Source organism: Vulpes lagopus, chromosome 4, assembly GCF_018345385.1.
Source record: "Vulpes lagopus strain Blue_001 chromosome 4, ASM1834538v1, whole genome shotgun sequence".
Lineage (NCBI taxonomy): Eukaryota > Metazoa > Chordata > Mammalia > Carnivora > Canidae > Vulpes > Vulpes lagopus.
The window spans coordinates 131,146,768-131,723,483 of NC_054827.1; the positions used below are offsets into that span (position 1 = coordinate 131,146,768).

The window sequence follows — 576,716 nt, forward strand, 5'->3', positions numbered from 1 at the left end:
ACCCAAATGAAGGTGAACTCAACAGTAATGGTTACTATTGTGGTTGTTGGTGGTATGGTGGTTGCCATTGCTTTTGGTGAATGAGGGCCAGAGAAGCAAGGGTACACACAAGGCAGTAATATGATTGGCTCTCCTCACTCCCTGTCTGTAGCTGCATGTTGGAGAATGGAAGACAGTGAGAAGCCTAACTGCTTACTCTGGTCCATCCTCCATGAGGCCTTAGGCCCTACCTATCTAAAGAAAAATCAGATAATAGCACTCCTCTGTTTATAAAATCTCTACAACAATAGGTAGCATTTGTTGTGTGTTCCCTGTGCCAGGCACATTATAGGTATCATTTCATTAATTCCATAAAATAGGTGAGGAAACAGAGATTCACAGAAGACAGATGGCTTCTCTTGGGCCACTCAGTAAATGGCAGAGAGACAAACATACCTTACCCTTAGGGTCTTACTGTCACTCAATGGCTTCTTGGAAAGTAGGGGGTTCCTCCCTAGACCAGCGAGGAAGACAATCAGAGGGCAATGCACAGAGGTCTTAAAAGAAATGGAAAAGTCTTTGGAGGTCTTTCAGCAAGGGAGTGACTTAGATATGGCTACTATGGAGCAACTGGCTGGCTAGCCTGGAGGGGAGGAGGCTTTTGACACCAACCAGGAGAGAGGTGGTGATATTGTGGCCTAGGCAGGAATGAATGGGTGGAGGAGCACATAGATGTCAAGGGTAATGCAATGATAAAATAAGAAAGATTTGGTCATCATATTTGGGGGCTGAGAAACAGGAAGATGTCTAGGATGACTTGTAGGTTTCTGGCTTGGTACCATCCACTCAGAGAGGGAATATCCACGGTGGAATGGGTTTTCTAGTAACCTGAGTTCAGAAATGGACATGCTGAGGTTGAGGCATCTGTGAGGTGTCCAGAAGGACCTGCCTAGCAAGCTGTAGACATTCAGCATCTGGAGCCCAAGAAGAAGTCTAATCTGGAGATAATGATTTGGAGTCATAAATATAAAGCTGTTCCCAAATCTCCCCAGTCAGGTTGGTTCTCAATCCCAAATCTCACAGCATGATTTGCATACAACTATTTTATCCCTTGCATTTAACAATTATTTATTTTTGTGTCTGTCAACTCAATCAGACTGAACTCATCATAGAAGACAGAATCCACAAGAAGCTGAGCTTTAGAGAGGTTTAGCCATCTTCTCAATTTCATGCAGCTTATAAGGAAAGGAACCCAAACTTGAACTGAATCCCTTTCAATTCAAATTCCCTGGAGCTTCTGTCTCATGAGTAGGTTTCCATGTATTGTGGCAGCAAAAGCCCTTCTAGAAGGGTCACTGTCTTCACCTAGAGTGTCAACAGGAATGAAATGAGCCACCAAGCTCTATTTTGTGAATGTGTAAAAATAAAACAAAGAAACTATATTTATTGTACACAAATATCTTATTGGACACTATGGACATAATAGCCAATATCTCCACTTCTTATGACACCCTTACTCTAAGGTAGGTATTAGGACCCCTGCTTTACAAATGAGGAGGAGTGACTTGCTCCAAAGTTGTCTGGTTGTCTATCTGATTGCAGAAGCATAGGCTTTCCCCAGCATGTCCTCATGTTTGTCATAGAGAAAGTAAATCAATAGTTAGTCTTTCTCTGTCTATTAACATAGGGAGTTATTATTAGGTTGAAATGCTGTATTTTAAACAGCTTGGGCACCTCCTGATGTTGCTAATAGCCTCTTCAATCAGCCCTCAGCCCATAATTTTGAGCTATATTTGAGATCCTTGTGTGCAATCTACTTCAACCATGCATGATTCTAGCAGAACTCTGTAGAAGCAGGAAATTATTAGAAAGGCAGATGGATCACCTTTGAGGCATAGAGGACATTGATGTGACAGGCTCATGCCACCATCCAGCACTTTACTATACTTTAGATCCAGATCATCCAATCCTCACAACAAGGGCTTTTCATCACCATTTTGTTGGTAAGGAACACCAGGCTCAGAAAGGACAGGTGACTTGCCCAGGGACGCACTGCTCATAAGTGGCAGGATGAAAGCAAGTCATCTTACACTAAAGACCATGCATTTTCCACTCCACTACCCTAATGTGAGAGTCATTGGTCTCTGTCCTCTCTCTGCTCACTGGACCTTTTGATGGGAAAGCTAGCCCCATCGATTCTTCTCTTTTAAACTCGAACTGCTTGCTCATGCATGTCCACTAATGCAGTGACATGGTCATGTGGCAGCTCATTACAGAAGAAGTATAACCCCCAGCAAAGGTCACTGTTCACCACGCTGTGTGCACGGTGGTGGACACAAAGAAGACTGGCCTTCTGGTTGCCAACAAACAAAATGTCTCATAGCAGATAAGAGTTTGAAAGTTAGGAGATCTGGTTTCAAAACCATTTCCCTCCCTTGTAGGTGGTGTGATCACAGGCAAGTTACTTAAACTCTCTGAGTCTCAACTTCCATGGCTGTAAAATGAGAGTAGTGATGCTCATCTTGCAGCAGTGTTAGTTAGAGGACTGGAAGGGGGTTAAAGGAGCTGGAAGGGCTCTGTCACGTAGCAACTCTCACGTAGCAGTTACTTCATTAGGATCCCTTGTCTTTCCCTTGATGGTGACAAGATTCCCTCCTCAGTCATTTCCTACCCTCAGGAAAGATGCACTGCAATTGTATTCTTTGCCTGGCTCTTAGAAAAACTCATGCGATGTCCCAGTCCAGCCCCAATGAGACATCATTGGCTCAACCACTGCTATCAAAGTGGAAAGGGTTGGAGCAGACAAAAGCACTCTGCAAAACACAAGGACCTGTGTGCAGTTTGTTTGCTGGCAAATGTCTCCACTGGTGGAGTCTTGGAGAAAGGGTGAGGGTTCGTAAAGAGTACGAACCCGATTCTGCTACTTAACTGGCTTTGTGTTCTTGCACCCATCACCTTACCTTCTTAAGCCTTTGGATTTCCTCATTTATAAAAGGAGGAAAAAACTCTAATTTGAGTTGGAGATCGAACACCCTAGTTTCTGACCACTGGAATGAGAGAGGGTCAATCTCTGTTGAACACAATAACGTGCAGCCAAAACAGAAGTAATTAAAAATAAAGGGTTCCTACATAAGAGCAAAACCAAATGCCATCCTAAGAGCTCTGTGTAAAATGCATTTATTTTCCAAAGTTCCCTTGATAAAAATAGGATACGTAACAAACACAAAATGCAAGAACAAAAGGCCTCACTTTGACACACAGCCCATTTGCAGCCAGATGTTGCAGGAGTATGAACCATGGGTTAGGGTTGCCCTCCGGACCCGCAGAGGTGAGACTGAAGGCAACAAGCGTTCAAGGCTGGTCCTGATGCTGAGGAGAGTGGACTCCCTGGAAATTCATGAGATCAGATGAAACTGAGTCCTTGAGAGTCGTAGGTGTTGGGAGGTGTCTGCGTCTTCTCCATGTGCAACTTATACCTACTCATTATACACTATAAACACACACACACGGGCGAGAGAAAAGTATCTATCTTCAGACTCCCTGGAGCTTTCCTTGGGACTAGTCCATGCCCAAGGCCCAAGTGGCCTTTTTAGCATTCAGAAAGTTCTTCTTCTTTCTCCTGGGAGGAACATGCAACGAGATCTCTGGTTCCTTTGGATTTCTGAATATGAAGAGCTTCTCGCCTGTGTTTAATAAATCAATGGTTTCTGCCCCTACAATGGGCACAGCAGCTGGTTCTCCAATGGACTCCAGGGACAGGTGTGGCCAGCTTCCTATTCCAGGCAATATCACTCTCTCTCTGAGAGGGGGACAGGTCTTCTTTAATATACTAAAGAAAGAAGAGAAGATCAGATGTGACATTTTTGGCGACTGACCCTCCTGAGTGTCCTAACGGGAGCCTTACAGGAGAATCCATTTTGGATCCTTAACCCTCAATCAGATGTCATTTTAATGAAAGATTTTTTCCCTGTGGTCATCAGATTGCCCCTAAAATTAGCTGAAGCCTACAGCAAGTGGTGTCTACAGACCACTCTTCCTGACTTGTGACTTAAATGTGCAGTTTTGCAAACCTGTTGTCATCATGTTGTTAGCTTGAAATTGGCCCTGGTCAGAGTAGGTACACCACGGAAACCGGTAAATGCTACAAATCAGACCATTTCTGTCTCTCTCCCCATCAACCAATGCTCAACATTTACCAGGACATCATTGCCTGTGAACCTCATATCAAAAAAGCAGGCTGATGAGCTCTGATTACAAAGCAAGAGTTAGAAGTCAGGCAAACTGAAACAGAAGAGCAACACTCTTGGGGGATGTCCCATAAAAGGATTGCTGGACTCCTGTCCATGAGTGGTCCAGCCCTAAATCCCTGGATGCTCTTGGTCATGGCCAGGACTACTTCTAAGAGCCATATACAACCTAAAAGCCACAGGGTTCTCTGTGTCCAATTCGGGCATGATGAGGTCATGTCAGTGGGGGTCACCTCCTGGAAGTCCCGACAGGATCACTGGTCCTTCTGGGGCAAGATGTGGCAGATGGGGCACCACCATCTCCTGCCCTTGCAGCTGGTCTGAATCTGAGCAAGGATTCCAATGCAGCTCTGTGTGATTCAGTCTCCTCTTCCTGCATCGCTGCACAGTGCCTCCGGGCAGGGCAAAGGCTAGCAGGGTGAGCCAGGGGAGTGGGGCCAGTTCTCCTCCTCACCTGCTCACTCTGCTCACAACCTGCAAGTGCCTTCACTCCCCCAGCCTGGGGGAACTGATATCTGCTCCTCCGTGAAGGACTTCACAATTTATACAGCTCGAAATTAATTTTCTTGGTTTGGGCTCAGAATCCTGATCTAATTTCTTTGGGACTAAATTCTGACATCCAGACTATTATCGGTGGCTCCAGGATTTTTAACACGGACAATTCACGAAGCATGGCCTCAGCACCTTTACCTTAGCTGAGAATTTATGGAAGGGGCAGGATTCAGGTTACACGTCTCACTTGGACATGGATTGCTTCCAGAGCACACAGTGGATATTATCACTTCCTACCCTGTTATGAACCTACCTGACCTCACTTTTCCTCCAAAGCTTTTCCAGTGGGAAACACTGGACGCACTTGGTCGACCATGTGTAGCAATCTAAAACCATCCTGGCCTTAGCTCTCTTTGACCTCCAGCTGTGCAAAAACCACAGCTAAAAGAGAAAGGTGCTCGATGGAGTGGAAAGATTATTGGCCTGGAAGTCTAGGGAAAGAAAGGGGTTAGTCAGATGGTACCAAATCCCATGGCTGCCATTTCCCAGCTGCAGGCTTGGTGCCTCTTCCTGTGACCTACCGGAGCTGGAGTGTCAGCATCCCTACTTTCTGAAAGGCTGGGAGACTCAGGGCAGTAGATGGCAAAGGACTTTGTAAACTATAAACTCCAAATAGAGATACAGATTTACTCTCCCTCTAATGATATCCCTTTTGAAAACAGCCACTAATTAAAATAAATACAGTAAAGTGCTAACAAATGATCAAGAATATTCTCCCACTGACAGCAAGAGGCCTATCTTCAGCTCCTAAACTAAGTCCACTGTGGTCTGTCAGGAAGGAATGTGGGGATGCCAGCAGTCACCCTCCCCCAGTTTCCTGGGCCTCTCGCCTCCCGTCTGACTCCCAGGCAGCCGGGCTGACCCTCTTGCCCGGACCACCTGAGCAGGTGCTCAGCATTACCTCTCCTTCCTCTCTCGGGCCCAGAGCATTTTTTCCAGTCCTCTGCTTATCAGTTCTCCTCGCAGTCGGCTTTCCAGGGCTTGCCACCAGGCTTGGTGCTTCCTGAAGGCAAGAAGGGAGGCTCTTGTATTTCCTAGAATAGACTCTTCCTGAAAAGCATGATGGCAACCCATCCCTCAACAGACCTTGGGCTGACAGGAAGAACTCATTTTCATGGTCTGTCTGTCACTCGAGGCGCACTGACTGAGCACCTGCTCTGGTCAAGACACAGTCTCTGCCCCCAACGGGTTCCCAGTCCAGGGGTCAAAGCCGGGAAACAGGTGACATCAGTCAAGCAGCAGAAGGCTGCTAGAGGTGGGGACACTTGAGGTGAGTCTTGCCTCCCCACAGCAGGGGACCCGGAGCACGTATGGTGGAATGCACCCTGTGTGTTAACTTACGGACTTTCCACCACCCTCCACCCCAGGTGTATGCTCCATGCAGCAGGACTTTGTCTCTTATTCTCTCCCACACGCTACTGTCTGTAACAGTGGACATGTGAGAAGCTCAGCAGGGTTTTATGAATATATTAAGAAAGTTGGAATGGCACAGCAGAAGCTTGGAAGGTGGGCTAGGCCGGGAACCCCAATGCTACGTGAAGGACCATGATTCTCTGCTGTTGGGGAAGGACACTGCAGTGTCACATAAGGGAGTCAGGGGCTCAGGTCAGTTCAGTAAAGGACAGTGTGGAACCCAGAGTCCTGTCTGTGCTGTGCTCATTCCACACCATCGCTTCCCGCCTCTCCTTATAAAGAGCCTTTGCTGACCAAATTCACACCTGGAACCTGCTCCCAAAGGAACGTATCTATGCAGCATTATCTATAATTGAGGAAAAAAATGAATCCAAACCAAACGTCCAGTTAGAGGGCACGAGCTGCATACACTAGGCTACACACCTCTGGGGAATGTCACATGGTTGTTAACAATAATACCTATGAAGGGGTTTCAACAATGGTGAAAAGTATGAATTTTAAATTAATAAAACAGCTGAGAATATGGCCTAAATGGCGTGATAATTATTGCATAGGACGACATCTGCACATGAACAAGAGTCAGAAGGAAATAAGCAAACTAGCCTGTGCTGTAAAGTTTTGAGGAGCAGGACACCAGGTTGCATCTGCCGGGACTACTACACATGCAGAGACACTCACACATATTTCACACACTTGCACACACCGAACACACTCATAAAGCCCAGTAAGGAAACACCTTCTGGACAAAGAATTGTAAGAAAATGCTCACAGCCCTTTTCTTCAGGTAACAGAACCAGGACATTTCTTTTTCTTCTTTTTCTTTGTATGTACTTTTTACACTTCCTCTAAGGTGTGTATATAGCATTCATGGCTGGGGAAACATTTTCTTAAGATGCTACTTGAAAAATAAACTGGTGACGAAGATAAAAGATTGGACAAAATACTCAGGCCTCCCATGACGTATCAAGGGTTCACGGCCATCAGTGTGGACGTCCTCTGCTCCCAGAGCCATAAAGTGACGGCCAGGGGAGGTGTGTGTGCTCGGGGCCCACAGGCGTCCTGCTTCGTCCCTGCATGTGTTCCCCTCATGGAATCTCACTCAAGTGCTCCCAACGCAGCCTGGATGACGCACTCACCTCCTCCTGGCCAGGTCGGCCTGCTCCCCGCCTCTGTCGTTCTCCACCGTGTGGTCAGGATGCTTCTGGGTGCCTGGATCGAGGGCCGCCAGGAGCTCAGACTGCAAGGCGGTGGGCAGAGCCACACTCAGGAGCCGGCGCAGCGTGGCCCCTGGCACCATCGCCAGCCTGGACAGGTACGATGCCAGTCTCAGCTCCTAGAGGGGTGACAGGGAAGCTCATGACCTCACTGCCCTGACCTTGATGAACAACCCGTTTTTTTTTTTTTTTTTTAATGATAGTCACACACAGAGAGAGAGAGAGAGGCAGAGACACAGGCAGAGAGAGAAGCAGACTCCATGCACCAGGAGCCCGACGTGGGACTCGATCCCGGGGTCTCCAGGATCGCACCATGGGCCAAAGGCAGGCGCTAAACCGCTGCGCCACCCAGGGATCCCCAAACAACCCGTTTAAATGGATGACAGTCTTAGGACGTTTTGTCCCACGGAGAGAACTATCTTAGCAGCTCGGTCTTGAAAACACGTCCCCAAATTCACAGAACTGTCAAGAAGAAATCTACTTGGTCAGCAACCCTGGCAAACCGTGACACACCAGAAACCTTCATCCATCCTCCCAACTGCTCCCAACTCATGCAGGATGGCCGCATCTCTGGCCTGCAGCGGGGCGAGCTGGTGACCTTCTCTCCTGCTCATGCACCCTGATGCAGCGTGGCTCAGAGCAAACAGCACAGGATCAGGAAAGAACTGGAATGTCCCCAAACCAGCAGATGGTTGAAGAAGCTGTGTGCTGGGCACACCTGGATGGATGCCACGTGAAAAGAGCCTGTATCCACAAGTCCCTCCTATAAGATTTCATGTGTCTTTCTTTCCAGAACTGACAAAATGTGGACATGGAGAAGAGTGTAGTGGTTGCCGGGGGTGAGGGTTGGGAGAGGGGTGGGTGCACCTGTAAAGGGGTGGCACGAGGCGGGTCTCTGTGCCGATGGAATGGTTCTATATCTCGATTGTGGAACTGATTACGTGAATTGACACAGAACTTATACACACATTTTGTAATATGTAACCACGGGGGGAAACTGAGTGAAACATGGGGTAGGGTACTGGAACTCTCTACACTAGCTTCAACTTTATGTGAATTTAAAATCGTTTCAAAAGAAAAAGTTAAAGGCGGGGGACTGTCTAGGTTCTGCACTCGGGAAACCCTAGGCTGGCCTCCAGCCCCACTGCACAGAACGGACCCTGTGTGTCCTGGGGCAACCCCCTTCTTTCTCTTTGTGCTCGGGCTTCCTTATTTGTAAAGTGGGGTAACTGTAACCCCTCCAGCAGATGTTTCTGTGAGGTCAGAAGGACCTGCCATGTGGAGAACCATCACACCCCATGGAGATCCAGACAGCAGCTCCAAGCAACATGCTTTTCTTCCCCTGCAGTCTGGGGGATGAAAGTCTGAAGTCACTTCCACCGAGCTCAAGTCAACAGAGCTCGTTCCTGCTCAGGCTCAGGGGACAATGCATCTTCCTGTCTCTTTCAGCTTCAGCTGCCACCTGCCTGCCTTGGCTCATGGCCCTTCCTGCATCTTCAAAGTGTGTCCCTCCAACTTCTGCTTTTGTCGCCGTCACACGGCCCTCCCTTCTGTGCCTGCTGCTGCCTCACTCTTACCAGGACCCTTTTTCTCCTTCATGTGTGGATTTCTACTCTGTGTGGGTTTTTTGGCGTATTTCATCCTTATCTGTTTGTTGTTGCTGTTGTTGCTGTTAGTCTTTTTGTTTGTTTTTTGTTTTTTACAGATTTTATTTATTTGACAGAGAGAAAAGAGAGAGTACAAGCAGGGGGAGTGGCAGGCAAAGGGAGAGGGAGAAGTAGGCTCCCCACTGAGCAGGGAGCCTGACACGGGGCTCGATCCCAGGACCCTGAAATCACGACCTGAGCTGAAGGCAGGTGCTTAACTAACCGAGCTGCCCAGGTGCCCCCTTGTCTTTGTTTTTAAGAAATGTTGCCTATTTTAAGGAATTTAAGCAATGTGATAAAGCACAAAGGTTAATGTTAAAATAATAATCCCATATGCCATTATCCAGAAGTGATTTTTAGTAACATTAGGCAAGCACTGTTCCAAGCATCTTTCTAGACATATATGTGGATGATGGATGGATGAATGGGGGATGCATGGGGGATGGGGGATGGGGGAATGTATGAGTGGATGAATGGATGGGTAAGTGGATGGATAGATGGACAGAACTACAAAATGAGATCATAATGCACACAAAATACAATTCAGTTTATTTATGTATTTTGTTGATTGCCTACTCTCCACACTAGAATAACAGCTCCTGAGGGCATGACATTATCTCTTGTGTTTACTGATGAAATCCCAGTGGCCAAGACAGCCCCTGTTGCTTACTTTGAAGCACGGTGAGTATTTATTCACGAACAAAGCCTCTTCAGAGGATGTCAGGGTCTTTGAAGTCAAGGGGACTCTAAGTCACACCTTATGTGGTTAAGACAGTATTCCACTTTGTCTACAAACGGCCACAGTCATGCTGGAAACCTCTCGGGGTAAAGAGAGGAGTTCAGTGAGGAATATGGATGGGGTCCCGGGCTCACCCACTGCACGGGGGTGCTTCCTGATGCGCTGGGTCAGTGCCATTCATTTCTTAAGCACCCCTTTCCCATTTTAGTCATGAAGCAATGAGGAAGTCTCTTGCTTTAAAAGGAATGTGCAGTAGCATGAAATGGAATGGCTACAGCATTTAAATAGAGCAAAAGCTGATTTCAGTGGCTAGCTTTGTTTGTAGTGGAACCTCCTGTGTGTTAAACTTGTACCAGAGAAGAGAAGCATGTCTGGATACCTGGTGAGTCTCAGAAAAGAAGCTGACCAGGGCGGTCACTACTACTGTCACCATTGCCACCGCTGTGCCTGACAGGAACGTCTCCTCCCTGCTGGCCTGGGGCCAGGTGCTTGTCATAAATCTACTCAGCCATCCCCAGGTCTTGTCACCCCGCCTGTGCTACAGGTGAGGACACATGCACTCTGAGGAACAGGTGACATGACATGTGCTGACGAGGGCTGGCCCACAGCATGGCTAACGGGTCCTCACCTGGCTGTACAGGGTCGCAAAGGTGTCGAACTCCATGTTCTCCAGCAAATCTTCGAGCACAATGCCATGGTCTCGCTCCTCCCTCCAACTAGCATGCAGACAAAATCTAGGTGAGTCCACTTTAATTACAACATGACCTTAGAAGACCATGTAGTTATTTAAATAACAATCACAAAGGAAGAAGTTTTGTGGCAGCTGTATGGAGACTTTTCTGTACCTTTGCTGGACCAGCTGTGGTCCTAGTTGGAAAACACTTGGTATCAGTAGTCATGCTCAAGAAGACCAAGATCTGGGGTCCTGGCCCACCATGTGCCCCATGTGGAAGCAGACCCAGAACCACGTTCCCAGCTTGGTCCTGGCTCTGGCCACAGAGGCTTGGGGTGCCTTTCCACATGAGGGTTCCCCTCAGGCTCTCTGACTTCCTCATGAGAGGATCTGCCTACCTGGTCCCTTAGCCGATGGAGGTGGCACTGTGGGTGATCCACCCTGCACTCTTGTTAGCTAACACAACCCCAAATTTATGTCAGAAGCTTTTTTCATGGGTGATCTCCTCCATAAAGCATGAGGCAGACGAGGGTGTCCTATACCCGAAAATCCTGGTGTAAACCAGGTCCTCGTCTCCAAGGGCTGGGCCTTGCCCTCTGATCACATACATCAGCCTCTCCTACAATTAGTTCAGTGGAACAGAACTGCACTTTGATATCGTGTTTCTAGGAAGGCATAATCAAATACATTAAAATAACCCATAATCTCGCCACTGAGAAGTCACATCTGTTACAACTGGGTCTCTCTGCTGCTAATTAGTTTGTGCACATGTGTTTTAAAAAATGGAATCATACTATGTCTCTAGTTTGTACCCCGTCCTTCCCACATCAACATTATAGTTAGTCACAGTGGAACACCATAAAGCTGTTAAAAAGTACATTTGCCAAGAGTTCTTAATGTCTTGGGCAAAGGCTAATTGTTAATTAAGAAGAATGCAAAGAGCAGCCCTAACAGAAGGTAAGGGCTCTGTCTTGTTTTCTAATTTTACAAAAGCAGGATATGAACTGTTACATTCAAAGTGAGATCTGAGTGAGGCCGGTATTCACTGCATCACACCCCTGTCTGGATAAAGTGCTGTGATTATGTGCGATGCTGGCACCGGGTAAGGCTGGGTGAGGGTGGGGCATGGAATTTCCCTGCACTATTTCTGCAACTTCTTGTGAGTCTACAATTATTTGAAAATAAAAAGTTTAAAAAATATGTTCAGCAAAAACCTCAATGATACCAGAAAGAAAATAAATCAAGGCAGGGGTGATGTCAGGGAAGAAGAACATCCGCTCCTAAGTCAGCAGCTGGTGTCTAGGCACTGGGAGGACACCTCAGCCAGCAGGGTGACAGCCGGGGGGTCGGGTCCAGATGAGCCAAGAGGCCAGGTGCCCCCAGGCCTGCAGGGGACTGATACCATACTGTGCCACCACTGGGCAATGGGCTCACCTCTGCTGGTGGCGCTCCAGTAGCTTCCGGCCCTGGCTCAGGGCTTGCTGCAGGACAGCAGACATCTGCCTTTCAGAACCCGTGTCCTCGGGCTCGCCCAGAAGCCCGGGCCCGTCGCCAGCCCACTGCTGCCGGCTTGTCAGAGCCCGCTGTAGCTGAGACGCCTCCTGGTGGGCCAACTTATCTTCCAGCTTCCTCTCCAGCTCCTGGAGCTCCTGCACACAGAGGGGCAAGGGGTCCACAGATTAAATCAGAGCTCCTGGGCCTGGCACGATCTGCTCTTGCTTGCCTCCCCACTCTAGACGGGCCGAACAGCGTAAGGAGGCCACACGAGGACCTCTCACACCTCCCTGCCTTTGCACACACTGCTCCTGCCACCTACAGGGCCCTCCTCTGGTTGCCTGTGCAGTTCTGAGTCTCCTTTCAAGCCCTAGCTCAAGGACATCCTCAGTGAGGGGTTCCTCAGGTCCCTGGGACAACGCGGACACCCACTCCAAAGGTGCCCACTCACTTTCCTCTGTCTGTTCCCCTCACAGGCTGAATGTCTGTGGTCCCTCACAATTCCTATATTGGGGCCTTAACTCACAATGGGATGGTACTTAGGGGAGTGAGTGAGGCTTTGGGAGGCAAATGAGTTTAGATGAGGTGCCAAAGGTGGGGCCCCAGGATGGGATCAGCGTCCTTGTTAAGACTGGAAAAGAGACACCTGAGCCCCCAGTCTCTACCATGTGAGGATTCAACAGGAAAGTGGCCATCTGAAGCCAGGAAGGAAGCTCTCAGCAATGAATGATCAAGGCTGGTGCCTTGATCTTGGATTTCCAGCCTCCAGACCTCTGAGAGAAACGTCTGTTGTTTCAGCCCCCCAGGCTCTGGTGTTTGTTACGGAAGCCCAAGCAGGCTGAGACTACCCCATCTCTGTAGCTGCCTGAAGTCGCCGTACCTTTCTGTTAGTGTGAGCTCCGGGGGGCAGGGCTGGATCTCCAGCTCACTGTCTGCAGCGCTCAGCACCATGCCTGGCAGCTGGCACCTGTCATCGCTGATGTATAGGACACCAGCACACATTTATCCACCTGGTGGGAAGCCTGTGCCAGAGCACAACAACCAGGGTGGACACAGATGGGACTCACAGCACGCTGGGTGCCCTTCTAAGTGTTCACATTTATTAATCTCATGGAGTCCTTGAAACTACCCTATGGAATACATACTCTTATTTCCCCCACTACAGATGAGGAGATTAAGGCGAAAGAGTTAAAGTAATTTTCTGTCTCATGCAGCTCTTAAGTGGCAGAGCCAGAGCTTGAGGCCAGGCCAGGTCACACTACACTGCCTCTTGTTGGCCAAGGAGAAGAAAGCTGCATTCTTAGGCCACCAGAGTCAGATAATCTGGCTACAGGATTCTGTCCACAGCCTGCTCAGGTTTAAGGAGAGACGGGGGCTGGAAGGTCCCAAGCCTCGGAGAATGTAGACACAGGCCAGGACTCTAAGTGGGGGTGGAGGGTGAAGCTGGGACTCAGTCCAGGGGCTTCAGATGGGCTCCACAGAGGACGGTGGTCCATCATCCTCCGAAAATAAGTGCAAAAGAGCCTGCCGTTCTGAGCGGAGCCATCTAACACACTGAAGTTTCCAATTACGGCCATCCATCTCCTTGCAGCATCCCAAATGTAAACATAACCAAACACAGAGCTTCTAACAGCGCTAATGAGTTTCTGACAGCATGTGCTGTCAGCATGCCTGGAGCCTGCTCGTGGACCAGGCTCTCACTGATCCCACACTCGCGCTGGCCAGCCCCAGCCACGGTGTGGGGAACCAAGGCCAGAACCCACAGCTGCCAGTGTCTCCAAAGCAGGAGGAGAGCACAGAGAGTGTCACACTTGTTTTCCAAGACCTGGTGAGCCGTGACTGGGAACAGAAAGTGAAGTGGGAATGTGTCCTGCAGGCTGTAGCTGCTGGTGGCACATCCTTCCAGAGGCCAGCCTGTTCCTCAGACTCCTTCCGCACCCTGTACAACCACCTGCCACTGTGCACAAATGGAATCCAAGGCCTGGTTCTGGAACTATCTTCCTTAATACCTGTTCTCCTCCCTAGAGTTTAACTGCTGAGGGTGGAGAGCCAGGGACTGCAGCTGGCCTGTTTACCCTTCTGCCCAGCAGGGAACACAGGGCCTGACTCGCAGAAGAAAGAACAGTCATGGCCAGCAGCAGCATCTCGATTATTCCTAGTAATAATAATGTCAGCTGCATGTACTGTCAGACTCGATCCAGCACAAAGGAGAAATGTGTTATTATGGGACGCCTGGGTGGCTTAGCAATTAAGCATCTGCCTTCGGCCCAGGGCATGATCCTGGAGTCCTGGGATTGAGTCTCACATTAGGCTCCCCGCAGGGAGCCTGCTTCTTCCTCTGCCTGTGTCTCTGCCTCTCTCTCTGTGTCTCTCATGAATAAATAAATAAAATCTTTTAAAAAACCCAAATGTGTTATTATGCAATAATATAGATAAGGTGGTTAAGGCGTAGAGAGTATTGGTCAATCTCCTGAAGTCACAGAACAGCTCAAGTGCCATGAGTGAGGAGGGATTTCAGGTTTCTCGGGCTCTGGGCCCCATGCCTCGGCTCTGTTGTCTCTGGCAAGCACTCTGTAGGTATCAGTTGAATGAATGGTTAGACAGATAGACAATGAGATGAAAGACAGATTGACAGCTCCAGGCCTTTTATTGGGCAGAAGGGGTCAGGGGTGAATGAGATATGGCCCCTGGACTCTGGGAACTCACAGTCTAGTGTGGATGACAGCTGTGTAGTTACAGTGACAGTAACAGCCACCATCTGCTGTCGCAGAGATTTGGGAGGGACAGGATGTAAACATGAAGCTGAAAGAGACCAACTCTGCCCGAGGGAATCATAGAGGGCTTCACAGAGGAGGCAACATTTGGCTTGACTCAGACTATGGATATGAGCTTGCAAAGGGGTCAAACAGAAGCCACGCCCATTCAGAGGAATGGGAGTAATTCAGAGGAATGAATTGAGAGCCTGAATGGAATGGATGCTCAAGTGTGCGGAGCAGCAAAGGTCCAGGTTGAAATGCGGGGTCCCTCCGACAGTAGTGAAGGCGGAGATTTGAAATCTAGAGTAGAGGCAGGCTGAGGTTGTCAATGATCATTTCTGTTTTTCAGAGACTTCTCAGGCCACAGTGTAGAGGGGACCAGAGTAGGCGGAGGGATGCAGGCGGAAACACATGTGAGGACAGGAGCCAGGCTTTGCGGGAGAAGGTGCAAGCCCTGCTTTCCAGCTGCGGGAGCTTGGGGCAACGCTGTAACCTTCCTGAGCCTCATTCCTGCATCTGTAGAATGGGTATAGAAGCATCATGGGCTTGACAGAAGGTTCAAACACTTCCCATGATGCTCTGGACTTATGGAGAGCCCGATTCACATGAGCAAATTACTGTTAGTGTTATTTTTCTTTTTCATGTCTAGATTTGTCCCAGCAGTGAAGCTGGGCACCAAAGTCAGGAATGAGGAAAAAAGTTCTCGCAGAATCAACAGACTGGGCGATTAGCAGCAAGTGGGCAGTAAGCCAGAGGAAGAACAAAGGAAGACACCGGGTTCAGGCTTGGAACAGTGGATCCAGAGCAATTGAACTATGGTGCAGATATAGTGGGTATGGTTGGTCTGGGGTCCCAGGATCTGTTAGGGGGAAGTCCAACTTCTGTAGATTTGCCCATCATGCTGCATGGCCCCGTGATTCAACTGTGCCTTGCCTATGTTCCCATCTCACAAGATGTGTTGGAATCTTTCATCCAAGGTGGTGCACTTGATATAGTTCTCTTCCAAGTCCTTCCTTCCAAAGCATTTCATTTCATGGTTTTTTAATTCCTCTGAATGTTTAACAGCTTAAGAGCCCATTCACAATGGGAAAGCGGTTTTCACGGAATGATCAAATTGTGGAATGAAAGTCTAGTATCTGGAGCAAAACAACAGGTTTGTCTTCCCTTCAAATGCAAATCAAGAAAACACTGGCATCTTCACATCCACTGCCTTTCCACCAGCTGGATAATACATCATGTGACTTATGAGCAGTTGCTTCCCTTTCAGGACACATAACTCTTCCAAACACATTCGAGAAGATGGAAACTTTGATGTTACGCAAAAAGGCTGTGAGATGAAACTGAAAATGTAAGCGTCATACTACCCAATGACTACAGAAGTCAGGGCAGTCTCAAGGTGTCTCAGGGCTGAGCTGAGCGGTTGCCCAGGGCACTCGGGGGGCAGCAGGTGAAATGTGAGCTGAAGGCCACAGGCTCCTAATGTCTACTCTGCCCCTAATCAATACACGACCTTGACTTGTCCCTCCTCTGTAGGCCTCACATCCTTCACCTGTAATTCGGGGCCACACATACCCCTGCACCCATCATCTCTCTCATTCTTGCTGCGGATTTTGGGTAAATACCCAGTGTTGGTTTCCTCCTGACATGAATTTGCTACGAAATTTTTATCTTAGGTGGGTGTTGAATTTGACAAAATACTTGTTCTGTTATACTGAAATGATCATATAAGTTTTTTCTTTTCTCCTTTAAGCCATTAACCTGGCAAACTTTGTAAATGGATATTTTAAAGTTCAACCAACCTTATATTTCTGGGAAAAACTCAACCTGGCCATGCTGTGCTAATTATTTTATGGATGGCTGGATTATGTTAGTGGCATTTTGTTTACAAGTTGTATGTCTATGCTCACAAGTAAGGATGAACTAGAATTGTTCTTATACTACTCCTGTCTGGTTTTCATGTCAGGGTTGTCTAAGCTTCATAAAATGAGGAATATTCCCTATTTTTCTAACATCAGGAATAATTTGTATATGAGATTGGAAAAATTTGTTGGAGCTCACCTATAAAACTATCAGGGTTGGTGCCTTTTTGTGTCAGATTTCCTGACTACTGAATCAATTTCTTTTATGGTAATAAGACTTTCTACTTGAGTCCATTTTGACAAATTTTCTAGGAAATTTTCTATTTCCTTTCAGTTTTCAAATTCATCTACACGAAATTGTTCACAGAGTTTTGTTTTCTAAAACTCTATTGCATGTATAGTTAATGATGCTTTTTATTATTTATTAGCCCCATATCTCCTTTTCAAATGGTCACTCGTATCAGAGCTTTGTGTATTTTATTAGCCTTTTTTTCAGAAAATTCAAATTTTCACATTACTGATCCTTTCTGTCATAGTTTGGTTGGTTTTGGGTAGGTTTTTTTCTTATTTTACTTATGTGATCTTCCTTCCTTCTTTCCAGATTTATTTCTCATCATTCCCCTCTAGTTTTTCATATGATCTTAATCATAAGCCTTTCTTTTTAAATATAAGTTTAGGGCATTAATTTCCCTTAGAGCTAAAAAACTACTTTGGCAAAATTCCACAAATTTTAATATATTGTATTTATATTATTTTTCTGTTCTACATTAAAAAAAATTTCCATTATCATTTCTTCGACCAATGAATTATTCAGAAGTAAGTTTTAAAACTTTCCAAGCATGGACTGTGAGTAATAATCTTTTCTTAAATGGATTTAAACTTAATTTTCTTTTTCAAAAAGGTGGTCAAATAATATTGTATAACTTAATTGTAACTGTTCCAATGTGTGCACAAGAATAATATGTATTTGTTAATTGCTGGCTGTAAGATTCTGTGGACATACATTAAATACAGGTTGACTGACTGGTTAATCAACTCATTGGTATCTTCACATGTCTTATCTGATCAACCACAGAAAAGGAGTGTGCTGCAATCTCCCACTACAGTGACAGATTTACCAACTTCTCCCTGCTGTTTTGTCAATTGCTTTTCGTTATTTTGAGTCTTTTATCACATACATGCAAGTTTAGAATCACTCTGCTGTGCTCGTGAATGAAAACTCTAAAGTCATTTCGGTATTACCTTTAATTTTTAAAATAATTTCATAAATCATTATTTTATATTCTATGCTGATCATCTGAGCATCTAACATCTTTAGAGATTTCAATCTGTTGGGTCTTTATTTATTTATTTTTTGGTTTCTCCCACATTGTATATGTATATCATTTTGTCTTGCTTATGTGTTTGGGGACTTCTAATTTTAACTGAGAACTTATATTTGGCTGGAATTAATCTGTGAAAATCTGGAGATGCCCAGATGGAGAATATTTCCCTCTGAAGAGGATTTGTTTTTGCTCTGGCCAAGCACTAGAGTAGTCAGCCATCCCAGAACCATTGTAATTTAATTTATTGCTTTGGGAGATTTCCTGACTGGAGAGCTGAAGTACTTTTGGATTCCTTCAAACAAATTCACAGGGGAGAGTCCCCTCCCTTTTCCCCTCCCCCCACCCCCAGCCCTGGGGAATGGACAGGTCTTCCCATGAAGGGTGACTCCTTTGACAGCAGGTGGCTTTCTCCTCCCACCCCCTCACTGGGGGTTTTACCTCCTCAGGACACCCCAGCCTCATATCCTATCCCCCCAAATGAACCCCAAATCCCTGGGTTGCAGATCTCAGTTCTTGCCCTGGGATTGGAGCCTCTGGATTGGCCTTCCCTGGGATATCCTTGGCCTCTGGTAATTTTCCACATTCTTTTGTGCACTAACAAAGCATTAGGATGTATGTTTATTTTTACTTATCCACCATCTGAATGTTTTGTGCTGGAATACCAACATTTCCACTTCTTTCTATCCTGAAAAACATCTGACATAATGCAGGCTGCATGATGTTTATGGGAGAAACAGCTCAGGACTCTTCAGAATCTAATGTTATTTACGACTTTAAAAAAGGAATGATGGGAATCCCCACTGGCAAGATCAATGAGGAAGTCCATGAACGTGACCTGGTGGGTTGAAGTCAAAAACAGACTGCGTTCCACTCCTGGCATTTATCAGCTACATGGAGACCTGCCACCTGCCCAAATCTCAATTTCTCCCTGAGAACTGAACATAATAGCAGTGCCCACTTCACAACACAGCTCAATAGTTAAGTAATATAATGTGTGATAGAGGGCATAAAGGTGGAGCAGCATAAGATTGTAACTTATAATCAGTCGTGCTTAAAGGGGCATTTTGAGATGTGTGATTAAGAATGATTAATGCTTACACCAGAGTGTGTCCATTCACAGCCTGTTCGTGCTTGCCTGCACATACCTGGCACCCAGTGAGCAGGGTTCCTTTTCCTCTCTAGCGGTATTATAATAACATATGAAGTTCTAAAATCTTCTCATAAAGGACCTAAAATCAGTCCACAAAACGGTTAATTCCATTACTTCCATTTTATGAATATACCTCCCACACCTTGACAAAAAGGCAGCACATAGGCATAATGGTAATAAATGTAATTATAAAAATAAACAACAATCCAGGATTTCATCACGTCTAAGGCCCGTTAACTGAAAGCTATGCTGTTTCCACAGCTCTAGAAGTAATGATACCACAACCCTGCTCTTGATGGTGATACAAAGTGCATCCCCGTTTCAGAAATGTTAAAAATGTTAAGATTCAAAACGTTTGCTCCCCGAGGGGGCAATGCAATCCAGTAGGCTTGAGGCCTTTAGGTCACCTCACTTAGTTCTCTCTGCAACCCTGCAGTGTAGACAGGGTAGGCAACCACCTACTGGACAGAGAGGGAGCCAGGGGAGGGCACGGAGATGAACCCATGAGCCTGTGGATGTGGCACAGGCTCCAACCCCCTTCCTTGGCGAGCCCCGCACTCACCAGGCTGTGGGACCCCAGGATCTGCTCACAGGCCAACTTTGTCAGGGTCTCAGACTCGCGCAGCTCCTCCAGGAGCAGGTCCTGAGTGCTCAGGAGGGCGGTGTATGCCCACAGGGTCTTGGCCATCCTGGCTGCCTTCTGGAACTGCAGGGAGACCAGCGACTCTGCGAAGCGGGCCTCCTGCTCCTCAAGCCGCTGTACACGTTCCCGGAGGAGCTCTCCACGGGCCTGGGGAGCGGGGGCAGGCCAGAAGCCAGGAAGGTGAGTGGAGCACGGTTGGGGTCACTGGGGAGGACAGCAACGGGGGGCAGAGAGGATGTCCCAGCAGCACCCTGCTTGGCAGTGCTCGGTCATTCACTCAAACTGGGAGTATTGGGAAGGTCTCAAATACTCGCAGAGAAGCAGCCCTGGAACCTACGGGGTGCAATTTAGGATCACAGGGCAGCTCTGCTTATTAAGACCCTCTGGGGCTTCTGGACTCTGGCCGTTCACTCCACACTGACCACTCTCGAAGGTACAGGGGACTGTGTTCCTACCTGGGGGGGGGGCGGGGAATCCTTCAAGGTATCCCATCGGGAGGATGAAAGTTCAAAGTTTCTAACACGGGCTCTGAGCCCTTCCCACGGTGATCCCAGCTGAAGTGTGCCTGGAAGGTCCCATCTGATCCTCTGCCACCAACTTCCTTCCCCCTCCACCCCTCCTGGCCACTCTGGGCATGCTCCTGAGCCTACTGTCAGGGTCCCCCTGTGACTGGCATTCCCTGGCACCCTTGTCTTCCTGAAGGTCTCCTGTTTGTCCTTCGGGTCCCTGGTCCTCACTACTGTCTTTGAAGTGTCTCTAAGGGGCATTTGTTTGTCACTTACTCCTCTGTCCTTTGTTCAATGCTCTTCTTCTGTGCTGGCCTTTGCCACACTGTGGACCCCGCAAGGACATGAGCCCTTCCAGGGGAGGGAAGGCCCAGGCACCCAAGGAGCTCTGAATATTCCACAGGAGGGAATCCATCCACTTCACTCAGTCACATGCCCAAGCTGTTCATTTTGTCATCTGTGCATCTGCTCTACAACCACTACCTCTTATACTTTCTCCAGAAATGCTGTCATGTGGGGATCCCCGGGTGGCTCAGCGGTTTAGCGCCTGCCTTTGGCCCAGGGCGCGATCCTGGAGTCCCAGGATTGAGTCCCAAGTCGGGCTCCCACCATGGAGCCTGCCTCTCCCTCTGCCTGTGTCTCTGCCTCTCTCTCTCTCTACATCCATCATAAATAAATAGAATCTTTAAAAAAAAAATTGGACATCCACATGCAGAAGAATGAAACTAGACCACTCTCCTTCACCATACACAAATATAAACTCAAAATGGATGAGAGATCTAAATGTGAGACAAGATTCCATCAAAATTCTAGAGGAGAACACAGGCAACACCCTTTTTGAACTTGGCCACAGTAACTTCTTGCAAGATACATCCACAAAGGCAAAAGAAACAAAAGCAAAAATGAACTATTGGGACTTCATCAAGGTAAGAAGCTTTTGCACAGCAAAGGATACAGTCAACAAAACTAAAAGACAACCTACAGAATGGGAGAAGATATTTGCAAATGACGTATCGGATAAAGGGTTAGTTTCCAAGATCTATAAAGAACTTATTAAACTCAACACCAAAGAAACAAACAATCCAATCATGAAATGGGCAAAAGACGAAGAGAAATCTCACAGAGGAAGACATGGACATGGCCAACATGCACATGAGAAAATGCTCTGCATCACTTGCCATCAGGGAAATACAAATCAAAACCACAATGAGATACCACCTCACACCAGTGAGAATGGGGATAATTAACAAGGCAGGAAACCACAAATGTTGGAGAGGATGCGGAGAAAAGGGAACCCTCTTGCACTGTTGGTGGGAATGTGAACTGGTGCAGCCACTCTGGAAAACTGTGTGGAGGTTCCTCAAAGAGTTAAAAATAGACCTGCCCTACGACCCAGCAATTGCACTGTTGGGGATTTACCCCAAAGATTCAGATGCAATGAAACGCTGGGACACCTGCACCCCGATGTTTCTAGCAGCAATGTCCACAATAGCCAAACTGTGGAAGGAGCCTCGGTGTCCATCGAAAGATGAATGGATAAAGAAGATGTGGTCTATGTATACAATGGAATATTACTCAGCCATTAGAAACGACAAATACCCACCATTTGCTTCAACGTGGATGGAACTGGAGGGTATTATGTTGAGTGAAGTAAGTCAATCAGAGAAGGACAAACAGTGTATGTTCTCATTCATTTGGGGAATATAAATAATAGTGAAAGGGAATATAAAGGAAGGGAGAAGAAATGTGTGGGAAATATCAGGAAGGGAGACAGAACATAAAGACTCCTAACTCTGGGAAACGAACTAGGGGTGGTGGAAGGGGAGGTGGGTAGGGGGTGGGGGTGAATGGGTGACGGGCACTGAGGTGGACACTTGACGGGATGAGCACTGGGTGTTATTCTGTATATTGGTAAATTGAACACCAATAAAAATTAATTTATTAAAAAAAAAAGAAAGAAATGCTGTCATGTGAACAATGGGGTCTAAAGCTTCTCAGGTGCCACCCCCTACCTGAGCCCTTGAAGGCAGGTCCTTGTAAATGAGTACATCCTCCCTTCACAGAGAGCTCCAGAAACCACAAGCCTGCTCAAGCATACATCTTGGGAAAGCTTTTCGTTCAATCTTTAGATGTGTGTGGAATCTCACTCACAAAACCAAAGGTAAGAGCAACCCAAATAACCATTGATAGACGAATGAATAAACACAATGTGGTCTGCCCAGATAGCGGAATATTACACAGCCTTAAAACAGGAGGAGGTTATGACACCTGCTACCAGATGGATGAATCTTGAGAACACTCTGCTAAAAGGGAAATAAGCCAGTCCCAAAAGGACAGACATTGTGGCATTCTACTTATATGAGGTACTTGGCGCAGCTGAATTCACACAGACGGAAAGCCATGGTGGGTACTGAGGGGATGGGGGCCACAGACCTGGAGGGTGAGTGCTTCATGGGGACAGAGCTCCAGCTTGGAAAGATAAAAGATCTGGAGATGGGGTGGGGATGGTTGCCCAACAGCATCACTGTCCTTCACACCACTGTACTACTGTACACACGAGTGCTTAAGATGGTAAATGTCATGTTATATATATTTCACAATAGATAAATATTGAAAAAGGTTGTGGAATTTTGTTTTCTGCCATGTAACCATTTTTTAAAAGATTTTATTTATTTATTCATGAAAGACACACACACACACACACACAGAGGCAGAGACACAGGCAGAGGGAGAAGCAGGCTCCATGCAGGGAGCCTGATGTGGGACTAGATCCTGGGTCTCCAGGATCACGCCCTGGGCTGAAAGCAGCACTAAACCGCTGAGCCACCCGGACTGCCCAATGTAACCTATTTTTAATCCTGTTTGTATTCAGAGGTTTTGAAATGATTGACATAAGAAAGAATATTTAAATGAATAGGAGGCTGGCAGAGGATGATGACCCTGTTTCTCCCCTGGTGGCACTGCCTTCCTGTGTCTGGCCATGTGTCCCTTGGAAGAATTGCAAGTCCCAGTTTGAAAAGCTCTGATTTCTTCTCTACAACTTAACCTTCAGGAAAAACTCTGATGGCGGGAAGACAGAAGTACCCCAAAGAAACAGATGGCTTGTTGGCTGGGGAAGAAAATTTGGTCTAGGGCAAGGTGGGGGGCAGACCTACTAGCGCTTTTTGGAGAGGTGGTGCCTTCAACAAGCTTTGGAGAACAAAGAAGAGAGCCAAATGGAATGTAGGGTCTGCAAAAATATAACATATGGGTACCTATGTTTGGTTCACAGGAAAGCTCATAAACCTCAGGGCCAGAGGCCACAATGCACAGAACTGTGGTGAGGAACACAGATACTCTGGAAGACATAGGTTCATTTCCCTGCTAGAATGGGAAAAAGAAGCCTTATTCTCAAAAGGATGCTATTAGACCCCAGTTTTTTCCCAGCTTGCAGAACCAGGTGACAGCCACCTGCCCACGGATGGGTTTCCATGGTAACTGTGGATCACACCTGGGCCTCCGGCCAGTCACATTCAGGCTGAGGCATCTGCACCACTCCAACAGTGGTCCGGTGTCCTTCCAAGACTCAGCAGAGCCTCATGAGAGTGGGACCCCAAAAGTGGTGTCTGATGGCTTCCTCCTGGGGATGCAGGGACGCAAGTCTCTAAAGTATTTCCGGGATCTTAGCTGTTTTCCCTCAGTTGCTCTCTCACCCCAAGTTTACAAACAAAAAGTATATTTATGCTGCATTCATCCACCCAAAAAAATAATTAATGAGCACCAAATATGTATAATATACAGGAATATGTGATGCACCTAGGGGATGGGGGGTGTAAAGAAGAGGCAAAGATGGATGAGACACAGACCTGACCCTGAAGGAGCTCATCACTGAGGACCTTGGGCAAGTTCAATGTGCTACCTAGAACTATATTTTCTCATCTGTAAAATGGGAGTAATAATGCTTCCTAACACACGGGACTTTTAAAGAAAAGCCTTTTGGGGTTTAATTGCCATACAATAACCTGCACATATTTCAAGGCTACCATCTGATGACTGTGACATATTCACAGACCCTGAGGCAATGGGAACGGCCATGGCAAACCTAGGCAAACCCTCAAGGAAAAACAGGAGTACAGGCAGGTGGCCAAGAAAAGGATGCATGGTCCCCTTATCATGCACCTGCCACGAGCTCAGATTTCCACATCACCTCCCCAGGGCTGGATGGGTGGTGGCCCAAATAGCCCTGTAAAGCTGAGCCCCCTGCAGAGTGTGGGGCAGATCTCAAGTGTCATTTCTGCAAATTCACATCTAAAACATGGGGGCAAGCGTGCAGCCTTTCCTATGTCCTGTAAGAATCACGTGGCCAGTGAAATTAAGAAAAGAAAGTTTCTCCAAAATCCTTTTCTTCTTTGGAAAGTTTGATTTGTTAATTTCAGCACAGTAAGAATATGCCTCTGGCGAGGGTTTCCATCCTTGTCTAAAAAGAGCCCTGGGAAAGGGTACAGATTAGCATTTTTGTGACAGGCGTCATTAACTATTCAAGTTATCTAAAGTAATAAAAATTCACTTTCAAAATAATATGCTGTTAAACACTCTTATTTTAAATGGGAAATTCAAACCACTGCCTTACTAATTTCTGACTTGCTTCCCAGTACATTTTTTTAAAAAAGTTTCTTCTAGGTTCGGTGATGTCCTTTAAATACAAATTAAAATCAACCTCTGTCAGCCAGCAAGAATTACTGGCGCTGAAGCAGTTCAAGACACCGTAGCCTTCCTGCCTAGGTTTGGAAACAAACAACTAGAAACACGAGACAGAGGCCAAGATTAGCTTTAACAGTGATGAAATCTATGCTAGAGAACGCAGCCAGGGGTGGGAGGAGTGGGGGACATCCAGATGAATACACACTCCCCCAGGCAGCGGGTCTCTCCACGGATGGAGAATGGGGGCCTCTTGCAGGCTGCCTGGCTTTGGAAGAGAGCTGAGGGAGCCTCACTGAGCACGCCCAACGCCCTCTTTAATCCTACTAGTCAGAAACGTCCTCCTTGGAGAAAAGCGAGCAAGGCATGGAGAGCAGCCAGGAGGTGGCTAGCCAAGAGCACAGGGAGAGACAGTGGTTACATCAAGAACCTCACCACCTTAATGCCTGTGATGGGATGAGCACTGGGTGATATATGCAACTGATGAATTATGGAACACTACATCAGAGACTAAGTATATAATATGCATTGGCTAACTGAATTTAAATTAAAAAATAAAAAATAGGGATCCCTGGGTGGCGCAGCGGTTTGGCGCCTGCCTTTGGCCCAGGGCGCGATCCTGGAGACCCGGGATCGAATCCCACATCAGGCTCCCAGTGCATGGAGCCTGCTTCTCCCTCTGCCTGTGTCTCTGCCTCTCTCTCTCTCTCTGTGACTATCATAAATAAATAAAAATTTAAAAAAAAAAAAAATAAAAAAATAAAAAAAATAAAAATAAAAAATAAAAAATAAAAAATAAAAAAAACCTCATGTCCAAAGGCTGGGAGAGAGGGCTAATGAAATGCTCTTTACATAAAAGCATGCCCTTGCATCCTAGTGGCTGGCCCTGGGAAACCCAGATCGGTTTCACCAATGCTTTGCAGGATGGGTTCAAAACTGACGACTCTCTCCTTCATCTTGCAGCAGAAAGGGAGTAGACTCAGCAAAGGGGTGTTATTATTTACTAAATGAAATACAACACTGCTAGATAAACATTATTAGTGCTTACATTTAGACACAGGAAAATTGATTTCTATGATGGTAAAGACACTACCACCCATCATATCAGCTAGATAATCACAGTGCAAAAATCTCAAATATATCAAGGGTACTGCCTTAAACTAGTCAGCACAGTTTTGTTTATGGTTAATCTGTTATCTCTTACATATAAATTTTTCATTTAACTAGCTGTGTGACCTAGACAGGTTGCTTAACCTCTCTGAGTCTTAGTTTTGTCTGTGAAAAGAGATAAGATATCTATTCATCTAGATGCCCCCCAGCCCAGGGTGGCTCAGTTGGTTAAGCATCCAACTCTTGATTTTAGCTCAGATCATGATGTCAGGGTTCTGGGATCAAGGCCCGCATTGGGCTCTGCACTAAGTGGGGAGTCTGCTTCTCCCTCTGCCCCCACAAGTTCACATGCTCTCTCTGAAAAAAAAATGCACAAGGTAGAAAAATATTAGTAATAAGCTTCCTGGCAAAAGATGGTAGATTTGTAGCATGCATCTACTGTTTTCCTTGAGGTAGAACCGAAAGGTGGGGAAAATGAGAGGAGACAATAGCAATAAAATTCCAGAAAGCTGGAAAGGAGATAACTGAGTAGCAAAGGACTCAACAGACCCCCAAAGGCTGAATTCTAAGCCAGAAATGGGGCTGGCCAAGAAGCAACATAATTTGTGCTGCAAGTTCCCACTAAGTATCACAGAACATAGACACCTCTAGAAGTTAGAGGTAAAAGCTGAAGGTAAACAAGAGGAGAGGTGGAGCCTCTAGAACTCTATACACCCAACTTGCCCCAGCAACAGCTGGAGATATATTCTCCAGAAGAGTCTATGAACTTGGAGAAACCAGGCTCTATACAGAAGACAGAGGACTCAAGTGAAACTTTACATCCAGACTACAAATATCTCAGTTTTCTTTCTCTGTTTGGTCCCTCATATAGTGGGCAACCAGGCCTTTACCAAATAGGCAGGAGAATGGTCTTCTCTGGGGATGCCAATCAATCTTAAATAAAGGTCCTAACATTGGGGTTCCCCAAGTAAACGGTCTAGCCTCATCACAGCAGGGTGAAAGTCACCATCCACAGGCCCCACTTATAGGCTCAGAGCCTCCGAGGAGCTTTTGAGTACTTCACTCTTAAATACGAGCAGACCAAGGATGACCACACACTGAGGAAAGCCTCTAAGGAATATAGAGGTAACAGTAAATATGCAGAATTAAAAAAAAACTTTAAAAAACAATGTTCTCAGAGATACAAAAAGTTATAGTAGCCTTAAAATATATATATAATTTCTTTAAGAAGAGAGCATTCAGAGAGGAAAGGAAGCTCTTGATAAATTAGAAGTTAAAAAACTTAAATGAAAATTCAATTAATGGTTTGGAAGATAAAACCTAGGATACGCCCCATAAAGTAAAACAAACAAACAAAAAGCAAAAACAAAAACAAACAACTCAAAAAACAAAACAAAACAAAACAAAAACAAATTTAAAAAATAAATAATGAAAACAAGAAAACTAATAGATAAGAGGTCTAATTTCTGAATAATTAGAGACTAGAAAAAGTGATTAGAGACGAGAAAGGGTGTTCATAATCAATATAACTCAAGAAAATTTTCCAAAATGCCAAAATTGGTCAAACTACCTATCAACTGTGGGAGCAGAATGAAAACATTTTCAGTCTTACAAAATTTTAAAATACTAAATCTATGTGCCCTTTCCTAAGAAACGAGAAGATGTGTTTTATTAAAACAAGGAACAGATCAGGCAAGAGAAGCGTGAAAGAAATTCATAGCATGATCCTAAGATGGCAGCTGTACATAAGATGTAAAGTACAACGTCCAGATTAGGGCACAGGAGATGTACAGAGAGGGACATCCTAAAGATTATGAAATTAATAGAAGACATGACTTGTGTGGTGGTCCTCACAGGATAGTTGGTCAACTGTCAAAAAGTGTGTTGAATTAGTGGTAAGTACTTAGAAAAGTAACCAAAAAATAAACCAAAGGGTAGCATTAACTCCTGGAAAAACAAATAGTTATACAGAAAAGAAAAATGAAGTCTGTTTTATATGGCTCAGATGTGAATAACATGTAAATAATCATAATAACAGAAATCGCAAAAATAGATCTAATATATTGAGGAAAATAGAGAAGGCTCATGTGTGTTGCAGATTGAAAGAAGAAAGACAGCTAAATCATATCTTCCATAAAGAAAGGTGAATAGATGATACCCAAAGTAAAGAAATCAAGAAATAGCAAGACAAGCATGTTATTTGGAAATATGGAGGTAAATGTCAAAAGATCTAGCTAAAAAAATTAGAAGTTTTTACCTCTGGAGATTTGAAAATATATATATGTGTGATTATAGGGAGTTACTCTTTTTTTTTTTTAAGATTTTATTTATTTATTCGTGAGAGACACACACAGAGAGAGGCAGAGACACAGGCAGAGGGAGAAGCAGGCTCCATGCAGGGAGCCCGACATGGGACTCAATCCCAGGTCTCCAGGATCACACCCCGGGTTGCAGGTGGCGCTAAACCATTGAGCCACCCAGGCTGCCCAGAGTTGCTCTTTCTTAGCACAAGCATTGTAGAATTATTTGACTCTAAAAGAATATGCATTTTATAAAAATGAAGAGTACAACTTAAAAAAAATGGACAATGTCAACAAAAGTTAGTACATTCAAACCATCCAAAGACAACTGTGGTAAGCCTTTGGTGTGTGAAAAGCAGAAGTGGAATAGATTAGAAAGGTAAGTTGGAGACTAATTGTGAGGCCTTGAATGCCATATCCAGGAATCTGGATTCTCTTTGGGGATGGTGGGAAGCTATGAAACTTCCCTTAGTATAGTGCTTCGGGAGATGACTTTGACAGAGACTGCCTCAAGGGATAAAACAGGGGCAAGAGTAGACATAAAGAGAACCATCTTCTCAGTCTTTGTGGATGGATAGATTTTCTCTCCCCTTCCTAAAATGCCTTCCTTGTCAATGCACCTTCTCTTCTAAGCTTTATAAGAACCTGTGCCATCAGTATTCTCTCTTTTCAGGTCATCAGAAAACGGGCACATTATTCTCATACTTATACTCTAGTCACTTCTGAAATGACAGAGTGTGGAGAGCTATTTCTGACAGAAGTGCCAGCCACCTCTGCATAACTGCTGCTGCAGAAACATAATAGGATGCATGGTTGATTGCAGTGTGGGAGTTCCACTCCTGAGTGAAGGGACTGCTAATGAACCGTGTGTGCATGGCATGGCAGGAAACCTGGAAGCAGTGAATAAATAATAAATGGGTGAATGGATATATGTGGTAGACATGCCACCCAGACAGAGGATAACATCATTAAAATAACACCAGAAATAATGGGTAAGCAGGAAATAGGATCATGTCACTTTCATTCATATTTAAATGTTCCTACAGAATATTTATGAGAAATTTATTATATACTGTGTGCCAAAACAGCAGCAGAGCACATCAAAGATTAGCTGAAACATTACCTTCATTTCTGGATACATCAAACAGATCTGCTACTGTGACACAGGGATGGCAATCAAGAAGCCTGTGCTTGAGGCTCCACTCTACCACATGCTGGCAGTATGACCTTGGACAAGTCTCTCAACTTTTCAGTCTCAATATTCTCATCTGTGAAATAGGGATCATAATTATTGCTCCATCTGTCTCACTACAGAGTGGAATAGGATATATGAAGAGGATCCAAGTTTGTTTGAAATATCAAGGATTGAAAAGAACCTACATGTCTATTAGTTGAGGGCTGGGTACATCATTTAAGGGTCACACATACCATAAATGTTATGCTGCTGTAAAAAGCCATGAGGAAACTCTTATGTACCGATATGGAAGGTCTTCAAGTTTCAATGTTAGGTAAAAAGCAGAGACAGGTGAGATAGATAGATAGATAGATAGATAGATAGATAGATAGATAGAGATACAGGTGAGACAGGGGAATAGATATATAGGTAGGTAGACAGACAGACAGACCTATCTCTACTAGTTGGAAAATAAAAAAGTGAGTTCCATAATTTGTGCTTTGTGGATTGGACTAAGCACTGGGGCAGGAGGAACAGATACATTATCAGTCCTGGTCAAGGCATTCAGCAGGTAAGACCTCGGCCAAACACCATGTTGAGTGGCAGCCCTCCAGTCCTACAGATCTGATTAACTGCCCCAAGCTGGTGAGAGTTGCCTGGAGGTCAGGGAAGAAGCCCAAATGTCCCTTCATCAATCAGGCACCACCTCTGAGCAGCCCTCCTAGGCTGTCCTCCAGGAGAGGACAGTGTGATTGACATAACTGACCCTTGTAAGGCAACTCTGGCTGTCAAGCCCATGCTGGACCCTTTGCTTGCTGAGGTGTTTAGCTTCAGGGCCCTCCAGTTCACAGAAATCAAGCCATTTCTTAGGGGTGAGGACTACAACCCTAGCTTCTACCTCACCCTCACAGGCAGAAGGAAAAGAGCAGATCAGACTAAGACAAAGCCCACATCCCCTATAGCTACAGAGAGCAGACATCAGGGAAGGAAGAGCAGCCAACAGAGACTTCCTTATAGAACGAAAAATGAATACATCCCCCAAAACATTCTCTACAAAGTTCCTAAATCTTACCAATCTTTCCCCAACAGCTGAGCTCCTCAGTGCAGCCTCCAGGCCACTCATCCCCTGGCTCCTAGCTGCCTCCTAGGGCTCCCTTCTCTATACCTAACAAAAATAGCCTTTCTGAGGACAGATGAAATATCTTTCAAAACAGACCTGGTATAAAAACAACAGGTAAGCCACAATAAATTCCCAAACATCATTATCATATACACTTACTTTATTCTCTAACTAAAATATAACAAAATTAGAAACCAGTAACCAAAAAAGTTTTCTAAAAGAATAAGTTAAAATTCAAAATCCATGACAAAAAAAAATAGATAAAAAATTTCTACTTCTGGCCATGATGGAAGAACTAGGAGCAGATTTACTCTTCAACCAAGAGGCAGCGTAGGACTGGGCTACCTGAAAAAGGAAATAGACAAGGTGACCCCACAGCCGCCCCAGTTTTCTGCTTGAATGCAGCTCTTACGATGTGACATTGGAAGAGGACCCAGGGGAAGCCCAGCAGGTGCAAAAGGTTAAGTCAGTTTGGGAGGCCACTGTGTCTAGAATGTGTGGGGCAGGGCTCCAAGGAGGAGGGAGCTGCAGAGACAGAGACAGCATTTCAAAGGGCTATGGGGTGTCCTCAAGGATTTGGCTAAGTGCCAGGCATGCTTGGATTTTAAAAAAAAGAAACTATGCCAGACCAGGACAAGAACCACCAAAAATCATAGGCAGAAAGATTGTTGGAGCTCACACAGAGCTGGGAAGTGTCAGTGTTCTCATTAGCCAGAGTGAACAAAGTACATAGGCCTCAGCAATAGGGACACATTAGCCCTCAACTAAAGGCAGCTCTTGATCTAACCTAATAAAACTTAAAGGCATATCTCAAAAGGGTAAAGTTAATCCCAGACAATTTAACCTCCTGTCCAAACTCCTATCCTATTAAAGAAAACACAAAGTCCAGTACCCAGGATATAAATCCTTCAATGCCCAGCACCTGATCAAAAATTAGCATGCACACAAAGAAGTAGGAAAATAGGGTCCACAGCCCAGAGAGCAATCCATCTGTGGAAATGAGAGAGATGATGGATCCAGCAGATAAAGACATGGAAACAGTGCTAAGAAACAGAAATGAGGCAGTGGCTTGGAAGAGAACAAAACAATTGTCTGTGGATATGATGACTATGTAGAAAAGAAAAAAACCCAACAGACGAATCCTCACAACAATCCTAAATGTCGGGTGCTTCTATTATCCACATTTGAAGGATGCCCACACCAGGGCACAAAACAGTTAAGAAGCTTGGTCAATGTCACACAGCTGGCAAGAGGCACAATTAGGACTTGGACTCAGATGTCTGGCTCCAGGGATAGAATAAGACAGTCTGGAAAGACTTATAAATAAAAACTCATAACACTGCTTTACACCAGTAGCAAGTCAAAAACATAATTGAAAATAGGTTACCATTCACAACTGCAAGAAAACCTACAGTGTATCTAGGAATCACCAGAGAGAGAAATATCTTATGTATAAGGTATAACCATAAACCCTATGGTTTATCACCAAGTCTAGAGTGAAAAGGAGCTAATGGGAGAGATGCTAGGACCATCCCAAGCGAATTGAGATCTATGGTCACCCTACTTAAGGAAACAGCTGTTCCAAATAAAGAGACATTCTGCTTTTGGGGGGATGGAATGATAATTTTCAAATGAATCTGTAAATTTCAAGCAGTCACAACAGAAATTTGTTTAGGAATTTAACTTCTAAATGTGGATGCCCTCCAGAGTCTCCCAGGAGTAAAACGATGCTTCTGAGAGCTTACAGTGAGCCCATCAGAAGGCCTGGCTGTCCCTGGCTGAGTGTCCTATTTCTGATCACCGGCACACCCCAGCCCCTCAGGCAGCTGCCAGGGACCAGAGCAGATGCCTCACTCCATTCACCTCTCAGCTCTACAGAGAAAGAGGTCAGGCAGGTAGCCCACCCTCGTCTGTCGGTCTCCCTGAATCAGTCACACGACTCTGTGAGTAAGTCACAGAGCCGTTCATCCAAGGTGGAGCTCGGATCAGCCAGGTGGATTTTCCATCTGAAAGCAGGAGGCAAACTTCCAAATGGCTGATGTGCAAAGTGGCTGCTCATCTGAAACTGTGACCATCTCACGAGCAGAAACAGAGACCAGGGCCTGGCTCAGAGAAGACAGTCCAAAAAAAAACCATACCTTAAAGGAGGAAGTGGAAGGAGACAGGAAGACAGGAGAAGGACAATAAAGGCAAGGGAATAAGTCAAAGAAAGGCGACGGGATGTGGGAAGGGCACCAGAGAGCCACCTCGGGAGGCTGAGCCTTCTCATTGTCCCAGCTTGCTGGATCACAACGTCGTGGCAGAAGGACATGGGTGATGGAGGCAGACATGCCTCCTTCCATCCCAGGCTCTAGTATATACGGACGGTGTGACTTTGGGAAATTTTCCCGACCTCTTCAGATGGAACAGTCCACCTGAGGCACATATCAATCCGGAGTTGAGGGTGGCAGGGATCACTGGTGCCTTCTAGTAAAGAAAGGAGGCACCCCTAGGTGCCTCCAGTATGCCTGGCAGCCCCAGCACTGGAGCCAGAGTCCCTCTGGGGACACCACACTGCCAGCGAGATGGAGGCTCTGCCGTGAGTCTCTGATCCAGTCCCTCTCTCCAGCTACACGAGCCTCGAGGGACTTCCAAATCCTGGAACGTGATCACATCATTCTCAGCCACTGGCACACAAACCCAGGACTGTCATTTCTCTCTGCAATTACCCTGCAAATGAAAAATCTGAACAACTGCAGCTCAGATGCTAAAAGACGCATGGATCAATTTGGGGAGGCACATCAAAGCCGTTGACTTGAGAGTGTGTATTCTATCGGCACTTGCCACGGTGAGATAGCCAGTTGTGAGGATGGCCTGTCATTAAAAGGTTAGAGCTGACAAATGCCTCTTGTCTGCCTTTCTCTGGGTTCTGGCGCAGACACATGGAGCCGCTAGCATGGTAGCCCATTCAAAGCTCAAAAACCCTGACACCAGTGGGTTATCATTGTCACAATCCTCATTTTATCAATGTGGGAGCCAACACCTGTGTGTCCCACGTGGCACGATCACGAAAGATAACCACATTCAGGGAGAACATTCCCTCACTCCCAACCAGGGCACTGGAGATGCAGAGGCAGCCTGGCGACGAGGAGCAGAGGGAGAGACTTCGGGTTCAGGTGCTGGAGCCATGGCCGCCTGGCTGCAGGAGCCTGGGGACATTTATTAAGCTCTCAAGGCTCAGTTTCCACATCTGTAAAATTAGGGACGTTGGTCGCTCCTACTTTCTAGGGCGATTGGGAGGGTCTGAGCACCTGGATTGCAGGAGAGACTGACTGCCTGGGTGTGACTCCAGAGCTACTTCTTTGTGTTTCAGACTCTTTCTCTAACATAGGGACAGGAGTAAGATACCTTTTACAGGATATGTGATGACAAAGGGCATGAACATGTGTGAGGAACCTGACTCTCAGACTGCTTCAGCTCTTAGTTATCCAACTATAAAATATATATGTGATATATGTGCCAAGTGCCTGTTACACGTATGTAATATATATGTGTGTATAAAGTACTGAACCAGGTGCCTGAAGCCACAGGCTGACTCAAAAGCAAACAAAATAAATGAGCACTATTCTTAATAAAGTGCTGTTACATCTTAAGAGGGGAGTGACGTTCTTAAATCAGTGCACAGCACAACAATGAAACGTACACCGCCCCTGAAAATGCCAGTGTTTCCTCCAGAGCTGAGCGGAGGGCTGGCCTTCCACCCTTGTGAAGGGTCCAGCTCGTGCTCAGGACAAATGCACGCCTCCCACGGAAATGACAGAGGTGAACTCGGGGCAGGAGGGGCTGCTGAGCATGGCTCAGGGAGCCGTGGGGACAGGATGTCATCTGTCACCACTCACTGTCACCCAGCCATTCAGCCTGTCCCACTCCTTCATTGATGGGACCCGCGAGACTCAGCTGGCCTTCTCAGCCTGGCATGTGAGCCCCTTCCACCACAGATGGCTGTTCCTCCCTTGGGACACCCTGCATTGCAGTGAAGCAGCCTTTTCACGGGGCTGCCAATTCTCTGGGCTCCTTTTTTTTTTTTCTTTTTTATAAAGATTTCATTTATTTATTCATAAGAGAGACAGAGAGAAAGGCAGAGACATAGGCAGAGGGACAAGCAGGCTCCCCACTGGGAGCCTGATGCGGGGACTCGATCCCAGGAACCTGGGATCATGACCTGAGCCAAAGGCTGAGCCACCTAGGTATCCCTCTCTGGGCTCCCCCTGAACTTACACCGTGTCCCTGGCTGTGGCTTGGGATGCCCATTATCTCTGCTAACACCAATCCCAAGATCCCCCTAAAGTCTGAGGGATTTGGGTCACAAACTGGCACATGTGGGAGAAAACACCCCACCTGGCCCCCAGGTGGCCACCCTCCTCTGCATCTCTCTCTTCTACACAGCAGGCACCCAGGCAGCAGTAACACGGTGTCAAGGGGGAAGAACACGGATGACACTGTGTTCATGCATGGTGCCCGCAGCAATGTGAAGTGCAGTGAGTGTGAGCGCTGCAGCGCAGAGCCAGGCACGGAGGTGGTGGCCCCCAGGGCAGCACAGGTGGGGCAGGATGTGGGTCCTGCAGGACAATCCCCAGCTCCGGAGGGGAAGTGCGGGGGTGGGGAGGGTTGCAGGCAGGATCCGGTGGAGAGCCCTGAGGGGCACAGTGGGTTCAGGCTGCAGGATCCCCGACGGAGATGGGCAGTCACGGTCCCCGGGGACTATGCACCCTGGGAATGGGGTGGCGTCACTGCTGTGTGGGCAATGAGAACAAATGAAGCAGAGGGACTGACCTTTTCAACCAGGTCTTCGGGGGCCTGTTCCTCAAAGAGCTGAATTTTATCTTCGATGCACTTCCTCAAAAGGTCTATCTTGCTTTTACTCTTGGAGCGCGGCTTTCTAGCCTTGGACTGTTGCTAGAGGGGCAAGAGAACAGGGCAGGTTTGCACAGCCCCCATGTCTCCCAGAGCCAAGAGGACATCCCGCAGCCCCCAGAGCTGCACGGTGGTCTTAGGTGGACAGAGAGGGTTAGGGGTCTGCTTTCCTGAGCAAGCTCAGGTCATGGACCTTCAGTCCACCAAAGGCAGAAGGAGGACTCCGCTGGCAGAGCCAAAGCTTTGCAGTCAGACAGCACGGCCAGCTCCAATCCTCCTCCCAGCTGTGGGGCTTCCACCCGTCAGCCTCTTGGAGCCGGGACTTGACAGAAGAGGGCCCCCTCCTAATGAAGCTACATGGAGTGGCTCCCTGCTGGCGCCAGTAGGCTCCACCACCACCTGCACCTCTGCTTTCCTAGGATGGTCCCCGGGAAGGGAGCCAGGCTCAGCCAACCACAGATACCAACCCCTGTCCGCCCAGCCATGTGTTTCTTCTGCAGGGGTATTTTGTTTTTATTTGTGTGTGTTGAGAGAGAGAGAGAGAGAGAGAGAGAGAGAGACTGAGCAGGGGACAGGCAGAGGGAGAGGCAGAAGCAGACACTCCCCACTGAGCAGGGAGCCCAATGCAGAGATTGATCCCAGGACCCTAAGATCACCCCCGAGCCACCCATGCACCCCTCTTCTGCAGGGTATCAAGCGAGTACATTTCATGCTGGAGGCAGGTGTATCTGCCCCTCTGAGGCAGAGTGCAGGGCCAAGTCTATTTCCAAACAGAGCACCTTGAACAATGTTAGAATCAGATACTTTTTTTAAAAAATTGTATTTATCTGATAGAGAGAGAGAGAGAGCACATGCACAAATGCAAGCAGGAAAGTGGCAGAGGGAGAGGGAGAAGTAGGCTCCCCACTACCCAGGCAGCCCCATGCAGGATTCAATCCCAGGACCCCAATATTATGACCTTAGCTGAAGGCAGACACTCAACCAGGTGCCTCTGGAACTGGAAACTTAATGCCTGCCAGGATTGGCCCTCAGTCAGCTCAAAAGCAGGGGAAACACACCTCAGTTCACTTTGACGGAAATGTCTTAATTCATGTTCCAAAACTTAAAAAAACAAAAAACAAAAAACAAAAACTTTGCTACTTTGTCCCTTACTCTCTAACTACCATCATCTTATAAATCCTGCACTTTTCTAAGAACAGAAATAGAAAAAAAAACCCACTTTTTTTAACGTGAAAAAATATAAAAGCTTCTAAGTTGTTTCTGCATCACACTGTTTTTTATTCAGTAAGAAGACGTCTGAATTTTTTTTCTTCCTCTAACGGAAAAGCAGTGGATGGAAAGTCAGAAAATACCAGCCCCAAGCCCAATTCTCCTGTCCCCTGCCTGTCTCATTGGTTTGCTTTTCCTGTGCTGGTTGGTTTCTCTTCTGTAAAACTAGCATGGAAACCTCGCTCCTGACACTGCTGTGAACGTGCACGAGATCACGCCAGCTTACGTGCTTCAGATGCGTAACAGAACATCACCTCCAGAGAAGCCCGACACTTTGCATACATTTGGCATTTGGTGGCTGGCTGGCTCTGTCAAGCATACTGCCCACCTACTATGTGCCAGGTACTTTCTAGGTGCTGGGGTCAGGGAGCTTGTCTGCAGTGGGGACACAGAGTGTAAGCAGGCGAAGCAACCAGGACATTTCAGTGACCAATCACGTGAAGACATGGACCACAGCCTCGTGATGAAAGACTGCAGAGGGGGGTCTTCTGGACGGGTGCTCAGGGTAGACCTCTGCAGGGGTCAGTTAAGTGGAGCCTCGAATAGGCCATAAAGATGGCCCTGGATGTTCTAGGGGAAGCGTGTTCCTGGTAGAAGAAATGGCAAGTTCCAAAGGCCTTGTCTTAGGTTGGGTGCCCCAGAGGCAGAAGCAGAGATGGGGATGGGGTGCACATGGTCTCCTAAGAGAGGAGCTCGGAGCAACATGTGGGGAGTGAGGGAACCAGGTGAGGAAGGGAAAAAGGCCACACAGGGCTGGGGAGGGGGTGCTCAGGTAAGTCTAGCCTTGACTGCTCCATGGGGGGCTCCAGAGCAAACACGGCACCCAAGAATGGTCTGCCTCTCAGGCACCTGACAGATACTCAAAAAAAAAAAAAAAAAAACAGCTGTCCATCCTCATGCTACAAGGCCCAGTGTGAGAGGTTCCCTTTCCTGACCTACCTGAGTTGAGGTGAGCATCTTCCTCATACTACTTATAGAAGGGCCCAGGCTTCTGTATCCAGACTCGGTCACTGGGCATGGCTGAGGGAACAGGAGGGAAAGAGACCTCTCATGCCAGGTGGTGCTCATCTGCCTGGGGCCAGGCCCAGGAGGAGGGTGCAGGTGTGAGCTGGGAGCGACTGAAGTGCAGGGCCTGGGTAGGGGGGTCTGGCTGGTTAGGACAAGCTTGGCAGTTCCAAGAGTAGCTGGCTGCAGAGCAGAGTGAGAAGAGAGGAGCCCAGGGTGGGCAGCAGGGCCAGAGCCCAAAGCGTCAGGGGCGGGGAAATGCCCATGTCTACAATCAGTAGCAGCCAGGACACCCTTCTTACCTGCAGCCCAGGGGCAGCCAGGGCCTGGTCCAGCCTCAGGAACTCTGCTTCTCGCCAGGCAGTCTGAAACTGTTGCAGCAGGACTCGGGCCCGGATTTTGGGCAGAGCCAAGCTCCTGTCCATCTGAGCAAAGCAGCCATGAACTTCCTGCCTCATCCTGAGCAGCTCCTCTTCAGACAGGGAGAAGGCCGAGGAGCAGAGCTTCCTGGACAAACAAGAAAGAGAGGGAGACAAACTATAAGAGACTCTTAACTCTGGGAACACACTAAGAGTCCCTGGAGGGGAGGTGGGCAGGGGATGGGATAACTGGGTGATGGGCATGAAGGAGGGCATGTGATGTGATGAGCACTGGGTGTTATATGCAATTGATGAATCCTTGACTTCTACTTCTGAAACTAATAACGTACTATGTTAACTAAATTGAATTTAAATTAAAAAAATTTTTTTTAATTTAAAAAGGGGTGCCTAGGTGGCTCAGTAGGTTAAGCATCTGGTTTCAGCTCAAATCATGATCCTGGGGTCCTGGGACCAAGCCCCACATTGGGCTTCCAGGTCAGCAGGGAGTGTGCTTCTCCCTCTCCCTTTGCCCCTTCTCCCAACTCATACTCACTCTCTCTCTCTCTCTCTCTCTCAAATAAATAAAATTAAAATATGAAAATGATGGGACACCTGGGTGGCTCAGCAGTTGAGCGTCTGCCTTGGGCTCAGGGTGTGATCCCAGAATTCTGGGATCGAGTCCCACATCAGGCTCCCTGCAAGGAGCCCGCTCTGCCTCTGCCTATGTCTCTGACTTCTCTCTGTGTCTCTCATAAGTAAATAAATAAAAATCTTAAAAAATAAATAAATAAATAATTAAGATGAAAAATAAAAAGAGGAAACGGATGGTGGGCAGGGGGTGCCGGGGGGTGGAGAAACTGGGAATTCAAAGAGCAAACTCCATTCATTAAATCTACATTTGGAAAAACCTATCATGTCTTTAACCATGATTCCACAGGAATCCCCTGAGCACCTAACGTATCCTGCAAGGGACGCACCACCATGCTGGAGCAAAGTTGCAGCTGGAGGGATGCCTGGGTGGCTCAGCAGTTAAGTGTCTGCCTTCGGCTCAGGGCGTGATCCTGGACTCCCAGGATCGAGTCCCACATTGAGCTCCCTGCATGGAGCCTTCTTCTCCCTCTGCCTATGTTTCTGCCTCTTTCTCTGTGTCTCTCATGAATAAATAAATAAAGTCTTAAAAAAAAAAAAGTTGCAGCTGGATGAAGCAGGGCTGTGAGGGGGTCTGTGGGCAGGCAAGAGGCCTCCCAGGTGCCCTGACCTGGGAGAGAGCCCGCGTTCGCTTTAGACACAGACATGCAAACAAAGCATCATCTACCTAGCCTGCCCAGCAGCACACTATGTAAGGGCCAGTGGCCTGGAGGAGAGATGCCTGACTCAGCTCAGGAGGACAAGGAGCCAGAGGGGCCTGGCACTGGGTCTTAACAGATCATGACTGACAGGCATTGCTCAGAGAAAACCCATTCCACCCTGGGCATGAGCCAAATGTTTTATCGGTAAAGGATGACCTGTGTCCCCCGAGAGCCATCAAGTCCTAATACCGAGTACCTATGGAATGTGATCCTATTTGAAAACAGGGTCTTTGCTGATGTGAAAGTAAGATAAGATGAGATCATAATGGAGTAGGATGAGCCCTTAATCCAACTCATCAGGAGCAAAGACAGACCCAGACACAGGGGAAGGACTCTGGACCAGAGAGGCACAGTGTGGGGTGAGGGAGTTGATGGATGCCAAGGCTGGGGGCAGCCCCAGAAGCTAAAAGAGGGACAAGGAACAGATCCTGTCTGAGTGTCTTCAGAGGGAGCCTGGCCCTGTGGACGCCTTGATTTCAGAGTTCGGGCCTCCAGAACATCACCAGAATACTTTCCTGTCGTGTGAAGCCTCCCTGTTCGTGCTACTTTGTGGTGGCAGCCCCAGGAAACAGATTGCATTTACCTACATCATTGCCAATCCTTTCTGCAACTCGGTCCTCAGTTTACAGATGAGACTGAAGGATCCTCCCACTCTTCCTTTCTGACAAGGTCCACAGCCCACTCTACGGGGGTGGCTGGCACAGGCTCACTGTCCCACCTGTCCAGAGAGATGTAAGGGGACGTCTGCTGGGGATCCCTGCACAGAAGTTCCGCCCAGAGCCAGGAGCAGAGCAAGTCAGGGAGAAGCCTCCTCTCCCCCTCCTGCTTTGGGTCACATGTGTCTGTTCACTTGTTCGTCTGACAAATACTCTCTGTAGACAGACACAGATTTGCTTGGTTATTCTGGCAATGTCCAGAATAACAGCATAAAATATGTCCTGTGGCTGCTTTAAATGCAGACATACCTGCAGGACGACCATGGGAGACCATGGCCAGCCCTGCCACGCCCAAATCTCAACATGGGAGTGTGGGAGCTGGGCTAGAATGTTCTTCCCTGGAAATAGAATAGGACCTTCCAGCTGACACGGACCTCCAGCTAGACATGGTCTGAAGGCCCCAGGCCCATGTCCTGACACCCCATCCTGGGTTTCTCACTATGTGGGGTCCACCAATATTTTTTAAAAGAACCTCAGCAAACAGCAGCTGCTCCTTTGTACTTGACCTCTTGGAGAACCACTGCCCCTGTGTTTGCGGGTACGGGGAATCCCATGAGAGCCACTCTGAAATGACTGAGTCATCCTTCCTGCCCATCTTCAAGCCGATGGGCCCTGTGTGGTCTGGCCTCAATCTTCTGCTGGGCAGGCAACCAGATAAACCAGAAACACAGGAGATGGGCAGGGTCTTGTCCCCCAAGGAGTTTAAAATCTAGGCAGGAGTTCAGGAAAGAATCTCAAAGACATGCTTTCCCTAGCAAAAAACATGCATCCTTATTAATTCCTACTTTACCCAACCAGGTTTACAGCAACTCCATCCTGCTTGAAGTCGGAAAGCTTCTAAAAATGTGTTTCAAAACTATTGTGCAAAGCCATTTTTACCTAATGCCTCAAAAATAAAGGCTGCAACCTTTTGGAATCTCAAATCAGCAAAGTATACGAGCAGATGCACATCGTGGGCATCGTTGCCTGAGCCTCTTTAACCCTTAGAAAAATCATAAAGAGTTTTCTGATAGCAAGATGAGAGCTCTCTTTTCTCGGTGAATGACTAAATCAGCGGCAGCTCTGGTAATATTCTTTGCAAAACGGATCCAAATGGAGTTGCAGAAAATGACCATCTGGTAATGGGAATGTCAAGTCTAATTCACATGCTTCGAAGCAATCCAAAGTGTGTAAAGAGAGACTTTGGTGCAATGTGGGTTGCGCCGAGTCATTACTGCTGAGAACAATTCGTGGGAATAAGAAGTGGTGATGAAGGATCTGATTTTTACGGAGAGATGATGCATCCTGTGCGCTCAAGAAAACCGAACAGTAACAAAGACCAGGAAGTGAACGAGGACAGAGCCATAGAGACAGAGATGAGAAAGAGCCCAGAGGTGGCACCTTCTCTGCAAACAGAGGGGGACCTGTTCTCCCCGGCGGCCAGCTCAGTCCTGGGGAAGAGCCCTGTGCAGGAGGAGAGGAAATGGTTGAAGCCAGGCAGCTCCTATTCCACCAGAGGTCACTGCCAAGGAAGGGTGCGTGTGGTAGGAAGAGGCTCTGGCACCGGTGTCCCCAAAGGGGGCAGGTGGGAGGGACCACTGATGCCCGGCACCCAGCGTGCTGGCCCAGCAGAGAGGGGAGGTGGACTGGCTGGGTGGATAGGCTGGAAAGGACTCACTCCCCTCCTGCTGCCCCTGCCCGTCCCACAGCATCCCCTGCACACTCCTGTCCATGCAACCTGTGCCAAGAAACAGGGCTCTGGGTTGGTTCAGGATTACGCTGTGCCGAAGGTTCAGCTTAAACTGTGAAGGTGTCTATACTCAGAACAGGATACTAAATGGGCTTCTGTTTTGTTTGCTTCTTTGCTTGAACGGGTTGTTCAGGTCTGTCTGTTTGCTTACATTTCTGGGTTGGCTGGCTGGTTGGTTTGTTGAAGGGAAAAGCAATTTTAAGGGATACTGATTGGAAGGTCTGTTTGGGAAAGGGAGCAGAGGCTTTCTGCCATTGCCAAAGGGGTACAACCGTGTCCTTGGAAGGACACAGTGACTTAGTTGCTCTAAATAAACAGACTGAGTAGATGGTGGTTATTGGTTACTTCCCCTGCGTTACTGGCAATGGCTCTCAACTTTATTCCTTCACACCAGTCACACTGGTCTCCCCATGTCACACCCAGATAAGGACCAGGACCTCCTATCAAGGCTGCTCCTCCCTGGGTCTTGCCCCCTTTCAGCAGAGCACCAATGCCCTGTGCCCGCTCATCTCTGGCTCCCAGTACCAGGTCGGTGGCTGGCACACACACAGTGTATGTCCCTGGGAGCCCGGCAATGATCCGGACCCTCCGCTGTACCCGGTACGGTGACCTGCCCGTGCTTCCTTTGTCATGATCACCTCCTTAGGTGTCTGCTCTCCTTCTGATCATCTGAGCTCCCAGCACAGGAATGATGGCAGCAGCTACTACTTACGAATCACATCAAGGGTCATGTTAAAAGATTTAAATATATTAACTCATGCACTCCCTCATCGATGCTGCGAAGGTGGCATCTTGTTAGACATGACCGACGACCTAACCCAGAGCTACTTCCTTACTCCTAGTAGCTCAGTGCTTGTGTAGAAGGGTTGCCCTCCGACAATGTTGGGGACAGGACCATCCCTCACAGTCCCAGGGGATGCCACAACTGGTATAAGGCAGGAATTGGCAAACTATGGCCTACAGACCAAATCCAGTCCCCGGCCTGTTTTTGTTAATAAAGTTTTATTGGAACACAGTCAAGTTCATTAGTTTATAGACCGTCTATAGCTGCTTTCTCACTACCATGGCAGAGCTGAGTAGTTTCAAGAGAAACCCTGTAGCCCTCAGAGATTACACTTATCTGCACTTCATTTACAAAGTGTACAGCCCCCTGGTCTGGACAGTCATGGTCCTTCATTCTCCTTGCTGGTGAATAGTTTATGCAGGGGCCTGTGGTTTAGTCCCAACCAATGGTATCAGATGAGGTGATACCTCAGATGTTAAAAAGAGATGATGAGTGTGATACCTGGAGCCACAGCAGCCATCCTAAAACCATGAGGGGATGAGCCCAAACACCAAGGGGGCACACTGAGGATACTGAAGCAGAAAGACCGTCAGGACTGGTTCCTTGATGGAATCACCAAGCCAGTGAATCAAGACTAGAAGCACTTACCCCCTGACCCCTTCTTATAAAATATTTTATTCACCTGTCACCAACCTGATAGTATGGCGTGATGCTAGAAGCACCCTAAATGATTTAGTTCTGCCATTTAAAGCAAGACACATGAGGCTCAAAAGTTAAGTAACTCTCCTATACTCGGACACTCGGCAGTGACACTGGGATTCAAATCTAGGCATTCTGGTCAATACTGGCCACATCTCACTCCTCCCTAGAGCCCCCATACTAGCCCTGTTTGGAGCTCCTTCAGCTTCCAATCTGATCAGCCAGCCTCAACTGACTGCCAAAAGCTTTGTCGATCTCTGTTACACCACAAAAGGTGTCCCATTTGGGCCACGCCAATCTCATCCACACAAGAGCTGACAAATGCTGCCAGGAAGGGCAGGGCTGTGGAGCTCTGGCATGTGACTTCAGCTGCGCCTCACTGCTTCCACAGCACCCTATCATTTTTTCTTTAAGATTTTATTTATTTATATTCATGATAGACACAGAAAGAGAGTCAGAGAGACACAGGCAGAGGGAGAAGCAGGCTCCCTTCAGGGAACCTGATGTGGGACTTGATCCCAGGATCCTGGGATCACGTCCTGAGCCAAAGGCAGATGCTCAACCACTGAGCCACCCAGATGCCCCACCCCTCTGTCATTAAAAACAGTAGCTGTACCACTTATCAATGTTTTCTTGTCACAACACCAGGACAGTTAGCCAGCTGTGGCCCCTACATCCTACTCAGAGACAGATGTCATTATATGGTTCTCTAATCAAAAAAGAAACAATGAACCCAAGCACCAGATCAGTAAATGAGGGAAGGGGCCAGTGAAGAGAGGGCAAGGGTAAGGCCTCACACTATGGCCCAACATCACACGGTGCTGACAGCTGCGTGGGCTCGGAATGGCCTCACTGCTAGTTCTCCTCCCCACTCTGCTCCCAGGGATAAGGCCCCTCATCAGCCGAACTTCTGCTGGCGGGGACCAGATGCAGTTTCTGCTGATACAGGAGCAGCAGGTCCCAGCTCCCCACCAGTCACATCCTCCCGTGGGACCCAGGGCCCCTCCCTGTCTTCTTGCTACAAAGCCTGCCTCCCACCCACCCTGGCTGCTCACAGTGACCCTAGGTGGCCCCCTCCCCTGGGCCGCGAGTTCATGGGGCTAAGGAACTGACATCAACCTCCGCTGGTGCAGTGCCCGCTGTCCCCACAGGCAAGGCCAGGACCCTCCCTCGGGGCAGGCAGGGGAGAGTTAGGGCACATGCAGGGTGCTCACGTGAAGATCAGGTGCTCCCAGCGTCTCAGCTCGGCCTGCTCCTCTGTGGAGACCTCCAGAGCATCGTCCTTCAGTCTCTGCCGCACGCTCTGGACGCCTTCCTGGTCCCTGTCCCTCTCCTCAGCCTCTAGCTGCCGGGCCCGGGCTGCCAGCTCCCGGCTGTGCTCTTCCAGGATCTGCTGCAGAAAGAGCCAGGGCACACTGCGCTTGAGCAACTCCTGGGTCATCCCCGAGTTCTGCAGGCGCCGCAGCTCCTCCGTGGCCTTCTCGGACAGTGAGAGGGTCAGGGTCCTGAGGTCGTCCAGGGCGGCCTGGTCCAGACGCTCCTGCAGCTCCTCCAGTGCGGCGCCATGCTCCGCTAACAGGTGCCCCCACTGGCCCAGGTACTGGCTGGCGTCCTCGGCAGCTCGGAGGGCCTCCCCCAGGGACAGCTGCTCCTTCCTCTGTTCCTTGTGCTGAGGGGTTTCAGAGAGGACAAGTCAGTGGGGACAGCCCCTGCATGCACAGGCCTCTGGGAAACCCCATGGAAACCTGCGGTGGAGGCAGAGTGCTAGCGGTCTTCTCCCAACCACCTCACACTTAGAAAACTATCCTTAAGAAAGCAACCCAAAATAGGGCTGCTGGGGGGCTCAGCCAGTGGAGCGCGCACCATCTCTTGATTTCGGCTCAGGTCATTATCTCAGGGTCGTGAGCTCCAGTCCCATGTTGGGCTTCCTGCTTAGTGAGGAGTCTGCTTGGGATGCTCTCTCTCCCTCTGCCCACCCCCTGTCTGCTCACACTTGCTTTCTCTCGAAAAAAAGAAAAGAAAAGAAAGAAAGAAAGAAAGAAAAGAAAAAAAGAAAGAAAGAAAGAAGAAAGAAAGAAAGAAAGAAAGAAAGAAAGAAAGAAAGAAAGAAAGAAAGAAAGAAAGAAAGAAAATAACCCAAAATACAGTGAGGGCTCCATTTGTTGAATGTGTATTGAACACACATTTATTGGGCAGGAAAAACCCAAGAACAGACCACTGGGCTCCAGCCCTGGCTCCTCCATGGACAAGATGAGGAACATCTAACCCTCATCCATAAAACGGGGCCAATGATAGGATCTACCCCACAGAGGAGCTGTGAGGATTGCATGAGTCATTTAGCATGTGTGTAGCTGTGAGAGGAGGGCCCAGTACAGCGTTCATGTGAATGAATGTCTGCAATCATTCTGTGTCCTGGGGACCAAGGACCTGGGGCTTATGAGCTTATAAGGGGAAAAAACATCCTGAGATCTGTGACAGACAATTTAAATGAGGAGGTCAGAGGAGGCCTTTCAGGAAGGAGATCCCGTGAGACCCAAGAGGGAGGTCACACCTCAGGCTAGGCAGGTTAAGATATAGGGAGAGAACACAGGCAGAGGAGGAAATGTGGACACACATAAAGATGTCCATAGCGCTGGTATTTATCATAGCATTTGCAGACAGTCTCTGTTCTGTTCTGTGAGGACATGGGATGGTCCAGGTGGCCAAAGAGTGTCACCATTCTAGCACCATCCATCAGGCACCTACCAGTTGTCCTCTGTGCCAGGGAGACGGCGGAAACCTCCGCCTCTGTGGAGCTACATCCTACATCTGTGCTACTCACAGACTGATCAGAAGCAGGAGCAAGAAACGATACTCACAGAGGACTGCTAGAGTCTCTGCCGTTCACCCATCCTTCTAGATCCTAACCTTGAATCAGGCCAGATCATGAGAGAAAGGTGGCCTTGGGCCCCACTGATGTCATCCTTTAGCCGGGGGAGATGGACAAGGTGATGGTCAAGGATTGGGTGGTGAGAATCCTGGCTTTATGTTGGGATCAAAACTTAATCATAAAAAGCAGAGTTTCTAGGGATCAAATTAAAATGTGAATCTGCATCCCTTTCCCTCCATCTGGAATGGGGCCAGACAATACGAAGTATTAGTGCATACACCTCAGAAATCCTCTGGACCTGTCCTGCCATGTTCAGGGCAGTGCTGACGCTCTGATCAGGTCCCACACCCTAAGCACTAGGGCCTCCCATGGGTTTGCACCTCCAGGCTCCTCCATCTCTACCCCACAGGCTGCTCCTAAATGGAGCATCCCACATCTGATTGTGTCCCTCTCTTCCTGAAGACCCTTTACTGTCCCCCACTGAACCTTCAGCCTGGCATGATGGGCCCCCTCGGACCAGCTCCCTCCAGCCCCCGCCCCCCTCATCCGTTCTAGTTGGTCAAGGCCTCGGTGTCACCCAGCACAGCAGTGGACTCTTACAAGAGCACTTCCCTTTAAACAAGATGCCTCTCTACCACCTGTGACACCCATCCCAGCCTCCTACACATCAGAGCAGATCGGTTCTTCAGGACTCAGTTTATGGGTGAAGTGAGCCCATGAGCATGCATGTTCATATCTCCCTATTGGTCTAGCCTCTCCCAAGGTGGGCAAATAGCAGAGGGGGTTAGGGATTGAAGTCACATGGGCTTGGGCTCAACCCCATGTCTACCACTTCCTAGATATTTGGCCAATGGCCATACTGCTTAACACCACGATATGAATATTGGCATCCCTCCCAGGGTTCACACCTTGGAACCTAATACCTGATGTGATGGCATCAGGAGGTGGGGCCTTTGGGGGGGTGTCTGGGTTATAAGAGTGGAGCCCTTGTAGATGGGATTAGTGCCCTTACAAAGGAGGCCCCACAGAGCTCCCCCACCCCTTCTACCATGTGTGGACATGGCAGGGAGCCGGCCGTCTGCAGCCCAGAAGAGGGTCCTCACGGAGCCCACCATGCTGGCACCCTGACCTCTGGCTTCCAGCCTCCTGAGCTATGGCAGATAAATCTGTTCTTCAGAAGCCCCCAGTCAACTCGAACTGACACACATAATCTCTCTAAACTTCAGTGTCTTCAACAAAACAAAAAAAGAAAGGAGAAAACAGTAATAGTGACCTCATGAGGTTAACGTAAGGATAAATGAGACACTGGCTACAGGGATGAGTAGGCCCTCTGTGGGCATCAGGGTTCCCCCTGTGGTCATTCTACACTCCCACCTCCCCCTCGCTCCCAGTGCAGACAGACAGGACCAGCGCACCACCACTTGCTGCTTTGCCGAGGCCAGACAGGACCCACAGAACCTTCTGGAGGGTGTGTTCTAGCAACCTCTGTCACTCTCCGTATGTGGCTTGGGGTGACCCTGCCCAGCACCGCTCTGGATCCCAGCTCTCCCAGGGAGAGTCCCGGTGGTGCCAGGCGCCTGGTGGCAGCTCAGGATGATCACCCAAAGCATTGATGGTACAATGGCTTACATACTTTTTGCAGCATCTCTCGTCTTCTCTTAAGGATTAATTTTTGGTGCAGCTTCTTCTTCTCCTGCTTTAAGTCATTGTCCAGCTTCTGTTTGATGGAAAAAACTTCCGTCTGAGCGCGCTCCAGCAGCGCCTCCATCTGCTCTTCATCCAGGTACCCTGCTCTAGGAGAGACATGGAGGCGTTGACACACTCTCCAAACCCTCCCTCAGCCCAATGGCTGCTGTGGCTGGACATTCAGCTCTCTATTCCTTTGGTCTGGTCAGAAAGTCTTTCCCCTGAAGGAGCAGGAGCAGAACGGGCAGCTAAGACGTTCCCAGAACACGGTAAGTGGGGGTGTCGGCGCCACTCCAGACATGCACAGAAAGATTGTCCGAAGCTGCCTGTTTGGGCAGACTGGGCAAGAGTTTTGGGAAAAAGTGGCGCTCCAGGTGTGGCTTGCCAAGAGGAGATGGGTTTGGAATTCCTGGTGACGGGCTTGTCAAAATCCGTCAAAATCCAAGAAGTAAGTGCAGGAAATACTGTGTAGGGTTCATCCCTCACGTTAAGCTGGCTAGCCACAGGGTACCCACATTAAACACTGTGTCTGGTGTGTGTGCCTGAGAGGGTATTTCCAGGAGAGGTGAGCACTTGAATCAGGGGAATTCGGTAAAGCAGACCATCCTCTTCAGTGGGGACCAGGCACCAGACAATCCAGTAGGGGCCCAAATAGAACAAAAGGTTTTCCTTTTTCTTGTCTCATCTCACCTTCTCCTGCTCTCGGACTGGGATCCCCTGGTTCTCAAGCCTTTGGCCTGAGACCGAACAATACTGCTGGCTTCCCAGAGTCTCTATTATGCACATGGCAGGTGGTGGGAGTCCTCAGCCTCTGTAATTACCTGTGCCAATCCCTCCTCTCTACCTTTTTGGTTGTTTTTCTGGACAATCCTGACTGACACAGTCTGGTATTACCACGATTACCACTGCTATTCCCAATCTGTCTGCATTGAGGGGCTGGGTGGGCTCCCTGCTCGGCACAGAGTAAATGTCCGCGGAAGCTTCTTGAAGGAATGAATAAGTAAATGAATGAATGGTGGATATGCACTTTAGAAATATAAGTCTGGGGATCCCTGGGTGGCGCAGCGGTTTGGCGCCTGCCTTTGGCCCAGGGCGCGATCCTGGAGACCCGGGATCGAATCCCACATCAGGCTCCCGGTGCATGGAGCCTGCTTCTCCCTCCGCCTGTGTCTCTGCCTCTCTCTCTCTCTCTGTGACTATCATAAATAAATAAAAAATTAAAAAAAAAATTTAGAAATATAAGTCTGTGCCAACTCCTAATTTATTTGATTTTTTAAAGTATTTATTTGAGAGAGAGCGAGCACATGGGTGGGTAGAGGGGCGGGGGGGGGGGTCTGAGGGGGAAAGGGAGAGAATCTCAAGCAGATTCTGAGCTGAGCACAGAGCCTGACATAGGGCTTGATCTCACAGCCCCAAGATCACAATTTGGGCCAAAATCAAGAGTCAGATGCTTAACCGACTGAGCCCCCAGGTATCCCTGTACTAACTTTTAAAAATAGAATTTAAAAATGAGAAGTAAACCACACATCCCTGGTAACTGCTCACAACAGTACAACCAGCTGTCGGGTGCTTCAATTCAAGTCAAGGAACTGTTTCTTTCACTTGAGTGAAAATTAATCAGGAATGTCAAAGCAACTGCAGTGACAAATTCATTAGCATCTTTGGGTAGCAAGCGTTCACATAATTTGCACCTCATAGAATCCTCATTAAATAGGGCAAGAGAGCCGCAGAGTCCTAATAAAATTACCAAGGTAGCACAATCAACTCACAAAACCACAGACTGTCCTGGGAAAGACAACGTTGGAGTCATGCATCTATTTATTTAAGAGCTTCTCATAACTGAAAAGAATAAATGTCATTGTCTGCAATTAAGTGCCTCCAAGACAATCTGGGAAGAAATGTCTTAGAGGGGCGGAGGCTGCCCTGATGCCAACCTGCATCACCACCACCCACGTGGTACCCTGGGGCTGCAGAGAAAATACATGGACAATGCAAGTCAAGAGTCGGTGTATTTAGGCTTCACTCCCAAGGTGAATGCAAGAGCCAGCAGAGTGGCCAAGCTCAAGGAGAAGCGGGCTCTCTCATTACACAGCTCACCTAAGCCTCACCACTGATCTCTCAGTGAAACGCTGGCTATTTGCTTTAAAATAACTCCGGGTGAGCATGTCGAGTGACATCAGGATTGGCCACTGAGGTTGAATGATGGGCACATGGAAGGTTCAATGGATGGCTGTCTCAACTATTACGTATGTTTTTAAGATTCTGCAAACGCAAAGGGTGCTTACAACTAGAGAATTCTTCTTTTTTTAGGAAAGATTTTACTTATTTGACAGAGAGAGAGAGTGAGCGAGCAAAAGCAGGGGGAGCAGCAGAGGGAGAGGGAGAAGCAGACTCCCCCCTGATCATGACCTGAGCTGAAGGCAGACGCTTAACTAACTGAGCCACCCAGGCGCCCCTAGAGAATTCTTCTTAAGGAGAAAGTAAGGAGTGACCAGGCACTCACTGACCGAATGGTAATAGATGGTCTCTGATGAGGACAGTGGGGCAAGGTGGTTCATGTACACCATCAGGGATGGCTTTTGGGTCTTACCTCTCATGTTTCTGGATGAACAGGGTCAGCTGAGCATCAGCGGCACTCAGAAGGCCTTGTACACGGATCTCTGATGATTGCATGTTCTGAACCAAGTACTCCCTGTGGCCAAACCTTTTACTTAGATGGTATCTCTTACTAGCCTGGAAAAAATCCATCAGCTCTTCTAATTTCTCCTGTTTAAAAAAAATCAAGAAAATATGCCTAATTAAAATTTAGAGAATATTCTTTTTAGACATATAAAATAATACATTTCCTTCCTAAAGAAAACACATAGGCACAGAAGCACGAGGATTAGCACCCAAACAGGCCTACCCTTAACAAAAGCTTAGAAGAAAATTATATACTAATAAGAAATGAGAGCTTGGAAAAGTGGATTCTAGACCTAGAGAGTGAGGAGTTGTTCAAACAACTTTACTGCCCTAGGAAAGGGGATGCAAACCTCACGCAGCTGCTCAGCCTTTGCCCATGGGGTTCTTAAAACATAGCACCAGCACAGGTGGTGACATTCTGGGATAAATCAGCCATCAGCCCTGACCCCCAGAACTTTCACACTTGTGGAAGGGACAGACGACAAGATGACAAAACCCAACCAAACACAAGACAGTAATAACTTACCTTACCCTGGGTGTATTCTCTGGGCCTGGCACTGGGCTCAGAGTGTTTCTCACCTTATTTAACTTAATCTAGAGAGACAGTACTGTTATCCCCATTTCACAGATGAGGAAACTGAGTCCACATTGCACTGCTGGTAGATGGCCGAGCAGGGATTTGAAATCAGTAATCTAATTCCAGGACCTGTGGCTAACATCATAGTAAGCTGCTCCAAAGTGCAGCTGTAACCAGGGGCATAATAATTAGAGCAGCAGTAAATAAAACATTAGCCTAAGTGGCATTATCCCACTGACTGGCTCTGCTGTCTTCTCCCATCCATGAGAATACCGACCCTGCAATGGGTCACAAAGCAGATCAATGCTCTGTTCAACAAGATACAGGTGATGCCACAGAGAGTTTTCTCTCCAAAGCTGTGATACCTCCAGTTCTTGACACCTGGGAATGTGCCCTGTCTAGACAGTGAAAGGCGGAATGGTCAGTCAGATGTGGCTGAATGATGGTGTGTCCCTGACTCACTGGCAACAGAAACCATAAAACAGGAACACTGAAGCAATACTTGTATTCTCCATGAAACAGTCCATGTGAACTGCTGGCCGACTTGGCGCCCATGACATAAGGAGACGCACAGCTGACATCTTCTAATACTCCAGCAGCTAGAGTCCAAGACACCTGTGCCAGGCTACCATTATCACCCACGGAAGTCTCATTCTTGACTCCATTATTACTAACAATCCACGTTCTTCCTAGCTCGCATGCCTGGTGTTGAGAGCCAGCCACTGCCCATCATGAGGAAAAAAAACTGACTGCAAAACCCATCAATACCTACGTGATACCTTGGGGTGTGGATGCCTAACTAGGGATAGATTAGGATTCTTACTCTATTCACTCTCACTGAGGTTTGAGTAGGAAAAACCTGGAGCAAAAGGGAAAGGCTGGCTTGTCCTCTTCATGCTCGGGGCGCCCCGAGAGTTGCGCTCTCACCCTGGAAGGCTCACGTGCAAGAGGCTTTTGGGGATGGTTGCTTTGTCTCCTCTGGCACCGCCCTGCTCCTCACAGCCCTCACCCACCAGGCCTGTGCCAGGATCAGAGGTCTGCTGCAGGTCTGCACACCAGCAATTTCACTCTGGGTGTGCACATGTGCGTATAAAGTACCCCATGCAGGGCTGAGAAATCCCACAGCAATGGTGATGGCCTTGGATAAACTTTTGGCTGTCATTAACGACATTTATTCCATTTGGATTGATAATCTTCACACTTGGGCTGACACACAAGAACATACACAGAGTCACCGGGGCATATCCAGATGCAGATGCCAACCCCAGGGATATGCTGATGCACACACACACACACACACACACACGTATTTTTCATTGCTATGTGTATTAAAGGTATATCGTGCCAAACACAGGCTTTCCTTGCCTCAGCTCTATTATACCCATTCTACAGGAGAGGAACCTGGGGCTGCAGGAAGGCAGGCAGTTTGCCTACATTCACAGAGCTGACATCTGGGGGAACTGGAACTCAAATCCAAGTGGGCTTGAATCCCAGGACTGTGCTTCACACTTCATACTTCAAGGGCAGAAGGAAAAGGTGTTTAGCTCACAGGTCCACAACGAGAGGAAGAGAGAACTGACTCCAGGAGAGGAGAACTCACTGGCACCACCCAGGAAAGTTAGGTTCCCGCTGCCGCCGGCCTGATCTGAGGCCTCACCTGGATGTCAGAGTAATCCTGCAGCAGCACTTTAGCAGCTTCTGGCTTCAGTTCCCCTTGGCAAACAGCACTTTTTATCTGGGTAAAGAAGATATTGTGCAGTTCATTTCTCTGGAAGATGGCCAGCTGCCTGTGTGCCTTGGCAAAGTCTTCTTCCTGTTGCAGAGCCAGAGATCGCCTCAAATGCACCTGCTCCAGGCCGTGGAGGGTCCTCAGGAGGCCACTACACTCCACAGCAGACTGCAGGAAGAGGAGGTGGTACATGAGAGATGATACACCCAGGGCATATGCAAGTGCACACACACGCATACATGTGCACACACATGCATACATGCACACAGCAACACAGTGCATACACACGTGTGCACAGGCATACATGCACATGTGCATGCACACACTTGCACATGCACACAGCAACATAGTGCATGCACACATGTGCACATGCATATACATCCATGTGCACATGCACACAAATGAACATCCACATACCCACACAGAGCAACACAGAGCATATACACATGCACATGCATACATGCACACATATGCATGTGCACAGATGCACATGCACATAGCACCACCACAGTGCATACACATACATGCACACACATACGCTCAATGCACACAGCAACACAGTGCATATATACATGCACACTGTATACATGCACACATGTGCATATATATACATGTAATACACACAGCAAATACAAAAGCACACAGCAACATGGTGCATGCACACATATGCACATGCACACTCATGCATGAACATGTGCACATATGCACACAACAGTACATACACACACATGCACACAGCAACACAACAGTGCATACACCACGTGCACACAGCAAATACACATGCACACAGCAACAGTGCATACACATGCATGCACACATGTGCACACACATATACACACAGTAATATACGCATTGCACAGTGTATACACATATGCATAACACCACACACAGAACATGCAAGCATATTGATGTGTACTCACATGGAACACACACACATGCACACAGGCACACACATGTCCCAAGCTGGCAATAATAAAGCTGCTAAACTCTGGGAGATACTGTTGCAACCTGTCCTTCCCTGTTAATGTTTTCCAGAGCAGTCTCAAACCAGAAAATTCACAGGGATGGAAATTTGCAAATCAAACTGCCTGAAAATAGCCTGCAAAATGGAAACAATAATGGATTGTGCTGTTACACTCTCCTGCTTATTTCCAACATCTTTTGCTCTTAACTTAGTTGAAGAGAAAAATACCAGCAATCAGGCCAAAGTTGAGATGATTTGAGTAAGAAAGGACACAGAGTAGTTAAGAAATGGCTACTGGGTGCCTGCACTTCATGCGCTCAGCATGAAGGCAGGAAGGAGGAGACACGTGCACCGAGTTCCCATTGGCGCAGAAGACTCTTCTCGTGACCCAGGAGGGGAGTGTAATTACTTCCACCTGGGGAGGCAGAATTAATTCCAAGACTGCCCCTAGATTCCTGGCCTGTGATCCACACATCATATAAATCTTCCCTCCTTGAGTGTGGCCATAAAGTCTGAATGTGACAGGTCTGTTGCCCATGATCTGGTTATTTCACAGCAACTGTGAAGAGGTCTTGATGATGGAATTGAGGTACCTAATCAGTTAACTTTGTTAACTGGAGGGGAAATGATCCTGGGCGGGTCTGATTCAAGGAGGACATGGACCTTCCTTCCTGACCACAGACACCCTCTCCTGCCAGCCTTGAAAAAATGAGCCTCCTCCTGTGAAGAGTCTACAGAGAAGGGATGCCTATAGGAGCTGAGGTCTTGGTGGCAGGAAGGCATAGGCTGGTGGCTGTGTAGGCTAAGTGGGGACCCAGGAAAGGCAAAGGAGAGGGCTGTACCTCCTCCAGCTAATGAGGGACCAGAGCACCACACACCCACTGATGCTCAGTGTTGTCAGTGCCCCAGATCGCCAAGTGCAACCTACCACCTCCACCTCCAATCACTCGCAAAAGCTCTAGAAAGGCGACATATGAATTTCCAACTTTCCAGCTCCTTTGTTTTACATTTCAATTTGTCCAGATTCTGGCCCAGAAAAAAGACTGTTACTTTTATAGCCCCCCCCCGCCCGGCAAAAGCCCAGCAGCCAACACATCACAGTCCCTGCCCTTGGGGTGCAGCGCAGCCTCACATTTGAGGAGAGCAGCGGCCACAGCACCCAAGACAAGGATTTCCTCCTGGTCACATCCCCAGGGGCCACCCCTCAACATCTATGGATTACCTCAGTCACCAGAAAACAACACAGTGTTTTTTAAAAGCTGATTTTATAAAAAGGCCTGGACCAGACTTGTGAGTCACTCTTCTGGAGAGAAGTGGTTGCTCACAGCTTTTATCTGAAATTACTGAATGCAGTTCACTCGCAGCCAGGTGGGTTCCGGGCCCCTGACTCGGGGACCGCAGGAATGTTCGGCTGCCGGGGGTGGAGCTGGTGCCCAGTTAGGCTGATTCATTCATCTAAGTGACCTTCTTTCTGACAGTATGGAATTTGACAAGCCTCAAACCTCCATCTATTTTAATTAATAGAAATAAAAGATGGGATGAAATCTATATAGATTCTCATAGCCGGGACAAAAAGCTCATGCGCACACAGGGAACTCCCAAAATAAAGTTATCTGTCCTTGTTCAGAATTACATTTCTGAAGAATAAGGCATGAGGCAATGAAATACTTGTGTCATAGTGAAACACTCCCTAAAATGAATCTATGATGGGATCCCCCCACACTTCCATCTACACTGGCCTCTTGAGGGGTCCAGAGACCTGCAGAAACATGTTCAATCCTCCTGGCTTAGTTCAATCCTCCAGGGGCACAGATGAGAAGGCTACACCGTAGAGCAGGGGTGTTCCCTACCAAGGGCCCGCTGGGCAGGGCAGCTCAGGGATGGAAGTGAGTGAAGTGCCCTGGTATGAGAGGCACTAGGGAGTGGTGGGGAGTGGGGTGAAATGGAGAAGAAGGCCTGCCTATAGGGCCAGCCACCACTCAGCCACCAAAGGGGGGTGTTCTGCAGGAACATAAACATAGTGCAGCACATCTCCCCATGTTTCATGAGAAGCTGGAAGTCTACATTTTTATATGAAGTTTTGTATTTTATTTATTGGCAACAAACGTGCACTTTTAAAGGTATGTTAGAGTCATGGTCACCCACTCCAACTCCACACTGAACTTTCCACCACAATGGACTTACTCTGCAAGGGAAATGAGGTATGTTTATCCCACGGTTTTAAGCACCCCCTAAAAAGGAACTTGCCCTGTGGAGAGAACTGGGGGGTGCGGAACATGAACCCATGGAAGACAGCACTTCAATTCTCGTTTGAGAATTGCAGGTCTGGGCCAGGCTCCAGAGCAAGTGCCATTCATAATGTTGACTCTGCACCATCAAAAATGTGAAATCGTGACAGAAAATCATGTCTGTATTAAATTATACTCCCTGCCCGCACTTGGTTTAGCAAGATGGGCAAATTGTAAAAATGTTTTACGGAAACAAATCCATCAGAGATGGGTACCATGCACTTAGGGAATCTTTGCCTTTAAGATGCTGATGTGAGGGGCACCTGGGTGGCTCAGTGGTTGAGCATCTGCCTTTGGCTCAGGGCGTGATCCTGGGGTCCTGGGGTGGAGTCCCGCATTGGGATCCTCACAGGGAGCCTGCTTCTCCTCTGCCTGTGTCTCTGCCTCTCTCTGTGTGTCTCTCATGAATAAATATCCAAAATCTTAAAAAAAAAAAAAAGTAAGAGATTACACAGATGTTTTTGGTTTTTTTCAAGATTTTACTTATTTATTCATGAGATAGAGAGGCAGAGACACAGGCAGAGGAAGAAGCAGGCTCCATGCAGGGAGCCTGATGTGGGATTCGTTCCCAGGACTCCAGGATCACGCCCTGAGCCAAAAGCAGGCATTAAACCGCTGAGCCACCCAGGGATCCCCTACACAGATGTTTAAACATGAATGGATTTTGTCTCTAATTACTGGAATTCCTAACTTCTACTCAAAAAACCCAACTCTGTTCAGTTTTCTTTTTTTAAAAAAAAAAACCAATGCTTTGCAGAGTAAGAGTCCAAAATATTGTCATGGATTTTAAAGATGACAGTGATACACATACAGATAAGTTATGAGGTCATCGGTAGTTCTGTAAGATGGAGTGGCTTGCATGGGCTGGAAGAGATATAGCTCTATTGACTTTTGCCGTTCAGATGCTATTTTTGGAAGCACATTGACTCAAAGTAGGTGACTGATCTCTGATCAGGGGGACCCATGGGCCCCAGAGCGATAGTGGCTTCAATAGTCTGCAAGCTAGCAGACTGGGAAGTGTGGGCAGGTACAGAAGGAAGCAGGAGCACTGTATCCCAGCATCCCTTCTCAAGGCCCTAACTACCTGTGCCAACACTGAGGAAATACTTAAAACTATATTGTTCTGGGCAGCCTTTCAGTAGCTAAAGGTAGAAGCTCGGCAGGATGGGTTAACCTGGCCCACAGCAGCAAGGGTGTATGACATGTCATTGCACCACGTGGGTAGGGAGGTGTGGGGTCAGTGCGTGCTGTCTGGGTCCACGTTTTGGACCCCCTGTGTCTTTGGGCAGGGGACCCACTGAGAATCTGCTTCCTCAGCTATAAAAGTGGGATCCTATCAATTCCCACCTCACCAAGGTGGTGTGAAGGTTGGATGAGAAGGTCTGCGTGATGTGCTTAGAACAACGCCTGTATGTGTGTGATGCGTGAGAGTCCTCAATACAATCAGAATATTTATACTATGATATTAAGTGAGAACGAGCAAGATATCCAATTCTCTGAACCGCATACACACACTTGACTTTGTTTTTAAAACATGTATAAAGCAAAAGGTCAAATGTGTGCTGAAACCCAAGGACAAAAGTGGGAGCCACTCAGCATCACTGTATCTCCAGAGGCAGGTGCATAGTAGGAACTCAAAAAACAGACCAGATGAATGTCTGTCTGCCTTGGTTGGTGACTGGTTCCACTGATTATTTTTTTTTCCACTGATTATTTTTTTCAATATTTTTCTTTCTATGCTTTGGAGCTAGAGCTGACAATGTTTTTTGCAGAGGGACAGATAAATATTTTAAGGTTTGCAGGCCACCTAAGGTTTGCTGTCACATATTTTTCTACTTTTTTAGTTTTTGTTTTTATTTTTTACAATCCTTTAAAAATCTAAAAACCATTCTGGACCCATGGATCAGTTCAGGTTCATAGGTCTAGGTTGCTGACTCCTATTTTCTAGTGCTTTCCAAGCATGCACTGTGTTCATAGGAACCAAACATATAACAAATTAAGGAGAAGGGAAAGAAAGAGCATGAGATGGTTTAGGGGCTGAATCACTGCACAGTGAACTCAGCACAGTTTCTGAAGTGCTGGCTCAGGGAGACTCTGTGTAGACCAGGATAGTCACAGATGGAGACCAGAGAGTGGCGTTGGCCAGCAGAACTCTGGTGGGGGAAGAGTGCCCCCCACCTCGAGAGATATAACCACATCCTAACCCAGAGCCTGCCAGCGTGCCTCTTTTTAGAATGAGGATCCTGGTGGATGTAATTAAGTTAAAGATCTTATGAGATCACCCTGGATTATTTGGGTGGGCCCTAACTCTAAAGATAAGTGTCCTTATAAGAGACAAAAGAGATGATGGTCCTAGAATGGAGGATGGCCATGTGAAGACAAGAAGTCAAGACCAGAGTGATGCAGCCACAGGCCAAGGAATGCCTGAAGCCAGCAGAAGCTGGAAAAGACAAGAAAGGGCCCTCCCCTAGAGACTTTGGAGGGGGTATGCCCAGTTGACACCTTGATTTAGGACTTCTGGCCCCCAGAATTGTAAAAGAATAAAAATCTGTTGCTTTAAGCCACTAAATCTGTGGTCATTTGTTACAACAGCCACAGAAATGCACATGGGAGTCAAGAACACTAGCCTCCTCCAACATGAGAGATGCATGTTAAGGTGAGGGGGACCAGATGCAAGGGAGCAGATGGGGCCGAGACAGCATGAATCTTGCCTCTTTTTGTCACTGCCCAGTGTGCATGTGGGCTGATGGCAGATGACCACCCGAGAGCCCCGAGCTGTCAGCCCTGTGTGTCCACTGCCAGGAGAACTCTGCGTGTGGTCAGTAATCTGGGGAATGGATGTTCCTGAACAGGTATTAAGCTCCCCAGGATGACAGATTTCCAGACCAGAAAATGTGGGCTCAAGCGAGAGGGACTGGACAAGCCAGCTCGCTCACAGAGGAAGACAGAAATCAGGCTTGATTTGAAATACTCAGGAAAACACTCTGGCGCAATTCCCTCAAGACAGAAACTGACACATCTCTTAGAAAACTGAGAATTGATCTCTGGTAAACAGAGGTCAGCTCTGGGAAGGCTGTGGGATCAGAACTCTCAGAGCCGAGCACTGTACGCTGAGCCTGGTGCAGCCCACGTCCCACGGCTGCTTTTCTTGCACTACCTCTCCTAGCCAGCTGAAAGGGGGCACACTCAGCCTTGTGGGTCAGTCGGGCTAATCACAGCTTTCAGAAGAACTGGAATATACTGGACTGGGAGCCCAGGTTTGTTTGATGGGAGCTGGTGCTGGAGGGCTCCTCAATCTACCACAGTGCAGCCCAGATGGATGGACACACACACACACACACACACACACACACACACACACACACACATTGATATCACAACCTCCCTGAGCCAGGCTCTCTGGGTGCACTCTTCCACGAATGAAGCCTTTTCTACTCTTCCTATGATGTCCCACAGCACTGTGAACATATCTTTATTCTAAAATAGTTGAATGAGGTCACATCTTCTATATGTGAAGATCCTTGATTAAAAACTTCTTGAACCCAAGAACCATGTCTCATTTCCTCTGTGCTTCACTGCCTAGCCCAGTGACCTAGAGACAATAAGTGATAAATAAATGCTTTCTAAGTAAATTCTGGATGGATGGATGGATGGATGGATGGACTGTAGATGGATGGACAAGTATATGGAAGGGTGGTATGTGGATGGATGGATGGATGGATAGATGGGTGGATGTATGATGGACAGAAGAGTGGTGGGTAGGCAGATGGATGAGTGAATGGATAGAGGAGTGGTACATGGATGATGGATGTGTAGATGGACAGGTGGATGGAAGAGTGGTGGATGAGTGGATGGTTAGATGTGTGGGTGAGTGGACAGGTGGATGAATAGATAGATGGGTGGATGGAAGAGTGGTAGGTAGATGGATGGATAGATGTAGATGGAAGAGTGGTGGGTGAGTGGATGGCTAGGTAGATGGGTGAACGGGTGGATGAATGGACAGGTGGATGGCTAGATAGGCAGGTGGGTGGAAGAGTGGTAGACGGATGGATAGATGTATAGATGGACAGATAATGGAAAGGTGGTGGGTGGGAAATGGATGGACTGTAGATGGACAAGTAGATGGAAGAGTGTTGGTAGATGGGTGGATGGATGGATGGATGGATGGACAGGTGGATGGAAGGGTGGTGGGTGGGTGACTGTAGATGGAAAAGTAGATGAAAGAGTATAGGTAGATGGGTGGATGGGTGGATGGATGGATGGATGGATGGATAGAGGGACAGGTGGATGGAAGGGTCGTCTGTGGGTAGATGGATAGATGGGTGGTGATGATGGGTGGAAGGATGGGCAGCTGGATAGATAAATGATGAATCCCTGAGAGAAAGCAGAGAGGCAAGCCCTCCTTTTGAAGCTGCCTTACCCTCTCACTGACACGTTTCAGCAACTCTTCTGCTTCCTCCATTGCCACCATCTCCCTCTGATACTGGCTTTCTGTCTTCTTTCTCATTTCCAGGTCACATTCAGCCGTCAAGGCCACCATCTTCCGATCATACTCCTCTTGTATTTCTTTCTCCAGCAAGAGAAACTGCTTTTTGAAAACAGCACTCATCTTCCTCTCTACCTGAGGGGAGAGGTGGCCAGAGCTGGACAGGTTCTTCAGCAGAAGGGCAATGATGTCTCTGCTGATTTGGGTTCGACAAGCCTCCAAGTCTGAGTCTGCCCGATTCAGGGTTGCAATCTCCAGCCTGGGAGACACAAAAGCCAAGAGTATTCCTCTACATGAAGTCACAGCAGAAACTGAAGGTCACTCAGAGATCAGTGGTTTTACATTATTTGTAGGTAAAGGCTTTCTTTTTCCCTCTTCCCTCCTCCTCTTCTTCCCTCCCTCCTGCTCCAGCCAGTTATTGACAACCAGCAACTAAATCAGAAGATTCTTCATCAGTCCATTTGCAGAGTGTCATGCTGGAAACTGTAAGAAATTTAACTAATATAAGGCCTGGTCTTTGTCAACAAGTAACAGTGATGACAAGGAGGCCAAGGGAAAATGGATAGTTAGTATATTTGGAGGATTTTAAACTAAAATTTATTTTTACTTCTTTCTGATTAAAAAGTAACTTGTCGATATAACAACTAAACATAATATGGTATCCTGGATGGGATCCTGGAACACAAAAAGGACATTAGAAAAACCAGGAAAATCTGAATGAAGGATGGGGTTTGATTAATCATTATGTACCAACACTGGTTCACTGATTGTAGTAAGTGTGCCATCGTTATATAGCGTGAACAACAGGGGAAACTGAGTACAGGGCACATGAGACCTCTCCACACTAGCTTCTCAGTTTTTCTGTAAATCTGAAACTGCTCTAAAAATAAAATGTACTCAAGAAATATCAATGAGATGCTTTATAGGGTACCAGGTTCCAGAACTTGATTGTGATGGTGGTTGCACACCTATACACTTACAATAATGTACCAGACTATACTCTTCAGATGAGTGAATTTTATAGTATGCTAATTACACCTCTATATAGCTATAAAATGAGGTACAGAAAAAATTAATTTATGTTCATGATTTTTTTTTAATCTAGAAAATAAAGACAAAGAGAACAAGATTTCATTCACTGTAAGGCCAACATTTCAACAGAACCAATGAAGGCATTTGGTTGTATTTGCTTCCAGCTTGTTTCTCTATGTCTCTACTTTTCCACAGATGCACACCACTACACAGATGCAAGGACAATTTTGTCCTTTTCTTTTCAATTAGCAGGGTGACAGGCATCTTCAGGGAGTGTTTAAAAACTGTAAAGGTCGGGCTCCTGGCTGGCTCAGTTGGTTAAGCATCTGCCTTCAGCTCAGGTTATGATCTCAGGATTATGAGATCGAGCCCCATGTTGGGTTCCCTGCTCAGCGGGGAGTCTGCTTCTCCCTCTCCCTCTGTCACTCCCCTCTGCTTGTGTGCACGCACTCTTTCTCTCTCAAATAAATAAATAAATAATTTCCAAAAAACCCTGTAAAGGTTTCCTTTAGTGGTTGCAAAATGGTTTGCCTTGTGATGTATCATGATTCATTTAAACCATTTTTCTAGTGTTGCATATTTGGGTTACTTGCAAAACTCAAAACCTAAAATAATTCTGCAGTATCTTTGTAAAGAGTTTCTGATATTCACAATGATATGCTCAGTACAATATCCACAAATGAAGTCACTGGATCAAATGTTAGCAACATTTCTAGGCCTTCTAGAACAGCCTGCCAAACTGCTTTCCAGGAAAACTCCCCCAGCAAAGCAGTAGGATCCTTATATCACCCCTCCCTCTGCCATGCTTAAAAATCTTTGATAATTTGATAGGAGAAAGTGGCATCTAATTGAAAAAATATACGGATATTAAGAAAACATTATAGAGATTGTCAACTATTTAAAAGTAGAGAGATGGGCAGCCCCGTTGGCTCAGCAGTTTAGTGCCGCCTTCGGCCCAGGGCGTGATCCTGGAAACCCGGAATTGAATCCCACGTCGGGCTCCCTGCATGGAGCCTGCTTCTCCCTTTGCCTCTCTCTCTCTGTCTGTCTCTAATAAATAAATAAAATATTTAAAAAAATAAAAAATAAAAGTAGAGAGAAAAAAAAGTAAAGAGAAGTCTCAGACGTAGAGGTCAGTGATGCATCAATAGCATGTAACATCCAGCGCTCATTACATCACGTGCCCTCCTTAATGCCCATCACCCAGTTACCCCATCTCCCCACCCACCTACATGTTAATTGACTTTAAATACAATTTTTTAAAAATGAGAGAATATGACTCCCAATGTACTTGGTACTCAACCTCAAAAATTGTCACTAGTTAGCAAACTTGTTTTACTCTCTTAATGTTTGCTTGAGCATTTTATGTATTTTTTAAAAGATTATTTATTTGTTTGTTTGAAAAAACAGAGAGTGAGTGAGCACAGGAGAAAGGCCAGAGGGAGAAGTAGATTCCCCACTGAGCAGGGAGCCTGACTCTGGGCTCGATTCCAGGACTCTGGGATCATGATCTAAGCCAAAGGAAGACACTTAACAGACTCAGTCACCCAGGCGCCCGGGCTTGAGCATTTTAAAAAGCAAATCCCATGTTTTTCATTTTACTTGTAAACTACTCAGTGTGCATCTTTAACTGTCAAGGATATATGCCTATATACGTATGTGCACATGCATATCTATGTCTGTATATGTCTATTTTACCTAACCTTGATGTCATTATCATATTTAAAATATTAACAATAATTCCAATAATTAATATTAGTCATCAGTCAATAGACTATTTCAAGTATGTCAAATGATTTTTACAATTGGAAGTTTCATTCAAGAACCAAATGAAATGCCCCAATGTCAGTTAAGTTCATTTTATCCTGCTCCCCCTCCATTTTTCTTTTATGTCATTGATCTGTTGGGGAAGCCAGGTTATTTATCATGCAGAATGCCTCACATTCTGGATTTGGCAGATTCTTTCTATGGGGTGTCACTGCCCCTCTATCCTCTGTATTTCCTGTAAAGTACTAGTAAGATTGTGTCTTGATTAGAATCAGACTTAATTTGCTTTCCAAAATACCCTATAAGTGGTACCATGTGCTTCCTAAAAGGTCAGACAATGGGTCACTGCTAGGACGGATCAGTAGGCTCACGTGGTACCAACATGATCCCTGCATCAGTAAAATCTATCAACTTTCACCTAATGGTTTTAGCATCCATGTGTAACTATCACTTAGATCCATGATTTCATTAGGAGTTAGAAAATGTACATTTTCTATCACTTCCACATCCTTAAAGCTTAAAGAGATTCTTCAACAATCCAGTTACTTTGACATAAAGTCTGCAGACAGAATGGATGTTTGACTCTATGCTAATTACCGTTGGTTGTCATAGCAACTTCCAGTGATGATAAATGAGTGTGGGGCTATTATTTTGTTGTTATTTATTGTTTTGATTTATTTTGTTTTGCTATGAGAGCAAAACGTTGATAAAACTTGCCAAATCCCTGAGAGTCTGAGCTCTGGATACCTGGAAAATGCATAAGGGGACAAACATCAAATATGATACCAGGAAACATGGTTTAGGGGGAAAATGATACCTGATTGGTAGATCACAGCTGGATGGGAGGACCTGTAAACAAACCATGGATATCTGGGGTGCCTGGTGGCTCAGTCTGTTAAGTGTCTGCCTTCAGCTAAGGTCATGATCTCAGGGCCCTGGGATTGAGCCCCGCATCAGGCTCCCTGCATAGCATGGAGTCTCCTTCTCCCTCTCCCTCTCCCTCTCTCCTTGCTCATGCTCTCTCTCTCTCAAATGAATCAAATCTTAAAAACAACAACAACAAAAACCATGGGGAAGTTCCTCGAAGGAGGTGACTCTGGGAACTGGGCATGTCCCTTCTGGGGACCCTGGATGCTCTGCCTGTGAGTTGTTACAGAACAATCTGTCACCTGTGGGGTAGGGAGCTTTTAAGACAGGAAGCCTCCCACACCTGCCTGATGGGGATCACATCTCCTTGCACCTGAGTTGTGTCACCTGGGGGAAAAACATGTGCAGTGTGACCTGGGGCAAGGACACCCTTATGGAAGAATGCCTGATGTCCTCACAGCAAACTGTGTTCCTGCCCTTCAGCCATGTGCATACACGGAGTCAAGTGGGGCTCATGGGAGTCTTCCAAGTCCAAGTGTTAAGCTGGACCTAGGAACATTCCCTGCCACTGCACAACATCACTATGAAATTACAGATTTTTATGTATTTGGTGGGTTTCAATCAAATTCAGTCATTATTCTTTTCAATACCCAAATTTTTCCATCTTAGGTCAGATGAGCTTGTGTGTCCTTTAGACACAACCCAATTAGTCTACTTTTAAGTAACAGCTCATGCATTTTGTCTTTCATTTTCTCAGCAAGTACTTACTGAACACTGCGTGTGCAGAGCATCCTCGGTCACAAAGCAAGAAAGAAGCACAAGAGATGCTCTGGGCAGAGCGTGTGTGGTTAAAACTATCTAATGAACCAAATGAGCCCATGTTCCTTGAGCTTCGGGGGAAAAATGACTTCTCTGCTGAAACTGACAAAGTAGATTTCACATCTTTAATGATGCTTCTGGGGGCAGGCAAAATAATGGTCTCCTATGTCCACATCCTAATCCCCAGAACCTATGACTATGCTGAGTAACACAGCAAAGGAGAAACAAGGTTGCTGGTCAGCTGACATTAACCTAACCACACAGTAATGAGTAACAAGGGTCTTTAAAAGTGGGAAGAGGGAGCAGAAGACACGTGGGATGGGAAGAACTGAGGGAGGAAGCAGGGGTGAGAGGGATGGGATCATCAGCTTCTGAGAGGGAGGCAGGGCCAGGAGCCGGGTGTGGAGGGGAGCAGTCCCCAGAAGCTGGAAGAGGCAAGGAAACGGACTGTCCCCTAGAGCTAACATCCTGATTTTTCTTGGTGAGGCCCATCTTGGACTATGACCTCTACAACTGTAAGATGACGCATTTGGGTTGTTTTAAGCCACCAAGTTTGTGGTTATGTGTGACTGCTGAATATGAGACTCATACACCTTGCCCTCCCACCTCCCTCCTTCATCCATTAATTGATTCATTGATTGACTTGCACAAGAAACTCTTGTGGCTGCCTGTTAGGAAAACTGCAAGTGCTTCACCAGGTGCACGGGGATTGGAATGAAAAGAGGGACATCTCCAGAGATCTCTGTTGTCAAACCACCTACTAGCTAAGGGCCCTGGGGAAAGGACTTAGGTCCCCAGCAGCATAAAGGGGAACCACCCTCACAGGGTAATGTTCATGGTTAAAAGAGATAAAAAATATAAAATGCACAGTGTAGACGAGCCTGGATGGCTTAGTTGGTTGAGCATCTGACTCTTGGTTTTGCCTCAGGCAGGTCGTGATCTCGGGGTCATGAGATTAAACTCTGTGTTGGGTTCCGTGTTGGTGCGAAGTCCGCTTGGGATTCTCTCTCTCCCTGTGCCCCTCCTTGCCATGCACGCTCTCGCTCTCTCTCAGATAAATAAATAAATGTTTAAAACACACAGCATAGTATCTCAAATTTTATCTGTTCTAAGTCATCCCAGTTTCCCTGTTCTAGGCTATCCTCGTCCTAGGAGACCGGCTGCAGACTACAGTATCTTGCACGGCTTGCCCTTCCCAACTGCCTGGGAAGACAATCTCATAAGCACTTTCTGTTTAAACAGTTTTAATGTTAATCACCAGGGATAAACTGTCAGAAGCCACAACAATGAAAACTGCCAGGGCATCCCAAAGCCACAAAAGAAAGAAAAATGTCCCTTTAAACCAATTAAAATATCATGCAGTTAATGAGGCTAACTCTCATCTATTAATTTCCCAAATGACCACAGGAGAGGAAAATAAGTGTTAGGAATTCATTGTCAACCCACACGTCGGGGTCCGTGGCTATGGCAGTAACTCCCACCATCTCCTATGGCATTTTAAATTGTTTATAATGAAATGCACGTATTTTCCACCTGCACCCCCCCCCCCCGCCCCCCAAGGCTCTAATGGCTCCATGAGACAGACAGGGCCGCTGTGAGTCACACACACTGGGCTGAGACTCTTACTGCAAGTTGGCAGAGTTGGCAGGATTCAAACACTGCTTTCCTAGGGGCTATCTACTTTTTTTCAGGTCACAGGAATGTCCTCTTGTCATCACACTGTGAGATGAGTGTATTTTCTCAGGCCAGTTCTGTGGCACAGAACCAACCATATGCCTCTTGTAAATGAGAGCCTTCACACAGGAGTGCAGAATGATGTCCAGCACATAGGAAGCATTTAATAAACAGAAGCATTCAAGTTTAGTAACAGACTTGCTTATGATAACACCTTTCTAAAAGAAAGTGCACAGGGAAGCCTGGGTGGCTCAGTGGTTGAGCGTCTGCCTTTGGCTCAGGTTGTGATCCCAGAGTCCCAGGATCCAGTGCTGCATGGGGCTCCACGCAGGGAGCCCCCTCTGCCTATGTCTCTACCTCTCTATATATATATCTGTCATGAATAAATAAATAAAATCTTTAAAAATAAATAAAAGAAACTGCACAGCTTAAGACCAGACCAGATCTGATTTGTACTTTGATTAGCTACTGATGATAAAGAAGAAGGAATGACATTAGTGTCATTTTCCTTATTTATTTCGTGTAAAAACTAATCGGGTTCTCATCAGATGGCAAGTAAGGTGTCAGAACAAAATTAGGAGAGGGTTTGACACACAAGGCAGAAAATGTTCCCTTGAATGTGAAAAAAACTTCATTAGCATGGAGAATAATTAATTCAGAAGGAATAAGAAGTCTCCCCATCCGTTTTTCACAACAGAAGTCTGGCTTCTTCCAATTAGCTGGGGTAAGCATAACAGACCCACAAAAAAATCAGTAGTAGGGAAACTGAGATTTTCCTCCGAGGAGCCACTGTCCACGGACTGCTGGGGGATTCCATGCCAGGACTGTAAATCATACTTGTACGTGGATTTCAGGGCCTAGGCAATGCAAATTTAGTGGGGAAGATACTTTCTGAATATCTTTACCGTCAAAACTGTAGTGAGAGCTTAGATCAGAGTGAAAGTAATCACCGTCTGTGAATGAGACTTTAGTAAAAGTTATGCTAAACCATACACTTCTGGTTTGGTATAAACTCAAACACACTGTATGATACAAGAGGCCTGAAAGCGGTCTCCAACCTTCCTCTATGACATTCTTCCTCCTATAGATCCCTTTGTTCAGAAGTTGGTGGGAGCTGCCCTCTCCTGGCCTCATGCTGAGGGCGGGGTGGTGGACAACTGAGGCCACCAGCTCCTCATCATTGCCTGCTCCCCGCCCACTTGATGGCCATCCATCAAGTGCAGATGACACACACACTAGTCATCTGCAAAAGACAGAAGAAGTGAGCATCCTTTTGCTCACTTCTAATCTTCCTGGATCTTTCCTCCCAGCTCCCCTTCAGGCACAGAAGGTGTTTCATCATGTCTGAAAGCCCAATAAACTTGGGAGACACAGCAAAGCAGCTCCCAATCTCATCACCCCCCTTCACAGCTGGGTGACTCAGGTGAGTTACCTGACATCTCTGAGCCTACTTTCCAGGTTGGTTAATGAGTCATCCGTGTCCAATGAAAGTCATTAAGAGGATTAATAGCAGTGCCTCTTTTATACAAACTTTGTTTCAATAGCTTTACAAATATCAACCCAGCTAATCCTCATGACAATCTTGTTAGATAGGTGATTAACCTTTTTTATTTTTACAGGTGAAGAAACTGAGGCACAGAAAATTTAAAATACCTTGCTGAAAGCAGCACAGCTATTAAGTGGTAGAGTAGGGATTGGAAGCCATGACATGTGGCTCCAGAGTCTTCCCTCTACCCTCTGTTTACTGCCTTAGGCACACCAACATGCTCAAAGCACCTAACTAGTGCCCAGTACTAAAGAGATGTTAGAAAATGCTATTTCACATTGCTGTTGCTGTGGATACATCTGTAATGGTCTTCCTTGATATCATTCTTTATGGCAGAGAAAAGAAGATGTGAAGGACACATAACATAGAAATGGGTGAATGGATGGATGATGGGTGGATGGATGAGAGAGTAGGTGGATGGAAGGACATATGTATGGATGAATGGATGGATGGGTAGAGAGGTGGATGGGTGGGTAGATGGATGGATATGCAGATAGACGAAGGGTGTGTGTGTGTGTGTGTGTGTGTATAAATAAAAGGATGGATGGCTGGACAGATGGATGGATCAATGGATGAGTGGACAGATGGTTAGATAGACCGATAACTCTTGAAACTCTTATTTGGAAAGATAGATTTTGTTCTACCTGAAGAGGAACTGAAAGAAACTATAGGGTGAAACATTTAAAGATGAAATAAACCCTGGATGTCAGCTAAGTCATCTTTCCAACCAATGCTCAGATCTCCTCAACAGCTTCCCACCAGAGTCCCCCAGCTTTTGCTTTGCATATACACAGAGTGATGGGAACCCAACCACTTCTCCAGGCAGGCTTCCATCATCAGAGAGCTCGGACAGAAAGATCTTCCTCTTACTCACCTGATATCTGCCTCCTTACAGCCCCCATCATTGTCCTAGTGCCTCTGTCTTCTTCATGACCACCTCACAGAAATCTGGGAATTGTGATCACATGCACACAAAATATCTCCAATCCAGCCTTACCACCTTGGGCAGAGGACCCAGAGCCTTTCAGGCTGTGGTGAGGATTAGGGTTTTACCAAGATCATGCCAGCAAGGGGTTTTCAGCAAATGTCCTAGTCAGGGTCACACTGGATTAGGGCCCGCCTGAATGACCTCACCTCAGCTTGATCACATCTGCAAAGATGCTACTTCCAAATAAGGCCATATTCACTGGTAACTGGGGCTTAGAACTTCAATGTATCTTTTTGGGAGGACACAATTTAATCCATAACAACCTTCAAGGGATGGTGGTCCCTCATGATTAAGGGGATATCCAAGTAGAAACGGACTAGCCACCTATAAGGTGTGCTAGAGAGAATATTTCTGCTCTGACCAATAATTTAGACCAAATGACCTCCAGGATTCTTTGTAGCATCAAGCCTTTGATGTTGTCACTCTTCTCCCAGGGAGGAAGGGACCATCCTCATGGCTCCTTCCAGAGCATCCTGCTCCAATGCCACCTTGTCGGGAAGGCTGCTCCCAACATACTGACTTAACACAGAATTCTCTGCTCCCTACTTGGTTATTTTGCATCAATCCATCACCTCCTTATATTTCATATTTATTTATTTTATGTCCCCCAACCATGGACAGCGTGTAAACACAAAGACTCTACTATGGTCCCTGCTATATCTAGAGAGAACCTAGCAAAAGGAATTGCTCCTCAAATGTCTCCTGGATGGATAAAACTGAAATCCTAAATTCACAGAGCCACATCTATCTGGGAGCCTGACTCCCTCCCGATTCCTCTAGCCCCTCTGCCTGCCCGAGCCTACGCCTTCCTGGTGAAGTTTCTTATCTCCCATTTAAGAGCCAGAGTCTGCCCCTCACCCCGTGCAGGGCCCCATCCCATGCCACCTGTACCTCATACCATCTTGCCAGGACTGTCTCAGTCTGTCTTCTCTGTGAACTGTGAGTTTCTGGAGGGTGTGGAGCACTCCTGACCCATCTCAGCATCCAGGGTGCCCAGAAAATGGCTCTGAGTGAGAAAGTGCTTGGGAAACTGGTTCCATGAGGGAGTAAGTGAGCAAAAGCAGGATCGAGGGCTGTGAAGGGCTAACCTGCCAGCTGGTCTTCTAAAATGCATACTGTGATCACTGCTAATCCAGAATCTTAGGTGACAACCCATCTCCTAGACAGCTGACATCCCCCAGCACCGAAATACTCAAGACATTTAGGAATCTCAGGCCAATGCTCCCCTCCAACACCCCCCGCACAGACCACAGCGATCAGGAGGGAATATCCTCCCTAAGAGATCTGTGTACATGAGTGTCAACTGAGTGTTTTGGGTATTTTCATGTGTTTGTGAAAAAATAGACAAAAATAGCAAAAACAACAAAGCAAAGATTTTCAAAGTCAAGTCTGAATTAAATCCCTGGGTAAGCAGCACGACACCAAATCGACGAATGCTTGGAAAGAAAGGCACTTTGTAATTCCCACTGAAATTGAACTGGCAAGGGGGCAGGACGTAATTCTGGTGTCAGTGTTGACCTTCTCAAAGGACAATGGACCCCAATCCAAATCCAACCTTGAAGCCCACGCCCCAGTCCAGTCTCTACAACCTGTCCAGCCTCCCTCTCCATCCAAACGTCCCCAGCATGCCACCCAGCCACAGGTCAACAACCTGGGATAATCTGATGGCCCGGCGTTTCTGAAGCTCATGCCCCTGCCTGAGTCACTGCTGTGTCCCCAGGCAGCCTCCCTAGTGACTGACCACACACCAAACCTCCAGCCCACAAGCCTCTCTTCACAAGAAGGGCTCTACACGAGGTTGTCAGAGCCCCAGGATCACCTTCATGATGCCCAGCATAGTGTGTAATCATGTATTTTCCCATATGATTCTCTCATGAAGGCCTGTCCCCCTACCCCACACTACACTATGAGCTCCAGGGGGCCAGGACCCTGCCTGTTGGACTCACAGTAGCATTTCCAGCCTCCCCCCTCCACACCCCATGGACTGAACAAGTGCATGACATGCTCGGGTAGAGCAAGGAATTAGATGCTGGGAGTCACTGAGTCACTGTAGCCCATTTCTGCAATATCTCTGAGGCTGAGTCACAGAAAGAAGCCACGGAGTCCAATGTGCAGAACAGAGGCAAGAACTAAAGGGTCTGGAAACAGGTGAATCACTTACTGCGAGCCTGGCCAGAGTGCTTATTCTCAGCCCTGGACAGACACGAGCTCATTAAACCCTCACCTCCCGCGGGGCACATATCATCACCACCCTGTGTTCAGATGAGGCCCTGGAGGCAACAGACTGTGCTCAAGGTCATCTGATGATTAAATGACAGATCAGGAGTGGAGGGCTAGCACTGCCACTCACGTGGTCCAGCCTAGCCCAGGCCACTAGCTCTGTGTACCAGACATGGGATGCAAACACCTCTTCCATGGGCCAAAGATGGCCAACCTCATGCATTAGAAGGGATCAGAGCTACAGGAAAGTGCCTTGATTTCCTATCAGACTGGCATGGGCAGAATGATCCTGGGGTGGCTGTGACCAGGGTATGTGACAAAGGGATTCTCCTATGCTGGATGGTAAACTGGCCTGCCCTCTATGGGGCCAATCCGACAGCATCTATGAAAAGTATACAATAAGGCAATTCCACTTCAAAGAATTCAAGTTGCAGTTAACTTTGCATGCATGCACAGAGCCCTTGGTTAACTGCCCTATAACCATTGGGGGCTGTGGAGCATGGGGTGACCACGTGGGCTCTGCACTCAGACCACCTGGGCTCACATCTTCTTACTTGCCGTGGGCCTCTAAGCAAGTGACTCACACTCCGAGCTTTAGTCTCCTCATCTGTAAACAGTCCTTAGCATAGAGGCCGCTCTGAGGAGTAGACAGGTTAATGCACATAAAACAGTCAGAAATGTACTAGCTGATAAGATCCAACAGTACGGGAAAAGGATTATTCACCACAACCAGGTGGGATTTATCCCTGGGCTGCAGGGGTGCTTCAACTTCCACAAATTAATCACATGATAGATCACATTAATAAAAGAAAAGACAAGAGCCATAGGATCCTTTTGATAGGTGCAGAAAAAGCATTTGATAGAATACAGCATCCTTTATCGATTAAAACTCTCCACAGTGTAGGGATAAAAGGAACATACCTCAATATCGTAAAAGTTATATTCAAAAGAACCACAGTGAATATCCTCAATAGGGAAAAACTGAGAGCTTTCCCCAAAGGTCAGGAACATGACAGGGATGTCCACTCTCACCACTGTTGTTCAACATAGTACTGGAAGTCCTAGCCTCAGCAATCAGACAACAAAAAGAAATAAAAGGCATTCAAATCAGCAAACAAGTCAAACTTTCACTCTTCTCAGACAAGAAATACTCTGTAGAAAACCCAGATTTTACCAAAAAATTGCTAGAACTCATACAGGAATTCAGCAAAGTCGCAGGATACAAAAACAATGCACAGAAGTCAGTTGCATTTCTATACAGTGATAATGAGATAGAATAAGGAGAAATCAAGGAATCAATCCCATTTACAATTGCACCAAAACTCCATAAGAAACCTAGGAATAAACCTAACCAAGGAGGTAAAAGATCTGTACTCTGAAAACTATCTAACACTTATGAAACTGAGGAAGACACAAAGAAATGGAAAAACATCCCATGCTCATGGATTAGAAGAACAAATATTGTGAAAATGTCTATGCTATCCAAAGCAATCTACACATTCAATGCAGTCCCTATCAAAATATCATCAGCATTTTTGAGAAGTGGAACAATTTTAAATTTGTATGGAACCAAAGACCCCAAGCAGCCAGAAGAATGTTGAAAAAGAAAACCAAAGCTGGAGGCATCACAATTTCAGACTTCAAACTGTATTACAAAGCTGTAATCATCAAGACAGTATGGTACTGGCACAAAAACAGACACATAGAACAATGGGACAAAATAGAGAACTCAGAAATGGACCCTCAACTCTATGGTCAACTAATTTTCGACAAAGCAGGAAAGAATAGCCAATGGAAAAACGACAGTCTCTTCAACAAATGACGTTGGGAAAATTGGACAGCCACGTGCAGAAGAATGAAACTGGACCACTTTCTTAGACCATACACAAAGATAAATTAAAAATGGATGAAAGACCTAAATGTGAGACAGGGACCCATCAAAATCCTAGAGGAGAACACAGGCAGAAACCTCTGTGACTTTGGCCACGGTAACTTCTTGCTAGACACATCTCCAAAGGCAAGGGAAACATAGGCAAAAATGAACTATTAGGACTTCACTCAGGTAAAAAGCTTTTGCACAGCAAAGCAAACAGTCAATAAAACTAAAAGAAAACCTACAGAAGGGAGAAGATATTTGCAAGTGACCTATCAGAAGGGGGTAGTATCCAAAAAAGGCTAGTATCCAAAATCTATAAAGACTTTACCAACTCAACCTCCAAAAAACAAAGAATCCAGTCAAGAAATGAGCAGGAGATGTGAAAAGACATTTCTCCAAAGAAGACATACAAATGTCTAAAAGACATAAAGAAATGCTCAATATTACTGGGCATCAGGGGTATACAAATCAAAACCACAATAAGGTATCACCTCACATCAGTCAGAATGGCTAAAATAAACAACTTAGGAAACAAGAGATGTTGGCAAGGATGCAAAGAAAGGAGAACACTGTTGGTGGGAATGCAAAGTGGTGCAGCCCCTCTGAAAAACAGTATGGAGATTCCTCAAAAAGTTAATATAGAGCTACCCTATGATCCAGCAGTTGCCCTTCCAGGTATTTATTTGAAGGTTACAAACATAGTGATTTGAGGAGGCACCTGCACCCCAGTCTTGATAGCACAATAGCCAAACTGTGGAAAGAGCCCAGATGTCCATCGGCAGATGAATGGATAAAGAAGACGTGGTGTATACATGCAATGGAATATTACTCAGCCATCAAAAAGAACGACATCTTGCCATTTGCAATGATGTGGATGGAACTAGAGTGTTGTATGCTAAGTGAAATAAGCCAGTCAGCAAAGACTGATTGATTTCACTGTAAGTGGAATTTAAGAAACAAAACATGAACATAGGGGAAGGGAAGGAAAAATAAAGATGAAATCAGAGAGGGAGACAAACCAGAAGAGATGCTGAACTCTAGGAAACAAACTGAGGGTTGCTGGCGGGGAGGTGAGTGGGGGGATAGGGTAACTGGGTGATGGGCATTAAGGAGGGCATGTGATGGGATGGGATGAGTCCTGAGTGTTCTATGCAACTGATGAATCACTGAACTCTACCTCTGAAACTAATAATACACTATATGTTAACTAAATTGGATTTAATGGCACTTGGGTGGCTCAGTGGTTAGCATCTGCCTTTGGCTCAGGTCATGATCCTGCATCTTGGGATTGAGTCCTTCACTGAGGCTCCCCACAGGGAGCCTGCTATGTCTCTGCCTCTCTCTGTGTCTCTCATGCATAAATAAATAAAATATTTAAAAATAAACAGTTTAAATAAATAATAAATAAAAACAGAGCTGTCTCTCACTTATATTGAACTCTCAGTAAATTCAGTAATCATTACTATTATTAGGATATTATGCAGCCACTTAAAGTTAAGAACAGGCTGTTCTATTGTTATAGATGTTGAACAATCTCCAAGACTGCTGAAAACTGGCGACAAAGAAGCAAAACAATGTGTAAGGTATGCTATTATTTTATGTTTTAAAACAGGAGAATATGTGTATATGCATATGTCCATAAACGATCTCCAAAGATACGTGGCATGAGGAATGGATGCCTTCAGGTGCAGGCATGAGAAGACAATTTGATTTTCACAGTACAGCCTTTTATGCCACTCTAATTCTTTGCCACATTCACTATTTAGTATTCAAAAAAATTGGCTAAGAGACAGAAAACAAAACACAACAAAATGTGGGCATTAATCAGAGTCGGGGACTATGCGTGTGCTCTTCCCTGGGACACAGGGAGTTTCTTGGTTGCTTTTGACAACCTGTCTCCAGGCCTATCTGTGGCTGGTGCTAGACCTACCATGTATAATAGCAGAGTCAGGGTAGTGGTCCAGGACAGGACCCCAAAAGTCTGCTAGAAGAACCGCCATCCCCAGAAAAGCTGGCTCTAGTCCTGCCTGCATGCATGGACTTCCTGTTTGTGACTCCTTTCCATGTGGTTGGACTGGCTAATCAAACTGGCCAGTGCTGGCAAGGGCCCATGCATATCTCCCTCTCCTCAGGGCCCCTTCTGGTGGAGGAGCTCTGTGAGGGAATTGATGGGGTCCAGGGGTTGGCACTCGGCACAAGCAGCCACAGCACCTGGTGACTGGGAGCAGGAAGTCTCTGAAATTGGCTTTATTGAGCAGGAATGCAGAGTCTCACTGTGGGGCTCATTATGCCGCACAGAGAGCCACATCCTCCGACCTAGCTTTTCGATGTAATGAAAGTGATGGGCGATTTATTTTTTTGGCCAGGTTGGAGAACATGCCTGATATAGGTCTTATTTCCCAACTGGCTCAGGATTCAATGTTTAAAGGAGATTAAGGAGCTCTTTATCGACCCCCTCAGATACTCCAACAGTTGAGGGGATTCCTTTCATCTCCAAGAAACCCCCAAGAGGATGCATGAACCTCATGGCCTGGATGGGGTGGTGTGGATTAGGAGAGATGCTAAGTCAGGGATAATATCACATCATACCCTGCAAAGGTTCCCCGGATCAGGTGTAAACCACTTGCACCCGGCAGAGGTGCTTTCATGATTATTCCAGCTTGCACAATCTCACTGTGCTGTATTAATTCGCGTGTGAGTTCTTTCCCTCATAGACGGTGGGCATCTTGGGGGTGCTTGCTTTTCTTGGCTTCCTCTCCAGCACCTCACCTAGCAGAGTGCCAGGCGCTCAGCAGGAACTCAGAAAACACCTGCTGGAAGAAGGAAAGCATCTCCTCCAAGAAACCCTCACCTTGCTGGGAAGAGGACAGCGAGGGTTGCCATGGAAACCAGATGGAGCATGACTGCTGCGCTGCTCTACCGCAGCTCCTGTTTGGTCCTCCATAAAAATCCCACTCTGGCTTGTCAGCCACTGGCAAGCACCCAGTACCTCAGGGGAATGGGGCAGCAGGGCACAGGTGTGTGGGCGGGGCTTCGCCTCAGCTGGCCTGGGGTGCTTGCCAGTCGAGTGAGGCTCTAGGTGAATGAACCCTGACATCATCCTTTTGGAAGTCCAGGACTGGTCTAGACATGGGTCACCTGTACAGTGGGTTGGGGTGAGAGGGAGTCAGGGGGGCTAGGAGTCCCCTCTTTTTGGACACTAAGGCCTTTTCCAGACACCTTTCCACGTGTCCAGGTTTCTGAAACCTCTGCACTTTTTGAGTACATCAGGAGGCCCTATAAGGCCCCCAAGCCCCATACACATGGGGTCCCCTTGCCAAGAATGCCCCCATTCCTTTCCCATCGGTGTCCTAAAGACCCCTCAATACCCAGTGCAAATTTCACCCACAGATTCACTCACAAGGCATTGCTAACACTTAGCTTAGTGCTGCTGGACTCGGTCCAAACAAGGGCTTGGGAGTCTAATGTGGGCAACACACACATGGAGCATTACAAAACCACTCAGTGAGGGACCTGACAGAGGCCCAAGGGCAGAGAGCTTACCCGAGTCTGGTTTGTGTCTTTACTGTGTAAATGCCCAGTGCTTGGCATCTACGAGATGCTTTGGTGCTTGATCCAACAGGAAGTAAAAGAAGCAGGTAGCGGGGCAGGTGCATGAGAGGGCAGGGGAGGGGGTTGTTTAGAATCTGAGAACATTATCATCAGCTTCCTAAAACCCACGTCCACCCCCATGAGAACTTCAGTGGAATATCTGGCAATATGTCATGAGTGCAATTATTCGAGACCCTACTATGTGCAAGGAGCCCCATGGAGAGATGAGGGAGTATGGAACTAGTCACAGAAAGAGCTGCCCCACCTGGACTATGCGCCCTCTCCCTCCCGGGGAGCCTCCTCTTACAATCCAAGACGGATCTCCATCCATGGGCTTAGACAGCGAGGAAGCACCAGAGGGCCCAGCCTTGCTCAGAAGACCCAGCTTTGAGCTCTGCACCAACCACTTCTGAATGGAGAGAAGTGACCATTTCTAATGGCCCTGGTCTGAAGACAACCCTCAGGAATGTTCCAGAAACAACTGTATGACTTACCCAGTCCACAGACCCCCTCAAATCTCTTTCTCTCTCATTCTTTAGAGATTTTTCTTTTTTTTTTAAAATGCTTTTTAAAAAAGACTGTGTTTTGTTTTTGTTTGTTTTTTTTGAGAGAGAAAGAGATAGGAGAGCACAAGCAGGGAAGAGAGGGAGAAGGAGACTCCCCCCTAAGCAGGGAGCCTGACATGAGGCTCGATCCCAGGACCCTGGGATCATGACTTGAGCCAAAAGCAGACACTAAACCGACTGAGCCACCCAAGTGCCCCATCTTTTCAGATTTTTCTGATCATTTCCTTAAATAATGGCCACCCAGGGATACCAGGTCCAAATCCCTGGAATCTGGAAATGTGGTCTTATAAAAACAAAGGACCTTTGGAAGTGTAATTAAGTGAAAGATCATGAGGTGTGGAGATCACCTTGGCTTATCTGTGGGCCCTAAACCCGATCACAAATGTCTCCCTAAGGCAGAGGCAGAGGAGACTAGATACGTACAGATGGAGAGGAGTCCACCTGGAGGTGGAGACCGGAGGGACATGGCCACAAGCTGAGGACTGCTGCTAGCAGCCCCAGAAGCTGGAAGAAGAGGGAAGGACTCCACCCTGGAGTGTCTGAAGGGAGGCGGCCCTGCCAACAGCTTGTCTTTAGCCCAGTGAAACCAACTCTGGGCCTCTGGCCTCCAGCCCTGTGAGAGAATAACTCTGTTCCTTGGGGCTCCCAAGTGTGTAGTGAGTTATTAGAGCGGCCACAGGAAATACTCCTCCAGCTCACCTACAATGCCGCGTGCGGCCAGCTTCTGTCCTAGCACCCTACGAGGCAGCCACAGTTACCCGTACGCGATAGATATGGCACCTAGAGTCACCTGCTAGTCAGTGGCACTGCTGGGACCCAATCCAGGTAGTCGTGTGTCTCAACCCCATCTCTTAACCCCTGGGCTCTACCACTTGACCTCCAGCAGCCTCTACCTCCCACCAGAGCACCTGCAGAAACGAGTCCTGCATCCAGGCCGCTGGACCTCCAGCGTTTACCATCTCTAAATAAAAATTGCCTGTTTGCAATGTTATTGCTATTTAAAAAGAAGAAAACTTTCTAATACCAAAGGAAAACTATTTGAAAGACCTATAGTAACATATAATAACATAGCTAAAGTGACAAAATAGCCTTGATTTTAAAAGCTAATTCAGTATCAGAATACCATAATAGGTGTCCTAGTTTATTATAATATGTTGTACTTGTTTATTTATTATCTTTATCTTAAACCTCTACCTGTAGAATCAGTGAGTTTTCCTCTTTCAGAATACTACCTCTTTTTGCTAATCAAGGTATACTCTTTTGGAAATATAGATTCTAAGCAAATAAGGAGTTATATAAAAAAAAATAGAGAATGAAAAGCCATATATACTATAATGTTCCTAGCTACACTGACTCCTGGGATTGCATTTATATGTCTCTATATGTGAATATGTTGCTCTAATGTATTAAGGCTGATTTTCCTTTTGGAAAGTGGGCACTCTCCCTACCCGCTAATTCTTTGGGGTTCTGCTAGAAGCCACCTCCCCCACTCTGGCAGGACTATCCCATACCTTCCTACAGTCCTCCCCTCTTCTTCCTCATGTCATCACCTCGCACTTCATTGGGAAGTATCATATAGGGACGTGCCATGTTCACACCACTCATCACGCACCTGCAGGCATCTCTGCATGCTCTGGACTTCCCTTCCCAGGACGATGGCCCTGGTGCTGACACCAGAGCTCTGGCTCCCAGCCTCTCAGTACCATTTCCTGCAATTGTCCCTGAGCCTCCCCTGTCTGTGGAGGACCATCCCCAGCAGAGCATTCAGAGCCTCTGACATCACCGTAACTGTCCTTCTCGTGGCCCCGGGTTCTCTTTACTCTGATGCTTCCCTGCACAGCAGGTTGGCTGCCCCTTCTTCTAGGACTCCTTTTCTCTCCTGCTCTCATTCCCCTGGTTTCCTGTCACTTTGCTGAGGGTGTAAAGGCTATGGTTCCTGAGGCGCCTTCCCATTCCCCTCCACACCTCTCTCCACTTTCTGGGGGTTTCCCCCTCCTTTCCTGTCCTGCCACCTGCAGTCCCCACTCCTACCCCGCCTGCATCTGAACAGACCTTTGGGCTCCTCCTGACACATCCATCTGGTGTCTGTAGGTATCTCCAACTCGCCCAGCTCAGAAAGGCCTCTAGATCTTTTCCTCAAAACTCAGTCTCCCTCTTTCCTCATCTTAGGAAGCAGCAGCACCTTCCCCCTGGGTGCTGACAGCTCTTCTCCCACAGACCCCACTCCCAAGCCATCAGTGGGTGCTGCTGCTCCTCCTCCCTCATCCATTCCTTGATTCTGCGGACCTCTGTGGAGCCTGTGGGAGGGACATCACACAGACCTACCCCGTGGAGGTCCTCCTGGGACATCAGCCCTGAGTGAGAGGCCGGGTGCAGCCCAGCCAAGGGACTAGTGGCTGCCAACCGAGTGTTGCTCTGCAAGGGTGTCCCGCCACAGCCCAACCCCCTGGTGCCAACTCTGGGCAGCCTGCGAGGCCACGTCAAACCTGAACCTACAGCACTAACTTCTGTTTGGAGTAACCCTGCCCCTTCTCACCATCTTTCCTGTCCAATTAACCAGAGAGGCCCCATTCTACCTGCTGGTGACTCTCCATCAAGCTTGCCACTGTTGTATGGCCCCACCTCCACAAGCACCTACTGTGTGCCAGGCAGTGCTTGAAGCACTCAGAATAAATCAGCACACAAGACAGAAAGTCCCCACCTTTGTGAACTTCCTGCCTAGCTGGGAAGACAGAGTCCAACATTAAAGACAAGACAAGACACAGACAAGACACCTAAGGTGGCTTCTGACAGCCTTGAGTGACAGGAAGAAAGTCAAGGGCAGGGAAGTCAGGATGAATAATGGAAGCTGCTCCAGGTCATGCTCACACTGGCTCTGCGTGACCCTCCAGCCCACTACCGTGTGCTACGGCCACGCTGGCCTCATCCCCTTCTAGACCCTAAGTGCCCACGTATGTCCCTCCCTGAGCTCCATCCATGCAGCCCCCACGGGGTGCTCACCACTCAAGTCTCAGCTCTCCTGAGCCTCCCCTAGAGGGCCTCCCAGTACCCCCAGGGGAAAGCGAGCCCCTGCTATTCTGCAACAGAGCATTTTGCTGCTTTATAGCCCCTCTACACCATAGAACTGCAGGGTTATCCACACGGGCCTTCATATTCTGCTTGTGTGCATCCCACGAGGACCACCACCCAGACGATTTGCCAGTGTCGAGCCAGGGCCTCCTGTGTTTTAAAAATGATTGCACACAGGAGCAAATTACCCAGAAAGAACAAACGAACTACCAGAATTTGGGGTGAGCTGCTCCATTACCCTGAGTTCCGGAAATGAGAAACAAAATCACATCTCAGCAGCATTAATATAGAATAAAAATGGTGCAGTTGTAAAAAAATCCTACTACATGGCGGGTGCAGGAAACCACTCAAGGCATGGATCTAAAAGCCTCAATTCAACCAATACTCACCGAATGCCTATTCTGTTCGCCTAGAAACCACAATTTAGAGAGTCTAGAACAGGATGCTGGCAACATCAAAAGATAGCAATGTGTTGGGGATCCCTGGGTGGCTCAGCGGTTAGCGTCTGCCTTCGGCCCAGGGCGTGATCCTGGAGTCCCGGAATCGAGTCCCACATCAGGCTCTCAGTGAAGAGCCTGTTTCTCCCTCTGCCTGTGTCTCTGCCTCTCTCTGTGTCTCATGAATAAATAAATAAAATATTAAAAAAAAAAAGATAGCTATGAGCTTCTTTAAATAACAGGAAATAAACACTGGCCAGGACTTACTTTCTTCTTTCCCTTTGTGTTTCTGGAAAATTCTAAGTGTCATCTTTTTTAAAAGCTGTTTTGTCAATAGAACAGTGGATCTGAAAGGATATGGGCCTGGGGGCAAACCCATCACCAGTCACTTGTGTGACCTTAGGCAAAACCAATCAAACTTTTTAAACATCAGCTTCCCTTCCAGAGCCATTGTGAGAATTACCTAAGGTCACAGGCAAGAGGTGCCTGGCGGTGATCTGGGCCAGAACAATGCTAGAGCTAAGACACTGTGGGGCTCTCTGTGCTTCTAGAAACTTCCAGGAGCAGACAGAGGTACCCAGTTCTCCCAGTTTCTCCTCCCTCTTGCCTCTGCCTGTCCAGAGCTAAGCTGCCTCCATTATGACAATGTCTAAGAGCCTGACACAAATCCAAGGAAACCCCTCTCCCTCAGATACTCTCGGTGAGACAGCCCATGAAGAAATGATGTAAAAGATAAACCACCACGCAAACCAAGGAGATGCTCTTTATCAAAGGTAAATCAGCAAAAGAGACCAAGGTCAGGGCTCTGATGGGTCTGAGAAACGAGGTAGCAATCAAGTCACATAATGACATATTTAGAAGCCCAGCTAAATTTCACATAAGAATTACAAATGGGATAAATTATTTGTTAGAGGGAAAAAAAGCTTTTTTTTTTTTTTTTTTTTTTTTTTTTTTTTGTGGAGAGACAATCACAGACTTCCATGCATACTAAGCCCCTGACATTCTGAGTGACATTTTCTTTCTGGAAGCTCCAAAGCCCAACTTTAAGTCAAGATGGAAAGATTAAAAGTAACTGACAATGCTATGATCGAAAAAAAAACAAACAAACACCAGGTCCCTAAAACGAGCATTCAACCACGGAGTCTGAAACACAGCGAGTGCTCAATAAATAATGAATGTTGGGATGGGGGCGGTGGGGGAGAGGGAGGGGGAAGAGAGGGGTAAGGGAGGAGACCAGGACAAATGCAGCTCTCCAGCTGAGCACTCTCAGGTCATGCTCCACAATCAATGTTAAACACTCTTCAGGCAAAACAAGAGGGGCTCCCAAGGAGAAATAAATAGAAAAGTCCAGAGCTCCGAGGGGATTTACAAGAATAAAATCTTGGTAACCTCAATGTCCTCCGAGCACTCTACACACCAGGACCAGCACATCGCAGCCTGTTCACTTCATAGAATGTGGGGCTCAAGGAAGCCCGTGCTCCTTTTTTTTTTTTTTTATTTATGATAGTCACACAGAGAGAGAGAGAGAGGCAGAGACATAGGCAGAGGGAGAAGCAGGCTCCAAGCACCGGGAGCCCGACGTGGGATTCGATCCTGGGTCTCCAGGATCGCGCCCTGGGCCAAAGGCAGGCGCCAAACCGCTGCGCCACCCAGGGATCCCAAGCCCGTGCTTCTTATACACCATCACTTCTTGAACTAACAACAAAGACAGGATGATTGATACCTTCCATATGATACTAATACCGTTCACGTTATACGCTGTTACTATGATATGTTACTACATGTACTGTTGCGTATTAGTACACATGTACTGTGTGTGTATGTAATACATACGTATTACATATATACATATGCTAATTATAACCCTAATTCCTTTGGCCAGAGGTTGCAGAGTATGACCTACCTGCAAATTAATTTCTAGGTGCTGATCACACAAGCCAAGTCATCTCACTCTACTTTTCCTTTCCATGTTTTGGAAGACAACACACTTTTAGCTAGGCAACACTTTTATAGTCACCAGCGCCTACCATTTAATGTAATGAGAGACATTCATGAATCTCTGCCAGTTGCCAGCCACTCCACTACCCATCCACTCTTCCCCTCCCTCTTTCCTCTTGGGTAGCGTGGCAAATTCTGATTTGTTGCCCTTGGCATTCTGATTAGGGAATTAAGCTAAAATGAAGAATCACACCTGAATGGCTGTGCAAAGCGCAGTTAGCCACACCACATGAGCCCAGACCCAGAAACAGATGAACAAGGCCCAATGCCCAGCTGGGTGCAAGGACAGCCCAGCAGGTATGGGCCTGAAGGTCTGACACTGGAGGATGGCACTCGGCTGGGAAGGGACAACCCTCCAGCAGGATGGAAGTCCCTCTGTGCTCAGAACCTCCATAGCTCACAAAGTGCCAAGAGTTGGACACGAGAGAGCACTTCTCTCAGACCAGTGACTAGTCACTCCTAAGGAAGTAGAGACAGTTCTCTCCATTTCTTGTGCTCTCTTGAGTCCATCTCTGCCCGCCATGGGACAGTTTCCAGGCCCCAGGGAGACAGGACCAGAGCTGTTAGATCTTGCTCTCAGGCTCTCCCACTACCAGTTGCTGTTTGCACCGCTCTTAAGACTCCTAGAAGGGATGAGCATCTTGAGTGCTTCTCTTTTCCATCTGCTCATCTCCTGTTAAGTCAGGCCCCAACTCAGAGATGCAAAACTCCAGGGAAGACTCTGCCACCAAGTCCCTTTCCCATAATGAAACTTTACAGTATCCCCTGGCACTTCTGGTTTCCCCCACCCAGAGATGAAGAAACCAGGACTCAGAGAATATTTGTGAAACATAACATGGCTGAGATTCTACAGAGAAAGCTCCAGTCCTGTCCTGTCACTTACTAAATGTGTGGCTGTTCTATACCTCTTCACTTAGAAGAGCATCAGATCCTTCAACTAGCAAATAGGAAAAAGAGGATGCCTTACTGAAGAGCATTAGTATGGGGACCAAAGGCACACAATCAAAATGACCCAGGCATACCTCATCAAGATAAAAAGCTTCTGCACAGCAAAAGAAACAGTCAACAAAACTAAAAGACACCCTACAGGATGGGAGAAGATATCTGCAAATGACCTATCAGATAAAGGGCTAGTATCCAAGATCTATAAAGAACTTATCAAACTCAACAGCAAAGAAAAAAACAATCCAATCATGAAATGGGCAAAAGACATGAAGAGAAATCTCACAGAGGAAGACATAGACATGGCCAACAAGCACGTGAGAAAATGCTCTGCACCACTGGCCATCAGGGAAATACAAATCAAAACCACAATGAGATCCCACCTCACACCAGTGAGAATGGGGAACATTAACAAGACAGGAAACAGAAAATGTTGGAGAGGGTGTGGAGAAAGGGGAACCCTCCTGCACTGTTGGTGGGAATGTGAACTGGTGTGGCCACTCTGGAAAACTGTGTGGAGGTTCCTCAAAGAGTTAAAAATAGATCTGCCCTACGACCCAGGATTGCACTATTGAGGATTTACCCCAAAGATGCAGATGCAGTGAAACGCCAAGACACCTGCACCCCAATGTTTCTAGCAGCAATGTCCACAAAAGCCAAACTGTGGAATGAGCCTCGGTGTCCATCGAAAGATGAATGGATAAAGAAGATGTGGTTTATGTATACAATGGAATATTACTCAGCCATTAGAAACGACAAATACTCACCATTTGCTTCGATGTCGATGGAACTGGAGGGTATCATGCTGAGTGAAATAAGTCAATCGGAGAGGACAAACATTATACGGTCTCATTCATTTGGGGAATATAAAAATTAGTGAAAGGGAATAAAAGGAAAGGAGAGAAAATGAGTGAAAATATCAGTGAGGGTGACAAAACATGAGAGACACCTAACTCTGGGAAATGAACAAGGAGTGATGGAGTGGTGAAAAGGGAGGTGGGCGGGGGTGGGGTGGGGTGACTGGGTGACGGGCACTGAGGGGGGCACTTGACAGGATGAGCACAGGGTGTTATACTACATGTTGGCAAATTGAACTCCAATAAAACAAAACTAAACTAAACTAAACTAAAAACTAAAAAACAAAATGACCCAGGCATAGGACAAGACCAGGAGCTAGGACCACAACCTAGGAGCAACAATAGAGAGCAGGCACAGGTAATGGGAGATAATAAAGTTTCAGAAACTTTAAGATAATTATGCTTCATATGTTTGAAGAAGTAAAAGATGAGACAGCATTTTAGAAGACAACTGGAGAAAGGACACATATAAAGAAGCCCTCTGCAAATATTTGCAAAAGGGACAGGAGGAAAGGCCACGCTGATGAGCCTCATCGAGTGAGACACTGTGGCCAGTGCAGCAGCATCCTGATCGCAAGCATGCGCCCTGCAGCCAGACTGCCTGGGCTTGAGCCTGGCTCTCTGTTTTCAAGTGTGTGCCCTGGGGCAAGCTCCACAGCCTCTCTCAAATCCTCATCCATGAGATGGTAAGAGCAGCAATACCTGCTCCATAGGGTGGCTAAGAGGATTACAAGTTAGTATTCACGAAGTGTTTGGAACTGGGTCTGGCTCTAGGTTCTACTGTACACAGGAGGTACATTGTTAAGTATTCGTTAAATAAATAAAAAGAATGGAATTCAGTTCGGCAAACACACTGCCTGGCCTGGCCCCTCTCTCCAGCCTCTTCCTTTATTTCTCTGTACTCAATACCTCAATCCACACATCAGTTGAACCGAGTTACTGTGCTTCACCAAATGCATCTTGCTCATTTCCTATCCTTTCATCTGCCCTTTCTTCCCTCTGCCTGAAGTCTTCCTTCTCTTAGTCCACCTGGAAAGCCTCCTTTTAGCAGCATGGTGTTCATCAAACTTTTATGGTCACTTTCGTTTATGTGACTGTCTTTCCCATTAGATCATAGCACAAACTACGTCTTATTCATCCCTTTTCCCAAATACTAAGCATAGCTGTAGTTCCACAATGACTACTGAGTAACACATGAATGATTAACTGAATGAATGAATGAGTGAATGAATGCAACATACTCAGTGTTTGCTCTCAGGCCAGTGCAGTTAAGCAGTCATCATATCCAAGCAAGTATAATGTGATTGAGAATTCTTACTCTTCTAAGGCTTGAAGCATGCTCCCAGGGTCCTCTGAAGACAGAATGTCAATCATTTGGTCATTCAGCGCAAGGTCCTCATTGACACCATCAGCTGAGGTAAACTGGGAGTGCTCCAGCTTGCTCTCATGATGCTGAACCTGCAGGGAAATTTCAAGAACAATGGAGTAGGCCTTCTTATGAATGTCCTGTGCTGAGAAAATCATGGGGGAAAAGCAGGGACCTGCAGTCAGAGAAACTTGGTGGCCCCATCACCTGTGAGGAGGGTAAACTCAGACAAGACACTGCATTGCCCTGGGCCTCCATTTTCTCATCAAAGAAATGGGATCATAATTCCAGTAGCCCTGCATAGGGTTACTGTGCATATAAGCAAAACAATGTATGGAAAAGCCTCTGCAAATTGTAAAGACCTATAAAAATATTTCACTCAACAAAAAATAAAAAAATAAAAAAATAAATATTTCACCATGATTACCATCACCACCACCATCCTCATAATCATTGTTATCACCATCATCACCACCAGCACCATCATCATCAACACCACCAGCACCACAACCATCCTCACAATCATTATCACCATCATCAACACCATCATCATCATCACCATTGTCATTATCACTATCACCATCATCACCATCATCATCACCACCATCACCATCATCAAAACCATCATCATCACCATCATCACCATCACCATAATCATCATCGTACAGAGGGAATTTCCAGTTGGCAGACAGACTTCGACATGCATCTGGCTGGTTTCTAATTAGAATATAGAATTGTCAGATGGAAGTGACATGGGAGATAATTAAGCCCAACCCAATGATTGGATCATTTTGTCCTTATTATTAATTCTTCAAAGAGGTGATAACTATAGCAAATACTTAAGAATTCCTCTCCCTGTGCCTTGGATATGTTATCATCATGAAACTGTCACCGCAAAATAAGTGCTATTGCCCCCACATTACATACAAGAAACCACAGCTCAGAGGGGTTATCTGCATTCACATAGTCCATGAAGAGTCAGGGTTGGCATCTGGTCCCAAGTCGATCTAACTCATAAGATAGACGGAGCGAAGTGCTAGAAAAGGTGAAGAAGACTGTCTTGTGTTTTATAGCACACTGTCTCACTGGTGGCCTTGGGCTGGCAAAAATAAAGAAAAATGTGAAAAGAGTTCATTCTGTGAACTTCAAGGGTCTTCAGGCCTTAAATCAACACTTTGCTTTCCTCTCTGCAGGTGTAATGATCAGCCTTTCATCTCCAGGAAATGATTCCTGCTCCTTCATCATAGCAGCAGGGAAGTTTTGTTCTGTGATTGATAGTGGCTCTGGGAGACAAGCTGAAGGTCTGTTAAGAGGGGCCCTTTGTCTCCTCCTCCCTTTCGCCTGCCACAGACACTGTGGGCCCATATCACTTTGAAATGACCGACCTCTCCTCTGGGAAGCAGACACCAAGAGAGCAATGAGACAGGCCCTCCAGCCTCCAGAAATGGCCCCCAGAAGCCAAGTCCAGCCTACATGTGGCCACTTGACCCAAGTGTTTCAACTTCATGGGCCTCAGTTTCCTCAATATAGAGTGAAGGGGAGGGATGGCTGATGTTCCCTTCAAGGTGCTGGGCCCCTGGGTGACACTGGGTCACAGCAGCTCCAGCCCTCCATGGCCCTGGAGGGACCAACAACATGCCATGACACTTACTGCCTCAAGCGTCTTCTCATGGAGCTCACTGCACTCTATGAACTGCGGCTCTGATTTCCTTCCTGTCTGTCCAACCACTGATGGGCTGAAGGCTCGTTCATTCCCACACATTTATTCAGGGCCTTCCAAGCCCCAGGTTCCGTACCAAGTAGTGGGGATGGTGGCAGATACCACCTGTTATCTACCCATGTCCCCTCGCCCTTACTGCTCCAGTGTCCACTAGCCCAAGATCTCTCAGCCAATACCCACACTTCTTTTCCTAAAGGCTTTTGCTGGCCCTCAGGGCCCATGCCAGGGAAATAAGGTTCCCCTGTGTCCGGCCCCTGCAGGAGCACTGGCAATACTGACTCTATCTGTGGCCCTCCATCTCATTCATGTCCTTTCTTGGGGCTATGTGTTCTGGCCCCTTGGAGATTAATATACATTCCTTAGAAATGGGAAGGCCAGAAGGCCAGAAGTGAGAGGTTTGTTTAGGCCTTCCATAAATTTTTTAAAGATAACATAGTCTTTCCCCCTCCTGATGCACAGATGGTGCCACGAGATCTAATGAAAGGGCAGCTGTCAGTGAGGTGCTCTCGAACCCATGAAGGTGTCAGTGGACCCTTTGATCTCACTACAGTGCCCTCTGCATGTCCCCTCACTCTATAAAATCTGTGGAGTAAGGTCTGGACTCTGTAAGAATAGCTGCTCAGCCCCTGGATCGCCCCTCACCTGATCACCTACCAATTAAGTTACCCTGAATAAAACTCTGTGTAAATAGTATGCAGTGGCCTGCTCTGTTCTCTGGTCTCAAAGTGCCTTCTCAGTGGGAAGGACAGGCCTTCCTCCCCTACCTTCTAATGGCCCCTATGCCCCCATGTCCTTAACTGATGATTAGCGGGGTATAGTATATACTCCAGCTCCTTCCCTCCTTGGGTGGAATGATTCTGAGATGAGTTACATACAGTCCCCAGAGGTCCCAGGCAGGGTGAAGCTCCAGGGACCCACAGAAGTAACCTGACCAGCAGCCTTCCTTCCTGCCTCACTTCCCAACCCCACACTACTACCTCCTGGCATCACTTCCCATACAGGCTACTTGTGTTTGGGTCCTGGCCCCGGGGTGTGCTTCTGTGGGAATCCAGACCAAGGCAGGAATAGAGAGAATAAGACGTTCACAGGTGGGCCCAAGAGATTAGGAGGTGTGCTGGGTGGGGTCTACAGAAACTAGTGCCAGAACCCGGAGAGAGGGCCCCCACCCCAGCCAGCACTACACTCACGAAGGGCAGAGAGGATGGGAAAGCATCCGGGGTGAGTATGGTGAGCTGATGATCTCAGGGAACGCTGAGTTACTGCCTTGACTGGGGCTGAGGAGTGAAGTAGAAAATGGCAGCAGAGGTGGGCAGAAGCTGGCCCTGGGGGGGCTTCCCAAGCCGGGCTGACAGATCCACTCTCTCCCTGAGGAGGAAGTTAGTGTGGACCATTGAGGAGTGTGGACCAGGACCTGAGTCAGTGTGGCAGGAACACAGAGCCGGCCACCCAGATGGGGGCTCCGTTATTCAGTCAGATCGCAAGGGGCCCTCAGCCCTGGCCACTTGATGGAATCACCCAGAAAGCTTTAAAAACGATGAATGAGGGACGCCTGGGTGGCTCAGAGGTTGGATGCCTGCCTTCAATTCAGGTCTGATCCCAGGATGTAGGATCAAGTCCCACATCGGACTCCCTGCAGGGAGCCTGCTTCTCCCTCTGCCTATGTTTCTGCCTCTCTCTCTCAGTCTGTGTCTATCATGAATAAATAAATAAATCTTTAAAAAAGATAAATAAAAACGATGAATGACAAGGACACATCCTGGCATGGTTGTTAGGAGTCTCCACAGCTGAGCCTGGACATGGGCATGTGTCTGTCATCTCCCTGGGGATGGGGACATTCATCCAGGGCAGAGACTCACCTAGCTGGAGGATAAACTTCAACCTCACATCTCCTGCCAACCGGTCCCCCTCCAGGTACAAAACACACATGGAGACTCACCTGATGCCTGGCAAATGGGCCTCCCTTTAAACACTGGTATCGAGCCATGAAGAAAAGTGTGACCCAGGTCAGCACAAAGGAGATGACAGAGGCTGTGAAGAATCCTGCTGCATGGAGGCCGTGATTTGGGACAACCTACAGGACGAGAGGAAGAGAGGGGCTTGTCCATGGTCACACTTCATATCTTTCAGTCAGGTCATAACTAAGAGTTACAGCAGAATAAGCACGGAGTCAGCGAGAATGACCTGGGTTTGGACCCAACTGTCCCCACTGGCTGGTGGCCTGAGACCATTGCCGGACCTCTCTGAGCCTGTTTCCTCACAGCGTGGCTTCCACACAGTGCGTCAGAAGCCCTGAGCAGGATGAACACTGCCAGGAAGTCAGCATGGTGGCTTGCACACAGTAGGGCCACACCCCTGCCGAGCCTGGCGTACCACAGGCACTCAAGAACATTAAATTCCCAAACCCACACGTAAGAAACCTAAGGCAGCACTAGGGACCCATGAGTTGTTTTGAGTCGGAGGCAGATTTCTGCAGAGGCCAGAGGAAGAATTTGTAGTGCCCTTCCCTTCTCCCCATGCTGTCTGCACCCCTCTTCCCAAAAACATCAGAAAGGCACCCCCCCCCAGCCCTCTCTGGACTTTAGGACCAGGCTAGAGGATGCACAGGGCAGGGAAGCACCGCACAGCAGGAGGTGGCTGGCTGCCAAGCAATCCAAAGACCTGGCTTAACATGCCCAGCCCTCTCTCTCCTCAGAGGCTTTCTCTGGACTCCAGCCAGTGAGAACCTGGGACAAATATGCATCCGTGACAGGCCAGGAGTGGCTGGCATCAAACAACTGGGAGAAGCTAGTAGGTCCTAGACACTCCACCCTGAGCCCCTCCCTCCACCCGTTCCCTAGATCCTAGACCACAGCAGGAGCTGGCATCTGACAAGCACTCACAATGGGCTGAGGCTGCTCGCACACGTATGCATGCATCAGAACCAGGACAGCCTGTGGAAACATGCATCATTGTGCCCCACCCCGAGCTTCCAATTCACAAGACCTGGGGACAGGGCCTCAGGAGAGCCTTTCCAAGTTCCCAGGGGCTGCTGCTGTGCTCTTGGTTTGAAAAACACCCTTTGAGAACTGCTGGGCTAAGGGTTTCACAAGACTTAACTCCTTGAATTCTCCTAAAGACACTTTGAACAAGATACAGAGCTCTGGATTTTTAATCCTACAGATCTGGATGGAAATGTCACCTCTGTCAAAACAGCTGTGATACCCCGGATGAGCAACTTGACTTCCGGCAACCTCACTTCTCTCATCTGTAAAATGGGGTAAAATTTCCTCATAGAATGAAGATTAAATAAAGTAGTAATATGGAGATTAGTACAAAGTTTGGCTCATTTATCAATCAGCAATTATTTATTGAGTATTTACTGTGTACCAGGCTGTAAGCTGGGGTTCTTTGTGTGGTTATACTCTTTGTGTGGGCACTGAGTGGGTCTGACCCAGGTCTGCCTCCTATTCACAGGTAAGGCAGACCTGTAAACAGCAGAGTACGGTGAAGCTTGGGCTCAGGACTCAGACACCTGGTGTGGCACCATCTCGACCTTACTGGCCATGTAGTATTGGGCAGATGAGTTCATCTCTCTGCCTCTGCTCCTTCCCTTATAAATTAAGACAGTAGCCCTCCGAGGGTCATACTAAGGATTACACAAGAATATGAATGAAGGTGAATGTAGTCATTAAAAGAGTGCCTGGCTTTAATATGTGCTTACTAAACACCAGTGATTCTTGCTGTATCTTCCTTTGTGGGCTGTGTAAAATAAAGGTAAACACCTTTAGTATAGTAATAGAGAAGCTATATGGTGGCCATTAATGAGTCATTTTATCACAAGATGGACCCCAAAACAAACCTGGTCTGAGAGCCTCACATTCTGGTAATAGTTTCATCCCTTGGAGTGTTTTCACCAAAATGTCTATACTCAAAAATAAGAGGGACAAAATATGTGTGTCCATAATATGAGGCTTTATAATGGTCAGCCCTTTAACTCAGCAATTTCATGCCTAGGATTCTCTCCTTAGGAAATAATTAAAAAATATGCATAAAAGCTTATATACAAGGTTGGTTTGGCCTAGAAATATACAGAAAGATTTATTTATTTATATATGACTGTTTTTGCAGAGCACCGTATAAAGTAACACAACTGTGTGTGGATCCTAAATGTTCCCAAAACAAAGAATGATTATATTTTAAGTTTCTATAAATTATTCAATCCATATAATGAGCAATAATGTAGCCATTTTGTTACTCTTCAAAAGCACAGTAATGTATGTGTACTAGGGAAAAGGGTTCTTAACAGAAGTCTGTTTAAAAAGAAAAGCAAATTTCCTGTTACCTTCCCCTACCCACTCTAACCCAGCTTCCCTGAGGCAAATGTTTAAACAGATACTGTTTTTAGTTTTTATGGCTTCCTTAACCAAAATGGTTAGTTAACTTAAATACTCTAAAAATTAAACATGTATCTTTATTTCTTGATTCATCAAATTACATACTATTAACTGAATTCCTGCTTTGACAGATGTGGATTTAGGTCATGAATTTTTACCTTACAAATTTATAGGATTTGCAACCTATAAATCTCTCTCTCTCCACACTTCCAATGTTAATGACTATTTTTAGTCTTTCAATTAGCTATCTTTGTAACTCCAAATTAAAAAATTAAACTTCAACTTTCACAGCACTTAGAGACTATTTTTTGTTTTATGTCTTCTTACTAAAAAAGATAATGAAATTAGTGTCCTACACTTGCCTTTCCTACTTCTTTCTTCCAGAAATTGTTAGACTTATAACATATATATTTTGTTCTGCAACCACAATTCTTTGTGGTTGTTTATAAGTTAATTCCAGAAACTAAAAGTAAAAAAAATTAAAAGACTTTATTATAATGCTGATTAGGAAAATGTTATTCTCTGAAGAATAAAGTAAAAAATATAATCCTACATCACTATCCATCTGCTCCTCAAAGCAGTATGTTTCTAATTCAGTCCCTTTTCTTATAGTTTATCAATTATTCAAAATCATGCCATATTTTTACTTGCTTCAATTTGGACTAGCATTCTTTTTTGTGCAACTTTTTTTCCCTAAAGTTTCTCATTGCCCTTCTTTTTTTCTTCCTGTCATATACCATTTCCTTAATGATAGTATCTGTTGCAGGGAGTGGTTTCTTTCTTCTTAAAGTTGTCATTCCCAGAATGCTTTGACACTCTGCTCTAATCAGGACTGGTTACTTTCCAGGCTTGCTGCACTGCTGTCATTTGGAGCCCTCTCTTTACAGCTTTCAGTATTGTTATACATTATTCCTTAAAGCAAAACTATGTTTCTTAGATCCCATTTCTTTCTATTTCTTGGATGCTTTTTTTTTTAAGTTCCATGGAGTATTTTCAGTATTTATTTATTCTCAAGTTAATCTGTTTAGAAATTTTTTTATTTTATTTTATAAGTCTTAAAAGTGTTGTTACTTTGTCCTCATTTGATTGATAATCTGGCTAAATCTATAACTCAAGGTCCAAAATCATTTTTCTTCAGCACTGGAGGTACCATCTCACTGTCTTCTGGCATAAAAGTGTCTGATGACTTCTTATAAGGATCTGTTTTTGCTTTTTAGGAATTTTAAGTTTTCCCTTTCCCTCAGAGTTCTGATTATTTAACCATTAAATTTTTGTTTTAGATTTTATTTATTTATTCATGAGAGATACACAGAGAAGCAGAGATATAGGCAGAGGGAGGAGCAGGCTCCTCTTAAGGAGCCCAAGATGTGGGACTCGATCCCAGATTCTGGGATCATGCCCTGAGCCAAAGGCAGATAGATGCTCAACTGCTGAACCACCCAGGCGTCCCACCATTAGAACTCTTTTCTGCATGCTGGTAAACCTATTACACCCCAAATTCTATGACTATCATCATCACCATCACTGGAGAAGCCAGTCTGTGACCAGTTTAATCAGGAATGGCTGCAGATTATGAGAACATTGAATGTATTACTCAGGGGCTAAAAACACAATAAAGCCAGTCCTTGGTCCTGTGGTAACAATGTAGGCTGTAGTCAAGTTAAATTTTTCTCACAGACCAACAAGGCCAACTTGACCTTCAAGACAGCTAATGTCAAGGTAGGGCAGAAACAGGGGCTTCGGTCCAAGACATTTATTGGAACCTAAATCAAAGAGCAATGCCACATATGACTTTTTTGGCTACTGATCAATCAACCTCAATCCAAAGATGCTGTTATCAGAGACAGTCAGGGAACCAGTTCTGTTTCCGTATTTGAATATCCTCCTGACTCTAAATCTTACATTTTAATTAACACGAAAATGACATGCAAGTTGTCTATTTGTGCTGGAAATAGTCCTCTGTGCTCTGATATGTATGCTTACTGGATAAGAAAAAAAAATCAATACACTGTATAAACATGAACAGCATTGCACAGAGGTTACATTAAATACTAATGGAAAGGAAACAAAAAAATCTGTGTCTAAAGAGGACAGAGGGGATATTGATTAGTAATTTGTTTTCAAGATTCTTCTTTCATAGAAGGCAAATGCTTTTTTTTCTTTCAGTTTTAGAAGAATGGGGAGATAGGGAATTAATGGTATCTGATCACCATCAACTGCCAGTCCCTAGTTTGGATGCATGTAATAGGTTCAATAGTGTCTTCCAAAAGGATATACCAAAGTCTTAATGCCCAGTACCTATAAATGTGATCATATTTGGAAATAAGGTCTTTGCAAACATAATCATGTTGAGTTGGATACTGGGTTAGGGTGGTCCTAAATCTAATGAACGTTCCTTATAAGGACAGAGAAATGCAAAGACAGATTCACACAGAGAGGGCCATGTGACCATGGAGGCAGAGATTAGAGTGATAGATACAACCATAGATTTTCAGGAGCCACCAGAAGCTAAAAAGAGAGAAGGATTCTTCCCTACAGCCATCAAAGGGAGCACAGCTCTGCCAACACCTTAATTTCAGACTTCTAGCCTTCAGAACTGTGACAGAATAAGATTCTGTTATTCTAAGCTCCCCAGTTTGTGATAACTGCTATGGTATCCCCAGGAAACTAATAAGGTGTGATATATGGTTTATATTATTCAATCTTCAGCAATTCTATTGGGGATGTATTATCCCCATTCTATTTATAATTGGTAAATGTAGATGGAAAGAGATTAAATAATCAAAGTCCACAGCTGAAAAACAGTCTTAACCCTGCTTGGCTCCAAAGTGCGTGTTCCCCCTAATAGATCAAACTGCTTTTGTCCACGGAGTTGTGTGGTTTTCTAAAAGCATTTTTAGTTCCAACTTCCCACACCATGGTAGAAGTTAACCTGCCTGCTTAATGAAAACCAGAAACAAAGACTAGGACAGAATTACATGCAGGCAGGGTCACTGTACTGCAAAAGGCAGCAACAGATCTGTCTTCTCCTTTCCTACTTCATGAAGTAAAACTGGTCAACTGGATCAGGCCACCATGCTTTTCTTCCTCTTCCCACCTCTACCTTCTCTGAATATCCACCTGATGTCTTGCCCTCCTTTAGCCATTCACATGGCCAAGAAGAGTCGAGGCAGCATTGCAGGGCATGGGAGCAGGACCTAATACCAATGCAGGAATGAATGCCTGTATCTAGGAAGAAGGCAAGGGATAAGGTAAGCTCTACAGATCCTACCATCTTTCTCTCTTCTCTCTTGCAATTCCTACTTTCAGATACCAACTGATAAGCGCATATAGGTAGAGACTGTCTGCTTGGGACAGGCCCACTCACAACTCACTTTCTTCTTTCATCCTTCATTTCTCAGTGTTGCTAAATTAAGCTAGGTCTTGCTCCCCTGATCTACCCAAAATGCCTCTGCTCTTCAACTTTCCTCCTCCATGTAAATAACTATAGAAGACTAAGATCTCAAGATGTAGCTTTATGGGAAGAGATAGGCTCCACATAATTACTACCTACCACATTTATCACCATCATTATACTCACCATGATTGCCATTATGATTATCACCAACATTCTCACCATCACATCACTATCATCACTATCACCATCAGCAGCAGCAGCACTGTCACTATCATCATCATCATCATCACTTTATCATCATCATTACTATCATCATCACCATCACTATCACCATCATCACTATCATCCATCATCAACCATGCCACTACCATCATCATCACCGTCACTACCATTGTCAGAACCATCATCAGTAACACCATCATCATAGCTGACATGTACTGAGCAGACACTACTCCAGAGATGGTTCCAAGTGCTTTACATGCATTCTTACAATAATACCATAAAATGGACACTGTTTTAGTCTGTATTTTACAAATTAGAATACAAAAGTACTAGTACAAAAGTACTAGTAAGTTAAATAAGTCACCCAAGATCACAGAACTAGTCAATAGTGAGTGAACCTGGGATTCACATCCAGTAGTCAGGGCTAGTAGCCTTCATACACAGTGGCCTCTCCAGGGCTCAGGCTCCAGCCTGGCCTTTTACCAGGAGCCCTGAATTGGGTCATGAGGATCTTGGGTCACTGTGAATGTTGAGATTCTTACTATGAGTATACAGCTCACTCTTCTGGACTGACTGGTAGGGCAGGATTTTCAAAATCTCCCAGTAGCTGACCAAAAGCTGTCATAATTCTTCAAAACTACACTTAACCATTAGTATCTTTATTGAACTGTTTGCCAGTGGCCAGGGCTTACTCCTTTTCTAGTCTTTGAAACCATACTTTAAACTCAGAATTCTTACATCCACTTCATATGTGCTGAAACCAAGCTTTGCTATACCTGTGTTTGCTGAAGCTCTCTATTTAAGTGGGCTACCAGGGGTGACTCAGTGTTTGGATGTGGTGATAAACTTTCTTGACATCTAGCTTATTCAGTGGGCCCAGGCTGCGTGCTGGAAGGACAAGGGAGAAACAGATCCAGGCCCTGCTCTGAGGCCCTCACAATCCTGCAGAAAAACACACAAGCAAGCAGGCTGAAGTGACACGGTGTGACTAGGTTGAAGCTAGAGACGCCTGGAGGAGTGGGGCTGGGAGGAGGGGCAGCCCTTAACCTAGCTCAAAAGACAAAGAAGGCTTTCCATGAGGGGACCCATGGGCAGGGGAGAATGAACCAGGAGGAGATCAAGCCAGGCAGAGAGAACAGCATGAGCAGGATGTGCAGATGGAAGAGATGCAGCTCAGGTCCCAAAGGGCCTTCAAGAGCAGGTTAGTGATTCACGACATCATTCTAAGGGCTTGTGAGGGAATCAATACAGGGTTTTAGGCCAGGAAGTAACATGGTCAGATTAGTGTTTCAGAAAGATAAATCTGGCCACTGCATGACATCAGGCTGGAGGAGCACAAACTGGACATGACAGCCAAGGGAGTGAGGATGAAGACATGAAACAAGGCTGCAGGAAGCAGTAGTATATGCTAGTAAAGACCACGGCCCTAGTCAGGAGTTCTGCTCTCAGCTCTACACCCTACCGCACTGTCGGACCCTGGGCCTCCCCTTCTGTAAGCTACAATTTCCCCAACTGTAAAATGAGTATTAAAACAGTGCCTATGGTTCCTCGCTAAGTTAAATGCAGAATTGCCATACAACCCAGCAATTCTGCTCCTGGGTGTTTACCCCAAAGAACTGAAAACAGGTGCTCAAACAAAAATCTGTACCTGAATATTCACGGTGGCACTATTTACAATAGCCAAAAGATGGGTAAATCCCAGACGTCCACCACTTGAAGAAGAGATAAACAAAATGTGGTCCAGCCACACATGGAATAGGATTCAGCCATAAAAAGGAATGAAGTAGCTACAACATGGATGGAACTCGAAAATATTATGCTAAGGAAAGAAGCTGGACACAAAAGGCCACATTTCATTATATGAAATGGCTGGAACAGACAAATCTATAGAGACAGAAAGCGGATTAGTGGTTGCCAAGGGCTGGGGGTGGAGGGGAGATTGAAGGGCAACTGCTCAATGGGAACAGAGTTCCCTTTTGGGGTGATGGAAATATTCCAGACCTAGATAGTGCTATTGTCTGCTCAACACTGAACATACTAAATATCAATAGCGGTAGATTTTATGTATGTGTACTTTACTACACACACAAAATACTACACACACAAAATGTGTACTTTACACACACTACTGGCTAGGGATGCAGCACACAGAGGTCAGTCAGTAAATCTGAACTGCTAGTACTACTACTTCCAGCAGCCTGGAGAGGGCAAAAATTAGGGGAATATTTAGGAGACAGAGTCCACGGGATACAGTGAGTGAGCACAGAACAAATGTGTGGGATGCCAGAGATAGAGTCAAAAATATCCCTGGATATCTCTCTTTCTCTTGGTAGACTGGGTGCTGGTGGGACCCACCACTGCAGTGACAGGTGCAGAAATTTAAGCACTCAGAGCACTAGAAATCAGCCCCAAGTTAATCATACTTTTGAGATTTCCTCCAGAAATCTTGCAGCCAAATTCCACTGATAATCATTAGCAAGTACAGATTTCAAAGAGCCTATTTACCATAAACTTCATTAAAGAAGAATAGGGAAAGAGAAGCCAGCTCAGTGATCCCAGCCTCCTCATCCCCAGGCCCTAACTTTCTCACTTGTCTGACAAAACTCATGTGCTATTACCATCTATTTAATCATGTATTAGCTGAGAGCAGATTCCTTTGATGAGTTCCACCGCCGCATTTATGAAGAGCAATGCTGCACACACACACGCACACACACACACACACACACACACACACACAAAAGCCTTTCAAAAGGAATGCTTTAAATGCTTCTAATCTAACAGAAGTTACAAAAGCATGAGGAGGAATTGTTTATAGAGTTTGACTTCAATCATGTAATAAATCCACAGATTATAGAAGAAACCAACATGTTAGCAATAGTTAGTCCTCTGACTATGGGATTATGAGGTAATATTATTTTATGCTTCCAACTTTCTCTGTGTGTGTCTATGTGATAGAGAGGGGGCATTTCCTCTAAATGTTCCAATGGACACATATTAAATCCTACCCACCTACCCCCCAAAAGACAGAAAAAGTTTGGAGAAAAGAGAAGATCATACAGAATTTCTCTGGAAGAGATTTTAGGGGGAACTTATCTGGAATCCTTCACTTTGAGCTAAAGATCCAAGAAGCAGAGGGGATTCAGTGACTTGGGGAACTTTGCCCCACAGCCCTTGAAGAACAGCTCTGAGGGCAAAGAGTCTCTGGGGTTCCCAGCTGACAATTCTGAAGAGTGAGAGTTTAGGAGTCATCACTGGTAGAGGGAATAATACTTAAAAATTGGGATCCCTGGGTGGCGCACCGGTTTAGTGCCTGCCTTTGGCCCAGGGCGCGATCCTGGAGACCCGGGATCGAATCCCACGTCAGGCTCCCGGTGCATGGAGCCTGCTTCTCTCTCTCTCTCTCTCTCTCTCTCTCTCTCTCTCTCTCTGTGACTATCATAAATAAAAAAAAAATGGAGCTTTGCTAAGGTACCCGTCTAGTGAAGAAGTGGATTTGAGAACAGATTGCACAGCTGGTCTCTGTTCCTTAACATAGGCTTCAACCTTCAGGACCTCGGCCAGTTCCCACAGCCTCTCCACACCTGATTTTTTTTTTTTTTTTTTTTTAATCTTAAACGAGAAAGTGAAACTAAATCATCTGTAAATCATTTGCTCTTCCAGGGCAAAAATTCTATTCTCATGTCACAAAAATGTATTAAATGCCAACCAGGAGAATAATCTCAAGAATAATCTCAATGTCACAGAATGACAAGGTTTATCAGATGTCCTGGTGTCATGGGATCCCAGCCAAGGGTGCTATACCAGCATGCCTGGGGGAAGGTTTAGAAATCACAGAGGTGCAGAATTGGTCAGACTCCTGCAGGATGTTTATGAGTTGTCCAAAGCACAGGTAAGGAAAGAACAGCATATGCAAAACTGGAGCAGCGTGGAAAACCCAGGGTCCCAGCAGCACCAGGTGATGGCAGAGGCCAGCTTTTCTGATGGCTCCTGAATATTAACCTGAACTAACTGGGCTTAATCCAGCAGGGAATAGGGAGTCCCTCCAGAAAGAGAAAAGCAAGCAGGTTTGTTTTTTAGAAACATCACTATAGTGAGGATGATGGGCTGGAGGTGAGTAGGATTGGACAGTGGGAGTAGGCTGGTTGGTAATCCACCCAAGAGATGACACAGAGAAGGTAGACATGGTGATGTGTGACTGCACAACCTCTTCCTCTAAGTGCAACTCAACACCATGTGACTCTGCTAACGGTCACAAGCTCCACCCACTGTGGTTGATCAAGGGCACTCACTGTAAATTCCTCTATTTGAGAAATTCTCATGTTGCATATAGCTATCCAAAGACACCTTCTTTTTCTTATTAATAGAAACTCTTTATGTATCAAAGGGTTAATCCTTTTTCATGTCTGTGACAAGCATTTTCCCAAATTTGTCACTTAACCTTTCTTAATGCTGTTTTTTTAAGATATTTATTTATTTATTTATTTATTTACTTATTTATTTACTTATTTATTTGAGAGGGAAAGCATGAGGAGGGGGAGCGGCAGGCAGAGGGAGAGGGAGGAGCAGGCTCCCCACTGAGCAGGGAGCCAGATAAGGGGCTCAATCCTAAGACCTAGAGATCATGACCTGAGCTGAAGGCAAATACTTAACCAACTGAGCCACCCCAGGTGCCCCCTCTTAATGCTGTTTTTAAATGTATAATTTTGGGGATGCCTGGGTGGCTCAGAGGCTGAATGTCTGCCTTTGACTCAGGGTGTGATCCTGGATCCTGGAATCCCACATCAGGATCCCCACAGGGGAGCCTGCTTCTCCCTTCGCCTGTGCCTCTGCCTCTCTCTCTGTGTCACTCATGAATAAATAAAATCTTTAAAAATAAATAAATAAATGTAAAATTTTCAACTATTTGGGCACTTAAATTTATGGTATTCCTTCATGGTTCTCTTCATATCATATAATAGTAACAATATTTACCTTTTACAAATTGTTTTACTGATATTTTAATCTGATGCAGGAATTCATCTTTATTTTTTGTCCAAAAGATCCAACCAGTTGCCCACAAATTTAGGAAAGATATTCTTTTCCCATTGATTTGAAATACCCATCTTACTATAAGTATGTCTGTGTACATACTCTATTCTGCTCCATTGGTCTGGCTTTTCTGGAAGAGTGGCATACTACATTAATGTAGCTTTATGATTTTTTAATGTGGGCAAATCCTCCCACATCACTTCATTGTCACAATGTTCTCATCTAGTTTCACAAATTTATATTTTCAGGTGAAACTGATGAATTTGATCACATATCTCCCCCCAAAGTCTATTGAAATTATTATTGGAACTGCATTTTACATGAATTTGGGGTGATACAACAGTTGTTTTAAATGGCTCTCTCTTGATTAGATCTGAGATCCTCATTCTCTGGGTCCCGGCCCTGGCACCCAGCCCTTTTGAGGACACATGGAATCAACACAAGAAGCTGTAGGGAGATCCAGCACAATCTGAACACCAATGTCCAGCACGTTCAGTGTGATTTTTCTTTTTCCTCCCAGACACTCGTCAGGCAGCAGACAGAAGGGGCAAGAGGATCTCATGATACAAAATGAGAAGCAATTTCCTGGGGCCTTACTTTCCTTGGCTGACACCTGCTAGTTTCACCCTCAGGAACGTAACAGAAAATAAATGAGCCGATGGGGTCTCCTAGGGTTGCAGAGTCTCCCAACCTACATGACGGATACTCTTAATGCCTTTATTTTATGTTTTAGCCACATGATGGAGTGCCAGGGGAGCCTCTACCCCCACTGCCCTGCTCTTCCTACTCACTCTGGCACTTTCCTAGTGTAATGATGTCACCTCGCAGGTGCCTGAGTAGGCCTGCTAGAACACAAGGTAACTGGCAAGGGCCTTGCCTCATCCACATACGTGTATCCATTGGTGCCAGGCACTGGGCTTGCACCCAGGAGACCTGGGTTCACATCCAACCAACAGTCCAACTGGTTCAACTTCAATGCCAGATCCTCAGTGGCATATTTTAGAACACACTTCCTCTATCTTTAACTGTCTTTCCTTTAACTACATCCAGCTGAATTCTTACCTCCTCCATGAAGCCTGCCATCTACCCACCACTCTTTACTGTCACTATCCGCAGCATGTGTGGCCTGGATTTTCATAACTTCGCAATTCAATCATGGTATTTGTGTGTTGCTTGACCATTTTTTGTTTGTTTTTCTCATTTAATGTCTCAGTGAGGGCAGGGGGGAAAGTGGGAGGTGAGTGATCTGAGTCTCCAGGCTGCCCCAGACATCACTACACCCTGAAATTTGCACTGGGCCTGACTCACACACATCTGTATGATCCCCGTGGGCATCTGGGCACAAGACCCTGATACTTGAGGTCCATTCATGATTATCACAGGACACCTGCAGGGGGTGGTGTCTGCTTGTACATATAATAATAATACCAGAGACACCTGCCTTTGGCTCAGGGTGTGATCCCGGGATTCTGGGACTGAGTCCTGCATTGGGCTCCCCATGGGAAGCCTGCTTCTCCCTCTGCCTATGTCTCTGTCTCTCTCTGTGTATCTCTGTCTCTCTCTCATGAATAAATAAAATCTTTAAAATAATAATAATAAATAATAATAATTCCAAAGACAGTGGCTGGTGTTAACTGAGCACTTATAAAACGCCAGGCACTGTGCCGAGTGCTTTACACACATCAATCCATTTACTCTGATGACCACCCAATGAAGTGGGTGACTATCATCACCCATTTCACAGCTAGGAAACTGGGAATAGGGAGGTAACTAACACACCCACAGACATATACAATCAGTAGACAGATAGGGACTCAAAACTGGACCCTTGGCCCAAGAACCTGGTGTCCCCACAACGCTGTAGGGCTGCCACATTTGTATACCTCATCTTCCCACTCAATGGTCATCTTCCTCAATGTGGTCCACAGTGTAGAGTCAGTCACCTGGACCAGGGCAAAGGGTGGAAATCCAACCCAGTGCTCTGCTGCCAAACTGTGCATCTAGGGGCCTGCACTCCAGAACAAGCACCTACTCCTGTTGCCCTTAAAGGTAATGTGTGGGCTGGAGGCTGTCCCAAAGACGTGGGTATGGCTCATTTCCATCCACATGAGAGGGCCTGGGGTGTGGAGCAACGGCTCATAAACATCAATTAAGTGAATGTTCTCTGACTTCTATTACAATCATGCAGGGACCAGACACCCACTCCACCGAGTGGCAATCACCAGCATTGATGACAATCAGCAATTTGCTCAATCAAGGCTATTTACCTATTGAGTGCCCTGCAGAATGTAAGGTACAGGGTAGGGCACAAGGATGAAGCAGACATGGCCCCACCCTCCAGGAGCTCCCAGACCAGCCAGGAAGACTGTTGGCACTTGTCTTCTGGACTCCCCTCTCTCCTGCCTGCCCCCATCCCCCAAAGACCCTTCCTTTGCCATAGCCGACTTGGATTTTGTCTCCCTCTCTTTGGGGCAGGGATTCAGCTCCTTAGGAGGCAGTGTGGCCCAGTGCCCAATAACAGGGCTCTGGAGACAAAGTGCCTGTGTTCAAATCCCAGTTCCAACCCCTATGAGAAAAGCACACACACACAGCACCCCCAAGACTGCTGCCCTCAGAGGGGCCGTGGCTGGTATCTAGAAACTTGGATTTGGGGAGAGTTCCCACCATGCTCTGATAAGAGTGGCTCACTGCGCCTAAGCTGTCAAGCAAACAACATGGCTTACACACTGAACACATTTCTCCTGGGAGTCTGGAACCATGGTATATGCCAGCCCAAGGGTATCTGTGTGCCCAGGCCCCAATAAAAACCCTGGTGTGGGTCTCTGATAAGCTTTCCTGGTGACAACATGTCACAAAACAGTCACACTGTTTTCTGGTGAACACTGCATCCTGTGTGACTCTGCTGGAGGAGGATTCTGGAAGCTGGTGCCCAGTGTCCTCCAGATTTCACCCTGTGCACCTCTGCCCTTTGCTGATTTTACTTTGCATCCTTCTTGGTAATAAATCAGCCGCAAGTATGACTATGTGGAGTCCTGTGCCCTCTTTGTGAATCACTGAGCCTGGGAGTGATCCTGGGAACCCTGGTACACTAGCTGGGTGACCCTGGGCAAATTACTTGACCTATATGTGCCTCGGTTTCCCAATCCATGAAATGAGGGTAATTTTAAAATAGAATCTATCTCCCTCCCAGGATTGCCCACACAATTCATCATATGTAAATTGCTCAGAATGTCTTCAGCCCCCAGCAGATGCTGAACCGATGCAAAGTGTGGTTATACAGTGAGCAAACACTATATTGCCCAGATGGAGGGGCTATCCAGGAAACCAGACTGACAGCCTCCAGCCACACTTGGGGACCCCACACTGCGCGGTGTGTCTGGGCCAGCAGCCGCCCCCTCCCTTTGGCTCTGAGGACAGCCAGACACCAAGACATCAGAGGCATGAGAAGACACACTGGGGTGTCAGGTGGCTGTCCAGCTCAATTATTTTCTCTTACCTTTATCTTTTCTTCTGCTGTTATGGTGAAAAGGGCTTTTAGTTGGGTCTTGTTCTAGAAAAAGAAAAGAGAAGAAAACACTTCCGTCAACAGGTTTTGGAATGTGACATATGGGGTATCATTTGGTATTATTTGCAACCTGCCCTGCCTGGAGCTGCAGCAGGCCCCACCCTGACTGTGGGGGACTGGGTCCTGTGGGGATCTTAAAGTCCCTTCAGGGGGAAGAGCAGAGCCTCCCCTAACTGGGGAGAAAGCTCAGGCAGTGTGCGCTCTGGTGAAACACCAGGGTTGGAGTCAGGCCGGATGGGAGCTGAGGATGGACTCCAAAGTTCAGCAGCCCCCAACACAGCAGCCCCTCGTCCTCTCCAGCATGCTTCTTGCAGGAAAGGTGCAGACAATAGTGAGGGGTCCTGCTCTGCTGAGGCCACCTGCCAATGTGATGTGCCTCACCCCCAAGGCTCCATGGGGTCTGTTCCTCCTGCCTTCGAACCATCTCTGGTTGGCAGCTAGGGGAAAACTGAAGGGTGTCAGGCCAGCCATCTGTCCGAGCCCGTGGTATCTCAGGAGATGTGCCATGAGAACATGCTTCCTCCTGGGGACACAGGCACTGCCGAAAGGCAGTTCAGGGTGGTGAGTGGTTCATGCCGGCCTGCCTGGGCTCACACCTGGCTCCATCGCTCACAGCAGACTGACTTCAGGCAAGGCACTGACTTCTCTGTGTCCCATTTGTGCCACCTGCAAAATGGGAATCCCATTCAACTCATACAGTTGCTGTGGGAATTAAATTAGCTAATAGAGAGTCTAGGAGTGCGCCTGGCACACAGAGTGACCACCAAAAGTATTCTAGCCATTGGCTAGAGTTGGTGGTGGTGATAATTGGTGTGGATAACCTGGCCTTGAGGCTTGGAGCTTGAAGACCAGGGAGCAAGGCAGCCCTGGTGTCATTCCATCATGGCTGTTTGAATTGCCTCCGTTTGGGGAATATCCCAACGTCCTGCTTCGTGAATATCCTGATGCCCTGTGAGTTTCGGGGTCCGGCCCTGGACACCTGAAGCTGCATTCAGAAGCCCACACTCAAAATCACAGTTTTTTATCCTCTTCCCACTTTTGGCCCCTCCACCCTGTGTTTTCTGACACCCAAGGTCTAAGCAGAGAGAAGCTTCAAGTGTGCTATGAAGCTTGACCTCATCTCTTTGCAAAACGTAAATCCTAACCTCTGTGCTTACTACAGAAACTTCAAAGCTTGCGAAACCTGTTTTAGATCACAGCACGAAGTCAGAAAACACAGGCCAAGCAGAGTACAGGGGTGACTATGTAAGCGGGCAGGATGTTTACATAATCCCTTATAAGAGGCTTGACATGATTGCTCTAGGTCCTCCCCTCTCCACCACGTACCACGTAGGGCCTGTTTCATCTAACTCTTTCTGATGCTAGAGGACGTGTGCGTGTTTGAGAAAGCAGCTTCCAGCTCCAAACACAATGCACCTCTGTCAATACCACCTCCTGCTGGAGAATTCGTGAGTGGGAATGACAGCTGGCTCCCCTTACCTGCCGGGGATGCATTCCAGGAAGCCCAGTGGATGCCTGAACTCCCAGACAGTAGTGAACCTTAGATACGCTGTTTTTTCTTATACACGCATCCAATTTAATTGATAAATTGGGCACAGTAAGAACCTGACAACAATAACTAGAAATAGTACAATTACTACAATGCACCATGGTAAGAGCTATGTGAACGTGGGCTCTCTCTCTCTCAAAATGCCTTTTGTCCTGTACCCATTCGCCCTTCTGTTTGTGATGATGTGAAACCGCCTGCTCTCACCATCGCCGCTATTACCCTCATGCAATTCTAACCAGCGAACAGGAGAACAGAGCCAGGGGAGAAGCTTCCTGCTCCTCTCGTTGTTGGGGAGGGGACTCTGAACCCCAGAGAAGCAGCACGACTTGTGAAACACAGCTGAGCAATGGTTCTCAGGCGCAGCTGTGTCAGAGGTCACCTCCTCTCCACTGGAGGATTCCATCCTGTTGGGCACCTGCCTGTTTAAATAAATAACTGTTACTGTTTTTCCCTTTGTCTTAGAAAACATCTTGGGAATGACTGACCAGCAGAGCAAACCACTGCTCTCACGTGCAGCTGATAAAAGTCTCACTGAGCCCCAAATACACTTGACCTTCTATGGATGGTCATGGATGGTCTATGGATGGTCATGGACAAAAGCCTTGCAGTCACCCGAGGGTCAGGCAATTCCAACCAGGTGAAGTAACTTGAGAACAAGGTACAGAAGCTCCTTGTCAACTTCCAGCACATATTCCCTCAGCAAACACTGGTCTCCCAGGACTCTTCTCTATGGCAGGATCTATGTCGTCGCGATGCTGTTGGTCGACGAGGGCCAGCAGGCAGAGGCCCAGCACACAGACCAGTGAAGCTCAGAACTCTGGAATCTTTAGGAGGGCAGGTGCATGCTTCACTCTCCACCTGCAGAATGGCCCAGAGAGCCCCAGACAGTTTGGAGGGAATAGAAAATTACAGGCTACTGTAGACTGACACATCTCACTTGTCCCCACATAAGAATGGAGACACTGGTATGATCATTGCCTTTTTGTAGACAAGGAAACTGAGCTTCAGAGAAGTTAAGAAATAAAACTTGCCCAAGATTCATTAGTTTACTGCTCATTCATTTATTTAACATTTACTGCACATTTACTGTGCATGGCTCTATTTTTGGCACAGAGAACACAGGTGTCAATAGGAAAGACAAGGTCCCTGGTCTCACAGAGTGAGTAGGGGTGGGGGTTTCCTAAGGAAATAAAGTCAGTATGATGGACAGACAAGGCACCAAGCAAGGGAACAGATGGGTGGCCCTGGAGTGAGTGAGGAGCCCCTCCATTCCACAATCCCATCATTCCCCTCCCCCTCCCATCCTTCCCCTACCTCCCCGTCCTTCCCCTCCATCCTCCCCTACATCCTTCCATCTCATCCTCCCCTCCATTCCCTCCCTCCCATCCTCCCCCTCCATCTCTCCCCCCAATCTTCCTCCTCCATCCCCTCCATTCCCCCCTCCATCCCCTCCCACTCCACTCTTCCATCCTCACCCCCACCCCCTTCCCCAGGTGCTTCCAGGGGCTTGAGGTCCTAAAGCTCTGGCAGGAGGAGGTGGAGACTTTCAGTTTTGTTGAGGTTCTGAATTTCCACCGCTGGTTTCTGTCACCTTCTTCAATTCTGATTTTAACTTACTTGGTTTCCTGTACTCCGAAATTGGGGCGGTATTTCTTCTGGGCGATTTTATCTCTATTTTTGTATCTTTCTTTGTCCTCTGTTCCTGACTTTGTACCTAATTATTTTCTGAGACATTTGTCTCTTCTGACAGTTTGATTTAATAGTTTCCTTGTAGCTGGTCTTTACCTTTTTGGAGTCTTCCTTTTTATCTCATTTTGTCTCAGATTTTTTTTTTTCTTATTGCAGCAGCAAAGCTACACACAGGTCCTTGAGCCTCGCATGGAAGGGGCCACAGCTGTGTGGGCCAGTTCGGATTCTGTCCTGTGACCTGGGCTGTCACACTCAGAGCCTCACCCTCCCCATCTAGTCAAAGGTCCTTTCTCCAGAGGCTGAAGTCAGAACCGAATGACCAAAGTAACTAGAGCATGAGCTCCTTGATGGCAAGGATGCCATCTCCTATTCTTGCATCTCCAGGATGCACATGGCACCCAGCACGGCACCCAGCACAGCACCCAGCACGGCATACACCAACCATGTTCGCTGCCTACACAGATTAAAAGGTGAAGGAACCATGAAGATACTAACAGTAATGGTGTCACAGGCTGAATCATGTCCCCTCAGAATCCATATGCTGAAGCCCTGGCCACCTAAGCACTTCACGTGTATTTGGAGGTAGGGACTCTGTTGTTGTTATTTATTAATGTTTTTAATAAGTTTTTAAAACTTTATTTAAATCCAATTAATTAACATATAACATATTATTGGTTTCAGACATAGAGGTCAGTGATTCATCTGTTGCATACAACACTCCGTGCTCATCCTATCACTCAGCTACCCCACCCACCACCCCTCCCCTCCAGGGCCCCTCTGTTTATTTCCTACAGTGAAGAGTCACTCATGATTTGTCTCCCTCTCTAATTTCATCTTGTTTGATTTTTTTCTCTCTTCCCTTATGACTTTACAGAGGAGAGTAACCTGAAATAAGGTCATTATGGTGGCCCTGATCCCATCTGACTGGTGTCCTTGGAATAAGAGGGCATTAGGACACACTGAGGGACACCTGCGTGAGGACATGGGGAAGAGAGGCTGTCTATGCACTGTGTAGGGAGGCCTCGGGAGAAACCGACCCTGCTCACACCTTGATCTCAGAATTCCAGCCTCCGGGATCATGAAAAAACTGACTTTTTTTGCTGTTAAAGCTATCTAGCTTGTGAAGCTTTGTTAAGGCAGCTCATTGCAAACTCATACAAATAGGAACTACTGGTTGAATGCTTACTATACGCAAGACACAGTGAAAATAACTTAAATCTACTGATTGCTTATCTTTATAATAACCCTATGTCAGACCCACAGAAGTTAAGTAATTACTAGAGGTCCCAATGATATGCTAAGGGAGCCAGGTTCACAGCAGAGCGTGTGAGATTCTGGGCCTACACACTCATCTGGAATTCAGTATCACAGAGGGAGACAAGGAGGGAAGGAAGGGAGGAAGGAAGGAGGGAAGGAGGGAGGGAGGGAGGGAGGGAGGAAGGAAGGAAGGAAGGAAGGAAGGAAGGAAGGAAGGAAGGAAGGAAGGAAGGAGGAGAGAGAGGGAAGGAAGGAGGGGAGGAAGGAAGGAAGGATAGAAGGAAGGAGGAAGGAAGCAGGGAAGGAAGGAAGGAGGGGAGGAGGGAAGGAAGGGAGAGGGGAGGAAGGAAGGAAGGAAGCAGGGAAGGAAGGAGGGAAGGAAGGAAGGAGGGGAGGAGGGAAGGGAGGGGGGAGGAAGGAAGGAAGGAAGGAAGGAAGGAAGGAAGAGGGAAGGAAGGAAGGAAGGGAGAGAGGAGGAAGGAAGGAAGCAGGGGAGGAAGGAAGGAAGGGAGAGGGGAAGGAAGGAAGGAAGCAGGGGAGGAAGGAAGGAGAGAGGGAAGGAAGGAGGGAAAGAGGGAAGGAAGGGAGGAGGAGGAGGAAGGAAGGAAGGAGGAAGGAAGCAGGGAGGAAGGAAGGAGGGAAGAAGGAAGGAGGGGAGGAAGGGAGGAGGGGGAGGAAGGAAGGAGGAAGGAAGCAGGGAAGGAAGGGAGGAAGGAGGAAGGAGAGAGGGAAGGAAGAAGGGAAGGAGAAAAGGAAGGAAGGAAGGAAGGAAGGAAGGAAGGAAGGAAGGAAGGAAGGAAGGAAGGAAAGGAGGGAGGGAGGGAGGGAGGGAGGAGCTACCAGACACCGTGCTCTAAGTGTCAAAGCTTCTAAAACAACAGTGAGGACACAGAAAGCAAAGGGAGGAGGACATACCTGTGCGGAGCTCTGAAAGGTGAGCTGGGCAGGAAGCAGGAGGACCTCTCCGCCGCCCACTTCCCCGGCCTTGATGGAGGCTGTGTAGCTGACGGAGAAGGAGTCTCCCACTGCTCAGAGAGAAAGCAGGCGTGAGTGGAGAGGGGCGCATGGGTCCGCCGTGCCCCAGAGGAGCCCCACGTCAATGGAGGCCGCCAACACAACCACTCTCACAGCCGCCGTGGACAGCAGGGGCGCCGCTCGGGGCTCAGGGGCCAGCGGTGGGGACGGTGAAGTGTGCGTGCCCGCTCACAGGGCCCCTCGTTTTCAGCTGAAGAGGCTGTCAGCGGGTGCGAGGAGCCAGGGTGGCCCCCTTCTGCCCCTGTGCTGTCTCACCTGGGGACCCCCTGCCCCATCCAGCACTGCCTGGGACTGGGTGGCTCAGTCTTCCTAACCCGGGCACATTTAACTCCCACATTTGGGAAATCCAGTATCAAGGCAGGAATCTATTTATTCCCCCAAATTCCTGTTCACACAACTAAAGAAAAGTGTCTTCATGGGACTTTTGGGCCTCGGTGGGCAGATGGACACCAAGTACTATACTACTCTGACCCCTCCGGGCAGCGGGTTCTGTGAGCACAGCAAGAAGGGGCTCCAGGAGGCGGGATGTGGCACTGTGGGCTCACGTGGGGCCCCCTCCAGCTCTGTGGTCTCTATCTAGCTGGCCCTCGGATTGCTTCACTACAAAATGTAACTTTGTATTTAAGGGGAAGCTTCCCTGGGACACAGGGTTTGCAGCTCTAAGCTCTCCGAAAACCCCGGCTCTCCAGAGAAGGCAGCTCTGCTCCCAGACACAGGCTGCACTCAGGGCCCAAGGTGAACAAAGAGCTGGGAAAGAGAGGAACCCCAGGCGAGGGTGGCCGGGACGGAGAGGTCACCACTATAGGTTTCTTGTTTTGCAAGAGGCAGCTGCGCTCTCAGCCCCGTCTCCTGGAGAGACCCTCCCATCTGATGTTGGAGACATCCTGCCCACCTCCTGCTGAGCTGACCTTCCCAGGTGGGCTCCAGGCACCCGGCTGAGCCCGAAGCCACTTCATAAACTCCCACCCAAAGGCACATCTCTGTCCCGGTTCTTTTTTTTTTTTTTTAATTTTTCTTTATTTATGATAGTCACACAGATAGAGAGGGAGAGAGGCAGAGACACAGGCAGAGGGAGAAGCAGGCTCCATGCACCGGGAACCCGACGTGGGATTCGATCCTGGGTCTCCAGGATCGCGCCCTGGGCCAAAGGCAGGCGCCAAACCGCTGCGCCACCCAGGGATCCCCTCTGTCCCGGTTCTGACAGACGCCTCCAAACCTCAGCCACAGCGCATGGAACTGCGGAGTGCTGGGCCTAGGGACACGGCTGTGCCCTGCCAGAGCTGACACCGGCTTCTTGTCTGGAAGGGGTGGTGATGGGGCTGAGGCTATGAATGATACTTTTGTTTTTTTTTTTTTAACAGCTTTGAGATAAAATTTATGTATCACCCAGTTCATCTGTTTTAAGTGTGCAATTCAAGGAATTTCGTGTATTCAAAGTTGTGCAACCATCACCACAATCTGATTTCAGAACATCCCCGTCACCCTAACAGGAAACCTCATGCCCAAAGGCAGTCACTTTCCACAGCCACCCTAAGGCCTAGGCAACCACTAATCTGGTTTGGGGGTAAGGGGAGTCATGATTTGTCTTTCAGGACATCTCCTAGAAATGGAACCGTATAATACATGTTGTTCATGTTCAAGTTATTTCACCGAGCAGATTTTTTTTAAGGTTCATCTATGTCGTACATGAATCAGTATTTCTTTCCTTCTTACTGTGAGTCCTAGTCCATTGTGGGGACAGACACAGGATGCTCTCCTGTGAGTCAATCGGAGAAGGACAAACATTATATGTTCTCATTCATTTGGGGAATATAAATAATAGTGAAAGGGAATAGAAGAGAAGGGAGAAAAAATAGGTAGGAAATATCAGAAAGGGAGACAGAACATAAAGACTCCTAAATCTGGGAAACGAACTAGGTGTGGTGGAAGGGGAGGAGGGCGGGGGTGGGGGTGACTGGGTGACGGGCCCTGAGGGGGGCACTTAACAGGATGAGCACTGGGTGTTATTCTGTATGTTGGCAAATTGAACACCAATAAAATATAAATTTATTATTAAAAAAAAAAAAACAGGCACAGGGATGTCTGGGTGGCTCAGTGGTTGAGCACCTGCCTTCAGCCCGGGGCATGATCCTGGAGTCCCAGGATTGAGTCCCACATCGGGCTCCCTGTGTGGGGCCTGCTTCTCCCTCTGCCTGTGACTCTGCCTCTCTCTCTCTCTGTGTCTCTCACAAATAAATAAAATCTTAAAAAAAAAAAAAAAAAAAAAGAAGAAGTAAGGCACATGAGAAACCTGGTGTTCAATTTATTCAGCTCCCAAGACAAAGGAGCTACACCACTCTGCTGCTGCAGGAACCACAACCCCTTCCTGACAGCTACAAACCTCTGGGCAGTGGCGGGGGGTGGTATATGTGTGTGTGTGTTGGGGAGGGGGGGTGGATAGGATAAAATATTGGGAAGAGAGAGTATGGGGAATTTTAATTTAATTTGAAAATATTGGACTTCAAACTTACAAAAGCAAATATTTTGATCTCAGATTTTAATTCCTTATAGCCTCAAATATATTTGGGTTTCAATTTGTAGGGGATTCGTTCCTAAGACCTTTCACTTTTCCCTGAGAATCTGCAAAAGGGAGGTGTTGGCAGGTCACTGCTGGAGGATCTTCCTGCAGATGAAGTCAGGGTTGTCCCCTGAGGTCACTGCAAAACTCTTGACATAGGGCGCCCCTTCCTCACCCGGCAGGGCACCCCACCCGCTGGGAGGTCTGGGTGGGCACTGCAGGTCAGCCCATCTGACCTTGGGAGTGGGCTGCTGGCTAAGAGTGCCCGCCTGCAGTGGCCAGTGGGTGACAACGCCCACCCTGCTCTGCCAGCCTATGAGCAGGGCCACCTGACTGCCCTAAGCCTGTGCTCCAGCTCTGCCTACAGCTGCCACAGGGCTCAGGGTTAGCCCCTCATAGGCTATCAGGTGCTTCATTGCCCAACGTGCTGAGACCTCAAACAAACAAACAAAACGTAAAGGCAGAGGAATAATGAGTGCTGAGCCTATGGAACCACCCGGATTTTTATTTTAAAAATCCTCAACACCTTCATTTTATTTTTACGCAATGGTAAATCGTGAGACTCACAAAGGCAGCATGACCAAAATGACTGAGATGATACCACAGTGAAGGTCCCTCACCCTGGCACAGTGGCTTATTGCCTGCACAGCGTGCCGCTGTGTGCCAGCCCTATGGACCCCACAGGGTGCCCCGAGGCAGACAGAGGAGACTTCATGGCCTGCGATGCCCAGAGCAGGAGGCTGAGGATGACGGGGGTGCCTTGCACCCACTCCCCCGGGGAATGAACAGGATGCCACTTCCGCTGGGGCCATCACCTGTGCTCCACATGACACCCCCCCAAACACACACACACATGCAGAATAAAAACAATCACCACAAAATCGCTACTGGCATGGGGAATGCTTCTGTAGGTCAGGCTTTCCGTGCATTAACCCCCTCCTCCTTACAGCCGTATCCTGAAGCAGGCATTGTCACTGTCCCAAGTCACGGAGAGGAGGCTGGTGTCGGGGACATGTGGCAGGCAAAAGTCAGGGTTGGTGGGGTTCAGAATGCAGTGTGGACAGGCACGCGGCCCCAAGCTGGGCAAAGCACAGGAGGGCAGGTAAGTGATGTGCAGGGGAGGGGAGGGGGCCTCCCGAGCAGACACAGGGGCACAGGGGATGCTGAGCTAACAGGCGGGGGAAAGTGACGAGTGTGGTCTGTCTGGCAGGAGCACAGATGCTGGAAGCCACTGGGGAACTGAGAGGAGAGAGGCAGGCCTGCTGGACCAGGGGCTGGGAGGGTGAGGGGAGGGACCCAGGCAGAGCCAGGGCACATCACCTCACTTGGTCTCTGCTCTGACTCTGCTCATGGCCCCATGTCCTGGTCTCTCAACATTAGCTTAAGGACTGGTGGGATTTATTTGTATATCTTAGATATACAAATATCTAAGATATACAAATATCTATCTTAGATATACAAATATCTTAGATATACAAATATCTAAATATCCTTCTTAGAGGGAAGGCACAGAGGATCACTTGGTTGGGACACATCCTAACAGTTTTTATGACACTGCTGAAACCACGGCCAGCAAAGAGGTGGCTGCTTGTGGGCCAACTCTGTTGGCAGCTTCTGTCAACAGTCAAGGTCAAGAAGGGCTCTGAGGCCCTGTCTAGGCTCAGTGAGAGCGTGTGGCATGATTGGTGAGCAATATGGGCCATCACAGGGAAGCGGAGTAGTGAGTCCTGAGCACATGACAGGCACTACAGCGTAATGGGTACAGGGTGCACAGTCTTTTCCTCTGTAAATGAGATGGGTACCCAGAGTCAAAGATATTTCACCCTCCCAAGAAAATGGACAGTCCTGAAGTCATGGTAACAACCAATCCCAGAATTCACTTAAATCTGCTTAATAAACCAATGATAATGTTCCTCAGGAAACACACCTCTAAAGCCATCCAGTGATGGTGCTCTGAAAGCCAGCCCATCAGCGGGGAGGTACTCCGGTGGACACACTAGAACGTGCAGGAAGGTTTCGTGCACATGCTTCCAGGGCTGGTGTCAAACCACTCCCACCTGGACCCAGCACACCCCAACAGAAGCTGTGCATTTCCCTGAGGGATAACTCTCATCATCTGGCAAGGGATAGACTTGAACTCTATCTTCGGTTACGTCTGAAATTTTTCATAATAAAAATTAATATATAATAAAAATACCTACTTCTTAAAAACTCTTCCCCTAAATCCCACCTCTCTCTCTAACCTAAATTATAAATCCAGCTTTTTGGGTGCAGGTATTGAGTGGTGACTCCTCTTTCAATACCTGATCATAAAGTCCGTTGTGAGCGAACACACGTCACGTGTTTTAAGAACACGTCTGCTGTGCATCACACGCTCTGTCAGTATCTATGTTCGTTTTCCCTCCTTGACTTGATACACTGCTATCACTGCTATTACCTTGCAGAAACTTCTTTCTGAAAGCCTGGAATCCTGCCGAGGTCTTGTTTCCGGTCGACCCCCTAATGGAGAGGCCAGTGATGTTGTCGAGCAGGAGCAGGTCTGAGAGGTTGGTGGCCGCAGGGGTCCTGGTGTTGTCCACGAGCAGTCTCACCTGAGCTGTCTGCAATTCGCTCTGCCTGGACACCTAGGACAGGAGATGACAGGAGGGCTGTCATTTGCTGCTAAGTCCAACCTCCTAACGTGACCCCCAGCTCAGCTTCAGGCAGAAGGAGTGCCTGAGAATTTATCCGATGGGATTTCAAAGGCCCCAGGACTGTTTTGACTCATTCTCACTAAGCTGTTGCTTGGTGACAGTTTCAAAGTAACTGGGACCCTGAAATGCAGTGAGATTATTCCTACAGAGAAACAGAAGAAAAAATATTGAAGCACAGAACCACAGTCAGGCTGCGGAGACTGTGGCGATTGGTGTCACCAAGAAATGCAGACAAAGGCTCCTTGTGCTGTCATTTTGTAGGTTAAGCCCAGCCCCAGTGCCCTGCCCAGGGCATCTGCCTGCCATGTGACCTCGAGGATTGAGCAAGTCAGTGTCCAGCCTCCAGGCCAGCCTCCCTCAGGTGGGCTCTGCTTGGTCGTGGGTTTGAACGGCTCGGCTGCTGCAAGTGGTCTGGTGGCCCAAGCAGCTCAGCTCTCTGCCTGGCCTCTGCAACCGTGCCCTGTTCCCACTCTCTGATAAGCTTTTCCCACTTCCCCTGCCCCACCTTCATCCAGCCCTGCCAGAAGGGATGCAGGAGCTGGGGAAAGAGGGAAACAATGTCTATATATGCAGGTACACATGCACACACACTCACACATATGGCAGAAACATCCCTAGGAGGACGTAGGAGAAACTGGTAGCACCAGTTTCCGGCACTGTATCTAGGGAGGGGAACAGGACGGCTGAAGGCCTGAGATAAATCGAGGGCTGTACAGCAGAGGGTTAACTCTGCAGGTGTGCACTGCCCAGACCCTGCACACCTCAAAGAAAGGACTGACCCTTGGCCAACTCCTGGGAGGTAAAGCCCTTGGACTATCTTGTGTGAGAAGAGCACCTTATACACCTGTGGCCTTGGGCCCCAACAGGCCGTCTGTGCTAACAGGATGCTTAGAGGTGGGGGCCGTGAGCCAAGCTGTGTCAAGGTGACCTCTGGAGACCTTGAGCTGGAGACCAGTTACTGAGGCCAGCTGCATGGACACAGCATGCCTCCATGATGGGCTGCACCAAAACCCCCAGACATCAAGGTTTGAGTACGCATCCCTGGTGGACAATACTTGGTACGTGAAGTTACACGTCAGTGCTCCAGAAAATGAAACACCAGCCTCACTACTCTGCCAGGGCAGGACAAGGGGAAGCTTGCGCCTGGTCTCACAACTCCATCCTAGGTGCCTTTTACTTCACTGACCTTAATATGCACCCTCTGCTGTAATAAATCGTAACTGTGAGACCACCAGCTTTCCTGAGTCGTGTGAGTCCTACCAGCGAATCATGGAACCCGAGGGCGGTCTCCAGGACCCCCAACACAATGATAATGTGAAATGCCATCTCACAGGATGAGTAAGGATCAGAGGCTTTAAAGACGAGAATAAAATTTTTAAACTGTGAAGCACCGTATCAATAATGAAAGAAAATGCATCATTCTTTCTTTCCTGTTCAAAATGATCACAGTGCATTTTCACAAATGGGAGTTTAATTGCTACCAAAACTCTTGGCCCTGGTGCCATGATATGAAACAGGAAATCCCTTGTACATCACTTCATCCCTCGTATGTCTGGACATGGGTGGATAACTCCATGACTTGCCAGTCCTAAATATATAACTCTACCAAGACATGATTTGGTCAAAATCCAACTATTTTCTCTCCAACTATAAGCTGCCTATGAATACCTACCACTGCACATTTCTGAAAAATCACTCCATCCTCAGCAGTTCCTTGCACATCTCTTGAGATGTCGCCATACTACAAAAAATACAGAAATGATTAAATGATTAAAAACGAAATGCGCGCTACCCATGTTTCATAAAAGCATTTGATCTAAAAAAAAGTAAAAGATACATAAATACACACGAACTTTTAAAGGAAGGATACAGATTTACTTCTTCTAGTTTAATAACTGCCTTAAGTAATCTTGAATGTTTTAAGAGCCTACTGAAAGGATCAGAACATAAAGCCCATGAGGAACAAAGGATGTGGGCATGTGGTCATACCGGAGGTCTCTCCTAGTCTGGGGGATGCATGGGGACCCAGCATGCTGGAGATGATGCTTTGACAAAAGGAATGTGAGCAAGGGCATGGGAAAATCCCACAGCAATGGCTCATGTGCCCTGCGTGGCCCTGGGGCACCGGCTGATGGGGTCCACTTGCCACACAGAGCAGTGGCCAAGCCAGCTTGGATCACGGTGCACTGGAGCCGCTGATACACCATCCGCGCAGGGGATCCCCCCAGGTCTGGCCTCCTCCATCTCTGCTGTGCTCCCCTGTAACATCCCAGAGGAAAGCCAGGGCCCACTCACCGGATGCCAGCTCCCACTGCCCCTCATAATCACAACCCATATCTGCTGGTCTCTCCCTTGCCACATCCACCCTTTGTCCCCCACCCCCTGACCCCAGGGCATGGTCCTCATGCTACCCACGTATCCTTTAAACTGAATCGGACTCTGACCCCTCACACCAGGGAAGCTGTCCTTAGCCACACCTCCCGCCCTCTGCCCTGCCCACCTGTGGGACATTATGTGTCAACAAAGGCAGCCCTTAGTGATACAATCATCATAACAGTGGCTGTTACTTCCCAAATCCAGCCATATGTCCATCCCTTTACATACATGGGTTCTATTGCTCCCATTTTACAGATAAGGAAACTTAAGGCTAAAAAAAAAAAAAAAGGAAACTTAAGGCTCAGGAAGGTTAACTCACTTGCCCAAAGTCACACGGGCAGGAAGCTAGGACTCTACTCTGGCTGTGTGACTCCATGTACTATGATTCTTCCACACATCCCCTCTCCAGAGCATGACCCTCTTATTGCACAGAAATAAGGCAGCAGAGAAGGGAAGCCATGTTCCTAGGACAATGTAGACAATGTGCATGCAGCATCATGCCAGCATTAGCCTGGTGCCCAGGCCCTGGACCCCAGTGTGCTCTCCAGCCACCACCTCCCAAATGCCAGCACCCTGAGTCCAAGAGCCCTTGGGCAGGCACCTGGCTTTCTGTTCTTCTGAGCATTACTAAACACAGCTTTTGAGCAAATACACACAGGACGGGTGACAGAGCATCAAGTGTGATAGGAAAGGCCACAAGTCACCTGTCCTTGCCACAGGGGACTGTAAAGACCAAGAGTGATCACGGGGTGGGGGAGTGGGGGGCAGAGGGGGAGAGCTGCATGGTGGGTCCCAAAAAAGAGAGGTCCCCATCCTGACCCCTGGACCCAGCAAATGTGATCTTACTTGGAAAAGGGGTCTCTGAAGACATACCTAAGCTAAGGATCTCAAGATGAGGTCATTCTAGATTTCAGCCACCCCTGGATCCAATGACACATGTCCATATGAGTGACAGAAAAGGAAAAGACAAACACACAAGAAGCCCATGTGAAGATAGAGCATGATAGTAAACTTCATGTGCAGGTTTGGCTGAGACACCAAGATATTTAACCAAACACACCTGGATGCTAATGTGAGGGCATTTGTTGGATGAGATTAGCATTGAGACCCAAGGACTGTGAGTGAAGCAGATGAGCCTGCATGATGTGGGTGGGCCTCCCCCAGTCAGCTGAGGCCTTAACCAAAAAAGACTAACCTTCTGAGATGAAGAGGAATTCTGTAGCATCAGCTCATCCCAGGGTTTCCAGCTGGTCCTGCAGATTTTGAACTTGCCAGCCCCACAACCACATGAGCCAATTCCCTAAAATAAATCTTTCCCTCCCTCTCTGTCTACACACACATAACTCTGATTGGGTCTGTTTCTCTCGAGAGTCCCAATGCAGAGATTGAAATGATGTGACCACAAGCTAAGGAAGTTACCAGAAGGTAGAAGACACAAGAAAAAATCCTCCCCTTTGGAGAGAGTCTTTGGAGGGTGCATGGCTCTGCTAACACCCTAATTTTGGACTCCTAGCCTCCAGACCCGTGATAAAATGATCTCACTCTTTTAAGCCACCAAGTTGGTGGTTCCTTGTTATAGCAGCTCTAAGAAACTAATTCAACCACCCAGCAGGCAGTCAAGCAGGGGCTCATGGCCACGGCAGCCTGCTGGCCGCGCTCAGTGGCTCTCACACCATCTAAGGTCATGAAATTGTAAGTGAAAGCCAGCTCTACATGATGCCAACACATAAAACAGAACGGAACACAAGAGCAGGACGTCGAGCCACAGCAAAGGGCAGGGGCTTGGCATCCTGGCTCTGCTGCTTCACCTGCAGGACTCTCAACACATTTGGCCATCTCTCTAACCTGGTCCCTGTCTGCAAAATGGGAATAAAAATCATACCTGTTGCGGGAATCTGTATTGAGGCCTCCCGAGATCGTGCAAATCAAGTGTTAAGCCCAGCGCCTGGCTCAGGGGAAATACTTGGTCAGCGCTCCCTGTTGCTGTCGGCCGCAGCGTGTTTACGACCGCTGGCAGCACATGGGGCCAGGTGGACCAGAACCCAGAGCCCTGGGACGCCTGGGTGGCTCAGTGGAGAGCATCTGCCTTTGGCTCAGGTCGTGATCCCAAGGTCCTGGGATGGTACCTCACTTCGGGCTCCCTGCAGGGAGCCTGCTTCTCCCTCCGGCTGTCTCTCTCTCTCTCTCTCTCTCTCTCTCTCTGTGTGTGTGTGTGTGTATGTCTCTCATGAATAAATAAATAAAATCTTAAAAAATAATAATAAAAAGAACCCAGAGCCCTGCTTCAGAACCAGCAGCCCACTGCTCAGGTTCACACCTCCCGTCCATCTTAAATACTAGATGTCATACAGAAGAGAAAGCTCTTTGGAATAGTAGCTGTACTTTGCCCAAGAGAAGGAACAGGCTCTTCTGAATCAAAGCCTGTGGCATGGTATACACAGTTGGCCCCACACCGGTTTCTTTCCAACTTCTGAGAATCCTGTTAAAGTACCAAACATGTCACTTACCAGGTGGTATGTTATAGGAGACTCTCTTTTAAACAAAGTCTTCTTGGGCCATGAGGGAGTAAAAGCAACCATGGATTGAGTCTCTTGCCCACTGGACGCTGCAGAAGTTGGGAGTGGGCTAAAGACTCCACTTTTCCTGCTGAATTTCCTTCCAAGGGGTGCTCCCCCTACAAAACAGCAAAAACATGTTGCAGGAAGGCAGTAAGACATCGGGGTGAACGCGGGAGGCAGGTTGCATGTACGCAGAAGGCCCCCACAAGGTGTTTGCTGAAAATAACCAAGTGAAGGAATAAATGAACGAAGGACCTATCATCTCTTTGCCAGGAAGATGTGACATGCTCATGTGGTGGGAGGCTAGGGAGCCTTAAGGAGAGGGCTTCTCAAAGTGTGCGCTGCTCTTTGTGGGTGTGGGCTAAAAGGTACTTTACTGGACCCCCCCTCAGATATACTAAGTCAGACCACCTGGGTGATTCCTACACACAGGGCATCAGATGGTGCTGGGTTCAAATCCTGACGCTGCCACTAGGTGGGTCCTTGGGCAAGTCATGTAATCTCCCTGTGCCTCAGTTTCCCTAACCCAACAGGACAGAAAAATAGGTCTCCCTCCACTGGGTCCTTCTGATGAACTGTCTCAAGCAGAATGGGCCCTGGGTGAGTGTCCTGATGGCTCCTATGAGGAGGATGAGTCCACTGCTAGACACAGTGCCGGTAGAGCCACCCAACGGGAACGGCTCCCTCTAGAATTTGCTCTATGTCAATGTATGTCAAAAAATCATGAGCACCGTGGGTAACACAGAAACGGTACTGGCAGGGCTGTCAGGAGTGGGTGCTGACGGTCTATGTAGTCCCAGACATTTTGAGCCTCAGGTTCCCTCACTCGGGAATGTGGTTAAAATATCCCTGAGACGGGGCTGCCGCAGGAGTAAAGGAGATGTCAGGCCACACGTGAACATGCTGCGGAGTTCTCAGTGCTCGCAGCCAGAAATTCAAATGTTTCAAATGACTTGGATTGTACTGTTGTATGTTTTTCAACATTTACCTTCCATCCAGACACAAACCGTAATTTAATTAAAAATGACTTTATTGGCGACAGGGCATGATCCCGGGGTCCTGGGATCGAGTCCCGCATCGGGCTCCCCACAGGAGAGAAGCCTGCTTCTCCCTCTGCCTATCTCTATGTGTCTCTCATGAATAAATAAATAAAATCATTTTTTTTAAGCACAAGCGTTCCATCAGCTGTTAATGTTATATATATATACATATATATTTTATTGGAATTCAATTTGCCAACATATAGCATAACACCCAGCGCTCATCCCATCAAGTGCCCCCCTCAGTGCCCATCACCCAGTCACCCCCACCCCCCGCCCACCTTCCCTTCCACCACCCCTGTTCGTTTCCCAGAGTTAGGAGTCTCTCGTGTTCTGTCTCCCTCTCTGATATTTCCCACTCATTTTCTCTCCTTTCCCCTTTATTCCCTTTCATTATTTTTTATATTCCCCAAATGAATGAGACCATATAATGTTTGTCCTTCTCCGACTGACTTATAAATAAATAAAATCTTAAAAAAAAAAGAACGACTTCATTTTTCAGTCTTTGTTATGGTGTATTGATACCATAACATATACCAGAAGTGCTTTTGAAAACTCTTATAATTTTAAAATCAAGGTTGGAAGAAACAAAAACTTGGGGGAAAAAAAAGAAAAAAAGATGTAGAACTGGATAAAATTAGTATCCTGTCTTTGAATTAGTGTCTGTGGTTGAGCCAGGTCATGACGTTGGACTGGGAATAAAGGTGAGCACACCGGGACTCTCCATGGAAGCAAGTGGGCGCCTTCCCAGGCTGGCTGCTAACTCAAGAACGTATTGAGTAAATTACATGGGTGCCAAGGAGACGGGACGCCCATCTCTGGACCCTTGCCTGGCCCCTCAGCCTATGTGACATGTGCTTTCTCAGTAGACTTGCTGGACATAAAACCATAAGGCCACAACCGGGTTTTATCTCTGGTGACCTGTTTATGGCCCCTGGTCCTCAAAAGGCCTGGCCACGGGCTCTAAGGAAGACTCAAATGAGGGCAGGTGTTGACAGTACAGAAGAAATTCATGCTACGAAGCGACTATAACCACGCAGCATATCATCGGTCCGTCCATTCCTGCCATCAGCACAAGGGCCCATGTGTACCATCTGTGCAGTTCTTTGGTCCTGCCTCTGGTTGCCATGTGCCTGGAAGCCTCTCCTTCCATCCCCTTTGCCCTGCTAAACTCAGTTCTCAGGACTCTGTGAGGAGTACCTCCTCCAGGAAGCCCTCCCTGAAGCCCCTCCTAGTGGCCCTAATGCCCGTCCCCTGCTCTTAGTGCAGTCACAGAGTAGCACATTGGGCTCCCTTTCACCAACGAGTTTGGCTACTGAATGAATAAAAGGTCTCTATGAATGCAGTAAGATCACCTCAATCTATTTTACTCAAAAGAAAATACTGGATTTTGTAAAATTTAAAGTGTGCAGAGAGTAACAAAAGACAAAGGAAACACTTTTTAATTCTCCAAGTAAGTGAGATCTGTCTATCCCTGGTATAAATCAGGATCTTTGAGGAAGGTGTATTCACAATCTGTGCCAAGCGGACTCTGGGTGGAAAGATGGTTTTGCGGCACCTCCTCTACTCAATAAGCATCCTGCGGGCCAGCCTGGACCCCAGCCCATCCCGGTCCCCAGGAGGCAGAATGAGGCACAGAACACAGAATACTCCTCCCCCCAACCCCAGTGACAGGCTTGGGGACAGGGAGAGGCCTCAGGCCGAGCCCACCGGTCTTCCCTAGAACTCCTGCCAAGCTACTGGGAAGTCTTCCTCTGTACTGCTCCCAAAGGCTCCCAGGAATGAGGGAACCACAGGAGAGCAGGGCTGAGATGGAAAGAGAAAGACGTAGCCCCTGCAGGCCGAGCCCCTGGAGCCAGCAGTGCCCACGCCTAGTGGCTCAGGTGTATGATGAGCAAGTTCTGTTTTCCGTAGGTGAGTTTCAGCTCAATTTCCATCACCTGGCTGGTTGGCTGAGTGATCCCAGATGCCAGTCCAGGGAACCAGTAAATATGTCACCTTGTATGCAACAGGGGCTTCCCAAACGTGATTACACTAAGGCTGTTGATCGGAGGAAATCGCCTGGATTATCTAGGGGGGTGGGAAATGTAATCCCAGGTGTCCCTATGAGACAGAGGCAGAGGGAGGACCGACAGGCAGAAGAGAAGGCGGCCACCTGACCACTGAGGCAAGACTCTGGCCTGCTGGCTCCAGGATGGAGGAAGGGGCCGGAATCCAAGGAAGGTGAGGAGCGCAGCTACGGATGCTGGAAAAGCAGCAAACATTCTCCCCAGAGCCTCGGAGCGAGTGCGGCCTTGCCCACACCTTGACTTCAGCCCAGCTATACGGGTTCCACACTTCTGCCCTCCAGAACACTAAGAGAGTTAAGTCTGCATTGTTTTAAGCCACAAAGTTTGTGATTTGTGAAAACAGCCGCGGGAAACTCATTCTGTAGTCTTTGCACATTCTGTATTCATCAGACTCCTTCGGGGGAGAATAGGGACAGGCCACCTTACTGGGAATCCTGTTCCACACACTACAGCTCCAGCCAGCTGCTGGAGGGGCAACACACTGCCCTTGCTCTATAGGGTCCCGGGATGATAAGCCATATTTGCCCAAGGGAGGCAGAGCAGTGGAGTGTGAAGGAGGTGGAGGCAGGAGGGTTTTGGCTTTAGGGTCCAATTTTCCTTTGCAGTCAAAGCAATGAAAAACCAAGCAGAAGAAAAACTTACCTTCAGTTTTAAAGCGAGAGCTTTCCACGCTGCGCCAAATCAAACGGGGTAAGTCCTAAAAAATTCAGAAGGCAAAAGTCACTAATGAAGAAATGCTCCTAAGAAGTGATTGAAAGTCTTCTCGTAAATGGCTCACACAGAGATGAGTTGCGCTTTTATCCAGGAATCTGAAATTAGTTTTTCTAGGTGGACCATCCCCACCAGGAATATAGGATTACCTCCTCTTTCCCACAATGGCCAGCAACTTGGTCGTAACTGCATTTGGGAAGCTGTCCGGGAAGGCAGCACTGTGTGGTCAAAATTTCATGTTCTCAGGCCTGAGTTCGAATCCCAGCTCAGCTTCTTTCTAACCCTGTGACACTGGTTGAACCCCCAGCCTCTGAATTCCCCAGACCTTGCAAGTTCCTATGGAGTGACTCATAAAATACCAGATAAGGAGTCCAGAGAACTAGGTTGTGGGTGGAACCATTCCCTTGCTGTGTGTCCTTGGCCAAGTCTCTCAGCCTGTGTCTCAGACCCTAATCTAAAAAAGTAAAGACCCCAAAGCCTCCTCCCAGCTTGCTTCACCTTGCTCAGTGATGACACATGTCCAAACGGGGCTGGGCCAACTCTCCCAGCCCACCTTTGTAAAATAGCAGCTTCCAGAAAGGCCCAGATCTTTCTACTAGAAAATAATACAATAATAATAATTATTAAAAAAAAAAAAAAACTGCCCTGGCTGGAGCCCTCTAAATGAGCTGGGTCCCCTGCTGCGCACTCTAATATATGAATAGTCTTTATGATAAGCCAGGGAAATATCATTCTCTCTTTACAGTAAGATCCCCACACACAGATAACTAGATAACTCCCTGCAGGTCCCACAACCAGCGTTGAACGCACACAGCCCAGCTCTGGATGTGCTGGTTTGCACATAATGGAGTGAGAAAGGATATGTGCAGGCAGTGAAGACCACAAGAGCTGAGTGGGATATTCTGGCCCCAGCTAGTTCCTATGGCTGGGAGAGCCCTCACTTGGGCAGAGCATGGGGTTGAGAGGAAACTGTGCGGCCACTGTCTCTGCCCACTTGGAAGGCTTTCCCTATATCCTTTGCTGTGGTCACACAAGCCTGGGCCCTTGGCCACTGAGAGCCGTGTGTTTCAGACTCACTCTGTAGAGACCCCAGGCTGAAGCAGCTCTCCTGGGATGACATACACCAGCTTTCCCAGCTATAAGGAAGAGGCCGGTCCACAGGGCTGGAATATGACATCCACTCATGGAGGGACAAAGAGGGAGTGATGGGAAATGCAGGGACAGGTGAGGACACAGGCAGAGAAGGCAGAGAAGAAGCCAGACCTGGCCAGCCTTGCGTGAGACCCAGCCCTGAGCTCTTCCTGCCTCCCTCCTGCCATCCTGTGACCTCATGGTACTCAAATCACCAGTGAAACCCCTTCTTCCCTGGATCCCCGCAGAGAAACTTGCCCAAGGATCCTCTCTCCCTCTGCCCATGTGGCCCCCGAGCAGCGTGCTTCCCTCCTCCAGAACCTATGCAAGCAGCCCCCTCCTCTTTCTCATGCTTTTCCTATTCCATGTCCACACCAGACTCGTCACCAAAAAAACCCATTTTAAGCAACACAACACATAGGGGCACACCCTAAAGGGCTGGAAGTGGGATCACAATGAGGTATCACAGCACCATGAGTCACAGGAGTCAAGATGTGGAAGCAGCCCAAGTGTCCACAGATGGACAGAACAGTGGAGAAGCAAAATACAGTTAATCCAGACGAAGGAAAGTTATTCAGCCTCAAAGGAAGGACATTCTGACACCTGCTACCACATGGACGAACCCTGACGACACCGTGCTCGGTGAAATAAGCCAGCACAAAAAGACAAATGATGTAGGATTCCCCTTATAGGAGGTCCTGAGGCAGTCAGATCCACAGAGACAGAAAGAAGGGTGGTGGTGCTGCTAGGGGAGGGGACGGTGGGAGGGGGGCCGCGGGAGGGGGACTGGGGGAGGTAGTGTTTCACCAGCACAGAGTTCTAGCTGTGCTGAGACAAAGAGTTCTGGAGACGGAGGTTCGTGGTGGCTGCACAACAGCGTGAATGCACTTAATGTACTGAACCATATACTGAACGATGTTTAAAATGGTCAATTTTAGGTGATGTGTGTTTTATCAGCATTACAAACATGAATAAATGGAACCAATAAATAAAGATCTATGTTGACCTAGTAAAAACATTACGATTCAAGTGAAATCACTAGGTTGCAAAACTATATGATCCTACTTAATAAAAATGGATTTTTATCCTTTAAGTCTATTGTGTATCTAATTGTGTTTACATATTCATTTAAAGATATATTTATTTATATATGGTAATTTTTACTTGTATGCCTATTTACACATATTTATTTCTATGTTTAACAAAGTATACGTGATGTTTAATAACGCAGTTCATATTAATTATATATTTAATGAATAATTATATGATTAACAGCACACGACTTAATATGCCATGACCATATATTATGTTGAAAAATCTAGAAAGATGTACTGAAGTGTCAGTCTTGGTGGCCTTGGGGAGGGGAGTGGTGTCCCCACAGGCAGGGCAGGGACAGTCTCCGGTCTCTCCATGCCACCTGTGCTCTTTCATCTCTTCCAAGCATAAGCACACATCTGCATCACACCAAAGTAACAGAGACCGGGCAGCAGGAGCCATGTCTCGGAGCTGCATTGCAGGTCTTCCCAGCCCCTCATACCTAATGTGGGGGGACCCAAGTCTTCTTACACAGCAGCGTGTGGCCAGCAGGGCCACCACGTCCAGAAAGTGTCTTCCACAAAGCAGAAAGAGGCACCTCTTTCTCAAGAGTAGTCTCTGCTGCCATCTGGCAGGAGAAAAATCTCATGATAACAGCACAGAGCCAGGCTGTGCCCTCCTAAGAAGCATAGCACAGAAACGGGGAAAAGGGGGCATTTCCCAGTGGAGAAACCCGGCTACCACCACTCCAGCCAGGAGGCCATGGTCAAGGCCAACAGCTATGAACCATGATGAGAGGATGCACCCAGGCAAACCCTGGGATGCGGCAGCCAATGAAGCACCCGACAGGCTCTGCAAAACTACAAAGCTCATCAGAAATAAAGAAAGTCTGAAGCTCCAAGAGGAGCCTAAAGGGTGTGAGGTACGAGGTATGAAGACCAAAAGTAACTGTGTGCCCTGGATGCACTCCTAGAACAGATAAAGAGCATTAGGTTAAAAACAAAAACAAAAACAAGCTAAGAAGTCTGAATACACTATGGTCTTTAACAATAATCTATCAATCTGAGTGATTAACTGACACAAATGTACCATCCTAGTGTAAGAAGTTAGTAAGGGGGGGCAGGGAAGGGGGCCGCCTGGGTGGCTTGGTCAGTTCAGCTTCTGCCTTGGGCTCAGGTCATGATCCCAGGGTCCTGGGATTGAGTCCTGCTTCGGGCTCCCTGCTCAGCGGGGAGTCTGCTTGTCCCTCTCCCTCCGCCTGCTGCTCCCCCTCCTTTGTGAGCTCATTCTCTTTCTCTCTCTGTCAAATAAATAAATAAATAAATAAAATCTAAAAAAAAAAAAAAGTCAGTAAGAGGGAAAACTGTATGTGGGAACTGAGGCAGATGCAAGGGAACCTTCTCTCCTACGTGCTCAATTTTTCTAAAATCCAAAACTCTTCTAAAAAAGAAAGCCGGTTAACTCACACAATATATACTTGTGAGGTCTCTGGAGTGCTCGGGGGCTCCAAGGTGCACCCCACACCCACACAACTGCATGTCTGTACACGGCCTGCCCTCTGGAATTTCCCAGCCACCCTTTCAACCTGCATTTGCTGTATGGCAGGCTCCACACCACCAAGTGAGCAAAGCAGATGTGGTCCCTGACCTCGCCGAGGGCTGGTGGTCTCCTTCCCAACAAACATTTCTACACGTGAGAGGCAGGGGCAGGTTCCAAGGGAGCAAACAATCCACGAAGGCCTTCGGTAGCCCCAGGTGCCAGGGGCTCTTTGCCATACTCTCAGAGGTCTCTCTGGTTTCTGGGTGTCGCCAGCCCGGGGGGGCCTCTCTGGGGGCCCCTCGGCCACGTGAAGCAGCCTGCTCTCACAGAGACCATGCTCAGGTGTCAGTCCATGGCCCCTTTCAATGCCGGGCCTTCCCCTCCCTGGTTATCCCTCTCTCCAAAATAGCAGCCCCCTGTCAAGGTCACCATGACCTCTGCAAGGCCCTGTTCAATGGCCAAGTCTCCATCCTCCCTGCACACAACGTCAAGAGCAGCATCCTCACCCCACATCACTGTGACCTTCTTCCACCCTCTCTTCCACGCTCCTGGCCCTTGTGATTACATAGGGACCACCCAGATAATCCATGAAAAACTCACTCCTTTAAGGTCCGCCGACTAGCAACTGGAATTCCACCTTGGATGTTAATTCCCCTTGGCCAGGTAACCTGACACATTCACTGGTTCTGGGGATTGGGATGCAGATGGCATCGGGGGGCATTAGTCTGCCCACGCTGGGCCTTCTCCTCCCCAGGCCTCTGGGTCACAGTCTGGGTTCCCTTCCTGTCATACCTGCTGCTTGTTCTCATCTCCTCCTCCCTGGCCATGGGCTCTGGGCTCTGCCCTCAGGCTTCCGTCTCCCTGAGCCATACTCACTCCCCAGGTGAGCTCAGCCACTCCTACGCTGACTGCCACCCGGTGTAAAGCTCCAGCTCGGATCCCTCACCCAAATCCAGGCTTGCTCGCCCCACGCTCTACTGTACACGGCCACCTGGTCAAACTCAGCAAGACCAGAGCAGAAATCTCAATGGTCCTGTGAGGCTTCAGCGTATTAGCCACTGGTGTCCCTATTCTTCCACTTGCTCAGGCTGAAAGCCTTGGCTTCCCCTTGACTCCTCTCTTTCTCTGTCAATTCATAGCCAATCCCAGCAAATCCCACTGGCTTCACCTTCAAAATACATCAGAAACCCCACAGCTAGCAGCCCACCGTTAACAACCACCCTGGTCCAGTACTCCTCCGTCTTGGCCTGGTCTCCCACCCGCCTCCTCTCTTGCTGACACTTCTGCCCTTGTCCTTTATCCTCACCCCTGCCACCGGGGTGCTTTAAAAAGATGAGCCAGAGTATGCTGCTTTCTGGCTCAAAACCCACAAGGCTTCCATCTTACTCAGAATAACAGCCGGGATCCTGAGCAAAAGCCACAGGGCCTTTCCTGATCTGGCTCCTCCTCACCCTTCTGGCCTCACCTCTTCCACCCCTGTCCTTGCTCTGGCGGCCCCCAGGCCTCCTTGCTGGTCCTGGACGACACCAAGCACACTTGACCTCTGGCCTCACTATCACAGCACTTAGGAAAGTGCTTCTCCTGGACATGACCTTGCCCTTCTCATTCCACTCAGGGCTCGGCTCACCCATCACCTCCTCAGAGGAGCCTCCCTGGCCACTCGACTAGAGAGTGCGCATCCCCATCTCTCCCAGTCCACTCTATGTCTCTCTGCACCCTAAATCACCACTGGCTACATTATAGACTGGCACCACTGTCTAGTTTCCTTCTCCTGCCCTAAGAATGCTGATGTCTTAAGAAGAGAGGCTGTCTTGTTCTCTTATATCCCGAGCACCCAGACCTGAGCCTGGCACCTGGAAAGCCGTCCATGAGCACTGGAAGTGAATGGATGACTCAGAACCTCTTGTCCACTCAACCCATCACGGGCCTTCTCTCCTTCCAACAAACTTCTGATAGAACTTTCCACCACGGTGAGGATGTTCCATAGTCTGGACTGTCCAATATAGCAGCCTCTAACACATGTGGCCATCAAGCTCTTGAAATGTGTAATTTAAATTTAAAGCTCAGTAAATTGACATAGAGTTATTACTTGGTCTTCTTCAGTGAAAACCTAATAATAAAAATGAAAAGAATCTCCTTTAAGAGATTTACAGCTTTAAAACGTGTAGCAAGTGTAGCAAGCACCTTGGGGCCTGCAGGTAGAGAACCCAACAGGATCAGAGGAGCTGGGCCCTGGGGAAGGACAAGGAGGACCCCAAGGCAGTGAATGAGGGGAGAGGCCACTGAACAGGGCAGGCCTAAGAACAGAATCCTAGCTCTGCCAGGGGTCAGTGGGAGAGGGTGCGGACTGGGAAGGGAAGCGGTCACCGGTACACCATGGGCAGATCACCCATCCAGGACACCAGCCATGGGGGGAAATGGGTGATGGAGAACACAAATTAGAGGGTGGAGGAGAACCAGAAGAAGCGGTCACCAAATGCTAGAGGCTAAGGGGTGAGGATGAATTTCGGGTCTGAGATGGGGGTTGCAGGCATCCCGGAGCATCCAGAAAACTGGTGGCCAGCTTTGGAGGAATCTAGGGAGACAGCCAGGGCTCTGTGCCTCCCCAAAATTAGGGCCACAGAGGGAGGGGCTGATGGGAAGTGGATAAATTCAGCGACCAAGATGGGGCTGTCAGTAAAACTCCAGCCAATAATCCCAACTGTTCTTCCAACAAACCGCTCACACTCGGGGATGTGCTCACCTCTGCAGGCTCGGTGCCTCCAGGAAGGCGCCGGGCCTCCACCCACCTGCGGGGTAGACGCACCCACCTGCGGGGTAGAAGCTGCAAAGGCTTAGGGCCCAGGAATCGGAGGCACAAGAAGAGAACCGACTCGCCCTGCACAGGTCACAGCCCCGCGTGGGGCTCCACCTTCCCTGGGGCGCTGCGGGCCTGCGCGCCACGCACTAAGGTACACCCGAGCATCCCGCTCCGACCCTGCCCACCCCCCCTAATCTCCCTAACTCGAAGGGGCCTCCCCGCCGCCGCGGGTGTAGACGAAGCAGCGACTCCAGTGCCACAGGAGGAGGTGGGCGGCCTTCCTTACCTGCGCGGTCCGCTGGGGCCCCGCACCGGCAGCCGCTGGGGGGTCCGGGGGGCGCTGCCCGCCCAGGGGGCGCTCGAGGAGCCCCGGGCCCGCGGGGAACCCGCCTCCTGGGGCCCCGGGCCCTGCGGGCAGCGCCAGGGCGGCCGCCAGGAGGCCCCCGGCCAGCACCCAGGTGGCCCGCCCCGCGGCGCCCCGCGAGCCCATCGCCCCTCGGCACCTGGGACCCCACAGCGGCGGGCGCGCCGGAGCCTCCGGAGCTTCCGGACCCCAGGCCCGCCCCGCCGCGGAGCATGCTCAGTGCGAGCCGCCCCGGAAAGTTTTCTGGAGCGGACTCGGGCATCCGCGGCTGGAGGGCGGGGAGGCGGCGGGGAGGGGACGGGCGTGAGAGGGAGGGAGCGCGGCCGGGCCACTGGGCTTTGCTCGCGCCCCGCCCAGGAGCCTCAGCTCCACCCAGATCCGAAGCGGATCGCGTCACTCCTTTGCTCCTAAAGAGCTCAGGGATTCCGAGCGCTCCTCCACGGATGCCTGCCCGAGTTCTCAGCTCAGAACCACCTCCTCCAGGAAGCCTTCCCTGACGCACGCACACACCGGGCTGAACCCGGAGGCTGCTCCAGACCCTCCAGCCCCTTATTAGAGAACCGAGAAGCGTTCGGAGAGGCAGAGAGCCTTGTGTGCTGGAGAGCCCGGAGGGGACAGGACAGCACCGGTGGGCTGGGAGGGAGCCTGGCCGATCAGGAGCCAGAGGGAAAGGCCACTCTCACTTCCTATTGGATTTAGTTCAGCCGCATTCGCCTCCTGCTGCCTGAGCGCTTGCTGTGGATCAGCCCCTGCACCTGGCCAGCCCCACCAACTTCCAGGGCAGGCAGATTGTCAGGCCAGCCACTCTGGGACGACTCCGGGGAACCAGAGGGGATTTGGCGTCTGGAGCCAGGGCCCAGCAGCTGAGCAAACTCCTTGGACTCTCATGGGGATAGGGTTGTGCCTTGCCAAGGGAGGCAAGGAGGTGGTAGACAGATCCTGGGAGAGGACCAGGGAGAGCACTTTCTCTGCTTCCCCCTGCATCCCCTGAGTCGTCAGGGGCCTCTCCTTGAGGAGAAGGCTCCTCTTCTGCAGGGCACCTGGTCACGCAGGCTCAGGCCAGGAAGACTGGCATCTGTGAGTTCCTTCACCCCCAACCCCTCCAAGGACAGGCCCTCCCTCCCTCAACATGGACAAGGCAGTGAGGTTTGAGACTCTGAAAATGTATTAGCCAGGCTTCCCACAAGAGGTACACTGCCCTGGGGGTACCTGGCAGAGTGCCAGGAGTGAGACAAGGTCAAAGGCTAGATGCTAGCATATTGCTGGAGCGTCAGTTCTATTTGACATGGGTCATTCAAAGGATGATTTTAATATACAAACAACTTTATAATGAAGTAAAATGCAAAGAACACTACATTCTGAGTATCCAAAGAAATAGCATAAAAAGCAAGAGCTTCAGGCTATTATCCCATACACATTCCCAGAAGCCTTGGAGATGCTTTGAAGGAAGCATTAAACAGCCCTGTGTAGCAGAGGGTGTGAGCCCTGTAGCCAACCAGACACAGCTGTTCATACACCTGTCTCATTCCTAGTTGCCAGACCTTGAATGAGCAGCTTCTCTTCTTTCGCTGTCCATTTCTTCTTCTATAAAAATTAAGTCCGGATAATAGGCCCTGTCTTGCTCACCCAGAAGGTTGATGAGGTGATGATTTAAAAACTAGAAACTTAAGCTGAACATCCAGATTAAAGATACAAAAGGCCCTTTTCCGTTGAAGTGGATCCCTGTGGCACTCCTGCCTTGGCAGTCATGGGGAAGTAAGCCCCAAAGGTGTGTGTGTGTGTATGAGTGTGTGTTCACTGCCATATCCCCAGGACACGCAGGACCAGAGCTAGCATCCCGTAGCTGCTCAGTAATGTTTGCTCACGGAGAGAACAGAGGCTGAATTCACCTGGTTGCTTATCTCCCCGCACAGCCACGAGATCCTCAATATCAGGACCTTGTCTGGCTGGTTGCTGGCCCGTGCTGGTTCCATCAGCAGGTCCTCTGTAAAGGCTGAGCGGACGGGTCTGAACCACGCAATGTCTCCTTCCTAGCCGGGCCTGCGTGTAACCATCTCTCTACGTAGCATCATAGAAGAAAGGGTTGACTCTCCATGGAAGGATGGGATTAAAAGAGGAGTCTTCAGGCTAACAAGTTCAGAGGTGGTGGCGGACTGTGTGGTGCAGGAGTCGGACCCTCAGGAGGTCACTTGGCCGCTCGACCCAGAGCTTCCTGACCCGGAGGGTGGGAGGCTGGGCAGAGATCAGAACCCGTCTAAGAGGGCTGTTGAGAAAGTTAGTGACCTCAGCAGGCTACATGCGTAGCACATGCTAAACGCTCCGTGCACGTACCCTAGGGACCTCCCAGTGGCTGGGCCCCCCCTCCCTCCGGGGAAGCCTGGAGGCCAGGAGCCTCCTCGGGAGGTCCCGGCGGGCGGGGACCGCCTCTCCAGGCTTGCCCAGTGCGAGGGCCCGCCCGGGCGGGGGCGCCTCCAAGCTTCGGGCGGACGGTGCAGGCTCCTCCCCGCGGCGGGGCGGGGCGGGGCGGGAGGACGCGGAGCGCGCTGGAGGGCCCCACGGCCGTGCTGCTCCTCCGCCGTCTCCTTTGCTCGTGGCCGCGGGCCCGCTGGCGCCGAGCTGGCGGGGACGGCGGCCCGGACGGCGGGCCGGGGCGGCGCGCGGCGGCGGGGACGATGCGGCCGGGCCGCCGCCTGAGCGCCCCCGATGGCCCGGGGCGCGGCGGCCTGCGAGAGCGACGCGCGGCTGCCGCTGGGCCGGGACGCGGGGTGGCCGCCGCCCGCGCTGCTGGCCCCCGCCGTGCTGCTGGGCGCCGCGCTCGGCCTGGGCCTCGGGCTCTGGCTGGGCCGCCGCGCCCCCCGGCCGCGCTCGCGGCGCCAGGTGGGTCCGGGCCGGGGCGCGCGGGGGGCGGGCGACAGGGGCGCGCGCGCGGGTCTCCGGCGCCCGGTGGGCGCTGCAGCGACCTCGCTGGCGCTCGGCGCACCGGCTCCCGCCCCGCTTCCCTGCTGGCCCAGGAAGGGGCTGCAGACCCCGTGCAGAGGGGGAGCTGCGCAGCGACAGGAGCGCACCGGCCTGGGGTCCCCGGGAAGTGGCCGCTCCGTGCGACTCCGCTGTGCGCGGTCACAGAAGCCTCGAAAGCCCTGCGAGGCCCCGGGCTCCTCATCTGCAGCCTGAAGGGCCTGGACTCGCAGCTGGCCCAGGGGCCCGGCCGGGCGAGGTGGACAGGAGGGCTGGGATCCCCACCCCTGTCCACCTGCTGCTTGCCTGCCCCGGGAGCTACCTCGCTAGGCTCTCAGCCCCAGCTGCCACACTGGCGTGCACTCATGCCTTCATTGGCTCATCCATCCCTGCGGTGAAAGTGCGACCAGTGTGCCAGCGGCACACGGTCCTCGGGCCTGAGACACCTCGGGCCTGCTCTTGCTGCCGGAGGTTCACAGCCTCCGGAAAATGGTGGCTCTCAAGTGAACTTGTAATCGTAGCACAACCTGGTGAGTTGGGTGACGGGAAAGAATAGCGCCCATAATGCTAGCACTTGGGGGTTGCTGACTGTGTGCAGCTCATTGAGCTGGACCCTCTACCTGAATTATCTCATTAATCCCCAGAACAGCTTTGTGAGTTTGTCTGTTGATGACCCCATCTTGCATTTGAGGAAACTGAGGCACAGTGCGGTTCAGTGACTTGCCAAAGTGACAGATGTATGGCTCAGCCCAAAGTCACTGCATTCTCCATGGGTGTCAGTGGTCACAGAAGGGGGGATTCATGGATGCTTCCCGTGACCCTTGTGACGGAATTGGATGCTGTGTGGAGATGGCAGGCATACAGCAGTCGTGGTGTGGTCACTTTCTTGGGTCTTTGCTCCTTTGATCTTGCTGAGGGATAAAGTCTGGTAGGATCTGAGATGAGGTGTTTGGTCTTTTTTCCCTGGATTCCTGGCCCATGCAAGAAGGAGGCAAGCCAAGCAGGGGTCTTTTTTATTGCCGCTGATTTCAGGGGAGTGTTTTGCTGGAAAGGTGTGATGAAGGTTGCATGAAAGTAGTATAGTGCAAGATGCTTGCAGGTCTGTGTGAGGTTGTCCCATCCCACTGATGATTGAAGGACATTGTGAGACACTGGCTTCTTGTGTGAAGAGGGAAGTAATACGTGCAAGACCTTTCTTGGGTGCGCTGAGGGTTTGTGGGCTTTTGGTTCTGTATTCCCACAACAAATCTGTGAGTGGTGGGAGCCGTCATTATCCTCACTTTCCAGGTACGGAGGTCAAAGCTCCCCAACATTGTTCTTGGTCCAGGGTCATGTGATGAATAAACAGAGGGCCTGGATTTCAACCCCAGTGTGTCGGAATGCCTGAATCATAGCATTTAGTCAGCTGCCACCTAGTGAGGTAGATGGTGGTATCCGTCTTGGTCTGTTCAGACCGCTATTAGAAAAATACCATAAGCTGTGTGACATAGAAACAACAGAAACTTCTTCTCACAGTTCTGGAAGCCAAAAAAAGGTGTTAGTACGGCTGGATTCTGGTGAGGGCCCACTTCCAGGCTGCAGACTTCTCACTGTGTCCTCAGAGAGTAGAAGGGTCCTGAAATAATGACGCTCCCCTGTGAGGTGGATGAGGTTTATCTCTTGGAGTCTTTCTTATAGGATGATCTGATTGGGTCCTTCCCTGCAGAACTCTTATACTGACCAGGTATAACTGCTAAACAAACAATGCTTAAACCCTTAATATCATCATCTGCCCCTCTCCACTGCACCCCAGACTGGTACAGCCACAAGGGCTTCTTCCCTGGACATGCTGTGTGTGCTCCTGCCACAGGGCCTTTGCACTTGCTGTGCCCTCTCTTGGAAAGCTTGTCCCTGACATATCTGAGAGGCTTGCTCTCTCACTTCCTTCACATTTCTTCTCAAATACCATCTTGCCCAAGAGGCCTTCCCCTCCCATTGCCATCTATTCTCCTGTCCTACATCTTTTTTTTTTCTATAGCACTTACCACCCATGACTTACTACATGTTTACTTACATCTCTCTTCTGTCAGTGGAATGTAAACTCCATGAAGGTGGGGGCTTTGTTTATTTTGTTTGTTATTCCCTTCCCAGTGACTGGAATAAACCTTGTAACAGTTGCTGACTAACTGGATGACAAAAGGGGGTATTTCATCAGTGTAAAGATTATATCCATGAGCAGCCAGAAGAGGGGCTTCATCAGGGTCTCTGGTATCATTATGATCTACAAAGTCATGGAAAACAGAGAATTCGCAAATGCCAAATCATTGCTCCTAGGGGAAACACAGCTGGCCAATACGTAACCTTGTTTTGTGTGTGTTTCTGTTTATAGACACCCCGTGTAATACATATTGTTGATGCACTAACAGTGAATGCACAGCCAACAGTGCCCTACCTTGTGTCTGAATGAAGCTTATCACACACACACATTTTTCCATGAGGCGCACACCAGCCTTTTTGGCCCTAGGAACACCACACATCACTCAGTGCTATGCCTTGGGCTCGTTTTAAATAACCACATTAGCAACAGAAAGCACAGAAATGTGGGGAAATAATGGCATTAACAGAACGTGGAAGGGACACTTGTCTGCGATGGGAGACCTGACATATTAAGGTAGGGCGTGCCCTTGCTCACTCTCCGTTGGACATGGCACGTCAAGCAGCTCAAATTTTCACCACTCTGCACATGCTTAGGAGTGACCACAAAAGTACCACAAGTGTAGATTTTGGGGTTACAAATACATTTCGGCAAGTGAGCAAATTTACAAACACAGAGTCTACCGATAACAAAGATCAGGGTTCCTGATACAAACCATTCTATAATTTAAGGCTACCTAAAATATTTTCTTAAAGTCATCCAATGGCATTATGGGAAAGAGCAAGAAAATTAAGATTTATGTACCATTTCTTGTGTTCAGCTGTAACCCCCCGCCCCCTCAGAGATCAGGCTACCCGGGGGCCACCAGCCCAGAAGAAACAATGGAGTGACCTTTAATCCAAGTGTGACCTCCAGGTCCTGAGGACATCCCGAGGCAGGGAGCCAGGGGGGCTTCTCAGGAAGCTGACTTCTGGATGGTCTGGAGGGCTGTGTAGCTGGCCCCAGGTGGGTGGGAGGCAGGAGGCCGCACACAGAGGGAGGGCCAGGTGGAGGCACAGAGATGAGCACGGGTCGGGTCGGGGGTGGATGGCTCTAGTCATGGGGTGCAAGGCTGACCGGCTTTCCTGTGTTTTCCCCACCTCCACCTTTGGATTTTAGAAAGACGATACTCAGAGTCTGCTCAAGAATTTAGAGTCTCACATACAGGACCCGTCGGAAACTGGCTCCCCATCCAGGAGGAGGAGGAGAGAAGCACAGATGTCAAAGGAGGAGGCTGTGGACGTAAGCTGCACGTTTGGGTTTCTTTGCTGTGTCACATGTTGGGGGTCACATGCCGCACCTAGCAGCACAGATGCCATCCAGATGAGCCTCTGACAGATGTCCTGTCCCAAGAGGCTGCTTTTCTGCAGTATCATTTGCATATGGCAAAATATACAAATTTTAAGTTTATAGTTTGATGAGCATATACACTCCGGTAGCCAATACCCTGATCTGGAATGTTCCATCACCCCAGAAAGTTCCCAGTGCCTCTTTCTGGTTTACCCTCCCCTCATCTCCCCGGTCCCACACCTTGCCTCTTCCAGAAGTAGCCACTGCTGTGATTCCCATCACCATGGTGGTTTTACTGTTCTAGAATTTCACGTGTACTTTCTTGTGCCGACCTTGCCTCAACAAACTGCTTTTGAGACTGCTCGTGTTGTTGCACTCATCAGTAATCCATCCCTTTTAATTGCTCAGCCCACTGTGGTATTACAGTGGAGGTTCTTTCCCATGTCTGGCTATGCTGAGTAGGACTTCTGAGAATGTTTGTGTATAAGTTTACTTGTTTCTGTTTCGTTTTATTTATTCTAAATGAATGTTACGTAAATATGCAGGAGTGCGGGCTGTGAGCCTCTTGATGGACATGTTAAAGGTGGGATTCTCCTTGTCCCTTCCTCACTGGCCCCTACCTTGTCCAGCCTGAGCCCACCCATAGGGCATCACTCTGTGTGTGAGCTCTGTGGAGAGAGAAAGGGCGTTTCTTCCAAAAGTGTGCTATTTGTAGACACTTGCTGGTCCCCAGAAAGTACCGTGGATCCTGGTCATGTAGCCTCAATTATCTAAAGGTAAATATAGATATTTAGGCAGGTAGAGAGAGAGAGAGACCACTAGAGGGTTCCTGAGAAATTGGGAAAGGTTTTATTTTTTTTAGCACTTACTGAGTGCCAGGCATTTTCTCATGTGTCACTTTTGAGTGATGTGCACACTCATGTGAATTACCCCCTGCATCTCTCCCAGCAGCCCCACGAGGTAGATCTTATTTATATCCTCTTCTTGAGGATTCTGGAGGCAGGCTTCCTTTATACAGCCTGGTGGAAAGATTGGCTGCCCTCGTGGGAGCTGGAGCTGAAGCAGGAGCAAGCCCCTGGCATGGAGGTGTTATGTATCCAGCTCGTGCTCCCTGCCTCTGTCCCTAAGTGCCTGTCTCCCCCTATGTGTCTGCATGTGTGTGTGTTGGGGTGGCTCTGTGTATCTCTTTCTCTCTCTCTTGTGTCTCTCTCCACGGGCATCTCTGTGTGTCCATGTGGCAGGTGGGTGTGTGATGTCTCTCTTTCTCTCATCTGTCTCCTTCTGTCCCTTTTATCCTGTGTTATCAAAACCCTGCTCACAGCATCGGAAACATACAGCTACAGAAAAACATAAACATGCACACTGTGTTCCTAATAGCCCTCTTCAGCCAAAACATGGAAACTCAAATGTCCATCAGCTGATGAGTGGCTAAACATAACGTGCTCTATCCATTTGACCGAATACTCTTTGACCATAAAAAGGAAAGAAGTCCTGAAACATGCTACCACATGAAGGGACCCTGAACATCTCACACAAACTCAAAGAAGCCAATTACAAAAGGCCACGTATTATAGAATCACATTCATGTGGAATGTTTGCAACAGGTGCATTTACAGAGACGGAGTAGACTGGGGCTTGTTTGGGCAGGGGTGATAGAGGAGAGCTAGAGGGGACAGCTAGCAGGTGTGGGGGTTCTTTCTGAGACGATAGAAGTATTCTACAATTGATTGCGGGAATAGCTCCACTTATCTGGGAATAGACCGGAAATTACTAAATTGCATACTTTACATGGTAAAGCATGGACACAACCCCGCTCACACAGAGGGCGCCCCTGGAGATGGTGAAAAGACACTGGCTTGGGGTGGGGGGCACGGCTGTCCCCTGGATCCCAGGAACCCAGCCCTGTCACCTGTTTGCTGTGTGATGCTGGGTGAGACACAACCTATCTGAGCCTCTGGCTTCTCGGCTTCACGGTGACAGTAATGATGCTGTCCCCAGGGTCCCCCACAGGTTGGCCAACTACAGGACAAGTGTTCGTCAGTGCTCACAGGAGAGCCGAGTCCTGCTTCCCCAGCAGCCCCACTCGTGTGTTTACCTAGTAATGTTTTACCTGTTAACCGTTTAGCTATGCCAACTGATGCCCCTGACCAAGCTAATGATTGCCAAGAGTTAAGTTAAAGATCTGCCTGTTCCAGTGACTTCCTTGCCAAAATGCCCTGCCTTCTGCACACCCAGCTTGTCAAGGAATGTTGGCCAGGCCCGATTCGGACAGGGTGAGCTGAGCTCCAACTCTGATGCCCCAAAATGCATGGAAAACTGAGGCATTCGTGGTTCACACCGCTCCTTGCATGAACTTTATCTTGATAAACAGCTCACATCAGTCGAAAGCACACAGAATGTTCCAGAAGGCTCTTCAGCGTGCCACGACACAGCCTTGGCTCTCTTCATCCCTGTCCTTTTGCTCTGGCATCTGGCGGTTGGAGAGGGGATGGTTCCTCTGTGGACGCATCTGTGTGCTCACTGAAAGAACACCTCTGTGTCAGCTAGTGACAGGCCTTTTCTTTTCCTGCAATTATGCTTTCACTAATTTTCTGAATAAATACATCAAGTCAGCTGAAGAAGTTCTACATTGTAGGCTTGCACTACAACCAATTTTCTGTATAATTGTATTGCTACGGTTGAGAAGATTATCAGAATTTGGAAGGCATCTGAACTTAATAAGAAAAGCTGGAGAAAAAAAAAAACAAAAAACCTAAGAACAGCAGAAGTCTATTCATTCGTAGATTCTATGTGCCAAGTGCTTCCAGGTCCTTCTTCCTGACAAACACCATGACCATCATAGTGTCAGTCCTCAGTCCTTCACTGGCTTGCAGTCTGCAGGTGGATGGGCTGGAAACGCATATGCGCCCACAGGCTCCTCATAACACTGCGGTACCGTGTCAGCTGGGCTCATGCTTTGACGTGGATGGCTGGGTTCTGCTTCCACACATCCCAGGTGGACCCAGCATCTACATCCTGTTCTTCTAATTATGTTTTCCATGTGAAGTGCAGTTTTTGTTTTCTATCTCCCCTAGAGGGTAGAGACCACATCTTCCTCTCATTTTCTGCTCCTTCCATGCTATGCTCTCTCTCCACCTCTGTAAGTTTAGCAAGACACATTGCCCTCTGCTTTCCTAGCTTTGCTCGAGCAGGTGAGTCTCCACTGGAAAGCAACCAGGGCTGGCATCCCAGGCGTCCCATCTGCACAGCCACACAGGATCTCAATTGGGGCCCCACCTCTGGTTTCTGGACTCTGCTGTCCTGAAAATCTTCTTTTTTTAACTTATTTATTCATGAGAGACACAGAGAGAGAGAGTCAGAAACTAAGGCAGAGGGAGAAGCAAGCTCCCAGGGGGAGCCTGATGGGGGGCTCAATCCCAGAATCACAACTTGAACCAAAGGCAGGCACTCAACCACTGAGCCACCTAGGTGCCCCATGTCCCAAAATTCTTAATCATATTTTAATCAGATGCAACCCCCCCTTTTCATTTTGTATTGGGTCTCACAAATTATATAACCTGTTCTGAAGGCAACCTTTTTGTCTTACCACCACCCTTTGCTTTTTGTACCTACACAGCTTCAAGCAGAGATTAGAACTAGGTGCTGGGGGTTGGGGCAGGCCATGTTCTGCTCCCTTGGGTCACAGCGAAGCCAAGAAGGGTTTGAAGCTGGCCGTTATGGGGATTTCATGTTCCAAAGACCATCCGGTTGCCATATAGAGAACAAATTGGAAGATGTTAACTTCTGAGCCTTGATCCCTGAAATAGGATGGAAATCATGTGGATCTCCCTGAGCTGGCTGTTGTGTGATGATTACAAGCCTACAATGTGTGATGATTACATGAACAAGAGTGCAGAAAGAGCCCAGCATACAGTAGGCACTCAGTGCACAGATGGAAGCCAGCTTGGGGGCTCTGCAGCCCTGTGTAGTGGCTTAGTCCAGCACGATGGATGTGAGTGACATTTAGGAATTGAAGCTGGTGGGATTTGTGGTTGACTTTACATGGAAGGTTGGGGTATGGGAATGACACTGGATCTGACCTGTGTTCTCAGGAGCATGGTATGGCCAGTCCAGGAGTCTTCTCAACCAAACACCCACTCCCTGTTTAACTTCCTTGCTCTCACCCCCGTTCTTATTTGCACAATCTTGAAGGAGACAGAAAGGTGTCAGCTAAAGAGGAGGGACTCTGGAGCCTGGGAATCTGAGCTCAAATCCCAGTTCTGGCATTTGTGAGCTGTGTGACCTTGGGCTCATGGCTTAACTGCTCTGTGTCACCTGTCCCCTCTTGGGAAATGGAGACAGTAGCCTCTGTGATGGAGCCCTCAGAAGTGGAAGGAGGTGGCACATGTTGGTGGTCTGCCCCATTCTTGACATCTAGGTCTGTTTTTGTGAGTCATAAAGTACAGAAGGAAATGACAAGACGCAGCCTTTGCCATGTGGTGTCCATGTCCTGTTCAGGAGGGCATCATGGTGAAACCTGCTCTGGAGATGTCCCTGGGCCACACACTGGCTCTGTCATGTGCTGCTTCAATGCCTGCATGAGGAGGAAGCGATAAATCCTTCTGTAGTCCCCCATGATGGGTTATCTTATGCCAAGTTGGCAACTGGAAATAGCCATTTGTGGTGGAGCTCTTTCTTCAGAAAGGTGTGGTTGAAAAGTGTTGAAGTATATGTGGGTACAGTTTTCACCCATCAGTTTGCTCAGAACCGATGAGGGATTTCCTGTGGTCTGGAGTGCCAGGTTCCTGACTTGTCTGCCTGTTTGCCATCATCACTTGCAGGTTGTTCCCAGAACATTCATTCAACACCCACCTGGCAAAGTGCAGGGGTGGCCGTGGCAAGAGAGAGATACAGGAAGGATGGGATGTAGAGCAGTTGTGAATAAGTCTGTCCAGCTGTGGCCAGAGGAGGCTCCTTCCTACCATTCCTTTGAGCTGCCCATTGTTTTGCTTCTCTTCTGTTCCAGCTACTCTGCTGGGTGCTCTACGCGGTCTGGGGGCAGATATGGTGCCTGTTTTCTGTCTGGGAAGACTGAGGCTCAGAGAAGTGAAAAGACTTGCCCAACTGCTTTTCTTTTAAGGGTCTGATCCAGGGTCTTGTGTGAATGAGTATTGCCTTGTGGAAGTGTTCACGCCTTTGGCAATGCTAAAACTATTCTGTGTTTCCTTTTTTCCGCTAAAGTGGTTCACAATTTTTAGGAGAACTCATTAATTATTGTCATGCTATTTAATTACTTATTTCTTCCAAAGCTGGAGACTTGGAATTAAATAATGTGCTATCCAACCATCCACCCATCCATTCATTCATCCACCTTTCCATCATCCTCCCATCCATCCATCCATTCATTCATCCATCCATCCATCTACCCATTTGTCCATCTGTCCATCTATCATACATCCACCTCTCCATCTACCTATCCACTCATCTATCCATCCATTTTCCTCTCCATCCATCCACCCCTCCCACCCTACATCCCTCCATTCATTCACCCATCCATCTAGCAAGTGAGTACCTTGGACCTAAATGTGCCTGTTATGGTCCCTTCCTGAGGCCACTGTTACAAATGGATGTGGCATTTTGGTAACTCTTAGTGGTGTATCCTTCATTTTACAGAAAGCACCCCATGCCATTTGTTCTTTCTTCCCAGGAATATGAGCCATCTTTCAACAGTAACATCACAGCATTTGCACTGAAAGCAAAAGTCATCTATCCCATCAATCAGAAGTTCCGGGTAAGAGTCCTCAGCTCCATCTTAGAAATACAATCATTCAATACTGTTACTAGAGATTGGGGTATGAGTGGGCAGATTAAGTGTGTGATTTTTGGTTCTGCCTGAGGGTTTTATGGCAAGTCATTTTAATAGGGATAACTTTGAGGCTTCCTGATGGAGCAAGACTTTAGCATGAATCCACTTTATGACAGCGTTGTCATAAAAGGTATTTTATGGGACAGGGTATAGCACGGTATTCCCAGAACCCCAGGTGACAGCACAGTTGGGCTGTGTCCTTCTGTTCTAAACGAATACAAATACCAGCACTGACACAGTTATTAGCATTGCTCCTCATTCACCAATCCTCCTTCCACCTTATTGAACACATCCTGCGAGGCTGGCACAGTGCTAGGCATTTCTCGTGTGTTGGGCATTTTATATCAGGTAAATCACCCTGTCATTGCCTCGTTACGCATAAGGAAATTGAGGCCCAGGGAGGCTAATGACCTGCCAGAGGTCACCTGGCTGTGGGTCTTCCCCCTGAAGCCAGGAATTCATTCCTATGATCAGGAGTTCTGCAGACAGCAGTAGATCCCATGGTGCTTTGAGGAGCCGTTGGCCTGTGAGACTCTCCATGAAGGAAAGAGTCCCTGGTCTGGTACTTGAGGGATGTGCTGTCCACTCCTCCTGGCCATCGAGAGGACAGGCTCTGGAGTCACTCAGACTCTGTCCTAATTCCCATCTCCACCATATTTTGTGGGCCATTTCCTGATTCGGCCTCTATTGCTTCATCTGGAAATGGAGGTGATGGGCCCTCCTGCCTCCCCCAGGTCTTTGAGGGTCAAAGGGGATAATAGACATAGGGTTTAGAATGGTGTGTGACATCTGAGCACTTAGTGTTCATTCAGTTTTTTCAATTATCATTTGCTTCTGAAGGCACCAGAGCCAGGCTCTGCAAAGTCCTGCACCAAAGAAATTATTTCAGCTTGCTTAACACAGACTTTCCCAAATGAATTTTTCTGTGGAACCCTAATTATGGGGAGCAGTAACTGGAACAGTTCCTGGGAACATGTACTGGGGACCGCTCCATTCACTTAGCGATCTGGTGGGTGGTTGAAGGGACAAAACCACCAGACTCGGTATATTATTCCTTATCCACACCCCTTGCCAGGCAGGCTTCTGGTGAACACTGGAGATTATCCAGTGGTCAGGACAGCATCGTCCTCACCCTGGATGCTCTCACGGTCTGGGCAGAGATTGTGGGATGATGTGTGAAAATGGGCAAGATAGAAATAACCAGAGGCCCATGGAGCTGCCAGTGGGCTGGGCCCAGCTACAAGGGAGGGAAGGCTCTGGGTCTGTCTGGAGGGAGAGACACTTTAGCCCGGTGGACAGTGAGTGAGGGCTGTTCCAGGCAAGGAGACCATAGTCTCAAAAGGCCCAGAAGTTTGAAATGCCAGGGGAGGCTTAGAGCTGGCAGCCAGCTGAGTACTACTTGGGCAGGCGTATCCTGGAACGGCAGGACAGGCTGGATGGAGGTGGCAGCTGATGTTTCTTGAGCCTTCCAGATGTGGCAGGTGCTAGGCTGTGACCTCGCGTGGGCACGGTAGCGCGTGGGGCTTGAGCTCCTTGATAAGGAGCTTGGGGCCTGTGCTAGGGCAGTGGGGAGCCAGCTGGCAGGCCTGGGGTCAGGAGGGTGATGTGGGGTCAGTGTAGTGGTCAGCAGGTGGGCAGAGAAGCACACGCAGGGGTCTGAGATGGTGGGGGGAGAGGTGGGGAGGCAGGTGGACTGTGGGGAGCAGGTAGACCTGCAAGGAACAGGCCATGGTGATCAGCTAAGAGGTAGGTACCTGTTGCACAGGGCCTGGCCTCCTGGAGACAGGGGCCATGACATGGGACCCTGGGGCATGGGTGGGACCCTGGGACAGAAACTCTATCTGTTCACCTGCCCCACCCAGTCTGCCCCTGCCTGGGCCCCCCTGGGACCACTGTCCCAGATCACTGGTGGAATCACTGAAGCAAAGTCACACAGTAGGTCACACAGACTGAGTGGGTTTTCTCTCCTGCCACTCAGCCGCTGGCCGATGGTTCCTCCAACCCTTCTCTGCACGAGAACTTAAAGCAGGCTGTCTTGCCAAACCAGCCAGTGGAGGCTTCCCCCTCCAGCAGCCTGGGGAGCCTGAGCCAGGCGGAGAAGGAGGACTGCAGCTCCTCATCCAGCATCCACTCGGCCACCAGCTACGACAGGTTCTTGAGCCGCACCTTCGTCCAGGCCAACAGCTTCCCCGAGGTGCTGATCTGTGAGAGGTGAGGAGGGAGAGGCACGGGGAAGCCGACCAGTGGTCCACGGCACTGTCCGTGCTGGGAATGGAGGCCCAGAGAGCCTAAGTGAGTCAGCCATGGACACACAGCCACAGGGCATCCGAGCTGGAGCTCGCCAGCTACCAAGTCATTTTGACCAATGTGAGGGTTTTGGAGTCAGGCTTGAGCCCTGGGGAGAGACCCATTAGGGGGCCTTCTTGAATCACTGATGTGCCCTAGGCACTGCATAGGAGTAGCTTGTACTGATTAAGTGCCTTCTGTGTACTGGGGAGAGTACTGAGCACTTTGCAGGGATTAATTATCTCCTGAGTATGACAGGGTCTGTGTTGTTCCCTGCTGTGTCCTCATTGCACAGTAGGAGCCTGAGACAAGTGCAGTGACAGAGGCATAAAAATTAATCGATCAATGAACTAATTCCATTTATCGACCCTATGCAGTAGGTCTGTTATTGCCCTCATCTTACAAAGAGTGAAAAGAGACAGAGAGGCTGAGTAACTTGCCCAAGGTCACAGAGCAGATGAATGATGGAGCCTGTCTGACCTTATCTCCAAAGCCCATTCTCTAAAGCACTGTACCACTCAGCACACTGGAGAGGCCCGAGAAACTGAGTCCGCACATCTGTGCGTCAGTCCTCAGACCTCTGCTCAGTGGAGTTTGGTGAGTCCAAGTGGCCCTGCCTCAGCTCAGGGCTATGGAAGGAGAGGGCACTAAGCTCAGTGCTGGCCCTGATGGTGGCTCAGCCTGCTGGCTGGGAAGGGCTGTCAATGAGCTTTGGAACTTAGTGAACTTGTCACAGTTTGGGTGGGAGCGAAGCCATTCAAAGTGCATTTGCCCACACAGGACAAATGGTCAAGTCCGCCCTGCCACTTACCTTCCCTGTGACCGTGCCACCACTTCTTGACTTCCTAAGTCAGTTTCTGCATCTGTGAAATGGGCATGACACGTGACACAGACACAACAATGCTGGGAAGGGGTGTTAACTCTCTTTTCTCCCACCTCCGACTCTTGCTGCCCCCTGCCCTTCATGTCTCGGGCAGCTGCTCCCTCCTGGTCACAAGTGAGTTTCAAATAGTTGCCTTGATTCCTTCATATGAACCTGGGGTGGCTGTTGGGCATCTCTGCACATCTGGTGTCAGGGTGCACTGATATCTGTACTAAGAAGACTTTGCAACCCCACTCCCTGCCTCGAGGACTCTCAATGGCTTTCTCTTTCTCTTTCGACTTTTCAGTGTGGACCTTGACTTATGTATCTACAACCTTCACTTAAAAGATCTGCTGCATCTGGACACGGCACTAAGGCAGGAGAAGCACATGGTAGGTGGTCAAGGTGTCTGGCTCTCCCTTCCCTGGGTTCCAAACGCTGCCCTCTGTGGGTGCTGAGTCCTGCGTGCCCTCAGGGAATGGGTGCCAATGACATTGGAGCCAATGTGACAGGAACGGTCAGAGCATTAGGCATCAGGAAGCAAAACAGAGAAGCAATTTGTGCCTGTGGATGGGGCACAGGCTCTACTTTACTGAAAGCTGTGGGCTTAGGCAGAAAAATGAGAGCCTCCTTCCAGGGTTCACCTCCTGATGGAGACAGGTGGAAGGTACTGTGAAAAAAAGACAGCATTTTTATTATTTTTTTGTTTAAATTCAGTTTAATTAACATATAGCATATTATTAGTTTCAGAGGTAGAATTTAGTGATTTATCAGTTGCATAGAACACTCAGTGCTCATCACATTATGTACCCTCCTTCATGCCCATCACCCAGTTACCCCGTCCTCCCACCCACCTCCCCTCCAGCGACCCTCAGTTTGCTTCCTAGAGTCCAGCATCTCTTACAGTTTGTCTCCCTCTCTGATGTATCTATTTTATTTTTCCTTCCCTTCCCCTATGTTCATGTGTTTTGTTTCTTAAATTTCACTTGTGAGTAAGATCATATAATTTTCTTTCTCTGACTGACTCATTTTGCTTAGCATAATACTCTCTAGTTCCATCCATGTCATTGCAAAGAGCAAGATTTTATTCTTTCTGATGACTAATATTCCATTGTATATATACATCACATATTATGTAGTATATATTAATAATATATGTTATATATATTCACATTCATCTGTGGATGGAAATCTGGGCTCTTTCCACAGTTTGGCTATTGTGGACATTGCCATTATTAACATTGGGGTGCAGGTGCTACTTTGAATCACTACATTTGTATCTTTGGGGTAAATACCTAGTAGTGCAATTGCTGGGTTGTAGGGTAGCTCTAGTTTTAACTTCTTGAGGAACCTCTGTACTGTTTCCCAGAGGGTCTACACCAGCTTGCATTCCCACCAACAGTATAGGAGGGTTCCCCTTTCTCAGCATCCTCACCAACATTTTTATTTTTAAAGATTTTATTTATTTGAGAGAGACAGAGATAGCCACAGAGATAGTGAGAAAGGGCACAAGTGGGAAGGAGAGGGAGAAGTAGGCTCCCCAATGAGCAGGGAGCCTAACGTGGGACTCGATCCCAGGACCCCGGGATTGAGACCTGAGTCAAAGGCAGATGGTTCATTGACTGAGCCACCCAGGCGCCCCTTGCCAACATTTTTAAAGGAATGATAACAGCGACAACAATATTTATGAGCACTAACTTTGTTGATTGCTTCCTGGGTACAGGGCCTGGGAGTGTCCCACAGGTGGCTAGCTTTGAACCTCACCACACTCTGGAGAGGCAGGTGTTGCCATCCTTCCACATTACAGACGAGGAAATAGGCACAGAGAGGACTCGCCCAGAGTCATAAGGCCCTAGGTGGGAGCGAGGTAGGCATCCTGGTACCTTTTTATGGGTGTGCGTTCTCTGAGTGGATGAAGGAGCAGTTGAAACCGAAGATGGCAGCAGAACAAGACTGGTCTCCGCCAGATGCATGTGGTCTCCGGGTGAATCGTCACTGGATTGACGTGGTGAGGGGGCAGCCTGAGAGATGCATCTCAGCACAGCTGCGGAACCCCCGGCAGGGCCAGCTGGGCATCATTTCTTCTGGATTATTGGAAAAGAGATGAGACCTATAGAGGGGAGGACGGTTGGAAAGAGCAAGGGAGAAGGGCCACTGGACAGTGACAGACACAGACAGACATGCCCACCAGGTGCTTCGTTATGAACTGGAAACATAAACATCGAGTTGCAGATGCAGTAAAGAGAAATTGGGGCCCTGTGAGAGCAGGGGCCCCTCCTAAACAGGGGCCAGTGCTGGAAACCAGAAGTCACAGCAGGACTCCAGAAACAGAGCCTGATCCGGGGGCCCCAGCGTACCACCTGCGGCTACAGCCTGCTTCCTTTCGGCCCCATCCCGACCTGCTTGCAGGCAGGTGGACCTGGCAATCCTCTCAGAGGCTCTGTGCTCCCGAGGGTCGATTGTTTCTGTGCTCAAAGCCCCATCCAGCTGGCGAGTGACATAGTGCTGGCTGCCTCGCCCCCAGAGCAGCCAGCAGATGCCCGCAGGGAAGCAGCCTGCTGTCATGGAGAAAGCGTCCACCATCCCTCATCTGCCCATCTGGTCTGTGGCAGCCTCTCCTCCCTAGCAGGCAATACCAGGGATGGCCCCCACCTGTCTGGAGCCCATTCTCTGGGGGTAGGGGGACGGGAGAGATGGCACAAATGCACCACGACAGACAGCAGGACCTAGCAAACAATTCGATGCCATAAGCATGTGTAAGGGGGGACCAAGTGAGAGTGGGGGAGATGACCAGGCTTCCCTGGAGGGAGACACATAAGCTGGAACCTGGGGAAGGAGCTCTAGACTAGGAGTCAGAGACTTGGGTTCTAGTCCAGCCTCCCACACGTATGAGCTGTGTGACCTTAGGTAAGTCACTTCCCCTCTCTGGGCCACTCTCCGAAAGGAATGAAGATAATGTTTTTCAGCTTTTATCCCATAGAATTACTAGGAAGTGAAATTGTCCTACTTCGAAAGGTCTCCATAGGCAGAGCTCCAGGCTCTGCTGGGCTGCGCTGTGTGACCAGCATCATCACAGCACCACTTGTTAAGCACACATACTCTCCGAGGCTAAGACTCTAACTAACTGATCTCAATTAAGCCTTACAGCTATTTTTCAATCACAAAATACCAGAGACTGAGAGAGGTTGAGTCAGTTGTCCAAAATTGCACAGCTGGTGAATGGCAGACACAGAACCCGAGTGAGGTCTGTCCGAGTGCAAAGTCTGTGTGCCTGAACATACAGCAGGCACTCCATAGACATGTGCCCCCTGCCTACTGACGCCACCGTGGGGCCTGCTCTCCATGGGTGGCCTTTCCCTCCCTGCGGGGTGTATCTTCACTACGCAGGACACACAAGCTCTCATGGAGACCTCAAGATCCATTTCTCTGGTAGACCTCTGTCACCACAGGTCAGTTCAGATGTGACTCAGATTGCAGATGGCATCACACGCAGACCTCTGGGATTGCTGTGCTGTACAGCCGAAACTACCCTAATACTGTGTGTCCACTATACGTCAATAACAAATTAAAACATAAAAGTGACTCAGACCAGATGTGACTGTCATGCAGCCCAGGAGCTCAGAGCTCCGTGGTGGCCTTGGAGGGAGAAGCTGGCACTGGGCTTGTCAGGAGGTGGAGAGAAGCTGCATTTGACAGCATTAGAAGCAGAATGACAGAGATGAGAACAGATTAGGGGATGTGTGTGTTGAGGGAGGTGCCAAGAGAAGGATCATTAGGCCTAGTGCCGGGACATTCTCCATCTTGATTGTGGCAGTGATTGCATGAATCCGTACTTGGGGTAAAGTTGCACAGAAATGCACATGCACATGCACACCAGTACATGTGACAATCAGTGGAACTGAGTGAAGACTGTAGTAAACTGCATCAGCCCAATGTCAGTGACGTTTTTGGGATTTGGTATTATACTAAAGTAATGTCCCAAGTCACCCAGGGAAAGAACACATGGGACTCTGTACTGGTTTGATACTTTTCTGAGCTTATCATTTTTCCAAATGAAAAATTTTTTAAATTGAAGAATGAGACAAGACCTGTGCACATCACTGATTCAGTCTGGGGTCAAAAAGAAAATGGGCTTGAGACCAACATCTCGAGATACGAATGTTACCTTATGTGGTCTCAACTTCAGTGAGTAGAAAGCCAGGATGTCATTCATTGTGTTCCTAGAGCTCGTTAGCACTGACAAGCATAAGGAAAGTTCTGGGTTCTGTCCCTCGTGGGCCAGTTACCCAGATTTCTCAGCTAAAGAGTTCCTTGTCTGTAAAGTGGGGAAGATTGTACCAATGTCCTGTGTGCTGTAAAAACCAAATGAGATTTTTTAAAAGGATTTTATTTATTCATGAGAGACACAGGGAGAGAGGCAGAGACACAGGCAGAGGGAGAAGCAGGCTCCCCCATGGGGAGCCCAATGCGGGGCTTGATCCCAGGGCCCTGGGATCACACCCTGAGCCAGCAACACTCAACCACTGAGCCACCCAGGTGTCCCCCAAATGAGATTTTATATATATACATATATATATGTAAATCCAGCCGTGCCTGTTCTTGACTCTTGCCCACGGCTGCCTCCAGGCTGTAACAGCAAAATCCAATGGTTGCAAAAGTGATAGTATAGCCTGCAAACCCAGGAACTGTTATGATGTGGCCATCTACAGGAAAACATCTACTGAGCCCTGTACTAAAGTGCCTTACCACACAAATGTGTCTGACCTCTGAAGCAGTTCAATGGAGGAGTGATATGCTTTTCGGGAAATGGTACTGCAGCAATTAGATGTCCAGAAGCAGACACAGACGAACCTTAAGCTGAACCTCTGCGTCATGCAAAAATGAACTCAAAATGCATCACAGACTTAAATGTTAGATGCAAGACTATACATCTTCTAGAAAAAAAAGAGAAAATCTTCAGGATCTCGAACTAGGCAAAGCGTTCTTTCTTCGACTTAACACTGAGGGGGTGACCCACACAAGGGAAAACTAATAAAATATAGTTTTTTAATAATATATAATTATTATAATATATACTAAAAAATAATATATAATTATTATAATATATAATATAATACATGTAATTATATATTATATATAGCATATATAATTATATAATATAGCCATCAAAATATAAAACTTCTGGTCTACAAAAGACCCTGTTAAGAGGATGGGGAGAAAGAGGGGGTTTGCAAGCCATGTATCAACAGAGGACTCCCACCTAGAACATATAAAGAACGCTCAAACCTCACAAAGAAGTAAACAATCCAATCAGAAAAATGGCAAAAGGGATCCCTGGGTGGCGCAGCGGTTTGGCACCTGCCTTTGGCCCAGGGCGCGATCCTGGAGACCCTGGATCGAATCCCACATCAGGCTCCCGGTGCATGGAGCCTGCTTCTCCCTCCGCCTGTGTCTCTGCCTCTCTCTCTCTCTGTGTGTGACTATCATAAATAAATAAAAAATTTAAAAAAAAAAAAAAGAAAAGAAAAATGGCAAAAGCCATGAACAGTCATTTCACCAAAAAGGATATACAGTCGGGAGGAAAATGCACACACAAAATCAGATCAAAAATGTTCCACAGCATTAGCCATCAGGGAAATGCAAATTAAAACAATGAGGTATGTTTAAAAAAAATGAGATATGACTACACACCTATTGGAGTGGCCAAAATAACAAATGGTGACACCACCAGATGCTGGTGAGGATGGGAAGAAACTGGATCCTGCATGCATTGCTGGCGGGAATGTAGCATGCCACACTGAAAAACAGTCCATTTCTCACAAAACCCGGCAGTTGCTCTCTTGTGCATCTACCTTAGAGAAACTTATGTTCACACAGAAACTTGTATGTGGATATTCTTAGCAGTTTTTTTTTTAAAGATAGATTTATTTATTTATTTATTTATTTATTTATTTATTTATTTATGATAGACATAGAGAGAGAGAGAGAGAATGAGGCAGAGACACAGGCAGAGGGAGAAGCAGGCTCCATGCCGGGAGCCCGATGCAGGACTCGATCCCGGGACTCCAGGATCACGCCCTGGGCCAAAGGCAGGCGCTAAACTGCTGAGCCACCCAGGGATCCCTATTCTTAGCAGTTTTATTCGTAATAGCCCCCTAACTGGAAACACCTAGATGTCCTGCAGTAGGTGAATGGTAGGTGTGGAGACAGCACCCTTGGACGTTCTTGGGTGTCCTGGCTCATGGGAGGACCCTTTCTGGTTCAGAGGATGACGCCATCCATCGAGACAGGAGGCTGGAATGGACAACTTTATACACCTCAGTTCCCAACAACCCTCCCTCTGATTCTTCCCTTGAAGAAGCATCACCCCTTTGCCTTTTAGGTTTCCTTGACTCCTGTAGGGAACACAGAAGGAATGGCACAGTAGGCACTTAATGAAGATTTCTTGAATAAATAGACAAAAAGCAAAAGAAGTGAAGCATTTTTCCTTAGAGGCTTCATGAAAATACAGTCCATTATAGGCTATTGTCATGATTTATAACGATATATTTTCCTATAGCGAAAATGTATGTGCATGTGAACAGATAGGGAGGGAGGGAGTGAGGGAAGGGGAGATACCATTTCTAAGCCTTTCTCTTTGTCATGTCTCCTTCTGTGGCAGATGTTTATTCAGATTTTTAAAATGTGCCTCCTGGATCTTCTTCCTAAAAAGAAGTCGGATGATGAATTATACCAGAGGATTCTTTCGAAACAAGAGAATGTAAGTCTTCAACCTATATTTCAAAGTTACTTAAAAATAGTTTATCACAACATATAAAACATAGTAGTATAAGAAACTATTTTTGCTTTCATGTGTGAAAATTATTGCAATACATGCTTTTGAACAAATGTAACTATGTAGAAATATGTGTACATGTATAAAAATGACCATAGGTATTAATAATTTTGGAAAAATATTGAAAGCAAGGAAAAAGAGAAGAATGTTGATCACACCTGCTACTCACAGAGAACAAGTAACCATTATCTTCTCCACAAGGTTGGATATTTTTACTTATTCATCTTTAAAGATTTATTAGAGAAAGCAAGAGAGAGTGTGGGGAGGGGCTGAATGAGAGGGAAAGAGAATCTCAAGCAGACTCCATGCTGAGCGCAGAGCCTGACTTGGGGCTCGGTCCCAGGACCCTGAGATCATGACCTGAGCTGAAATCAAGAGTCAGACACCCACCCGACTGTGCCAACCAGGCACCCCTAGGTTGTTTTTTTTTTTCTTAAATATTTTATTTATTGATTTAAGAGAGAGAGAGAGCCCACAAGTGGGGGAGGGGCGTGGGGGCAGGCGGAGGGAGACCTCTGAAACCTCCTGCTGAGCAGGGCGTCCAACATGGGGCTGATCCCAGAACCCTGGGATCATGACCTGAGCCAAAATCAAGATTCAGATACCAACCAACCAAGCCACTTTGGCGCCCTAAGTTGGGTGTTTCTAAATACCTAATTGGTTTATTGGTTTTAATTATGCTACTGTACATTCTCCCCCTCCCGGGTCTTCTATACGGAGCTGACGTTGCTTTCTGTGCAGTGAAACAAGCCAGGTCTTGCCATCCGACTGGGAGAGGTTGATATCCTGGTCCTTCATTTCTCAAACGCTCAGAATCCCAGTTCCTCCTGCGCCAGGGGATCGTGACTCCCATCCTGCAGGACCGTGGGGGGGAGGGGGCAAGAGAAATGTGCAAGAGACGCGTAGCAGAGGGACGGTCAGACTGTGAATCGTGGTCGCGGCGCACATCCCGAGAGCCACGGCCATCTTCTCCTCATCCCCACTGGCCATCATCTTCATCATCTCCGTCATCAGCCTCCTCGCCAGCACCGCTGCCACCTTCCCCACCGCCGTGAGGCGGGGGGTGCGGGGTGTTTGTCCCCCACCCCTCCGGATCCCATGCAAGAAGGAATCCCCGCGCACAAGGGAGGAGGTGGTGCTGGGCTCGGCCACCGTCCCCATCCTCAGGGCCGCCTCCAGCAGGCAGGGCACACGGTGCGCTTCACACCTGCTTTTATTCCATCTTCATGGCAGCTCAGGGAGTGGCTGTCGTTGTTCCTGTTTACAGCTGAGGAAGCTGAGTCCCAGTGACTCCCCAACGAATGAATAAGGATGATCGTCCTGGTGGTTCTGCACCTACGGACGAGGCGGGGCCGCAGGGGGATCAGGGCTTCCTGAGAAGGCTCGAGGAGGGGTGGCACGCTCGGAGGGGGGCGCGTCGCGGGCGGCGGGGCTCAGGGACCCAGGGACCCCGTGCACAGGGTCTCGGGCCAGGCGGGCCACCCCGGAGGCGGGCCCTACGCGGCCCAGCACACCCGAGCGGAGGCCACGCGGCAGCCATGACCTCCCCAGGAGCGCTCCACGCGGAAGAGGAAGAGGCGGGACAAGCTACGGGGACGCACTTCCTGCTGCCGAACCCACCAATCACGTCGCATCCCACCCTCCCTGGGGTGTAGGGAGTAATCCTTCCCCCCACGGAAACCAGAGGAGTGGAGGAGAAGCATTCCGTCACCCCCATCCAGGTCATGGCATTTTCCAGGACTTCCTAAGAAATAGAGGACACCAATGCACCATGTTTTGTTTTGTTTTTTAAAGATTCTATTCATTCATTCATTCATTCATTCATTCACTCATTCATGAGACACACAGAGAGGAGAGACATAGGCAGAGGGAGAAGCAGGCTCCTGGCAGGGAGACTGATGTTAATTTACCATGTTTAAAAGCATGTTCTGGTTTGTTTGGTTTTGTTTTGTTGTTTTTGTTTGTGTGTGTGTGTGTTTTGTTTTGTTTTCTTTTGTTTTGCTTTGCTTTGTTTTTTTTTTTTAGCAGGGAGGGAAAACTATAGAAGAATCTGGTACTCTTAAGATTCTATGTTTAAGGAGGAAAATACCTTTCTATCATCAAGCCTTAAGTAGGACCATGCCTAGAGCAGTTAATCATGGTTAAGAAATGTTTTGTGATAATGTGGTGAAAGATAAAAGGGTCTCTCTTCTAGAATTTAAGATATGTTGGATTTTTCCTTTGTTTATTTGCCTTTTTTTTTCTTTCCCCTCTGTTTCCCCCAGGATTTGGCGGAATTGGAAAAGGGACTTCAGGTCAAACTGTCAAACACAGCAATGTTAGGAGCTGGTGATTCTGAATACATCACTCTGGCAGATGTGGAAAAGAAGGAGCGAGAATACTCTGAGCAGCTAATAGATAATGTACGTGATGTTTTTTTCTCCTTTTTCCATATAAAAACCATGGTTTCTGGGACAGTTAAATTGGTGAGATTAAAGAGATGGCACCTGGAAGCATGTTTGAAATCCCTAACGTGTTCTACCCCAGAGCTCGGGATCCAGGATTGGAAATTACATAATAGAGAAAGTATAATCAAAGGGCCAAGATTTACAGAGGTTTTTTTCTTTTTAAATGAATTCTCCTTTTTAAAATTTTAGATTGATTTTTTTGTCATTCAGAGCAAAGATTGTTCTCACCCTGTATGTCTAATCCATGGTAACCCCATGGATTAGAGCAGATGCTAGCTTCTAACTTCTCCAACCCCAGACATCATCACTCATAAAAGCCTACTTTAAATTTCAGAGAGGGTGGCTTTCCTCAAATATCCCTTTTTGCTTTTCAGTTCCATTACCCCCGGTCCTATACTAGGTATGAAACGAAGAGGGTGTTTTGTTTTGTTTTGTTTTGTTTTGTTTGGCACTCAAGCACTGGGCTGCACACTGGAAATTAAGAACTACCTTAGATCTGACCCTGCTGGGGAGATGCATAGGCTAGCATTGCAGGTGAGCATAAAGACTTTATTTTTTTAAGATTTTATTTATTTATTAATGAGAGACACACAGAGAGAGAGAGAGAGAGGCAGAGACACAGGCAGAGGGAGAACCAGGCTCCATGCAGGTAGCCCGACGTGGGACTCAATCCCGGGTCTCCAGGATCAGGCCCTGGGCTGAAGGTGGCGCTAAACTGCTGAGCCACCCGGAATGCCCAGATGAGGACTTTATAGCTCACAAGTGTCATGATAGACGAAAACACTGGAAGGCAGAGGCACAGTGGTGAGAGGAGGAGTCTGTTTTATCCTAGGGTTAGGAAAGTCTTCATAGAATAAAGGATACATTGAAAGGCCTTTTGGGAGAAGTGTGGGTGCATGCTGGCCAGTGGGCAGGCAAAGAAGGAAGCCAGGGAGAACTAAGGATCAAGCAGAGCAAGATAAAACCAGAGACCTGGCCTGAGGATTTTCATCTCGTGCCAAGGAGATGGGAGTCACTGCAGGTTGGTAGCAGAGGGTGCCTGGATCCATTTCTGTTTTAGAAGGACCACTCCAGCTACTCAGTGAAGGATAGGTGTGTGCTCTCTGGCTAGGGCAGTAGGGAAATCTCGTGAAGACAATTGCAGTAGGAGCAGAGAGGTAAGAAAGAGTGGGAGAGCTGATAGGGTAGCAGATAATGAGGTTGAGGAGAAGAGGATGTTAAAGATTCGTTCTGTGGAAATAAGGATCCCATAACAAGAAGCAAGTTGGGAGGGGAGCTGGTGAGTCCTAGCTTGACATCTTAAGATGGAGATGCTAGAGGATGGAGAGTCTCCACTAAGCTTTTGTCAAAGGACATAGGAAGCGAGGATGTTCATGGCGTGAGTGGCAGAGAGAGGGTGCTCAGCCTGGATTCCTGGGTCCATGGGCTCCCCAGAGCAGGAATATCTGCTGAAATATCTGTCTGTATATTTCAGGCAGATGATTCATAGTAAGCCCATGATTCTCTGACGTATGGTGACCTCCCATAGTGGAGATGCCCCAGCCTAGGGTGTGTGTAGAATGGATAGGGAAAGGAGCCTGGTGCCCAGTCTTGGATCCTGCCAGCATTTAAGGAGGAGTAGCCAAGGAGAACTGAGACAAGAAGAGAGAATATGGACTTTGAGGGACCAGGATGAAATCATGTCACAGACTCCAAGGGAATCAAGAGTTTTTAAGAACCGAGTGGGTGTCCTGGCTCTCTGGGGCTGGAGCAGAAGTGGCAAAGCCAGCTGGATTCGGACTCTGTTTGGAGGTGTGCAGGGTGCCATGGGTGATAGTCACATTTTCTTAGTACGTACAGTCTGGAAGGAGGTCATCTGGTGGGAAAGCAAGAGGGAGGCCGGAGGTTTAATGGATGGGCTGTTGCCCACCAGGACACATAGCAAGTCCTGAGGGCATGAGGTCCACACCGGCATGGACTTCCTCTCATCCATGTGCAGCCCCTGTGTGGTGGCTGGTCAGAATGACTCAATGTTTCAGGGTGCGTTTGTCTCCACCTTTTGCCAGTGCCACAAGGTCAGGGTGGGCTTCTGGTACCGCTAAGACCCGAGCCCTCCTACGCCCTGTGCAGCAAGAGGTGGCCAGATGAATTCAGAGTTGGAGAGGCGGAGCCATGGTGGAGAAAACCACAGCTGGGGGAGTTCAGTGAGCCTGCACCACCTCTGCCCCTGCCTCCCAGCCCTGTGACCTTTCAGCAGTGACCTAACTTTCTCAGCCTGTTGCTGCAGCCGCCAATACACATTTTACCCGGATATAAAACGCATGAGCCTGGTCCCTACCTGCATGCCGCAAGGGGAGGCTGTCACGACCACTGGTATCCTCGTTCTCAGTGCTCCGGGAGGCTGGATGAGCCCCAACGTTCCAAGCCACTCAATGATTTCCACGTCTCCTCCTGATAAGATGAGGGGGGAGAAAAAAGATTTTAAAGCAGATTGTTTTCATGGTCAGCATTGTCTCTGCCATATTGCTCTTTTGTAGATTGTTTTCATGGTCAGCATTGTCTCTGCCATATTGCTCTTTTGTACTTTTAGGGCAATAACTAAAATTTAAACAGCCATTTGTGCTTTTATTTCCAGAACATGTTTAATCCCTCTTAGAGATAGGGAGCCTCCAGGAGCACACTGTTGAATTTCACGCACTCCTCAGGCAGCAATCCTGGCCTGTTTAAGGGTCTTTAATCTGTTTACTCTGGGTGATCTCATTGTGCTTGACTTCTTTATCAGCAGAGCACTGGTGTTTGCTGAAAAGCCACCTTGAAGCCGACTGGCACCTACAATATGCCAAGGAGGAACCTCTCTGTAGAACTTGGTTATTGCCAAGATAAACTCGCTCCGAATTGCAGAAGTATTTAGAACGTCAGTGTGTGATGAGGAATGAATTGTAATTCTCAAGAATGAACCACCTAGCTTTATGGCTTTCTTAAATACGTTTTCTGCACCTACCTCTTGCTTTTCATTCTCATTTCACAGATGGAAGCTTTCTGGAAACAGATGGAAAACATCCAGCACTTTCTTGTGGACCAATTTAAGTGTTCCAGCTCCAAAGCCCGACAGCTCATGATGACGCTCACGGAAAGAATGATTACAGCCGAAGGGTTATTGCGTGATTCTCAGGATTTGCAGGCTCTGGTATGCTGGAGGGGGCAGGGAGGGAATCTGAAGATACTCACACTAGAGATGTGGAATCCATAAGCTTGATATGCCATAGACATCCAGTCGAACTTGATGGGGATATAGAGCCCCGAGATGGAGACATAGAAGCCAGAGATGAGGATATATAGCCCAGAGAAAGGCAGTGAAGCAAGCCAAACAGCCAGCCATCTATCTGTCTGTCCATCTATCCATTCACCCATGTATCCATCTGTCTTTCTATGCATCCATTTATCCATCTGTCCATCCATCTTTCCATCCATCTGTGCAGCCATCCATCAATTCCTTAAGTGGGGATGCTGGCCAGCTTTGTGTTGTGACAGCATAGAGCACTGGCTCCCAATCCTGAATGCACACTTAAATTATCTGGAAGCTTTAAAAAGTACCGATGCTAGATGGGACCCCACCCCAGAGATTCTGACTAGTAAGTCTGGATTTTTTGGAGCTCCCAGTGACCACAATGAGTAGTCATAGTTGACACCCACTTATGTGGATGGAGCTTCATTTGCTCTCCTGATGGCTCCATGAATCACCTGAGGAGCTCTCAGAAATTGCCTGTGCCCAGACCTTATGCCCAGAGATCCAACCTCACTGATCTAAAGTGAAGCCCTAGTATTGCTGGTTTTAAAGCTCCCCAAACATTTCTGATATATTATTGGAGATGCAACCCACTGATACAGAGGAATCCACAAATCTGACTTGGAACCGAGGCTCAGCCACTCGAAGATGTGTAATCTTGAACCAGTTAACCCCCCAGAGCTTCTGTTACTCTTTGTAAAAGAGTGGTCCAAGGAATTTCTGCAGACAGGGCCTGGGGAAGTGCTCTGTGACCCATAGCCCTAGTCACCACAGGGTTTCTCAGCAGTGCTTTTGGCCTTGACCTGCCTTGCACAAGGCCCAGGGCTCACTATGAACCCATTGCCCCTTCTGACCTTGGAAACTCATGAAACTCCATTTCAGACTTTCTGAAACTCTGCACCCACCTGGGTTATACCCAGCTCAGAGACCTGCAGTGGCTGCCCTGCCTTTGGCTCAGAGCCTTGGTGGCTTAGATCCAGGAAGCAGTTCGTGCTGCTTCTCCACAACCACTGTGGTCCGTGGAGCAGTGGCATCAGTAGCCCCCAAGAGTTTGTTAGAAATGCAGAACCTCCCTACCAGAATCAGGATATGCATTTTAACAAACTCCCTGGGTGCAACAGCTGTTTGTGAACTTGATGTTTGCTCATTGTGTAAACATACAATCTCCTTTTCCTCCTTGGCACTGCTAGAAGGTAGGCATGGCAGATATTTTATTCCTGATGAGCAGAGTGAGAAACAACTAAGTGACTCACCTAGAATTCGTGTGCTGTCTAATAACACTGCTGGGCCCAGATTCACCGTCCAAACCCTGTGAATGGGACTTTAATTTGATAAGGCTGCTGATATTAATGCTTATCAAAAGAGAAAGATTTTTTCCCTTTTTTTTTCTTTGTATTTCATTATTATTCTGACAGCAGGATATTGATGCAGGAAAAAAAAAAAAAGTATCCTTAGATGACTTCATTCCAAGTAGTAGCCAGTAACTTCCAAATAGAATGAAGGAAAAGAATTATCCAGGTTATCATTATGCCCTTCTCTTAACCAGCATTTGATGAGTACCTACTTATGGGCCACGTTCTGTTATAGAAACAGTATTACAGACTCGAGACAGAGACCTGAGTTCAAACCCACAGTCTTGCTGCTTATTAGCTGGATGACCTTGAGCGTTTTACTTAACCTCTCTGTGCCTCAGTTTCATCATCTAAGTGGGGATCAGAATAGCACCTGCTCTGAGAATATTAGAGAATGGACAATATGTAAGGCCTTTGGAAGAGATCCTGGCACATGGGAAGCAATCAGTGTGTTAGTGACTAGACACATGTGGGCCATGTGTCCAGGCAAATCAGACATTAACAAATCATCACGGTGATACAGGCAAAGCGCTGTAATCTGTGTTTGTATAGAAGAAGGATGCTGTGCCTGCATCCTAGGTACCCATATATATATTTTTTTCATATATAGTAACATGTTGCTGATAAACTCCAGAAGGCTGTAAGTTTTGGGTGGGTGTCTGAGCATTCTGGCCTGGGCCGTTGGACCCATAATGTTCACATGACATCACTGAATATCAAACTGGCAAGGTTCTGGAAAGGGCCCCAGAGGCTGTGAGAATCATTCTCCTGGGATGTTTGACAAAAAGCCATCTCAAGAGCGATGCCAGGGGCTTGTAGATAATTGTGACAGCAGTTTGCATTCATGAGTGATGACTATGTTCTGGCTGCTATTTTAAGTGCTTTATGCATTTTAACTTAATTTTCACAGCAACTCTGTAAGTTTGATGTCCGAGGAGGACATCGTACCCAAAGTCTGCAGCTCTGACAGGTGGAGCCAGGTTCTAGCCCAGGCGCTGCTGAGGACCTTCTGCACTCAGAGCAAGGGTGCCTCACCTCCCATCTGATATCCCTCTGCCTATTCTCACCTCTTTCCACTCCTGTCTGCCTTTGAATGTAAATCTGGAGGTTGTGCGGTCACCCCTGAGCCAGGAACGCCTCCCTATGCTACCTGAGAGGTGGGGCCAGCGGACGGTTTGGGAGAGCTTCTCCCCAGTGAGGCCTGGTCTGGGTCCCTTGTGAGCAGACTTTCCCCGAGGTTGCAGGGCCCCCCAGCGCTTATCCTCTTGCACCCCCTAGTGGTTGTGAGCCTGCTGACCGTGGTCGGGAGTCTAACTGAAGAAGATTCGAAGCCGTGGTCCTTGGGCTGGTCCTGTGGCCTTCCAGAACAAACCTCAGCATTCTTGTCTGTAACTGGGGGGTCCCGATCCTTGCCCTGCTCACACCTTGTCGGAACACAAACCAGTGCAGCTCAGCAAACAGCGAGGCCCAGGCTGGGCAGTGGGTGACCCACCTGGGATGGTCCCTCTTGATTAGCTCCTTAAAGACAGAAGCACATGGGGCCCGCTGGGGGTGAGGACGAGCAAGGAAGGCACCGCACCCCACAGCCCAGCAGGACAAGGATGAGTAGGACTAGCAGGCAGAGGAACAAGAGGAATAGGAGAATGCTCCAGGTGGAGGACTCCGAGTGTGCAAGGGCCCAGCAGAGCTGAGAGCCAGGCATGCTGGGCGGCCCTGAGCACGAAGGTGTGTGGACAAGGCTGGGGCAAAGCCAGGCCGGGTCCTCAGGGCCTTGAGCGCCATGCCCTAGGGTTCAGACTTGGTTTGAAGGCAGTGACTGGAGGGTTTGTGCTGTTAGGACAGCCACGTGTCTGCCTCTGAGAGAGGCCCCTGTCTGCCATGTGGGGGCAGGGGGAAGGCTGGGACAGCAGGGCAGGAGTGAGCAGGGCCTGTGCCCCTATGACTGGGCCCGGCAGGAGGGAAAAGGGGGGCTCTGAAGATGCAGGATTACAGGCGTAGAGGATGAGAAGGGGGCTAGGGGACGAGAAGGGGGCTGAGGCTGACTTTGGCCCTCTGCTGGTGCCGGGCCCAGCTGGGAGTGGCATCTTTCCTCTGGGACGAGGGGCCTCCTGGACACAGCAGTGCTCCCCTCGTTCCATGTTCCTCACACTCATTCTGCAGGACGAGCAGCTGCCCGCTGAGGCTTCCGGACCCACAGGGCCCTGTCTGCCTCTGGTCAACATTTCCTGCCCCAGGGAGGTGTCTTTTCCAGGAGTCTTGTCCTAAGTGTTGATGCCTTGGTGGGGCAGGGAGGGAGCATGTTCTAAAGTCTGACCTCCAGGGAACCACTCATAAAATCAGTCTCACCTTGGAAAATCTTTTCAAACCCCGTGTCCCAGGCTTTCTGAGGCTCAAAAGCCAAGAGCTCCTATAACTTTTGTTGTTGTTTGCCTTTCTCTTCCAGGGCTGTGGAGGCCAAAGGCCCCAGCGGCTGGGGAGGGATGACTGTAGAACAGTGGCTTTCCCTCCTTGGCCATGTGCTGGTACTGAATCCCTTCCTGGAAGATCAGGCCCCTGAGGAGTGCTCACTGTATACTAAGTGCTTTATATCTGTTATCCTGTGTCAGGCTCGCCCCCTCCCCACAAGGGGCAATTTTGTCCATAGCCAAGGGGCAGAGCCTGTTGGTCTGCACTCTGCTCGCAGGGAGTCGGGGCACCAGGAGGGAGCCCACTGCCCTGGGCAGACCCTTGCTGCTGGGAGCTGACCAAGGTGTTTCCCTTCCCAGGACGCCCTGGAGAGAACAATGGGGCGGGCGCACATGGCCAAAATGATCGAATCACTGAAGCTGCAAATCCAGGAGGAGACCAAATGCCGGCTGGCTGCCCTGTCCCGCAGCCTGGAGCTGCTGACCGTGGAGGGGAAGCTCTCTGGGCGGCAGAAGGAGGAGCTGCTCACCCAGCAGCACAAGGCCTTCTGGGGGGAGGCAGAGCGCTTCGGCAGGGGTGAGTGAGCTGGGGCCTGATCTGGGGTGAATAGCCCTCCTGTGCTGGGGGTGGGGGACCCTGGGGGCAGTCAGAGACATGGATCAGTGCATGGGAAACAAGCTCCGGCTGCTGTGACCCCCTCTCTGCCCTTGGGGACCGTGTCACTTAGCTTCTCCAAGCTTTGCTTGCTTCCCCATAAGGCTGTCCCTAGGCTGGGGGATGGCCCACTGGATTTAGCTGTCAGTGATCTGGGCTAATGGAGGCCCCAGTGTCCTGCAGCAAAAGCACCTGAATTCTGCAGAGGACAGAAGGGCCGAAATGCCCAGATAAGACACATATCACTCAGCTGCAGTGCATGGCCCTACCTAAGTCACAGGGGCCTGCTTAGCAGCAAGTATACAATGACTGACCATATGGGGCAGGAGAGGGAACCCCATGTGGGTATTTTCCATACCCCAGCTCCTGGGGTGGACCCTGAGAGGTGGGCAGCTCAATGTTCAAGACTCTGAGGGCATCTGAGACTTAGTCCAGGTCACATCATTAGAAAGAAGAAACCCACATCTTTCAACTGCAGGGCAGGTGCCACTTCTGCCACCAGCACTGGCTGCCCCGGGCCCTTGGGAGGAGAGCTCATCGGGGGTCCCCGTGTTGGTCCAAGGCCACATGTTTGCCTGGGGCCATGAGTGGAGGCACAGAGGTGGGGAGCAGGAGGCCCCTCCAGGTCTCAGAACATCTGCAGGGCACGGAGTCTATGTGCTTCAGTTTCCCCAGTGGCTCCTGATGCCCACACGGGTGTAGACACTGTAGGACCAGGGAGTCTCCAGGTGTCTTGTCAGCTCGGGCCACCGTATGAAGATAGCACAGACCGGGGGGCTTACACAACAGGCTTCTCTTTTCTCCCAGTTCTGAAGGCAGTAAAGTCCAAGATCAGAGCACCAAGCTGATTCGGTTCCTGGCAGGAAACCTGCTTTCAGACAGCCACCTTCTGTGTGTGTGTGTACTCATGTGGCAGAGCATGAGCTTTCTTACACCTCTTCCTCTTCTTATAAGGCACCAGCCTTATGGGATGAGGATCCCAGCCTCACAAATTCATTTAGCTTCCAAATGTAGTCCCGCAGGGGTTAGGGCTTTAGTGTTTCAGTTTGGGTAGATGGGGTCCAATCCACAGCACCAGGTGTTCGTTGCAGCCAGTGGCCTGGTGCTGCGTCTGCAGTGGCTCATGGCCCCTCCACCAGACCTGCCCGCTGCCTTTCAGAGATGGGGTCAGAGGGCAGGCACTCGGAGCTAGGACCTCAGGACTCCAGTCAGGCCATTCCAGGAGGCCCTTGTCACTTGGCGTCACGGCTTCTGTGACCGGTGGGAGCCTGCTGTTGGCTGGCACTCCGGCCCATGTAGAACCTGAGCACATCTTACCTGGGGGTCATCACACCAGGGCCTGAGGGAAGGGGCCCCCACAGCAGACATAGGCGGGGATAGGATGCCCAGGCAGCCCCCACGGATCAGGGATCAGGCTCTGTTGAACTTGGACAAGACAGAGGAAGCAAGGAGACAGTCAGGGGGTGGAGGGAGGACTCAGGTCTCGATGGATACCTGGTCATACTCTTTTCTTTTGGTTTTGATTTTTTTTTAAGATTTTATTTATTAGAGAGTAGGGGGGGGAAGGAGAGCAGGAGCGGGGGACGGGGTGGAGAGAGAGAAGCAGACCCCCTGCTGAGCAGGGAGCCTGATGTGGGGCTCCATCCCAGGACCCTGAGACCATGACCTGAGCCTAAGGCAGACACTTAACTGACTGAGCCCCCCAGGTGCCTCCTGGTCACACTCTTTTCTTTGTTGCCAGGGGCTAAACAGATTCTCAGACAAAACCCAAGGAAGTGTGCTTGTGTTACAAATGTGGATTGCACGTGTGTGTGTGTGTGTGTGTGTGTGTGTGTGTGAAGTGCTGAAACAAACATCTCCAGACCTGCAGACCCCTGGCAGTCTGGCCCTCATTGACTTCTCCAGCCTCTCACTCAACATTTCCTCCCAAACCCGGGGGACAAGGATCTGGCTAACTTCTTGGTCTCCTCTCCCAGAAGCCTTCTCTGGGGTCCCACACTGCCCATGACCCCTCATCCTTCTCATCCCACCACCCCATCCCTCATCTGGTGTGGCATTGACTCTCCTTTCCCCTTCTCTTGAATTCCCTGGACCAGGAGCAGACCAGGAGCAGACCAGGAGCAAGGCTGAGTCCTTCTCACAGCCAGGCCCCAGTGCCCAGTGCTGACCTTGGCACACTGCTGGCCTGGTGACTCAGGCAGGGTGAGGAGTGGGTTTAGACCCCAGCCTTTCTCCTCGCCTCCACCCTCGCCAACAGGCAGAGGGCATTGCCCTTGGGCTCCCCTCCTTCCTGCAGACCAGGCTCCTCTGTCCTGTCCCACCACCCGTCCTTCCCTGTGTCACCACACCTCTCTCATTTTTCCCCCTAAAAGTGCCTCTTTATCTCCTGGTCAGGTTGGCCAGCTGCCCTGCACAACCCCTAGATGAAGCCCCTTGTGGTGTCCTGAGCCCTGGGCTCAAGGGGCAGTGGGGGCGCCTTCAGATAATGTGTGGCTGTGGGCTCCTGACGCTGGCTTTCTGGAAGCACACATGCCTGAAAGATAAAGCCATGTTTCTCATCCTTAGTGTGGGCAGGAGCTGGTGAAGGTCAGGGGAGGCATCTGCGACGTGCTGTGACTCACTTTAATTTCAGAGTTCGTCCAGCGAGGCAAGGACCTGGTGAAGGCGTCACTGGCTCACCAAGCAGAGGAGATGGCAAGGCTCACGCTGGCCCAGGAAGAGGAACAGAGGAGCTTCCTGGCTGAGGCACAGCCGACCACTGACCCGGGCACATTCCTCCAGGTGACCCTGCTCCTGACTCACCCCCATGTCCATGGCTGCTCTGTGCCAGGAGCAGCCACGCAGGCTGAGTGCTATGGCTTAGTCCTCGTCACTGTGCAGGGAAAGCCAGAGCCTTTGGCACCTGCCAGACTTGAGGTCAACTGCTCACCTCCATGTGTCAGTGCAGTGACCTTAGCTGGTCCAGGGGAAGGGAGGGCTGGGCATGGGAGGCTCAGTGGGCAGGACCAGGGAGGCAACAGACCAGAATATGCCTTTGTCTTGACCTGGAAGGGGGACAAGGAGACAAGAGGCCACCCTCCTTGAGGGCAAAGAAATGAGGTGGTGCCAGCACAGGCTGGAATGGCCAGGCTTGCGGTTCTCAGAGAGAGAGAGAACCCTGCCTTTGCCCCCATATTTCCCTGCTAACGACGGGGCAGGGGTTCTGCTTGTCTGTCCTGCACATGGTCAAGCATTTGGGCACTGGGGCCCCCTGGAAGCGTGATGGAATGTGGACTTTGCTGCTAAGGAGCTGGATGATCTCAGGTGCATTGCTCACAGCACACCCCACCCCACCCCAGGCCTCACCCCACCCCTGACCAGGCCTTTGTTCATCTGCACAATGGGAATATAGGAACCTAACTTATGGGTTGTGAGGCTTCAGGGAGACTCAGCACAGGCTGGGCACACGCTGGTGCCCAGGAGACTTGGACAAAGGAAGAACGATTGAGCATGCAAGAATGGACGATGAGCAAATGAATAAATAAATTAACAAAGGGATGATGAATGAGTGATGAGTGAATGACCCAGAGCCCTCCCTCTGGCCCTGCAGTTCCTTCTCAGACTATCTCTCCCTCCACCTCCCCCTGTGTGCAACGGATCCTTACTGCCTGGTCTCTGCTGCTGTGGCTCCTTGAACCCCAGCTGCATGGGCTCCCCATCTTCCCTCCAGGGAACCTTCCTTGTTGATAAAGCCTCTACTTACAGGGAGAATCCCCCACCCCCACCCCCCGTGCATGCTCCCTAAGAAGAGTCCGTCCCTCTGTCCTGTGACCCGCCGTGCCTCTGGGTCTGCTCCATCTCCCCTCCACTCCCTGGGCTCCTCAGGGCAGGGTGCAGCCACATGGTCAGGGTGGCCTGGCTGGTTCACCAACCGCACTGACTCACTAGGTGGTGGCCTCCCCTGGGTGGTCTCTGGGGCCTGGGCGGTGGTCCCCAGCAATTCAGTCACTGAATGATGTCTGGGTGGCTTGTGGCCAGGAGGTCAGGTGTGCAGTTTGCAGCCACATAATATCCCTGTGCCTCAGTTTCTTCATATATAAATCAGGGACAGACATCCTTCACATCTGAGAGTGGCCCTTTGGCAGAATTCTTCTAGTGAAAAATGGGCATATTTGCACGAGATTCAGCTCCTGTTTTAACTCACAGGCTTTTCATGCGGTCCTAGAGAGGCAGAGGTTGGTCCGGAGTCACCTGGAGGAGGAGGACAGTGTCAGAACCACCCAGGCCATGGCTGTGCTTTGCCAGGTATGTGGCCTCCTAGTGGGACCTGCAGAGAACCTCAGGATCTGCGCGTGTGTGGGTATCTCACCTCAGGGCTGGGACCCCAAAGATGCAGGTCCAGATCTGACCCTGGCCCTCTAGCTGGGCAGCCGGCAAGCCACACACCCTCCATGAGTCCCGTCCCGTGTCACACACCAGGGACCTGCCTGAAGCATCTTCCATTTTTGGGGTGCTCAGTCCTCTAACCTCCAAATGTCCCCAGAGGCCAAGGCTTTTGGAAGTGAGTCACCCAGGATGGATCTGTAGGAGTCAGCAGGGCAGTGATGAGGAGGGAGTGCTGGCCCTGAAATAGGTAGGCCTGGGTCTGAGTGCCAGCATCACCGCTTTCTCCCTGGGCAAACCTTGTTCAAGTCCAGAATGGAGAGGAAGACTCCATGCTGGCCTTGAGGACTGGCTTGGAGAGAATAGAGGAGACCACCCGTGCCCCCCAGAGTGGCAGGGCCCTCCCAGGAAGTGACAATAACCGAGACATAGAGCCCTTGCCTCTGGTGGCACCCAGAGCTGTTGCGAAGCAGAAATGCAGACATCTCCATGCAAGGGAAGCTGACATGTGCCGTTGTGATGGGCAGCAGGTGCAGAGTCCACCCCAGACTCTGAGGACCTGAGGGTCAGTGTCCTGGCTCTGCCCCTTCCTCACTGTGCAGCATCCAGATTGTACTGGACCTCAGTTTCCCTATCTGTGAAATGGAGACAATGATGGGCCTTCCCATTTTAACATCCCTGTTTCTGGGTACAGAGGAGAGGCGTGAGGGATATCCTGGGGTTAAGACCAGGTCAGAGACAGCTGTCAGCGGGAAATGATGCCTGAGCCAAGCTTTGAAGGGGGAGATGGGCCCTGTGGACAAGGAGCCAGGGGCATTCCCAGGCCCAGAAAACCATGTGAAGGTGGGAAGTGCAAACCCTCAGTGCTGTAGCCACTGTACTGGTTAAATGCTATCTGTATCGGTCAGCTCACCTGCTGTAACAAAGTGCCCTAGACAGGGGGCTTAAACAGAGACATTTATCATCTCTTGCTGTTCTGGAGACCAGAAGCCTAAGGCCGGGATGCGGGCAGGGTTGGGTTCTCCTGAGGATCCACCCTCTTCCTGGCTTGTAGATGTCCACCTCCTCACTGTCTTCACTTGGCCTTTCCCATGGGCTCATGGAGAGAAAGAGCTCTGGGATCTTCCTCTTATTGGGACACCAGCCCTGTCAGCTTCAGGCTCTACCATATGACCTCACTTGCCCCCAGCCATCTCCATGAAGGCCCCATCCCCAAATACTGTCATATTGGGGCTAAAGACTTCAGAATTTGAATTTGGAGGCACAATTCCATTCATAGCAGTACCCCTCAAGATGTCCCCTGGAACCTCAGAATGTGACCTTACTTGGAAGTCAGGTCTTTAAAGATGAAATTGGTTAAAGTGAGGTCATACTGAATTAGGGGAGGCCCTAAGTCCAATGACTGACATCCGCATAAGAAGACCAGAGGCTGGGGATGCCAGAGTGGCTCAATGGTTGAGCATCTGCCATTGGCTCAGGTAGTGATCCCAGGTCCTGGGATCAAGTCCCACATCAGTCTCCCTGCAGGGAGCCTGTTTCTCCCTCTGCCTGTGTCTCTGCCTCTCTCCCTGTGTCTCTCATGAATAAATACATTTTTAAAAAATCTTAAAAAAAAAAGAAAGAAAGAAAGAAAGAAAGAAAGAAAGAAAGAAAGAAAGAAAGAAAGAAAGAAAAGAAGACTAGAGGCCGCTTAGTGTGGACTGTGTGCCAGAGCAGTGACATCCTGGCTCTGAAGTCAGACGTCTGGGTTCCAGTCCCAGCCAAGCCATTTACCAGTTACAGACTCAGGAGCGGCTTAGCTGACTTGGGCTTCAGTGTCCCCATCTGAGCATTCTGATGCACCACCGAGTTTGAGAACCACTGTCTTGGAGGACATGGGGTAGGTCAAGTGAGCTCATACTCATGGGGCAGATGCTCTGGTTGCCCTGCCCCATGACCCCTGAGCCCTCCAGAGCCCACCTCCAGCAGTCCACTGTTCTCCTCTGCAAAGCAAGGCTGAAACAGCCCATCAGGTATTGTCACAAGAGGAATGAGTGGCACATGTGAAAGTGCCAGGCCAGTCTCATTGGGTGGCAGTAAATACATCAGTTTTAGTAAAGGATTGTGGTGACGCTGAAGTGACTACAGCCTCGTCCCTCCTGTGATGTCCTTAGGAAGTTATGCATTTGGATTCCTGTGCCTGGGTCTAGTTGCCGGGCCTGTGAGAGCTTGGGCCACAAGGGGAAAGACCCTGTTTTCTCTAACATGAAGAGAGGCTGTCAGGTGTGAATGAGGAGTGACACCTGCTGGAGTGTGTATCTTAGGAGGAGAGGCTCGGAAATGCACTGCGTGAGATGGTGTGAGGGGTGAGGTGAAGGTGTGCTTGTGATTCTGTGCACCTGCATAGGTGCTTCTGAAGCAGAGAACCAAAGGCTGGTGCCCGCTCGTCTCCCAGAATCAGTCCAGAGGCATTTCCTTAGATTTATTTTACTGTTTCACATAGAACCCTTTGGTTCCAGGTGACTTTGGTTTCTTTTATGTCTTTCAACTATGGAAATCATTGCCTTTGGTTATTGGGGACTGCTTTACGGGTATGAACAGCAGGAGGTGGTCGAAATCCTCTAGTGTAGGAGAGGGGAGGTGATTGGAAAGCTGGTGGTGCCACGCCTGGCTAGGCGACCTCGGACAAGCCTTAACTTCTCTGAGCTCGTTTGCTTCTCTGCACGATGGAGCCCAAGAACCTTCCTGACCATCATGGCAGTGTGTGGAGTACAGGAGATCAGGGCTGGCACCCAGGGCCCAGCACACAGTAGGTGCTCACTAAATCCCTCCCTGGTGGCCCTGCTGCTGAGCACATTGCCCCAAAGGTCCTGAGCCCTGGGGGTGACGAGCACAGCTCTGGACATCTGACCTCCTCACTGACTAGCTGGAGGCTGGGAGGAGTCCATTCGTTCATTCTTTCATTCAATAATTTTTAACTCTCCTTTGTGCAACCTATGGTCAGCCCCTGACCAAACAGATAAAGCACTGAGCAGGGTGTGAGAAGTGTGGGGCCAGGGTCTCTTTTCATGGTTGACACCTCATCTCCTTTGTTAAAATGGAGATACTAAGCCTTCCTCGTGGGGCTGTCCAGAGGCATACCTGCGTTGACGCGTGCGAAGCAGCTAGAGTTGCGTCAGGCACCTGGTGAGCATTCAGAATACGCCGTCACGATCACTGTCATCATCACCCCGTCTGGCAGGGTGTATATGCAGAGAAATGCACTCAAGATAACTCGTCTCGCAGCCTGGCTGGCTCTTTCGCAGAGCCAGGCACCTAGAGCTGTCATCCCCCCTCTTTGGGTGGGACGCCGATCACGGTGTTGTGGGCATGGAGCCTGTGAGAGAAGTTTGATGGCCATCTAAGGGTTCTCAGGCTGCAGAGAAAAGTGCATTTTTCTAAATTTGCACCATCTCTGGGCCTTTAAACAAACAGTAAATTCTCAGCGTGTTGGGACAGATGCTGCTACATCACACATCTCAGTGCTTCGTAGAGAGATTCCTGAAATGAGCACAGAGCCATCCTGGTGATGGTGGATGCACAGCTGAGTCACCCCATTGTGTCCAGGGTACCACATAGGCCCACTGGCTTGTGCAGACCTCACTCTGGTCCTACCCATGCTGTGTCTGCCTAAGGGCCCATAGCAGAGTGCAGTGGGGTAGCAGCCCACCCAGCCTGAACCTTCTCGGCTCCTGATTCTCACAGTGAATTGGGACTGAAACAGAAGTGAAACTGGCCTCAGAGATCACAGCACTAATAATTATCAGTGCCCAGGAAGCACTGGGGAGTAATCCTGGACACCCTCACTCCTGACACCAAGTGTAAGCTTGAGGGTCCCCAAGATGACCCTCAGGTCCTTTAATTCTCCAGAAGGACTCACCCTGAAAGCGCTGTGGGTTCCAGCACAAGCCGTACAGATGACAGTTAGAATGAGGGGCAGAGGGGCAGCCCTTGTGGCTCAGCGGTTTAGCGCCGCCTTCAGCCCAGGGCGTGATCCTGGAGACCCAGGATCGAGTCCCACATCGGGCTCCCTGCATGCAGCCTGCTCCTCCCTCTGCCTGTGTCTCTGCCTCTCTCTCTCTCTCTCTCTGTGTGTGTGTGTGTGTGTTTCTCGTGAATAAAAAAAAAAAAATCTTAAAAAAAAAAGAATGAGGGGCGGAGCCCAGGGCTCCATCCTGCAGATTCCAAGTGTCCTTTCCCCGCTCCTCCCAGCCGTGACACGTGACATGGCACACCAGGCAGGGCCAGCCACAGAACCTCGCCCAAGCTGTGGTCCACGATATTTCCTGGGGCTCAGCCTCAGAGACCGGGCTGACTTCCAGGATCCCTGACCCCAAGCCCCGGCCCCACTGGAGGATGAGCCGACACCACATGGCCAGCTCTTTGTCTTAAAGCTTCTGAGTGGCTTTGAACGTCATGCCTTAGTGAGCATCGGAAGTTCAAAGTCCAGGGCTTGTTTCATGTCTGTTGCTTGTGTGGGCCTCTGCTAATGTTGTCTTGTCTCCTGGTGAGCCTGTTTACTCTTTATTATATGCCTTATTCCAAATTTTTATGTTTACTTGTGAAAGTGTGTTCAGACAGTCATGTCCTTCAAAGAGGATTTTCCTTCGCTTCTGGCAGATGACTGGGGCTCTGGGGCCCAGGGTGACCTTCATTCAAGGTCAGGACCTGAAACATTGCAGGCCCTCCCCATGAGCTGACTCTGGGTTGTAGCTGTTTGAACCAGTTTGAAGTCCGTTTCCTTCTACTACATTGCAGTGCAGCTTTCTGGCTTCCGGCGCTATGCGCGGAATGGCTTAGCAGGCCTCAGCCCCGGGGAGCCATGAGCTCCATCTTCGGTCTCTTTGGCACTAGAAGCCATCAGACATCCCATCAGCTGTTCAGCCACCACCTCTGGATTGGCCCACTCCCTGTGCGTAAGTGCATCCCCAGGAGCTGGGCATGCATCCCTGACTGCCTTCTCCCTGACCTCAGCTTGAGCTAACTTGCTGGCTCACTTGGGATTTTCATGATCACATAATAAGCATTTTGTCCAGCTTTGTTTATCATTTGTCCTCAGAGGGAGAGTTGGCCCAGATGACCTGGTTGGCTGTTATCCTTAGGCTCTCTAAATCTTTGAAAAGGATGTGGGTCACGTATGCCCCTGTCATGATTGCTTATTCTGAACAAAGTCCAGCTCGGCCATGAGCTTCTTAAAGCAGGACACTCACTGGTTTAATTAACATTGACTTGAATTAAATTTCACTTCTCTTCATGAAGCACAGCAAGCGTGACCTAGGTGCACCATGTCAGGTGCTGTAAATATGTTGATTTTTCTATCAAAACCCCAGCTATCCACGTAGCATACTGGTTATGAGTATGAGTTCAGTAATCTGATGGCCAGGACCCACCCTCCACAAATCCTGTGCCGTTACTTATCTGATCTGTGCCTTAGTTTCCTTACCAGTGAAATGATAGTAGTTATAATAGAGCATCATCATTGGACTACTCTAAGGATTGAATGAGATTATACAGGAAAGGTGTTTGTGGCACCCTCTCCTATATGGTAAGAATCCATAATTATTACCAATCACACCATCATTACCAGCTATTTGCCAGATGCTGTGTGAGGCCCTGCAGATGGTTGGGTAGTAAGATAAGACTTTGTTGTTAAGAAACCTCCTGGTCTCATCCTTGAGGACCAAGACACAGCCAATGACCACGAAGGTGAGTGCTGGGGGCGGGGGGGGCGGGTAGTAGGAAAGGATGAGCACCTCAGTGGACTCTAAGGACTTCACAGATAGCCCCCACCAATGCCAAGACTTACGGCACTGAAAGGAATCTAAGCAGAATCCATGAAGGGAAAAGACATGTAAGGCAAAGTCCAGGAGAAACCAAGAGCAAGCTTCCAGAGTCCTCTCGCAGTGGGGCTGTGTGTAATCCCACCCCTGCAATGAGTGCAACAACTTGTGTGAAGTGGAAAACTCCCCTGAGCTTAGGAGTCCAAAGATTTTGCTGGGAGTCAGTCCCATGGGCACTCCTTGCCTGGCATGCACCAAGGTTTCAGACTCCTAGAAGGAAGCCAGGTAATTAGTCTAAACTATACTGTGTCCAATCAAACCCCGCAGCCAGGTCTTCCCAGAAGAGGAGACCCTGACTTGAGTTTTGAAACATGTATGGGGAGTTCCTAGACAGAAAAGGGAGAATGGACATTCTACATCATGTCTGTGAGTCATGTATTGGGACTGAACGGACTGAACCTGAGGGCTTGGTCCAGGAGGATGTAAGATGTGGGCACAGATCTGAGTATTGTGTAGCCTCTGCTCTCAGCAAGCTGTGGTTCAGGGGAGAGGTGACAAATAAATTGTAGTTTCAGTGACCTGGTGTGGCTGACCAAAGAGCTGTGGGAACCCAGGGTCAGATACCCATGTTGGTCTGAGCCTCCTGAGGAAGCCTTCACAGAAAAGGGATTATTTTGCAGGGGTGTTGAAGGATGAATAGAAGTTCACTCCAGGTATGAAAGTGTCTGAATTTGGGATGAGGGTGAGTGGCTTGAAAAAGCCTCTGTGTAAACAAACATGCAACAAGACACCATTTATGTGGCTAACACAGTCACCAAAAGGCACATCTGTGGATATAATATACAGTGAAAGTATAGAAGTCTAAGCTCAAAGAGAGATGCCAAGTTCATGGTGATGGCCGTCTCTGAGGATGCTGGGAGGGAGCAGAAGAGAACTGTAGGAAGAGCGTAAGGAATTCCAGTATCACCTGTCAATTTTAGTGTTTTTAATCTAAAAAGAGGATCTGAGTGGTGGAATCACAAGCATTTATTTTTTAAAAGATTTTATTTATTTATTTATTCATGAGAGACACACACAGAGAGAAGCAGAGACATAGGCAGAGGGAGAAGCAGGCTCCATGCAGGGAGCCCGATGTGGCACTCGATCTCGGGACTTCGGGATCATGCCCTGAGCCAAAGGCAGATGCTCAACCACTGAGCTACCCAGGCATCCCTAATATATTACCGTATGTGGGTTTTTTGTTTTCCTCAATTTAAAAAAGTACATGTTCAGGAAGACTGGAGTGGGTGAGGTCGGCTGAAGGGAACAGAACAGTGGAAACTGAGGCAGGACCTCCCAGCAGCCCTGCCAGGTAACCTTGAGAGTGAGGGGAAGAGAGGCCTTCCAGGTTCTTCCAGCTGAAAATACAGTAAGATCTGTGCTTTAAGCTTGGAGGGTTGAGGGAAGCAGAGAGCCCAGGGGTGATGAAAATAATCTGGAGGGAGGTTTTGAAGGGTCACCAGAGATTAAGAGCTTGTGGGTCAGAGGGCAGGACAGGGTGGCAGGGAAAGGACCAGAAGGCAGTGAGTGTTTTCCATATGTGTGTGGGGTATGTGTGTATGCGTGTGTGTCTGTGTGTGTGTGCGAGTGTGTGTGTGTGTGTGTGTGTGACTGGAGAGCTCCCTTCACTGGGTTTCCTCTGTGGTTTGTGGAAAGCCCACAGCCCTGGCCCAGATGAGAACATGACTTATAGCTCCATCACGTGCTCTCGTCTTCAGGAGCTGTACTGCAGCACCATGGAAACATTCCAGAAATTTGTGGAGGTCCTGTTCCTTCAGACGCTCCCAGGTGTGACCGGCCTCTCCCGGGCAGAGTGTGAGTACTTAAGGCAGGAGGTCCAGGAGAACGCAGCCCAGCAGCTGGGGAAGTCGGATCGCTTCCGCAAACAGCAGTGGAAACTCTTCCAAGATCTCCTGGAGCAAGACAGACAGGTGGGCATTTTGGAAAACCAGGTCTGAGGTCTACCTCTGTTTACATTTAGGAAGAATATAGAGAGATCTCATTCAGGGAGCATCCCCTAGTGCCAGCGCTGGGCACCTTACCGACCCGGTGCCTGCCGGCCATTCCCAGCCAGGATGGGCTGGAGAAGAGAGCAGAGGGTGGGAAGTTGCTAGATAATGCATATGGCTGGTCTGTCCAGAAAGAGCAGCAGTGCCTGTTCTTTAGAATGACAGAAGGTAGCTCCTAGGGGGGTGGACTTGGTGGGGGGCTGAGCTGCACACCTGGAACTCCTACTTTCCAGTGAGAGTCTGTTGCATTATGAAAACCAGGTCTACATGTGGTCGATGGGGCAGTGGCCCCAAAGCTGTCCACATCCTAATTCCCTGAACCTGTGAATCATCACCTAACATGGCAGAAGGGACCTTGCCGAAGTGATTATATTAAAAACATGGAAATGGAGGGGTTGTCCTGAAGGATCCAGGTGGCCCCAGTGCAGTCACAGGGTCCTTCTCAAAGGGAAGGGGGAGAGTCAGGGTCAGAGAAGGAACAGTGATGACCTGAGCAGCGGATAGCATGATGTGGCCATGAGCCAAGGCATGCAGGTGCCTCAGGAAGCAGGAGAGGGCAGGGTGCAGATTCCCCCCTGGGGCCTCCAAAGGGATCATAACTCTGTCAGCACCTGATTTTAGCTGATAAGACCCATTTCGGACTTCTGACCTCCAGAATTGTAAGATAATGAATTTGTGTGGCTGTAAGCCACAGAATTTGTAGTAATGTGTTATGGCAGCAATAGGAAACTATATACATTAATTTTGTTTAATACAAATAATTTTTATTTAATATTACATTGATTTTATTTTTTTTAAAATGAAATATGTCAAATAAAGGAGGCATTTCCAAATGGGCCAGGCACTGGAACACTTGCATTTCCTTTCTCTCTTGCCTTCTTGCACACTGTAGGCTATAACACTAATGTGTCAATATCCCAGTATCTAGCAGTGACCAGGTGACAGAGTCCTGGCCTATATGAGACAAAGTGTGGCCCCAGCAAAGAGCTTCCCTTCTAATACAAAAGCCAAGTGCGGCTAGGAGAAATCCCCTGCTTTGGCACTCCCTGTTCTTCCTTCCCAGAGCATGTGCAGGAGGCCTGGGGCACACCAGCCTTCTCTTGACTTACAGGCAGGTTGCAGGAGAATGGAGGCAGATGTCCTCAGGATGGTGGAGCACAGAGTGAACACCACTGTCCCAGCCCTGGTCTGCCCTGTTATAAGAATCAGCTTGTCTCTTTACCATGGGTGTCCTATTAGTTACAGAAGAGCACTTGGCTGATGCATGGAAGAGAGGTTTTCCAAATCAACTACCTGGAGCTATCCAGTGTACCAAGTAAGGAAAGCGGGGTGTCGTGCAAGCACGTGTCCACTCAGAGCCACAGGGCAGCACAGGGCCTAGCTTTCTGTTAAACCTCCTTTATATTTAGTTCACTCCTCCGTCAGCTGCATCTCGTACTGATGAGAGATGGCTTCCTCTCATCAGTAACTGTCTCTTGCACTAGGCTCTAAGTTCCTGCAGGACAACATTTCTGCTTTTTTATTTCTTTATCCCCCCCTTATGCAAGGTCCAGGGCCTGGGACACAGCGTGGCCTCAGGAAAACTTGACTGCATTACCAACAAGGATAGTGCAGCTTTGGAAATTATCACAGGGTCACCTTACTATTATTCCAGGGGATGTAGATATAGCTGGATCCATCGGATTCACGCCAGTGCTGGGCCCAGACCACTTAATTTACGATCTCTGGGGAGGGAGGAGGACAGGCTGGCCACATGAGTCTAATTGTGCCTCTGGTGAAAGCTCCCCAAATGGGAGGGAAGGCCTCTGAGAGGCAGCTGTAGCGCAGATGGGTCCCTAACCTTGGAAGCTGGATATGTGGGTTGAAGCCAGTGCAGCGCCACCAACAGCTGGGTGACCTCATCTGGTTAGCGGATGCCCCACAGCTCTGGGGTTTTGTCCAACTTGATAAATGTCTCAGGATCTCTGCTTCTGAGTGAAAAGTAGGGATCAAAATACCCAACAAGGTTGCTGTGAGATAATACAAGATAAGACCTTTCACACAGTGTCTGTCTCCTTAGGTAATAATATTGACATCAAAAAAAAAAAAAAATCCAGAACTTCATTTCTGATAAATTATTAGGCCAACACCCATGATGCATCTGAAACCCTCTGGTTATGAGTCTTGAGTTATTTTAAGCAAATATTAGACAAAGCATAGGTTCCGCTTTTTATGTCCCATTTATTTACTTTCTATATACATGCATATGAATTTTCCGTGGCTTTTGTGGAAGGGTTTCAAGAGGAGTTTTGCATGCAAGAAGCAAGCAGGGTGGTTAATGACCTTATCAGCTGATTAAGTAAGTATGACTCAAGGCTGTTTTCTCAACGCATATATGTCATAATTAATTTACTGATTGATTGTTTAATTGCCTTAAATTACCATAAGATATTTAGAGGTCCATGTCGCACTCCCGCTTACCATATTTTTTCCTTGATGATAAAAATGAGTGGTGAGCTTTCTATAATTCAGATGAATATTTAGTCATAAGAAGAAAGCACCAACAAAACTATTCGTGGAAAATGAAACACAACCCAGACTTTGAAATGCATTTTCCACATGGTCTTCTACCCAAAGGCCCATGATAATTTTATGTCCTATTACTCATGGAAGTGGTTAAATATTATGGAATCTGTTGACTGCCCAGTTGGAACAGGTTGTAGAATGGTAGTTCTCAAAACGTGATCTGTTCTAATGTTGCTTTCTAGGTTTTACCCCAGTCCACTGCGTTAGGTCTGCCCACAGATGTCCCCATCCTAATTCTCCCCATCCTAATAGCTCTGAACATGGGACCTCACATGGCACAAGGGACTTTGCAAACGTGATTCAGTTCAGGATCTTGAGACAGGGAGAGTCTCCTGGACTACTCAGGTGGACCCAATGTAATTACTGGGGTCCTTATAAATAGTGAAAGAGGTGGTGCAGGAGAGTCAGCATGATGTGGCTGGTGTGAGAAAGTCTTGGGTCTCGTGGCTGCAATGCAGCCTGTGGCTGAGGTCTCATCCGGAGACTCAGCTGGAAGAGAATCACTTCCAAGCTCACTTACACGGTTCTTGGTAAGATTCTGTCCCTCAGGTTTTAGACTGAGGCTGACAACTGCCTCGTTTATGTGTGCAGCACAGAATGTGTTCCAGACTCTGTCCTCTGCCTGTGCACTCCCTGGATGTGATGAGTAGGCATGGATGTGTCGTGTGCCCAAAACAACTGCCGGTCTTCCTGCCCAACCTGCTCCATCCACACTGTTCCTCCATCTTCCCATCAAGTGGGCCAAAATCCTTGGAGTTCTCTTGACTCGTCTTTCTTTCACCCCCAACATCTAACTGACAGGAGGTCGCACAGGCTCTGCCTTCTGTCTGGTCCAGAATGGGGCCACTCCATCATGTCTGTTCTTGCACCTGGTCACAGCTGCCCCACCTCTCAGCAGGTCACCATGACAGCCAGCCCCCTGGGCTCCCGGAATCCGCCTCCCCCCCACTATGGTCTATTCTCAACTCCCAGCCAGAGAGACACTTTAAAAACCTACCACATGACACTAACTTTTAAGATGTGCATTTAAAAAAATATTTTAACAGCCTAGATGCTGAGATGCATAATAATTTAATTGGCAGTGATTTGTCTCCCTTAGTGATACTTAAAATAACTGTGCATCTTATAATTTCCAGCACATCAGGTTTGCTAAAAGACACTGCCATGTCGCGTCACTTCTTTGCTCCCAACTCCCAGTGGCTTCTCTTTTCATGCATCATAAAGCCAGCATCCTCATTGTGCCCTATGAGCATTCCACTTCAGGGCCTGGGCTTCCCTCTAACCTCGTCCTTCTCTCCCCAGCTCGTTCCACTCCAGCCATGCTGGCTGCCTTGCGTTCTCCAGCTCACTGGTTGTGCTCCTGCCTTGCTCTTGTCTGCTGCAGGTCTTTGCTCCCACGGTACCCTCACACGAGGCCACCCTCACAATGAGGCCTGCCCTGACTGTGCTTTCTAAAATGGCAGTGCCCCCTCCCTCAGCACTACAACATTTGCCTGAGGTGTTGGGCTTTAGAACCTACCCACCTGTAAGCCCACCCCATTTATGGGAGAACACTTCGAGACTCTTAGCATGTTCCAGGCATCCCTGACTGCTAGTTCCTTCCCCCTTTCTCTCCATGGTAATTCTGCACTTGAAACAAACAGTAAACTTGTCCAAAGCCACAAAATTACCAGGTAGCAGTGACCAGGGTCAGCACTCTAGCCCACCGAAGCAACTTGTCGCTCTGGATTTAAGCATTCATGAGCCAGCATTTGATAGCTTTGGAGCAGTTGGTGGGACACCTGCAGGCACCATGTAGTCCGATGCCTTGGTCCCCTCAGCTATGTTTGAGTCTGATGCTGGCTTTACCTACATTCTGAAGTGCCCACCAAAGATCCCCATATACTTTAGTAACTACATACACTTACCATTTAGAGAAGCGAGGCTGTACAGAATTTTCTTTTTTTTTCTTTTGAGAAGAGAGAGAGCACAAGTTGGGGGAGGGGCGGAGGAAGAGGGGGAGAATCTCAAACAGACTCCCCACTGAGTGTTAAATGTTTTAAGATTTAGATACAAATTAGAAATTTTAAAAGTCCTTAGAAGGAACCATAAGAGAAAATTTTAATGAAATCAGGGGAGAAAAGGATCTCTTAAACAAACAAAAGGCATGTTCCAACAAAGCAGTGATGGGTACAGTGAACTTGAGTTGACTCCTGTTCCTCTTTGCGGATTTAGGTGTGGATGGAGGAGCATGCCCTGTCCTCCGTGCTGCAGACACACCTGCAAGATGACCATGAGAGCATCGTCCACCAAGTCTTGGGCCGACTTGGTGGTCTCACTGAAGAGTAAGTACAGCTTTCTGAAGGGTGGAGGTCTGTGTCCTGTGTGATCTCCATGCTAACTTCAGTGTTCTCATCTGTTAAGTGGACACATTAACTGTCCCCTGCCATTCTTATGGTATGGTTTTGAGTCCAACCGAACTGTAAATGTACATGTGGAGAAGAATGGTAGCAGAGTGCTACAGATAAAGGCTTGGAGTCAGAATTGATCTGGGCAAATGACTTACCATTTATTGTCCTCAATTTCCTCACCCATAAAATGGGCTCATAATACCTACTTCATAAAGCTGTCTTGCATAGGAACCTTTTAAAACACTTTTTTTGGGAAAGTATTTATGTATATTGAGTGTATAATTCAATGATTTTTGGTAAATTTACAGAGTTCTTCACCTATAGCCATGATCCAAAGTTAGGCATTTCTATCACTTAAAAAGACTCTTTGTGCCCATTTTCAATCATTCCCAATTTATTAATAAATCTGTATTCTTTTCTGTTTTTTCCTTTTTTAAAGATTTTATTTATTTGTTTGAGAGAGTCGGGGGAAGAAGGGGAGGGAGAAGCAGACTCCCCATTTAGCAGGGAACCCGATGAGGGGTCCAATCCCAGGACCATGAGATCATGACCTGAGCCAAAGGCAGATGCTTAATGGAGCCACCCAGGCACCCTTCTTTTCTACTTTAATACCTGTTGGTGTAGTACTATATTTCCTCTTTTTAAAATAATTTATTTATTCATGAGACACACACACATACACACACACACAGAGGGGCAGAGAAACAGGCAGAGGGAGAAGCAGGCTGCATACAGGGAGCCAGATATGGGACTTGGTCCCGGGAGTCTGGGATCACATCCTAAGCCAAAGGCAAACACTCAACCACTGAGCCACCCAGGCGTCCCTAGTACCATATTTTCAACTTACTCTAGAATACTCTTTTTCCTTGTTTTACATGATAAAAATTATTTTGATAAAGCACTTTTTCTAGTTGCAAGCCTTTTCCAGAGCACTAGTGTGTATACGTCAAGAAGTAGGTGGATAGCTATATTGGATAATATAGGGGAAGGAGGTAACAACAAGTAGGAAAACTTTGTGAGCCAGTAAGACAATAGAGGGTGATTGGAAGATTTGTACAGCCCGAAAACCTGTGTCTTTTAATTGTACTAATATTTAGTCCATTTATATTTAATGTAAATCTTAATGTTAGCATATTTGGATTTTTAATCTATCATCTTACTGTTTGTTTTATGTTTGCTCTGCTGCTCTGTGTTCCTTTCTCTCTCCTTTCTTACCTTCTTTTGGATTAGGTGTTTTTTTAATTTTAATTTATCTTTTTTGGCATGTATTCTTTTACTGTGCTTTTAATGGTTCACAGATTTTAACTTGCATCTTTAATGTGTCCAAATCTGATATACACTAATATATTCCTTCTTCCAGGCAGTGTGGACACCTTAGAACACCTTAACTCCGTTTATTCTTCTCTCATAGAGAGAGTATCCTTTTCTTGGTGGGTATTTTGCTTCTCTGTTTTCAACCCCATGAGATATTATCATTCTTATTTTTATGATATATCATAAAAAGATAAAAAAGATATATCATTCTTTATTTTTATGATATATCTTAAAATATAGATATATCATATTTTAAGATAAATCGTATATCATATATTAAGATATATTATTCTTTATTTTTTATGATATATCATAAAAAGATAAAAAGATATATCATTCTTTATTTTTATTATCATTCTTATTTTATTCTTATATTTTATGCAGTCAATACTTATTTATATTTGCTCACATATGTACCTTTTCTGTTGCTCTGGATTCTTTTCTGTATCTTTATGATTCTTTCTGTATCTGGGGTTATATTCCTTTGTATTAATGTTCTCTGGATTTCAGATCTGCTAGTGAGAAATTCTCTTAGCTTTTTGTTTGTCTGAAAAGGTCTATCTCATTTTCATTTTGGGGGAATGTTTTCATTGGGTATAGAATCCTAGTTCGGTTACTATTTTTTAAATGCTTTTAAGGATAATCTTTTGTTTTCTTATTTCAATTAGTTCTGACTGCTTTTAAGATTTTCTTTTGTTCTTTGGTTTTCATCAGTTTATTATGATACGCCTAACCATGTATGTGGTTTTTGTGGGTATTTCTTGTTTGTTTGTGTAATAAATCTATAGTATTTCTTTTTTTTTTCTTTTTTAAAAAATTTTGTTTAAATTCAGTTTGCCAACATGTGTTTCTTGAATCTCCAGTAGTTTGCTGTCTTTCATCAGTTTTTGAAAATTCTCAGCCATTATCTCTTTAAAATTCCTTTTGCCTGTTCTTTCCCTACTTTTCTGGGGCTCCAATCACACAATTATTAGAATTTTTCACCCTATACCACATACATCTTATATGCTATCCTGTATTTTTCATTCTTTTGTTCTTTGTGGTTCAGACTAGACACTTATTTTGAGTTATCTTCCAGTTCACGCTCTCTTAGGCAAGTTCTCATCTGCTGTTAAATCCCTCTACTGTTCTTAATGTTGGTACTGAATTTTCAGTTCTAGAATTTCCATTTGATTCTTTTCATAGAGGTTTTCAGTTGTCTCCTGAAATTTTTCATCTTATCATTTAATTTATTAAACATATTCATCATAACTATTGTAAAGGCTTTGTCTGATTATCTCAAATATCTTTTGGCATATTTCTATTATCTGTTTTTTCCCTTTGTTTTAGGGAAACAAATCTGTTTGCAAGTCTGGTGATTTTTGTTGAATGCTGGACACTGTTGCTGAACATTGCAGAGATAATTTAAGATTTTGAATAATGGGATCTTCGTCCAGAGAGGATTTATATTACTTCTAGCAGGGATTTCACATAGTGGCAGATCTGCTACCCCATTTGTGAATGCAGCTGATTCAAAATTAAGCCTCTGTATAGGATGATTCCTTATTCTTAGGACAAAAGCTCCCAGATGAAAGCCTAGAGTGCTTGTCAGGTCTCTCCTCCTTGGTAGGTTGACTGCCAACACTCTGTTCAGCTTTTCAAGCTGTCAGAAAATACCAAATACTGGGCCTCTCTGGTATACCAAGGTTTTTCACTTGAGTCATTGAGATGGGAACTCAAAAATAGCCCACAATTCCAGTTTTGGAAAGTTATGTAAGATTGATTTTGAAACTTGATTTTGAAAGTTATGTAAGAAATTCAAGTGGATATGTCCTGAAGAGAGCTGCGCATATGTATCAGAAACTTGGGGCAGGATATGATAAAGTTGAAAAGATGAATGAAAGAACAAATGGCTGAATACAAGTGAGCAATTGTGTCTAAGAGAACAGGAAGCAGGAGATGGGATGATACCTTTAAAAAAAAAAGATTTTATTCATCTATTTCACAGAGAGAGAGCACAAACATGAGCACAAGCAAGGGGAGCAGCAGGCAGAGGAAGAGGAAGAAGCAGGCTCCCCACTGAGCAGAGAGCCCAATGGGGCTTGATCCCAGGACTCTGGGATTGTGGCCTGACCCAAAGGCAGATGCTTAACCAACTGAGCCACCCAGATGTCCTGAGATGGGATAATTTGAACCTACTGCCTTCTGGAAAGGATCCCTGGGGAACTTGGCTACTTGAGGCATTTCTTGGTAGTTCAATATATTAAAGACACAGAACAAACAGGAGATGTATATTTAGGCCATGAGGTCCCAAGACCTGGAGTTGGCAAGCTGGAGATCAAGGAAAGACAATGGTGTATTTCCAGTCCTGAGTCTGAAGGCTTGACACCCAGGAAGAGCTGATAATCTCAGTTTAAGTCCAAAGGCAGGGAAAAAAATAACCCATATTCCAGGCCAAAGAAACCCATGGGAGAGTCAGCCTTTTCTTATCTTCAGGACTTCTACCCACTAGATGAGGCCCACCTGCATTAGGAAGCTTACTGACTCATGTTAATCTCATCCAGAAGCACCTTCACAGAAACACTCAGAATAATGTTTGATCAGATGTTTGGGCACCTCGTAGACATTCTGGCTGACAAAGTTAACTGTCACATTCAGTAAAGCCAAGAGCACTGACTTGTAGCCCCCTGCCTGCCCACTTTCCTCAAAGGTCCACGTGGTGCATCCTTCAGGGCCATGGCCTGCTACTACGCTCCGCGCTCCGGAGGCTGGCTCTCCGGGGCAGCACTATCACCACCCTGACCCACATGAGACTTTCTGGCAAGAAGAGCCTTCTCCAGGAACTGCGTGAGCAGCACGCCCTTGAGCAGAGCTCCTCCCAGTGTCTGGATGAGCATCAGTGGCAGCTGCTCAGAGCCTTGGTAAGATCAGTTTGTCAGGCCCCCTACCCAGCCCAGCCAGGCAGTGCCATTCCATCAGGTTCCAGATTCAGTCATGCTTGCCAAAGCCCAAATCTCACCACCCCTGTTGTTGCAGGGTGCAACTATGGCAGCCTTTTGGGAGGCACCCAGTGTGCAGGAGGGCTTTAGGGCTGTATTGAGAATTATGCTAATGTGCATATGTAATCAGAAAACAGATCCGTCATTGTCATCAGAGTGCTGGGAGGAAGGGGCCCTGAATCTATCTTAAGGTTTTAACAAGTTGAAAGAAAGGATTTGTAAATTGTGGGACTGAGATTTAATCCCAAGCAGGCTGACTGCAGGTCTTACGGAGCTGCTGAGCTATTGGAGCAGCTGGTGCTTTGACCCATTAGTGAAGGACAAGCTCATGGTCACTTTTCTTCTGCCCAGGAGAGCTCAGTGGGAAGCAGACAGGACTAGCCCTTCTAGCTCTGGTTCACCTCCTTCTCCTTTTCCATAAGAAAGGGCAGTCCCTAAGGCCCCAAATGCTCTGCCTTGGCTTCCATGATGCCCCAGAATATGCTCAGACTCAGGTCTGGCTTTGAAACCTACCTCTGCTGTGTGACTTTTACAAAGTTACTTAGTGTCTCTGAGCCTCTATGTCCTTATCACTCCTAGTGTTCAGGCCTCATGGTATTTGGGAAGAACCAGGAAGTTCTTGCATGTGTGAGAGGCCACAGATGACACTGGGCACACAGCCGGTGCTCAATAAATGGTTGCAGAGTTCCCCAACAGACACCCCGGCTCATCCATTGTTGATTTTGCAAGCCCAGAAGTGCCCACTTTCTGCCCCTTCTCAGTCCTTTCCTGGGGCCCTGGGCTGGTCCTGGACCTGGCCAGAGCTTCTGTGTGGGGCAGCAGTGTGGGCTCCTCTCTATCCTGTCCTTTCTAGGAGGCACGAGTCACCGAGGAGGCCAGCAGGCTGGAGGAGGAGGCGCAGCAGACCCGGCTGCAGCTTCAGCAGCAGCTCCTGGCCGAGGCCCAGGAGGTTGGGCGGCTCCTGCAGCAGCACACAGAGCGAGCCATTGGGCAGGCGCTCCTGGGGCATGCTCGGAATGCCGCAACCAAGAGCCGGACCAAGGACAGGGATGACTTCAAGGTGTGAGCCCAGGGAACCCGAGGGACAAGAGGGATTGGGATGGGGTGGGTGAGCAGGGAAGGCAAGGAGAAGGATTTGGGCAGAGCAGTGGCACAGGCACTGGTCCTGCCATGTCCTGCCCAGGAGCTTCTTGCCCTCGCCGAGATGACCTGGCTTCTCTGAGCCTCCTTTTCCTCAACTGTGAGAGGGAATCACCACCCTCATAGAATGGTGAGGTTTTCTCTCTGTTCCCGGGCCCTGGCTCAGCCCTTACAGCAGCTCTGACAGGGGCGTGGGCTCACCCAGAGCCACCCAGCCGGGCAGTGGCAGACGCAAGATCCTAAGTCAGCCTCCCTCAGAGAGAGACGAGGGCCTCTCCTGCCCCTGACTGGCTCTGCAGACACAAGAGGTAGACCTCTTGCAGAGTTGACCCTGGCAGCTGAGCAGTGCAGCGAAAATCAGATCAGTTTGCCCTGAGCGGGCAGTGGTTTCCTCCTCGTACCTACGATGATGACGAGAAGCCATAGGAATAAAAATAACAATGGTGAGGAGTAATAAGCACTGTACTTCTAAGTCCACCTGCCACCCTTCTCATCAGGCTCACCCTGAAACCTTGCACAGAAAGGTTAGCTTTCTTTCCTTTGTTCGGTGGAGAGAGCTGAAGCCTATAGCCTTTCAGATTTAAGAAGGGGCAGAGCTGGGACTGGAACCCGGTCTTGCCCCCAAGGCCAGCACATGCTCTGCTTCCGATGGCTGCCTCTCGCCTCCAACCAAAGGAAAGGCGAGACGCCTCCGCTTTTGCAGAAGTCTGCAGAGAGTGTACGTGGCCAGCTCGCGCGTAGGTGAGGCAGAGCTGAAGCTAGCAGCGACTGGCGTTGCCGTGCGCCGGACGCTGCGGGGCTTCTTTCCCAACCCTGTCCATTCAAATAAAATCACTTATACGCACGGCCAAGAGGTTGGACACACATTGCCGGGATGCCCCATCTTGTCCCAAATATCGCACATCTGCAGCATGTCATCCAGACCTCAGGGCTGTGTCAAGTTGGTGACATTGGGAGAGTCACTTCCTTTCCCTAAAATTCTACAGCTTTTACCTGATAAGTGCTCACAGCATGAAAATGGAATGAAGTGTAAACCTGGGGTCCCTTCCTAGAGGGACTCTGAGTCAGGATAGGGTGGGAGTGTGCCCCATACCCCCGCCACACACACACACACCCCTACAGGAAAGAACAGGTGTTCAGTTTCTGGAAAAAGGTTCATTTATTCAAGCTCCAGTCATGGAGCTTCTTGGCCCCAAGCCCTGTGGCAGACCCTGGGCCAGTGATGCAGGCGGGCGACATCTCCCCTCCATGGGATCTACCGGCTACCAGGAGAGGGGGCAGGTCACAGCCTCCCTGTGGCAGGAAGGCAGGCAGCAGAAGGCCTGGTGCTGCAGGTGGGTCCTCTGGCTGACGTGGGAGGGAGAAGAGGGACTTCCTGTCTCCTGGTTCTAGCTGTGTCCTAAATGGAAGTGCAGGCAGGCCACAGCCTCAGTGGCAGAAAACGCAAGGTCAGGTCCAGGGTCCTTGGAGGAGTGGAGTCAGAGTCCCTCGGTGAGGCTCCCCGACCCTCTTCACCTCCACAGCCTCTCTGCACACCTGCAGAGTCTCTCAGGAGGTGCTGTAACAAGATGTGGACAGCGCAGCTCTAGAAACTGTATAACATAACCAACCACGCAGCAGGTAGGAACTGCCCAATAATAAATGGGTTGTTTTTTTTCCTTGTCCAAAGTCTGGAACCATTTGAAAAACATTTGTTGAAATGAGGACTCTTGAGTCTGACTTTTTCTGACTTTTGCCCATCATCTTAAAGTAAAGGTGGGTGACTTTGCCAGTACATAGCCAACACGTCCCCGATGATGGGGTGTCTCGGCATTTCCTCTCCACTTTGGGCTGAAGGCTTATCACTTAAGAATGCATACTGCTGCTGGGAACAAAGACATGCCAAAATGGCAAGTAAATAGAAGTTCTTCATCCCACATAACAAGTAATGTGGAGGTCGGTGGTTCCAGACTGGCACAGAGGCTCTGCAACGTGACTGACCAAGGACCAGCTCTATCTTTCCAATCCACCGTTCTTGGTGTTAGTTCTCTGCCTCATAGTCTCAAAATGGGGCCACTGCCCCTCCAGACATCAGATCTGCGTTCCAGGCAGGAAGAAGAAAACAGCAAAACCTTCCCCCTACACTAAGCTTTGCCTTAATGTTCGTGAAGGGAAGGTCCCCCCGTGGTCTTTTCCTAACACTGGGTCTCATTGGCCGGAACTGGGTCATACAGCCAGCCTCACGCCACCCCTGACCATGGAAATAAGATCACTGAGACTGTGTAAGCCAAGCACGCGCTCTGTCTGCTACCCGGCCAGTCAAGGTTGGGAGTGGTGGAAGCTAAGAAGCAGGACGAGGGGAGGCAGGGGACCCCCTGTGACTTCTGTGCTGAGTCTTTCTCCTCCTGCCACAGAGGACACTGATGGAGGCGGCTGTGGAGAGCGTCTACGTGACCAGCGCCGGAGTCAGCAGGCTCGTGCAAGCATATTCCCAGCAGATCGGGAGGGTCATGCAGGACCACGAGGAGAGGAAACTGGAGCATCTGAAGGCCCTGCAGGGTACGGCCCCCTCCTCAGGGAAGCCCGCAGGCCACGGGCCACACACGCACTGAGTTTGGGACACACGATGGCATGTCATCTTTTTCAAATGTTATTTAAGGGAATTTCATTTCGTTTCATTTTCTTTCTTTCCTACTTTGCCCCCTAAAAGGGGCTTTTTAAAAAGCTAGTTAAAGAGCTATACACGTGGTACAATAGGATTATTCAAAAGCAGATGAACCGGGACGACGGGACGGTGGGAGGGAGTCCCAGTGAGGTCATGATCTAGGACATAGGCCATCAGATCCTTCCCTAGCATGACAAGATTTTGGCGCTGGGCTTACTGGTGGCCAGAGAGATGGGAACCTCATCCATCAGAGCTGTGTAGTGACAGCAAGTGACAACAGGCCAGTGGCCCCTACAGTGTTCCTGAGACCCAGAGAATTCCCCCATGGGCTCTCATAAGAGGCCACCCGGGTGACGAAATGGATGGTATCCCCAAGGCCAACAGTAATATGCCTAGAATAATAGACAAAAGCCAGTTTCCTCAGGGCCTCTGCTTGTAATGTCCCTCCTCATCCTGGCTTCAGGGTAGAAACCCACTGTCTCAGATGGGTTTTGCCTCAGTTGCCCAGGAATCAGTGTTGGGATCGACCCCTAGACCAACGATGGGCAGCAGGTCCTGGGAGTGGTCTTCTGGGAATATTCACTCCCTCTGTGGGCTCAGCCACATGTCTTCCCCTTGTTGTGAGGAATCTGGTTCCTAGACTCAAGTAAAATCTGGGCACCTGCCTGGAAATCAGCTCGGCAGTGACAGATACATCATCGTTTTCCAAAGGAAGGGTTGGGTGAGGCCAGCAGGAGACAGACGAGATGGTCACTGCAGAGTGTCCAGAAGCCAGGGTGTTCATTTCCCCTGTAGGTCTCGGTTTCCCCATCTGTGGGGTAGGGTTCACCCTCTACACATCGTCTCAGCTCTGATTTCCTGCTTCCCTGATACCCCAGCTCTAATGGGAGGACTTTTTCAGTAAATGCATTGAAATGTTAGAACTTAATTGAGCAACTTTTGCCTCGCTCAGTAATTGAAGAGCTAGAGAATGTGACATCCCTAGAGATCATCCAGGTTAGAGACCATCCATTTAAACCTCTCTCTGTGTTCTAGAAGGCTCAGGTCCAGCGGGGTTGGTGGCCTGCTGGCCATCTCACAGCTGGGTCAGTGGAAGTATGACCTGATATGCAGTCCACGCACTTTGGACTCAGAGGCCAGACTGCCTCGGCCCTCAGAGAGCACTCACATGTGTGAGGCTGGCTGCACACCAGCAGCTCTGTCCATCGAATCCTTTCTCCTTTTCAGTGTGCATTTTATTTGTGGTGGCCCCTTCATGCTAAGTCTTCCGTATTTGCCACCCTAGCTCCTGGTGCTTAAAAGAAAGCAGGGGCTGAGCAGTTGCAGGGAGAGCAGGGGTCATATTCTTCTTGGGCACAAGGTCTATGATGGAAGCTGAGCTTTCTCATGCACATGGAGCCTCTCCCAGGGGAAGCATGGGTGCTGGGTAAACCACACACTCTGAGGTCAGGTGCCCCACTGACCTCTGAGCCCCAGCCCCTCTCCAAACCTGGCACAGAGGCTATCCCCAGGCATCCCCCTGATATCTTGTGTGCTGAATGGTTTAGGTGAGAGAGCAGAGAATTACAAGCTGCGGACAAAGCAGGGACTCGGGGAGCCTTCATCCGGGAGCCAGATGGCAGGTGGAGCTGGCAAAGCCTGCGAGGCTGTCCACCAGAGGTGAGCTCTCCTCTTCTGACGTCCCTGCTGCACACTCAGCATCTGATGGCATGTGTCTCTGTCTGGCTCCCTGCTGGACACACAGCCCCTAGAAGGGGCCTGGCACGAGGGAATGAGTGAGTTCAGATGGTGGTGGGGTCCCTCGACAATGGGGGGCAGGCTGTTTACTCTGGAGGTGACCCCAGGAAGCACAGTGAGGGCAAGGGATGCGAGGCCCATGGGTGTCTCGCACTGCGGTGTAACCACAGCCAGCTACGAACCACACGGCTCTGCAGCTCAGAGGTCCTGGCAGGTGCTGCTGGGTTTTCTGGGCCTCATACAGCCTAAATCAGGGTGCCAGCTGGCTGGGCTCTTGTCCAGGATCTGGGAAGAATCTTTCCAGGCTTTCTCAGGCTGTCGGTTCTGTCTAGTTCTTGGTAGAACTGAGGTCCCGCTGCGTGGTGGTGGCCGCCCCTTCCTCCTAGAGGCCTGTCTCTGGTCCTTGCTCACAGCCTCTGTGGTGCTTGGAATCCTCTGCCTTCCTCTCCTGCCACATCTCTCTGGCTCCAGTTAGAGAAACTGCTCTGCTTGTAGCATTCCTGTGATTAAGACCCACCCAAATAATCCAGGACAATCTCCAAGTCTTAAAGTTGGTGACTCTGACCCAGCCTGCAAAGACCTGATTGCCATGGAATGTAACATCTTCATGGGTTCCAGGCATGAGGGATGCCTCTCGGCACTCTGTGGTCTACCACAACAGGAAAAAAGCAAACAAACCCCAGGGCAATGAGGTGTTTCCACAGCACCTGAGGCCCAATCCCACCCTGGACCTTCTGAGAGACTGTGTACAATTCTACTTCCAATTATGCCAGCAAGGGATGCAGAAAATAAGGACGTGTCTACCAACCCCTGCTCCACATTGGTTGAAGGTCCTACCTGGAGGTGTTAGACCACCAGCCCTCCAGCCCACCCCTGAGCTGGCCAAACACACTCCTGGGGCCAGAGAAAGCCATGAGGCATATACCCAGGTGCTCGACGTAAGAAGCCAAAGGGCAGACAAGCACTCGGTGATCTAGGGGTGTGGGTGCTGTACCCACATGCCCCTGTAAGCATCTACGCTTCCTACGCCCTGAGCTAGCCCCTGGGGACACCACCTGTCACCCCCGAGCTCACAGTCTGAAGGGGAAGACAGGCAGGTAAACAGCAAGAAATGGGCGCAGGTGCTCTGCTGGGGGAGGGGAGAGGCCCTGCAGGATGACGGGGCGGGGATGCAGGTCCCTTGTCTTGACAGAGCAGCAGCAGGACGACCACAGCCCTGCACGATGGCAGTGTGGGCTCTGTGCCATGCCCCACAGGAAATCCCAGCCCCACATCTGACAACTGTTAAGGAAACAAGAACCACAGGGCCATCCCCTCGGTCAGACTGCATCCTCCATCCCTTCTCCATAAATCCTCTGACCGACCATTAGCTGTGGTCCTGCTATGGATTTGCAAGGCATGATCAATAGTTGTATCTCCATTGAACTATAGGCCGGCAGTTCTCAGGTGCAGGGAACATCAGCTCACTTGGGTCTCCCACTGGAGAACATGCAGATCCCTGGCCCCACACCTGGACACTCAGACTCAGAGGCTTTGAAGGGTACCCAGGAACCTCAGTTGTTAACACACTCCTCTCCAGGGATTCTGATGGATGTAGTCCAAGGGCCGTACTTTGACCCCAGTGACCCAGGAAGAGGAGCCTCAGCCACCCCCAGCCCAACCTCCACCAGGTTTGTGGAAGATGGAAGCAGGGCCCAGTGGGGATGCGGGTGACCGAATCTCACTGTGACTTAGAGGCTCATCTGTGGCCATTGGTGCCCTTCCCGTCTTTCCCGAACTCACAGTTCCTCGAGAAAGTCGGCCAGAACACCCAGGGACCGAGCTGTGTCGTGGCAACAGATAATTGATTAAAAGGAGCAGCAACAAGAATAAGCCCATGAAGCAATTGTCAGTCCACAGGCAAATTCCAAATGGCATCTCTGGCGAGCCATGGGATTGTGGGAGAGCCTGTCTCGGGTGCCAGCGACACTGGTGGGATGGCCCCTTCCAACAGCCACACGCTGGCCGGGTCCCCTCCTGCCCTGAACCTCAGGCTCCCCGTCTGTGACGTGGGGTTGAGGTAGCTCCTGCCTCATAGACGTGTTACAGTCAGAGAACACGCGTAGAGCGAGCGGCGTCCACGGCGAGGGGGGCATAGGGCCCGTGCCCTGAAGTCCCTCACCACCGGCAGAGTCATCACAGCTGTGTCTTCTGCACTGTGCACGGTGCCACTAGAGATCGAAACAGCTCTGCGACCAGAACTCTTTCAGAAGGGATGTCTTTTCAGTATCCATTTCCATCAAGTATGAGTCTAAGAGGTTTAGGAGCTCGCATGCCTGTCTAGGTGCCTCAGACCCTCTGCCAGGCCTACAGCCAGGGCATTCCCTTCTTCCAGAAGGTGCTGGAGGATCAGCAGTGCTGAGGGTGCTCATGCTCTGGAGCCAGGGTAAATGCAGCTGTCCCCCTTCAGACAGGATTGTCCAGAGCATGGCTCCTCTCTCGGCCACTGTCTTGTCTCACGTCCTTGCCACTCCCCTCCTGGCTGAGAGCTGTGGCCTCTGGCCTCCTGTCTCATCCTGCTGTCCGCTCCACAGCCCGGGCACCCCATAACCATGAGGCAGCTGAGCCTGGGTCTCTCCTGGGCCCTTCCATGGCTCCCTGGGCCTCGCAGGGTGAAGCCCCACCCCGACCCCTCCCTGTGTAGTACTGTCACTGCCGGCCATTCCCGTTAGCCCAGTCCACAGGCTGTTGGCAGACGGGCACAGGGCGGGCTGCTCCCAGCAAAAAGCTACCTAGACTCTGCATGGGGGCCCCCAAGAGAGGGTCCGTGTCCTAATCCGTGGAGCCTGTGCATGTGACCTATTTGGAAGGAAGATCTTTGCAGATGCCATTAAGTGAAAGATCTCGAGACAAGATCATCCTGGATTGTTCCAGCGGGCCCTGAATCCAATGGCAGGTGGGATAGCGGGAGACTCGATCACTCACAGAGAGGACCATGTGAAGACGGAGGCGGAGATTGGGATGCCCCAGCAGCCACCGGGAGAGGAAGAGGGGAGAGGCAGGGAAGGGGCTCCCCTCTAGAACCTTTGGAGGGAGCCCTTCTGGCCACCATTGCCATGAGAGAATAGACTTCACTTGTGTTAGGTCGCCCACTTCAGCTTGTGGCCATGTGTCAGAGCAGCCCCCAGGAAATTAATGCAGCTCCCTTGAGGGTGTGGGAGAGGGGAGAGGCTGTCCTGCAGGGCACCGACCTCTGCTCTTCCAACGACATTTCCCCCCAGCCCCAGCTCACACCATGCAGCTTTGTGTACTCAGGGACCGTGAGTCTCATATTGGCACCTGTATCTACCTGGCAGGCCAGAGGTGTCTCTCTGTATAAGTGAAGAAGTGGATGGGTGGATTAATGATGGGGTCTGGTAGGATGAGTAGGAGCTCACCAGGCCAATACAAAGAAGAGGGGAAAGAGATTACTGGGGGACAGAAGAGCATGAAGCAAAAGCCAGGTGCAATGTTGTGCCTTTGGGCAAACTTCCCGAACAGCTACCTGCCTACCTGCCAAGGCCAGAGACCACTTCTGTCTTCAGGTCCAGACAGTTAGCCCTTTGAGAAAAGCAGTCACAAAAGGTCTGAAAGAAATGGTGCAGCCACTCTGGAAAACTGTGTGGAGGTTCCTCAAAGAGTTAAAAATAGATCTGTCCTATGACCCAGCAATTGCACTGCTGGGGATTTCCCCCAAAGATTCAGATGCAATGAAACGCCGGGACACCTGCACCCCGATGTTTATAGCAGCAATGTCCACAATAGCCAAACTATGGAAGGAGCCTCGGTGTCCATCGAAAGATGAATGGATAAAGAAGATGTGGTTTATGTATACAATGGAATATTACTCAGCCATTAGAAACGACAAATACCCACCATTTTCTTCGACGTGGATGGAACTGGAGGGTATTATGCTGAGTGAAGTAAGTCAATCGGAGAAGGACAAACATTATATGTTCTCATTCATTTGGGGAATATAAATAAAAAGGGAATAGAGGGGAAGGGAGAAGAAATGGGTAGGAAATATCAGAAAGGGAGACAGAACATGGAAGACTCCTAACTCTGGGAAACGAACTAGGGGTGGTGGAAGGGGAGGAGGGTGGGGGGTGGGGGTGACTGGGTGGCAGACACTGAGGGGGGCACTTGACGGGATGAGCACTGGGTGTTATTCTGTATATTGGCAAATTAAACACCAATAAAAAATAAATTTATTATGAAAGAAAGAAAGAAAGAAAGAAAGAAAGAAAGAAAGAAAGAAAGAAAGAAAGAAAGAAAGAAAATACTTAAAAAAAAAAAAAAAAAGGTCTGAAAGAATAAAAGCCTGGGTGGCTCGGTCCATTAAGCATCGGGCTCTTGATCTAGGGTAGAGAGTTCCAAGCCCTGTGTTGGGTTCTCCACTGGGCGTGGAATCTACTTTAAAAACAAAACAAAAAAGGTCAGAAAGCAAAAAGCAGAGAGCCATTATGCAAACCAGGAGGGTGGGGTGGAATGTTCCTGTTTGCTGAGGGTCAGAGGAAGGTCAGCCCAGGAAGGGAGTGATTCAGAGCAGGAGGGGAGGGGTCTCTGCCCCTGAAAGCCAGGGGGCTGCCTGGGCGGACCCGGCTGCTGCCTCCACTCAGAGCGCTGCCACACAGAAGCCTCGGGTGGGGGGACCAGGGGAGGGGGTGCTCCCATATTTGGGATTTGTCAGATGCCTGCTTGGACATGAACCTTCTGTTTTAGGTTTTCAGGATGGATGGGTAGCTGGGGGGACCTCTGGTCCTCAGGAGCCTGTCCCCCTGCCCCTGGGTTCAGATTATTTTCTCATATGAAGATGCCACTTGCTGTCCAGTCACTTGGCAGCCACAGGACCCCAGGGATGCCCCCACCCCTCTGAGCTGCTCCCATAAATCGTGCTAGCAAAGGCCACTCTTGTCTCATGGCTCTGAGGGCCCAAGGGCAGCTGCTGGCCACCAACTCCCATGACTCAGCAGGCCCCTGGGAAACCATTGTGCTGGGCCTCTGATTAACCGGCCACCAAGGGCAGCTGATGGCCTTTGTTCCTTCTGCCAGGATGGTGGCACAGCAGAAGAAGTTTCTGGCCCAGTTCACCGCGCACCAGCAGATCCGCCTGGATGCTTGGAAGCAGAAGGCGAGGGCTATGGATAACCTGGAAGCCCAGCTTGAGACCCAACTGCAGGTACAAGTATCAGAAAAGTGCCTTCACCACGTTGGCAGAGGTTTAAAGAGGAATGGGAATAGCAAGAGGCCACTCTCATGATCGCAGGTCAGCAGAGAGACCTCAGCCCTGGCTCAGTGAGGTCATCATGGGCGGATGGCTTGACCGTGAGCCTGGGGGTCGGCAGGGCCACGTTGTCTCCCCAGAGTGTCTGCAGCGCCCAGCCCGGGGCCAGGCCCGGAGCACTCATTGGCTCAAGTCTGTGGCGCTGGAGAAGTGAGCTCCTCTGTGTGCGTGGATGGCCACCACGTGGGCCTGACAGTGTCACGTAGGCGGTGATGCTCTTTATCTAGGACATGCAGAGGGCTCAGCCCTCTCGAAAGAAATGGTTGCTTCATCACAGGGAAGTCTCATCAGTGTGAGATTATAAAGTGTGGCAATAAAGCAAAGTGGCTGCCTTTTTTTTAAAAAAATCAAATATTAGGGCGCCTGGGTGGCTCAGTCGGTTAGGCATCCAACACCTGGTTTTGGCTCAGGTCGTGATCTCAGGGTGGTGGGATGGAGCCTGGTGTCGGGCTCCAAACTGAGCGTGGAGCCAGCTTAAGATCCTCTCTCTCCCTCTGCCCCTCCCTCACTCGCATGCATGTGCAGGCATGTGCTCGCTCACTGTCTCCCTCTCTCAAAAAAAAAAAAATTCCAGAATGGAAGCACTTAACAGCGTTGGGTCCTTCGGGGTATTTACCCCCAGTGTGTCACACAAAAGGCGACAGCAATGGTGGTTAACCCCTAGTAACTGAGGACCTGTCACTGAGCCGGGAGTGGTACATACACCATCTGATGTCATCCTCCGATAGAGAATGGGGTCACTGCTGTGTTCCAGTTACAGATGGGGACACTGAGGCTCTGAGAGGTTAGGTCACCATCTAGCATCACAGTTAATAAATCATGGAAGCCAGGTCTGTGGTTAAACCACAGTGTCGGCAGCTAAGAACTCAGGCTCTGGAAGCGGGCAGAAGCAGGTTCGACCCCGGCTCTGTGGCCCTCACCCGGCCCTCACTGGGCCCTCACCTCAATGTTCTCATCTGTAAAAGGGGGGCGTCCCTGGCTGGCGTGAGGATGGACGGTTCTCTGGCAGGAGCTGGAACACGCCAGCTCCCTCCCTTGCACATGCATCTGCCTCACTCCTGCCGCCTCTGGGGTGCTGCTGGGGGACCTGTCTGCACCCCGGGACACAGCCCCGTCAGCCACCCTTGGGAGCGCCAGCCTCACTGCGGCGGGGAGGCGGGACTGGGCTGAGCGCACCCCGATGACCCTGCCTCCTTGCCTTCAGGAGGCCGAGCAGAGCTTCATCTCTGAGCTGGCAGCACTGGCCCGGGTGCCCCTTGCCCAAAGCAGACCGTTGCCAAGTAAGCGTGGAGTGTCGGGTAAGTCACGGGGGGTGTGAGCGCGGCGGGAGGCTCTCCAGGCTGGGAATGTGGATTCTAGTCCCGTGTCTGCCACTCACCATGCGTGTGTCTGTGTTGCGCTTGTCTGAATGAGCGGCTCAGTTAGGGTGGTGCTTGGGCCCCCGGCTCCCCACCATCCAGCACTTTCGATTCTTAGGTCTGCAGCTCACCAGCCGAGTCTCTGTGTCCCCGTCCATAAGATGGGAATAATTCCCCCTCCACGAATTATCTGGTTGCCCCTAGCAACTTCAGGGATTTCACAGGTGTAGCGTGCTCACAGGGAGGAGCGGGGAGGTGCCTAAGAACACAGGGGTGTCCTAAAACAAAGGCTACCGTACAGGTGCTGTGTTCTCCAATGTTCAGGTCAGCTCAGTGTGGCTGAAACAGCGGGAGCCTGACAGCCCTGGGCTCCTGTCCCAGCTCTGCCGTTTAATGGCTGTGGGGCCTTGGGAAAGCGCCTCACTCCCGGCCTCAGTTTCCCTACAAGTTCAATGGGTATAAGAGCATACTTGGCCACAGAGGTACCCAGAGAGTGCCTGGCTGGGGTGCAGTCATGTGCTGGGTTTCACAGAGCCAATGCCTGGCTTTATGCATCTTCCGCAGAGAAGCCCGTAAGGACGAGAAGAAAGAAGCCCCCACCCCGGGAGAAAGGGGACTCCGGGGAGCCCACCGACGATGACCCTGCCTCGGGGGCCCACCCCTCAGGATCACTCAGGTACAGCGGGGGCCCCGGCGTACTGCCTGTGGATGCTTACTGACCACCCAAAGCAGGAAAACGGGCTCCTTTCTCAGAGGTGTTAGCCAGAGGGTCCCAGAAATGATAGGCGAAGGTGGGAGGTGTTGGTACCCTTGTCACTATTCGTGTCCGATTTGGCTGGGTCAGGCCACAGCCTAGCTCCACGTCCCACCAGCACCCAGCCTGTATGGCTTGGCAGTCACCCCCCCCCCCACGCCAGGCCCTCACTGGCCACAGTTGCCTTCGGATTTGCTGTACGGTAAATGTGCCCTGGGCACCCAGTCATCTGAGTGGGGGCGGGTCTTCCTTTCCCTGTGGCCCTCAGGTGACCCCCCCACCAAGCAGAGGGAAGCTGGGAGCTGTGCTTGTCTTCTCACAACCCCGGTCGAAGGAAACTGGTTTAGATCACCTGTCACTGCCTCTTCCTCTGATGTGACTGGGTGAGTTTTGCCTCCGACAGATCTGGAATCAGAGTTCTGACCGCTGCTTGCTTTGCTTCCATGTCTTAAACAGCAGAAGGCTGAACCAGCAAGAAAATGAAGCTGGTGACTGCGAGAGCCCCAAGAAGCTGCTAAGGGAGAAAACCAATTTGTAGTTTTCAGGGATCGGGGCCGAAGCGGAGGACCTGGCCTGCAGGCCGCCTGCCCACCCCACCCGGGTGAGATGGTGAGGGCCACCGGGAGGACGGGGGTCCCCCTCTGCCTCCCAGGCTCGCTGTGAGGCGGCTGGATGGAGACGGCTGGACAGTACCTGACAAAGCCTCAATGAGAAAGGTGGACCCTACCGCCTGTGAATTAGAAGCCCCTGTGGAACACCTGTGTGCGCTTCTCTCCCTCTCTGGCTTCCAGACGTGGCTCCCTTCCTCAGCAACTTCTTCCTCTGGCTGTCTAAGCCGTCCACCCCACCGTGTCCTCCTGCCCCCGAAGCTGCCTGCCCAGCGCGAGGCTGATTCACACCAGCCCAGGGAGGGCCCCCCTGCTCCCCAGACGCTCCGAGGAGTTCTGCTGGGAGTGCAGGGGTCTCTGGAGGGCTAGGGTCTTCCAGCCTGAAGCCTCTTCACCATTTATTTCTGTCACCTCGTGCTCTCTGTCCTGTGTGCCATGTCCCATGCACCTGGCCACTCATCTGGATCCATTCCCCCTTGGCTCAGCCAGCAGCTAACTCCTGGTCACTTTGGGGGGTGAGTCTCAGGGCCCTGTGACCCTGACACAGACCATGGAATCACTGGCCTGCAGGCCTACATCACCCCCGCTGGGGTCCTGCGGCCCCACGGATGCATAGTGACACCTGCAGCGGGGTCTTCCCCTGGGAGGGGACAGCAGTTCACCACCAGGAGACCTGTTCCCCAGGGGGCTCTGCTGCTTGCCTGGTCAGGGAGAGAATCCAGAACCTTCCAGACTGGCCATATTTAAACCACAGCTAGGAGAGGCCTTTCCCACCTGGAAAGAAAATTATTATTTCCATTGAAATCAGAGATTCTCACCCTCTGCACTGTGGACACTTTGGGTGAGATCATTCCTCGTTTGGGGGCAGGGGCTGTTCTTTGCATTGTGGGATGTTTAGCAGCACCCCTGAACCAGCAGATTCCAGGAGCACCCCCCCAAGGCGTGGCAACCAAAGGTGTCTCCAGACGTGGCCAGAGGTCCCCCTGGGGGCATCACTCACTGACCTGAGTCAAAGTGTGTCGGCTCCCAGCAAGTCTGGACAGAGGGCTCTGTGATTCCACAGATTTCCAGAATGCAGTGGGCGCCGGGCTCCAGGAACCCCTGTCACGGGGATTTCCTGGCCCGTCTGTGGCCTGAATTTTTATTTCTTAAAATCTAAATAAGACTATTAGGAGAGCGTGGCTCTGGGATGGAAGAAGTCATCCGCGACGGTTACCTGGCGTGTTAAGGATGCTTCCTGTCAGAGCATCAGGTCCTGACCCAGCCGCTGCGGAATTTCCAGAGTTGGCCAGCAGCCCCCTCTCGTGGCTAAATAAAGCATTCCGTCACTGTGCCGGGTCTGCTGACAAGCTGTGGGTTCCTTCTTGCCATATTTTGAGAACCTGGTTGACATAGAAACCACCCTCATGGGGGCATCCTGGAGCCGGGAGTGTCTGATCCGGTGACTTGAACTTGGGAATGCAGACCCCTGGCGGTACCAGCCTCTCTGCGGGATAGAAGCAGCTCAGCTTCCGCAGCTCTTGCGTGAAGACGGTTTTGCTCCTGCAGCGTGGCCTCCTAGCCCAAGGGACTGTGTCACTCGCCGGGCCCTCCTTCAGCCCTGCTGCGCAGCCGTGTGCTTGGCACAGTCTGGGCACAGTGAACTGTCTGCCATGGACCCTTGGGGCTCCCGGCGGGAGCGTGGAGGTGCCTTCCATCATGCAACTGCCTCCCGGTTGGAAGCCAACGTGGATGCCAGAAGCCACGGGACACTCTGCGGCGTCTGGCCCAGGCTCTGGGACGCCCGGGCGGGGTTGGCAAGCACAGCACGCCCAGCGGAGGGCAGGTGGACGCATCGCGGCCCACCGCCCCCCCATCCATTCCTGTCCCGGCCGTGTTACAGGCTGTGTTATGGGGTGTCACGGAGGTGGAGGGAGGTGGACCGGGAGGGGACGGCGGATGAATTCACGAATTCATTCTGTCACAGGCACCGCCCATGCAGCCTGAGCTCAGCAAGGAGGAAGGCCGTAGACTCTGCGGCCCCCTCTGGCCGCCGGGGGTCTGTCCTGACCCTCCCTCGGTGCTGATCTAGAGGCTGCGGCTGCTGCAGGACCCTCCTGACCACCCAGCCTGGGTGGTGCCCCGCCCCACCTCCCCTGCCCGGCCCACACGGCCCAGAGCACTCTGGCTGGGGCGCTTCAGCGATATTCTTTGCTCTCTGGAGAAAAAGCAAAATTACATGGACCGCCGTCCCCTCCCGGTCCACCTCCGTGACTACCCACCACCCAGATGGGATGGATGGAGGAGGTGGGCCGCGATGTGTCCACACCCCTGCGCTGGGCGTGCTATGCTTGCGAACCTGCCCTGGGGGTCCCAGAGCCTGGGCCCGCCAATGCCCTCGCCCTCACCCAGCCAGTCTCCACTCGCGGCCTCCTGTGTGCCCGTCCCCACCTGCCACTGGGCTTTTGCATAAGACATTCCCGCTGCTCCCCTGGAACCACCCTACCCCCACCCCTCGTCGCTGCTTCACAAGTCCGTAATCATCACCCACACCTCAGCAGCAGGACTCCTGTCAGGAGCCTTCCCTGCGGCCCTCAGACAAGATCAGAGCCTCCCCTTAGGCTCTTAGCACCGTGTATTTTGCCGCTGGGATGTGGGGGGGGGTGGGATTAACATGCCTTTATTTCCCATGCACATTTGGAACCAGTTGGGACATTGGCAGAGCAGTCGGGGAGATGGGCACCCGGGCTTGGTAACTGATGGAACCACGTTGGAGGGCTGCGATTGGCCCTGAGGCCACAAAGGCTCGTTCTCTTCCTACCTGGCCACACACATGGCTCCAGACACAAGCCTCTGCCATGGGGACAACCCCGAAACATGGCAAGATGAGAGGAGCAGCGAGACCCAGATCTGGGGCGGGGCTGCTGGAATCTGTACATTTGGGGGAGAAGAGCATGAAAAGCAAATGAAACTACAGGGGGGATGAGAGTGAATATTCAGAATGAGGAAGGAGATGAGGATGAGTGATACATTTTTTAAAAGCCTGATGAATTCCACAAAATCACGAATCCGAAAATAAAATAATTTTGTAAATCAGCGGATGGCCTAATCCACCTCTGCAGTCCACTTCGTTCTAATGTTTCCCCCCTTCTCGAAATTCAACACATGTGACATCTGGGAGATTGTGGACCTCCGTCCCTCCCCTTGTGCCACACAGCTTCTGGTGCGGGTGCCATGGGACTCCGGGCTCTGTGTCGTGATGCAGGAGAGGTGGCACAGCACCGGCCGTTTGTGCCGGGCCAGCCAGCGTTACCTCAGCTGCACACAGAAACAGGCCCACCGAACCCCAGTCAACCTGCCCTCACCTGACCCTGGAAATACCCACAGCCTCCCCACTGTCACCTGATCCTCAGGGATGGTGCAGTTCAAACCTCTGGCTGTGGAAACTGTACAGAAACTATGACTGGAGATATCACTAAGCCCACCCCCGGGGCTGGGGAGGGGTCTGTGCATACATCACTGACTTCATGGTAAACCGCGTCCAAGGAGAAGTGTGTGTCCTGAGGTCCATCATCTCCTTGGAGACAGCAAAAGGCACCACTTGGCACACTCATTTCCTTCTTCCCAGAGCAAGCAGGTGCACCTCCTTCCCTGGGGAAGGAGTGAGAAAGGCCAGGAGAGCACCTGTACCTTCCTCCCCCCAAGAGAGTGGACGCCACTCCCTGTGTGGGAACACCAGGAGCTGGCGATACGCTTCTGCTACTCTTCCTGGGAGTGGGCAAAGGGCGCAGTTAGATGTTTGGGGTAATAATTTCATACCTGACCTTCCCCCGGAATGCATTTCCCTCGCATCCCCTCTGATGAGCACAGTGTCTGGCAATCCAGTCACTTGGTGGGAAGGAAAAGAAAGGAAGAGGGGAATGGGGAAGGAAACTTCAATTTGGTAAAAGTCCTTTTAGTTCAGAAATACTCTTCTTGCGCCTCTGCTCCAGAAATTGATGTCATGGGAGAGAAACGCAGGGCCAGTGACACTGCAAATGTGCATCATCAGGACTCACGCCTTGTGCTGCAGAGTCATGACCACATGCACTTTGATCCAAAGAACAACCCCCGGGTGTGCAGAGGTCTGACAGGCCTTGGGAGCAGCCTTCTCTGGTCCACTCACCTTAACCAAGTGGCCACACGGACTCTGGGGCCAGAATATGCCAGGCAGTGCAGAGGGTAGCAGAAAATGGCTGGGGCTTTACATGCATGGGGAGACCTTGGCTGTTGTCTTATGTTTTAGAGTCAAAATGAGATACTGGTGCAAAAATAGGCCAACGGATATAGCGGGATCAGGCCAGCCCTTACTGGGACACCAGAGCCCATTTAAACTATGAGTTATAAGCTCACGAGCTTCATGGTGGTAGTTTGAAGCTGGCTACACTCAGCCCAGCCCAGCCCAGGGTTTAGTATTCATTTTGCACGGTACCTCGGGACCAAAGACTCATATGCTATGATCACCTGATTTACAATAAAGCCATCACTGCAGCCCTAATGAGGAAATGATGGTGTTTTCAATAAATGGTGCTGGGTCATCTGGATATTATATAAGAAGAAGTGAGTCTTGAGCCTTCCCTTTCCTTATACACAAATATTAGGGAAATATGGATCATATACCTCGATGTGGCAAGATAAAAAGTTTCTGTAAGGAGACTTAGAAGACTTGTGGATAGAATAATGCCCCTCCACCCAAGATGTCTACATCCTAATTCCTGGAACCTGGGACTAGACTATGACGTGGTAAAGGATAATCACAGGTGTAGATAGATGAATGCGAGAAGAGATAGCTTTCCGCTAAAGCTTTCCGAGAAACACTCCCTACCTCTTGCTACCATCTCAGGACACAAAAAAGAAGCATGTGCCTTACAAAGAATGTTGTGGCATAGCTTCCAAAACTTAAGATTTGTCTGTCTTGCACCACCAGGGCCGGTGACTGTGATTCTTGGAAGTGCTGGGGAACCTCACGTGGGACAGTGGGGGCTGGTGACCTCAGTCAGTTATGCAGCTGGGCAGTAGCTCCACCAGTCAGTCTTAGAGAGAGGGTGTTAGGGTTGCTTCTGCTTGCACCCGGATGGGTTAGGGGATGATGCAGAAGAGGAATGCTTTCCGGAGAGTGGGGTAACACTGCTGCCAGCTTTGCTCTTCTGGAAGTTTCTGTGTTGCCCTTTAATAATCTGAATGAGCCACAGCCAAACATCTAAAGGCCTTATCGTTCATTCCTGACCTTTCCCTGTATTTAGCCTTGTTTCAGGAAAGTCCATGACAGACTGTGAGCCAACACCATGTTGGACCTTAAGGTGTCTTAGCCAAACCAGGCAGGTGGAGAATACACTAAAACAATTAAGTAGATGTAGAACCATCCACAGCCATCCTGCCTTGAGTGACAGGAAAACTTAGTCATCAGGAGAAAGGAACTTTGGACTTTGAGCCAATTTCAAGAGTCCTGGATTCAAATACTGGATTGGCCTCTTCCTCACTGTGTGATCTTGGACAAGTCACTGAACTCTCTAGGATTCATCTCTAAAAGGGGCATAGTAATAGAGCCCACATCACAGAGCACCTAACATGCAGCCCTACCACACAGATACTGCCTGCCTCATCACCACCACTATCATCATTATCATCATCATCACCGCCATCACCATCACCTCCACCACCATCATCACCATCATCATCATCATCATCACCACCACCATCACCATCATTCTCACCATCATCACCACCTCCACCACCATCATCAAGATCGTCAGCATCACCATCACCACCATTATTATCCACCACCATCATGACCACCAACATCACCATCATCACCACTATCACTACTACTAGTGGCAAATTGGGACAAGCAACTTTGAGTTTTTACTCCTCATGATGTGCATCTGTTCCTGGAACCAGAGGGAAGAAATGTGATGTTTAGAAGGTTAGAGTTCTCAGTCTGAGGTAGACTGTAACCTACAAGAAGACAGTGCACCAAGGATGGGCCAGGCAGGAGGGAATGGACGTGTGCTTTCAAACCATGTTATAGATGCCACCTACTTAAATAAAAAAAATAAAACAAAACAAATAAAATAAAATAAATTAAAAAATAAAAAAATTAAAAATTAAAATTAAATAAAATAAATTGAAAAAATAATAAAATAAAATAAATAAAATAAAATAATAAATAAAATTAAAATTTTAAAAAAATTTAAAAAATAAAAAATAAAATAAAATAAATAAAAAATAGAAGCCACCTACTTTTCCCACTATGACTTCTGGGTCTGAGATCAACACTCCACACCTCATGACTGGCTCCCTCTCCTTTCTCCCCTGCTTCCCCCAGTGTCTACCGAGAGTGAGTCCTGGGAAGCAACTCCAATCATTATGAGGAAGAGTGCTGAGCATTTGCACCTCACCAAGCAGCCACCCTTAAATGAAAGCACTCAAGTTGGACCAGCAGGCTGTTTATTTTCTTTATTTTTTCACAAGCTTTGAATTCAGAAATAAGAGCCACAATAAGTCAGTTGTTAAGTAAAAATGGGGGTGATTACAAAGGAAAACTTTGTACAAAACTTTAAAAATCTGACTGCCCCGTCAACCACCTCGAAGGGACCAGGAGTGGGGCAACAGGGAGCAGCTGTCGCCCCACTGTTGTCAGCCCTGATGGGGGTGGGGAGACCCCTTTCTGAGTGTGAACCTGGCTAGGCCCGAAGTCGGAGCTGGCTGGAAGGACACACAGACCAGAAGACGTCATGGCAAGTCACAAGTGCCACAGAGACCAGGGTTTCTGACACAGGACGTGGATGATGCTTCTCTGCAAGCACTGGAAGGCTCCCCTGCCTCTCTGAGAATTCACAGAAGGTTCTCTCAATGGGAGTGGGGTGGGGAGGGGTGGGGCAGGCTGCCTTCTAAGCATGGACTTGGGGTGGGGGCAATGAGTAAACATCTTCGCATTGAGTTTTGGAGTTGCCCCTGAGGGCTTGAGGTCTCGGCATTGTGTCTACATTGGTCCTCGGCGATGTTCCGTCAGATGCACTCACAGACTTGCATACATAATTCAGTAACATGCATCAACTATCCTAGAACAGCTACAAGGGTGCAAAGGAACCACCCCGAGAATCATGGAGCCTGTGGAGTCAGAAGTGGAGGGGACAGTACAAGACGATGCTAGAACCTGTGTTCACTAAGGAGGGAAATGGAGACCCCATGCTCTGAGGTGGAGTCGGCATGAACACACAACTGTGGGGCAAGGAGTTTCCAAGCAAACACACCACACTAGTACCACTTCTTCCTAAACAAAAGAGGAAAGAACATCATTCAATTTTCCCCCCATCAGTACCAAATTAAACTGTGGGTTTCCCAAACCCTGACAGGGAAAGGAATGGACATTATTCCTAGCTCATCCATCCACTCGTCGCCTTCAGCCGAGGCTGGTGATGTTGGAGCGGCCGCCGGGGGGTGCCACGATGCGGTGGCCAGTGCGTCTGGGATTGTTGTCATCTATCTGGGCACCTGAAAGAGACGGAGCCCTTCACTTCTGACAGGTTCCACCTGCTGCCCCAGAGGGCAGGGATGCCGAGCCCTTGTCCGGACACGCCCTCCAGCCTCTCCACCCAGGCTCACCTCTGGGACGGCTCCCCAGCATCCATGGGTTCACTGCTCTCAGGCCCTGGGGTCACCCTCTTGCAGCCCTGACTACCCTGCACTATTTCTTGCCTGGCTCCATGTTCTTGAGACCGGTGAACAGAGTGCCTACTGTGTGCAGGCAGAGTTGATGCTTTAACATACATGGTTGAGTTTAGGGTATACAGCAGTACTATGAAGGGGGTGCTTTTACCCCAAATTTACAGACAAGGAATCGGATACTCAGGTCATGCACCCTGGGGGACAGAGCTGGAGGGTGGGCGGACTAGGATTCCAGCCCCAACTGGTTTGTCTCCCTAGCCCCTGCTTCTCCAGGAGTCAAAACAACACACAGCAGAGCCTGATGCTCCAAAGGTGTTTATGTACGGTATGCATGGGAGTGCACGTATGTGTGCGTGTGCATGTGTGTGTGTGTGTGCGTATGAACTACTCAGAGCTCAGAACTACCCACCTGGTTTGCAATGGCCAGATCTGCGTGAAGGAGAGACATCACTTTTTTTTTGTTTTAAATCTGCAAAGCCAACCATTTGTTCCAATCTTACACATTCTTTTGCAGTTAGATTTAAAGCTCCAGCACCAAGCCCAGGGCCTGGTGCTCAATAAAATATGTCTTCAGTGAATAACTAGTGACTGATGGACAAAGGTAAAAAGGAGAGCTAGCGTGAGAGGGCTCCGGGGTCCAGTCCTGAGATAGGTTCCAGTACAAGTCATGTCTGGAATCCGGGTGATCTGGAATCAGACCCACCCTTCCCGTGGCCTTCACTTCCTTTTCTGTAAAGTGAGAGCAGCGTAGGTGGAGTACCTTCCATCTCTGCCACTGTCTGATCCCTGAAAGCCACTATGGACGTGGCGTGGTGTGCTGATTTTCTCATGGTCCCCTTGGAAGATATCAGGTCTTTCTGGTAAACCAGGAACTTCCTTAAGTTCCAGAACCAGAAGTCAGGCCTAGTGCTTAATGCCCATTTCTCTCATAATCCTCCCCATCTTGCTGGTTACAGGTCAGCTACTTCGCAAACACCTGTCGGGCAAAAGGACACTAGTGCAGTAAATCACGCTGCACCTCTATAAAGGGACATCATGCGGATATTTAAAAGGCATCTGTGAAATCATTCCTGATGTCAGAAAGCCTATGGTGCTGGTAGCGAAGTCACCTGTTAACTTGCCTAGAAGCTGGCAGGGGAGGTGCGGAGGGTCTGGGAGAGACGGAGCACCAACCAGGGCACTGGGTGGCAGTGGTGGGACCCTTCCAGCAGACTTTCTATTCAGTGTTTCTGTAGTCCTACGAGAGAGGGGGCTTGCCCTCTGTATTTACTAGCAATGGTGAATCGCACGACTTGAGAAGAGAGGCCTAGTCTGCAAACTCCATGCAACCCCACCCAGGGGCCTTGTCCTGGGACTGTGTCCAGTCCCTGTTCTGTCGACTGAGCATCAGATGAGATACTTGAGTTGTGTTGTGGATCCATTTGTGGAAAAATTACTAGTTATCTTTAAAGACTGGAATCACACTCAGTGTGTGAGAAAGTCTTGCATGTAGGCTCATGGAAAGTAAAATGAGCTGCATTGGGGACCCATGCCCCACCACAGCTTATGTCCCCCCACTGCATAATCGCTGAGACAGACACTCATCCGATATATGCTCCCACAATTTAAATGGATATTCATCTCTCTCTGCCCCTCCACTCTCTTTTGCCAAACATACCAGCTTTTGTTTAAATGGCTCTCACTCCTGTTAGATCAGAGTCTGCAAACCATGGACGATTGACAAAGCTTGGCCATCACCTGTTTTTGTATAGTCCATGAGCTAAGAATAGTTTTTTACGTTTTTTAAAAATATTTTTCAATGCTGCTTTTGAAATGGCTACTTAATACCCTAAATTTTGCCTCTTGGCTGACAAAACCTAGACTATTTATGATCAGGTCCTTTAAGACATTTGCTGACCCCGGAGCAAAAGTGGGGGCGGCCCAGCTGTGTCTCATTCATCACCGTACTCCTAGTTCCTAGCCCAGGGTATATAAACATGCCTCGAATACTCTGGGGGACAGAATTCCAGTTCAGCCTCCCCGGCGTGTGCGTGTCTGCCCTCCTGTGACGAGCTGATGAAACTGCAGCGTCCCTGGGGCCGAGGGACCACGGGCAGCTTCACAGGGAAGGTGTGCTTAAGGATGAGCCAATTTTTGTGCAGACTTCATAGCCAGGGTCAGGTATCTCTGTGTAGCCCCTGTGGGCTCCCTCTGTTTCCTGACCTCCCCCGCCCGCTCTGCCGCACCGGGAGGAGAGGTGATGGGGCTCCCCACCCACCCCTTGCTTTCTCAGCTAGTGCCTGCGGGGTCCGCTGGGAAGCGCCGTGGGCGTGGGGAGCCTCTTACCTGATAAACTGAAGTTGGACTGGTGGAGGTTTCTGATGGGCGGGGGCTGGTGTTTGGAAGGCGAGGACTTGGCAGAGGGAGCAGGAGTTGCATATTTGGGTGTGGCTGGCACCTCGTACACAGGACCGTCGTACATGCCCCTGGGAACACCTTGCAACCCTGAAACCTACAGAGGGAGGGGAGGGGGACCGATGGGCAAGATGCACCTGTGCCTTCCCATTCAGGCAGGCTGGAGCCCTGCAGCCAGTGACCCGAGGTCAGCTCAGGGACACACGGGTGCATTCACCCAGACACATGCATACATATGTGTGCACACATACCCCTCATGCATGCACCCATTTACTACACTCACACATGCACACACACACCCAACATGTGTGCACCCACTTCCTCCACATACACACACACACGTCTATACATGTGTGCACACATGCCCTGCATGCACGCACCCTTACTCCATATACACACATGTACAAACATATGTGTACACATGTGCACACCCTGCATGCACCCACTTACTCCACATACACACACGTACATAGACACATGCATACACATGTGCACACACCCTGCGTGCATGCACCCACTTACTCCACATACATGTACAGACACACATGCATTCACATGCGTATGCATACCACATACATGCACTCACTCCACGTAATGCATGCACACATGTGCATACACATGTGCACACACACCCTGTATGCATGTGTACACTTGCTCCACATATACATCTGTACACACGTAATTCACACATATCCCCCATGTATATAACCCAACACACATATAAAGACATGCACATACATGCATATACGCACACACACTCAGAGCTTCATACAGGTGGACCCTAAACCCATTTTCAAGAGGAGAACACTTTCCCTGACATGCCCCACTATCCCCCTCAAGAACCACTGAATTGTCTATGGTCTTGCAGAAGGTGAGCCCAAGACAAGGATCTGGAGACAGCTAGTTTATTTGGGAGGTGATTCCAGAAAGGAGGAGGGGGAGAAGAAGGAAGAAAATTGGGCACATGGTGGGGTGACGGGGCCACCTCTGAGGGCGGCCAGCTCAGGGGAACTTGGAAATGCACACCTGCATTGACCCTCTGGGGGACAGGGCATGGACCAGGGTCTCTATCCCACGGGTTGAGCATTGCCACAGGGGAGCCCTCCATCCCAGACTACTGTGTCTGGCCACCTTTCTGGTCTATTTTTCATAATACCTGCTTACTGCACCTCTGGGGCTTCCCTCAGTGCCGGCTGGTTCAAAGCTTGCCTCCCCACCTCCCCACACCCTTCAGGGACCTACTCCAAGCTCAGCTCAACTCAGCTAGGTCTGGGGCATATCCTGTCCCTCACATGGTGTGGCTCCTATCCTCTGCCCCCGGGCATGTGGGGAAGGAGAGCCCTGGGTGGGGACCCGGCCTTCTGGCTACTGCAGGTGACGGCCTCACACAGGTACCAGGTACCTGCTCTCACAGACATGGCTGCTAACTACAGGCCTCAGGTCCAAACCCATGTAAAGGAAATGAAGCTGGCCAACATGTGTTTGCGCCCCTTAGCAGGTGTCCAGCTGGGAGTTTACACAAGTCTCCTGTCTCTAGCAGCCGCTGTGGTCTCTCGGCCCCCTCGGCTTTCCACGGCCATCTCTCAGATCTGACTTGCTTATTCTTTGTGTCTGTCCTTTCCCCATCTGACGTGCAACGTCTGAACAATTTGGAATGTCTGACCCGGGGTGCTACACCTTATAGGACATGGAAAGACATTAAGCATTATAATGTGAGCCTGAGAGAGTCTGGGGGTGCCAGGAGGTTTCTGGGCTTTTCCATCAAAATTGGTGGTGGTGGCGGCGGCATTTAAGAAGCACAGGAAGAGTGGGACCATACACAGCAGGTGGGCACATGTACATGTGTACACACACATCCATACACACACATGTGCACGTACACGCAGGCATATACACACACTATGCATAACATGTACACATACATCTATGCATGCACACATGTGCACACATGCAGGCATATACACAGCTATACACTGCATGCACACACATATGCACATACATCTATGTACACACATGCGCACACACATGGCAAATACAACACCGACACACTGCATGCACACACATGTACACATGCATCTATGCACACACCTCTGCATACACATGCAGGCATATACACACATGGCATGCATACATATGTACACATACATCTACACACACATGTGCACATGCACACAGGCATGTACACACACCTACACAGTGTGCACACATGTACACATACATCTGTGTGTGCACACAAAGGCATATGCACACATGACATGCACACATCTATGTACACACACACATGTAGGCATGCACACATACATCTATGCACACACACATGTACACACTCATGGACACACACATGCAGGCATATACACACACCTACAGACACGGCATGCAGACACATACACATACACCTATGCACACACACACACACACATACACACACTTGCTGGCCTTTCCAGCAAACATCAGCCATTTAGTGTGGGAAGCAGCTGGTCATGGTGACAGGAGGGACCCAATGAGGGAAGACGATGGGCCCAGAGGTGGGAGTTTATCTAAAGCGTGAGCAAGCTCCCTCTGAGCTGGGCTGGAGAAGGGCTGGCGCCTGCTAGACGCCTGCCTGGGCCTCCCACGTCCCTGCCAAGACTCTTCAGGGAAAGAGATGCAGAACGGAAGGGTAGGGAGGGCAGGGAGAGAAGACGGAAGGTTTGAAGGGCATGAGATGCAGTTTTGCCATCCCTCTGGTGTGCTGGGGGTTGTTTGTTTTTACCAGAAGGACAAAGCCTAATAGGTTCTGGCTTTCCCAGCTGTGTGATGCTGGCCAGTCCACTGCTCCAAGCACTGCAGGCACTTCTTCCTGATCCGCAGGAAGGTCCTGACACTCAAAGATCAGGAGGTGAGGCCCCTGAGATGATGTGGGATGTGCACCCCAGAGCAGCTCAGTCAGTGTTACCCCCACCACCCTCCCATCCCTCAAGTGCACACCCCTTTACAGCCTGCAAAATCCTGGCACCTGCACTCCAGCACCGAGACACGGGCAGGGCAGTGTCACGGCTCACCCGACACAAGAGGAAAGGGATGCTGACGTGGCCGTGACTCGTGAACTCTGCACACACCGGACGCTGGACCCGCTCACCTTGCTCCTGATCCTGACACGCTGGTAGAGATACTCGGGGAAAGGCTTCCGGGGGATGAAACGGCCCATGCCCTTGTTGACATTAATGTTGCCGTCCTCAAAGACGATCTTGCCCTGGCTGATGACCACCAGCGGGGAGCCGTGGCACTCCATGCCCTCGAAGATGTTGTACTCCACCGCCTGCACGGCAAGAAGCACAGCTGTGCCCTTGCCGCTTTCTGCATGGGCCCTGAGGCTCCCCCACGGCTTCCTGGGGCACTTGCAGCACTTGCCCCTTGCAAACCTCTCCTTTGGGGCAATGCAATAGTCCGTTCTCCGTGTCTTCATTAGCATAACTGACCCTCGCCCTTGGGCATTAGGCTAAGGGTGGTTTCATAGACCCAATTAATGTCTGAGGCATCACAAACATGAACAGGTGCCCCCTGTTGTCTGGCAATGTGGCTGCTCTGACTACAATGGGCATTTTTGTGTCTTAAAAAAAACTATCTTCTTGGGCAGTCCAGATGGCTCAGCGGTTTAGCACCGCCTTCAGCCCAGGGCGTGATCCTGGAGACCTGGGATTGGGTCCCACATCGGGCTCCCTGCATGGAGCCTGCTTCTCCCTCTGCCTGTGTCTCTGCCTCTCTCTCTCTCTCCCTGTGTGTGTGTGATGTGTCTCATGAATGAATAAATAAAATCTTAAAAAAATATATCTTCTTTAGGGTAGTTTTCTATAATTAAGTTACTGGGTCATGAGCTTTTTCAGGGTACTTGTTGCATATTGCCAAGTGACTTCCCAAAGGCATCAGACCAACTGAAATTATGTCGGCAATGGGGCAGAGCGATACCTCATTGATTTCATGTTCCATGGATTCCCTTCCAGCTCTGAGTGTGGTCACTTTTATCCTTCCTCCCTCCCTTCCTTCCTTCCTTCCTTCCTTCCTTCCTTCCTTCCTCCCTCCCTCCCTTCTCTCACTCCTTCCCACCCTCCCTTCCTCTCTCCCTTCTTTCCCACCTCCCTTACTCTCTTTTTGCTAATTTGAATGACAAAACACGTTCTTAAAAAAACACATTCCCTTCATAATCCCTAAAGGGAATGTAACTACCACTAGCCAGCTGTTTCTTATTTAAAAAGTAGGTCATCTACACGATAGAAGAAAAATAAAAAAGCACAAACGATTTTTGATTTTAAAAAGTAGGTCTCTCTTCTACCTTAGACTGAAATATCTGCCTTAAAGATATTCTTCTGAGCCCCCAGATATTTTCTGAGCATGAATAACTGTCTCAACATTGCAGGAGCTCTGTACTGATGGCTTTCACCTGAATTTTTTCTCCTGAGCTCAGAGACTGTTCCATATGGGCACAGGTACCTGAATTAAAAATCTTAACACTCTAAACCACGGAGCCATATTACCTCCTATGGCAGTGTAGTATCATTCCCAGAGATTGATAACTGGATTGTTTCCTTGCTTTTGCTAAAACCCATATTGAACTACGCTTCTGTGTGTCCACACTGGCATGTGTTGACATCTTTCTAGATGTAGAGTTTGGCGCTAAAGAGTAAATGGATTTTAACTTTGATAGACTTGTCCTCCCTTGCCTGTGCCCCGTGACCTGACCCCACCTGCATCCCATTAACCACCAGCATCTCAATCGCTGCATGGGTGAGAAATAGCACCATACTCTTGAGATTTGGATTTGGTTAATTATAAGTGAGACTGGTCTGTTTTTAAAGGTATATAAGTTGTTTGTATACTTCTTCTTGTGTAACTGTGTCTTTGTACACTATTTATTAGGCACTTGGTATTTTTCTTACTGGTTTCTTAGACGTTTGATGTTAAGGAATTTATGTTTGTCCTGAGTATCATCTGGCTGTCTGTCCTCTGCCTTGTGATCTCATATAAGATAATAATAATAATTATTATTATGGCATATTATTTTATGCCATACAGAGGGGTTTTTAATTTGTACACGGTGCCCACACAGGCCAATCTTCCCCTTTACACTTTCTTAAGTTTTGTGTCTAGCTTAGAAAGATCTTCTCCCCTTCAAAACTATCATTTCTAAAAACATCCTTTATTCTAGGCCTTTGGTAACTTTCATTTCAACCTTTGATCCATTCTGAGGTAAACAGCACAGCAGAGGTCAGGCCATCGGGGCCAGATGTTGGGACCCACCAGCTGATAACCACCTCTGTCCAGCTAATCTGAATGGTCTCCACATTGTAAACCAAATTCTTACGTGTGGTCAGGCTACTGCCTGGCTATCCCCCTGCCATGCCAACAACAAACTGCCCTAACAGTTGTAGCTCTACAACCAGTTTTTAGAACTGGGATGAGCAGGGCTTACCCCTTAGCTTTCTAGAAATGTTTGACTATCCTCACATTTAGCACCTAGGACCTCTGTTTTCTAGCTAAACAACAATTCCATTGAGTTTTCTGATGGGAAAACTTCAAACTTGTAGATTAAATTAGCAAGAATTGCTATGTTCACTCTACTGAATCATGTTAGCATAAAAGAACTTGTGTTTATATGTCTTTAGTTTTTATTGTTACTAGAAACAAGATATTGATTTCCATTCTATTTTTTCAAAGTGTTTTTGAATTATTTCATAGAAAAGCTATTGATTCTTTACATTGATTTGTAATCAGCCAATGGGTTCTCTTACCACTTCTGATGGGTTTTAGGAGTATCCTTGGGGTTTCAGGAAATAATTAGATCCACACACAGCTGCTAATACTGAGCCACACTCTTGGTTTGTAGCTGCCTCCCAGGATCCAGGCATATGGTGTGCTCTCAATTATAACATTTCCTAATCTAATGCTTCCAGTATCACCCTAAAGTGACCCACTGCGTGGTGACTTACAGCCCAAAGCCCAAATATGGGGTATGTGATGCCCAAAAGGTGGTGAGGAAGCAGGCCCTACCAGTTGAAACTGGCCAACCTCCCAGCTCAGCTTACTCAGTCCTGCATGGCCCGCAACTCCTCATGCTGGCGTGTGCCATGTGGCGCTCCTAAATGGAGAGTTCTTATGTGGCTCAGGCTTATCCCCTACAGATGCTACATTCGATGTCTCACAGCCACATGGAGATTTAAAAACTTTCATTTCTGATATGTAATATGTGAACGATGTAATAATTCAAACAGTACAAAGGACAACAATTAAACAAAACTGCTGCCCCCATCTGGGAGCCCCAGGTCCCTAGTCCCCACCCCAGAAGGCAGTTATTATTCTTCAGTTCTTTTGTATCCTGGAAAAGACAGACTGACACTGACAAATGGAGAACGTGTTAATATCCATGAAGAGATAATCCTGGACCTAATACTTCTCCTCTGAGCCTGTGACTGCATGCATCTAGGGCAGACCCACTGAGAGAGAGAAACTGAGGCAGAGAGAGGGAGAGAGAGAACACATGCAGTTGCACATCAGCAGCTTAGCTGCATCTGCTGGAAGCCAGTCCCTCCAACTGGCAGAGCAATGTGAATGACTGAGTTATGTCAGATATCAGATCACATTCTGGTTAGAAACTTCATAAATCATCTCTAACTAGAGGCTTCTAAGGTGGTTACAAAGCAAAGGTCGCATATCCAAATCAGGAGCATCTTGGACAAGCCAGGACTTACCGACTTGTGACTCTTGGCTGTTATGGTCTTCACCTTATCAGGGTCCCAGATGACCACATCAGCATCTGAGCCCACTGCAATCCGCCCTTTCCTGGGGTACAGGTTAAAGATCTTGGCTGCGTTGGTGCTGGTGATAGCAACAAACTGGTTCTCGTCCATTTTGCCAGTAGCCTAAAGGCAAGATCCACAGATGAGGAGAATGTCCCATAACAGGGCTGGGGGAAGAGCAGACAGGCACGAATCTAGACCTGCCAACAGGAGTCCTTGAGAGAAGTCTGGATTTTTCTCCTCCCCCGCTGCAAATAGGCCATCATGAAAGGGCACAAAGGCCTGGCCCCATCAGAACAGAAGTGCAATTGACCGCTCAGAGGTATATTGACATCTGCTCAATAACCACTGCACCATCTTGTCAGTCTCACTGGGTCCAAGTTTAATAGAAAATAAAAATCTTAGGTTCAAGTCAGGGGCCAGAGTGTGACCTGGGGCTTCCTATTGTGACGCGACAAGCACCCTCTGTATTCAACCCCAAACACACACACGGTTTACAAAGTCATCTTTACAGGAACTGAGATGTGGTCAAAACAAAGCTAAAGAAAATATTTTGCATCCTTAAAGAATAAAGGGGAGCTGTCATGTCTGTGCTGCTTTGTTAAGAGACACGTTTCCTCGCATGCCCTCCTGGTGTGTTCTGCACCTGCATCAAAGCAAGGAAGGGAGGAGCTTTAAGAATCAGCAGTGCAGAGGCACCTGGGTGGCTCAGTTGATTGAGCGTCTGATTCTTGGTTTCAGCTCAGGTCATGATCTCACAGGTGGTGGGACTGGGCCCCACACTGGGCTCCATGCTCAGAGGGAAGTCTGCTTCAAGATTCTCTCCCTCTGCCCCTCTCTCTACTCACTCTTCTCACTCTCTCTCTCTCTCAAATAGATAAATCTTAAAATAAAAGACAACCAGCAATGCACAAAGTGCTAGCTTTTGAGGGGCCAGGCAGGGAGCTTCTAGAATGTTCCTGGGGATAGAAAAACAAGGAACACCTTACCACTGCTTTGTCCCAGACAACAGTCATCCGCTCTTCTATCCCATTGACCCCCTCTGGGATCAGAGTGAAGTTATCCTTGCCCACTGCTTTCTGGGCAGTGCTGTAGGGACAGTGGCCGCTACCTGTGACCTGCAGGTCTCCACTGCAAGGATGAAAACAAGGTGGGGATCAGACTTGAGTTTCAGGTTGAATTTCAGGCACCCAATGTACGCTGTGAAATGAAAACCCCAAGAGATTCTGGGGAAGGGATTTGGGGCACTTCATGGGTATCAGTGAGTGACACTGGAAGGCCCTTTGGGGGCCTGTGTCTTATTGGGAAAAGGCTCTGTCAGTGTGGGCTCTGGGCTCTCTGAATAAGACTCCCCAGGTGGGCCTCCTCTTCCTCACCTGGAAGAGTGGGCATCCACCCAAACAAGGTGCCAAGTGAGGTTCAATGGGGGGTGAGGCCATATCAGGCTTGGCTTTGGGGGATGTTGTGGAGACTTGTGTTCAATGCTAAGAGAAGAGGATCCTGGGAATCTCCAGGCAGAGGAGTGGCTTGGTCTGATTTGGGTTTTAAAATCTGGGTGCTTGTTGGGTATAGACTGTATCACGTTAGGGGCATGGAAGGAAGAGCACAGAAACAGGCCTATTGGAGATGAGCCATGACAGTCATCGCCAAGGGGGCAAAATGTGGTCAGATCCTGGGGCCTTTGGCCTGTTTCCTGCCATCTTCAGATATGGGCAAGACTGTGGGAGCAGCAGCTTTGTGGAGGAGATGGGGAGTCTGTCTGGACTTGGATCTGCCCACCAGACATCAGTTTGCAGACGATGAGTAAGCCTGTGGATAGTCAAGTCAAGGGTTTCTGCACCATTTGGGAGAAAGAAATCTCCATGGTAGGTTCACATCCTCACCCCCGTGGGGCTCCTCCAAGGCTAACACCAGAAGCCTGGACTTATCCCCAATCCAGCGAATTCCTACTAATCCTCTAGCTCCTGGCCTGATGTTGCCTCCCCCAAGTTTCCTGGTTCTGAGCATGTACCTCTGCTTCCAGGGCGGCCTGCACACCTCACCACTTAGCCTTCTCTTACGGCTTAAGTGTTCTTCCCTCATGGTGGCCAATAGAAGGGAAGGGACCAAGGTGGCTGTGCTCCTACTGTGTGCAGGTAGGTACCCAGGAGGTGCTTTGCAAGTAACAGTAGGCATTTACCGAACCCTAGATTCTAGGCCATTTTCTTTCAATGTCACACAATCAGCTCCACAGTAGGTACTATGTTCTCCTCCATTTTGCCAATGAGTAAACCAAAGCAAAAAGCCATTCTGGGTTATGTGACAAATACAGGGTGAATCTGGATTCTCGTTTCTAATCCTGGGTGCTTCCCAATATTCTACACTATACCTAGTATCGCCTAGCCACCCCCTCGGCTCTCACCAGGCCAACAGGGAGGTCAAGTAGTCAGGTGTGGTAGGGTCTGGGCTCAGGGGAGGGGAGGTCACGAAGGCTGCTGCCTTGGCCCAGTTCTTGCTCCAGTAGTGGGTGCCATCAGTCCCCAGGCTGGCAGCGATGGGCTCACCGAACACGAGGGGGCCTGCAGGGGCAAACACACAGTCAAAGGTGATGGTCTTTTGAGGACGGTCTGGGGGCATGAAAGTCAGAGGATCAGAGACAGGAGAACGATGCTCTGAGGAGCAATAGGTTCTCTGCCCTTCTTCCCTGCATCACCACACAGCCCAGTGACCTCCTGCTGCCAGGCACTGGGCACCAGCTGACCCCAGCAACCTCCCGAACTGGTAATGCTTTTGGGATTTGGAAAGGACCATTACGCCCTTTGGCAGATCTGTCAGTCCAGGCACAGGGTGGGATGTGCTGTCTCAGTGTGGAGTCTACCAGAAGCAGATCTTCAAATTCAGGAGTCAAGTTCAAGTGTCTTACTTGGGAGGTGATTCCAGGCAGCACTGGCGGGGGATTGAGGAGGTGACAGAGAAAGACGTCAAGAACAGGTGAGTTATGACCAAGTCACGGCCATGGGCACCTGCAGGTCGGGGTCGGGGCCACTGGGGCCTCGGGGAGACTGCTGACCGCACCTCGGGACCGTGCCACCCACAGGGCGAGGGAGCTGGGTGGTGCATCCACCAACCCACCGCGGGAGGGCTGCCGCCAGAGCATTCACTCTCGGAATCCCAGGCTGCCTTCCGGGGAGCAGGCCAGAACAAAGCCCACAGGCAGAGCCTCAGATCCGCCCGTGGACAGATGCTGCCCGACACAGGCCAGGAGCACTGCCACAGCTGCGCAAGGCCACCTTGCTGTGGCAGCTTTGAGCTCCGGCGATCTGGCTGTCCGGGAGCACGTCCTGCAGCGATGGGCATGTTCTGTACCCGTGCTGCCCAGGACGGCGGCCACTAGCCTTCCGTGCCTCTCGAGATGTGCACTGTGGCCAGCACAACCAAGGAAGGCGTTTAAAATTGTATTTAATTTTACTTAATTCAAATTGAAACAGGGCACCTGGGTGGCTCAGTGGGTTAAGCGTCTGCTTTCAGCTCAGGTCATGATCCCTGGGTCCTGGGATCAAGTCCCCCTCGGGCTCCCTCATGGCAGGGAGTCTGCTTTTCCCTCTCCCTCTGCCCCTCCCAACCCCCTGGCTTGTGTTCTCCCTCTCTCTCTCTCTCTCGTAAATAAATAAACAAATAAATAAATTCTTCTTAAAAATATTTAAATCGAAACAGCCACATGTGACTGGTGTTCACCATATCCCTCCGTGTAGCTGGGACCTGCATGCTCAGCCCCCTGCGTGCTCACGACTACTTCAAGCTTCCTGTCATTGCTCTGAGCCTCCGTTTCCTTATCCTTAAAATGGAGCCAGTCCTAAGCAAGCTGCGTTAAACGAGAGCACTCTCTTTTAATGCCTCTGTTTGTCAGTTTTCCCTTAAAAACACCAGAACAAGGGTCAAAGCTGCTCTGTCCAACACGGTCACCAGGAGCCACATGTGGCTGTCAGGCACCGGACGCTGGGGTTGGTCTGAATTGAGAGGTGCTCTAACAGTGGCAGACACACTGGATTTCAAAGACAGCACACAGAAAATAACACAAAATATCTGATATTTATATATAATTACATGTTGAAATAACAGTTTGTATATATATTACGTTAAAATATAGTATTTAAGATATTTTTTAAAATACAGTTAGTAATACTTTGCATATAGGGCTCCCGGGAGAAATAAGAAGCATGACGTATGCAGTGGATGCTCAATTATGGTTGTTGTGTTGTTGCTGACTTCTGTCTGGCCCTCTGCACTGACCCATAACTCCCTGGTCAGCCTCCCATGACACAGAGAGGGAACAGTCCGGCCTCGTCCAGGTGGTGAACGTCCTTGGCGAATGTCCACCAGATTAAGGACTCCAGCCACTGTCTTTGTATAACATGCTCTACCCCTCTTCTGTCTGTCATTCTCTCTCTCTCCCCTTGAGTTTGGGAAGGAAGCTGCTCTGGGGACCTTCTTCATTCTTGGTCTGGTGACTGTTTGGGGACTGTGCACCTGTCGAGAAGTCCTGAGGCCTGCACTCGGGCCCCTGCTCTGAGCCTCCTGCAGATAGAACACACCCACTGAGGCTTTCACAACAGTCCTCAGCACAGCAGGCAGCCTGGTACTGGGGCCCCACTAGGGAGGAGAGGGTACCAAGGTAGGACATGAATGGCCAACCTGGAGCTGAGAAGGGTATCAGCCAACACTCACGGAGCCCTGGGGTTTCCCCAAGGACTTTACAGCTATGAGCCCATGAGGTCCATTCAGAGACAAAGCAGCAGACGCTCAAGTGGTTAAGTATTGCATCCATCTTTGAGCTGGGTGGCTGGCTTCCTGGCCCACACTCACCTGATGTCCAGCACGGGGCTGTGCCCAGACCCTCTGGCTCTCAAAAACCTTCTTCCTTCCCAACCCACAGCCAAGACTGTGCAGACCCCCAGTTGGCCCTGGATGCAGGCACCAACCATGGGGCCCTAGACAAGGGACCCAGGATGAAATAAGTACCCAGAGGGGACCAGAAAAAGGGTGGGAAGGATCCCAGAGCTGACACAGCCTGGCCCCATCACTGACTTGAAGTGACACCCAGAACAGAACTGGAACAATGCAGAGCTCTTTAAAATACATGGTCTCAGGGGTATGTGGGTGGCTTAGTTGGTTGAGCATCCAACTCTTGATTTCGGCTCAGGTCATATCTGGGTCTTTAGATCAAGCCCTGCATCAGGCTCCATGCTGGATGTGGAGCCTGCTTAAGATTCTGTCTCAGTAAATTAATTAAAATAAAATAAAAAGAAATAAAATAAATAATAAAATAAGATACATGGTCTCATCTGGTCCCACAAGGTGGGATAATTCACCTATGGAGCTCAGAATGCTGGTGTCCGGCAGGGTGTCTCTGCCCTGGGCAGGGACCCCACCAGTGAACTTGACCCTGCTGGACAATGGACAATTCCCTTCCTTATGGCCCAGCTGCCCCAGAGGAAGCCCAGGCGCTGGGCTGCCTACCTTTCTTCCTGGCCAGGGTGATGATGTCCGCTGCGCTCTTGCTCATCACCTTCGTGATGTACACCGGGCAGTTGATCCGGCCAGCAATGGTGATGGCCCGAAACACGGCCTCAGCCTCTAGCTGGGGACACGGCAATACACGGGTCACAGGAGGGAGGAGCAGAGGCAGTACCACCCCCCGAGGTCCCCAGGGCTCTCCCTAAACCAAGGTCCTTCAGTTTTCCTTAATTAAGTATGGCCAGAGGCAAATCTATTGCATCAAAGGAGAAAAATATTAATTTCTAAAAAGAAAAGAAAAACTAAGTCAAAACGTATCTGGTTAGAGGGCTGGAAGGCAGTTATATTATGCTTGCTTGGGAGTATGCTGCATGTTCTGTTAGAAGGGGACAGGCCAGGCAGGATAAAGCATCAAACGGCCCATAAAATCGCCCATTACTTATAAACGCCTGAGGTAAGTGAACGCATGTGTCCAACATACGTTCCTTCGTGCATTCAACAGCCACGAGAAACCGCTTGCTGTTTGGCTTGGTCTCTGCTCCCTCTAGACCTGTGCTTTTCAAACAAAAGGAGCAGATACATGTTTTGTATTGCTTTGTTTTTAATTTCCAGTCTGGTGATGGTCCCACTGTTGGGGACTGGCACTGAATCTGAGTGCAGCCAAGGGGGTCCCCACCCCTCTCTCCCAGGTGGACATACTGGACACACACCTGGAGACAGGGCAATGTCCACATGCTAGAAGGGTTTGTAAACGCTGTCTCAGGTCTGTCCTGATCTCACAAGGGACCAGGAACACCCCTCAGGGGTCGTGGAGCTCCCATGCAGAGCAATGCACCAGATCAGGGTAAAGAGTCTATCAACTCATGTGTTGTGTCCTCAGCATCCAGCACAAGGCCAGACCCACAGAAGACACACAGACACACACAGGCACACTCTCTGCCCATCACTCCCAGGGATATTCATCCATGCTCTGGTCTTAGAACACAGTGGGCAACTTGCAGGGGAAGTTGTTTTGTCAGTTCTAAGTCTTGACCATACAGCTTCATTTTCCCATCACCAAATATACAAGGTCCTTGGTGAGGATCCTTCTATCCAGTTATGACACTGAACTGTTTGTGGGGCCTTGAGGTGAAGCTCCTGGGCCCTGGGATAAGCCTTTCCCTGGCTTCTCTGATTGATCCCCAGGCCCCAGGGCTCCCAAGTCAAGAGGGCAGACCCCAGGAAAGGCCATGTGTGCTGGGATGTTCATGTCAGGGGAATGGGGATGGAGACGAGGGCTCTGGCCCGGCTGTTCCAGCTGGAACAGCATCTGGGGGGCCTTCAGAGAGGTCAGTCACACCCCAGGGGAGGCTCTGTTACCTCCTCAGGTCTGCTCAGAGCATGGCCCTCAGGACCCGTGATGCCCATCTCCAAGATCCGCTTCTGTTCCTGTAAGACAAGAGCGCTGAGTCAGAGACTGTAGAATGTCAGCCGGGAGAGGCCAGTCTTCCAGCCCCCTGGTTAGGCAGATGGGCAGCTGAGTCCCAGGAGGGTGAGTGGTCTGCAGGAGTCCAACTTGGGCTGTGGGGTGATCCAGCGCTTCTCGACTCCTCCACTACACCTGCCCCATTCCGCCCTTGCAACTCTGGATATCTACACCTACACCTGCTCTCTATTCGGTGCCCCAACACCAGTGACAGGTGGGGGCGGAAAGAGATGAGCTCTAAAGACCACCTACTGCCTTGCCAGTCTCTGAATCTGCTGCAGGCCTCTCCTGGGGTAAGAAAGGTAGTGTTTGGGTATTGTAAGAATGTTGAAATCAAAATTCCTAAACTGGAGTCCAGCCACAGAACTGGCCATCTCTGGGACTTTGGGCAGGTTGGTTAAACTCTCTAGCCTCAGCCTCCTCTTCTTCATGCTGGGGACAAGAGTGCCTGCATGTTACAGCTTCTACAATGAGGCAGTGAGGGCGCATGTGTAAGATGCCCGCACAGGACCTGTGTACAGCAGAGCTTGCTAACCGGCAGCGGGCTCTCATTACCCCTCTTCCTGGCGTCTGTCATTCTAGCAGGAAGCCTCTCCCTCAAGCTTGTCATATAGCCTGGAAATTGTTCCCTGTGCTAATGCCCCAGATTCAAACCCACTTGCTTCATGCTTTCCTTGCCAAAGGAATACTATAATTTCTCAAAAAAAAATTTTTATATTGCCCAGATGTCAGCTGTGCTAATTGTCACTGGTGCAGTTTCTGTAGCGTTCTTGGGCACATCTCCAACATGAGCCCCCAGCCCTATCAGCCATGAAAAAAAACCCCACATGATTTCAACTGCACCTCTGGTTATTAAGTTTGAGTGAATTGTAAGAATGTAAACTGGAAGCAACATCAAGGTCTAAGAGCTGGGCTGGATTTCAGCTACAGAAGATGCTGTTTACAGAGCATTTCTGCACACTGTTTACACCATGACTTCACAATATGGAGAGAGATCCCTCTGCAAGATTGTTTAACCGTCTGTTACTATTTCTGTTGGAAACAAGGCAGGAAACAAAGAAGGGAGGAGGGAGGAAGGACACAAGATGCTATCATGGAGAAATGCACAGATCACAGAAAAGACTGGAGCCGGGTTTCCAGTTAGAGATGGCGGACTGAGCACATGCGTTCTTTTTGCTCCCTTCTGAAAACTCCACAGGAAAGGTCTGCAAAAGCCACAAGAATGCAGAGAAGACAGTAAGAACAAAATTTTGGAAACTGGAAAGCAGATGAGCAAAAGGTAACAGATTTATTGGAGCTGAGAAAGCTAAATCCTACGTGGGCAGTAAGGAATGCTGAGACTCCTGGCTGGACGTCTCACACGCTGCTCATGGGCGTGTAGGGTTGGTTCATTCTAGAGAATGGTTTAGCAGTTACAACCGAAGTTGAATATACGTGTACCCGCCAGCCAGCAATTCCACTCCTGGGTAGACACACACAATGCCAACACAGGTTTAACAAAAGACTGAACAAGAATGTTCACAAAAGTTTTTTTTTTTTTTAAGATTTTAGTTATTTATTCATGAGAGACAGAGAGAGAGAGAGAAAGAGAGGCAGAGACACAGGCAGAGAGAGAAGCAGGCTCCACGCAAAGAGCCCGATGTTGGACTCGATCCCAGAACCCTAGGATCACGTCCTTCGCCAAAGGCAGATGCTCAATCGCTGAGCCACCTAGGTGTCCCTCACAGAAGCTTTTTACACTAATAGTCCCAAAGTTGAAACTATCCCAATATCCATTAATTAGAGAATACACTATGACGTATTCCTGCACTGGAATTCTACAGGGATGAAAAAAGAAAAAAAATTGTTGTTTTGTGGACAACAGGGAGGAATCTCACAGACCCTGTTTTGAGCAAAAGAAGCCAGACATAAAAGAACAAATACCATATTGTTCCATTTTTATGAAGTTCAAAACTAGGCAAAACAGATGCATATGGTGGGTGATTTCTAAGAGGCCCCCAACGGGCCCACTTCCTGCCTCCCATACCCTGTGTGACCCCTTGCAGGTGGGCTGGATCTAGCACCTTGGTTCTGATGAACAGAACATGGACTAAAGAGATGGTATCACTATCGAGAGGAGGTCACAAAGGACTCTCACCTCCACCTTGCTCATCCTCCCCTTGTTCTCCCACTTGCTCACTTGGAAGGAAGCCAGTTGCCCCACTGGAGCTGCCCACACGACAAGGAACCAAGCAAACTGTTGGGTAATGGTTAGCCACCAAGAGCAGAGGCTATCAGTCTGAGAGCTTGCAAAGAACTGAATCCTGAGGACCAGCACTTGAGTGGGACTGGAAGTCCTGCCTGACATCTTCACTGCAGCCTGTAATAGACCCCACTAAGCCACATCTGGACTCCAGACCCATGGAACCATAAGATAATAAATGGTTATTGCTTTCAGATGTTAAGTTTTGGGGTATGTTGTTATACAGAGAACCAATGTAGATGGTGGTACCCAGAAGTAGGTGTTACCATAACAACCACCTGGAGCTGTGGGAGTGGCCCTGGGGCCAGGCAGTGAATGGAGACTGGAAGAATTTCAAGGTGTGTGTTGGAGAAAACAGTCCCCAAAGTAGCCTGGAATGAACTGTCAGTAGAAAGTTGGACTTTGAGCAGCTTGGCAGTAAGAGCTCAAAAGTGAGCTAGGATGTTACTGAAGCTGGAGCTTGCTGTGTCAGAGCAGAAGGCTCAACGGCACTGCCCTCTGCAGTGATGTGGGAGCAGAAACGGGCCTACTGAGCCAGGAGGACAGCCCAGTGAGCTGTTGGGGGTTCTGGCTGGTTCCTTGCTGCTGCTTGGAATAAAATGTGAGAGGAAGAGTAATGGAAGCAAGGGATATTAAAAAGGAATCAGGACAGGGGTGCCTGGTAACTCAGTAGGTTAAACGTCCAATTCTTGATGTCAGTTTGAGTCTTGATCTCAGGGTCATGAGTTCAAGCCCCACACTGGGCTCCACACTGGGCATGGAGTCTACTTTAAAAAAAAAAAAAGAAGTAGGGATCCCTGGGTGGCGCAGCGGTTTGGCGCCTGCCTTTGGCCCAGGGCGCGATCCTGGAGACCTGGGATCGAATCCCACATCAGGCTCCCGGCGCATGGAGCCTGCTTCTCCCTCCGCCTGTGTCTCTGCCTCTCTCTTTCTCTCTGTATGACTATCATAAATAAATAAAATTAAAAAAAAAAAAAAAAAAGAAGAAGAAGGAACTAGGTCATGATGGCCTTGAAAATTATCTGGTTCTCCAAAGAGCAAAAGATAATGCAGTTAAGACATGCCTTCACGGGGCACATGGATGGCTCAGTCCGTTGAGCGTCCAACTCTTGACTGGCTCAGCTCATGATCTCAGTCCTGGGATCAAACCTCGTGTCAGGCTCAGCATGGAATTTGCTTGAGAGTCTCTCTCTCCCTTTCCATCTGTTCCCCAACCCACTCATTCTCTCTCTCTCTCTCTCTCTCTCTCTCTCATTCTCTCTTTCTCTCCAATAAATAAATAAATCTTTTTTAAAAATCTAAAATAAATGTCTTCTGAGAAAATATCAAATCTAGGACATAAGCCGCAGATAGTAGTCCAGAGACAAAGCTGGGGTGTGGCCCAACATTGGTGAAGAACTGGAAAGAGAGGCTAGTGCCTCCAAGGTGAATCAGTCACAGAAAGGCCCTTTAGAGAGGCTGACAGAGAACCCCCAAGAGCCTCTCTAACAAGAGCTCAGGGCGTGAGCAGGGTAGGAGTGAGTGGGCTTACCTGGAAGAAATCTGTGGGTGTCTCTTATCTGATGGATTCCCAAGGAGCAAATAAAAGCTGGGAGGACCACCTTAGGAAAACACTGTCAGTCTGGGCTGAATGGTATGAAAGGAGGCAGTGAGACCTCCAAACTCCACTGGGCAGGAAGCAGGTTCGGTGACAAGCATGTGCTATCTTTCATGGAAAGGATGGATGATGGAAGTGGGTGGACAGAACCAAGAGTCCAGAAGGTGGAGCCAAGAGCCATGCAGAACTATTCTCAGGCTCCAAGACCTAATCGGGGACTTGCCAACATGTACCCAACAGGATTTCAGAACAGCTTTGGGCCAATCCTGAAGCCTTCTGTTTTCCCCTCTTGAAAAGGAATGTCCACCCATTGCTGTATGCTGTATGTTGAGTGTATGTTGAGGGGAGGCAGATAACTAGCCTCTTTGTCTCCGGAGACCTCCAGATTGTAGGAACCCAAGGAGCCTCATCTACATACACCTAGATCTGACTTAGACACTTCCAGACTTTGGGGCTGTGATGGCTCTGGAGGACCCTGGAAGGGGATGGATGTGCTCTGCATGTGAGCGGGACACCAATCACTGGTCAGAGGACAGACTGGCAGACAGCCTCTGAGAGGGCCCCCAGTGATCCTCACTTCCTGGCATTCACACCCTTGTATAATCCCAACTAAGAAGTTAAGCAAGTAGCTAACGTTCATAGTGAAGCATTAGAGCTCAAGCTTAGCCATCGTGGCGCAGCCCTGCTGTGCTCCAGAAAGGCCTTTCATCCCGGCTCTGTGCCCCATGTTATAGTGAACAAACTTTTCACATCTGAGCCCCGGTTTCCCTATCTATAAAATGGGGATGTCTGTGTCATGGAGTAGTTGTGAACATCACTATATAAAGTCCATAGCATCATGCCTTGTATTCACTACTCTAATTAGATGCATCCAAATGTTCTCCTGTATCTTGCCTGATCTTGCTTTGTGACATCATGACCCCTGGACCAGAGGCCAAGTGGCCGTCCCTGACCTCCCCCTCTTCTTCTCCATCCAGTCAATTAATGAGACCTGTGGACTGTGCTCCTTCCCTCACACACTTCACTCCTTCCACCTCCTCTATCTCCCGTCTCCATTTCTTCTAAGAATTGCAGGAGCACAACCTAGCTGGTCACCCTGAGTCTATTTCTTTTCCCATCAAATTCTCCATCCTGCAGCCAGACTGATCAAAATGGGGTCATGTCTCTCCCTCACCAAAATTTTGTATGGCTACAGCCTACTGTGTATCAGACACTGGATTTCACATACATGATATCATTTCATTTTCATGAGGCAGGTGCTTCTGGGTGAAGAGCAGGAGCCCTCACAGGGTAAAGTTCCCTGCCTGAGGTCAGAGGGCTGGGAGGCGAAGGGGCCTGGGCTCTGGCCATTATACCCGCTCCCCAGGCCTATGAGATAATGAGCAATACCAGCTTCCAGATGCTTCACCTCCAGCCTCCCCCAGGTTTGCAAAGCGTCTCCATCTAATCCTTTTCTGTCCCTCATGCAAGCCCCAAGAGGGTCACAGGGCAGTTACACCAACCCTACCGCACACGTGAGGAAGCTGAGCCAACAGGCAACACGGCCTGCAGAAAGCCCCCCGTGGATGGTATGAGTGTGACTCACCCTCGGAGTGTCTGATGTGCCATTCAGTTCTCGGCTGGACCCTTCACGGCCTAGCCACCTCGCTTATCGACGCCCCCACCCCTCTGATCACACAGTGACAGCAATGGGGACGTGGACCGGAATGGCAACGGTGGACAGCCATGCCACTCACCTGAGCTATCAAGTCTCCATTTTCGGCGTGGACCAAGATCACAGCTCCCAGACCCTTCAGGAAGGTGAAGGCTTCATAGAGCTGAGGGAGAAGAAACGGGGTGGGGGGGGTGGTAAAAATATCATAGGCTGAGCATTTGCAAAGACAGCTCTTCTGCTCATAGTGTCACCGGCCCACCGGCCCCTGCAGAGGCAGCACGGCTGCTCCGTTCATACCGATGGAATGCCTGCTCAACCAGGTAAGCCTGGGAAAGGCTCTCCCCTTGATCCTGATGCGCTCTGGATCCCAAAGCAGGAGGCTGGGGGTAGAGCAGAACCAGGCCGAAATGCCCTCAGCCTTGGTGTGCGTTGTGCCTTTTGCTTTGGTGGTGGCTCTGCCCCACTGAAGTGCCTGCATTACCGCTGGGGACAGTGTGCTGGGAAGCTGGCTTCAGCTCCGCCGACACTGGGTAACTGAGCGTGCTCAGCCTGTGCTGTGGGCGGAGTTCTGTAATAGCTCTAACACTCAGATAATACACACCCTGCCAGCCATCAGCTTATTTAGGCAACGCAGGCCCTGCCTGCTGCCCGTGCCCTCTTCCCATCTGCAGAGGATCTGCACTCAGACAGGTGCCCGAGGTGAGGACCAAAGCCACCACGTTCCTTCTCCTGGGCCTCTTGCATTTTACCCTGGTTCTGTATGCATGCGAGACAGCACCCCACCCTCGGGACGTGTGCTTTTAGACGTGGACAGCAGGTGGTGATGGGGGGCGCTTTGGGGGCAGGAAACACCTTCCAGGATCCCCCCTGGCTCAACTCCATCTATCCCTGGGGCTTTGGTCGTTAGAATGAAACAGGTGAAGACCTCAATTACCCTAGACAGACAGAGAGCTACTTTGTCATGAGACTGAACCAACTTTAGCCTTTTGGTGTCAAATCAAAGTCCTCCAGGGCATCTTAGCGTAAGTTAGTCTCTGTAACTCCAAGCATTTATTTTGAGAGGCAAGACCTAGATATGTCTCCCACTGATATCAAAGTGTAGGTGATATGGAAAAACAGCTTATCAATGCCCATATGTGTGCCTGGCACTGTCCTAGAGTCTTGTATTAGCTCATTGAGTCCTCTGATACCCTGTAGGAGGCAGGTGCTCTAACGAGTCCTAAGGCACAGAGAGGTTGGGAAAGCTGCCTCAGGGGGCACAGCAAGTTGAGGATTGCAGCCAGTCTGGCTAGAGCACCCACGCCCTTTGCCACCACACTGCCCCCACCATTTTAAGCAGCAGAGGGCAGGGCAGTGATAATAAACACAAACCAGGAGTCCCAGTGGTGTGAGGAGGCCAGGTGCCCGCAGACAGTAACCCCGACACCCACATCACTACAGCATCACCTTCTCAAGCTCCTCTCACCCACATGACAATTGTTTGAAGCTGGCACAGCCAGAGGTGACCACACTGAGGGAGTAACCTCAGCCATTCAACTAGCTGGAGAGACAGCCAGGGCTCCTCCCTGGGTCAGAGCTAATGACTTGGTGCCTGAATTTGCTAAATCTCCAGAATGAACTGCTGAGATTTTGGAAAAGTACAGTTTCCTGTACAGAGCCCTACCAATGAGCATCTGTCACAGGATCTAGGAGTCTTTTTTTATTATTATTTTATTTACTTATTTGAGAGAGAGAGAGGGAGGAAGAGGGAAAGGGAGCAAGAATCTGAAACAGAACACAGAGCCTGACATGGGACTTGATCCCACAACCATGATTTCATGACCTGAGCTAAAGAGTCAGATGCTTCACCAATTGAGCCACCCAGACACCCCTAAACGTCTGTCTTTTTAAGGAACTTTTTAGATGTTACTAAGGATGAGATGGGTTTGGGAACCACCAAGCAACCGACTTGACCTCACACTAGTAGCCAGAAAGGAATGCAGGCCCAGCAGAGGTGGGGACCACCATAGGTCACACAGCAATTTAGTGTCAGAACCAGGACTTGAACCCAGAGCTCTCCCCCGCCTGTTCTGACAGCTCCTTTGCCCTGTGCTGCCTTATGCAACAGAGTGGCCTATTCCTGCCCCAGAGAGGAGGTGTGCAGGAGGACCTACCTGGCTATCAGACATTTGATAGAGATCCTTATATGCCATGTAGACTTGGAAGGAATTGACACCTGTTTCAAGATAAAAAAAGAAAACAGAAAAATGCATTTAAGAAAAAAAAAAGCGTTCCTTTCCAGTAAATCAATGATCATAGTACAGAGTGGTAACCACAAAGATAGGTGTCACTAGAACTCACAGAGGGGGCATCAAAACCAGCCTGGGCTTGTGGGTGAGGGGGGTCAAAGGAGGCTTCCAGAGAAGTCACACAAGCTGGATCTGAAGGAAAAGAAGGGAGGAAGAAGAGGAAGAGGGGGAGGCGGAAGAAGAGGGAGGAAACTGGACCAAGAGGAGGGTGAACATGGATGGTAAGGTAGACGAAAAGACAGAGTGTGAAGGTACTAGAAGTGTGCCTTGGCTGGATTCAAGGGACCATGTGCTTTTTTTTTTTTTTAATCCTCTACTTTTTTTTATTATGGTAAAATACACATAACAAAATTCACCATCATAGCCATTCTGAAGTGTACAATTCAGTGGCATTCAGTGCATTCAAAATGTTGTGCAACCATCACCACGATCTACTCGAGCATGTGTTTTTTTTTTAATCTTATTTGAATATTTTTTTAAATTTTATTTATTTATTTATGATAGTCACAGAGAGAGAGAGAGAGAGAGAGAGAGAGAGAGGCAGAGACACAGGCAGAGGGAGAAGCAGGCTCCATGCACCGGGAGCCCGACGTGGGACTCGATCCCGGGTCTCCAGGATCGTGCCCTGGGCCAAAGGCAGGCGCCAAACTGCTGCGCCACCCAGGGATCCCGAGCATGTGTTTTTAAAGCAAGGAGTGACATGATCAGAATTTTTTGTCTCAGGAAGACTATTTTGGAAGGAGTGTGGAGGATGGTCTACAGAGCATCATAGGGAAATGGCAGATGGTAAGAGGATGCAGAAGGCCAACAGGACAGGTGTGCTGAGGCTCTGAGTAAGGGCAGGAGCTGCAGGGGTGAGGTGGGGTGGGGGATTCAAGAAGGTTGAAATGGCAGGACTTCACGGGCTGTGTGGACAGGCCAGGAGGGAGCAGGGGACGTAGGAGATTCCTTCCTAACACACCTTCCAGTTGCTTGAGGACAGGGACCATGTCTTATACACTCCTTCAATTTGCACACCCACTATATGTGCTGTGCCATTAATGTTTGCTCATGGAATCCAGAAATGTTTGGGTAGGAATACGAATTTAGGGCAAAGTATTAAGTGGAATTGATACTTTATACTAAAACAATAGTGAAGACAATCCTAAAGTCTTTTCTTGTGCAGAAAACCCTAGCCACAAAAATTCCCCATCCAAATTATCAGAAAAAAATTTAAAGAGAAAAATAACATTCAGAAATTAACATTAAAAGTATCAGTTTTGAATTCATCAAGTATACTTAAATAAAAATAGGCAATTACTTGGTAGTGTATTCCTTGTAAAGACAAGCCCTTTTTAAATATAAAAACAAAACCTCATATATGCAGAGACACAGATCAATTATCAGTGAGAAAACAGGTAAAACTACAGTGAGAGATAATTCATAACCTTAAATGCTTCCTTACTTCTTTAACATAAAGGGAAGCAAATATTGACCTAGTAAGCTCCCATGATAAGAATTTTTTTTCATGCTAAGAAATTTTTAAGAAAAGGACAATTCACCAGAAATTAGAAGTAAATGACAAATAAAAGCAGAAATAATGAATTAACAAACATGGTAAGATTAATAAATACACCCTAGAACTCCATCTTGGGGGTGAGTGGACTGAGTCAAGTCATCTCATATTGAAAGTTGTCTCAAAAAAATCATGACAGATTTGAATTGTTATCAATGGAAATCTTCTGTAGGGTAATTCTTTAAACCTCAAAACAGAAAGCAAAAAACCAACACGGTAAATATATATGCAACAAATTTAACAGAGGTTTTAAAAAAGATCCTCTGATTTAGAAAACACCAGACAACAGTTATTTTGGAGGGAGGAGGGTGTTATGAGGGGCCCATGGCGATTCCACTGGGGGGTATCTGGCAAAGTCCTACTGTTTGCCTGAGTGGGATAGCCTTGTAATAATTCATAAAGCCACAGTTTTTAATTTGTGTGGTTTTTCTGCTCCTGCTTTATGCTAAAATATTAAAATAAAAACAAAGAAGCCAAAAACCCCAAAGGTAAACAGTACTTTCAGATAATTTAAGAAAAAAAAAGTGGCTAATAAAGATAAAAATATTTGCTCCTATTTATAATCAAAGTAATTCAAATTAAAACCTCAGGACTCTACCACATTTTAAAATATGTTGCCCAGTGCTAGTCAAAGTGCATCAAAATGAGTCCCTCCTATATACCAATTTGCACCTGCTTAAAAAACCAATTAAGCAATGCATATCAAGAGTAGCAAATGTTCTCATATGTTTGGCCTGATAACTCCACTCCTAGCAGCAGAACCTTGGAAACACAGTGAGCTCTGGAACTCCCCAAACCTCCCAAATTCACATATGCCATCATCATAGTTTTTCTCCAAGGAAGCAGCATGGAACACCAATTCTCAAAGATTGTGCTGAGCCCTTACTGGACTGTCCACCCATTGATGATACACGCCAGTTCTCAGAAACCCCTTACTCTATCCACCCCATGCCCTTGGAAGCAGCCATGTCCATACCAGGTGACCCCAGACCACAGAGGTTAGTGCAGGGCTGGGCACCCGGCAGATGTTGAGCTGAGCCAGGAGGAGGGACAGAGTCCACCTAACACCCAGAAACTGGCTGGTCTCCAAAACAGATGTACAGATACATGGCAGGCTGCTGCCTTCCAGCCTGATGGCTACAGAAGCAGAGAATGCAGGTCAAGGGTGAGGGGAGAACAGAGTTGGCTCAAAGACAAAAGCACAGATGAGCACGGGGCAAGGCTCCCTGGCGTGGAATCCTTGGATACACTAAGGCAAATCTGCTTCATTAAACTTAAGCCAAGCTCTAGGGGGATTCTGTTGTTTGCAATCAAACCTGGAGATGCTAGTATCTAGATTGGTGAAGAAAAATGGATTCATTCAAACCTGGTGAACAGGTTTTTTTGTTTTGTTTTGTTTTGTTTTGTTTTTACCATAGGGCTTCTCACAGATTTTAACATGATCATGTACATTAAGAATATTCAAGAACAGAATAAACAGAGAGCATTTCCCAAACTTATTGGACCTCAGATGCCCTTTTTCATGAAATATTTATTTCCTCACTCATCAAATATTTACTAAGTACTTACTATGCATGAGCATCATTCTAGAAGTTAGAGATACAGCTGTGAATAAGGAAGGAAGAATGCCTGTCTACATTCTACTAGGAATAAGCCATAAGCAAACAAGTAAGTAAGGTAATTTCATGCAGAGAGGGGAGCTAGGAACAAATTAAACAGGATGGTAAAATTTTTTAAAGTTTCACAAAAGTTTTACAGTGACTCTGTCTCTCCCAAGAGGCAGATCTATTTCTCCACTCCTTGATCGCTGGCTGGTCTGGAGACTTGCCCTGAGCAAGGGCATGAAGCAGAAGTGGTGCCATATTGGCTCTAGCCGTGCCTTGGGACTTTATGTTCACCTTGGAACCCCATGTGAAGAGGTTCAGGAGAACCTTCTGGAAGACAGGTCATGGAGATGTACGTTTTGTTTATCCATTCACCCACCAGCGGACATTTGGGTTGCCTCCTCCTTATGGCTGTTGTGCCTAGCGCTGCTATGAACATGGAAATCTCTCTTCAAATCCCTGCCTTCAAGTCTTCTGGATAAATACCCAGAAGTGGAATTGCTGGATCATAGGGTAGCTCTATTTTTAATTTTTTGAAGACCCTCCATATTGTTTCCCACAGCAGCCACACCAGTGTACATTCCCCCCAGTGGGGCCCCAGGGCTGCCATCTCCCCACATCCTTGTCAACACTATTTATTTTCAGTTTTTTCAATTACAGCCCTTCTAATGGGGATGAGGTGGTATCTCATTGTGGTTTTAAAAGTGGCTATTTTCAACCACTGGGTTTTGGAGTGGTTTGTCACAAAACAAAGGCTAACTGATCTAGAAATCAATGCCTAGAGGTCAGGGGCCATAGTGGCCAAAACCTAACATTTGTGGCACTGGCCTTGGGACTGTGTAGAGGGTGGAGGTCAGAACAGTCCCGTGGAAACTGTACACCAGAGGCTAGGGGAAAATCACCAACAAACTGATAGTGGAAGGTGGGAAAGGGACCACTCATATTAGGCAGCAGCAACACAAAAGGAAAAAACTGCCACTTGGGTTAACATGGAGAAAAATGTACCCCCAAGAATCTGCATATCTGCCTGAAGTGATTTCCGTGAAGAGCGCAGTTACATGCTTAAGGGCCAATTGGTTTCTTTAAGCCAAGTATGATGAAGTGCCAGAAGGTAGACATCAAATAGGACCAGAGAGACAAGGAATGGTTCAGTTTGCAAGCAGGATTCAGTGGACACACAGGGCTGCTTCTCGTCTCTATTCCTTCCAACCTACAAATATTACTATTAGGAAAAAATGGACCTCGGGGTAAAGATTAAATCAATGATGTGCCCAGAACTCTTTGTTAAGACCTCCTAAAAACTCAAGGTGGTGCCTAGAAAACTTCCCTGGGCAGACAAAAGAGCTTCCAAGAATCTTAAAGGCATCATCACATGGCACACACCAACAGCCACCTAATGTAGAGGGAAGCTCATCTCAAAAAAATATTTGTCCGGTGGACTGAGCTATAATGTGATCCATCAAAAAACCCACAATGTTTTAAAAAAAAAAAAATACGCTCTTTGATGAAAAGAGACAGCCTGTTCAAAATGAATGGGGTCTCTGGCCACCAACTTTCTATGGGTAGGAAAAGGGCTAAGAAAGGCACTTTGCTGCAAACATGGGCCATTTTTATGGAAAGAGAACTATATCTCCAAGGGTCAAACCAAGAGTCCAAAGGACAGAGCCTGAGCTATGCAAACAATGGCCTAGGGCAGGGGACAGGAAGCTTTCCTATAAAGGGCCAGAGAGTAAATCTTATAGACTTTGTGGGTCACATGTAGTTTCTGTCACATACTCTTTGTTTTTTGGTGGTTGTTTTGTTTAAAAAAAAAAACAAACTTAAAAATGTAAAATCATTCTTGGGTGATAGGCTACATAGAAACAGGCAATGGAGCTATATTAGGCCACAGATTGGGGTTTGCCAAGCCTTGAACTTGGGTACTACTCCCAAGAAGGACTGGCCCCAATGAAGAACTATTCTCTACTCCCAGAGAAGATCTTCCCAGCAGTATGTATCCAACTGGATTCCAGAATTTCTATGAAGTTATGACTGTGCACCACTAGTTTTCTCTCTTTTCAAATGGGAGTGTTTGTTGTGGTTGTCCTGTCCAAGCGCCACCACCGTAATGTGGGGTGCGTGGGGTGGGGAGGCACACAACTCATCTCTTAGGTTCCTTGGATCAAGAGAAGCCACACCCAAGGAACCTCATCTAGATCCTACATAGATGCTCAGAATGAGATCCTGGACTCTGAACCTGATGCCAAAACCAGATGGCATTTTGGAGTGGCTGAGGGGGGTGAGTGAGAATATTCTGAATGAAAGAGAACTATACTAATTGTGGCCAGATGAGACACAATTTAGATTAAAGTGGCCACAAATTCTTCCAGGTTCCTTCCATCAGAAGGCGGAATCTTTTTCCCCATTCCTCAAATCTGGGATACTCTTGTGACTTGACTTGACCAACAGGACGTAATTGAAATGATGATGTATAAGTTCAAAGCTTAATCCTCTAGGCCTTTCAGCTTTTACACTCACCTCCTAGAATGCTATCACCAAGCAAAGAGGTCCAGAGAGCCCATTAGAGGATGAAGGATCATGTGTAGAACATCCCCCAGCCATCCCAGTTGAGGCCCAAATGTCTGAGTGAGCCCATGTGAGATCAGTAGAGAAGCTGCTCAACTGAGCCCAGATGCAATTGTCACCCAATAGTGTCACAAGGTAATTAATGATTATTGTTTTAAGTCCCAGTTTTGGAGTGGTTTGTTACACGGCAAAAGCTAGCTGATACACAGGGCAATGTGATAGAAAGACTGTGGAAGTTCCTGCAGAAAGATCCAGAAGGTTCATACCAATGGTGGAATGACACAATTGTCCTTGCATTGCTATTTTTAGAACATAGCCAAGTGACACAGGCTAAATATTTGACCCAAGTGACACAGCCCAGCAATGAGCCAATGTGAGTTCTTCTCCTCTTTACGGGGCTTGGTTTTTTTTTTTTTTTTCCTCTCTCTTCTTTTCAATGATTTCTAAATTAAAGTTTCTATTTTGAGAGTGAAACACTGCTGGCATCCATCAAAACTAATAAGTACTATTAATAGTGTCTGGGGTCTGTGGCTTAGAAAACACAGGCAGGACTCCCCTGTCGGTGGTTTATAAAAAATCCCATCCTAGTCATTCTCCCCTGCCAAGTCCACACACTTGCTGGCACCACCGTTTTCTAGAATAACTTCCTCTTGTATTTTGAGATTTCTAAAATAAGCCATAAACTGCTTGATCTAAAGATGGATCCAAGTGCTGAGCGATGGCTCTCATGCCACACAGGCTGAGCCTGTACTTAGGAGAGGCACTGTGGGCCTGTTCTTTTGGCAGTCTGAATGCAGTGTGAAGAGCACCTGGCAAGAAGGAGGTCGGAGGCTGGCAGCAGCTTTAAGGAGCTGCAATCTGTGCCCTGGATAAGGGCTCCCAGCAAAGGGAGCACCCAAGGGAGCTAAATCCAGCCTGAGCCCCAGCTGCCAAGCCTGTGCCCTGAGAGAAAGGCACGTTCTTCCAAGGCACCAAGAGGGTAACTTTTTGAAATTCTCACAAAGACACCAAAGTGCTAGCAGCAGCTTGGTCAGGGAGCCGAGTCCAGATGCTAGCTGCTGTGTGACACTGGGGAAGTGACTGCACCTCTCTGGGTTTCCATTTCCATTTCTAAAACAGGCAGACGGAACTATATGAGCTCTACCTTGATTTCTTGTCCTGAAAATTTCCTGCCCTTATTTTTACAGTCCAATGATGATGGCCATCCAGATTCCTGAGCCAGCCCTCTGACTTAGAGAGGGCTGTGCTAAAAATGCTTTAGGAAAGGAGACCAGGTGTGTTCCTCCCTCCCTCTCTTCCTTCCCTAACTTACTCATTCATGCATTAAGTATTTACTGAGAGCTTACTCTATGCAAGACGTGTGCTAAAAAAAAACACTTGGGGTACAGGAGTCGGTAAGAGCATCTTTCAGGAACTTAGCTCTCCAATATTTGCTGTACCTCTCCTAGGTGTAAGAATCTGAGGAAAAACCCTTGAAAGCCACATAAGCAACTTGACACTGACCGTGGGGATACTGTGGAGTCACTGCAGGTGTTCACACTAATTGCTTTTTTATATCCCATATCTATGGCTGGGAGAATAATACACTGGAGGAGTAAGACTAGGTGCGGAGATCAGGGATGAGGCCAAGGAGGAATCTGGACAAGACACAGTGAGCCCCCCTACCAGGAAAGGGACTTGGGTGGAGACCCATAGTCAGAGCTGAGCTACTGCAGACACAAAGTAAAGGATCCAGTGACGGATGGGGAGGGGAGAGAGTGGGAAAGGCACATGGAGAATGACCACTGACATGGTTCCCATGCCTTGAGTGAATGGCTAGACAGGGGTTCCCCTCACAGAGACGGGGACCCAGTGTGACAGCAGAGTTTACTGGAAAGGGTAATGGGTTTGGGAGAACCTGGTAAGTCTGAGCCCCCAGGGGGCATCCTGAAAGCCATATCCTACATGAGCTGGGGCCAGGGTCACAGGGGGATGGATGGTGAGGACACTATGGAAACTGAAGGCCCCTCAGGAAGGTGAGCCTGGACTGGAGCCCTGAGGTCACCACCATTCACTGAGACCTTGGGAAGGAGAAAGAAGACCAGGCAGGGCTGGGTGGGGCTTGTAAATGATCCCACCTGTGTTTTGATGGAGCGACGGGTGTATAGAGGAGGGTAAGTGGCTTCAGCCAAGGTTCATGACAGTGCTGCTTGCCTTGAGGATGAGAAGGAATCCATGCACTTGGGAGCCCTGATAACAACATCCTTTATAACCATCCACCCAACTTCAGACACAAGACTGGCCAACAGGAAGGAAAAGGCAAGAACAATTGTTCTGGACAGGGGCCAGCCTCTACTGAGGAGCCTCGAATTTCTTATCTTGTTTCCCCTCCAGACTCTCTGGTCCTAGCAACACCTATAGTCCATCTGCGTTAACCCTCTGGGTGCCAGAGGAGGGCACTTTGCTGGCCCATCCACCCTAGAGCAGAGGGTTCAGGTCGTCTCCTTCAGGGAATGTGAGGTAGAGCCTGTGACCCATCCTTGGGCCAGGGGGTCATAGGAGGCTGATGTTCCTTTGGGTCACTGCTAAAACCCTGACACAGGGGTGGACACAGGGCAGGCCCTGAGCAGCCATCTGGCCAGTGATCCTGACTCTGCTTTGCATCAGAACACCTGAGCTTTGCAAACACATCCCTCTGGGAATTTGGGTTCAGCTGTCTGGGGGCCAGGCTCTGTTCAGCTTCCACGAGCTCCTTGGCCTGGTAGAACTAGCGATCTAATCCAAGCGCCTCCTTCTCCCAATGAGACAACTAAGCAGGAAGCCACTGTGTGCCAGGAACAGAGAGGAGAAAAACCCACTCCTACCGGAGTACTTTCTGCAGATGAGGGCAGCGAGAGCCCTGAGCCCCACAACCCTGCTGGAGAAGCCCCCTCTGGGGCTGTGAGAGCTCCAGGGGGACACCAGCCTGGAGCACAGAGCAAGCAGGAAAGGCTTCCAGGAGGTGTGGTTACTTGAGCCCATCTACAAGGATGAACCTCCAACATTGGACTGGTTTAGGGCCTCCCTCCATGTCTCAGAGGCACCACAATTAAGCATCCCAGGGGCCATCAAACAATGAACAAGGCTGAAGTCCCTGGCAGGAGAGGGGGTAAGTGTTGAGGATCCTGCCTAAGGGACCACACTGCCTCAGGTTCCTGGGAGGGGGAGACAGGCGGTGGGTGTGAGGCCCCAGAGATGACATGCTGCTTCCTGACCAAAGCTCTACTATTGAGGGCACTGCCTCTGTGGGTGGCTGTATAGACACCAGCCCTTCTCAGGGCTGTGCAGTCTGCTGCAGTCTGCTGTCCTGCCAGAGCCCATCAAGTGTGGACGCGGGCCCCTGGCCCTGGCAGCACTACTTCCTCCTGCATCACCAAGGCAGGTCAGGGTAGGACCTCTCTCCACAGAGGGCACCCCTTTTATTTCACTCCATGTGGAGTATCAAGGGACATATGGAGCAGCAAGCTCTGCATGAGGTCCCCAATGCCTGGGTTCCAGTTGGGCTTAGTAGCTCACCATCCATAGTACCTCAAGTAAAGCAATCCCCACCATGTACTATGTACCTCTGGGGTTGCTGTGACAACAAACACCTGGCATCCAGGTGGAGAATTAACACTGAGCTCAGACTGTGGGTTTTGCACCCAGTAACAGAGCCCTGGTGCTATGGATGAGGGGCCACTGTGCAACCTCAGAGAGAGTCAGCTAGGGGACTCGCCCAGCATCACATGGCCAGGAAGTGGAAGGGTAGGGTTTGAACCCAGGCAGCCGACTGCTGGGATCATCCTACACCCTGCTGATTCCTGTAAGGTACGTGACATAAGTCATTCCAATGGGACTTGTCTGAGAGAAAACAGTAATGCTGCCCAATTGTAGAAACGAAGCCAAGTTAGAGACAGACCCAGCAGCTTTCTCACTGGGCTCAGGTCAATGGAGCTGCCAAACTTGCTCCTGGAAACCATTCCCCCTTCACCCACTCCCCCTTCATTGGTGTTGGCTCCCCAGCCCAACACCAATAGGCCCACACAGATGGAGGGTGGACAGCACCCAATGTCCACTTGCAGAGCTATTCGCCCTATGAAATCTTTGCACAGACAAGCATGAATATCTTTACAAAAATGTTTTCCCATAACACTATTTGAAATAGCAATTGGAAATAGGCTGAAGTGGATGCTGTCATGAGCCCCTTCAGAATGAAGGACTTCTCCCCCTCCCCCAGCTGCTGGGAGAGCTGCAGGCAGATGACCCTCAGCTGTCAGCCCTGTTTGAACCATCCTCCATATACAGAGTAGCTCAGCTCAAGGCCATGCCCCATCCCAGGGGGGCCATACCCAGTGCCTGGATGATGGGAGCTATGAAGTCCCCAGCCCCCTTGGCTTCCTCAGGATCCCTTGGCAGGGTGTCCAGGTCTCAGAGCTCCTTGCAGCCAATCTTATTTCCTGGGCTTCACTCACAGGTGCTGATCCAATGATCACTCTGGGAGAGGCAAAATAACAGCCCCCCCCCCAAGATGTCCCCACCCTAATCCTCAGAACCTTTGAATATGGTGCCCCCACAACAAAGGGAACCTGCAGATGGGATTAAATTAAGAAGCCTGAGAGAAAAGATCATCCTGTATTACTTGAAAGGGCCTAGTGTGATCACCAGAGTCCTTTTTAGTGAAAGAAGCAGGGGAGAAGTCAATGTTGGGGGAGGCAGTGGCTAGAAGGATCAGAAGTCATGAGCCAAGGCATATGGGCAGCCTGTTGGGGGCAGAAAAGGCAAGGAAGGGTTTTCCCCAGGGCCCCCAGGAGGAACCCGCCCCACCAGCACCTTGACTTGAGCCCTAAGGCCCAGGCCCACTTCAGACTTCCTGCCTCCAGAACTGCCATTTGGGTTGTTTTACACCACAAGCGGGGGGTGCTTATTATAGTAGCAATAGGAAACTAATCCACACTCATTTCCTGCAGACTAATCTCTAGAGTTTGCTCCCTGGGAGCCCTGACAACACAATTTTTAAATATTTTCCAATAGGAAGTAGATCAACCCAGTACCTCCATAAAATTGAATACTCTGGAGGTCTTATCAGAAATGATGGAATGATGATAAAAGAAATAACTAAAAACACAGAAGCCACTGGATGTTATGCTATATGTTGGCAAATTGAACTCCAATTTAAAAAAAAATATGTAATTAAAAAATAAATAAAATAAAAACACAGAGGCCTTACCAGGGGCCAGCAGTATTCTAAGTACTTTATGTATTTCCTCTCACTTGATCTTCGAAACAACCTTTTTATGACCTCTATTTTCCAGATAGGGAAACTGAGATATACAGATATTGAATGACTGGCTCAAGGTCACACAGTTGCTAAGTGGAAGGGCCTGGTGATCTACAGCATTTTATTGAGTGAAAAAAAGCATGGTGCAAGATGATGCACATTAAAGTTGCATGCATATAAGGGTGATGTATATGTAAGTGTGTATACACTTACACAAATAGGAAAATTGCCTGGGAAGATGATCACCAAATTATCGCTTTTTACTTTAGACACTTCCAAACTGTTGTTTCTCAATAAACACGCACTAATTCTGAAACTTAAATCAATAAAAAAAATTCTATATTAGGAGTTGGACACTTAAAACCATGAATGCTCCTAAAAACTTCCCCAAATCACTTCTGTGCAGGTATCTGGCCAAGAGAAGAAAATCCTCTGTCTTCTTCTAAGACAATGCAATAAATACTACCCCACAAAGTCCCCCTCCTGACAGAGCTGTGGCACTCTCCTGTGACCGGGTGTTCCATCTGACCCTCCTCCATATCCCCACATGTAATCAGGCTGCTAATACTGATGTGATGCAGCCCACGGGGTAAAGTGGGAAACTACTCAGGATTTAACACTAGGTAAGAAAGGTAAGACACAACATGGTAAATTCCCTTGGATTATGATTCTATACAAGAGTGTGATTCACAACAACTGCAATGAACAGACATTGCCTTCTCGATATGGAGAACTCAGACATACAAAACCCAAACTCATAAGTGGGCAAAGAACATAACTGGACATTGACATAAAGGTATGCAAAATGTCTACCATAATTAATGATAAAAGAACTACAGTGTATAGTGGTAGATTGAATTTAGCTCATCGAATTTACAAGCATTTTATAGAGGAAAGAACACCCAAAGGTGCGAACATGCAAAGAGCCAAAGACCTGGGGATTATGGGCATGTAAGTGTGTGCACCTTTCAGGAAAGCAATTTGGCTAAAAGTGTCATGATCTTGTAAAATGTTAAAACCTTGACCCTATACTTCCAGTTCTGGAAATCTAAGGAAACAATTAGAGATACAAACAAATGTTTATATATGAAGATGTTCACCATAACACTATTTACAATAAAGCAAACAGCACCTAAGTGCCCAATAAAAAGAAAATAGCTAAGCAAGTTAACCATTGCATTGTACATTACAAGTCATTAAGAAGTTATTAATGAAAAGTAATGATTACTCATAAAATGTTAAGTGAAAACAGAAAGATTCCAAATAACTACTTTCGTCTAACTATATAAGAAGAAAATCATCTAAATAGAAAACGGAAAGCAATAATCCTTAACATGAATGTAAGTGGTAACTGGGGGTAGGGCCAGAAGAGAAACATTTTTTTTTCCTTCTCTTGATTTTCTGACTTTCTTATATTGTGGCAAATATACTTTTATAATGAGAAAATAGAATATCTTACAAATTGAAAACGCCCCTGAGCTCTCCTTGAAGCATTTCCTTCATCCGAGGCTGCCTCTTCAGAGAGCCTCCAAAACTGCTCCTCTCCCAGACTGAGCACTCCTGCCCTGGTTCATCCTGTTCTCGTATTCTTTGCTTCATGTACCTTCAGTTCAAGTCACCTCAACACGATGCACACTGTAGTGTCCACACTGTGCAGGGATGCCCAGTATGAGCCCAAACAGAAGTGAGCTGCAGTGGGATAGAGATAGATAGACTCCCTCCCCATAGAGCTCAGGGTTTAACAGAAGAGCCAGACAGAGAACCAGTGTCCCATAATCCAAGAACAATGGAGAAGGTGCCCCCTCAAAAGGCCAGAGTAGCCTGATATGGATATTTAAGGGATGAGCAATTCTGATTGGGGAAATTGAAGAATGTGCTAGTTGATGTTGGGCAGCAGGGTAGAAGAAAGGGCATTCCTGGCAGGGGGGTACAGCCTGAGCACAGGCCCAGCAGTGAAGCAGGTTTCAGGGGATGGCATCCAGGATAACAAGTACCCCAGATGTGTTTAGGTAGAGAAAGAGAAATGAGCCTAGATCAGCAAGAGCCTTGCATGTTAAGCTAACATGAAATCAGGCTTTCTTCTGTGAACCCAGGGATACCACCAAAGGGCTTGAAAAAGAAGAGGACAGATTCCTTAAGGAGGATCCTGTTTTTCCATTGTTTATGTGGCAGTGTGTAGCTCATAGCTGGGCTCACAGCAAATGCAGATAAAGGGATTTTTTAACTCTTACATAATGAGACCCAACAAAGAACCAGGGATTCCAGAACTGTACCCCCATTCTGAGGCTTTAACTGACCTTTGTCCTGCACCAGCACCTCCAACTCCTCCCGAACACCATCGTACCAGCTTGTGATGTCCACATGGAGGGAATAGTCGCAGCAGGATTTGGTGTCAGCTGCTTCATGCCATTTCTCGAAAGAGGTCAGCAGGCTAGACCCAGGTTCAGGGACAACATGGTCAACTATGAAAGAAAAATATGTATCAATATTGTAAAACAGGACTCAAGCTGTTCCAATGGTAGCCTCAAGTAGCTTCTTCATCCCATCACCATCACATCATCATCATCTCCATCATCACCATCACCATCATCATCATCACCACCTTAAATATCATGATCACTATAATCATCACCATCATCATCATCACCATCATTATCATCACTATCACCATCAGCATCACCACCACCTTAATCACGACTATCACCCCATCATGACACCATCATCAACACCATCACCACCACCATCATTACAATCATCAGCACCACCACCACCACCATCATCATCATCATCATCGCCACCCTCTTCATCATCACTGTCAATACTGCCATCACTGTGACTATCATTACCATAACCATCAACAGTGACATCATCACCATTGTCATTGTCATCTTCAGCAGCAGCAGCATCACCGTTATTTACTGAATGCTAACTATGCTTCAGACACTGCCACAAGGCTTTCTATAAATTATCTCATTAAATCCTCCCAACCATCCTGTGAAGTGACTATTAATATCTCCCTTAGCAGAAGAAGAAACTGAGGCTCAAAGAGGGTAAGGAACTTGTCTAAAGTCACCACAACGGGATCCCTGGATGGCGCAGCGGTTTGGCGCCTGCCTTTGGCCCAGGGCGCGATCCTGGAGACCCGGGATCGAATCCCACGTCGGGCTCCCGGTGCCTGGAGCCTGCTTCTCCCTCTGCCCGTGTCTCTGCCTCTCTCTCTCTCTCTGTGTGTGACTATCATAAATAAATAAATAATTAAAAAAAAATAAAGTCACCACAACTAGGTAAGTGCTGGGAGGAAGATCCAAAGAGTTCCATCAGCTGCACTGAACCCTTTCCCACTACTCCATACTGATGTAGCTAAAAAGGTGAACAAGACCTTATAGGCTAAAAGAATGTTAACTTCATCACCCCTTTTTAAAAATAAGATCTTAAAAAATATAAACCAAACAAAAGGGGAGACACCTGACTTTTAAACCTCACTTGACTTTGCATATCCCTCCAGCTACAGCCCTGTTTCCCTATCAAGAGTAGTCCTTATTCTCCACCCACTCACCCCTCCACCCATCTAAAGCATCGGCCTCTGCTAATTCAATCTCTATGTCTCCAGTCCTGACTCCACGGGACCTCTCAGGGCACAGTGAATCAATCCCTCTTCTTGGCTTCTGTGACAACATGGATTTCTGGCTTTTATTCTACTACTGTGGCCATTTTTCCTGTCTCTTTATAGACTCTTCTGCCTCTACTTGGCCATTAAATGGTCAAATTCCTTACAGATTGGTCCTGGAATATCCTTCAATACAGCTGCTCATTAAAATGTACCACTCCCTCTTAGCTGCAGAACTCTGAAACCAGCTGTTTCCCTGACCTCTCCATCAGGATGACTCAAAAGCTCTTCGAGAATAAAATGTCCCAAACCTCATGCAACATTGTCCTCCCTTGCAAATCTGATCCCCGCCACTTCCTCAGCTGTGAAGATACCACCTTAGTTCCACAGCTGGGATCCAAAGAGTCATTCCTGACACTTCCTTTCTCTCAGGTATTCCCATGTCTGACCCATCACCAAGTACTTACATTTCCATCCCACATTTCCCTGGAGCTGTCTGCCTCTGTCCACTTACATGGCCACACTCCTAGGCCTAGTCACCCTCTTGTGTCAGCTCAGCTACTGCGATCCCTCGCCTCAGGTCCAGCCACATCCAACCTAGGCCACTCTATTCTGGTCTCTTTAAAACCCAAAGCAGATCACATCATTCCTTGCTTAAAATCCTTCAATGGCTGCCTATCATCCATTTGGAAAAGTCCAAACTTCCTGTCTCAGTCACTGAGTACTACTGGTACCATCCTCACCTCCCTGTCTAATCTCACATGATCTCATCCATAAGTCTCTACACTCATGCCTCATGGGCCTTTATCGTCTCTTAAATGCAAGCAGTGTTCTCCTATCACAGGGTGCTCCCTCTCCCTGGAGCTGCTCTCCTCCACCCTCTTCACTCAGCTAATTCACACTCATCTTTTAGATCCCTGCATGATCCCTGTCCCTTCTCCAGGGACACCTTCCCTGAGCACTTCGTCCCTCAGTTCAAAGCTCCGTGCACAGCTTTCTGTTGTAGCCTTAGTCACAGATTATAGACACGTGTGTACAATCATATAGGATTCATAACTCCCCACTCCCCATAACTGTAACCTTTGGAGGATCAGCACCATGTCTGCTTTATTTATTCCCTCCCACAACACTCAGCATAGTGTCTGGCACAGAGCAACCCACCCTCAGTAAACACCTGTTGAATGAAAACATGGGGTGGGGACTCAGAACCTCCCTGCCCCTCACTATGGTCCTCCTGGTGCTTTCATAGGTTTTTGGTGTTCCATGAAACACATTGTGAAAGCCACTCTTTTCCAGATGGGGTGGGTGGATGAGGCCCAAGGATGGGTGGGGGGCCTCCCCTAAGAGTCTCAAAGCTGATGATGGGAAAAAAAAAACAAACAAGGATCCTAGAGGTCCTGACTCCTCATCCAGGGCTCTGTCCTATACTCACTCCACACAAGTCACTGGAGCCTGCAACTTCCATCTCTACCTCTCAGAACCATCCAAGCTCCTATATCCAAGTACTTGCCACATGCCATGTACTACACTTAGGAACCTCATGTATGTATGTCTTTCAGCAACACCATGGTTGGGGGAGGCTCATATAATAAAGCCCATCCTACAGATGAGGAAGCTGAGGTACAGAGAGCCTAAATACTGCCCATAATCATGCAGCGCTGAGTGGCAACGATCAGGATTAAACCTAGACAGCTTGGGCAGCCCAGGTGGCTCAGCGGTTTAGTGCCACCTTCAGCCCTGGGCGTGATCCTGGAGACACGGGATCGAGTCCCACGTTGCGCTCCCTGCATGGAGCCTGCTTCTCCCTCTGCCTGTGTCTCTGCCTCTCTCTCTCTCTCTCTCTCATGAATAAATAAATAAATAAAATCTTTAAAAATAAATAAATAAACCTGGACAGCTAAGGTCCAAGTCCAAAACCATCCAGGTCCAACATCTGGGCTTCTCTCACTTTCCCAATGAGCAGATACAAAGGCTGCTTTGTGGAGAAGGGATGAGGACCATGCTTGTCTCATGAGCTGGGCCATCCCCCTCCTGGTTCAGGAGGATGAGGCAGCTCTGACACATGAGCTCCACCCACACTAGCCAGCTCCAGCCCAGTGTACTTCCAAAGGGGAGGGAGAGAGATGGGCTGGGTTGTAGCCAGCTCAGGGATGAGCCACTTGGACCCAAAGAGCTTATCAGTTGAAAGAATACTAAAAATCAACTGTTGCTTATTTAAATAAAATCATTTATTAAAATGGAATCCAAGAAGGGCACCTGGGTGGCTAAGTAGGTTAAGCATCTGACTTCAGCTCAGGTCATGATCTTGGGGTCCCGGGACAGAGCCCCATGTCAGGCTCTGCCCTCAGCAGGGAGTCTGCTTCTCCATCTCCCTCTCTTTCTGTCCCTATCTCTGCTCATGCGCGCGCTCTCTCTCTGTCAAATAAATAAATACAATCTTTAAGAAAATTAAAGCCACCTGGGTGGCTCAGTGGTTGAGCATCTGCCTTTGTCTCAGGGCATGATCCCGGGGTCCTGGGATCAAGTCCTGCATCAGGCTCATCACGGGGAGCCTGCTTCTCCCTCTGCCTATGTCTCTGCTTCTCTTTGTGTGTCTCTCATTAATAAGTAAATAAAATCTAAAAAAAAAATAATAAAATTCAAAACTTAAAATAAAAATGGAATCCAAGAAAGACAAATTACTTCAAAAAATACAGGAGACTACAAAATGCTGTAGAAGAAGAATCCAGCATCCCAAGAAGCCCCTGTAGTAATGGCTTGTACGTTTGTATACAATGCTTCCTCCCCTCTCCATGTTCACCATGGTTCATGGTGGGCAGAGTGCAATCCCAGGGACTTTGGCTTTGGCCATGCCCTTGCTTTGGCCAACAGAACTTCAGCGTGTAAGTGAAGACAAAAGGTGGCAAGAGGGGTGGCAAGTTTCTACCAGGCCCTTCTTGTACTTCTGCCATCTGCCAGGAGAAGGGCATGTTTGAGCTGATCGTTGGCTCCAGGGTGGGAAATCCATGGTGCCTGTCCAAACCCAGCCCACATCCTGAAGCAGACTCACTCCAGTCCTGCTCCTAGTCCCTCAGACATTTGACCAAGAAAAACAAGTGATGCTTGAAGTTTGGGGATTGTTCATTATGCAGCATTATCACAGCATTGCAGCATCAAAGCCAACTAGTACAACCACTTCCCCACTACATAACCTTCAGCAACTTGTCTCAGCCTCTACTTCCCTATCTTTCACCATAATACCTATAGCACTGGTTTCAGAACTTTAGCCATGTGCACACCAGATGCAAGAATTTTTTTATTTATCTCCCTACAACCCATATCATTCTTTCCTTAATACTTTTCTTTAAATGAGCTCATAGTATCTAAAAATGTAAATGTGAATTTCAATCTCACCCTAAGCAATAATACCCATGATGTGCTAGTTATTTAACTTCAAATCCATTAAAATAATTCAAACTTTCAAATGTCTGTATTGCCTATAAAATTTTCTGTGTACCACCAGTGGCACAGCCTCTATGGGAGGTTGTGGTAAGAATTACATTAATTGGTCCTCTAAGCAAAGTGCCTGGTGTAGCTTGGGCATTATGCTGCTGCTGCTGCTGCTGCTGCTGCCAGCGATGATGAGCCAAAGTCCATGTGCCCAAGGCAGGGGTGCAACTCACTGATCATTGTGGTCCCGCCTGCCAGTGCTGCCCTGGTGCCTTGGAAGAAGTCATCAGCAGCAGTCATCCCCTGGGAGGGCTTCTGCAGGTATGTGTTGACATCGATACCTCCGGGAATCACCATCCGCCCATTGGCCTCAATGGTCTTCACTCCACCAGGAACTATTAAGTTCTCTCCTATTTGTCTGGAAACAAACAACAGAAATGGCCTTTGGGTCTTAAAAGACAAACAAGATGGCAGTCAACTGTGTGGCTTCAGTTCCATTAGGTAAACATTTCTGAGCCAGATCCTATGTAGGACACTGGGTAGACAGAGAATGCTCAGGGAGGGCTCCTGGCCTTGTGGTGCTCACGGTAAATAAGGAGGAGAGGCATGTGGGCAGATGATCACAGTGCAGTACAGCTGAGGGGTGGGGGAGTATATGGGGCTGCTTCACCAGCCCAGGAATCTGGGAAGACTTCCAGGGGGAGGTGGTGGCAAAGGGTTCTCAGTATAGCCGGTCATTCCAGAGTAACTCGCACACTTTTGTCAACCACTTGAGGACAGTGGCTATAGGAGACAGAGTCTAAAGTCCCCTTAGCTCTGCAAACTGTGAGAGGTAGTGCTATAGGCTGAAGTGCAACCCTCCCAAACGCTCTATGTTGAAGCCCTAACCCCAAAGACTCAGAATGTGACTTATTTGAGGATGGGGCCTTTACAGAGACAATTAAGGTAAAATAAGGGTGTTAGGGTGGGCCCCAATCCAATAGGATTGGTGTCTTTATAAGAAGAGAAAACAAGAACACAGACCCGCAAGGAGAGTTGATCATGTGAGGACATGGGGAGAAGACAGCCGTCTACACACCAAGGAGAGAGGCCTCGAAGAAACCAACCCTGCTGACATCCTCATGTCAGACTTTCAGCCTCCAGACCCATGAGAGAATCAATGTCTGTTGCTTAGACTGCCCGGTGTGGGGTGCTCTGTCACGCCAGCCACGCAAGCTAACATAGACAGGCAACCAGGATTCTCCTTTTAGGTCTCCTGAGCACTGACCTTAGGAAAGCTGCCTAACTTCTCAGTACCCACGAGAAAAAGCCACTAACATCGTAACACCTCCCTAGAGAGGATCATGCTGGAGATAGCAGACTTTTTCTGAACATAATGACCATCACGTCTTGCCCCGCGTGGCGGCGGCTGTGTTTCATCTGTTGGAACCAGAATCAGGAGACATACAGGGGGTGGAGGGGAGGCTCAGCCAGAACCAGGGCAGATACATCGGCCTCCAAGGTCGGTTCCTGATGAAGACCACTAGATCTGAATATGAGCAATTTTTATTTTAAAAAAACATATAGTTGTTCTGAACTCGTCATCTTAGGCAACAATATTCTAAGTCACATAAAAACACCAGTAATGAAGATACAAGACAGTGTCGCTTTGGGAACATAACGTGAAGCCCCAAACAGAACCCACACTCAAGTGGCAGAAGCAGATGCTCCTGGCTCCTCTGGCCCGCTGGGCAGGACTGGTCTAGGCAAGTGGGGTTGGGGTACAGAGGGATCCCCATGGGGCTCTTCCACAGAATCAGGGCATTGCACTCTGTCCTGAAACCGGGAATACATCTAGCAAAAGCACAGTGCCAGGAACCACTACCGTGACCCCTCCCACAACCAAGGCGCTGCTGCTTCTGAGGCCAATGTCCTTCCCTCCATCATTTCCATCTCAATTTGCAGACTCCTGCCTTGCCCCATCCTCCCACTGTCCAGCTCCAAACACACGGCAACATGTCAGGAGCTGAAGGGCGGGGGGTCCAGGAGGAGATGCCCCACACCCTACAGCAGAAGATCACTCCTGAGCACTGGCTCTTCTAAGCACTTCTCAGACCATCTCATTTAATGCTTCAATTGGCTTTTAAAGACAACAGGCTAATGTTCAAACATTTGATGCCGGCAAAGGCCTGGGCATGACCCAAAGTGGGCACGAGCTGTACACACCAGCACAGCCCTACTTGTGGGTACCTGGGGTCTGACTGGGTGTGTGACACAGTCACCATGCTGCGGTGCCAACAAGTACTACTGTTCTGAGTCCATTTGAAAGGCCTGACAGTCACCTCTCTTTATAGGAAGTATTCACGGTCTGCAAAAGAGAAAACAGAATTCAAAGAGGTACGGTGACTTGTCCAAGGCCACACAGAAAATCAGTGGTGGTCTGGACTCAAGCCAGGTCCCTCCAGGCCTAATATAGGCTCTGCCCACCAGCCTGAACTGTCTTCCTGCTTCCCTTACATAGAAGGAGGAGATTCTTCCCAAACTTGGATTAAACCGGATGGAACCCCCAGCGCATTAGGAAGAACCCAAATGGTTCTCAATGGGAGCGTGTGTGGAAAAGGAGCGAGGGAACAGGAGGCTCTGTGAGTTGGCCAGGCACCTCCCTTCCCGCACCCCCAACACCACCCTCACCCCACTCACACGCACTCGGCGGCCAACGTCTGAGTCATCAGCGCTTGCAAATCGGACAAAATCCTCAATGAATCATAACACAGCTGAAGAGCTTCTAGGAACACTTGGCAAAATGGCCACAAGAGAAAGAAATTCTTGGGGTTCAAAGTGAAGGAACACAACTGGGCCTCCCCATGCTAGGAAGTGCTGCCTGGGGTCAGTGCAGGTGGTCCCCCTCTGGGTCCCAGTCCTCCTGCACCTACTTCCCAGCCAGCCAGGGACTCAAGCTCCAAAGGACCACCTGGAGACTCGCTCTGCTTAGTGGGGTGACATGGAGAAATAAGAGAGTCCAATAAAAAAGGGGTTTCTGACTAAGAGGAGCTGACAAATCGTGAATCTGTGGACACCGCATATTTCCTGGACATGGCCCGCCACCGTTCCATGACTCTAGGTGTTCACACTCATACAGCAAGCACTTAATAAGTGCAGCTTGACCCATGAGCTCTTGTTCCATGTATACACATCCTGGAATGCAAGGCTCTTGGGGAGCTAACCTCAGTCTCCTGCGACTGGTGGATAGGTAGTCCCGCAAAAGTGTCAGCATCCTTTACCCCTCCTGCCCCAGAACACTGAGGCCCACAAACCAGACAGAGTTCATCCCGGAATGCTTGTCTCCTTATCCAAGCAGGGGACTGACCTAGAAAGCTCACTCCCCACCACCATCACCTCTGCCTTTCTTCCTCTGGTTCCAGGCTGTACTGTGGCTAAGACCAAGGTCCTGCCACCTGACAGGTCGGGGTTCCTCTGCTACACTTGTGGTCAATACTCCTGGTACGTCTCTGCATCCGGCACTGTGCCAGGCCCCGGGCGGGGAGGCCCTAAGGCAACATCCCTAGTCAGGGGCAAGAGCAGCATGAGGAGTGTGGGGACTGGCACATAGGCCGGCCAGCAGAGGAAAACTGCCAGCACGGGGGTCAGGGAAGGCTTCCTGAAGGAGGAGCCACACGAGCTGGACCCACAGGACAAAGAGTGGTTGGGGAAACAGGGGTCAGAATGAGAATGAGCAGAGGGGCAAGGCATTCCAGGCAGAGGATTTATGGATGCAAGGTTCTGGGTAAGAGCTGCTGGGCTAGCTCCGTGGGTACCATGTTTTCAGTGTGGCTGGGAAGAAGTGAGAGGAGGGAATCCACCGGAGGAAGTGAGGCCTGGGCTGCACTTGAAATGGTCGGAGTCTGGGACTGGAGGTGGGGCAGGCAGAGGGAGACAGGGAAGGGCTCCACACTCCCTGAGCTCTTTGATGGGCACTTGGCAGGCATGGTCTCTCAATGCTCACAGCCATCTACGGCCCTTCTCTCCCTTCCTCTTCCCTCCCCTCCTCCTCCCCCTCCTCTTCCTCCTCATCAAAGCCTACATGGGCACCAGACGGTCCTGCTAATACACCCCATTCCTGTTTGACCTTCACCTTGCTCACATTCCCCTCTGCCTCTGGGCTGGAGACCGACACAGTCTCTGGCTCCTACTCTCCCAGACTCCAGGGGAAGATGCTGAGCAGCCAGCGAATCCAGGGCACTGGTTATACGAAAGAGAGTTGAACCTCTCCATTGCTAGCTGATAAAATGTGGAGGCCACATCAAAGCCACTATGGACTGAGCTGTGCTTCCCCAAACTTCTATGTTGAAGCCCTGACCCCCAGCATCTCAGAATGCAACTGTATTTGGAGATTGGGTTTTTAAAGAAGTGACTAAATTAAAATAAGGCCATTAGGATGGGGCCCCTGATCCAACAGGACTGGTGTCCTGTGCACATGTGTGCAGAGGGACGACCACGTGAGCACACAGCAAGAGGACGCCCTCCGCAAGCCAAGGAGAGAGATCTTAGAAGCAACCATCTCTGCCAGCACCTTGATCCAGGACTTGCAGCCTCCAGCCTGGGAGAAGTACATTTCTATGGTTTCAGTTGCCCAGTCTGGGCTTTTTTAATGCAGTGACTGAGCGGATGAGCACTTGGGATGTTACAGCTAGAGAAGAAGGCAATAGGCACAAAGTGAGTGTCTTTTACTTAAGCGCCATGGCTCTGTCCTAACATTCTTCCTTTCTCTCCTGGCTCCCAACACCTAATCCAAAAATTGTGGGCAGGTAGAAGAAAGAGCTGTGAATTCAGTTCTACATACTAGGTGGACATCTGCGCCTGTCCCTAGCTGACAACATGCAGTAGCTGTTTTATCTCCCTGGCCCTCCACTTCCTGCAACAGAGCAGGGGCCGGCCGTGTGCATGTCACTGCCTCCTGTGCATCTGATGGCCTGCAGGCCTGCATGAGGCTGGCAGGGCAGGGGCACTCCAGAACCACTGACCCCCTCTCCACCTGTAGTTTGGACCTCCCTGAATCTCTCCATCCCTGATGTTATTTTTAAAGATTTTATTTCTTTGAGAGAGAGAGAGAGAGAGAGAGAGAGAGGGAGGGAGAGAGAGAGACCAGGAGAGCACAAGCATTGGAGAGGGAGAAGCAGGCTGCCCATCCAGGAGGGAGCCTGATGCGGAGCTCAATCCTAGGACGCTGGGATCGTGAGCTGAGCCAACGGTGGCCGCTGAACCGACTGAGCCACCCAGGTGCCCCTCCATCCCTGATATTCACAGCACAGTCATCCTGGGACAGAACTCTAAGGGTCTGGCAGCCTAGGAAGACTGGCTTCTTTTTTTGTTTTCAAGTTTTATTTATTATTAGAGAGAGCGAGCAGATGGAGACTCCTTGATGAGCGGGGAGCCCGATGTGGGGCTGGATTCCAGTTCCCTGAGATGGTGACCTGAGCCAAAATGAAGAGTTGGACACTCAACCGACTGAGCCACCCAGGTGCCACGAGACTAGCTTCTTAATAGGTGTGTTCTGGGGAAGCCTGGCAGGTTCAAGTCAGTGGAGCATGTGACTCTTGATCTCAAGGTTGTAATCTGAGCCCCATATTGGGTGTAGAGATTACTTTAAAATTAAAATCTTTAAAAAGAAGAAAAAAACGTGCGTTTTGGTCAACCCACTTTATAAGTCCATCTTCCAAGTAGACGTCAGCATAGAAGGACTGGTCATCATTGATGATTCGTCCGCCTTTGATGAGGAGTCGGTCACTCTGAAAAGCCAAGCAAAGTGTTTAAGTGTCACTGGGGAAAAGCCAAAAATTTTTTTAAACTTTTAATATAAAAATATCCAAATATATTCAAAAGTAAAGAAATGGCATAAAAAAGCCCACTCGGGTCCATCACCCAGACTCAAAAATCTTCAATACCCAGCCATTCACATTGCACCCGTCCTACTCCCCCCACCAACACTTCTGTTTTGTTTTTGCTGAGGTATTTTAAAATAAATCCCAAACACTGTTCCCCATACACATCACTTCAGTATATATCTCCAACCATTAAGGGGCTTTTAAATAAGTGTAACCACAACTCATCATCTCAATGGACCCAATTAACAGTAAATCCTTCATACGAGTTAATAATCAGACCATGTTCAATTTTGTTTGGTTTTACAGTGGGTGGGTCGATGGGGAATCCATCCCTGGTCTCCACTCCGCAACTGGCTCTCTGCCAGTTTGCTGGGATCTCTACCAGCCTTCCTCCCTCTCTGATCCCATTCATTTGTTGAAGAAACTAGGCCATTCATAGAACAGGAGTTTATTAAGGAATTATTATTATTTGTAACAAACCTTAATTTAGAGACATTTTAAAAGTTAGCAGAAAGACTATAAGGTAAACGCAACTCCCCCAGAACAACCTCCAGGCAAAATGCTGAGGTTTCTCTCCACCTTTTTCTGCTTCCCTTGATTCCCTATGGTTATGATCACAGTGCACATATCCATACACTCCTCTGTGCCCCCATCACATGCTGCCTCACTGCCTCGGCTCCCAGCCCAAGGCCAGGCCCTGATGAGCCAGGAAGAACCAGGGACAGAGTGCAATGTGTTCTCCTGGAGCTGATGGAGGAAGTGGCAGAGGCTTACCAAGCCATAGGCTTACAGGGTTACCAGAGGAGAAGGGGAGGGTGCCCGTCATGGGAGCAAAGTAAAGGCCTGCAGCCCTTACTGGGGTACAGGCAAAGCCAGCTCACACCTAGAAAATAAGTCGAGATGAATTGTTCCAAACAAGTGGCGGGGAAGAAGGCCAGGGAAGGTGAACATTCAGTGTCTTCTGGACAGAGAGGTCTGGTAGCCAGGGCCCAGAGGCAGCAAAAAAACCAGCAAATTCTAGGAGCCAAAAAGAACACAACTTTTTTGCCTTGTACCATAAGGGTGCCCCAAGTTATGACATGTTTGTTCTCCATGAGCATCAGTAAGTGGCTATAAAATATTCCATCTTACAGATACACAATAAATTGTTTAATTATCCCCCTACTGTTGGACACCAAGTTACTTTCAATTTTTCACAATGGTACTTAATTGCTGCAATGAACGTCTCAGCACACAAGGCTTTTCCCTCGGCTTGAATTGTTAGGCTAATTCTCAGAAGCCTAATAACTGGATCAAACTGTATGAACCTCGTTTATGGCCCTTGATAAATCTGACCAGATAGCTTCCCAAAAGTATTGCCCCAATTGCCATGTATAAATCACCAAGCATCTTTGGTTGTCATGAATATTTGTTAATTTGCATTTCTTAGAGGCTGAAAATTGTTTTTCCCTGTGTTTATTTATACTTGTACTATCTCCTAGCTGGAGATGCAGTGATGAATAAAACACAGCCTCTTCCTTAAGCCCCAGCTGTTGGGTAGGGAAAGAGACAGTAAACAGACAATAACAATTCAGGGTAGCCACTTCCAAGGGAGTGTCTTCCATGGGTTTCCCTGAAAGTAGAACCTGAGACAAGGACTGAAGGCAGATAGTGTATATGGGAATCAACTGCATAAACCGGAGTGAAGAAGGAGGGAGAGGCAGGCAGCCAGGCAGGCAGGCATGCAAATCCCATACAGAGTGCTCACTAAGGTTAACTGAGGCTTGATCCCACCAGGATCCTCTGAGGAAATGCACCCCAGAGCCCCCACAATGGTCCATGGCATCAACCATGAGAGGAAGGCAGAGGATACTGTACAAGCCTAGAAAAAAAGCGTCAACCCAAACTAAAGAATCAGGGAAAGCTTGCTGAGCAGAAACAGGGCATGAGCTTGCTCAGGACCCTCTGTTGGCATCATGCATCAGCACCGTATTTCCTTCAGAGTAAGAGTCAAGGTCAGTGAGACCCTGTTATTTGGAATCCCACTACCAAGGAAAAGTTCACTTTCTCATTTGCTTCAGGTCTCTATTCAGCATCACTTAACTCAGATCCCCTCCCACCCCCACTGGCTGCCCTGTCTAGAATACTGTACGCCTCTGTCCTACCAGCAAACCCCACACCTCTACCCACTTTGTTTCACAGTACTGACTACAGTACATCCCACACACTATATATATTCAGGTTTGTCTAAAAGGTGACTTGCCACTGACATCAGAGTTATGGTACTCCCCCACTGACTGTGTCAGACATGACTCACGGGGGACACCAGCATACACATCGATGTGGATAACGGTGCCAACTGCAATTATGCCCTGCAACTGTCCTTACAAGACCGTAAGCTTCATGGAGGTAAAGATTCCATCTATTTTCTTCAGTGCTATATCTCCAATACTTGGACATAGCCTGGCTGGCTGGCTGGCTGGACGGACGGACGGATGGATGGATGGATGAACAGACAGAGGGATGGATGGATGCATACATGAATGCATGGAAGAATGAACAGACAGGTGGATCCCTAGACTGATTCTTGACGGATGAATAGCTTAAGATGCAGAGCAAAGTTATCACAGCCATGAGACAAGAAACTATAAGCCATGAATCAAGGAAGACAAGTATGAACCAGCACATTCTGCTCCCCAGCAGAAGGTCTCTTGCTTCAAGCTTAACCACTCCCAGGCTCTACAACCTGCCTCTTAGCCCTAAGATAGAAGCCCTGCACAATTTGCCATTCCCAGGGAGGATACTCCAGGACCAAGGGAAAGAAGAGGTGCGGGCTCTACATATCCAAAGCAGAGACAAGCTGGTGCACAGGTTTTCCTGGGCACCAAGAAGCAAGAAAATGTGAGTCATCAGCAGCTGTTGGTGCACAGCTTCCAGAACATGGCCTCCCTCAGGCAGCTGTCTGCCCTGTCACATTTAATAGAGGGTTTTTCAGGCTCAGCTTGAAAGGTGGTATTTAATGTACTGTGCACCAGAAGATCAGCCCCACCCTGCTCTTCCTAGAATCAGATGGTGCAGCCTGTGTTCAAATCCACCTCCTCCCCAACTACCAGCAGACAGCGTGTGTAGCTACTGCAAGCGGTCCCTTCTGGTGTTCTCAGGGGCAAGTATATTTCTAAAACAACATGTCAATAATAAGGCAAGGGCTGATGTGACTTTTTCCTTTTCTCCTTAAAATTAGCAGTGCCTTTGCCTTTTAACTGGCATTTTCAGAATCACGTTCTCTGGAACTCTAGCTCAGAGATTTAAGTAGATACTACTCCCAAAGGGGATTCCCACGTGTAGGGAGTTTAGAAATTTCTGGATTAAGCAGAAAAGATTATCTATATAACAGGAACCCCCAGGTTCTTCACTTTATGGATATGTAATGTGAATATGCAAGAGGGGAACTGAATTTCCATCTTTTCCAAACATTGATCCTTTTTAGTATGGAAAATTTGACAAGGATACTTTGCCCAGACAACCCGTTTAGAATTGCGCTTTATGAGAGTTATGCCCTGCAGACCTGTTGGCATGGAGTGACTCTTGTGGAATGAGATAGGTCTGATCTGACCTCATACAGAAATGGGGTGGCCTCCTATGTTCACATAACTAACAGGGGTGTAGGGTAGACCCAAGGTTCCCTAACTTCCTGCCTAGCATTGGCTCCAACAAACATCCTTCTGTCACATCTTAAAACATTTCCACATTCTAGAGTCCATGAACACCCATGATCAGATGCAATTTAGAAAGAACCAGAGATCTGTGACCCAAGGACCTAGCGTTCCAGGGCTCCCTTTCTTCATGCAGGAAATCTGTGTAAGATCTCACACCAAGAAGAGTGAATTTGATGGTCTATAATTTTTAAGAATTTAACAAAGTAAAAATCACACATTTATAAGAAAATTAATGATACCCTGCTTCTCACAAGTAGCAGATATGAATAATGACAAGCTCTATATAACAACCACTGTTTAAACACTTGGAAGAAAATGAAATATCTAATCAAAAATTCAACAAAAGTCTAACAGCAGGTTATGCCAGAGACTGCCACTCATTCTGTGGTAATAGCGGTGATCTAAAGTGTATTATGCTCCGCATGGCTCATATCCTTGGATCAGTGATACTTAAGAACAGAATGTCCAGACTCAGATACAAGTTCCAATCTCTACCCGCTTATTCTCCATGTGATTTAACCTCTTCTAGATTTAGTTTCTCCATCTGCAAATGGGGACAAATGTTCCTGCCTCATAAGGCTGTTGGGAGAAGTGCAAGGGGCATATATACATAAAGCGCTTAGCACAGGCCTGGCACATGTAAATACTCAGTGGAGTTATGCATTGTTCATTCTTTGCTATCTTCTATAGCAGGAACTGCACTCAATAAATATTTAAGGAAGGAATGTGTGTAGCTAAAAGAAACAGTGTATGCCTTTAAGGATTTCTCAGGCCAGTGGGGGAGACTGGGAAGGGCTGAGGCAGAGAGAAGAGCAGAGATTGGGGGAGGAGCACAGAGCACCCCTACACACAGACCTTCCAGATCTTTCCAGGGGGAGAAATGCTTATCTGAGCTGGAAAAATGAGTAGGAATAAGCCACATGGCAAAAGAAAAAAGACACTACAGAAAAAGGCAGCTGGTGTGCTTGGGGATCTGTATGTGGTTTTATATGGCTGAATTATGACCTCAGAGTGGGGATCTGGAGAGGTATGCAGGTGCCAGCTCATGGGAACTCTAACACCATGTGTGGAAGGGAGTCCAGGCTTGTCACCATGATAATGAAAGGGCTTTCATCAAATAAGAATTCCAACATACAAAAGCTTCTGAGCCAAGACATCAAACACAATACTAGGCAGATGTATAAAACAGGAAACTGATAATATTTATATTTTCTTCAGAGCTGGTGTTTCTCAATAAGATCGAGAACCAGACAATTTTGCAAAATATAGCAAGGGCCTTAAAGCCGTTCATGACCTTTGATCTAAAAACTTATAGCTAGCAATCTGTCCTCAGGAAAAAAAAAATCCCCAAACAAGGCTACAGAATATGCACAAAGGTGTGATCCAGTATTAATTACAATCATATAACTACACCACTAATGAAGCATCATTCATCAACTAAAATATTTCTCATAAACTCTTATGGACAGATGAAAAGTTCTGGAAAATAAAACATTAGGTGAAAAAGCAAAATACCCAACTCTCTATATGGTAGTAATTTCGGGGGGGGGGGTAGTACATCCTTCTGGTAGTAACTGACTCCTCCCAGCAGAGACTGTGGGGAGCCCCCATATCTCACTGCCCCTTGAATACCCCTTTGCCATAACACTGAGCACAGTCAAGATCATTGTTCACGTGTCCATCTCCTGCAGGGCTGGACATCCTTTTGTGGCCAGTAGTGCCTGGGGTAAGTGATCTCTAGATCCCAAGGAACCAGTCAGGGATGTTCAGTAAATGTGTGCTGAAAGCTTCAGGAGAGGGAATGACATACAGGAGGCAAGGAGAAGGGGAGGAAAAAGAAAAGAATGCTTAAAAAAAGGGAGGAAGGGAGAAGGAGAAGATAGGAGTAGGAAATAAAGATGGAGAGAAATGGACAAGAGGAAAGAATGGAAGGGAGGATGCAGAGGTGGGGAGAGAGACAGGGAACTGGAGAAAAGAGCAGATGGACACATCAGAAATCTCCTTTCCTGCCTTTAAAAATTCTCTGAAAGCCTAAGCCTGCTGCCTGCAGAAGAGAAGCTGACTTAATGCAAAGCCAGCACAACATGGATGATGCTGAAAGCTCCTCACGAGGGGCCCACCTAAACCTTGGTTCTGGGCAATAATTATGCCCCTACCAAAGGTCCTGTGAGTCAGAGGAGAAGCCCAGGGAAGGCTTGTCTGCAAACCCGCTATCATCTTCCATCCAGCCCCAACTGGGAGAGAGCTGGTGCTGGCAGGACGCCTTCATCCTCTTCACAAACACTAAGTACTATGTTGAGTGCTGCTTACAAAAATTAGCCCTTAAAGCTTCAGACATCCTTATCCATATAGCAGCAGAGTAAACAACAGTCAGCCTCTGCTCAGAGGGGAGGTCTGGGTCACAGTGAAATTTTTGCATCATTGTCTATCCCTGAGTGAAGCATTAAGCCTCCCTGCATTCTGCATTCTCCCTCCTGGTTGGTGGGAATAATATCTGTCGTCTCCACCGCGAAGTCAGGAGGATGGAAAACCCATTAAGGACTAGGGAGATTTGGAAGAAAAGAGAGGTGCAGTTCTAATCAAATCAACACTTACCCAAAAACCCTGACTATCTGGAAAACAGCAGAAAACCAAAGCTGTTATTACAGTGACAGGGAAAGACAGTGCCTATGTCATCAAGGAGGGGACATTTGAGCTGGGTTCTGTAATATGAGAAGTTCAAGAAGCCAAAGAAAGGGGAAGAAGCAGAGCATTCTAGCAAAATAAATAGTATACACATACATAGTGATTTCAAAGTTCCAGGTTTTAGGCATCAAATAAGGAATGGAGAGTGGAAGTGGTGTGCTGTCCGTGGTCCTGAAACATCACTGAGCATTAGGACAGCAAGGTTTCTCCAAACCCTGGGATGCTAAAGATCCCTCTCCCTCATCGAGCTTTGTAGTTTTACTGCGCTTCTTTCCTGGCTCACTGTTATTCTGTAATCTTTACATTTTGTAATCTTTACATTCCTAGAGAACAAAAACAGAGGACCTATGTTTCACAATGTATGTAAATTGGTTACCTTAGTACTAAGGCTTAGTACCACCCTTTACTTTAATTCCTCCACTCCAGGAAGCTGGAGGTTGGTCCCTCTCCTTTAATGCTTCACTAATGCACAATCCTTCACTAATATTCTAAATCAGAGTAACTAAATGACCAGTCACTCCCTGGGAAAATGAAGAATACCTTCCTCCAAAGGGTTAGCATGGAAATGAGTCTCAAAAAAGATCAGGGAATCCTCATTTTGATGTGCTTGACCATGCATCGAACTGCACTCTCTTAAGACAAAAGAAACGTCAAGGTAAATTTTGAAAGTTACTAGTCCTTCAGACTCTACAAACCACTAATATTGTCTACAACTCAAACATTCAACAGGACAGGTAGGCATACCTCATTCATGCATGTACAATTTATAATATGGCACCTGAGCCTAGATGATCCTCAAAATCCACTGGGACTTCCTGCTAAAAATTCCAATACAAGTACTTTTGTCAAGATTTTCACTTAACCCCAATGTAGCTAGGGCCAAGAATTTATGTTACTAACAAACATTTCCAGATAATCTTGATGTAGACCCTATGTGGTGGGTTGTGCTATTTGTTTTACAATTCTTCCTGCTGCCCCACTCTTGCCATGCTCCAATGTAGGTGCAGTGCTCTCCTGCCCCACCAGCTGAGGGGACACCCATATGACTTGCTTTGACCAACAGAATTAGAGTGAATGTGAGCACACCAGTTTGAGCACAAGCTTTAAGAAGCAGGTGGGACTCAACTCGATTTTGACAGTCCACCCTCCACCATGAAAACCACATGACCCAAGATGGAGCCGCCTTCATTCTGAGTCTCAGAAAGAGGTGACATGAGGAGAACACATGAAGAAGCCTGAAGACAAATCTAGCTGAGCTCTGCTAAGCCTCCGCCACCCACAGACCTATAAGCAATAAATAAGTATTTGGGGCTATAAGTCAGAATTACAAGGTTGTTTGTGATGTGGCATTAGTGTATCAAAGTGAACTGATAACACCATCAAGATTCTGTGTTGAGAGCCATCTGAGGGATTTCCTAGCTCAAATACTTCAGAATTCCATGACTCAGTTCTCCTACCTTTAATAACCAGAATCCCCTTCCTCTCAGGCTCCCCTTGTAGATTTCCCATTCGACCTCCCTGCAGCAGCAAGTACTGCCATACAGTGCAGCTGTACATCCTATTTATTCACAGAAAACCAGCACATCTGCCTTTGCTTTTGCCTCAGGGGACAGCCTGTCAACCTGCAGCCCTCTGCCACACTTTCCAGGAAGGCAGCCCTGGAAGTGGCAACAGGCCTGAGACCAAATCTAATTAACACACATTTGTTCTCCCCTTGCATGGGCAGAGAGCACAGCAGCATCTTCCTCCGTCATGAATTAGAAATACCAGTAGTCCCCATGGATTACACAGCTTCTCTGGAAGCTCAGCCCCGTTTCCATGACGACTGCAGTTTTAACAGTAAGATCTCAGGTCCCAGGATACCAGCAGACATTCAGGAAATAATCCCTTGTGGACAAAAAAATCTGGGTTTAAAATAACACAGCTGTATGATGATCCCAGGAGTGGACAGGGGCTTCGGGCTGCCCATAGGAGGATGATGCTAGCTACATCTGTTTCTATGTTGAAACCCATTTCTGTGCTGCCTTGTATCTGCTTTTTACCTCATACAAAGCAATCTGAACAGAAATCCTTTACCTTTAAGGAAATCACATTCCTAAGTGCATACTAAGTATTGTTTCTGTATTACATGGGTTTTCATTTTTAATTAAGTCACCTGAAGAAGTGGGTAGATTGGGGTGCCTGGGTGGCTCAGTTGGTTGAGTATTTGACCCTAGATCGTGGTTCAGGTCGTGATCTCCGGGCCCTTCGCTGGATATGGAGCCAGTTTAAGATTGTCTCTCTCCCTCTCCTTCTGTGCCCCCCCCCCACCCACACTCTCTCTTTCTCAAAAAAAAAAAAAAGGCAAATAAAATAGAAATAAAAAAAGAAGTGGGTATGAATGCTACAAGCAAGGAAGCTCAGAGAAGTGAAGTAATCTCTGGAGGTTACACAGCCAGGAGTCGGTGCTGCCAGATTTGAACCTAGTTCTTCCCAGTACTTACAAAATGACAGCCACATTGCTCCCAAGTGGTTATCCTGTGTTCTCTTCACTATACCTGGTTAACATGTCTGAGCCTTAGTTCCCACCTCTACAAAATGGGAACAAGCAAGAACCAACCACATATACCCATTCAGCTATTTATTAAGCACAAACCTGATGCCATATGCTCACCTGCCCTCCTGATAGGATTGGCCATTGTAGCCAGAAGGGAGTAAGGCAGATTAAAGGGCTCTAAAAGTTGTTAAGAGCTCTCTGGTGGGTAGATGTTAAATGCAGAGACCTACTTGTCTCCTGTAAGCCAGATGCTTTCACACCCATTATCTCATTTGACAAAGAGGCAGAGTGGCCTGCTGGGTGCCAAGCAGACAGCCTGAGCTCTGACCTGCCCCACCCTTACAAAGCCTGTGCCCCAGGCAAGTTCTCCTCAGCCTGTGTCACTTTCCCACCAGTAATGCAGAGAGCTCTTTTGAAAGACAAATGAATTAACACGTGGACAAGCACTTAGACCTGTGCCTGTTTTTGTTTTTGTTTTTTAACCTTTGCAACATGGAGAGTTAGATCTCATGGAGATGTTCAGTTTTATCTTCGACTCTTCTCTAAATTCTCACTTCAGACCCAACCCTTTCCTTGATCTCGTTGTATCTGGTCCAGAAAGTCCTCACATACACCTGCTAATTCCACCTCCCACTGCACCTGTCCCAATTCAGCCCTCGCCACCTGTCTCCCTACTGCCTGTCTCGTTCCCTCCACATGACAGCCAGTGACCTTTCTGAAACACAAATGCAACCACGTCACACCTCCCCTTTAAACCTTTCATCAGCCTGTCTCATGCACAGGACAAAGGACACACTCCTGGGTAATTTCTTTCTGACCCCTCCACTCCCCCAGCCTGTGTTTCCACATTCTGCTACTCACCACACACTGGCTCCCTAACTACAACTTCACACCCCCATGCCTTCCTATGACCTTCCTGCCAAACCTGCTCTACACATTGACTTCCAACTCACCCTGTGAGCCCAGTTTCCTAACCCCAGGAACATGTGGTCACCCCTTGCAGTTCCCACAACATGAGGCACACACTGCATGGTTAGTACTGCTTCATGATGTTTCATCTTCCAGCTCATTTTTGTCTATTTCTCCCATGAGACTGTGAGATCCTTCACAGAGACTACAGCTTATTCCTACACTGCTTCTTGGCTGAGTGACCTGGGACAAGATACTTAACCTCTCTGCTTCCATCTCCTCATCTGTAAACAATTAATCAAAGTACCAACTCACAAGATTACTAAAGATAATGTGTAAAAGCCCTCTGTACATTTCATATGCTGAATGTGTATCTATGTAGTCCAATATTTTATGCCAAATGTCCTGTGTCCAAGCATTGAGGAAGCAGGAAAAAGTTCCATTGCTTTCAATATCTTCTCAAAGATGTCTATTACCCTAAAAAGTTTTTAAGCCAGTTTGAAAAGTGCCCAATGATTAAAGTTCTATTTTGAATCTATGTTGTTCTGCATGCCCGGAAATAAAGGACAGCAAAAGAGAAAAGAAGAAAATGAAAGGAAGAACAAGGAACAAAAAATCCTAACATTACACCTGGAAGGTGTGCTCCATGACAAATAGAGCACTGGGGCCATTCTGGGAAAGAAAGGGTCTTGGGTAATGAGAAATGCCTGAGAAATGCCTTCTGGAGCCTCCAAGAATGTCCATGTGGAAGAAAAGGAGACCTTTGAAAACTCTCGGGGCAAGTAGAGCAAGAGACAGACTGTCAGTCCACACATACAAGAGGTTTCCAACAACACCCAAGAATATAGCAAGCTGCTGAATAAAGTAGTGATCGCCCTGTCATTAGAGGTATGCAAGGAGAATTTGAATTCCTACACTAGAGATGGGGGTGTCAGGGAGAAGCAACAGACACTACTTCCTGCGTTCTTCACTATACAAACACTGAACATTTTGTGTAACTTCAAAGGTTCCTTTTGACTTTAAGGTTGTATAAATCAAATATTTGCTGAGATATTATTAGGACTTCAGCCCTAAGGGTTATGGTATGTTACAAAATACAGGGCAGCATAATTTGGGAACAGGTACAAAATCTAAAACAGCTACCTGTTTGTTCTATACAATTCTGTATCAGACCCACTGAGGCATGGAACTGACCCCAAGTCATTATTCAGTCAAGGCCTAGGGGATATGTGTGCTATAATGCTCCAACTGATACAGATGGCCCTTATTGTAAAATCTTGCTTTTCAGTGGGAAATGCAATGAATCCCATTAATAGATCAGCTCTGTTCTCTCCCCGCTGACAAAGTACCACTTGGGAGGCCCTTTGTTTTTTTGAGCTCCAAAAACCCTTCACGCCTCCCTCATCATCTTCTGGATGGTAACTACCTAAATACTAAATACACAGATAGGATACTTGTTAAGGAAGCCAAAAGCAGGAGTGGCTAAAACCTCACTCAGCAAAGCAACACCATTTGCAACCTGGTTTCATTCATCTGCCCACGCAGTATGAAGCCTCTCCGTGAGTCACCAGTGTGCAAGTGCACTCCTGAGATGCCAAAGAGAATGAGATGCTGTTCCAGCCTTCCAGGGTTTAATCAAATAGACAAACCAAAGTCACTGACGTGGGAGTGTTCACATTCCCCAGCTCCTGGGGGGAAGATCCTCCATGGAGAATGGGCACAGCGTATACAAGAGCAAAGGGCCAGAGAGGGTAAGCCTGGTCAGGGAGAATGTTCCAGGTGCCTGGCACAGGCCCAAGGAAGTGAGGAGGAGCAGCTTCATATGTCCACAGCCATAACTTTCTACCTTTTACTTGCTTGCTTTAGTTTTGTAGACCAGTGTTTCTATGAAGCACCCTGGATCCCACTCCCTAAAGCCACCAACACCAATTCAGAGTTGTCTTTTCTCAGAGCAAAGTTAGGATTTCATCATTGCATCTCTCCAGGGTCAGGGATCTCAACCTGTGTTCAGAACACATGTTCAAACAGTATAAAAAACTGCACCGTTCTTAAAGTAAAGACCTACACAACACTAAGACAGTCAGCATTCATTCACATGCCATCCCTACTAGGGCGTGACTGCCTATCTCAGGATTCAATAGCTCCCCTGCTTACACTTCAGCACCAGGGAACTGTCCACTGCCCTGACCATGTCCTTTTATATGCTCAGGGCAAAGTCCTCTTGATGCTTTCTTCCAAGGGCAGGAACCTCCTTTGATTCACACACACACACAAATTAGACTCATTCAATACCTCCCTGCTTGTTGTGAGTGCCTAGGATTCCACTTGATACATGTTACTAGGACAATTTGTAGATTCAGTTGCAAAAAAATATAAACTTTAAATGCTGATCAAAATTTAGCAGCACATCTGCAGAGGATTTTTTTTAATACACCAGTCTGCTCACAGCACATGGGCTGAGAACCACTGGTTCCTTGAATATCTCACATTTCATATCTTCTACTAGTGCTTCCTAATCTCTGTATCTGGCCCTTGGCTGTCAACCCCCACCCCTGTACCAATCTGGAGTTCCAACTGCCCACTGAGACAGCTCAGCTTGGTGCTCATTCCCAACTTAATTCAACCTATGAACCAGTGCAAGTCTTTTATTCCAAACTCACCTCATACACTTCCTGAATACCTCATCTTAGCCCTAACAGGTATTAGTAACTCTTACATGGCATAATTTTTTTTTTCATAACTTTCAACACTTAATCTTCACATCTCCTTAAGAAAGTTCATCATCAGGCTTCTTTTCATTGATTTAGGTCTGGATCCTGTGACTTGCTTTGGCCATGTGACTATAAGCCATAATTGAGCACAAGTTCTTAAAGGCATTTCAGGTTGCTACCAATCTCTTGTGCCTCCCTCTTCTACTCCTTCTGCCTGAGTCTCAAAGTGAAGAAATAAAAGGAACAGACCCATTATTCACCAGCACCGAGGGGTAAAGCTACAGCCAATCCAAAGCCCTCATATAGCGTGAACAAGAATTCAATGTGTTGAAAACCAGACTTGGTGGTTGTTTGCTACAGAACAAAGCTGACTAATACGTCTTCCCACAATAAGAATAATAGTAACTAACCTATAGAGGATATACCATGTGCAGGCACTAGTCTAAGCATCTTACACACAGTAAGTTATTTAATTCTCAATTTAAAAAATCCTATGCAATATTATTAATCCCATTTTACAAGGGAAAATTGGTGCATAGACAGAATAAGACACTTGCCCGAATTACACAGCTAGTCAGTGGAACAGCTAGAACCCAAACCCAAATTATCTGGTTTCAGAATCCACACTCTTGCATGCTGCCTTTATCATACCAGCCTCCTAGCTCACAAACTTCCAGTGGCTTCCTATTGCCCACCCAGAATAAACTCAGAGGGTCCTAAACTTGGAATTAATCACCTATAGTTGCAACTCTATAAAGAAAAGGAATCCAGGGGCGCCTGGTAGCTGGTTTAGCATCTGAATCTCAGTTTCTTTTCTTTCTTTCTTTTCTTTTCTTTTCTTTCTTTCTTTTTTTTTTCTTTTGAATCTCAGTTTCAGTTCAGGTCATGATCTCAGGAGGGTCATGAGGTTGAGCCCCATGTTGGACTCCGTTCTCAGGGCAGTCTGCTCCTCCACCTGCTTGTGCGTGCTCTCTCTCTCTGTGCTCTCTCTCCCTCTCCTCAAATAAATACAATCTTTAAAAAAGAAAAGAAAAGGAATCTGAAGCCCAGGGAAAGGAAGTGACTTGCCTAAGATCAAATATCCTACTCGCATTTGAGCCGGACTTAGAACCATATACTATTTCCATCACATTGGGTACATTCTACCCAGCTTCCAAAGTGTTACAGAATCCCCCCATACCTGCACCCCTTCCCATTTATTTCACGTTCCTTACCCCTTGATCCATCTGCTTCTAACTATATTCATATTCTGACCATATTCATCCCCCAGCCCAAGTCTTGTATAGGCTGTTCTACCTGCTTTGCAAGCTCTTCCCATGTTTCCACCAATCAAATCCTTCAATATCTAGCTCGTGCTGCCCCCCCTAAGTCCCAGGAAGCCACCTCCTAGAGCATCCACCAACACTGAGTCCCCTCCCCAAGCCCCTCTAACACCTGTGCTCTGTCATTCTTAATTGCTGTGTGTATACTTTGTCCCTTAGGCAGTAAGCTTGTTAAGGTCATGGATCATGAAATATGTATTTTTAGCTGCCATCACACCTTGCACTGTTCCAAGAACAGAACGGAGACGTGGTGAACACGTGCCTGTTCACCTGCCATTCTGAGTTTTCGTATCCTCAAAGAGGGAGCCTGGTTTGGAGAAAGAAACGATCATCTGTCAGCCACTGCAATGTGCCAGGCACATTCACATATGTCCTGTCACGTGTGTTCCATATATTCAGTCTTGGCCAAGTTCACCACGAGAAAGAGACATGCAGGGCTAAGTTAGCATAGCTAGGTTTTAGAAGAAGTCCTAATAATTATCATGATTACCCTCTCTGAAATGTTTTTTAAGAATTTAATTTAGGGGCACCTGGGTGGCTCAGTGGTTGAGCATCTGCCTTCAGCTCAGGGCCTGATCCCGGGGTCCTGGGATCAAATCCTGCATCAGGCTCCCAATAGGGAGCCTGCTTCTCCCTCTGCCTGTGTCTCTGCCTCTCTCTGTATCTCTCATGAATAAATAAATAAAATATTTTTAAAATTTTTAAAAAAGAATTTTAACAAAATAATTTTTCCCCTAGGAATATGGTCCACTTCCCCGTCTCTGGTCATAAACTTGACATAACTGAGGGTGTTTGCTTCTCTGCCCTGGATGACAGAAGCTCTGAATCAGTAGCAGACATCCAGCTGCACACCTCTGGTGACCTGAAACACTGGCACGTCTATTCCCAGCTCTTCCTCAATCCTCAGCTCTGGTATACCATATGATTTCACTATGTGCGTGACAAATTGCTGTGGGCATCTCAAACCCTTTGTGTAAAAAACGGGGCGGAGGCTGGTAAATAAACTGAATGTCATCCTCGGGAAGAAGTGTAACAGGCCTCACATGTGTTTTGTGTATTTACACATTAGAGACTACGTGAGTCTGATATGAGTTTCACTTACGGATCTTTCTTCCCTGCTCAGCTTCACTGTTTGATGGAACACATGCTCGCACACAGATGCACACAGATTTCAATCAGATAGTAATTTTCATCACAGGCAGACCAGCCCTCCTACCCGCTCTGCTTGCATCTGGCTCTTCCTTCCTTCACAGGCCACTGCAAGAACTTTTACATGCTACTGAAGTCTCTGTGAACCTTCACTTTGGGGAACAGGCATGATGTCACTAGCCTGTCTCCCTCATAGGACTGCTCTGAAAACCAAGTGAGAGATCACAGAGGTCATGTCAAATGCTGTAACAGCCTGCAAACCCACAAATGATCAGTACTTGTGAGGTCCTACTTTTAATAGTAATATTGCTTCGCCATTGTGGTGGACGCTCTGGTCTCCTCCCACAACTGAGCAGACCTCCCCCTCCGGTGGCTCTGCTGGGAGCCTAGAGCTTCTGCAGGGCCAGGAAGCCATGTGCCTTTGTTTGCTCAGAGCCACGCCCAGGATGTTCTAACACTTTACCACTGCAGTGGGCTCCAGAAACAGCTTTAGCTAAGTTAATCCCTGGCTGTGCCATTAATTTTTTAAAAAGCTACACATGAAAGAGAGCTTTGTAAATATTTTAAACAATCCTCAGGGGCTGAAGCTAAGTGCTTCTGCTTTTTCGCTCCTCTCTGTCGGGTACTCTCTTATCTCATAAAAAGGCCGAGGTGGAAAATGGAAGGAAAGGTGCCCCATCACAGTCAACACGGGTGGGATATTTTCCTAACTCAGCCGTGCCCCGCCTGGAATGTCCCTTCTCTTCTGCTCAAGTACCCTCTGCCCTATCTCAGGATGCTCTGGCTGATCTGGGACCTTATCCTGATTGTTCCGACAACGCTGAGGCTCACAGGGGCACAGAGTGACCCAGCACTGAGCAGGTGGAGATGCGCTGAGAGTTGTATCTTGGTTCTTTTCAACCCCCAAAGTCTCTCTACAGGCCAAGCACACCATGGCTACCAAAACCATCCAGGATTGCTCTCATTGCACAGAGCAGCCACATTTGGAAGCAGAGGTTGGGTTCCCATAATGCTGACTTGCCTTCAGTTTCTCCACCACCCCACACTCATTTGCCTCTGGGCCGCTCCACTCACACAGAATCTCCCCTCCTCCCCAACCTCCCTCCAGGACTGGGGTGGGTGTCCCTGCTCTACTTTCCACCAGCCTCCTTTGTGTCCTCTTAGGATACCTCCCACACTTGGATGCAACTTCAGGCATAAATGTTGATCTTTGTCAAACTCTGGGAAGGAACGCACAAACCCACTTCATTCCAACTTTCCCTAGCAGCCAGCACAGTGCCCAGCACAGAGCAGTGCTTATTATGACCTTACCAAATGAGCACTGTCACACAAACGAAGGATGCAGCATTTGGAAAGCCACAGCACCCTTCCACGCATGTAATGGCACTCTGGTTCTTGTCACGACATGTACATTATCAGCAAAAGATCCCCCCAGAAGCTGAGGGTCCTATAAAGGAGCTTAATCCAAGTCCATCCTTTCTGTTTTGCTGTTTCTTTAAACCACAAATCTTTCTGGGTAGAGTGGGTTTATGTGGACCAAATGAAACACAAATGCTCAAGAGCCTCCTTCCCAGGAATTAAGTATACTTTTCAGCATCTCATCCCCACTTGTCCATGCTATTGAAGCTGCTACAACCACTCCATTTGGTTCTCTTTTACACACAGGTTGACTACTGGCTTCGCACAAAGACTAAAGCAGCAGAGTCAGCCACCAGTTCTACTGCCCTTATTACGCACCTAACACACACTAAGTGCTTTGCCAGAGTCCTCTTGGATGTTCGTTGGTCCTGGGAATCGGCCAGTGTTGGCCCACTGGGGATATCAGAGCGCAGAGGCTAGGAGGTGGCAGAGGGAGGATGAGCACCCAGATCCGTTTGGTGCAAAAGCCTGGGCAGCCATCTCGGTTCCAGAGGGTCACAGCAGGAGGGCAGGGTGGCTGCTATGTCTGTTGACACTGACAGCTGTTCAAGTCTGGGACACCATTCTTACACGCCTGCGTCAAAAACCACTGGGCCAAATCGCCTTCTTGGAAACTGGGGTCCTGAGAGGGGGACACAGGTGCCATGGGCCACAGCCACAATGGGACCCAAGGCTCCAGACTCATCAGTCACTGCATCACCCCCACTCCCATCACTTGCCCTGATTCCCCTGAGGGGGCAAGGTTAGAGAGTCACAAGGCAGGGACCTGCTCAAACAAAACCCACTTTCCTCCTGCACTGCCTTGCCTGGGGCAACCACACCTCTTCTGTTGATTCTTAGGCAACCAGAGTGTTCTAGGACTGGTCACTCATACCCTCACATCTCAGAAGGCAGGGATTATGGATGGGTTAGAGATGGTCTCTACCCTCAGGGGTCACACCTCGGGACAGGACCTCACCAAAGGTCTGCTGGCAAGACCTGAAGCTGGGCCCAGGAGGGGTTTCCCAAGGGAAGATTCAGCCCACAGTTGGAAAGGAGGCACATGGGTGGGGGGTAGGGGAGCTCTGTCTCAACCTGCCTCTCACTTACGCCCCAGCCAGTGCTCCAGCCTCTGGGAGGTAGACAATGCTTCCTTCAAAGGATTTACTATGAAGACTCAAAAGAGGATTTACCATAGACTGGGCAGGCAACTGGGAAATGTCAGCTCCCTCCCCCACCCAGGGCTGCCTTCCCATGGGAAGGCATGGGGCTCCCTCGGGGCTCCCAAAGCCAGGATTCTGGATAAATAAGTATGCTGGGTCTCCTGTCCTCAAACCTCAGGTGTCATGCTGGAGAATTAGGGCACACCCAGAATCCCACCTCCCAGCACCTGCCCACTCCAGAAACGGCCACCAAAGGCCCAGAGGCTTCCCTAGCGCCTGTGAGCCACATCCTTCAGGATGGGTTTGGCTCAACTCGGGTGCCAGGGCGGGAATGGGGTGGAGGCCAGGTCTCCCCATCGCTGCGCCCTCAGCCCTCAGCTCCCCACCGAGACAAAGCAGGGATCCTTTGTTTCCGGCCACACCCAGGGACGACGGACGGCTCAGCCCCCACCACCCTCCTGCCCCCCAGCGTTAACCCTTCTGGGGCCACAGCTGCCAAGGCCACCCCAGTAGGTTTATTTTTAGCTGCGGTGAGAGATGGGAGGGGCGCTCCATGATGGCGCAGTCCCTAGGTCCAGACTTCCACTCCATCGGTATGGGCGGGGAGCGGGAGGCGGAGGACCGTATTTTCCCTTCCTCCCGCAGGGGAGGAACTCGGCTGCGAGGTGCCGGGCCGGCCGGGGCGGGGGCCGGGCGCAGGACGCTCGGCACTCCCCGCCCCATCCCCGCTCCCGGGCCCGAGGGAGGGGTCCGGCCCCCCGCGCCCCTCCCTCTTTTGTTCAGCTCCGCATCCTCGCGGTCCACGCCAGCCTCCTGCACTTCCCGGGGGTGGGGGTGGGGGTGGGGTGGGGCGGGGTGGGGGCGGCGAGCCCGCGGGGAGAGGGGCCCGAGGCTCCGGCCCCGCCTAGCCATGCGGGGCTCCCCCCATCGCCACCATTGTCCCCAGAGGCTGGGGGGAGGGGGCCGCGGAGCCGAGACCAGCCCCGCCCCACCCGCCGCCACGCAGGAAGCCTCGGGGGCCGCCCCCGCCGTCCCCCCGCGGATCCCGACCCCGGCGGCGACCACCCCCACCCACGAAGACCGGCGGGGCGGGGCGGGGCGGGGGCGGCGGCGGGGGCCCGGCTCACCGTGATGTGCGGAATGCTCTTCTTGCCTTGGTAAGACATGGCCCCGCTGGCGCCCTCGGCCCGGCCGGCCGGCCCGTGGGGCGCTGGTTCGCTCGGCGCGACGCTCCGCCGGCCCCGCTCCCCGCGGGCGCGGTGGCAAAGGCCCGGGAGGACAGCGGAGAGGGACGCAGGCTCGGCGCCCCGGCTGCCCGCACGCCCGCCGCCGCCGCTCCGGCTGCAGCACCTCCCGGCTCGGCGCGGAGGGCGGGAGGAGGAGGGAGCGGCGAGGGCGGGAGGAGGGGGCTACAGACAGCTCCTCCCGGCGGCGCGGAGCCGAGCCCGATTCGCCCCTCTCGGCTCGAACCAGGAAGCTCTTCCCTTCCGATCCCCCCACTCCGCCCCCCGCCCCCCGAGCCGCCCAGCCCCGCCGACCCCCGCCCGGCGCGCACGCCCTGCGCTGCGCCCCGGCCGCGCTCTGGCGACTGGGAAGGTCCGGTTCGCAGGGTGCCTTGAAGTGCGGGAGGCGGCCTTGCGCGGCGCAGCAGGGCCCGCCGCAGCGCCACAGGTGCGCAGCACCGCATCGCGGGCCTCCCCGCCACAGCTGCGCGGCGCGGGGCGCAGGGGGGCGCAGGCGGGCGCAGGGAGGCGCAGGGCGGGCGCAGGGGGGCGCAGGCGGGCGCAGGGGGGCGCAGGGCCGGCCCCTCCGGCCGCTCTCGCCGCGGCCTCCGTTCGTCCGCTTGTCCGTCCGCTGTGCACACGCCCTGAACGCATCAAGCGCTTTTCCATCTCCGAGGACTCCGAGCCTTTATTCAAGCTGTACCGTCTTCCTTAACATCTAACCCCAAACAAAAGGTTACCCATCTCCCCGACCCCTCGTCAGCGGCCTCTCCAGAAAGCCTTTCCCGCCACCTCCCCACTGCCATCGTTGAACCAGCTTCCGCGAGGGCTCGGCAGTCTTACTGCCAGGCAGTTAGGGAGGAGAGTGCAGGGATGGGAGAGACAAGGCCCTAACCTAATGAATGGCTGACCCGCTCTACCCCCTGCTGCAGGGTCTCATCACACAACAGCCTGGCTGGTGGGGGGGAGGACAGGGGGACCAAGTCACCCCCACAGTCTTCCCCACCAGTGATGGTTTGGAGGGCCAGACTACTGGCACTAAGGTCCCCACAGACCCCAGGACAGGCTGGGGGACAACAGAATAGGATGCCCTGCCTCCCAGTGTATAGTGGACCACAGCCCCAGCACCCCCACCCATATGTTGCTCTAGGGAGAGGGGTCAGGAGGCCAGGGCATAGCTTGATAAACTTCTAGACAGGAAAGGAGAAAAGAGGGTATGGGGGAAGGGGGAGTCCTAGCAATCCCCCCAATCCTGGAAGGCGCCCCAAACCTCCAGACAGAATAACATGTTAACCTTCTCTGCCATTCACTTTCTGCCTGCAAAATACAAACTCACAGTATCTTTTAAAAGATCCATCTTCTTTACTTTCAAGTTGCCACCCAGGGGGAGGGTGTCCTAGGGGTGGTGAGGAACCCCACTCTGCAAACTGAGGCCTGAAGTCCTTAACTCCACAGCCACCTAGAGGCCAGTCACCCTGACCAGGACGGGAGGCCAGAGATGCTTTGGGCTTGAAATAGGTTTGTAGGTTCGCAAAAGAGAAGCAATTTAGGATTCCGGGGGCCCTAGAGGCCATAATATCCTCCTTTATACTGGTGGGTATACTGGTTGGGGCTTACAGAAATAAAATGGTATCTCGGGTGCAAAGTATGTTAGCTACAATCAGAACAGTTCCTGGAAGCCAGGTTCCCTCCCGCACCCCTTATCTAGAGCTCATTCTCCTGCACTCGTTCATTCAACCTGGCCTCTGGGGGCTGAGCTGGGTCTTAAATCCTCGTTGATGACCGGAATTTGCAAGTCTCGCGTCCCATGCCGCCCCCATTCCCTTCCTCAGCGTGGTTAAGTCCTGGGTTCCGCACCAGGACGTCCCCGGGGGTCAGTCTGGGCAGGAAAGCTCCAGAGCTGGGGACGAGACCACGTGCGTATCGGGGGAGGGGCACCGGCCCGCGATTGGCCACACAGATCGCTGCTCCCATGCAGACTTCCCGGGTACAAAGCGCCGCAGTCGCTGGGCCTCCGGCCTCAGCAAAGGCTGCGCCTGCGCCGCAGAAACTCCTCCTCCCTCACCGGGAGAGAGCTCTCTGGGCGGGGGGAGGACCCCCGCTCCAGCCCCCACCCCACCCCCCGCCCCGTGCCCTCTGCAAAGCTCTGGAGCCGCGAAGCCCGCCCCGGAACCCGAGCCCCGTGGCCGCTTGGTCCGCAGAAAGTAAAAGGCTTCCCCTTGGGAGACCGTGAGCCCCCCGTGTCCGCAGTCCCAAACCTCCAGGGCTTCCGGAGCCCTAGGCGCGCCGCAGGCGCCGCCTTTTGTCCAGTCCCCGGGAAGCCATGGAGAAAGGGAAGAGAGGGCCAGAAGGGGAGAGGGAAGAGTGGAAGAGGTGAAGCGACCACCGCCCGCAAGTGCCTAGGCGCGGCTGCGGAGCCGTCGCAGGCAGAGCCGGGGGGCGATGCTGGCTCGGGGGCCGCTGGCCGTAGCTCCGTCAGGGACGCACTTCCAGACAGCTTCCCGACGTGCACAAAGCGCTCTCGCCTCCCTGATCCTCCACCACGCCTTGTGGGTGGCTGGGAGGAAAATGCCATCCCCATTTCACAGGTGGAGAAGCTGAGGTTCAAGAGGGCAAAGGGCCTCGGCTGGAAACAGGGGTTACCGGTACCGACCCCGGCATCTGGATCCGCAGCCCTGAAGTCTCCCGCTCGGGCTCAGAAGCCTGAACCCCAAACAGGGTCAACCACGAGGGAAGCAAGTGGCCAAGGGAGAATAAGAAGGGGTAGGGACAAGGAGATGACTCCCGATAGCCCCCTCCCTTGACCTCCCCCCACCCCCACCGCCATCAGTGTAGACCTCCCCCTCTCAGGGCGCCGACTTCAGGACCACGGAGAGTTCCCGAGCTCCCGGGGGCGGAAGGCCGAGGGCCCGAGGATGGGAGCAGGAGATCCCGTACTGCGTCCAAGCCGCCGCAGGCCGGCCCAGCCCCCACTCCTCCAGGAAGCCCTCCCAGATTTCCGTCTGGATCGAGCTCTGCTTCCTCCCGCTCACTTTATGCCTCTCATAGTATTTAAGGGGAGAAGGGGTAATAAAAAATGATAGTAAAATCCAACAACGAACATTTATTGCTCACTGCGTACCGGCATTAACTGATTTGATTCTCACCATGAATCTATCGCCCACCCTGGCCTGGGGTGGGGCCAGCGTGCTGAGTCGGGACCCCAGCGTGTACTGGGGGGGGGGGAGGGGAGGAGGGCTGGGACCTGAGCAGTGCTCAGACTTCGAGTTCTGGGCTAAGCTGACAGCTCGCTGGTCCTCAAGTGCTCCAACTTCCGTTGTCCTAGCATCTGACCCCGACCCTTACGCACACATCCCAAAGCTGTGCTGTCTACCCATCCATCTTCGTCCAATTCCCTGGCGACCTCCAGCTTAAGGGAGAAGAGCCATAGGGCCCACGGCCTGGCATTCCCTCTCTCTGACGCCCCTTCACTTTCGGAGGGTAAAAACCTCCAAGTCTAGGAAGCTGGAGAGCCGGGTTCAAGTCTCCGCTCTGCCTCCAACTTGCTCTGTGAAGGGAGCCCACTGGCGTCGTGCTGTGCGACTCAGCAGCATCCCCTGAAAATGTCGGTGCCTGGGGAGAGCAGTTTCTAGTTCTATGTGCCCGACCCATCCAAATCTTTAAGCAAATCTTTCCCCCAGAAAGCATAGAGGGAGCACACAGGAAAGGCTTCTTTGGGCATCAACCTGTGTGACCACAGGCGGTTCACTGAACCTTTTCCAGAGCCTGGTACACCGTAGGGGCTCTATAATCACTAATGAGTGAGTGAATAAATGAATGGACAAATGCGGAAAGCAGTTCCCCTTCTTTTCGAAGGGCAAAGAGCGGGGATCCTTGGATTAAACTTCACCCCAGAGGTGCCCTCGCTTTGAGGGCTCCATGTGGCAGCTGTAGCCAACTTACTTTCCTGCTCAGAGCCTTGCTCCCCCTTTCTGCAGAGGAGCAGCAGGGGGGCCGGATCGCGAAGGGCCCTTTGGAGTCTCCCGGGCTGGGCTGACCAGCCCCGACCAGACGGGAGCACCGCGCCGGCCCTCCAGGGGATGCAGTGGGGGATGCAGTGGGGGAGGGGCCTTCCGCGGCCCTCTCGAGCCCAGGGCAGCGGCCGGGCGCTGGGCTCCGGCGGCTCCGCGCCCCGCTGCCCCGGGGTCCCGCCCCCCCGTCCGGTCGGCGCGCGCCCTGAGGGTACCTGGCCATTGTCCCGGCCGAGCGGCAGGTCGCGGGGCGCGGGGCAACGGATGCGCAGCGCGGGCGGCCGCTCCTCGCGCTCGCCCGGCGAGCTGACCGCCGAGCCCGAGAGCTCGCTCACGTCGCTGGCGGTGTCTTCGCTGCCGCCGGGCCCCGGCAGCCCCACGGCGTCGGGCCGGCCCGCGCTGCGAGGCGTGCGCGCCGAGCCGCGGCGGCCCACGCTGTAGGCGTCGAAGTCGATGGTCTTGTTCTCGTAGGCTCCCTCCACCGCCGCGAACATGCCGCCGTACTTCTGGCGCGGCGTCTGCGCCGCGCTGCCCGGCCGCGCCAGGTACACGGGCAGGTCGTCCTCCGTGTTCCACGCGCGCCGCCGGTCCGCCATGCCCGCCGCCCGCCGCCCGCCCGCCGCCCGCCGCCTGGCCCTGGCCCTGGCCCCGCCGTGCGCCGCGCTCCGCGCTCCGCGCTCGCTGCGGGCCCGCGGCGGCCCAGGCGCGACTGCGGCCCGGGGAGGGGCGGGGCGGGGCGGGGCGGGGCGCGCGGCGGGGCGGGGCGGGCCGGGCCGGGCCGGGGCGGGGCCTCCGGGCGGCTACAAAGGCCCGGGGGGCGGGGCGGGCCGGTGACGCGCCGGAGCCGCAGCGCCGGGGGCGGGCAGCCGAGCCGCAGTGCCCTCGCCACACCCCCGCTCCCCGCCCCCAGGCCGAGCGCGGGGCGCGCGGGGCGCGCGGAGGGCGCGGAGCGCGAGCCTCGAGTGTGCACACGCACCCCCCGGGCACGCACGGGTTCGCGCCAGCACCCCCGACGAATGCGCCTCGACACACGTGAGAAATGCACCAACACGCTAGCGCGCGCGCACACACGGGGGCCGGTTACACTCAGGCTTCCCAGGCACACGCAGGCTCCTGCAGTCACACAGGAGACACTTTTGCGCACACGTACAAGCTTGTATGTGTTATGAGCCAATTGCGCACACCCACGCCAGAAGTTCTCACAGTCCCCCCAACCCCACCGATCCAGCATCACACCGAAATCCATCGCACAACCGGAGAAACACGCACACACGGCACGCAGCGACCATTCAGTGAACAGTGTTATATTGAGCGCCCGCTGGTGCCCAGCACGCTGTGGGTACTGGGGACAGTGCTGTGAACACGATCACACCAAGTCCTGCCCTCCGGGAGCTGACATTCTGAGGGGGGAGGAAACGAACACATGTATGATGTACCCGGCGTGCTGAGTGCTGGGAAAGATGAGACAGCAAGGGGAGAGGGACGTGCCAGGACCACAGTCACTCAGGCAGACAAGAGAAATACACCCCTGCACGCCAACGAATGACTCACACACACACACACACACACACACACCGTGCTCGCTCCTACAACACTCACGCAACAAAGAGATTGTCACACACTCCTATCAAAGGCAAACTCACAGGGTGACTCCACGCAGATGCACTGGCAAACCCAGTCAGGATACCCACGTGGAAATGCACACCGGAAATCAGGAGAGTCTGAAGCTTAAATAGGAACACTCCAGAGAAAAACACACAGAGATAGATGAACACATAGGTACACACTTGTCAGTCACCCAGACAGGAATATTTCTCTTTCTCTTTCTAGGGTCACCTCACACGACCCCTGGTACAGCATACCTTGATGTGCTGGCAGCTTGGACCCCTCGAGGGTCCCAGGCTTCCTCTGACTTGGGCCAGGTGAAAGACATGGGTGCCTGGGGTCATTCTTCTTGGGCTCTTTCCTGGTCATTAACCTGTGTGACCTCTGCCTCAATCCTTCTTTCAAGGCCAGGCTCCATGTGCCTCCTCTAGACACCATCCCTCATTTCTCCATGATTATTACCAGGCAGAGGGTCCTAAGAGTCTCCAGGGATATGGCAACTCCAGCTGCTCTTTCTGGATGGATGGAATCACCAGCTGCCGACCTTCTCTGCCAGAGAGTCCAGACAGGCGGCACCTGGGACTCGGTGGGGACCGCAGAAGGGAGCCTGAGTGCCTGGCCTTGCACCCTCACCCTCACCCCTCCCCATCCCGGGAGCTGTCCCTTCAGCACCAGGCCTTTCCCCAGTTCTGGGGTCCCAGACAGCCAGATTCACATTTTTGTTCTTGTGACTGCTAGAACACATAGGCTGATAACTCCAGGGATACTGACTTCAGAGTAGCTGATACATCTCTGTATTTCTGTCTTGCAACCCTAGAACAAACCACCCACTGAGCAGATGAGGAAACAAGAGAGGAGCAATGAAACAGATACCTAGTGCCTCAGACCTTATTGCTGCTTGGCCAGGCTTGGAGCTTAGTGGGCATTTAACAGGTCCCTTTCCTGTGCTGGGAATATAGTGATGAATATTTATAAAGCTCCTTCCTTCAAGAAGCATATATCATAGTAGGGGAGAGAGTACTGGCCATAAAGAACATAAGAAACCCCCCCCACACACACACACACACACACAAACTCTCTCTCTCTCTTCTATCCACCCCATCCTCCATCCTGGCCTCCCTACTCCTTTGTCCTTGAACATCCTGCGCAGATTTCTGTCACAAATACTCCTCTTGTGCTCTGGAGAACTCTAGGCTTCATTGCAAGTGTTTTCAATGAAAACTTCTATCTGTTCTGGGAAATACTATTCCAAGGATATCTCAGGCTAGGAAATTTCATGTTTAAGACCACCTAGACTTCAAAAGCTCCACAAATATTCATAGTAACTAAACCCATAGAAACAGCAGAGAATCCAAGAATCTGAGTTAGAACTCTTGAGGTCAATCCTCTATGACTGAATCTGCTTTCAACATTTTTAGGAGCTCATCTCCCCGGCTTTGCTTAAATACCACTGGTGATGGAAATCCCACTGCTTTCCAAGAAATCCTTTTCTGCTGTGAGAAAGGGCTAGACAATTGTCAAGACTAGGAGGGAGTATCATGGGGAAGAAGGAGGGAAAGAGTCACCTTTGTGCAGAAGCAAGAAAGGAAAAGCAGAGTTGCCATTTACAGAGATTTACTACGTGCTAAGGACCACTGTGGGCACTGTACCTATAGTAACTCTTTTTAGGCGTCACAGCAACCTTTGACATAGATACCATTTTAGCTTAATTTTACAGATGAGAAAACTAAGGCTCAGAGAGCTAGGTAATTGCCCAGGGTCACAGCTGGTAAGTGATGCTGCTGATGATTTAAACACAGTAGTCTTGTCCCAGAGTCTACATCTTAATCTATACACTCAAGAAGTGTGGCTGAAGAAGTCCCTTTGGAAGAGGAGAGATAAAGGAAAAGGTCTGTGATTGTCAGAAGAGTCCAGATTTTTTACTTAGAATCCTGTCTTCCCTGCAACCTGGGGTAACTAATCATTCAGACTTCATCCAATATACATCTGTGCACCTACTGTATGTCACAGGCTTTATGTTACTTCTCAGGACTCCTCTGTTTCCCTAAAGACAAGGGAGGGGGTTCTGATTTTTATGGAATTCCTGCCATGTGTACATAAGGGTCTTTGCACACGCTATCCATCTCTACATACTACACTCTGCTTTACGTGTCACTTTATATGCCACGGTTTTCTCAGCAGTCCCATGTGGAAGACAACACCATCTCCATATTCAGTCTTCACTGCTGAGGGGTACATACTTTAAACTTACAGCTCCAGTTATCTGCCAGGAGGTGATCATGCTGGAGCTCAGCTCAGGTTTGTCTGAGTACTTCCTACAGCATCCCCTCGTTCAAGGTCATAACCCAAGGGTAGCAAAGAAAGGGAAGCCAGAAACAAAGCTGGGGGCTTAAGTCGGGATATGCGCCCACCAGCCTGCAGGGAGCCCAAGGGAGCAGGATTTGGCAGAGGCCAGCAGAAGAAAGTCCAGAAAACCTGAGCAAACTGCATTCGGGCCAGAGGATGGCTATGACCTTCTCCATCCTGTCCTCTGATTGCTTTCAGTCCTCCAGGGAAGGAGTGCTCACAAGTGAATTAAACCATGACATTTGGTGAAGGACAAGCCAGGAGCTCATGCTGTCAGGCCATGAAGCCTTCCAGGGTAATGGCAGAGAACAGAGAGGGCCATGTCACATGGCAGCAGGGAGCGAACAGGAGAGGCCACTTGGTTCCAATGCACGTTCTGCATCAGGGCCCTTTTTTGGGCAAACAAACAAACAAAAAGATATTTTTTAAAAGCATCAGTTATAAAAAGAATGTCTTCCAAAAAATAAGGGAAAGGGAATCGTAGTTTATTGTTAGGTCTGAATCTGTAAGGCAAGTAATGGGTTATTGCAATCGGTTTGTGTATAAGAAACGAGGTTCCAAGAAGTTAAACAAGCTGCCTAAAGTTATGTGGCCATAAAGTAGCAGAAAAATGGTTCGACTTCAGGCCTATTTGATTCTGAAATGTCTGCTTTTCCCCCAGCAGTTGCCAAAGCAGTTCATAGGTGATTCTGGTAGGCAGACTAATAGCCCAGTCTCAGTGACCATCTCCTAATCGCTGGGATGTGTGTATATGTTATCTTACGTGGCAAAAAGGAAAAGGGAATTTGCAGATGTGGTAAAGTTTGGGATCTTGTGAAGGGGGAAAGTATCCTGGATCATCCAGTTTGGCTTAATATAATCACAAGCATCCTTATAAGTGAAAAGAGGGAGGCAGGAGAATCAGAGTTAGAGAAGATGTGACAACAGAAGCAGATGTCAGAGTCAGAGAGAGATTTGAAGATGCTACAATGTTGGCTTTCATGATAGAGGACGAGAGCATAAGAATGCAGGAAGCTTCTAGGAGCTGGAAAAGGCAAGGAAGTGAATTCTCCTGGGAGCCTCCTGAAGGAATACGGCCCTGACAAGACCTTTCAGTCTGAAGCTCAATTCAAACTTCTAATCTCCAGAGCTTTAATATTGTTTTGAGCCACTAGGTTGGTGGTACCTTGTTACAGCAACAACAGTAAACTAATACAGGCATATAAAGGGCCATAAAGGAAGTCACTTCATTATTTGTGCAAAGTGGATTTGACTTCACTACTGCTCACCTAAAATCAAGATTCTTGGATTCATTGCCCTTTCATATTGTGTCAAGGTCTGCAACGTTTTGTAATAAACCATCAGTAAGTTAGACATTCAAAAGGGAGAAAAAAAACTTTAATTGTGAAAAAGCATACATTTTAATGTACAAAATTACACAAATTATACATTTAACTAACATAGAAAAATACATCTTGGTAACAAGAGAAAATGCCAGCCTAGTTTACACAAGATTGAACAATCATTACAAATCTTGAAAACCCAAGAAGGGAGTTTTGAGCCTGATTTGCAACTGTTCGGGAATCCGATGAGCATTTCCAGGGACTGAGCACACTCTGTTCACTCACTGAAGGCCGGAGCTGGGGGAGAGCCACTGCTCCTGGGTGCAAGGGAGAGTCCTGCTGAAGAGCATCCAAAGGGAAGGGAGCTCTGCTCCTGTTGCCACATTGCTCCCATGTGAACCTCTGCTTCTAACTGAGGGGAGGGACAGAACTCTGACTGCCAAAATTCTGACCCTTCTGTTCATTAATGGCCATATATAATATAAAATTCCTTTAATGTTCAAGCAACAGCAAGGTGTAGAAGTATTATACATTTGAGACCCAGTGGGAAAGTGTGCAATTTCCAAACTACCGTCTGGGCTTCATGGCTTTCACATGATACCCTACCCTCCCAGGAGTCAACCTGAAAGACTGAGGAGACCAGGAGGGGTTCTGCCAAAATCAATTCACAAGCCTTGTTCATCACCTTTGCCAGGGACACCCAGGTTCCTTCCCTACCTCATCATCAAAAGTTGGTTGTGCAAACCTGAACTTTGGGATCCAACGGAGTCACCCAACTCAGATCGGTGGCACATGCCCAACCATTACACTGCAATGCATCTGGGCATATCCAGACAGGCAAAGAAAGGTCCTCAATATCTACAGAGCACTAACATGTGCAGGTGCTTTACAGAAGACCTGCTATCTCATCAAGGCTCACACCTTCTCTGTCATTTCCATGGAAGACATTGAGATTTACAAAGGTAAGTACACTATCCAAGCTTGTACAATCAGTTGGAGGCAGAGTTACAGTCCAAATCCAGTGTGTCTGGCCCATAACTCATTCTGTGATCTCTTTTAGAGGCAGACTTGTCTTCACCCCAGTGAAAAGTCTACGTTAGTGGTTCTAACATCACTGAATACACATTTGTCCCCCCATCACGTCCAATGTCATATTCACAAACATTGTATTATTTACTTTACCTTACACAAGAAAACATTAATACAAAGTTGATATCAAAATTTCAGGCATCCTTAACAATCCCATTAATTTATGTTTCTCTTCCTTTGTTGTACCATCATATAGAGGTATTATCAATCTACCTTTGGACATAGCCTGATGATATTTTTCAAAGACAAAAAAAATTGTGTTGGAGCAAAACTATTTTGATCCTATTGATTCTCCTGTTAGTCTTTCTATGACTCTGTAATACATTTGTACCATGGTGCAAAAGTCAGGTTTGGATGGGAGCTATGCTGGCTGAAACCAGAGTAGGATTTGGGGAAGATCAAATGGGATAAAGAAAAAGAAAACTCAATCCTTCCATTCTAAGCCTACCAACTTCTTAAAAACAGGTTTTGGTCCAAGACACGCACTATCTTTTTCTAGAAATTCTTCTCAAACAGGGAAGAGGACTAAATATATGACCACCTCCCAGGAGTCTTCCTTTTCTACCTCCTTAAGGCATCAAGAATTCCCAAAGAATTTATTTCAAAGCCAGGTAGGAACACAGTTGGCCATGGGCACAAATGCTGAATAGAAATCAGCTTCTATTTGCTTACGCAACTGATAAATCTATATATAGTGGTGGATTTGAAATATCTATTTCTGGAAGATTTTGGGATGTAAGCAACTATGTGCACGAGGTTCATTTTCAGTGCCTATTGCATCACCCGACTGTGTTCTCTGAGCTTCCATGTCAGTGTGCTGTGATCAGCCACCAAGAGCTCAGCATTAGGTTCTGCTACAGTGGAGCTGAATGCTGTAGCACCACACATTTCATTTTCAAAAGGATCATTAGCTGCTTAAGAGGCCCTCTAAAGGTGAACTTACAAAGCCAACTCATGGTCAGAAATATTCCAAAGATGAGAAGTTTCCTCCTATCAACTCTGGAGTACACATTTCTTTCCTAGCGAGGAGCAAAAATAAATATATATCTAACATAAAAGACATCCCCAGGGGCATGTCGGAATTTAATTAACCCAGGAACATGGGAGAACTGAAAGGGAGGGTCTGATACTTCGCCCCATCTCCATTCAGGCCACCCATTAGAATCACCAGAGGCCTTCCTAAAGATCCCTGCCTGGGTCCCACCCAAGACAAGCTGATTTCATGACCTGGAGAGAGGCTTGTGCATTGAGCATTTAAAGAGTTCTGCAGGTGAGTCTAACATGCAACCATGGTAAAGAATTACCACTACCTAGTACAATCTTTATGGCCTACAAAGAACTCATGCTACAGCCTCCCCCACCACCTCCCTGCTCCCAGCCCAGGAGCCCTTTCCACTGCAAGGCACTGTCTGCATGAAGAAAGGTGGAGTACCTAAAATATGTCACAAATGTCTAGCACCCTATTCTCAGAAGTTGACAGTGCTCAAAAAGTTTCACATTCCAGTCCTGGAATTTCACCCTGGAATTAAACAAAAGTTGTGAATCTCTTAAAAGCAACTCACCATCCTGAAAGGGGAAAAAAATCTTCTCAAGTTTATAAAGTTTGCTAGGTAAATTACTGACTAACACAAATGGAAAAAAGGAACTAATCTTTTAAAGACTTTGGCTTCTTCATCCTCCTCTGCAGTGAGAGGTCACAAACTCATACAATAATCTCCTCGCAAAGCAGCTTATAAACTTTTGATCAACATCGCTGCTTGATTTCCACATTGGGAAACTAGGGTAGGGAAGGCTGTGGAGGGAGGGACTTAAACCACAGTCATCTCAGCCTGACCAAGAAGTAGATGAGCTTCCGTGACATCTTGGGATTCAAGGCTTCCCCAGGGAGAAACACAGGCATGGATTCTACACAAAAGGAAAGAATGCCTTGACCTAATACATGTTGCTAAGTGATGCCATATGGATTGTAATCCATTAGGAAATGAATTGCATCAGGCTCACATCTAGAATTCCAAATCAGAAGAGCATGCATCATAGCATGGTTGGAGAATCCTCCATAAAGATGTCAGAACCAGATTCAGTCACATCAGCAATCAAGTGACTGTGTGACCATGGGTATGCCATTGCACCCCTCTGGGCTCCAGTTTCACCTCACCTGTAAAATGGGGAAAGCCAGTGGTATTTAATACCAAATCAAGTCTCTAGTTCCCACAATGGATGCCTCCAGATTTAATTACTGTGCCACTGGTCTGTTTGGGAAGGGGAGTGGCCTGGCCACTCTGAGCACACAGGTAGCAGTGCAGCCTATAGTGGTCTGCAGAGCCATCAGACCACACCGCCTCTGCGTGTCTCCACTGCTGCCACACCTCTGGCGAACCTATTTTAAGAACACTGCCTAGCAGTTTGTGGGGAAACGTTGCCATGCCAACTCCCTGGCTGTTGCTAATCATAATCTATGAATGCACAGTACAACCATCTGACAAGCAATTCTTTTCTTCTTTAGCCTGGGGACCTTCTCCAAATTGTCATAAGACAGACCACCTTGTTCATAATGGCACACAGTAGGTGCCTAATAGATATGCATTGAATTAATAACACAAACAAAGTGTATGCACCACACTGAAGTCTGCAAAGTACTCTCCCATCTCGTTTACCTGTCAATGCTCACAGCAAATGCTGAGGCAGGTATCTTATTATCCCATTTGACAGGTAAGTAAACTGAGGAGAAGTGCCTTTCCCATGGTCTTGGAGCTAAGAAGTTGCAGAACCTGGACTCCAGCCCAGTGATTCTGGTTTAAGCCCTCATTTCTCTCTCCTACACCAGGTGGTCTCTCATCCCTCTAGCTTATGAAAGTCAAATCCTTAGATATATGCAGAACTTGAGACTTCACAAAGTTCTGTCTCTGGTCACGTTTCCATTTAACTCAAAGACTAAAGGTAATGAGGCAGGGCTCTACTAGGGTCCATACCTGGCCTCTACGGATCTCCTGTGGGCAGTGGGATGGTCTGCTCCCCCAGGGATGCCTCACTGGTCCCAACGTGGCTCAGAAACTTCTGGGATCTGGAAGGGACAAAGGCAATGAAACCCCACAAGTGGGCAGAAAGACCAGTGGTAGGTGACCAGGGGCCCAGGACAAGCGTGCCACATGGGGCTGCCAGAGAAGCAGGCAGGGCCCAGATATGGAGGTAGCCCACAGCCAGCAGCAGAGATGAGCCTTGAAGGTGAAGCCAGAGTCCCACATAAAGCCCGCTCGGAGGACGCACTTACTGAGCATTTATCCATCAACTGGCCAATTGACGGATATGAACTGACCCCAAATAGCAGGGATTTGGTCTGTTTTGTTCTTTTCTGTAACCCCAGGTAGGCTTGTAATGGTGCTTGGCATTTAGTGGTGCTCAATAAATGCTTCCTGGTTGGATGAATGAATGAATCCCAGTGAGCAACATACCTTAGCCCTAAGAACATGTGAGCCCTGAAGCACTCCAGTGGGAGGCTAGAAACCACATTTTTCCTTCCCCTCTTTGTCTTCCTCCTTCCCCCCTCCTCCTCCTTCTCCTCCTCCTCCTCCTCCTCCTCCTCCTCCTCCTCCTTCTTCTACCTCTTCTTCTCTCCCTCTCTTCCTCCTCCTTCTTCTAATATTCATTTTGAAAATATGCCATCATTTCAACCTCAGAGGCAGACTTCTGCTTGGGAAGGGGGAGGAGAGGAATTAAACTTCGTTGAGCATCTAGTGGGTGCCAGGCACCTGACGCTCGTCATTTCCCCTTGTGCTGTCAAAGACAGTGATTCAACCCTGTCCAACAGTGGAGAGTCTGCAGCTCAGGAAGGCAGCTGGCTTGCTCCAGCACCAGAAGTAAAAGGCAGAGGGTAGACACTGAGATCAGGTTGATAGATTCTGCAGCCAGGCTTTTCCACAACATCAGTACATCAAGTCTCTTGCTGGATTGTGCTTTGCTGCCAAGAGGGATCTAGAGCCCTCCAACATACCCTCTCTTGTTACAAAGTAACATATCATGCACCTGCTGTGTGTCAAGCCCTCTGCTGGTTGCTTTACCTTCCCTGTCTCAGTCCTCAGAATAATCCTATGGGGAGGCATGGGCCATTTTCTAATTTTGCAGACAAGAAAATGAACCCCCAAACTTTAGGTTGCCAGACTCAGGCTATGCTGTTAATAACACCGCCTCCATGATCCAGTCACCACCCACCTTGCTTCTTTACAGCAAGTCACTCACTATCCCACCTGTGAGAACACAGCCCAGCTTGCTGTGCCTCTCTGGGTCTCTGTATTTCCAGCCATCCTCTGAAAGTGTTGGGCAGACCAGGCAGGTTAAGTGGTCAGCAGAAGACACTGTAGGAGGGAGCGGGTGCCTGCAGCCCACCAAGCTGGGTGTGCCTCTCAGCCTGGGGATGGAGTGTGTCGGCTTCATCCAACTCTGAGTGTGGCCGTGAAGATAGAAGCCTTGAGTTTGCAGATCCACTGCTCTTCCAAGAGAACCCAGAAATTCAGATTTTGATAAGAAGTCTTGTTTGTAAATGTCATCTGCTAATTCCAAGATGAACAAATACAACACAGGTATTTGTAGCCCTGTGTTTATAGCAGTATTATTCACCCTAGCCAAAAGGCGGAGGCAATCCAAGTGTCTGTGAACAGGTGGATGGGTAATCAAAATAAGATCTCTGGAATATTATTCGGCCTTAGAAAGGAAGGGAGTTCTGATACCTGCTACAATATGGATGAACCTTGAGGATATTATGCTGAGTGAAATAAGCCAGTCCCAAAGGGACAAATCTTGTCTGACTCCACTTACATGAAGTTTCCAGGGCAGTCATAGTCATCAAAATGGAAAATACAGTGGTGGTCGCCAGGGGCTGGGGGCTGAGGGCTGAGGCAGGGGAGATTAGGAGGCTAGTGTTTAATGAGGACAGAGTTTCAGTTTGGGAAGGTGGAAAAGTTCTGGAAATGGATGGTGGTTATGGTTGCCCAACATGTGAATGTACTAAACTGGGCATTTAAAAATGGTTAAGATGGTAAATTTTCCATTGTATGTATTTTACCACCATTTTTTAAAACAAATCTAAGCCAAATGAGATGTGTTTGTGAGCCAGATCTGACTCAAGGGCCACCTGATTGCCTGCTGCAGACTGAGAGCTCTCAGAGATCTGCCCCGTGGGTCGTGGGGCCTACTTGTGGCTTACTCCTCACTGAGCTGGCCCAGGTTCTGCTGAAGCCAAAGATTTTGGGGGCAGATCCTGTCCACCAGCCTGTCTCCCTGCTGTCAACCTCCACCAGCAGCAGGGCAAGAAAGAATCTGGCTCACAGAGGTTGTACCATGCTGCAGCCTGCTTTTCTCTCTGCCTTCCTGGGGAATGATTTCCTTGTCCCTGTTATCTGCCTGCCTGCCCAAGGAAGTCAGCCCCACAGTCCTGCGATTTACAGGGAATTTTTTGCAGAGGGAGCAAACTCCTCAGTCTGCACACAGTGGCTAGGCCATAATGCTCTTTAATTAACTGCCTGGCAAAATGAGCTGAGCGGGACTACAGTCGTTTGAGCATTTTGGGGTGCTGTGGTTATTTGGGGGACAATCCGTGGATATAGTTGCCTGAAGTGACATATGGCTAGACAAGAACTCCCAACTTACTCAGAAAGCAAGAAGACTAGATGCACGATCTTCCTGCCAGCCAGAGTTTGCTACATGATAGGGGCCCAGCAAGTATTTTCTATAGCAGGAAGAGTCTCCTCTCTGATGGGGGATGCATGTAGGGAGGGGCTACAGACTCACCCACTGTCAAGCTGAGAGGCATGTGGCTGCACCCACTTTACAGATCAGGAACAGAGACCTCAAAGTCATCAGCTGATTAGAGGCACAGCTGGGCCTCTGGGTTCCCTATTGGAGCCCTTTCCTCCCAGACTAGGGGTGCTTGACCTTAGGGGTTCCAGTTTCATTTGAGAATCTGCTGAAATCCGTGGCCCCTCTTTTTAGGGAAGTGCTCAGGTGCATATAATTTTTCACACAGGTTAGAACCTCTACCTTAGCCCAAGCTTCTGCAGGAGCGCTATAATATCAAGATGACTACTAAGATTTTTAAAAGACTATTATACTGTCATGGTACCACATCTCCCATCTTAGGCGGTAGCCATTAGTGTCATGAATAAGAGAAAATAGAATCACATTTACAGACAACAATGACCCCTGACATATGGGAAGCATCCTACAGTATTCAGAACTTTCGTAGCCATTAGATCATTTGGTCATCAGAAAAAATCTGTCGAGTAGGTGTTAAGATCCTCAAACAGATAAAGAAATGGAAGTTCAAAGAAATCTGTGCAAGATGACACAGCTTTGGAGTGACAAAGCCAGCCAACACCTTGGGACTCCAGACCCCTGGTTCCTTACCACCCTGTGCCAATACATACGGGCTTCTGACAGTCAAGAGCCATCCTTTGGTCCCCTGGTTGGTATTGTACAAAAAGGAGAGATTCGCCTGAATGACTTGGAGTAGGAAGACAGTCCTTTGGCTTGTATCTCAGCTCCCTCGAATGGACTGCAAATCCTGGCACCGCCACTGCTGTGTTGGTCAGTCGGGGTGGGGGAATATAAATATTTTCCAGCTTGCCTCTGTGCTATCTTCTTTCCTGCAACAACAAAAGCACAGAGATGAGCTCTTAAAGGGGACATAGCAGCCAGTGTGGCACCTGCATGAAGCTGTCTGAATGCACAAGCCTTCAAGATGCTGGGAGGCCCATTTTCATCTCTAAATGTGGTGGGTTTAAATCATGATATCAATATGCAATTCACCAGCTGCTCTCTCAAGAAAAGAATCTTAGCTTGTAATTAATAGACAATGGCCTCTTTATTTGGGGTGGTTTTCAGTTGCAAAATAATATGGAAGAAGCGTTCATGTGTATTTGTGCAGAGAGAGTTTCTAGCCTTCGATTCTCAAAGGGGCCAATGGCCAAAAGAAGGTTAAAAATTGGGCAGCCCTGATGGCCCAGCAGTTTAGCGCCGCCTTCAGCCCAGGGCGTGATCCTGGAGACCTGGAGACCCGGGATCAAGTCCCATATCAGGCTCCCTACATGGAGCCTGCTTCTCCTTCTGCCTGTGTCTCTGCCTCTCTCTCTCTCTCTCTCTCTCTCTGTGTCTCTCATGAATAAATAAATAAAATATTTTTTAAAAAGAAGGTTAAAAATTGATCCAAAAGAGGAGAGGGATTGAGGTTCTTGAGGCTGTCTTCATCCCTCGGTTCAACATTTGGTACCTGTTAGATGTCAGGCTTGATGCTAGGCACTGAGGTTACACTCTGCCCTTTTGAGTTTACAGTGTGGCCAAGGAGACAAAGGGTAATCTAGGAATCACAAAAGGGCAGAAATGAAGAAGAAAGGCAGAGTGAAATCTGCAGGGGGCCAGGAAATAACAATCAAGATGGGGATAGCAGGAGTGTGGGGGAAGGAACTTACCAGGCAGAGAAGGGTGTGCAAGGCCTGTGCAAAGGCCCTGCGGGGGGGGGGGGCAGAGCACAAGAAGCCAGAGTGGGATAGCAGAGAAGGGAGGGGTAGCATGGCAGTGGATGAGGCTGGGAAGGCCTGCAGTGCAGCAGATGCTGGGATGGAGGGAAGTTAGGGAGCTCCAATGTAATGCTGGGACATGTTATGGGCTCAGTTAAAAAGGGATGAAAGTAAGGGAGGAAATGAAGGAGATGGAGGAGAAAGACTGCCTTGAGATAGTGATAATTGAATGGAGTCTTAGAGATGCACAAGCGTTTTCTGGGCAGAGGAAACAGCTTGGGCAGAAGCCTAGAGGTGCATGCAAGAGAACACAGCTCAGCAAGGCATATCAGTTTGCCAAGAGGAGGCTTCATTGCCCAGACAGAAGGTAATCTAGGAAACAAAGGGGGCTGCCAGTCAATAAATTCATTCGGGCAACCTGAAGGTTTGCAGAAAGGGACCCTGGATACAGCAAAGCCCTATCAGAGAGCAGGACTGCTTTGCAGTTCCACAATTACCCCATTACTGATTATCTGAGGTTGGCTTCGGCGCAATGTCCAGGGTCTCCAGAGATGAATAGGATGGGTCATGCACAGCTCACAGCCACATCCATGATACCATCCATGGTTGATGAGCATGACAACCACAGCACCCCCGGTGTGCCCCCAGCACTGGAGCAAATAAAGTCAGATCTCACCCACTTAGGTGATCTGTTTGTGTAGGTGTTTCTTGTCTGCCTTTCTTTTTTTTTAATATTTTATTTATTTATTCATGAGAGGCGCAGAAAGAGGCAGAGACACAGGCAGAGGGAGAAGCAGGCTCCACGCAGGGAACCCGATGTGGGACTCGATCCCAAGCCACCAGGATCACACCTTGAGCCAAAGGCAGCCGCTCAACCGTTGAGTCAGGCAGGCACCCCTCTGTCTGCCTTTCAAAATGGATTTGCATATAACTTATAAGCTGCTTTAAATCTTTTCATTTGAAGGAAATAAGAGAAAAAAAATAATTGCAATTCCAATCCTCAAAGCTTATAGGATCAATGGTACTCAAACTTCACTATATATACCAGAATCACTTGCAGAATTTTATAGGAATTCAGATTCCTGGGCTCAACCCAGACTTAAGGAATCAGTATCCAGTAGGCAATCTCAGAAATCTGTTTCCAGTGAGTTCCATGCTCATGCATTAAGCTGGGTGATTTTTATGCATTAAGCACATGCTTGAAGTACCAAGCATCTGGGCACTGCTGCACTGGGTGATGCTTCTGTGTACTCGAGTCTCTCAGTGTAGTCTTCTTTACTGGAATCAGGTGAGTGAAACCAAACATAAGAAATCATCATCTCTTGCCTACATCATGCATGAGGCTGGTGCCCAAGTCCTTGTATTAATCTTGCATTCAACAAGAAATTAATGTGACAACTCTTCTAGGATTAATAAATATGCTAGGGTCATCCCCATAACTCATGTGGGTCACTTATAGATGATAATTCTTGATAAAGTTACATTTAAAACATTATAACAATACAAATATAATCAACTCCTGAGAGATGGCTGGAAGATGCCATAAAGAGGATAAATCACTGTGGGGGAATCACATGTAATGGGAACTCTAAAAAGAATTTTATTTTTTAAAAAGAACTTTAAAATAAGAATGTTTACAATATGCACAAATATATTCTATAAATAAAAAAAATAGAATAACTGATATCAGACCTCAACAGGCAGGGTAAACACCAGACTAGACACAGATAAAGAAAGATTCTGTGAACTAGAAGACAGATCTGAAGAAATGACCCAGGATCTGGCACAGAGAGATAAAAAGGGGTGGGGACAGAGGTTACTCTAAGTGGTTAGAAACAGCTTTTCTGAGGAGGTGATATATGAGCTAAGACTTAAATGACAAGGGACATCCAGCCATGAAAAGAAATGTGAGTCAGGTGTCCGGGGCAGAAGGGCCAGGCATGCAAAAGGCTTAAGATGGGAACAAACCTGGCAGGACCAGGTTGGCATGTTTGAAAACATGGCTCCACTTTGTGAGCTGCCCCCATAGGGAGGAGGAGAGTGTGATCTTGTGAAGCCTTGCCCAGTGACTAAGTGGACTTCTTCTCAGAAAGTTGTGGTTAGCAGGAGGCATGTTTTAGGAAGGGTAAAAAACCTCCTAACAATGAGAGCTAACATTCACTCACACACTCACTCACTCACTCACTCTCTTACTCACATACTTACTCATTCATTCTTTCATTCATTAACTCATTAACTCCATACATTCATTGACACATTCATTAACTCATTCATTCACTCACTTATTCATTCATTGACTCATTCATTCACTCACTCATTCATTCACTCACTCATTTACTCACTCATACATTCATTAATTCATTCAGACATTCATTCACTCATTCGTTTTTTTCATTCATCACTCATTTACTCATTATCATGTACCTCCTATATGTCAGACATATGGGAAGATATTGGGAATATTGAACAGGACTCCTGCATTTGGAGGAAAATTTCACCAGTGGCCAGTAAGATCCCTTCTCACCATGTGACTCAATGTTTTTATATAACCATGGCAGGTGTTTACAAGCCCCAGGGAGCTGGAGAGGTCTAAGCTCCAGCCTCCCTTCCTGGTCCAATGGGGGAAGCAAATGCATGAGGTAACAGTGGAGATTGCAGGCAGGGAGATAACCACATGATGGGGAGGGGGAAGCCCTTGGGTATCAGAAAATGAGGGCAAAAATGGGGACACTAGTCCATGCCCTACTTAGTTTCAGACCTTTGTGAAGACAAGATCTCCTCTATGAGAGAAGGCGCTCTGACAGGAGGGGCCCACACAGATGTGACTGTCCTTGACACCATTCACTTAACCCCGAAGGTCAGGCAGCCTTCGGTGAGGATGCAGAATGGAGATGAGAAGGTCAGACTTGGGAAACACTTCATCAGTGCCCTTGCTCTCACTCTGATGTGTAATTCAAAGCAGTGCCGCCGACCTGACCTACTTCATAGACTATAAATGCCCAGAAAGTACAGAACCCATATTCTCTGCTCCGTTTCCTCCTTACTCTGCACTGCCATAGTCCCAGCCAGACCACCACTGTCTATTACCTGGACCCCCAGGATAGCTTCCTAACCAGGCTCCCTGCTTCCAGGTGGGCCCCACCCCAATCCATGCTCCACACAGCAGTCAGAATTGCTGGAAAGCTATACAAGTGATACAAGTGAGTGTATCCCACTCCCCATCTCTCTCTGCCCTTAGAATAAAGACAAGTTCCTTAGCAAGACTTCCAGGACCCTGCAATGTCTAGCCCCACCCACCTCTCTTATCTCATCACTTGAAATTTAAGCCCTTCCACCTTACACAGTGGCCACTTGAACTCCTTGCGTACTGAGCATGCTTACCATGGTCATAAAGCAGTGCTAGGTGTCTGGGGTGGAATGAGCAGTGCTTGACGGCAAGTGCTCCTGGCACTGAGGGGTACATTCAGTGCATTCTCTCTTCACTTTTTTCTCTTCTTGGTGCTTAGGGATTATTACTTTCTTTCTCTGTTAACACCTTATCAGGAGCAGTTCCTGAGCCAGAAATAGTTTCCCTTTTCATGTGTCCCTCACCTAAATGTGAAGTCCAGCTCAGTTAGTAAAGAGGCTCCCTGCACACTGGACTGGGCTAAGCACTCAGGATTTGCACAAATGCAAGATCTGTGCTGCTGAGAGCTTGCAGGACAGGACAGAAGGACCAGCAGTCTCCATGGGGTGATCAGGACCCTAAGTAGGAGAACCTGTGTAAATGAGGGTGAGGAGGGTTACCTGGGAGCACTTATCCTGGGAGACCTAGTGCTCTGAGTGAGAGGATCAGCAGGAACAAAATCTGATAATCCAAGAATTACAGGGATAGCAACCCTGGACCACACCTGCTATGCATCAGCCACTGCCCTGAGCCCTTGACAGGTTTTGCGACGCTGAATCCTCATGACTCTCCATGATGTGTGTTTATCATTTTCCTGGTTTACAGAGGAGGACAGTGAGGCTTGGCAAGAAATTTCCCCAAGGTCCCACAACCAGTGAGTGGTGCAGCTGGGATTCTTAAAGGAGACCCATCAGACTCCAGGACCCACAGTGAAACGCAAGTGAAAATGGCTCCAAGCAGAGGAAAACAGCCTCTGAAGGGGGATGCTGACAAAGGACAGATTAAACCTCGATCAATTTAATGTGATTCTTATTGAAAGCAACCCCGTTCCAACATATTTCCTCAGGGAATATTCGGCATTTTCTCGCAGGTAAAGGGACTCAAATGCAAAATTCATGATTGTGTGTGTGTGTTTCAAACAAAAGCCGTCAACATTTGAGAATCTATTCAGTTGGCTCCATCTGGCCACTAATTTTTATGTTTTAAATGATGTGTGTTTGTGATCCACATGATGCTATAAACAGGTTTGGTGTGAATCACGGTGTTTTAATTAGAATATTAGTTATTCCAAAGAAGCCATCTAAAATAAGTCCTCATAGAATTAGTTGAGAAAACTGATCCCCAGAGAGAAAGTGACCCCCCAGTAATCACCCAGCTTGATAAAGGCTGAGCTTGGAATAGCTTCCCAGTCTTCCAACCAATGCCCTCTCGGCCTCACCCCCACCAGCATTCAAGAACCCAGCCTCCTTCAGCGCTGGGCAAGAAGCTGTTTTGGTGTTTAGGTGAAATAGGGATGAAGTCTGTGTCCCCAAGCTGCCCACATTTTTGGGGTGGAGTGTGACTCCCTCATGAACTTGAAAGTGGTACCATGTCCCTACTTCCATTACAGACATTTCACCAGAGCTAACGGGTTTTTCCCCCCCCTTCCATGCCTTCTGAACATGTGGGCTTCTCCGGCCCTTCTCAAAGCCAGAACCATGCCCCTGCCTCAAGCATCTAGGATAGATTTTGCTCAAATTCTTCTTGGATGCATCCTCTCATGGGAAGCTCACTCTCTGTGCCAGGAACCTGGTTCCATTGGGCAGCTCTGACTGGTGGGAGACTCCAGTGTGTGATTTTCCAACAGCACCAAGCAATTCTCCGACTCTCAGAGGACACTAGCCAGGTGTCTTACAATTTAACTCAACTCTGTACCTGGAGATAGCATCAGACCCCACAGGGTAAGGGCTCAGTCCCACAAGACTGCCCCCTCTTTGGATGCCAATCCGAGGTCCATCCAGGTTGTCACCTGTGCTTCTGATGGCCAGCTATAAATTGGAGGTACTTATGATCCTTTCCTCAGGTTCCATTAACTTGCAAGAGGGGATCATGGAACTCAGAGAAATGGTTACTCACATTTACCAGTGTGTCATAAAGAGTTTTATAATCATCAGAGAGATGAAGAGGAACAGTGATGGAGGTCCAGAAGCATCCTGAGCATGGGAGCTTTTGGGATGGGCTGCCCTTCAGATGGATGTATTCTGGTTCGTCAATTTGGAAACTCTCTGTACCCCATCCTCTTGGAGTTTTATGGAGGCTTCATTTCATAGGTATGATTGATGAAATCATTGGCCATTGGCAGTTGACCTGTCTCCAGCCCTCTGCCCTATCCCATAGCTCTGAGGAGGGACTGAAAGTCCAATCTTTAATCCCAGGGTTGGTTCCCCTGACAATAAGCATCTACCCTCAGGTTATTCAGGGGCTTCCAGAAAGTCGTCAACCTCACATAACCAAAGCCATCTTTATCACTCACAACACTTAGGAAATTCCAAAAGTTTAAGGAGGTATGTGCCAGGAACAGGAATAAGATAAATCACAGTATCATAGAAATTTGTCCATGAATGGAGTTAAAATGAGACTTACTAGAAGTGCATGAAGCCACCAAAGGTGTGTTTCATGCACATGTAAACACAGCACAGGGTCCACTCACAGAGATGGGCCTCTCTTCAGACACATGGAGCCTGGTTTCAGGTGACCCCTGGATATGTCATGTTTCCTCAGAGTGGTAGAAAAATATGAAGAAAGGCCCAGCTCTGCCTGCTTCACCTGCCCAGAGGAGCCTGATCCAGGCTGTCTGCTACATGGTGAGAAGACAAGGAGTGACTTGCTGCTCTCAGGCCCTGGCGAGTACAGAGAGAGACAACCACAGTGCTGAGCTGGTAAATATTAATAACTGGGACTCGGGGAGAAAAAGACCTGACTGTTTGGCTTTTGCCAATTTCTGTGGCACAAATGTCCCAACCATGGCTGATTTCAAGCTGCTAGTGAGATGTCACTGAATAGTTGATAGGAGATGCTCATTATCAGCTCTCATGAGCCAGAAGGAGCCATCTCCAGCACACCAGTGTGTGTGTGTGTGTGTGTGTGTGTGTGTGTGTGTGTGTGTGTGTTTATTTGGGAAGACAGGACGCACCCATGAATGAGTGAGAGAGGGATTGCAATTTTGTAAAAGCAATAGGAGAGAAGTAGAATGAGCAGAATGTGTTTATAACTGCAGTAGATGCAACTTCACAAGTAAAACAGGCCAGAATCAGTGTAAAAAGTGTTTTAGGCAGCTTCTTCAAATTGTTTTCAGAGTCCTGCCTCCATGTTTTTATAAAGAGGAATGATGACAAAGGACATGGCTTTATAACTGCCTTCCTACCTTTGAGACCCTGGGACACATTCCTTAATCTCTCTCTCTCTTTCCTCATTGGTAACATGAAGGTGATAACACCCACTTCACTAGTGTGAAGAGGGCAGTGCTCAGAGGCCTTGGCAAACGGCAGAGCTAGTATCTGAGCTTTGGCAAATAATGGAGACGCCAGACTGCTGCTTCTTGAGGATGACCACATCCCCAGTGCCTGGCACAATTCCTGGAGCATGGCAGACATGCAACGGTTATTCTTGAAAATAAATTTGAGTAAGGATAGTGGGGGTCAGTGTGCTCGTGGGTAATGCAGAAAGAGCACATACCAGGAAACAGATGAGCCTCTATTCAGTTTCCATGAGCTTCCTAATCGCCTGGAATACAGAAAATATGGATAAAGATAACATGCTTTTTCCCCCCCAAATGCCCTAATCTGTGTTTCAATATTAAGATTCACTGGGGCCATTTTCACTTTCACTGTTCTTAACATTCTGGTCTAATTGACGGATGCGTTCATGAATGGAGGCCCCTCTGAATCTCATTACACTGGGGCTCCTGGGTGTATCGATCCTATTTAGAAATAAGGCAATAAATCGTCCACAGACATAATGACCAAACCCAAAGGCTGCTGAGGGAGAGAGTCCAGAAAGCAGGGCTTTCTCACACACTGTCTTTAACTTTTATTCCAAGTGTGGATTTCTGAATCGGTGATAGGTACCAATGGCTTTAAAAATGCTTGTTCCCTTTGAGACAGTAATGCCACTTCTGAGAATCCGTCTCCAGGAAATAGTCTTCTATGAAGACTAAAACTTGCACACAGTGATAATCACCACGTTATTAATTACAGAAAAAAAGAAAGCCACTCAAATGTTCCATAACAGGAGTCAAGAGAGTTTTGTGTTATATAAACCATGAAAAGTGAAGTTTATGAAGACTGCTACCAGGGGGGAAATGTCTACAAGATGAGATCAGATGAAAAAGCAACATATAAGATTATACATTGATTATGATTATGAATATTGTAAGGGAAACCTACCCAGAGGGATAAAAAGGGACATGTGGTGAGATATTAACAGTGATTTGGTTTCTATGGTTTTTAATATTTTCTTCTTAACTGTGGTTAATTTTCGTAACTTGAACTTTACAGTAGGTATAAAAGCATACGATGGCCTCTCCTACAAAGCCAGTACATCTATATGAAAGAATGTGTATTACGGCGCTCTTCATTTTTCACTTGTTAGACATACTTAGGGAGTCTAATGTCCTATTCTATAGTGTTAAAATAATTTGCACTCACTCTCCTTTGGATGTAACCTTGAGCTTGCTTTACACGGCTGAGTCAGTAATTCAACGTGGCCTAGAAGTTTCCATTTACACAGAAATGCAGAGAAAAGTCACTTCCATCAGATCAAACATAGGATGTAGGTGCCATATCATGGTCTATTTCCCCATGAGGATGCATTCTCCTATATCTCTCATAAACATTAATCTAGACTTATTTATTTGTCTTGTCAATTCCTTGATCCAAGATGCAGCTCAGAAAGGTGCTGAGTTATTCTAAATTCTGCGCCTGCATATAATATCTTGAATTCATAAGATGGGCACTGCAAATGCTTCTTACCTCCTTCCAGTCTGATTTCACTCCAAACCAGTCTCTAGGAAATAGCCAGAGTGGTCTTTCTAGGGTGCAAATTTCATCCTGACAGTCTCCCACCAGGCTTAAGAGGCTTCAGTGGCTCCCACCCATCACATCAGACCCTCTTTCATCTTTACATCATTTTTCCCCACCCAGCCTATGTACTCAAACACCTACTTATATCCGGTTCCTACCATTCCCAGACACAGCATGCTCTTCATACTATTATGTGTGCTCAGCTATGGAAAGACACAAGTTGTTGCCCAATCCACAGCCATTCCCAATCCTTTATCCCTTGTCACCAACCAACCTAGAGTTTGAGAACGTGAAAATTGGTTTTCAATTAGAAATGGTCATGTGGCATACTTTGGGGCAAATCTGTCCAATATGATACAAAACAAAGGTGGCTAGAGGCATCTGGGAAAGTTTTCCTCTTCCTTTACTCTTGGGACATAGATGTGAAGTCTGAGGTTACAGCAGCCCCCTTGTGACCATGAGGCAGTAATCAATCACTAGGAATAAAAACAAGCTGAATACAGTGAATCTGGCAAATGGAAAGTCACTGAGAGGTTGATGGTTATCAGTGAAATGACAGACCAGCCTTGAGGCCATGCAGCTCCATCTCCTTAATAAGTAAGGTGATGTGTTCTATTGCTAGCAGCTACATGTCTTATACTGGACTCACTTGTTCCCTCGTATTAGGCAATGTACACAAAACAGTGAGTTCAGTGGCTGGAACATTCCAGATGTTCAATCCATGTTAGTTCCTTTTCCTTCTCTTCCTAAGCACTCTCTTTTGGGCCAAACGTACTCACCTGCTGGGACTGCACTATACCCAGAACTATGTATTTTACTGAGATATACCAGGTTGTCTGGTATACAATTTGGTTTACACTTTGACTGTGACAGCAAGCAAACTGAAGTGGTTTAGGCAAAAATGAGACTTTATGGCAAGGATATCTCCCATAAAAGGAAGGATGAGCAGCCATCCTGAGGGGTAAATGAGCTCAACACACAGCTATGACCAATGACCCAAGCACTACTGGGAAGCTCTCATCACCTTTCGGTTTCTCCTTAGCTGGTATTTGTTTCTTTCTTACTCTACACAGGTTTCCTTCACTGTGACAGGGAACAGACACATTGACAGCTCCTTAAATGACAGGGCAACCCTAATCAGAAAGAATCCTTCACAATTTCAGAGTGGAAAAATCCTAGAATTCTGATTGGCTGGTTTGTGTCAGGTGGCCAGCTATGGTGGAGCAGAGCCCCGGGAGTTCAGCCCCTACAGAACAGGTATGGAGAGAGGTCTATGCCTAGCTGGACCCCCAGGGCTTGTTGGTCTCCCTCCTGAGTACACACAATCCAGTCGCGCCTCGAGCAGTGTGACTCTCAAGGGCAAAAGCCATTACTCTGCAGGTTCATGAAAACTGTCTTGGTTTGTGTTCCCCTAAAATCAGAGCCTGAGATACAAGAAGTTCACAGAAGGCCCTTTTCTACCTAGAGGACGGGAACCCATGCCTGAGATGGGCACAGGGTGGTCTAAGCTCTCTGGGAACCAGTCACTGCTGCAGAGAGCAGAGGCAGGCTCGGGGGAGGTGGCATCATGCCCTAAACGGGTCTACTGCACAGACCAAGAAGGGTGTGGCCTAGAGCTTCCTTTTCTTGGAAGTTGGAAGAACCTTGGTTCCTTATGAAATCGGCCTGACCTAGAGGTTCCTGGGTGGCTCAGTTGGTTAAGCACTCTTGATTTCAGCCCAGATCATGATCTCAGGGTTGAGGGATTGAGCCCCCAGTGGGGCTCTGCACTCAGCGGGAAGTCTGTTTGAGATTCTCTTTCTCCCTCTGTCTCCCCCCAACACATTCTATCTCTCTCTCTCTCAAAATAAATTTTAAAAAAAGAAAAAGAAAGAAAGAAAGAAAGAAAGAAAGAAAGAAAGAAGAAAGAAAGAAAGAAAGAAAGAAAGAAAGAAAGAAAGAAAGAAAGAAAGAAACTAGCCTGACCTAAATAAGGGTGTGGCTGAACAGAGTGAACCCAGGACCTCTAGATCACCTGCATGAAATCTCCCCACCAGATAACCCCAACATTTTTTCGATGTAATTCTCTAATCCTGTAACTACTGTATTCATCCCCTTATTACAGGTGGCTCAGAGATGCCAAGTAACTTGCCCAAAGTCACCCAGATGGAAAGTGAGCAAAATCACCCAGCTGGAATCCATATCTGCCTCACTGTCAGGTCGGTGGGACTCCCACAGAGCACCCCACTGCCCCCAGAATTTCAACATAAAGGGAGAGCTGGATGAGAGCCAATTCCTGAGAGCCTCTGAGAATGTGGCCTTGTTCACAAAGCGCTGATCAGCCAGCCTGAGATTGCAAAAGCTAGACATTTTTAACATTTACCTAAAATAAAATAAAACAAGCAGGAAAGTATAACCTAAACATATCTGTGAATTTTCTTTAAAAAAATAACAATAGCATTGGGCCAGTTATGCAGGGGACTTGGAGGGCTTCTATTCCTTGATTTCTACTGAAAGCTTTGGCACATCTCCTCCTTGAGTCTTCAGGCACACCCCAAGCCCAGAAGACATTTCATTACTGAGTATTGCAGGTCTCTGTTTGCATAGGTCATCTGGAGACATCCAGCTGATGACATCCGTAAATCATTGCAGGCCAAGCAGGGGCCCAGGGCAAGGTGGCATGATCAGCTCACAGTACAATGACATGTGGCCAGTCATTCATCAGAGAGCCCAGGGACCAGACAGACGCAAATGGTGACTGAGAAGAATAATTCCAGGGCCCAGAGCAAGAGGCATTTAATGAAAGGGCAACATTTGAGAAAGAAACCACACTGTCGTTTCTGTCACCACAAAACTCTGAGAAGCTCCACAAAGACAGGAGACCCCCAAAACTCAACTGCAAGAAGCAAAAGAGGAGAGGTTCCCTGGCATGACCACCTCCCCTGCAGCAAGGATGTCAAGCATCAGTAACAGAAAGGGTGCTTGGCTCTGGGTTAAAGCCCCTTCATGACTGACGTGAAAATTCAGACGAAGCAATGCACGTGACCATGACACACAACTTGTGTACAATGGTATGGGCTGCTTTCTCCTCCCTCCTTCCCCAACCATCACCCCTGGCCCCAATTCTACCGGAATGTGATGACTTTGTCATTTGACATTCTGAGCTTCTTGGTGACATTCACAGCACCTTGGGGCTTCCTAACTGGTCCTTCCCTTTCTCCCATCCACTTGTGACCTTGCTAACAATCTCCGAACAGTGGGGTATTTCGCATCTCTGCTTTAAAAATCTCTAATAGCTTCCTACTGCAACTCCTAATGCAAACTCCCACCCTGGCCCACAGGACGTGAATGACCAGCTCATGTCTGCCTCTGATCACATCTCCCAACACTCCCTCCCATGCTCACTGCCCTTCCAGGATTTGGGCCCCTTCACTGTCTCCTGAGTAGCCAGGTTCTTTCCTGCCTCGGAGACTTGCATGTGGTCTTCCTTCTGCTGGAATTCCCTTCCCCTCAACACTCAGAGAGCTTCTACTCAACCTTTAGATCTTAGCTTACTTGTCACTTCCTCTGGAAATTTCCCCTTCCAGAACCACCCCCCCCCCCATTACAGACTCTCACGTTCCTCTTCATAGCAATTACAATTACTGGAAGTGATTTATTGCTTATGTACATATCTATGAACCATCTGAGATGACTGTTACCTCTATGTGGACAGGATGGTTGTATCTCTGTCACTCATTGCTGGGGCTCTGAACTGAGCCCAGTGCCTGGCAAACAAGAAATATATGATAAATACTTGATGGGGCACCTGGGTGGCTCAGTAGTTGAGCATCTGCCTTTGGCTCAGGTCTTGATCCCAGAGTTCTGGGATCGAGTCCCACATCAGGCTCCCCGCAGGGAGGCTGCTTCTCCCTCTGCCTATGTCTCTGCCTTTCTCTGTGTGTCTCTCATGAATAAATAAATAATATCTTTTTTTAAAAAGGAAAAAAGAGAAATGAATGGCACCTATCCTGAACTGATGCACCCTGGTTAAAATTCCTTCAAACGAATTCTCCATTCTTCACTCATTTTTGGATTTTAACGTATAACCATCTTTTCAAAGAAACAACCAACCAAAAACAAAATAAAGCAAAGAATTTTGCACTTTTCACTGACAATAAACATCCATGTTTATCTCTCTTTTAAGAAACGACATAAGAATCTTAAAGTCGTAAGCATGTAATGATTGCGTGCTGTGTGGGGTGCTATACCTAGTTATTCTTTATGACCACCTAGGAGGTAGGGCCTCCCCCACAGATGAGGACCTGGAGTAATAGGGTGCTGAATGCCTTGCCTGAGGTTACCCATCCAGAACATGGTGTTGCCAGAGTTCAAATCTGGGTCATTTTGCTCCTGAGCCACACTCGTAATTGGCTCACACTGCTAACTTTGGGAGGAAAAATGATAACAGCCCATCTCTTCCCACAGTGAGGTCTTTGCAAATGGTTCAAGCAGGCTTCAGCTCATGGGTAATGAACTGTGTTGGGCCCCACAGGCTGGTGCCACAGAGAGGAGAGGCACTCGGGCTGTGCCATGTGATTCCAGAAGGAAGCTCTAAGGGGGAAGGATAGAGCAAATTACGCCTTAGCCAGTTGCTGGTAAATTGACTTTCACTGCCTCCACATCTCAAAAGCTCATGAGGAAACTGCATAGTGTCTATGGCCCTTCTGCATTCAAGTCTCCTGCAAGAAGCAGCTAGGGTTCCCCATTAGCCAAGTAGGCCCCCACCCTGGGGGAGGTCACCTGGGCCTGGGTTTCTGTTAAGACCACTTGGGGACCTTTCAAAAGTGTGAATCCCTACACATCCCTGGGCCGAGCAGGTAGAGTCTTTGGGCCTGTGGCTGAGGCATCACAGAGTTTAAAGCGCCCCCCCCCACACACACACATGGTTCTAATGTGCAGCCTGGGGTTGAGGGTCATGGGTCCAGAGCATGTTCCTCTCCAATCAGGGGTAGAATCTGAGACTAGAGATGCAGAAACTTCACTCGAGGTCCCACGGGGCTTGGTGAGTTTCAGAGAGTTTGCTGATACAACCGCTAGTCACTACAGATATTACTATCTCTCTCCCAGATGACAACACTGCCCATGAGTGGCAGGGTGGGTGCTGACATCAGATTTTAGGACCCCTCCTCTTCATTCACTGTATCTCAGCTGTCTCATTTCCAGAGCTAGATGTGCTGCTCCTGACTCAGGGACCTGTTTCCAGCTCAGAGAAAGCTCCAGCTTTGCAAGCTGGCAGATCCAGTCCCAGTCCCCATGGATACTGTAGTTCAGGAAGGTTCTGGAAGTCTGGAGGGCTAACCTGGGGTGACACATCACGTGTGCCTCCCTTAATCCACAGAAGCAGTGGGCTGAGGCAGGTACAGGTAGGCGTGGTAGCAGGGGCCACACACTTTCTCCGGTACCTTAGTGCCTGAAGGAACCCTTCCTTCTCAGCCCCTGTAGGGAGGCTGGGCTGAGGATGCCCCTGGAGGGCTTCTCAGAGCACCCAGCAACAGAACCATGAATGACAAGGAGCACTGCTCTGTCTCTAAGAGCCTCCTTTCTAATGTCACCACCCTGACAGGGTCCTGTCATGAAACCAGGATCAGCAAACACCACGCTGACCGGGATTGCCTTTGCAAGGTCCAGCACTACAAGCAAGGGTGACACAGGCTTGCACCCAGCACGCCCTGGGAGCACCAAGCCAATAAAATTGCTGGTGGAGTGGAAGTGGGTAGTGAAGAAAATGCCCACTCACTGAGCTTCACCAAAGCACAAGCTGTAGGACGCTTTACCCAAATCAACTCTGGATTCAGGATTTCTTATGACGGGATCATTATTATTTATTGCATAGCAATCATGAACTTGGGCCCTGGCATCAGACTGTCAGGGTTCAAATCCTACCTCTGCCATTCATTAGCTGTGTGATCTCGGACAGGTTAATTAACCTCTCTGTTTCCACATCTATAAAGAGGTAGATAGTAATATCTACTTGATAGTGTTAGTCATAATGATTAAGTGGATCAATGTGTGCAAAGTGCTTAAAACAGGGCCTGGAACATGATAAGCTCTTAGTATATGCCAGATGTTATATAGTCCATTCCAGGCTGTTATAACAAAACACTATAGACTCAGTGGTTCAGAAACAACAGAAATGTAAGGCAACAAAAGCAAAAATAAACAAGCGGGACTATATCAAGCTAAAAAGCTTCTGCACAGCAAAGGACACCATCGACAAAATGAAAAAGCAAACTACCAAGCGGGAGAAAATATTTGCAAATCATGTATCTGTTAAGGAGCTAATATCCAAAATATATAACGAACTCACACAACCCAATGGCAAAAAACCAAAGGATCCAATTAAAAAGTGGGCAGACGATCTGAATAGATGTTTTTCCAAAGAAGATATCCAGATGGCCAGCAGACACACGAAAAGATGTTCAACATCACTCATCATCAGTGAGTGATGATGCAAATCAAAACCATACTGAGATGTCACCTCATACCTCTCAGACTGACTATTCTCAAAAAGACTATTATCAAAAAGTCCCACCAACAGTTGTTGTTGAGGATGCGGAGAAAGGGGAACCCTTGTGCACTGCTGGTGGGAATGCAACCTAGTGGGACGGCCACTCTGGGAAACAGTATGGAAGCTCCTCAAAATATTAAAAATAGAATAACTGGGGATGCCTGGGTGGCTCAGTTGTTGAGTGTCTGCCCTCAGCTCAGGGTGTGATCCTGGACTCCCAGGATCGAGTTTCACTTCAGGTTCCTTGCATGGAGCCTGCTTCTTCCCCCGCCTGTGTCTCTGCCTCTCTCTGTGTCTCTCATGAATAGTAAATAAAATCTTTAAAAATTTTTTAAAATTAAAAAAATAGAATTACTATATGATCCAGCAATTCTACTCTCGGATATTTTTGAAGAAAATTAAAACATTTACTTGAAAGGAAATGTGTCCTACTGTATTCATTGCAGCACTATTCACAGCAGTCCAGACATAGAAATAACCTAAGTGTCCATTGATGGATGAGTGGACAAACAAGATGTGGTATGAATATACCATGGAATATTACTCAGCCGTAAAAAAGAATGAAATCTTACCATTTGCAACAACATGAATGGAACTTAAGGGCATTATTCTAAATGAAATAAGTCAGAGAAAAACAAATACTGTATGACCTCACTTATATGTGGAATCTGAAAAAATAAGAATAATTTTACAAAATGAACTCACAGTTACAGAGAACAGATAGGTGATTGCAGGGGTCCCACCTCCTAACACCATCACATTGGGGATTGGGGCTTCAACATGTGGATTCTGGGGCTGGTTGTGGTTCTCAGTCTCCACGAGTCTTCAGGCAATACTCCCTTGCTCAGTATAGTGTTGGGTGAGTATATTCTTTTGGGAGCTCAAAGAGAAGCCAAAGGCTGCATTTCTGGATGGCAGTTGGAGAAAATAGATATGATTCAGGTCACGGGAACCTAAGGCCCTGGGACAAATGACAGGTGGGTCGTGTACATACATGTGTGTCTGTGTATTACATGATGACACGTTTTTCTGGGCACACATGGAGAATGGGATGCATGCTATAAGACAGGCCAGGGAAGGCAAGGGAATGCAGAGCTAGAAACTGCTTTCAGGTGATGGAAACCGCTAGAAACTATGGAAGAAGCAGCTCTTGAGGCAGCATCATAGGGCAGGAGGGCTTAGCCATGGGGAAGCGCATGTCGGGAAGAGCCACTGAGTTGGCTGTGTTGGCAAATAGGGCTGGAGATGGAAGAGGAGGAAGGACAACTAGAGAGAAGCTTTGAATGCCAAGTTAGGGAGTCAGGACCTTTTTTTTTTTTTTTTTTTTTTTGAGTCAGGACTTTTCCCTGAGATAATAGGGAGGCAGATTCCAGAAGTATTTTTGCACAGGACTGATATAGAAAGCACTGCTCTTCTAAAGAACAATCCGTCTGATGGCCGGTGCTGGGAGGTGAGAAAATGCAGACAGGAGAGCTGGTCTGAGAGTATGCACACAGGGTGGGCATGGGGAAGGTTCAGCTCCTCCATCACAAAGAGGGTCTGAGCTCCTGCATCAGACACAAAGGCAACTGAACAGCTCTCTGATGCCACTTGGAAATTCCCCACTGGAGCCAAATAACTGGAAGCAACAACAGCCCAGCAATTTGCCCCCAGCAAGTTGGTCTTCAGACAAAATGGAGAAATGATGGGAACCCAGAGAAAAAGCAAACTTGAAAGATCTCAGTATGGCTGTCCCGCTCAGACCCAGCTCAGATGGAAGACAAATGAATAACCTGTGGGCTGGGGCGTGCATGCGTGGTCCCTGGTGGCTCAGACACCAGCTTTCATTAACTCAGTTCCGCTCCATGCCCATCTATCCACACCATCCAAGTGCCAGTCCCTATGCCAAGTGTCAGGAGCAAGACAGAGTCCTTAGCCTGAGGGAACTGGTGCTCTGGGGGTCCCAGTGAGGAATGAGCCCCCCAAAAGGGGCTGGCACTGCACGTGATGGGTGAATCTGTAGAGTAGAAGAGGCCTTTCGGGGAAGGTTTCTTACAAATTGCTTTTCTAACTGTCTTGCCCGAGGACTGTCAGTCTTCAGCAGGGCGGGCACAGAACAAACACTTGACACATGTTCCAAGGATAGGTGCAAATGAGCTGAAGCTGTGGAAGGACCCAGGGAGTTTGCAGGACTGCACCCCCCACACTCTAAGTGACACGCAACCCACGGCCTCTTCATTAGTTATGTTTTCTCACTCTGTGTCTCTAAAAGACCCTCTGAAGGCAGGAGGATAGAGCTTTATCTCACACCAGGCTTCTCTCCTGGCTGCCCTAAATTTTAATTAGTCATAATCATCATAAACATGTTTATAGCACTTTAGCATTTACAGATCTCTTTGCACACATTATCTCCCTGGGATCTCATATGACTCCATGAGGAGGGACAGATGATCAACTTTACTGCGGGTGTTCATGATTTTCCCTGTTATAGGAGGGAGGGGGACTGACCCCATGTGCTGGTTGTCTTACACATGCTGTTATTTTGTTCATTTTTACATGAAATTTATTAAATTATCTCAGCAACAATGCCAGGTAATTATTACCATTCCTGTTTCATGTGACAAATTGATATTCTGAGAGGTCGAGCATCTTGCCCAAGGATATACAGCTAGCAAGGTGGGATTCAAATCACAATCTGTCTCACTCCCAAGCTAGTTAATCATGACAACAAAGCCAGTGACGACGATGGTGGTGGTGGTAGGCAACCGTTGAGTGCTAACTTTCGGCCATGCACTGAGCCTGGCGCTCTGAACTTTGTTAATTCAATACTCATTTAATATTAACCTGGCAAATGCAAGCTGGTACAGTCACTCTGGAAAATAGTATTGAGGTTCCTCAAGAAGTTGAAAATAGAGCTACTACCACCCAGAAATTACACTACTAAGATACAAGTGTAGTGATCCAAAGGGGCACCTGCACCCCAACGTTAACAATGGCAATGTCCACAATAGCCAAACTGTGGAAAGAGCCCGGATACCCATCGACAGATGAATTGATAAGAGAAGATGTGATATATACATATATATACACACAATGGAATATTACTCAGCCATCAGAAAGGATGAAATCTTACCATTTGTAAGGACATAGATGGAACTAGAGGGTATTATGCTAAGCGAAATAGGTCAATCAGAGAAAGACAATTATCATATGATTTCACTCATGTGGAATTTAAGAAACAAAACAGAGGCTCATAGGGAAAGGGAGGGAAAAATAAAACAAATCAGAGAGGGAGATAAGCCATAAGAGACTCTTAATCACAGGAAACAAACTGAGGGTTCCCTCCAAGGCCTGAGATCTAGGACACACTTGGCCCAAGGCCACAGGGCCAGGCTGGCCAGTGGCCGCCCCTAGGGGAAGGCTGCTTTGTGGAAGGTTCTGGCATGCACGATGCCACAGGCAACCAGTCTGTCACAGGAGACGTGGAGAGAAGGGTGGCTGCATCAAACAGACGGGTCCCAGTCCTAGACATCCAAAAATTGAGTTTCTATGGCAACCTGCCTCTGACCTGCATATCCCACAAATGTTCCGCTTCAGAAAAGCACTTTCTGAGCACCAGGCCCTGCATGGCTCTGGCCCCGGGGAGGGAGTCCATGATCTTATAGGGGAGACAGAAGGGAGACATACTCACACCAGGGTTTGGGGTGAGGATGGGGCTAGGCCACTCAGGACTCATCTGTGGGAAGCAGGGATGATTTCTGGGATGGCAGCACCACTGGGAGCTGACCCAGAGGCTGGGAAGAGCTGCAGCCTCCAGGGTGTTGTCAGTAACAGAGAGAAAAAAACCTAGGGCGGCTGGGAAAATTGCAAAGCAGAGCTGCTCACAGGTCACTGGTGGTGACTGCTATGAGGTGGGGCTCCAGGGAATCTTCCCTCCACTGGGTGTGTGTATTTCTGTAAGGTTTAAATTTATATCACAAACACTATTAATTTGGTAACTTACATTTTTGCAATAGCCAGATAACAGAAACAACTCAAATGTCCATCAATGGATGGATGGATAAACAAAATGTGTCCTATCCATACAAAGGACAATTATTCGACCATAAAAGGGAATGGACTACTGCCATGTTGCTGACCCTTGAAACCTCATACTAAGTGAAAGAAGCCAGACACAAAAGGCCACATGCTATATGATTCCATTTATATGAAATGTCCAGAAGAGGCAAATCCATAGAGACAGAAAGAAGATTAGTGGCGTCTAGGAGCTGCAGGAGGGGGAGGGAGTGGCCCCCGATGCTTAATGGGTACTAGGGTTTCCTTTTAGGATGATGAAAATGTTCTTAAACTAACTAGCGGTGATAAAGGTACGAAAAGCCATGGAATTGTAAACTTTAAAATGGGTAGAATGGTGAATTTTATATTATGTGAATTTTACTTCAATTTTTACAAAAATGGATGAGTCAGCTGAGCACTTGTGCCCTCTGACCTGTAGACCTCAATTCTGAGCCAGAGGAAGAGCAAAATAAGCTGGTCGAAATAAACCAGTTTATAATTAGAAAAAAACACCCCCACCTTCCCACCTCGCCCATTCTTCTAGCAACAAGGACACCTGCTCTCTGGCCTTAGGGAGAACCATAGTGTCCCCGTAGCCCATTCATATCACACCATTCACTCACTCACTCATTCATTCAGTATTTTCATATTCACCAGAAATGGTGAAAGGCGTGCAGGTCCTGCTCTCATGGCTCTTCACTCTGAAAGGGGAAGGAGGACAAGGAGCAGATGCACATTTGCCAGATGGCCACAGTGCTGTAAAAAGAGTAGGATGAGGGAAGGTAGAGACGATTTGGCTGTGTATTCTCCCCCTGAAGCCAGCTGTGTCTGGGAATCAAAGGACTGGTCAACCCCGGGGATGGCTCACCAATTGGGGCCCGGGATGAGATGTCATATGGCTGCAGATGTGATGTCTGCATGTGTCTAGGGCCACCACTGAGACCCTGATGGCTTGAGAGCAGTCCTCCAGACCCTGCCCTTTCCCCAGCCCATCGCTGACCACTGGCCACTCTCCCTCCAACCACCTTCTACCCATCCAGTCTTTCTAGCCTCTGGCCCTTGTCCATTGTGTCCCCTCTGCCTGGAGCTTTCTCACTCTCTACCCCTGCCCGTTGCCTGATAACTCCTACCCAGTCTCCAGGTTTCAGCTTCCCTGTGGCTTTCTCCAGAAACTCCTCCTCAACTACACTGCGGATCCCTGCCAGCCTCTGCGGGACCAGCTGCCTCCTCTGGGCATCCCAGCACTAACCGCACAACGTCGCCAGGGTCTGAGTCAGGTATGCGTTCCCAGTGCGCCCTGAGCCATCAGGACAGGACACCGCCTCGGTCAGCTCTGAGTCCCAGCTACGGCTCGCTCGAGGGTCTCAAATGAGGAGCTGAAATTAACACGTGGAACTGGCAATATTAAGGAACATAAAGTTTATCGTCTTCCATAAATGTTAAACGTTCATAATACACCTGATAATTTAATTGAGGTAAAACTCATTAAGTCAAAGATAGAAATAGAAGTCTTTCACAAAACTCTCCTGAATAATATGTTTTAGTTCGTTTCATATTCAGGGACTGCCTACCATATGCAGGGCCCCCGAACACATACTGCGAGGTACTTAATTATACAAGGTCAAAGGCGAAATCAGTAAACAAAGCCCTTTGGTGGGCTGGCTCTTTCTCTCCTTCGTGTGCGCACACACACACACACACACACACACACACACGCACACATGCACAAGCAGGCATGCGGCTACCTCAGACAGCCTCCGGGAGTGTTGGTCACCAGGCAGCATGTGGAGCAGATGATGAAGTACCTTTGTTTGCTCTGACCAAGTGCTGTGCGGAAGCTGAAGCCAGCAGGCTGGTCTGCATGCTGATGGACAGGGTGGGAGAAGGCAAGACTCCCTGGAGGTGCTGGAGGAAGGGGGTGGGTGCAAGCACGAGGTGGGGGCGCAGATGCCCTGCATGCCTCCCAGGGACATAACATCTCCCCCAGGCCTGGGAGCCATTCTTACCGGGGAGGACACCTTCTCATGTCACTTCCAAAGGGGCAGCGACTCCCAACATACAGACACAATTGCTAATAGCGGCACCTCCAAATCCACATCAAAATGCTTTTTAAGGGAACCCCGGGTGGCTCAACGGTTTAGCGCCGCCTTCAGACCAGGGTGTGATCCTGGAGACCCAGGATCGAGTCCTGTGTCGGGCTCCCTGCATGGAGCCTGCTTCTGTCTCTGCCTCTCTCTCTCTCTCTCTCTCTCTTTGTGTGTGTCTCTCTCTGTGTCTCTCATGAATAAATAAATGAAATAGTTTTTTAAAAAACAAAAGAAGAAAAAAACAAAAAATGTTTTTTAAAAATATGGTCCCCCCATTATTGAAGTTTTATGTGCATCTTAAAGATATTTGGAGAAATGGGTAAATACAAAAAATAAGTCAGTTTCCCAGACACCACAGATCTGTGTGTGTTTTTAACAGAATTGAGATCATAACATTTCACAGGGGTTTTTACTGAGCATTATAAGATTTCCTCAAAGCACCGTGTTCATAGCGGCCAGTGCTAACAGCTGCATGATTTGCAGCTTCATTGTATCCCCACCTCCGGGCACTGTCCTTGGGACACAGTGGGTGCTCAGTAAAATGGGTGTTGCATGAATGTTAAACAGCCAGTATTTCACGGAGAGGATATATCATTATCTACTTGACCATTTCCTGCAGTTGGACCTGTAGGTTGTTGCTAATAGCCAGCTATTATAAATCATACTGTGATAAATTGTGCAATTAGTTATATCTGCGTCTCAGTGATCAAGCAAGTAGAGAATCCCCAAAAGGGGCTGTTACTCAGTCAAAGGGTGTGAACATTTTTCAGGCTCCCGGCTCCTCTGCCAGCAGGAGTGGTTTGTTTGTTTGTTTGTTTGTTTAAGCTAGTATCTGCATTATTCTAAAAGCTGGAGGTTATGTAAATATTCCTTTATCCCAAACCCAATAGCCAAAGCAGCTAGACTTTACATTTTGTTTGCAAAAGTGAGTGCATTCTCCTTTAGGAATGACATTAAATCTTGACATTTATGCACAATATGAAATATACACCTTTAAGCGGCCCAAGAGAACCGACTCTGACGTGAAGTGTATTTGAATAGCAGTGACTCGTATTGGAAACAAAAGCACAGAAGGGAAGGAGAGGGGAGGAAGTTCACAGTGTACTACTTAAACACAGAAAAATGAAATTGAGAAACTCTGGGAAATGAAGCTCCCGTACATTAAGCGTTTCTTGAGTAAATACAGTGGCAGTGAGCTATCCACTGCCCACAGCTCTGCTGGCATCAACCCCAAAGGTACTTAAGAAATTCTCAGTCTGTATATACCCCCATATAAATGGGAGAGAGCTAAGAGTTCAAGTGCTTGATCCAATTACCTAATTCTGCTATCATCTAATAAAGTGTAATTAAGTCTTGAAGATGCTAGATCATTAAGGACCATTGTGACAACAAGCAGCTTAAATACGAGCCACCCCACAGAGAGCAAGCTTGATTGGGCCATGCCAGAGAAGGGAAGTTTCAGGTGGCTTTTACACGAGAGGTTTATAGCCTCATGACTGTCTACGGTCTCTAAATTTTGCTCCTGTGTTCCTAGGACTCTGATGACACCTCCGGGCATGATGGTGACCAGTGTTGATATGGAAATCACTGGGCCCCCAGCAGAGACTGTCCTCTGTTGTGAAGGCAAGACTGAGAATTGGGGAGCTGGGCTCTGTGGTGGCTTCCAAACCCCATTCAAGGCACTGCCTCTCTCTGAGTCTCAGACTCACCTCCTTTAAGTGAGGACATTAGATTGGATGGTCTCTGTGCACCTTCCATTTTGACTAGCATGAGGGGCCAACATTATTGGCTGTAAATTATGTACCAGATGCTGTTTCAAAAGCTCTATGGGGACAACCCTCGATACTTCGATCCTGCCCTGGGCTTCAGACTGAACTTCAAGTCTTGGTTGAAATCCTCATCAAACTTTTCTGAATTTTTTTTTTGATGTTGGCCACCTCGCTGTTGGCCACCTCGCTGTTGAGCTTTTTGTGAACTTTAAATATTAAATAAATTAAATCTAATTAAAATATTAGACCATTTTAACAATTTTAATTGACATATCTGGGCACCTCCCACCCCCACCCAGCATCACACTTTGGAGACAGGTGCAGCAGCTTGGTATACTGGGTGCACAGAGCAAGACCCCCCCGAACACCCATCCCATGTGGGAAGGTCTGATAGCCCCCTCCAGAAGCTGAGTCACTCTCCCATAAGGGGTGCAAGCGTGTCCACAGTTTAACAGGCTGCAACCAACTCCCGTGCCTCTCCCCTGGGAGCCAGGGAACCCCTGGGGGCAGGGACCAAGTTTAGATTCAATTCTGCTATCCATCATGCCTGGCCCTGAGACTCATAGTTGCTCAAAACAATGTTGAAAGGCATAAAGGGGGGCACCTGGGTGACTCAGTGGTTGAGTGTCTGCCTTTGGCTCAGGTTGTGATCCCAGGGTCCTGGGATGGAGTCCTGCATTGGGCTCCCCACAGGGAGCCTGCTTCTCCCTCTGCCTATTTCTCTGCTTTTTTGTGTGTCTCTCATGAATAACTAAATAAAATCTTTTTTAAAAGGGCATAAATGGAAGGAGAGAGGTGGCAAGGGGACATGGAAAGGAAGGAGGGAGCGACAGCCCCGGACAGAATGAATCGATGCCCTATGCGTAAGAGAGTAAATGATTCAGGCCCGCCTGGCACCCTGGCAATGAGCGCAACAGTGCCTGGCTCTCTCCCAACGAGCCCGGAGTTAAAGCGCCATCCCCAGGTCCCAAGGTGGCTGGAATCCATCTCCGTCAGTCCGGCTGCAAAGACACTGCCGGACTGAGCTGCAAACTGCCAGGGAACAAGCCCCCGGGGCCTCACCGTCCTGGCCGCGTGGCTGCTCTATTCCCATGACCTCAGTTTGTTTCCAGGGCAAAGGCAGGAGACACAGAGGCAGCCTCCGAACGCCAGGGCAGGGGTCTCTCTTCAGGGACCTGCACCATCCTACAAGGAACGGTGCTCGGTTTCCTGCCTAGAGAAATACATCCTCACCCGGCCAGACTTTTCTCTGTGGATCTCCCTTTGGGCAAGATGAAATAATTTATCATTATCTCATTTCACAGAAGAAACAAAAGGTTTTGAAACAAAGAGCCATTTCCCCAGAGGTTGTACAGCTCTTGTGAGGCCACACACACACACACACACACACACAATTAAACGCCTGCCTCTCAGAGTTCCCCAGGGCTCTCCCCTCCAAACACCATGCTCTGGCTTGGCTGTGATGCGCTCCATCCTTCTAACACAGAAGCCCTCTCCTGCTGTGGGAGGACCCTGCTCCACTCACTCTGCAGGAGGAATCCCCACGCCACTTCCTCCAGGAAGTTTTCTCAGATCACTCACGTTCCCTCCATCACACCCATCCCAGCTGGATCCACGCCTCTCCTGTGGACTTTAATGCAGAATTCACCACCCCACGTGGTCACTGTCTCCTCAATGTCATTTCCGCCTTAAGTTAATTTATTCTAGACAATTTATTGAGCACCTCGAGAAGGGGAGACAGAGTCTGGGAAGTGGGTCAAATTGTGCGAGGCCACACAGAAAGCTAGATTAGAAGCCCGGTACCAACATATTCGCTCAGTGACTATTTAGAGAGAGTGGCCACAGGACCCCCAAAGGTTAAGCTCTTTCCAATGCCCCTCCTTCTGGGGGCTCACTTGTGCACAGTGTTTGGACCTCTGCCCATCAGGGTCAGGATGGCAGGTGTAACTCAGTAGCCTGCCAGGTACGAGCCCAGCAGCCACCTGTCTTCCCAGGCAGATGCACCACAGTTCTTGGCTGACTGCCCCCAAGAGCAGAAGAATATAACATTTCCACTCTAGCACCTTCCTTCGTTGGTCTGTTTACGGAGCACCCACATGAACAAGTAGGCTGGGCTCCTTTTGAGAACCCAGCCATCCAAGAGGGGGCACTGAACTGCCAGATATGCCACCAAAGAGAAAGTAGTTTAATTCTCTGGAGCCTCAGTTTCCCCAGCTGCGACGTCAGAGTATTACCAGTTCGTAGGTCCTTATACGTGCACTTAGGACATGGAGCACCGCTCCTGGCCTGCAGCCGGCACTCAATCAATAGCCCAAATATTATCCTCACTATTGTTACATGTTCTTTTTTTTTTTTTTTTAGATTTTATTTATTTATTCATGAGAGACACAGAGAGAGACACACACAAAGAGAGAGAGACAGAGGGAGAGAGAGAGAGAGAGAGAGAGAGAGAGAGAGAGAGAGGCAGAGACACAGGCAGAAGGAGAAGCAGGCTCCATGCAGAGAGCCCGACACGGGACTCGATCCTGAGACTCCAGGATCACGCCCTGGGTCGAAAGCAGGTGCTAAACCGCTGAGCCACAGGGGCTGCCCTTGTTACATGTTCTCATCATGATCTCTGCTCTACAGCTTTTGTAACTAAGTCTCCGTTTAGAAGAGCTACCCTCAAAACAAGGCAGGGGAGCCCTGGGGCCAGGAGCCCCACGCAGAAACTTGGTTCTGCGGCATCGATTGTAAGCGACCCAGCAAGTCCCTCTGTGCTTCTGCAGCTCAGTATTCTCATCTGTAACATGGGGACTGTCCTACCTGCCCTCCGCTCCCACAGATGCAGTGATGTGCATGAAAACGCCTTTGAAAAAAATACGCCTCGCAGAATAAAAATACATGTTGTTACTGCTCTGCTTAAAGTCTCCGGATGGCTCCCTACTGATTCTGGGAGAAGATCCAAATTCCCAGGGCACTGTTCACAGAACTTTGTGTGATGAGGCTTCTTTCTGCTTCCCCAGCCTCCTTGAACGCCTGCCACCTCCCACCCAACCCCCACGTTCTCCATGTGCAGGAAGGAGGGGGGCACTTCTCCCAACACGCATCCATCACATCAGGCTACACTCCAGTGACTTGCTTATGTGCCTGGAGTCCCCGAGGGCTGGCACTGCCGCGCTCATCCCTGTGTCCCCAGCGCCAGCACTCGGCCAGCCCAGACTCGCTCAGTGTCTGGTGCAAGAATGAATTGGGGGGCGGGGGGCGGAGCTGTCTCAGGCAGAGCTGTTCCTGTCCTGTCCAAACTGGCTCTTCCCGGTGGGCTCAGGCATTCGTGGGAAGTGGGCTGGGGCAACAACGACATCCTCTCGGGGCTGGACCCACTCCGAGGACACCATTCTCGAGGCTGGCGCTCAGGCAGCCCTAGGAGGCCTGGAAGTGAGCCAGAGGCAGGGGCGGAGGGAGCCCCCCTTTAGCCAGAAAACAGCCAAAACACTGGGATGCTGGCGACAAGCCTGCAGTGGGGAGGGGTGGGGAAGTGAGAGGAGGAAAGAAAGAGGAGGAGAGGAGGGAAGAGGGATGACTCCAAGACTGAGACCACCTCCTTGCTTCTCCCTCTAAAACTAGGGAGGCACCTGGCATAGGGGTTGAGAATGCTCTCCAGAACCAAGCCCCCAGACAATTTTCATAGCCCCTCTGTGCCTCAGTTTCCTCATCAGTAGAAAGGGATAATCAAGGTGAAGTGCCCACTGGATGGTATGACCATGAGATGACTCCATGTCGTGAGTGCCGGGAACAGCGCCTGCACCCCAAGGTGTCAGCTGGTTTTAACCTCCATGAACCTCCAGCAGCAGCATTGTCAAGCACATGGATCCTTCCCATGTCTCCCTGCCTCCATTATCTTTCTGCTAAAATATCACCAATACATTTCTCTACATGTTTCCTTTTATGGGAAAACAACACAGAACTCAGCTTTTTAAACAAATTGATTGCCATGCTTTCACATGGGTGCCTCATAGCTCCTCATTCTCTGCAGGAGGAATTCCACACTCCTTGGCCTGGCCTCCAGCGCCCACATTATCTGGACCCAGCTGCCCTTTCTTGGTGTCCTGCTGCCCCTCCGCCTCCTCCTCCCAGCCACACTGACCTCTGGCACTTGCTTGCCACGCCTCAGCTTCAACATCACCTGCCTCCAACCCAAGGCCCTGCCTCCTAGCTCTGCGGGGTCCTCTAAGGCAGATCTTTGTGGCACTTCCTCCTCTAGATCTCCTGAGCCATGAGCTCCCGAGGTCTGGGAACAGGATTTACTTGTAAATAATAGCAGTAGTCGTCATAGAATGAATAACAATATGATCTTTACTATAATAATGCTAATGGCTAATATCATGTACTCCTTTTTATGGGCCAGAGACCACGCAAAGTGTCTTCCCATAACCTGGAGGGCAGCACTGTGTTGGCTTGGCATGGATCTGGACGTAAACTGCCTGGGTTCAAATCCCAGCTTCCACTTTCTGGTTGGGTGATCCCCTGCCAGTTATGTAATAGCCCTGTGCCTCATTTTCCCACCTGCAGACAGGGTTGGCCGTTGTGTGCACATATGGCTGCTAAGAGGGCTCTGAGTAGCTGCAAATGCTGGGAAGGGTGGTTGGCACACAGGAAGCTCTAGATGTGTGCTGCTATTACTGAAGCCTGTCCCATGGATTCCTCACATCTTACATACAAGGGAACGAAGGCTCAGGGGTGAGAGAATTGATGGAGGCCCCAGGTGGGAGAGGCACCCTGCAGGACTAGCCCCAGTTGCTCAAGGTCAAAGCTTGTCCTCTCTACTCCACACTGCCAGCACTGACCGGATTATAGTTCTGGCATTTTCTCAGAGTTAGTGTGGAATCATAGGAAACACGGAATCACAGGCCCAGACCTCCTGCTCTATCTGCCCATTGACAAGATCCCCAGGTGATCCTACATGCTTTGACCTTTGAGAAGCACTGCCCCACTCATGACTGTGTCAGCTCTGGGAAGGGCTGGGCCCCAGTCTGCCATTGTCATTGCTGTGCTCAGGGTTCAGACAGCATTGGGCACATAGGAAGTGTATAAGAAACACTGTTAGCTGACTTTGGGAGGGAATACCACAGTCTCCAATTAAATCCTTGTTGTCTTTCTTTCAGGCATAGTCTTCTGTGCTTAGGACAGGACTCCTGACAAGGTGGGGATATGGCTCTGAGTGCTGCTCAACACTCTGAACTGAAGACCTAAGCCCTTATATGTCCTGCCTTCCAGTTTATCCTTCAACAAATATTTCCTGAGACCAACCTTAAGCTGGGCTCCATGCAAGGTGTGCGGTTATGAAGAGCAAGGAAAGCTTCAGCCTCCTGCAATATGGTGGATAGGACCACTTCTGCATTGCTGGAGAAAGTGTCTTCTACAGGAAAGGTTGAACTCACAAGCCGGTAAGGAAGATCTGCATGAGAGACAATGTCACAGCTGCTCCTGGAAGGCCATGCTGGTCTCTGCAAATGAGGGAAATGGGATTTGACACATATGCAGAGAGAGTCAGTGACCTGGAACTGAGACCACCACAAAAAGCCAGCATCCTGGAAGGGCGATTTCCTCCATAGAGTAGGTTGGGTGGAAAAACTCCACTTGAGCACAAGAGATCATGAAGAGGCTGTCTTTCTTAGCCTGAGCCCTGGGTGGGGGGAAAAAAGTCTCCCTTGAGAATGTGTGACTACTGGCCTATATACCCTATGGGAATTTGGGGTTGAATTTCTGTTATTCAAATGGCCCACAAACTTCCAGTCAGTTAATGAATGGAAAAATGTGCCCTGAGCCAGTGATACTCCAATATCCTTGATATCCCAGACCAGGGATACTCCTGATTCTCCTGGGCTATAATATCCCTGATATCCTTGAGCCTGTAATACCGTAGGGGCTAGAGCTGAGACACACAGGATTCCTACAGACAAAGCCCCGGGCGTCAAATGCTACAGAACACTCAAGAGAATAGTATTTCATGAATGAAGACATAAGACATATAATCAGGAGGGTTAAGTTTCCCAAGAATACCAAATAACGGAACTATTGAATAAAGACCATAAAGTAGATTCTTAAAATAATTAAAACAAGTTCTAACCTGTATACAGGACTTATTTTTTTAAAGATTTTATATATTTATTCATGAGAGACAGAGAGAGAGAGGCAGAGACAGAGCCAGAGGGAGAAGCAGACTCCATGCAGGGAGCCCGATGTGGGACTCGATCCCAGGACTCCGGGATCACACCCTGGGCCGAAGGCAGGTGCTAAAACACAGAGCCACCCAGGCATCCCTGTATACAGGCCTTATTAAGGCCCAGGTTCTGTTCTAAGAGTTTGATATATATTGACTCATTTAACCCCAAAAGAATTTTAGATGAGTAGGTATTACTATAACTCTCCCTTTAAAGATGACAAAACTGGGCACAGAAAGGTCTTATTGTCTAAATCGGAACCCTAAAAGTCTAGCTACAGAGTCTTCACGCTGCAATACATACATACATACATACATACATACATACATACATACAAACAGTGAACTTGAAGATTGATTTGAGGAGATGGCATGGTGTGTTACTTGGAGAGACCATTAGAAAACATGACAGTGATTATGAGCCCCTGAGGAAAAGCATGGGGCACTCCAACAATGTTACTATGAGTTCCAGAAGGAAAGAGAGGAGAAGGGGGGAAGGTAATATTAAAATAAATAATTACAGAATGTTCCAGAAATGCTGAAAGATGTAACTACTCAGATTCAGGAATCACAAGTTCCAAGTAGGATAAATAAAAATAAACATGTCTTGTAGCAGAGTTCTGGAATCCCAAAGACAAAGAGAAGATCCTAAAAGCAACCAGAAAGAAAGACAGATTACCTAAAAATATATGGTAATTACACCAATAGCAAGGCATCTTGATGGAAACCAGAAGATAGTGAAATAACATTGTCACCTTACCAAGAAGAAGTAACTGGGGATCTAGAATTCTGTGTCTACCTAAACAATCACTCAGTAATGAAAATAAGATAAACATATTTTCAGGCAAAGAGTAGGAAGCTTACTGATAAAATGCCTTGCTAATAAAATACTAGTAAAGAATGTGTTCCAGGGAGAGCTAAATTAAACTGCTCCTCTTACCCCCTGATATGTAAGATGGAATCATAAGCAAAGAAATTGGTAAAATATATGATAATGACTAATTTGAAAAGTATAAAGGTACAGAGTAGAAATATACTTCTGGGCAATATGAATGACACAAAAGGAGTTTTAATTCAGAATTAAAGCCATCTTATGTAGAGGATCTTATGTAGAGGAGGGTAGTAGAGATCTTAAACTTAGAATTACACTGAAACTGGCATTTTTTACAAAGAGTTGCCACTAAAAGAATGGAAATGTGCTTAGGATGAAAGGAGTAATAAGAAAACTTAAGCCGTTCTATAGAAAGGTGGAAAAGAGAAAAACAAGAAGTATGGCAAAGGCAGGGTAGACAATAGGCACAAAATAAGATGATGGAAATAAACATATATATATCAATTATCATAATAATTATAAATGGACTAAACTCTCCATTAAAAAGATAGGGATCTTCCTAGTGGATTTCCAAAATACAGCCTCAGCCTCATGCTATTACCAGAGACATCCCTAAAATATAAGGGCAGAAAAAGATGGACTTTAAAAGAATAGGAAAAGTTGTACCAAGCAAACACTAACCGAAACAAACTCAACATCGCTATATTAACATTAAACAAAATAGACTCAAAAGTAGAAAGAAGGTCACTACCTCTTTGTAAAACAAAAATTCATAGCATAATAGAAGAATACTAGACTTGCATGTACTGAATAATATAGCCTCAAAATACATAAAACAAATTTAAGAAAATTAGAAAGAGAAGGTGCTCTATCTGCCACCATAGTTGGGGGATTAAATTCATCTTCTTCAGAACTCAACAGATTGAGCATATAAACACGCCAGTCTGGACAAATAAAACTTTGAAGAACATAACTAACAAGCTTGATATAATGACATACCTATAGAAGTTCGAAACCAATGATAACTAAATATGTATTATCTTCAAACATATATGGGACATTTGTAAGAATTGATCACCATCTGGGAAATAGATCAAGCCCACACAAAGTAAAAAAAACAAAACAAAACAAAAAAAAACTTGTGGGTTATAATCAGCTTACTGGGTTCCTTGAACAAAATGGTGCCATTTTCTTGCCTGGGCCTTGGCTTTCTCAAATGAAGTAATTGAGCTGATTCATCTGCATGTCTCAGAGAACTGCTTTATTGGGTTTTTTTTCGATGTAATTTTGATCCATCCCTAGTTTCAATTCTGCTTAATATCACAAGGATGAGGACAAATTCTTCTCTTGCGTTGTAAAAACCTGTCAAACCCCTGTCATAATATAATGTCAGTTTTCTTTTCTTTCTTATCACTTAAGACAAATGATGCCTCTTTTTTGCCTTGGCTTCACCCTCATCTTCCCAAGTTTGCTGCTAAGACAGATGGTCCATTCATCAAGTGGCTTGCCTTCCTCTGTCTGCTCATGTTTATCTGCTCCCTTGATTTATGAAAGAAATGGAGCAAATCAATCATCATGCAGCTCCTCAGTTATTGTCCACCAGGCAGCATCTTCTCACACCCTTCTGCTGTCTCCTCCCATCCCTGCTCCACACTGAGTCCAGAATGGTCTTCCCAAAGTACACAGCCATTCCCCTGCTGGAATCATCACTGGGGCCGGAAGGGGCCCCGAGCTCAAACACCTCTAGCAGCCAGATGGGAGTCCAGCTAGCTCACTAGGTCCTGTCCATAGTAGAGCCTAAACATGGATCCTCTGCTTCTCAGAATCTAGATTAGGAAAACTCTGCTTTGCTATTCAGAGGTTTTCGTGTTGGTCTATCTACACCCTATCCAGCAAGCTTTAGAATCTGGCAAATATCTAGAGGAGGAAATTAACCAGATGTTTGAAGAGCCCCCACCCCAAACACCCCAGTCTCTAATTTTGTCTCTTTGGCCCCAGGAGAAAAATATCTTTCTGTCCCCAGCAGTGTCATCTACTGGACCAGCTTGGACTCACAACCTACCCCCAGGTCACAAAAGACCCCAGAAAAGAGCCACAGTTGGCTCTAAGGTTCTCCCCTCCCCAGAAACAGGCTCCTCCAGCTCTTACCACTTTGGCTGTTCCCTGGGAATTTAAATGGATAATTTTTATATTTTATACAACATAGACTTTCTCATTGTTCTTGGCAAGAGTGGTTGTCTCCTGCCAAGAAACCATCCTATCCAGAATTATATCTCACTTTCTAGTAAAAAAAAAATTCACTAGCTTCAAAAGACCAAGGCAAGAGCAATAAGCATGCGGATGAAGAAGTGATGTGTCCACACCCATCTTGCTTTATGTGGTCAGGACATTAAAGTGACCCCACCAGAGTTCCTACAAGACTGACTAGATAATTCTATCAACTAAATTATCAACTGATAATTCCTTTATCAACTAAAGCCCTTCAAAAATCATGTACCTCTCTCTTCCTTAATGCCCTGGGAGAACCACACACCTCTGCTGATATTTACAATTCTTCTCAGCAAAATCAACAGGACTTTGCAATCCTACTGTTCAATAGAAATCCTACCTCTCATCCATAATTCAGTTTGATAGTGTGCATTTTCTTCAAACCCTGAAACACTTGCTAACAGAAAGAGCCTTAGTGCCCCTCTCCCAGTCCCTAGTCTGCAGCCTAGAGCCACCATCTCTGTCATTTTAACATTGCTTCAGACTTGACTTGAATAATCCTAGTACAGTGGGATCTTTTCATCACCAGGGAGATAATGGCTATGGATGTTGATGTGCCTAGAAGGTCAGCAGTGCCTCAAAAATGTTAGCTCCTCACCCCCCCCCCCCCAAAAAATGTTAGCGCCCTCTGTAGAGGACTATTTGCAAAGCTGGTCACAAGAATCTGTCCTATCTCTGTGTACACATGCATTTGCAAAATGACTCCCCTACTCCTCCTACCAAGGGAGTCTGGCTCCCCACTCCTTGGGTTGGCCCTGAAACAGACTTAGATCAGTAGAAAGAGAGCAGATGTGACATTACGGGCATTCTGAGCCTGGACCACAGGGGCCTTCAAGGTTCTGCTCTCTTTGAACACTGCCTGTAGACCAGAAGATGTAGAATGAGAATCCACATGAAGCAGAATGGAGTATCCTCAGAACAGACCAGCTACCTAAGGGCTGGCACCAACTACAGGACGTGAGGCCATCTGATAACCCGGTCTCAGTTGAGCATGGCCACATGAATGACCCAGGTGAGACCAGCAAAAAACCACCCTGTGGAGCCAATCCAACCTGCTAACCCAGATGAATGGATACATAAAATAGTGGTGGTTTTAAGCCAGTAAGCTTTGGGGTGGTTTATTGCCCAAAAATAGCTAACACACCCTCTTTCTGCCAATTAATAGACTGTTATGATGATGATGATTTGCATTAAGTAGGTGCTTCCTTTGTGCCAGGCTTTATATACTTCTTACAGTAACCCTATGAGTTAAGAACCATTATTGTTAATGAGGAGACCGTGGACCCAATGAGGCACTTTGCCTAAAGCTCCACAGCCAGCAGGAGGCAGAGCAGGCACTGGAACGCAGGTGCGCTGGCCCCAGTTCTGGCCCCTTGCCTCTGCTCTCATGCTTCTCTCTCATCTGGCCATCCTCTTCCCCACTCCCCCCACCCCTCACCCCACCTCCCTGTAACATCCCCCTGGGACTCATTCAGAATGAGTATTCATTTATGCAATAACATATCCTCACACATTTTTTTAATTAAAAATATTCATTTCTAGGGGGATCCCTGAGTGGCTCAGCGGTTTGGCGCCTGCCTTCGGCCGGGGGTGTGATCCTGGAGTTCCAGGATCAAGTCCCGCATTGGGCTCCCTGCATGGAGCCTGCTTCTTCCTCTCTCTCTCTCTCTCTCATGAATAAATAAATAAAAGCTTTCAAAAAAATAAAAAATAAAAAAATGTTCATTTCTAGAGCAAAGCAGATAAGATCTCTGCTCTTAAGGGTCTAAGCACATGCCCAGCACACAGAGCCACTCTGAGCACATTCACTCACATGGTCCTCCTTTCTAGGAGCATCAGCCCCATCTTACAGATGGGGCCAAGGGAAATGAGAACACTTGCTCAAGGTCACTCAGGGGTGGAACCCAGGTTGGCCTGACCCCAGACCTAAGCTTTCCCCAATTTACCACTGGATGCCCCCCTTTTACCCCACAGCTCATTGGGTATGGTTGTCCTGAGTCTTCTTCAAACTAAAGGCCCCATTTCCTTTCTTTATCCTTCTTAGGTCTTTAGTCCCAAGACCTTTCGCTTGTCAATGTTCATGTTTAAAGAGTGGCTTCCAACTAGATTGTGTGCACATTTCGGAGCACTGGCATCTGCCAGGCCCTGGGGGAAAGGACTGGCTCTCAGGGGGAGTCCCAGTCCCAGCTGCCTAAGAAAAGTGCAGAGAGAAGTGGCAGCTGGCTTGAAATCACAGGGGAAAAGGGGTGGGTGAGAAATAGGATGTAAAGGCCTCCCTTTGTGCACGTACTGCCCTGGGAAGCAGCAATCATCAATGCTGGACAAATCAATAGTAGCATCTACAATGCCAATCTGGTTTGCTCAGAGCTAAGATAGACAGCAGGGTGGTCTGTAAATGGACCAGGGGCTTGTGGGTCAGACTGTACTCATCACTATGTGACATGGCAAGTCACTTGCCTGCTCTAAGTGTTAACATCTGTGAAATGGGAGACAATACCAATTTCTTAGCATCATTACAGAAACTAAATGCAGCAACATGATCAACAAAACTAAAGGCAGCCTATAGAATGGGAGAAGATGGGATGACTGGTAGCTCAGTGGTTGAGCACCTGCCTTCTGTTCAGGGTGTGATCCCAGGGTCTGGGATCTAGTACCACATCAGACTCCCCGCAGGGAGTCTGCTTCTCCTTCTGCCTGTGTCTCTGCCTCTCTCTCTCTCTCTCTCTCTCTCTCTCTGTCTTTCATGAGTAAATAAATAAAATCTTTTAAAAATAGAATGGGAGGGCAGCCCGGGTGGCTCAGCAGTTTAGTGCCACCTTCAGCTCAGGGAGTGATCCTGGGGACCTGGGATCGAGTTCCACGTCAGGCTCCCTGCGTGAAGCCCGCTTCTCCCTCTGCCTGTGTCTCTGCCTCTCTTGCTCTCTCTGTGTTTCTCATGAATAAATAAATAAAATCTTAAAAAAATAGAATGGGAGAAGACATTTGCAAACGACATATCTGATAAAGGGTCAGTATTCAAAATATATAAAGAATTTATAAAACTCAACACCCTCAAAACAAATAATCCAGTTAAAAAATGGGCAGAAGACATGAATAGGTATGTTTCCAAAGAAGACATCCAGATGAATAACAGACACATGAAAGTATGTTCAATATCACTCATCATCAGGGAGATGCAGATCAAATCCACAATAAAACATCACCTCACACCTGTCAGAATGGCTAAAATCAACAACACAGGCAACGACAGATATGGGCAAAGATGCGGAGGGGAGAAACCTTCCCACGCTGTTGGTGGGAACGCAAACTGGTGCAGCCACTTTGGATGGAAAACAGTATGGGAGTTTCCTCAAAGAGTGAAAAATAGAACTACCCTATGACCCAGCAACTGCACTACTAGGTATTTACCCAAAGGATACAAAAATACTAATTTGAAGGGACACATGCACCCTGATGTTTATAGCAGCATTATCAACAATAGCCAAATTATAGAAGCAGTCCAAGGGTCCTTCAGCTGATGAATGGATAAAGAAAAAAAATATATAATGGAATATTACTCAGCCATCAGTGAGAATGAAATCTTGCCATTTGCAACAACGTAGATAGAACTAGAGAGTACTACACTAGGTGAAATGAGTCAGAGAAAAACAAAAGCCATAGGATTTCATTCATATGTGAACTTTAAGAAACAGAATAAATGAGCAAAGAGGAAAAAAGAGGGAGAATGGCAAACCAAGAAACAGATTCTGAACTCTAGAGACCATACTTATCTTACCAGAGGGGAGGTGGATGGAGAATGGAGAAAACAGGTGATGGGGATTAAAGAGAGCACCTATTGGGCAGCCCCGGTGGCTCAGCGGTTTAGCGCCGCCTTCAGCCCAGGGCATGATCCTGGAGACCTGGGATCAAGTCCCATGTTAGGCTCCCTACATGGAGCCTGTTTCTCCCTCTGCCTGTGTCTCTGCCTCTCTCTCTCTCTCTCTGTGTCTCTCATAAATAAATAAAATTAAAAAAAATAAAGAGAGCACCTATTGTGATGAGCACCTGTTGATGTATGGAAGTGTTGAATCACTAAATTCTACACCTGAAACTAATATTACACTAACTGGAATTTAAATAAACACTTGGGAGAAAAAAAAATAAAGAACAAAATGTAACATCCTGTGTGAGAAGGCTCTGGAAAATGCCCAGCACTTATACAGTAATACAGAGAATATGCTCAGAGTGGTTGTGTGTGCTGGACACATGTGTGGATCCTTAAAAACAGATGTCTTATCTCCTGTGTCCTAGACATAGAGATCCTTCATGTTTAGAAGAGTATTGGGCACACAGCAGGTGTGAGGAAATGTCGTTGAATAAATGAATAAAGTAAGCAGCTGGAGTGTCTTAACTAATTTTATTGAGAATAAGAACACTATCAAATACTTAGAGCTCGCTCTATGCCAGGCTGGTTCTAAACACATTACATGTTTAATTAATTGCTCCCACGAGCAGGTGAGATAGGTTCCGTGCTTATCCCTATTTTATTTGTGGAAATGAAGACCCAAGGGAATTAAGTAAAGTTGTCACAGCTAGCAAACAGCTGAGACTTGCTCCAGAATCCATTACCTTAACCAGCAGGCTCTCCTGCCCCTCTGAAATCACATGACAAGAATGCATTGTTGAATGGGAAATACTACTAAATACCACTATACACAGTATGATCCCAGGTTGTGGAAAGTCTGGCTGAATAAGGATAAATGTCAAAATGTTGAAAGCAAACATCTCTTACTGGTGGGATTCCATGTGTTTTTATTTTTTGTATTTCCCAAACTTACTCAAATAAACATATATTAATTTTTATAAGCAGGGGAAAATGTTATTTAAAATATGTTTCTTAAGGTCCCAGGATGGCTCAGTTGGTTAAGCATCTGAACCTTGATTTCAGCTCAGGTCATGATATCAGGGTCTTGAGACTAAGCCCTATGTCGGGATCCACGCTGAGTGTGGACCCTGCTTAAGATTCTCTCTCTCCCTCTCCCTCTTCCCTCCCTCCTCCAAAAAATAATAAAATAAATGTTTCTTAGTATCTGCTCTGCCAGGCTTAGTTAGGCACCAGGCATATATTAAAGGCTATGATATTGTCCTGGTTTTTCAGGCAATATCTGGAAGGCTTCTAGCCTGACCCAGAATAGATGCTCAGTAATACTTAGCATCTGTCCCCACAGCAGCAAAAGCTATTCTGTGCCCTCTGGGCCCCACACGGCACTTTACAGTAGATGTCTTCTTCAAGTGGTCACATCCTCCCCAAAACCATTCTGAACACAGCAGAACCTAACAACATCTTAATTATTTTATTTCTTTACATTCACTCTGAAGGTTAAGTTTCCCCTGGGATTCTTATTTTTGGGTCCCTACAGTTAATTTTTGAATTTTACTAGAGGGTGCCCTTTTGGGTGGCTGTCCAAGCACCAGCAGGTGTCCACCCAGGATAACACAGAGGTATGTGCCGTCCTTTCCAGATCCCTTGTGGAGAGTCAGAGTAAAGTGGACCTCTGCCTCTCAGCTGTACTGTGTGGTCTTGGGCAGACATAACCACCCCCCACCCCGAGCTTCAGTGTCCAGCTCTGTGGAGTTGGTCGATAATTGCTGGGAAACAAAAAAGCACATGCAGAGAAGCACTTTACAACCTGTAAAGAGTCCCATCCAGGAACTAGTGGTGGGAAATACTTTTGAGGACCTCAAGCATGCAAGCACTAAGACACCTACTATTTGTCTGAATGTTTGTGGCCTCCCAAATTCACATGTTGAAATCCTAATGCCCAATGTGATGGTATTCGGAGGTGGGACCTCCATGAAGTGCTTGGGCCATGAGGGTGGTGCCCCATGATGGGATTCATACCCTTGTAAAATGATGACACAGAGCTTCCTCACCACTTCCACTGTGTGCAGACACAGCCAGAAGTTAGCAACCCCCTCAGAGCCTAACTATGTTGGCACCCTGATCTCAGATTCCAGAATGATGAGAAATACACCTCTCTTGTTTATAAGCCCCCAACCCATGAAATTCTGTTAGAGCATCCCCCATGGACTCAGACAACACAGGGTTTAGAAGATGGGCAGGAAATTGAGAACCTGGTATCAATTCCTTTTTGAGTCAGGAAGGTATATTTCATTAGGAATCACTTTCCTATATAATATACTCATACAAAGTTCATTTTATTTCTCAAACAGCAACTTCCTTTTGAGAGAAGGGCAGACCACTCTAGATGCCTGGATGTGAGGATGGGTTCTAGGAGGGTGAGGTAAGACCCTGAGGGGTCAAAGTGCCCCCGCGTCCTGGGAGGGGTGCCTAACAGGCCAGCTGTCTCTTCAGGAGGCCACTCAAGCAACCCTGGAGCTCCTGTATCCCTCCTGCAGAAAGCTCTGTGTCCCAAAGCCTTGGACAGGAAGTCACAAGCCCTACTATGCTGCAGTCACCACATGCCCCTGATTTCCAATTCCCTCATCTGTTCACTAGACAATCACAGTGGGCAGCATCTAGGTTCTAGGTTCTCAGACTGTCCAGGTCCCTCCTGTTGTCCCCATAGCCATAGCAGGGGGCTGGTCTGCTTATAGGGCCATTTCTCCCCCAGGGCTCCTCTCTTCCTCTTCTCTGTTCCCTGGCACCTTGGAGGCACTGGGTAAAAGTTTGGGGAATGAACAAGGGACTGAACAAACAAGAGTGACAGATGGAGTGAACTTCGACACAGAACATGTGACACAGACCAGCTTGGTACACCCTCTACTCTGACTGGTGAGTAAAAGCCACAGCCTAGTTAATACCTGGGAAAATCTCCTGGAAGCCTCCAGTGGAAGAAGGACCTCCACCCTCCTCAGGCATGCAGGGGTGGAGGACGAAGAGATGAGCAGGGTGGATCCACGCCCTTGAAGAGCACATGGCCTGGCAGGGAAATGGACTGGTGACAAGCAGCAGAGCAAGGTGGCTGGGGCAAGGCTCATCAATGCAGTGGGAAACAGAGGCTGGGAAGCTGAGTGCATGGGGTGGCAGGGTCTGGGAAGACTTCTCCCTAATTCACTTACTCCTTATGAAAACCTAGTTTGCCAGGAGGGGACCTGAGACACCTGCCCAAGGCCCCACAGCTTGTAAATGGTGGTGGCTAGAATTCACACTCAGGCATATCTGGCCCCATAACCTGTTCTCAGATTTGTAAGATAAATCTTGATAAAAGACTAGTGGCTCCATCACCTCAGTCTGTATGACGAGGGGCTCAGGGCTGAGAATTCTGAAGCCCTTCTGATGAAACAGAAGGATCTTCCTGAGTCGTTGGAGCACCCAGCCCCCTCTGCATAAGGGAGCCAAAGCAGAGAGCAGAAAGTTCCCTTAGTAAGCAGCACTCTGGTGAGACAGCCTGGCAATGGCATAACATCTTAATTTTCCTTCCAGTGCCATTTGTGATTCAGCTCGTCACACAGATTCCCCAGGAGCCGAGCCAGCTGCTGGTCCCCAGGTCCCAGCTAAGGCCAAACCCTAAAGACTCATATCACCTTTCTCCACTTCCTTTTCCCCAGCATTTGATCAGCCTCCAGACAGAGCCCCGAAGGAAAGGAAAACCCCACAGTGCATTCACAGATGTGCTTCATGGCATCTGTATACTCAGTGACTCACAGAGTGGCGCAATGAGCAAAATGAGCCCTGGAATGTTCTGGAGCAGCCTGCCCAAGGAGGCACAGTCCAGCTTTGCCCAGGCCTCCCAACTCCTTACCAGCCTCTTCTTCTCCATCTCAGTGGCTCTTCTCAATCATGGAGGGAAATTCAAATTTTTGTTGAGCATCTACTATGTGCCTTGGCTGTGATTGACCTTGGTCAGTTGAATCTCCTGTCTGTGTTTTCATGTGCTCCGCTGGTTACTCTGCCTTCCTGGTCACATTCTCTGGGCTCCAGAGAGCTTGGATGAGCTTGAGAGGCCCAGGCTTAAGGATGACCCTAAAGGTTGATTCAAGAATAATTTTTCCTTTGGTCTCTGGCTTCCTGCCAATGAGAGATGCAGGCAGGAGTCTGGAGAGAGGGAAGAAAGAGGGTTTATTCTCTGTCCAATCAAAAGGTTGGGCAAGGGCAGGGAGGGCTCCTCCACCTGGCTCTCACTAGCTTCTGGGGTTGCACCACCCTCTCCTTGTTCTGCAGCCCTTGGATGGTAATGGCTTCCTGCTCTTGCCCTCCTCTCTCCACTCACCCCACACAACAAATACACCCCCTTCAATCACCCACTTGGAGATGTCACCTCTTTCCTGCCAGAACAGGAGTATGAGATGAAGAAGCTGCACTATGTAACGTCCAAGACTTGGTCTTCTTTTCCTCTTGATCCAAGTTCAACCAGCCAGAGAGTTTTGTGGTCAGGCCCCTTTTGGGGGTGCAGAGATAGAGGGAGGAACTCAATGCCCATCGCCTCCAGCTCCTTGGAGTAGGTGAGTACAGCTAAGGGAGAAACATGGATGGAATAGCAGTTCTCTGAAGGACAAGACCTAAGGAGTCATGTGACTGCAAAGAGGCAGGGGCAGCTGAGTCTATGGAGGCCAAGCCCTCCCACAGCCCATCCCTGGGGCATCCCATATCTGACAGCCACTGGCTCCTGCAGCAAAGCAGGTTCCTCCTATGTCCTCCGAGGTCCTGGTCACTCCCACTGGAGCCCTTGCATGCAGCTGTGTCCAGACTCTAACACGCCTCTGATTCCAGATGGGAAACACACCAGAGAAATGCCAGCTGGATCTGTCCTTCTGGAAACCCAATAGTGCCAGGACTGCTTTATAGGCATTCTAGCTTTAAAAACCCAATTTAGAAAGTCTAAAAGTTTTAGTTGTCACCCAAGCCAGCAGGGACACACATCTGCCAGCTGACCTCCACCATCTGCTAATCCTAGCACAAGATGATGTGCATCCAGGTGTTGCCATTAAAGTATTTCTTCCAGGCTCCCTCACCTCTGTGCACCCTTGGGACCTTAATTCTTTTATTATCCTGGTCACTCATCTCCCCTTTAGGTGTGTGACTTCCCAATATTTCATCTTTCTAACCTCAGTGAGCACCCAGACCAGGCAGTCAGTAAAAGTCAGTAAATAGGTGTGTGGATGAGTGAGCAAGTTAGTAGATGGATGAGTGAGTGAATGAGTGAATGGGTGTGTGAATGAATTACTATGAGACTGAGAAATGAGTGTGTGAGTGAATGAATGAATTAATGAGTCAGTGAGTAAATGAGTGAGTGAATGGGTGTGTGAATAAGTTAATGAATGAGAGAGTGAGAAATGAGTGTGTGAATTGTGTTGATGAGTATGTGAATGAGTCAATAAGTGGATGCAGGAGTCAATGAGTAGCAAATGAATGAAGGAGTAAGTAAATGAATGAATAAGTGAGTGGATAAGTTAGTAAATAAGTTAGTGAGTGGATAAGTGAGTAAATGGATGAGTGAATGGATAGTGAATGAGAGTGAGAAATGAGTGGGTGTGTGAATGAATGAATGAGTGAATGCATGAATGAATGAAAGAGTGGAACAAGTGAATGAATGATTGAGTAAATTAATGAGGAGTGAATGAGCACTCCTCCAGCTTGTAAACTTTGGAGGCAGATAAAAAGCAAATAACCGGAATAGCTCGCCTGCAGGGGAACCCTCACGGTTCCCTTGGTACAAGGGTCGCCACTCACACAGGAGGGAGGGACCTGTCAGTTTGCACGGTATGAATCCATGAATCTGAGTCCTGGGCAGCAGCAGATGCCGACGCCCCGAAAGGCGAGGCAGCAGACACACGCCCCCATGAAGAACGTAACACCCCGCTGAATTGTCTAGGAGAAAACCCAGCTGAGCCTGGATCGTACCAAACCTCTAGGGTCTTTAACTTAGGCCCAGTCATGGACGCGGAGGACAGAGCCACATGAACAACAGCACCGTGGGGACATGGCCAGTAAGAGTCCCTGTGGGAAACTACAGGACGAGCCGCCCGCTCCGCCAACAGATTGGTCCAAGAAAAGAAAGACAAGGTGAGTCCAAAAGACATACCACAAGTGCCCACTGATGGACAAACGGACAAAAGAAATGTGCCCACGCAGTGGACCATGACTCAGCCTTCCACGGGAAGGGCATTCATGCGCCACACGGATGAACCTGTGGACACGGTCACTAAAGCACAAACACTGTATGATCCCGTGCATAAGGGGTCCCCGGGGTAGTCACGGACAGGGGGCCAGGGGCAGGCAGGGCCTGGGGGTTGGGTGTTTCACGGGGATGGAGCTTCAGTTCGGGAAGATGAGAAAGTTCTGGAGGTGGCGCGGGGAAGGTTGCACGACAATACGGAGACTTACAGGCTCAAATGCTAAATTGTACCACAAAGAGAGACATACCAGTCAACCACAGTGGAAAGACCTGATCCAAAGAAACTACAAAAAAAAAAAAAAAGTTAACTATTAATTCATAAGACAATTAGAAACTTGAAGAGCGGAGGTTTGACAAAATCAAGGGATTATTTGAGGAATGATGGCTCTTTAAAATATTTATGAATTCAGTGATAAATTGCCTAGTTTTACTTCAAAAGACTACATGTGGGGAGTGTGGGCGGTGTACAGAGGAAACGAGCTTGCTCTTGAATGAACCAGCGTTGACGCTGAGTGACATCTACGTGGGGCTCCTTTTATTATTTCTGTCTGCTTTTGTAAATGTTTGTATTTTCTCGTGAAAAAACATATATATATCTTCCAAAATGATGCCAATGAATTTCTCTGTGCAGATGAGCATCTGCTTCACAAAATACAAATATCCCTAGAAACTATCAGCCATTCACCGCATAGTGTGAAATAGTTATACCAGATGACTGTCCCAGTCACAGGACAGCAAAGCCACCTGCACTGAGAAGTGACCACTCTGATGGAGAGGGGAGGTGGAGGGAAGTAAGATAAGCAAACAGGAATGGGAAGCTGAGTGCAGAGGGTCTGGGTGTAGGAGGCGTGGGGGGTGGGGAGGGGGCGCGGGTGAGACTCCAGCTCCTACTCTGGCTCTTTCTTCCCTGAGTCCTTTCCTTCCTATCCCCCCCCCTAAAGCAAAAAGGAAAACAAAATTAATGCTTTCTCATCCGACAGGATTTGCTCTACAGATAACCAGATGCAGTAAAATATGTGCTTGGGCTGGGGGTTGGAGGGGGGCATTGAAAGAAGATTGAGCAACTAGTTCATGCATTCATTCAACAAACATGGAGCCAGGGTTCTAGGCCCTGGGACTATGTCCACAGGACAACCAGTGCTGGGGGTGGTCACATGTGGTTGGCTCCCGGACACATTCTGAATATCTGGGGATCCTCACACTCACACACAGGAGGAGTGAGAAACGGGGTAAGTGGAGCTTTTCAGCTTGCTTTGCCCTCCTGAATTCCTGCAGGAAGCCCCGAACTCACTCCACAGAACCCTGGCAAAGCTGGCGATGGCCCAGACCACCGGGATCCCCTCTGACAGCAGGAGGTGGAGGGGGACACAGGCCCAGCTGACACCCATCCAGGACCCAGGACACAGGATTCCAAGATGTCCAAGGCGAACATGGTGACAGGCGGAGCCGGCCTGAACCCCAGCCCTCAGCCCAAAGCCAGCCCGGTTGGCCGAACCCTAGTCAACCTCCAGCCCAGATGGGAGCCCTGGGCTCAGATGTGGGAGTATGGGAGTGTGGGAGCCCAGAGGGTTGAGGTGGCTGGGTTTGGGCTGGTTTGGTAGGAGGTCACGTTGAAACTATGGCGAATTAACACAGAGAGGTCAGGTGACTCACCTAGGGACACACAGGTATTAAGAGCAGCCCCGTGAGCAGGCCCAGGTCCATTGGCTCCTGCTCCGGGGCTCCTTCTCTCCCCTCAGCTTGGTGCTGGGAGGAGCAGCAAGTTCCCAACATAGGACCGAGGATGCCAGGACCCAGACCACTTGGGGGTAAAAGGAAGGAATCAGTGGCTCTGGGAGGGGCAGCAGTGTCCTGTGATGCCTGTGGGCAGAGAGCACCGTCCTATCTCAGGACAGCTCCCAGGCCAGGCCCAAAGGTGTGCGGGGCCAGAATACGGCCCTGTAGTGCTTCCCAGGCTGGAGGGCTGCACCGGTGTGGGGAGGCATCTTGTCTCCTCCACGACCCACTGGCCTCTGCCTGCTGACTTGGCACCTCTGGGTCTGGGTCTGCAAATCATTGCACGTGGGCTACACGGACCCTTTGTGTGGACTCAAAGATACCCCTCCCAGGGGGTCGCAGCCTACAGGCCTCTGTGTGAACTTGTAGAGGGCAGAGGGCACCACCACTCCCTCCAGACAGGCACAGCCTTTGGGCAAGGAGAGTAGGGCTGGGCCAGATGCTTTGTTCAGCATCCAACCTGAACAACCAGACGCAGCAGCCCTGGAAGAGTGGGGAGGGTGGCTGGCTGGCTGATTCCTGCCACTGGGCAGTGAACCCCGAATCCAACCCCCGTGGGCACTGTCTGATCCAGCTCTGTCCACCCCGAATCCGGGACAGCACCAACACAACAGACTAACAGCACAGATGGCACCTCAAGGCGTGTACGCAATAGTGAACCGTGGTTAACAACAGGCAGCTGGTTCCCTAAGGCCCCGGGACACAACCCATCAGCTTCCGCCGCAGGCTTCCCCTTGCATGCGTGGGGGCAGAGGAGATTGATTCTTGGGTCTGGTCCAGGGTGAGGCAAACTGCAGGGCACCCCAGCCTGCGATGGGGATGAGGGACGCAGCGGCATCTGGAGCAGCCCGAGCCCGGCGCCCCACTCCACACACCACTCCCCCCATCCCCCACCTCACACCTGCATCCCAGCCCCAGCAGGCGGAGCTGCCAGGCCTGGAGCTGGGCTCCGGAGGGCTTGGGAGCCCAGGGGAGCACTTAGCTGAGATTTATAGCTGACGGGAGAGTTGCTGTGCGTGTGTGCACACATGGAGGGGAGAGGGAGGAGGGGAAGGAAGAGACTGGGAGGAGGGGGAGAGGGAGGGAGGGATTAGCTCCCAGCAGGACATCCACCACGGACCCCCCTGAGTGGAGCAGTGCAGCAGAGGGGCAGGGCTTTGGCGCCCGGCAGGCCTGCGCTGGTGCTGGGGGCTCCCCACCCCACGGGCACAGTAGACTCAGGACAGAGCCCAGGCTTCTCCACGGGCCTCATCCATAAAGGGCAAGGGACGCTGCTCAGCCCCAGGAGCCACTGAGCCCCACAAAGCCTGGTGTGAGCCCCTGGCAAAGGGAGAGGGGGAGCACAGCATCAACCAGATGCGCCTTCCCTCGCCTGAGATGTGGAGGTTTGTTGCCAGGGACGCGAGTCACCACTTGTCCTGTTCACGGAATACAGACCCTCAGGATGACCTCCTGCAGAGCTCAGAGCTGGAAGGAACCTTCTTCAGACCTGTTTCCTTGTATCGGAAAGTCAGCACCGTGAACCCCGTGCTATTCCCCTTTTCACCTGGACTACCAGGGAGCTCAGAACTCACTTTTCCATTCAGTTTTCCATTCTTTTCTTTTTGTTGTTGTTGTTGTTGTTGTTGCCCGGAGCCTCAGGACCTGGTGTGGTTATCCTCTTAATACAAATAACTCTTCAGCTCTTCTTTGGCCCTCTTTTTCCTCTTCTGGGATATAGATTCTTTTTATTGTCTCCATGTCTTTTACTCCAGGTGTCTCTAGCTCCTTCCTGGCATGCACGGGGTGGGGGTGGATTACAAGGGTACAGACGTGAGGACCTGTGTGCCAGGAGGAAGTCAGGTTCAGAGCCCTACACACTGGGACTCAAATCCTGGCTCTAGCAGGCTGGACCTCCAGGAGCCTCAGTTTTCTCAGCCACAAAATGGGCAGGCTGCTGCTTTCGGGACTAGATTCACCAGCCGGTTTGCATGGGCTGCACCAGCACATGTAGGACCCACCTGGTGACTCTGTCCCAGTCTCTCTTGCCACCTGCCCCCCCTTGATCAGCTTTAGGTCCTGAGCCACAGCTGATCCGTGTCCCAGGGCCACCCTTTCTCCTGCTCTTGTCTCCCTATCACCCTGCCCGAATGGATTTTCATTCTGGTTTTCAAAAATCACACGCGCAGAGATAAAGCAGTAGCAGCATTTCCGTAGCCCCCACCATGCTCCAGGGCCCATTTTTAGTGCTCCTGGGACATGGCTGCACTTGCCCCTCAAGCCCTCCCTGGGAGGTAGGGGCCCCCATCTGACAGGTCAGAAAACTGAGGCACATAGAATTGAGCTGAGGCAGGGTATTTTCCAGGTTGCTGGGCCTCCCGCCTGCCAGCATTAGAAGGAGGGAAGGAGGGATACCCAGGGGCTGAGCAACGCAGACAGGGCACTTGTCACAGACACCAGACACCTGGCAAGGCTCTGATGAGGTGAAACAATGTTAGGCGACATCACCTCCTTTTTACAGGAGGAAACCAAGCCTCTGTGGGGCTGGGAGCAGTGAGCTGGGTAGTGACTGCAGGTGTCTGCAGCAGCTGCTACACGGGATCATCTGCCCCAGCTCCTCCGGCCACCTCTCGTTTCCTAGGCTCCAGCCAGGGGCTTCTACCCTGGGAGCTGGGGTGTCAGCCACCAAGCATGGTGCCAAGCACAGAGCATAGCTCAGAGGCCCTAGGTCTCTTCCTGCTAGTCTCACCTGGGCCTCCACCTTTGCCCTGGAGACTCTAACACCCTCTGTGGCTCAGCCCAAATGCCATCTTCTCTGCTCCAAGTCCCCAGGGCCATATTGCCATCTGTCCCTGGTGGCCAGACCCCAGCTCCCCTGCACTGAGGTCACTCATGCCACATGTCACATCCCAGCCAGGCTGTGGGCATCTGTGAGATGGAAAACTGGACCAGTCCCTCATTGGGGTTGGGAAGCAAGCACCTGCTTACAAACTCCCATCTCCCCACTCCAGAGTTCCCCAGGGAAGGCAGGGTCCCCCCCTTGGTCTGGTTCACCATCTCCAACATATCGCTTGGCACATCTGGGGCTCCAAGGTAGATGCCGAGTTGAAAGGACACATCTCAGAGTGATCACAGGGCTGTGTGCAACCAGGATGCCCCAGCATTGCAAGTGGGGCCTCCAGGTAAGGCGGGGAGTAGGGCTGGCCGGGACTCTCAAAGGGACCGATCCTTCTCTGCTTCGAGGCAGCAACTCCTCCTCCAGGAATTTACCCTCAGATATACTCACACATGTGCAAAGAGGTACATGTATGAGCATTTTCATGACTACACGGGTCATGAAACAAAAGATCAGAAACAATTCAAATGCCCATCAAGAGGACTGGTAGGATCCAGACAGCAGAAAGCAACTCCAACAGAAACTCAACTCTTTTAAAAAAATGAATGAGAAATACATGCTCTGATGCAGGATGATCACCAAGATCTATTAAATGAAAAAGCCAGGGTGCAGAACAGTGCGGCGTGCCTCTGTCAGGGCATCTATGCGGCCGCCTGTGTGCTACCGCGGACAATCCATCAGCATCTCTGGAAGCATTCAGAAAAAACTAGGGCCTATTTGTGCGGAAGGGAACTGGGGAAAAGGAAGAAACTTGCACTGTGCACACATTTCTGTGTCTTCCAGATTTTGAAGAATGAAAACGTCTTATTCATACTAACAAGTATAAGTAAACAAGAAGAAGTCACAATAGGATAGCAAAAAAGGCAGCACCTTCTTTCCAGCACCTTCCAGCCCAGGATTACAGAAACACAAGTACGCCCACCCCGTTTCCCATCCCTGATCCCACCCCAGACCTTTGCACAAGTGGTTGTCCAGGTCTGCCTGTCCTTCCTCCCTGGCTGATGGCTGCTCATCTCCAGGACCCATCGTAGTTGACACTCCCTCCAGGAAGTCCTCACTGACTGTTGGCTGGTTAGCCACAGCTTTGTGCCCCAGGACCCTGTGTTCCCCACGCGGCACCTGGCCCATGCCATCATGCACATCTGTCCACCAGAAGCCTGGAGCATGGGAACCTGGAATGAGACCTCCTGCCCCAGCAGTTGCCCAGGGAAGTATCTGCTGAGCAGAACCTCTGCCACTCGAGCAAAATGCCTCCCAGGAGAGCAGGACAATGAATCAGGCAGCAAGGAGACACACTGCACTTAACATTTCCTGCTGCTTGGCCATGGGCCAGGCCAACTCTCTCATCTGATTTGCTTAAAAGCCCCAGGTGGGGCCCTTTTGCAGTAGTGAGGGGTGGGGGTTGTGCATTACCTTGCTTGGGTTCGGGGCTTCCCCTCTGCAGAGCCTGGCCGGGCGATCCATAGAAGGCCACCATTGTTGCTTGCTGACAGCCCATCTGACAAATGGTTTTCTGTCTCGGCAGCCTGGGCTGGTCCATCCGGCTGCTCCCCAGAGGCCTCAGGCCACTCACAGTGGTGTTCCCGGGATGACACCAGTTCCTGCATGCCGAGTTCCTGTCTGACCACCAGAGCAGGTACAGCCTCCACGCCCAGGGGGACTGACCAGACTGGGCCCTGGACACATTGGGGCCACCTGGAATAGGGGGGCGGCCCTGTCCAAGGGCTGGGGTCTATGGTTGAGGTGAAGAAAATGCCAGAGTCCTCCATCTGCCAACGCAAAAGCGCCATCAGGGAATCACAGCACAAAGCAACGACTAAGCTTGAGGTGCCCAGAAGTGCCAGCCCCAGGCAGGAACTCGTGGCTGGGTTAAGAAGTGGTTTCTGGCTTCGGAACATGATTTATGAGGGAATCACCATGTTATGCTGCAAAGGTTGCCTTGGCTTCCCGTAATGGACTTCCCCAGCTAGCTCTTCCACCGAGGCCCCGAATATGAGCAGAAGGTGGGGGAGGAAGGGGAGCACTCCAGTGATAGAACGCAGAGCACCCGGACCTGTGGGAGCATCCTGGAGACCAGGCACGGCTCCAGGCATCCGGCGGCTGGGCAGTGTGGTGCAGCTGGCTGTGTCCCGGCTTCCCCTGGGTGTAAACTCTCTTCATCATAGTCCCAAAGCTCCGAGCTGATGGTGGCCTTGGCCCAAAATAAACGTGGGAAAAGTGCCAACGGAGGAGGTGACACACTAATGACTAATGTTAGCGACCAGCTCTGCAGGACGCCGTGCTGCTGGAGATGCCCAGGGGGTGGGGGAGGGGGGTTGACTCGCAGTGATCTTACAATAGTGTTTTCCAACACTGGGGTTTCTTGAGCGCTGATGTTGGGGCCACAGAGCTGCCGGGAGGTCCCGGAAGTTAGACACTGACCACATGTTCTCTGTTCCTGCTTCCCAGCGCCTCGCCAAGGAACTGGCCCTCACGGGACCGTTACCACTGGATGCTAACTGAACAAATGGATGGTGTGATGACCCATCCCACAGCCCCTTGGGCTAATCAAGATGGTAGCAGCTCAGTGTGCCAACACTTGCCTGATAGCCCTGCTTTTCTTACAAATCAGTGCCCACACCTCCAGCGTCCCTCAAAATAAATCCATTTGTTTCTGTCACTGCAATGTGATTAGGTATATAAGATGTCCACATTATGGGAAGCTAGGTGAAAGAGTGTATGGGAACTCTCTGCACTTTTCAACATCAGAGTTAAACTACATTAAAATAAAATCTGCAGGCTTTGACTGCTGCCCCGGGTGCCTTAGGTTTCTTGCCCTGGAACTTCCTTGTCCCTAAGTGACAAGAGCTTCCAGGAAGCTCCAGCTCCAGCCCTAGAAAGGTAAAGCTCCAGCTCCAGCCCTGGAAAGGGAATCCGGACCTTTCCCTCAAACTCTCACCAGCTCTTTCTAAAGACAGAAACGAAGTCTCTGACTGGTGAACCTGGGGACACGATCTGGGCATATGTATTTCAAGCTCCCTTGACTCTCTTGTTGGGTAAACTGCCCTCAGGATGGATGCATTTTCCTTCTACCCCTAAGTCCTATGCCCAGGTCAGGGCATGAGTCCTGTTCTCAGGGGAAAGGGAGAGGTGCTGGATGGGATGAGGTGGTAACCCCTTGCAGCTGGCTTGGCAAGGAGCTGCTTTGCACACTTCTCCTTCGGTGACACATCCAAAGTTCAGTTTCATGCCTTAAAGACTTGCACCTGCTGTTCCCATTGACTGTAACAGCCTTACCCACTTCATCCAGGTGTACACTTCACTGGGTTTAGGGGCTCTGCTCAGCCCTTCCCTCCTGAATGACCTCCATTCTCCAGAAGGAGCCCTTCCCTTCATCTTGCATCTCATGGCACACTTAACCATGGGCTGCACAGTGCTCAGTTCATCCGTGTGTCCCCCGTTGCCATGTGAGCTCCTGGGGCGAGAACCAAAGCTGGCTCACCTCCGTCACCCTCACATTGTATTTCCTGGCATTTATTGTATGTCAGCAAGTGTAAGTTGAAGGAATGGGCTTATTAGAAAGTTCTGATTGGTTGTAATGTTTTAAAATGTAAAATATATACTTACTTAAGTCAAGCATTTCATGTAGTAGACAAAAATCTTTTAAAACATGGGGAAGAGCCCTGAGGCCAGGAGCATAACAAAACAGGTCTCTGTGGCTGACCATGTTAGGAGCTATCAGACCAGTGCGGGGCTTCCCCAACCCCGGCACTGTTGGCATTTGAGGCTGGATAATCTTTGTTGTAGGATGCTGTCTTGTGCATTGTGAGATGTTTAACAGCATCCCTGGCCCCTACCCATTAGAAGCCAGGAGCACTACCTCATTGTGATGACAAAAATGTCTCTGGACATTGCCAAATTTCTCCCTGGTTAGGAAAAATCATGTCCAGCTGAGAAACATTGGACCCATCACTCAATAGGTTTTGGTACAGCAAGTATTCTCTTTGCTGCCTTGACATTAGCCAAAGCCAAAGCCCTCAGAATGTGCAAGCAGAGTCCAGTATTTCTCCCAAGCTCTGACAACCAACACAGAGCTCTGAGCCAGAGGCAAAACCACTTGCCACTGAATGAGGGCTTTGATTGCTACCAATTTCTTAAAGCAGTGTCTGAAGGTTCTGCTTCAAATATTTATGGAGTCTATGAAATGGCCCCAGAGCATGAGTGGTTGCATTAAATTTATAACTCCAGCGGTGATTTATTGACCTGCGAATTGCTGCAAATGCTTTGTCTAAGCTCTTTGTGGAGAGCCAGGATCCTCGCAGGACTCAGGAGCTCAGGGGGTGGCGGGAGGCCATCGCCTCGGAGGAGGATGGGACAGGATGGTCCGCCTTCTTCTTGCCAGGATTGTGCAGAGAGTGCTGTCTCCACGGTGGCGGTAGCCGGGCACGCTCCAGGAGCAGGCATCAGCCCTGAGGGCAGGGGAAGCTGGAGGCAAGAGCAGAATCAAATGGTCTTTGCTTCTATTTGTTCATAAAAGCCCCCCGATCCCACATTTATCCAGGGAGGAGACAGCAATGATAAGGAACACTTATTGAGCACTTCCCGTACCCCACGCCAGGGCTCCTCCTTCATTGCTACACTTCAATGAGGCGTACAACGTCATCGTGGTGCCACAGGTGGGGAGCTGGGGATGGGGGGCGGCTCCCACCACGTCATCCAGTAAGTGTCTGCCAAGATAATCGCTGATGGGTGTCCCTATAGAGCAAGTGTCCGCTCGACAGTTTCTTGTTCGCAGGGTTGAGAGATGCTGACCATCCCATCAAAAGGAAATCGGTGTTAACTGGACGCCGACCTCATGCCCAGCACTGCCCACGGCTCTTGTCAACGAGCTGGTTCACCTGTCTCCACGGAATCCTCCCACCAGGTGGTCATCAGGCCCGCACAATGGATGAGCAACCCGGAGCCTGTTTTACAGACTCTAAACAGCTTACTTAAATCTATGTAGCTCTGAAGCGACCAGCTCGATGCCCAAACCAAAGCCCACCTGACCTCAAAACCCCTTTCTGGAGCTCCACCAGGGGCTACTGTATGGTGCCAGCCCTCCTTGCCCAGCATCCCGCATTTAGCATGCACCTTCCCTACAAATGACAGGGAGGGAGGACCATTGTGCTCAGCAGTGTGAGTCCCACTTACGTCCCTGCTCAGTCCTCTGGGAGGGTGACTAGTGGGTCTGTGCTTCACCAGTCAGACAGAGTCAGGTGGAGCAAGCTTCTCCAGTGACCCCAGGGGCAATGATGCACGCTCGCTGCCCTCTCAGCACCACCCAAGGAGGATGGCTGAGAAAGGCAGAGCAAGACAGGAAAGAGGGGGACGGTCACTGAGCACTGCCCTGTGTGCCCCGCCTAGACCAGCCCCTCCCCCGGGGTGCTCCCCACCCAGCAGCACAGGCAGGCAGACACACATGCAGGTCCCACCGCAGAGATAGAGCTGGAAGAGAGGCCCACAGAGCTGCCAGGGGAGCACCCAAGAGGGAAGCACCCACAGCACACTCATGAGCAGGAAGGCTTCCTGGGGGAGGCAGTGTCTGAGCCAGACTTTTTGGGAAGGAGCAGGATTCTGCGGCGTTAAAAGCTGAAGGTAGAGAAATTCACACATAGAATGCAAACCGTGACTTAAGGAATCTGGACTTGTCATATTGACAATAATAGTTTAAACCTTATGAAAGCACAGACTTTGTAGGAAGGGGGAGTAGAATATTTCATACGGTTCAACCTACAGCGACAGTGGACATTTATTGAGCTCCTGTGCTGTGCCAGGTATCATGCTAAGCAATTTATACACATTGATTCATTCAGTCTGTAACCCAAAGAGGCAACAATATTATTATCTCATTACACAGATGAAGAAGGAGGCTCAGAGAGGTTAAGTGACTTGCTGATGGCCACACAGCTAATAGGAAGCAAAGTCAAGATTCAAGCCCAGGCCACATGACCCTTGAGCCTGCCCTGTTCACTACTACAGTGGGCTGTTTCAACAGGACAGATGAAGGGTCTTCTGTGACAGAGTGACATGATCAAGGTGATGTGACATAGGGACAAATATTTCTTCAATCACCGAAAATTTACCAGCCTTCTCAGGATATTTTTGTGTATTTTTAGGCTTCCCCCTCCTTTGTTTTCTCTCTAAGCTCAACCATAAAATAATAGAATTGTAACATATGACAAATTTTGTTACTATCCTTCAAAAAGGACCTCATTTTGCTGATAGGTCACTGATCCCCTGGAGCAGTTATCGAACAAACTCATTTCACCCCAGGAATCCCTTACCCTGAGCCAGCCAGGATCGACCGCTTGCAATCTGTTTTTCCGCAAGGCAGAGGGCTCTGTTCCTTGATGTCCTTTACAACAGAGCAGGACCAAGACTGGGCAGGGGTGTGACGGTGCAGTGCTGGGGGCTGGGAACGAGGTGCCGTGTGACCCTCTAGAGAAAGAGCTCACCAGCCCCCCCCCCCCCCCAATTATTCATGAAGGCCTCCCTCCGCCAGGTTCTGGGTAAAGCCTGGGAACAGAGATATCGCCAGTGACATTCTATCAACTTGCTGCAGAGGTGCAAAGACATCCTGTGGACTTGAAATTACATCCACTTGAGGAAGGGTTTTGATCCAGTGGCATTCTACATGTATGGCCATGACTTGGAAAGTTAAAGAACAATCGAGAAATTCAGAGCCCTACGAGTGTGAAGGTGCTCTTTTAGTTCATTCATTCATTCCATTTCTGTTCTAACCACCCCCTCAAGAGGGTTACTCTCAGTTTCTGGCCAGCACCACCTACATGACACCTCTGAGGGGTTTTTCCTCACACTGAGCTCCAGACTGGGCTGCACAGGAGGCAGGAGGGACTGCTCCCATTCCTCCAGTGAAGGCCTTGCATGATCTGGCCACTGAGCTGCCATCGCCGAAGCTCCAGAGCCAGGCTGCCTGGGGTGGACCCTAGCTCTGCCGCTTACTAACTGTGTGACCCGGGGCTGGTGGTTTACCTCCTCTGCTCCTCACCTTTTCTCATAGGAAAGGGGCTAATGCTGATACCTACTTTGAAGGCCCCTCGTGAGAATGGGAAAGTCAGTGTATTGCACATAGCAAGCAAGCATCGAAGAAGAGGGAGTGGGGGATTTTCTTTTCCCATTGTTCTCATCCACATCATCACTGGGATCCCCTAGACTCCACTCTATACCTTCTAACTTTGTGCCACAGTCACGTTCAACTGCCTGTGGTTTCCCAACCCCGGGGGAGCACTCACCCCTCTGTCTCTACAGGCATCACCCTCTTTGTCTAGGATGCCTCCCACCTGCTTGTGATAAGCCAGGCCAAAGATCAAAAGTCAGAGGGAATTTTACTAGATAAAGACCAGAGCTGGAAGAAAGTTCTCCTTGCTAGGGAATAAACCTGTAGACGAGGAATGTAAAATGAAAGTCATCAGTTAAGACAAAAAAAAAAAAAAAAGGGTTTAAGAAGGTCAGTAGCAACAGCTAGCATTTATTGAACACCTCTCTTGTACTCAGTAGAATAGCAAGTACCTTACGTGTATGATTTTGTGAAACAGTCCCAACAATTCCAAGAGGGAAATATTATCTCCGGGTTTTATTTATATATTTTTAAAAGATTTTATTTATTTATTTGAGGGAGAGAGAAAGCACAAGTGAGGTGGGGGAGGAGCAGAGGGAGAGGAAGAAGCAGACTCCCAGCTGAGCAGGGAGCCTGATGAGGACTTGATCCCAGGACCCCAGGATCATGACCTGAGCTGAAGGCAAATGTTTAACTGACTGAGCCACCTAGGCGCCCCTGTCTCCAGGCTTTAGATTAAAAATTTTATATAACCATGGAGACAGGAGAGAAGCCACAGGAATAATAGGTAGAAAGAAACCAACTACAGGCTGAGATAAAATGCTAAGAATAAGATCAGTTGCCTCCTGAGCATCCCTCTTGTCCAGACACATCCCTCTTGCCCAAAACCCGGCTTCCCTGGTTTTGCGCTCCTACTAGCCGCAGGCGCTATTATCCTATGTTACAGATGAAGAGGTGGAGACATAGACACGTTAAATAATCTGCCAAACATCACACAGAATCACAGCTGGAACTTGAACTTAGGCCTCTCAGGCTCTACTTCTCCTGGGTCTAATGGGTTTTCTCTGGGAAAAGAAAGGGCTGCTCTGGCTCCAAATGATTAGGACATTTTGGACCAAACCTCCAGTAAGTACTAGAAAAGCAGGACGGAATATAACACAGTGTCTATTTAAACCATCCAAGAGCCTCCAAGATGGTCAGGATCTGAGGTACTAAAACTGGAAACAGGAGACATGCCGGGAGTAGTTGGCACAGCCATGGAAGCTGTATTTCCCTCCAGGTGAGGGGAGGGCAGGGCAGGTGGCAGTGGAGAGGTGGAAGGATAAGCAGAGCTTTTGAGAGACTCATGGATTGACAAGGGCCAAGGACGGAAGACACTGATAAACACTATAGGCTTCTGGTCGGGACCCCTAAAGGCTATGCCCGTGAGTAAGAGTGAACAGGAAGGGATGCCTGAGTGGCTCAGTTGGTTAAGCAACTGCCTTCAGCTCAGGTTATGATCCAATGGTCCTGGGATCAAGTCCTGCATCAGGCTCCCTGCTCAGCGGGGAGTCTGCTTCTCCCTCTCCCTCTGCCCCTCCCCTGGATCATGCTCGCTTGCTCTCTCTCTCTCAAAAATAAACAAAATATTTTTATAAAACAGAGCAAACAGGAAAGAAAGCAGACCTCACAAATACTGAAACTCATCTCTGAACCAGGTATGATGTAAGGAATGGTCTGCCCTGGCCCTGCTGTCTGTCATAAGCAAAAGGAAGCCCTCTCTGGATGAAGAACCTCAAATTATGTCTGTAAGTTTTCACACGTGATGTCCAGCACTCAATGAAAAATAACCAGACACAGAACACAGGACTTGACCAAATATACAAATTAAAAAATAGATAATAGACAGAGACTAGGAGAGGTTTCTGTAGGGCTGGGTATTTTCCAGTTCTCAACCTGGTGACAACTTTTTGGGTATCATTTCATGATAATTCATTGATCTGTACACTTACAAGTGGTGTCTTTTCCCACATGTGTGTCATACTTTTAATGAAAAAAACATCTAAGAAATTAGATGACTGATGTCTTCTCACCTTTGGAGAATCCAGTCGAGCCATCTGTGCTGGCCACTCAGCCTCAGGAGCAGGCCGGGATTCTGAATGCAAAGGTCTTTGGATGCTGACACTGTCCATTTTGAGATTCAGGAGGGATTTCTGAGCTAGAAAAGAGTATTCTCAGTCAGGCCTCAACCCAGAAATCTATTCTAAAAATCATCAGAGCCTTAGAATAACCTTTACCAGTCTCTGCCATTCCAAGATCCCCATGTCTCCTGATGGAGTCCCTCTCAGGTGCCCTCAAATCCTTGAGTGCTTCATCTATACCCCGTGATGGTCCCATCATTGTCATGAGTATCCTAGGAAACTGCCTGTCTGCCTTAGCTTTCCCTCACCAGCTGCCAGGTCATTCAACACGGGGACCACCACATCTGCAAAATCCGACCCATTTTTGCAAACCCTGCAACACCTACCTCGGCTCTGCTACATGGCAGCCTTCCAGAAATGTTGACTGAACAAGCAACTCAATCAGTCTAGCATTTCCTTCCTTTAAAGGTGAGGAAGCTGAGCCCAGAGAAGGAAGGACACTTGTACAAATCAGTGGCATATGCAGGACCAAATGGAATTTATAACCTTCCAACCGTGAAAGCAGATGCCAACTCAGACTGCAAGGAGAGGAGAGGAAGGTACAGGAGGACAGACCCAGCCTGACCAGATAAAGACAGAGGAAAGATTTCTCTTTTGGGGTCAGGCACTAGACACTCCTGAGAAAGGTTCTCAGCCTCCTTTAGAAGATAAGACTCTGGGGCTCAGAGAGGTTAATTAACTCATCCAAGATTACACAGCTGGTAAGTACAGAATCCTGTAATAAGGATTGCTAGATGAGGGACCCCTGGGTGGCTCAGCAGTGGAGCGTCTGCCTTTGGCTCAGGGCATGATCCCAGGGTCTGGGGATCAAGTCCCGCATCGGGCTCCCCGAGGGGAGCCTGCTTCTCCCTCTGCCTATGTCTCTGCCCCTGTGTTTCTCATGAATAATAAATAAAATCTTCTTAAAAAAAAAAAGAATTGCTGGATGAGCAGATCTCAAGAGCAGTTCGGTCACCTAAAAGCAACACCCCCATGCATTCTCCATGTTTCTATTGAGCCCCTGATATGAACAGAGCCCTAAACGATCCTTAGAAGCCTCCCCTCCCCCACACTGAGAGCCTGCTGCACTTTAACTGGGAAAATTCTGCCCACCTGGGTGCATCTTCATTTCCTTTTTTATAATAAAAATAACAGAGCAAAAGCCATCACCCCTATTACCATCTTTCTAAGTAACCACTGGAAGAACCTGAGTTTACCTGCTAGTGTGAGCTGTCAATAACCCAGATGTGCTTATATAGCTTTATCACTATAATCAGCCCACACATCCCATTCCCTATCTTTTCAGAATTTAAGAGAATATCATCATTCCTATGGTTTCACATGGTGCTTAGCAGCATGATTCTAGTGACCAACATCTCATTGAGTCTATGGGTTATTTAACAATGTTGGAGGTATGCACCCCCACTTTCAGCCCCCACCACCAGTTTTTCATTATTAGAAATGCCCTGGCAAGTCCACTGAACTTCTCCACACAGGGAATTATTTACTTAGGATGAATTTCCAGGAGTAAAACCACAGGGCTGAGGAGTTCAGCTGCTTCTGCAGAGACAGTAGTTTTCCTACTGTGTTCTGCTTATGCTGGGAAGTGAGAAGGCAGGGGGGTGGGGGGAGAAAGCGGGGTCCCATTCCTCACAGCCTGTGCTTGACCCTGGCCCACCTGTCAGGTCGTCCTGCTGGTTTGGACAGTGTCTGAGCACACAGATATTCCTTTTTTTATTATTCCTATTTTTATTTTATTTTATTCCTATAAAAATATTCCTATTTTTAAAAATATTTTATTTATTTATTCATGAAAGACACACACACACACAGAGAGAGAGAGAGAGAGAGAGGTAGAGACACAGGTGGAGGGAGAAGCAGGCTCCGTGCAGGGAGCCTGACGTGGGACTCAATCCCGGGTCTCCAGGATTAGGCCCTGGGCTGAAGGTGGCGCTAAACTGCTGAGCCACCAGGGCTGCCCTACACAGATAATCCTAATTGAATATTGCACTGACCTCCTACGACTCCTGCCTTCTCAGACTCGACATCCAGATGGTGGCTGGTCTGGAAGAAAAGACACCTCAGCAGTTATTCTGCATGGCCCAGGAGTAAAAGCCTCACGCAGGTGGCTGCGATTGGAATGAAGCAGGCCCCCCTGCCCCTCCCTGCAGAAAGCACATTCTCTGGTCAATCCACCCATCCCTCCTCTGCCCACGACCCACCAAGGAGGAGGCTTTGCTCTTAGGGAATACAGGTGCAGGAAAACGATTGCATTTCCTTTACCCAAATTAAATCTCCAAACTGAGCTTGTGATTAATGTGTTTTAGAAACTGCTGTTAAAAGTGGAAAAATTGAGGGCAGCTGGATGGCAGGGTTTCCAGGGGGAATAGTCTTTCTCCACGGAGGTCCTGCTGACACCTCGCAAGAGCCAATTGCTGAGCTGTGCCTGGGGTCCCTGGCTCAGTCATCCGGTAATTTGGGTCATGCTGGGAGCCGAGTCCCCCGCACCACCCCATCTGCTGGGTGGGTATTCTGCTGGATCCCATGACTGCACAGGGTCCGCAAGCGGTGGTGAGGCAATGGCACCTCAGCTGCTCAGACTGGCAGCCCCCGATCGGTTCAATAAGAGCAGTGCTGACCTTCAAAGCAGGTCAGATTCCAGCCCAGCAGCCCAGACCTCACTTCCTCGTGGAAGATTCCGGTGGAGCAGGGGCTCTGTGTGCGGTATCGCTGGGATACCTCCCTCCCCCAGCACCGTGTGCACAAGTATTGGCATCAGCTGGCCCCCTGTCTGAAGGGCCCGACACACGCTTTCTTTCTTTGATGAACTTCCAGATGTATGTCATGACCTAATTCAGATGTCCCCTCCTGGATGAGGTCTTCCCTGACTTCCCCGGGGAGAGTTCAGCCACCTGCCTCTCACATAGCCCCTCCATGCTGTGCTGTGACATCTGGGCCATTTGTCCCCTCTAAAATGGATTGACGAATCCAGAGCCAAAGCACAGGGGCACCGATTATGGCCTGACCGCAATCCACACCACTCTTACTGGAGCCTTTGGCACTAGGCACACTGCCTCTTCTCCACCAAGCTCTTAGCCTGCTGCGCTTATATCCCCCCGGACGACGAGTGTATTCTGGTACCGTCACCATTCACACCCCCGTGTCCTCCATCCTGGAGGTCTCCAGGCCTAGGGCACCTTCGCTCTGTCCTTCCAGCTATTACTACCCCTCTATATCCTTCCAGGCCTGGTGTGTATGCCTCCTCCTGCAGGAAGCCTAGTCCCCATCAAATCTCTCCTCTCTGCTCCCTGCCAGTGCTCCAAATGTACCCGGCTTAGAGTTAGTCTCATTCAATGCAGACTCCTTCAACATGAGAACAAGGTTTCCTTGACCTTCCTATCCAGAGCAGCCTTGGATCCATTCGACTGTCTTCCAGGTGGCACTGCATTCAGCACGTGATCGAGGTTCTAGAGACCCTCCTCTGCTTTCTGCTCATCATTTATCATACCAGCCTGGAGGGGCTCAGAGCCAGGCGCTTGCAAGCTGAATCCTGCCACTTCCTGATTCCAAGGTCGTGGCCAAGTTAGTGGAACTCCCTGAGCCCTGTCCTGTCCATCTGTAGAATGGGCATACTAGTCTGTTCCTTGCACGGTTTTGTTGGGATACAATGAGAATGGATGCCTACTGGACGCTCCACACAGGGTAGCAGACAAAGATTCACCCTACATGCTCTGCCCACACCGCCACTCCCACCCCACCTCTCTCTTCATGTAAACTTTTGGGTGGGAGAATATTCTAAACTTCGTAAAAGGCAAAAGCTAAATAGAAAATAATTGCCTGGATCCTTGGAGGCCCAGGCTTGGGGTCGTTGATTTTAATGAATTAGGGGAGTTTAGGGCTCCGAGTCAGTCTCTCTGCTTCTTTTTAAGATGAGATTCTATTTCTGAAGGCCCATATATAGATGTCGTTGACAATACCCAGAGGAAAGCAAGCCTTTTTCAGGAGGTGGAGAGAAGAGGAAAAAAGCAAGGCAAGAGGAAGAGAAATTAGCAGCTCCCTTGCTGGGGCGCCTGCATCTTCCCAAGGCTGCGGTCCAGGGGACTCTCCACTGCTGGTACCTCAAGCCCTGGCCTCCCCCTGGGACCGCAGAACTGGGATTCTGCTTAAAGGGACCACATTGCTCTGTGAGCATCTGCAGGTGACAGTTCTGTGCTGGACATTTGAAGAGGTCTTGCTCGAACTTAGAGCCCTACAGAGGGTCTGCAAGGTCCCTGGCCCTAGAGCACAGGGAGGTGAATGGTGAGTGCTATGGTCTTAGGATGGCAATCCCTCAGGGTCTTGGGTGTCTTCATCTGCCAAGTAAACATGTGCTTAGAGTCCCAGGAACTGCAGGGCACCAGACAGGGCCAACTCGTCAATTCTCTGATGGGACTTTCTATTTGTTGAGCTGACCTTGGGCCAGAACCTGGGGGAGGTTGTTCAGGCTTGGGTGGGAGGGCATGGCACGACCCTAACCAAGGCCATCTCCCAGGTGAGCCCTGGCACCCCTTCTCTACCTCTTCTTTGGTACCTGGGCATCTGCCTCCGAGGAGGAGATAATTCCTGAGTATAAACGACAAAGAAAGGTGTCTCATTCTTGGCTTCAGAATGTCAACAGCCTAGGTCCTGGTAGAAGCCAGAAAAAATAGGTGTCCTGGGACTGGGGGTGTGGGGGTAGTGAGAGGTCCCTGAGAGGGTGTTTTGAGCCCCACCCACTTAAACCGAGTGTGTGTGTGGAATTGAGAGTCCCCTGAGAGATTTTAGGAATCCAAAGAAGGGAAGCCTTTTTTTGCAAGGAGACCTCCCCTTGCTCCCATCTCCAGATAAAGACAGGGAGGTGCCAAGACCCCAGTGTTCCCTACTATAAGATCATGGGAAAGCTGGCCACACTGGCCACCAGGAATTCCTCCTGCTTTAGAACCGATGCCTGAGCTGCAGAGAACTAGCAGAGCTACAGGAAAGACACCAGGGTCCGTCCAAGGCCTAAGATGTCAAGGGCAGGATGGCCGGTCTGTGGACGCCAGCACAGCAGATGGGAGGTCCCCACCCCATCCCCGTGTCTGTCTTGGTCCCTCAGTGCCATGCACTGAATGTCTGGGCTTCCCCAGAATTCATATCCCGCAATCCTAACCCCTATGTGATGGTATTCACAGGGCATCAGGTCATGAGGAGGGAGCCCTCAGGATGGGATTAGTGCCCTTATAACAAGAGACACCTGGCTGCTCTCTCCACCACATGAGGACACAGAGAGAAGGCAGTCATCTGCAGCCAGGAGAGGGCTCCTGAAGGTACCTACTGACCCGAGTAACCTGTTCTAGGCGTGAGCACCCTCTCCAAGGGCGGGAGTGTAGATGGTCGTAGCCCTGCACCCCAGCCTGCCAACCCCAGGTGTGACCCTGACCAGCCCTTTGACTGCTCCAAGCCTCAGTTTGGGCTTTGGGGGGATGAAGTGAGCTAATCCATGGAGAATGCTGACCCAGGGGAAGGGCTGAGCCTTGACTATCATCACCACTTCCAGTGAATAAACGAACGGTGGACTATCTGATTGGATCCCAGCCCCGTCCACACCTCGTACCCCTTGGATGCCTGTGGTCAGTGTGGGTCTCCTCCCAAGGGCAGGGGCCAGACAACTGGAGCCCCCAGGGTCCAGGCCCTCCCAGAGATGTTTCTGCAAGGCGTCACCTGGTACATACAGCACCCCCGATGCCCGGCCACAGTGTATCCTCTGCTCTGGCACATGTCACCCCGTGCTCACCAGTATCTCCCCAGCCAGCTGGGCAGCACTCCCAGGCTGCAAGCCAGAGTACAAAGCATCCATCGGGAATTCCATCTGTGTCCTCTGAAATGAGAGTCAGAGCCCATAAAACCCACCTCCTGCCCAGCTGCCAGCAGGAGGAGCTGCCACCACCCTCACACTGGCCCCCAGTGCTCTGCTTGGCCGCCTGGCCCTTGGTCCTCACAGCCCAAGTCATCCGCTGTTGAACTAACAGAGCTGCTATGCACAGCCCGGCCTGGCTCTCACAGCTGCTGGACCTGCCTTCCCGAAGCCCAGGGATGCCCTCTCCCACACCACCTCTAGTCCCCACTCACTACAAGTGACCTCCCACCTGCTGCAGTCTCCCACCACTGCTCCCTTCAGCACCGGCCCTCCAGCCAGCCTGGAGCTCCCTTGGTTTCTTAGACATGTCACTGCCTTATAGCTGCCCACTGGGGGCTGGCCTTCTGGCAGCAAGAGGGCCCAATTCAATGAGGACCTGGGATGCGCCAGACCCCATGCTGCTGCTCTGATTCCCAACAGGCCACATGCACCCACTACGCCCCCCTTCCCACAGGCCCGTGATGGCAATGGCTGGGCACAGAAGCCACCCCGCCAGGATCAAACCCCAGCTCGGCTCAGGCAAGCAGCTTCACGCAGAGAAGGCTGAGCTGGAAAGCTACAGACATTACGAAAGCTACGGATATGTCTTCGAGCAAGACTTGTAGCCTCTGAGCCTCGGGCTTCTCTACTGGGGAAGAGATGATGATGCACCTTCCCCGAGAGAGGACCTCTGGAGTGAGCTCCGTAAAGCACGTGGGAAAGCCCCCGTGCGCTCTAAGGGGTACATGGAAGTGTCCCCTCCTGAGGCCACAGAGCTACGCACTGGTGGAGCTCCCTGATGCCAGGGCGCACCCTCTTGAAAACTGCCCACAAGAGGACCAAGTTCCTACCCAGTGGGACCCCCTGTACGGCGTGCTTAGCAGATTATCCGTCTTCACGTCAACTCTGCTATGTAGGCTGTACTGTTCCCATTTTACAGATGAGGCTCAGAGCACGTCAGAGTCTTCTTGCCCAAAGACATGCACATAGTCAGTCTCCCTCCTGTTTCTGCTTCTTTCACGACACTCACTATGACTTGTGATTATCCACTCTGTGGGGGCTTGCACATTTGGTCTGTCCCCTTCACCCTTTTTGCCCAGCGCTCGGCACCAGGCCTGGGTCATGGCCGTAGGTGCTCAATAAGTACGTAGCATGCAATGGGAGAGCTGAGATTTTGTGGTCTGTACAGGGAACAGTAAGGCATTCCCCCCCCCCCCCATCATGAACATGGGGGTGTTCCTGGAGAGCGGAATTATAAAGTAATGCAAAATGAGTCAGGGCAGGGACGCCTGTATGGCTCAGCAGTTGAGTACCTGCCTTCGGCCCAGGGCGTGATCCTGTAGTCCCAGGATCGAGTCCCGCATTGGGCTCCCTGCATGGAGCCTGCTTTTCCCTCTGCCTAGGTCTTTGTGTCTCTCATGAATAAATAAATAAAATCTTAAAAAAAAAAAAGAAAAAAGAGTCAGGGCAGGTTCAAAGCCACCTGAAAACAGTAGAAGCTTATAACTGGCCCAGCGGGAGGCATATCCAGGCCCAGGAGCAATCCTTACAGGAAATGAATGAATCAGGCTCCATTAATTCTCCCTGTTCTCATCTCGGCCTCCAAAAGGATCTGATCATAAATGTTTAGTGATTCACAAATGAACAAAGGCATGAATGAATGAACTTGACTTTCCAGACAACTCTACCCTTCGGGGAAGGATATGCTGACATGTTTTTCATCCATCCATCCCATATGTCAGCCCACACATGGTTCTAGTTCTCATAAGAAATTGATAAAGTCGCGTTCCGGTTTATACATCTGTCTCTGTGCATTTGGTCATTGTAAGTCAGCCTCTCCGACACCAGCCAACATTTCAGCTCTAGTTTCAGAGCAGCCCTTGGAGGCGGGGGCTCTCCCTGCTGTGATGCCCGCTCAGCACACAGCCCGCCGGCCCTTCCCTGTGACACCTACTGCATCGCACACCCTGGATATGCAGACATGGTGCCAAGCACCTCAACAAGCTGCTGACCTCTTTCTTCAGCCCTATGCTGGCTCTGAAGAGGCGTGAACCATTCACACAAAGAGATGAGCACTGGACTGGGAGTCTGGGACTCTGGATTCAAATTCTGGCTCTGAATCAAGTCACCATGTGGCCCTGAGCAGACCCTCTGGCCTCCAGGTCTCCACCTCCTGGGACCAGGGGACCTCTGACAGTTGTGGGGGAACAGAAGGGACACATAAGGCCGGCCTTGCAGAGCTGGGCTGGGAAGGGCCGAGGAGCAGAGGAACAGAGCTGGCCCTAAGCTGCTGAGTAAGCATGTGGAAAACAGAGCCTGCTGCGTCCACAACAGGAGCTGCATCTCGCCCTCACACCATCAGGAGCTGCGTTTGGTGGGGGTATTGCTGGCTTGTCCCCCGTGTGTGGGGTTGGGGGCAGCCTCAGCTGGGCACCCTCATACCACGAGCATAGACCCTGGCGCTGCTGTTCACAGCCAGACCTGGGGTGAGAACAAGCACCCAAGACCGTCCACACTGCCTGGGGGCTGTGTGACCTCGAGTGAGCCTCCCAACCTCTCTGGGCCTGTTTCCTCTTTGGATGACAGTGAGGAGAGGAGATCCTCATGCCATTAGTTCCCGATTCCATTCATTCAACAAATATTCCCTGAACAGCTTCTCCATGCCCGGCACTAGGGAGACAGAGATGGTTACGGAGCTGCTCTGGCCCCAACAGAGAGGTGCCCACAAGGCTCCCACAGCAGCAGGGGAGGATCCCTCCGACGTGCCACGGAGGACAGAGGATGTGCTAACTCTATGGTCCCTGGGAGTCAGGGAACGCTGCCTGGATGAGGTCACACGGGAACAGTGTCCAGAAGTATGGGTAGGAGGCTACGGGACAGGCAAGAATCCTGCCAGAGGAAGCGGTGCGTGCTAAGGCCCTGAGGCACATGTGAAAGAACCATCTGGTGAAACAAATGTCTCGGTGCTTGTAGGACCCGGAACTAACGGTGTGTGAATGTGTGTGTGTGTGTGTGTGTGTGTGTGTGTGTGTGTCCTGCACTGTGTTGTGAACACTTGGAGGGTAAGGATGCCCGCCCGGATCGCCTTCCTGCACCAGCCAGGACACGGTGCCAGCACAGAGCAGGGGTCTTGGGCATGTCCTGAGTGGGGTCAGCGGACAGAGGGAGGGAGGGACAGTTCAGGTCAGGCAGGGGGACAGGAAGCCCGTGTGCCCACGGCTCCCCCAGGAAGAGGGACAGCGCAAGCCCATGGAAACTACCTGTGGGAGCCCCGGAGCCAGGAAGGTGGCCGCGTACTCGGCCAGTGCCACATCGTCGACCATGCTCTGCGCCGTCTCAGAGAGCAGGTGATTCGCCAGCCCATGTCTACGCAGCTCCTGCAGTAGGTGTGTGATCAGGTGGTTCCTCTCCCGGCACTTCTGAACCAGGGAAGCCAGCTTGGCCTGACAGGGCGGGAGCGGAGACACAGCAGGTGAGTCCATGGATGGAGGGCACCCTCGGGGGCTGGACGGCTGAGCCGGGCTCTGGGCAGTGGGTTCCTGCTCTGCGTCCCCCAGCACTGCCCTCACTCAGCCCTCTCCCTGCACCCAGAAGCCAGAACCAGGTTTGAAAACAAGTAGCTGGGGCCCCTGGGTGGCTCAGTGGTTGAGCATCTGCCTTTGGCTCAGGTCATGATCCCGGGTCCTGGGATCGAGTCCCGCATCAGGCTTTTCTCAGGGAACCTGCTTCTCCCCTAGCCTGTGTCTCTGCCTCTCTGTGTTTCTCGTGAATGAATAAATAAAATCAAAGAAAGGAAGAAAGAAAGAAAGAAAGAAAGAAAGAAAGAAAGAAAGAAAGAAAGAAAGAAAGAAAGAAAGAAAGAAAGAAAGAAAGAAAGAAAGAAAAGAAAAGAAAAGAAAAGAAAGAAAACAAGTAGCCACACTGCTTCCCCTGCTTCCCTGCGTCCCCAAGGACTCTGGATACGGGGCCCAGGATCAGAGGTCAAGAGTGTGGACTCCACCACTGACCAGCTCTGTGACCAAGCTCCCCTCTACACCTCCACTTGCTCATCTGCACAGTGGACGTTGTTAGGGGCACCAGGGTAAAAGGCTTTGGTGTCCCTCTGTGCCCGGCTCCCAGTTTCCTTCTATCCTGATGGATCATTTTTATATTTGTGGGTCTGTCTCCCGTACAGCCTGAGAACTCCTCAGGTCAAAGCTGACACTGCCCTGGACCCCCTGTACCATCACTGTGCCACCACTGGGCACAGCATGACCCTGGGGAGGGATTTGTTACCTGAATGGTATGAGTGAGCAACCCTCCCACCATGAAATGACCTCCCACGTCTGTGTATGTCGGGAGGGGGTGACAGACTCTCCCCATTCAAGGGTGGCCCCGGGTGAGTCTCCTTCCCTCCCTTTGTGCCCTTCTGCTCCACCAGAGGAGGAGGTGAGGATCCCTTCCTGCCAGGGCTTCCTGCCCAGCCCAACCCAGAGGCGGGGGAGCATCCCCTAGGCAGTGGTGCTTGGGTGCCCAGTCCTGGCAGGCAGGCAGGGCAGGAGGGCGGTCTGACTCGGAGGCTGGGCTCTCAGCGCACTTAGGTGGGGCTCTCCAGGTCCCCTGGATCACACCACCCCAAAACATCAGGGCCTCATGCATTCAGCCAGCATCAGTTGACCATCGTATGTGCAGTTCCCCACGGAGGGGGAGTTCTCTCCCCACAGAGAAGGAGGCCTTGTTGATGGTGACGGTGACTCTACCGGGCTCTTCATGCACCTGACCTCCTGGAGGACAGCGTGGCTGAGGGGAGCCTTTGGCATCAGACAGAGCTGGGTTCAAGTCATGGCTCTGCTACCGAGTAGCTCTGTGTGACCATGGGTAGGTCACTTCCTCCGTGAGCCTCAGCTTCCCCATCTGTCAAGTGGGGCTCATGCTCCCCCTTCCTGACATGTTGCTTGTGGACCTTAGAACAAAATTTGTGTGGAGGATCTGGCATATGGCAGGCTTTGTAGTTTACAGGAGATTATGGTCCTGTCCTCCTTTAAGTAAAAGTACAAGGAATTGACAAAAACAAGAGTGCAGAGCTTGGAAGCTTCACGTTTTCATAGGACGTTACAGTTTATGTTTCCACCGCCGATGTCCATGCAGTGTCGGAACAAGCTGTGATGGGAATGACTGACGCTTCAAGTCACAGCCTTGGACACCTGAACCTCGGACAGACATGGGAACTCTGGGTGGGAGAGGGATTGCAGGGCTCATGCTTCTAACTTAACATCTAAGGAAACTGAGGCCCCTCAGGGTACCTGAGTGGCTCAGTCGTTAAACACCTGCCTTCACCTCAGGTCATGATCCCAGAGTCCCAGGATTGAGCCCAGAATTAGCACTGGGCTCCCTGCTCAGCGGGGAGCCCCTCACCCCTCACCCGGCTTGTGCTCTCTCTCACTCTCTCTCAAATAAATAAATATATTTTTTAAAACAACAACAACAACAACAACAAAAAACAAAACCAATGGAAACCAAGGCCCCAGAGCAGGTAAGGTCAGTGAGTTAGTGGGGCCCATGGCCCCCTCTACACCCTGCCTGGGGACTGGACAGGAAGGGCAGGCCCTCTAAGTCCACTTCCCAAATCCAGGTGCCATGTCTGAGGTGCCATGTGTCGTCTCAAAGAAAGTACACGTCTGAATGGCAAAGGATATTTGGGCCTGTAATGCCACTTCTGGGAGTCTGGCCTAAAGAAATCGCTGGCTATGTGGGGGAAAGCTTTCTAATAAAAAATGAGCATCACAGTGGTTTTTTGTTGTTGTTGTTGTTGTTGTTTGCTTTGTTTTGTTTGTTTTTTAAAAGATTTTATCTATTTATTTATGAGAGACCCAGAGAGAGGCAGAGACACAGGCAGAGGGAGAAGCAGGCTCCCAGTGGGGAGCCCGAAGCGGGACTCGATCCCAGGACCCCAGGCTCATGCCCTGAGCTGAAGGCAGATGCTCAACCACTGAGCCACCCAGGCGTCCCCATCAGGGCGTTCATATACAAGATGCAAAAGATGGAAGGAGGGGGCAGGATGGGCAGCTGACCTGACCGAGCAAGGGCACTTCTGGGCTATTCTTGGGGAGGAAAAGCAGGACATGGACATGTAGGGGTGGTGGGATCTCAGACGCGAAATACTCTGGAAGAAAATACGTGAAAACGCTAGATTCAAATGGGAATTTGGGATGCAATTGCTCTTCTTCCCAGGTTGTTGGTTTTTTTGTGTTTTTTTGTTTTTGTTTTTGTTTTTAAATAATAAAGATGGACTACGTGTAGAATAGGGAAAACGCGAGCTCTAGTTGTTCGAAAGAGACATTTCACATTGATCTCGCGGACACATTACCTTCAAAGGAGCCACAGCGAAATTTGCCTCATGTTGCTTTTTCCGAAGTTCATGCAGCTGAAAGAGAACCAACGTGTCTGACAAAGCTGGGCCCCCCGTCACAGCCCCGGTCACAGCCAGCGCCTCCCCAGGCGAGTGGGCTCGGAGGGGTTGGCTCCAGGGCCCTTTTCCCACACGGGGTGCTCAGGGGGGAACAGGGGCCTCCCCCATCACTGGCTGAGCAACACCAGGGGAGGAAGGATGCTCTGAGCACAAAGAATGAGCTGCCGGACTGCAGCTGTGGGGCCCCACTCTCTTGCCTCTAACCTCAGGCAGGAACACCCCCCCACACACACAGAGTTTTTTGTTTTTTTCCTGCGGAGTTTTTTTAAGTGCTGTGTTAAACCTCTGGGGAATCCGAGCCAGACACCTAACCCTCCTAACCCTGGCTCCTAACCCTGGCTCAGCCACTCACTAGAACTTGACCTGTGCAAATCACTTCTCTTTCTGCCTCAGTCTTCTCATCTGCAAAGTGGGGGTAATATTAGTGTCCACCCAGTTAGCAGAGGATTATAGCAAAGACTCTGTGAATTGTTTTCCTATAAAGTGCTCGGAAGGTCAGTTAACGCTCCTCGAATGTGAACCCTTGTTGCTATCTGGCTGAGGCACCAGGCATGTGCACGTGAGTAAAGCCACCCTGGACCTTCCAGCCGAGCCCCACACGCAGCTCAACCACCAGCGAGTCATCCCCGTTGATGCTTTGTGGAGCACGGCTCCCCAGCCCAGTCCTGCCTGAATTGCTGACCCTAGAATAAGACGGCCGTTCTAGGAATACTTCCCCTTCACTCTCATTTCCTCTGTCATCAGTACAAGAAAGCTACACCAACAAAAATCCTCCTTCCTCCTCCCCATCTCTTCTGATCTCTAACACAGGTTTCACCCTACATCTTCACAATCGAAAGCCTACACATGTATACACACAGACGAAACTGCACTATCTGAATGTTTTTACATCTTGGTTTTGTCATTAAATTTACAATCGTGGTGTTGTTTCTATGCCAATACATATAAACCGATCATGTCCTTTTAAAATCTTATATATTTCAGCAGGAGGCTGAAATATAATGTTTCACCGATTCTTTACAAAAATGTATATTGTTTCTTTGCTTTCCGAACAAGGCTTGGACGCACGTTCCTATACAGCTATTTTGGCACGTATAGGATTCACCTTTCTGAATGTATTCAAAGTGTAAAATGCCAGCTCCAAGCAGACTGTCTTCTATTCAAAAGGCACTCAATAAAAAAAAAAAAAAAAAAAAGGCACTCAATAATATTTGCAGGCTTGGATTCAAACTTCTCTCTGCTTCGGTTTAGGAAACAGCACGAATGTGTTGCTGCGCCCTGAGTGCCGGGGCATTTGCAATGAAAAAGTGAATGAGGAAAACGTGAAAAGACAACAGATGGGAGAAAATATTTGGCAACCACATACCTAATATGGGATTCATATCTAGAATGCATATAGACTCTTCCCTCTTGAAAACAAAGAAATAAACCACCCAGTTGCAAATGGACAAAGAAATGAATGGTCATTTCTCCAAAGGAAGATAGATAAACGGCCAGTAAGCACATGAAAAGATGCTCAATACCATCAGCCACCAGGGAAAAGCAAACCAAACCCCACAGAGCTCCCAACTTCATGTTCACTGAGATGGTTATCTCTAGTCGGTAGTGGATGTTGGCAAGCTCATGGAGAGGTTGGGGCCTCTGTCTAAGCCAGTGGGAATGGAGAACGGAGCTATCGGAGACCGGCCTTCATGTAACTATGGTTGACATGCTCCCTCATTATATTACAAGAATTTCATCAGAGAATGGAAACCTATAAAAAAAAGAACCAAATGGCAAGCAGTGGGAATTGCCTCGCTGGCTCAGTTGGTTAAGTGTCTGACTCTTGATTTTGGCTCAGGTCATGATCTCAGGGTTGTGAGACTGACCCCCACGTTGGGCTCCATGGCAGCAAGGAGTCTGCTTGAGATTCTCTCTCTCTCCCTCTGCTTCACTCCTCCCCCACTTATGTTCTCACTTGCTCTCAATCTAAAAAAAAAAAAAAAAAGGTAAAATAAAATGAAAATGAAAAAAGAACCAAATGGAGGGATGCCTGGGTGGCTCATGGCTCAGTCAGTGAAGGATCTACCTTTGGCTCAGGTCGTGATCTGGGGGTCCTGGGATAAGGCCCTGCATGGGGCTCTCTGCTCAGCAGGGAGCCTGCTTCTCCCTCTCCCTTTGTCCCTGCCCCTACTTGTGTGTGTGTTCTTTCTCTTTCTCTTGCTCTCTCTCTCTCTCTAATAAGTAAACAAAATCTCTTTAAAAAAGAGCCAAGTGGAAATTCTAGGACTGCAAAATACATCACCTGAAACCAAGAACAAAAACAATGAGTTTATAAGTAAATCTGACTCCGCTGGAGAGTATTAACTGGAAGATGGGTTAGAAAGAAATATCCAAACTGAAGAACAGAAAGAAAGAAAAAACATTGAAAATAACGAAAAACAGATTTCAGAAGATATTGGGTATGGTAAAAAGCCCTAACATGTGCAACTGGAGTTATATTTTTCACAAATCAGTGACAGACAGGAGAAAAAAGTCCTAACAGCCCCCTTGCTGGCTGAGGGCATGGTGAGGAATATTCCCTGTTCACTGCCTGGGCTTTGGAAGTGGGTGCCAGCACTGGGAAGGCACTCTGCAATATGTATTCAGAATCAACACTACCCCCACTCTGGATCAGTAATCCCATAAAAAAATAATATATACATTAATGGAAATGACCCCAGATCCAACAACAGGTGAATGAAAATCATATCCACTTAAAAGATTACCATATAGGCAAAAAAAATATTGGGCACAAAGTCTAGAAAGCAACACAGACATGAAACTCTTAAGTATAGTGCATCTGATTATACAAAGAATGCACGGGAAAGGAGCCAGAGATTACATCACAATGTTGGTGGTGTAGTTTTCATCCATCAGCTTGTCAAAAACATGTAAAATGTGATAACATTCAGGGTAACAAGCACAGGCAAACATGTACACTCATTTATTCCCGGAGGAAGCCTAAATGATGCAGCCACTCTGGAGTGTTATTTGCCGTTATGCATCAAAGTTAATTACACACATATCCTTTGACCCAGTAATTATTTTCTAGAATTTTACCCTTTGACTATGTAGCAGAAACATATCCCAATACAGAGACATAGAAATGTTCACTAAGCTTTGTTTATAAAGCAAAGAAACAGAAGCAATAATCTTTAAAAAATAAATAAATAAAAGGGATGTCTGGGTGGCTTAGCCATTGAGCATCTGCCTTTGGCTTAGGGTGTGATCCCAGGATCCCGGATTGAGTCCCACATCAGGCTCCCTGCATGGAACCTGCTTCTCCCTCTGCCTAGGTCTCTGCCTCTCTCTCTCTCTCTCTCTCTCTCTCTCTCTCATGAATAAATAAGTAAATAAAATCTTTTAAAAAGAGAGAGAGAAAGAAACAGAAACAATTTGGATTTTCACAAAAAATTGATTAAGTAAGTTATGTTTTGGCCTTATGAAAAAATAATAGGAAGATTTTTTAAAAATGAGGTCAGTTTGTATGTGTTGATATGGAAACATCAAGATTTTCTGTTAAATGAGAAAATCAGCGGGGTCCTTCAGTGGCTCAGTTGCCTTTGGCTCAGGTCATGATCCCGGGGACTTGGGATTGAGCCCCGCATGCGGTTCCCTGCTTGCAGAGAACCTGTTTCTCCCTCTCTCCACTTATGTTCTCTTTAGCTCTTTCTCTCTTAAATGAATAAATAAAATCTTTGGGTTTTTTATGTTCATGAGAGACACAGAGAGAGAGGCAGAGACACAGGCAGAGACAGGCAGGCTCCCTGCAGGGAGCCCAGTGAGGAACTTGATCCCAGGACCCCAGGATCAAGACCTGAGTCAAAGGCAGACGCTTAACCACTGAGCCACCCAGGTGTCCTGAATAAATAAAATCTTTTTTAAAAAATCGTTTTAAATGAGAAAATCAAGATGCAGAATATTTTTGTATGGTATAACTTCAAATATGTATACACATCCACAGATACACTGAATGTGAGTAGATAGGGTTGAAAAAAATGCTGGAGCTCAGAAGGGGTTGGGGTCAAAGGGAGAAGGGATTATTATTCTTTTTTTTTTTTTTGCATTTTAAAAAATGAGATAATTATAGATCTACATGTAGTTGTAAGAAAGACACAAAGAAATCCCTTGTATCCTTTGCCCTGTTTCCCCCAAGGGGAACATTTTGCAAAACTATAGTATATTACAACTCTATAATATCAATTTTATTGATACAATCTACCAACCTTACTCAGATATCTCTAGTTCTACTCTTACTGTGTTCACTATGTTCTGTGCAATTTTATCACCCCAGAAAGTTCACGTCTCCATCATCACAGATAAGGTAATGGACACTTTCTCAAATCTACAAGGATCTTTCTGCCCTTTGATAAAATCACACTCACTTCACTCCTACAGAGGAAGGACTTTTATTTATGTAACATTTGAAAACTAGTTAGACTTTCTAGAAAACCACATGTATTCCTAGCTTCAGATGGAAGAGAATTTAGCTGAGGGGAGGGATTACAAGCCTCCCTTCTTTCCCCATACCGCTCTTTACTTTGGAAATCTAATAAATACTACCAAATCGCAGGGAATGGTGAGAGCTTGCCTGATTCTTTTTCCATTCCCACAACTCCCTGGAGCGTGGGAACATTTCATTAGGCGGGAAAGGAAGTGTGGCTCCAGCCTACCTCGCTCTTGAGCTGGTCCCGGAGGCAGGTGGCTTCCCGGTAGGCTGACGTCAGGTCTCTGAGCTGACATTGCAGGGTCAGCCCCTGGTGCCGGAGCTGCTGGACTTGCAGCCTCAGGTCCTCCCTGGGGGTGTCCGCCTCCAGGTCCTGCAGCTGTGGAAATCACCAGATCGAAATGAAACGCTTAGGTTACCTTATTTTGCAAGTAATTTGCCTTAGCAAACCAGAGGACCCATTTTCCTTCTTAATTTTTTTCACCTTACATTTTTTTTCTCAAGTCAAAAATTCTAGAAAATGAAGTCACAGAAATAAGTCACCCCAAATCCTAGTAACCAGAATAACTGTTGTTATTATCCGTATATTTTTTCCAGTCTCTTTGCTATGCCCTTATGTATGGGCATGTGTGAGCATGTGGCCCATGTTGGCTTTTTGAGTGTGTTGGTGTTGGGGAGGGTCTGGGGAATCATAGAATAACAGTCTAGAATGTGATTTTCATATATATATATATAAATGTATATATATATTCAGATATATATATATATCTTTGGCACATATTTTCAAAAATATGCAAAATGGCATGGCATTCTAGAATCTGTTTCAATAGATTTCGGTCACCACTCTGCTAAAAAAAAGTATAATGAATGGAACTTAAGGTTCAAATCCAATTATGAGATGCTTATTACATTAAAGCATGATCTGTTTATATAAAACAGAAGATATTGCATTTTTCCCTGAGCATTTTTCTTAAATCAGTTAAAAATAGTCACTCACTCTTTTTGGGTCAGACATGAGTGGGTTTCATATGGATGTCATGGGGAATTTCTGGGAGGCGGAAAAATGGGACAGAGAAGTGATTTGGCACTTTGGGAGGGGTGGTTAAATAGGAGTGATGTTACTGCCCCCAGTGGTTCTGTATTCTAAAGTTCTATTTTTTAATAACTTCTATACACACTTGCACACAGGCGTGCATATATACACATACATACACACATGTATTTTCTCTATATAACATTTAACATATAATTTATATCTTTGGTATCCAGTTTTTATCCCTCAATACCATGTCAGGAACATTTTTCCATATTGCAAAATAATGTTGAAAACACCGTTGTTAGCATACATGGAGCATTCTGTGGCATGCTGAAGGCTCAGGTCATTCTAAAACTTCGCTGCTGTAATTGGGGCTGTCATAAACACCCTTCCACAGAACTCTGGGACAGACCTCTGAGACAGACCTCTGAGTTTAGCAGAGGGGGAGTTTCTGCAGCCAGGGCCTGAGAATCATTAAACAACCAATTCATATGCTAAGGTGGCCTACAAAGGAGTAGTACTGCTAATCCTCAGGCTCTGGGCTCTGGTTTGCAGGAGCCCAGAAGCTCAGAGGCTTCTCAGATTCCCTTCCTCTGCTATGGCAAACCACCCTTCATTTAAAGCAGCTGCTTGGGAATTTGAGGCCTGTGAAGGTCATCTCTGCTTGTGCTCTTGGCCTGGGTGTGAGCCGGGAGGCAGGGCCTAAGCCATTCTGCTGGGAGAGGAGAGAGAGGATGGTGTAAGGACAGAATCAACGTGCTTCGCGGCTGAAGAGGCCTCCTCCTCGTTAGTAAAGAAATCCAAGAGCAGAATGTGGCTTTCTTCTAATTAATAGAAATTCACAGAGCGTGGGCCTGAGATACACAGGCCGGGCGCTGTCAAGAACAGATGGGTGCTCCGGATGGTTTCATGAAATCCAGCTCTAAGACTTGCAAAACAAGTTGGCCTTTCTGGGAAGTTTGGTGTCTTCACTGCATCCCCTCCCCAGTGACTTAGATGAAGAGTTCGCCCCAAAGATCCTAAGAGAGTACCCCCAGTACATTTCTAAAGAGAATGAACATATGGGATGAGGGCCAGCCCTGCCTGCCTCATGGGACCACCCAATGGTCTTGTGAACGGCCCTATAATCCACTTGCTCCCAAACACGCATGATTGGCACAGGCTCCGGCCACACGCTCCACCTGGGCTGAGAGACATGGTGCATATGGACCTCAGGGAATTCTATCTGGTGGGGAACATTGACAGAGAAATAGGCAGCTCGGCACAGCATGGTGAGGGGAAGCTGGAAGGCGCTAAACCAGACATCCATGGCCATGGGGGTGGTGGGTGGCAAATGTATCACAACTGCTCTCTGGGCTGGTGGATGGGCACCGGAATCTGTACCATTTGCTGATTCCCATGGTGTAAATGTTCTCACCATGATCAATGACAAACTATGGAAATGGCGTCACATCTCTGCACTGAGCCCATCCAGCAAGACTGGGAGGAGCTGCCCTGCAAAAGGAGACCCCAAGGATGAGCTGCAGTTCCCAGGAGAACACTGGGGTAGAGGGGGAGCAGAGCAAGGATGCCAATGGGTGGAGGAGGGTGGGACGTAAACAGCAATAGCTAAGGCTCCCTAGGCCTGGATTAGAATTCACCAGACGGAATTGGGATGGATTTCACATCATGTACAAAAGGAAGAGACAGAAGGATTTTAAGTAAAATAGCAACATGATCAAGTTTGTGACTTGGGATGATGGAAAGGGGAAGCTTTCTTGTTTCTGCCTCCTGTCATCAACAAACCTCATTTCTTTGAACCCTGGTTTTTATCTGGAATCCTCCCTTCTTTTAGTTCCAAATTCCTCCACTCTGGCTTCATACCTTGGCATCATCCCTTGACTGTAAAGTTGTTTTGACTGTTCCTCTGCACCCCCCTCCAGCCCTTTTCCTCACAGGAGACAGTGATCTTTTTACAAAAGAAATTGAACCATGTTGTTCTCCTATTTAAAAGCCCCCTTGCTGCATTTAGATGGGGTCATAACTGGGACTTACAGGCCATCTGAGCCCTACCTCATCTCACAACATACCCTACCCTTGCCCATGTGATCCCAACACACTGGCTACTTTCTATTTTTCCAACAAACCAGGCTCAGGACCTGGCCATGTGCTTCCCTCTCTGCCTGAAAAGTTCTTCATCCACCACCCCCTTCCCACCTTGAAATGCTCAGTTCAGTATTCCTCTCCTCAGAGTCCAGTTTCTACTAGGTCTGACTAGCTGAGATTGGACAATAATAAAATATGGAGAAATGCACAATTCTTTGCAAACACTGAATGGCAGCCAAGGCAGGGCCACAGTCCTTGAGGAAAAGAATGCACATCAAGTTGAGCTCCATATTCTTCCTCGATTTCTCTCTGGAGCATTTTCCCAAACCATGGGTCAGAAGTGGAACCCAAGCTGAGAGTGGTGTTCCTGCTAGATGGGGTACTCAAAGGCTGGAATTCAGAGGTGCTCTGATATCTGGGTCTGTGGAACAAAATAACAGAAAGGAGAGAGCCAGGTACTGCCCTAGAAATGCCCCTTGGGTCCTTGGCTGAGTCCTAAGCTGGGCAGCACAGTGCAGGACTCGGAGTCCTAAGCGAAGAGAAGCTGGCCTGCCTATTGCTGAAGAGACTTCAGAGGTCACCCACTGCTGCCAAGATGGCAGATTTCTGGCTGAGCCCAAATTGGGTATCCTCAGTGAATGCTCAGGGGAGTCAACCACTGTCATGGAAAGGCCATGCCCTGGAAGCAAGGTCCACACTTTAGGAGGAAAATCAGACTCTAGGACTAGGCCAAAACTAACATATCCCTGCACAGGAATGACACCATCTGCTGATTATTCCACCACCTGCCAGAACAAAAGGCACTCAGCATTCTCTGGTGGAGATAATAACCAGGAGTCTCTGCAACATATCTACATGATGTCCAACATAGAATTTTTTTTTTAATTACTGGACATGTGAAGAAGCTGGAAAATGGGACTTAACCAAGAAATAAAACAGCCAATAAAAACAGACCCAGGGATAATACAGATATTGGCATTAGCAGACAAGACCTTCAAAATAACACTGATTATATATTTTTAAAAATATAGGAAAGATCGACAAAGTGAGTGAAAAGACAGAGTATTTCAATAAAGAATCTGAATCTCTTAGAAAGGATAAAATGGATATTCTAGAGTCACAAAAGATAACAAATGAAATTCAGAACTCATTGGATGGAATTATCAGCAGATAAGACAACAGAACAGAAGTGAACTAAACAACAGGTTGATAGACAATTCAAACTAATGCACAAAGATGAAAAAAAGGAGAAAAAAGTTTCAAAAGAAACTTTTGGGATATAATCAAAAAGTCTAGATTCTAGGAAACAAGAGAAAAATAGGACAGAACAAAATATCTGAATAAATAATGACAAAAAATTCTCCAAATATGATACAAGACTTGAATATACAATTTTAAGAAGCTCAGAAAAATCCAAGCAGGATCAATAGAAATAAAATCACACCAGGCACATCACAGTCAAATTGCCAAAAACCAAAGATAAGAAGGAAATCTTGAAAGCAGTCAGAGATAAAATAACATACTTATTTCATGAAAACAAAACCAAACAAAAAAATCATGATAAAAACAACCAATTTTGAACAGAAACTATGGGAGCCAGAAGGTAAACGCAATGAGATCTGCAAAGTGCCAAAAGAGGGGGAAATACCTGCCTACCTAAAATTCTGAATCTAGCCGGGGGAAAAAAATCTAATAAAAATAGAAGTTGAAGTTTGTTTTCATAAAAAGAAATATGAGAGAATTCATCACCAGCAGATCCTTACTATGAGAAATGGCAAAGCTCTTTAGGCAGAAGGAAAACAGATCCCCAGGGGTGGGAGCAAGAATGCACAGCTCAGGAGCATGAGGGGATCTGGATAAATGCAGAAGATCATTCTTGTTTGGAATAACAATAGTAACAATGCCTTACGAAGTTTATCATATATAGATGTAATATGTATGACAAAGATGAGGAAAAGAAGAAAGAGTGAGGATAAACTATTAAAATTTTTGCATTATTTATTAATAATTATTAATGTATTTGGAATTTCCATATTACATGGTAAAAGCACTAATTTAAGGTACATTTAAATAATTAATAGGTACATTTTGAAATCTCTAGGGTAAGCACTGAGGGAATGATACTAAAATGTATAGCAGAATGAGCTAATGGAGCAGAAAAAGGAATAATAGAAAATATTTATTAATACCAAAAACAAAGGCAAGAAAGGAGAAATAGAACAGAACAAAGAAAACATATAGTAAGAAGGGAGACAAGCACTTATTCTATCATCACGCGTACAAAATGTACATGAACCAAACACCTCAACTGCAAAGCAGAGGTTGTAAAATTCAGCCAAGTAAACCAACCACATGCTGTTTCAAAGAAACACTCTTTCAATATAAAGATGCCCATAAGTTGAACGCAAAAGGGTAGATGGTATAAAAGAAGTTGGATTCCATGAAAACACAAAGGGAACAAAACTGGTGTGATCACTTCAATATCAGACAAAGTGCAATCTGGGCAAGAAGCGTGAGAGGTAATGAGGGACTTTTCATCACGATCAAAGAGTCAAGTCAGTAAAACATAATTGTAAGTCTGCATGTGTCTCATAAATAACTTCCAGATACATGAATCAAAAGTAACATAACCAAAAGAAGAAATACACAAATGCACACTCAGAGATTGTAAACATATCTGGGTAAAGAACAACGTGAATAGATGGCCTGTTGGTAAAGATACAGAAGATCTGATCGGCACAATTAACCAGCTTGGCCCAATCCCCATACTCAACAACGGCCAACTATTTATTCTTTACAAGGACCTGCAGGATATTTACCCAAATAGACCATAACCTGGTCAATAGAACAAATCTCACATTTAAAAAAAATTAAAATAGCATAGTATACGTTTTCTGACAACAGTGAAATAAAACTACAAATCAGAAACAAAACGAGAACTACAAAATTTGGCAGGTGCTTGGAAATTCAGCAACACACTTCCACGTAACCCATGGGCAAGGAGAGACACACAAATGGAAACTGGAAAGTCCTTTGAAGTGAACGGACATAAAAGCACAACACATCAAAATGTGCGGGACGTAGTTGAAACTGCTCAGAGAGAAATGCGTAGATGGGAGCGCACAGATCACAAAAGAAGAACAGCTCAACATCAATGATTTAAGCTTCCAACACGAGAAGCAAGAAAAAAGGACAGCCAACCAAAAAGTGAGTGAAAGAAAGCGAACAATGAAGGTATAAACAGAATCCAGGGAAATAAAATACAGACATACAATGAGGAAAATTGACAAAACCCAAAGAGATCCTCTGAAGCGATTGATAAAATTGCTACCCGGGAGAGGGAAAGAATGAACATGAGTGGACTCTAAATGTCTTAGAGGACTCTAAATGTCTTTCAGACATGCAAGACCCCGTGAGAATATCACGAACATTTCATCCTGGGATTCCTGAACATCGGGTACCCTCCACACGTGTGACAGTGACGCAGGAAACCCCGTGTCTTGGCCAAATCACAGATGTGCTAAGTGCAGAGCTGGCTTCGACCTCCAATTACATCCTAAGGTCCTTGCTCTTTCCATTGTCCCTTTCGAGACCCAATGTGGAGTTTAATTGAGGTGTTGGCCAACCTACTGTGTCATCATATTGAAATACATAAATGTGCCAAGTCAACACGTAGTACACCTTAGGCTTATACAATGTTACATGTCAGTAATATCTTTCAAAGGGGGCGGAGAGAGTGAGAGTAAGAGAGAGAGAGAGAGAGAGAGAGAGAGATGCAATGCGCAGAATTAGGACCTGGACTGCTTGATAAACCCCTGGATCTGAAAACACGAGCTCTGATCTTGCAGCATCAACACCACCCGGACCGTAGTCCCACCTGATACCCATGGGAACAAGCTAAGAGGAGGGGCAGGTTTGCATCTCAGGTTGTGGGCAGGAAGGGACGGCCCAGGTGGCCGTGCCAGCCCCCTCCCTCCTGCCACATGACTGCCTCTTACTTAGTGGGGATGATGACGGACCTCCTCCAAGGGCTGCCGGAGGAAGGAGGAAAGCGGGTGGTCAGCACTCTAGAAAGCTAGCGAGATGCCGAGTAAGCCGCTCTGTGTGATGAGCCTACCTGGGGGCCATGGCTCAGGGCCCTCGGAGCTCGCCCTGGGTCTGTAGGGCACCGTGGTCTCTTCTCCTCCTCTCCCAAATGTGCTTCCTTTGCTCCTGCTCCACTGATGCTTCCGTGCGGGGCACAGGACACTTCGGCGCTTCCCCAGACCAAGGACGGAGCTGCACAGTTGGCATCGTATCTGGAATTCTCCGTGCCTAAGGCAGGCCCCATCCACCGGCCGGCCACACCTGATTTCGCCACCAAGGGCGGCCCGTGGGCTCTTGCAGTCAATTGCCCGGAAAGTGGAGTCACCTGCACCCCCCTCTCCACAGCGTTCCCCTTGTCCCCGAGCATCTTGCCTTCCCCCTGCAGACCCTCCTCTGCTCCTACCGAGTGCCCCACGGCTGTGCTCACCCCCAACGTGACCTCCGTCTCCAGGACACAGACCCTGCGCAGAAGGTGGGCATGTTCCCCCCTGAAGGCCCGGACCGAGTCTTCTATCCCCAGCACCACGCCCTTCATCAGCTCTTCCTGGCTGACCCCGAGCTCCGAGATCAGCGCCTTGAGCTCCCGGTTTTCCAGCGTGACGTGCTCCATCACACCTTTGGATTTTCTGACGCTCTCCAGTGCGGCTTTCTGGAGCTGGGCCAGGTGCCCTTTCAGCTTCTCGTTCTCCTCTTCGAGCTCAGAAATCTTGCCGTAACTTTTCACATTGCAGTCTTCCAGGTCAGAGATGACCCGCCAACTTTGGTCGAGCTCCCCCTTAAAGTCAGTGATGTCCCCTAACAGCATGCTGTTTTCCCGTTCGAGTGTGGCTATCCTTGTCACATTCCTGTCCCTCTCTTCTTCGAGGACGCACAGTTTTCTATGGCATCTCTCTCGGTCAGCCCGAAGCTCAGCGTTGTCACGTAAAAATTGGCTTCTCTCTTTCTTCAGTCCAGAAATGAGCTGATGAAACCTCCTCCTCTGTCTCTCAAAGGCTCTCGGTGCCTGGTTCCGGCCCAGCTCCGAGGGCCACTCTGGGCCTGGACTCACGTGATCCAAATCGGTCACCATCCCTGGAAGGCCCGCGCTGGCTCCCACGGCCCCCATCTCTCCTGGTCTACCCCCTGCTCTAGTCTCCCCGGGTTTGACTTCCCTGGCCAAACGCATCTCCAAGCCCTGGTTGTCCAAACCCTGCAGGGAGTAAGCGTTCCCCTGGCAGCCGTGCCATTTCAGAGCCACGCTCCTGCTCTCTCCCGCCAGCCTGGAGGCTTGCTGCCACGGTCCCCCGCCCCCAAGCTCCAGGATGGAGAGTTGCTGGAAACAAGCTTCCATCTCCTTTTCAAATTCATCTATTCTGAGCTCAGAACCGCCAGATCCTTTGCTCAGCACCCATGGGCTACTGATGGGCTCGGTCCCCTTGGGTGAAAAGGCCAATCTGGGGGACAGTGTCAGACCTCCCTCTGCTGCTGGGAAGAGTGTATCGCGGCCTGCACATTCCATGGGACCAGGTTCCTCCGGGATGTCACTGTGGCCCAGACTGTACCCTTCTAGAGGCCATGCCTCCTCCTCCTTCTCTTCTTGCCCTTCATCCCCAGGGCTTTCCTCTTGCAGATGCAGAGCATTTCCAGACCACACAAGAGTTTCTTCCTTGGCCAGCCCTGCAAGGAGCTGAGCACCTGCTGGAGACGGCCTCTGGGCACCAAGGGCCCTGGCTGTGGGGTGCTCTTTCTCCTTCTCCTTCTCCTCTGATGAAAGCCCTCCCTCCCTCCCCCTCCCACTCAGGGCTGTGGGTCCCTCGGTTGACATTGAGGCCTCCTCCTGCAGAAGAGGCAGTGGGGACTGTGGCCCGGGCCCGGGGCAGGAGGCAGAGGCCTGGGTTTCTAAAGCCCCGTTCTCGATCAGCACGCCCTCTGGGGCTCCAACGCCAGCCCAAAAGCTCGGGTTTTCTCTGCTTTCCTGACTTAGCTTACTCTTGCCACCGAGGTCTTCCTCCTTCCCGCCCGCAGCCTTCCTCACCCCCTGCTCCTCGGTTCTCCATTCTGGTCCTCCTCCCTCCTTCCAAGGGTCTTTTAGATCTCTGGGCCCTCTCCTGGGAAATCGCTGACTTGAAGTCTGTGGGGACTCCTGGCAGAGTGAGGCTTTGTGGCTCTTTTCCCAGTGACGATCTCGACCGGGTTGTCCTAAGGCTCTGGGAGCAGGCGACGGCCTGGCATCCAGCACCTGCTCCATTTGGGATTCTTGTGGCGAAGTCTCTTGGAGCAGCAGTGGCAGCAGCAGGGAATGCGGGTCCCCGGCTGGCCCCCAGGGAGGGAGTGTGGACGTCTGCACCAGGAGAAAGGATCCCTGGGCCTGGGTGGCTGCTAGCCTCTGCTCTGAAATCCAGGCCAGCTCCACGGGAAGGAGTGAGCTGTCCCTGTACTGTCCAGAGGGGCAGCCACAGATGAGGAGGAGAGCCTGTTCATCCATGCTGGGTTCAGCTGGAGTCGGCTAAGGACGGGAACAGAAGGGAAGATATGAAGCAGCCCCTTCCTCCACTTAGCCCCACACCTCTCTGACCTCATCTCCTGATGCTCCCTCACCCAGCCATATAGGCCTCCCCAACATGCCGAGCCTGATACCACCCCAGGGCCTTTGCACCTGCTCTTCCCTCTACCCAGAATATCCTTCCCCAGATCCCTTCATGGCTCACTCCCCATCCATTCACATCTCCGCTCAGATATTACTTCCTCAAGAAGCCCCCTGACCATGTCACTGCACTGATTGTATCCCCTTTACTGTGCCCCCACCCTCCTCTCATATCCTCTGCATATCTGTGTGTGCACAGATATGTGATAGGACAGCTGGGCCTGGACATGCGGTTGTGGGCTCCCCACCTGCCCACTCCCCATCTAGGTCTCAGGGTGTTACATTCAGTCTTCCCAAGTCTCCTTCTCAGTTATTTCTAGAATGTCCTTCCAAACACTTCTGCAGCCCCTTCTCCCACTTTCCACACGCAGTAGGGCTGATCAGACCTGGCTGGCACCCTGGGCGTGCAGAAAGCCTCTGGCCTCACCCGTCCATGGTCAGATCCTGTGACGTCTTCCAGGGACCCGTCTCTGGTCTCCAGGCCTGGCATCACAACCAAAGGGCCTTGTCCTGCTCCAACGCAGCCCCAGGAGCAGCACCCCTCAGAGGGCTGGCCTGGGAGGCAAGAGGACCCCAGCAGTTAAAGAGACCCTCCTAGCAGTTTTGTCACAACTGCCACTAGCGACTAAGCCACCTGCTCTTGGGATGACCTGGCGCTGCTCACTGACTCAAGTCCTTTGAGCCAAAGGTGGCCTGATGATCACCACCACCTGCCGGGGAAGGAAACCAAGGCTTGGAGATGGGAATGACTGTTGACAAGCAGCAGATTGGGTCTGGAAGCCACCTTGGCTGACCACGAAGCTCATGCAGGTGACAAAACCCATGATACCTCCATCAACCCGGGCACCCTCATGGCCACACAGGGTCATAATCCCCTGCTCCCAACCCCACAAGGCTGGCATGCAGATAAAGGAGCTGGGCCTCGGCTTCACCACCAGACAGGCTCCTCCTTCTTCTCTGAGGACAAATTTGACCATTGATTTGCCAGCTCTGCTCCCCAGAAATAGGAATGAAGGGGATGGCAGCTGTGTGGGTCAGTGGCACCCCTGGGTATAAATAACCCTTCATCTGTAACCCCATCTGGCCTTGGAAGACTGCAAATAACCACAGTGGGACATGGTGGCTTTGAGGCTCCCCAAGTGCAGTGGCTTTGCAGCAGGGCATTTAGAAGCCCAGTCTGAGACTGTGATTAGAGACATTGGTCCCCATTAGGGACAAGTTGGGGACAAGGGGCTCCTTAGCCTAGCAGCTCCCAGACCTTGCACCTATTTTACATCTGAGCTGTCAAGTGGTCGGCTGGTGATAGGAGAGTCATTTCATGGTCTCCTGCAAAGACTCCTCCTGAGACCCCTCCTCCTGAGACACCTGCTGCCCGGTGCTGGCACCAGCGTCGCCTAGCCAGCCCCCTCCTGAAGGCTGAAGGAGTGAGCCTAAATGTCTGGTTGAGCCCAAGTCAAGGACGTTGTCCTGGACATCGCAGACTCTAATCCCACCTCTTCTGGCTGTGTGACATCAAGCAAGCAACACTACCTCTCTGAGCTTCAGCTTCCTGTCTGTAGAGCAGTAACCCCCCAACCCCGGACACACTGGCACATCCTAGGGGAGCTGGCCCATCAGCGGGCGATCCTACAGGCACCCCACATACCTGCTGAGCCTCTCGGTCCAGGGGCGCTGGTGGAGCCCAGGGTGGCCTGCAGATCTTGCCTTTTGGGAGCATCTGGTGCATCCTCCCTGGGCAGGGACAGTGGTTCATCCTGGATTTGGCTCAGAGTGACCTTGAGGAAGACACAGGAGGAGAGCTGTGAGTGTCCCCACAGTGGGAGGGGTCCCTCCAAGGCCATCCCAGGGACTCCAGCGGGGACCCAGGTCCCTGCCCCTGCTGAGGAGAGCAGAGGGCACGTGGCCCACCCCCCTGGCCTTGTGCTCCGGGTCCCGAGGACCAAACCCCCTCCTGCTAGCAGACAGCCAGGTGCGGCAGAGGAGCTTGTCTGTCCAGCCAAGATGCCTCTGTCCCCCCACTCCCCGAGCAGCACCAAAGTCTCCCAGGCCCCTCTCCTTCCCGTGCAAAAGGTTTCTCTGCGTCCCACACAGCAGGGGCAGGCACCTGCCCAGGGGCTCTGGGCGGACCCGTCCTTCAACTGTCAACCAGTCCCAGATGCTGCAACTAGGTGTCCCTGGGCAGCACCCTCACCCCTCAGCCTCTCCCAAAAGGCAAGCTGAGTGTGCAGGGAGGAGCTTCCCGAGCCAGCATCACCCTGCAGGGCAGTATTTAGAGAGAGCCCAGCTCTGACCCCCCACCGCCCGCCCCGTCCACAAGGGGGGGGACAAGTCCCCTCCAGCTTTCCACTGTCCCCTCGCTACTTCTAGCCAGGTTCAGATGGATGCTTTTTGCTTCCCCCGCTGCCTCCCCCACTAGACCACGAGTCCTTTGAGCCGTCAACTTGGCTTCCCTGGTCTGCACCCCCACCTGAGTCTGCCACACCGTAGGTGTGTAATAAATGTTTGATAGATACATATAGGCAGAACCGGCAGAAAGATGGGTGCTCAGCACCTATTCAGCAAGCACTTATTAGGCTCCGACTGTGTCAGATGCTATTCTAGGTGAAGGGGAAGCATGAGTGAACAGATAACACCGGTCCCTTTGTCACTGCCCCCCAGGTCCTCACCTGCTCTCAGCAGAGCCCTGCATGGACTCCCAGCTGGGCCTCCCTCTTCGCCCCCCCACATCCTGCTCACAGTGCCAGGGAGCCCCCCCTCCTCCGGCACCCACTCTCCCACCTACAGGGTCTCCCTTGTAAGGATGAGTTCAGGGTTGCGGTCAGGTGCAGTAGGACCATCCACCAGCTGTCAGGGGTGCCCCCGATGCTCCTCACTCTGGTTTCTGCTCATGGCAGCAGCCTCCCTGCCCGTCCTGACCCTGGTTCTCGCCTGCCTCTGCACCTCCGCATATGCTCTTCCTTCTGCCTGGCTGCCACGTCTTCCTAGGAAGGATGTGGGTGGCCTGCACCTCTCTCTGCCCCCTCCCTTCCACCCCACCCCCAGCATGAGAGCAATCCCCCTGAAACAGAAATAGGAACAGACTGTTGCCTTGTCTCCAACTTTCCTTGCTTCCCACTGTGCAGAAAGAGAAAACCCCTGCCCAGCGGTGCTGCCCCCACCCTCATTCTGCTCCTTAAGGGCACCCGGCTCCTGCCCTGTGTCAGAGCCCCACACCCCCAGAGCCTGCTGCCGGCCTCTCCTTCTGCTCCTCTGCCCAGCCGACCTGCTCCCCTCTGGGCTCAGCCTCAGCAAGGCCTTCCCTGGCTGCCCCCACGTTAAGTCCATTCCCTCCTCAAGCATCTCCCCCTCATACTCTGAGTTTGGGACCTCCCGCTGTCTGTGGGCTGGTTCATGGCACATCCAGCATCCTCACAGACCAGGATTCCCACCCCTGGCTGCACCTTAGAACCACCCAGAGGCTTTTAACAGTCATGATGCAGGACCTCAGCTCAAAGCAACGGAAGCCAGGGGCGCCTGGGCACCAGCATCGCACCATGGGTGCCGGGCCGCCCAGCCACCCAGCTGCCTCTTGCCTTTCTCCACCTGCCTCCCGCCTGAGCAGGGGGGCTGAAGGTCACGGCTGGAAAGAGGTGAGAGAGACAGAGAGAGAGAGAGAGACAGAGAGACAGAGAGACACAGACAGACAGACAGACAGACAGGAACTCCAGGGGGAGCCAGAAGGAAAGCGGCAGAAAGGAGGAGAAAGGAACCGGCCAAGCAGAGCCGGGAGGCCAGCGCCTAACGCCAGGGCTGCTGCACGTTCCATTCTGCTTGGATTTCCTTCCCACACCCGAGCTGACTTCAGGGCGGCCCCACAAATACTTCCTGGGCATCAGCTGAGTGCCAGGCCCTGCTCTGGGGCTGGGGACACCGCCATGGATCAAACTCACACACCCCTGCCTCCAGGAGGTGACTTGAGGGCAAGGAGGGGGCCTCCTAGAAGACGATGCTGTCCCCTAACCACCACCCCCCCGCCACAGCTTCATTCCACAAGTGACAAAATCACTGCTCAGAGTGGGAGAGTGACTTGTCCAAGACCACACAGCACACGGGATGAGAGCACAGAACCCGATCTGACTTTCTCTCCCCCTCCCCGCCCCTCTCTGCTCAGTCTGGTCAATCCTTCCTGCTCCTCGGTACTCACGGGAGCAGGGAACCCCAATTGGACGGGACTTTAGCTTTCATGTGCAACTATTTTGAAAAAAACAAGCAAAGAAAAAGAAGAAAGAAAGAAAGAAGAAGAAAGAAAGAAAGAAAGAAAGAAAGAAAGAAAGAAAGAAAGAAAGAAAACAGAGCTATCCAGACACAAACATGATCCATGTGTTAGAATATATCCTTCTGGGCTTTCTTCTACACAGAGACATTTAAATCCTTCCAAAAGTCTGTTTCTACAGAATGTCCATTTTTGCTCTGTGCATTTCTCCTCTGATGGTATCAAAGGATTATCCCCCCACAAATTCTTCTATAACAGTTTACGTTTCACAGCCGCCTAAGAACCTCTGACATGAGGAAAGCCTTCACTTACCAAGGCAGCTCCTTCTTATTGAACATTAAGGTTGTTTCCAATTTTCACCAACTATCCACAGTGCTGAGGTGCTTGTAATATCTGACAACTCTTCAGAATAGAATGGAATCTCAAGCCTCGTATATTTGTCTTATTATGTAAACAACAGATTTGATATCTTTGTGCAAGACCACTCACCATTCCTATTTCCTTTTACATTACTCATGTGTTCGTGGCTTTGCTATGCTTTATTTATTATTATTATTATTATTATTATTATTATTGTTAATTTGCATTCCAGACCTGTGTTTGAAAGCCCTCGCTTGCTGCTGCCAGGGCACCAAATGTGCAATCGGCACTTTTGCACGCAGGTGAATGTGGGCAGTGAGCAAGGTGGGCGCCGCCTAGGACTGTGGAACGAGGAAACGATTCTTGTAACCGTCACCAGGGGTCGCTCTACACGCACTGCCAGCGCAGAGAGGCTCCAGGAGAGGAGGGTCCAGCATTCCTGAGGCTGGTGTGGCCTCAAGCTCCATCTCTGCTGGGGCATGACAGCCTGACACTGACATTTTTAATTGTGTGACTTGCCACCTCCCTGCACAAGCCTCCCTCTAGGCCAGGCTGCAGCCTCTGTGCTGTCCCCAGCTGTCACAGTCTACAGACCCCGTCTCCACTGTCTGCACCTGTGTCTGTCTCCCCTCTAAATTTTCACGGAGCAGGGTCGTCTTTCCAGACCCGGTGCCCGCACAGTGCCTGGGGCATGGCAGGTACTCAGGGCACACTCCCTAAAAAGCAGACGCAGCTGCGGATAGGCCTTTCTTGTCTTGCAAACCACAGTCCTTTTAAATTTTCTTTCACCCACGCCCTGAACAGAAACCTCCTCCCCAAAAACCTCCCCAGGCCAGGGTTTGTCCTTGCTATGGCCCGTTGCTTCAGGGACCTGGGTCCCAAGTGATTTGCTCTGGAAACTGGCAAGTGTGAGATCCCAGGCTGGTCATGTGCATCCTCTGGACTGTGGGGTTGGGTATAAGGCTGCGGATCCCTGCCTGGCTACCTCCCAGAGCTGAGGAGATCCTGTTTGGAGAAGTAAATACAAAGTGAGTAAAACATCTTCCCTAGATGATTAACATCACCATAACTCGCACTTTGACGCCCAGAGCACATCAGGGGTAACAGTGGGTTGTTGGGGGCGGGGCTCCCTGATGACTTGTAATGGTTTTCTATCTGATGTGTGCTTTCGCGGGGCCAGACACTGCTCCTACTTTCCCAATTTCTATGCCTCCCTCCTGGCACTGCCATTGTGAGGCTGTCTCTCCTGCTAGAAGTTTCCATTTGCCATGGAGAGTGGAGTAAATATCTTCCCAGGTATCTTATCCAATGAGCCACTGGCTTACCCAGAGCTCCTGGATGTGGGTAACTAGGGTTGACTCAGACAAGGAGCAAACACCAGCCAGGCCCTGCACAGTGAGAATTAGGGCCTCCAGAGGCGGGGCATACCACCACAGGGGCACAAGGAGGGGACAAGCTGGCATGAGATCAGGAAAGTCTTAAAGGAAGCGGCATTCCCACTCAATGGAGAGAGAGTAGCAGGGGTGTATTAAGTAGCTGAGGGGAGCAGGCAATAGAAGTTTCTAGACACAGGGAAGGCTGCAGGACAGAAAAGTCTGGAGTATTTGGGGGCTTGCGCGAGCTCAATGTAGCCAGGGCAGGGTCAGCGGAGGGAGCCCAGCCTAGAGCAGCAGAGGCCTTGAATGCCACGCATAGGAGGTTGAACTTGATCCCAGAGTAATAGCAGATGGGAGGTTTACAAAAGGAGATCACTTGGGGGTCACCACAGTTATCCAGAGAAAGGCGCTGAACACCTGCCTGTAGCTCTTCAGCCCTCCAGGTCCCAGCCCCTTTGGAAACACACCGTCATTGGCTTTGGGAAGTCACATCCCCATGCAATGTCCCCAGAACTCTGCCTACAATTTCATAGATGCGCCACCACAGTCCGCTGAAGTTGATACAACTCTACACCAAGACCCTGAGGGGCTGGCGGTTTTGTTATCAATAGGCTCCAGCACTTAAATGTTAGGTCTTAGCTACACTCCCCTGCGAGCTGGTAACTGGCTGGCACTTTACATCTCCCCAGCGGGCCCTCTCAGGAGCACTTCTTCCTCTCAAGATGGCCCTTTGTGACTCCTATATGCTCCACTTTGGGGTTGCCATTGCCCTTGGAGAGTAAGACAGAGCCTGGCAGACTGTCACACCCCGCGGCCCTGGGTCCAGGCCCCGGCCTAAATGCCAGGACCGCCAGCAGTGCCCCACAGACTGTCAGGCCCCTGCCTCAGCCCCACGGTCCTCACTCAGATGATTTGTCATCCTGCACAGGTGGGGGTCTGTCTTGGACACTTTGCATCCCCTGTACTGAGCTAAGGCCCAAGCCAAGCGTCCGCACCAACTGGGTGCCCGTTAGATACTGATTACGAGGCCACAGAGCAGTCCGCGCTGGAGGAGCGGAGCATGGCGTGCAGGAGCTCGTGGGGGCACAACTCCTGCCCCACCACTGAGTACCTCTGCAACCCGGGGCAGGTCATGAGCCCCTCTGTGCCTCCACTTCCTCATCTATGAAATGAGGATAAAATAGTGCCTCCCTCCGAAGATCGTGGGTGCACGACACGAGTGATAGAGAGCACAGGAAACAGAGCCCAGCACGAAGATGCTCTAGTAGGTGCTGGGGATCATCGACATCCACCCGCACAAAGCTGGCAAAGCTTCCTGCCATCGAGGAAGAGGAACCAGCAGTCTCACACCTCACAGGTCTTCACCACTGTTCCTCCAGGGGGAACGCATGTCATGGGCTGAACGGTGTCCCCCCCGAATTTGTAAGTTAAAGCCTTAATCTCCAGTATCTCAGAATGTGACCTGATTTGGAAATCGGGAAGCACTTAGTTACGATGAGGTCCATTAGGGTGATCCGTGACCTTATAAAAAGGGGATGTTTGGGTGCCGAGATAGACATGCAGACAGGGAAGGCGCTGGGAAGACACAGCGAGAAGGCCCAGGAGACGGGCTGCAACAGACCCTCCCCACAGCCTCAGAGGGAACCAACCCTGCCCACACCTCGACCTGGGACTTCCAAGTTCCAGAACTCCTGTTTAAACCACTCGGCTCACGGTCCTTCGTTATGGCAGCCCCAATAAATGACAATTTCCATCTATAGATGATTTATTTTTCAGAATTACAATAAGGTGCCAATATTAAATGTACACTGGTTTCCTTTTATCTGATGGATATAACAGAGGAAGGATGTAGAAAAGAGACGAGAGCATAAAGTAGTAATTTGTTTTAAATGGCCACAGGGAAACTCATTATTAAAATGATCTAAGCAGAGAGAAAATATAGAGCATTTAAAGTTTTAGTTAATTTGAAGTAGATTTATCCAAAGAAAACTTTGAGTTTGTTGTTGTTGTTAGTTTAACAAGTAGTCTTCTTCGAGTAAGGTGGCTCACTGATTTTTCCTTAAATGTAAATTGACCTGGTGGAGAGAAGCAGGATCTCCATCTTTTGAAAAGAGCTGAGTTAACTCTTTCCAGGGAGGCAGGGCTGGTGCAGGAGACACAGAGCCCTTTGGACTCCCATCAAATCTGGATCAAGTTCCAGTTCTGCTCCCTACTAGCTGTGTGACCATCGATCAATGCATTACCTCTCTGAGCCTCAGTTTCCCTATACATGGGGTAGGGATACCAATCGTACCCACCCCACAGCCTGCCTGAGAATTAAATGAAACCATGCCTTTGGAAACTCTCAGGAGGGTGCTGAGCACAGGACAGGAATATACTAAACTAAGTTTTTACTCTTCTGTCAGTCAAATGAATAAATAAATGTCCAATCTGCCCTTGTTTGCAGTTCTTAAGAAACTTGCCCAGGATCACACAGCTACTAAATAAGAGAACCAGAAAGGGACCCAATCCTGTGTTTTCCGCTGCTAGTCCCGGGGACCTTCTGTGTGCTGCTGCGGGACTGAGGCTACATCAGACCCAGACCCTGCCCTCAAGGAGCTCACAGTCTAACGGAGGAGAAATGAAGATGCACACCTCATACCACTAGCAGGTGGTGCAGGAGCTGTGCAGGAGGTGTGCAGGAGGTGGGAGAGCATCATCACCTTTGGAAGGAAGGGATGGGTTGGGAAGACTTCACGGGCACATGGCAGTTACATAATAGTGCACACCCAAAGGGGCTCATCTGGCACACAGATTCATGAACTGCTGGATAGATGGATGGACAGGGGGGAACAGATGATGGGGGATAAAGGGTAGCTGGTTGGCTCCCTGTGGAGTCGCTGGATGGAAGGATGGACAAGCAGGTGGTAGGATGAATGAGACGGTGGAGTGTAGGTAGACACGTTGACGGATGGATGCGCAATCAAGTGGGTGGTACATGGGTGGACAGGCGGATGGGTGGATGAGAAGGTGGACCGATGGGTAGTGGGGTGGCGGTGCTGAAGGACGGGTGGGTGAAGATGTATGACTGGCTGTGCATTTTGGAGGGTGGGTGACTGTTGGAACCAGGATGGGTGGATGGGGCTGGTGGGGTTGGTGAGTAGATGAAGAGGAAGACTAGGGAATGAGGGAGCTGGTGACTCATACACATGGCTGCAGGATAAAGTTAGAGGAGAATTGCAACATCATTGGCGCCCTGGCTTGAGGCCACTTACCGGGCTGCAGTGACCAGCAGCGGCGGGGCTGCGCGCGCTCTCCCCCGGGGCCCGGGCCCCCAGCGCCTGGCGAAGGCTCTGGTTTTGCTGGGCGAGGTCCTCCACCTGGCCCTGCAGGCCGATCTCCGACAGCTTGAGCTCGTAGATGCAGCAGCGCAGGTCCTCCAGCTGCCCGCGGAGCCGGCGCTCGGTGTCGCGCTGCCCCCGCAGCCTGCGCGCCGCCTCGGCCCGCTCCCGCTCCCGCTCCCGCTCCCGCTCCCGCTCCCGCTCGGCCTGCAGGGCGCGCAGCTCCGCCGCCTCCCCGGAGACGCCCCGGGCTCCGGCCGGGCCGGGAGGGCAGGGGCTGCCCGGGGCCGGGGCGTCCAGCTCGGCCAGCAGGAGGCCAGCCGCCCGGCACAGGCGCCGCACGTCCCGCTCCAGCCGCCGCACCTGCTCCCGCAGGCCGCGCTCCTGCTCGCGCGCCAGGCCCAGCTGGCGCCGCTGCGTCCGCCGGCAGCGCTCCAGGGCCTCCGCCTGCCGCCCCAGCGCCTCGTCCCGGCGCCGCAGCCGCTCCCGCAGCCGCCGCAGCCGCCACCGCTGCCGCCGGGCCGCGCGCTCCTTCTCCAGGACCTGCGGGTTGGCGGTGGAGGAGGGCGTCAGGACGCGGCGCGCGGGCAACCACCGTCGCTCTCACGGTCTTTGTTTTAAACTTCCACATGGGGGGCATCAGGGTTTTGTTGTTTGCTTTTCTCGTGCATTAGTTTTAGAAATTAAACTATTGCATCGAGTATTACTGATTTCATCACTGAGGGTTTTTTGGTGTCCCTGCAGCTTTTGCAGAGGAGGAGTGCCTCCCTCGCTGCACCCCAGTAGGAGCCCCGCACACCAGGAGCTCCCTGGGGCCCTGGATGGAAACTGCGCTGGTAGGCACGGGCATCAGCTGCTGCAGGCAGAGAGGGCGGCGCCAGTGGTTCCAATACTGAGTACCTCCACACCAGTGTGTACAGGGCTGCCGCCCGGACCCACTTGAGCTTCCCCATTTCCACCCAGGACCTCCCCGATCTGTCCATGTCCCTAATGCTAAAGGGGTAATGCCTGGCCCTGCAGAAGTCGGCCTGCCCTGGCTCCTGGCTCGTGAGACACAGCTCGGCAGCTGTTCCTTATTGTGAATACCTCCAAGCACTAGGTACTGTCACTATCCCCTTGGGACGCTCAGAAGCTGCTAACACAATATCACGGTGCTACATGTCACCATGGCCAGGACTCGAACTTCTGTGTATCTGACTCAAGGTGTGGAGAAACAACTCTCTGCTCTTGGGCCTAGCCCTCCCTGCACCGGCCCTGGAGCTGCGAGCTAGACCGGGGCCACTGCGAAAACGGGAGTCCTGGCCCAATTTCCAGGATGAATTGAAGCACACGGGTGGCACTGCCTCCGTGTTAAGCTCTCTGGCAGCCACCAGTGACTGCTGGCAGCCGGCCACTGCTGTCGGCCAGGAGAGCTTGCCGAAGACAGCACAGAGCACGTGTGGACAAGGGAAGCTGGGGGCGGCTCTGCAGGCTTTGGCTGACAGCTTGTTTTGGGGGGACGTGGAACAGATGAAGCTGGACTCTGATTCCCTGGGAAGAAAACTGCTCCCAATCATCCCGTAATCAGCAATGCTCCATCCCCTGGGTTGGACAGCCTCTATCAACCCTCAGAATGACCACAGGTCACTACAGAAATGAGGTGATTTTGCATGCAGATGCTTAACTGGGAACGGTGACAACGACAGGGCGAAATCACCCTTCGGCAAATATCAGGTACAAAGCGCTCATCTGTGTGAAACTCATCTGTGCGCTCCTACAAAACTTGCTCCCAAATGCGGACATCACTGGGGGGAGGTTCGGGGTTGTAGCTGGGTCGAGTGGTCACGGAGGGACCCTGAGCAAGTACCCCCACCGCTCTGAACTCCTGCCCCCCATCTGGAAGTGGGGTTTCCTGACAGATCTTCCCAGGGGCATACAGATCACATGACAAGCTAATAAGGACGTGTGTCTAGAAGAGGCCATAGTATCCCATAGGACCGCTGGCCCCGCAGTGCCTCTGAGCCCCCTGACAGCACTGTCCCTGCTGGCACCCTCATCCTCTGTCTCCCCAGTGCACTGGGAACAGGTGACTGTAGGGCTGTGGCTAATTCCCTTTGGAAATCCTGCATGGATACAGGGAATGGCCCAAAACATCTTGAGTGAAGTAGTTTCCATGGAGAGATCACATTGTTTGTGGCGGGATCGCACACACCACACTGCATTTCACGTGACAGCTCCCCCGGGGACACTGACGAGGACGTGCTAGCGGAGCAGAGGACCAGAACTGGACTTCCCGCCCCTGCCGTTCCATGCAGAGGGGGAAATGCCACTTGCATGTCTCCCTGGCGCCTCAAAGATGAATTTCAATTTAAACGAGCTCCTTATCTTTCCGTGTCTGTCTCAGTTCATGCCTCAGTCAGGGCTTTTGAGCCGTTTTGACTGCTCCCCACACTGAGAAACACACTTCCACCCCGTGCCCCCTCGCATGCACTGGGTATCGCTGAAACAGAAGCTTCACCAAACAGCACTCCTTGTACACATAATGCCCTTTCTTATTTCCTAGTTCATTCCGGTTTTTAAAACATGCTGGTTGCAACACGGACCACAAGCGGGAGTCCACCTGCAGTTTGACAGTCGCTGCTGGGCTGTACGGTGCATGGCGGGGGCTCCGAGAGCCACACGCGGTTGTCCTGGAAGCCTGTCACTTCTGCCTCTGCAGTATTCCCGAAGTGTGCCCTACCTGCAGCCTTCATCATCGCCCCTGGAATACTGCAATAAAGGCTAATATTTACAAAAGCAGCTGGTGTCGTTTACGGTTACCGCTGTGAGTGTTTTACACATACTCACTCGCTTGGCCCACATAACAACCCAAGACGGTTGGTACTGTTATCATTCCCAGTTCACAGATGAGGAAACCGAGACCCAGAGAGGTTACATCACTTGCCCCAGGTCACACAGCCAGGGAGCGGCAGAGCCAGGTTTGGCACCAGGTGTCTGCCTCCCAAGTCCACCTCCTTAACCACCCACTGCTTGTCCAGAGCACTAACTTGTCCTCCTGCCTCTACCATCTCTTTCTCTCTCTCTTTCTGTCTCCCCCGCCACCCCTGCAATTAGAATAATTTCTCCAGAACCCTGTCTTGAGCCTCTCCTGCTAAAGTTCCCTAAAGCTTGCTCCTCATTGCAATCAATATTTGGACCACACCGTGGTCCTGGCAACCTGGCCTCTCTGGAGCCTTCCTCCCTCGCTAATGCCCTCTCTGCGCCCAGACCTTCTGCTCTGGCCCCAACATGTCCCCCCACACTCCTGTGCCTATACGTAGGCTGTTATGCACACCTCGTGTGCTTTTCTTCCAAGGACCAACTCAGTTGGCTCAGCTGTCTGGAGCGCCCCCTCCCCCCAACGACTCCAAAGACACACACTGTGCCTGCACCTTCCCCCTGGCAGCTGGCATCGAATTTGGAAGTTACATGTCTCCTATCCGTGTTTCCACCTGCATGCCAGCTCCTAAGAGCAGAGACCCTACGTCAGTCCTCAGCTTGTCCAAGAGCCACAGAAATGAACCTCTGACCAAAGCTCCCAGTGATTACATGGTTCCTGCAGATCACCCAGTGCTTCACCAGCTCCCCATTCCCTCCAGCGGATCCCAGCCAGAACCCTGGTGAGGAGGGCAGGGCGGAATGGGTATCACATTTTATGGACAGGGCAGCTGAGGCCCAGAGAAACCATGTGACCTTGCCCTGGACCTCACAGCCCCTGCCTGCGCCGTTGGAATCAGGACCCCTCTAAGTCCCCTGGCTGGGCTCTCCCAGCATCCCCACCACCCATCACTGTCTTTGCTCAATGCACCTGTTGCCTCCTCCCAGCACAGGGGGCCATCCTGCTAGGTCAAGAAACAAGTACTGGAAAGAAGAGGGAAAGTTGTACCTGGCTGGCAAGCTCCCCCTGCAGGGCTTGCAGCTTCTCCTGGGCCCGTACAGCAGCGCTCTGTTCCTGCTTCACACGGGCGCTCAGCTGGTCCACCTTGTGCAGCAGTTGTCTCTCCGACAGCTCCAGCTCCTGGATTCTGCAGCATTGAAGCAGGAAGATGCTTACTCAGGATGTAGTAAACATGGCCTAAGATTTTCACCAACACCAACCTTTTCTGTTTTTGGTCATTTGGCCAAATTGACATTCTGACCAAATCACATTTTGTGAAACATTCATACATATTTAAGATGATTTAGAATACTTCAGAAATGTCTATCCAGTAATAATGCACCATGCATCAGGAATCTTCAGAGTGTTTTCATCCCTAAGCCAGTAATCCCAAATTCACCAAAGAAGGGCTGAGCCAGAGCCACGCGGCCTAAGAGCTTTATCTGTCTTGTTTCAATCAATCCTCATATTACCAGCCTGCAGGTGAGTTCCCTTATGCCTACTCCACACACCGGAAAACTGATGATCAGAGAGGCCAGGCAACTTGTCCAAGGTCACACAGCATTGTAGAGCCCAGGTGGTCTTACTCCCAAACTCAGACTTTTAACCCTATGTCCATTGCCTCCCATTTGAACTACACTCCTTCCAATCTCTTCTAAGAAAATGAAATTCAGAAAACATGTTTCTGCAACTGAAATCATTAATCTTTGTATTATTTACAGAAGAGAAAAGGTGGAAACGGCCTACTAGTTAGGGACGGCTAAGCCACGTGAAGCCTTTTCTTATTATCCTGGGGAAAGGTGGAGGAGCTTGTATCACATGGCAAGCAACACGGAGGCTCAAAGTGAGCCCTGACCACAGCTACATTGAAAGGAGACTCGCCCAAGAATGTAGGGAAGCCTGAAGGAACAGTCTGGTCCCACTGGGACAGGTGCCACCCCAAAGACTTGCCTGTCTCCTGTTTGTGCCTGGTTCCAAGTCCCCTCCATGTGCCAGTCTTACCTCTATAATGAAAAACCAGGAAACACATGGAAAATGCATTCACAGCCTACAGGGGCAAGCTCTGCACACCTTCACTCCCCTGCCCAAGCCCACTAGGGTGTCCTGATCCTTCAAGGCACCCTCTGCCTCCCTGGGAGAGGACCCAGCTCTGCTTCCCGACTCTGCTACTGACCCACCATGAGGCTTAACTGCATTGGCTCCCCACCCCTGATCCATAGTCTCCTTATCTGTAAAACAGAGGCAGTTGTGCCTCTGCTCCAAGTGTTAATGTGGAGACTGGATGAAACGTTGCATTAGGACCAATAATTAAATCAAGAGTCCCCTCTCCTGCTCTGCTTCTGAGGCCCTGGGGAAGGCTTGTGCAGGTGACAGAGGGAGTATGCCCCTTATGATCAAGTTCCTTCAAGCTGAACGGAGGAGGGGCCCCAGGTTAATCAGTCAGAGTCAGGCTGAGCACCTGCTTGCTTATAAAATATGGTGACATCTGAAAGGGACAAGGAAAGCCTCTCTTTTCAGTTTTTGAGATCAACCTGCAAGCGCTAAATATGAAACAACATTTAATTCTGACAGTATCTTTATACTTGAAGCAGAAATGACTAATCGTCGTGGCAGATCAAATGTTGGCCCCCAAATATATCCAGGCTCTAATCCCTGGCACCCACGAATGTTGCATAAAATGCAAGAGATTGTGGATGTGGCTTAGTTAAAGACCTGAAGATGGGGAGATGCCCCGGACCGCCTGGGTGGGCCCTGCCTGCTGTCACAGGTGTCCTTAGGATGGGGAGGCAGAGGGAGATTTGACAGCAGGTGGAGGCCAAGGGAGCCCTGGAGCAAGATGTGACCCTGCTGGCTCTGCAGGTGGAGGCAGGGGCGGGGAACCAAGGAATGCAACTGTCCCTGCTGGAAAAGACAAGGAAACAGATTCCCCTACAGCCTCTGGAGAGGGCACAGCCCTCCCGACAGCCTTGGCTTTAGACCCGGGATGTTGCTTTAGGGCTTCGGCCTCCAGCACCGTCAGACGATGTACATGCGTTGCTGTAAGGCTCCAAGTCTGCAGTATTTTGTCCTAGCAGCCCTCAGGAGCTAGCACTAGCACGCTCACAAACAGGAAACAGACGATGAGGTGCCGTTGTTCACGGATTAACGACCAGTTAAACAAATACTACTATGCAGTGCTGCAGAGTGCTAGGAAACCTGGAGACCCCCGTCCAGGGCAGCAGGAGATATGGGCGGCTGCCATTACCCCCCTATGTGGGCCACCTGGGTTCAAGTTCCAGCCCCCCGCAATACGGCTGGATGTGTGGGTGACTGTGGAGACATCACTTAACTGTACTGTGCCTTCATTTCCCCATCTGTAAACTGAGGATAACGCTACCACCTGATTTTTGGTATTGTTTTAAGGATCATACATCTGAAAATTTAAACAAACATGTTAAGCAGTGCCTGGAACAGAATAAATACTCAACGAGTGTGTAGCTACTGATAATTTTGTGGCATTCGGGTTGCAGGTGAATATGCATTATTGATAAGGTAATGAGGATGGAAGTGGGTTTTCTTTCTCAAATTTCTAACAACACTGTTTATTATTTTTATAATACTTTTTAAAAAGATTTTAATTTATTTCTTGCAGAGAGAGAGAGCAGGGGCGAGGAGGAGCAGAGGGACAGAGAAACTCAAGCAGACTCTATGCAGAGCATAGAGCCCCACGTGGGGCTCGATCTCACACCCCTGAGATCACAACCTGAGCTGAAACCAAGAGTCAGACATTTAACCGCCTGAGCCACCCAGGCACTCCTATAATAAATACTTTTAAATTTTAATTGTTTTCATCAAAGCAAAGGCCATTGTACACTACCAACCTTTACCATACCCTAGGGAGATGACACCCATGGTGAAATTTACCCATCACGCATCCAAACCCTGCTCAGCTACTAGTGACCCTGGGTCACATCATTCATCTTCTCCACCTCAGCTTCACCTCACACAGGTGGGGTGACCCACCTCCCAATAACAGAGGTCACAGCCCACATTTCCCCACGGGGGGTCCAGGATGCCCCCTCCAGAGTGGCCTCACCCCGGGGCCCCAGCCACAGAGGCCCCCTCCCCTCCATCACTCACGGTATCCCCAGGGCTCTCCTTGCATGGAGGGGTCTCCTATGGTAGAGGTTTCCCAGCATTTCCCCCGGGCCCCAAGGACTTTCTGGTTTTCACTGCCAACCTCTCCGGAGAAAGACTGGAATCCACAACCATGTGTGGGTTACACTGAAGCTCTCTCCAGTGCTGGGGCCCTATCTTTGCTGGTTCTCAACCACCCCCTCCCTCCCCCAGGATTTACGTTATGGGCTGATTTGTGTCCCCTCAAACTCATTATGTTGAAATCCTAACCTCTAGCACCTCAGAATGTGACTATTATTTGGAGGCGGGGCCTTTACAAAGGTAGTTGAGTTAAAGTGAGGTCATCTGGCTGCCTCGGATCCAATCTGAGTGGGGTCCTTATAAGAGGAGGGGATCAGGATGCAGACACACAAAGAGGGAAGACCGTGTGAGGACACCGGGAGAAGATGCCATCCACATGCCACTGAGAGCAGCCTCGGGAGGAACCAATCCTGCCCGTCCTTGACCATCCTGGACTGTGAGCCTCCAGGACCGTGAGATGGTACCTTTCTATTAAGTCCCCAGGCTGTGGTACTTTGCTAGAGCAGCCTGAGCAAACCAACACAACTTAGCCCGTGACTCTGGGTGGGCCAGTGCAGGGTGTAGGATGAGAGAGCCATGAATGAGTGAATGAATGAATGATCACAGAAGTAACAAAACAATTTTTCTGATATGTGAATTTCTTCATGTAAAAAGTTTTACAAAGAGGAAAGAAGATAAAAGCACATGTAAATACATATTTAATGACTTGCCTTTATTAAAATGAAGGAACATACAAGAAGATGGTGAGGTCTCAGATAAATCCAAGACGCTGGGCTACTGAGATGGTGGTAAACCTGTTGGGATGGACCCCAGCCACTACCGTCCTGCATTTCCATGCTGGGTTTCTCCCCTGATACGCACGCAGGGCCCCACCTCACTCTGCTGGCCTTGGTATTAGATAACGGTCAGGAAAGATCACGGGCTTTGAGAAGGACCCGGGTTCACATCCCAACCTCTGGACCACGTTGGCTCCACCAGGAAAACAGAGCCCCGGCTGGGAAGGTCAGCAGTGAGAAACAAGTGCAGAGAGTCTGCTATGAAGATGACGGAAGAGCTAAAAGGCCAGGCAGAGAGGAGAGGCAACCCAGAGATGAGCAACTGCCAGGAGCCACTCCTGCCCCTGCGGATGGAGGGACACACGGGGAGGAGGAGGCGGCAATACTGGGCCCAGGAGTCAGGAGGACAGAGGAGGGACCCAAAAGCATGGCTGGGTCGCTGTGGGATGTCACCCAAAGCAGGAGAGGGGGAAGTACCCTGGCCTCTCCCTTCCCACTCCCTCCAGTCTCCCCCTATGGGGTGGCTGGGCCCCTAGGAAAGCCCGAGCGCAGGAGCCTGGGGAGCCGTGTGGGCTCAGCCCCCTGACACTCGGAACACAGGGTGGGACAGGGAGGAACCAGAGCTGGGGCCGCCCCTGGCGTCCGAGTCCTCAGCCCCAGGAGCCACCCAACACACCGATCTAGCACGATCGGGACCCAGGATTTGTTAAACACACAAGAAGAGGTCCCCACGCCCTACTTACCTGCTCCTCAGCCCAGACTCGGACATCACGTACTTGTCCACGGCAGCCAGCAGCTTCTGCTCCGAGGATTCCAGCTGCTTCCTGAGCGTGCCTGGGTCCACGCCTGGGCTTCGGGCTTCCTGCTCCCCACCGCTGTCTTCTACGTCCTGGAACACCCAGGACGTGTCGATCTTCACATCAACGTTCATGACATCAAACCCATCACTGCTGGGGGCTCTGACAACGTAGCTGAAATTTTTCTCGGTCCGTCCTTTAGCTGTGGGCTCCATCCTGTACGGAGGTCATGGGTCAGGCCTTAATAACGTTAAGTGGATTTGCAACACTGACTTTCTGGAGATTTCGAGATGGCTGCAGGGCCTTCAGATTGTGCCGAATACCCTTGGAGGAGGGCAAGAACAGGTGAATTATTCGTGAGCGGGCCTTGGGTTTCGTTCACACGCGTCATACGATATGAACCAACGCCTCTCGGTTTACAAGCTGGCACGTCAGAACTCACCCAGAGCAAGAAGCCACCGAGGGAAAGTCACCTGGGATTAAATGCATAATGATGCACACAGAAAGGTAAAATGAGATTTCCAGGCAGAGCCATCAGAAATATAAATTCTTGGTGGTGCTGCTCCCTTCCACCTCCTCTATGAAGGAGTGAAACTCTGTGCCTCCTCTCTGGGGACAGCAAACAATTAGGGACTGAGAGCTCACCCGGTGGAGGGGACGCGTGCTAGTGCTGCCCTGGGCAGATCGCCTGAGATCTCGGCCACGTCACCCTAGCTCGTCCAACTGTGCCGTAACCCTAGGACATGGACGTTATCGTACCTATTTTGTAGTTGGTGAGACAGAGGTTCCAGAAGGTGGAGGAGCTTGTCCAGGCCTCACATATAGGAAGGGCCAGAGTCAGGATTCAAACCCAGGTCTAAATCCAAAACTCAGAGAAGTGACAAATGGATGTACCAGGACCCCGACAGGAGAAAACATGTCCTGCTGGGGGTGGGCGGGCGGGGGGAGCCAGGGCCTGCAGGGACGCAGAATGGTGGACTTCAGCTGGCAGAGGCGGGCACAGGAGGCTCCCAGGCTGGGGCAGCCTTGGAGTCCCCGGCCTGCAGAAGTGTCGGGACACATGGAGGGAGTGGCCGGGCCTGTGGGTGCTCGGAGGGGGAAGGAGGAAGGAGAACAGAAGGTGGCTTGGGGCCCTGAGCTCCAGGGCAAAGGCTTTGGCATCTCTCTGTGGCCGGTGGGGTGTGCTGGGAGTTTGGGGGGCAGGGAGGGCCCGGCCAGGCGTTGCTTTGAGGACAGAGGTGACGAGGAGGCCGCTGGCCATGGAGGAGGAGCCACTGTGCTCAGTCTGCTGCAGAGCCGCACAAGGTTAGTAGAAGTTAAAAATACCAGGCTTACCGGCCCCTGTTAAAGCAAGAACTTTAGAAAACTTGTAAGTTCCTTGTCATCTCTTTGAAACACACATATCACTTTTTCAAAGCTAGGTAAACCTTTTGCCAGCTCTCTGACCCAGGGATGTCTTTCCGAAGGGCCATCTGGGAACCATCTTTTGGAATGGAAACATCCAAGGAAAACAGAATCCTGTCTCCCAGACCCTGGGGGACACGAGGGGCCTAGCTTCAGGGGAGTCTGGATCCACACCCCAAAGCCACCCTGTCATAAAAGATGAGAAGAGTTTCATTCTCCTTTGTATAAAAAAATAAAATAAGGGACGCCTGGGTGGCTCAGTGGTAGAGCATCTGACTTCGGCCCAGGGTGTGATCCTGGAGACCTGGGATCGAGTCCAGCATTAGGCTCCCTGCATGGAGCCTGCTTCTCCCTCTACGTACATCTCTGCCTCTGTGTGTCTGTGTGTTTCTCATGAATAAATAAATAAAATCTTGAAAAAATAAATAAATAAGATAAAAATTCAGAGGGAGACAATCCATAAAAGACTCTTAACTCTAGGAAACAAACTGAGGGTCGTCGGAGGGGAGGTGGGTGAGGGGATGGGGTAACCGGGTGATGGACATGAAGGAGGGCAGATGATGGGATGAGCACTGGATGTTATATGCAACTGATGAATCACTAAATTCTACCTCTGAAACTAATAAAAACAAAACCCCAAATTAATGAACACAGAGGGTCACCCAATGGCTGGTGCTGTTGAGTCCTCTTATTGGAGAACTGATTACTATTATCCTGAGGACATGTACAGAGTGGATTGTATCTGCTTGGCTGAAAAGGAGTGAGATTTCTTTCTGTCTCGGCAAATCTCTGAGCAGAGCACCTGTGATGCACATCACGTTCTGGTTTGATGCTCATTCAAGAATTAACACACTTTCTTTCTTGTTTACCTCTATGGAGGGGTTTTCCAGGTTGGGACAAGATTTTGTTTTTAATTATATTGCTCTAGCAGTGGCCAGCATGTTGGGGTGACCCACAGGGCTTGCAACAGACTCAGAGTGGCCAGAGGCAGCGGGGTGAGGTGTTGGCTGAAAGGGGATATAGTGGGGCAACCTGGACCTCAGGCTCCAGGGCCACACTGCCTGGGGTTGAATCTCATCTCTATTCTCAGATAGAATTCTGGGCCTATTACTTAACTGCTGGGCGTAGTCTTGGGGGGTAGGGTGGGGTAGGGCATCGTTTGGGGTCTGCAGAAGCCCTGCAGAGCTCTCAGACAACCTCAGGGAGGAGCACCCCAAATTGGCAGGCCTCTAGCAGGTTCTGGTTAAATGTGAGAAAACAGGCAAAAACAAACATGTCATTGTTTGTACTGGGACCATCACAGCAGGATTCCACGGGTCACCAACTGGCTACGGAAGGTGAGGGAAAAGCAGGAGCCAGAGACCTTGAGACTCTCAGCCACAGGACGGAAGGATGGGGAAGAAAGGGGGGAGAAGTGGCCAGTGGGAGGAAGGATAATCAGTTTGCTCAGATAGGTGTTGAGCTCATGCTAAAGCACAGCGTGCATCTCTCCAAGGTAACCCTGACATGGGGCAGGTGTACACGCCCAGGGCACCTGCACCTGCAGCTAGCTCCTTGCACAGGGTCTCAAACAGTGCTGGGTGCATCAGTAAACCTCGGGCCTTTCTGATGAGCTAACGCCAGCAGCATCAGCACAGCACAAGCTGTGCATTTCACAGCTTTTGCATTTCACAGAAGTCCAGGTTGGGGATGCCTGGATGGCTCAGTGGTTGAGCATCTGCCTTCAGCTCTGGTCATGATCCCAGGGTCCTGGGATCGAGTCCTGCATCGGGCTCCCTGCAATGGAGCCTGCTTCTCCCTCTGCCTGTGTCTCTGCCTCTCTCTGTGTGTCTCTCATGAATAAATAAATAATCTTAAAAAGAAGAAGAAGTAGTAGTCCATCTCAGGACACATAGCAGAGGGAGACAAAGTGAAGTAGGGCTGGCAGTCAAGTCCTCACGCTGCAGACAGACTCGCTCATCCTGACTTGCCTGGGACTTGTCCCATCTTAAAACTGGAAATCCCACATCCCAGACAAATGAGGATGGTTTGTCACCCGGCATGGCTGGCCTCCTGGCCCACAACGCCACCAGAACAGCAGCAACAGGACACACGCGTGACCCCTGGACTTCTCTGCCCAGCTCCTCAGGGGTTGTCACTGGCCACAGAGGAGCCAGGAATTAGGGTGAGGGCTTGTGTCACGTGCCAGAAACTTGACAGGGCTCTCCCTTCATCCTCCCAGCAGATCTGTGAGGAGGGTGGTGGTAAAGGGTGGACCCAACCCTTCTCCTTCCTGCCTGAGACACTGACCTGAGGTTCAGCTGTTCTTGTAGCTCTGCTGCCCTGGGAACCGCACCACGTGGAACCTCGGCTGTGCTACTAGGCCACAACACCCACAACAACTGTGAGGGGTATACACCCTCTCCTGGGAGCGGAGGGCTGTGGATGAAGTCCAGGGATGCGTCCAGTAGGCCACCAGGGTTGTGTGGTCCCCTGAGTACAATGGCTCTTGGAACCAGCCTGTCCCTGGCAGGGACTTTGGGAGCAATGCCCAGGACTTTCACAGATACTGGAGACTTTGGGTTTCTGAGCCAGGGCCACTCCCATACCTGCTGTGTGGGTCTCATTCCCTTGCACCTGAGCTGTCTCAGAGAATGGGCTCCTGGTCCCCCATGGGTTGGATGGTCTCCTTTGCCGACAAGTCCCACCGAGGGAGCCGTGGCTGCTGTCCACTCCATATCCTGCCAGTACCCGGGAGTCCTGCAGGTCTAACTGCCTAGTTATGCCCAAGGAGACGCGAAGTGAGGTGTTGCATGGGAAACATCACCCCCATCCCACTGAGAAGAAATCAAGGTTCAGAGCAGCAAGTCCTTGGCCAGTGTCCGTTGCAAGAGAGGGGCCAGGCTGGGAGCAGACCCACATGGGCCTGACTTCAGAGCCAACACTATTCCTGTCCTTTTGTCTGAGTGGGAGAGCTGAGCAAACAGAAGGACAGGCCCAGGAGGGCCTGAGGGCCACACTCCTGGATGCTCCTGCAACGGGGAGACAATAGACACTCGGTGTCACAGAAATGCTTCCCAGAGACCTGTGTGCACCCGCCGGACTTCTGTCTCTTGGGTTAGCAAAGCAATGGCTCTGTGCCTGCTTGGGCCCCGGGGAAAGCCGACGGGCGTTCATGTGCACTCCCTGCGTGGTTGCACACTCCCATCCCCACCCGGATGCCCAAATGCCTGTCTTCAAACAAAGACATCAATTCCTTCACATTTGGATACCAAATGATGGCAAGTCGGAGGGGCTGGTGTGGCAGGTGCTTTGGGTTTATATTTCAAAACAGAATGGTCACTTCCCAGCTGTCTTGGTGTGCGTTTGCGAAGACCCCCCACCCAGTTCTTCGGTTTGGCTTGGGCGCCCCTCTCCAGCTGGCTGGGGCTCCTCTCTGCACCCACCGCAACCTCCTTCTCCATCCTTGGCTTTGCCCTTCTGAGAACATTCAGCTCCTCTGCTGGGCTCCTCCTCCACAGGTCCCCTCAGCAGCCTGAGTCTCAGTCACTTGTTTTCTCCAAAGGTTCTTCTTACTAGAAATCCCAGGATTGTTCTCCCCGTCCAGCAAACGCAGAGCAGCAGGCCTTCCCGTCCATGGCATCAGCCTGTCCCTCTTCTAGGGTGGTAGTCCTCTCCTTCACATCCACCACCTTTGGTTTCACTTTATCCATCCTAATTCCACATGTCTTCTTCTAGAAGTTTAGTGGAGAAAGGTCACGTGGGCAGGGGCTTCTTCTGGAGACGCTCACTCGCCGACCCCACTCACCCTAGAATAAGAACAGCAGCTACATCCCAAAGTCACTTCCTTCTTAAGGGCTCCTTCCGGGGTGGACTCTCACCAGCTCCTGCCTGCCCCCTCCTTGACTGCCCTACTCTGTCTTCTAGGAGGTCCCATTCAGGGGCCAGTCTCCCAGATGTCAGGAAGGGCTCCCTCCTCTACAACTGTGAGAGAGCGGCCCTGGTGTCAGAGCGTTGCAGAGGGAGGCTCGCTCCCCACGGATGCTCCACAGAACCCTCCACCTTCCAGCATTTTCCCTTGGTAGTGCCTTGCAAATTACAGCCAAGATGCAAGACAGCCCAGGAATGGTGTAATCGGGGACCATGTCCACCTTCTCAGTCCTCATTCAACATGACCCAGGGACAGTCATGCTCTGGGACTTCCACTGTGTCACACCCACCAGAGTGATGGAGATGTGGCTTCTTTCACGGAAATCTGAGGTCCTTGGATCTGCCCTCCACAGTGGGTGAGTCGTCAGCTCCTCATCAGAGTTCTGCTCTCTCGCTCTTTCTCCCTGGTTGCCACCTGCCGAATCAGCTGCACAGGGATCTGAAGGGTTTTGTTGACCGGGGCTTGACTTGGGTTCAGATCACAGGGACATTTGCGAGTCACTCCAGCTGACAGATTCTGGGATACACGGAGCACAGTTCATGGAGACATATGTACAGAGGTCTGCCCAGCCGGACACACCACCGTGGCCAGGGGAGGCATGCAGTGCAGGGACGAGGATTCTGGCCTGGCCCCTGGCAGCACAGTGGCTCTCCAGTGACTCAGTTTCTAGTAATTGCACTTAGTTTCCTGGTGTTCAGGTCTCTGCCCCTGGGGCTGTGAGGCCAGAGTGGGGACTCCGATGGGCCCCGAGCTTGACAGGTCCCCCACCATCTCTGGGGTTCCTGCAGCTCGGCCCAGCCAGGACCCAGCCAGAGACCCAAAAGTCCTCCTTATCAAGGACATGTGAATTCCGTTTTCAATCTCTGGCTTGAAGTAGCTTGTTTTGCTGTTGGGTTTTGGTTTGAGTGGGGTTGGGGTTGTCGTAGGGATTCAATTTATTCCGTAAGCTCTTTTTCTATCCTGTGAGATTATAAAATAATGTGAAATGCTGTAAGAATCAAGGGTTAAAGTGGTCGGAGAGGCCCCTGGCTTACCTGCCCCACCTACCCCCCACGGCTGTCCCAAACTCTCCAACTGAGCCCACTGAGGGACCTTCCCCGACAATGTAGGGTAAGAGAAAACAGGACTCAGATGGCCTGTCCTCCAGTACCTACCCCGACCCCCCGTGGCTACCCCCACTCCCCATCTGATCAGACCTGGGATCATTCCTTTACTCACTACACAAACACTGCTCTGCTCCGCTAATACTCATTTGGACCACGTGCCAGGCACTGCCCCCAGCCTTAAGACACAGAAAATACAAGCAAAGCCCTTGCATTCAGGGGCCAGGCTCAGGGCTTCCATGAGGACACAAGGGAGGGAAAGAACCATCAGCAGAGCTCGGCCTGGGGGTCAGGACAGCTAGGCACCCCCTGAGCTCACAGGGCTCTCAGCCAGTGCTGGATTCAGGGGCAGAACTGTAGCTCCTAGGGGCCCTGGCAGACCGTCCCCCTCCCAACCCAGACTCAAGGTGGGTGCTCGGAGCAAAGAGAGTGGGGAGGGACAGGATGCCCAAGCAGGAACTCGGGTGAGATCTGGGTCCTAGAGGTGCAAAGGGCCGAGCAGGACCAGCTGTCCCGGGTGGCTTCTGTCCAAGGTCCCTGAACACAGCACAGGCATCAAAATCAGGCACAGGTTCAGGTCTGGGGGTGGGTGGGGCGCAGGGTGCTGGCGGCTCTTCACTCAGGCTTTCTGGGTATCTTATATGCAGGTCATGGGCTTGCATGTCAGCCTCCTGCTTCTGAAGACCCCGGACCCCAGAAACTGCTCTGGTCCACAGGCAGTAGAAAGCACCAGAAACTAACGCCAAAATTGAAAGAAACTTTGGAAAAAACTACACACACACCCACTTTTGAAGAAGAACCACAGCAGGGTGGCAACCAGGTCCCCACTGCCCCTTCTTCTTCCCAAAGAGCTCCCCCAACCTACCTCCCTGGGGTGGGACTGGCCAGCGACCCCTGGTCGTCCCCATCCCCACCCTCGACCCAGGGAGCCACGAGGCTGAGTGACCTGCCACAGGCCACCTTCTACGGAGCCTCCTCACTCAAGGAATGTTATGGCCAGAAATGGGAGAAATTGTCCTTTTCAGACAACCATCATTTTTATCTGTGAAATCAAAAGGATACCAACCCGAGTTCTTTGCTCACTGAAGTCATCAAGGCCACAGAATGAATGCTAGTGAGAAAAACAAAAAAAGGAACAAAAACTATAAAATAAGACCAAAAGAAAATGGGGGGGGGGGAGAAAAGAAAAGAAAAGAAAAAAAAGAAAAAAAAAGAAAAGAAGATGTAAGATATGTAGTATGGGATTCAGTGACACATTTCACAAGAACTACTGTACCTGGTTCAGTGTCAGAAGGAGGGCCGGAAAGTGAGCAGACCTGGGCAGCGGACCTCACGGGGAGCCCACCCTCAGGAACTCCTCTGTACCCACCAACTGCTCTCCCCAAACCCCTGGCTTGATTCAGACAAACCAGGATGTTTTTGCTGCTGAGGTGTGGCTTTCCTGTAGACCTTGGTAGGACACATTACAGAGGAAGGACCCTCCGATGGTTGCAACCTGGGGTTCCCACCAAAGCCCAGGCATGGTGTGTGGACAGGGACCAGGTGGGGTCCCCCCAGGCCACAGATGCCCCAGAGCCACCTGCCCAGGAGCAGAAGCCCTCCCCCAGCACCATCCCTGCCAGGGCCCTCTCTCCCAAGAGACCATTATTTAAAATCTTTGGTGTCATTCAATTGTCTGCTTTAAAAAGAAAAAAAAAAAAATAGGGAGAAAAAAAAAGGCCTTAAAAGGAAGGAAAACTTATACAGCTTAGTTTGAAAGTAGACTTCTCTTTCTGAACTGAATTCACAACTTGCTTTGCTCCACAAGAATTATTGCTCATCAGTAGAACCTCTCGGAGCATCATCTGGGGCTTTTGAAAGTCATTCTTTCCCCCCTTCACCTCCAAAATGAGGTAATAACTCCCCTAATGTATTGATTGAAAAATTAAAATCCAAACAGACAACCACCAACTTTTATACAAGTTTTAAAATCACTGGAGGTTAGAGCCAGACGGCGCCTATGTGGAGTCATCCAGAGCTCTCATTTCTCACAGGGAGAAACTGAGGCCCAGGTGGGGGGCGGGGACTTGCCAAGAGCACCTGGTGGGGAGTAGCAAGGAAGGGGTCCTGGCCACTGACATGAGCCACAGGTAATGTGGCTGCAGCCCCTTCCCACTAGTGGCCGCAGGGAAACGATGCTGATTCGAGTGCATCTGTCGTTTCTTGTCCTACTGGCCCGACCAGGAGTCCACCTGCTGTTTGCCAGCCTCGGCCACTCCTTTGGGACAAAAGGAGCCAGGCCAACCCACACATGCTTGCTTTGAGGAAAGAGTCAAACAGAGGGAGAGAGGGGCTTCACACGTAGCCCAGTATGCTTCCTCACTAAAATGCCGCCGGCCTTATTTCCTGTGGGTGCCTTCCCACCTTTAAAAACCTTAAATCAGCAAGACCACTATGGCGTGTTTTGAGTCTCTTTGCTGCCCTTTCTTGCTCTGAGACCCACTGTGCCAACTCAGGCCCTAAAACCCAGTTGGGGGTCTAAGAAGCAGAACCAGCCTGGTGGTCCATGGACCTCTTCTGGGCCAGGGGTTCAGAACGTCACACCCCGACGCTCATGGAATCCTCACAACCATCCCAGAAGAGGGGAGAGATGCGAGCCCCCAGGCCCAGGCAGAGGGGTAAATCCCCCAGGGTCCCAGGGCCCCCCTGGAGCAAAACCCAGACACACCTGCCTGCAAAGTCAGGTTATCCCTGGAGACTCTTGGATGGAATTATACTTGGGATTCCTTCGGGACCTCAAAATAACCCCATAAGGTTGCAGGGTGGGCATCTGGCAGACAGAGACACTAGAAATCTGCTTAAACCAGAATCCCCCAGGGGTTCCCAGGTTCTCTGGCATGAGAACCGGCCCCAATGTCTGGGCGAAGCCTATGGCCGTGACCCTCTGCTGCCCCTGGGGGGACATGCCGGTTGTGCGGCCAGAGGCAAGGAGACTCTACATGGAGAAGGGATGATGCGGGAGGGTGACTCCTGCTTCCTCTCATCCTCTTGGGAGACAAAGCAGAAGAAGCTTCTAAATTGGCATCATCTGAAGAGCTGCCTGTCTCTTTGGGCCACTGTGTCTGATCCCCTCCAGGCCGGGGAGGGGCTGTTTCCCCATTTTTAGATATCTGCCCTGAGATCTGCCCTCTGGGGACTTCTGTGACTCTGGCCCGACTTTGTGGAGGTGGGGGGAGGGGAGGAGTTGGCTTCCTCTCTCCCAAGACCCGTCTCAGGCAACTGAAACCCACAGATGCCCTTTCTTCCTCTTCCTCTTCCTCCTCCTGGGGTGACCAAGGTTCAGGCAGGGATCCCCTCCTGGGTCACACTGTCCCCGCCGACCCCCGGCCAGGGCTGGAGCCTTCGTGTGGCTCCCACTGTGAGCTTACCCCTGTGACACAGAATGTGCAATTACAGGTTTTACTCTACTCGTCTATACTCGTTTGGCAAACACGTGAAGTGCCCTATTCCATGGTGGGAACTGTCTTGGATACATTGATGCTGGTCCCTGAGCTCAAGGACTCCATGGTCACAGGGTGAATGCGCAGCAGGGGGGCAGGGCCCGACAGAGATGCCACACGCGTGGTTCTGAGTGGCACTCGTTTGTCTGCCTGGACCAAGGAGACGTTCCGGAGGGGCTGAGTGGGTGGCTGCGGCACCCAGGAGACCAGCTACCCCTTCCCAGCTACAGGATCAGGGTCCAGTGTCTGAATCTATCTCAGGCCCAGCCTCTCCACCCATAAAGTGATACTAACACAAAGAGACAAACGGGCCAGGTGTCAGCATGTGGCAGGCCAACCTTGCTTCCCACTGGGAGAGGAGAAAGACGCCCAAGAACACGTAACTGGTTTTGGCACAGAGCGCAGAGGAGTCATCTAAGATGAAGAGGTCCAGGGGACCAACCAAGGTCCTTGCTGGTGACATCACCAACCTAGTAGGCCCAACCTCACTTATCATTCCAGAGAGGGTCACCTTGTCCTTCCTAGGTCAGGTTTAGAGGAAGGTCTTCGGTGGAAAAAAATAAAGGCACCCCACCCCCATTTCACACACACACAAAGTGGGCCCCAAACTGAACTTTTCTTCCCTGGAAAAGCATTGGAAGGAGCTACTTATTGCATAGATGTGCCCACCTTGGGGGGACGGGGCAGAGAAGGGCGGCGGGAGGCAGAGCCTGTTCTCGCACTACAGAAATGGCAGTGCAGAAGGAAACAGCCCCGTGATGACCGGTCACAGAAAGAAGCCCCAGGGGCGGGGCACCCCACCTACCTTTTCTTCAAGCTCCTTCAGATGTCTCTTCTGGATCTCCAGCTTAGCCTCCAATTCTCGGATTCTCTGAAACACATGACCTCTTGCATCAGAAAAGGTAAAACCTCCAGGTTCAAAACTTCTTTACGCTTTATCGTGGTGTAGCATACAAGCAGGGAAGCATGCGAGTACGAGCGGGCAGCGTGCCTGGCTTTGTGCGTGTGCAGGGCTGTACCCCCACCGCCCGAATCCAGATAGAGGACCAGCACCGGGAGGCTCCTTGGGCCCCCGACCTCTGCCACTGAAGGCCGGTTTTGCCTGTTCTTGTGGTGCATGGACATGGAATCACGGTGTGGACTCTTGAGACAGGATCTCTTTAAAACAGAAGCATCGCGCCTGGACCAAGATACAGAGGCGCCCGGTGCAGGCTAGTGAAGATCATGGGTTTGAAGTGGCACCAGGAGATGCACTTGTGCAAGACCCACCTAGCTGGACCCGGGGAGCTGGGGCAGAGGAAGTGAGTCTGGGCAGTGCCTCCGCTGCCACATGCACCCCAGCCCCTTAGAAGCCCAATAAGCACAGGTGCTAGGATGGCCAAGCGTCCTGGTTTGCTCATGACATTTCTGGTTTTGCAACTGAAAGTCAGAGATCCCAGGAGACTTCCCCCCACCCCCTGCCCGCCCCTGCCGAGTCCTGGGAACCAGGAACAGCTGGTCACCCTGCCTGATGCCTCCTGGGGTGCTCACCCTCCCTCCGTGGTTTACCAGCCCATTCCTTCCAGCTCCACGCAGTGTCTCACCCAGGGGGACACTTTCACAGATTGTCACATGCCCAAGGGTCACCCCTCAGAGTGCTGACCGCTGCTCAGCCGGCTGCAGCCTTGCCAGGCCTGAATGTAGAGGGAGAGCTCACTCTTGGCGAGGGTGCTCAGGCTGCAGGGCGGTGATCCAGGGCAGGCCGCATTAGCACGTGGACCCTTAGGCTGGAGAAGCCTTTTGTGCATTCTGTAGGACAGTGTTCTCGTATCCGGGTCAGTGTCACTTGGGCTTGCAGATCACTGGGCCCCCCACTAGAGTTTTTGACTTGGTTTTGGGGGCTTGGGCCTGAGCAGTTGCACTTCCAGCAAGTTCCTGAGTGACGCAGTGGCTGCTTGTCTTGGGACTTTGAGAACCACCTCTATGGACACCCTCACCCGTTTAACAAATATGGGTCAATATGCCTGGGACCCTAAGGGTTTTGTGGTCCAGCCAAGTTTCAGACAAAAGCATTTACACGGGAACCCAGATGGTGCCCTGGGTGAATACAAACACAGAGAAAATCAAGCAGGAGTAGGGATGGGGGCGGGATGCTGTTTTACGTGGGTGCTCCGGGCAGGTGGCGCTGGACCCCAGAGGGGAAAAAGGTGGGGCATCGAGCCAAGGGCTGGGGAGCCAGAGGAGTCAGAGCCCAGCCCAGCACCCACAGTGCTTTGCCAGACTCAGGATGGGGAAGGGAATTCCAAGCAGGGGAACAGAGTATGCGGAGACGCAGGGATGGGGGGAACGGGGGCAGAGCTCAGAGGGCCTGGAATGTCCTGATGAGGAGCTCGCAGATTTGGGGGTGTCATGGGGAGCCTGTGAAGGGTTTTAAGCAGGGAAATGATGAGGAGTTTGGTTTTGGAAAGATCACACTGGCAGAAACAGAACAGATTGGCACGGAGGACACAAGGAAAATACTTATCCTCAGATGTGAGGTGTTGGGCAAGTGATTCAGCCCATCCGGGCCCTGGTTTCCTTGTCTGTGGATTGTGGGTAATCGTGTTGCCCACATCTGAGGATCTAACAGGTGAGTCTGCACGAAGGGCTCAGAGCAGAGTCGGCATAGAGCGTGCACCCTATAAAGGATCAGGAGCCCCTACCTCTCTAATTCTCTTCCACTTGAGGGAAGCTGTGCGTACCTCAGTGAGGCTGTGATCATCCCCCAAGGCCCCCCTTGTAAGGTGAGGAGGCAGAAAGCACCCGAGAATGAGCACAGAACTCGGCTGGACCCTGGGCTGGGTTTCCAGCTGGTGAGTGCTGGGGAGTCACATAATCGCTTATACCTGAACCCTTCTTCTGTAACATCTGCACAGGGACCCCATGCTCCGAGGTGAAATGGGGGCCCTGGGGATGCAGGGGGGAGGCTCTTGTACACTACAGGGTCACGTGGAGGGGAGGGTGATGCTTTACAGCCTTCAGAGGACTTGTGAGAATTCCCCAGGAACAAGACAGAGCTTCTACCTGGGGGAAGGGGGGGAGCCCAGTTCCATAGGGCTGGGGGGCAGGCGGCTCTCCAGGCTGCATCTACATGGAAGCTGTAGGACAGAGGAGCCAGTCCCAGGCAGGTTGGGTCAGGGCAGGGAGGGGACACGGTAACCAGGGCCAGACCACACACAGCCTTGGATTCTATTCCAAGGGTGAAGGGATGACTGGAGGGTTTCAAGTAGGGAATGGCTCCTTTCTGCTTTTCAAGGGCGGGGGGGCAGCGTCCCCTCCCCAGCAGAGCTCGCCCAGGTCCCCGGCTGCCCACTGTCACGTCTCCCTGTTGATCATGGCCAGGTGTGACTCCACAAGGTTCTCCCCTCTCCACGTTCTTGAACAGGGCCTGGCACCCGACACCTGCCCGCTCAGCACGTGTGCATGAGTGCCTGGCAGGGATTATTGTGACAAAGTGACAGAATAGAGAGTAAAGGTCGTGCCTGGTGGGAAAGTCAAGGGGCCAAATATTAACTCACGTGTGTTCAGGGCTTACTTTGTGGCAGGTGCCCTCCCAGCATTTTATATAAATTCTCCACCAACTCCAGATGGAGATGCGGCTATGACTGACCCCATTCTACAGGTCAGGAAACTGAGGCTCGGGATACACTATAAGTCAGGGCGAGATTCGAATCCAAACTTACCTGACCCAAAAACCTGTGTCCCTAATGCCACCCCATAGCTTTCCGTCTATAACCAAAATGCTGCTTTTTATGGTCCCGGAAGGGAAAAAAAAATCACTGTGATGTGTGTTTGACATTCTTGGGTCCTTGAGCTTCTATTCCCGTTGAAGGGGGGAAATGTGGTTGTTTTTTTTTTTCAATATCCCTTTTTTAAATGCCAAATTTCTGAGGATTCTATCGAATGAGAACAGAAGAGATGATTGCAAAGGGCAAAGAGGAAACCTCAGGGAATTAATCCAATGTGGAGGCCGGGACACTGGCTGTGAACTCAGCTGGCCACGATGGGAAGAGCCACTGCTTCCTGGGCGGCTGGCTGGCTGTTCCTCAGCTCTTGTGGCCTCTGTGCCTCTGTCTCCCCATCTCCTAAACCAGGTCGAAGACTTAATTAAATAGTTGAGGGCTTTACAAACCGTGGCATAATCTACTAGCTGGTGTTTGAATGATGCCCGTGACAACTACTGTGTCAGGTTCTTAAAAATCCTATATTCAGGAGGATCCCTGGGTGGCTCAGCGGTTTGGCGCCTGCTTTTGGCCCAGGGTGCGATCCTGAAGTCTCAGGATCGAGTCCCACATCAGGCTCCTGGCATGGAGCCTGCTTCTCCTTCCTCCTGTGTCTCTGCCTCTCTCTCTGTGTCTATCATAAATAAATAAAAAATAAATCTTAAAAAAAATCCTATATTCAGCGGCTACTACTTTTGAAAATTACAGCTTACAGACAAGCGCAGTCAACCCATTACTGCCATAGGGCCTTTGTACTTGCTGCTTTTTGCGCAGACCCCAACGATTCACCCCCTCACATCATTTCACGCCCTCTTACCCTTTCTGACATCCGAGGTGCTTATATGTGTTGTGAGTCTCCTCACTGGCTTCTAAGACCCTGCTCTCCCGGAAAGCAGGGACTTGGCTCACTGCCCCAGCTCCAGGGGCCAGACCGGTGCCTGGCACATGAGAGGTACTCGACTGGTAATAACCATCTAAGGAAAGCAGGAAGCCACAAAACCTCGCTTTTGCCAACACATGGTTGTTTCTGGGCTTGCGGGCAGGAAACTCTCCCCTCTGCCTGGGCATCAAACCCAAATGACCAACTCCAGAAAATCCTGTTACAGGGAACAGATGTGCTCTGAAGTCTGAGTGTCCTCTACATTTTTGTAAATCTCAGAGCCCCGAGATGCCAACTGGGGCTCCCACGCCTGCTGCTGTCACACGTGTGGCGCTCGGCAGGGACCGGGAGCAGCCAGCAGCGAGCGCCGTGGTGTCCAGATAACCCTGTGCCACGTTGGGAGAGTCTGGCCAAGCACTTCCACCTGCAGGGGGCATGGGACCCTCGAGGCACAGCCCGGAGGTGGAGCTGCTCCACACCGCCCAGAGTACAGATGAAGAAGCACCGAGTCCAGAGCAAGGAGGCATGGGGGGGGCCCGTCCTCAGAATTCTTTGGCACGGTGCGACAGAGGAGAGGCTCATCTGGTCTGAGTCAGGGCAACGGGGTGAGGGAAGGAGGGCAAGGAGGAATGAGAGCTCATTCCCTTCCAGAACCAAAAAGGCAAGGAGACCCTGCTGTGGAGAACAATCTCCACCCGCCCTCCCCCCCCCATCCTTCCCTTTCCCTTCTCCCCCCGCACCCCCCTGGCTATTTGAGGGCACAGACAGGAGACCGTCTGCAAGCCAGGAAGAGCCCTCCCCAGCAACCAGATCCCAGATCGGCCAGTCCCTTGCTCTTGGGCTTCCAGCCACTAGAGCCGTGACCCACAGATGTCTGTTGTTGAAACCCCCAAATGTGGCATTTTGTTACGGTGCCTGAGCAGATGGAGACAGGCCCTTCCTGCCCTCTGGAACCCACAGCCACGAATCTCCATTTACAACTCCCCAAAACGGAGCAACTGTAAACTGGACCCTGTTACGTGCAGAATCCGATTCTGTAGGTCTGGGGTGGGGCCCGAGAGTCCGCGTTTCCAGCAGCTCCCAGGTGATGCCGCTGCCACACTTGGAGCAGCAGGAGCGGACATCCATCGGGCTTGTCATATAAGGAGAGTCCTCCTTTCATTGACCGCCCACCGTGCTCCGGGCACAAGCTAATCGATTTGTATGTCTTGTCTCAGCAAAGCCTCGGAGGGCACGTCATTCAGTGACTCGTCAGCGTTGGCTCATGCGCGCATCTCCCTCTATTTTAACAGACGTGAGGACAGTTTTCACATTCGGAGGGGAAGGGTGCCCACCGTGGACCTTCAGCAGAACTTTCAACTAATTTGAAAATGATCCAGAGATACAGGAGAAGCGATTTCCAGCCTTGGGTCAAGCCATTAACTCTCCCCACGCTTAGGTACGAGAGCAAATGTAAAAGGAAGTGACTGGTCCACGTGATCTTCACTAACACTCCAAAACCTTCGTATTTTAAGTGATTTTTCTCTCTTTAAGAGGTCCTTGTCCCCAATCTCCCCACACAGGCAGCTTGGCTTGCAGCTTTTTTTGTCTTTCTTTCCGTTTTCTTTCTTTCTCTCTTTTTTCTTTTTTAAATCACTCCACTCCCTTCCTTTCTTAGCACTTGGGACACGGTGCTTTCCCAGGAGTCACGGCCGAAAGCCGCATTGCCCTGTGTCTTTGGGGTGTGCTCCCTGCCTTATCATATATTCCAGACTTAGACCATAAGAAGCACCTTCGTGCATGAGATTTTGAACTCTTGAGTCGGGTAATGGCTTTTTGGTTTAAACACACAAATTTCGTTCTGCTTGGAGCTGGATTTTCTGAACAATCCCTCCATCCCCTGCACATTCAGCCAGCAAACCCCACAAAGGAGGCACAGTGCTGGCCATCAGATACAGGTCAGCACCCAGCTTCCCTGTCTGGTCTTACTGCTGCTACACCTACCTAGTCATGGTCTACACTCGGCAATACAAATAGCTGTCTACACTTGCTGGGAGCACTTCACATGTAAGAGTTCATGTAAACCTACAACATCCAAGTAAGTAGGCATTATTTCCATCCTCACAAGGAAACCGAGGCCCAGAGCGGTTAGGCCTGGCCAAATCACTTGGCCAAGTCCACACAGCTAACAACCAGGAGAATAGGGTTCAAAGCCACACCATCTGATCTCAGTGTTTGTGTTTTGCAACCCCTCTGCCACCCCAAACTGGCCACACCACGCTGCGCTGCTGTCTGAAATGCTAGTCCCCTTTGGCGGCCACCTGGCATCTTCCTATTTATCTTCAAAACCTGGTTCAGCTGGGCCCTCCACTGGGCACCTTCCCAGCCTCCGGGAAGGAGACCCTCCCTTGCATGTCTTTGCAGGTGCATTCTAGCACCAGAGCCTCAGCCACATGGGTTGGTCCAGATCTGTGCTGTGTTTGGGCTCCCCACCAGGCTGGGGGTGTCCCCAGGCCGCTCTTCACTCTCCATGTGACGTCACAGAGGTGGCTGAGAGGCAGTGCCCTTGAAGGCAAATGCCCACGCCTATATCCCTGTGCCAAGATCTTGATGGTACCTGTCAGAAGCCCCTCTTCCCCCCTTCCCTCCCTGCTCCATCCTGCAATGCCCCTCCTGTCAAGGCTGACCATGACTCTGGTCACTGTCACTGCAGATTCTTGGTCTGCATCCTCAGTGGCTTGCCCTGAGCCAGCAACTTGCCCACCCACCTGCCACAAGGATTCCAAGACCTCCCCTCTCCCTTTTATCACCCCCGGCCCCCTGCTGTGCCTCCTCATGAACAGTGTGGCCTGAGCTCCCTCAGATCTCGAGGTGGCCCTGGGAGTGGGCACAAAGCTGCAGCTTCACCACTGTCACCTCCTTCCCCTCTCCCATCCCCACCTCCTCCCCCTCTGCTCAGAAGCCTGAGCCTCAGCCTCACCTCCCCACTGGCCTCACTCATCCCTTCTGCACATCAGACCTCCTCAATCAATGGATTGATGCCTGTCCCTTCACCTCTCTCTAACCTCTCACCCCCCTTCACCCTCGCTGTTCCAATCTGCTCAGGAATCTCCCCAGTAATGGAAGCTCTCCCTCCCTCTACACGGGGTGTGTGTGCGCACACCTGTGCCCTCTGGCTGTGCACACATTGCTTCAGAGCCCGGGTGCTGGGGAGCAGATGAGCAGATGCCACCAGCACAGAGAGGGCAGCGCGGGGACGGAGGGGACAGCCAGGCTGGGGTCACGGGGGCTGCCTGCCTGTCTTGTCAACCAAACCAAGCCTTGAATGAGGAGCCCTCCCAGTCTGATGGTGCCCCCTCCCCTTCACCATCTCTTTTTACTCCAGCACCGCATGACGTCTGGCTGTGCCCCACCCCCCTGCGTGCTTTCCTCCAATCCGCAGTGGCAGGGGGGCTGTGCTGTCTTCAGACAAGACTCTCCCCTGCCCCTTCCTGATGTCACCTCCCCGCTGCTCACCCCGGTCCTTCCTCACCGGTGGGACTCCCTACCAGCTGTGTGACCTTCAGGCACGTGCCTTAACCTTCTTGAGCTCCAGTGTTCTCATCAGAACAGACATCATGATCCCCACCCTGCAGGGGAACACCTCCCACCGCCGCAAGGGTCTCTGATGGTGAGCACCCAGCAGGTGTTGGAGCATCTGCTGCTGCCTCGTCATGCCCATTATCACCCTGGAGTCCTGGCAGCCTGGTTCCCTGCGTGCCGGGCAGCACGTGACACTCACACGGGGCCCCAAACCTTGGAATACGTTTAGGTTTTCAGAGTTAACAACTAACACGGCTACCAGGTCCAGTCTTCGCATTGGCCGTCATCACAAAAGAAAGCAAAAGAAAGCAAAAGAAAGCAAACCTGTTCAGCTACACCTCCTGGTTTGATGAACCTGATGTTCAAATAGAACACAGATGCTGGAAGGAGAGGCCCAGGGGACACCGGCCCTGGCTTGAGCAACCACTCAGCAGGGGGTGGGCCCTATCCCTGAAATGTGTACCAGAAAACTGGTTTGCATATGCCGCGCCCCTCTGCCGAGAATGCACCTGCTGCGTTGTGAGGACACCCACGAGAGGACATGCCCTGCTTCACGGGAACCGCGCTCTGCTGCCAGCTGGCCATCAAACATGCCTGGAACACCCAGGTGCCCGTCAGAGGGGTCAGAGGCTGGGGAGAGGGCAAGAGGCACCTTGTGCCCGCCACCCGCCCCTCACCTGCTGGGCCTGCTGCAGCAGCTCCATGCGCTCCCGCAGGACCTGGCTGTCGAACTCCCGGCTCTGCCTCAGGATCTGCCTGCGCACCTTCTCCACGGCGGCCTGCAGGTCCTCCCGCTGGCCCTCGCTCAGCGCCTCGCTGGCCCTCCGCCCTGGCTCTTGCTGCAGCGCGTTGTACAGCGTGGCCTCCAGCTCCTGGATTTTCTGAGTGGCCCAAATCACAGACAGTGGAAGATCACAAATGGGTGGATGGTAGCGGCCAGGACACTGCAGCTGCGGGGGGCAGAGCTGGCCATCTCAGGCAGGGAGGGGAGCGTGCAGGGGCCTAGCAGAGCAGCCAGCAGGCACGGGCGGGGGAGGGTGGGGGGAGCGGGGGAGCCCCTTGCAGCCCCGTGCACGCTCTTTTGAGAACATGTCTAACTCTATTCAATCAAGATGCCCTACTCTGTGCAGGACAGGACAAGGGCTATAAGAAGAAATCATCAGAACTGCCCCTTGAAACGTGCGATTCAAAGAGAGGTTTGGCTCCGCCAGTTTTCAGTCCCCATTTATTCCACCCACCCCCACCTTGGGAACAGATCTCCCCTTTTATCGTGGGCATCAGTGGGAAAATATGTCTCAAATCGCACACACACGTGGTTTTCAGCCAGCTGGTTCGGAATGCCACTGTAATCTAGAGCGAGTGGTGACAATGTTCTAACCGTGCCCTCCCTTTGTTAGCAAAGCAGATGAGAGATTAGTGGCCAACCGAAGGCTCCTTGTGAAAGGCGAGAGTTTTAATCGTTAGAGGAAGTTATTTCTTTTCTACTTCACCCCCAAGACACTTAAATATAGTTACCTCATGGGAATATCTAGGGACAAAAGAGAAAATTATCTCCTTTTCTGCTTCCCTAAGTCCCCACCCACATCGTCCTCAAACACAAACCCCATCCTGGGCCAGGCTAACTGTCCCTCTGGTCGTTGTCACTGCAAATTCTTGGTCACCACCCTCCACAGCCAGTCCTACACCAGCAACCTCCGCACTACAGGGCTTCCAGCTGAAAGATCTAGGAACTAGGGAATGGATCCCTGTCTTCCTAAGACCATTTGACCAATGTTCAGTTTGGATGGAAACTGCCAAGAAGAGGTGAGAGGTGGCTTGAGGCAGGAGTGGGGGGTGAGGGGGATGTTACTCTGGCAAGCCTCTGCTGCCATCTGGCACCACCCCCACCCTGCCCTGCCTCTAGACCCATCAGGCCAGAGCCAGTCTTGACCTACAGGCATCATAACCGCCCCTCTCCTGACCCCAAAGGACCCCCTTGGGAAATGAGAGGGTGGAATTCTGTCCCCTGGCACAGCCCAGGGGTCCCCATGTGGGCTCCACACAGAGCCAGAGCCTGCCAGCACCCACTGGCTCACCCCCTCCCCATTCAGCGGCTGAGCTTCCAGGACACCTCAGGCCACCAGCTTCCAGCAAGGACCCTGCCACTCAATTCCAGAAGACCCACTGTGGACCTGCCCCATCTCACTCTGCGATGATGAAGGAACGCCAGCTTGCATGCGGCACCTGCCATCCTCACTCCTGCCCGGGCACAGGGCACCACCACCGTGTTATTCCCTGACCGTTCAAGCCCATCCAGCACGGCATCAGAACGCAATCACACCTCGGGCCTCCAAGCCCCCCTGAGGCTTTGGAAGGAATGCAGTTTCTACATGGTGGCACGATCGGCTCTCCCAGGGGCCTCCTCTGCAGAACCAGGACTCGGAGGGCCCCTCCCCCCCAGGGCCTTCCTGCAGACTGTACTCCAACAGCAAAGGGTGGACACCAAGCTTTTCCAAAATGTGTTGAAAATCACCAGTCCTGCCAAATGTCCCTTGAAAAGACAGCCCACGACCCAGTGAGCTTGGCCAAGTACTTGCTTACATCCCTCTCAGAGCCCCGGCCCATCCTTCAACCTTCATGAGATTAAGGGCCCAAGAAACCCTTCAGAGTTTTCCAAACTTGGCCCATTGCCTTCGATGCCTATGGATCTCCTTAAATCACGTTCCTCATAACTTTCTGGGAAATGCTAGGGAGACAGATGAGGCGTCGTGTGAGAAAGGTGTTCACAAAAGGATAGAGTCAAGGCAAAACCAGTGAGGGAACAGTTGAGTGTGAGCAATCCTCCCAGAGAAGGAGGAGACATTTCTATCTTTAAATTGCCCTCTGCACCATTAGAACATCTTGTGCCCAAAAGGAAGCGCTAGGAGCGTAAATGTGTGGTCCCGGTGAGGCTCGGTTCCCGGGACCTGTTACTTCTCTGGCCCAGGGCTCAGAACCCAGATGCCAATGTTCTTGGGGAGGTGGGCCAGCCCCCGTGCCCAGGCTACTGGCTCTCCATCTTCCCAGACATGCTCACGGAAAACGAGGGTTTGCAATCTTTTTTTTCAGTTGTTGACTCTGCATGATTTAGGTACAAACTATTCCATAAAATGATTTTTAACTACAGATGACCAGGACAAAGACTTGCTAGAGACTTTGTGGACTGTGCTGCTTCTTCCTGCAAGAAGGGACGCTGAACTCTCCATTCTCTGTGCTGGGGGACACCTGGTGGGGCCTGTATTATCTCCCTGTCTCACTCGGTGGCCAGAGAGTCCTCAAAGTCATATGACATGTGAACTAGGATGGGATCTCAGTTTTAGCTCATCACCAGGAAGCCCGGGACAAATTTCTGACCCAAACACAGTATGGCATAGGACCTCACAACAAGTCAGTTTTATTCTGATGACCACCGGCCCCTGCTTTCAATGTTTTGCCTCCCTGTTCCTTGGCGACTTACCCTCGTTCTTGTTCACAGGAAAACTTGCTTTGGAGTTTTATGCACAAACAAGCATTTATGTATAATAAACACCTAAGAAAGACAGCTTCTTCTCACTTGTCTCAAACAATTACTAGAGTTGAATAAGCATGCCTAAAGAAACCATACAGCTAAGTGATTTTTTGGAAAATCATGATTGATTTGGACAAAAGTGACAATTTCCCTTGAAATGAAGTACAGTCATTCCGGGCAGAACAGAGACAGGGCATTTTGATGGCACCCACATGGCACCAGTGGGGCCCATAAACATGGCATGAGCCCCAAAGGGAAACATAGCCTCTGAGGTCGAGTCTAACAAGCCAAAGTGACCAACCCACTTCTGGTCCTACCAGGTAAGCCTGGTCGAGGGCTTCCTTCCTGTAGTCCAGCTCCTCCTCCAGGTAGCCCTTCTGCCTGCTGAACAGGTCCTGAAAAAGAGGAGGCCCCCCCCCAAGACCAAGATCAGCATGAGAAGCTGTCTCAGCAAGGCTCTTCAGAGCCCACCTACTCACCTCTGCCAGAGAGTGACAGTCCCACCAAGCTGAGGACCCACCAGGTGCTCAAGTGGGAAGGGAGTGATGGTCTGTCCTCCCCGCCCCTCGCATGAGTCTTCCTGCAGGAGACTTGCAGACCCAGGGAGACATGATCAAGCCTGTCCCACCTCCTCTTGGCTTCCCTTCCTCCTGGGTGCCTGACTGCACCAAAGCGACACCCCTCCAACCCAGTGCCCAAGCAGGAATCCTTTTCAGTTCCTCTTGTCTCATCCTGATGGGCCCTGAAGACCCATCTCAAGAGTTCTCAGATGTGGCTCTTCCTCCTCACATGGACGGCATCCCCCACCTCTTGACTAGTCTCACTGCTGTGTGCCTCCTTCCCATGCCCGGTCACTCCTCCAGTCCCTGCAAGCATGGTCCATCCAGAATACAAATCTCTATTACTGATTGGAAGGATCCCAAGACAGGAGCTCATCTACTGCAGGCCCTTGGCTTCACAGATGAGGAAACAGGACCGGAGAAGATCAGTGCCTTGCCCTAGATGCCACAGTGTCCTGGTGGCAGAGGAGGGACTAGATTCCAAGCCAGGGCTCTCTCACACCCTCATGCTTCCAGGCTGTAAGCGATTCCTTCTCCCTTCTGTTTTCACCTCCCACTTCTATTTGCAAAACTTGAATTGGTCTTTGAAGACTCAAGAACGATTTCTTCTGGGAAACCCTCTCTGACATCCTCAGGCTTGGTGAAAGAGACCCCCTCTATGCCATAGCCCCCTGGTGAATAACCACCACCGCCGCCATTTATCAGGTACCTGGCTGCACCAAGCACTGTGCAAAATTGTGCATCTCACATCTGTCATCCATTTTCTTACTCACTTACTCATTCACTCACTCATCCCTACAGCCCAGCAGGTGGAACTTGGAATCCCCCACTTAGCAATGAGGAAATGAAGGGCCAATGTATCTTCCCAAACTCTCATGGCCATTAAGGAGGCCAGCAAAGCTGGGAGGACCATCTGGGTGTCTCTGGAGCCACTGGGCCAAGTGCCTCAGCATTGCCCACATGTTACTCTAACGTCCTCAGGCTACATGGGGCTGTTGGCTCATGAGCACACATTCCCACAGCCTTGTGGGCAACTATAGCTCCTCAAAGCGGGGAGCCTGCATATTCATCACCAGACCAGTAACCCTGGCATGGCACTGGGATAACAGAGGTTCCAAAAATACATATTAAGTGAATGAGTGAGTGAGTGTTAGAGTAAGTGAATGGATGACAATTACCTGGAACAGTCATTATAGAAAAAGCAAAATTTCAAAATGCAAGCAAATAAATGCATACAACAGTACACGCAAGAAGGCACCTGGGTGGCTCAGTTGGCTGAGCATCCGACCCTTGATTTTGGCTCAGGTCATGATCTCAGAGTCGGGAGATCAAGTGTGCTGGGCGTGGAGTCTGCTTGAGATTCTCTCTCTCTCCCTCTCCCTCTCCCTCTGCCCCTCCCCCTGCTCATTCTCTCTCTCTCTCTCTCTCTCTCAAATAAATAAAAAAATAAAATCTTTAAAAAAATAATACATGCAAGACCCCCCTGGGAAGGAAAGTGCACCCTTTCCACCCTCCTGTCTCCCAGAGGGCTGTCTTTTACCTTTTCCCTCTCCAGGTCCAGCATCTTCTGAGTCAGGGCCGCCTCAGTTCCCTCTATTTGCTTCAGCCACTGGAAAACAGCAGGGACAGAGGGCCAGGGCATGAGAACCCATGCCGGCCGGGGGCCTCCCACCAAAGCTGAGTACGCAGGGGCCTCCTCCTCTACGAGGCTCCTGGCCTCCCCGGCCCATCTCAGCATGGCCTTCAGGGCCATGAAACAGGGCCATTGTCTGTACACGTGTTCAGCTTTGACAGATGTTTGCTCAGGGATCAATCAGGTCTTGGATATACATGCATGTGTGTGTGTGTGCGTGCGTGTACCTGTGCATGAGTGTCAGTATGTGTGTCCTATTGCATCTGCGTGTCCAGGAGGGAGTTGGTGTGCATGCTGTGGGAGCCTGACTCAGCACACAGTGGACCCCTGGGTGCATCTGGGGGCTCTGCGGCTGGGTGGCTGAGTGTCATTGAGGTCTACTGCTGAGTGCTGTGATGGTGGCTTCATGCTGGGGACCTCATCCAGCCCTTCACTCCCGCCCCATGGCATAAGCAGCATCACCCGTTTTATAGGTGAAGACATGGATGCCTAGTTAAATCACTTGTCCAAGGTCACACAGGTGGGCCATGGGGATTTCTAACCCAGCCTGCAAAACTGCAACCCCTGCAGTGGCACCCCCGATCGGCCAGGTGCACCATGGAGTGAGGGGTATGCTGAGTCCCAGGGCACGAGGGTGCTGAAGTAGGCCAGCGAGCACCCACCAAGGGCAAGTGACAGGGACAGTCTGCCTCTTCCTGGGTCTGGGCTGGTGGTGAGCAGAAGGCGGGCAGCTGTTTCTCAGGACGGAGGTATGTAGGTATGTCTTTATGAGGACCCCACCCAAGAGATGGGCTGGTGGGTGGACCTGTGGGGGGGTTGGAGGGGGTGTCCGAGGGCAGGGGTGTGTCCATGCTTGACACTGTGTGTGAATGTGTGCATTCAGCACAGTACACAGCCTCCTTGCCTCCAGCCTGGGGACCGCGCCCCCCTTTCCTAGCCTCCCAGCCCCGCTTAGCAGCCCCATGATCCTCCTGGCTTTTCTTCTCCTCCCCTGCCTGAGGCTCCCCCTCCCCTTGCAGCCCTGCCCTTGGCTTCCCCCCTTGCTCCTCCCCTGCCCCATGGGTTCTGCGTGCCTCTGTGCTCCCTCAGCTCTCTGCAGTATCTCCCTGCAACCCAGACAGCCCCCACCTCTCCCTTGATGCCTCCCGAGCCTCCCTGGTCCCTCTGATGGGGAAGAGGCCACTTTCACCCAAACCAGGATGCAGGGAGCAGCCTTGATTTCTCCATCCCCTCCCCTTTCCCTTCTCCCTTCCACACGTTGGTCCCACCTGCTCCTGCTTCAAACACCCACCTGCTGCACACCACGGCCGCCACCCCTCCAGGCTGCTGTCTGGACCAAAGCCCTCTCTGCTTTCAAGCACAGGTCCTCTCAAAACCCCAATTGTGCTGAAAGCCCTCAGGGACACCCCATCACTCCTGACACTGCTGGCCCCCCAGCCAAGCCAGCTTCGCCTCAGGGCCTCTGCACATGCTACTGTCCCTACCTGGAATGCCACTACCTCTCCCACCCCTGGCCTCGGCCCCAGGCCTTCTCTGAGCTAACAGCTATTCAGCCTTCAGGCCTGAGTTGGCTGTCGCCTCCTCCAGGAAGCCCGCCCTGCTTCCTGAGTGTCCGTGGGGTCAGGTGCCCTCGGCATCCCTCCAGCATCCTACCAATGGCTCTCACAGCACTCACCTGACCAATTACTGTAGTCTGTTTCCCTCCCACAGAAGCCCAAAGGCAGGGACCATATCTGACATGTTGTTACACCTCCTTACCCAGCACAGGCCTGGAATGAAGCATGTGCCCAGCAAACGTTTGCTGAACGAGGGCAGAACATAAGAGTGTGGAGGTCTGGCGGGAGGGACGGGGTGGATGCTGGTTCCATGGAGGGAACGAGACTAGATAAAGCTGTGATCACACGGCTTCCCCCAACATCAGAGTGAGCTTGGCTCCAAGAGTGGACCCCCTGAGTCAGCAGCAGAAGCATGTGCCCAAAATAGAGCATTTCGCTAGATGTTGTTGAGGATGCACAATGCCTTACAAATAGATAAGCATATTTTTGGCGGGAAATGAAAAATGTTTCATTTTTAATATCCTAAGACAAGCAGTCCTAAAATGACTAAAACTTAAGTGGAAAATAAATCAAAACTCAGTTTTGAATCATTACAACAAGCTGCTCTTAGAATGGGTTTAGAATATGGTGTCCATTTTCTTCTTACTGTTAAAAAAAGATTGACATGCATCTTATGCATAGAAAGAAAAAAATTGACAAGTGCTTCTTGGCAATTGAAACAGTAAAATGAGGGCAGAAAACACTGGCCATGAGCATCCTGTGCTTGTGACGTCATGAATTTTGTATCAAGGAGAGTCCACCAGGTAGACCCCGGGCCACGCCCAGAGAGTAAGCACCCAAATGCAAATGGTTTGCACCATCCTCCAGGAGGGAGAGGTGTGGGGACACCTGTCCCCCCAAGCCCTCTGGGGAGAAGTGAGACAGCCTACAGGGGTACAGAGAGGACATTCTGTAGGAAGCCAGGTCTTTGCCCACAGGTGCAGGGCCCCAGAGCTGAGGGCTCTCTCCTCTAAGACCCAACTCTCCCTTGGAGACAGTCCTGAGACCTTAATCCCAGGCCAACTATTGGAAAGCTTGACTGTGGCCACAGGCCTACGCTGAATTCACTCACCCATTGCAACCAGTGAGAACACAATTTTTTTAAAAAAAATCTTCCATCTGTCTGATTGGTTTTGACTATTTCTCAACTAGTTTTGAACTTGAAGGAGCTTCATAAAGAAGAAGGGTGACTCGGGCTCCTGGCTGGCTCAGTTGGTTAGGCATCGGACTCTTGATTTCAGCTCAGGTCATGATCTCAGGGTTGTGGGATTGGGCCCCATGTTGGGATCTGCACTAGGGGTGGAACCTTGGGTTTCTTGGGATCCTCTCTCTCCCTATCCCTCTGCCCCTCCCATCACTTCTCTCTCTACATCTCTAAAAATAAATAAAAAAAAAAAAAAAAAAAAAAGGCAGTGTGATTCATGACCACCTGTAAACCCTCAGATGTCCTAGGTTCAAGTTCCTTTGCTGGGCATGTGCTGTGGGCAGAGGACATAGGGTAAGGACAGATGTGGCTCTGACCTTGGACTCTGCTAACCATCAAGAGGGAATGGGGCTCCCCAGGCAAGGATAGGAGCAAGATAAGCCCCCAGAGTAAGGTGCCCTGGCAAAGTCATCCAGGAGCACTGTGTGACATTCCTAATTAGAGTTGCACCTCACGTATATGCTACAAAAACAGCACTGTGCCTCCAAATAATACCTCAGTTTAGTCAGATACTGACACTGAGTGACAATTTTTAAAAACATGCATTTGGTGGATGCCTGGGTGGCTCAGTGATTGGGCGCCTGCCTTCGGCACAAGTTGTAATCTTGGAGTCCTGGATTGAGTCCTGCATCAGGGTCCCCAGAGGGAGCCCGCTTCTCCCTCTGCCTGTGTCTCTGCCTCTCTTTCTGTGTCTCTCATGAATAAATAAATAAAATCTTTAAAAAAAAAAAATCATGCATTTGGTGTGTGCGGGGGGGGGGGGGTGGGGCTCCAATCCCACCTGTCAGCTCAAGAGCTCCAACTCATGCATGCTTGCTCAAGACTGTCCCCATTCCAGCGCTGATATCTCCACATCCCAGGAACCCTAGGACCAGGCAAACTGGGCAGTCTATTTTGGCTGGGGAGGGGGTCCTGTCAGGGCTCTCAGCTGGCCCTGCAGCTGGTCCCACCTTTCCTCTTGGGGCCACTCTCAGCACCGACATTCCCTGTAGGGGGACATCTAGCACTCCCAAACCTACAAGATCTTTAGACACAAACCTGTGGCAGGGCTGGCATCTCCTAGACCCAATTTGAGAAAATGGGAAAATTCTGGTGTGAGCCAGTGCTCAAGGACTGTCCCAGCTGGGGAGTGGGCCCCTCTCATCTGCACCCAGTTGGCTGGTGAAGCTGGGGGTGGGGTGATGGGTCAAAGAAGACAGTTGCTGTGGGCCACACAGGGGCTCGAAGGGGTTGCATCACTAATCTCGCACAGTTGCTGAGAGGAAAAGGAGCAGATCTGAGGTGGGGGACCTGAGGCTGCAGGTCTGGACACCCACTATTTGCCAGGCTGTGGAGCAGAATGTATCAGGGAGGGTCTGGGTGGGAGAAGGAAGTGGGGGCTACTCTCAGCAAGGCTGTGAACTCCCTACAGTGTATGGCCTCCCGAAGAACAAACTCCCATACACTGGGGGTTGAAGAGAGGGAGGCCCCCAGGCCTGCTGCCCAACCCCACCCCAAACCAGCCACTCAAGTCACAGATGATTCCTGCTCTTGATTCACCATCTTCCATTGTTGGCTAAACCCCTTTGCCCTGGATACTTAGTAGCAATATTTGGTTCTGCTTAAAAATGCCATGTCCTGGAGTCCCAACTCTAGCCCTGCAAGGTCTGTAGACTCAGTTTCGTGGCTCTGAGTGATCCAGAGACCAATCTGCGAAGGCCCCTGCAGTCGGCAAGTGGTGGGTCAGGAGTCCACCCAGGAGGGGCCTCCCAGGGGATGAAGAAGGAATTGCTGGGCCTGACATCACCATATCCTCCAGGGAGTGCTCAGTGCTAAACTGAGTCATGAGTGTTTACTAGGGACTTGATATAACACTCCCCAGAGCACTGCTAGCGGAGGCTAGGCCGTCACGTTTGGATACGTTGGTGAGAGGGAGGTTTACTGAATGTGAACCATGTGCCTAATGCTGTACGGTCACCTGCCACTAATGGGCCAGCAGCCAGCCAGTGTGAGTCAGCATCACCCCCTGTCCACCTGGGGACGTAGGCTCAGCCAGGTGAAGTGACTTGGGAAGTAACTTACCTCCTGTGTGACCTCGGGCAAGGCTTTGCCTAAGTCTGTTCCCAAAACCTAGTATCCTTCGCATGACTAGGGAGGAAGGACAGTAGTCCAGGGAAGAAAACTCTTTCTATTTTCAACGTCCTTCCAAAAATTCTGGAAAGAATCTTGATTATGATCACTAAAGACTTCATTGGAACTAAACTAGTATTTTAAAGTTTAACTCCTGTGCTTTGAAAGGAAAAGCTCTCCAGATGGGACCGCATAAAATTTATGTGTACCTAAAATATCCTAAACAAAAGGAAAAGGTAAACAAACCAGGAATGTATTTTTAACAAGCACAACAAAAAGCTATTAAGCTTTTTATATGTAAAGCACACAGAGAAGTCAGGAAGAAACACCGTACTCATGACAAACACGTATTGAATAAATGTATGAATATACGAATGAATTAATGAATTAATGAACGGACGAAGAACAAACAAACCCAATGGAAATCGTCAAAAGAAATGTAATTACAATTCACAAAGAAGGAAGAAAACAGATAATACACAATAAGACCCCAATATCACTAGCACTCAAATCAATGCAAAAGGAAACATGACCATCATGTAATTTTAGCCTACGGAACTGGCAGGGGTCTTTAGTGGTGACACGCTGGGGTGAACGTGGAACCAGCAATGTGGTCACACTCAGGTGGTATTAGTACCAGAGGAACTGGTACCGCTTTTCTCGAATTTTGACAACATTCAATCTCTGAGAAGCCTCCCTACCAGTTGGCCCAGTGATTCCACACCTAGAATTTATCCTGAAGAACTGTTTTCAAAGACGAGCAGGAATCTACGGTAAAGACATTCACCTCTGGATAAATGGGGGTGGGGGTGGGGATGGAAAGGACCTAAATATCTAATAGCTGAGGACTAATTAGCTTACGGTTTAACCGCAGGGTAGAAGGATGGAGGGGGAGGGGGGGGAGCCTAGGAGGCAGGGTTAAAAATTGGAAGCCAGGTACCATTTCAACTAAGTCTAAAAAATAGAAAACCTGGTAGGAAATGCACCCCAGCGAGGCAGATGCTTTCCTGGGCGGGGCTTTCCTTTGCTCGGGAGCTAAGCTCTCCAGGGTAAGCAGGTGCGCTCCGGGCGGGAAAGGAAGAGCATGCGCGTGCACATGCAGACACGGATGAGGGGCCAGGCCCCGGAGCCAAGCGAGACACCCGCGTGCAGGTTCCTGCGGGGCGCCGGGAAGCTCGCACACGGTGCACGGACAGCAGTGCCGCGGGGCTCTCTACCTTTTCACACAGGGCAAGCACAGTTCCAGCCTGGATTATTGCAACCTGTTCTTCGTTTCTCAAATTCTACAACACAAAAATGGGGGAAGGGCGTTTTACACTGGACCCCACATCCACGCGCAGGCTGCGCTGACCGGCTCTGATGCCCGGCGGAGAGGCGACCCCGGGCCCGGCCTCCACTCTCTGAAGGCGCCGGCCTTGAAACGCAGCCGTGTCCTACCTGGGGCCAGGCCTTTTGGAGAGAAGGGCCAGTCTGAGCCAATCTTTAAATGAGGGCAAAAAGACCACGATCTGATGTCGGGAATCTTGAGGGATCCCGGTCTCCCTCTGGGTGCTTGTTTGTGCGCCCTTGCAGGAGCAAGGGAGGAGCTAAATCCAGAAGCTAAGTCTGGAAGACCCCCCCCTCCCATCCCACCCCTAGACACCGCGACCCCCCTGTGCCAGCGTGACCCACCCCTGCCCCTGACAGCGCCACCCGCCCGTGACAGCACCATCCACCAGTGACAGCGTGATCCACCCGTGACAGCGCGAGCCACTCGTGACTGTGTGATCCACACATGGCAGCGCGACCCCCCCCCACCCCGTGACAGCGTGGCCCGCCCAGCCCCGCAGGGGGCACGGCCACAAAGAAGCCTTACACTGCATATGTCAGATCTCTTCAGTTAGGAAGAAACCAAACCAAAAGGGAAGAAAAGGCACACACAGCACACCCAGGTGGAGACAAGAGCGCGAGCAGAAGCCGGCGGGCATAGTTACCCCGTTATCGCCAAGGATATCTAGCTTCTTCATAAGTTCAGAAACATTCACATCCTGGAAAAGATTGCCAACGTTCATTTTGCGGGAGCTGCCAAGCCCGTGCAGACCGGTCTCTAAGCGCCGCGGCCTCGTCCGTCCCTCTCGCCCCGCACCGCGGGGGCCAAGCGCTCCTGGCAGCTCCTTCGGGGGTCGAGGGAGAGAAGGCAGTGACTGCCACTCATCCGCCGAGCTTTCCAGAAAGGCCCGAGGACTTGCGGGGTCAGGAGGACCCCAGCCCACAGCCGCATCTCCCACCCCCTCACTCACTGCGCCAGGCTGCTGTGCTCATTGTGGTTCTGATGTCACCCCCATGTCACGCCAGGTCACGTCTCGGGGTGGGTGCTGCCATTCAGACCTCACACGCGTGAGACCGCGGCTCCAAGAGCTCACAGCCCGGAGCTGGGAAGTGGCCGAGCTGGGGTGCGCCCTCAGAGCTGCGTCCCACGGCTCTGCCCTTTTAGCACGGGCACAAATGGAGTGACATTTGGTGACCCTCTGAAAAATGAACTCTGGCTTTCAAAATATGGTGGGGGTGGGTGGGTTGGGCTGTCTCCTGACCATCGGTTCTATGTCTGGCACAAAGGCACAATCCCCCTTTACTAAAGGCCGAGCCTGGCATTGGAGTGGGCCCCTGGCGGTGGGTTTAGTGGAGGCACCCCCCAAGCACGCTACCTTCACTCCTTCCTGGTGACAGAACAGTTGGAGAGCGCTGCTGTTGTTCTCGGGGAAGGTGGTGATTTGGAGGTTAAATGCTGGCGACCTCCGCTCTCTCTCCTGGAGAAAAGATTTGGTTTAAAAACAGAACTTTATTGGATTATTTACCACTTGCCATTTTTTCCCACGTTACGCAGCAAAAACCAAGGCATTCCAGTTGGCAAAGTTGTTACTAAAAGGCGCACAATTCAGACTCCCATCTCCTGGTCTGCGAAGGCCCACGCCGTGGTCCCGGCCTCTGCCACACACTGGATCTCCTGTAGAAATGTGTCTACTTCTTACCTACTCAGCTAGGAAGAAATGGTTAACAAGGTGTCTGGTGTTCACCTGCTGCGAGATGGAAGCCCACGGAACCACAGATCATCATTCAGTTCTCCATTAGAACAAGCACGTGAAATCTCAACAGACAACACAGGTACCAGCTACCGTGTGTCCCGTGTGGCACATCACTCTCTCATTGAATCCTTACACAATCCGACATAGGCATTATCGCTTTCATTTGGTAGACAGGGAGGCTCGAGGGGGGCCCGTCCTGGTCCCTCACTACTGGGCGGCAGGACCAGGACACAAACCCTGGATCCACTTTGTCTTTTTTTTTTTTTCAATAGAATCTGCTGACTTTGTTAACAACTTTTTTTTGAAACGTACTAATACATCAGTGATCATTCTATCCCTTCCTGAGGCTGATAGTCAGATTTCCACTCCTGAGGAAGGAAAAAGCAAGAATTTTCCCAGAAGAGGTGCTTATTAATCATACATAAAGCGACACGTTTAAAAAAAGAAAAAAAAAGGACAGGAGAAGCCCAGTGAATTATAGGGATATATTACATAGATCTGCCTTTAAAACTTGAGCGACAGACAGGCTAGCTTTATGGCAAGGCCAGCAGAGAAGAGCTTTCCACATTATACCTTCAGATCAAATTGCTTTTATTTTCTCAAAATGACAGTAAGACAAGTAAGCATGCTTGGACCATTCCTGCAAAACCTAGTGACAGCTTCCATGGGTCTCTTTAGTCACTCCACTAAGAAATGTAACCAAATGAGCACTAGCTTGGATGGTGGGACCTAGCTCTTGATAAGGCTAACGGAGAGAGGAAGGGGAGCCAGTCACTCAGTTAACTCCCCCAAAGCCCCACCTGGCTAACCTGGTTTGAAGCTACTCAGGGGAAATAGTTTATTCCTCTTATTAGCCAAAAAGACCAAAATTCACCGTGGCTTCCTTCCGTGGATGCCTTTCTACCTACAATCCTTAGATGGAGTCTTCATAGAAAAGGTGACAATGGAAAGCTCATATTTGATACGAACAAAAGTCAGAAAATTGGTTTCTCACGGCTCTGAAAGATGGTGGAGACAAAGAAAACTCTAGCACACTGAGCAATACTCATGGAAATCTCATGAGAAAGACATGTGACAAAGTCCTGTGAAAGGCTTCCTCGCTGGCCCAGGTGGGCACAGTGACCTCGCTTGGCTTCCGACTCCTGCTGCGTGAACGGAAGAGCCCGTTCGCGCCCAAGCAAGAGTTGAGTAGCAGGGTAATACTTGGTTTGGAGACATTCAGGCCATAGGCCATGCCAACACGACAAAGGACAGGATGGTAAGTTCTAGTGCAAACAAGTGTAATGGAAGCCAGGAGGAGGAAACAGACCCAGAGGGACACTGGTGTTGCAAGGGTGCTCGCTTTTTCCTGCGGGATCCGTGCATGCAAAGGCTTCAGCAGAGGGACAGCAGGGCCGTGACAGGTGCTCAGAGAAACGGGTCACAAACGTAGCTGATGTTTCAAATGTGGATGGTTTTTAAATGGCAACAAACAAACAAAAAGAGAGTATGAAGTAACGTGGTAGCAACGCAAGGCAGTAACACACCCGAGGCAAGGTCTCAGTGGGAAGCAGGAAAACCACCACTACTCGTAACGCTGGATCCAGCTCTGTACTGGGAATGTCACCAAAGGTGTGGAATGTGATTGCTACCCGCGAACACCGTTCAGTCTCCCTCTGGGCTAAAGAGCGGTTTTGAGTTGCAGGTCGAGTTACAAATAGCAAGTTTTCAGCGCAACCCTGCCGTGACACCCAGGCCTGCATTCGCTGGACAGGGAGCTGGAGCGACCGTACGGGTTTTCTCAGACACCTATGCAAATAGCTCCCGTCCCCCTGCTTCCTTACTTACCTGTGTTTATCTGGGCAAACAGAAAATGGGCCCACCTAGCAGTAAACACACTACAGAGTCGGCTGTGGGCCAGGTGGGACCCTGCTCTTTCAAAAGGAGAGATTCCTTGCATGCAAGGTCACTTAAAAAGGTGTGTTATTAATTGCAACAGTGCTTCTGTCCGGGTTTGCAGAATGCATACCAGGTGACTATGCATGCAGGAAAGAAGTAGTTATGGAAATGAAACACAAATAAAAAAGGCAAAATATTGCAAAAACAAATTATTTTATTAAGTGCAAAACAAGCCGTAGGCAATAAATAGATTAGCTCTGGTACATGTCCAAAGACTTCGGTGAGCATTCTCTCCAGAACATATTAAGGCAGTGAAATTATTCTGAACATACAGATTTAAAAAAAAAAAAAAAAGGAGGGCGGAGGGAGGGGGAAAGGAAAGAAAAAAAAGAAAAAACAACTCTACCACGTCCCTTTACACATGCTGGAGGACATCTGGGAGCTTTACATGAATTTCAGTTTGGGTTCAAAGAGAAGGTCTGCTCCGTTTGAGAGCGCACAACAGATAGAGTCTCTTACTTCGAGCTCCAGCACTCGGAACTCTAGCAGCTCGTTCTGGTCCTTCGCATCTTGCATTTCATTCTTCAGCTGGCTCTCTTCCATTTCCAGTCTGTAAATCTAGAGCAGATGCACCTGGGGGTTAGCAGGCGGGAGGACCACCGTCTCCATGGGCACCGTGGGAGATGCGGCCTACTCAGTGCACCGGGGCCTGGGCCGGGGTGGAGGCGGGGGTGGGGGGGCGGTGCCCATTCTGTCCCTGCAGCCCCAGAGCCTGGCCTGGAAGAGGGGCGCCTCAGAGACTTGCTGAATAAATGTCTGATGGGGAAACTGAGGCACAGAGCCATGGAGTCCCTTCCTAAGGTCAAGTGTGAGGGAGGCAGGGGTGCATCATGAGAGCTTCTGATTCCAAAGCCTGCGTGGGTTCTTTTTGCATTGCATGCTCTCCAGGCCCCCAGGGCCGAGCCCTCCCAGACAGAGTGGGACAAACCATGGCAGGAAGGCACACGCTGCTGTCATGCTGCCGGAGGGCTCAGGAGAAGGCTGAGTGGAAGCAGCTCTCCTGAAGGTACAAGTCCATCTGGGAAGGTGGGCTGCCCAATCCGGCACCTGCCACAAGACCCTGGAAAAGCACCCTAATGGCTCTGTGCCTCAGTTTCTGTCCAAGGAGCATAAAGCTGCCCCCACTCCCCTGGCTGCAGCCGGGTCCAAGAGAAGGCATGCCACCTTATCGAGGGCTTCCAGGCGGCACAGCTGCCTTTGCCTCTCCCTCCTCCTGCCTGGAGAACCACAGGGGGTTCTCCACTGATGGGGGCTGCACCCCAGGGGACATTTAGAAACAGCCTGTTTTCCCCAGGGCTCTTGGAATTTAGTGAGCCAGACCAAGGGTATGAAGTGCCTCCCAAGGCACAAGCCCAGCCTGTGGGGCAGTGTCAGGTCCTGTCTCAGTGCTCCAAATGCTATAGGGAGACACAGGGCAGTGAGCGGCCACACAGCTGGCCAGTGATAGGGCTGGGGCTGGACTAAGACCCCCTCCCAAGAGTGCAAGGCCTGGTTCATCCAGGGCAGGCATTCTAGGATGCTCAAAGACTAAAGCCCAACCTAGGTCTGTCTGGTTCCACTAGTATGGAAGGTTCCAGAAAAAGCAAACCTATATGGACAAAAAGCACAACAGCAATTGCCAGGGGCTGAGGGGTGGGAGATAGGGAGGGACAGAAGGGACCTTTAACGGGAGCCTGAAAATGTTCTAAAAAATTGTGCTGTAGTAATGGCTGCTCAACTCAGTAAATTTAGTAAAACAAAACAAGTCTGAATTGTACACAAATAAGAAAAAAATAAAGCTACGGTCTGGTTCCAAAGCATTTAATCTCCTCCCCATGCTCTCTCTCAAGAAGAGTCTGGAAAGTTCCATGACCACAGAAGGAAGACAGGCTCAGCTTTGCCATCGCCATGGCCTCCGGTCTACAAACGAGACTCTGACAGCCGGAGGGCCTGCCCAGCTTTTTGGTCTACACCAGCTCTGAGGCCTCCCCCCAGAGGACAGCACTGGGACCAATGGCTGGGAAGCCTGAGGAATCGGGCTCTGACTCAAGGTGAGGGACAGGTCTCTCCTCTGAGAGTTGGTCAGGACCTGGAGGGCTGCCCCAGAGGCACTGCGGCAGACCCTGCACAGCTCTGTGGACCTCAGAGGTCCCCGACAGTCTGGGCTGGGTGATGCTCTGAGGGGCGGTGACTGGATCTCTGCCCACATACCTTTTCCAGCAAGTCCTGGTTTGTTCTGATGAGCAGCTGCTTCTCTTCCACCCACTTGGAATCCTAAGAGAAAGCACTAAGTATGTTCACAGTCCTTGAAGCAAACAGACAGCCAAAGAGCACAGGCAGTGTCAGCGACCAAAAAGCAATGCAGAGCTCTCAGTGCAAAGGTCAGAGAAAGGGATGTGGCTAGAAAGACTCCATCGTCCCTCTAAACCTTTACACCCCAAAACAAGAGCTGGCAGGTTTGTGGGGCATCCCTTCCCCATGGCTCATGCTCCCCAAGAGCGCACAGAGTTCATGCCATGAGCATCCTTGACAGGAGCCGCCACAGAGGGGCCGAATCAGCCCTGCAGACCCATGCTGGCTTGCTCACCACGGCCCCTGGACTGGCACCCAGGGCACACCCTGAGGGTCTGCCCCACAACCACGGACTTGGCATCATCACAAGGACATGCTTTTGTGCATTCTGGTCCCTCTGTCCATGATGCCCTAAGCACATTTCTTTGCCTGGTCAGGCCCTATCCTGGGAAGTCCTGTGAGCACAGGGCACTAGGTCTGTTTCCACTGTGGCATCCCCAGCACCTAGCACAGGGCCTGGCACACAGCTGGCACTCAATAAATACTGGAGGATGGATAAATGGATCAATGAATAGGTCAAAGAACTTCCTTCCTCCCTTTTCTCAGCTCTGATGGCCTCCTGTGCTTCCTTCCACCCAATATGTATCACCCTGTGTTGACACTGGGTTGACATGTAGGACCCACGAGGCTGTGAGTCCCCTGTGACGACAGAGCCATATTCCACTCATATTTTTATCTGGAGCAGCTGTCCCTTCCATCTGCATGCACACAGCCCTTCGCAACGTGACTTTGGAGCTCCACCCAGTGAGCAATGACAGCTGTTTCTCTGACCCTGAAGCTGCACTTGGCTGTGGTGTGCTTTGGCTTCTCAGATGTTAGCAAATGGGACTCAAACAGAGTCTTGAAATGTGCACATGCAGTGAGCCCTGCCGTTTCTTCCTGTCCCCAGACCACTAGGCAAAGAAGCCAGGTTAGCTTCCTTGAGAATAAGAGACCACGACTGTGATCTGTCCTGTCCACTGGCACCAATGCCCAGACAGGACAGAGAGGCCATTGCAGGCCACCTAGCCCCAGCTGATGTGTTGGCAAAGCAGCCTCTAGAATGACTTCCGGTGAGACCAGCAGAAGAACCACACAGCTGAGCCTTAGTCCAAGCTGCTGACCCATGGGGTTGGGAGCAAATAAAAAGTTTATCATTTTAAATAAGGTTTGGGGAGGTTTGTTACACAGTGATGGCTAACTGACACATTTTCCCTGCACACCTAGCACAAAACCTGGGGTGGAGCAAGGGCTCTAGTGGGTGCTCCTTGAACAAACTCCCACTTGTTTTGACCCAAACTGGCCCTTCCATGCAGCAGGTGCTGAGGGCCAAACAGCCCCACAAACACAGGGCCGGCATCCTTGGGTAGGAGCGAAACTGAGTTGAAGACAGTGGTCAGGTGACACATGAGCTCAGCCTCGAAGCAGTGCCGAGGTCAGTGGCAGGTAAAATAGGAGTTTGAGAACAGCCTTGTCTCCCACCTGGGCTCTTCCCTGGCTGCTACTTCTCCCCATTTCTGCTTCCTCAGTGTGTAGAGAACTATGATCACCCCGTTTCAAAGATGAGGAAAAGACACAATGTCAGCTGCACAGGTCATGTGACACGCAGGCAAGCCTGTCGTGGGGTGTGTGCTGTTTGCCACTCCCCTGCCTTGGTGGAGCATTCTGGGCCACAGTGACGGAAGCAGCACCCAAGGGCTGGCCGCTCGCCTAACCGCTTGTGCACACAGCCATGCTGCAGCGAGCGGCTTCCTGGGCCTCTTGAGGTCTGCTTACTGGCAGCCTGCCTTAATTTGAATCCTGGTCACCACCAGAGCCCTCGTCCCACTAACCAGACCCCAGGCAGAGTGAGTTCTAAGGCACCTGTTGAGAATCTCATAGAGCCCCTTCCCTGAACACCCCTCCAAGCCCCCAGGTGCCAGCCCAGGACCTCGGGGAGCCCTCACCAGACATCCTCAGCCCCCACGGCCTGCCTGTGTGCTGGGGCAGTGGTGCCACGAGACACTCCACCCAGCCCCACACAGCACTTGCCACCCTCCCAGTTAGGTGGGGCCACGTGACCGTTCTGGTGAAACGTGTGGAGGCAGCAAACCGCCTTCTGCCCTCCTCCTCCCATGCAGGATCCCTAAGTAACCGCATGGAGTAGGCGACCCCCTGCCTACTGAGCAGGAAACTCACTGTGGTGTGCCATTTACAAATTCTGGTTATCTCTTACCCCGGAAAGAATGGCTGACCTTAGTGTGATCTTCTGAGAGGGTGGCCCTCCACCCAGAGTCCTCCCTCCATGGTTGTCCCCCAACCGAGGGCACAGGTCTGGGTCTGGGCTGTGCCTCCCGACTATGCCCTGCTGTCCACCAGGTCCTGTCGCACTCAGAGAATGGACACACGGAGAAACCCAAGGTCCGGGAGTCACAGCATGGAATCCCTAAGCACGAGCTGCAAGGGCCAGCTCAGTTTCCCATTTAAATCTTTGATAAATGCAAAATACCATGGACTTTCTTCAGAGAGTTAGAACAAATTATTTTAAGATTTTTGTGGAATCAGAAAAGACCCAGAATAGCCAGGGGAATTTTAAAAAAGAAAATCATAGCTGGGGGCATCACAATGCCAGATTTCAGGTTGTACTACAAAGCTGTGGTCATCAAGACAGTGTGGTACTGGCACAAAAACAGACACATAGATCAATGGAACAGAATAGAGAACCCAGAAGTGGACCCTGAACTTTATGGTCAACTAATATTCGATAAAGGAGGAAAGACTATCCACTGGAAGAAAGACATCTCTTCAATAAATGGTGCCGGGAAAATTGGACATCCACATGCAGAAGAATGAAACTGGACCACTCTCTTTCACCATACACAAAGATAAACTCAAAATGGATGAAAGATCTAAATGTAAGACAAGATTCCATCAAAATCCTAGAGGAGAACACAGGCAACACCCTTTTTGAACTCAGCCACAGAAACTTCTTGCAAGATACATCCACGAAGGCAAAAGAAACAAAAGCAAAAATGAACTATTGGGACTTCATCAAGATAAGAGGCTTTTGCACAGCAAAGGATACAGTCAGCAAAACTAAAAGACAACCTACAGAATGGGAGAAGATATTTGCAAATGACGTATCAGATAAAGGGCTAGTTTCCAAGATCTATAAAGAACTTATTAAACTCAACACCAAAGAAACAAACAATCCAATCATGAAATGGGCAAAAGGCATGAAGAGAAATCTCACAGAGGAAGACAAGGACATGGCCAACATGCACATGAGAAAATGCTCTGCATCACTTGCCATCAGGGAAATACAAATCAAAACCACAATGAGATACCACCTCACACCAGTGAGGATGGGGAAAATTAACAAGGCAGGAAACCACAAATGTTGGAGAGGATGCGGAGAAAAGGGAACCCTCTTGCACTGTTGGTGGGAATGTGAACTGGTGCAGCCACTCTGGAAAACTGTGTGGAGGTTCCTCAAAGAGTTAAAAATAGACCTGCCCTACGACCCAGCAATTGCACTGTTGGGGATTTACCCCAAAGATTCAGATGCAATGAAACGTCAGGACACCTGCACCCCGATGTTTCTATCAGCAATGTCCACAATAGCCAAACTGTGGAAGGAGCCTCGGTGTCCATCGAAAGATGAATGGATAAAGAAGATGTGGTTTATGTATACAATGGAATATTACTCAGCCATTAGAAACGACAAATACCCACCATTTGCTTCAACATGGATGGAACTGGAGGGTATTATGCTGAATGAAGTAAGTCAAATCGGAGAAGGACAAACGTTATATGTTCTCATTCATTTGGGGAATATAAATAATAGTGAAAGGGAATATAAGGGAAGGGAGAAGAAATGTGTGGGAAATATCAGGAAGGGAGACAGAACATAAAGACTCCTAACTCTGGGAAACGAACTAGGGGTGGTGGAAGGGGAGGAGGGCAGGGGTTGGGGGTGAATGGGTGACAGGCACTGAGGGGGGCACTTGACGGGATGAGCACTGGATGTTATTCTGTATGTTGGTAAATTGAACACCAATAAAAAATAAATTTATTTAAAAAAATCTTTGATAAATGATGGCAGCTTTTCAGATTCATGTCAAAAATGATGTTGGTCACCATTTTGCTTTTGGAAGGGTCTCCCACCTTTGCACATTTGGCCAACAAAGAGCAAGTCAAGTGAGAATTTCATAGCACATTTTGGTTTTTTAAAAACCCTGCAAATAGGTACCTCAGGTAGGATATTCTCACCTGGGTTCTGCTACTATTTTTTCTCTAACGACTCTGGAGCAAACCACATAGATCCATTGAGGGCCCCCCTTGGCACCAAGGCCACAGGGACGGCACGAGGGGACAAACATGCAATTACCATACACTCATTTCTGCTCACCTGTCCCTTTTCAACCAGTAGCTTCTCCAAGTCTTCAATTTTGGCCTGACACCTCAGCAAGTCAGCTTGTAGCTGTTCCCGAGTCTGAAACGTAAAGGATCAGAAAGTGAGCAGGTCATCGTGATGGGCGATGGGAGCGGCAAGGACAGTGCTACGGTCTGGGCCTTGGAAGTGCGTCTGTGTATAGGAGAAGAGGTCTGAAGGCGGCCTACCCAGCTGCATGTAGGTACTGTTGCCTACACATATATGATTTTTAAGAATGGAAGGGTCTTGAGATGTCGTTGGCTCTAACCCCCCTAGTTTTCTAGATAATGACATGGAAGCCTAGAGTAGGGGTTAGTGTCTTTAAGGGAGTGAGTGAACCAGAAGCCAGACATGTCAGGGCTCCCTGCCATGGCTTTCTGGTCAAGTTCAGTGGCTGCCTTTACCAACACTACCAGGCATGTTTTGTGGACCTTTTATCACCTACAGTAAGGGCTGAAAAGCCAAAATCCCTCAAGGACCAGGCCGGTTTGTGATTAAGGGAAGCCATCTGCATGCAGGGTAATAGAGGGCGGTGAGGACTGTGGCACATATTCCATCTCAGGGGAAATCACCACCTGGCTGCAGCCAAAGCTGCTCCCACATGAAACAGGAAGCCTGTGGTTGCCAAACTGAGCATGTTTTGAGCTGCCGAGAGAGGTTAGGAACCTGGATTTCTATGTGAAATCTCTTGACTTTTAAATGTTAGCAACTGAATGTAACTTTCCATGAAAACCATATAATTCAGCCCAAACCGAGCCTGGACCTCTACCTCCTCTGACCTGTAGGTTATAGGCCAAACCCTTCACTGTGGCACTAGCAGCTTCCCTCCCCACCAGCCTCATCCACCACCTCCTACCTCATGGGGCTGCTATTGGAATGAAATGGGGAATGTGTCGAGGTAAAGCACTGGCACCAGTGGGGTGCTCTCTGGGAGTCCCCTCACTTTCAGAGGAAGAGGAAGGGAGCTGCTGATCCATGTGACTCCCGCAGGCCAGATCAGGGCCAGTGAGTGGAAGTTACTGGAAGGCAGAGCTCAGCCCAGGAAAATGGCAGGCATGGCCCCGACCTGGGTGGCCAGCAGGGACCGGAGTGCCTTGAGGGCACACCCCTCGACAGTCCCTGCATGGGCTCTGTGGGGGTGTTCACAGGGCTTTCTCAGCCTAGGAGGGGGAGGTGGGTAAAGTCTACAAGGCCTCCACGTCTGGGATTTCATCGCTGAGTCTTAACGTCTGAATGCATTCCTGCGTGCCAGACGACTTTATCATTTCTCTTGGCAACTCCTGCCGTCACACTGAGGATGGAGGGATAGCACCTGTGGGGGTCGCCAAGGCCTTGTTAGGTGCCCCCTAATGCCCCAGAATCCCCTCCCCATGTGTCACAGGCAGGGCCGGCGGTCTGCGCAGCCCCTTGGGGTCCGTTGCACTTACCCGGGCCTCCCTCTCGGCATCCAGCGTCCCCCCGACCTGCTCCTGAAGCAGGGCATAGGCCCGCTGCAGGGCCTGGTACTCCCTGGTCAGTTGACAGAACCTCAGGTCGGCCTCCTCCCTGGTTGTCGTCTTAGCATCATGGAGAAGAAAGACATAACAAAGCACGTGACTCGGTGTGCCTTCTAATGCTGGGGTCCACTGAGACACGTCCAGCCCTCACGGCTGCTGCCAACGACTCCTTCGGGAACCAGTCACTGCCAGGATGGTCACTGGGACCCTGGAGTGACAGGCTGCGGGAGGAGCCGCCGTCCTGCTCGACAGCACCCTTCCCGGGAAGCCTTGAGCCCCATGCGAGGGAGAGAGGGCAAGACTGCCCCCAAGCCGGCCCCTCCCACCAGGGCGCCCCACTCTGGGAGTTTCCCCAAAGGTGACAACCCCCTAGGAATGCAGGGCTACAAGTACTGGACGGGCACCAGCCGTCGTGGGGGACCTGTCACATTAAATGCACGTGAGAAGTCCCGCAGCTCGTGAGAGATGGGGACGTGGAACATGCTGAAAGCTGCCTGCTACATACTGTTGGTGACATGTGTCTGGTACGACCATGTTTTACTTGGGTTTCCTAAGAGAATTCAGCTGGGCAGGTGGGCAGGCGGGCAAAGACCACGCCGCCCTTCGCACCTTTGTGAGTCCAGCTCACTGGGTGCCACCGTCGTGAACCTGGATGTGCGTGATGACTGGGAAATGTCGGGGAGGTGACTCTGCGTGGGAGGGCTTCTGGCGGTGTTCACCGCCCTCCGCGCTTGCCAGCATCCTGGCTTTCTCTCCTGCGTGACCTGCCATCTTCGTAATGAAAAAGCAGTTCATGCTCTTTCCACTAGGTGGTGTGCCTGGGTGTGTCCGTGTGTGTGCATGTGTGTGCATTTGTGCACATGTATGTGCCTGTGTGTGAATTTGTGCGTGCGTGTGCATGTGTGTGTGCCTGTGTGTGTCCGTGTGTGTGCGTGCATGCACAAGGGGGGACCAGGGACGGGCCACCACGCAGCAAGTTTAATTGCAAAGATAACAGCAAGGTGACCACAGATTTCCTTTGTGAGAGCAGCACTGGGAAAAGGAAGGGACCGCCACATGCCGCCAGCACTCCCCTTGCCATTCTCAGAGCCCAGCCCAGTGGGGGCCACCTGCCCTCGAGGCTACAGGCTGTGATGACACAGGCCCTCCAGGCTTAGATCTTTAGGTGAGGGAGTAACCGTGGTGGCCGTCAGAGGCCGGAAAGTGCCCCCGAGTCACCTCTGATGTGGGGGTGCTTACATCTTCCAAGTCTTCCTCAGGCGTGGCTGGAGCCCTGTCCGTCCTATCTGTGTTGCAGGATGTTTCTGACAATGTTTCCGAGTCCACGGACTCCTCATCAAATCCAAAAAATGTCTCCACAACATGCTTCTATAAATTTGAGACAATGCACATGACATCAGGATCGGATTCAGAATTGCTGAGTGCCCCCCCACCCTCCTACCCATCACTCCAGGCACAGGGACAACTACACACACCTGGGCCCCACGGGCATCCCAAGCGGCAGGTGGTGGGGCTCGTGATGGACTGGGTGGGAGAAGAGGTGGCCGAGGACGGTGGACGGGTGTGAGTCCACCATGCCTGACTGAGCAGAGCATGCTGGCCTGACCCCGGTTCCTTCTGCGGTCACCTAGCCCCTCTGAGCACCAGCCTCCTTCCCTATCAGACGGACGTGGAACCCCCACCTCACCCGAGAGCAGCATCACACGTGTCCTGTGCCCGGGGCTCTGATCCTCGACCGGCAGCGTGTGTGTCCCACCACAGAGGGGCAGCAGGGCCATGTGAGATGTCTCATTCCACGTGCCAGACATGGGAAAAGGGACAAGGGACAGAGAGTCCCCAGGTGGACCCTGGCTCTGATTGGCTGGGTGAGCCTGTGCTCCAGGTTCTCACCGGACCTGCACTAAGAGGCAACTTTTGTTTAACTTTTTATTACAGAAAGCTTGGAATACTTAAAAAATTAGAAGGAAGAGTGGAAGGGACCCTCGTGCCCCACTCAGTCAGAGGCAATTTTAGCACTCTGTGTGCCGGCTTCCCGGTCACCCCACCCAGCACTTCTCCCACCCCAAATACCATGATATATGGGGCCTCGTTCAGGCATTTACGCATATATTTGTTCAACAAACACTCGACGGAGCACCTTCTATGGGTCAGACACTGGGTGGGGCCCGGGGAAAACACGACAGGATTAAAACCAGGCATGCTCCCCTCCACAAGGAGCTGCGGGCCCCTGGGGGCTGCAAACAGCAACCCACAATCACCAGATCAACTCCCTATGTTTTAGGGACATCGGCTTTTTTTCCCTCCAAAATAGCCCCTAGGAAGGATTTTTATTTGTTTTCACAACCGATGAATACCTTTCACGACCACAAGGAAAGAACCATAACCCAATCCGGAGCCAAGCCCCAGGCTCCCGCTGATTCATCCAGAACCCGGCTTCTCCCAGAGCCCCCTCCCCAAGCCTCATCCCACAAGGGATCAGGACGGCAGGGTGCACAGTGAGGGCACCCCCCGCTCTGCTTGTTTAAGCCGGCATGTGTCTACAACCTCAGGCGCCCACATGTAAGAAAAATGTGGCTGGTAACACGATTAGTAACATCATTAAGGAATAATTCCGCCAACAGGAAGGGAAAAGGAGACAGAGTGGCTCGTTCTGTCCTCTGGTAGAAGTAGAGTTTCTTGAGAGGTTTTGCTGGAGGCATCCATGAGGATGGGGATTTTGCTCCATGAGCGGTGGGCTCCATGGGCTTTTTTATTCTCCGCTGTGGGCCAGAGCCCGGCGCACTCAATAAATGCTGGTTGCTAAATGCGTATTCACGAACATGTCTTCATTAATGAGCTCAAAGCTAAACTAACGTGTTTGCCCACAGATTTAGGCTGGCACGTGACAGCCCTTCCCTTCATTCTCTTAGCCAGCACCAGTTAGGGCAACCACCTGGTCCCACAGCCCAGGTGAGTTTAGCAGGTAGAACTATGGGGACCTATTAGGCTCCATCGATTTCAAATGACTTCTTATCCTAAGTAGAGGTTGGAGACAGTCCTATGCTCCAGTCTCCTCTCCAGGGGAGACACTTCGCTTGAATTCAGGCATCAAAAACGCTCTAGATGATTTCCAGGGAGCAGTGAGTGACCATGACATCCCGATGGTGACAATGGCACCTGTAGGAGTGACAGGTATGTGACACTCAAAGCTCCTCTGTGCACACACGCAGCTTACCTCCCCGAGCTCCAGGCTCCACATTTTTCTGGGCAGCCATTCACCCAACCTTATTTCTTGTAAACACTGCTAAACGCGAGGCCTCTGGGGACAGGACTGCATCAGCCACCGTGTCACTGGCAGCCAGCAGGGACGCACACTGACAAAGCGCCAGGAACCATCTCGCCACACTCTCCCCAAACCATCAGGACATGAGCAGGATGGTCAGCATCACAGACCATTCTGGGGGCTCACAACTCAGTGTTCGTTACCCAGGATGATGGGCTTCTTGAAACCTTGCAGGATGGCGACTTAGGTCCTCACTCACCGGGCCCCAAACAGGGCATTCACTACAGATGCTGCAGATGTGCATTTAAGGTAGCGATGCCTTTGTCGACAGCCTAGCGCCCCGGCCCAAGTGGGGCCCTCTGAAGTCCAATGTGGCCCTGGAGACCTAGACTCCAGGGAAGCATGTTGCGGTGAGGGAGGCAGGATGTGGCTCTGACAGGGCGTCAAACCCAAAAGGGCATTCCCATTATGTCCCTCTCACAGCAGGAGGCGAATCCCAAGGACCCCCTCCCCCCCCAGCAGACACAACATCCCCAAGCGGCAGCAGCGAGTGGCCTAAGAAGTCCCCAACCTTGTCTACAATATGGGTTGGGTTAGTCTTGTTTTGTTTTTGTTTTTTTTTTAAGTGATTGTATTATATGGGAAGCCAAGATGCACCACATATATTTATGCCTTTGTTAATAAAAACAAGACACAAAAAGCCATTTTCATGCCTCAAGTGAAGATCTGGGGATGGCTTCTTTGACGACATGGCGACGGCTGCCCTATGCCGCCTTTTCAAACTCTATGTGAAACAGCACCAGCCTCGGAAGAATGATGGAATCACCCAGAAAACAGTTTCCTCTAACGCTTGGCTCTTTAAGAAAGAGTCAAGGGCTGGGGCAGCTGTCAGGTTTTCCGTCCACCTCTCTCAGATTCCCTGGGCATTTTTTCCCCAGGAAAAGACTCGGCTCAGCGCAGCACACCTTCTGGAGGCTCGTTCCTCCTGACTTTCATGTTGCTCACCCCCAGGGTCTTGCCTTGCCCACTCCTTTTTATGAACCAACCCAAATTTTCAAGATGCGATTTGAGCAAAAATTAAAAACAAATGTGTCTGCTTCGTTTACACCTTGAATATGCAGAGGTGCTCCTTCTCAGCTGAGAGGAAAAGAGGTGCCTCCAAAATAAGCCGCCCCCCATGGACTCCAGCCTCCAAGCCCCCTCGCTTCCTGTCCCCCTCGTGTCGTGTCCCTCCTGACAGCTGCTGGTGCAAGAAGAGGCTTTCCAGTCTGGGACGGTGCATCCTTTCTCAGGACCACCAACAGTCGCCCAGAGCCAGCCGCTTACCTTCATGCTTGTAGGTCATCTCCTGGCAGCCGGAAAAGTACAGGCACACCAGGGCACAGAGGCAGAGAAAGAAGGAGAAGTACAGCACGAAGAGGATGTACTCCATCGCCGGGCATGGAGGCAGAGCCCGGCCGCTGGCCTGTGTGTGCCGGGGGGGGGGGGGGGGGGGGGGCCCAGGCAGCCTCACTGGCACCTGCTTCCAGGCCTCTCTCCAGTCCTAGGGGGAAGCACCACTTCTCCCCCAGAACATTCTCCTGCCCTCCACTACACCTGGCCTGCAGTGTCCAAGGCTTCCTGCAGACTCCTGTGCCATGGAGCTCTGAGCTCAGGCTCCCGGGCGGACCCAAGGGCTGAGAGCAGCTGGTTTCCAAGGGCCGGGCTGGCACAGTAGCCACACAGGACCGCTGCTGTGCTGGCTCATTCTCTGGGGGTTGCCCTGCGTCAATGCTCTGCCACAGGCCCTGGGTCCCCGGGTGATCACCAGGCCCCTGGGAGCAGCACTAGCAACCGTGACACGGAGAGAGCTTTCTTTAGGACCAGAGCCAACACCGAGGAGGCGCCTCCTGCCTCGCGTGCTTGGGCTATTTCTCTGTCCATCCCACAGCCACCCTACGTGTGCCCCAGACTAGCTAAACTCATGAGTTTCTCAGCAATCTTTCCTTTAGCATCGGTTTGGCCATTTAAGCAGACTGACCAAACACGATCCACATGAAGACTGCAGCGGGGCAGGCCACAGGAGCCTGCGTTTCTTGGAGAAGCTTCTCTCGGCATAACATCAAAATTTAAAATCCCACATGTTGGAAAAAATGGATAGGTAATACCATTAAAAAGGAAAATGGGTTATACTTTGAAAAGTATTCGAGCAAGATGAAAAGGCAAAGGACAATCACAAAAAGAAAAATATAGACAATCAAGTTCATGTATAGATTTCAATTTCAATAATGCTCCTTCCAAAGTATCCATGATGTGTGCTATGTAACCACATCATAGTATCCCACTAAGCCTTTCACTCATGTTTCCAAATGAGCTGCTCCCCAGGCAGAGTGGGGACTGGTTCAAGGATAAGCCTGTGACCACACTGAGCCAAGCAGCACCCACCCTGGGGCTTTTGCTGGAACCACTGAGGAGAGATGCCCTCCTGCCACAGAAGTCGCTAGGCAGGTGTCACACCAGCTTATAGCTGCTGAAGCCCACTGGGCCACCCCATGGGGAGAGCCCGCCTGAGAAAGAGGCCAGCCCATGAGGAAAGCAGAGTAGGAAGGTGAAGAGAGACAGGTTCCAGGCCATATTGTGTAAGGATCTGGATCCAGCTGTGCCTGAAACCAGCCCCCTTAGACTTCTCAGTTATGTAAATTCCCTTCCCTTCTTAAATGACTTTCAGTTTTTGATATTCACAATAGAAAGAACCTTGGCTAATGGGCGAGGGGGAGATGATCCTAGAAACCATGCTATCTGTGAGCTGTGGCGCTCTAGGAGAAGCCTGGGCTACTTTCTCTCCAAGCTGCTCTGCACCTGGACTCTCAAGAGAAAACAGAGACCACCTTTGCCTGGCAAATGTATTCCTGGCTCTAGCAACCAAGAAACGTGTCCTGCCCATCCTGTTGGCTCCTGGACCTACTAAGAGTGGAGACACTCCCCTGCGCCCTGTCACCTGACCTTCCTCAGTGCCGATGATGATGGCCAGAGGGATGTGTGATGGGAGGGGGTGAGCAGCACTGCTGCCTGCTTTCCACGCTGCCACCAACCCCATTCAACCACCAGCATCCTCTGAGGCCTCTGGGCACCGAGCCTCAGGAGAAACAGATGCAGAGACTGAAAAAACAGACACTAAGCCATGTGCCAGGGCAGGAGGAAGAGAGGGCCGAGGAAGCCCAGAGGAAGGGCCTGCCCATGGAGGGTGCAAGCTTGTAGGAAATGGGGACAGTTAGGTCAGATCTTGAGGGGGCAGGAGGCAGTGAACAGAGGAGGTGAGGGGCACTGGCCCGAGCTAGCGGTCTGGAGATGAGTCAGCACAGCAAATCCAGGGGAGAGGAGCCAGGCTGTGTAGACAAGGGTATAGCAGGAGGTGAGCAGGGGCAGATCCCCAAGGCCCAGCGGGTCAGCCAAGGAGCCCCAACTTCATCCCCCCAGGAAATAGGAAGCCAGCACAGGGTTTGTAGGAGGGAGGTGGCAAGGCCAGACTTGTGTCTTCATAAGATAGTTCTGATAGCTCTGGAGGGAGGAAGATGCTGGAAGCAGAGGGGACAACCAGGAAAGTGTTGCCATGACCCCAGGACAAGCAAAACAGAGCCTGGAACCACAGAGCCTCAGCCTCGAACCCCCTCATCATCCCCCAGCTCTGGGGTCCCCTCCTGACACCAGGCAGGGGGCCTGGGGGCACACACCTGCCCCCAGCCAGCTTTTCTCCTGAGGGCTGAGACTCACCCTCACACTCATGCCCAGGGTTCGGGTCTCCAGCCCATTGGAATACCTGGAACCACCCTAAATTTCTGTCTCTTCCAAAGTCTTCAGGTGTGGACTCAATGGCTGTGGTCACTGCTGGGCCAGATGAGGTGGCCCGGGCAGTCCTCCCTGCCCTACCTGTCCTCCCCCACCCCCCCACCCTGCTCTGCTCTCTATCCTCCTCCTGCTGCCTGGAAACCTGTGATGCTGCCCCAGGGTGGGACACACGGACAGCGTACATGGCTGTGGTGCTCAGCTGCCCTCGTGTGGCCCAGGACACAGGCTCTGTGTCTGTACAACTGTCCCCATGTTCTACCCACAGGACTCAAGTCTTCCTGAGTCCTGCACTAAAGGGCCCACACTCCCAGCAGGCAGCACACACGGGAGCAGCGCCCAGGGCTTCTGATGTGAGGCCTGGCCAGGCCGTGGAGGAGGGAATGAGGTGACAGGGTCACTGCCCATCCTGGAGGGAACAAGCCCTCGTCCCCTGCAGGGAATAGCACACGCTGCACACAACCTCAGCTGCACGCCAGCCAAGCGTGGGGAGCCAGGCAGGCAGGCAGGCGGGGGACCTGAAATGACTAACATTTCATTCAATTCATGTTACTGGGTCTGCTGCAGGGGTGGGGTGTGGGGAGCCATGCTGGGTGCCACATGCAGCCCCGTAAATGAGACATGCGCCATCCAGCACACCTCGCTCAGAGGCTGGCTGGTGACAGAGCTGTGACAAAGGATGGCCCAGGAACAAAGTTGAGTGGAAACAACCCTACAGGGCAAACAAGACTCCTCTGGCTACTTCGCAGTGGAAAGAATGGCACATGACGACAAATGCCCCGGGGTGGGAGGCCCAGCCAGGGAAGGTAGCATGTACTGGCTTCTCTTCCAGGGCAGCTGCTAGTGACCTGTCCTTCCCACCATGAAGCAGCAGGCTTGGCTTTAGGGGGCACAAGGTCAAGTTTAGACAGGACCCAAGTGTCTGATGAGAATGGGTGCAGCAGACACTGACCATGGGTGACCCCCCAGAAGTCCCTCAGGTGTCAGCTGCTTCCTAGTGACAGCAGCCCCAGGGGCCATTCGGAGAGGAGGGGACATTGGGGCCCAAGGAAGAGCCATCCTTCCCAGGGTGTTCTGATGCTTCTCAGCAATCTTCCCAGCGTCTCACAAAGGATGGCCACTGTCTAAAGGGCATCAGAAGCTCACCTCACTGTTACCTGAGATGGTCTCTCTTTTGAAAAGGGGGACATGAATTAGCCCTAGGGAAAGAGAGCAGGGCCTGGGAATCTGCACTCAACAGGCCCTCCAAAGGAAAGCTACTGATTGAAGGGGAAGGGAGAAGGAGAAATCATAATTTATGGAGCCTTGACTACATGCCAGGCACAGAGGTAGATGCTCTGTTGAATCTCCTCGATGTGACGGTCATGGTAAGAACCAGGAAACAGGCTGCCGAGGTCAATGTCACAAGGCCAGGAGCCAGAGCTGACTCTCATGTGGCTGCCAGGCTAGTGTCTCTGCCTCTCCCCAGGTCCCAACCCCACTTTCACCAAGGCTCGGGAGCAAACTGCTGATGTTAGCCATCTTCCCACGCTCGGCTCTCTACGGAGACACAGCTCTTGTTGCTAGAGAGCAAGTTTGCAGACAGCAAATCTGCTGCCCACCCCAAAGCACGGGCTGCATTTAGGGCTCACCCATGATGCCAGACCTTCTGCAGAGCAAGCCTGCCCTCCCCAGAGAGGGCCTGAAGAACTGCTCGGGGTTCTCCTGCAACCTCCCGTTGGCAGGGAAGGGGAGCTGAACCAGCAGGGCCCTAGGGCAGAGACTCCCACAGCAGTCCGGTCCCCAGGAGCACAGTGAGACAGGATTGGCAGCCCTCGGGGTGTGCAGGCCGCTCTGGGATGAGGGCTGCCACCACCACTCTGCCATCACAGCATCTGGGGTGTGCGTGTGGAACTGGAGAAGCCCCTTCTAGGGGAAATGAAGAGTCCAGGGAAGCTTGCAATAGCTGGAGAGCAAGGATGGGCTGTCAGACTTCCAGAAAATTCTGGCACAAAAAATTGTGCCAAACAAAGGCCCCGGGCAAAGCAGTAAAGTACACAGATATCCAACGGACAGAGCATGATGGAGGTATTTAAGGGGAGCAATGAACTACTGAATCCCAGCAGCCTGTGGGGGGAAGACAGGGAAGCTGCTCAGGCCTGAGACAGCGCTGGGAGATTAAAAACCTGCTCAGCTCCCCATCTGGCCCCGGACAATGCCAGGACTAAGTAGGTGCATGTGTGGGAAGCCACTCTACCTTGAATCTTGAGAAAAAGAAAATAGGCTTGTGGATCATAGAAACAGCAAGTGGAAAAGACCCTGAACCAGCTCAGAAATATTCCCACAGAGACCCCTGAACTCTGCCTTCTAGTGGTATTGAACAATTTCAATTAGTGACCGAACATCCCCATCTTTTGAGACGATCCTGCATCATGCAAATGCACTTTGCCAGCAAAAGCAATTTGCTTATTCAGAGACACCTACTCTGTGCCGAGGCAGTGAACGGGGTGCGCACGGAGAGCAGGACAAGCTCCTGCCCTCCTCACCGGCTGTCCACGCAAGCCTAGCGAACCACAAATCCATAGTAGGCCTTTGTAACGTTCTCTTCCCACAAACACATTCAGAAGTCAGGAAAAGGAAACACAGAATCCTTCCTTACTCCCTGAATTCTGATACAGGTTTGAAAAACAGAATCACAGCTCAGCAGTGGGTTTCCCGAAAACCCTACTTAGAAGCTTCATGGGGTGTATAACGCCAGGTACACCCAGCTCTTCAGTCAAGCTGAACGCTTTCAGACTTGCTTTTTCCTTCTTCTTCTTCTTCTTCTTTTTTTTTTTTTTTTTTGGTATTAATTTTATTCTATTTTCTGTATAACTTTAAGTACATAGAGGTTCATTTCCACAGGCCTCAGGAAATGGATAGAAGTCAACAGGACAATGTCTCTTCCCATCAAAAAAGTTACATATTTTGGTAAGTGTCCTAGAGAGAAAAACTGTATTTTACATTAGCAGTACTGTGCAACATTCTTACATAAAACCTAAAACCAGGCTGCAGTGGAGACTTTAGTCCTTTGATCAGGTGGCCAGACAGAAACCAAAAGCAGGTGAGCATGACAGGGCAAAGAGGCAATGAAGGCGGACAGGCACCTAGCACAGAAGGAGGAAGGAATTCCAGATTCCTTGGAATGGTGTGTTTTCCTCTTTTTTTTTTCTTTCCTTGTCTAAGTTGTCTCTATAGGAAGGTGCTGGTCAGGGACCCCAGTGAAAGGAAGGGGCCAAGGCTCCTTTAACTGGCCTGGGTGCAGGGCACTGCCAGCAGCTGATGCAGGAGAACCTGCACCCAGGTTCAGGCCCACCCAGGATGGAATGCAGAATAAAAGGAAAGCTTATAGGAAACAACGTTGCTTGGAACGCTGCTAGATGGCCAAGCTTCAGCCTTTGGTCTAGGGCAACCCCTGCCTCACTGGTCAGCAGTGAGAAATTAGTTTGGTTAGAAGAACCAGCCTCTGCTACCTTCACGCTCATTGTTAGAAAAAGATGAACTTGTGTGAACATTCTGATCTGTTCATCCTTAGGGACTGCTTTATTCCTCTGGAAAAGACTGTTGGTCAAATAACCCTCAAAGGCTGAAAGCTAAACCACACAGTCCTGGTGTGCGTTCCCTAAGAACGGCCTGGCGGTGTGGTTGGGGCGATAGGGAAAAGCCATACCTTCCTACAGAAGATCAGCTGACCTGCTCTCCGGCCCCAAATCTCAGCCTGAGGTATATTTCAGGGAGGGCAGGCAGCTGTGCTTCTCGGAGCAGAGCAGCAGTTTAAGAGCAGAAAGGTAAAGGAAATCTAGAAAAGAACCGTCCTGATACAGATTTACCCCATGGTGTGAGGCAGAGGCACTTCGCTTATCCAGCAATTTCTGTCACTGTGGTGACCAACTCCTCCCCATTCCACAGGGTCTTGAACTGCTCAGGGACTGGGGATTCATTATAGCCACCGCCTTCGGTAGGAATGAGGACACTCATCTCAGACGATTTGGCACTGACTATCTCGCAATCCAGGGGATTCTCGCTCAGGCAAACACGGCAGCCATCTGTTTTGTTGATGGAAATGCTTGGCACTTTACCCATTACCTGAACTTCGACATCCCTACTATTGATTGTCTCCACAATGCCCACCACGTCATCAAACACCAGACCGAGTTTCTTACAGTTATCTACTGTAATGGAGTTTATTTTGCCCTCGATTCGCAATGTTGTGTTGACACATTAGTATATGTAAGCCACCTGTTTCAGCTCTGTGTCATCAATCACCAGGTTGGAAACATTTTCCTCATTTTCCACCCTCCACTTCTTCCCCTCCAGTTCAAGTACAGCTGGCTCCTTCTTTGTGGTTGGCTTGGGGGATGGGCTGACTCCTGGTTTGGGGCCACTTCGTACTGGACCAATCTGGGCCTTCATGGCGGGGTTCTTGTGAGTCTTCATGTCATCAGATACATGTTTCAGGGCATGTGTGATGCTCCCCCCTGATTCATCTGAGCAAACAGTGCTGACCAGGAAGCAGACTCATCTGAGCCTGAACTGGGGGGGACTTGTGGGGGAGGTGGGCCTGGTGAGGGAGGAGAAGGACCTGGTCCAGCAGAGGGTCCGGATGGCAATCCACTCAGTTCTTGTGCCAAGGCCCCGTTTTGCTCCAGGCCAGTCCGGTGGTGTGGAACTCCTTAGTGTAAGCCTGTAGCTCTGTCCATATACTCAAGTGAGCTTTGACCCAATCCACATGCTTCTTATTGACATCTTTGTACTCCTTGAGGACTCGGTTTGTGTGAAACATGGCAGCATTATTCATTTCTTTCACATACGGACCAGGCTTGGGAGCCATAGCGCCCCAACCCAGGGCCTGGATACTTTGGCTGACAGCTGACAAGTGATTGAACAACTTGCTGCCTCGGCTCTTCTCCTGGAAGGCTATCACTTCTCGGATCTGCTCTGAGACGGGTGCCAACAAGTCAGAAAGCTTATTGCCTGCCGGCTGCTGGCACTGAGAGGCTGTAACCGAGAGAGCCTGCTCCAACTTCAGACCTGTGTGGGCCATCTCCACACGTTCCTGCCCATCTCCCCCAGTCTCTTTACTGAGCTTCAGGTACTCTGCCGCAGAACCAGCAAGGAGTGAGTCAAACGCTTGCACATATGGAGCTGCTCCTGCTTTTGGGGCGCTGTCTCCATACCCACAGTGCATGTCAGAGGCATTGGACACGGCCTCCAGGCAGCCCACCACCTTCTCCAATCTTTCCACCAGGTTTTGCATGTGAGCCATAATGTGCCACCTCAGAGTTGGCCTCACCTCCCGAATGCAATCAGCCGCTCTCCTAGACTGTTGCTTTATCAACATGCCTGGTGGGGACAAGGGCTTCCATGCACATTACTGACAGCCGGGCAGCACGGGGGGGATCCCACAGTCTCCACCAAAGCTTTCACACACTGTGATCCATATTCCAACTTGGGGGACTCTACCCATGGGAATAATCCAGACCCTGGACGCAGCTTCCTAGACAAAGGCAGGGCACTGTGGTGGCATTTGCAGAAGCAGAAAGTCCAGTCCCTTCATGGAACGCTCGACACTCAGGGATTACCGTAGACCTGGCCCAGAAAGAGCCGTCTACATAGGCATCAACACACTTACTTACTGCAGCAGTATTTAGAGCCGCAGGAGCTGAAAGCAAACATGCCATACACGCAACGGTAAACAAATTTATGACCCATCCACTCAACGGATTAGGTAGCCATAAAATTTTGTATTTATGATGTCAGGGTCCTAACATGGATAAATGCTTTGCAGTACAACATTAGGGGGGGAAAACAGAAAGCAAAGTATAATCTACAGTTACAGTTACATTGTTAAGAAAAAAACGGGACAGAACAAGGACTGGGGGTGTTGCAGTAAAATGTTGGCACAAAAAAATTTTTTTAAATAAAATAAATAAAAAATAAAATGTTGGCACAGATCGCCATGGGGAGGCACCGTGGGTGATGCTCCACTTGTAATTGTCAGGTAGGCCCTGGTGCTGTCATGTTGCTTCCGTAATAAAAGTGAATATTTTAAAATATACAAGTTCTGCCCTGCAACTTCCCATTTCTGAATTTCTTTTTTAAAAACATATTTATTTATTTTATGGGCAGCCTGGGTGGCTCAGTGGTTTAGTGCCACCTTCAGCCCTGGGCTTGATCCTGGAGTCCCAGGATCGAGTCCCAGGTCGGATTCCCTGCTTGGACCCTGCTTCTCCCTCTGCCTGTGTCTCTGCCTCTCTCTCTCTCCCTCTCTCTCTCTCTCTCTCTGTGTGTTTCTCATGAATAAATAAATAAAATCTTAAAAAAAGGAAAACTATTAAATATTTATTTATTTTAGAAAGAGAGCAAATGGGGAGGCACAGAGGGAGAGAGAGAATCTCCAGCAGGCTCCTCGCTGAGCGCGAGGCTGGATCCCACAACCCTGAGATCACGACCCAAGTCAAAATCAAGAGCCAGATGCTTAACCAACCAAGCCACCTAAGCACCCCTCGTTTCTGAGTTTCTGATGTCAGTGCATAGAGACACACAGCTCGTCCAACTTGATGTGGCCGTGAAGACTTGACTTTGAACCTCCACCTTGTCAGTTTACTTTGTCTCTTGGAGCTATTTCTATATTTTATGCCCACGTGCTTCCTATAGCCATCAAATGGGACAAACAATACCACCCTCTGGGGTTGCCATGAGGATGAGATGAGGCGGTAGACATAACCACTTATCAAGTGTCCAAGTTCGGCCACAGACATTTTATTTGGGCCACAGAGTAAACTATAAACCATCGTGCCAACATTTAAAATTCTTGTATTTTGGGGCACCTGGGTGGCTCAGTCAGTTAAGCGTCTGTCTTCGGCTCAGGTCATGATCTCAGGGTCCTGGGATGGAGCCCCATGTGGGGTTCCCTGCTTAGTGGGGAGTCTGCTCTCCCTCTCCTTCTGTCCCTACTCCTGCTCATCCTCCCTCTCTCTCTAGTAAATAAATAAAATCATAAATAAATAAATAAAATCCTTGATTTTATATAAAATAAGGTGTCTTGGGGACGAATTGGGTCCCCCAAGAAAGACATGTTGAAGCCCTACCCCCAGCACTCAGTTAACAGGAGATCATAGTTGAGCAGAGTAGGCCCCTGATCCGATATGACTGGTGTCCTTATAAGATGACAGCCATGGGACAGACAGGGAAAACAGCCTCTGACAATAGGAGCAGAGGCTGGAGTCATGCAGCTGCAAGACAAGGAATGCTAAAGAGTGCTGGGAAATCACCAGAAGCTAAAAGAGCCTAGGAAGGATTTCCCTCCAGGTCTCAGAGGGGGCACAGCCCCACCACCACCTTGACTTTGGATCTCCAGATTCCAAAACTATGAGACGATATGTTTGTATTGTTCTAGGCCACCTAGATCAGGGTTCTTTGTTACAGCTGCCCCGGGAAACTAAGGCAGAAGGGTCCCCACTTCTCTCAAACAACTGGAACATGTGACAACTCCTGCTGCTGGGGGCTCAAGTTGCCACAGGCCCGGCACTCCCTACTGCCACACTGCCACGAAAGCCTTGCATCTGTGGCTATGTGGTTGCACATCTGCACTGCTGTTTTCTTTAGAGAAAGCTTTCTCCACAACCATATCTCTATCAAAAGATAAACTTGGAGGAGCTTCCAGTCCAACAGAAAGAAGAGAAGGCCCATATCTTTGTGGCAGTGAAAAAATGTTCACAGGTTTAAAAGCAAACTGTTTTTCTTTTCTTTTTTAATTTTTTTTTACACCTGTTCCAATTTGCTCTTTTTATTCCAGTCACAGCACCTGAATTTTCCCAGTCCAGCTGTGCTCTCTCTGCCAGGACATTTGGGCACTGTCTCTACAGAACCATATTTTCCAAAGAGAACACAGTTCTGTGTTATTCCAAGAAAGCCCAGAGCTCCTGACTTTTTCAGAACAGGATCTATGATGTTACAAACCAAGCCTGAGTGTCCTTTAAATCCTTCAAAAGGTCTAAGTATTTATGCTTTTAATTTTGGTGAGTGCCCCTGAGGCCTATATACTGAATTCACCAGTAGGGTTTCCATGAGTAAACTACAAGCACTGTCCATGGCCATGACTGATGTCACTTGGAGAGACGCTACGACAGCTTTCTCACCATCAGACATGCAGAGATGTGAGTGTCTCTGCCTTGAGGGCTCCTACAGATTGCTCATGGTTCCCCACTCCTGGGCCATCTGCCCTGTAGACCCTGGCAGGGCCATAGAGCGAGGCAGCTGTACCATTGTGGGCTTACCTTGGGGGGCTTCAGACTTTTCCCGCGATGTCTTTTGGAGCGCAATAGCCGTTCCCTCTCCTAGAAGGAGACACAACCATTGACGTTTGCTGCCAGCCTCATGTCATACCAACCAACACTACCTGGCACATCGGGTCAGTCCAAGTTCTGAGCACTTGAGTGACAGCCATTTCCCCAAACTGCAAGCTACAGAGCCACCCTGTCTATTCAAGCCCTTAACAAGACTGGGACTATCTTGAAAAAAAAAAACATTTGCCAATCCTGAAAGCCCCAGCCTGTCTGCTTTGAGGGCTGGAAGCTGTACAGCACTAGGCAGTGTCGACTAGTGATAATCGCACTGTCAATGACAGAGCCCAGAATGAAATAGCTTGTGGCTTTTAGCTCAGCCTGAGCTGAGACCAGATCCCAATGGGCCTCCTCCAGACCAGGTGACACACTTAATTTCTCTGACTTCAGGTTCCTCCTTTGCTCTATGGGGATAGAACCTACTATGCAGTGTGGCCCTAAGAAAGAAACAGGAGCCTGTGGCCACATGGTGGCTGCTGTCTGTAGGAATGGTGTCTGCAGAGCAGTAGAAGGAGTGGCAACCTTCTGCCCTAGGCAAAAGCAGGCAAAAGCTCCCTTCTAACCAAGCCCTGCTCTTCCCCTTGGCTGCCAGGAAACCCAGAGACAAATCTGGTGCTTGGTTATAGCCCATATGGTCCACCCATTTGTCCCTCCTCATCTCAATGGATGTGGCTATCTTTATTTCCTCTAGTCTCATTGGTTTATTACTCCTCTTTGAACTGTATCTTTATCGAAGGTGTGTTTTCATCTTATGCTGTATCAAGTCTTTGTGTAATGAAGAAAGATGAGGGGATGGATGAATGGATGGACGGATGGATAGATGGATGGATAGATGCAAGAAAGGAAGAAGGGATGAAGGAGGATGGGAACACGGGAGTATGGGTGGATAAGAAGATGGATGAAAGGATAGGAGGGAGAAAGGATTAGTGAGTAGAAGTAAGGAGGGAAGGAGTTAAAGAGAGAGGAAGATAGGCCAGCAAAGTGACCTTGATAATTACGGCCAAAGCTTTTTCTAGAATTTGATCACTGGCTTTTCTATTCTTGGAAGACCCATGAATGGAACCACCACATTCCCTCTTGGGCAATCAGATCACAGTTTGCTTCTGAGATCCAACTGCAGCTTACTACAAATGCTCCCTTATGGTGCCTAAGCTCCTTTCACTGACGCCTGGAGAACTCTCTGGATAGAATACTCCACCTACTAGGACATAGTCATCTCCCCTTAATCTTACACACACACACAGGCTTAGCCAGCTCTTCAAATTCTCATCTGATTATAAGGTTCGGGCTTTCAAGTCCATGGTCTGCAACAACGGAGCTAAAAACAAAAACAAAAACAAAAAAAAACCCAGACTTCTCAGGGACAAATTGTGCCCACTCTGCAGAGGCCAGAAGACTCATTCTCAAAACTGATGCTGCCTTTTAATGACAGCAAATCAGGGAGAAGTTTCAAGAAAAAGAGTAGTCATGGCAACTGCTTCCAGGCACCCGTGGTGTCCTTTACATGAAGTCGAGGCTGCTTTCTGGAGGAACAAAGCAGAAGGTGCCCAGGACCAGCTCCATGAGACCCTGCTCGCTGCAGCAGCCACACCCTGGAGCCTCAATGCATTCCCGACACGCTGTCACTTGGCGCCACATCCAGGGGTGTCACCAAGCATGAACGTACCAGCGAGAGGTCATCAATGACGTGCTGCTGCTCCAGCACCTGCAGCCGCAGGAACTCGATCTCCTGCTCGTCCCTGGTCAGGCTGAGGTCATTCAAGGAAGTGTGCCGCTTCAGAGATGCCTGGGCCGACAGCTTTTCTTTCTGCAGCCAGAGGGAGAGAGCATCGCAGGGATGCCTGGCCGGCAGCTTCACCACAGGGCACGGCTGTGAGCTCAGGGATATGGGATGGAAGGAGGGATGATGGCCACCCTGTCCCCAGGCTGGAGGAAGCGACAGATATGGACCAGAAGCGAGCCCGGGGCAGGGCCAGCAGTGCCCATTGCTGACAGAAAGGGCTGGGCGGGCACGCGGCTGGGCAGGGAAGCTGGACAGGCAAGCAGGCCACCAGCAATCACATGCCTTCTCACCAGGGCCTGCGAGGGGGTCCTGGGAGGAGGACACCACACCCCATAGAGCCTCAGGCTTGTCATCGTAAGTGGGGTGACCAACGCTGCCTTGCACAATCAACCTCAGCCTCTTCCACAGACCATCAAATACAAGACACCACCCTGACCACAAAGGTGAACCACTCTGTTGGAGCAAATGCAAATGCCTTATGCAAAGATGGCCATTGCTTTCACCTCCTGAGCTTGCACAAGAGCCAGGTATTCTGCGAGGCCTTTCTCTGGCATCACTCCATCCTCCGGACAACCCCGCAATGCTGATATTTCCATGCCCACTTTCTGGATGAGGGCACTGAGATGCAGAGGGAATGAGGGGCGTGTCTAAGGACAGGGGTGTGGCAGTCAGCAGGGTGGAGGTGCAGCCCCAGCGGCGGGGTGCTGCCTGGAGTCCTCCCTCCAGGCACAGAGCCCAGAGCACTGTGGGTCTCAGAGAAGCAGGAGCAGTGGGGATGGGCTGAGACCCCTCACAAGCTTCCCAGGGGAGGCAGGGGCTGGGGGCAGAATGTGGACCGTGAGGGTCAGGGGCTGGAGAACCCCAGCCAGACACAAGAACACAAGGCTGGTCCCAGGTGGCCTGTGACTCACCATTTCCACATTTTCCCTCGTGAGGTTCTTAATTTTCTCCTCCATCCTCTGGATACTCTGCAGCAAATCCTCATTCTTCTTGTTCATGCGCTTGTTCTTCTCCACAAGGGGCTTCAGCTGGACCTCGGTCTCACGGGAGCGTTTCAGCTGTGATCAAAAAGATACAGGAGGCCGGTGGTTTTCAGACCCAGTGAACTGCTGATGTCACACATCCATTCTGGGCCTTCCTTGGGACTGGAGCTGCCATCATTGGGACCACATTTCCTGGATGGTACAAACCCCCAAAAGATCCCACAGACACCTGGCTCCCAAACACAGTGTCCTACCTGAGGCTCAGAGGGCCCTGGGGAAGGCAAAGAGGAGGAGGCTACAGTCCAACCGGGGAGGCCCGCAGACCTGCCTCAGGGCACCCTGTCCTGTAGGGTGCACTCCCTTCACCTCTGGGCATAACCCCCAGAGGTCAGGAGTCACAGGCATGAAACTCAGTCCCCTGACCCAGCTGCTCCTGGCCACCATTCCTCTCCAAGTGCAGACCTAGCAGAAAACTTCTTCGGGCGACAAGTGGGCACTGGCCCCCCCTCTGTGCCAGACTCAGTGCTGGGGGTACAAAGATAAGTAGGGTAGGCATTAGCCCTGGAGGTGCTCCCTGAGTCCTGACAACTGGTGGGGTGTCCAGGGAGCCCCTCTTGGGACTGGAGCTGAGTCAAAGGGATGGTACAACAGGGTCCCCTTCCAACAGACGGAAAAACAGGGCAGAGGCAGTAAAAGAGGTACGAACGCAGTGAGACAAGTGCAGGCAGACATTGCAGGCAGGGAAACCACATGCTCAGAGGTTCAGAGCGGACAAGAACACAGCTTGTTCAGTATTCTCAGAGGGAACAGAGAATGTGGGGTGATGGGCAGAGGAAGGGGGGGCATGGTGGGGCCTGGTCTAGGATGCTGGAGAGCTCTATCATTTAATTTCTACCCCTGGTCCTCGAGAGCTTCAAAGCAGGAGCGCTCTGTGGTCCCGTTTGCCTTCTAGAACAAACTGCAGGAAGCCCCGCCAGGCTTGTTCAACCCTCAGCACAACCCAAGGAGGGAGCCCCATCCCCATTTCATAGACAAAGAAACTGACCACAAAGAGGTGGGGCGCTGTGCTGGGGGTGGGGGGGGGCATGCAGAAAGTGCTGGTGCTATGACTCAAACATAGGGACTGACCACAGATCCCGGATTTTGGTGACCAGGCTGTAAAGTTAAGATAAAATAATCGGGTGGCATCCATTCAAATATAAAATGGACCTTTGACCCATATGTTCTACTTCTGGAACTCTACCCCACAAAAATAAAGGGTCAGGTGATAAAGATGGAAATGTATCTTCTGGGTGGCATGTTTGTAACTGCAAAGGAACCCGAACATGTTTGTACAAGCATTAAAACCATGTAAGAACCACCTCAAACCGCTAAGAGTGGTTATTTCATGATTTTAAGAGCAAGATTTCAAGACCTGCTTAATTCAAGATTTTAAGACCCACTGGCTAGCAGGTCAATTTTTGCTTTAAATACTTCAGTGTACTTGGAATTGTTTCCAGCAAGCTACATGTATTTCTAATCTTATTAGTAAGCTATTATATAGCACATGAGGGACTTTTTTTTAGCTACTGAATATTTAAATGTAAAGTGTATATCTACTATTAGATGTACAGTCTGATTGAAGCCATTTACAAATATGCCCCTAAAAATACTTGAAGGAAATAGATTTATTTAATCCTATTAAAACTGAAAAGGTGACACTCAGTAACACTGTTCATCTCCTGTGTTTTTCAAATATGAGAGAGGCATTTACTTTCCTAATAAAATTTAGAATCAACAGGAATATGATGAGGTGTTTGTCAAGAAGTTTATGTACTGGCTCCCATTACATAAAAATTCATTTAGCTCTTTATCCAGCAAATTTACACATATTCAAGAAACCTCTCTTTTTACTATAGGTTTACTTTTTTAACCTAAAATACCTGTTCATTATCTTTAAAATTAGAAATACATCAACTTTTATGCAAAAGGAAGTTATCAGAGATGCAAAGAATAAAAATGATCCGTAATCACACTACGTAAAGCAACGTCCCATATCCAGCACGATGACAATGTATCTTTGCTCTGTAAACTGCTTGTCAATTAATTTACTGCAAGCCAATTTCCATGGCAAGTAAGTAGGATCGTTTTTGTCATTCTTAATGGTGGCACACATTGTACTGCATAAGTGGCCCATAACTATGTTGCCCAATACTTGAATGTTGAACAATTGGGCTTTTGTTTCACTTTGGGTCAGTTTTGGTCGCTCACATAAACAACACTGCAGTGAACATCCTCTCCACACACCCCACATCTCTGCCTGTTTGCTCAGGGCAAATTCCTATAGAAACACAGGGCAGGAGCAGCTTTCTTCACTGAGTGTGTATCAGATTTTTAACCAGAAATTAATGAGAAAAAAAGTGAAGAAAACCAGAAGGCCTCCACACTAGCTATGTGCTCAAGGTGGGCTTTGCAGCCCTGGGGCAGCTTCCTCACACCCTATAAGGCACCATCTGCCTCTTGGCTGCTGATTACCAGTTCATTCCTCTCATCTGCCAGGAGGGTATTTCTGTCCTCCAGCTTCCGTATCACCGAGTTCAGCTCAGCAATTTTTAGCTGGAATCGCCGCACATCTCGCTCGTCCATATGTTGATCCTAAAAAAAAGGCAAGATACAAATGTGCTTTGTAGAAGCTTAAATGACTCCAAGCACTCCCGGAGAACCCACAGGACGTGACAGCGAGCTCCTCATCGGGAGGCCCGACACCACACGGGGCTCCCTGAAGTTCAGCCACATAGATGACACCCCAGGCCATGACAGGGACTTGTGGGAAGACTTCACCTCAAAGTGACAAGACTTCAAGACCCTCCAATGGCTCCTCAACAGCCAAATGTAGTCTCTGGGGACCTTCATGTCTGAACCCTTGCCCACTGTGCCTCTCTTACAAAGGCACATCATGGATGTGCTAGGACATTCTTCAAGACCCACTGGGCCCAATCTTGCTGGCCACTGAAATGCCAGCACCTCATACTGATGTCTGAACAGAGCATACACGACAGACTTTCAACCCTTTGGTGAATGAGTGAATGTATGAATGAATGAGTACATGCTGCTTCAGCCTCGACTGTGCAGGTTAAGCACCAAGCTGTTGCCCCCAAAGCCCCTTCCGGCTGGCTAGGCCCCTATCCATTTTTCAGGACTCTGACTTCAAGACTGGGCCCCTTTCCTCATTCCTACTGCACACCTGACACTGTCTTCATTTCTTTCTTGTCCACTGAGCTCAAGACCACTGGAGGTAAAAGCAGCCAGATGCTCACCTCTTATCCCCAGGCCTAACAACGGGCCTTGCACATAGTGAATGCCAGCCAGTTTGGGGAGGGATGGACAGATGGACAGATGGAAGGCAGGGAGGGTGAGAGGAGGCAGGCAGGCAAGGTGACCAGAAGGATGACCAACAGATAGAAAGAAGAACAGGTGGTGGTCAGCCATGAGGCTCCGGTGGCTTGCACCTGCCACCATCCCCCTCACCTGGACGCCCATGAGCTCAGCCATGTCCCCTATCCCGGGGGGGAGCTCTCTCTTTGGGCTGCTGTGGTACCGTTCTGCCTCCTTGACCTGAACCAACTGCTCATCCAAAGCCTCCTTCTGAAGGAGTAGCTTCTGGGTCTGACCAGTCTGTACGCCAAGTTCCTTCTCCAAGGCCAGAATCACACGGTCTTTCCCTCTGATCTCGTCCATCTGCAAAAGAGAAAGAAAAAGCAATCAATCTAGGGATTCACGACCAGGAAGATCTCTCCCTCGTTGGCCTGAGGCCCAGGAAAAGGATGAAGCAGGACCACAGACCTGGGTCAGCGGAGCCCAGAAAACTCGGGACAGAGGGAGACCACAGAGCACAGCCCAGGTCCTGCTGCCCTGAGCACAGAGGAGCAGCAAAATTATGGGTTCAGTGACTTACATGGCCAACTAGACACTTACTGGTGAGATATATCTATGCTCACATCTCTCTCACTTGAATGAAAGGAAATAAAACCCTGACCTCCAGGCCCCGCCAGCTGCCTCACCTCCACAGCTGAGCTTCTTCACAGAATTGGTGGGTCTCATCTCCTACTCACTCCCCAAGCCTCTCCTGTCTGGTCACAGCCCCTACTTCTCTACCAAAATAGCTCTTGCTAAGGTGTTCAATGCTCCCTGGGACCCCAAACCCACAGGACAACTTTTTTTCTGTCCTCCATCCTCCTCACCAGCATCTGACCCTGCCACCCATTCCCTGGCCCGTGAGCCTCTCCCACCCCTCCAACCCTCTGCAGTGACTTCTTGGTTTCCATCTTACTGACTCACTCCTTGCTCTGGCCACCATTAAAGTCTGGAGTTTCCAAGGCTTGGCCCTCTCCCCAGTCGTACCCTTGTCCCAGGCAGCCATGTCCTCACCCATGACATTAACTTCCCCATACACAGCTGACACCCCAACCTATTCTCCAGGTCCTGACTTATCTTGGAGCACCAGAATCATAGAACAGGTTACTTGATGTCTCTGCTGGAGTCTCTACAGGACCTTAGCCTCTCTACACGCAAACCTCAAAGTCGTCCCCAGTTTGCCCAGCATGCCCCAGAGGAAACCAAGCACAAAGAAGCTTACAGAAGAGCAAGCTTTGGCCCTAGGCCATACGCTTCATCTGATTCCAGACACAAAGCCAACAGCTGGGAAGCTGCCTCAGTAAGGGTGCTGTCCTAGGGTGTCACCCCCCCACCCCCACCCCACCAAATCCATGTCCTTCCTAGAACCTGAGAATATAATGTCATTTGGAAAAGTGTTGCTGATATAATCAGTAGGAGGAGGTCACACAGGAGCAGGGTGGCCCTCCTGACAGCATCCTTAGAAGAGAGGAAGAGGGTCACCTGGGTGTTTCAGTGGTTGGGCTTCTGCCTTCAGCTCAGGGTGTGATCCCGGGGTCACGGGATCAAGTCCTGCATTGGGCTCCCTGCAGGGAGTGTGCTTCTCCCTCTGCCTGTGTCTCTGCCTCTCTCTGTGTGTGTCTCTCACGAATAAATAAATAAAATCTTTTAAAAAAGGAAGGAGGAGGAGGAGGAGGAGGAGGAGGAGAGAGGAGGAGAAGAAGAAGAAGAAGAAGAAGAAGAAGAAGAAGAAGAAGAAGAAGAAGAAGAAGACAACGACGAAGAAGAGAGGAAGAGTAGCATGGACACACAGAGAGAAGGCTGGATGGCGATGGAGGGCAGAGGCTGCAGGGAAGAACCCAGGAGCTCAGGAATGTCGTGGACTGTATAAAGCCATGAGGGCCCAGAAGGAGCAAGCACGGCTCCTCCCTATACTCCTCCCCATGCGCCTCCAGACTGACCCCTGGATCTCAGACCTCCCGCCTCCAAAACTATAAGCCAATGAATTCCTGATTGCTTTAGCCACCCAGTCTGTGGTCCTTCATTACAGCAGCCCTGGGAAACTGAGGCAGGCTTTTAAAGGGGAATGCCCCCCAACACTGAGGTTTTGTTAATGGACAAAGACTACAAGAGGTTCGGCTACGGTGATTCCTCTATCATCTCGGGATTTAGAAATAAATGCGGTCTGATCTAAGGCACACAGCCAGCTCTGAAAAGAACACCAGTGCTTTACTAAGGGTGGTTTCGACACAATCCCCTATGGATAAAGCCCTTAGGATGGAATATCTGCGGTGTTATTTAATACGTATCTGGGAGGGCCCCCCACGCACGGGCCGGTGTGGAAGCAGCGCAACACAATACTGCCTTGATCAGCCAACCGAAAAGTGATAGCCAGTTGAGATCAACGACTTTGCGGAGTGGAGAAAGCACAGCGTCTGGGACAAGACGTTAGGATGGGCACACGGCTCCCACAGGCAAGCTGTGTGACCTCGGCCAAGCCACATAACTGCTCTACACCTCAGCCTCTTCACATAGAAAAGGGGACATAGGAATAGCCACCCAAAAGGGGAGCAGAGACAAGCAGGCTGGTGGGGAACCAGGCCACCGGGCCCAGGCCGCCTGCCTTAGAGCCTTGACCCTACTGCTTCCCGGCTCCGTCACCTCGGTCGTGTTCCCTGATTTCCTCCTGCACCTCTGTGTTCTCACCTGCGAAATGGGATAAGAACAGCACACGACTGGGCTGCCTGGGGGACTCAGTGGTTGAGCATCTGCCTTCAGCTCAGGATGTGACCCTGGGGTCCTGGGACCAAGACCTGCATCAGGCTCCCTGCGGGGAGCCTGCTTCTCCCTCTGCCTGTGTCTCTGCCTCTCTGTGTGTGTGTCTCTCATAAATAAACAAAATGTTAAAAAAAAAAAAAAAGCACATGACCAATAGGGAGGGATATTTTGCAAATGAAACATGCTCACATGCAGAAAGCACCCGGCATGGAGCAGGCATTCAGCAGATACTAGCTCTAGTGAAAGTTGTCCAGCAGCACATAGTAGGTCTCCACAAACAGTAGTACCTGTCCTTCCTAGACTGTCTCCTTTGGGTATTTGGATATTGCGGAAATAAATGAATACAGTAGATGTTTGAATTGTGGTCCTTCAAAAGATATGCCCGTGCCCTCACTTTGGATTCCTGGGACCATGACCTCATTTGGGAAGGGGGTCTTTGCAGACGTAGTTAGGTTAAAGATAGTAAAATGAGGAGATCATCCTGGATTAACTGGGTGGGCCCTAATAATAATAAATAATATAATTATATGAATATATTATTAATATATTATTTATATTATATTAATACCTATTATAATTATATTATTATTATTATTATTATTATTATTATTATTATTATGAGCATCCTTGTAAGAAGAGAGGACAGGGAGATAAAGGAGAAGCCACAGGGAGGAGGCCACGTGGAGACGGAGGAGAGAGGGACGCAGGGCCAGGAGCCCCAGCAGCAGGGAAGGGCGGGAAGGACCCTCCCCTGGACCCCCAGAGGGGCACAACCCTATCGACACATCTGACTGCTGGCCTCCAGACTGTGCTGGAACACACTTCTGTTGTTTTCAGCCACTAAGCTTGTGGCCATTTGTTAAGAAAGCCACAGGGGAAGAAGACCAATGCCCTTCTCACTCAGCACAGTCAGCGTGAATAATTAAAGCCGACTGTGATCTGTACCTCTTCCTGTGACTCGGACACCTCGAGCCTACCCACACACCGCACGGCAAGCAATGCTGGTCAGAGCCCTGCCCTGGCAGCAGACCAAAGTGGGCTCAAAAGCCTCCCCTCCCCCATACACTGTGTGATGTCCCGGCGCACAGGCGGGGCCACCTGTCAGACCCAACCTCAGCCTTCTGTAAGGTGGGGACCCGGAGACCTCTCTAGAACCTACTCGGTCCAGTTGTGGAGATTTAGATTGCAGGGCAGAGCCTGGCATATGACAAGCTGCGACCAACGCTGGCTGCCACCACTCATCTGAGTTAGCTCCTGGTAAACATAAGGCTATCTTGTTTAAGCAGCAGACCATTAAAAACTAATCAAATAATGAGATTATAGAAAGGAGAAATGGTACCAATCCACCCCAAATACCAGGTTTTCATGCAAAATCCTACAGTTCTGGAAAATTCTCTGAGTCACCTTTGAGAGTAAAACGTGTGCTGCCCACCTCCACATCCCCAGCCCTGTGTGACCATCTCCCAGGCCAGCCCAGGGCCAGCCAGGTGGGGCTCCTGAAGCACCTGCTGATGTGCCCGAGGCTCCCCCTGGTGGTGATCCACCGGCAGCTCCCCACCTCAGCAGAACCCCCTCTGAAGGTCTCCCTCCCCCAAGTAGGGAAGAATCAAAAAACAAAAAAAAAAAAGAACCCTTGAGGATGCAAAAGACTTGTTGCCACTCCCGATGCCAGTCCAGAAGCAGTAAGAAGTATGTGAAAGGAGTTCATTAATTAAACCACTCACCTGCTTTCATTAATGCAACAAATACTGAGCCCGGTGCCATCAATGGGTACTGGGAAGCCTCTATGAGAAAAACAGACCTGGTTCCCTGCCCTCAGAGCTTCCATTCTAGAGGGGGAGGTAGCCAATAAACATAATAAACAAATCAACCTGCAGTAGATCAGAGAGAGTGCTCAGTGCCAGCAGAAAAAAATAAAGTGCAGGAATCAATAGTGCTGGGGGTGGAGGTGGCAGCGGTGTTGCACATTTATGTGTAGGGTCCCCCATAGCACCCAGGCCACATGCTTCTTGCTTTGCACTGAGCCTAGAATTGGAGCCCCCACCATGCATTACACCAGCTCCTCCCACACAAAGCAGCAGCATTGCAAGCCAGACACTTCTGGAATCCCAAATTCTGCACCAAGATAAGTGCCAATTCTCCCACTTAGCCCAGGCAATGAGCAGAGAGAGGGCTTACACCCATCACTCTGGCAAAGGTTCCTAGGAAATAGTCCCCAGCAGCAGAGATGACATCCAGGAACAAATGGTCAATGCAGAATGTCTTCTGGAGTCGACCTCGGCTAGGTTGTTCTAGTTCCCCAGCCGGCACCCTGAGGTCCCCTGAGGTCTTGCCAAGCTCACACAGCCAAGGGCAGGCACTCCATTTGCTGACTTTGTGTCTGGCTCCCAGGCTGAGCTCTTCACCATCCTGCCCCCTGCCCCCAGGACCCTGACGAGGCCACGAATTCCTCATGTTGAGAATCCCTGACCTGCAACACCTGCGTGTGAAACCATTCCTTCTCCCAGCTTCTAGTCTCAGGGTATGCTTTAGGAGAGGGGTGGGGCCGAAGCCATTGCAGCTCCCAGGGAAGGCCCTGATTGGCTCACACCAGCCACATGTCCTGCCCTCTGGCAGTAACTGGCCCTGGAAGGATACATGAGCCAGTCAGAGCCAACGGCCTGGAGGCAACACAGCTAGGACCCCCCTCTGCTCCTCATTAGGAGCCAAAATAGAGCCTTCTCTGGGCTGTGCCTGTGAGGATGGGGGCCTAGCACCGCGGTGGCATCTCACCAGCCCAGTGTGAGCCGCCACAGGCTGAGAATGACGCAGCAGGAGGCAGGGCAGAGCCTGACAAACCAGGATCCCACTCCTTCAGCTACAACAGCTGACAGAGGACGGTTCAAGCTGGTTCGAGGCAGAATTTCTGCGACTTGCAACCAAAAGAGCCTGACCCAGAGTTAGGGGAAGCACACCACCTGGGCGATGGCTGTTCCTTCCTTCTCGTGTGCCAGTGTGAGCTCAGTACTACATGCGAACTGACGGGCCATGCTCTCTCGAGGTCTTCCCAAGACCCTCACAGCAGATGGCATTTACCCCATCTTACAGCCAGGTGAGGCCCCGGGCGACGGACGCACCCAGGCTCCAGTTAGCAGCAGAGCCATGATGCAAACAGTCAGCCTCTGCAGAGCCCGCACCATCCCATGTGCCCCACACCCAGCAGGACATTCGTCCTGGTGAAAATCTTCCTGCGGCCCACTCCCAACATGCCCACCAATGTGTGAGTAACTCTGTTAGCTCCACTTCACCCCAGGATTTGGGGAACAAGGAATGAAGCTGAGGCTGCTCCCCCGATACCGGTTCTCACCCTCCTCCTTTGGTGCCTGTGGCCAGTGACTAGTAGGGGCATTCACCCAAACTTCACATCCACCCTAAAAGTCAGAATGAGATCTTATTTGGAAACAGGGGGTGTCTCCACAGATGTGATGATGATGTAAGTGAAGATGAGGTCAGAGCAGATTAGGGTGGGCCCTGGATCCACTCCCGGTGTCCCTGCCAGAAGGGGAGCAGACACAGATGCACAGGGGAGTTGAAGTGGCCTTCAACTGGCAGCAGAGCCCACGATGGCACGGCCACAGCCCGGGAACACCAAGGATTCTCGGCCACCACCAGAAGCTGGAAGAGGTAAGAAGGGACGCTTCCTTGAAAGCTGCAGAGGGAGCATGGTCCCGCTGACCCCTGATTTCAGACTTCCAGCCGTGAGGGAATAAATTCTCCACAACCGTGAAAGAATAAATTCTGGTTTTAAGCTACTGACCTTGCAGTAATTTGTTATGGAAGCCCTGGAAAACTAACAGAGGACCGGGCTGGGATTTATTAGCAGCTGCTGTGCACTCAATAAAAGGACATTTCCCAGGCCCCTTGCAACTAGGTGAGGCTGAGTAAGTGCTGGCCAAAGAGCTGGAAGGGGAAGTGTATGGAACTTCAGGGAAGACCACGTCCTTCTTCCTCTACCCTCCTACTGTCAACCCAGGATGATGATGTGAGGGCTGGCACTCCACGGGGATGAGGGGCCATGAGGACCAGAGCCACACCCAAAGCCCATTCTGAGGGCAAACCTGGGAGGTACGTGTATCCCTCACTATTCTGTGGAGCCCTGTGGCAGCCCTTTCCAGACTCTGTATATGAGAAATGTCCAGTTTTTAAACCCCAGTGTCCTGGAGGAGTTGTCTATTATGTGCAACCTGGCCAAAGCCTAACTGGTCTAGGAAATGAGTCCAGAAACTAGTGTTACTGCCCCATGTGGACCATAACCGCCTTTTCTGGTTTGCCTCTCTTAAGGGGCATGTTGATGTGTGAGCAGGGCCCAAAGGCCTTCCTGCTTTCCTAATCTGATCCAGCAGACGAAGAAATGAAGCACAGGCCACCCTCCAAACACATTGCCATGAGCAACAGGCTTGCCTGAGGATTTACATTTTCCAAACTGGCGGATAACAGGAGAAATGGACACCTGATCTTGTCACTCAATTCTCCAAGTGGCCCTTTTAAGAGAAAATCACACACACACCGAGGACACCTGAATTGAGGATACTCCTGTTTAGCACTGAAACGGAAACCGGCACCAAATCCTTTGGTGAATTTTGAATCAAGCTCGAGCAGTCCCTGATGCAAATATGTGTTCCTTCCTCATTTTATTTGCCTTAAATATAAACTTCTCCTGCAAGAGAGGAATGTGAGTTCACAGGTCTCCTGTTATGGAAATGATAAACTGGGGCAGGTATGGGATTACTCCCATTTCGGAGGTGAGGCGCCACAGGCTCAGAAATAGTAAGCGACTCAATCGGGCTCACCCAGTAAGCAAGACTGGATTCACACCCAGAGCAGACTTTCTCCAGGGATTCCTGGATAGCTTAGCAGTTGAGCATCTGCCTTCGGCTCAGGGCGTGATCCCAGGGTCCTGGGATCGAGTCCTGCGTTGGGGTCCCCACAGGGAGCCTGCTTCTCCCTCTGCCTATGTCTCTACCTCTCTCTGTGTCTCTCTCATGAATAAAATCTGGGAGAAAAAAAAAAAGCATACTTTCTCCAAAGGCTTCCCTTCCCCTGACATAATGCCTCCTCCACTATCTACACACACAGGAAGAGAAAAGGAGCTGGATATGACCTCTGAAGTCCCCTTCCCTGGACCGCCTTCCTGTTCCACAGAGTGAGATAGCAGGTAAAGAACCACTTCCTCCAATGAGTCTGTCTACAGAAACCCGACAGGGAGAACGGGACAGGTTCCTGGGCAATATCACCCGCTGCTCAGCCATCCATCCTCCCCAGCACTACAGCCAGAGCCCTGGCCCTACGCCCTGCGGTGCAGTTTTAAAACCAAAGTGAGGGCATTTTGTGTTGTGCCCACCCGTGAGTGTCCATCAGGATATAAGACAGGATGCAAGCAAAATGCTTTCCATCATTATCCTGCCACCCGAGCCCTGCATGCATGCGTGCTACGATGAGGTCTGCCAGAGGACATCCTCCAGGGCAAGACACCCCCTTCTGAAATGTGTCATTGACTACAAGTCATCGGAAGGCAGCGTGCCCTTTATAGCTACATGTGCATGGGAAGTGCAATCATGCACTCCAAATTCAGGGGCAGGGGCCTAGGCACGGGCAGGGGGGTTCAATCGTGCCTGGATACTTCTGTGTGATGGGTACGGAAGGGTTTATTATCTCACCTATACTGTTTGCCAGAAACATTTCATAATTATTTTTACAGAGAGAGAACCAGAGGGAAAGGGAGAGAGACCCTCCAGCAGGCTCCACACCCAGCATGGAGCCCCACATGGGTCTCAATCTCACGACCCTGAGATCGTGACCTTAGCTGAAATCAAGAGGGGGATGCTTAACTGAGTCACCCAGGTGCCCGAAACCTTTCATAATTTTAAAACTTTTATTAAAGGGAAGAAAATAAAGTCTCTAGTATTTAACAATGGCAGGTACAACTGTATTTTCATTTAATATTTTATTGGGAATTCATGTAACAAACATCACTATGGCCATTTTAAATTTACAATAAAAATGATCACACTGTGCTCCTACTTCCAGTGTCTTTCCCTCTGCATGCAATGGTCTCTCATCATTTGACAAACTCCTATTCATCCTTCAAAACCCATGTCACTTCCTCTGTGAAATTACTCCTGGGTTCACATATCAGAGTCAACACTTGCTCTTTATTGCTGCCTTCTGAGCTGGCCTGGCCCTACCACTGATCTCACACTGTGATAATCTGTTCATACTTCATCACCTGGGTGACTGTCAGCTCTTTGCCGTCTAGGTTCACAACTTATTCTTTGCAGCTCTGGTGCCTAGGTTAGTGCTGGAACTCAGGCAAATAAATATTCAATGGAAGGAATGACAACTCTACTTTCTCCAGGGTCATCCTGATGGAGTATTTCATCATGGTGGGTGCTGTTTACACCCTCAATATTGCCCTCTTTCTTACTGCCAAACAGCTGTCCATTATATGAACATCCACATTTTATCCATTCCCCAACTGATGGACATTTAGGTTGCTTCCACTTTTTTACCATTACAAAGTGTTGCTGTGATCACATTTGCGACTTTACGTAAACATGTGTTTTCATTTCCCTTGGGTCTCCACCTGGGGGTGGAAGTGCTGGGGCAGCAGGTAAACTGTTATTTTAAGAAACTGCCAAATCATTTTCCAAAGTGCTCAGAGCATTTTATGATCCCAACAGCAGCGTCGGAGCATTCCCACATCTTCCCGAATATGTTATTGTCTGTGTTTTTGTTTTGTTTAATTACAGCCATTCTAGTGGGTGTGAAGCAGTATCTAGTTATGATTTGTGTTTCCCTGATGATCAGTGGGGTTGGGCATCTTTTCATACACTTATCTGTCATTTAAGTACATCTTTTTCAAAATATCTTTTTGAATCTTTGCCCATTTTAATTATTTTTCTTATTGCTTCAAAGTTGTTTTTATAATCCAATAGAAGTGGTCAGTGATACATGTGTTGAAAATATCTTCTGATCTGTGCTGTATCTTGTCTTTTATTGATGCCTTTGGATGAACAAAATTTATTTTTTAAATCTTTGGTGTACAACCTTCTCTGAATAGCGCAATTATATGAATAGTGTGTTTGTCTCTTGTCTGAGAAATATTTACCTACCCCAAGATCATGAAAATATTGCTCTGTGTTGTCCTAGCTGCTTCACTGTTCACTTTCTAACATCTAGGTCTATGGTCCGCCTTGAATTAATCTACAGATAGCATGATATGAGGATCACTATTCCTGTTTTATGTTGTTTTTCTTACAGACGTCTGACTACTTTCAACACTGTTTATTGAAAGACCATCCTTTCCTTACTGGACTGAGGTGTTATCTGTTTCCTAAACCAGGTAGCCACATGTGCATAGGTCTGGTTCCAGTGATTTACCCACATATCCTTCAGCCTGTGTTGATAGTAAGCTTGGTCATATGGGAGTATGAGGTTTCTAGTTTTTGCTTGCCTTCAAGATTGTGACGTTAGGTCTTTTAATTTTTTATATCAAATTTAGAAACTACTTGCCAATGTCTACCAAAAAAAGTCTGCTGGGGTTATGATAAGGATTGTCCTGAATCTATAGATCAATTATGAAAGAAATGATATTGATACAAGGAAAATGGCTTCTCCCTACATTAGAACTCCTTTATTTTTTTTCTCAGTCATGTCTTCTAGTTTTCAGGATGGAAATCTTATACAACTTCCATTAAACTTTATTCCTAGGTCATGGTGCTCTATTATAAATGGTCTTTTTTAAAGTTCTATTTTCCCATTATTCATTGCTAGTAAATAGAAGCACAGTTTATTTTTCATATTTTCTTTCACAAAGAGATTTTGATAAATTCACTTACTGATTCTAATAGTTTGTAGAATCTCTTGGATTTCTCCAACACAATCATAACAACTATGAATACTTTTTTTTCAATCTTTAGAACTTTTCTTTTTATTGTCTTTTGTATTTGAGGTCCTAGCCAGCGCAATGTTGAACAGATGTGGTGACAGTAGATATCTTATTCTGTCTTTGAATTAGGAAGTGTTCTATATTTTATCACTATACACAATGTTAATATTTTTTTAATAGAACTCCTTACCAGATTCATGAAATTCTACTCTATTCATAGTTTACTGAGAGTTTATATTGTGAAGTTGAATTTTATGAAGTGCTTATTCTGTATTAAAATGATCATATGGGGTTTTTTTCTCCTTTATTCTATTACCAGTTAAATTACACTCACTGATTTCTGAATATTAAACCAATCTTTGTATTCCTAGAATAAACCCAACTTGGCCATAGCTTATCAGCCCTTCTAAATATTGTTGGATTGTATTTGTCAATATTTTATTTAGTACTCTGGTGGCTAGGTTTATAAAGGATACTTTAAACCTTTTCTTGTAGTATCACTGGTTTGGGGATCAGTTATGCTGGCTTTATAAAATGAATTCGAATATGTTCCCAATTTCTCTTTTCTGGAAGAGTCTGTCATTAGTTTTATTTCTTCCTTAAATACTTAGAAGAATTTACCTGAGAAGCTTCTGGGCTTGACCTTTTCATCCTGGGAAAACTATTAATTACAGATTTAATTTCTTGAAGAGCCACAGGACTACTCACATTTTCTATTTCTTATAGTGTCCATTTGGTTAAGTCATATTTGTTCAAGGAATCTGCCCACTTCACCCAAGTTTGAAGTTCACTGATATATGCGGTTCATAAAGTCCTTGTACTGTCTCTTTAACTTCTGTAGGGCCTGTGGTAGTGCCCCTTTTATATTCCGTATACTAAGGACTTGTCTCTTTGTCCCTTCATTGGTATTCCTCAGGAATTATCAGTTTACCTACTTTAACTTTTGATGTGTTGATTTTCTTTACTGATTTATTTCAGTGATTCCTGCTCTTTAAGGACTTCTCAGAGACTGATTTGCTGTTCTTTTTCTTTCTTCTTGGGATGGAAGCTCAGATTTTTTATTTTCACTGTTTCTTCCTTTTTGTCTAAAATCTGTTTTACTCTAAAGACTACATTTTAAATCTAAACAGTACATACAAGAAAATGTGTATGTCCCCTTGAAAAGAATGTTATCTGCAGCTGCTATAATACTGTTTTGTTGGTTTAGGTCCAGTCAGTTCACTGTACTGTTTAAATTTTGCATATCTTCGTTCATCTATTATCTCTGTGCTCTATCACTTGCTGAGACACAGTGCTACTCTCCAAATATAACTGTGGATTTGTTTCTCCTTTCAGTTTTGATGTTTTTCTTTTGCACGATTTGAAGTTTTGTTATTAAGTGCCATTAAGAATTGACCCCTTAAAAAAAAAAAAAGAATTGATCCCTTTATTATTAAGAATGATCCCTCCTTTTCTTTAGTTTTACTCCTGGCCTTAAGATCTTTGACATGAATACAGATAGACCAGCTTTCCTTTGGTTCGTGTGTGGACATTGTACCTATTATTTCTATCCTTATAATTTTCAGTCTAATCATGTCCTCATAATCAAGATGTGCCTCTTGTAAAATATCACTATTGTTGCTGTCAACGCTACTCTGAGCAGCTTAGCTTACTTGCCTTTTCAACCTTCTGAAGTGTACAGGTTCGAAGTCTGACAGTTGTCCCAAGGGGCAGACTGGTGATGTGCCTGTTGCAGCCCCTCTGTCTGGCCGGCTGTTTCCTAAGTATGGTATGGCTCTGGGAGAGTTCATTCTGCCTTTTTGCCCGGCCTTACTTGGCCTCCCTCATCACCCCAGAACTCCATAAATATTTTAGGGTAAAAACTGACCCATTGTGTGGGATCCTCTAGTCTCCTATTTGTCATCCTGACCCTGAAAGATGGCAAAAAAGCCCTGATCACCTCACTCAGCCCTGCCTGAGTCTCTTTGCTGGGGGAAGCCCAACCCACACCCAGGATGAGCAAATGCCCCCAAGGGAAGAAAGTGGCTAGTAACTGTCAGTTCATCTGAACAGCTCTCTCTCCTCCCTTTGAAATTTTAACTATTCTAGACCTCAGAACTCCATAGCTCTCCAGTCCTTAAACATAGGTTTGCAATTTATGGTTTTCCCCGGCTGTTGCAACAGAATGGCTGGCCTGTCCCTATAAACTCATCTTACCTGGAGGTATAAATGTGCTCTGGTTCATTAATTAAATGAATAAATAAAGGCCCAGCACTTCACTAAGCTTTCACCGTCCTTTCTTCCAATACCCCTGCCCCTTATCTATTAACCTCATCTTACAGGTGAGGAACTTGTGCATCTGAGCTGTTCCACGCAGTACCAAGGATCCCACACCTAGCAAGAAGAGTTCTAAGCACCCAAAGCCTCTTTGCCACCACGAGAATGGGCAGGGACTTTGTAGAAGCCCAGCGTCTAGAACCACGTCTTTGCTCACTACACAGTGGGTCCTCAGAACTCTGTTTACTGCACACCTATGGAAAGGAAAGGATACATGCAAGCGGGGGAGGAAAGAATGCATGGAGGACAGGATGCACGTGGGCGGGAAGAAAAAGGTGCATGCACGCCAGCTGGGAAGGGGTGCAGGCAGCACGTACCAGCCTGCGGATGTCCCGCTCGCACTCGCGCTTGATGCGGTGCACCTCGTCCTGGTGCGCCTGGTAGGCAGCGCGAAGATCCGCCGCCTTGGTCTTGTCAGCCTGCATGCAGTTGCTGAGCGCCTCCTCTGCTTGTTTGCGCGCAGCCTTGAGCTCCAGGATTTCCTGTTGCAGACGCAGGCGCTCGCCGTCAAAGGTCCTGCGCGCCTCCTCTCGCGCCTCGGCCAGCAGCGCGGTCTTGACCTTGTCGGCCGCGCCGTCCCGCAGCACATTGAGCGTGGCCTGCAGCCGCTGCAGCTCGCCCTCCTTGATCTTGGCCGTGCGCGCCGCCTCCTGCTCGTGCTGCCGGATGAGCACCTCGCGCAGCGCCTGCAGCTCCTTGGTCTTCTCCTCGTGCAGCTTGGCCCTGAGCTCCGAGATGTAGGCCGTGTGCCGCCGCTGCTCCTGCTCGCGCTCCAGCTTGGCCTCCTGCAGCCGCTCCCGCAGTTTGCCTACCTGCGGCGCGAGCCACGGGAGAGGTGGTCAGGGTTAGAGCTGGGGGAGCCAGCCAGACCCAGCCACCACCTCCCCATGCCCCTTGGTGCTAGAAGGCCCGAGACCCTCCCCAGGCCCCCAGGCCCCAATATCCTGCCACCCCCACTGTCATGACTCTCATCCATCCCACCTATTGTTTTACTTCCTACTATATTTCCTACTATTTTCTTGAGAATTTCTCTAGAGGTGGAAAAACATCTGAAGATGCTGGAGAGGGCAGTCAAGCCTTTGACATCTCTTCCAATTTGGAGCTTCACAAGAGAGGACAATTTCTCAGTGATAAAACACAAGACACACAGGCAGAAATCATCTCTCACCAAAGATGAGCATATTTCACGCCAGAAATACCTTTCCAGTGCCCAGGCGTCGGATTGTGGGCTTAGGAAAGATAGAGAGAGAGGCAACCACTCTCATTGAGCTGCCCCCTCACAGGCTGGGGGCTCCAACAGATCTCCCACATTAACTCCTAGGAGCCTTGAGACTGAGATAACGGTTTTGAGGTTGATAGCAACAGCTTAGAGATGGATCCATGACCTGCCTGGGGGTGGGGGGAGGACCTGCTAGGGGACAGAACCAGGCTCACCCCCCCAGGCACCTGGCCCCAGATCCTGGCTCCTCAGGTGCCAGGCTGCCAACCCCACCTGAGCATATTTTTCTAATCAACAAAATTTAAAACATGACTTATAACATGTGCCAAGGGGATATTTTCTTAAAACACTCCAAAATGCATTATTCGATCTTTGCAAGTATCACACAACACACACACACACACACACACACACAGCAGGAACCCTTTGCAATCCATTAACTCTCTAAATCATACCAGTCTCCAAAGAATGGAAACCAATTGTATCTCAGGGAAGATAAGTGCTTCCGTGGAAGGTGGCAACAGTTTTCCCAGACCGTGCTGTTGACGGTATACTGATGCGCTAAAATTAATTTCAGGTGAGGAATTTTACAACGTCCCTGGGTATTGATCAACCCTTATTTACAGCAGCGGATAAAGAAGCAAAAGCAGCCCAGGCAAAGACAGAAGATCAGCACCTCCTTGCATCAAATACTTGCAACCACAGAAATAAAATGGGGAACCTTTGGTCCTAGACCCACCCCTCTCCCAGGGGTGGAACTGGGAGTCTTTTCCTAATGGATTGAAGGCCAAGGAGCTAGAATTTTAAATATTTAACATGAGTGTCCTTGCAAGGGACTAAATGCTTTTAGCATTGCCCTTTCTAGGAGGCTACACTGTCCTGATTTCCCAGGCTACTGCTGACAGGGATCAGAGTCAGAAGAAGGAGACTGGTCACATCCCCAGCCTGCACTGACGGGTGATACTGAGCCTCAAGACAGTTAATGTTAGGTGTCAACTTGGCAGGGCCAGGGTATCAGGCCATTTTGCCAAACACCAGTGTAAGATGTTGCTGTGAAGGCATTTTTTTTGTGGGGGGGAGGGGGAGATGTGATTCACATTTAAGTTAGCAGAACTTGAGTAAAGGAGGTGACCCTTCATAATATGGGTGGGCCTCACCCAATCAGCTGATGGCCTCCAGAAAAAGCCGAGCTCCTGATGAGAAAGGAATTCAGCCTCCAGACTGCTTCAGATTCTAGGCAGCAACATCAGCTCTTGCTGAAATTTCCAGCTGCCTGCTCTGGAAGTTCAGATTTGTCAGCCTCTGTGATCATGTGAGCCAACTTCTTAAAAAAATATGTCTCCCTCTCCCTCCCCACCCACATACACACGCACGCACACATTTCCTACTGGTTCTGTGCTTCCCTGAAAAAAACCTGGACTATGCACTCTGAAACAGAACAGCTGCCCATGAGGACTCAGGTGGAGGAAAACCAAAAGTGGATGAGTGGGTAAAGGGAAGTTTTCTCACAGGTTGACAAGGAGGAAAGAATGCGGAAGGGAGCGGAGGTGTGTGCAGGGCAGCCTGGGAGAGGTCGGGCCTGCTGAGACAGGCCAGGCCACACCGGTGTACAGGACAGGGATGCTGACAGAAAAGATGGGATGAAGGGACAAAGCCCTCCTGGGTCCCACCAGCTCTGCCCTGAGGAGCTGAGGGCTGAGCCCAGGGGCCACGACCCAAGTGTAGCAGAGCAAGGCTGGCTTGGACTGGTGTGGACAGAGCACCTGCTCCTTACTCCACTGAACTAAGCAAGTCTAAAAAGCTGCCTGCACTTCACCTGCCAGATGCCTCTCTGAGCTACTCCCCAGGTCCAGAGGCAGGAGACAGGAGCCCATGCCAGCTGCTCCTCAGCACTGGGCTCCAGATGAGGCAAGAGCAAAGTGACTGGGAGGGACCGCGCCCAGCTAGAGGTGGGGAGGGCAGCCAACGCAGGGAACATCTGAGCCAGCGCCACCTGCAGCTCCAGCTGGATGGGGGAAATCGGCCTCCCCTTGTCTCCTTCCACCCCACTCCTCATCTGATCTATCAGCACTAGCTCCCCATGTCCAGGCCTGGCCGCTTGTCCCACTCCCTGCCACCATCCTGATCCTGCCACCAGACTGTGGCAGCCACCCCCCAACCAATAATGTCATAGCTTTGCCCCTGCCCACCCCAGACCCAGGTCTCGGCAAGTCAGGGACTGTGCCCCATGGGCCATGGCACCCTCATGGGTGTTTCTGGACACTTGGAACGGTGTAAGAACCATTCCCTTGCTCACTAGCCAACAAGAGCCTTAGGAGTTGGCTCCAAACAGCCTCTGCAAAGCCTTCCCAGGCCCTCTTGCCCCTGCACCGTGTCCTAACATTTCCCATACAACATGGAGCAATGGCACACGGGTTGTTGAATAAATGAATCAAGAGATACATTCAGCACCTGCCTTCAACCTACAGTTCAACAGGGATCATCTGGGAAAACGATGGCACTTTAACTGTGGCATCAGCAATAATGTTATGCGATCATATAAAAATGTCATTTAAAGGCAACTATAAAGTTTATATCTATGTTTTTCCTGCCAGCCCGTAATCATATTGCTGAATTCTCTGAGAACAGAAGGTCCCCCAGCAGTGACACATGGAAAGCCCTCCCGAGGGGCCACAGGGGTGGCTGGGCTGAGACATCAAGCAGCCAGGGCGTGCCCTGTAGGGAGGCAGCCTGGTGACTGGGAAGCACAGTCCCCGCAGGCCTGGCTCCCAACCCAGTGCCACCACCTACACCTGTGCTGACCCACCGTTAGGGGCTGAGGTGTGTCCCCAAAATCCCCATGTGGAGGTCCCAACCCACAGGACCTAAGAATGTGACTGTATTTGGAGATAACATCTTAAAAGATGTAATTAAGTCACATGAGGTCACCTGTGTGAGCCCTGATCCATGATGACCGGTGTCCTTAAGAGATCAGGACACAGACACATAGGGAGACGGCCCTGTGAGGACAACAGGCAGAAGATGGGCATCTACACGCCCAGGAGGGAGGCCCCAGAAGAAACCAACCTGCCCACATCTTTATCCACCACTTCCAACCTCCAGAATAAATTTCTTGTTGTTTAAGCCACCAAGTCTGTGGTGCTTTGTGATAGTGGCCCCAGCGAGCTAGCACACCTGGGCAAGTCACCTCTCCTCTCTGACCTTCAGACTGCTCACCCATAAACTGGAGAAAGCCACCCCTGACTTCACAGAGGTCACTGCCAGGGTCAGGAGGCTCTCTAAGGCACCTGGTGTGGCCTGCATACTAGATGCATAATAAATGTCAGCTAACTGTCGAGTGACTGTGACAGGCAGTGCGTGTGTGTGACTGTCTCCTTCAAACAACCCAGGGAGGCAGGCACATCAGAGGACCTCATTTAACAAACGGGAAAATTGAGGCACAGGGTGGTTACATGGCTTGCCCAGAGACCTCAAAGTGAGTGAGGTGGTGGAGGTGGGATGGAGCCCCAGCAGCACGACCCTGGCCTTATGGCTTCCCCAAAACCATGGAGCTGTTGCTACTTCTGAATGGGATCTCTAGCCCCAAGGGATGCCAGCAGGGGAGTCCCTCCTGAGCCACACAATGCATGGACAGGCTGGCACCTCGGACAGCCGTGCTGGCAGGGGGTGACTGCTCCAGGTCTGGAGTCCTGAGTGTCTGGGGAAGTTGGGGGCATGTCTGTCCCCAAGCTCCAGGAGCCTGGCCTTCATGCCCCCCAGGTCCTGGACTCTGCCTCTGCTCTCCATGGTGCTGACCTGAGCAGGGGGCTGGGAGCTGAACACAGCCTGGCCCCTCACTGCTGTGAAGCCCCAGCACTCAACAAGACGGGAACCTATAGCAATTCCCCAGCAGTCCCTCTTGAGGTTCCAGATGCTGGAGGGTTCCAGATGCTCAGGGCCCAGGGATAACCTCCACAACCCCGCCCAGCACAGGCTAGACCCTTGGCCATTGAGGCTGCCCAGGAGCAAGCTCCACCTCCTTCTCCTCTCCCATGGACACCACGATGCCCCCACAGCTTGGCCTTCAAGCCACCCAAGTGACAACACCAATGGGTCTTTGTGTTGTATCTGTGACATTGAATCTTTAGGACTTTGACCAGTTAGGATTCCTCCACTGTGCCAGGCCGCCTATTGCAGCTGCACTTTGACTGGATGCTACAGTCTGCCTGGCACCCAACCAGGCGCTGCACTGACCTGCCCCAAAGCTCATTCTCACCCCCGAGAGAGCTCACCTGCCCCATCCCAGACCCAGACTCTACTGAAGCTCTTTAGCAGCCTTACCTCCTAACTCCCACCCACAGGCCCATCAGGTGGCACATCACAACCCCATGTTGCAGGTGAGGGAGGTTATGGCCCGGATAGTGGCATAGCTGCTCTGAGGTCACAGTGAGATGGGATGGGGCCAGGATCAGGACCCAGGTGGTCCCACCACTGCTGTTATAGCCATTTTACCAAGGGGCAAGCTGAGGCTCAGAGGTCAAGTGCCCACCCGCACCCCTAGCTTGGGAAGGCCCTCACCAGGGACCCTGCAGCACCCCCTCTATGGAGCCAGAGCGCCTGCACCCCTCCCACCTTGCTCTTTTCTTGCTGGAACTCGATCTGGATGCTCGTCAACTTGGCCCGAAGCTCCTCATTAGCCATTTGTACGGCGTCAGCCTCCATCTCGGGCTTCTCGCCCTTGTTCCGGCTCTTTTTAGACATACTTCCTCTGGGGTTGAGACACTGAGATCCCGAGGTTCACGCCCACCGGCCAGCAGGTGCCGCTCCAGGCTCCGCCACGCTAACCAGTCGTGCAGGGCTTAGTTCGTCCTCTGCGTCAACCACCATCACTTGGGACCCTGGAGAAGAGGGAGGCCAGGTTAGGGAGAGAGAGAGAGAGAGAGAGAGAGAGAGAGAGAGGCTGGCCTCATGGCCTGAGCACTCAAACACAACAGCAGCCAACGCTGCCTGAGGCCTCCCTGCCTGGGCCTGGCACCTGCTTGTCCCAGGGAGGCCCCACGATTCACAACACCCACCAAGCACCTCTCACTCACACTGGCTGCCACACAATCTCTCAGAAGCTCGTCAAGGTAGACAGTCTGGGCCCACCCCCCAGAGAAGCTGATCTGCGTCCCTCATAAGCACCCAGGTGATGCTCCCCAGCTGCCAGAGCTTGAGTAGTTCTGGTGTATCTCTGCCCTTCTCAAGAGGAGACCACACCCCCCGAGCAACCTGTAGGCTGCCAGCTGCAGCTGTCAGTGAGCCCTGGTTCCCAAAGATGCTTGCTTCAAAAGGCGGGTCCCTGGGTAGCCCAGAGCTCAGAGCATGAGGTGCGTGGTGGGACTGAGGAATCCAGATGCTCCATCGACACTCCCAGGTGAGTCTGGACTAGGATCTGAGGACTACACCCTGAAAAGTGTCCTTTTAGAATTCATAAAGTTTGGTGGTTCCCCCTACATGGCCCCCAGACCAGCACAGAACCGGTCACCCTGAGCCACTGGCTCTGTACCCAGTGGCGGTGCCTGTGGTCCCTCCAGGCCTCTCTGTCTGCCTGGCCAGGCCCGAGCTGGCTCCCTGGTGGACAGGGGTGTCATGATGAGCTAACAGCCCTACCAGCACTCACATTCCTCCTGGAGAGGCCTAGGCCTTCATTTGGGAGGGCTGCCCTCCCAGCCCATACAGTGGCAAAGCCCAAGTCCTTAAAATAAGGTCTGGAGTGACAGCTGGTACCACTGTGTCCTGGGTGTGACACCTAGATCACAGCTTATCAATCCATGCACCTGCCCTGCGAGGGGGGTGATGTTGCCCAGGGTTGCAGATGAAGGACTGAGGCCCAGAGAGGCTGAGTGCTAGCAACAGTCACACAGTCACGATGAGGCAACAACATTAAACCGGTCAAGCTCCACAGCCAGACTGGACGGGTGAGTCCAAACCCAGATGCCGAGGCCTGAGCCCTGTGTTAGCCTGACCCCAAGCTGCCCTGTCTCTGACAGCACACCTAGAGTCCCCCAGGCCCCTTGCTCTGACTTCTTGCTGTTTTCCATATGACAAACCGTGTATGTACTTATTTCTCGTCTGTTTCTCCTACACCAGGATGTGCACTCCAAGCAAGCAGGGCCTGGGTCTATATTCTCTGTGCCTGGCCTCAGAGCTCAGCATGCAGGAGGCACTCCAGCAGCATTTGTTGAATGAGAGAATGAGTGAATCAGTGAACGAATGAACGAACAAATGAGTGAAGCACCTACTATGTATCAGGTCCTGTGACAGGAGCTTGGGAGTGTATTGTCCTTGCAGCACCTGGAGAGGTAGGTACAGATATTAGGCCCATCTTAGAGATGAGAAAAAAATCCAGGCACAGAGAGTTTAGTATGCTACCTAAGGCCACAAAGCTGTTAAGTGGTGGCCCTGGGGTTAAACTGCCTTGGGAAAGAATGCACAGTGAAAAGAGAACTTTCCAGCATGGAGGAATGCCAGGATTTGCAGGTGGAACAGAAGGGATGAAATCAGCAAGGAATACCGTAAACAAGAAGCCTGGAGATAGAGGGGAACAAGGAGGACCAGGGAGGCTAAGGGAAGAAGGAGTTCTAGGAGGTGGTCAGGATGAGGATGAGGATGGGGATGGGAAATTGGCCACCAAATTCAGGAATATGCAGCCAGTGGCCTCAGCAGGAGCTTCTTTGTGGGGTGGGAGTCGGGAGGCAGGCAGACATCAGGGAGCTGGAGTGGGGTCTCACGGACGCCGGCACTTCGGGAAAGTGGCAGAGGCTCAATGCCTGGGATGCCCTGGGGCACCAGGATGTCCCATTTGGGAAGGCAGAGGTAGAAGCCAGTTTGACCCCTGCTGAACAGGAGGGTGCAGTGTTTCTCAACACCACGCCTTGAGGGATTATTCAGGGGTAATGAGCATCCCCACTGATTGATTCCAGAAAGGTACATTCTGTCTCCAGTGAGTCTGAACTCCATTTGCTCTGCCGTGACTTATGAGAGCACAACCCATAATTCATTGCTCGCTGCTCTGGCCGGCCTGCCTCTACCGGCACGGCAGCACCCAGAAGCGGCCCGGACCCTGCAGAGTGGGCGGGAAGCACTCGTCAGATCTGGCACCCAGAGCGGGGGAGACTTCCCTCCCTTCTAGTCCACCCTGTGGCCCAACGACACCACCCCTAGGAACACCTAGGGTAAGGATTAACCAGAGAGATGGCCTCTGTATACACACGGCTGTTCTTCCCAGCAACCCAGCGCTCAGCCAAATGGACGGTTAAGTAAAGGACAGCAAAGCTGTGACACAGAACCGTAAAGAGAAAAGTGAATGTCACAGGGTCAAAGAACAAATGCGGTTTGTGATCTCAGTTTTTCAGACACAGTTGTTCGCTGTTTCCATTTGGTCACAAATAGTTTTTGCGCACCTGCTGGGCACCAGGTCCTGCACCCCAGGGACACAGCGGTGAGGACCACATGGCCAGGGCTCCCAAACGTTAGCAGTGACTGCCTGAGCGACAGGTGACATTTACCTTCCTCTATATACTCTTTCTGATAAGTCAGATTTTCGCTTTCTGTTCCTGCTTTACAGAAAAAATGATGCCATTTTTCAAAGGAAAGCAAGCAAGTTTCAGAAAACCATCTGGATCGAGCTGGGAAAGAGGTAAGAAAGAAGCTGAAGGAAAAGCCTGTGGGCCCTGTCCCCAGTGCAGTGACAGCGTGGTCTGGAGGCTGACTGACTCTCCGGGCACAGCCAGATGCAGCTCCAGCTCCGCCTGAGTCCTTAGGGGCTACCTGCAAGGTAAAGGTGTACCTGACAAGACAAGACACAGGCCACACTCCCCGGGGCACAGCTGACCATTCTGTAGGGCGGCCTCGTCCCCCACCAAAGGGCCACCCTTCTCAGTAAGTGTGTCCTCTTGGCTCACACGTGCCTGACTGGGTGGTTCTGGGAAAGTCACAGAACTTCTCTATAACTCAGTATTCCCACCTGTTTAATGGGATCCGTGGCACAGACCTCACAGGGATGTGTGGGGATTGCCAGGATCCATAGCCATGCTCAGCAAGGTGCTCAGCCCTGTGAAGACACTCCCCAAACAAAACGAAGCTGAATTTATTAGGAGGAGCAGTGCCAGCCTTCCAGTAACCTCCATGAAGATCAAGATAACAGGTGCTAAGACAAGGCACCTCAGGAAGCCACCACATTGAACTGTGGCCCATCTGGGGTCCTGCTGCCACCGATTCTCAGCAGCCCTAGTACAATCTGAAGGTCCATTCCCTCCCCCAGCAGCTGCTCCAAGGGTCACTGAAGATGCCAGGGAGGAAGGGGTAGCAGATGAGGCTTCCAGGCCTCAGGGAGGTCAAGTGCCCACCCAAGGCAGCACAGCACACTGGCTGCAGACCGTGAACCTGGTCCACTCCTCAGCAAGGCCCTACGACAGCAAACTGGCTGCAGTCGGGAGGGGATGGGGGAGAGGAGACCCAGGCCGTGGGGAGACAGCACCCCAGGAATGTCTGAGGGACCATGGGAACAGTGCAGGTGGAGCCTCAGGGCCAGTCACAGTCTCCACTTTTTCTCAGACCCCTGGCCAGCTGGACCCCAAGGCCTCCTAGTCTCCCGGCCCAGCTCTCAAGGCCCCAAGAACAGAAGGGCCAAAGGGCAGGGACAGACAACGGCAGGACAAGCCGGACACCCGGAAGGGGTCCCATGCCTGGGGACGGCCCGGCGCTTGCCCCAGCTGCAGCAGCCCCTGGAAAGTTGCGTTCACACCATCACTCAGCAGAGCATCGGCACGTACTGCCCGCCTTACAGGTGAGAAAACAGATCGACGTCTGCAGAGCTGTGCCTCTGCTGCTTCGAAGCCACGGGAGGCTCAGGCTACCTTCAGAGAAAGCCTGGCCCGTGAAGCGTGCAGGTCCTGCAGGGTCTGACTCACACCAGCGCTCCAGCCCTGCCACCTGCCCCACACTCCATGCCCAGCACGCTCCCTGGCAGGCCCAGGGCGTTCAGTTCCCTGATGGAGAAAGGCACGCCCCCGCCCCCTCTCATGGCCACCTCCCATCTCGCCTCCTCCAGGGAACCTCCTCTAAGGAGCCCATCATCAGGTGCCTCCTCTGAGCTCCCAGGGTGGCCGAGGGCCGCCCTGTGTGTTTGCCCGTCTGTCAGGCCCTTGAGCCTGATTCCATCTTTGTAGGCCTCACCCCGGCTCAGCCCAAAGTCCAAGCTCTGTGTTTCCAGGAGGAATACATTCCAATGAGCAAACACCAAGCCTACAGCGAGCAAACACCAACGCTCACTCTCAACATTTGCCGGGCCAGGGCCTCAGTAAATGTTGAGATGAGGGGATACAGGAGACAGTGCCCAAAGTTATGGGCTAAGTCCATCTCAGAGCTCTTGGTGGGCCCCACACGGCTGGCCTCCGTGCCAGGAATGCACCCATGGCTGGTCCAGCCTGAGGCTCAGAGTGTCACTGAGTATCCCTACAATCAGCCCACAGCTGCTGACCTCCATGAGGGCCTCACCCATGGAAGCAATAGCAGGTCACTCTCCCTGAGATGCAGTCGGTACCCACTCAGTGCCAGGGGCTTTCCACTTCAAGTCCATGACGGCCCACTGAGCAGATGGCAAAGCCCAGTACCAGCAAAGGAACCCCACAGAGGCTCAGCAAACATCCTCCCAAAGCCAGTGCACACCATGCAGTAGGCAAATCTCCAGTCCCTCACCCAGAGCCCATTATCTCGTGTTTTACATACAGTGCTAGCAAGCTGAGCTGTCTGTTCTCCCGGCCCAGAGCAGAAGGGGAACAGGAAGACAGTGTTTTGCAAAAGACAAACACAGACAGGGAGTAAAAAGACAGATTTTCCACCATACCCACACCAAAAAAATAAATAAAAAGAGAGAGAGAGCAAAAAAATAACTTTTTTTTTAATACTTACAAGAAAAAGCCTGAGAGGCCTACACATGAACTTTTCAAGGAGATGTCATCATTCTCCACTTACAACAAACTAATAAGGCCCTTGCTGTCCAGACAGACTCTCTTTATATTAGTGCAAAGTAGTCGGTGGGGGTTTAAAAAAAAAAAAAAAAACTTCCGTAAAGAATTATAAATGAAGTCAAATGAGTTAGGTTTTCCAACACCTACTCTAGCTCAGGGGTAAAGTGCTGCAGAGAGAACCCAGAGTGAGGAGCGGAGGCTCAGTCACTCATCCCAGCCCTGCCACCGACCTGTGTGTGGCCAGGCCCCAGCTCTGTCTTCCTCAGCCAGCACTTCCCGTCTGTGAAGTGGAATGGGCTGTGCACACGGCACCGTGTGCGCAGGGCTGCTGAGCATTGCTAAGCTCAGGGAAGGCCAGAGTAAGCTGCCCGCAGCCAGGGTTCTGAGGCCCTCGTGTCCTGTCACAGACCCCAGCGGCTCAGAGCTGGTGGGTCCTGGAAATGACAGAAGAGCCATCTGTCCCAGCACATTTGGGAGTGCTTGGCTACCCAGGCCCTGTTCTGAGCCCAGTTCAATCCTCACATTGGCCTCAGGGCTCCCAAACCTAAATATGCAGCCACCAAGCCTGTCCCCACTCACCAGTTCTGAGAGGCACTCCCTTCTGCCTCCAGCCAGCCCTCACCCCTTCCTGCCTGGAGCAGTGGCCTCTCCTGCTCTCCTGGGCCTGCATCCGGCTCCATCCAGGCTCCAGGGGCAGCAGGAGTGACCTTTCTGCCATTTCCTGCTGATGACCTGCAGGGTCGTCACCCAGAACCTGTGCCAGCACCCCGGCTCCCAGCCTAAGGGCCCGCAGGGACCCAGGACCCGTGCCCGCACCCCGTCTCCCAGGCTCCAGCCCCGCGGGGACCCAGGACCCGTGCCTGCACCCGGGCTCCCAGCCTCCAGCCCCGCGGGGACCCAGGACCCATGCCCACACCCCGTCTCCCAGCCTCTAGCCCCGCAGGGACCCTGGACCCGTGCCTGCACCCGGGCTCCCAGCCTCCATCCCCGCGGGGACCCAGGACCCGTGACTTTAGGTGGGCAGTATGCAGAATTCTGGGACAGCAGCCGTGTTGTCTAAGTCACATGGATACACACACACACACTACATATACACTCCACACCACACACACTACACATATGGCACACACTACACATGTACTATACACCACACGCACACCACCCACACACTACACACCACACACACTACACATGTACTACACACCACACACACGCACATATATGCACACATTACATACACATGCAGACACACTGCACACAAATACTCATGCTACACACACCACACATATGCACATATATGCACACACAACACACAATATGCACACTATACACATACACAAATACACTACATGCCACACCCACTATACACACACATGCTATGTATACATTATACCCACACTACAGACATATATACACTATGCATATACTACATGCACTTTACACACATGAACACAGCATACACAGTATACATAAATGCACACATTACTTCCCACACACGCACACTACACATACTGCACACACCATATACACGTGCATATACTATATACACATACGTGCATACACTACATACGCAAATACACCACACAGCACACATGTGCACACACAACCACCCATACCACACACACTACCCACACAGTACACACCACATACATACATATACTACACACACCCCACACACACACACCACACACTTCACACACACACACACACACACACACACACACACACACACACTAGCCCAGCAGTTCCACGCAGGATGGGAAAATCCCAGATGTGCAGGAGAAGCGTTTCTGGGATGTGCAGACCAGTCTCCCCAGCCTGCGTAGGGAATTCTCACAGAGGGGTCCCAGGCATCTTGTGAAGACCATGGGTCTCCAGTGTTGGAAGGCCCGGCTGCTGCATGATATTGCCACACCAATACCGGGAAGCACACAGTGGCAGGCTGGGAGCAGGGGGCACCAGGCTCAGAGGGCTCTGCAGCTTGCCCAGCATGGGCAGGTGACCTCTCAGACTCACCCACCAGCTGCCCACCCTGGCCCACCACACCTCAGCTGAGCCACGGAGCCTCTCCAGGGGGAGGCAGCATAGAGGTTCTCCCGATTTAGAGATGAGGCAATGGAGCCTTAGAGACACACACACCAGGAAACCACATAGCTGGGTTTGCTGAAAAGTTGGTTGTTCTGGAAGGAAAGGGAGTGAGTGGAGGAGTAAAAGGGCACGGGCTGCACCTGAAGTGTGTGTGTGCAGCATGCCCGGCGGGAGCATCAGTGGCCAGCCTCAGGTGCCATGAGTCAGTGCGGTGCCCTCACTGGCACGTAGGTAAGGAACACATGTACTTGGAAGCCACAAAGTATCCCCGAAACGGGCTCTTCACTGTGAGGAACAAATCACACACACAAAGACCAGATCAGCCACCAGATGCAGGACTCTCAGCACAAGAAGTTGGGACTCCAAGGCCCACCTGTCACCTCGTGGCCTTCCAGGCCCCACGGAAATCCCCTCCTCGGTCCCTCCTCCACATTCTCCCAGTGACAGAAAGCCCACTCCCCACGGTGGGGACACCTGCTGCCCTAGGGCAGCCCCTATGGCCCTGGAAATCACCTCTGATTTCAAGCCTAAAAGAAACAAACCAAAAAAAGGGCCCCTTGTGACTTCTCCCCGGGCCCCTTACAAGACTCAGAAGCCACCCAGAATGATTGCCTCTCCCTTCCCCAGAGAGCGACCCATCAGTAATCTGGAGACCGAGCCCTACTCCCAGAGCCTTCTCTTCTCTGGGTAACATAAGAATGACAAGTGTTTTTGGAGCACATGCTTACATCAGACACTACAACCAGGCTCGTGCAGGACAAGGCTGCTCAAGCAAACCTCTAATGACTGGGACGCAGGTCCTACTATTACCCCCATCTCATGGATGGAGAAACTGAGGCCTGAACACAGTAAGTTACGCATGGTTGGGAAAGAGCCTGGGAGATGTGGATCTAAATCCCAAGCGGGTCCCTCTGATGTGGGGTAAGTCGCCTGAGTTCTCTGTGGCTCAGTTTCTTCATCTGTGAAGTGGAGATCTTTACCGCCTAGGCGGTAGGTGCTTGCAGTGGAGACAGGGCACCGCAGGTAGTATGCGCTGCAGAGAGCTCAGGACACGCTGGGAGGAGGGAGTGAGGGGAGCCTTCACTGACACCAGGTTCCAGGTGTGGTGCCCTGGGAGTTCATCCCACCATAGGAGACTGGCTGGTGGTGCCTGTGTGTCTCTAGTAGGGACAAAAGAATAGCCACCTGCCGCCCCCACAGGCCCCACCTAAGCCCCACAGTGCTACCCACCAGAGTCCCTCTGATGCCCTCTCAGGTGTCACCCAAGCCCCACAGAGCTACCCACCAGATGCCTTTCAGAGCCCTCCAGGGTCCCTTTGTCTGGCCACCTGCAGACCTCTGGACCTCAAAAGCCTTCAACAGTCTCTCTGCCTCACCTCCCAGCTACCTTCTGAAGTGGAAATCCCCACATCCCACCCCAGGGTAGAAAATTAACAATACCAGTGACAATGGCAGTAATAACCACCAAGCTTCCCAGGCCTCATTGCCTCGGGGGAGGCCACCAACAGGATCTTGCAGTGGGAAGTCTGGCTGACAAGGCACCCGCTACTGGCCCCCCACTGCCTAGCCTACTTGTTTGCTCCACCTTGCTCCCTGGATTCTCCGCTCCTCCGTTTATAAACCACCTGATTTACAGTCTCCAGTGCCAAGCAAAGTGCCAGCTCTAAGTAGGCGCCCAAAACATCAGGACCCCTCCTTGGATGTCCTCTGGATGTGACAGCGTCATGTACTCCTTTCATACCCACCCCCATGGTTCAGTTACAGTGTTTAGGCAGAAGGACACAAAAGAGCCTTCAAGAGACAGGTTTCCTGAGTCCTTGGTAAAAACACACCCTATTCCACAAAGCCAAGCATAATCACACAAGAACTGGCATGTAGGGACCCCTGGGTGGCTCAGCAGTTGAGTGTCTGCCTTTGGCTCAGGGTGTGATCCCGGGTCAGGGGATCGAGTCCCGCATCGGGTTCCCTGAGAGGAGCCCGCTTCTCCCTCTATGTCTTTGCCTCTCTATGTGTGTCTCTCATGAATAAATAAATAAAGTCTTAAAAAAAAAAAAAAAACACTGGCATGCATGTGGGTAGAGGCGGGGACACCCGATGGTGAGCTCAGCTCACTTGCAAGTTGGCCCCTCCCCCTGCCAGCCAGGCTCCCTTGGTATTTAAACATGACCATAGCTCAAAGACCAGACACTGAGCATCAAGGATCTTGGGTCTCGCTCTTGGGGAAAAAGAGCTGTAAGCAGAGGAGCTCAGCCGGTTGAGTATGTCCAGCATGAGATTACTGCCTGGGTCCTACCCACAGGTACAATGGTGCCACAATAATGAGCAAGCCACACCTGGCCCTGCCCTATGATGCTCACAGCCTCTCCTGTCCAAAGCCCCCTCATTACAGACCTTTGCCTGTCTGTTCCTTTCAATATCTCCACACATCAATCAGGAGGAAGCTACCTCTGTGTCCTAAATACAGCCACAGAAGGGCACAAATGGGACTCTTCTATGGGCCACTGCACCTGTCTCTAGTCAGACATACCTTCCTTTTGGTGGTAGCATCACCAGCCACTGTCATTTGTCATCCTCACCCCAGTCACAGAACAAGCATGGTCACCTGTGAAGCTCAGGGCCAGGTGGAGGGCTGCAGCTGACATAGCAACAGCTGGACACTGTGAGGATACCGCCTTCATCAAGGGCCAGAGGGCCCAGGAATCTTTGGATAACCTCTGTCACCTGGCCCTAGCATGTCCATCTTGATATGTCTCAAGGGAGTAAAGTGTAGCCAAGTTCAGGGAAGTGAGGCCTCTCAAAACACCAGGGCTCTGCAGCTTGCACAGAGCTCAGGTCTGAACTCATGATGCCATCAAAAACAAACAAACAAACCAGAGAAACCTCCAATCAGGGCAACACTGTGCAGTCACCTAATCTGCGGCCACTTTGGCGAAGTCCTGCCCAGTGAGAAGGGGGTAGGGGCATACACAGGAGGAAGGAAGGATAGGGAAAAGAAATGAAAGAACAGGAGAGGAAGAGGTGGAGGGAAGGAAGGAGGGAGGCAGGGAGAACATAGAAATAACTGAATCCAACTTCCAGTTTCTGGTCTGGCACATAAGGAGCTTGGAAGTCATCACTCCCATCCACACAACAAGAAGACTGAACAAACTGAAAATCAGTAACTTTTCTTATATCCATCTGAGAACTGAGATCACACGGCAAAATTTGGAGAGGCAGACAGATGGATACTGAGAATAACAACCTACCAAAGCAGAAACCTCCATGGGAATTAGTCTGGTTCCTTTTATTAAATACCTCCTGTCCAGCTCTCAACAACAACAACAAAATTACAAGGCATATATACAAAGCATTCAAAACCCAGTTTGAAGAAACATAGCAAACATCGAAACCAGGCTAAGATATGGTGGTGATGCTGGAATTATCAGACCAGGACTTCAAAATAACTATAATTAACATGCTAAGGGCTCTAACGGAAGAAGTAGACAATATGCAAGAATAGATGGCTAATGTAAGCAGACATGGAAGTTCTAAGAAAGGACGGAAAAGAAATGCTCTTAAAGATTAAAAAAAAAAAAACACTATAATAGAAATGAAGAACACCTCCAAGGAAGTGTAGATTGGACCCAACTGGGGAAAATACTCAGTGAGTCTGAAGTCCATAAAACCATTCCAAACCCAATGGCAAAGAAAACAATGACTGAAACAGAACAGAATACCCCCAGAACTGTGGGATAATTACAAATGTGTAATGGGAATACCAGAAAGGGGAGAGAGAGAGAGAAAAGAGAATAAATATTTGCACCAGTAATGTCAGAGAATTTCCAAAAACTAATGTTGGATACCAAACCAAAGACGCAAGAAGCTCACAGAACACCAAACAAGATCAATACCAAGAAACTGACGCTCACGCATATCATATTCAAACTGAGGAAAATCAAAGACAAATAAAAAATCTTGAAATATGCCAGGGGGCAGGAAACACCTTACCTACAGAGGAACAAAAGTAAAGATTATGTTAGACTTCTCAGAAACCATGCAAACGAGCAAAGAATGGAGTGCAATCAGCTGAGAGAAAATCCCACCAACCTAAAATTCTATACCTTGTGAAATTATCTTTCAAAGTGAAGACTTTCTCTGACAAAATTTGAAGAGATCTGTCACCAGTAGATCTTCCTTGCAAAAAGAAAAAGTTACAAGAAGTTCTGAGAGAAGAAAGATGATGTAGGTCAGAAATACAGATCTAAAACAAAAAAAATTTTTTTTTATTTTTTTAAAGAAATACAGATCTACAGAGGAGAAAGAAGAGAGCTAGACAAAGAATAAATGAAAGAAAAATAAAAACTTTTACTTTTATTCTTAATTGATCTAACAGATAACAGTGTCCGAAATAATAACAGCAACAATGTATTATGTGTTGACAGCATCTAGAAGAGTGACATGAATGACAGCGGCGTGATGTGGGATGGGAGAAAGGACACACGAAGACTTTGTCAAAGGTGCCTCCACTACACGTGGAGTCACATGGTGTTATGTGAAAAGGGACTTGGACTGGCCACACATGTCTGTTGCACATTCTAAGGCCACCACTTAAAAAAAAAAAAAAAAAGCTAAAAAAAAAAAAAAAAAGAAGTAGAGGCATGCCTTGGAGATATCGCAGGTCTGGTTCCAAACCAGTGCAATAAAGTCAGCATCTCAATAAAGGGAGTCAAATGACTCCCTTTGGTTTCCCAATCCATATAAAAGTTATGTTCACGCTACACTCTAGTCTGTTATGTGTGCAATAGCATATGTCTAAAAGGACACTGTATGTGCCTTAATTTTAAAATATGTTATAACTAAAAAATCCTAACCATCATCAGAGCTTTCAGCAGGTCATAATCACAGATCACCGATCACCCTAACAAATGTAATAATGAAGAAGTTTGAAATATTTTGAGAATTACCAGCATGTGACACAGAGACACAAAGTCAACAGACGCTGTTGGGAAAAGGTGCCAATAGACTTGCTTGATTTAGGATTGCCACAAACCTTCCATTTGGAAAAAAAAAAAATGCAGTATCTGCAAAGCACGATAAAGCACAGCTAAATAAAATGAGATGTGCCTGCACAACCCATATGCTGCGGAAGCAGAGAAAATGGGAACACATAGATGCTCAGTTAAATCCACAAAAGGGGCAGCCCAGGTGGCTCAGAGGTTTAGTGCGGTCTTCAGTCCAGGGTGTGATCCTGGAGACCTAGGATCGAGTCCCACATCGGGCTCCCTGCATGGAGCCTGCTTCTCCCTCTGCCTGTGTCTCTGCCTCTCTGTCTTTCATGAATAAATAAAATCTTTAAAAAAATAAAAATAAAAAAATAAAATCACAAAAGGAGGAACACCTGAGAAGCTCAGTGGTTGAGCATCTGCCACTGGCTCAGGTTGTGATCCCGGGGGTCCTAGGATTGAGTCCCCCATGAGCTCCCCACGGGGAACCTGCTTCTCCCTCTGCCTATGTCTCTGCCTCTCTCTACATCTCTCATGAATAAATAAAATCTTAAAAAAAAAAAACCACAGAAGGCAGAAAAGTAGACAAATAAAAAAGTAACAAATGTGGTAGATATGACTCCAGCTATATCGATAATCACTCTACCATCGGTGGTCTAGCTGCACCAATGAAAAGATGGGAACTGTCAGAGTGGGTGGGTAAACAAGACACAGCTATGTGTCGTCTACAAGACAGCGCTGAACTTCAAGACCCGAGAGGCTGCCAAGGAGCCAGCCAACCGCTGCACGCTCATAGCTAAAGGAAACAAAGCTCAAATGAACTCCCAACCACTGTTCATCTCTCAGTGCTGACAATCTACTAACCTATAAAATCCAAGACAGCAAACCCCACCTCTTTTGAATTGAAGAAAGATCTTTGTAATAAATTCAGTAAGATAAATCTGCATTATACAAATGATGCTCAAGAAGCTCATTAGGAAGTAATGTGGCCCAAAAGAACACCAAAAATCGTAATGAGGAATCTAAATTAAAATCACAAGCAGAGGCAAAGCCCTTGCCGGTAAGAATGGGGAGGTTGGCTGAGCATGAATTCTCTGGATGTTTTCATGAGCAGGCCTCCGTCCCACTTCCCCACCGCTGCCAGCATCTCCTGAAGTAACGGGAAGGTACCTCTGTGCACAACCTCTTTCAAAGGCTTAGAAGATTCATAAACAGAAAGGGTTCACTTTCAATATGAAAAAGCCTACCATACGTACTCCACGTTATTTATACTCTGAGAGGGATGGAAGGAGATGAAGGAGACAGGACCAATGTTACACCCAATTCCTTAAAAACAGAAGTCACCTAATCCTTCCCGACCTATTATAACCAGATTCCCTTTACCCCCTGAGCTCTTATCCTTCCAAGAATCTCTTTTCCAGGGACGCCTGGGTGGCTCAGCAGTTGAGAATCTGCCTTCAGCTCAGGTTGTGATCCCAGGGTCCTGGGATCGAGTCCCACACCAGGTTCCCTGCACAGAGCCTGCTTCTCCCTCTGCCTGTGTCGCTGCCTCTCTCTCTCACACTCTGTGTCTCTCATGAATAAATAAAATCCTAAAAAAAAAAAAATCCCTTTTCCAGCCATTATTTTGTTGCCCCATAGTTGGGGTTGGGGGGGGAGTCAGTGTTTCATTGAGTTCTGGCAGAGCTGGAGTCCTAGGACTGTAATTCCCATCGATGCTGCATTCTCTGGGGCCCGGGTACCTCTGTTAAGTGGGTTCCCTGTGTGCTCAGCAAATCCCCCACCTGTTTCCCTCCACTTCCCAGATTCCTTTGCAGTAGGCGGGGTCACATGACCAGCCCTGGCCAGCGGTGTGCGAGCAGCAGTGACTTGTGTCACTATAGGGCTGAGGCACAGAAGAGCCCAAGTGACTCTTCTTCTCTCTCTCTGGTTGCAGGGACCTTAGAAGCCATGTGTTGAGATGATGGTGTGAGCAGACAGGAGTGCTGGACCCTGAAATCACCCACTAGAGGAGAGCCTAGGGTACCTGCACCAGAGCATGCATGACCTAGAACTGATCTTTCAGGGCTCTTTTGTTACGCAGCACTGCCCCACCAAACCTAGCTGATGCTCTCTTCCTAGAATGTCCTTCCTTCCCCCTTTTCCCACCCATCCATCTTCTTCAAACCTCACCATGGGCATTACATCCTTGGACAGCTGGCCCTGATATCACATCCCACGCTCAGGCCAATGGGGGTGTTCTCTGCCCGGGAGATGGAGGTCCACATGCACAAGCAAGAAACACTGTGATGCCCTCCTTTGCATATGCAAACACTAGCACACACTGCCCAGGCCCAGGGATAGAGAGGTGACCAGATCCAGATCATGCCCCAACCTCTCCCATCAGGTCTTCAAGTCCAGCAAGGCAGGGGTGAGGTACCCACAAGTGGTCACAACCTGAAACAGAAGAGGAGGGATAGCCCACTGTGGATGCACAGAGGCAAGAGAGGCACCTTCCATGAAAGAGGAAACATATGAGCTGGCCCAGCAGGACCAGCAGAACCCAGAGAGGCACAGAAGAAAGACAGATGGTCCATCTGTTTGGAGCCTAGTGGGGGCTGGGGCAGGGCTGCTTCGTCTCCTCGGGACCACTTCTCTCCTATTCTCAAGCTATGGGATGTCATCAGAGGTGACCCAGCCCACTCCAGGGATGGGCACTTCCCTGGCCCAGCCTGGCCCCACCTGAATAAAAATGCCATCATGTACATAGCACTTTGCAGAGTGACGTAATCTAGGCCCCAGATATCATCACATCACCCACCACAGCTCGCCTGAGGAGGCATCTTAAGGCCCATTTTACAATGGAGAAAACAGGTGTGGAGAGCCGCAGCCAGCCTGCATTTGAACCCAAACCTTTGAAAGCCCAATGTACCGGCTCCTCCCCCAAACCACTTCCCAAGAGCACTTCCAGCTCTCATGGACATTCTTACACACATTTTCAAGTTATCACCCAACACCATGGCAGACTGGTATCATGGGAATCGAGAAATGGTGGATATGGGAAAAATTTCATGCTGAATATACAACTCTTTCAACATTTACAGAAGAACTCAGACTCCCAGCAGACATTTAAAAACCTGTATTTTGGTTTGTTGAAACCCAAATAACCAGAAGAATATTTAAGCACTTTTGGAAATCCTATTTCAGCATCCCAGTGATAATACCTTCCTCTGGAGCAGGCATGAGGGAAGCACCATAGGAAACTATTCGAAATGCTAAGTGTCAGCCAAGAGTCATCCCTCTAACCCTATCGAGCTCCTGAGAGAGAGATTTCATTTCCCACACCTTGTACAAGAAATAATAGAGGCAGAAAGGCCAAGCCACTGCTCAGGTCCTCATCCCCCTCCACGCTAGCCAGCTGGCCATAACCTCTGGCAGCGAGTCCTGACTGCACTCAGACAGCTCTGGCAGAGGGCACTCGGGGATTGAACAAGTGATGGGAGATGCAGCAGCTCATCTTCCACCAGCCATTTAAACAGAGTTTTGTCCTGAACCTCAACAAGCTCATGGGATATAATCAACAACCTCATTTTACAGGTGAAGACACTGAGGCTCAAGGAGGTGAAATGAGGGGCTAAGATTCCACCCGGCCTGACTCTGCAGCCTGCCAGGTGTGGTCCTCCTCTGCTCCATGACTCAAACTCCCACTGGGTGGCCCCCACCAGATTTCCCCTGGCATAGGACCACCGCTTCTTCCCCACCCTCACCCCCTCGTTTTCAGGCTAAGGAGCTGCCTGCTGCTTTGCTTCAGGGACTTCCTACTTCCTGCCCCAGAAGAGAGCCACGTGCACCGCTGTCTCCTCCACGTCACTGGACATGTGCTTGCAAAGGCCCTGTGTTCCCAGGGCCTCCGAGCCAGGGTCACCCAGGTCAGGGCTCACCCAGGTCAGGGCTCACTCAGGTTGACTGAGCAATGAGACTGGAAGAAGGCATGTTGTCCTACTAGGAGCAGGATCAGATTCAGGCTGCGTTTCCTGCCTGCATCCCATGTAACCCAGCTCCTGAAGTCGCCTCATACCCTGGAGACAGTACTGCTGCAAGCCCAGGAGAAACCCAGGAATCAGGGAACTCACTGTGAGGAGCTTGAAGATTTGAGATGGCAGCACTACTCAGCCTATCCACACTCACATCACCCTGACAAAATGACCCCAAAGGGGGACCAAATGTGCCATCCTGAACTGCAAGAGGCCAGAAAGCCAGAAACATTTCCCAGACTCCCTTGGAGCTATAGCTCTGCATGTGACTTTAGATCCATCATACATTTCTTTCTTTCATTCATTCATTCATTCATTCATTCACACAAGATTTCACTCTAGGAAAAATGGGGACTCAAGTGGCACAGCAGGGTGCCCATTTGTTGGTATAAGCCTGGCAGACAGGGGGTGCCTTGGTGCATATGGTGTCTGGTCATCACCCCTGATTACAGCCGTGGCTGGAGTCACCCTGGACACAATGGCTTCTGACCCCCCAGCTCCCCAGAGGGCAACTCTGGGGTGTGACTCTGGGGTCAAACCTGAGACTTAGCTGAGACCCCTGCTCCTCCACCTTCTAACCACTCCTGCTTCCCTGTATTACACCCCTCTGTTTAAAGTAGCCCAACAGATGAACACAGATGGAGGCCAGGGTGCCCCAGAAACCAGAGTTAAAATTAAAGAAGGAGGGGTACCTGGGTGGCTCAGTGGGTTAAGCATCCACCTTTAGCACCATGATCCTAGGGTCCTGGGATGGAGCCCCATGTCGGGCTCCCTGCTCAGTGGGGAGTCTGCTTCTCCTTCTCCCTCTCCCTCTGCCCCTCCCCACCCTGCTCTTTCAAAATAAATAAGTATCTTAAAAGAAATTAAAGAGGGACACACTAAACAACTTTAAATAGCACAGCAGAAAACTTCATACTTTGCTGATGCTCACTACAAATAGACCCTATCCACATCTATGCTCCACTGATGGAACTTCATGTTCTAGAACCTCCAAACGGCAGTGGAGTAGAGTGTTCTCAAGGGCTGGCTCAGTATCAGACTGAGTTAGAATCAAGACCCTACCCCTTGTTGGCTGTGTTCCCCTGGGCAGGTTACTTGTCCTCTCTGAGCTTGTTTCCTTACCTGGAAAAAATGAGGAAAATAGTACTTACCTCATGAGGTTGAGTTATTGTGAGTACAGCATGAGTTGCACTGGCTCATTAATTAATAATTTGATTATTGATAATATTGGTGAGTATAATGATTAAGTATTATGTGTTCATTGTTAAAAGCTTGGAGAAGATAAAGATGAGATTAAAAATCACTTATTTCCGGTGAGTGCATGGTTCCTTCAACATTTATAGAAGGGCTCAGACTCCTGGAAACTGGGAATATCTGGGACAACTGACTATTAACTATTAATCACTTCATTAGTTAATGTTACTAATTAGCAATACTGATTAACCCATACCTGCATATACCCATGCACACACACACACACAAAAACAACAGCAATGGCCAACTCTACTCAGCTCTGGACTTGTCTGAAGTCTGGACACGCTGCCCCCCAACTTTAATTTGCTTTTGAGGGTTCTATATGGGCTTCAGGATAAGATTTCATTCATTAAAAATGTTCCACCCCAGCTAAAAATACATTTGAAAATTAATGTCAGAAGAAGGATACTGGAAAATGTTCCTGATATACGCATATCAGGAATTCATATATTGAAGTCTTAACCCCAATATCTCACAATGTGGCCTTATTTGGAGATAAGGCCTTTAGCAATACAGCCAAGTTAAAGTGAGGTCATTAAGATAGCCCTAATCCAAAATGACCAGTGTCCTTATAAAACGAAAAATCTGGGGACTGACAAGCACAAGGGACAATACCACGTCAAGATGGAGGCAGAGATTGGGGTGTCTATAAGCTAAAACACAACAAAATACTAGAGAACCATACACCATGACTAGGTGGGATTGATCCTAGGATGCAAAGCTGGTTTAACACCCGAACCTAATCCATGGAATGAATGAATATAATAATAGGATAAAAGACAAAACTTCACGATCATCTCAATAGATGTGTAAAGGCACGTGATGAAATCACCCGGGGGTGATAAAAACACTCAACAAACTAAGAATAGAAGGAAACTTCCTCAACCCAATAAAGGGCATCTACAGAATGTTCACAGCTGACATCTTACTCAATGGTGAAAGCCTGAAAGCTTTCCCCGTGGAAATAGGAACTAGGTGAGGATGTCTATTCTCACTACTTCTATTCAACACTGTACTACAGGTTTATCCAGAGAAAAAAAAAATAACAAAAATAACAAAAAGCACCCAGATTAGAAAGGAAAAAATAAAACTATCTCTATTTGCAAATGACAAGATCTTATGTATAGAAAATCTTAAGGAATCTACAAAAACAAAACAAAAATGAAGGAAAAAACCCAAAACACAAAATTATTAGAGTAGATGAAGTTGGCAAGGTGGCAGGATACAAGATTAGTATACACAAGATTAAGTGTATTTCTATAGAGTGCAATCAACAATCAAAACCAAAATTGAGAGAATGCCCAGATATAGTCCAGATGACACTGATCTGGGGTGGGCCACAGACACTGATAGATTTCCAAAGCAGCCAAGGGGATTCCAACATGCAGCCTGGGTGCCAGGGTCAAGAGCATCTGCTCTGAATAGTCAGCAGAAGTGGAAGCTTCTCCAGTGTCTTCTCCCGCTTTACCCTGCCTGAAAGACATAGGCTGCCCCAAGCTATGATTCCTTCCAGATACAACCCTGCAACTCATGTAAGGAAGCCAGCCAAGCTGAACTCATCCCCAATTATGACATATCTTAAGTTTTCAAGACTTGCCAAAGAAAGGTGTGCACATTATTCCTCATTTGTTTTTAAGGATTACCCTACATAGAGTCCCTAAAAGGATACATAAGGTGTTATCTCAAAAACACAACTTCAGATAAATTAGGTTGAGGTTGCAAAACCAGGAATCAGAAAACTCTGGTTCAATTCTTAGCTTTGGACTTCTCATGTCTGTCCCAACACCCAATGAGATGGGAATGATTATGGTCTTCAGCTCATAGGCTAAGAAACTAGAAACTGAGGCTCAGAGAGCCTTAACAGTGAGCTGAGCAAGGTCACACAGCTCACTCCACAAATCAGTGCCCTCCTGTGCCCATTAAATCCCAATGAGCATGAAGTAAATGAGCTTCATTCATGGAGCCAACTTTAATTAGCAAGTTCAGTCAATCAAGACAACACTGGGCACTGTCACTCTAGGGCCAGATGCCACCATCTCCAACAGGATGGGAATTAAATCATGCTGGGTGTGCCACATGCATTATCTCCTTTACCTTCCACATCCCTACTACCACTGCCCCTGGGTCACATAGCCAGTATATAATGGAGCAGGCCTAGAACACGGGTCTGGATTCTTCCCAACATGCACTTGACGTGACGTGAGGAAATGACACAAGAAACTTCTCTGCCTCATTCACATTAATGGCATGAGAAGTTTGAAAGGACCAACTCTTAAAATTCAGTCACTTAAAGGACCTTTAAGCCATTTAAGGAGGCTAACAAAAAGATGCTTATTTCAAAAAATGTGTATCAGTAAGTAACTGGCCATCCATAGAGTATGTTCCAGCAGCACCAGGTGAGTTAAGAGCTTACGAAAACTGGCTCTGAAGGACTGCCTCACCTGTATCCCAGGCCCTGATGGCCCCATCATCCATGGGGTCTTTTAGGGCACCCCATCATATCACTCCTCCACTTAGATGGCTTCAGGTGGTCTTCCCACCTTGGGGTCCAGCCCAAGCCTGCCAGCCAGGCCTACAGCATGCTACCCACCTGCCTCTGCTTCCTCTGAAGCCCCCCAATGCCACCCTTACTCAGCCCACTGAACCTTCACTCCCCCTACTCCTGGGCATGGGTTCTGCCCCTATGCCTCCCTCTACCAGAGGGCCTGGACGCCCTGTGGATACCTTCCTCCTCAGCTAACAAGCCTCCCCAAGAAGCATCTGTAATCTGCGTCAGGGCACGCATGGCTCCCACGCTCCCCCCTCAACTAGCCACCCTGCACTGGCATCACCTTCTACTTGTTCTCACCAATCACTCATTCATTTCACCCAATCATTTATTCATTGAAGGATTTGTCATACCTCCGCTCTCCTGGACACTGTTCTCAGCACTGGGAACATCATACAAGTTCCTGCCCACCCAGAGTTTACCTTCTCTGAACATTCATTCCTTAGAAGCAAGGACCCGAGCTAGTTAACTTCGTGCTCCTGGACCCGATCTACCTCAGAACCCGGTACTGAGTAGGTACCCAGAGAATAGTGAGTGACCAAATGAAAATTAGGCATGATTTCCATTGTAGGACAGCTTTCTGGAAAAGCTGTGGGTTGGGTGACACGTATGCTGCTAAGTAAACACTAGGGTATCCCAAGTTGAATGCCAGCTAGCATGCAATGATTTGATGGCAATGGTGCATCTATTTCAGATCAAGAGTAGGGCAACTGTCTTTCCTGGTGACAGACTCCATGCAGACAACTGACTTGCACTCCCAAATGCTGGCTCACACCCAGCAGATTTTCCCTAAGCAGGAGTGCTGCCATTTTGCATTTGTTTCTTGCTAAGCAAATAAGGATTTCAAGCCCCAGCTTCTGTACTCCAGGAAATGCACGCAAACATCCCTTTTCTCCACAGCCCTTTGCAATCAGCTGGACCCCACCCAGAATCCGAATGCTTCCTATGGGCCTGGCTCCATGAAGGGCAGGTCCACCTTTTCAAGATGGCGGAGCCAATTTCTTCCCCTCTTCCATCCAGCTCCATTCGCCAGCATTTCCTGGGGGCCAACCACGTGCTGGGAAACTGGAACAGAGAGTGAGCTTGTAGTTGTCCTTCCAGGAGCTGCAGCAAATGCGGACTTGCATTTTTCATTTATTTTCCACTTGTTCACTGCTTCTCTCCCACACCCACCCACACGGCCCCACAATACACACCAAATATAAAGTCCAGGACACTGGGACCTTATTTGAAAATTCCTCGGAACATCCATCCTCAGGCCTGGCTTATAATAAGCACTCACTCTTCTTTTGTGAGTGAATTCCCAGGCACAGAGACACAGAAAACGACACGGGAGTTCCCAGCCAGGGCCAGGGCCTGGATAAGAAGACAAGGGGAGAAGGCAGACAGACACCCAGGTTTCTGGTATGGGTAACCTAGTGGTGTCACGGGATGCTTTTAGGTTTGCAGAAGGCAGGGGGAGCTTGCAAGAGGCTGCAGAGCAGGCCCAAGAACATGCACCTAGGAAACAGGAGACTGGTGGTTTGCACCCTGGCCTGATGTCATCCAAGGTTCTGGGGCTGGAGGGCTGGTCAGGCCTGAGGGCTGAGAGCCTGAGGCTCATGTTTATGGAGCAAAGGGCTTTGCAAAAGTACCAGTGCCCAAGTGTCTCCCTTCTTCCTGGCTGCCCAGGAATTTCAAGTCTTTAAGACAGCATGTGATGTCTTGCCTCTGTGGGCACAGGGCCAATCTACAGAAACACAGACTCAACCAAGCAGATTGCTTTGTCAGGCCTATTCTTTATAAGTTATGTTCTCAAGGAAAAAAAAAAAAGCTTATCAAGGAAAAACTGTGAGGGGTGCGAAAAAGAAGACAAAAGTAATTTACAACACCCCCCCCCACACACACACACAGAACACACACAACATCCTGGCAGCCTTCTTTCCCCAGAAGGAAATGACTGCAGTGAGCGGGCACTCGGTCCCGGCCAGCTCTGTGCAGACCATCACACTCGACCCTCAAGTCTTACCAATGAAGAATTATGCTCACACTTTACAGACGGGAATGCAGAGTTTCAGTGAAATCAGGTGTCAGGGCCCTGGGCCGCCCTGGTAAGAAGTACTGAGTCCAGGACCTGAAGCTAAGGCCGGACTCTAAATCACAGAATGTCCCACACGTGCCCAAGATGAAGGGAGGTCCATTTCATCGGCCTTCCAAGGATTATAAAATTGACCAAAAAAATTGTCTAACTTAAATTCAATATTTACATCTGCTCCCAAAGCCCAAGTTATATCAAGTCCTCATCTTACCTGTGGGGTCTTTCTCCCAACCGGGCTATAAGCTCTGTAAGAATGAGGCCACGGCCCACACTTGCCTCCCCACAGACATAGAGCAGGTCCTTATCGGCCACCAGGCTCGAGAAGACGAGACTGAACCCTTCTTATCTGGGCAAAGGATGCCTGGGTGGCTCAGTGGTTGAATGTCTGCCTTTGGCTCAGCGTGTGATCCTGGGGTCCTGGGATCAAGTCCCACATCGGGCTCCCTGCGAAGAGCCTGCTTCTCCCTCTGCCTCTCTCTTTGTACCTCTCATGAATAAATAAATAAAAACCTACCTGGGCTCAAAAGCTGGCCTCAGGACCTCCACAACCTCATCCAGCTGGCGGTCAGGATGTGTAGCACAGCCGAGCTGAGCCTCCCTGCCAGCGCCCAGCCCTTCCCATAGAAATCCATCCCCCTCACTCCCTGCCTGGGGCCTCCAGCCTGCCCTCCTCTGCACCCCTGCTCCTTCCCTCCCCGTCTGCCCACAGCACCACCCTTCTTCCTAAGTCTCCACCCACCTAAGGCCCAAGTCGTCCAAGGCCAATATCATGTTCATTCATTCAACAAACACACACAAAGTTTGCAAGCACCTGCTATACGCCCAGCTATGGGAGGAAAGGGGAGGGAGACAGGTAGTACCCCTGCGCCCTGGCTTCCCTCCAGCACAGAACATCCTACCAGGTCAGAGAGACAGAGGACTGGGCAGCTCCTGGGTTAGGCCCTGGGCTCTGAGCTCTGTGTGTTTCAGCCCAGGGGCCTTCATAAGGCTTTGAAATAGATGGCCTTTATTCTTCCCATCCCACTCCCATTTCAGAGAAGGGGACAAGGGAACCCCCCAAAACTAAGTGACCCACACAAAATCGTGAACCTGGAAGTGGCGCCCACCCCTCAGAGTCCTATCTACCTGAACCCTGCCTATTGTGCTGTGAACTTCAAGGTCAGTATCTCCGGCTCATCCACGTCGGCGTCCCCAGGGCCCTACGCAGGGCCCTGACGCAGCAGGGACACAGCCCTGCTTGCTGAACAGAGTGGTTTCTGCATCCAGGAATAGACACCCGCTTATGCTCCTGGCTTTGACGTGGCGTTGCCGGCCCTCCGCGGCCTCCCGATCTTGATGAATAGCCCACAGTGCTGGCAGCGGCTGCATCAGCGTCTGTCTGGCTTCCTCCGTGAAACCCAACAGACTCCATCTGGGCCCCAGAAAATTGCCTTGATGCTCTGCTGGTAGGGAAGCAAAATCTTTTTTTTTTTTTTTAAAAAAAAAAAAAAAAAAAAAAGCACCTTTGTGGGTACGGGCCTCTAAAATCAGCTGCCTAGACCAGGACGGGAAGCAGAGAACATGTTCATCCACACTTGGGCGCTAGGGGCCTCCTACCCAGCAAGATACTCATGGTTTCTCCAGACAAAAGATGCTGCTCCATGCTGGAGCAGGTCAGCCTTTAGGGAGCTGGAAGGGGAAGGTGGCGGCAACGTCGTCCGTTCTTAACGTGAGATTCCTAACTCCTCGTGTTGTCCTGAGAGGTAAGTGTCCTAAGATGATAGAAGGAAAAACAGTTGGCCCAGTGCTAGGCACAGGATGCACGCTCACCAAACATTAGCTCGGGTCCATAGGATCACTTCACTTGGTAACCACTGTGGTCCACACCACTGGGCCTGATGCTCTGGAACCACAAGGAGGGAGGGAGTGGGAGAGGGAGAGGGAGGGACAGGGAGAGAGGGACGGAGGAAAGGGCGCAGAATCTACCAGGAATACAACAGCCTACCCAACAGTCCCTAAATGGGAGCCAAAAAGCAGACTTCTTTGACTTCTGGCCACAGCGCCCCACGGTGGCGGAGCTGGTGAACTGCCCCGACCCATCCAGGCCCCTGGAGGAAGCTGCCTGGGGTCCAGATGCCCTGTCTGAGCCCACAGCCCCTGAACTGGGTGCCCCACAGGCACAGCCGCCCACCTGCTGCTGAAGGGAGACAAGGCCTGGCCCAGGGAGAGCTGGCATTAGCCCTCAAAGACACTGGCCGTCTCTAAAAGAGAAAATGGGGCATTTGGAGCCGGTATCTGGGAGTGCAGAGACGAATCCTTGACCCTCAGTGCAAACTCTGGTTCTCTGATCCTGAAACTTAGCAAAGTCCCCTCCTACAGAGCCTCCTCATAGAAGCAGGTGCTCCTTGGCAATTCCAACAGAGCCTCGCCACCTGCCTGCCCAGCTGAGGACCACACCCATGCACGGCCACCTCCTTGACAGGTGAGCAGGCCAGGGCAGCCGGTCCCTCCACACCAAGCCCCGCCCGATGTCCTGCCTCTGGCACAGCACCTGTGTGGCACCTGCCGGCACCCGCCCCTCTGTAGCGTTGGGCCTAGGCTGGGTCTCCAGACGTCAGTCATCCGGGTGTGGCCGCTGTGACTTCTGTATAAAATACGTACAATGTATGCTCACTTTATTTTTCTTTTTTTTTCTTTTTTTTTTTATTTTTTATTTATTTATGATAGTCACAGAGAGAGAAAGAGAGGCAGAGACACAGGCAGAGGGAGAAGCAGGCTCCATGCACCGGGAGCCCGACGTGGGATTCGATCCCGGGTCTCCAGGATCGCGCCCTGGGCCAAAGGCAGGCGCCAAACCGCTGCGCCACCCAGGGATCCCGCTTAATATTTTTCTTTACAATTACTGACTTTTAAAAATGTATAAACACTTTCAACCTTGGTCTAAGTGATATAGCATCCACCAAAAACAAAACAAAAACATGTTTCATTTGTTATATTTTCTGTAACACACACTGAGCTAAATACTATTAAAATAAAACACGCCTGGCCATGTGCCACCTAAAACCTTCTCCTGTACCAACAGAGACACACATTCCATGGAGAAATGACCACTCCCTGAGGCCCCCTCCAGCTTAGGAAGCCTGGATTCCACGCCTGATTCAGAGTCTAGCCGGACGCCTGCATACAGCAGGGGCTTACTGTCTGCTAAAAAACAGTGATGATTCAAGGCCCAGTTTTCCATCTCTCACCGCCCTAGACCCACCACCCCTGGCGGGAGGCAGCTAGCTGATTGCCTGCAGGGCTGATAAATACCGCACTTGGATCAGCTCTGGGGGCCGAGGAGGAGGCAGACTGAACAGGACACCAGGCAGACGCAGAAGAGAAGCAGAGGGATGGAGGCACCGAGCCCGTATTCTGGGAGCCGCATCTTAGCCCACTAAGTTATTTTAATAACTTGGTTGCTTTCACATCAAACTTTTTGCAAGAAAAGCCTTCCGAGATGTCGCATCTGCTTTCCCAGAAGGGATTTACCACAAAGCGTGTAAAGAAAGACTGGTCGCCTTCCAAGCCCCAGTTTCAAGACAAGCTAAATAATTGAAGGGGAAGCCTTCTGTGCCCTTAGCAATTAGGCAAGGAATTTGTCAGATGGCTATAGTCCTTTAAAAAGATAGGAAATGAGTGTGAGCACATTTCAGCCCTGGAAAGAGGCACAACCAAAGAGGTAGACACGAGGAAATTTAGGGAGACTGTCAAGAGCCCTACGATGCTAGGCTCACCATGTGCAGGAACCAGGGCCCACCTCGGCAGGCCACCCTCCTTTCAATGTACTCATTATCCAGCCCTACTCCAACACCCCACACCCAGCCATGACCTACTGACATCACCCCAAACACACTGCCACACCTGTACCAACACCAGCTCAGCAGCTGGAACAGCCCTTCCTTCCTTCTCCACCTGGAAAACTCCTATTCATCCCTTAAAGGCCGAGGGATGATGGTCATCACCTCCTACAAGAAGCCTCTGGTCACACACAACACAGAGCCCACAGAGGTGGGGGCAAGGCTAAAACCAAGTTCTAAAGGACCTTCCCTCCTTGTCCAGTGTGTAAAGGAGTTAACAGTTTGTGCAGCAGGATGTCAGGGAGGAAAGAAACAGAGAAACACATCCAGACCAGCGTGGTGGGTGGATGTTTCCAGGGGCAGCTTGGCAGTCAGGCTAAGACTGGATTCGTGACATGAGGTCCATCCTCCAGCATCAAGTCATTATATGCTTGGCTACGCACAACCAGAGCTTCCGTCCACAGAGCTGCTGCTCTGCCCAAGCTGTGAACGCAGGCGGCATACAGAGCAAACAGTCCCCGCTCCACCTGCAATGCAGCATCAGGACTCACCCCACCACCACAGCCAATACGTGCACAGCTCTTGCCACTGGCTCTACTCATTTCCTCCTTACAATAGTCCTACAAGGTAGATACTATTATTGTCCCATTCAGGGATGAGGAAGACCGTGTAGCAAGGCAAGGAACTTGTTCAAAAATGCCCAGCTGATGAGTGGGAAGGAAAGACAGGCAGTTAGGCTCTGGGGCCAGATGTAGTGGTTCAGAGAACCACAGTGAACTCCTACCATACCTTAAAAACTCAGCCCAAGGATCTCTGCCCAACTCACCTTACAGAAGCCACGGAGGAGGTATGCAACTATATAGCTGCAGGGACACTCGTGGATGTGCTGTTTACAATAGGAAAGTACAAAACCAACTACATATTTGCTAAATACCCAACAACTAAGTGTATTCTAGAACATCTGTACAATGGAATACTACGAAGTCATTAACACTGAAGCCCTCTTTGTCACATTCCGGTTTGGAGTTCTCCTGTCCTGGGACCTCCTGGCGTGCTGGTGAAAATGTAGGTTCCGAGTCTCACCCCAGACCTGATGAATGGCAAAGCCTGGAAGGAGGGCCTGGCAGTCAGAACATAAATTTTTTACGCATGAATATTTCTGCACAGCAGTGTGTGGTATGGCTGCTGGGGGTGCATATCGGTTGCCATGGAAAGGATTGGGCTCCATGAGAAATTTGGTTCACTGTGGGGGCCCTCAGTGCCCACAAGAGTGCCTGGCACATACCAGGTGCTCGAGAAATAGTGTGTGACTGAATGAACCCATCAATCAGCAAACTTCTGAAACGAGTCTGTGTAGCAGGTCTACGTCTCTGAGCTTTTGGGGAGCAGGGACTGTGAGCATCTCTTCATCCCTCGGTGCCCACACAACGCCAGCCCTGGGACGTGGTCTGCCAGCAACTGAACAAAGGGGCACTGCTGCACTGTATCCGTCCTGTGGGACCCGCTTTTGCTCTTTTGAACATTTCTGAAATTAGAATGTGTCTTACAGCCTAATGCTGTCACTGTTGCTTTTTGTCCCTTCCCCTAGTGGTACAAAAATAACGATGCATCACTCAATTGATGGCATCTTAGATTTAATAGAATCCGGTAACTAACAGAGTCCGTGACGCTGATTTAAAAAATTAAAATCAGATGCCGACACAGCTAACAGATTGTTGTGCACTCCCTTTCTTACAATTTGCAAAAATTAATCCAATGCCATCTGTTGTAAGCTTTTGGCTTCAGCCCTCAGTAGTCCTGGCCATCCAACTCTTAGCTCCTGAAATATAAATTCAAGATCTTACACAAATGGCAGGTTCATCGGTCTTCACCTGGATGCTCCTGATAGCATCAGCTGGAGGCTTTTCCTACAACATTTTCCTTCGAGGCATAGGATGTACCAGAGGCCAGTGTTGGGTCGGAACTGGGTTGCAGCCAAATCCCCTAGCCCTGGATGTCCGGCAGGGTGTGTGCTCTGCCCAAGACAGCTGTGGGTCCTGCGCTGACTTCATGGTACCCTGAGGACCTGCACCTATGGGCTGACGCTCAACAGCCCCACGTGTCTTCTAACTGGTCCTACAGCTGGTAAGAGAGTCGAATGCCCAGTGCAAAGGCATCTATCTGAAAAAGGGGTTTGGAGATGGGAATCTGGCCCACCACCCAGGGTTGTTCTGAGAACCAAGGGAGATCCATTTGAAAATTCTCTATAATGAGCAGCAAGTTCTACACGAGGTAATTAGTGACATTTAGAAAGCTACAACATGTACATACAGAAATCCTCAGACTTTCTGATAAAAACCTCAGCATGTAGCATGTACTTTCCATCATAATGCTCCCCTTTTTGACTAAAACCCATTCCTGTCTTAATGTTTCCATGCTTCCCCTGTGGCGCAGGCCATCACAGCAGTGAAGTGGGGAGAGCTCAAGTCAGAATCCCGGCCCGGCCACCACCCGTGTCCCCCACCCTTCCCCACACCAAGCTACCTTGGACACGGCCCCCGAGCTCTGTGAACTGGAATTAACTGAGTATCTCTTCACACTCCCAGTGCATAGACCTGCGTCCCTGCAAAGCCACAGGCCAGAGTCTTGCATGGTGCAGAGGGAGGTATTCCCAGTGAAGTTTTTGTTTATATCAACAGTGGCGGGCTGCCTCGGCTTTCCTTCTAGGGATCCTTTCATTCTCCCCAAACAACAAAGCTAACCAGGCCTGTACAACTCGAGAAGAGTTCTCTGGGCAGTACTCCCAAGGCTACAGCCCCAGGGAGCAGTGCAACGAGCCGGGATGGTGGGGATCTCGGAGATGCTGCCAATGAGCACAGCGCTATGAAGGCTCATGGTGTGGGGAAAAAAAGTATCAGGGACTGTGCCTTCGGAAGCTCCTGGGTTGCTCATCTGGCTACCCTGGCGCAGGCTCAGCAGGGGAGGTGGCGAGCCAATACCTGTAAGTTAAATAAAGACTCGGGTTTGGGGCCACGGTTCTGCAACGACCAAATGGAAACTAGGAATGAAGATACCCTAGAAAAACTGGAGCAGAAGGCGATCACCCCCACAGGGTCTTCTGGGCTCCGCCCACCCCCACTCTAGACAATAGCTGTCCTCCTCTGACAGGAAGTCCATCTTTTTTAGCTTGAAATGAAATCTGGTTTGAAAACTTCAAGCTGGAAGTTTGTGCCTCTCTCCACAGGGAGGAAAACTAGGCTGCTCAACAGATCAATGGGACAGAAGAGAAAGGCCAAAACCAGATTCAAGAGCAGACAGGAATTTAACACACATAAGTGGAGACAGACACTAGCTAATCCACAACTACCGCACTGGGTAAAGGACTAGCTGCTTCGGGAGCAAATAAAACCGGATATCCCCTTAGATCCCTACAGCGAAACAACCTGCAGGTGGATTACAACCTGAAATAAACACAAAGGAACCACAAAACAAAGACCCCCCCCCCAAAAAAAGGATATAGTAAAGGAGGTAAAAAGTCTAAACAGCCACAGAAGGCACCAATGTTGAGGCTCTGCGGACGGAAGGCATCGCAGACAAGAACATCAGACCATAGGCTGGGAGAAGATATTTGTCCCATATCACAGACCACAGGCTAATATCCTTAATGAACTAAGATGCTTTACAAATCAGAATTGCCTTAAGCAACATGACAATAGAAAAATTAGGATGAATTCTGAAGAAGTGATTCCCCAAGGAAGAGAAAGCACGTGGCCATCAAGGCGTGTGGCCTCGTCGCTAACCGACGGAATGAGGACCAGAAGGAGAATTCTCACTTATCCCATTAGCAGAGATGTTCAATATTCATTGTTGGCAAGGTTCTGGGAAACTGCTATTCTCACTCACTCTCGGTGGGTACAAATTGGCATGACTTTTTCTGGAGTGCTGTTTGACAATTTCTGTGAAGAATTTAAATATGGATTGCTTTTGCTCACTAGCTTTGCTTCTAGAATCTACCCTGAGGGACTGATCTGACAAGGGCATAATGGGAATGCACAGAACTGGTTAAATAAAGCACAGTGAGCCCAAACCATGGAGGCTGTGGGAAGATCTCAGGCACACCCGCTGCATGTGAAAAGCCAGTCACAAGCAGGGAGATCTCCTTTCTCAGGGAAAAACCCACACGGACAGACACCTGCTGACATCATAGCCCTAACAAACAGGGTGAACCAAGGAAGCTATTTCCATTTGGGGGCAGGCAGAGGAGGCTGTGTGAACAAAGAGAATTCTTGGAAAGAGAAGGTGGCCTGCTTCTACCAAGGGCAAGGGAGACGGAAGAGGGTAGCTTTGGGCCAAGAAAACAGGGGAAGAAATGAAGACGGGGAAGAGTGTAAGGCACACATCTGTTCTGAAATACCCTGATGGGGTTGTCAGGGTCCCCTGAAGCAATGAACAGTGGCTAGATGCTAAAAACAAAAACAAAACACAATTGCTCTCTTTCCTATATACCAGCAATAAGCAATCTGTGCAGAAAACTGGAAGGTGATTCCATTTATAACCAAATCAAAAGAGGCTATGAAAAATATTCATAGCATAGAATATTCAGGAGAGAGGGGGAAATGATATTTATTAAGGACACAGAAGGAAAACTGAACTGAGCCCAAACCCCCAAATCAACATCCCCTTCTTCTCTCTGGCCCTGGACCCCCTTCCTCCCCACCTTTCCCCAAAACCTCCCCACCCTGTCCTCTCTCCAGGAGTGCCTCACCATTAGCTTGTCACACTCAGGTCACTCCCATTAAAACAAAACAGAGCCCCCCCCCACCATGCCTTGTGCCCAATCCCCCCAACCTCTGCCTCTCTCTGCTTGTCCAGTCATTCAAGGCTGTCTCCATCTGGTGTCTGCACAGCATGGCTTCAGTCTCTGCAGCTCTGCTGGCCTCCACTAGCTCCATCAGCCTCCACTTACCTCCCCTGGCCTCCGCTTACCATCCTTGCACTCTTCAGACATTCACGCACCTCCACGGACCTCCCCCTCCCCTACTCAGATCTCCACTAGCCCCACTCACCTCCCCTGACCACCACTTACCTACTCGGACGTCCACTGGCCTCTACTCACTTCCCTTGACCTCCATGTTGCCAGACTAAGCCCATATTTTGTAATCTTATTTGACCATTACGTGGGCTTTGACCCCACTGACCCCAGCCTTCCTGCCCAGATACGCTCTTCCCTGATGATCATTGTCATATTTAGTCCATGACGTGATGATCCTCATTGCTCAAGATCACTGAATCCTCCCCACATGCAGGTACCATGCTGGAGCATGACAGCCCCATCATCTTAGTCCACCCTCTGAGGGGAGATTGCTACCGCTGTCACTTTGTAAACAGGGAGCCCCAAGGCACTGAGGGTTTAAGGCCCGTTGTCCAATCCTGCCCTGTTCTCTTTCCACAATGCAATGCCACCACATGGGGTGTGGGAGGGCTCTATGGAAACAGAAGTCATCACAGACAAGTGAAGCCCCTACTGGAGGCAGATGCAGCCTCCCCAAGGTTAGGAGTCACCTGGGTGTGGAACTCTCTCCAGTGACTATACATAGCCTTTTACTGTTGAATGCACAAAGGCAAAGGCTTTCAGCAACAAGACATAAAAGTCTAGTTTCCATTAAAAAGCTCCCTCTGGCTACCCGGTGGACTCATTTTGAGACATAAGAGTGGAAGCACGGAGGCCTGCCATCCAGGCAAGAGAACGCACACCCAGACTGGCCAGCTGATGATGCAGGGTCCTGGGAAGGAAAGGCGTGGGCTCTGGTTAGACAGCATCATTGCCATCGAACACTGGTGAGGTCCTCCAACATACCCCCCAACAGCCCTCAGACCTCACATCCTCACTTCCTTGGTCACTGCTCCCAGCCATATTGGTCTCCTGCTGCCACTCAACCCACTAAGCGTGCTCCAACCATGGGCTCTTTGCACTTCCTACTTCTCTCCCTGGACCATTTTTCCCCCAAACACTTGCATGACTTCCTCACTCCCCTCAGGCCTCTCCATAGTTCTAGGTCTCAGCATACCCCCAATCTCATACATTTGTCTGTGTGGGTGCTCCATCTCCCCTGCTGTCAGATGAGCTCTAGGAGGACAGAGACGTAGTCTGTCGTGCTCACCACTGTACACCCCAGGGCCTAGCACAGCTCATGGCATGTAGTGGATGCTCAGGGTCATGATTAGCACCTACTGGGTTCAACTCATTCACATCCCACATGCCTAGTGAGCATCTATTCTGAGTGCCACCCATGTGGCGGGTCCCTCCCTGCCTCTGTGAAGTTGTCGGTCCAGTGAGGAAGATCACTAGGACAGAGAGGATGTCAGAGCTCTGACAGGGAACCCCACAATCCTGTGGGGGCCCAAGATTCAGGGAAGGTCCTGGAGACAGTGGCCCTGAGCCACCTGAGCATCAGCACCAGCAAGGGCCAGCCGGGATGGGGGTTGGACCCTGGTAGAGGAGGGGCTTCGATCAGAGCACAGGTTTAAAGCCCAGAGGATAAAGAAAAGGGGGCTCTTTGGAAGAACCACCTGATTTCCTCCAGATTTCTCCAGCCATTCAGTGGGGACCACTGAGCACCTCCTCCATGCACAGCGCCCAGGTACTGGGAAGCTAGTGTCCAGAAGGAACGTGCACATGACACCCTCGAGTGGGAGGAGCAGACACACATCAAACACACGTAAACTGAGCAGATTAGCCCCAGACAGGTGCTCTGAAAGGAAACTGGCCAGTGGGAGGCTCAAATGGTCCTGGACAGAGAGGTCCCCAGACTTCTTTTTCTTAAGATTTATTTTAGAGACAGAGCATGTGAGTTGGGAGAAGGAAAGAGAATCCTCAAGCAGACACCCGCCCCCCGCCCCCAAGAAAAGAGCCCGTCATGGGGCTTGGTCCCAGGACCATGAGATCCTGACCTGAGCCGAAATCAAGAGTAAGCCACTCAACCAACAGAGCCACCCAGGCGCCCCTTCCCAGAGACTTCGAGCAAGCAGTGATGCCAAGCAGGCTTCTGAAGGAGGCAGGAAAGCTGAGCAGTGAAAAGGAATGGCACATTCCAGGCAGGGGAGCTGGTGCACCAGGGGAAAGCAAGGAGCCCAGGTGGTGGGGAGACGGTCAGGAAGGATCATTGGGAGGAGCTGGGGATGCACAGGCCACACGGGTCATGCTGGAGCACCCCTCGTGTCATGTTTGCAACATGTACCCCACTGATACAATGGAGCAGCCAGGAAGAGGAGGGTTTGCACGGGCAGATTGTGAGTGCTGGCTCAGCCATATCTGGGATGGAGCAGGCTGGGACCAGACGGGTGGCTGAGAGCTCAGCAGGATGGGGAGGGGGCGAAGGGGGGCGGCAGCAGGGGGCTTGTGGGGGACACACTACTGAACTCCAACTTCGTCTTACTGGAGGACAGTGGAAACCAGTGCAGGCCGCTGCTCCAACCAGTGATGTGACTCAGCTGTAGGAAAGTCTGCCAAGGTGGTGGCCAGCTCAGGCCACCAGGGGCCTGGACACAGCCCAGCACCACAGCTGAGCCAGCTCCCGCACAGTCAGGTCAGCCGGGGCCTGGGAAACCCTGCACCCATGCAAGCCTGACCCTGGCCTCTGCCGATGAGGTCCCTGGGGAGCTGAGTGGCAGGGGTGGGTAAAAACAGAGGTCTTTGCTCTTCTACACAATCTCGGTAAGGTTTTACATTGTTTTAATTCCCAAAATGCAGATGTGATCGTACTTTATGTAACAGGCTGACTTGCACAAGGCAGTATGGCAACGGGGAGGTGACCATCCCATCCCATTCATCAGCTGTCCCACCGTCAAGGCCACCTGCCGAGGATGAAGCATTACCGTGTCATCAGCATCCCCATCTTAAAAGGGAGGAAACTAGCTCAGAGGGGTTGAGCGACTTGACCAAGATCACCCAGCCAGGAGCTGGGTATAGGAGCCAAGGGTGTCTGCTTCCAAAGCCTGTGTCCTTAGCCAGCAGCACTACTCACAACCCAATAGGCCAGCAGACACGGTCCAGGATGAGTTTAAGGAGGGGGTCCGGGACTGCGGAAAGACTGTGGGACGGCTGGGAGGACTGATGGACAGCCTTGCAAATGCAAGCCCATGCCTTAGCACCTGCAAAGCCGCTCACTGCTGCGCTCTCCCACCACCAGCAAAGCACACATATCGGTCCCAGCCAGGGCCCCCACCGTGACCATGTGAGGCCACGGCCTGGGGCATGAGAGATGCTGGAACATCCAGCTCTGCTGCCTCCTGTTCAAATCCAGCCTCAGGCTCTGCCGGACTTTCAATGGAAAGAAACGGCTGTGCTCCTGAGAGCTGGTGGCCTGGGCTCTGCAGGGTTCAGACGCTGGGGTTCCTGGGATACAGACTGCCATTCACTTCCTGGGGCTGCTATCACAAACACGCACAGACGTGGTGGCTTAAAACAATACAAGGTAATCTCCCATGGCTCTGGAGGCCAGAAGCCCAAATCCAGATCACAGAGCAGAAGTCATGGTGTCAGCAGGGCCTCACGCTCGAGAGGTTCTAGGGAAGAACCCCTCCTTGCCTCTTCCAGCTTCCGGTGGCTGCACGTGACTCAGCTGGTGGAGCCCCTACCCCAACTTCATGCTGCCTTCTCATCTGTGTGTCACATTGCCTGTCTCACCCTTATAAGGACATGTATCATTGGATTTAGGGCCCACCTACATAATTCAGGGTAAGTTCCTCCCTTCAAAATTCTTATTGGCATCTTTTGCCATGTAAGGTAATATTCACTCTTAGCATATAAGGTAGCATTCACAGGTTCCAGGAATTAGGACGTGCACATTTCTTTGGGGGGGCCACCATTCAGCCACAACAGATACCATATGCGGAAACTAGCCAACAGGCAAGGTCTGTTAGCAGCCACAGAGGCAGGCTGCAGTCCAATATCCTAGATGCACAAAGCATAGGCTCTGGGCTCACCGCTCTAGCTGTGGGCCTCGGACAAGTTTCTTAACCTCTCTGTGCCTCAGTTTCCTCAACTATATTGGTAGTCTCTATCACTCAGGGTCTGGCAAGCATTGCATGCAACAATCCACCTCCAGTACTTTGGACAGTGCCTGGCACACCAGATGCACTCAGTGACAGCTGCTGTTTTTAGAATTCTCGAAATCCATCTTACTCCAAACCTGCTCCTCCTCCCTGGTTCTGCAAAAAGCCACCCTTGAGCCATCTGGGTGGCTCAGGTGGTTAAGCATTTGCCTTTGACTGGGGTCATGATCTCAGGGTCCTGGGACTGAGCCCTGCATCAGGCTCCCCAGTGAGGAGTCTGCTTCTCTCTCTTCCTCTCCCTCTGTGGTCTCTTCATTCTCATTCTCTCATAGATAAATAAATAAAACCTTAAAAAAAAAAAAAAAGAGCCACTCTCCAGTCAATTATCTAGACCTGAGCCCTATGAGTCCTCCTACATGACCCCCCTCCCTCCCTCTTACAACTTGCAGGCCCCAAGTCCTGCCAGGACTAGCTCCTTCGTCTCTCTGTCCCCGCTGTACTCCTGGAACAGCCCTGTCTCCTCACTTACCTCCCATACCCACCTTCTCACCCTCCACCAAATCCTATTTCATCAGAGCTGATAAGACTCTGATGGTGGCTAAGGGCAACAGTCCCCAAATTTATAGTTGTTATGGCGGGTAGGAAATGAATACAGTGTAAAGATGATGGAAATACAACCCACAGGATGGGAGAAATGCATCCAATAAAAGGCCCATATCCACCATAAAGAACTCATAATTCAACAATAAAAAGACAATTTCATTTTAAAAATCGGCAAAGGAAGACATCCAGATGGCCAACAGACACTTGAAAAGATGCTCAACATCACTCATCAGGAAAATGCAAATCAAAACCACAATAAGGTATCGCCTCACACCCGCCAAAATGGCTAAAATCAAAAACACAAGAAACAACAGGTGTTTGTGAGGCTGCGGAGAGAGGGGGAACCCTTGTGCACTATTGATGGGAATGCAACCTGGTGCAGCCACTCTGGGAAACAGCATGGAGGCTCCTTGAAAAATTAAAAATAGAGCTACCATATGATCCAGCAACTGCACTACTGGGTATTTCCCCAAAGAAAAACAAAAACACTAATTTATACGTGTGTGTGTATACGAAATCTGGGTGTCCTTCTTAGCCACTGGCTAATAATAACCATCATGTATCAGATTCCCCAGCCATCAGGTTATGAGAATCACATCAGTGGTTCTCCAAGTGCATGTATCAGAACCCCCTAGGGGAGCTCACGAGGCTCACCTCTTGGAGGCCCAGGCCATTCTCCCACCGACGCCCGTGTTTAAGAGCTGCTGCACATGACAATCCACACTAGCAGGACAGACTCACCTACTAACCTAAGAGGGACTCCTGGATGTCAGGCACTGTTTATTTCTCCCACTTTACAGAGAAGAAAGAGCTCGCGAGAGGACAACAAAGTCCCACGGCCCAGCAGGGGAGCAGCAGAAGCAGAGTCTCCCTGTAGGTCTCTGACTCCGAGGCACCTCTCCCGCCACAGGCAGGAAGGGGAGGCTCTGGACAAGAGGCCACTCCCCAGGGTCCAGCAGCCCAGGGAACAGTGAGGGGGCCCACCCCTGGTTCAAGGGAGAGCTGCTCTCAGCCCCACTGCCCACTGGAAACACCAAGAGAATCTATTCTTCATACCACTGCCTGGTTCCACCTGACCACTGAACCAGAACCCTCTGCAGGCAGGCCTGACTTAGCATCCTGTTACCTCTCTGGGCACCTAGGCAACCAGGGTACAAAGCCCAGCTCTGGAGCAGTGGGTCTCAACCTGGGCTGCAAGTGAGCATCTCTGGAAACCAACAATTCCCAAGGCCTGGGCTCTGCTCAGTCCCACCGACTCAGGACACCAATGTTGAGTCCAGGCCTCAGTGGTTTTTAAATTGATTCCAGTGTGCAGCCAAAGTAGAAACCTCTGGCAGGGGGCTCTACGTGCTCCAGTGAGGTCCCCAGGTCAGGAGTGCCAGCATCCCCCGCAAACTTGCTAGAATTGCAAGATTTGAGGTCTACCCTAGGCCTACTGACCCCAACACTCTGGGGCGGGACACAGCAGTCTACGTTAGCCAGCCTTCCACGTGATGCTGATGCCACCTCCAGCGTGATAACCTCTCTCGGAGGGCCTGGCTACTGGAAGTAGGGCCACAGGCCAGCCACCATCACCCCCATCACCCCCGGGCTTTTGTGAAACCTACAGTCTCAGGCCCCACCCAAACCCACTGAACCAGCACTTGCAAGTTAAACAAGGTCCCCAGGGGATTCAGGCACACACCAGGGAGTGAATAGCACCCACTCTTTCTCCCCTCTCTCCACCTCCACCCTTAAATTAGAACCCCTCATCTCAGCAGGGGTGAGGCCCATGTTCCAGGTAAAGGGAGTGCCACACTGCTGACAGGCATGTCTCAGCAACAAGACCAGAGTCACATAAGCCTGGGTCTCAGGTGACTCAGCCACTGAGGACAGGACTGGTGGCAGCTCAGGGCAGTGGTCCTCAACCCAGATGTGCCTGACAACCACCCTCCGAGCACCTTCAATTCCCCTTCATTGGCCCCTGCTCAGCAACATGGACCGAATGGCGTGGGGGCCCTGAATGTGCATTTTCACCAAGTTCCAGGGTGACACCTGGTTTAACATTAAAAAGTCTACCAGGCTTTGAATCCTCTTCTAACAGGCACTGTATGGCCCTGAGCCTCAGGCATCTCACCTGGAAAATGAAACGAATTACAGGTTGTTGTGAGGCAGCAGATTTGGAGAGCTAAGGTGATTATAATAATGCCTGTGACATGCTGGAATTTCCAGTTTTACTGCCACTGCCACTCCTACCCCTGTGCCCATAGTCACTGCCACCATCACTTCCACCACCACCACCATTACCATCACCATCTCCACCCTCCCCACTAATAGCACCATCATCACCACCATCTCTACTACTACCACCTTTACCACCATCACCATCTCTACCATGTGCACCAACATCATCACCACCATCATCACCACCTTCACCACCACCATTTCTACTATTACCACTTTGACCACCATCACCTTCATTACTACCAACATATCATCACCACCCTCACCATCACCCCTATATCCACCACCATCACCATGATCACCATCTCCACCCTCCCCACCAATATCACCATCACCACCACCATCATCACCACCACTATCTCTATCACTATCACCTTCACTACTACCACCATATCATCATCATCACCACCACCATCACCAGATATTCACAATACAGTCCCAACAGCAAAGAATGCTGGTTTAGATGGAAAGACAGAAAGAAATTGAAAGAGAGAGAGGACAGAGAGCCGGCTGTCATATAAACTGCTTCCATTTGCTTCAGCATTTGTTCAAGACCTAATGCCAAAGGCATAAGTGCAAAATAGTGACTGGTGTGGGAAGATGGAAGAGGAATCTTTGCGTGTCCTGGATACCCATAGTTCAACCTCAACAATTACCTAGCGCAGGTGTGCTCTGAGGGCATGACATGTACTTCTCATCTCCAAATTCCACCTCCTTACACAGGGTCTGGCACAGAATCAGGGGAGTCAACAAGCCCTGATGTTCCAAAGCCACTTTCCCACTCAGCTTATGCCTCCATTCAACAGGGAAAGTGCTGGATTCAAAACTGGTGAAGTGGATATTTTTGCAAAGCTATGTAGATATGCAACAGCTAAGCATTACTGATATTTATGTTAATATCAACAATTAATGGAAACACAGAATTTCTCACTTCTCCACAATTTCCCCAAATGACACTGACCATTCCCAGAACACATCCCATACAGCACCATACAGGAATCCCAGCTCTACTCGCTTCCTGTAATATAACTCCTTTGAAACAACGGACAATGCTCGAATGTCTGCAATCCCACCCTCAGACCAGTGGGCCCCTCTGACCTGAGATGGGGGATGAGCTCGGGAGAGCTGCTCAGAGCAAAGGATGCTTTCCTCTACACCTGCCTGAGCACATGCCTGAGGATCTCGCCACTCATTTCTCCATCCCCACTTAACTTTCAACTTCCTCAAGCTGGCAGGGACCCCATCCTTGGCATCAATCATACAAGCTGCAGATGACATTAATAGATCCCAGCTGCGGAAAACCGCCTCTAATGAGGAAGGAGTCAGGATCATGAAAGATAAAGAGACCTAGGCCAGCCTCACATCGAAATCCTGTGCTGCTTCCTGTCACCCCTAAGACCCCTGGCAAACCAGGCCTGACTGAGTCCTAGGGACAAGGGAGGGCCCAGCCCTGGCCCAGCCCTCGGGTAGCTCACATCGGGCAGTGTCCACATTCCCTAAAGTGACCTTCTGTCACCAGACAGCCAGGACCCTGGCATTCTCTTCCCCCGGGGCCAGGAGGCACATTTTGAATGAGAAAGCTTCTCCTACCTGCAAGGATCTGCTCATGCTCATGAGGCTTCCTCACTCAGGATGCCTCCCGTGCCCATCTGTGCACTCCACAAACACTGTGCATCTCCTGGGCTCCCCACTCAAGTGCAGACTGTGAAACAGTCATAGCTGCCCTCGTGTTACCCAAGACTTGGCAGGGGAGGTGGTGCGGATTCAGAGGATTGCAAAGGATGAGGTCAGCACAGAGAGCCGCCCCAGGGGCTTCCTAGAGGAGATGATCCCCACACTGCATCTTTGAGGAGAGGTAGAAAGCTGGGTCACCAGGTGAACAAAGGATAAAAACCATAAAACATCAAGCCCTGCAGGATATCCACACACGTTCTTATGTGTTTCCACAAGCACAGGGAAAAGTCTAGGAGGTTCCAACCTACCACTGGCTACCCCTTAGGGGATGGAGAAAATGAGGATCTCTTAACTTCCGTATTCTCTGAATAATTACCACAACAAATAGTATTCATATACCCCAGCCATTTTAGAAGGCAATACAAATTTAAGAAAAACTTAAGGGAGAATAGAAAATTTGAAGGAAAGTTGGTCCCAAAACAAAGATTCTAAAAATATGATATCTCTATAGAGGGAGGAATACATTTTCTCAAAACCCTCTGCCACTATTTCAAAACTGGACCCAAGAGTCTGCTCAGAATTGAGCCCTGGGGCAAAGGAGTCCTCTCTGCCTCAAACTAAGACAAGGATGGAGAGGTGAGCACGGAGCCGACAGGTGGGCCCCAAGATCCTCAAGACACCTCCCTACCTAGCATACCTAGCAGCCCTTTTTCAAAGGTTTTCTTCTACAAAGCTGGAAAACTACAGGAAAGTTCCAAGAATAGTAGAATGAACTCCTTATACTTTCTTCATCTAGACTCACTGATTATTCAATTTTCCACATCTACTTTGTCCACCAATAAAGGATACGTTTCTGTTTTTGTGAACAATATGAAAGTAAACTGCAGACATCAGAGCAATTCACCCTTTTAAATGCTGTGGCTTTTATCTCTTCAGACCAAGGACATTATGAAATCTCAACACAGTAAGCAAACCCAGGAAGTTTTATCATGGATACGTTTCATATTCAGTTGTCAGCAGTTGTCACAATAATGCTGATGCAGCAAAACGATGATTGGTCTTGACCCAAGCCTCAGAGCACTCATTAAAAGAAAATGTTTATGGGGCACCTGGGTGGCTGAGTGGTTGAGCATCTGCTTTGGGCTCAGGTCGTGATCCCAGGGTCCTGGAATCAAGTCCCACATTGGGCTCCCTGGAGGGAGCCTCCTTCTCCCTCTGCCTATGTCTCTGTCTCTCTCTCATGAATAAATAAATTTTAAAAAGACAGAGAAACTGCAGGATGCAGTCATGTCTCTGTCAGAAGTATTCTAGACCACAAACTTCCCCGAATTAATCAAGTAGAAAAGTAAAACCTGATGATCATGAATAACAAGCATCATCAGGTAAAGGATAATCTTTGACAACAGGGCACAGCAGCTGGAAGGGATTCTGGGCAGAGAGAGAGAGAGCATTACAAGTCTTCAGCTTATGCCAGCCCTGGTCTTTGGCTCCTTGTCTAAGAAAACACAAGCCACATCCCCCAAGCCTGACTGCAGAGTTCCCTCTGTCCTTGGGAGCTGACAGCTGGACCAGTCAGGCCACGGTGCAGAAAAACACCTGGCCTCCCACCTCTCAACCTGCTGAGTCACTTTGGAGAAGTCACACAGCTGCCCTGGGCCTCAGTTCCCATCCCCGAGGGCCCCTGGAGCAATTACGATGGGTGCCCAGCCTACCCACAGGCTCTCTTGAGCACGGGCTCCTGGGAACGCAACGCCCCATCCCCTCCTGGCCCAAACCTTTGTCTCCATTCTGATCCCTCAGCATTCCCGGCTCAACCACGACCCCCATATCCTGGCTGAGGACTGGTTTCTTCTGACCCCCCTCCACAATGTGTTCCCCACTGGCCACCCTCTCACCCTCTGCCCCACCCACCCACTTACCCATGGTCACCCTGAGCCACGTAGAGTTCTGAATCAGGGTCCCTTGACCCTGGCCATTACCACTTCTCTAAGAATCAGAAAACAGTAAAATATATTCACTGACTGGCTGCTCTCCACTGCCCCCGGGGTGAAAACCACACTCCTGGGCCCGAATGAGGCCCCTCCTCATCTGTTCCCCTACCTCCGCTTGCCACAGATCCATGCCAACTCTCCGGACCCACCAAACCAACTCAGAGAGCAGCAACCCCAGCAGGTGGGTGAATTCTCTAGGGGACCTCTGAGGCCATGGGGGTTCAGAGAGGTTGAGGAACTTGCCCGACGTCACTCAGCTCAGGAGTGACAGACCCAGGTCACAAATAAGTGAGATCCCTCGTTCTACATAAAAAAGCAAACCGTTTCATGGACTTGCAACTTTCTCTATTCACGCTGCCTTGGGACAAGGCTGAGAAAACAATGGTTCAAAGGATGGTGGGGATGCAAATGGAGACTGTTTTCTTGTTCTTTTTGCAAGACTTTCATCCCTTTCGTATAGTTTTTATGTTCACGGTGGGAAACTATTAATGACTAGCAGATATCTGTGATAAAGAGTCCCAAATGCAACTCGCTATCACTGCATCACGGATGCACTCCGTACAGGTGATAAAGTTGGGGGCCCGATTTCGGCTGAGGACTCACCCAGCATGGCTGGCACCAGGTGGGATGTCCCACGCAGCTCTGCCCAGGCAGACGGACACTGCCCTGGACCACCACCTGCCCACACCTGCCCCATGCTGGCCAATCCTCCGCTGCCTCTGAACCTGGAAAAGACTTTGGATTCAGGGCTCAGCCTTTTTCTCTCCCATAAAGTAAGAGATGCTTCATAACTCCCTATGAAGAGGTTAAAAGGGTAAGCATGTATTTACTCAATGATCATTCTGACTCCCACCAAGACCCCGGTCTTCTCTGAACCTGTTCCCTCATCCACATAAGGGATGGTAATACTGACATTCCTCCCAGTGGATGAGGTACCCTGCTGTACAAACAATAAACGGCACCACTACCATTTCTTGAGAACCTATTAAGGCCCAGTTACTTTCCCAGGCACTAAAGATGCAGGGACGCCTGGGTGACTCAGTGGTTGAGCGTCTGCTTTTGGCTCAGGGCGTGATCCCGGGGCCATATCAGGCCCCTTGCATGGAGCCGGCTTCCCCGGTCTCTGCCTCTCTCCATGTCTCTCATGAATAAATAAATAAAATCTTTAAAAAATAAAAATTATCTTAAAAAATAAAGATACAGAGAAGAACAAGGCAGTTCTGCCCTGGGATGAATGGAGGTCTAGCGGAAGGAATATAAATCCCTAAAGGGCTTGAACTTGACCTTGAGCCCAGCAGGGAGCCATAGAGAGGTTTCTACAAGGTTGGACACATGCATTTCAGATTAGTTGCTCAGGCTCCACACGGAAGGCTGCCTGGAGGGGGCTCCCTGGAGATGGAGACAGCGTGTCCCCATCTGCTGAGGGGAGAAGAGGCCAGAAGCAAGCCATGCGTAAGAACATTTTAGGAGATAGAACCACAGAGGACTTACAGCCCCAGTGCAGGGGACAGGGAAGAAGGCCTAAAGCTCAAGTTACACTGTGTTGTACATTTTTATCTATTTTCGAATCTCTCCAAACATTTACCAAGCTCCTTATCAGTCCTGGCTGCTGAGCTGTTTCACTGCAGGAAGGAAAAGCACCACGTCACCCTGACCCACTCGGAACGGGGCAGTGGGGCCGAGGAGATGAAGGGCTGCGAGATAATCACTCTACATCTACAAATGGGGAAACAGAGGCTCTCAGAGGTGGATGGATAGGCCTAAACTTCCAGTGAACCCGCAGCAAGACCAGGGATTTGAACACAGATCTGTCAGGTCCCAGGGCTTGTTTCGTGGTGTCCCCTACAGGGTGGACCTCCTAGCAGCATCCACAGCCTGGGTGGCCAGAAGAAGTCAGAGCTTTTCAAAATGGTGGGCGGGGCACAGTCTTTGCAGACATGAAGTGACCTGGACACCCACTGGCATCCTGAAACTACAAAGGGAGTTTGGGGGAGAGGGTGTCAGCAGTCAGACCTCAGGCTCCCTAAAGGGAAAAATACTTAGCAAACATTGATGTACAGAAGTGAGCTCCAGACTTGGGAGGGACACTTTAGAGGGCCCCCTGGTCCCATTCCCCAGTGCACAGATGAGCCAGAGAGCCTAGGGAGGGTGTGTCTAATCCAAATGTGCATAGGGCGGCAGCACTGGGCCCTGGCATCATACCCACCTGCTCCAGGAAGCCCTCCATGATCACCAAGATCCCTCCCCCAAAGGCCCGGGCCTCCCCAGAAAGCCTGTCAGTCAGATCCAGAGTGGAGCCCCAGCTCTATGCCTCCCTGCCTGCGGGACCCGAGCCCAGGCTGTCCTGCCTCCTAGGCGGTGGCACAGATTAAGTGAATTAAGGCAGCCCCTTTCCCGGCCTGGCCCGCCGACCGACCCAGACAACTAATGGCTGCATCCCTCCGACACCCGCACTGCCACCCGCCTCGGGGCCACCATCCCCATGAGGCCCTGGGAAACACCAGACTCCACCATGCTTCTGACCCTCTTGTGCTGGGGGCTGGCCCTCTCCTCTCCCCTCCCCTCCCCACCCCTGCCAGTTTCCCCCACTTCTGCAGGCCTCTTCCCCTACCCCTGCCAGGCCTCCTCCCCCATGCCCCTGCCAGGCGCCCCCTCCCTACCCCTGCCAGGCTCCCTCACCTCTGCAGGCCTCTTCCCCTCCCCCTGCCATGCCTCCCCCTCCACCCCTGCCAGGCTCCCCTACCTCTGCAGGCCTCTTCCCCTCCCCCTGCCATGCCTCCCCCTCCACCCCTGCCAGGCCCCCCCTCCCCACCCCTGCCAGGCTCCCCCACCTCTGCAGGCCTCTTCCTCTCCCTCTCCCCCTGCCAGGCCTCTCCCCAACTCCTGCCAGGCCTCCTCCCCCACACCTCTGCCAGGCGTCCCCTCCCCACCCCTGACAGCCTCCCCCACCTCTGCAGGCCTCTTCCCCTACCAGGCCCCCCCTCCCCACCCCTGCCAGGCCTCCTCCCCCATGCCCATGCCAGACCCCCCCACCCCTGCCAGGCTCCTCCACCTCTGTAGGCCTCTTTCCCTACCCCTGCCAGGCCTCCTCCCCCTCCCCCTCCGCCCCTGCCAGGCCTCCTCCCCCTCCACCCCTGCCAGGCCCCCCTCCCCACCCCAGCTACGCGCCCCCTCCCCCTGCCACGCGCCCCCTCCCCCTGCCAGGCCCCCCTTCCCCACGCCCCTGCCAGGCCTCCCCCAATCCCCGCCAGCGGCCCCACCCCTGCCAGCACACCCCCAAGCCGAGGCCAGTCTGCACCCCAGGGTGCCGAACTGACCCCTCAAGGCCCGGCCCCGCCCCTTCCGGCCCCACCCACTTCCGGCTGCCCGCTGGGCCGGGCACGCTGACTCCGCCCCTTCCGGCCGCCGGCCCCGCCCCCTCCCCGCTACGGGGGCGACTGGGGAAGCTTCAGCACCGACTCGGTGTCGTTAAAAAGCAGGCCGGGCGGCCAGGTTGGTACAGTGCGATCCTGGTAAAATATGACATTTGCACACAAATGCGCGGGAACTTAAGGCCGGACCGTGCTTCTGAAACACGTTTTGCGTTTCTCGCGCAATGAAGTCCTGCTGAGGGGCCCACACGGAGCTGCCGACCTAGCGTCCGAGCCGCCCTCCCCGGTCCCACCTCCCGGGTCCCACCTCCCCGGTCCCACCTGCGCCGCCCCGCTGTGCTGTGCCTGGGGAGGGCAAGCGCTCGCCCGACGGCCCACGGCGCCCCCGCTCTGGCCGCTGAATGGCGTCACCTCCCAGGGCCCGGTGCCCTCCCACCCTCCCGCAGGGGTGCTGGAGAGCAAGGGGAGCATGAAGCATCCCGGGGGGGGGGGGCACCCGGTATGCGCAACAGCTGAGATGACTGCACCGGACAGGAAGCCCAGGCCAACGCGGGCCCTGCCCCATCCACCACCCCCTGCTCCTTCTTCCCAGAGACCCTCCCTCGACCCAAAAGCAGCAGCCAAACCAAGAGCTGCCATTTCTAAGAGCCTACTCTGTGCCAGGCAATGTGCGGGGCATACCCATCTCCACCCATCCCCAAAACCTCTAAAACACAGAGCAGTGTCTTTCCCACTTGACACCTTTGAAAGAGCTGAAGTCACTCGCCCGATGTCCACAGCTTGTAAGCGGCAGAGTCAGGACTCGAACGCAGGTCTGTCTGGCTCTAAGGCCACTTCCCAGCTTGCCCAAGGAACTGGGCAAACAAGGTAAGTTTGTTTTCTATCCTCAGGACTTAGCAGCAGACCAGACACGCTCCCAGGAGGCGCCCAAGCACATTTTTAGGGAGGAACAGCCAGGCTCACCGTGCCATCACCCTCCCAAAACAAAGCATATTGATAGCAAATTAAATACCACTGAATTAGCCACGACACTTACATAAAGCTATAGTTTCAAAATATTCCAGGTCATGAAAAGCTTCCAATATCAACGACAACAACAACAAAAGCCACCTACTTCAATTTCCCACCAAACGCTCCCACAAATAAACAATTTCGGATAAAACTGCTACTCCCATTCAAAACCCACATCACAAAATCCCCCCCAAATAGAGGATTGAAAGTCGTTATCAACAGACACAAGAACATGAGGAAAGTTCCTCCAGAACATTCAGTGCCTGCGGGGTTTTCTTTTCTTTAGCTTTTCACTGTAAAATCTTACAGATGCTGGACGGGAGGGAAAATCTGAGGTGAGGATGAACAATGTGAAATGAGGCCTGGCCTGCAAGAAAAGTAAAGCATCCTGGCAATACCCACACCCTCTCCCATCAGACACAATACAATATAACTCAACCAACATGCACCAGGTAATAATAATCACAGTAGTCCCTGCTCACACTGCCATCCCTGTGTGCTACACACTGTTCCAAACTTTCCCAATCATCTGTTACTCCACAGCCCTAACATGGGTATTATTAGCATCCCATTTTAGTGTTCCAGCAGGAAGAGGTAGGTAACTTAGCCAAGGTGACCCAGCTAGCAAATAGGGGTGCAACGATGAACAGGTGGTCTGGCTCCAGCATCCATGCTCTTACCTGCTCTTACCTGCTCCAGGTGTTACACCAGGACCTGAGCACAGAGCCACAAGGTAATCTGGACACTGCCTCATCCAAAGGAAGGCCAAAGTAACTACATTTATTGAGCACCTAGCTAAGCCTCAGCTATTGTGCACACCTGGGGGGAGAAGGTTGCTACTTCCTGGGCAGCCGCCAGGCATCAGGTGCTTTACACACACAATCCCAGTGCTCATAAGGTCCTAGAGAGACGTGTTATTCTCATCTCACAGGAACAAAATTTTAGCCTAAAGTGAGTAAAAGATTCACTCAAGTCCCTACCTATGCTCTTTCAGTTGCTACTTGCTGGCTCCTGGCAAACTCCCTGCTCCATATTAGAACATCCTCTTTATTGATGTGCATAGTCCCCTTAAGAAGTCCCAGAAAAGGCCCCAGCTGTCAGCCCATTTCTGTCCCGCCTCTGCTGAAATGAGTCACCAGGCTGAGAATTAATCACACCGCCAAGAACAAGCAGGGCAACCAATGACTTTCAAGCAAACTTCGTTTGTGGTTTCCACATCCTTTCTACACCAGCCACTCAACCTGGCGTGCTATGCCTAGGGCACACTCTTCAGCAGACACCTACCAAGTGCCTGCTGTGTGCACAAAGCTGGAGGGGAGGGGACACAGAGCCTATGTCCTAGCTTCTCCCAAGAAGGTGACTCTAGAAATGACGAGGGCAGGGTGGGGCTGAGATAGGTAGGGAGAGACCAGGGCCTCAGAGAGAGAGACACTAATTACAGAGCTGGGGTGCCTGGACCAAGATGTGCTCCCTGCCAGGTTACTACCAGCTGAGTAGGGAAGATAGTTAACAATGACTTCATCAGGTATAGACACTTGTTGGCCCCAGGTTGGGCACAGAAACCACAAACATGCGTCCCACGTGGGTCCTCAGCTGCAGCCAGTGCACAAAAAGGACTATGAAAGATGACAGCCCCAGAGTGTGGTCAGGGCTGTGACGAAAAGATGTTAAGGACCCAGGGTGCGCAGGGAAGCACCCAAGATGAGCCTGAGCCATCTCTAGAGGCAGCAGAAAGGCAGTGCTAGCAAGAAGATACAGAAGTACAGAGTCAGGAGGAAGGAAGGGGGCCCAGTAAGTTCAAAGAACCCCTCATGGGGCTCATCAGGGAGGGGTCAGGGTCACCCAAATCCCTATGTTGAAACCCAAATCCCCAGTGGGATGGTATTTGGAGTTGGGGCTTTTGGGGAGTAATAAGGGTTAAGACGAGGTCATGAGTGTACGGTCCTCAAGATGGGATTAGTGCCCTTATAAGTAGAGACACAAGAGATGGACACTTGGGTGGCACAATGGTTGTCTGCCTTCAGCTTAGGTCCTGATCCCAGGGTCCTAGGATCAAGTCCCCCACGGAGCTCCCCATAGGGACCCTGCTTCTCCCTCTGTCTGTGTCTCTGCCTCTCTTTTTCTGTCTCTCATGATTAAATAAATAAAATCTTTCAAATTAAAAAGAAGAGACACATGAGAGCCTGCTTTCACCCTCTCCTGCCTCCTCATGAGCACACAGTAAGAATGCAGGAAGACAGATCATGCCAAAATCGACCAGCAGCCTGATCTTGGACTTCCCAGCCTACAGAACAATGAGAAATACAATTCGCATGTTTCAGCCCCCCAGTCTATGGTATTTTTATTATGGCAGCCTGAACTAAGACAGTAAAAGCCAGAGGATCAGGATAGGTCATAGATATAATGACAGAGTGTATGCTTCATCCCTGGCCACCTAACGGGGAACCCGTTAGGCAGAGGAGTGGCATAGCCAGGTGTAATTTCAGGAAGAGATCCCCCCTTCCTAGTCTGACTGCTGTTCTCTCCAAACACCCAATAACTCTAGAGCCATTATGCAGAAGGAGCGGGCAGACGGGACCTGCAGCCCTCCTAGGAGGACCCTGGACCCTAAGGATCTGCTCACAGAGATAAGATGAGGCAAGGGCTGGCCCTCACACAGCTCTTCCTCCCACACAGCTCAGCTCCATCAGTGATGGCCCTGGAGACTCTGCCTTCCCAGGTCCCAGACTGAGCAGCGTGGGACACTCAGGAGTTTGAGACCAAACATGGTACTAAAGGGCAGATGACAGCCTGCAAAGGGACAATGGCCAATGTCTAAATCGGAGCAGAACCATCAGCACTTTGCAGGGCTGGGAGGTGATGAGGGCCTGGATTGCACACTCCATTCCATGAAGATGCTTGGGGGTCAGGGATCTAGAGCAACAAGTTTGATTCCATCTTTTCAGGCATAATCAACTTTTTAAAAGATGTTATTTATTCATGAGAGACACACAGAGATTGATACAGGACTCAATCAGGATCACACCCTGAGCCAAAGGCAGACGCTCAACCACTGAGTCACCCAGGCATCCCTCAGGTATAATCATTTTAAACAAAACAGACAGCATGCAAATTCAAATGACCTGGACATCAAACGTTAACCCTTTGCAGATCCCATTGCATGGACCTGAGGTACCAAGTGAACACCGAGCTTTGTGTGGCTGCACAAACTCTCCTACCACCTCCAGTACAGGGCATCCTGAGATCACAAGCCAAGCTGCCGATCAAACTGTAACCCTTACCAACAGCAAGTGTGGTACATAAGGACTCTCAAAACACAAACTATTCCCACAACCACAACAAAAGCCTGGCAACACTGAAGATACCACAGCTGTTAAGACCACAACTATCACCCCAAATTTTTCATTTCAAAAGCTCTAATCATCAAAGCAACCTCACTATTCTCATGCACTGACATTATAAATGTCATAAGTTTAAGGTCATAAAATATATCCAAGAATAAACCATCATTTCCCTGTTTTGTATATTAGGGTAGATTATGGTATAAAGATCATCTTACTGTTGGGGGAAACAAATCCAGAGAGAGGTAAGGGTATAGTGTTGTTCTGCAATTGTCTATGATCATCATCCTTGCTCACTGCACTTCAAGAGGGCAGGGACCAAGTGCCCAGCACACAGCAGGTGCTCCACACACACCCTGGGAGAAAAAGGACCACTGCAAGGCTACAGCAGTAGGTGGGCAGGATACAAACCTGAGCCTTGGGACTCCAGGCTCAGGGGTGGTTTTTACACTCTGCCACTTTCCCTCTTTCCTAGAAATGAGATTATAGCCCACATCCATGACAAAGAGGGAGGGAGTACAGCACAAGAAGGCCAGGACATCTTCCTTCTTCCACAGGAAACCACTGGAACCCGAGCTCCCTTCACTCTGAGCACCAGTGGAAACATGCTTGTGCTTATTGGACAGAGAACTGCCTTCTAGGAACTGCTGTTAGGAAGCAAGGGTCTCTGTACTCAGTTGTAGATACAGCAGGACAGCATGGGTGATTCCTGCCTACTGGGGGGAACCAATCACGCTGTCAACTTAGTGATGACCAAATAGACCGACTGTGTAACTACTTCCTGCTCTGGTTCTCAGACTGGAGGGAGTATCAGAATTTCCCACAGAATTTGTTAAAAGCCAGGCTGCCAGGTCCCAAACCAGTTTCTGATCCAGTAGCTCAGGGAGGAGCCTAAGAATGTGCATTTCTAAAATGCCCCCAGTGATGCTCGTGCTGCTGGTCCAGGACCCCATTTGGAGAACCACTGCTCTGATCAGTTGCTTACACACTCTCCTCATTGTAGCTCACTAAGGCAGATGTTCATGGAAGGTAGGAAGGACAGGATGCAAACTTAGGAGACAGGATGGGGGTGGGGAAGGCAAAGGAACAGACATTTCAGGAAGTGAGGCAGCATAAGCAAATGCAAGGAAGCTGGAAACAGTGGGTGGGGAAAGTCAGTAGCTCAGTCAGGCCAGGAAGTAAAGGTATGAGTGAGAGTGATGGAGGATGAAATCAGAAGGACAAGTGGAGGTCTTAGACGCAGGACTGACAAGATGAGAGTTGAGCATCAGCTACAGGCCAGGCACTGTTTGCTGGTATTGCCTCCTGAATGTCATTGCCTTGTGGTCAAAAAGCATATTTTGCATTATTTCTATTCTTTTAAATGTACTGAGTTTGTTTTATGGCTGAGCATATGGTCTGTCCTAAAGAAAAATCCATGTACACTTGAGAATACATATTCTGATGTTTCTGTTAGCTCTAGTTGGTTTACAGTGTAGTTCAAGTTTTCTATTTCCTTCTTGAGCCTCTATTCAGTTGTACTATCCATTACCTAAAATGGAGTATTTAAGTATCCAACGATGGACTGAATTATCTATCTCTCCCTTCATTTCAGTCAGTTTTGTTTTCATGGATTTTGACACTCTGTTGTTAGATGCATATGTGTTTATGGTTGTTTATACCTTCCTGATAGATTGACCCATTTATCATTATAAAATGTCCCTCTTTATGTTTTTTTTTTATTTTATTTATTTATTTGAGAGAGAGAGAGAGAGACCATGAGCAGGAGAGAGGGTCAGAAGGAGAGGGAGAAGCAGACTCCCTTCCAAGCAGGGAGCCCAATGCAAGGTTTGATATCAAGACCCTAGAATCATGACCTGAGCCAAAGGCAGATGCTTAACCAACTGAGCCACCCAGGCACCCTCATCTCTGTTTTTTATTTTGTGTATCTTATATAATACCAGTACAGCCACTCTAGCTTTCTTGTGGCTTTGCTCTTTGCATGATATATATTTTTCCATCCTTTTACTTTCAATCTATCTTATATTTGAATCCAAAGATATGTATCTCCTATAGACAGCATATAGTTAGATCATTTTTATGTTCTGATAATCTTTGCCTTTTGATTGGATTGTTTAACCCATTCAAATTTAATGTTAATATTTGTAGAGCTGAGTTCAACTCTGCCACTTTACTGATTGTTTTCTACATGTCTCGTGTCTTTTTGGTTCCTCTGCTCCTCCTTGACTGCATTCTTTTGCACTAAGTGAATAAGACACTGGGTTTGGAATAAAAGGTAGAGTGACAACTTCAAAAGGCTAATTATTTTTAATCCAGATAGTAAAATTACCTCTCTGACAATTTTTCCGTTTCTTAAATGGCTTTTCTTTTCTTTTCCTTTTTTAAGAGAGTGAGAGAAGATGAGCAGGAGGGGGAAAAGGGAGGGAGAAAGAGAATCTTAAGCAGACTCCATGTCCAGCATGGAGCCCAAAGCAAGACTTGATCTCATGACCCTGAGATCATGACCTGAGCTAAAGTCAAGAGTTGAACACTTAACTGACTGAGCCAGCTAGATGCTCCCAGGTGGTTTTCAAATCTTTCATGATTTTTTTTTCTCTCTGGTTCCAGCAAACAGGAGCACTTCAATTATTTGTCCAACAGCCATGGAACACCATCTAAAGAAATATCTACTACCAGTTTACTGGGCTAGAGGATTTGGAGCTACAACTTGACATGCCCACAAGGAGGGATGGGGCCACTTGCCATGTTTTGGGAATCTCCTTCATGACGTGGAGCAACAGCTCAGTGCTTTAAACCAAAGTAGGAAGGGATGGTTGGAATTCACAACAAAGTCCACAGTATGGGTATTTTCAAATGTCATGGCATTGCTCCTGCAGACCTGGCACAGATGTTAATGAAGCTCTGGTGAACAGAGGTCCCTTGTGTACCTGTCCCAATGGACAGTTAAAACCCCATCCCAAACCTATCAGCCCACATCCCTGCCTGAGTGACTTATGCCTCCAACATCCCAGTTACTTGACCTCTTAGTTTCCTACCAAGCCCTCTGCTCATCAACAAACACGAAGGGAAGCTACAAACCAGGAGTTTGTGAACCGTGACATCCCAAATTCACAATCTATATTGTCAACACCTGAGGGTTGGGGCACCTGGCACCCCTCCCCCATCTTCTGGCTGGAGCACCCCCAATTTCCAATAGCCTACCCAGCAATAGGACTTGCCTGTGTCCCTGGCCTGAACTGTCTTGTATTTGTTTTTAGTCACCCCTGTAGAGGACTCACGGGATCTCAAATGCCCAGGCTGTCATCAACTGGGTTCGTCCTGGGTGACTAATCCAGGGAGACATTCATGTCAGTGAAGAACCCATCTGCCTGAAGGTTAAAACAGAACAGGCACAATCTGTAGGCATCCTGGTCCTTGTTCACCATAAAGTATCTGGTTGGCAAAGAGATCACCTACTCCCCAGTCTGGAAGGACCCAGACTTGCTGCAGGAACCCAATTACTACCTGGCTTAATGAGCTCACTGGTCCAGTTGCTCTGGCCCAGGGAGCAATCCTGCCAACTTCCCGAAAGAAGCCACGTCTTCCAAAGCTGCATTCGGAGGTGCAATGGGGGAAAGGGAAAAAGTAGGACAATTTAACAAGAACTACAACCTGGACGCCTGGGTGGCTCAGTGGATGAGCATCTGCCTTCAGCTCAGGACATGATCCCAGGGTCCTGGGATCAAGTCCCACATCGGGCTCCCCCTGCAGGGAGCCTGCTTCTCCCTCTGCCTGTGTCTCTGTCTCTCTCTGTGTCTCTCATGAATAAATAAATAAATAAACTTTAAAAAAAAAGAACTACAACCTTCAGTCAACATGAGATGTTTTGGATTCTGAAGACAGCTCTTTAGCATATCTGTAGTCCTGAACTGAAAGCAGACTGCAATGCAAGATGGTGAAATCCATGTGCGGGGGATCCTTTATGAAGAAGCTACAGAAGCTCCACAATGGTCCCTCTGGGCTAACACGGCCACCAGGGTGTCTCTGCCCCAAGTACTGGGTTATCTAAGGTTTGCAGGGTAGTCATGAGGTGGCTGCTGCAGAGAGTGGGGTGACACTAGTTAAGGACAGGGCGGATCCTACATGAGCAACAGAGACAACGGACCACCTCCCCCACTGGGGCCCCTCTTAGCACTGACATTATCATGATCTGTGAGACCAAAGGCCAAAAATCTATTGACCCACCCTGTGCCAGGCTCTGGGAATCCTACTGCAAATCAGATGGCATCTCAAGCTTCCTAAAACCTTCTGGAACCTTCTGCCTAGTGGGAGAGTCAGACAAGTCACAGACAGCTGCAATACCATGTCCAGGACAGTAAGCAGGGGATTCTTAGGGCAGCAGGAGCCCTGGGGACATGCCTGACCTGGCCTGAGGAAGGGGAACGAGAAGGGGGACAACAGGGAAGGTTTTCTGGAGGAAATAAAGCTAGTGATGGATTCTAAGCACAAGTGGAGGGTGTTCACTGGCTGGATGAGGACAGGAAAAGCGAACAGGCAAATCTATCAGAGGGAACAGCATGTGCAAAAAGCCTGGCTCAGTCAGAAACAGTGGACAGATGGTGTAGCTGGACACATGCCCTACTGAAGGCGTGGGATGAGAGAGGCAGGAGCAGGCCACGCCATGCTAGCAAAATTGAGATGAGCAGAAGCAGCTCCTTTGGTGCATTCTTCTGCTTCCTGGCTATTCCTGTCTTTATCCAATCCCAGTGACTTCATTCACTCAATTTGAACTTGTAGGGTAAGCAAACAGGTCTCTCCTGGGGGCCCAGCGAGAATGGAGGAAGTGACATCCAAGCTGGGCCATGGAGCAAGCAGGATGTCACAGGCAGAGGGAGATGGCATACAAGGATCTGGAAGAAAGAGCAGTGCTGAGCAGGGAGGTACAGCTCACTGGAGTAAATGATGGCAACAGAGCTGGGAGCACACCATGGGACCTTTGAATGCCCAGCTAAGGTCTGCAATTAGTAACCGTACAAGTAGCCAGAGCAGCCCCACCACTGCCATTTCTACCTGTGCAACCTCAGGTAACTCACTCACTCCACAACACTGAGGTGGTGCGGGCTGAGAAGGGCAGGAAAGGAAGATGCTCCCACCCTCCATAACCCACCTGAGGCTCATTTCTGCTTCTTCATGAGCATGTCCCACTCTCCACCTCCCACCCCAGCAGGCAGTACCATGCCAGGCACCTGAAGGCCGGCGTGCATGTGGAAAACAGGGACAATGCCAGGTGACCCCTGCAAAACCGAAACAAAGCCCTTCCCGGGCATCTCTCCATGTGGAGGGAGCACAAGCAGCTTGTGATAGGGACATGGTGGGTACCTCCCAGGATGCCAGAGCTCCCAGGGGTGAAGCGACTTGTCTCCCTAGTGGTTCCAGGCTGGATTGGGGATGAAATTCAGATTCCCTCCCAGGCCTGATAGGAAGCAGTGGAGATGGGTGCAGAGTAGAGAAGATGCACACAATACCAGGGAGGCCATGCCACGCCCGGAGAAGCTGCCTTTGAAAAATCAAACCTGGCCATCAGCTGCCCTCCTCCAATCAGAGCTGGCCATAGGGAAGCTTCTAGGATAGACTCCTGCATTCGGTAGCCACGGGAAATGCACTGCACATGAGGTTGCAAATTCTTCAGAGGACAGCAGCAAAATCCTGATGTGGTTATTACATGTGCTGGGATTAAAAAGGCTAGAGCCATCATGTGGAGGTTTGCTGGGTAGAGTGACCCAGCGCTCTTGAGCCATTCCCAAGTAGTCATCTCTGCTGCCAGTTACAGAGAACCTGCTATGCACCGGGCTGGATGGAGAGCCATCCCTGCTGGCTCCCACCTCGAGACCAGCTCTCCTGGCAGGTATGATGTCCACGGCGCCTCCTTCCTTAGATTCTTCAGGGAAGCATCACAGTCTTAGTGACAGGGTTTGTGATTAATTTAGATTGTGTGGGTCCCTCCTTCCCCAGAATGAAAGCTGATGTGGGCTGAGACCTTGCCACACCTCCTCTTCATGGGGCCCTCGTTCCTTCCAGGGACACACAGGAAGCCCTCAAATATGCACTGTCATTGCTTGTCATCAGACTGAGCTTCTTGTTTACAAAGGAGGAAACTGAAGCACAACGGAATTTAATTAACCTGCCTAGGGCCACGCACTTCATAGAAGGCAGAGCTGCAGCCCCCCAGAACCTGGCCCCTGCTCCCAAGGACGTGAACCTCTAAAGCAGCACTGCCCAAAAGAAAGACAATGTGAGCCCCACCCGCAATGTTTAATTCTCTAGTTGCCACATTAAAAACAAAAAGAAACAAGTGAAATGAATTTTAATAATACATTTCATTTGGCCCAACAGATCCAAAATAGCATTTCAATGTGTAATCAATGTTAACATTTTTCCTGAGATCTTTTTCACTCTCCTGATGACACAGTCTTAGAAATCGAGTGTGTATTTTTTTTACTCACCACCCCAGGTCAATTCAGAAGAGCCACATTTCAGGGCTCAAAGGCACTGAGCAATGGCGAGTGCCAGGAGCTCAGCTTTAGGAGCCCCTACCCACCTCCGGGCGAGCAAGTATATACATCACCCAGCACATGGAGACTCATCCACAATCGCTATGACCACATCTCCAACTACCACCAGCAGCAGCACCAGTTACAAACACCTACTGCACACCAACACGGCTCTGGGCGGTCTGCACAGGTTATTCTGACCTGCGCACCAGGGCTAGGGACACTGGATGGCCTTCCTATTGACCGAAAAAGGGAGTGAGGCTCAGAATGATTAGGAGATGTGCTCTAGGTCACGGAGCTAACAAGGTGCAATCAGGTAGTTAAGTTACATCTGACTCCAAGCAACAGCAGCGATTATTTATTGAGCACCTACTGTGTGCCAATACCCTGTGTTGAAAGATGAGCACAAACACGCCAGGCAAGGTCCCTGCCCTCCTGGTGCTTTTGCCCTGGCTTATGGGGATGGAGGAATGATGATAAACGGGAAAAACCCCTTCAGATGGTGATGATTTCAGAAGAAAAAAGAATGCAGTAGAAAAGAATAACAGCAGAAGGGAGACAGGTATCTACCTACAGTGGACAGGGAAGACCTCTGGGGGGACGGGAAATTCAAGCCGAGATGTGAAGCATGAGAAGACCATGGTTCGGGTGAGGACAGGGAAGAGTGTGCCAGACATCAAGCAGCAAACACAAACCTTGGTGCAGGAAGAGTCCAGCGTGTTCCAGGAGCCAACAGAAAGGCAGCCGGGCTCCCATGCCAGCAGCCTCTCTGGAGCAACCAGGTTGGCCCCCATGCCATTCCTCCTGCCTCAGGGCACTCCCATGCCCCGGCTTAGAAAACGAGAAGCCAAGAAATCATTCTCCAGATGTCAAGAACAAGTCCAGGCTGGAGGCTCCCAGCACAGTGCCTGGCATGAAGTGCAATCCAGGAGCATGGGCTGAGTGGCTGAATGATGGACTGGCAGTGAGAAGACAGAGTGGAAGTGCCAGAACAGAACCTAGGCAGGACAGATCCCAGGAACAACATTTTAACTCCGTAAGCCTTGCTTCAAACCCTAGGTACACTAGCCAAAAAGTGGAAGCCACCCAAACATCCATCAACAGATGAATAGATAATATAAAGCGATCTATCCACACGACGAAATATTACTCACCCATAAAAAAGGACCGAGGCACTGACACCCATTACAACCTGGATGAACCTTCAGGGCATTATGCTGTCGCAAAAGGCCACACGTAATAGGATTCTATCAACACGAAATGTCCAGAATGGGCAAATCCTTAGAGATGCAATGCAGACCAGTGGTTGCTAGGGGCTGATGGAGGGGAGGATGGGGAGTAAGTGCTTAATGGATACAGGCCTTTCATTGCAAGAGATGAAAATGTTTTGGAACTAGAGACAGACAGCAGTTACATAACTTTGCAAATGTACTAAATGCCACTGAATGGTACACTTTAAAATGGTTTGTCTTATGTGAATTGCACCTCAATTTTTAAAAAGCAAGGGTAGAGGGGCAGAGAGGGAGGGAACTGTTTCACCAGAGAATCTAGGCTGTGACCCCGTTGAATAAAACCCCATGTCTCAGCAAGCAGAAAGGACTGACCCGCATCCAGAAGCAACAGGATACAATGGGAATGGGGGTGGGGGGACAGGGGCTCCCAAGGCTAGGAGAAGTAGAAAGCCACTTCACCAGATCACTCCTCGCCTCCACTCCCATAGTTCGTGATCCTCGCAGGCTGCCTACCCTGCAAAGGAAGCAGGGCACCCCTCGGAGGTATGTCCCACCCCTCGAACTGAGGAAGGGACCAGGGGCTAGTCCAAGGCCCCCAAATCAGAATGCAGCCAAGGTGGAGGCACTGGGGCCAGCAGGATGAGCCAGCGCGTTCCCTGACCTGGCACACACAAGGGCATTACTGCCACATGGGCAGCCCTTGGCAGTCTCAGGATGGCATACAGAACCTCCTTTCATTCCCTAGCATGGCCCTGCAGCCAAGTCTGGGCCATTGGGTAGAAAGGACAGCAGGAGGCCGCATCCACACAGCATCTGGGTCCTCTCAGGTCCAGGCAGGGACTTCAGGGCATGTGCTAGGTCCTGAGGATACTTCCAGGGCCTGGAAAGGATCAAGGGGACACCATAGGCCTCACAGAGAAACAGACCTAACACCCCATTAAGGTCTGGCTGCTCGAGGGAACACAGTCATAGCTACTGCCCACCACAGGAGGCTGGGCCTTCACCTCTGTTTAGTTCATCCCCATGCCCATGTGACCTGCAGGGACAGGGACTGGGGCTGTCCGTTTTACAAATGAGGACACTGACTTGTAAGGGGTTCAGAGAAGTACACAGGCTCGTCCACCATCAGCTGGCAAATGGCAGAGCCAGCATTCAAACCCAAAGCTGCCGTCAAAGCCTCCCATGCCAAATGATGATGCCACCACCATTTGCTTTTTTCCTACAAAACTCATACAAGGCAGTATGGGGTCATGGTAAGATCATGGACTGCCAGTCTGGGATGATGGGAACATTCTGGACTTGATGGGGACGGCTGCACAACAATATGAACATACCACCACTGACTCGTACACTTAAATATAATTAACGTGATCATCATTATTAAATAGTACATATATATTTAACACAAAGATATTTTAAGAAATTATCAGGAATCAGGTCATTAAGGAATTGTCCATAGGGACACCTGGGTGGCTTAGTTTGGTTAGGCATCCAACTCTTGATTTTGGCTCAGGTCATGATCTCAAAGTCGTGGGATGGAGCCCCTTGATGGGTGTAGAGATTACTTAAATAAATTTTGAAAAAGAAAAACAGCTATAGGAGCACCAGGGTGGCTCAGTGGTTGAGTGTCTGCCTTTGGCTCAGGGCGTGATTCCAGGGTCCTGGGATCGAGTCCCACATCGGGCTCACTGCAGGGAGCCTGCTTCTCCCTCTGCCTATGTCTCTGCCTCTCTCTGTGTCCCTCATGAACAAATAAATAAATAAAATATTTTTTAAAATGAAATAAAATAAATCTTTAAAGAAAGAAATTGTAAATAAGTTTTTAAAAATAGATAACATACAGACTATATTCTCTAAACATGGTAAAATTCAATTAGGAGCTAATAAAAAATATGTCCCCCAAAAAAAGTAATAATGTAGCCTGCTTGGGTGCAGACCCTGCTCCCCCACGTACCAGCTCTGTGGCCCTGTGGCAGGCTTCAGAGGCTGTCTGTACCCATCTATAAAGTGAGAAACACAAGGCACCTCCCTCTGAGCTTGTGTCCAAAACCGAATGAACTCAAATCAGGGACAGCACAGACCAGGAGACAGCAAACTCAAGCTGCAAAGGGCCAGGTAGTGCTTCTGGCTTTACAGGTGATGGCAACAGCTGCGCAACTCTGTCAACAGAGCAGGGAAGCAGACACAGACAACAGGTGCACAAATGGGCGTGGCTCAGTGCTAATAAAACTTTATTTACAGAAGCAGACGGGGCTAATAGGGCCACAGCTTGCCAACGACGGCATGCACCCCAGCCCCTGGTGGGTGCTTAACAAGTATTAACTGTTACAATTAAGAAAAAAAAATGGCATTTATCTCAATTAATTTCTAGAGATGAATGAGAGGTAAAATATTTCCTGTCGCAGTTCCAAAAATAAATAGTAATACCGAAGGCGAAAGGAGAGCCTCAGTCCCTGCTGGGGAGGGGGCCTCACCCTCACTCTGCTACTTTCGGGCCATTCTGGACCAGCCTCCCACCTCGCACAGGAGGGGCTTCTAGCCCCTGCCTCACAGCCTCAGGCTCTCAGGCCCTCTCCTTGCTCGTGCCCTCCCCGCAGCTGGCCCATAGTCCCTGGGCTGCCCACCTGGCCTTAGAAAGGCCAGAGCAAAGAAAACATTTGCTGACAGTATTCTGGGCTAGAGTGACAATGACAAGCAAGGTCCCACTGCTGGCCTGCCCTGGAGTCCTTTCCTGAGCCTCAGATCACAGCAACACTAATGGCTTCTGGCTTCAAGGTAACCTATTTCGATGTAAAGCCCCGAGAAGCCTCCTCTGATTGATTCCTCACATGGGTCCTGTAAGAAGGTCGACGCTGCTTTACAGGGATCAGCGTGTTCCATGGAGCAACCCCTAGGATCTGGAGCGTGGGACCCCCGCTGGTGAGTTCCGCCTCCACCTCCACCTCCAGGCTCAGCCCCTGCCTGTCAGGTGCTCACATAATCTTTCCCTAGAGAGGTGCTGTGCAGCTTCCGTGAGATAATTCACAGCAGGAGGGGGAGTTTAAGCAACGATAGCTATACTCCTCCCATGAGCATCACAAGAAAAGGAACTGGGCTACAGACGGTTAAGAGATTTGCCCAGGGTGGCACAGCCAGGAGGGTCCCAGCTGGTCCTTGATGCACCCCCTCCTCTGACCTGGCCCTGTCCTGTCCCAGCTCTGCTCACCTAGCTGGTGCTGATGATTTGTTCTTTTAGGGGTGTAAGAGTCTTCCTAGGAACTGAGCGGAAATCACTGTAAACACTGAGCAGGAAAGCAGCCCAGATGACAGAAGCATCAAAGGAGCTGCTCAGGCCGAGTGGGTGGCCTTGACTGTGCATACTATAAACTCAGGACTCCTGCCCGCAGCCCTCGACATCTCCTCACACGGGTGTGCACTCACTCCCATCAGCCAACAGGTACCCACTCCCTTCATCTTTCACTCCCATTGACTGAATATTTAGCTTATTGGCCTGATGTTGTTAGCTAGGGAAGGAGGCGCTCGGAGGGCCTCTAAATGGGGTGGCTGCTCTGGGACAAAACCAAAGGATGAATTTTTTAACCATAAGCTCCCTCACCATCACCACTTAGGAAGTGGTGCCCATGCCCAGAGACCACACTTTGGTCCCCATAGCAGCCCAGCCAGAGGGACAATTTTCCTGTACAATTTTGTACAGGAAATGGAGGCTCAGAAAGGTTAATCCTGTTGTCTGACATCACACAGCCTTAAGGACCAGGACAAAGGTGAATCGATTTCAGAAGCCCTACAAGGCGACTCAAATCCCCCCAAGAGACCAAGCGAGGAGAACCAGAACCCAGTGCAGTCGTCCCCAGTCTTTCTGAGGGAGGCACCCCGTGTTAGTTACAAAGTCACAGCTGAGTGAAGGGCAGGGCCCCAATGGAAACCAGGCAGTCTGGCTCCAGAGCCTGCAGGGAGGCAGGTCCCATTCCCAGGGACTTCAGCAAACAGCTCCAGCACAAGTGGCAATGGCTGCTGGCATGTGTCTGGCTTAGCCACGGTTGCTTACGCCACTCCTCTCCTGGCCCCAACCTACGGTCTACGCTAAGAGAGCGGGGACCTCCATCCTGCTTCCTCAGCATGAAACCTGCCAGTCAGACCTGCGGAGAGACCATCAAGCTCTGTCCCCCGCTATGCACGTCCCTCTCATAGCGCTGACATGATGGGTGCCAGCGTAACTAGCTCTCCAGGAAGGTGGAGCCCCCATCCAAGCAGGGCTGCCCCTCAGACCTCATCGTGTCCCCACTCTCTGGTGCGCAAGGTTTGCTTAAGGAAAAATGTCACACATCTTCAACTGTATATGGAAATATGTTCTAAAAGGGCACAGGTGAGAGAACCCACAATCTGTACAGCAAAGTGAAGAAACACCAGCAAACTGAAACAGGAGACCTGGGCCTTCATGTATGAATAGGAGTTCTCCAGGCAGACGAGAGAGGAGGACATTGCCCAAAGAAACCAAAACCCAAACCAAACAGAAGCACGGTATGTGGGGAGAAGCCTGCGTGTGAAGACATGTCCGGGGAACACAGAGGTGGCACATGTGGCAGGGACAGAGTTGGGCCAGGGAAGCCAGGATGTGGGGAACATGGGAGGTCACAGAGGCAGCAGGAGCTAAGGATGGTTTCTGAAGGACAGCGGCAACGTTCACATTTGTTGGGGCCACACTCAGACCCTTTGAGGGATTCCTCACTGGGAAAAGTCTCCTCAAGGTGGGAGTTACCCCCAGCTCCGGAGACATGCTCGGCATTACAGACCACGTGCAAGAGTCCCAACAGCCATCATCCACGGTCAAGAAGACCTTTCTGAGAGCAGCGATCTGGGAGTTGCCCTGCTGGGCAAGCAAATGACAGGGGTCCTGACCATCCCATATGCCATCCCCAAACCTCCTTGCCCACCTGGGCTCATGGCAGTGCCACCCACCCACCCGAGGTCTGGAGGAGAAACCAGCTCCTCCACAGACTCACCCTAGGCCAGGGGGTCACTCAGTGGGGAAGGGCCCCCCTCCCGTGGGATATTTACTGTGAGCAGAGCCCTGTGTGAGGGGCTGAGGCTCCACTCGCCCTTCTACATCTCCTAGTCTGGCCTGGGAGGCTGAGGCATCAGACACGACAGCGTGTCCCACCCCACCATCCAGGGAAGCTCCGGCGGGGCAGGGTTCTCCTTGACCTTGCTGGAGAAGGAGCTGGCCAGTTGAAGGAAGGGCGTTCCCAGAGAGGGAACAGCACAGCAAAGGCCAAGGACAGTGTGCCTCCCAGTGTGCGCGAAAGGGGTGGGGGCGGCGGAGGACCAGCCGTTAGATACCGTATCTCTGGCGTCTAAAGAGCCGGGCAGAGGCTGGCAGAGAGCCCAGGCCGGCCAAGCCATCAGTAAAAGGCAGACTAGGGTGTGTGGGGACGGGGTAGGGGGGGGGGGTCGGGGCGGGGGGGCTTCGATGGCGAAAGACTCAAGCCCGGCAATTGGCCTCCATAGGGAGGGTGAGGCCAGATCCTCACGAGCCCGCAGCAGGGAGGGGGGGTGAGGGGGTGAGGGGGTGAGGGGGTGAGGGGGCAGCGGGCTGGGGATGAGGATGAGGGCACAGCGCGCTAACGCAGGCCCACAGCCCGGGCCTGAACGCAGGGCGCCCCGCAAGGTGCCCGCCCCGCGGAGCCAATCCCTGCGCGCCATCCCCGAGGCTGCGTGCGCCCAGGGCGCGCCGGCGGGGCAGCAGGGTGGGTACCAGCCTTTCTTCCCAGCGCTTCAGCCTCCTCCCCGCGCCCACGTGGGCGGAGCCCCGCGGGGGGGTGCGGGGCAGGGGCCGCCGCGGCGGGTGCCGTGCGCGGGGCGGGGGTGCGGGGGTGCGGGGGTGCGGGGGTGCGGGGGTGCGGGCGGGGCGGCCTCGCCCTCCAGGCCCCCCGCCGCCCCGGAGCGGCCCGCGGCTCCCGCCTCTGTGCCACCTCGCCCGGGACCTGGGGGGACCCTGACTTACTCAGTGGGCTGGACTCGGAGGGCACCGGTCGGCCACGCCCCCCGCGCCACTCCCTGGGGCTGCCGGTGGGTCCCCCTCCCCCTCCTCGGATCTGGGGCGGAATGGGGAGAGGAGTGGAAATGGGGGTGGCGTGAGGGAGAGAGGGGGCTGGGGGGCGGAACGGGGAAGGGGCCTACGGAGGGAGGCGACGCAGAGTCCTCCTGCTGGGAGCCGCCGAGGGGGGATTTGGAGGGAATGGGGGATGGGAGCGGAAGGGTGGAGGACCACGGAGGTGAGACCCGAGAGTGGCAGGGCATCTGGAGGGGCGCGAAGGCTGGGGAGGGTGGGTGGGCGATGGGGCGGGACGGCGCCGGTCCCCGCGTCCCCTGCCGCGGGGTCCGCCCATCGGCCGGTGCACGGGTCCCCTCCGGCCAGGGCGCGCCCCCCTCCCCCCACGGCGCACCTGTACCCACCTGCTCGGCGCTCGGGCCCGAGCCGGGCAGCAGCTGCGAACGTAGCGAGCGCAGCCCCGCGCCGCATCCTCCGGCCGCCCCCTCCCCGCCCCGAGCTTACGCTGCCACCGCCCCCGCCTTAAAAAGGACAAAACGGAACAGAAAAAGGTTGCGTGCAAAAAAATAAAGAAAGAAAAAAAGAAAAAAAATCGTAAGAAGCCAACGAGGAAAATGGGCAGATGCGCGCGCGGCTCGGCGGGGCGGGGGTCGAGGTGCGGCGGCACCGGGGACCGCGCTCGGGGCAGCCGGCAGGCGCGTGCCGCACGCTCCCGGCTGCAGCTCCTGCGATCGCCGGGCGCCCGGTTCCCGGCGCGGCCCCGCCCCTCCCCGGGCCGCCCCTCCGATTGGCCCGTGCCCCTGCCAGTCAGGGGGAAGGCGCTGCGCTCGCCCCGCCCCCGCCCCGGGCCGAGGCCGGGAGCGGTTCGGCGGCCGCCAGAGGAGGTGCGGGGAGGCCCGAGCGTGCGCACTTGGCCCCGCGGCCCGCGCGGGGGAAGGCTGGGGTCTCGCGGCGGAGCGCCCCGGGTCGGCGGGGTCGCGGCGCCCGCTGGGTCGGAGCTGCCCTGGGGATTGCTTGCGGGCTCCGGTAAGGGCTGAAGGCCCCGGAGGCTCATCCTCGCCTTCACCTGGGACTGAGGCCATCCTAGGCCATCGGTGGGCGGGGAGACCCCACTGCCCACCGTCCCGGATTTCCCCCTTTGTGCCGATGGAGATCTCCGGGTCACAGGTGAAAGGCAATATTGTAAGTGACACAGCTAGCAAGTGGCAGAGCCAGGAGTCTTTAGGCCTGAGCCCATAGCCTCACCACTAGGCAAAAAATCACCATCACCATAAAATAGTGGAAGGATGTGATAGATGGTCGGTCGAGGCTGGACGGGAGGGTAGGATTTAACGAGGCAAAGGTCCATCCATTCAGTCCCGTTCCGCAAATATTTTTGGACACCCACTACGTACCAGGGAGCCGTTAAGATCTAGACAGAGGGCAGTGAACAGAAGGAAGGCCGCTGCCCTCCTGGAGCTTAGATTCCAGCAAAGAAAAGGGGAGAGCATTCGCATTAAGCATGGCTAAGCAGCTTGATTTGGAAGAAAATGCGACATATTTGAGAATCTAAAGGAGGGGCACCTCTGGGCTACAGAGAGGTGAGTAGGAGAATGGTGGGATGAGGATGGGCAGGTGGGCAGAGGCCAGGGCGTGTAAGATCTGTAGGCTGTGGGAAAGACTTTGGGATTGACCCTGAGGCTGTCTCACCAGGGAGGGGGGTCTGTGGGACCACTGTGAGATTTGCATATTACACACGTCCTGGTCTGCTGCCCCGCCTCTCAGCTCTGCAGTGAATGCACCCCTACTTGCCACAGCGTGGACACTACCCAGCCAAGACACAGGTACCACCACTTTGTCCCCGCTAGGGATGAGGAGGCCCTGGGGCCCAGGACACACAGCAGGCAGTAATGTGGGAACAAAGAGTCTGGCTGTCCCCAGAGCAGCTTTCAGGTATCCTGGGACTTGCGGTGTGGTGAGCCCGAGGCCTCAAAGTCCCCGGGAGGCATGTTTCAGCCCAGCAGAGGACAAGCATTCTTATGAGAAATGCTGTTCCCTGAGAAGTTGTGAGCTCCCATCCCCTTGACAAGCCGTCCACGTGTGAGGGTCTTGGGGAAGGAGCTCCTGTGGCTTTCCAGATGGGGAGCAGAGCAGCAGGTACTGCCCACTAACCCGCCCCTGCTGGGGCCAGGCTCTCTGGGGCAGGGAGTGGGGGATCCCAGTTTGGCCACTTACTAGCTGGTGGCCTCAGGCAAATTACTGACTTTTGCTTGCATCAGTGTCCTTATCTGTAAAATGGACCTTAAAATAGTAATAATCTCATGGGTTTGGGTGGGGATTAAATGAGTTGATATGTAAGGATCTGTTTACTTTCTGAAGGCCGCCATCATAAATTACCACAGACCCGAAGGCTTAAAACAACAGAAATGTGTGCTCTCATGATATTGTAGGGTGAAAGTCCCAAGTCCAGCGATTAGCAGGGGCATATTCCCTCTAGAAGCTCTCAGGGGAAATTCTTTCCTGTTTCTCTCAGCACCAGGGGGCTCCAGGTGTTTCTGGGCTTATGACCACATCACTCAAATCTCTGCCTCTGCCTTCACATGGCCTTCTCCTCTGTCTATGCCTCCTCTTTTATTTATTTGTTTGTTTGTTTATTTTTAAGGTTCTATTTTATTCATGAGAGACACACAGAGAGAGGCAGAGGGAGAAGCAGGCTCCCTGCGGAGAGCCCGATGCAGGACTCGATCCCAGGACCTGGGGATCACAACCTGAGCCAAAGGCAGATGTTCAACCACTGAGCCACCCAGGCGTCCCTGATTATTTTTGAGAGAGAGTGTGAGTGGAGGATGGGGCAGAGAGGGAGAAAGAGAATCCCAAGGAGCCTCCACACCCAGCGTGGAGCCCGACATGGGGCTCGATCTCACAACCCTGAAATCATGACCTGAGCCGAAATCGAGTCAGACACTAAACCGACTGAGCCACCCAGGCTCTCCTACACCTCCTCTTTTATAAAGACACAGGTCAGTGGATATAGGACCCATTGAGCTAACCCAGGATTATCTCACCTCAAGATCCTTAACTTAATCACATCCACAAAGACCCTTTTTCCAAATAAGACCACATTTTCAGGTTCCAGGATGTTATTGTAAATTATAGAATTATAGAACTACAATCATGAGCGTTCCTAAGGAGGGTAAAAGGATACTAGGAGATCACATCATGTGGAATTCGGCTTGGTCTGAGGGCCTGAGAGTTTTCCCTGAGGAAGTCAACCTTAAGTATCAGCTACCTAGATGAAGAAGAAGAGAGAATATTTCAGAGAGAGCAAGCAGTAGCACGAAGACACTGAGTTAGGGCTTAACCTTCCAGTGGGAAGGGAGCCATGAAGGCTTCTTGAGGAAGGGCATGAGTGACAAGATTTGAGGAGGCACGTGCAGAAGGGCAGGCTGGCCCCACCAGCACCATCAGTGATTCCACAGACATACATGGGCATCCATTGTGCACTGGTGCTTTGCCAGGCAGCAGGGACATGGCCAGGAAACCACTCGTCTCTGCCTAGTGGCTCATGGATCAGTGGGAGAGACCAGAGTGGATCATTATGATGAGGTAGTCCAGGTAATAGCAGAATGGGGAAGGAACTCCTAGGGCCACTTCAGGGAGTCAGGAGAGGCTTCCTGGAGGAGGAGACATGTTTACTGAGGTTGGAGAAGGCAGGGAGGAAGCAGGCCTTCCAGGCAACGGGAACAGCAGATACAGAGGAGCCCTGGATGCCTGAAAACTGAGACATGGATTTCAGGCCTGCTGCCATATGGGGAGCACATGAGATTAAGTGGCTGGCAAGACCCGATCACAAGGACTTCCGGTCATTAAGGTATTTGGGACAGGCCATGATGCCGCTGGAGTTGGCTGGTAGACTCTTGCATTTGCATGGAGGCTGAGTAGGAAGGTAGAGGAGAGAGACTATTGAGTTGGTTGAGATGAGGGAGGTTGAAGGTCAGAACCAAGGCAGTTTGTGCTATGGTCCCAGGAGGACAGGTCAGGACTGTCTGAGTAGCACCTCCACCCCCGACTGGGTGGTTAAAACTGACCCAACTTATAAGACTTGCCTTCTGGGTGCTGTGCTGTGCTGGGGGAGGGTAGTAATAATAACGAGCTGGCCATGCTTGCTCTAAACAGATACTGATGCGGGCATTCTGTGAGCGTTAGCCTATTTCATCAACCGGCCTCGGTAGAGAGAGGTTAGGCACCTTGCCCAAGATCACACAGCCAACAGAGCCAGAATGCAGAGCCTGGCAGCCTGGCCTGGCAGCCTGGCACTATCTGAGCTTCATATTTAAAACCCCTCCTTCTAGGGACACCTGAGTGGCTCAGTGGTTGAGTATCTGCCTTTGGCTCAGGGCATGATCCTGGAGTCCCAGGATCGAGTCCTGCATTGGGCTCCCTGCGTGGAGCTTGCTTCTGTCTCTGCCAGTGTCTCTGCCTCTCTCTGTGTCTCTCATGAATAAATAAAATCTTTTAAAAAACAATCCCTCCTTCTCCTTAGAAACTGAGAAATGTAGAAGTTCAACAACTTACCTAAGGTCACCTGCTGGTCAGTGGCTGAGTTGGGACTGACACCAGCCATCTGGGATCCCACAGTGGCAGATGCCACTATGGTACTGGGCATCTCCTAAGTAGCAGAAAACCAGCCTGCTGCTGGTGAGGTGCACGGGAAAGCTCTGGGCATCCCCCTGAGGCCCAGGGGGACAGGCGAACCAAGTGCTGGGCAAGGGGTGGGGAGTACCAGGCTCTGCAGCGGGCTCAGCCACAAATTAGTTGTGTCCCTGGGACAAGTCCCATCACTACTCTGAGCCTTGGTCTCCGGTCTCCTCCCTGCCAAACAGAAATGGTGCCACACCTCACACCTGCTGGATGCTCTGGGATGTGAGTCCTGGTTCCACCATTTGCTCCCAGTGTCACCATCTGAGTGATGGGAAGAATGGAACCTGCTTCACAGGCTGGCTAGGCTGTTGAGACGGGGCCCACCTAAAGCATCTGGGCTGTTAGTGCGTGCCCCGGGTGAACACTGCTGGCATTCGTAAGGGAGAGCTTACCTCCCTCCACCCCTGCAAGCATTGTCTGTCTCCTGTTCTGGATGAGACAACGGAGACTCAGACAAAAGGATCTGGAAACTCCAGCCGGGTCTCCAACCCCATGCCTGTGCTGCCCCACAGTTTACTTTTAGATCCCAAAGGAGGAGGATGGGAATTGTGCTGAGTTAAACAGCTGTATGATTCCATTTATAGAGCTGTATCAAAATGACAGAATTATAGGAAGAGAGGACTGATTCATGGTACCAGGAGTGGGGGAGAAGGAGGGAGGCGGCTGTGGCTGCAAAGGGATAGCAGGAGGGGTCCTCGGGGGGAACCAGTCTGTGTCCTACCTATGGTGGTGCACACAGTGGTCTACACATGTGCACACACATGCCATGAGTTCAGGTAAAGCCACGAAAACCTGAAAAAGGTGGGTGGATCTTATGTGTGTTAGCTGCCCGGGTTGTGACATTGGACTATCGATTTGCAAGGTGTTACCCTTGGGGGAAACCAGGTGAAGGGTACACTGGCTCTCTGTCTATTGTTACTTACAACTGCATGTGAGTGTCCAATTACCTCAGTACAAAAAGTTTTTAAAGACAGTGGTGACTGTGAAGGTGGCTAACTGCCCCAGGCTCCTGCACTGGACAGGGCTCTTCCCAGGGCACTGGGGGGGGGCGGTCACCGAGGGCCTACAGACTTTCCCCCAGAAGCAAGGTGGAGCAGCCATGAGGGGTAGGAGGCAAGCAGAGCACCCAAGTTCTCCAGGAGAACTGTCCCTGCAGGAGAGTCTGGCCTCCTGGGACACAGGGTCCCCATGCGGGACACGTTCCTTCCTCTCCCCTCCACCTTTCAATGAAAACAGCTTTCTGTGGGCTATTTCTGGTTCTATGAATAATACATGCTTATTGTAAAGAATTCAGACAGGCAGATAGAAAGAAGGTGACCTTGAATCTCGCCACACCAGGGTGACCCCCACGTGCACTGGGGTGACCAGGCCTCCAAGGCTCTCTTCATCTACACGAATGGGCACAATCACAGCATGATGTTTTCACCAGGGATGCCTCCCCCTCCCCATTCCCATATCACCCCACCCCAATCAGGTAGCCCATGATAACAAGCTCGCTTGTTTTGTTTCACATTTTCCTCTGCAGACATATGTAAGTATGTACTCTACACACACCCCATACAGGGGGTTGGGGGCCATTGTTTTACAAAAGGAATCCATCCTAATCACATTTATCTGCTTCTTACTCTTCACGCTCCCCAACACCTTCTAGAATATCTGCCAGCATTTAGAGGGAACTAGCTTCATTCTTTTGAAGGGCTGATGACACCCCACGATGTGGCATCCTCTTTGCCCTCACCAGCTGAGAACAATGGGCAGTAAATATCCTGGCCAGTAGCAGTATTTTTATTTCCGCAGATGGATTCTCGGGGCGGGGGGTGGAGGGGGGTGTGGAATTGCTGATTTGAAGGCATAAACTTTTATTTTAATCAATGCTGACAGCTTACCTTCCCAGGACTCTGTGACACGTCACCCTTCTGCCTCAATGCACAAATTTCCCATCATCAGCCGATGCCACGGCACTGGGGATGTTGCCGCCCTGATGGGTGTGAAGTGATATGTCCTTGTGATTTTAGTATGCGTTTCCCTGCCTTCTGGGGAACTGAGGAGAACTTGAATATATAGGTGCTTTTTGATGTGCTCTTTTGAGAATTGTCTTCATACCCCTCATCCATTTTTAGCTGGGGATTTTTCTTTTGTCCATTTGTTGGGAAGAGTTCCAGGTTGTTTTTTTTTTGTTTTGTTTTGTTTTTTATTGAAGTATAGTTGACATACAATGTCCTCTAAGTGTCAGGTGTATAACCTAGCAATCCGGCAATTCTATACATTAGTCAGTGCTCCCCACCATGAGTGTAGTCTCCATCTGGCACCCCGCAACATTGTCACAGGATTACTATGTTCCCTGTGCTCTGTACTTTCCATCCTTGCAACTTATTTATTTTATAACTGGAAGCTTGCACCTCTTAGTCCTCTTCACCTGCTTCTTCCATCACTCCCTCCCCTCTGCAAACTGTATTTATAAAACCGTGTTTATTGTCAGGATTGTTCTCCATATTTATGAGTCTGCTTTCTTTTGTCTATTTTTATGATTTTATTTTTTATTTGAGAGAGAGAGAGACAGATAGAGTGAGAGAGAGCAGGAGCAAGGAGGAGAGGGAGAAGCAGGCTCCCTGCTGGGCAGGGAGCCCTATGTGGGAGCGGGGAGCCCAATGCCAGGCTGGATCCCAAGATCCTGGGATCACCACCTGTCCAGAAGGCAAGTGCTTAACCAACTGAGCCACCCAGGCCGCTCTCTTTTGTCCATTTTTATGTATTCTCAGCAAAGCAGACACTCCTCTGCTGGTTCTCAGGGTTCGAGCACTTTTTCCAGATCTTGCATTCACCTCTTGATTTTGCTCGTGGCATCTTTGGCTACATAGCAACTTCCTTGAATAGTCAAATATGTAGATAGATCTGTCACTTTCTTTTTCTTTTTAATATAGCTTCTGAGTTTCCTTCTTGGTTAGACGGTCTCCATGGCACCTAGACAGTACATGTAGCCTAAATTTTCCTACGAGGACAGGAAAACTCGGACAACCGTTATGTATGTTTATTCACAGTTCAAAAAACAAGAATGTGATCTGGCTAGCAAATGTGACCTTATAAAATACGTTTAAATAGAGAAATTTCCAATTATTGAAAAATATTTTTAGTATAAAATATTTCAAGAATGCCAAGTAATGTATATAACATATGTATTTTCCAAAGCCCAGGAAAAGGGGTTTCCAAAAATGTCAGCTGCGTTTCTATGCTGCCTCAAAAAAAGAAAAAAAAAAAAGAAAAGAAAAGAAAAGAAAAGAAAAGAAAAGAAAAAGAAAAAGACATACACACACACACACACACACACACACACAAGACAGTGAAATTATACCTGCACAAAAGCCCCATAGGGACCTGAGAGAGCTCCAGCTGATTGTAGCTCCCTCACACCTTTTTGAAAACAGGGTCAGGAGGCTAGACAGAGGACAGAATTCCATCAGTAATTGTTAAAATAGGAATTTGCATTGCCATCAGATTCATTACTTCAAGATTTTGCTGTTTGTTATCGTTTTCCTAATTTCCTCTGCAAGGTAGCCTATATATATATATATATATATATATATTCCCCACATTTACTTGTTACTTCACACTGACTTTTAAAAATTCATCCATTTTGATACACATGGCTGAACTGTGAATAGACATCCTGGCGATTTTTTTTTATTTAAATAGCACAGCCACAGACATTTACATCCATATCTTCTGATGCACATAGATGAGAAGTTTCTCCATCTGGGCTTCTCAACAGCAGAACTAGGATTGTTCTTTGTAGAGGGGGCTATCCCCGGTCTCCACCTGATAGATGTCATGAGCACCCTCCTCCTAGACGTGGCAATAAAACATCTCCAGATAGTGCCAGATATCTCCCAAGAGGGCAAAACTGCCCCTGGTTAAGAACCACTGTTCTAGAGTTTACACCATAGGGCTGGAAGTGCGAGGGAATGGGGGCATGGACGTCTCCAACTCTACAAGACACTACCAAAGAGTTGTCCAAAATATTTGTGTCAATGCATTGTCCAACCAACAGTCTGTAAGAAATCCAGATCCTTAGTATCTTTGCCAACCTGTAGCCTTAGCTGGATGGTAAGTTATTCCCACCCAGGGAGAGTGAACTGGTGTCTCAGAACAATTTAATTGTGAATTTCTCCGGCAGAGGCTCTTTGTCTGTTTTGGGCTTTTCATACTTTCTCCCCATGAACATCATGCCTTTTCATGTATCCTGCCTATTTTGTTTGGGGGGTGGTGGCTTTTTCTTACTGCTTTTCAAGGGATTCTTCATATTTTCAGGATTCTAATGTTTTGTTGAGCGTATGTTTTGCATGTATCCCCTTTCAGGTAAGGTCTTGCCATTTTATATTATTGTTTCCTAGGGAATTGTATAAATGCCAATTTCTGGATGCTAGTTATCTTTGGAGAGACAGGGAGAGGATTAGAAAGCTATAGAGAGGCTTCAACTGCAATTATAATGATTATTTTTTCTGAAGCTGCAGGACAATTACACTTGTGTTTCTTTCATTAATTTTTACATGCTAATGATTCTGGTACCCAATTATGATGTGTGTAGGGGGAAGGGTGTTAAAAAATAAAATTCAACAGAGTAAATTTGAAGATCTAATTGGCTTTATTTAATGATTCATGAATTGGGTAGTGTCCTATCTCAGCAGATAGAAAGAAGCTCAAAGGATCTGTACAGATGGAGGACTTTTATAAGTAGAAGGATATGGGGCCAGGAAGATATTCTTGCAAAGTGTTGATTATTTCAGGCAAGGTCACCTTCCTTTAGGGGAAGGCAGGGGTCTATCAGGCAGATTACTTTACTAGCACTGACCAGGTGATTCCAGATTGACTGGTTGAACATCACATTCCTGGGAGAGAGTGAAATTACATTTAGGTTAGGTATTAAGTCTTGGTTTGCTGACATCGGCTTAGCACAAGTGACTCCATTTCAGACCCGTTTCTTTTTTCTTTTTTAACATGGGCCAGGGAGCAAGAGTAGTGGGGATGTTTTCACCACCAAGCAATTTGCTAATAACAGCTAGGAGACCTACAATTCAGCTCAATTCTGATACTATTCACCCTGAGACAGCATCAGATCCTATAAATTAAAGGCTCAACCCCACAAGACTGCCCTGTACTTCAGATGCCAATTGCAAGTCCAAGTTGTCACCTGTGCTTCTGACCAACCAGCTATAAATCAGAGGTTACCACAAACTCCTCCTTTGACCCAACCAATTTGCTAGAGTGGCTCACAGAACTCAGAAAAACATTTTACTTACCAGATTATAACTCAGATAGCCAGATGGAAGAGATACATAGGGCAAGATATGGGGAAAGAGGTGGGGCTTCCGTGCTCTTTTCCAACACATAGCTTTCCCAGAATCTCCCATCTGGAAGCTATCCAAACCCTGTCCTTTAGGGTCTTATGGAGGTCTCGTTACATGGACATAATTGATTACATTGTTGGCCATTGGCAATTGATTCAACCTCCAGCTCCTCCCACCTCCCCCTGAGTTTAGTGGGGGTGGGACTGAGAACTCTAACCCTCTGATCACAGGGAAACTAGCCCTCATCTTTAGGTCCTTTCCAAAAGTAACCTCATTAATGTGAACTCAGGTGTGGTTGAAAGGGGTTTGTTATGAAAATTAAGACACCTTTATTACTTTCATCACTTAGGAAATTCCAAATGTTTAGGAGCTCTGTGCCAGAAAGAGGGATAAGAACCAAATACATATTTCTTACTACAAATCACATTATCACACATGCTAAATTTTTCATTTGAACAAGAAATGTTTTAAAAACAGTGTTTATGGGCAGCCCGGGTGGCTTGGCGGTTTAGCGCCGCCTTCAGCCCAGGGCGTGATCCTGGAGACCCAGGATTGAGTCCCACGTCGGGCTCCCTATATGGAGCCTGCTTCTCCCTCTGCCTGTGTCTCTGCCTCTCTCTCTCTCTCTCTCTCTCTCTCTCTCTGTGACCCTCATGAATAAATAAATAAAATCTTTAAAAAAAAACAGTGTTTATGTGCAGGTGGGTGATTTTTATTTTCTTCTGAATATTTTTGTATTTTAAAAGTCTTCATAATGACCACATATTGTTTATATGATCCAGAAACCTATTCTAAAAGCATTTTGGTTTTGATGAACTAAGCATGTTTTCACATAAAGCGTCAAACTAATTGCCAAAATTATTGCTTTCTAACTATTCACTCCAAACTCTCACCTTGCTCCTTACCTTGGCACACAGTTTAGTGTCCAGAACTCTGTAATAATGCCCAAGAAAGCCCCCAGGGTGATGGCTGGCACATAGAGATGGGAGATGATTCTGAATGAGAGCTCTGGTGGTTATGCGGACTTTGTCACTTGGTGCAGTGAGGAATCTAGGAAAACGTCATTTCTTGGGGCCCCTCTTTTCTTTAAAATAGGGATAACTCATGCATGGTTTCTCTCACAGCATTCTTGTAAAGACAAAAAAAAAGAAATAGAAGGAGTATTAAAATGGTTTCAAACTTTAAAATGCTTTGGGAAAGTCAAGTTCTTCCTCAACTCCTCAACTCTGTGTATCCGTTACTGATCTTGGGCCTGCCTAAAGATTAATGTGATTTGATCCAAGAGAGTGTCTTCCCTCTATTCCCTTTTTGCGTGGGAGAGTAGTCTTTGGGGTTGTTTCCCAATTTTTCTTGTTTTTTTCTCCTTTTCTGGGCACACGGTAGGAATGCATTTTCCTATTTTTTGAAATTAGATATGGTTATATGATTTGCTCTGTCTGATGAATTTAGAGCACAAATGATAAATGTGTCATTTCCAAGAAGAAACTTAAAGAGCGTTTTGAGAGTCTCCATATCCCTTCACAACTCTAGAGTGATTGTGGAAATGTATAATGATGGAGCCTCAGAAACCCTGGATCTCTAAGCAACTAAGGTGAGCAGAATCTACCTACAGTGGACTTGTAACATGAATGAGAAGCAAATTTTTCTTAATATTATATATTATTATATATTATATATTATATATTAATATTATTCTTAATATTCTCAATATTTCTTATTTTCCTCCTTTCCAAGAATATGGTAAGATTGTACTTCCTATTCATCTTGGGGTTGGATGGAGCCATGTAACTAGTTCTGGGTGATGATTTATGACCAATTAATTGCCAGTGGGAAAACTTCCAGAGTCTTTCTCCTCTGGTCTAGTGACCCACAGAATTAGAGATGGTAGCTGCTCCATCAGCAGGAGTTCCTAGTTATAATGAGCCAATCCCTCCTGCCCAACCCAAAATGGACATACAGTGTTATGTGAAAAAGAAACCTCCCTTGTGTTAAGCCACTGAGATGGTAGGTTTCTTTGTTACAGCAGCATAGCTTAGCCTTTCCTGACTGATACAGAGGGAAATCCTGAGATAAAGTTACTGATTCCCTTCAAGTGAGCACAACCCACAAACGAAGTTATACCATTCCTCTCCATAACTTGACCAAAACAAAATAAAACAAAAAGCACATTCAGTCCCCAAAGGCCTTATTAATAGAGCCCTAGTCCCCTGATGAAGGAGCCCACATGCTCCTTCTATAAGCATTGAGTCAGTTTTCAGGTACTATGTGTGGCTTAACCTCAGGGGTATCTCTGAAACTGGGAACATGAAGCTCAAGAAAGGATACTGTTTCTCCTCCTGCTTCTAGTTCCAAGAATGGGTTCCCACAGGTTAGTTGACAAGTGAGTATTTCTTATTTTTGATTGGGATATCATTGACCTATAACATCATACTAGTTTCAGGTGTATAATATATAATATATGATACATAATATATAATAATATATATAATAAGTCTAGTTATATACATAATACATATATATTATACAGGTGAAATCTTATATATAATATATATAAGTCTAGTTAACATCTTTTAACACACAGTTACATTTTTTTCTTGCAATGAAAAATTTTAAGATGTCCTCTCTTAGCAACTTTCAAAAATACAATATTGTTGATTATAGTCACCTTGCTGTATATTATATCCCTATTGCTTATGATTTTATAACTAGAAGTTTATATCTTTTGATCATCTTCACCCATTGTGTCCACTTCCCATCCCTTGCTTCTAGAAGACACCAATTTTTCTCTGTATCTATGAGTTTGGTTATTTTTGTTTTTGTTTTGTTTTCTTTGATTCCACATGTGAGACCAAATTGTATTTTATCTTTTTCTCTCTGACTTATCTCACTTAGCATAATAAGGTCCACCCATTTTGTTGCAAATGGCAGAACTTTCCTTCTTTTTCTTATGGCTAAGTAATGTTTCCGTGTGTGTGTGTGTGTGTGTGTGTGTGTGTGTGTGTGTGTCACATCTTCTTCATCCTTTCATCAACAGACACATAAGTTGTTTCCATGTCTTGATTATTGTAAATACTGCTGCAATGAATATGAGGGTGCAGATATATTTTTAGTTAATATTTTCATTTTCTTCAGATAAATACCTAGAAGTAGAATTGCTGGATCATATGATAGTTCTATTTTTAATATTTTTAAAAGATTTTATTTACTTATTTGAGAGAAAGAGAGAAAGCACAAGCAGTGGGGAGGGGCACAGGGAAAGAGAGAGACAGACGCCCCATTGAATAGGGAGCCTGATACAGGGCTTAATCCCAGGATCCCAGGATCACGACCTGAACCAAAGGCAGATGCTTAACAAACTGAGCCACCCAGGTGCCCCTCTATTTTTAATATTTTAAGGAACCTCCATACTGTTTTCTACAGTGGCTGTGCTGATTTACATTTCCTACCAATGTCGCACTAGTGTTCTTTTTTCTTCGCATCCTGGCCAACAAGTGAATTTTTAAGTTCTGTTAGTGCTTATGAGCTTTTCTAATCTTTTTCACGGCATTGAGCACTTGCTCATTATTCCATACCTGTGTGTTTTCTTACAAATGTGTTTGTTCATCTAAGAAATGAAAAGAAAGAAGCTGCCTAATGCAGTCAGGTGATCTCTAGCCGGTGATTAACTATTATAATTTCGACCTTCAAATCCCCACAGACATATTCTTTAGTTGCCTTTTGCAAAGTACTTTATTTCAGATTCTTGGAAGACTACCTGGAGAATTACTCTTCTCATCAACGAAGGCTTTTATTTTAGTATAAAGCACTTTTACCTCAGCCTTTATTTGGTTTTGTTTCTGAGACAACATCTCTAAAACTTTTGATTCTTTGCCAAGTATATTTAAACTTTACTTATTCAATGGACAGATCCATGAGGCTTGAAAATTTATTTATTTATTTATTGTGTTTCCATCTGATTAAGAAGTCCAAAAGATAAGGAATATCATCAAAGAATATCCCTATAGCAGGAGAATTTTCTGAAATTGATAGATATTAATATTCACAAGAAATGGAGTAAATGGTCTACAGAGTTTTAGAAACTTAATTTTAATAATACTTTGAGAGAAAAGAGAGGCCTCCCGATGAGGCTGTATGCATACTCAATTGCTATAAGTGGCTGGACTAGTGTAAACTATTCAAAGTGTAGGAGATTATTTCTTCTGCCTTTTCTCCCTTTAGCTGGGCTACTCCACCCAACCTCCCAGCTTCATGATAAATTATACTCTCTCAGCAAACCATCCTTAATACCCTGACCAGTAGGGTCCCTCATACCCTCTCTAATAGAATTTCATATATTTCCATCCTAGCAACGACAGTGATCACTAAATACCCATTTTTGTAATTATTTCTGTTAATGATCTCCTCCAATAAATCATAAGCTCCGTGACAACAACGATCATACATGTATTATTGCCACTACTCCAGCCCCAATTTATCGATTCAACCAATGCAGACAAACTAATTTTATGGCACTTCACAGAGATTGCATTTTTTTACAAATTGAAAGTTTGTGGCAACCCCGCCTCAAGTTGGCCAGTGCCGTTTTTCTTACATTTGTTCACTTGTGTCTCTGAATCACATTTTGGTAACTCTTGCAATATTTCCAATTTATTATTATTATTATTATTATTATTATTATATTTGTTTGGTGATCTTTGATCAGTGATTACAATTCACTGAAAGTTCAAATGATGGCATCATTTAGTAATAATGTATTTTTTATTTTTTTTTATTTTTTTATTTATGATAGTCACACAGAGAGAGAGAGAGGCAGAGACACAGGCAGAGGGAGAAGGAGGCTCCATGCACCGGGAGCCCGACATGGGATTCAATCCCGGGTCTCCAGGATCGCGCCCTGGGCCAAAGGCAGGCGCCAAACCACTGCACCACCCAGGGATCCCTAATGTATTTTTTAAATTAAGATATGTACTTTGGTTTTTTAGACATAATGCGACAGCACACTTAATAGACTACAGTATAGCATAACTATAACTTTTATTTGCACTAGGAAACCAAAAATTTCTTTGACTCACTTACTGTGATATTTGCTTTATTGCAGTGGTCTGGAACCAAATAGTATCTCCGAGGTATGCTTGCATTAACAAATGTCTACCTTGGGTAGCCCGGGTGGCTCAGCGGTTTAGCACTGCCTTCAGTCCAGGGTGTGATCCTGGAGACCCGGGATAGAGTCCCACATCGGGCTCCCCACATGGAACCTGCGCAGGGAGAAGGGAGAACTCTGCCTGTGTCTCTGCCTCTCTCTCTCTCTCTCTCTCTCTCTCATGAATAAATAAATAAAATCTAAAACCAACAACAACAACAACAAAAAAAAAACAAAAACAAAAAAAAAATGTCTACCTTGTGCCAGGCATTGCGTTAGGTACTTGGGATGCACAGTGAACAAAAATAAGATTCCTGCCCTGAGCAAGAACTCAAAAATAAACAATCAACCAAATAAAATATATGGCATGTTGAAAGTTGAAAACTACCGTGGGGTGGGGCGGGGGGGTGGGGAGAAAAGGTAGAGCCAGGTTAGAAAAGGATGCTGGTTTCAGTGTTAAACAGGGTGATCAGGTTAAGCTTCGACGAGAAGGTAGGTTTTGAACAAAGACTTGGAAAAGGTAAGGAAATTAGCCAGATACTTGGTAAGAGTGTTCTGGGCTAAGGGAGAAACTGGAACAGACTCTTTGAGTCAGGAGAGTGTGGTTTGTTCAAGGAAGAGCAACAGGGTCAGTGTGCCTGGAGTAGGGTAAGCAAGACAGCAGAAGATAGGTCAGAAATGCTTAATCAGTATTTGTCTAGGGAGGGGCGCCCAAGTGGCTCAGTCAGTTGAGTGTCTACCTTCAGCTCAGGTCATGATCCCAGGGTCCTAAGATTGAGCCCCTCATTGGGCTCCCTGCTCAAAGAGCCTGCTTCTCCCTCTCCCTCTGATGCTCCCTCTCCGCCCCCCTCCTCAGCACATGTGTGCCCTCTCACTCTCTTAAAAGAAAAAAAAAAATCTGTCAAGGGAATGAATGAAAAAAACAAATCCTTTTTTTAAAATTCACTTTAAAGGATTTTCACATGACCCATCTGTTTTCCCATAGGTGAGAAAAGAATCTATAGCTGCAGCCAGTCCACAAACTAATCTCATGTATGTTAGGTAGTGACTCCAGGAAGCCTCACCTCCTTTTACTGACAAAAAGGAAACCTCTTCCAGCTGTGTCGAGAGATCCCCATGCGTTCTCTTAACCCTAAGTCCCTGGACCCCTCCTGGCACAGGTTTACACAGCGGCTGAGAAGAGAAAGTTGATTCTGTGGCTCCAGTCAGAAGCCCGCAGTGCTGACAGGCCTCTCTACCTCAAGGCTGATGTGATGGGAACCAAAGTGTGGCAGAGGAATAATAGGGTGGTTGAAGAGGCCAGGAAGCATTTTCTCACTCAGCACATTGAGGAGATGGAGTTGGAAAGGAAAATCAGCCCTTTGTGAACAAATGGTTTGCCCTTGTTCAAACTCACTCTCCAGAAAGGTTCTGAAAGCTACATACATTAAATATTAAATCTACATGCATTATATATATATATGTAAAATGTCAGTGGTTTCCAAATACCACGGCAGGATCATCTGCGAGGTGTTTGGCCAAGTCTCTCAGAACCTGTTGGGAGGTTTCTCAAAATATGGATTCTGGAAGCCCACCTCAGAAGTTCTAGGTGGACTTGGGAATTGGCACTTTTTTTTTTTATTGGAGTTCAATTTGCCAACATTTAGCATAACACCCAGTGTTCATCCCACCAAATGCCCCCCTCAGTGCCCATCCCCCAGTCACCCAACCCCCTGGCCCACCTCCCTTTCCACTACCCCTTGTTCGTTTCCCAGAGTTAGGGAATTGGCACTTTTAATGCCTCCCCAAGAGCTTCCAGTGAGCAGCCCGAGGGGGAGATCCACTGTTGTAGTATTCTGAGTAATGTGCTTGCATGTGACCAGAAAAAAAAAAGCTTTTACTAATGGTAGGGTTTAAACTGGTGGTATTTCAGGCATCAGAGATCAAAAGAAGAAATTAGGTTGAGGTAATAGGAACAGGAAGCCTGTTGGAATTTCTGTGATCACAGGCCTAAATGGCCATCTCCATGGAACAGATATCCTGTGAGACAGCAATGGGAGGATTTATTCTTCTTCCCAAGTTTCTCCTCCTTCCTACTAGCAAGTTCTTCAGTTTATAAGCAGAGTCACCAGTTTATAAGCAGCTGGAAATCTTTGTGAATATTGATGAAACTGTACCAAAAAAAAGGGAGGGGGGAAGTTTGGGAATCTTAGAATTTCTACAAATATCCTAGTAAAGCGTGGTGAGAAAGATGGGTATGGGAACCAGCCAACACGATGGCTCCCAAAGCCTACTTCCTGATATTTATGCCCTTGGGTAGTCTCCTTTCACTGTCCTAGGATTGGTCTGTATGGTCAAAGCATACAGCAGCAGTGATGGCATGTCATTTCCATAATTAATTAGGTTATAGGAAACCCTGTGGTCTTCATCAGAGAATATCTTCTCCCTTGGCTCTCTCGCTCCAGGGGAAGCTAGCTGTCATGTTGATAGGACACTCAGGCAGCCTATGGAAAAGACCATAGAATGAAGAGCTGAGGACCCAGCAACAGCTGTCAAGGAATAGAGGCCTGTCAACCAGGTGAGTGGGCTGGGAAGTGGATCCTCTTCAAGCTTCAGACGACTGCAGCCTCATGAGAAACTCTGAGCCTACACTACCCAGCTATTCCACTCCCAGATTCCTGACCCTCAGAAACCAGGGGAGATAATATTTGTTGTTTCAAGCTATTAACATTTGGAAAAATTGGTATGCAGCAGTAAATAACACAATAACAAGTTTACCAGCTCATCAAAAACCATATATATAAATCCTAACCTAGACTTTTCTAAGTCATGTCAATAAGTTTACCAGCTCATCCAAAAATTATTTATATAAATCCTAACCTAGACTTTCCTAAGTCATAAAGCATTTGAATAAATTTTATTGAAATATAACATATATAGAGAAGTGTACAAACTCCTAAAGAATACATTGCTCTGTAGAGCACCCAGACCAGGAAACAAAATATTACCGGGACTCCTTATGTTCCTTAACAATTACATAACCACCTTCTTCCTAAAGGCAACCAACAGTCATAGGACTTGATATGAATGGTCTGCCTTTGAACTTGATATAAATGGACTCATATAATATATATCCTTTTGTGTCTGGCTTTTTGAACTCACCACGTTGGTGAGAGGCATCCTTATTGTTTGTGTATTGAAAGTATCTGTCAAATTCTCTTATTGATCTGTAAGAGTTAGTTACATATTCTAGACACAAATCCTTTTTCAGATACATCAACTTCAAATATCTTCTCTCCCATTATGGTTTTTTAAGTTTCTTAATGAGATCTTTTAATGAAGAAAGTTCTTAGTTTTAGGTAGTCCAATTTATTATTTTCTTTGTTATGTTTTTTTGTGTCTTGAGAAATAACTGCCTACACCAAGGTCATGACAATATTCTCCTTATTTTCTTTTAGAAGCTTGATTTTGTTTTCCTACAATACATAAGAAATTGATTTTTGTGAATTGTGGGAGACAGAGGTCATAATTCATTTTTTCCTATGTGGATATCCAATTGATTCAGTGTTATTTATTTAAAACAGTTCCTTTCCTTGAACTTTGTCATAAGTCTAGTTCCTATATGTGGTCTGTTTCCGGACTGCCTATTCTTTTCCAGTTTGTCTATCTTTGCATCATCATTGTCTTACTTATGGTAATTCTTGATATCTAGTATGTTCTTCAAGATTGCCTTGGCTATCTTAGTCCTTTGCACTTCCATATAAATCAGAATCATCAATTTCCATACACACACAAAAACTACGGCAATTTTAGGGGGGGTTATGCCAAATCCATAGGTCATTCTGGGAAAAACTGATGATATGAAGTCCATCAATTCATGAACATGGTATATTTCTGTATTTATTTTGGTCTTGTTTAATTCATTTTAGTAATATTTTATAGCTTACAGTATTTTTTTACTTTTTATTTTAAATATAATTTTATATTTATAAAAGAGTTATAGTACAGAGCTCCCAAATATCCAGCACTCACTTTTGCCTAATGTCAACATCGTGGTCCATTTCTCAAAATTAAGAAAATTAACATTGGTGAATATTTTTAACTTAAACTATAGACTATACTCAGATTCCTACCAGGTATCCCACTAATATTCTTTTTCTATTCCAGGATCTAATTCAGGTTACCAATAGCTTTATAGGTGGCTAGCAATTTTTAAGAGGTGAGTTCCTGTCGGCATCTGCTTGTTGGGAGTGGCTTCACTTCTGGTCACTCCCAGTACCAACGAAGTTTCTGGTCTTCTCCTGAAAGGGCTTCCCCACATTCAGGGGGTTTGTCTAGCACAGGGATGGTGGGGCAGAGAAGAAATTATGGCTGATGATATTCTACGATGGGGAAAAGCTTTCTGCACAAAACACTCCTCTTCCAGAAAACTGTATACCTCACTTTGTAGCTCCATTTAGGTGTCTGTTCAAATGTCCTTCATCAAAGATGTCTTCCTCAACCACTCCATCTCAGCACGTCATTACTAACACCCTTACCCTGCTTCATTATTTCTTCATGGAACTTATTACCACCTGAAATGATATATATATCATCTGTTTTGTATGCTTATTATCTACCCTTTCCACTAGGACATAAGTGCTGTCTGAGGACCAGGAACGTTCTCTCCTTTGTTCACTGTTGTATTCTTGGCATTTGGAACATGCCTGACACCTGATAGGCACTCAGTAATTTTCTCCTAAATTACCAAATGAATGAATACGCAGCTTTAATCCCACAGAGAGCCTTCCAAGTAGTTTCAGGGTCAGGGAAGGGGTGTGCAAAAGTATCTGTCTCCCCGATAGAATTGTAGAAGCCTTGTATTCTCCTGCAGGGGAGTGGAGAGAACATGGCATATAGAGTCAGAACTCTTTCCATCTTCTCACCTATAAACATTTAGGTTTTTATTTTTTTCTGGGCAAATTCCTTACTCTGAACTTAAATATTCTCACCTATAAGACAGATACAGGAATACCTACTCTGCAAGGTTCCTCTGAGAAGTGAAAGCTTCTATTAACATTATTAATTATAATTAATTAACGTATGCGGATTAATGGTCACTTATGTAAGCATTCCAAAACTAATGGTGAGGTGGTCTGTGTGCATGGCTGTGTTCTGGTAAAGTCTGGGGAGCACTTTGAGTTTAAGTAGCTGAAACAAGACCAGGGACACAGGAGCCAAGGGTTTTATATTTGCAAAGGGCTCTAATCGTTCACAGGGATCCCTCAACTTTGTAGCCCCATCCCCTCAATAGAGATTAAAAGGAAAGGAGGGAAAGAAAAATATCCAAAAACTCAATAGAAATAAGAAAGAAAGTGGAGCGGAAGCGGAGAGGCACTTCAGAACTGAGTGGCCATGTGACAAAACAGATGCTGGATCAGGAGTCGTAGGGTGATTTGTGGCAGGATCAGGATTAGAATCCATGTTTTCCTCCCCTAGCCAATCTTCCTTCATTTCAGCCAAAACTTGTCTCTTTTTTATTTATGGTCTTCCTAATTAAGAAGCGGCAGCCCTGTTTGAACATCCCTATAAACTCGTCAAATCCACTGCATATGTTTGACAAACAGAAAGTGGATGGCTGAGTGTGATGGACCAAATGCTTCGTTAAAGAAAAAATTCCATGTGTTTTAGTTGGGTCTTTTTTGGTTGCAAGTGTCAGGACCCAGATCAAACCAGCTTAATCGAAAACAAACCCAGAAAAGCATTTAGTGGCTCATGTAGCTGCAGAGTCCAAGGATAACATAGAGAAGGTCCTAAGAATTAATCAGGACCAACTTGTCTACACCTTACTTCTGTTTCCTCTGTGTCGACTTCCATCGGCTTAGAGTCTCCCCTCACCAACACACATTGGCTGCCAGGCGCTCCTGGAGTTACTTCCTGGTTCACAACCACAGGAAAAAAGCAGGAAACTCCTCTGAGAACTCAAGGAAGAGTCACAAATTGTATCTGAGTGCCCCTAATTGGCCTGACTTGAGGTATACCTCTGTCAACTCCAGGGTAATATGTTCTGATTGCTTTAAATCTGGGTTACCTGCTCTCCCCTGAATCAGAAATGCAGCCCCATCTGAAAAACATGGGCTCAGGGTTAAGGAGAGGATTGGTCCCTTGGGGGAGGCAACAGGCTCTATGTCAGAGGGTGAATAGATGTCAAGAACAAAAACAGCAGATGTCTACTGTGTCAGGACTTCAAACCCATAGACCATGTTCTTTGTCCAAAGGACTACTAGTACTTTATATAAGATTAAGATTTTTTTTGAACTCTATCTTGTTGGCTTCACTTCTGTAAAGGCCTTATGTTTTGCCAATCTATTCAGGCTCACAGAAAGAATCATTTAAGCATTTTTTTACAATTTTATTTATTTATTTGACAGAGAGCACAAGCAGGGAGCGGCAGGCAGAGGGAGAGGGAGAAGCAGTCTCCCAGCAGAGTAGGGAGCCCAATGCGAGGCTTGATCCCAAGACCCTGAGATCAGGACCTGAGCTGAAGGTAGCCACTTACCCGAATGAGCCACAGACACCCCCATCTAAGTGATCTTAAGTAAATCTGCCCAATGGTGCAGAAAAAATCTATAGCTAAGAAAGGAAACTAAGTTATAGTGAAGAAGACGGTAGAAAGAGAAAAATGAACTAAAAATAGGTGGAGTAAAGGGTATAACTAAGAAAGCAGAGGAGCAAAGCCATCGGAAATTCCAGCACCTATTTGAATATTTTCTCTCCTCCATTCTTAGGTTGGGGTCCCTACCAGCAGAGCCGAGGAAAGGTGTCAAGGAGTGAAGGGAGCAGCTTAGGGCAATGGTGCAGCAAGGCAAAACACCATTCCACCTGAAGACTGATCCTAGAGGAAATCACACCCAGAGGCAGGGGGCCGGCCTTTTGCATGCATTTCCAGTCAATCATTGGGATGGGATACATCACCCTCCTCCCCTGGGCAGACAGCCCCTCTCCAGCAATTTTCCAGAGAAAGGGAAAGCTGTGGGTTGTTATCAGCCAACACTCACAGCAGCATGTGGGTGGGGATTGGCAGATAAAGGAGATGAGGGAGAGAGTACCAATATCATCTATACCTGCAAGCTGTTACTCACTTGTACTTTGCTTGTAACTTCACTTGAGCTCTAGTACAATGTCCTATAGTATTGCTAATTCTTGCATTTCCTAAAAAACGGCTCCTCTTCACTGACACATGACTGCTAATATAGTTCAGCCCCTCATTGTCTATTGCCTATCCTCTAGAAATAACCTCCTAATTGTGTGCCCCCACATAATGTGTACCAGGCTTCCTATCTTTGTGTCTTCCCTCCTGCATGGCTTTGACCAGTAAGCTGCAGCAGAAATAAACTTGCAACTTTCAAAGGAGGTCTTCAGAAGACTTGAAGCACCAGCTTTTGCCTTCCTGGAATGCTGCCATCACGATGTAAGAAAACATGGCCTAGATAGACCCTGAGTGATGAGCAACCATGGAGAGAGACCATATGGAAAAAGAGTCCAGGTGAGGCCTCTGAATGCTACTGTGTCAATGAGCCCAGGTGAGACCAGTAGAAGAGCCACCCAAAAGATTCATAAAATTATGAGAAATAATACCCTGTTATTGTTTTAAGTCATCAAGTTTGGGGTCTTTGTACACAGTGATTGAAAACTAAAACACTCACTTCTTGCTTTTATCCCCAAAAATCCATCCTCCATACTCCTTCCTAGTTCTCTCAAAAGCCTGAATCTGGCCATATCTCCTCCCTGCTCAAGAACACTCTGATGGACCTCTACTCATTACCAAATCAGCTCTCAACTCCTTTATCTGGCATATGCCATCCTTCACAACCTAGCCCTAGCTTACTTTTTCAACCTAGTCTTTAACTATGAAACCTGAACTCTAGGCACCATGAGCTTCTCCTCATTCCCTAGACACACCTTATAGTCACACGCCATCCCCTGTTCACACCACTCTTCACATGGCCAACCCAACTCCAAGGGCAGATTCTCCTTCCAGCGTTTCTCAGCCCCTACAAGTGGAGTCAATCAGAGTCAATCACTCTGGTCTCTTTCCACCTTCTCACCTCCATTACAGCCCTTATAATATATAGCTTGTGCCAGTCTCATCCTACAGACAACAAACTCCTGAAGTATAGGGGCCATGTTACGTTCATTGTTGAAGCCCCAGAACCTAGCTCAATGCCTGACACATAACTTACCCATCAAGTGATGGCTGACTGAGGTATTGCAAACCACATGCTTCTTGAGAGCAACCCTAAATCTTTTTCATCCCATTGCACTTGTTTTGGAGGCTGACACGTGATAGGTACTCACTGAATATTTAATTGAATTGGTAAATTCAAAGTGATGCAAAATAGAAAGTTAAGAAATGAAGCAAAAGGACAGAAAAAGTAGAGAGAAGGTAGCCAGGAGACAGTCTTCAGAATGACAATGCCAATTAGAAGTCCTCAGGGCAGAAGAATCCCTACCTTCGCTAAACACTTTGATTTCACTTAGTTCTCAATTTAGCCCTCTACCTCTCTTTTTGCAACAGGTGGTAAGTTTTAATAGAGGAAGAAGGGGGCTCTGATGTGGTTTGAGGGCTCATATCACTAGCTTTTCTCAGACACCTTCCCACAAAAGCCCTGGCACAGGCTCTCTGCTCATAGATTGGGTTCGGGTGACGTGGTGCCAAGATGGAGCCCAGGCCTGCAAGGACTAACCCTTCCAGTCATTTCCATATGCTGTCTTATCTGCTGAGATAAACTGGAGGCACTTCAGAAAGGCCTGGAGCACACACCTTCCTTTCTTGTTGGCCCTGGGGCAAAGAGATGAGAGATTTTCCCAGCGTTTTTACGCTTGATTTTATTGTTCAGAAAGCTCAAAATGATTTCCATTTTCAATTATTAAAATGAGGAGGAGGGGCGAGGCACAGGTTTGCGATATAGTTCAGGTGAGTCACAAATTGTGCCACTAGTGAAAAGGAAGACTGGGTGAGCAGGCATATGTACTAAATTCTCAAACTTTAGCTACACCTGAATCATGGGGGAAAGGGGTGCTTTTGAAACAAGATTACTGGGCTCACCTCCAAATTCTCGGACTCATTTGCATTTCTAGCAAAGTTCCCGGGTGATGCTGAGGCTGCCAGTTGAAAAACCACTTTAAGCATCAGGCCCTAGACCAGAAACTTTATTGTAGAAAAGGAACTGGCCTTTCCTCTCTGTAGGCTCAGGGCCTCCATACATGGGTGTTCAATGTATGCTTTTTTAATTGAACTGCATCAGTGTTAATCATCACTGTTAAAAAGTTCTCCAGGGGCAGCCCCGGTGGTGTAGTGGTTTGGCACCGCCTGCAGCCCAGGGTGATCCTGGGGACAGGGGATTGGGTCCCGCATCGGGCTCATTGCATGGAGCCTGCTTCTCCCTCTGCCTGTGTCTCTGCCTCTCTCTGTGTGTGGGTGTCTCTCACGAATAAATAAAGTCTTAACAAAAATTTTTAAAAAATGAAAAGTTCTCCAAAAGGCATTCTATCATATACCCACAATAACATTTTTTTGTATTAAGGAAAAAACCAAAACATTATGGAGCTTAGTTCCTCCATTTTATCTCCTCCAGTAAATTCAAATGAAGAAAGCAACTCAGGTAACACTGCATCGAGCAACAAATAGAGTCTAGAAATACAAATCATTCAAGTAAATTCCCTAAAAAGAACTTAGCCAGGAGGTGACTGTTTACTGCTCTTAATATTGTGTTTGTTTCGTTTCAAATGACAAAAACTCTTTTTGGAGAAGCTAGACAGAAAGCAGAATTTATTGGTTTGCAGAACCCAAAAGGAATAGAATAGAACTAAACCCAGCAGGGTCGTGGCTAGGAGTGACGGGAACCAGGCTTCTAAACCCAGCCAGTGCTTCCCTTTGGATCACTCTTCTCAGCCTCTCACACCATTTTGGCACTATTATCTGTCTCTCTGTGCTCTGGCTGTTTCCATATTACAATAAATTTGAGGAAGAGACTCAGCCAGCGAAACAGGGGGTATGGGGTCACATAAGAAAATGGCATCTCCCACAGTGGCCATATGACTGAGGAAGGGCATGCATCTCATGGGAGTGGAAATTAGAGATGTCAGCCACTGATGTTTCACACCAGTGAAAACCTACATAAGGGGGATCCCTGGGTGGCTCAGCGGTTTAGCGCCTGCCTTCAGCCCAGGACATGATCCTGGAGTCCCTGGATCAAGTCCCATGTCTGGCTCTCTGCATGGAGCCTGCTTTCTCCCTCTGCCTCTCTCTCTCTCTCTCTCTCTCTTATGAATAAATAAGTAAAATCTTAAAAAAGAAAGAAAGAAAGAAAGAAAGAAAGAAAGAAAGAAAGAAAGAAAGAAAGAAAGAAAGAAAGAAAGAAAACCTACCTAAGGTTGAGAATGCTAGATCCCCCTAAGGTAAATATCCTCCCACACCTTCCGTACTAAACAATGTAATAACAGTGAAGCCAACAGGTCACTGGAAAGAAGCTGAAGCCTCCAACCAAGAGGAATGACCAGCCTGGAGTTTGGGATATACTTGAGAAGTACTTCAAACTACCAATAGGATGCTACAGCTTGGCACTTCTCTAACTGCACCATCGAATGAGGGGTTATGAGATGCAAGGCAGAAGACCTCTATTAGACCCAACTCACTAGCAGGTGGTGTTCTCATGGACATCATCGTGGCTCTTCTAGATCTTTGCAGGAGATTTTTCTATTCTATCTTCACGTTGACCCTAAGTTAGGAATCAACTATTTCTTCTGCCTTTGGCTAAGTTAAGCCTGAGTTTTTTGTGTTGAAAAATCCTAGCATGTGAGGCAGAGTCACAAATAAATTGACAATCGATGCTCTCCATTCTTTTTTTTTTTTTTTTTAATTCAATTTAGGGGCAGCCCCAGTGGCGCAGTGGTTTAGCACCGCCTGCAGCCCAGGGTGTGATCCTGGAGACCCAGGATCGAGTCCCACGTTGGGCTCCCTGCATGGAGCCTGCTTCTCCCTCTGCCTGTGTCTCTGCCTCTCTCTCTCTAGCTGTGTCTCTATGAATAAATAAATAAAATCTTTAATAAATAAATAAATTCAATTTAGTTGACCTATACTGTATTATAAGTTGCAGAGGTAGAATTTAGTGATTTATCAGTCTCGTACAACACCCGGTGCTCTTGCTTTAAGTGCCCTTCTTAATGCCCATCACCCAGTTACCCCATCCCCCCACCCACTTCTGAGGGTTCTATTGTCTTTTAGATGTATATGAAAATCAGCCCATTCTTTTTACGCTCTTATTTCTGAATGTTTGGCATTTTAAGCACAATCATGTCAGTTTTAGTTTAGAGAAAGCCCAGGGACATAGATTCTTCAGAAATAAGATTAAACGGTAGCAAAGACTGTTGTACTCCTGTTAAACAAGCGGAAATGAAACACAAGTTGTCCAAGTTCAAGCTTATTTTGAAAATGAGTGGTTTTTCTCAAACTGCTGACTCAGCTGCTATGGGGGGGATGTGGTCACACAATGGTACGCCCCTGCCAAGCTAGGTCACTGATGCTGATTCCACTGGACACTAACATTTGCCGCCATAATTGTGGCAGTTTTCCTTTGTATACGGCAATCATTCAGATGAAGATTTCTAGAGTTTTTCTGTTTTGTGTTTTTAGGCTGAAATTTAATGTTTACTTATCAGTGTGCTCCACCTTCATGCTCCATTATTGTCGAAGGTGGAAAATCCAGCGAGAAGAGGAGTTCCAAATGAGTTGATCTGATAAGAAATCAAGCCATGAATGAATGTAAGTTGACCCCTGAAAATGTAGGGGGGAAATGGCAACTGACAAAGCACAGGACAAAAGCGTGAACATTTTCTTCAAATTGCACAGTTGAGTGTAGAACAAAAAATAAAAGGTACATTAAGCCATGCGAAGCAGATGTCAGTAACAACAGAAATCCAAGGAGAAGGTTAAGGAATACTTGACCACAGAGATGTTACCTGCAGAGTACAAGTATGTATGGATCAAAGTGCGTGGATTTATTATCTATGCAACTCTTTATATTCCTCTCCTAAATTTAAACTTGCCATCATTTTGTTATTTCCAAAGAGACAGAGTCTATCTCATTCATTAATTTCACCTATAATTACAACTCTCCATTCCGTGCCAGGCCCTGAAATAGTTGCTGGAGATATACAATAAATAAAGTCAGGCTCCTCTTCTCAAGAAGTTCTCCATCCAGCCAGGAGACAGACATGTAAATAAGTAATTCAGAATGAGTGTGCATTATACTTATAATGTGTCTCCTTCACATCTGGAATAAGCACTGGATTGTTGAACTCTTCCTGACCATGACTGTCAAGTTTCTAGGTGCCACAACAGGCAAAGCTACATAAGCACCATCCTTCTGAGTCATGGCTTTTGCTGGACTTCCCTCTGGATTTGTAATGCATTTGATCTAACAGGTGACTGTTCAAGGTGCTGTGGCACAATAGGCCTTGCCTGTGTCTATTTCCCCCTATACTCTCAGCCTAAGAAAAGAGTATTTGGATGCTGGCAAGACAGAGATAGGATTTATGATGACTGTGGAAGACTATTTAAAACTCCTAACCTGGACAGAGAGTAAAATAGATTTCCTTGTGTAGATAGAAAGATTACTGAAATATGGGGTGCCTGGCTGGCTCAAGCAGCAAAGCAGGTGAGTCTTGATCTCAGGGTGGTGAGTTCAAGTCCCACATTGGGCATAGAGCTTGCTTAAAAAAGATTGCCGAAGTAAATGAATTTCAATTCATTCTAATTGACTATCATAGTCATGTTATTCTTGTCAAGCCAAAAGATACTAGAAAAGAATCATCCTCTTGTGGGTTTTCTGCCCCAAATAGAAGTTTGTCCTGGTCAGCAGTAATCATTGAGCTATCTAACTTCTTAATTAGGAGGTACCAGGCCAGAAGATGGACATAGCAGCCTGCAGAGCCATTTGCTGAGATCCAGCTTTGTCCAAACTCTTCCAACCATGCCCCTTGGAGATGTCAAAGCTCACCTAGGATCTCTACTTCCTCCCCCTACCCCCAACGCCAAGTGATCATGGCGGCGGGGGGGGGGGGGGGTTCTATTTCTTTAGTTTGGGTACGTCTTAATCCCTCTCCTTCTGTGATTGTCTTCTCAGTTTCTCAGGCGGCAGGTCCAGGTCCCTTACCTCGTTAATTCCCAGCTTGTGGTTGTAGTGCCCTGTAGAACTATGTGTGATCAATGACTCAGTGTGTAACCATGGAGCATGAGGAAAATTTGTTTTCGTAACAAATGGCTCCTACATCCAATAGGGGGTTATTATCCAAAATATTCAAGAAGCTTATCATACAATTCAGTAGCAACAAAACAAATAACCCCATTTTAAAAGGGGCAAAAATGGGATCCCTGGGTGGCGCAGCAGTTTGCTGCCTGCCTTTGGCCCAGGGCGTGATCCTGGAGACCTGGGATCGAATCCCACGTCGGGCTCCCAGTGCATGGAAGCCTGCTTCTCCCTCTGCCTGTGTCTCTGCCTCTCTCTGTATGTGTGACTATCATAAATAAATAAAAATTAAAAAAATAAAAGGGGCAAAAAATACATCTAAATAGCAGAAAAAAAATTTTTTTCTAAGGGTAAAGGACATTTTCCCAAAAATACATACAAATGACATACATACGTACAATACAAATGACAAACAGGTACATAGAGAGGTGCCCAACATTACTAATTGTCAAAAAGATGCAAATCAAAACCACAATGAGATATCATCTTATACATGTCAAGATGTCTATTATTAAAATGACAAGTGCTGACAAATGCTGGTGAGGCTGTGGAGAGAAGGGAAATGTGTGCACCATTGCTGGGAAAGCAGTATGGAGATTTCTCAAGAAATTAAACATAGAACTATCCAGCAATTCGACTTCTGGGTATAGATCCAAAGGAAATAAAATTGGTATCTCAAAGAGTTAACTGTAACCCTGTGTTTATAGCAGCATTATTCACTCTAGCTTCAGTATGGAAACCACCTAAGTGTGCCTCCATAGATGAACACATAGAGAAAATGTGGTATATATTTATATACAATGAAATATTATTCAGCCTTAAAAAAAAAAAAAGGAAATCCTGTCCTTTGGGACAACGTGGATAGATCTGGAGGGTGTTATGCTAAGTGAAATAAGCCAAAGACAAAAACCACATGGTATCCCTTATGTGTAGAATAAAATCAAAAAGTCGAACTCATAGAAACAGAGAAAAGTGGTAATCAGGGGCTAAAGTGTGAGGAAAATAGGAAAAAGGTTAGAAAAAAATGGCAGAAATTTTCAGTTGCAGGATAAATAAGGTCTAAGGATCTAATGTATAACATGGTGACTTATTTGATAACTGTGTTGTATAATTGAAATTTGGTAAGAAAGTAGAACTTAAATGTTTCCATACACAATAAAATAAAATGACTAAGTAAGGTGATATATGTATTTAACCCAATGGGGGACTCCTTTCATAATCCATATATCTTATATACACATATCGGATCACTACATTGTACACTTTAAAATGGATTATAGGGCAGCCAATGTGGCTCAGCGGTTTAGCGCCGCCTTCAGCCCAGGACCTGATCCTGGAGACCTGGGATCAAGTCCGACATCGGGCTCCGTGCATGGAGCCTGCTTCTCCCTCTGCCTGTGTCTCTGCCTCTCTCTCTCTGTGTCTCTCGTGAATAAATAAATAAAATCTTTAAAAAAAAAAACTAAAATGGATTATAATTTTATTTGTCAATTACATTGTAATAAAGCTGGTGGGGAGAATCAGGGAAGTAGAAAGGAAAAAAAAGAAAGACTACAATAATGTGATTCCTCAAACTCAGAGATGGTGCCTTAAAAAGTAAAATAAAACGAACCTCCCCAAAACTGAATGTGTCAGCTCTAACCCAGAATCAGCATCTCTAGAAGAGAATTTTACTCTTTTTAAGCTCACAGGAATTTTTGCAGAAGAGCCAACATTGAGAACTGGACTACATGGTATTTCTCAAATTTGCCTCGTCCAAAGTATAAGCTGAAGGGGATCCCTGGGTGGCTCAGTGGTTCAGTGCCTGCTTTCAGCCCAGGGCATGATCCTGGAGACCCGGGATCAAGTCCCGCATCGGGCTCCCAGCATGGAGCCTGCCTCTCCCTCTGCCTGTGTCTCTGCCTCTCTCTCTCTCTCTCTCTCTCTCTCTGTGTGTGTGTCTCTCGTGAATAAATAAATAAAATAAAATAAAAAACACGAAGTATAAGCTGGATAGCTTATTAAACCAACTGAGCTCTCCCTCTCTTCTGGAGATCCTTATGTAATAGGTCTGGGGTGGGGCCCCAGATTCTGAATGTTTAAGAGAGTCCTCAGTGAGTTTTAGGATTGAGCAAGCTTGGGAAGCACTGAACTAGGCTGGATTTCCCAAACTTCTCTTGTGATAAGAATCACCTCTAGTTGGAAAGTAAATTCCTTTGCCCCCATCCAGAACAACAGAATCACAATTTCTGGCTCAGAGATCTGGCAGTCTGTTGATTTAATAAAGACCTCTACTTGATTATTATTATCTGGGAAATGGTAATAAAGGCTCATTTATTCTCAACTTTGACTTCTCATTAGAATTATCTGGGAACTCTCTCACTCTGTGTTACAATATTCAAACATAAAGTTTACACATAAGTGTCATATTATGACATTTAGTACCTTCACGATGTTGGGAAATAATCACTACTATCTAGCTCCAGAATATTTCCAGCATTTATCTGGGGATTTTTAAAGTATCCAAATGCCTAGTCTCTACCCCAACCAAATAAACAAGAATCTCACGGGTGGGATTCACACATCACGACTCTTTAAAGCATTCCAGGTGATTCCTATCTGCAGGTAAGTTCAGAAGACTCAGGATGCTTATGCTCCAGAAAGCCTTCGTTAATGAATCCCACCAGAGTTTCTCATGCTGCTACTCTACATTCCCTAAGTACACCAGCACTTTGCTTTTTTTTTTTTTTTAGGTGCTGCTCAATTTGATTCAAGGACCCTTAAATTCTTACACCCTTCTCAGAAATGGTGACTGAGTTTCCTATGGCTTTTGTACATCTTCCATGAGTGTAGTCATAGTTATGCTCCCAAATGTGCTCATTTAGTTGAATGAGTTTATTTAGAGTAACTTTATAATGATATTTTAGGAAGCAATGTTTTACCTAATTCAATAAACATAGATGGAGCACCAATTATGTGCCAAGCATTGTGTTAGCATGGGCCCTAGTCTGATTATGGGAATCAAGAAGGAAGATAAATATACGACAAGATAGCCTATAAGGTGACATATATAAAGCAGGATGAGAGTGGGAATACATAAAGAGAGGCATCCAAACGAGTTTCACAAACTTTTTGTAAAGAACCAGAGAGCAGGTCTTCTTTGCCCGTGTGGGATATATGCAACTGTTACACTTACTCAGCTCTGCCCCAGCCATTGTGGTACCAAACCAGCCACAGACAATCCGTATACAAATGGAGATGGCAATGTCCCAATAAAACTTGATCTATAAAAAAATGGTGGACTGCATTTGTCTTGAGAGCTAATGTATGCCATCTCCTTTTCTAAAACATACTGGAAAGGGAAGACAGTTTTTCAGGGAAATCATACCAAAAGAGTCAAAACACTCTTGGAAATTTATTAGCAAAGATGGAGGTGAAAGATTCCGGGTAGAGAGAGAATGTCATGCTAGATTTTCAATTCATTATGGCTAAAGCGCCTGGGAGTCTAGTGAAGAAGTGGGAAGGGATGAGCCTTGAGAAAGCAGGAGCCAGATCATTAGGGCTATGTGTAAATTGTATACTGAAGCAATCAACAAGGTTTTCAACGTTTTTGAAAAGTTTCCCTGGCCAGTGAACAATGATGGATTGGGTAGGTCAAGGTAAGGCAAGCCTATTTGTTAAAAGGTTGTTGTGTGTTAGGAAAACTGGATATTCACATGCAAAAGAATAAAGTTGGACCCTTACCTAACACCATATATAAAAATTAATTCAAAATGGACCAAAAACCTAAAAGTAAGAGCTAAAACTCTTAGAAGAAAACATAGGGCAGGGATGCCCAGGGGGCTCAGTCAGTTAAGCATCTGACTCATGATTTTGGATCAGGTTATGATCTCAGGGTCATAGGTTTGAGCCTCGTATCTGGCTCCATATGGAGTCTGCTTGAGATTCTTTCTCCCTCTGCCCCTCCCTCTGCTTGTGGACACATGGCACTCTCTCTTTTTCTCTCACTAAAATAAATAAATAAATAAGCAAATATATATATTTTTAAAAACCCAAACAAGAAAACATAGGGGAAAAGCTTCATGACATTCGATTTGGCAATGATTTCTTAGATATGACACCAAAATCACAGATAGCAAAAGAAAAACATAAGTTGGGCAACATCACAAATATTAATTTTATATTAAACTATCACAATCAACAGGATAAAAAGGCCATCTATGCAAAGGAAGAAAGTATTTGCAAACCATATATTTGATGAAGGGTTAATATCCAGACTATATAAAGACATCCTACAACTCAACAACAAAAAGAAACAACCTGATTTTTTTAAAGATTTTATTTATTTACTCATGAGAGACACAGAGAGAGAGGGAGGGAGGGAGAGAGAGAGAGAGAGAGAGAGAGAGAGAGAGAAGCAGAGACACAGACAGTTGGAGAAGTAGGCTCCATACAGGGAGCCCAATGTGGGACTCGATCCCAGGTCTCCAGGATCATGCCCTGGACTGAAGGCAGTGCTAAACCACTGAGCCACCTGGACTGTCCAAACAACCTGACTTTTAAAATGGGCAAAGGACTTGAGTAGACATCTCTCCAAAAAAGATATGCAAATGATGAGTAAGTACATCTAAGATATTCAACATCACTAATAATTAGGGAAATGCAGATCAAAACTACTCTGAGCTACCATCTCATACCAACAAACAAACAAAACAGAAAATAACAAGGTTGTTGAGAATGGGGAGAAGATGGAACCCTTGGGCACTGCTGGCTGGAATATGAAATGGTGCAGCTACATGGAAAACAGTATGGCAGTTCCTCAAAAAAAAAAAAACTAAAAATAAAATTACCATATGCTACAGAAATTCTACTCCTGGGTATATACCCAAAAGAGTTGAGAGCAGGGTCTGGAAGAGATATTTGTACCCCCATGTTCATAGCGGCATTATTTATAATCAAAACATGGAGGCAATTCAAGTATCCACTGATGAGCAGATATACATACATACAATGGAATAGCATTCAACCTTTCAAAGGAAGGAAATTTTGACAATGAGCTACAATACAGATACACCTTGAGGACATTATGCTAAGTAAAATAAGTCACAAAAGGACAAATACTGCATGATTCCATTTATAAAAGGTACCTAGAATCCAAATCCACAGAGACAGAAAGAATGGTTCCAGGAGTTGGGGGAAGAGCGCATGGGAAGATACTATTTAATGGGTACAGAGCATCAGCTTTGCAAGATGAAGAGTTGTGAAGATGGGTGGTGGTGATGATTGCCCACCAGTGTACATGTACTTAGTGCCACTGAGCCAAACTCTTCAAAATGGTTAAGATAGTAAATTTTTATGTTACATATCTTTCCACGGTTAGATATTTTTTAAAGGTTGTTGGTGTAATCCACATAAGAAATGCTGAGTTTGAACTTAGGCAGTGGCAGTGGCAGTGGCAGTGGAGATAGAGGGGAAGAGATAAATTCTGAATACATCTGGGAGGAAAGTAATTAAAGAGCGGGTATGGAGATGAGGGAGGGACCCCAGGTGTCACTCTTGGGAGGCAAGTGAGCTAGAAAGGACGCATAGTTTTATCCACACCCTACAAAAGATGACAAAATGGAGGCCAGTAAAGATCTGCCATAAATCTTCCAACCTGCGTCCAGGAATTCTTTATTCTAGAATTTACGGATTCCTTAGAAGCTGTGATATGAGATCCTCCAAGAAAACTGATTAGGATTTTTAGTTTCCATGAATTTTGAAATGCCTAGAAGGTGGTTGAGTACATAGAGATGAATAAAAGAAAAATTATGGAATAGCTCACAAAAAGAAACTTGAGAAAGGAAATTCTGAACAAAAACAAATGTTTATTAAGTCCTGCAATCTTAAAAAAAAAAAAAAAAAAAAGTCCTGCAGTCCTTCCAGCACTGTCTTAGGCATTGGGGTAAGGGGAGGAAAGATGGGCAGAGTCCCTGGCCTCAGGAAGATTTTAATCGGGGGCGGGGGGGGGGGGGGGGATGTCCAGGCAACTTCCAAGACAGTATCAGTGAGCAAAAGAGGTATGAGCGAAATCAAAGAGAGTGACGTGCCGGGGATGGTGACACCTCTGCCAAGGTGATAACTGAGTTGCTCCCTAAATAATGAGATGGAGCCTGTCTTTCAAAGATGTGGAGGAAGAGTATTTCAGAGAGAGGCAACCTCACACACAAAAGCCACGAGGCAAGGGTGGTCTCAGTAGGTTTTAGAACAGGAAAAAGATTAAAAAGGCCAATGTGGCTGCACTCTTTTGGACTTGCTACGTTTGAGATCCTGATTAGCCATCTGTGTTAGAATTCATTCCCAGAATATGTCAGTAGGCAGTTGGAGGCACTGTATGAAAAGCTGCATTACAGGGGTGTGGGGATGAGTAGGTGGGAGCACAGGGATGTTTAGGGCAGTGAAACTACTCTGTAGGATCCCGTCACGATGGATACGGGTCATGCTCCGTTTGTCCAAACCCATCGAGTGTACAGCACTAAGGGAACCCTCATGTAAACTTTGGTCTTTGGGTGGTGACGACGTGACATTGTAGGTTTATCAATTGCAACCATTGAACCACTCTGGTGGGAGGCATGAGTGGAAGCAGGGGTAAATGGGGAATCTCTGTACTTCCCCTCACCTCGATTTTACTATGAACCTAGAACTGCTCTAAAAACTAAAGCCTATTTCTCAAAAAGCAGGTTTTTTAAAAAGCTCTGTAGATTGAAAGAGATTTAAAAGATAGATTTTGTGAAGAACAGCATCTAGGGACACACCATTGAATGATGACAAGCAATAAAATGATGATCTTAAGTCGAGATGAAGGTTACTTTTGATGGGGAGGCAGGGAGTTGTGACAGAGATGGTGTACACAGAGGACTCGGATGGCTAGTGAAGTTCTATTTCTTCGTCTGGGTGGGGGCTCCAAGGGTGTTTGCCTTACAAAAATTCATTAAGTTGAATGATTATCCCATATGGTCTTTCTCTATATGTTCATCTTATATAATAAAAACAATTTAAACAATAAAGTATATTCATTCCAAGTTTTAAAAGTGCATTACCAGCATTCTCTCAGGATGCCTGGGTGGCTCAGTGGTTGAGCATCTACCTTTGGCTCAGGTCATGATCCTGGGGTCATGGGATTGAGTCCCCCATTGGGATCCCTGCAGGGAGCCTTCTTCTCCCTCTGCCTGTCTCTGCCTCTCTCTGTGTGTCTCTCATGAATGAATAAATAAAATCTTTAAAAAAAAAAAAACCCAAGCACTTTCTTTCAATCCTTATGACAGCACTACTAGGTATTCTATTCCTACTTTAATGATGATCATGAGACATTTATGCAGCTTGCCCAAGGAGATATAAATAGTTAATAAGAAAACCAAGATTCAAATCCTGGTGTTCTAAACCAAAAGTTCTTTTCTTTTTAAGATTTTTTAAAAGATTTTATTTATTTATTCATAAGAGGCAGAGAGACAGAGAGACAGAGAGAGAGAGAGAGAGAGAGAGAGAGAGGCAGAGACACAGGCAGAGAGAGAAGCAGGCCCCATGCAGGGAGCCCGATGTGGAATTCCATCCGGGTCTCCAGTATCATGCCCTGGGCTGAAGGCAGGCGCTAAACCGCTGAGCCACCCAGGATCCCCTCTTTTTAAGATTTTAGAGGCAGAGGGAAAAGCAGGCTCCCTGTGAGGATCCTGATGTGGAACTCAATTCCCAGGATCACGACCTGAGCCAAAGGCAGACACTCAACCCCTGAGCCACCCAGGCAACCCTGAACCCAAAGTTCTTACCGACTTACACTGCCTCTCACTGTACATTCAGAATAGTAATAGAGCACATTTTACAATAAGGTCTTGAAATATGGTCCTTGAGAGTTCTTGAGCTTTAGGGACTCTCTAGCCCAAAGAGGCCACTGTCACACATGGCAGCTCAGCCAAAACACAGTTACAAGACACTCACTTGTCCCTTCCAGTGCCTTCCCAGCAGACACTCCCCAAGACAGTGGTGGAGAATGAGGCCCATCTTCCCCCCAGACTACCTTCCTAAATGAACACCATTACACCAGCACCAGCCTTCTACCCAGCCAAAGGCCTTCAATGAACAGATTCTTGGGCCCCAGAACGTCAGTCAAGTGTGAGAGGAAAAATGTTGGAATTTTTTTGTCCTTCCCTTTTACTGCCTCTTCCCCCCGGAGAAGTCTCCCAGGAATACTTTCTCCTTTCCCAAAGCTGCTTTATACTTCCTGAGCCATATCTCAAACCCCTCAGCCTGGTAGCCCCAGTCAGAAAACTCAATCCCTCTGCTCAGGAAAAGGAGTTTCAGGCTCTTGGTCTCTACCTGCATTTTGCAAACCTGAACAATGCTTTGGCTTCAACCAGATGTTCCTTAGGACTCTGCTCAGTCAGCAAATAAATGTTTACTGAGCATCTACTATATGCTGAGGATCCTGAGGGTCTTATTCTCAGCATCAGGTCTGGCTGGGGTTGGGGCTCAGATGCTTCAAGTCTCACCAGGATGGATACAGATATTCCATCCAGCCTTTCCACCAGAGAGAGGGATAGATGATTCCTCACAGGCACCTAACAAGTGAGCATACCTCGCCATGACACAGGCCATGTGACACCCTCTCACCTAGAGGATGCACTCTCGTCTGTGTTTCTGCCATTAATAGGCCTCTGGCCTTTCCACCTCCCCTTTAAATTTTTTTTCAAGGTACACCTGACCTGGGTGGCTCAGTGGTTGAGCGGGGCATGATCCTGGATCCTGGGGTCAAGTCCCACATGGGCTCCCCGCAGGAAGCCTGCTTCTCCCTCTGCCTATGTCTCTGCCTCTCTCTGTGTCTATGAATAAATAAATAAAATCCTTTTCAAAAATTAAGAAAAAAAACCATTTCTCGCATATCTTCTAAGCTCCAGGCATAATCCTTGGTGCTGGAAATCTCGGTATAAATACAGGGCCCTGTACTCTAGTTTGTAGCAGTGAGTCTGGCAGACAAATGGTAGATGTCAGTCCTGCCTGTTTTGGAACAATATAGCCTCTGCTGTTACTGTATGAAGGAGATATACCCCTTCCTGCCTGGCCGAGCCCGGCTTGCAGCAGTAGGGTAGCCACCCAGCTGCAAATGCTCGCTGTGATGGGCGAAGGTGCTGACTCCCATTAAATGATTTTGATTCCGAGTCCCAACCCCGTGGTAAAGAGGAGGGGTTGCCACCTTTGTTAGGATTACAGAAGTTATATGGAAATCATGTGAGCTCATTCCTCTGCTTAACCCTGCCCCCCCCCGCCCCCCCGCCAGTCCCCTCTGCCTAAGAGATAGCATCCAGATTCCTGAGCTGGGGCTCCCAAACCCTCATAATCTGCTCCCTGTCTGTATTCTCAGCACCCCTGCCCCCGCAAAGCCCTCACCCTCCCTTATGTCAACCCCATCCTCAGTTGTCTGTGGCTTTTTTAAAAAATATTTTATTTATTCATGAGAGACACACACACACAGAGAGAGAGAGAGAGAGAGAGAGAGGCAGAGACACAGGCAGAGGGAGAAGCAGGCTCCACATAGGGAGCCCGATGCGGGACTCGATCCCAGGTCTCCAGCATCATACCCTGGGCCCAAGGCGGCGCTAAACCGCTGGGCCCCCGGGCTGCCCTGCCTGCGCCCTTTGAACCCGAATGGCACACTTTCCCCTGTGCCTTGGACTTCGCTCCGCCTGGCACACCACCCACTTCCCTGCTCCCCGAGTTTGCCTGACACTCTCCTCCTCCTCCAGACTTCACCCCGCCCCCAGCCACCTGCGACACTTCACCTGCCCTCTCCCTTCCCAAGCCCGAAGTGAGAGCTCTCACTGCCCCCCCTCCCAGCCCCCCTGGTCCCTGCCAGAGACCCTATGAGCACCTGGCTCATGTCATCGTTGTGCTTTTGCTTGTCTCTCTCCACACCCCCTCCCCGCCGCCCCATGTGTCTGTGTGTCTGTCTGTTCTCTCGCCCCCTCTCGGGGCAGGGACAGTGCTCTTCTATTTCTGTGCCTCCAGAACCAGCACCGCGTCCACACCTAGTTTGGGGGACAACGAGAAAGCACTAGAAATGTAGAACCCGCATCACACGCCAATCCCACCATCGCTCACATCGGCTGGTGTGCGTGTTGGAGGGTGTGTGTGTGTTTGGAAGAAGGGGAAAGAGCAGCAGAGGTTGAGAGGGAAGGTGGACAAGCCCAACTCTGCGAGGTCACCGGTGTTCCTGTCATTGCAACCTGGTCATTATGAACCTCCTACCCGCTCTCTTGGCTCCTCTCTCATTTCCCTACAGTCTATTTTCCACCCAGCAGTTAGAGGAATCATTAAAAAAAAAAAAAAAAAAGAAAAGATCGTTATCATTTTGTTTGAAACTCTGCGGTGGCTTCCCACCAAACCTCTCGTGCAGAATAGAGCCAGTGTCCTTATGATGGCCCTCAAGGTCCCAGGCGACCTGCTCCCTGCCCACGGCCCCTCTCACACCTACCCCACCATCCTCCTGGCACCAGCTCTTCCCTCTAGTGGGGATCCTCTTCCCCAGATGCATCAGTTTGATCAGATGTCATTTTCTCAGTGAGATTGACCCCGATTGCCACATCCAACACTACCACATGCCCCTGCCCCACCTCCTTACCTTGCTGTATCTTATTTTTTTTTTCCCCATGGCTTACTTCACTTTCTATCATACTAGCTACTTTATTCACATGTTTTTTGTTTATTGTCTGTCTCCTTCCCACCCCATCCCTGCAAAGGCCGGGAGGTTTATCTATTCTGTGGTTATGTAGTTATTTGTTAAGCCAACCCCAGTATTAGTACTCCCCTTATTATTTCCTTAACTTAGTAGAGAAATCATCACATAGATCTTTGATTACTTCTAAGAATTGGAGTTACTTGTTTAGATGATGTATATTTATAAGATTTTTTTATACATATCATAGAATCAATTGCCTATCACACTTTTTGAATAGCATGTACTTGTTGAGAAGGAATGTTACTCCATTTGGGGGCAATTTATAAACTTAAATTTATTATGTTCCCCAGCAATTCCACTCCTAAGAGTTTACCCAAGAGAAATGAAAACCCATCCACACAAACACATGTATATGAATAGTCAAAGCAGCATTCTTTGTAACAGCCCCAAGCTGGAAACAACCTAGATGTCCATCAACTGAGGAATGGACAAATAAGACGAGGTACTTTCATACAATGAGATACTATTCAGCAATAAAAAGAGCTAGTGGTACATGCTACAATGTAAATGAACTTGTGCTAAGTGAAAGAAGCAAGGTGCAAAAGACTACATTTGTAAGATTCCATTTATGTGAAATATCCAGAAAAGACAAATTTATCAAGATTGACATCAGATCAGTGGTTACCTGAGTGTGGGATCAGGGATAATTGTAAATAGACACGAGAAATTCTTAGAGATGATGAAAATGTTCTAAAACTGGATTTGTGGGGATGGTTTTACAACTCTATTTACTAGAATAATTGAATTGCGTACTTAGAATGAGTGAATTTCATGGTATGTAGATTATACCTTAATAAAGCTATTAAGGAAATGGCGAAGAAATGTCAGAGGGAAGAATAATCAGAGGGAAAGATTAGGAAGAAA

General features: G+C 49.3%; 5 protein-coding genes and 1 pseudogene across 14 annotated transcripts; 1 reads left to right on the top strand and 5 right to left on the bottom strand.

The window, feature by feature from the left end:
• Positions 1-3,140: 3,140 nt before the first annotated feature.
• EVC2 (EvC ciliary complex subunit 2) lies at positions 3,141-131,206 on the bottom strand. 4 transcript variants are annotated; one of them, XR_005987446.1, is made up of 24 exons: positions 130,910-131,206; positions 124,050-124,104; positions 120,248-120,414; positions 117,037-117,105; positions 115,109-115,295; positions 109,995-110,104; positions 104,516-104,569; positions 89,933-90,067; positions 86,229-86,368; positions 60,596-60,920; positions 52,852-53,091; positions 50,526-50,701; positions 47,883-48,042; positions 44,595-45,049; positions 38,047-38,251; positions 37,679-37,759; positions 35,390-35,512; positions 19,610-19,837; positions 11,898-12,112; positions 10,419-10,506; positions 7,328-7,524; positions 5,680-5,781; positions 5,032-5,209; positions 3,682-3,808 (listed from the first exon to the last, which is right to left on the bottom strand). XR_005987446.1 is itself a non-coding variant. In XM_041753323.1 (23 exons), the coding sequence occupies exons 1-23, from the start codon at positions 131,111-131,113 to the stop codon at positions 3,538-3,540; spliced, it is 3,987 nt and encodes a 1,328-aa protein (XP_041609257.1). In that variant the 5' UTR covers positions 131,114-131,205; the 3' UTR covers positions 3,141-3,537. The 4 variants fall into 4 exon arrangements, 3 of the variants coding, with proteins under 3 accessions (XP_041609257.1, XP_041609260.1, XP_041609259.1); XM_041753323.1 differs by lacking the exon at positions 5,032-5,209 and having other exon boundaries at positions 3,141-3,808; positions 130,910-131,205; XM_041753326.1 differs by lacking the exons at positions 5,032-5,209; positions 37,679-37,759 and having other exon boundaries at positions 3,141-3,808; positions 35,390-35,506; positions 130,910-131,205.
• Positions 131,207-133,548: 2,342 nt separating this feature from the next.
• Positions 133,549-201,430, top strand: EVC (EvC ciliary complex subunit 1). Of its 5 annotated transcripts, none has more exons than XM_041752659.1 (21): positions 133,551-133,864; positions 137,235-137,357; positions 143,092-143,175; positions 145,229-145,461; positions 146,706-146,790; positions 153,060-153,158; positions 155,498-155,635; positions 158,688-158,846; positions 163,063-163,279; positions 165,990-166,138; positions 167,543-167,641; positions 175,275-175,487; positions 180,345-180,454; positions 184,524-184,734; positions 185,666-185,872; positions 188,346-188,490; positions 190,144-190,255; positions 195,404-195,530; positions 196,840-196,915; positions 197,558-197,669; positions 198,204-201,430. In XM_041752659.1, the coding sequence occupies exons 1-21, from the start codon at positions 133,691-133,693 to the stop codon at positions 198,283-198,285; spliced, it is 2,955 nt and encodes a 984-aa protein (XP_041608593.1). In that variant the 5' UTR covers positions 133,551-133,690; the 3' UTR covers positions 198,286-201,430. The 5 variants fall into 5 exon arrangements, with proteins under 5 accessions (XP_041608595.1, XP_041608593.1, XP_041608594.1 ...); XM_041752660.1 differs by having other exon boundaries at positions 198,207-201,430; XM_041752658.1 differs by having other exon boundaries at positions 133,552-133,864; positions 196,840-196,933; positions 198,207-201,430.
• A 3,384-nt stretch (positions 201,431-204,814) lies between these two features.
• CRMP1 (collapsin response mediator protein 1) lies at positions 204,815-277,245 on the bottom strand. Of its 2 annotated transcripts, none has more exons than XM_041751286.1 (14): positions 276,857-277,245; positions 253,656-253,744; positions 248,213-248,397; positions 243,241-243,405; positions 229,810-229,871; positions 227,739-227,819; positions 222,058-222,126; positions 220,702-220,822; positions 217,607-217,763; positions 216,195-216,336; positions 215,158-215,328; positions 211,554-211,733; positions 208,367-208,532; positions 204,815-205,867 (listed from the first exon to the last, which is right to left on the bottom strand). In XM_041751286.1, the coding sequence occupies exons 1-14, from the start codon at positions 277,235-277,237 to the stop codon at positions 205,776-205,778; spliced, it is 2,061 nt and encodes a 686-aa protein (XP_041607220.1). In that variant the 5' UTR covers positions 277,238-277,245; the 3' UTR covers positions 204,815-205,775. The 2 variants fall into 2 exon arrangements, with proteins under 2 accessions (XP_041607220.1, XP_041607221.1); XM_041751287.1 differs by lacking the exon at positions 276,857-277,245 and adding an exon at positions 272,536-272,833.
• Positions 277,246-341,440: 64,195 nt separating this feature from the next.
• C4H4orf50 (chromosome 4 C4orf50 homolog) lies at positions 341,441-391,314 on the bottom strand. The gene is made up of 13 exons (XM_041751140.1): positions 391,046-391,314; positions 386,338-386,476; positions 382,368-382,976; positions 374,771-374,900; positions 373,553-373,680; positions 372,279-372,987; positions 370,534-372,158; positions 363,522-363,674; positions 358,726-358,782; positions 355,640-355,822; positions 348,499-348,547; positions 346,397-346,521; positions 341,441-341,689 (listed from the first exon to the last, which is right to left on the bottom strand). The coding sequence occupies exons 1-13, from the start codon at positions 391,312-391,314 to the stop codon at positions 341,441-341,443; spliced, it is 4,425 nt and encodes a 1,474-aa protein (XP_041607074.1).
• Positions 391,315-396,553: 5,239 nt separating this feature from the next.
• JAKMIP1 (janus kinase and microtubule interacting protein 1) lies at positions 396,554-537,372 on the bottom strand. Of its 2 annotated transcripts, XM_041751151.1 has the most exons (24): positions 537,083-537,372; positions 475,112-475,163; positions 473,460-473,725; positions 467,947-468,441; positions 454,744-454,953; positions 453,751-453,870; positions 451,165-451,311; positions 450,137-450,277; positions 448,405-448,464; positions 434,263-434,391; positions 432,955-433,083; positions 431,504-431,587; positions 426,994-427,056; positions 425,263-425,361; positions 422,488-422,589; positions 421,777-421,830; positions 420,992-421,086; positions 417,340-417,376; positions 414,803-414,871; positions 413,020-413,097; positions 409,854-410,057; positions 401,801-401,866; positions 398,583-398,627; positions 396,554-397,373 (listed from the first exon to the last, which is right to left on the bottom strand). In XM_041751151.1, exons 3-24 carry the CDS (start codon positions 473,586-473,588, stop codon positions 397,344-397,346), a joined length of 2,586 nt encoding a protein of 861 aa, XP_041607085.1. In that variant the 5' UTR covers positions 473,589-473,725; positions 475,112-475,163; positions 537,083-537,372; the 3' UTR covers positions 396,554-397,343. The 2 variants fall into 2 exon arrangements, with proteins under 2 accessions (XP_041607085.1, XP_041607084.1); XM_041751150.1 differs by lacking the exons at positions 396,554-397,373; positions 398,583-398,627; positions 401,801-401,866; ... (6 more) ...; positions 422,488-422,589; positions 467,947-468,441 and having other exon boundaries at positions 424,968-425,361; positions 537,083-537,371.
• On the bottom strand, positions 443,984-445,391 carry LOC121488887 (annotated as a pseudogene).
• Positions 537,373-576,716: the final 39,344 nt, after the last annotated feature.

Excerpts from the sequence above, each read along its gene's own strand:
- EVC (XM_041752657.1), top strand. The coding sequence starts at position 133,691 with ATGGCCCGGGGCGCGGCGGCCTGCGAGAGCGACGCGCGGCTGCCGCTG. Across the intron at positions 167,642-175,274 it reads CCATGGCTGTGCTTTGCCAG|GAGCTGTACTGCAGCACCAT; the intron begins GTATGTGGCCTC and ends TCTCGTCTTCAG. Across the intron at positions 185,873-188,345 it reads AGGACAGGGATGACTTCAAG|AGGACACTGATGGAGGCGGC; the intron begins GTGTGAGCCCAG and ends CTCCTGCCACAG.
- EVC2 (XM_041753323.1), bottom strand. The coding sequence starts at position 131,113 with ATGGGCTCGCGGGGCGCCGCGGGGCGGGCCACCTGGGTGCTGGCCGGG. Across the intron at positions 90,068-104,515 it reads CAGCAGAAGAAAAGATAAAG|GTTGTCCCAAATCACGGCCT; the intron begins GTAAGAGAAAAT and ends CTCGTCCTGTAG. Across the intron at positions 10,507-11,897 it reads CTGGAGCGCCACCAGCAGAG|TTGGAGGGAGGAGCGAGACC; the intron begins GTGAGCCCATTG and ends TCTGCATGCTAG.
- CRMP1 (XM_041751286.1), bottom strand. The coding sequence starts at position 277,237 with ATGGCGGACCGGCGGCGCGCGTGGAACACGGAGGACGACCTGCCCGTG. Across the intron at positions 253,745-276,856 it reads TCGGCCGGGACAATGGCCAG|AGTGACCGACTCCTCATCAA; the intron begins GTACCCTCAGGG and ends TTGGCTTTTCAG. Across the intron at positions 220,823-222,057 it reads CTCTGAGCAGACCTGAGGAG|CTAGAGGCTGAGGCCGTGTT; the intron begins GTAACAGAGCCT and ends CCGTGTCCCCAG.
- JAKMIP1 (XM_041751151.1), bottom strand. The coding sequence starts at position 473,588 with ATGTCTAAAAAGAGCCGGAACAAGGGCGAGAAGCCCGAGATGGAGGCT. Across the intron at positions 434,392-448,404 it reads AAAGTCTGAAGCCCCCCAAG|AAGCATGTTGTGGAGACATT; the intron begins GTAAGCCCACAA and ends TCAAATTTATAG. Across the intron at positions 433,084-434,262 it reads CTGAGGAAGACTTGGAAGAT|ACGACAACCAGGGAGGAGGC; the intron begins GTAAGCACCCCC and ends CATGATGCTAAG.
- C4H4orf50 (XM_041751140.1), bottom strand. The coding sequence starts at position 391,314 with ATGGAGCCCACAGCTAAAGGACGGACCGAGAAAAATTTCAGCTACGTT. Across the intron at positions 372,988-373,552 it reads CAGGATCTGACCATGGACGG|CCGACTCCAGCTGAACCCAG; the intron begins GTGAGGCCAGAG and ends TCCCGTCCTTAG. Across the intron at positions 348,548-355,639 it reads TGGCTCCGGGGCTCCCACAG|ACCAGCCACCATCTGGATGT; the intron begins GTAGTTTCCATG and ends CTTTTCTTCCAG.